Source organism: Sarcophilus harrisii, chromosome 3, assembly GCF_902635505.1.
Source record: "Sarcophilus harrisii chromosome 3, mSarHar1.11, whole genome shotgun sequence".
Taxonomy (NCBI): domain Eukaryota; kingdom Metazoa; phylum Chordata; class Mammalia; order Dasyuromorphia; family Dasyuridae; genus Sarcophilus; species Sarcophilus harrisii.
Window position 1 is genome coordinate 406,554,991 of NC_045428.1, and position 576,716 is coordinate 407,131,706.

The window sequence follows — 576,716 nt, forward strand, 5'->3', positions numbered from 1 at the left end:
AATAGGTTCAGAGAGACAGCTCCTACTTGTAGGCAAAGTAAAAAACAAACAAACAAAAAGGATGAAAGGCTTGCCTGCTGGGGACTTAAAAAAAACAGCCTTCACTTTCCTTGGAGATAAAAAGCATAATGGATATGTTAATTACCTCACAAGAATTAATGGGAGCATATTAGACAACTCTTCTGAAGAAAGTGCTATCTAAATAAGAGGATGACAGCATTATCAATTATTATTAGTACTCCTGTCCTCCTTTAACCCGTTCAATCTTTAGTTTTGAAAAACTGTCTTAGTTAACTGACCAAAAGTCAATTAATACTGGACTAAAGAATAGTTACCAAGACTCAACCTTTACTAATAGGTAATATTTTAAATAGTACATATTTACTTTTTAGCATATCCATAGAAGTATTTTCAAAAAGACACATAACAATCTTTTATTTAATATTTGGAATCATTTTGTAAAAAACAAATGATGACCTTAATAAATTAAGGTCATATACTTCAAAATATCCTTTTGGCACTATTGAGTGATAGCTTTATTTCCAATACAGGGCAGAAAGAGAAAGAATAAATCTAAGGTCATCAGAATGTTATCTAGGCTTTTTCCCAACATTGAAATTATGCTAAGCTGGACGTTGTCTAGAAGTAAAAAAAAATATATTCATGCATTATTCAACATGGCGATTTCTGTGCTTTATAAAATCATTCTAGTTTTCACTTATTATCAAGTAACAATGATTAGGTTTCTAAAGACATTTCTTCTCCATATTAGGACTAGTATAGTAATATTTGATGATAGTACTTCAAAGTGAATGATCATTCCTAACATTGTCTCATTTTCCCTTCTATTATTTCACTTTAATTTTTTCTTAAATTTTCTTAAAGCTTAAAAAGTACTATAGAAGACAACAATAGTAAACATACCAAAAAAAAAAAAAAAAAAAAAAAAAAACCAGCACAGCCCTACTAATTGAATTAACTTGTTTGTATAGAAATGCTCAACATTTTTTCCCACTCAGACCAACCCTAAGATGGATTTACTAACTTATATATTATCTGGTACACCATCATTTAGTGAATTTCTAGAGAACTTGTGGGACTAAGAAAAAAAAATTACTCAGAGCATAATTTCTTATGGTTCTACTGAAACCATATACCTCACTGGTAGCTTGCATCAAATCTTAATACAGGTTCTATTTTCTTAGATTTTCTTGGTCACAACTCTGTCTGTGCTTGTCTGTACTGTAACACTTACCTGGCACTTTTCCTTAGTTCCTAACAAAATTTCCAAAATGAAGAAAAAATGTTTCACTACTTTTTTTCTTTTCCCTGCTTACATTCTTGCCTACATTGATTCTCCAGGATTTTGGGGTTATTTTGATAAAGTTCATTGAGAAGAAAATCAGAATGAAAATTTACTTTTATACCTTCTAGTTACTGTGAAATGAAAATCTTTTAGAAGCTACTTTAGAAATGTACATAGGAAAAATATTAATTTAGAAAGAATAGGCAAGAGAAAAAACCTCAATTATCTATTGGCAGAATAAGAAGGCAGGTTCTTAAGAATTTCACTGCACTGCAATGTAGAAATGCTCAGGACATCTGTTCCCACTCAAAATAATGTGTTGCTCTGTACCTTGACCTTGTCACCAGGCTTACTAATACCATGAAAGATGCAAAAAAGAAGACATTAACATCAGAAACCATATTTTGTAGTACTGCAAACTTTATACATTGAAACTTTGCTATAATAAATTGGAGAACAATAGAATTTGTTGTAATATAGACTTACTTTGGACTCTGTGGGATGTGGTTACTAGAAGGAAAGGCTTCTCTCTAGGTTTCTTCCAGCTCTATGACAATGATCCTATTGAAAGAATCGTTCTATGGCACTTCCTTAGTCAATAAACTCCTGTGATTCCTTATTTCCTCTAAAAAAATAGAAAATCCTCTGACTTTTAAAGTCTTTCATAACCTTACCTCTTTCTATTTTTCTATTAGTAGAATACTCCCTATTCACCTTCCAGCAATTTAGTGACACTGGTCTTGTTTTTCCTCACATAAGATTTTCCAACTCCAACTGTAGGCATTTTTATTGCTTACTTCTTATGCCAAGAATTCTTTTCATTCTAATTCTCATTTTCTAGCTACCTTCAGGTTTCAGTTAAAATTCTATCTTGATCCTTTTAATTACTAATGGCTTTTGTTGATCATCTCCAATTTGTTCTTTTTATATTTTTTTGTGTAGAAACTTATTTGTATGTTATTTCTCCAATTTAATTATAATATAAGCTCCTTGAGAGCAGGAACTTTTTATGGGGAAAAGGTTGTTTTGCTCCCCCCTCCCTTTCTTTATGTCTGCAGCACTTGGTATAATGCCTGGTTCATAGAAGACACAATAAATGCTTGTTGATTTGACTCTCAAAGTAGTGTGTTTTCCTAAGATAGCAATATATGTATGTCTAATGCATCTTTAAAATATAAAAAGCTATAATCAATTGTCATGTCTACAATAAGGAAATCATAAATCAAATTTGATTATTTTTCAAATTGAATTATGAAATTGTGAATTTTAAAAGATATAACCTTCAAAATGGAAAGATGGCAGACATTGGTTAGGGAATGGCTGAACAAAATAAGGTACATATATTAATGGAGTACCATTGTGCTACAAAATTTATGAAGCATTTATAGATGCACAGGAAGACATATGAATTGATTCAGAAAATCATGGAAAATGTATGTGTATACCTACATACACATATGTAATTACATTTAGATATATGTATATAATTACTACAACAATGTAAACAAAAACAACACTGGAAGAGAATGTTTATTTCTTGACTTTTACTACCTAGACTGATGAATTGATATGGTAAATTTTGATCCAGGAGAAAAGATGATGAAATGTTTTCTTCCTCTTGGTAGAAGGGTGGGACACTGAGTAGAGAAAGCTGCTTTGGATAGTGCCAAATGGGATTGCTTAAATTATTATTATTTTTTTGGTTGTTGTAACAGAAGGCTAAATTTAAGAAAAGGAAAGATACTGGGAAATGATTAAGGTAGAAATTTTTACTATATAACAAGGAGCTTTAGGAAATCTTTCTTCTAAGTACAATGGAAAAATTCCTGGACTTAGGATAAGAGGATCTGGCTACAAATTCCAGCTTTACCACTTTGTGACTTTGGGCAAATCCTTAAGCTTTCTGGGTCAAATTGAGTGGATTGTTGACTCTCAAAGTAAGGTGTTGTTCTACAAGTTTGCATGTAGTTCCAAATATGTTATCATGTAAGTCTATGACTTATTCCATCTATAGACAATTGCCTGGTTTTATTTTAAGTCATATCATACGATATACAACCACCTACAAAAAAATCTGTCTTCGGAAATAAAATATTTAGAGAACATAGCATGAGCTTTCTAATTGAATTTAATTGGTTTCTGCTCTCCAGAAAGTTTATGTTGTCTTAACATAAATGATTGTTGATATAATGCTGTGTCACCAACAATAGAGAAAGTAAAAGCAATACAATAATTCAATACAAATGATGAATTTGCTATACTACTTCTGCAGTGTGCCATTATCTCAGCAAAACTGCACAACTTTCAACTAAAAGTGGTTAAAATGTAGGTCATAGAAATCTATTGAGAAAGCATTGAAAAGAAATATACTGTATTTTTAAGGGGAAAAAGCTTTAAGACCCTTGTTTCTTCTTTTCACAGACAAGAAATCAAAGGTTTATGTTTACTTAATGGAATCTGTATTAGGGGCTTCTTTTATACATGTACACACCTAATTAACTGTTAAACCATGCACTGAGGCCAGCATTATTCTTCCCACACAAACTTCAAAAGCATTTAGAAAAAGGACACGTCAGGAGAAATTCAAAACTCAGATTTTGAAAAGATTTTTTTTATTGAGCTTCAACAGTTAAGTAACATATATTCTATTCCTTCATGCAATCAAGGTAAAATAAAACGGTATTCCTTATAAGTATTGAGAAAAAAAGTTTGAAAATAATAATGTGGTTTATACCTTTTAGTTTGCACAAAAGTATTTATCTGTTTTGCAATAATACATTGTGGAAAATTTATTGAAATTACAAGCATATTTCCAAGCTAATTGATTCTTTACCATTATTTTTTTGCCCTTCCCCATCATCATCATCATCACTACTAAATTTGTTCTGTTAATATATTTAACTGAATTTTCTTAAATCTCATCTTGATTTCATTCATCAAGATGATTATACATAGAAAGCTTCTGAAAATTATAATATAATTCCACTTTTAATTCAAATAGCAAAATGGGAACATCTCGTGAGAAATACTTATCTATAATGAACTAAACAAAGCAAATGCTCGTGTTTTATTATGGAATAAAGTTCATTTACTTATTAAAAGAACACATGAAAAACAGTTACAGATATGAAATCCTTACTTTTGTTCTGCACACCAGGTGCTAATACTTTTCCTTTCTGCTGACATTTTAAAGATCAGCAAGGAAGTTTTATGCATATCAGTTTAATAGTTATTTCATCAGATTGTTTCTAGTATGTCCATAGGTATAAATACATACTTTAGTGCACACTGACAAGACAACAGGTATTTAGTTTCTTTGTGGACATTTTAGGGATGGAAAAAAGTTAAGCTAATGATGAATAATCAGCCAATTACAATTCAAGAAAAATATTTCTTTATGATAAACATGATACTTTTGTCATAATATACTAAATTTAACAAGGGTTTCTGAAAAAGGCTATTAAATGATCTAAAATGTTTAAGATAGATATAGATGTAAACTTCCATATTCTTTCAGTATCTGCATGTCAGTGTTACCAAATCAATTAAACTACTCAATGTCATTGTAGCACCTATTTCTTTTAATTTGCTCTTCAATAGTGAGTGATTCATGCTGCATCTCATTTCCAGAAGATAATGCCAATGGCATTGCTCTATCCTGAGAGTTTTGAGAATCAAATCTTGTTCTTCCATCACTGAATGACACTTCTGCAGTTTTATTTTTGCAGTGACTCTTGTCATTCTGGTTTTCTTTTTCATACAAGCCCAAAGTGGTTTTAATTGTATCTACAGAATGTAAAAGGCCTGTGCCCAAAAATGGTTCCTCCTTTTTGGAAAAGGAAGGCATTTTCACAGTTTTAGTGAAAAGAAAAGGCAATTTTGAATCACTTTTGGTATTTTCTCTGATCTGCAATTCAGTATTGAAAGGTAATGTTGCGGAGGCAGTGTCTTCTTTAGACACTAATCCACTATTGGGATCAGATTTTAAGGAAATGGCAGCTTGAACAGGTTGATTACTATTATCCAAATGATCTCTGGAATTCTGTTTGTCAGATGCCACAGCTAAAACTTCCCTGGAGTAACTCTTTTCAGACTGAAATATACCAAGTAATTCTGAAATCCTAGACCCATTTTCCAACTTTTCAAATTCATATTCAGATGCTGTATGTTTTGTCTCGCTTGATCCTAATAATGGATTAGACCCATCGAAGATAGATGTTTTCTGCCTCCAATTGCTCAGATGTGAGACTGCTACATAATTATTATTATTATTCTTATTCAAATTCTCTTTACGATTTTCTAGCACCACCTCATCATCAGTGTTAGTAACCTGTAAAACTTCTGCACTGCCAGGCTCATTAATTTTTTCATTTTTCTCTTTCTCAGCACTCTGCACAGCCAAGCTATTGCTGTCATTAAGATCCATTTCACTTTTCCTCTTATCCCTAGAAACTTCAGTCTCATTCACTTTCTCTTGCACATGTCTATTTTCTTCCTTCTCTTCTCTCCTTGTCTCATATGTTTTCATCTCAGTGATTCCTATAGCATTGTCCTTCTGAGACATATGGATGGATTGTTGATGTGGTGGCAAAACAGGAATGCCATCTCTCTCTTTCCATTTTCCTTCTACAAGATTACCATTTTCTAACTTTAGCTCACTTTTGTCTTCCAGAGGATGGTCAGGGGACAGAAAGGTGGTCATGTCAGGGGGCCATTTTGGTTTACTCATTTTCAAATCATCTTCAATAGTAAAGGGTTTCTTAGGAGTTTCATTAAATGGAGGCCAGGTAATTTTCAGTTTGCCCCTCTCAACAGATTTTTTCAAATTCTCCCCTGGCTCATCACCATTGCCTGAATCTGTGTGCTGGCTGAGAACATCAGGTGTCTGGGGTGTTGCTATGTTCTTATTTAGATCTATTTCTTCATTATGAACAAAGTCCCCTGAACTGCTTTGATTTTTACAACGCCATCTCTCTTTATGTGGCTTGTGTCCAAAACCTTCATCATAATTTCCTTTAGATTTGAAAAGTTGCTTAAAATGAGGTTTACAGTAAATCTGTCCATGAAGTGATGCATAATTCCCCAAGCTGTCAAAAAAGAGGAAAAAAAAAGAAAGCACCTTATAGTATATTGCATATCTACTGCAACTTAACAAAGTTCAGACTTCAGTTAAAATTACATGATATTATTTAGTATGAAAAATGGCCATCTTGGATAATTAAAAATGAAGTGTCTCAGTTAACCTAGGTTTACTAAGTTTAGTTGAATTGCCAATCAAAACAAACAAACAAACAAATCAGGGCATTGTGTTGATTTACTTACCACTGAAACTACATTGACCACAACTATTTTTTCTCTTTAGTATATCATAAAATATTTTGTGATATTATAGCAATTGTAAGTCATCATAATGGAGGTTATACTAAACTGTTGTTCTAGATGTAGATGACCTAAGAGATTGGGTTAAATTTGAATTAATACTATGAAATATTATATAAGTTGCTGTTTTGAAAAAAAAAACAATTCCCTAAGGTTTTATTTACTTGTAAATATATCTTGATAGCAAAGTTGGACACTGGGTGTGGGGGAAGGGGAAATGGGGAAAAACAGATTTTTGAAACTTTCATTTATTGGGATTCTGGATAAATAGGAACTCACTATACAGTTAATTGTATCCCCTGTCTCTTTTGGTGGGGATAGGTGGGGGAGAGTCCAACAAACTGAGAACCTATTGGAAGCTAAACCTAATGTGTATTTTAAATGGGTTAGACTTGAAAGTCTTTAATCAAAGTGCCATACATGGTGATAACCCCCATTTTATCATCTCAGAATGACAAGTAATTCACTCCCATTTTTACTCATCAAAAATCAGACTCATTTAAATGCATTCACCTCAAGGGTCCTGGAAGATGAGTAAATTTGGAACCATTTTTCTAGGCTACGTTTTCAGCACTGGATATTTCCCAAATGAGTTAACTGAGTATTTTTCTGTCGTTGGTATGACCTTAAGACTCCAATTTATACAGAGATGATTATCACCTATGGAATGCTTCAGTTCTTACACTGCACACAGTGACTATGGTTTTTTAATAGCTGCTTTCTTGACTTGAACAAGGACAGATGAACATGAATTAGAGACCAGGCTATTAAGACAATGCTTTCTAGGCGGGTAGAAAATACTATAGCCTTTTTCCCTCAAAGGACAATGGAATTCAAGTTCTATCAGGTCTTATCAATTTGAAAAAAAATTCTTCGGAAGTATGTGATAAGAATATCACTAATACCCTGTGGAGGAAATAATTTATCCAATCACTTAAATTGTTTATGTAAATTCTAGAGTCCTCAAAGGAAACCCTACCCTTCATTTTACTCTTACAATTCATCATTCCATGATTCTCTCTAAAACTGATAATTCAAGTCTTACAAAATATTCCCTTCCACAGTATAGCTCATAGTACTGCAATAGAAAAAGCTATTTGTCTTTGGCACCAATACCAATCCCCAGGCTCCTTTAGATTATGGAAAGGATCCTTTTAAAATATCAATCAAAACTCAGGCCAAACAAATCTTATTAGCTTTTAAATAAGAAAACTTGTTTTGAGAGGGGATCTATTTGGCCATCCAGGATGGAAAAGAACTGGTCTTTAAGGAAAATTCAAGCCCTGCCTTGACCACATGCTGGAGATATCATTCTGGGCTAGTCACTTAAATTCTCAGTGCTCCAAGCAACCAATTCATATTTTAAACTGTAGAAAAGTCACTGTTTTGAATTTACAGAGGAAGTTTCTTATCTGATATTATCAGTGAAATCAAGTATTTTTTTTTAAATGATGCTTTAAGGTTTTCAGGAGAAGGAGAATCATAATAAATATGGAATATAAAAGCAAGATAACTATTCTGCCATTTTGATTGCACATATGAAGCCAGTATTTCAGACTTGTGGAATCTCATTTTATTCCCTTTTTCATCTCCCTGTATAAACAAAAATTAACTGTAGGTACTGAGGACAACAAAGGGAACAGCAGCAACAACAGCAAGAGTAAAAACTCAAACAATTTTGCCCTGAAGGTCCTTAACAAATCAAATACTCTAAGAAGCAAAAACATCAATGAGTGACTGAAGAAAAAGCTTAAGGTCATATGTAAAAACATATTTTTGTGATGTATGTAACAATTATTATTATACTTGTGGTATATCATTGTTATACTTGTGTTTAAATGGATAGAGGAGAAGAAAGATAGTACATAGCTTATTCTGTGGTGTTTTCAAAAAAAAAGTTTGAGAGACCAAATAATCCTTCTTCCCCCACTTACCTCAATTTACTACTGCAATGGTGGCATCGAAAACATGCCTTATGAAAAATGTTCTTGTCTGCTGCCAGGCATTCCATTGGATAAACAGTCTTTTGACAAAGTGTACACATTTCCTTGTCCTGAAGTGGAAGTTTCTAGAAGAAAAAAAAAATTGCAATGGTTATGTGGTATCTTCTTCAGACATCTCTAAGAAAGAGTTTAGCAAATGTCTTTTAAAAATCAATCCATGCAGATAAAAGGCATTACATGATTACCAGTAGTTTTCACTGTTTGATAATAGGTAGGCCATGCAATATTGATCACAATGCATCTGAAGTCAATATAATTCAACAAGACTATGTTTTTGTATATAAGCCTATGAATGTGTGCATGTTAACATCACTGTAATTCTACATATCACAGCTACATATCGAACAGTAGGAAGCCTGATGTTACAAATTTTTTTTTCAATATAAGAAAGCATATAATAATATTAATCTGTTCATTGATTCAACGAAATCAAAAGAGAATTTCTAAAATATACAATTTACTATCCTAAGATTGATAATTTGGAACTTAGTTATTATCTTGAATAGCAGTTGTTATATCGTAATTGAAATATTCTCAGGGCTTTTTATGAGTGTGGGGGTGTTCTGCCTAACATTAACTGACTTTTTGAATTCTTGTATCTGTTTCTCATCATTTTTCAGTCTCCTTTCCTTGCTGTTCTTCATACAAAGGAGTGCACAGCTCTTTAGTCTCTTCTAGTTGTTGTTTACTCTGTGCTTAGAAACATAATAGCTAAGTTATACAATTATGGAAAAATATGACCAAATAAAATCTTAATAATTTTACTTGCCATCAAAAAGAAATCTATAGGTGGATACAACATACTTGGATTCTGTAGTTTCTATCTTGGCTGCTAAGAAATCTTTTATGTTTAATGTTTGATTCTCAGTTGAATTTCAGATAAATCTGATATTCTTCTTCCTTCCTCTAAGACCTGTTTTTGTATTTGCCATGTGTTTCTGAGCAGAAGTTGAGCATCTGAAATTGATTAGACGGCTTTGCTTAATTATGCCAGGAGCAAGCCCATCAAGGAACCACATTAACCTGTTAAACTAGACAATATGTTGCAAATATGATGGAGAGATAATTATTATTAGTGTTTTTACAGTTTTTATTTTAAAATTTGACTTTTTTTCCAATCTACCTGACAGAATTAACTATATTAAATGACTTTAGCTAATTATATAAAATCGTTTTTTTGCATGTGAAGCAATTATTTTTTTAAAAGTGACTGAGTATAGAAAGCTCAAATTCCAATTATAGAATAAATTTATCTCTAGAAGCAATATCCAATTACAGTATATAATTTGGTGTTCATGAGAAAATTCCTTTTGGGAAATTTAGTCTTGACTTAGGATGAAAAACATTGGTGCTTCAGGACAGAGTATGGCATTATAGTCTATCCTAAACAAGCTCTGTAACAGTAAATAAATAAAGGGTCTAATTCAACTCCTTCTTATCCCTTTGTCAGAGAAACAGATCAATAGGAAACCTTAAAGCACATATGAACATTCTAAATTGTTTCTTGGATTATTACGAGGCTATATTGAATTCCAACACAAACACCACTTAACTCTGGCAGTTAAGAGTATGTCAACAGTGGGTCAGGGCACGTTGAGTATTTTCTAAAGTGCACTGATAAAACACTATCATTGGTAAAATACTAAAAGATGAAATACCAACATTTTGCTCTTAGTTTATAGGATCAGAGACTTGGAGCTTAAAGGGATCTTAGAAGTATCAGAGGATAATAGATCCAGAGAAGGATTCATCTCAAAGGCACCCAGAACCCTTACATTTTACAGATGAAGAAACTGAAATCTGTATAGGATAATAATGTGTTCCAGTTCATACAGGTACAAAATGATTGAGCTAGAGTTTGAATCTAAGTCTTTTGATTTCAAATATAGCATTCCCATTGAATAATGATAATTATATTTGACTTGTTATTTCTTATGTGCTGCTACTTTGAAATCCATCATTTACCTTAGCAAGTCTCTGCTTTAAAAACCAACCTTTTACTGGTTTGTTCACTTAAATCCCATGTCTTTAGAAGGGAATGGGGAAGTGGAATCATGATGGCTGAGTAAAGACAGGAAAGGGAGTGGTATTATAATAAATAAATAATAATAAATAAGGTCAGCCAGGGGAAAATAGACACATTCATTAGTTTGGAGTTATATTGTTTGAAAATATATACACACTTCATTAATGCAAAACACTCTGGTTAGTGACTCATGTGTCCTTAATTGGTTATTCTTCACACTTCAAAACTCATGCCTTGTAATTTCATTTACCACTTCTAAAAGCAGCTTCCTCATGGAAGCTACTCCTCATCTCAGTTGCTGAAGTATCTGAAACTGCATATCCCAGGCTTTTGAAGACTCTCTCACTTTCCTGCCATGTCTTCTGAAAATTCCTTAGGAGCTCTTCTGGTGAATCTTCTGCAGAGATATCCAGAATGTGGCCAGCAATGACATCTTCATAGGTTGGTGGGGCGTGCTTGAAGTCAAAGCCAGGCTTAACCGCTTCAGAGTTTTGTGCTGAAGAGCCTACTGTCCTTGACCCAAAAATTTTATTTTCATATGTATCCACTCCTGAAAAACATTCTCTTAAGGACTTTGCTTCAGAGCACTCTATGACTTGCTTATGTGGAACTTTGTTCTGGGGATCTTTGGAATGTCTGCAAGAAAAGTTTCTGAAACTGCTGTTTCTGCTTTCACTTTCCACAGCACTTGATCCAAATCCCTTTGTGCTAAAGGTGTGCATTTCCTGTCTTAGGTTATGGTTTATTTCACCATTTGTGTGAACTCTTCCATTTGACTTTGCCTCAAAAATTGGGTCATTCTGAAATTTCTCTAGCCATCTGTTTGTTCCAGTTTCATGGCTTTTTATGGCATTTTCAGCCATATGGACTGTTTGATTGGAAGCTTCATATATTTTAGAATGTTCTGACAAACCCACTTGAGGGACTTCAACTTTGTGGATGATTTCAATGGAATCAAAACTTTCAGTATTCGGTACTATGTGCTCTGTGATATTGACTCCATCCCTGCAAACATAAGTAGCCCTTTTCTCTACTTGTTGGACTTCCTCTTGTGTTTCTTTGGCTTCTCTGACTGTACTAGCAGTAACATGGGATACATTTATAGGTATTGGGGTTTCTGTCTTAATTTGACGTCGCAGAGTTGCAGGAGACTTGACTATTTCAGCCCTTTTTTCTATAACTGGACCTGGGGTTACTGACTGATAGTGACATGTTCTTTGGGACAATTTTGCTGTGGTGTCTTTAAGTTTGGCAAGTTGCTCAGAGCGACTTGTAGGGGGAGAAGGAGAGGCTGAAGCCTGGCGACCTCTCGCTGGTGGTGTTGTGGATCTGCTTCGGGAAGGAAGAGAAGATATGCTTTCCTTCGTCACAGGGGACATGGAAGGTCTGTTCACAGCAGGAGTTTCTGTTCGTCGGGCAGTAGACTCAATTGTTATGAAAGTAGGTGATGGTGAACGTTGTTTTAAATATGGAGAAGTAGTTCTACATTCTACCTGTTTAATTTGCTGTTGGAATTTCACTTTTTGATTAGAGTCTTTTTCTTCTATAATTTTCTTCTCTTTCTGGACTATTTTGTTAGACCCAATGTTAATGTTTGCTATTTGAGGAGAAGCTCCACTAGAATGGGGTTTCCCTTTTTGATGAGATTCCTGCCCTTTCATAATTTTCTCCTCTTTTTGGATTTTTATGTTAGAGCCAGCACTAATGTTTGATATTTTGGCAGATGCTTTACTAGAAGGTTCACGTCTCAATTTCCCTACTTTGGAGGAGTTCATGCACATTTGGATAGTGTTCTCACAAGAAATAAGCATTTCTTCCGCTTCACTTTTAATATGGGTTATTTCCTCTTTTACTTTTTCTAAATTATTATCCATGGCAATGCGAGTTCCATATTCTTTTCTCTCTTCATTTATCAACCATGCTGGGATAATAGTCAATAGTATTTGAAATGTTTTAATATCATTTTTATTTGGTTCTGTTTCAAATTGTTTCACCCGAGACAAAACCTGCTGTAGTTCTTCGCGTTTTCTCAAGAACTCTAATATATTTACAACACATTTTCCATCATCATCCTGGGAACTTTTCAGGGAAGAAAATGCAGCCTTATTCTCTGCTATATCTTCCTTGGGATCTTTAGTATTAGGGGGAGCTTGTTTCTGTTGTATATTCTTGGTTATAAGGCACTCTTCTTTCAGGCCATCATATTGCTGGGGTAATTTTTTATCTTTGACTTCACATTCAGAAGTTTGAATCTGGATTTGCTGAGGATTTTCTGTCAGTGAATCAACATTAATAACTTTTTGCTGGACTACTTTCTCTAATGATTTATTTTTAAGGTCTTGTTTTCTTTCAACTATTAGTTTTTGTTCTTTTGGCCCAACCACTATCTCTCTCTTGTTTTCTTCTTGAGTGGCTAAAACTTTTTTGCCCACTAATTCTATTCTTTCTTTTTGATTTTCATATACTTTATCTGATTCTCTTTTTTTATTCTTCTCTGAGGGACTGGTAGGCATTTTATCTATTCCTATTTTTTCCTTCATGTGTAATTCATAACATTGTTCAGTAACATTTTCCTTATTTTTAATAGTTTTACATATTTCATTATTCTGCCTTTCTTGATGCTCTTGTTTAGTCATGGCTTGAATATTAGCTGGTGGTTGCTTTTGACAAATGTTGAAATCTTGGGATATTTTATTTAAGTTTAACTCTAAAGTTGGGAACTTGGCACTTTTAGCTTTTAAGCTTGGGGATAATGGCATCTTTGGGGACAGGTACAATTGCTTTTCATTAGTTCCTTGCTCTCTTTTATGAGAAGTATATTCTTGGTGTGTTTGTTCCATTTGATGAGGTAAACTATGTTGCACAATATCCCTTGAACCTTGGAGAGCTTCCTTTTGAATGTGTTTTTTATCCATGGATATATCCAAGACACTTTGGAGTTTCTGGGCAGCCAAAGACACTGCTGCTGCTGATTCAGATAGGTGGGTTTCACTAGAAGCACCTTCAGTCTGGAGGTTGACTGCATTCATAGAATTTGATTGTGTGACATCTGTGGCTGACATAGGCAAAGAATCTTCTTTCCTTGAGTTCTGTGATAGTGTTTTCATTTCAGACTTTAATTCAATTTCATTATGATTTTCTGTTTTGACTATGCAATGGGAAGAGCTTTGATGTTTCTGTTTTTCGATTTCCTGCCTTTGCTGCCTATATTTTTCTTCAGCAATCATTAGAGGGGTCTTGAATTTTCTGATATATGGCTTAGGGCTTGTCTGTTCCGAATCTAAAGGAAGGGAATAACATTTAACAAGGGGTGAGGTCTTTTTATCTTTGGAAAGTGATATTTCCTGAGCAGTCTGAATGGAAGATTTCTTGGACTCTGCAGTGGATGATTGTAGTTTTTCTTCAGATGTCTCAGTATGAATTTTCTCCTGTCTTTGGCTGTGCTCCACATTGCTCTTCATCATCATTGTATTTTGCTCCTTTGTTTTTGTCACCATAGTTCCTATATTTGATTGAAGAGGAAGTGGTTTCATTTTTGGTTTGAGATTATTTTCATTTTCATCTAACTGTCTGATGAATTTTGGTTTGGGGAACTTGGGAGAAGGTGGAAGTGCTATTGGCTTTCCTGTTAAGGCTCTGGCCCTTGAATGAGTTTGTTCTGACTCTTGGAAATGTTGCTGGACATTCTTTTCACTGTCTTTTGTTTGAATTGTGGAAGGAAAAACATGTATAGGTTTTGGTGGTGGAGGAGGTGGGGGAGGCAAAAATGTTGGAGGGCTTTCTCTCTCAGTTTTGTCATCCACTGGTGGAGGTGGGGGAGGGAGGCAGGGAAAACCATCAAATTCAGCCTTTATCTTTTCTGTGGAAGGCAATGAAGAAAAATCTTGTTTATCAGGAAGCATCATTAAAGGAGGTGGAGGAGGTAAAGGAAATTCAATTTCAGATGATGCATTGGATGGTGGAGGTGGAGGTGGAGATGGAGGTGGAAGGGAGGAATGATTTTCAGCCATATTACTCACAGCAGCCAATTTGACTGGATTGCAGGATTTTTCCACAGTCACTTTTAAGTTTCTTGAGGCATCCATCTTGGTTTGAAAGTTCTCATTTTTCTGATGAACATCAATCTTTTTATTCCTTTCTGTTGTTGCTTTAAATTTTCCATGGTTTCCCTTTATGGCTTTTTCTTCAGATACATTTTGAATATCCTGTTTAAGGGACAAAGGAATAAAAGACTTCATTTGCTGAAGGTTTGTTTCATTCCTTTCAAAAGTCTCACTGGCTTGTTGTGCTTGTCTCATTTCCTTTTTTAGTAATATTTCCTTCTGAATATGATCAGTTATTCCACATGCTTTATTGTCATTAGATGGGATGCTAACTGTGTGAAGACTAGCACAAGACTCAAAACTGGGTGCGTCTGTTGCTATTTTTATCTTTTTTTCATGGGAAGATGCCCTGGTTTCCTGACCAATGCTTAGCATACCCATTTGACACTGTTGCATTTTTTCAGTAGTCAAGGCAGCACTAGAGATATCCTTTTTCATTATAGTACCCATCTCTGATTTCTCAGTCCTTACTTTTTTCTGAACTGAGCTATAAGAAGCTGGCTGCCTTCCATGTTCCTTTCTAGAATACTGTGCTCTTGATGAATCAATTCTGATGTTTTGATCTCCATTCTTGGCCAAATTTTCACCAGTGTTGTGGGGTGTATCAGACAATCTTTGAAGGCTCTTCTCAAGGGCATCACAGTTTTGCTCACGACCTATGACAATTTTTACAGTACCTCTGGGGGCTTCTAGAGGGACAATCTCACTGTTTTCTCCTTTTGAATATCCATGAAAAGATTTGACTGTGGTCTGTTTTTTAAGCACTTCTAATGTATCTTCTTGCTCAAATGACTCAGATTTTGACTGCAAGTCCATTTTTATGTCCCTAGGGAGGTCTACCTGTCTGCTCTGGGCTTTGTGTTCTTTAGTGGAATCTACCAGATCATGCCTCACAGCCTGCATCTCTCCTTTGATTACATTTTCTTTATCTATTGTCTTGAAAGAATACTGTTCTTCTTTTAGTGCTCTTAATGTTTCCTCAAGGTCATCTCGCATAAGCTCCTTTTTCAGAATTTCAGTCTTTGTGTTTACTGCTTTTTCAAGAGATTCAATAGCTTGTTTAATATCACCAGGGATAATATCAGGCTTCTCAGTTTCTTTCCATTGGTGGCTTGCTTCTTGAAGAGATTTCAATGTTGTAAGCATGTCAGCTTTTATAATTTCTTCCCTTTTTGTAACTGTTTTCTGATTTACGGCCTCACTGAGGGAATTTAGGGTTGCTTTCAAATCACCTTTTATAATTTCTTCTTTGGGTGCCTGACAGGATGTACTCTGAGGCTCTGTCATGAAAACCTTAACTGTATTATGCACATCTCCTGGGATGATGTCAGTTTCATTAACAGTACGTTCAATTTGAGACTTTCTTTTTGTTAGTAACAACTTTGTGCCTTCAACATCACCACCAATTATTTCCTCCTCTTCTTCTGGTTTCCCAGCTGTAAGTGATTCATTTGACCCTGTCTGCAGTAGTTTGAGGTAATCTAATGCTCCAGCTTCTATGCATGTTGTGAAAAACTGAACATTTCCCCTCTCTGATGCATCCACTTTAGTTGTTTTGTCTATTTCATAGTTTGCAGCAGAAGACAATAAGTTGTGAATAGTGCGTTTTACATCTCCACCTATTATTTCTTTGTGTTCTATTTTGTCATCATTATCATTTTCATGAAGAAGACAATAGATTGTCATATTAATATCCCCTCTTTCATCTTCCTGAATTATAATGCCTTGTTTTACAGATCTTTTCTCGCTGAACAGGTTTTTTATTGTTTGTTGGATATCCCCTCTCACTATTTCTTCTTTTTCATATTGGATTTCTGTAGATCTGTTTAATAACTGGGCTTTGGTGAAACTGATATCGCCCTTTTCTTCTTCACTGACTAAAATCTCTCTTTTGACATCATTTCTCTTGGAAAGAAGATTCATCATTATAGTTTTGATATCTCCTCTCACAACTTCTTCTTTCTGTATTTCAGGAGATTCTTGATTCATTAGTTTATATTTAGCCATCCGGACATTCCCAACTTCACTTGCTTCAATGATAATTCCATGAGATTCAATCATTTTCTGTGAATATAGTTCTTCTAAGGTTTCTTTTATGCTCTTTCCAATAATCTCCTCTTTTTCCACTTTATTTTCATTAAATTCATGAAGTGGTGTTGTTTCAAAGAGCCATGTTGTTGTTTTGACATCAGAGGGAGGGATTTCTTCCCTGCTAATTTCTGTGTCATATTCATCTGTTTCCTTAATAGAATCTAAAGTCTGATTTTCAAAAAGCCATATTGCCTGTTTGACATCACCTTTCTGCACATCTTCCTTGGTGACTGTCTTGATATGTTCATATTCTGACCCCTCTCCTCTCAACTCATCTAAAGTATGAGTTTCAAACAGCCAAGTAGAGGTTTTAACATTACCCTGTTGTATTTCATTGACACTAACTGTTCTAACGTATGTTCTTTTATCAGATTCTTGAGATTCAAAGAGTTGCTTATGATATTTCACATTCCCACCTTGGACACAGTCAATAGTGGGAACAATTACAATTGTCCCTTTTGAAATTGTATCTAGTGGTTGTGTTTCAAATCTATATCGGACAGAGCTAACATCTCCTTTCTGAATATCCTCTTGAGTTACTGATTTGATAATATATACATTATCTGATTCATTAATAGAATCTAATGGTTTTGTTTCAAATAGCCATCTAGTCCCACATACATCTCCATGAATCACTTCTTCTTTCTTAACTGTTGTCACTTCATGATAATACCCTTCTTTGTCTTGAATAGCATAGAGTGGTTGTGTTTCAAATAGCATTCTATAGTTTTTCACATCCCCCTTTATTATTTCATCTTTGCTTGTGGTTTTCTCAGTGGCAAGCTCTTCAGATTTGTCTTTAATCTGGTCCAAAGAAAAAGTCTCAAAAATAAAGCATCCTTTTCTCACATCCCCACCTTGTATGTCTGTTACTGTCCTAACTAATTCATCACCTTCTTGTTTTTCTTTTATCATTTCAATTGGCTGGTTTTCAAAAAGCCACCTGCAATTTAAAACATTGCCTTTCTGAATATCTTCAGCTTGTAGGGTTTTGATCTTTTTCAAAACTTCCTCTGAACTGGAACTTATGGAATCCAAGGACTGATTTTCAAATTTGTACTTTATGCTAGAAACATCCCCAGACTGAATATCCACTTCTACTGACTTGATTTCCTTTCCTTCTTCTCCTTGTATAGTGTCTAGGTTTTCTGTCTCAAAAAGAAAGCAGGTTGTGCGAACATCCCTTCCTTGGATGTCTTCTTGTTTTACAGTTTGGAGTTTGACCACTGTTTCTGAATCATCTCTTATTGCATCGAGTGGCTGAGTTTCAAAAAGCCAAGTACATGTTTTGACATCTCCTTTATGAATTTCTTCATTATCAATCACTAATTCTGTCTTGTCATAAAGGGACTCCATTGGCTGGGTTTCAAATAGCCATGTGCATGTTTTTACATCCCCTTTAACAATATCTGCAGTTTGCTGCTTTTTACTTTCTTCATCTTCCAAGTTGTTAAAATATTTAATAGAATCTAAAGGCTGTGTTTCAAACAACCATTTAGCAGACTTCACATCACCAGGCTGTATTTCTCGTGTAGATACTCCTTTGATAACTTGATATTTATGAATACTCTCATCAAACTGATCAATGGGCCTAGTTTCAAATAGCCACCTACAACTCCGCACATCACCTTTTAGTATTTCTTCTTGTTGAACTGTTTTGACTTCATGATATCTTCCAAGATGATCTTGAATAGCATACAAAGGAGTTGTTTCAAAGAGAGATTTATTGAACTCTACAGCACCTTTAGTCACTCCTTCTACTTGTATTTTGTGTGATTCATCAAACTTAATTAAATTGTTTGATTCAAAGATATGTGTGTAGCTTCTAACATCACCTCTGTCAATCTCTTCAAGTTTAACTGTCCTTATAGACTCTTTCTCCCCCTTTCTAATATCTTCTAGAGGATGAGTCTCAAAAATCCATTTATGGTGCCTCACATCTCCCTTTTCTTCTTCAGAGGCCTCTATCTTTTGAAGTTTACCAACTTCTGGACTGTCTTTTAAAACATCCATTGGAAGGGTTTCAAATAAGTACTTGGTGGCTTTTACATCACCACCTATTATTTCTTCAGCTGGCAAAGAATTTGAATCAGTAACTTCTTTAAGGGTGTCTAAAGGGTGAGTTTCAAACATCCAACACTTTCTGGAAACATCAGTACCTATAATAGTTTCCTTTTCAATGATGGACATTTCAGATTCTTCTTTGATGGATTCCAGAGGTTGGGTTTCAAACAACCATTTTGCCTTACTTACTCCCCCTTTTATGTTTTCTTCCATGGATATTCCACGGACAACTTTGACTTCTGTAACATCTTTGTTAATCATGTCCAATGGTTGTGTCTCAAACATCCAACGTGCTGTTCTCACATCTCCTTTTTCAATGTCTTCCCGGTGAACAGTCTTAATCTCAAGAATTTGCCCTAAGCTGTTTTTGATAACATACAATGGTTGAGTTTCAAAATATTTTATGCTTCTCTTCACATTCCCTTTAATCTCTTTCAGTTCAGATCTAAGCTGTAGTAAGTTAGCTTCATCCACTGAATATAGCTGCCCAAGTTGGTCAAGATTCTGAGTTTCAAACAGGTATTTCACAGTCTTGACATCACCTCCAGTTATGTCTTTAATGGCAACTTCATCTGATTCTTCTTGTTGGTCCTGATGAATTTTGTTCATTGAATCTAGTGGTTGAGTTTCAAACATCCATGTGGTTGTGCGTACGTCTCCCCTTGCTAGTTCTGGAACTTTCAGTTCACTTTCTGTGGATCTAGAAGAATAAACCCCTAATGTATCTATTGGCTGGGTTTCAAACATCCATGTGGCATATTTCACATCTCCTCCAGCAATGATTTCTTGATCAGCAATGCTTTTTTTGCTGTTATCTTCACTAGAAGATTGATCTTTGATAGAATCCAAAGGCTGGTTCTCAAAAATCCATTTCATAGACTGTACTTCTCCTTTCAGAATTTCATCCCATTCAAGGAACTCTCTTTCAGGGTTCAGACATTTTTGATTGCTGCCATCAGTATTTTCAAAAACATAGCGGGTTTGCTGCACATCTGCAGCAACAGAATCTCCTGTGTCTACCTGATGAGATCCAATCTCAGAAACATCATTGATATAATATTTTTCCAAATTTTTTCTTAATTCAGGGTGGATATGTTTGTATAAGCGATTTAATTCATATAAATTTCTTTGCTTGGAATATAAATCTTTGGGGATGGGGAATTTTCCAGGGGGCTTAGAGAATTCAGGGGACTGGGAAAATGCTGTCACATCTGCTAATGTTGGCATTATTTCAGGTGGGGGAGGAGGAAAATCTTCTGTCTTTCCAAAATTCGTGGTGTTACCCTGTGCAGAAGATGAAGTGGATCTGTATTCTGTGTGCCTTGTGGTTGATGTATCCTGTCTCTGACTGGCTGAAGCACTGGCAGCTACAGAAGTAACAAGTGGAGATGGCCACCCAGTTTCTTTATATTCACTGTCAATCTTTAGGGAACAAAAAATTATGTTTTAGGAGTGAGAGAGGGAAAAGAGGCTTTGTAGATCAGGGTCATCATATTTCCACACAAAGTAACCTACTGTACTTCATTTAAGTGGCTTCAGAGGTGCAGTTTTTAATGTTGCACATGTAATACATCCAAAACCTTCATTTCACAATATTTCCACATTCCATATCAAATACTGGTATTCTCTACCTTTACTCAATTTGCCATAAAAAATGAGCTGAAGGAAAGCAACAGAAAACTCAAGGTGTACTCGCCTTGCCAGGATTCTAAACAGAAGGATCATATAGAAAGGAATAGATGAAAGAATGTAAAGTACATTTTATTATTTTACCTGTGGGCATGATATTTATGAAGTTATGACAGTTTCACATTAGGAAATATGTTGACTTCCATGCCCTATTCCAATTCCCATCAAGTACATGGTCTACATTTTATCCAAGAAGAAAAGTACTAACCATTCTTTGTCTTTAATTTTGGTTGGACTGATATTCTTCCCAATAGTGTGCACCCAGGTTTTTATTTTTAAAAATTACTTAGTTGTCAAGAACAGATATGCAATAATTTGAAATACCATATATTCTATTCTAAGTTGGCCTTTACTGTGCTTATTAACCCATCCTGCCCTCCCTCCAAATGACCGTCTTCGTTAAATCACCTACCTTAATATGTTTGGCTGGAGTTGCCATATCTTTGTCAGAATGAAGGACCTTTTCTTGGGCTGTCTTTTCAAAGTGCTGTTTTAAAAACTGTGTTGAAACCTTTGGGATCTCTTCATCCTCAGGTGTATCAATAACTGCAATCACAAAAGAACATCAGGAGATTTTTTCAGTTTTTTGAAGGGATGGTTCTTTGATGGAATAAAACCAAGAGAAGAGGCACACCAGGATGTTCCAATACATCTTAGTTTTCAGACTTTGTTAGGCAATGCATTTTCCCATTACTCACTTCATTGGAAGAAAGAAAATCTACCTATTCTCCACATAATTATGAAAGTGGTACTAATTTCCTAAGTATTAATTTTGAGGCTAGTCAACAAAACTGGATATTACTTAAATTAATTAGAGGTAAACACCAACTTAGACTAGTCATAGGGAAATGGATTGATTAGCATATGGAATATACATACAAAAGAAAATTACAAACTAGTCTTTGAGTTAGGAAAATCAAAGGTTTTGTGTACCCATCTGCATGTCTTTTAAATGTTTAAGCCTTTTTTCTTAAGAATAAAGTGGAGATAATAGTGACTATCTTATAGGTATGTTGTGAAGTTTAAATTAACATATATGTGATGACTTGAAGCCTGTCTTCTATTAACCACATGTACATAATAAAGTTAGGCATGTATACAAGGAAGGAACAGGTTTATAACTCTGCTATCTTTCCTTAGTTCTGATATTTCTTATATTCATTTTTTTTTTGCCAGAAGACCTGAAAGGTCTTAGAGCATATGGGATCAAATGAAGCCACATTGTCTCATATTTACACTGTCCTTTGAAGTTTGGTGTAAGTAGTTCCAGAGATTGTTTGAGGACAGGGGACAGTTTCACAACTAGTAGCAGGCAAGAGTTAAAGGGACTTTCTATTCCCAAATCAAAGAAAAATGCTACAACTTGGGAAAAGTTATTGATTCTGAAAGAAAGATGGAGTATTCAAAAGGATAGGTTTAACCTTAGTCATTTTTTTTTGCAGAGGGTTTCAACCTCTAGTTAAGTGTGATATTTCATAACTTTAAAAAGGATGGTTAGATACTTTTCTGAAAAAGGCTTTATAGTTAGCACACCCCGGTATTTGGGAGAAAGATGGACAGTTGGCACCCTGAAGTGGTGAAGCCCTGAAATTTGTGCCTAAGATGAGCAGAAAGAGCAAGAAGGAGGAAACTTGTTATGCTTTATAGGAAAGTGCAAAGGTCCAATGATAGCAACATAATCACACTATTGAAAGAAATCAGCAATCTTGAAATATCTGTATATATGGAGTGTTGGGCTTGGAGTTGGAAAGACTGGAGTTCAAATTTGGCTCCAGACACTTAAGAGTGATGCCTTAACCAGGAGATCAATATATACTTCAACAACAATACTATATGATGACCAGTTCTGATGGACCTAGTCATCCTCAGCAATGAGATCATCCAAATCATTTCCAATGGAGCAGTAATGAACTGAACCAGCTACGCCCAGAGAAAGAACTCTGGGAGATGACTAAAAACCATTACATTGAATTCCCAATCCCTATATTCATGCCCACCTGCATTTTTGATTTCCTTCACAAGCTAATTGTACAATTTTCAGAGTCTGATTTTTTGTACAGCAAAATAACGGTTTGCTCATGTATACTTATTGTGTATCTAATTTATATTTTAATATATTTAACATCTACTGATCATCCTGCCATCTGGGGGAGGGGGTGGGGGGTAAGAGGTGAAAAATTGGAACAAGAGGTTTGGCAATTGTTAATGCTGTAAAGTTACCCATACATATAACCTGTAAATAAAAGGCTATTAAATAAAAAAAAGAGTGATGCCTTATTGGACACAATTCTGCCTCAGTTTCCCCAGCTATAAATTGGAATAATAATAGCATGTTACCAACAGATTGTCATGAGAATCAAATGAGACAATATTTTTACAAAAAAAACTTTGATTAGCACAATGCCTGGTACATAGTATATTGTTGAATAATGCTTATTTACTCCTTCTTCTTTCCCCTGCCCTTGGTGCTCCCTATGTCTGTACTAATATGTCCTAGCCATGCTTGGGTTCTTCACTTTGTCCTGTTTTCATACACTGTTAATTTCTATGTCCTAGCCATGCTTGGGTTCTTCACTTTGTCCTGTTTTCATACACTGCTAATTTCTTCCACTACAACACTTCATTTTGAAAGCTTTTCATTCCATGTTCTTTGGATATTATAAGCATTTACTGTGGCAACATTTATTTTAAAATTGTTTTGCATTTTTATGGATTAATATTAGCTCTAACAATTGTGAACCACAGTTGTAAGGATGCTATAGTTAGAGCAGAACTTATTTGTTGTATTCTCAATGATATTTTGGGGGCTTATATAATATAGATTTGTGATTTGTTCATTTATAAAGGATAACAAGATTCCAGTGATTTTAACTTCTTGTTTATATAATTCTGATATCTGAGAGAAGCTACATTTTTGCAGTCTTCAGTGATATGCTACACAGTTTTTATTGCTTTCTGCAATTTCTGGCATTAATGACCTGATTTGAATGGCTATCAATTCTACTTTATAAATACACTTACATAGATCAACCATTTGATTGACATTTCATTATTGATATATTATTGGTTGTGTTCATATAGTTTTCATGCATGATGTGCCCATTTGACTTTTATATCTTAGCAGTGTAAGAATCACTTTCCAGCGGTGAATCATTAATAGTCATATCTGACAAATCTAGCAATGTATACTATCCTGACTCTTTTCTGTTAATTTGTGAAATGAGAGTTTTAAGTAGAGAATAGTTTCCCACATAAGCATCTATCACTCTAGCATTTTTACTATGCTTGGATCCATTTTACATATTGTTAAAACATGCAAGTTCTGAGTGCAATACTGCGTCAAAGATCTGGTGAGTGTAAATAAAAGTAGTGTAAATGTTCAACAGTCAATGAATCAATAATAAGTTGATCTTTATACCACTGAGAATTTTTGGAAACTCTTTTGGAATGATTTATGGATTTTCAGTCATATAAATGATGAAATTCTTTATATAGAATATATATTTATGAAATTGACCTACACTTAGAAGGGGCATTGGCTTCTTCATCTTTGATAATATGTGTTTATTTTTTAAAATGGGACCATATTTGCATCACTAAGGCAAAGTAATTTATTTACCCCTGTGAAGTGTGTGAAACAAAAAATTGTGAATTTTACTTGAGCCCAATACATTTTAGTTTTGCAGAGGGGCAAAAATGTCTGTCATTTTCTTTAGTGATTTTTTTTCCATTCATGATGAAAATGGTGCATTAGATATGTTTTTTATTTCATATATCAAACACATAGTTTCATTGTGTTGGACTTTACTCAGCCAGAGAGTCTAGAATTTCCCACATTTATTATCATTATCATTATCTTGCTGAGATTCTCTTTCTATTTGAATTTCCTCAAGGCAGTATAGAATACTTTTTAAAAATTGATGTTGAATTGTTACTTTTATTCTTTGTACTACTTTGATTCCTTGCATTGCCTTAACATTTTTTTTTACTTTTAATTGTTGATTGAGAATATTATTAATTTCTAATTTTATTTTTAGGATTTCATTATACATATTTCTTTTTTGTTTCCTTTAGTTAAAGGATATTATGTAGAAAATTTCTACTACATACAAGATCTAGATAATTGTATAATCTATTCTCTTTCAACAGGTCTTCAAAAGTTTTTTCAAGTTGCTTCTGACATGTTGGTATTTGATATTTGTCATTAGTTTTTCTAGACAGTACCATATTTCCTTCTATGGCCTTTCCCATGACAAAAGCCACAGTACTTACTGTTTTCTACAGGCTTAAAAGATTTCTACTTTTTCAAGTATTATGGAAGAACATGTTCATGTGATGGTTAGGGCTGAAGCCAGTTTTTTTTTTTTTTTTAATCCAATTTTAGTAACTTGGTGTAGTAGTTGTGCTGTCAAAATAGCTTTTGAAAATTAAATTTTATGTTATACCCATCTCCTTTTCAAACTCATTCAAGATATTGGTGTTATTTTTGACCATCTATTTCATTACTAGATGGTGCTATTGAGTGTATTTTAATGCCTTCAAGTTCTTTAGCTCTTCTCTCATCAGACTAAAATAATCCTCTCAATCCTTATTCTTACTTCATCAAATCTGGACATGGAAATGAAGTTACAAAGATCTTGCATTAACCTATAATATGTACTACTTGGAACACTAACAAAAAGCAGCATGAAGTATGAATAAGACCTTTTCCCAGTTTTGTTATGATGTATAGCTCGTACATGATAAAAATTTTTATATCTTCAGTCTAGTGCATCTGCAGTCATGGATTATCCTCTTTAGCTGTTGGTTCTACTAAATAAAAGTACTTATAGTAGGTGAAATACTGATATCCTATTTTACCGGATGTATCTTCCAATCTGCAATCTTACATTATGTCTTTTATTTCTTAGACTCATAGAATCACCTTAACTCAATCAGTGACATCATCAGAATCCAATTGGTCAGCAAATGGGTCTTTGTCAGTCCTTCATGGTAACTATATTTTAGGGTATACACAATCCATGTGGTAAATTCCTCTGGCTAGCATTGCCTTATTTTGCTATTGTCTTATTCCCCTTATGGCATGGATTATGGGCAAGGCTTTGAATTGGTTGCTATTATTATTGCTATTGTTATTAGCTATGGTCGCTATTAAAATGGGTCAATTAATGTGCTATTTATATAGACATATTGCAGCTCTTATTATGGGACACGATTATAGAATACATATAAGCATATTACACATGTTTATGCATGTTACATATGTATATTTTGAATACACATGCATAAAAATACATATATGTGTGTATGATTGTAAATACACATATACATGCACACATATGTACATTCATACTTTGGCAATTTTAAGACTATGGCTTATATTTAAGTTTTTAGGCATAAAGTTATATAGTTTGATAACACTTAATATTGCTATACTTGCAATGAGCAAGTAAAACATGCATTAGGAGAAGGAGATAAAATAGGAAGTTATTACCTGTTTCTTGAACATACTGACTTGATCGAGAGGCCTGGTTTATTTCTTGGGTATGTTTTTCGAGATGAGAAACCTGTGTTTAAGAAATAAATTCAAATCAACATTTAAATATTAGAAATGTGTTGTTAAATATGTTGGGAATCCTGTATTTGTAATTTTCATCCAATGTTTCAAAGTACACTTAGAGATGCAATCAAAATTTAATCCTCATTATTCATGTTTTCTGGAACAGAGCTATGTTAGTAGGCCCATTGTCCCAGATATATCCTTGACTTTTCCCCAAATCCAAACAATTGCTAAATCTTGTCAAATACTCTCCTTCACAATTCTCTGACAATTGTGTCATTCTCTATACTGATAATGATCATCATCTTAGCTTAGATTCTCATTACCTTTCATATGTACTATTATAAAAGTCTCCTATTTAATACCTCTTCTAAGATTTCTGTCTCCATTTTATCTGCCCCCACACAATTGCCAAAATAAATTTTCTAAAGCACATATCTGACCATTTTACTTTCTTTCCCAAAAGTCTTCAGTTGTTTCTTATTGCCTGTAGGATATAATATAAACTTATTAGTTGACCTTTTAAAGTTCTCCATAACTCTCTCCATAAACTCTCTACTAGTTTTTACAAAATTTAAACCTCTTATTCAACTTGAAATGCTCTCTACACTACATTCAAATTGGTCCTCTAGCTATCTTTTATCTTTTTGTTGACTCTCATCTCTAGAATGTCTTTCTTACCTCAGCTCAGCTCCTACCACCTATATGGATCCTTTCTTTATATTCTTAACTTCTCTTCCTCTTGAAATTACTTTATTTATACATGTATATATGTACATATACATCTTCTCTCATATTGACTGGGATTGTTTTGCATTTTTTTGCTTTTAAACAATGTACATAGTACAATGCATTATGTAATAATAAGTATTTAACAAATGTTTCTGATCTGAGACTACTCTAATCTGAAGCCAAACTAATCTTCAGGATGAAATAATATTAATGACCTTAGGGATGTTTTATCCCCAGTATTTGCCTCCACTGAAGTAGGAAGACAGTTGCTAATATTTTCAGAGTTGATTGAATTAAATGTAGTAAATGATAATAAAACCAACTACTAAATGATGAAACAGATGAAAAGAGCTTTGAATATCATTACCCTAATTATTTTATCTTTTACCTTATTATTTTATTATTTAAGATCATTGTTCATTTATCAACTAAAACATCACCTTCTCATTATTTTAAATTCTTACCTCAATTTGAGGTGTTTTAGAAGTCACTTGTTCATATGCTTCAACTTCTTGATGGCTACTTGAAACATTGATATGGCTTCTACTTTTTATCTCCTGAATAAGAAGAAAAGCAATTGAAAGTTAATTAGTTTAATTAATAATAATCTTATTTGGTAGGAGAAATAGCAAAAGTCTATATTCCTCACCTACAACAATCTATCTTCTCTCTGTGCTTTTGTTCTGACCAACCCCATGCCTGAAATACACCCTTTTTTTTCATTCTACCATAGAATATCTCTATTTTTTTTCAAGATACAGCTCAAATACCACATGAAATCTTTCCAGTTCACCCAACTGCTAAAGACCTCCCTTCTAAACTATCCTATATGTCTAATATGTGGCTTTACAATGTTAGAAGTAATTATCTCTCCATTTAGAATTTATTATTCTTGAGATAAGGGATTATTTCATTCTTCAAATTTATATCCATAATGCCTCATGGAGGGCCTGGTATATTTAGATACTTAATAACTGCTTATTGATTGATTGATTTGTTTATTCATGAAAATTTGTTAACCTATATCATTGGAAATTATTGTTCTACTCAAAATCCTATGAAAATGAATGTTGAAACTATCCTTACATGTAATTAGAAAAAATAAAACACTATTGAGAAAAGAGCATGTTATTTTGCATTGGGATATAAGAAAATAAAATATCCAGCAAAATGGAAATTTATTTTTTGGAAAAATAAAACAAAATTGAAAAAATAATTCTTTTATGGAAATATAAGAAAATTGGACAAAATTACCTTTCCTAGTTGGGTTCCAGAGATTGATTTCAGCAAGTATCCTAGGGTTGACAGTTTTCAACGAGCTTGCTTTCTGCCCTTGCTTTATTATCCCTTACCAATCCTTCTGTAATTGCACCATGAACTTCCCTGACATATTTGTGTAACACATAGAACCTGTCCTTCTTAGAAACATCCCCGCTTCAAGGCATGAAGTCATGCCAGCCATTTTGTTGTAAATGACCCCTAGTGAACTACAAGCCAACTGTATTAGTCAATATCCTTTGGTGTCTCTTTTTCTTCTTTTATTGGTACAAAAAGACTTAGATGCTGAAGTTGGAGAATTATAAAGTTCTGGGAAAGTTCTCTTCCCCTCTAGTCTAATGATCAAATTTATTTAATTTAGTGAGACAAGTTATATTGAGACAATTTATCTGTCATATATATAGATATAGATATGCATGTGTGTATAGGGGTGCAATTATGGGTGTGCCACAAGCAGTAAAAACACATAATGGACCTGCATATACTTCTTCTTCTTCTTCTTTTTTTAATGAAAAGACCATTTATTCCTATACTCTCAAGTGTTTTTTTTTAATTTATTATAATAACTTTTTATTGACAGAACCCATGCTTGAGTAATTTTTTACAACATTATCCCTTGCACTCACTTCTGTTCCGATTTTTCCCGTCTCTCCCTCCATCCCCTCCCCTAGATGGCAAGCAGTCCTATATATGTTAAATATGTCACAGTATATCCTAGATACAATATATGAGTGCAGAACCGAACAGTTCTCTTGTTGCACAGGGAGAATTGGATTCAGAAGGTAAAAATAACCCAGGAAGAAAAACATAACAGTTTACATTCATTTCCCAGTGTTCTTTCTTTGGGTGTAGCTGCTTCTGTCCATCATTGATCAACTGAAACTGAGTTAGATCTCTTTGTCAAAGAAATCCACTTCCATCAGAATACATCCTCATACAGTATTGTTGTTGAAGTGTATAATGATCTCCTGGTTCTGCTCATTTCACTTAGCATCAGTTCATGTAAGTCTCTCCAAGCCTCTCTATATTCATCCTGCTGGTCATTTCTTACAAAACAGTAATATTCCATAACATTTATATACCACAATTTACCTAACCATTCTCCAATTGATGGGCATCCATTCATTTTCCAGTTTCTAGCCACTACAAACAGGGCTGCCACAAACATTTTGGCACATACAGGTCCCCTTCTCTTCTTTAGTATCTCTTTGGGGTATAAGCCCAGTAATAGCACTGCTGGATCAAAGGGTATGAACAGTTTGATAACTTTTGGGGCATAATTCCAGATTGCTCTCCAGAATGTTTGTATTCGTTCACAACTCCACCAACAATGCATCAGTGTCCCAGTTTTCCCTCATCCTCTCCAACATTCATCATTATTTTTTCATAATAATCTTATTATTATTTATGATTTTTCCCTTGGATATGCAAAAGGTTCATAATGTCCCCAACCTTGTTTCTTAAAATAATTTTTAATAGTTAAAACTTTTTTAACTTCTCTAAAAATTTTCCTAGCATCCCTTTCACTTAATAATAGAATGTTATTCCATATAACAAATTATATATACACACACACACACACATATATATATATATATAATTTGTAAAACAACTATATATCAAACAAGACTGAAGATATATTTAATATTTCCCACCCATCCTGCCTCTGCAAAGGGGAGGATCTTTGTCATCTTAGCCAATCTGACAGGTGTGTAGTGGTATCTCAAAGTTGTCTTAATTTGCATTTCTCTGATCAATAGTGATTTGGAATACTCTTTCATATGAGTGGTAATAGTTTCAATGTCTTCATGTGAATATTGTCTGTTCATATCTTTTGATCATTTATCAATTGGAGAATGGCTTGATTTCTTATAAATTAGAGTCAATTCTCAATATATTTTGGAAATGAGGCCTTTATCAGAACTTTTAACTGTGGAGATGTTTTCCCAGTTTGTTGCTTCCCTTCTAATCTGGTTTGCGTTAGTTTGTTTGTACAAGGGCATTTTAATTTGATGTAATCAAAATTTTCTTTTTTGTGATCAATAATGGTCTCTAGTTCATCTTTGGTCACAAATTTTTTTCCTCCTCCACAGATCTGAGAGAGAAACTATCCTATGTTCCTCTAATTTATTTATAATCTCATTCTTTCTGCCTAAATGATGGATCCATTTTGATCTTATTTTGGTGACCTGCATATTCTTCTAAACATTTTGCATACTTTTGTGCATAGTATAAGATTTTGCACCACCACTGGCATACCCTTTAATCCTCAATTGTGGTCATGGATATAATGAAATATTACTACGTTATAAAAAATGATGAACAAGATGAATACAGAGAAGTGTGGGATAATTTATATGATATGATGTGGAATGAAGCAAGCAGGGCCAAGAAAAACTATACACAATCCCAAAGAACTTAAATGGAAAGAACAACCAGGAAACAACCAAAGGTGGAATATTACAAAAATACAAAAAAATTATGCATCCAAAGAACAGATTTGAGATGACATCTCATCTCCCTTTTGCAGAGGCAGGATGGGTGGGAAATATTAAACATATCTTCAGGCTTGTTTTATATATAGTTGTTTTACAAATTATATATATAAATATATAATTTGTTATATGGAATAACATTCTATTAAGTGAAAGGGATGCTAAGAAAATTTTTAGAGAAGTTAAAAAAGTTTTAACTATTAAAATTATTTTAAGAAATAAGGTTGGGAATATTATGAACCTTTTGCATATACAAGGGAAAAATCATGAACAAATATTTAGCAAATTAACCAATAGATAAAATATAAGATCTTCAAAATCCAAACACCATGAGAAAAGAAAGTACAGCATTATATTTGATATTATATAAATTTGTAGAAGATTTAATTATGAGGGTGAAGTAATTAGCATCCATCTGTTATTCATAAAAAAGAAAGAAATATATATTATATGAACAGGAGAAAAATAGTTTACTTTTGTGAAGTTTAGAAACAGATTTCTTAAATCCTTCATATATTTGGGGGCAATTATTTTATTTTTAGGCTTCATTTACTTGGTATGAAAACCAATCCAAAACCTACAATTTGTAATTTGTTTTGGCAAAGGATGCCACAAATATGAGCACTACAAATGCACATAAATTTAATTTAGAGTAGAGCTTCTACTTGGACACTGGTGTGCCATTACTAAATAGAATTGTAATTGCTATACTCGTTTGGTGTGTTAGTGGTCAATGTATCAATTTTAGTGCCCCTTGGTTGCAGTAACATACATAATCCTTCTTGAAAAATATTCCAAGATTTGCATTTTCATCATTAAGTAGGCTGTATTCCTTCCTCCCTTTTGTATTGCTTAACCTTTGAATCCAACTCATTGTTTTGATTGGTTTGATTGGATAAGATCAACTGCTGGATCTTATAATATGAAAGCACACATAAAAGGATAGAGTAATGTAGTGTTTAAGGAGAAAAATAAAAAGGTCCCAATAAGATCCAATAAGAACTCTGGCCAAAACTGTATATGTAAATTTGTATTAAATGATCAGCAAACTGGGAAATTAAATTCAAATAGCTATCTTAGAAATAAAATGTTTTCATTGAAGTAAAAGAATATATTTTGTTTGAAAAAGTGCCCAGCCAGTAGTCACAATACCTGAGATCTAGTTTTAAATTTTCTATCAACTAGCCCAGGCAGGCTAAGGAAATTTTCCCAAAATCATTATGTTCCTCAATTTTTTCTTCATAAAAGAAGATTATTAATGCATCTGTTCCAGAGTTGTCGCTACAAAAACTCATAGAGCTGTTTTGTTAATGATGCAATGTGCAAATCCACTTGAAAAGGAAAACAGGAAATTCTATGCAAATACAAATTATTATTTTGTCTGTACAATGGAATGTATGAGAGCCTCCACAGTTATGGGAGTGGTATAGTTAATAGAGATTTGTCCTCAGAGTTAGGAAGATGTGAACTTAGGTGCCATTTCTGTCACATACTAGCTATGAGATATATGTGTGCCAAGTGACTTTACCTCTCATTGTTCTACCTCTCTAAGTTAATTAGCTGCAAATAAATAGCTGACTAGCAGGTAGAGGGAGGGTCCTCGTTCAGGAATTCAATCCCTGCACAATTTTTTTTTTTAAATGTTGTCAACTCAAATCTAGCTTTATATTTGTCAGCAGATAAGCACATTGAAATAACCTCCTGTTGGCACAGAAATCTCTTAGGAAGACATTTAGCAAGTATCTGAATACCAAGAGCTCTTCATGACAATTGTTCTGCTTTTTAAAATCATTATTAATGCAAGAGAATATATTACAAATTTCGAGTGAGCTGATGTCCATAAGACAAAATGTCACAAGTAGAGAAGTCATTTCACTAGCTTCCTTAAAAGAAAAAAACAGAACAGAATGTATCACTATTATTCTCATTCCTAACATGTTACCTGCAGAGAAATGTATGAGAAGATTGGGCAAATAGCATATCACAGTTGCCTCACCATAATGGAAATAACAGAGGTCTGACCTGTTAATTTAGCAATTTTATCCATCACTAATCCTATTTTTAATAAGATAGCCAAAGGTTATGATCTGTTAATGTTCTTCTCATCTCTCTCAAACAGATAGAAAACCAACCGGTATGTACTGCCCATCACAGCAAAAAATATCAAAAGTTGTAAAATCTGTGGGAAAAATACCTTCTGTTAGTTAAATGATAGGGTTTAAATATTATTTTTAAAAGATTGTTATAAATTCAGCTGAATTATGCATGTTTGGTGATAAATAATAAAATTCAAAAGTCTGTTTGGTTTTATACTAGATTTTTATTCATTTTCTTTTCCCTAAATATATTATCCCATTTTCCAAGTAAGCACAGTTCCATTAAGTGTAAATAAGGTTTATGTCCTCAAAATGCTTGTTTAAACTGAGTCTAAAGATGATTACCTATATTCTGAGTGATTTTATTTCCTGTGGATAGAAGTATTTCTGCTGACAATCTGACCCCTAAGTGTAAGGTAGAATTGTTGAAGGTGATAAGCAAAGCACCATGCCTTATATCATTGTAATAGCACCTGGGTGAATATGCTGCCTATCCACATATTGTCTTGCTGATGCTAACCAGTATTATTTGTATAAAAGGGACATATAGAGACACTACAGTATTAGAGGAAGCTGAGATTCCAGATTTAATTTCCTTCTTCAACTTATTTAAGGGAGCAATGGACACACTGAACATTCAATTAGTATATGTCGATACATAGATTAGATGCTAGTCCTTTGCCGTCTGAAACTGTTCATTCATCACCCCAACATCTGCTAATATTTTTTTATCTCTAAACCTGGCTGGCTGAGTGAGTTTCCAGTCAGCCAGCACACCAGTTTATAGCAATAAACTGAAAATATGTTTGGCTGGCTTGATGATGACTGATAGCCCAATAATCCAATAAGTAACATTGGTAAAAAAAAAAAAAATTCTCATGTAAAACCAGGCATATATAGGAAATAGTATTTGGCATTCTCAGGAATTGTTGAAGTCTTCTTAAAGACAGAGAAAGCATGAGCACTTGAAAAGAATTTTGTAAAATTTATTCAAATGATTTCCGTATACTTCTACATGCTGCTAAAAGACTGGTTCCAAGTTACCATTTTTTGAGAGATTTTATTAGATTGAACATTGTTTAAATCTCTGTAGATATATAGCAACAGAACACCTCTTTACAAAATTACTCTAAATTTAAAGATGAGAAAACTTATTTCAGAGTCATACATTTCTACCTTGGCAATTTTACACTAAGGAGTTATTTACTGGATCCAAAATGTTTAATAACTAAAGCTTTGGAGGCTAAGAGGATAGGGATTTGAGAATCCTTATTCAGTTCTAGTTTTACTGGATTTCAGTTCAGACTCTAGTCTTGCTCCGTTTCACTAAAAAATTTACTAAAAATGACCCATCTTTTATGATTTGGGCTGTTTTGTCCGATAGCTGTCAGACCAGCAGGTATTGGTGATTGCTTAGGAAGCCTTTTATTCTGTCTTTTTGGGAAGAAAATAAAATTTCAGTTTATTTTGCACTCTTGATGAAATGGTAACCTCATTGAGGGCAGTTATTCTCTCTCTTTTGTATCCCCAGTGCCATGCAGATTTCCTAGTATCTAGAAGGTGCTTAATAAAATGCTTGAAGATTGAGTCTTTTACTTTGCTGCAATTCTAAAATAATCTAAGAGACTAATTTCCCAGAAACATACATAACTCCCTGGTAGCTAGTTGTGTTTTTTTTTTTTTAGTATTATTAGTATTATAAAAGAATGAAAAAGGTTCAGGGTTTTTTAGGCTGTTCAAAAATGATTTCTTCTAAAAGAAAGTCAGCAAGCATAACTCCCTAGAGAAATGAAATTCTAAATATAAACAGAAATATGAATTATGCAGGTTGAATTATAAAATCTAGAGGAAAATTTATGACTCAATTAATTTAAACTCTTTCTAAGTTAAAACTCCTATGCTTCTGTCATGTTTGACTCTAAGGCCAAGACTTTACATTTATTTGTTTATTCATAAATATAGAGGGTTTTTTTCCTGTCTCCAAAAATAGGGTACAAAGAATCAGTTCTTCAAGGGAAAATATTAAACAAGTTTGTCAGCAGAGATAAAATTAACTACCAGAGACCAGATTTTGAAAAGCTTTATTTATGGTCCATATTCCTGGAGTCTAAAAAGATCTAAAAGGCATCTTTCCATCAGACATAAAGATGACCTATAAAACAATAATACTCAGAAGGCCCATCAATACTATTATATATATATATATATATATATATATATATAAAATGATATGTATTCAACAAACTCAAAGTAGGATTTGCATATAAAAACTCAACTCCTAATAAAAGAAGCTTTCTAGAGTTTTATTTGACTCTGTTAAGGATAAGTTAATGCTATTTGAATCCAGTACAGATATAGGAAATAATAAAGCAAAAGAAATTCTGGAATGGCAAGAAAATATAAACATATGGGAGAAAAGCTAGAAACTCAGAAAGTTTACATAATGGCAATGAAACTATGAATGTATCATCAAAGGTGATAATATTCTCCAAATACTAACCTGTTGTGTTCTTTTTCCAAAACAACTCCAATGTCTTAACACTTTGTAAAGATTCCAACACTAAACTATATGATGTTGGCTACAAATTATTATAAAGTATAGATAGGAAATATGTGTTATATAACCATGCAGTGCTCAAATAGCACAACATTTTATCTACTTCTATCTATACTTCACTTTTTACTGTGTTTGTTTGTGATATCTCTCTCAAAGATACCCTCTTTCCCGGCTAGACTGTCAGCAATTTGAGGGGAGAGCACATCTCACTTACCTCTCTCTATATATATCTCAACATTGTCAGGCATAGTGGCTTTCATATTATACATGCTTTGTAAATGTTGAACTGAATTGAGACTTCCTTTTGGAGTAAAGCCTTCAAATTCTAAAAATAATTAGAAATGTTTGTGTATAGGGGATCCAATCATATACTGTGAAATTGCAATATATAAACAGAATGGGAAATAACTTTGAGAAAAGCAGAGGCAGAAAAAGAGGGGAGAAAGAAAATATTTCACTCTCATTTCAAAGCAGAACAACTGTCAGATGCACTGAAATTGTTCCCCTCATCATGGTTATATTCTATGGTAGAATAACTGGGCCAAGATAATAGGGTTCATTCATTGTCTACCCTTGTTCCTGATGTTTGTTTCTTCTTAGCCACTGTATTTCAGCAAACATCAAATGATGTTTTACTAAGTTAGGCATAAATAATGGAAATCAAAGCAGTAGCAAACTTTTAATTTAAGTAGACTTTTTTGTCTATTATTTATATATTATTTATTTGAAATCTTTATATTTCAGATTTTTTTTAATTTTTCATTTATATATTTCAGATTCAGAAATATTTATATATTTCAGATTTTTTTTAGATAGAGGCAGTGTTGTTCAATGTATAGGGAATTGACCTCAGCATCAAGAAGACCTGGGTTCAAGTTCTGGCTTGGACATATACATATAACATCTATGTAAGTCATTTAACTTCTTGCTCTTTTAGCTGCCTAAGCCTATAAGCTGCAGAAAAAGTGCTGGCCTTCCTTTCTAGAAGAAGTTTTCTCATTCAAGAAGCTTCTTTATATCATTGAAGTTATATATGCGTTTTCTTTTTTCTTTTAATAATGACTATTTTCATGATTTAAAGGACCAGAAATTCACTTTTGTCTACATACTCTTTTTCTAATTGTTCTTACTTTTTATGTTCTTCTTCCTTTTCTGATGCTAGAAAAGTAGACTATTATTTATTTTCTATAACTAATAATCTTAGACTCTAAAAGTTACCTTTTCTTTTCTACTATCAATTTATACTTTGTTTCATTTTAACACTTTTATCTCAATCAAAATATCTGATTGAGGGAGAAACTACTCATATGTACCAAAAACTATACAAAATATTGGGAATACAAGAACAAAAAGGAAGATAGATAATCCTTCTAAACCTAAAGCAGTTTATATACTAATAAATGATGACCATATGTATAGTTATGGGGTAGCCAAAGAATTTTTTATCATAAAGTAAGTATAAAGGTGGTGAATGGAGTCATGCCAATGTAAAGACAATGAATTGATCAAAAAGGCAATTAATTGATATGTCTTTTCCAGGTATATAATGTTGATCCGATTACTAGATTCTGTATCCAGAAAGAGAAGAGGAAGATAGATAGTGGGTAGATAGATTGGTCAATCTACTCTGAATGACTTCTTTATAAATGGCCTATTAGGATGTGAATTGATACAATCACCACAATGTCATCCGCAAAGAGAAATATCTGGAATAGCTTATCATCAAGAATCTCTCTTTGATTAGAACTTTGTAAAAGCTTTTTTGTAAAAACTAGCCAATACTCTTGGTGATTCTCCTTGTCTAATTGCTCTTGATAATCAGTAAAGGGTTGAACAAAGTTATCTCTTAGGTTACAAATGTCTTATAATTTTATATGATTAAAAACCAGGGAACAGAGTATCCGAGAAAGAAACATAAGAAAATAGAATTTGATCATTAGATTGCATTGTCTATCCATGAATGTAGTGCCTTACATAGGCCAAGGAAATATGAACAGGCCTGGCCCATATTAATGAAGAGAATACAGGATATCTTGCTTTTAGAATAAAATTTAAACTTTAGACCAAGGCTTAGCATATACTCCTGGACAGAGATGTGGCACACATAATAATTTGTCTAGAAAGAATATATTTTTGGGAAATGTTGAAATTTTAATCAAAAGGGCTTCAAAAATATGTGGGTGAAAGAGAATAATGGTTATGTATAGTTATTCACCTCATTTCTGTGGAGGATGGTTGAGAGGGAAGAAAGAAAAGAGAAAGATTTGAGTTAAATTTAAAAAGGGCAATTGTGTGGGTGATTTGGAGAATGTAGACTTTTGGAAAAGATTAAAATTTTGGAGAAATTGAGGAAAATGTGAAGGAGAACAATCTCCATATCCAAGTTCTAATTCATTTTGTAAGAAAAGGTTGAAGAAAGATTAAGGACTAGAGATCAAAAGTGGACTTAAAGAAGGAGGTAGATGACAAGGCATAGCAAAGAATAAAAAATAAGTGGAACCAATTTGTCAGTGAAAAAAATAGTAAAAATTGATTAGCAGGAGCAGCTAGTTGGTGCCTTAGAGCATCAGCCCTGAAGTTAGGAGGATCTGAGAAACAGAGAATTGTTTGGTTTGATCCTATACAAGTGATGGAATGAATCGAATCAAGTCTGCTAAGGATGTATTTTCTATATGATTTTAAAATCTAAAATAGGCAGCATAACACAGTGCATAGAGAGCCAGTTTTGATATAAGAAAGATCTGGACACAAATCCCTTTTCTGATATATACTGTCTCCATAACCATGGAAAAGTTAATTAATCTCTGAGGACTCTAAATAACTCTCAAAGAATATAAGTATCAGATAAGTTGACAACTTGTGTGGGTAGATAGTTTCCTTCCTCAGGATTTCCTTATATTAATGAAAGTGCAGTTTTTATCCCTATTTTTGCTAAGTTAATCAAAATGACTTTTAATTAAAAAACATGGTGGCAGGAGGGCATAGAAAACTGTCTTTATATGGACATAAAATTAGATACCATATATAGAGTAGGAGTCATAAGGAAAGAAGAAAGCAATTGAGACACATAGAAATTCACAGGAGAAAAAAATAACAGAAAAAAGGAGCCAATTGTGAAAATAAATGTCTTCAAATACCAAAATGCAAATATCCAATGCTAGGCAAAATGAAAGAGGAATCAGAGTTCTTTATGCAAGGAAATAAATGTATCTAGTAGATATCATTGATCAGATGGAACATGTGACTATATAGATAGAACTCATTCAAAATAAACAGTTTTGAAAGAATATAGAGCAAGAAGCCTAGAGAAGCTGAGTAGTATAATATGAAACTATCCCATGTGATGAAATCCAGGAATAAGAATATGATGGAGAGCATTTGGATGAAGATTAATAAAAGGAAAAACATGTAACTTTTTTTTTCATTACAATATAATCTATTAGATATCAGTAAACTATGTGAGCTATGAGCCAAATCCAGGTCACTACATGATTTTATATGATCAAAGAAATAAATAATTTAAAAAATTTACTTAAATGAAATTTCATTACTTTTAAAAGTGTAAAAATCCCGCATTCTTATCCCATTGACTATTTAAAACAGGAAATGAGCAGGATTTGGCCCTCTTGCCTGTGTTTACTGTCCTGTGCACAGATTACCTTCTTCTACATCCCTCAGTAGAAAGAAGAAATGGAGATAGACTAGATATTTAGAATGGGTCATAAACATTGACCCAGATTCATGATAGTAATGGGTGAATTCCATAATTCAGATTTGCTCTAATACTCTCTCTCTGTCAACATCAAAATAGCTAATAATTTTCTGACTTGCTTTAACAATGCTTCAATCATATGAAAGGTAGAGAGGAAACTATAGGAAGTCTATAGTATGTATTATTCTTAATAATAGAGAATAAATGGGTTGAAAATGATTATTAATTTAAAGGGAAGTGACTACTCCCTCCTAGAATTTCTAATAGGGAAGAAGAATTGGACATGTACATGATATTTAAAGACAAAAAGAAATCAAGCTTCAAAGATTCAGAAAAGACAGGTGAGATTTCATGCACAAAAACTGATATAATTAAAGATAGGCCAGATCACATTGGAAATTCAAGAATGAAACTATAAAAACATAAAGGAAAATAATGCTAAAAATTAGAAAAATGGAAAAGGTTTAAAGAAACTGATGACAATATATAGGGATCTCACCAATGTAGATTATATATCTCTATATACATATACATATAATTATACATATAGAATATATATATATACAAATCCATATAAATATATACATACATACATGTGTATGTGTATATGAAATATAGTGAATTTAGGTAAAGGAAATGAAAACAAGAACATGGTTTGATACTCTAATATCATATCAAGAATGCTAAAGTTTAGAATGAACTGAATGTATTGGGGGAAGCTGAGCAATAAAATTGGTTATTTTTAAAGCTATGATGGTAAAAAGATGATCAAAGGGATAGTAAAACTGCATGAGGCAAATAGGACAATGATAATTGACAACAAAGACAAACGAGTTCTGTTCAACTTTTATTTTGTTTGACCCTTTTTATTTTGAATTATCTTTATATTGGTAGAGAGTGACAGAATAAAATGCCTAATGGGGATTTGATGCCCAAGAAGAAGAAAAGGATGATAAGAGATCAACTAGTTTCTCTTGATGAATTTAAGTTATATGATCCAGATGAACTATATCCTCAGGTAATAAAAGAACTGACAGATGTGATTACTGAGCCATTGTTTATAATTATCTGAAAAACCATGGAAAATATGAGAGCTATCAAAGCTCTCAAAGAAGGTCTTGTCTCTTTTTAAAATAGGATAAAAAAAAATGAAAACTATATACTAGTAAGCTTGACTTTTAATCTTAGGAAAATTCTGGAAAATATAATTTTAAAGAAGATTGATGAATATCTAAAAATGGAAGTGATTACAAAGAATCACCATGAACCCATTAACAATGTCATAGACTAAAATTCCTTCCTTTTTCTGACTAAAATACTAAAGATTTATTCCAAAAAGATCTGGCTATCTTTACCCTATATTTTAGCCAAGCATTTAATAAAGTGATTATACTATTCTTGAGGGGGAAATATAAAAATGTCAACAAGATGATACAATTAGAGAGGTTTTCAAGTGACTGAATAACTGGACCCAAAGTCATTAATGGCTTCATTCCAACTTGACAGATCTTCAGCAGAACTTCCCAGATATTTGTTTTTGTCTCTATACTACTGAATACTTTTCTTCCAGACTTGGATAAAAGTCTAGATGGTGTGTTCATCAATTTTGCAAATGACACAAAGCTGAGAGCAATAGATAACACATTGAATGACAGATCCAAAGAAATCTCAAAAGTAATTGGATTGAATCTAGTAAGATGAAATTCAATCCAGATAAATGTAATTAATATTTTGCATTTGGGTTCAAAAAATTAACTTTGTAAATATAAGATAGAGGAAGCCTGGTAGCCCAGAAATTATATTACCCAAATAAATTAATGGTTTCTTTGGCTGCATTTAGAGAAATTCTTTTCAGATATAAAGAAGTGATTATTCTTTCATACTCTCACCTTATCAGATCATTTCTGGAGTATTATGTACATGGTTCTCACAGTTTAAGGCATGGAAAGTCTCTAGAGAATGGCAACAAGTGTGGTAAAGAGCTTTGAGTCCATGCCATATGATATGAGGGGTTGAAACTTGACTGTAGTTTGAAATAAAGTCTCACTGTTCTCAAAAAATCTTTTCTGAATTGTCTGCTTCAGTTACTTTGTAAACTACAACTCAGAACTTTAAAATGAACATGACAGTCTATATCAGTGTTTTGTGTCTCAATAGTTTGTTTATATATGCAAAATTGGAGAATTTTCAATATGAACACAGAGCTATTTTATGATTATAAGACAAATGTATGTTCCCTGATTATGATTTAATACCTGAAAATGATTACTAAGCATAAGATAAAGTAGGACCCAGATAATGTAGCAAAAAGATACTGAGAGGAATCAAAATGGCTGAATAGCAAGACGTATACCTCAGTTTTCTTAATACATTTCAAACTGAATCTTGGTTAGAAAATCCAAGAAAAAAAATCATGGTGCATCAGTTTCCAGTTTAAGAGACAAAGATAATTCTGCAGACATTAGGGACAAGGTCTGGTTTGAAATGTCCTGTGCAGAATATTCCAGCATTCAGTGTCTGAAAGAAAATCAAACTGTACTCTAAAATTAGAAAAGGTCTCAGAGAGATCCTGAACCAGTGGAAGATGTGGAAACAGATGACATCTGGGAACTCTGCTATTTATTACCTATTCTGGGTCACAGAGTCAATGAAGAATCAGGAGGAAATCTGTATCTAGGGGTGTTGGACAGGAGTGGTAGTGGTCCTGAGCTGCATATTGAATGATGAAAATGTTTAGAAGCAAAAATAAATAACTCTGTTGATCTAACTTCAGAAGTAGTTTTAGTCTTCAGCACAGGCTAACTATTGTGAAGGAATCCAGACTCAGCACAGGATCTTAATAGATCTAGAACAGACAACAGGGGGATTAACCAAAGCAAGCATCCCAGAGCAAAAGTGATTCTACTATTTTGCTACTCTGAATCATTACAATTTTATAGCTGGTTGATAGGTACAGAGTCCAGCAGTGGTATATTCTTGTGTGAGTCCAAACCCAAGTCAAGAACTCAAAGACATAAATCCAACTCTTTATTGTATCAGAACATTTTGGAAATATTAAAAGTATGTAGGCTCCTGACCTATACCTCAGATGAAGTATGAGATCAGAAAGTAGGTTGGAAGAATGGGTAACCAAAAAAAAAAAAAAAACAGTATAATGAGCTATGATACTGGCAGAGATGATCAAAACACAAACCTGGAAGAAATAAATTAAATTACTCCAAAACATCTTCAAGTACTATCTCACAGAAAAACACAGCTAGTGTTGGAGAAAAAAAAGTTTTTGAGAAAGAAATTAGAAAAAAAGTTAGTTATAAAAGAAAGATTTGGGAAGAGAATTAAGACTTTGGCATAAGAGGTACAAACGTTATTCAAGCAACATGTACTTGAAAATTAGAATGGACCAAAGAGAAGACAATGAATTTTTGAGGAAATAAACATGACAAAACAAAGTCAAAAAGCTGATAAAAATTATAGGTATGAAGTATTCCTTAGCAACAACTGACATGGAAATCAATTTAGGAGAAAATAATTAAGAATCATTGGACTATCTGAAAATTGTGGCAAAAAAGAGTCGACTTCATATTTCAAGAAATACTAAAATTGTCCATATTTCTTAGAACTAGAAAGTAAAATATCACAGATAGAATCCACTGGGCACTTTATGAAAATAGTCTCAAAATAAAAATTCTCAATGAACATCATAACCAAAATCCAGAGCTTCCAATTTAAAGAAAAATTTTGCAAATAGTCAGGAAGAAAGAATTAAAGTGATAAGGAGCCACAGTCAAAATCACACACTATTTTGTACCTTCCTCTATAATGAAGCAAACTATTGTATGATATTACAGAAGGCAAGAGATATGAACCTATATCCCAAAATAATTTACCCAGAAAAACAGAATATAAAGTTATAGGAGAAAATATACTTTTAGTAGGAATTGAAAACTTCCAAGCATTACAGATGAAAAGACTAGAGGTATATTGAAACTTTGAAGTTCAAACACAGAATTGAAGAACAACATAAAAAGGTAAGTGTGAATGAATAATGATAAAGGATTAAATGAGGATAAACTTTTAAATATGGAGAAATGACACATCCCCTCAGAACCCTGCTCTTGACAGGGTCCAAAAAAGGAATCTAATTAGACAACTCCTGATAGTGTTTCTGTTATATTTCGATGATCATAAGAAAACAATGTGAAAAAATTAAGAGAAATTCATAGAGGTGGGAATGAAGGTTTGGGAAAATTACCTTACATTATCAGAGAATACAAGTAGACCTCCATACATATAAGGAAAACAGGATGAGGGGAATGATTGACTCTTAAACTTTTGAACTGATCAAAAGAAGGAAGAATTACGTACACAAATACACAGTTGTGTAGAAAAATATGTCATTTAAAGAGGAAAGAGAAAGAAAAGGGGAAATAGGGGAAGAGGGAGTAGATGTGTTAAGAAGTAGATTTGTTAAGTAATATAGATTCTTAGAATATGGAAAAATATTCATATCTCTAATTAAAGAGGCAAAAAATGGGAATCTGAGGGCATGTCTACCATTTGGGGAATGGACAAATAGTTTATGGCATATAAATGTGATAGAATATTATTGTGCTGAATATTTATCAGCATAATGGCCAAACAGAATTCTAGAGGACTAATGAAGAAACACGTAAATCCCTTCAAATAGAGAGGTGAAGAATTCAGAATGTAGAATGATGCATAATTTTTGACTATGGCCAATGTGGAAATGCATTTTGGTTAACTCCACATATTCACAATAAGCTTTATTTTTCTTGTGTTCTCAACTGTAGTAAGGGATACAGGCAGGGAAGGTAAAACATGGAACTTGATTGATTTTTTTTAAAAGAGCTTTAAAAAAATAACTACAAGTAGCTTAAAATGCTTAAGAGTCTACTTTCTAAGACACAGAGGAATTATATGAATACAATTTTAAAATACTTTTGATATAAAGATATATCTAAATAAGTTAAAAAATATAAATTCCTTATGGGTAGATTGAACCAATATAATAAAAAAATAAAATAATAAATCAGTTTAATTGTTTATTAATCCATCAGTCAAACCACCAAAGTATTACTTCATAGAGCTAGAAAAACATAACACCCTTTCACCTGGAGGAATAAAAATCAAGAATATTAAAGGAATTGTTTTTTTTTAAAGTGATATAAAAGGAGATCCTTATCAAAGTAGATCATGAACTCTACTACAAAACTGTAATCATCAAAATTAGTTGGTGCTGGGTAAGAAATAAAGAGAGTAAAAAGTGGAATGGAATATGAACAAAATGTACAGAAACAAGTAAGGACAGTAGCCTAATGTGTGATATTTCTAAAATCCACCTAATGGGGTAAGAACTCATTATTCAACAAAACTATTAGGAAAACTATAAAAAAGTCTAGTAGAAGTAGATATAGACTAACGTCTTACACAATATCTAAGACAACTTGAAAATAGGTATATGATTTAGCAAAAGAATGATATCATAAATGAAGGTATATGGAACAAATTAACCATCAGATTTTTGAATAGGCAAAGAGTTTGTGACCAAACAAGAGATAAAAAAGATCATGGGAGATAAAGTACACAGTTTTGATTACCTAATTTAAAAAAAGTTTATGTGAAAGCAGAATTAATTCAGCTAAAATTAAAAGAGAAGTTCTCTAACAAAGATTGCACATTTAAAATATGCAGGAAATTAATTTAGATTAATATGGAAAAAAGAAATCCCCCAGTTCATGAATGATTATAAGGAAAAAAAAAAGATCTTGATCACTAATAATCAGAGCAATGCAAACTAAAACAACTCTGAGATACCACATCAAATATATCAGATTGTCAACAAAGATATAAAAGGAAAATGATAAATGCTAATGGTCCTGTAGGAAAATAGCATATTATTGTACTGTTGGTAGAACTGAACCTGTCTAGTTATTCTGAAAAGCAATTTGTAAGTATACCCCCAAAGCTATTAAATCGTGGACTCCCTTTGACACAAAAGTGTTACTGCAGTGTCTGAAGAATTCAAATAAGAAATGGACACATATGTGAAAAATATTTACAACAAATTTACAATTTAATGGTAATAAAGAATTGTAAATGAAGTAATGTTAATCAATTGGTCAATGGGTGAACAAGTTATGGTATATAAATATAATGGAATAACTTGTGCTTTAGGAAATAAAAAAGGGATTTTAGAGAACCGTATAGTTACATGAACTGATATCAAATTAAATGAGAAGAATCAGAAAAAAATAATACCAACAATAATGTAAAGATAAGCAGCTTTGCAATATTTTGAAATTCTGATGAACAGAATGATCAATAAAATTTCAAGAATTCATGAAGAAATATGCTATCTATTTTCAGATAGAGAAGTGAAGGATTCGGAGTACAGATTAAAAATGCAATATTAAAGTATTTAAGATATACATAAAGATATATATATATGTATATGTATGAAGATATGCTATATATATTATGGCATCATAATAGAGGAATTTGTTTTGTTTGCAACAGTTTTATTTTTCTTGATTTCTTAATGAAAGGAGGAAGGGAGAAAGAGGAAATATAAACCTAAAAATAAAATTGAATCTAAATAATGAATAAAAACAATAACTGGTTCATGTAAAAGAACTGATTTCAGAGCTATGTCAAAGCTATGTAGTCACTTTTTGTCAAGCAGATTTTGGTTGATCAAAGTTTGAAATTCTCTCTACTTCCACCTGCTGCTAAAAAGTAGTCATGAGGATATACTTTGCTCTCTATTGCCACGTGTTTCTGGGAAGAGGAAGAAGAGATATGAGGAATACAGAGAAATGGAAGAGATAGAAAAAGGGAAGAGGAAAAAAAGGTGACAGAAAAAGAAAAGAGATTATATTTCTTTACATTGCCACCTGTTGTTGCTGACATCTGGAGAATAAGAATCCAGCCCAAAGGAGCAAAATTAACATGTTAACAATGTTAAGATAAAGACCATTCTATTTTTGTTTAACTTTTTTTTTTTTCAAATAAAGATCTGCTTTATCTTCCTCTCACCACCTTCTCTCATTCCAGTCAAGGAAATAAAACTAAAATTAAAAAAAACAAAACAAAACATCTTACAAACATGTATAGTCGATTAAACAAAATGGCCTCATTGGCTATTTAAAAAAAAATACATCTTGATTCACATTTTGAGTTCATCACCTCACTATCTGGAAGTAGCTAACATATTTCACCATACTACCTTCCAAAATCTCTGATCTCACTACTGGTCATTATGTTGAACAGAGTTCCTAAATTTTTACATTCTTATGGGCTTACCTTTGATCAAAAATTTCAGGATACTACTACTACTAGTTTCAGCCAATATCAAAATGCTGAAGTGTTCTGCAGATTCAAAATGATAGAACTTCTGGCTTTCCTTTGGTCTAGGAGTCTTACCCTGGTTACTCTATTGCTAACATCATACTAGTCTTCTGATTAGAAATGAGACCTTCCTTAGGGGTGATTCATACTGCTGCTGCTTGCTTCTGAATTTATTCCTCTTTTATATATTGTCCAGTCTGCAAAAGCACCTCACCTTGAAACACCTCTCTTGGCAGAGGTAGCCTCCCTAGTTAATTTTGGGTCTGAACTTATACCAGATAGTGAATAAAAAATCTCCCAGCTGGAACCTGTTCTTGCATCCTTTGTGAGGCTGAGGTCCTTTTGCATAAATCTGGAAACTCTTCTTTACCTGATATAAAGTTCCTGTTCCCAGTATCTGCAGATCTCTCCATCACCCTATGCTGACCTGTTCTGGAAATATAACTCACTTTGATTTTTCTTGGATTTCCCTATTAGAATTTAGTTTAGAGTATTTTCTATTTCTTTTAAGAGAAATTGTGTTAAGAAGCTTAGTGTTATTTCCATGATACCATATTATTTTGGTTCTCTACCTTCCTCCACTCCAATCATTGCCTTTTTCTAAGAGAATAAAATTATTTCCACTGAAAGCATCTGCTAAGCCTAAAGCTACAAGTGACAGATACTACAGTAATACTTAAAGAGCACACACAGATGAATAAAGGAGCAGATTATAAGTGGAGCATCAGAAAAGCAGCCCAGTTGATTGAATAATCTAGTTGAAATGTCATGCTCAGGGAGGTGCTACTTCAGTAGTGAGGATCAAGTCACCTTAGAGATGGAAGAATTTGTTCAACATAGAAGCTACTTTTGTTAAGTAGCTTTTTATTAACAATTCTTGAGATAGGAAGAGGCTATCAAAATCTATAGTTCTAAAGTTTTAAATTGTTTGGGCCATATGTATTCCCATAATGTATATCTTATTAACTTGGGATTTTAAATAAATGCCCATCTTCCACATGATTATTCACGTTGATGGGAAGAATCTGATAGAAATTTATGTGTAAAATATTATGTAAATAGCTGTATTTTCAGTAAATATCTTGATTAAGATTGATTAATAGTGGCTGAATTATTTATGGAAAATATACCACTAGGGGCTCATAGCTACAGTATTAAAAGAAGTCACCAGTTACCCCTAGTACCATAAGATCCCTGAATTTCAGCAACCAGTACCTCCTGGGAACCTCACTCAGCCTGTTATCATGAAGGTAGACTGAGGGAAAATAACTCATAGAGAGAGGAAAAACTATGTACCCCTTTTGTAAAGCATGAGGGGAGTTGCAACCCAAGCACATTGAAGGAAGTAGGGTAGTTTAGCTTGGAGGAAAGAGAATCCTCGGTGTGGATAATTTGGATGTTCAAATATTTGGCTGAAGAGTTGAACTAGTTCTGTTTGGCCTCAGTGGACAAAACCAGAAACAAAAGATGGAAGTTGAAAAGGGGCAAAATTAAGTTTGATGCCAGGAAAAATTTCTTAATAATTAGCACTGTCTAAAGAAAAAAAAAAAATCCTATTGTAGAGGATATCTGTTTCCCATCTTTGAATGATTTCAAACTGGGGCTATAAAACTACTTGCTAGGTATATTTTAGTGGATATTCTTTGGAGGTATGAATAGGACTAATGGCCACTAAAGTATTATACAAGTATAATACATTTAAGTATATTAGAATCAAATGTCAAGGGATCTTAACTTGACAAGTTGTGCTTAAGTTGCTGATGTGAGTAAGCAGTAAATTGCTATAACTCACCCATATTCACCTCCAAACAATCATAAAATAATCCCCCAATACAAAACCTCGAGGAGCAGAAGCAGCAAAAAGATAGGCTGAAACAATCTTTTAGCTTAAGAAACTTGGAAATAGGCAGGAATGTTCTGCAAGGGAGCATAGTCCAGAACAGTTAGTATTCCAGTAAGCCAGCAACAAGCCTAGCCTCAGTTATCTAGTGGGAGATTCTAAGCCCCAGTGTGATAGAGCATTGTCCTGGGCAAAAGGATAGATGCCAACCTTATGGATGTCTAAGCAAACAGGCACCTAAATAAATGGGCAGCCATCAGCACCAGTCTCCTAAAACATGGTCTCATCATGCTCTGGATAAAGAGCGGCATGAAAAATACCCAACTGACTTCATCATATGCTAGGATCCTAGCTCAGCAACATTGTGTGATGATCAATGATGATTTATTTAGTTCTTCTCAGCAACATAAAGATCCAAGACAAGGACAAAAGCCTCATGAAGAAAAATGCTATCCATATCTAGATAAAGAACCAATGGACTTTCAATGCAGATTGAAGCATATTAACCAAAAAAAAATATTTAATTATTTTTTGTTTTCTTTTCTTTTGATCTATTTTTTCTTTTACAACTGTGACTAATATGGAAATATGTTTTGCATGAGAGCACATATATAACCCATCTCAAATTGCCTACCGTTTTAGAAAGAAGAAAAGAAAAAGAGGGAGAAAAATGTGAAACTCAAAATCAGTGCTAAAATGAATACTAAAAATTGTCTTCACATATAATTAGGAAAAAAAACACTATTAAAAAAAGAAATGTTAGAATTAGAGATGTAAACTCTAAAGAAATAGATCTTTGTGAAGTGATAGTTGAAGATACTGGTGTTAGGATATCTAAAAAATCATTAAATTAAAAAGAAATGTAAATATAATGACAATATAATATTTTTCCAATTATGTATAAACACAAATAGATGTTTTCGTGTATATCATATAGTCATGTATACATATAATGATACACACGTATTAAAAATGAACAGTAGGCTATGCTTATTGCAAAGATAAACAAGTAGCATTACTAGGAAAGCCAGTATTATTTATAGTTCTACTGTGAAAACGAATCACTTGTTAGTTTAAATAATCTGAAGCTTAGAGGTGTGAATATAGGAAAATACTCATTGATACCAGTTTCATGATAAGAAAAGAAATATGGAAAGTAAAATTATATTCCAATTTACTTATGGACAAAATGGCCCTAATCAAAGTAGGCTCCTGAACTTAAAATATATGTCATGCTTTGACAATATATAAAGGAGTCAATAATTTTTAATTACTTTATTCTTCTTCCCTGCTATAGATAATTGCTCAATGTTGCAATATGTACATTTTTATAATGTTTTTGGTGACATGCTTTCATTTCCATTCATTCCCTAGATGCTGGATCCCCATTTTTGAAAAAGAAATATTGGAATACAGTATCCATGAAAAGTCAAGAAGCTAGGGTATTATTCCTACAAAAAGTAGAATCTTTTTTTTTTCCTTTTGATAGCACAAGGTAGGAGGAGAGGGATGGACCATTATTTTTATATCAATCCTCACAAAATATGGCTTTTCAGATAACTTAAGTGATCAAGAGACAATAAACTTGAAAACAGCATGAATTAGAATAGCAGAAAATTCACTAAAGGATCACTGTCACTCCAAGTCCAATCACTTTTGTGGGATTTTGTACATTGCCTTTTTCTCCCAAAGCAGGTAAAGATTCTGGATGGAGATAAATTTGTCACTAATTAGTGAATAGATATTCAATATATCCTACTTCTATAGATAGAAATTCTCCACTCATTGGTGTGAAGATCTGCTTCAGAATAGCAAGGTCATAAAATTTTGAGCCATTTGTCAGAAGAAAAGAAAATACAAACAGAAGGAATGTCCTTGAAGAAAACTTACAAAACTCATATTGTGATTTCTATTGAGGAATGTACTTTGTAAATCTTAAAATGTTACTTTTTATTGAGGAAATAACACTGAAGAAAATAGTTGAGAAACTTCTTTCTAAAATTATGTCATCTATTAAATACAATCTGGCCATTTCACTACTCTGCTGAAAACCTTTCCATTGATCTTCACTACTGTATATAGCACGAATTCCTGATTCTGGAATTCAAGGATCTCTATAATCTAGCCCAAACTACATTCTGGATCTTATATCATAATCTTTTCCTTCACATACTTTAATTATTTGTTCTTATCTTGTCCCATTAGGAGCATGGAGTTAAAGCTATAATGCCTAATATGTTTTGTATGACTTTGCTTGTATAATTTATTTCATGTTGCTTACCTTCTCAATAGTACCACCTTCTCAAGAAGTGGTAAAAAAGGAGAGGGGAAGGAATTAGAACTCAATTTTAAAATGTTAAAAATAAATGAACTTTTAAAAGATTTTTTTTATAAAGATATGTGTGACCTTAAATTTTTGTTTGAGTTCACAGAGATAAGTGGCAGAACTGGGATTTGAAAGCATGTCTAATGAATACAAACCCAGTATTCTTTTCACTGGGCCATGATATCTATCTTAATTTCTCTTGCAGTGGATCCTCTCCATCTTCTCTCTATCTGCTAAAGTTGCTCATTGCCTTAATTTTTCAGGCTACCTCCTCTCCTTCATCTAAATTCTTATTACACTTATCCTTAGCATTGTCTTATATTAGTTGTTTATGTCCATGCTTCTCACTATGCCAATAGATTATAACTTTTCTGAGAGTGGAATTTGTACCTTATCTGTCTTCCTATCCCCAGTGCCTTATCCAGTACTTTACAGAGAGGAGGCATTTCATGAATGTCTGTCAAATTTATCTGAGATGAGAAGGAAGTCCAAACCATCAAATTATAAAAATTCTATTAGAAACACCATTTTGGAATGGGACATTGTGGTTAATAGATATTTCTTTTTACTGATTTTATTCTCTGAATTATAATTGGTAAAGGTCATCACCTTTAATTTTCTAGGTCTTTGAGATTCCAGTTTGAATTAATGAAAAATAAATCTTATCTTGCCCTTTTTTACTTAAATACACCTACCAGAGATTGACTGACAATCCAAAGATAAAAGGTCATTGGCCTCTAGATTTGTGAAGGAGAATTAGCAAAACATTCTTATTATTATTCTTAAAAGTTGAAAATTTGCTAATTGTTAAAAAGAATTAATATTCTCTACCATCTTTGACAAGTAGACTCCTTGAAGGCAGCATTTGTGCCATTTTTTTATATTTGACCCAGTAACTGGACAAGTGCCCAGCATCCAACATAGTGTGTAATAAATGTTGGTTGCATTAAGTTTTAGTGCTTGGCTCTTTAAAAATATCAGTCCAGGGCCTTTATCCTGGGGGTCTCAATCCACAGAAGATGGGGGAAGGTTCATTTACTAGCATTGAGGAAGGACTCTGTTGTTTTGTCCATATTCAGATGCAAGATGAAGTCCTGGCTCATAATCAGAGGAAAGAGAAAGCACTAGCACACTAGAATTTATAGCTGGAATGGATTGGGAACCCTCCTCACAGTTCCAGGCCAGAAAAGAGTGCTTATGGTCATCCATTCACAGACAAGAGGACAGGCTAGGAGAGTAGTAAACACAGTTCTTGGATTATACCACCTTGGAAGAACTGAAGACTTACAGTCCCAAGAATAATCTCTGAAAACAGCTGCACAAAACCCCTGGAGCTTGGACATTGTACCCTCTACATTGGAAACAGAGTTCTACTTTAGCAAAGAATTAAAAGCCGAGTAATAGGCTGAGAAAATGAGCAAACAATAGAAAATAAATCTGACCAAAGAAAGTTACTATGGTGACAAGGAAGATCAAGATACACACTTAAAAGAAGGTAACAGTAATCAAAGCTTCTATAACCAAAGCTACCAAGAAAAATAGAGATTGGTCTCAGGACATGAAAGAGCTCAGAAAAAATTTTAAAAATCAAGTAAAAGAGGTAGAGGAAGCATTAGGAAAAGAAATGAGTGGTGCCAAAGGAAGTAAAAAAAGCTAATGAGAAGAAGAATTCCTTAAAAAGCAAAATTGGCCAAAAGAAAAAGGAGGTATAAAAGTTCACTGAAGAAAATAATTCCTTAAAAGTTATAATTGAGCAAACTGAAGCTAACTGACTTTATGAGAGATCATGAAACAATAAAATAAAACCAAAAGAATGGAAAAAATAGAAATATTTCATTGGAAAAATGACCTATTTGAAAAATAATTTAATTATTGGTCTACTTCAATCTAGAAGTATAACTATTGTATGTCTATCCCAAAGTGATCTTTAAAAAAGGGAAAAGGACTGATAATGTGCAAAAATGTTTGTAGTAGCCCTTTTTGTCATGGCAAGGAATTGGAAATTGAATGGAGTCTATCAGTTGGAGAATGGCAGAATAAACTATAGTATATTAATATAATGGAATAGTATTGTTCTATTAGAAATGATGAGCAGGCTGATTTAAGAAAAGCCTGGAAAGACTTACATGAACTGATACTAAGTGAAATGAGCAAAACTAAGAGAACATCGTACAGAGTAACAACAAAATTATGTGATAATAAGCTGTGATGGATTTGGCTCTTCTCAGAAATGTGATAATTCAAGGTGACCCAATAAATTTGGGATAAAAAATGTCATCTGCATCCAGAAAGAGAATTATGGATACTAAGTGTGAATCACTGCATAATATTTTCACCTTTTTGTTTGTTTGTTTCCTTAATTTTTTTACATTTTGGTCTGATTTTTCTTATGCAACATGAAAATATGTAAATATGTTTAAGAATTGTACATATGTAACCTATATCAGATAACTTGCTCTCTTGGAGAGGGGGGGAAGTAAGAGAGGAAGGGAGAAAAATTTGGAATACAAAATCTTACAAAAATGAATGTTGAAAACTATTTTTACATGATATTTGGGAAAATACTATTGAAAATAAAAATAAAAAAATAAAAATTATGGATTTATCTGGAAGCCAAGATAACAATAGAGCCTAGACACCATCTTTCAAGAAATTATCAAAGAAAACTATCCTGATATCCTACAACTAGAGGATAAAATAGAAATGGAAAGAATTCACTAATCACCTCCTAAGAGAGAGTCCAGATTCCAAGATGAAAACCCCCAGGACTATCATAGACAAATTCAGAAGCTTCCAGATAAAGGAGAAGATATTGCAAACATTCAGAAACAATTCAAATATAGTGGAGCCACAATCAGGGTAACACTAGATTTAACAACTTCTGGATTGATGGAATAGAGGGCTTGAAATATGGTATTCCAGGGAGTAAAGGAATTAAGATTATCCAAGAATATCTATGAAGAACATAATCCTTCAGGGAAAAGATAGATATTCAGTGAAATAGAGGACTTTTAAATATTTGCGATGAAAAGACCAGAGCTGAAAAGAAAATTTAATTTTCAAAAACAGGACTCAGGAGAAGAATTAAGGGGTAATTAGGAAAGGGAAATCAGAAAGGACTTACTAAGTTTATTCTGTTTATATTCCTACATGTGTGAATGATACTTGTAACTCATAAGAACTTTAATTAAGACAGTTAAAAGGAATATATATATAGACAGAGGGCACAGGTGTAAGTTGAATATGAAAGGATAATATCTAAAAATATAAATTAAGGAGTGAAAGGAATGTACTAGGTAAAAAGGAAAAGGAGAGATAGAATAGCATAAATTATAAGTCATTAAAGAGGTAACAAAAAAGTTTTACAGTGGAGGGGAAGGGGGAAAGGAGAGGGAGAATAGGTGAACCTTATTCTAATCAGAATTAGCTCAAAGAGGACATAACGCACACACACACACACACACACACACACACACTCATTATGGATATATAATTTATCTTATCCTGCAGAAAAGTAGGAGGGGAAGATAATACAAGAAGTGGGGAGGGTAATAGAAAAGAGAGCATATAAAGGGAGGAGTTGGTTGAGGAACAAAACACTTCTAAAGATGGACAGGGTGCAATAAGAGAAAAAATAAAATAAATAGGAAATACAATTAGTAATATTAATTGTGAAAAGAATTTTGAAGCAAGTTTCTTTGATGAAAAGCTCTTTTCTCAAGCACATAGGTAATTGAATCAAATTTATAAAAATTAGCTATTTCCTAATTGATAAATGATCAAAAGATATGAATAGTTTTCAGATGAACAAATCAAGCTTATTTATATCCACATTAAAAAAGTTCTAACTCACTATTGATTGGAGAAATGAAAATTAAAACAATTCTAAGGTACTATAGATTGGCTAATGGGCCAGAAAAGGGAAAATGATAAATGTTAGAAAAAATGAAACATTATTGCATTGTTGGTGGAATTGTGAACTGATTTAGCAATTCTGAAGAGCAGTTTGGAACTATGCTAAAAGGGCTATAAAATCATTCATACCCTTTGACCTAACAATACTACTACTAGGCATATATCCTAAAAGAGATTTTAAAAAAGGAAATAGGACCTACGTGTATAAAAATATTTATAGCAGCTCTTTTCACAGGATAAAGATCTGGAAATTGAGGGGATGTCTATCAATTGGGGAATGGCTGAAAAAACTGTGGTGTATAATTATGATGGAATACTATTGTTCTATGGGAAATGATGAACAGGATGCTTTCAGAAAAACTTGAAAAGTCTTTCATGAGCTCATGAAAAGTAAAATGTGTAGAATAGTAATGCTGTGGGGTGATCAACTGTGAATAACTGCTATTCTTAGCAATACAGTGATCCATGGCTATTCTGAAGGAATTATGATGAAAAAAAAAATGTTATCCATACACAAAGAAAGAACTGATTGTGTCTGAGTCCAGATTGAAGAATACAACTTTTTAAAACTTTATTTTTCTGGGGGTGGGGGATAATTATGTGTCTATATATATATATATATATATATATATATATATATATATTATTTTTTTTTGCAACATGACTTTCATGGAAATGTTTTGCATATTTTGTATTTGCCTTCTCCATTGGGGGAATGGAAAAGGAGGAAGGGAGAGAATATGGAACTCAAAGTTTTAAAAATGAAAGTTAAAATTGTTTTATAGGTAATTAGGAAAAATAAAATATTAAATTATGAGGAAAAATAAAAATAAAATGAAATAGTAATTAATACTCTCCCAAGGGAGGGTGTTATGAATTATATCTAATAAATACTTCTGAAATACTTACACCAATTAGAATGTCAGCTGTTCTAACTTAGTGCCTAGTTTCCCTCTTATTTTTATATTTCTAGCTATTAATGCAGTCTCCTGTACATTGTAAAGCCTCCTTGAATATTGATGGCAACATATTTTTAATAGTTTTCAGAGGTTTTCCTTAGAAGCTGCTAAAGAAGAGTATGTATCTTCATTGTACCAATTTCAGGAACCAGTGGGCTTTCCTTTCCCCTTTCGAACACCCCAATTGTACCTAAGAAATCAAGCTGAAAAAACTATATTCTTTGGAACTGAAAGAAAAAAAATCAATGTCCTTCAACACACTTTCTCACTTACTCAAAGGATACTCGCATTTTCTCTTATGCTTGCCATGAATCACATATTAATTTCACTATTTTCTTGCATAGTATAGCTAGACCGAAAAACATCTGAGTAAAACATCTCTCAAATGCCGTATTATCTGCTTGCTCCTCTCTCCAAACACACCCCCTTTATTCATAATAACACTCTAAAGCTCCCAAATACATTGTCAAATTGTCTCTCATACACATCCTTTCCACTCATGCATTCCAAGAGGTCCTTGCTTACCTTTTGACATTTCTGAGAGTTAGATTGTAGAAAACTTCCCTTGAAAGGTGACCTTCAAATTTATCTTTGAAAACTGAACTAAAATGATTAAATATTCCAGAACAGCAAAAAAAGATGTTCCTTTAGTATGTATGACCACCTTTAATTTATCTTTGATTATAAGAGCCTCCTAAAATAGTACAGAAGTATTCCCAATGATCACATAATTTGAAGAAGGTAGACTTAAGGCAGAGACATAATATAATGTGTAACCTTCATTCCCCCCCCCCCCCAAATAGATCATATGATATATATATATATATATATATATATATATATATATATACACACCTATCTATATATACCCAAGTTATCATACCATCTCTGTTCTTAAGGAAGGAAATTCTTTTAAATTAAAATAGAACTCTAATATGTAGAATACATTGAAAAAAAAGTCTCTGTTCCATTGTTGCTCACATCTGAGTTTTGTGTGGTAGAATTGATGAACTCTGTGGGTGGGCTATGGGAGGGCATTTAGCAGTTTAAAATATATTCAGTTTGTCAAAAAAATATTTACAGGCCATTTTTAAAGAGTCTGTAACACAAAAATGTCAGATTATATCTGTCACAAGCTGTCAAAATTATTTTCTATCGACCTAAAATCCTCTGGGGATTGTACCAAATCCACATAATCTTACCAGGTGCTAATGTTTACATTAGGATTTCTGCAACAGCAGATGTATGTATAAAAACACATACTGTCAGTCAGTTCCCCACTAGTTACACATCAAAAATGGCAACAGGGAGCAAAGGTCAGACTTCTGACATGCAGTCAGGGAAGCAATTTTCCTATGAAAGCAACTTCCTAAGCAAAGCTTTGCACCTAAATGCCTGAACATATCCAAGGTTTTTGGAGTTCCATCTGTTCTTTCTTGTTTCACCTCTTTGGGGAAAAATAGGGGAAACTGGCTTCTGGGATGTCAAAATGTATAAGCACAGCCTTCTTCCTTACTTGCATAAACAGGTTTGGGAAAAGACAATAAGGAAGACATTCACTTGAGAAGCTGAATGTCAAACCTGAGTGTGAGAATCTGCCATGTATCTAAATAAGTTTCCAAAAAACTAGGGGAGAATATCACATGAATGAATAAAAATTAAACAGAGGATGGAGTGATGACAGCTTTGTCCCAGTAACACATTTCTTTTAAAATAATACTTCAGAGTGTATCTCATATCTGTTCTGGTGTAATTTTTAGAGTAGAGCAAAGAAAGATCCCCTGTACAGATAAGAGAGTGTCTGATTCTGACAAAACCTTTTCTTTTCCCTCTACTTGATTTTGGCTGATGCAAGAACTCCAAGAAAATTCTCTGAGTGAGCTTTTCAAATGAATTGTTCATTCCAGGTTTTTGAAGTTTATTTAGCTAATAGATATTAAGGATCAAGATACTGAAGTTCTAGACAAGGTCAGGGAGGAGGCTCATGGAATTTTTATTCGTCTTGGCTTGATTATTCTCTTCCAAAATAGGGATTTTGATTGAAATCTAAAGGATTAAATTGTTTGGAACTGTGAGCTTGATTCCTTCAAAGCTTAATCCAAGTGCCACTTCCTAAAGGAAGTCCTTTCTGATTTACCCACTTGTGAGCACTCTTTCTTACTTGAAAGTAATTTGTATTACATTTGTTTGCTTACATGGAAGGAGCGTTGATGGAAATTCCTCGGATCTAAAGTTAGAAGTCCTAGGTTCAATTTGTCTCTCTCATTTACTATGAGTGATCTAGGACAGATTGAGGGATATCTCTGTATGTTGAGAGATTCTATGTGAGAGGGTTAAACTAAGTTGCCTCTAAACTTAGAGCCTCCTCAGCTCTAAATCTATGAGTCCGTGTTGTATCTCTCCAGCAGAATCTAAGCTTCATAAGATCTCAATCAGTTTAATGTTTGTTTTTGCATCTCTAGTCCAGGGCTTGTTGAATTAAATTGAATGTATATTCCAAGAACAAACTTCTTAAATACATACATTAAATATATGTGTATATATGTATATGTATGTATATCCATATATATATATATATACATATATTTATAATTGATATTACAAATGGTTGAGGGGTACTTAGACAAATACTATTATAGGTAATTACAAAGACCTACAATGTGAAGGATAGCTTCGAAAAGTTGAAAAGTCAAGCTTATTACAATTTTCCTTTGACTTCCTTTTGTTCATTAGAACTCCTTTTCAGGAATTTGAAAACTGTTTAACCCATATGCAAGCTGAGAACATCTTTAAGCTTGAAGGTAGATTAATTTTTTAAACTTGTTTAGAACCTGAGCTGATCTCCTAGTCATGTGTTTACAATATAGTTAGCTAATTATACTGAAAAATCTGACTTCAGTATATTAGAAAAGAAAGAGGCAGATTGGATTTAATTATTATAACTTATGAAATTATTACTAATTGTGACTTTAAATATTGTCAGAAACCCAAAACAAATGTTCTTGCTTTGACTCTAATTAATCCTGACTTTCCAATTAATATTAATTACTCTATGTCAACAAACTGAATGTTTCCCATATCTGATATCATAAATTAATTAGATATTAAGAGAATTTCAAATATTGAATATCCAATCAGAAAAGATCTGTCAGAGAAATTTTTCTCAAATATTTTAAACTACAAAAACAATGAATCTGAAATCAGGGCAGAGACAAATTAAATAGAAATATAATATGCTAGTATTCTCCACTGACAGAAACTTTACCTTACTGTATCACCACCAAAAATGAACAAAGTAAAAGCAATTTTAAAAAGGGTAGCACAGAATAAAGAAATTAGGAAGCTTTGCTTGCTTTTTTTTTGTTGTGTTAAAAGTATTAGTATTTTTTTCTACATTTGGCATAGAGTTTGAACATACTTATTTTATTGCATTCACTAAAATTTTGCAGTGGAAAAAATATAAATAAACAATTGTCAAGAATGAAAACTGTGTTTTCCATTTCTTTTGTACCAATCTACAGAGTTCTGCCTATAATGGGCATCTAAAAAATGTTGATTAACAGAATATTCAATTTTTTAAACTGATTTCATCTAGTGTTGAGTCACTTTTTCTGAAAAGATTCTTTGTAGCTCTAAATTTATGATCCTATGATTCTTGAATCTTCATGTACTTTAGCAGGTGTTATACTTCCAAGTAAAGCTATTGCCATTACACTTTCTTCATCAATATTATGGATTCCATTGTAACTGAAAAAAATAGGGTAAAGGACTTAGAGAAGAATGTCTTCTAATCTTCTAATCTAACAAGGACCATGTGTGACCTTTCAACTGCCCCTTTTATTTCTGCTACAAAACTTGAAGCTCATCTGCGTAAATCATCTTTCAGATAGAAAGTATTAGACTAAGTGTAGCTGTTCACCATGTAATTACTATTTTCCATGGCGCCATGTATAATGTGATGAATGTTATTATTGCATAAACTCTCCCATAATTTGAAAATCATTATCTCCTGCACCACTTTTTCTTATGATCTACAATAATGAAGTAATGAAATGCAAAACCACCCTCTATATAAAACACTTAAAATGCATTTTGTGATTTTAGTGATTCTACACCACACTTTTTAATCTGTTTAAAGAAAATGATGAAATTTAATAGTAAGAAAACATCAAGATCCTTAAACTGAATGACTTAATATCCTTTCAAGTTCTGTGGATTTGTTATAGATAATGTTATGATAAATTATGACCAAAACTGAGCCAGAGCTAGGACTTTTCCCTCCTTCAATTGTTTTTCAGTGCATTTACTAGCAGTTGAAAGTCCTATTCTATTTGTTGACAATATATGTTACATGGGGACAGGATCATGTCATTATATCTTCCTCAGTGCTAGTGCTGCACACACAGATGACATTAAATAAATATTGATAAACTGAATGAAACAGATGGCTTCTGAGATTATTGTTACCTCTAAATCCAAAACTGACTAATGAATGTATATGGTGGTTAATACTACATTCAGAAAACTTAATCCTATAAAAATTCAGTAAATCAATTAAAAATAAATTGATCTCCTGTCTTAATTCTAAAAAAACAAACAACAAGTTTTGTTAAAGAGCAAATAATGTTAATGAGTAAAGATGGAAGGGAGAATAACCTTTAGCAAAGTTAATTCTGTGATTCCTAAGGATTCTTATGAAGAACGTGAATAAGACATTTCACCCCAAAGTTACCCAGGCAATTTCATCATCTAGAATGGCATTACCTGATCAAATCTTTGCTGCTGCTGGTACTGAGAAAAAGTATTATGTGAAGAGGCAATTTCATCTCTCTCAAATTGTTTCTTCACCCTGGCTAAGCCACCTGGCACTGTTCGAGTCTCAGACTCCTCCATCATCTAAAGTGACATAGGAAAAAAGAAAAGAAAAAAAAGTTAAAAATCTTGGTTTTGGAAGGAGTTCTCATCCTTTGTCCCCCCTTCCATCCAGAGGATGGTAGAATCAGTCCATGATTCCATCAATGTAGGAAACTGATCCATAATTCATCTGTAATTTAGAAGGAAAAAAAAAACTTTTTAACCTTTTTTGAGAGGTAATTGGGGTTAAATGATTTGCCCTGCATCACATAACTAGAAAGTGGTAAGTGTCTGAATCTGGATTTGAACTCAGGTTGTCATCATTCAAGGGCCTGTATTCTATCTATTGCACACTTTAGCTTCCCTTGACTGGAGGTATTAATAGATGAAATGACATACCTATGATCATACTGCAAATATAACTCCAAGACTGACTATCTATCTATCCACTTTTCCACTAGTGCTTCTTCATTTTATTAGGTGATACCAATTATTGATGGGTTGCATTAAAATATTCCATAAGTTCACAGCCTCTTATTTAAGGCACTGATTGAAGTAGTTTCCCTTAAATGCTTTTTCTCATTTATCAAGATATTTGATAGTCAAAGGACTACTTAGAATATTTAGTTGGCTATCCATAGGATACATTTTAATATATCTGAATGAATATTACGATCTGTTAGAAAACCTTCTAATAGTAGTATACAAACTAGTAGATATGAGAATAATGGATTTAATTATAAAATTAATCCTCAGTGAGCTTGTCATCAAAGTCCCAAATATCTGTACAGGCAATACATTATCAAGATTAGTTATCAAAACTTTGCTGACTCATTATGAGATTATTATCTGATTCATTTGAAAGATTGAAGACTGATAAATATTAACAGTCTTTTGAATTCCAGAGTCTCCCCTACCTTGTAAAAGAAGAAAAAGATACAGGGGTCACTGTGCCCCATGACTAGGCACTTCAAAGTCCACCACCATTTTCTTTTCTCTTGATAATATTTCATGCACTTCCAATGAAGCAGCTTGTGACAGAATTATAGTGGTAAGATGGCTACCTCTATTGGTGGCACTTTCAAGAGCACCGTAGAAATATTGCCTTGTTAGGGAAGCCTTATTTATACAGCCTTAGAAGACTAAGAGAATCCAAAAAATGAGCTGTGATTTTGATCTGTGGGATTTTCATTTGACACCTTTTAGGGCAAAATATGTTTTTTGTCCTAGAATGTATTATGATATTCAGAATGTATTATGATAAATCCTAAATAGGTCATGTCATATTTCCTGGAGGCCAATGAGATCTTGTATATAATGGTCAAGCAACCTGAGATGTGAGCTAAGAGTATCAAAACAGTATAGAGACATCCACACTAGATATAGAATCAGTGCACATACGTTTCTCCACATCTTAAAATCTACCAGTGTTAATTAGAATCAATGTATGTCAAACACATTCTGGTACTCTGAAGTAGGGGGAAAGAATGCTGAAAAGTTATGAGAGTGAAAACACTTGATGTGTTTTCAGTGTTTTCATTTGATATGGTATTATTCCTCATTTAGCAGATGGTCCACTAAGGAAATTGCTCAAATTCATTTCAGTTTCATTTATCCTTATGAAGACCAATGTAAGACCATGGATTTAGAGTTCAGAAAACCCCTTCAGGTCATTAGGCATTCAAAAGGTTGAGTGGCTCAGACTTACACTGTTAGTAAATATCTCAGATATGTGTTGAACCCAAGATTTCTTAACTCCAGGACGTGTGTCCTATTCATAGTACCATGGTGCACTGGACACTGTACCAAGAACACATATACCACTCCTCTCTTTCCAATGTGCTCAGCTTTGTCTTTGCCCTATGATTTACTCTCTTTTCTCCTATGTATAGTTTTGGGTCTGGTAATATGTGTCGGGAGAATATTAAAACTTCTTCATCCTTTGGCACCCTTGAACAATCACTAACTTTTGTCACACAAACATTCATTATGATCCAGTTCCCTACTTTAAAATTCAAGGCCTTTATAAAAGTAAGATTTTTGGCCAAATAATTGACATTACTTAGATAGCCTTAAAATGAAGTTTACCTGAAAACAGACATTTCTCTGACAATTAGCATATATTATTTATCTATTTTGATCTATGTAAAAACCATTGTTTGTACCAACAGAGGCCTAGCCCAACATTCTATCTACTCTATTAGTTTTGTTTAAAAAAAAAGTGTCATTGGTGTTACTTAATATGCACTATAAAATAATGAAAAAGTTGCAGGCCATTTTTAATACACTGATATAGGGCCAAGAAAGTGGTGAAAAAATTAAGCCCTTTTGGATTTATATGCCAAAAGGCTATTTTTCTCAACCCTCCATCCCAACCAACTTATGTACGTTACATACCTATAACATAAATATATTACATTGAACAAATTAACCTGAATATTATAATAAGAAGTTTATTATTTTCAATAACTACAACAAGTGGTTATAACTACACAAGTCATAAGCAAATTGATCAGATGAGTTCAAATAGTGACTAAGCATTCTCTCATTGGAAAAATTGTCAGGGAATTTGAGATGTGGAGCAAGCAGATTATCTTTTCAATAACAAAATGGAATTGAAAAGCAACTACTCATATTCCCTTCCAATAGCATTCTGGTTTAGGAATTAGGGTATTTGTATTCTCCCATCCTTGCACTAAAAAGTATAAAAAATATAACTCTGAATAACTTTTAAAAAACCCCAGATTTCTGGTCCATGTGATGATTGGCCTTGATTCCAGAACAATGATAACTAATCCCCGACCTTCTGATAAGAAAGTGATGAATTAACATGCAGAATAAGATACATTTTTAGAAGTGGCTAATATGAAAATGTGTTTTGTTTAATTCTACTTATTTGTTACAAGGAAGGTATCCACTCCTCCACACCCCCATTTCTTTGGGAAGAAGAAAAGATAGGGAGAAAATAAATCCTTGATATTTTTTTAAAAAAATTTACCAACAATAAGGGAACAGAATTTATACTTGTGCTTTTATTGATAAGGAGAAGTTACTGTTTTAGAAATTTCTGTAACTGGTGCAGATTGGCATCCTCTCCACAATTTATAACTTTGGAGAGTTGCCTGGAGAGCACTGGGAGACTTAATGACCAGCTAATATCTAGTAGAAGCAAGATTTTAATTCAGGTCTTCCTAGCTTTGAGTTTGGCTGCCTTATCTATTATAGTACAATGCTTCTGTGCGTTTACATTTGTCAATAAATATATTCATATGTCAAATCAACTGCACTTGATAATAGTGCTGTACTTTGCATTTCAAAATAAAGTTTTTGAGCCATATCAGTAAAACTTATGGGATCATACAGCTGCAGTTAGATGAGGTATCAGGTTGTCTAGTCCATTTTACTCAAGAAAGTTCTAGGAAGCTAAGTGACTTGGTCAAGATCACATAGATATTAAGTAAAAGATTCAATTTGAACCCAGATCTTCAAGCCCATAGTCAGTGCTCTTCCTCCTTTATTGTGCTGCTTAGGACTTCAGTTATTATTTTCAATAGTAATGATGATTTTGATCTGATTTAATTATATTTAATAGCCAATCTGTTTTATGACTAATACTACATATTTACAATATGATTGGTCTCTAATAGAAGGCTGTAAGACAGAATTACACTGACTGGCCCCATGAGAACTATACAAACATTTTATTTAGTGAGCTACACTATCAGGGTTTAAGGCTAATTAATCTATGCCTCTCCCCATTTTCTCTCTTTCTCCCTCTATTTGCTTTTTTCCATTAGTAGTAATTTTTAAAATGGCAATGTCACTTTGCTAAAAGCATTTCATTTCACTTTTCAACTACTGAAAAGGTCCTTATTAGGGGGTTTCCAATACAACTCTTCAAAATTAAGAGACTACTCGCATACTTGGAAAAAGTTGGATATAATTTATTTCTTCAACTACACTTCACAAATAAGTAAGCCCTGTAAACAGACTGATTTGTTGTCTGCATTGTGATATTCTAAGAAGCTAATGCTCAGGAGATGACACAGCTAATTAACTACATTTAGCTCTATGCTAATTCTCTAACTGTAAAGTTTCTGTGAGAGTCTGATTTTGAAAAGATACAAGTCAGACTTTACTTGATGAGAAAAGGAAAGCTAGTAGAAAAGAATAAAGGCCTAGTACTAAGCAGTTACCACCTACAATCATAGGCAAAAAATTATCCATATCAGTTGAATAGTTAGACGCAAATTAATGAGAAGATGGAATCTAACATTTTACACAGTTTTTACCAATGATCTGTTAAGTCTAACATAAATCTATATTTAAATGTAGCCAGAAAAAAAAAGTGATATGGACCACCACAACAGTCTAATGGGAAATGGATTAAGAGGGAGAGAGTTGGGGAATATCAGGTTTGAACTCTGTTTAAATGGAGTAGCATGACCATTTTCACTATTAGTTATGATTTAATACAGTCTGGTTTATATGGAACCTCTTACACAACTATTTTCTCCAGAAATGATTTTTGAATCTCTGACAAAGAAGAAATCTTTTTCAGAAAAAAAATAATGTTTATGGTGTTGGTAGATTCTTCTGTTGAATTTACTAAATACTGGATCTGTGGGTACCAACTAACTTGTGAAATCTGAGGGAAGATTTTTTTTTATCAATACTTAGATTTTATTATTAGCAAACTTTTTTTTTCCAGCTGTCATTTGAGCTACATGTATATATAGGGTCAGAGAGGGGAAGACAGATTTCATGTTTTATTGTCTCATTTTTCTGTCAATTCTCTACCAAAGAGGATTATAATACCATCATAGAAATTTGGAAAGGACCTTAAAAGTTAATTTTTGCCAAATTACTACAAACAACTCAGATAACATATATTAGAATAATTCTTCTTACTATTTCCATTTGAAACTCTCACAAAATGAAGAGAATGAGGCTAAAATTCACACAACAGAAATGAGATATTTTAGGCTAAAGCTTCTTAAACTATGAGTCATGACTCCATGTGAAGTCATTTAACTAAATATGGTGATTATGAAATTATGATTTATTATCAGCAAATATTTGATTTTTATACCTATTTTCTATACCTATATATCCAGAGTCATATAAAAATTTCTCAGACAAAAATGGTTCATGAATAGAAAAAGTTTAAGAAGCCTTGTTAAGACACCATGAGAAAACCATATCTGAGGCATTCAATAGTGTCCTAAGAATTCTATAAGGGTTAATATACCTCAGATAGCTGCTTACATAAAACCAGAACATAAATTTACTTTAAGGAGAAGCTTTTCCTGATATTCCCATTTGTCAGTATCCTCCCAGAAACACAGAAATTATTTTGTATGGATTTTGTATTTATCTATATGTGTAAATATTGTTTCCCCTAGTGGGCACAAGACTTATTTAGTTTTGGTTTTTTATTTTTGGTATCTAGCTCTTCTTGAATTGAATAAACATTCTTCGGTTATAGGATGATAGCATCATAAATTTAGATCTAGCTGAGAGGAGCCTTAGAGGCCATCACATGCAACCCATTCACCTTAACAGATCAGGAAACTGAGTCTCAGAGAGGTAATATGACTTGTCCACAAAGCTAGTCACTATCTAAAGCTGGATTTGAACTTTGATCTTCTGAATCTAAATTTAGTCATCTCTAGCAAAATAAATTTGGATTACTATAGAAATAGTGATCCATGATTTTCCTAGCATTAGTTTGCCCTATGACAATCCCTGCCTTGTACTCAGTGTGCCAGAGGTCTCCCTGTCCAAACTGTCTTTACTAAAGTCAGTAATTACCAAATAGCTGCTTGTTAATTGATTATTTTCTCCCCAAAGGTTTGAACATTAACTTTTAGTAATTTCATCATCATACAGCAGGGGGTGCTATCTAAGCAGTCTGTCAAAAGGCAAAGGCCAATTACTTAATGGACAATTTAAGAATTCCAGTAATTTAATGTCTAAAACATCCACTCATAAAAATATATTACATTTTAATGCAAAGATAGCAAAATAAATCTAATTCAGAGCCATAATATTGTTAATAGATTTGACATGTTCAATATCTATTTTGGAAACAAGTTAGAAGAAGAATGCTAAGGGCTGATATAAAAAATAATATCCCTTTGATGAGCAAATATGTTACTTTCCCTTCTCCCCCAATTAAAGATACATTTAAAACTTAAAAATATTCTGGCATGTTGAATGCATGATTTTGCTCGTTCTGACAACATAATTATAAAACAATATCCACTTTTCTCATTATTCTGTCATTCTACTCTTGTTAAAATGCCACTTGTGTCAACTTCCTGAGAATGAGCGTCCAGCAAGGATGGGGCCTATAGCATCCTTTGTAATATGATTTTATTAGCCATTGGTACTAAATATTGGTGGTAGCATTGAGTCCCATAGTTTGCTATGATCATAATTGGTTTAGCAAAGTACCTAAATTGCTAATCTTTCTCATTTCTATGTTGATTAAGCTACTCCTAATGGATTTCATGCATAAAGAGAAAAGCAAAAGAAATTGTACTTCCAGAGAATTTAAATGAAATCTCTTTGAGACCACCTGGGGTACTATATAAACCCAAATTATTAAAATTGGAAATGAATCCCTCACTTTCCTAACTAGAGCATTTATCATGAAGCCATATTTGTACATTGCTAGAGGCTACAAAAGTAAAGTGGAAAAAAAAAAGCATTAGATTTGAATCTAGATCTGAGTTCAAATTTTATCTCTACTAATAATCTATTTGTGTGATCTTGACAAGTCAACTCATCTCTCCCAGATACATAAGTAAAATACAGAGATTGGCCTTGGGGAACTCTAAGACCTAAATCTGCATTCCTATGATCTTATTCCTGTATTATAAATGCAAAGAAAAATGGAGTAAATCCTTACATTAGCAGAGAAGCTGCTGCTGCTGCTGCAGTCACCCCTGGAAACAGCTGCTTGATACATTGCCATCCGTTCCTTTAGTGATACAGCCTCTTGGAAATCCAGTGGCCCACAGTTAGCACTACTTTCTGTAAACCCACTCACAGGCTTGTTAGGACCATCAGCAGCTAAAAACAAATGCAAAACGCTCAGAGATATGGCAGGTTTTGAAAATAAAACAGCATCACCTTCCAAACAAAGAAGAAACGTAAGGTAATTGGTCTACTAAACCGGAATGCAGTAATTTAACAACATTTATAGTGTTTCACAAGCACTTTGATGTTTCTTCCAAGTTTTTACACACAAAACAGAATGCTACTTCAGCATATACTAGTTTACTAATCAAAAAAGGATTCATCTCTTTCTCATGGGATTATTCTGAAGGGAGCTGCAGATAGGGCAATATGGAAAAGGATGCTGAATTTCAGCATGATCTTAAAATTTATCTTGATTAAATTTTTCCTTAATATTTTCCATGCTAGAGTTATACAAATCTAAATCTGGAATACTGTGTAAGTTGATTAATGATGGTGAATCATTTTGTTCATAAATGTTCACTTCATAAGACAAACACTGGCATTATTTAAAACAATTTTACCATTTACTAATTTCACAGTCTACTTAATTTCTCTATTGTCATCTTCCACAGATCCAGGGTGAAAAGTTTATATACATGATGGCAAAATGAGGCTGAACAAAAGACTGGAGAGTTCTCACCCACTAATTTCAAATCTGTGTGACTCCCAAACTGAGATATCTATGTCACTTGTTGGTCATTTAACAATTCCTGTAGTCTTTCTTCTACCCCACATTTCTCATATTATAATACACCACATAGAGAAATTACCCTACTATGTGGGCCTAAGAATAACTGTAATTTAGTTAATGGAGAATCTGTGTTAGCATAGGCAAACACCTTAACTTCTCAATGCTCTCAACTCTCAAGTTTCAGAAGAAGATGCCAATAGTAATAGGAGTTATTTTCTCACAAAAGATTTCCCTCTGCAATCATTGGTCTGCTTCTTATCATTGTGGACTGCTGGATTTTTTTCTTAAATTTATTTGTTTCCTTGCATATATATATATATATATATATATATATATATATATATATATATGTGTGTGTGTGTGTGTGTGTGTGTGTGTGTTTAGTTGAGTCTTCAAAAATGTTTTCCCATATGGAATTTGGTGGAGTGGGGGAAAGAAAGCACTATTTTTTCATCTTGTATTAGTTCCTTCATTTCCCAACTTGAAAAGAAATAGAACTCCCAGTCTTTGTGGACAATTCAAGTCTTATTGGAGACTGTTAAAGTTTTAATGCTGGAAATGTAGTTGTTGAGTGAATAAATGAAAAAAAAAAACATTTATTAAGCTCTTTTTGCATACCAAGCTTTGTGTTAAGCATTGGGGACATAGGAAAGATAAGGCAGTTGCTGTTCTTATTGTTGTTCATACCGTCACAAAAGTATATGGAAGAGGAACATCCTCAGCATTTCTGGCCAGAAACAATTGCTATTTACACTCACTCTGAGCCATCAAAACCCAAATGTGAGCAAAAGAGTCTTGGATTGGGGACTATTATTAGCCATTCAATGAAAACCAGAGGCTCATACTCTAACTAGAGAGAGAAAGCTAAAGGAAAACTTTAGTTTCAGGAGAAGTGAACAGGGCCCAGAATGGAAGGCAAGTAGCAAGTTTGATGGCAAAACCCAAAGATCCATAGAGTATAACAGCAGACATGTAAGGAGATACCCAGGATTCTCTGTAGATTGGATAAAAGCTAAAACCTAGAGGATCTTAGATTGTATAACCATAGCAGATAGCAATTAATATTTGTATTTTCCCCAACTCACTAGGAGAAACAGAATTAGTGATTTTATCCAAGTTGTATGAACAATTAAACTGCTGGGATGGGGTATGGGGGAGGTCAGAAAGTCCTGGGTTCAAGCTCACTTCTAACACAAACTGGTTACATGATCTTGAACCTATCTCCTTTCCATGCCCCTCCTTAAGAGTTATCTCATATAATGAGTGCTATTTCTTTTCTTTTATAGAAAAGCATTTTAAAAAGTCAACATAACCGATCAATACATTGGCAAAATCCCAAAACATGGGAAATGTATGACTGTCCAACCTCCACTAAGGAGTGAGTTGGGGATATCTTCTCATATCTCTTTATTTGAGTCTTACTTGATCATTATAATTTTGTAACATTTACTTTTGGTTTTTTGGTGTGTTCTTTCCTTTTACGTTTTTGTAGTTTTGTACATGTTGTTCCTTGCTTCTGCTTACTTCACTCTGCATCAGTTTATTGTGCATTAATGTTTTCTGTGCAGAAGGTCATCAAAGTTATCAATATTTTTGTTTTTGTTTTGTAGTTACCTCTATCTCTTGCTTAGTTAAGAATACATATCTTACCCATACCTGTGAGAGGTATATTATCTGTTTCTCTTCTAATTTTTTATAATATGATTTTTATATTAAGCTTACATATTGATTTTTAACTTATTGTGGGTATGGTATGAGGTTTTGGTCTAAGCCTAATTTCTGCAACACTGCTATCCAATTTCCCCTGAAGATTTTTTTTAATCAAAGACTTTTCCCTAGGTAGAAAACTGATGATTTCCAATTTATCAAAAATTGGGATACTGAGTTCTATTATTTCTTCATTTCCTTCTAGGCTGTTCCATTGATATCTCTTTAACCTATATCAAATGGTTTTGATGACTGCTTGTAGGTTGAAGTCAAAAAGTGCTTTTCTCCTCTCTTTATCCTTAATTCTTTTTATTATCTCTCCTGATATTCTAGATTTTGTTTTTCCCAAATAAATTCTATTACTTTTATTAAATGAAGCATCCTTTTAATAATTTGACTAACACAGAATTAAAACTATAAATTGATTTTGGTAGGATTGTCATTTTTATTATATTAGTACAATCTAGCACCTACTTCAGTTGTTCTGTAAAGAGCATTGTATAATTTCATCTATACAAATCTTTTGTGTGCTTTGTGAGATTTTCCCCTAGTTATTTTATGCATTCTTAGTTTTTTGTAATGGGATTCCCCTTTTTATTATTGCATTTTGTGGTTTGTTATTATTATATAGAAATATTGTTGATTTTGAGGATTTATTTTTGAAGCCTGCAACTACATCACAGCTAATAATTGTCTCAATTAGTTTCACTACTAATTCTCTGGAGTTTTCCAAATAAATCATCATATCATCAGCAAATAGGGATAGTTTTATATCCACCTTATCTATCTTTATTCCTTAAATTATTTTTTCTTGTCTTATTACTATAGCTAGCATTTCCAGAATCATGTGAAATAACACAGGAAAGAACAGGATATTCTTGCTTCAGTCCCTTATTTACTAGAAAAGATGCTAGTATATTCTCATTGTACTTGATAGTTTGTTTTTAGTTTTAGATAGACACTTCCTATGATTCTTTCAAAGCTCCCTCTAAGCCTATACTTTGTAGGGTATTTAGAATAAAAAATCATTTAGATTAGAAACATTGGGATGGGATTTTAATATGCCTAAAATATTTATTGTTTTCCTAGAGTTGAACCACCTAAGGGTAGCATAAATACCACTTGATCGTAATGGATGATATCTTGGATGTCACTGTAATTTATTTAATAAGATTTAAAATTTTGGGAGTTCATTAAATTTCACTCATTAATGATATTGGCTTATAGTTTTCCTTTTGTGGTTTATCTTTTCTTGGTTTAGGCATTAAAACTATATTTGAATAATAAAAGAATTCTAATAATGTTCTTTCTCAATATTTGAGAATAATTTATTAACTATGTTAGCTAACTCTTTTTTTTTAAAGTTTAATAGAATTCTCCTGTGAATCCATTAGGTTCAGGAGTTTTTTCATTGATATTTCTTTTAAAGCTAGATATATTTCCTTTTTTGAGATTGGATTATAAGATCTCTATCTGTTCTAAAAACTTGGGTATTTTATATTTTTGAAGCTATTCCATTTAGCATAAAGTCCTTATCTCTCTTCACCCATAGTAGCATTCATCAGTAGGACACTCCCCAGAAAAAAATAAGACATTGTTCCTTTCCTTCCTTTTTCAATCTTCATCCCCCCTCTTCCTCACCCACTCCCCAATAGGGTCTGCTCTTTCTGAAGCCAGTGAGGTTATTTTTCCTTCATTGCTAGTTCTTGATTTTATCTCGATCTATTTCTAACTCCTCTCTAGTTCCTTTTTCTCTTCCCTCCTGTTCATGTATCTTCAGTCCCACAAAAGAAGCATTCATTGTAGGCAGGGTGTCACAAAGTTCTGTCCATAATGATTCCATTTCTCTTCTTCACTGTTTCCTCTACCAGATTTCTGCATGCAACCCCATTTCCTTGTGTATTTTTATAAGTTTTTTTTTTGTTAATTTTTTGTAACTTTGTTTTTGTTGCTGTTTGCACATATTCACTTATGCATTTCTCCTATTTGGGGTATCCAAGTAATAAATAATCTTTCCATTCAGGTTTTCTTTATAAAAATGTTTTAAACTCTTCTTTATGACTAAATGTCCATCTTTTGTTTATATGATTAAACTCAGATTTTCAAGAGAATTGGGCTTCATCCTTAAGCTCCAGTGTTCTTCAGAACACATTACTACCATCCCTCCCCACTTTTTTCTAGTAAGTATAGAGGAGTCCTGCTTTATTTTAATGGCTTTCCTTTGTATTTGAAGGTCTTCCTCTGGATGATTTGCATAACTTGTTGTTTCTGGGTTGAATTGTTAAATTTAAGCACTATATGCCTTGGAGTTTGAAGTACTGGATTTTTTTCTAGAGCCAATCTGCATTTTTTCAACTATAATTTCATTTTCTATGCACAAAAGTTCTGGGTAGATCTCTTCTTGTGTGTCCTTTATTGTGGTGTTAGACTTTGTAGTCCTGTCCTGTTCCTCTGGAAGTCTTAATTTCTTAGGTTTTCTCTATGCATCTTGTCTTAGAGATCAATATTTTTGCATGCATATCAAATATTTTCTTTTAATATTCTTGCTTTTGGCTTCTCTTCTAGGTTGTCTTTCACTTCTCAGAATTTATATTCTCAAGATCCAGTTTTTTTTTTTTTTTTTTTTTTTTTTTTTGTGAAACTTGTCATTACAGATTTCAGTTTTCCTACTTTGCTCATTATTTTTTGCCATAAAGGATATAAATTCTACTTTCATAATTCTCATTTCACTTTTAAACCATTTGGAAACAGTGTGTTGTGGTTCCATGTTCTAAAATTCCATAGAGTCCTCTGTCTCATTAAATGTGGGACATTTTCCTTCATTTTGCTATATTTATTCATAGATGCCTGAACTCATTTACTCTATCTGGAGGCTATATTTCTTTCTATAGTAACTGTTTTCTGTTACCCTATCTGTTTATGTTCAATATCTTTGAGATTTCTTCTCTGTGGAATGCTTGGTGTTTTCAATCTCTTCCCCTCCAAACCTTAATTTCCTTATCCCTCACTTCTGAATCTTTCTCCTCTGATTGCAGTTTCCAAATAGTCAATTCACAGTTTCCCAGACTAGGTCTCCATATCAACTGATTTTTGGGTGTTCACAACTGACTCCAGCTGGATGCTATGCGTTTTCCTCAGGCTATGTCCAGACCTGGTGAGCTGTCCCGTTCCCTTTTCTCCCTAGTTCTCTGGCCTGGTACCAATAGTTCAGAGCCTGTTGGCACTGGAAGCTCAGAGCCTGTTTTTTCTGACATTGGCAGAAGCACCAGTGTGTCCTGATTTCAGCCTCTGGCAGGCTTTTACTCTTGAAGTGTTGTGGCCAAACAGGCTATTGAGGTCTTAGAAAACTTCCGCAGTCTGGAGCTGGATCTCTATGGCACTGGAAATCGAGATGAGGAAGAGGAATTGCAGAATTTTTTTTCTAACATAAGCCTGTATCCTGTCCTTGAGTCTGCTAGGGCAATTTCAGTGCTAGTAGTCTAGGAGATAGAGAAAGGGTGGTGGATGAGCTCAGGATCAGTGAGCATCAGTTTCTGGGTTTGGAGTGTTTTTTTTTTTAACGTTTACCAGTGGTTCTCAAAGTATGGTCTAGAGAATCCTGGGGATCTCTGAAACCCTTTTAGAGGGTCTACAAATTCAAAAATAGTTTTTATTTCCAATATGGTAAATGTCTATAAATATAATCCAGATAAACAAAAACGCTTTGGAGAGATCTTCAATAAAAGTTTGAGAACCACTGCTTTAGGGTATTAGATGGTCTAGATAATTCCTTTATCTTTAAGCATATAACTTCTGTTTCAGAGAGGTGTGAGAGATTATGGGGATTGGAAAGAAAATATCTAGTCTACCCATCTTGTGGCTCACATTCACAGCAGAATTTTTAAAAATCAGATATTTTTCAATGAAAACCAAGTCCCCTTTAATAGTTTAACTTAAATCACTGTATTGAGATGTTTATTAACTGAAGAATTGAAGGGAGTCTTTTCAATGGGTAAAATCATATTTATATCTGATTTAACATCTGTTTTCCTCAACAATGGAGATATTTAAGTAAAGGATAGATAATTCTGGGTTAGGGGATATTTAAGGAGCTTTTACACAATGAATAGGAGTTCATTGGATGAATTGAACTCTTGCCTCTTCCTATGATACCAAAATTGTTCAATCTTCCTATCTCAAGTAATTTCATATCCCTGTGATAGTTCTGTAAAATTAACGGTTGTATTATTGTATTAGATGATATTTAAAGTCTTCTCTGGAGGTACTAGGTGGCCCAGTGGATAGAGTGATGGGCCTGGAGTCACGAAGATGTGAGTTTAAATCTGGTTTAAATTTAGATATTTACTAGCTGTCATCCTCAGCGAGGAACCCTATTTGCCTCAGTTTCCTCATCTATAAAATGAAATGGAGAAGGAACTGGCAAACTACTACAGTATCTTTGTCAAGAAAACCCCAAATGGAATCATGAAGAGTAGGACATGACTGAACAACAAAGGTTTTCCTTTGCTCCCCTGGATAGAACTATGATTTCAGTGATATAGGAAACCTCTTCTCAACTGGTAAAAATAATGCAAATCAACAATTCTTCTTCAATTTATAGACATTAGTTTCCTAAGGTGTTTAAAAAATTAAATGACAAGCCTAGGGTCAGATAGTAGATATGTATCAAAGATTGAATTTAAATCTCATATTTCTTGACTCTGAGGTTAACTTTCAGTCTATTCTACTATTAGCTTTCTACATTAATACCTCATTATACCCAGTCCTCAGAACTAGTAGAATATAAGCTTCTCAAGGACTAGGGTAATTTTGCTTTTGCCTCAGTCTCTCTCTAATGTCTGGAAAAGTAGGCATTTAATCAATAAATGTTAAATTGAGTGACTTCCCAAAGGAGATTTCAGCCCTGAAGAAAAATCTAAGTCTTCTTGTCTCCAAGGCCAGCTCTCTATTGATTCTACCAACTGTCTCTCAAGAACATGGCACAGTGACTGTGCTGGACATACCTAATAGGAAGCAAGATCAAAGTTATTATCTTATTTGACACAAATTGTGTAATGTGGGCATGTTACTTACTTATTACTTATTATTTATAAGTTGAAGATTTCCTCTCTATAAATTTTTAAAAATGCATGGTCTCTGAGATCCCTTCTAAACCCAAATTTATAACCTTATGGTTTCTTCTTATTCTCAGTCTAAAAATTCTATAATTTTATTTCAATTTATTTATAATTGATATAAACATTCCTGAATATAAGGGGTAGAGTGAAGTCAAGCATATTTTCTTAATATGCCATTGACCAAGATGCCAAATATCAAGTAATAAGCTATTTTATGTGAATGGTGACATCATACAAAATGGATATATGTTTCATAACAACCATCAATTATTTCAGAAACTCATCTTTCCTTCAAAACCTTATTCCAATGAAAAATAAATCATTCCTCCTGTTCAACTTTGATAAAGGCTTTTCTTCTGCCACTGTAACTTTTCAGAGTGCAAAAAATTCTATATTCTTTTTGAGTGAATTATCTGTCTGCATTAATGAATTCAGATTTTATTAAATCTTTTCTCCTTGCACAGAATGGCATGTAGGTTCTATTGAACATGATTGCCTAAATTATTGTTTTTAACCTGCAGAATATTCATGAAAAAGCTGTCCAAATCAGTACTATCTAATTTTTTGTTGGTAATCTTAAGTCAGCAGTCCAGTTTTTTTCATCAAAATTACCTAGTCAGGTTACCTGTTAAAGAGGATCATGCCCTAATATGGAAATGTGTTTTAACATGAAAGCACATGTTAAACCCATGTCAAATTGCTTGTCTTCTTGACCATGGAGAAGGGGAGATAATATGGGAAAGCTTTTGCAACTTAAAATTATTTTTTAAAAAGTTTTCATATATGATTGGGAAAAATGAAATATTAAAAAAAATAAAATTCATTGTGTCGTGGCTCTTATTTTGTTGTGAGAATACAAGTTTGAAGAACAAAGGAGGAAGGATAACAAAAGGAACAAAGTTTTACAAACTTAGAGGACAGGTTTACAAACTTGAGATCTCATATGCAATGCTTCCTATTCTTGTGAACTTGGGCAAAATATTTAATTACCCTAGGTCTCAATTTTATCAACTAAAAAATGAAAGTAGTAAACCAGATGACCTCTGAGGTCCTTGCTATCTTTAGATGTTTAATTCTATGATCCCAAGTCCAATTTAAAAATATTTGACCCTGATGGGGAAAGCATACAAATAGGACTTGGATCACTTGTACTTTATGTCTAACTCTTGATATCTGTATACTTTTAGTCAAGTCACTTATACTTAGAATGCCTACATTTCCTTTGTAATATAATATAATATAATATAAATATAATCACAGAACCAGAGAAGAGAGGATGAAATGCATTTCCTTGCTTTTCTTAAAATGGTAGGAGATTATACATTCAGGATATTGAATATAAAGCAGACTTGGCCTAAATTGGTTTTTCTTTGTAGCAAGGGAAATTTGTGGAAATAAATTCAAAGATATGATAATTAAAATTGTAATAACTAATGAAATCACTAAGTGAAAAATGTAGAGAAATGAAGACAGGGCCCAGACAGTGTTTTGGTATACCTGCAATTAGGGGCAATATGGATAATATCCATCAAAGGAGACTGATAAGATAAAGACTAGCAAGAGAATCAAGAAAGAGAAGAATCATAAAAATCCAGAAAAGAAAATGCGCACACACACACACACACACACACACACACACACACACATTCAGGTACAGGAAGGAAAGAGCATCAGGTTCTATAGAAAGATTAAGAAAAATGCAAAAAAGTCATTAGATTTCACAATTAAATTATCATTTTAACTATGAAAAGTACTAGTTTAGTTGGATGATGAAGTCAGAAGGTAAGTTGCTTTTTCTAGAGTTGAGAATGAGGCAGCATTGTAAAATTCTTTCTGGCTTCATTTCTGAGACCCTCCTTTTCTATCTTTTTTTTCTTTCCCTCTGATACCAGTTTAAACTGTCAAATATTCTCAACAGGGTCCTGGGAACAGTTATGATTTATAACTTAATTCTACACTCTTTGTATGGAAGCTGTGTGTCTCTATATATTTAGTTTTATTGTTATAGATCATATTGCCAAATTATAGAAATTATTTTTGTTGAATTTACATATTTATATTGGGCCAGAAATTTCTGCAAAACTTAATGTGCTTGAAAGCCTCATTCTCTCATTGTTAAGATTGGGAGAGAGGCATATCTGCTTTATTGAGTAAAATTTGGACTATCTCAATACTAACAATCACTTGTGCAAAGAACTGACAGTTCCTACTGTGAAAGGAATTTTTTTCCTAGAGCAATAGTCATAACTAAGAGGTGGAGAATATCTGAAAAGAGATTCTTGGATGTTAGAAAGGCTTTGAATACTCTCTTGGTAAATGGTGTTCTTTGAATACTGTGTGTATCATCTAGGAATAAGACAAGAAACATAAAAACATTACCAGAAAGTTTGTTACTATATATGATTTTTTTTCCCCTTTGGAATGGTAGGAAGGCATCTGGCTATTTATGAAGAGGCTATAATAACATGTAATAGTCTGGGAGTAAATAGATAAAAATTATAGCTCTTTATTTTAAAAGTATGTATCTATTTTAATTATTAGTTATTGGGGATCCAATTGAAATTAACATTTATTAATACCAATGTTGTGCAAAGCATTGTATTAGGTTCAAATATAAATATGTAAAATTCCCTATCTCCAAAACATTGTTTTAATGGGGGACATTATAAGTATGTATAATTTAAAGATAAAATATTATATTTGTCAGTATTGCAAGCTACTCAGGGAGGAGATGTAATATTTCCAGTAATAAGAATAATATCCCACATATAAAGAGTAAAAACTTATTTGTGCACAGGACATTTTAGTCTATATGTACAAGAGTTTAGTTTCTTCTTTTCCTTTCCCTTGTTGGAAGTTTCCACCTACAAAGCACATTTCAACACATACACTACAATCTTTGGAGGGCAAAGAGCTCTTCTTTCTTTGACATGGAGCCCAAATGTATACAGTAAGCAGAAAGGATGACATTTCAGTTCCTTGGCTGAATTAAAGTATAGCCATCCATCCATCCATCAGTTTCTCCTTAGAAATGGTCAAATGACGGCATTAATATGTCAAATGGGACTCACTGGTGCTATTTTAAGTGTGTATACCTACATACATATATTACAATTTTAATCTCCTATTTTACATTATAAAATTAATTATAAATTGCTTTTGAAAAATATGAACAGATTTAATCTTTGTTTAGATGTTTAGTAATGTCTGACTTTATATGATTGCATGGACTTTTGTTCACGGGGTTTTCTTGGCAAAAATACTAACTAGAAATATTTGGCGTTTCCTTGTCCAATGTGTCTCCATTTTATAGATGACATACTAAGGAAAAAAGAGGTTAAATGATTTATCCAGGGTCACTCATCTTGTGTCTGAAATGAGAGTTGAACTCAAATTTCTCTAATTCCAAATTGGAGCTTTATCTACTTGTTGCCCTAGATTTTATAATAAGTGATAATAAATAAAATTATAACAATAAAAAGGTAGGGAAAGGGAGCAATAGCTTGTGACTCATTAGTCACTGAAAAAAAAAGAAACTAAATTCTTGCTAGTAATTGAAATACTCAGTATTGTAATAGCCACAATGGTCTAGGAAAATAGAAAATAATTCTATTTTAAAAGGCCATTTGAAGAAAACAAAGATATTTAAGTTAAGCTATGATAGACTCAGACTAGTTCAGTTCAAATTTAGAATTTAGTAGTTACATTGATTGTGTATATGACTATCCCCATTGTGAAACATTAAAAATATAAATGTATATGTAACATATTTTATATACATATATACACACATCTACATCTATGTATTTATAAACATTTATATGTCCCTACTATTTGTGAACAAAAAATTCTTGTCTTTGAAATGTTTGTGAGATAGAAATCTGATTTTAAGAATTTAAGAATCTAGGTTACAGTAACTGTTTATAAATATATCCCAGTGTCTTGATTTAGTAACATGACAAAGGAGATAGGGTTGTGCCACAAAGCCAGAGCCAGAGACAGAATGAAAATTTGATCCCTGAGATTCTATTTGGTGAGTTCAGAGTTGTGTGGCCTTCAAGTCAGGATCTAAAACTCTACTTCTGTCCAAAAGTAACCTTTGCTTGCAAACCTCTTTAAACTTAGTGGTAACTTTTGTGTTCATAATATCAAAAGAGATCTTAAAGTAACCAAAGTCTCAGATAAGAGAGGTGTTATTAAAATTCAGTAGCTCTCAGCTAAGGTTAGGGATTTAAAAAGCAAAAAATACACCATCCTCTAGGGATCTCTCACTTCTATGCCATAGTGGATAGCATACTAACCATGGGCTTGGAAACATCGAGATTTAAATACTGTCCCTGAGCCCAGATGTGACCATGATCCAATCAGTTCACATTTCTAATTCTTATTTTCTTCAACTATAAAAGGGGGAGAGGCAGCCAGGTGGGATAAGTGTAGAAAGAATGCCAGAGCTGGAGTCAGGAGGACCTGAGTTTAAATCCAATTTCAAATACTTTTTAGATGTGTGATCGTGGACAATTCACACCACCCTGTTTATTTCAGTTTCTTCATTTGTAAAATGAATTGGAGAAGGTAATGACAAATTACTTTAGTATCTTTGCCAAGAAAACTCCAAATGGGGTCAAAAAAATGGGATATTACTTAATGACTAAATAACAACAAAATGGTGAGCACTGTTGTATTCAAATAAGAGTGTGTAAAAATGTACTTTGTTTAATCCTTAATTATCATACACACACACATAAGTTGAATTGTTGGACTGAAGATTACAAATAATTCTCACAGAAACTTCAAAGGGATAATGTCAAAGATTAGGATCTGTCTGCTCATTCATTCTCTGAAAACATTAAATGAAAAAAGATTGTACCAAAACTATATGCACAAGAATTGCATGTGACAAAGCCTTATTCTATGTGTGGATACTCCCAGATAGTTGTCAGACGAAGAAGATGATCTGGATGGAAACTTGTGCCTTAAGAGTAATTTAACCCTTGTTTGACAGCAAAAGGGTAGGTTATTTCTTCTGGCTAAAAGGCATTTTTCCTTTGGTCCTCCTCTTTCTAGCAGGCATGTCTAACTCTTTTCCTACTCAACTATTTGATCCTGGGTGCATTACAAAAATGATCATACTTAGCACAGAGAAAATTGATTTAGAACCAAATTAGGAGAGTGATGAACTAAACTGTCTAACTCTTAAAAAGATGATATATTACAATTTTCTGCACCAAAACTGAGAGGGACTGATTAGTGTGCATGATTCTATATCAATAGATATATTAGAAGCTCAAGGCTATTAGCATGGATACATTTTTAATAATACTCAATATTTGCATTTTCCTCAGCTGTTAATATAATTCATCCTTTTAAATGTTTAAATGCTGTTGCTGGATCTAAATTTGTCATAAGCTCAAGTCTGATATAGGTTTTATCTTCATGCAGCTATTTAAAATGAAGAAAAAAGAAGAGAAAGATAAAGTGAAAAAAAATATTTGGTGTTGCACTCTGAGTTGTGCTTTTACTTGGTTGTTTGAGGAAGAAGGGGTGTTCAGGAAAGATGAAAAATACATGAATAAATTTCAAACATTTATAATATGGTTTTCCTTCATACTTGCATTATTTTTGTAGGTTTTTATTTTAAATCTCATTTTTGACAGCATAAGGCTGGAAACAAGTAGATGTCCATTGATGGGGAAATGGCTAATCAAACAATGTCATATGAATGTAATAGATTTTTATTGGACTGTTAATAAAATAATGAATATAGGGAAGCATCGAAAGACATGTCAACTGATTAAAAGTGAAGAAGGCAGAATGAAAAAGAACTATATATAGTAATTACAATATTTTAAAGAAAACAAAACACTACAAAAATGGATATTATAAAAAATTGTAAAGAGCAGGCTTGACTTTATAGAAGAGATAAGAAAAGATACTACACTCATTTATTTCCTTTGAAGAGTTAATTGATATGGAACATTGTATATTCTTTTGGTAGACTGATTGGTTTGACTGGATTTTTCTTCTCTTTTCCTTTTTATGGAAAAATCTTGATAATGAATTACTTCTCTAGGAGTAGGGAAAGAAAAGAATAAAAGGAAAGCATCGAGGTAATATAAACCAAAATATACCAATAAAAATTTCTTTTAAAAAATTGTTCTTCTTTCTTTTTAGGTTGCAATAGCTACCTAGAAAGGACTATTCTAATATTCTTTAACCATGGTAAAATAGAAGACTTTCTATAATAGTAAAATATATGTAATAACTCTCTTTTCTTGCCATTTTGAGCCTATTTTCCTCCTTGCTTACCTGAATTAATAGATACCTATGAGATATGGAAAAGTTAACTGCATCAGAGGAATGAAAAAGAAATGTGGGCTCAGAATCAGAAATACTTTTCTACACTAACAATTGTTAAATAAGTTTTTTTAAGGAAAAACAAACAAACATAAACCAAAACAAAATAATTATTACTCTCTTGAACACAACTGTAGTTACACATACATATATATAACTGAAATGACTGAAAAACAACAAAAAGTTTTGAGTTCTCATTTCCAATAAAATGGTCATGCTGTTATTGGTGAGCACAAAAATGAATGAACATTATTAGGTAGAAATTAAGTGATATTTAAAGCAGTGTGTGTGTGTGTGTGTGTGTATGTATATGTGTGTGCGTGTGTGTGTGTGTGTGTGTGTACATGCCTGCATTCCCCAGTGCACACAGTCATAAATTAGTTTCCATCTTTACCTTTCCAGATCTGGTTGGTTCTAAGTTGTTAAATCTATTGTTTTGACTGAGCTAATTTAGTCTGTTTAGTACAAACATTCCATTTGGTTTAAAAAAAAATCCTCCAAACTGAATGTCTGGACTGACCTTTAAAAAAACTGAAATAGTCAATTTAATCAAAATGATAAAAATCAGTTGTGCATGTAGCCAGCTTAAATCTCTAGTTGACTGACTTTTTCCTAGTAAAGCTTGGTTATAGTGTATGAAAAGGCCAAATTTTCTTTAAAAAATAACCGAGTTTTTTTTTATTAAAGAGCAAATTTGCATTTAATTGTGTGAAGCTACAAATATATCTCTTAATTATCTTTATTATTTCCTTTCTAGGGATCTAGATTGATCAATGTGATTTCAGGATAGACCGGTATTAGAGAATTCATTTCAATGCATCATTTTATTTTTTTTTCCAGAATTCAGAATTCAGATTTCAAACAAAAAGTGCCCTCATTACTCAGTATATCCAAGTATTAAACTCTTTTCTTTGAGTTAACAAAAACTTCAATGTATAAACTGCAGTTTATTAAGTTAATGGGGGTTGGAGCATGATGGGAGTGAGGACCTAAAAGTTACTGTTCAGGGAGGATTATGGAAACTAAACAGAAGAAGATATATCACAATCATATATCTGACTGTGTTTTGACTAAGAGGAAAGGTTTCTATCAAATAAAATATCTCAAACAGCCCCACAGTTACACAATGAACATATTTTATTTATTGGGAAATAGATAAGCAATATATCAACACATTATCACTCATCTCCTTACTATTTCCCACATTATTCATTATTGACTCATAGTGTAAGGGATTTGTAGTAGTAGTAAAGGGTAGTAAAGGGATCTTAGGAGGTCATCTAATTTAGTCTCCCAATTCTGTAGCTAGATCTATCCCAAATACAGAGGTAGAAAGGAATTCTACTAAGGTCACATAAGTAATAAATATATTGAATCCGATCTTTTGTCTTCAGGGATAGACTTCTTTTCACTGTTCCATGCAGAAACCCAGAGTGGTTAAAGAGCTTGTCCACATTCACAAAGGTGCTAAATGATAAAGCTTGGATTTAAATGAAGTTTTCCATTTTCCATTTAATTTTTGTTTTCTCTTTACGGTTCCATACAAATCCTTCAGGTAAAGAATGAAAAAAAAAAAGAAAGAAATAAGAAGACGATGATGACAACGACGACGATGACGAAGAAGAAGAAGAAGAACAAGAAGAAGAAGAACAAGAACAAGAAGAACAACAAGAACAAGAAGAACAAGAAGATGATGATGATGATGATGATGATGATGATGATGAAGAAGAAGGAGAAGGAGGAGGAGGAGGAGAGGAAAAGGAGGAGAAGAAGGAAGAAATGAAGAAATAAAGAAATAAAAAGCAAGCAAGCAATAATGGAATAGCAAAAAGATCTTTGATTTCATTGCTATAGGTAATATCCCAAAGAAAAAGCAATGGTGGCATAATGGCAATAGTTCTAAACCTATCTTACAGTTCAGTCCTCTCCTGGGTAAGCTACAGGGCATCAGGAATAGGTATTTGGATAATTTCAAATAACACAGAACCTTGTAGAATGGATCTTTCCCCCATATCAGAAGAAGAACCAAGGTTCTCTGATCCAAGGGTGTGGAATTTTGCTTACTTCTTCTATAGGCTGCATCTGCTCCCCAGAATTCTTCCACCACAACAATGTCAATTTCAACTGAAAAGATGCCTGAATTCTGGTTTTACTCCCTCACCACAGTCTCTCTCCATTGAGGATACATGGAATATGGTTATGGCACATTAGCAACAAGCATTTAACTCCTGATCCCAATTAGTCCATACTTGTATATAGGTGAGATTTTCCTCTTTGTCTTTCATGAAAATTTTTCAATAACTACTAACCATTATAACTAGTACCTAAAGTCATTTCTATTAGTTCATGCTTTGTTCTCAATTATGATATCTATCTCTAATTATGATTACTTATTATTTTATGAAAATCAATCAGTTAAGAAAATTATTCCCAAAGAAAGGAAATAAGAAAGCACTGACTAGAATTCACTGGGATCCCACTACTGAGTTTTACTACTTGTGTGACTTTGGGCAAGTCACAATCTCCTAGCACCTAAAGCCTTCTATTTATAAATGAGAAAATTGGATTAGATGGCAAGGGTTCATAATTCTTTTAGTTTCATAGATTGGCTGCATTGGCAGTGGTAAAGCCTATGTACTCCTCAATTTAAAAAAAATTATAATTGAAGGATGTGCTAAATTTCAGTTAGAGGCTAATGAAAATAAAGTTTTATACCTTTCTTTTATTATTCATCTAAGCTCCTATGAGTTAAGAGTGCTTGCTCCAAGGTGACTTCCTTATTCCTTAAGATCTTTTTTCTTGGCTAAACATCCCCCGATCCTTCAGTCAATCCTTAGGTATCGTGGTCTCACTGTGTTATGATCCTTCTAGCAATAGAAATGAGTATCTCCTCTGCAACTTAGGTTTAGACAGCTGCCTCCTGAAAGGAGACATTAACAGTCAGGGAGCAAGTTGGGCACAAACCTTTCTGACTTTGTGAATAGTTCTCTAGCCATTATATCCCATTATTTCTAATAAGCACCATTTTCCAATTTAACAAACATTCAATACATCAAGTATCCATTATTTAATTGACAAGAGTGGGATTGCTTCCTTTAGATACACAGACATTGCTTCAGGCTTTGTTAGTTTCTTTAGCTGAAAAAAAAAATCCATAACCTGTCACCAACCAATGAAGTGATGCTGTGGATCCCTGCACTGGGCTAGTCTGCTCTTCCTACACATGTATAATCCAGAATCAGAACTGAATTTGAAAGCAGGAGGGACCTCTAGAAGCTTGTGCTCTGCTGGCACTGCCTTTCAGAAGCTCATTGTCACCTTCTTACTAAACAGGAGACACTGGGGGAGGAGGAGAAATTGAATGTGCTTCACCCTCTTAATCAGCAATGAAAAAAAAAATCCTGCCAGCTCTGTGGATGAGATCCAAGTGACTCACCCTGATGAGGAAATCAGCTTATCTCGGGATGTGGGTATTAACAGGCAGCCTTCTGGATAAAGCTGGATACACCAAGCTCAAAGAAAAATCACAATATTCTCCCTAGTACTAATAATGTTTATGTAGGGACAACAGGTTAAAATGTACTTTATGGATAGCCTTAAAAGAGAAAAAAGCAAGGATAGTTATCAATTAGCATGTCTACTGCTATGTCCAACATATGTCTATGTGTAAAAGGGGGTGACAAGAAATACTACCCATTTTCTTTGGTAATCAAGAATAGGTAATTGACTTCTTTTAGAGGCTTGGTATTTGTTTTTTCTTTGTTTTTGGTTGGTTTATTTATCATAAACTACTGGGACCCTTGTTCCTTTGAATTGGCTTCCTCTCAGGGGTTAGCATGAGGATCTCCTGAAATTAGAATTCTTCAATTTTTCATATCCTGTGCTTTTACCATAAGATTTTTCTCCTGTGTTCTAAATAATTGCTTATTTTCTATCCCTGATCCAGGATTTTAGAGAATATTATACCCCCTCCCTATTTCTTCCATCATTAGGCCTTGAAAAATTGGTCTTTTACATGGAAAGGCCTACCTGCTAGAAAATGGAAATATGGACAAATACGAAATACTTTTAAGTCTAAAGAATTAGAGAATTTGTCTATATTTCCTTTTTCTATTTCATTTGATAGTTGCTATTTCCAGCCTAATTAGATGAGGAGATACCTTGGCATCTGATATATGCTTATTATATTTCTATTTTATCAGAGTATCTTATAAAACATCAGCAGCAAGATGTCATATGGATAGAATGTCAAGCCTGGAGTTAGGAAGGCTCATCTTCCTGAGTGCTAATCTGGCCTCAAACACTTGTCATTGTGTGACCCTTAACAAGTCACTTAACCCTGTTTGTCTAATTTCTTTTTGTAAAATTAACTGGAGAAGGGAGTGGTAAGTCATCTGTTATGTTTGCCAAAACAAACAAAAAACCAAAAAAACCCAACAACCAAAAAATCCCCCACAACAAAACAAAAATAAATCATAAAACAATCAGGGACAGAGTCATGTACAAGTGAAATAACTCAACAACAGCACCTTGTAGGTGAGTTTAAATGATGTAGGTTGGATGTTAAGACATTTGAGTGAATGCAGAACAGATTGAATAAGCAGAACCAAAGCTTCATCATTGATGAGCTGGTATAGTTAGAGAAAGATATCTAGTTAAATGGCCCTGGAATCTGTCTTTCTTATGCTCTTAATTTAGTTTAAGATTTACACGGCATGCTTGTGAAATTTGCAGATGACCTAAAGCTGGAAGAGATTGCTAATATGCTGGATGATAGACTGAAAATTAGGAGTGTACTGGGACCATCTCAAATTGAAGGTGCTGATTTAAATTTTCAATGATAGCATTCACAGCTCAGAAATCAGCAAATGTTACAATCAGGGCTTGACTTTTATTTTGTTGATTTCTAGCCTCAAGAAAGTATAGGAGAAAATGTTAATAATGTAGATTAAAATTTAAAATGTGTCGTACATATACATTTTTAAAATTAAAATCTGTTTGTTAAATGTTATCAGCATATAGATAAGGATCTATAAGCAATCCTGGCAGACTAAAACAGGCTGCATTTAATAAGATGACATTTTCTAGATATAGTGTGAAGTTCTATAGCTGGGTCAAAAACAAACAAACAAACAAAAACTTCATTAACATATTATGGTAAATAGACAATAATTTGCTTTTTAAAAGATCTAGAGGGTTTAAAAGAGTACAAGATCAAAAATATAACAAGATAACTAAAAAGGTCATTTTTTTAAACTTTTTTTGTTTATCAAGAGTGTAGTTGAATCTAGACCAAGAAAAGTCATCATCCACTGTGTTCTGCCTTGCTAGGATGATGCCCAAGTAAATTTAGTGTATGAGCACTTTATGGAGTAGGACAGTGTTTTTGCCTTTCTTCTGTCCAGTGCTTAGCATATTATCTGGCACAGAGTAAATGCATGTTGGTTGATTGATTGTGTTCAGTTGTGGTATATATATTTTGGAAGGATAAACTAGAGTGTATACACAGGAGTGCAATCAAAACAGTGTAACCACGCTATCCAAAGAGCTTTTGAAGGAGTGAGGGATGTTTAGCCAAGACAAGATTTTAGGGAATATTTGAGTTTGAATATTTGAAAGATTGTCTTATAGAAGAGGATTACTAGATGGCACCATAGTGCACAGAATGTCAGGCCTGGAGTCCAGAAGACATATCATGAGTTCAATTCTGATTGCAGACACTACCTGGGTGATTGGACAAATCATTTAATTGTTTCCTCAGTTTCATCATCTGTTAAGTGACCTGGAGATGAAAATGGCTTATTATTCCTGTATCTTTGCCAGGAAAACTTCAAATTAGGTGATAAAGATGAATATGATTGAAAAATGATTAAACAACTGAACAGTAGTTTCTGTTGCGTGCATTCAGATGTTCAGTGTATAATTTAGCCTATTTCAGTCATTTTCCTTATCTATTTCTATTTAAATTTTTCCATATCTTCTAAACTCTATTTCATTTTACATTATTCTATCTATCCCTAAATCTAATCAATCACTTTTGCTGCTATTTGTTTTTTTAACCCACTCACCTTCCATTTCCATGATCCCATTCCTGCTATTTTTTTTAAACTTTTCTCATTGAGCTTATATTTAAGGTTTGAAAATTACTTTCCTTAAGTGTCAACTATGTGAATAAGGTGATACAGATATCATCATGCTTATTCTATAGGAGGAAATTGAGGTTTAGAGACAATACAAAAAGTAAATATTAAAGCTAGGTCTTGAACTCAGACCCAGGTTTTCTGATTCCAAGCCAAATGTCCTACCCACAGATCTCACACCTCAGAAATCAGCAAATGTTACACATCAGGACTTGACTTTTATTTTGTTTTTCATTTTTCTTTTACTTTTCCACAGATATTGTTTAGCTACTTGGGACAGAGTTTCATCTCTCCCTGTACCATCCCAGACTCAGACAATGCCAAGTCCTTCCATTTTTACCCTGGGCAGTTAATCAGAAATAGTTTTTAGGGTTTGCCTAGGATCTTGCCTGGCTGTATTATAACATTACAGCAACCTATTAAAATAAACCAGATACCCAGCATGCATATGATGACCAGTCAACACAATCAGAAATGTATGCCAAAGAGATTTCATTCTAGATTTAAAGAATCATTGGCATATGAAAATGATCCATAAATATGGGTCTTGAATCTGTCTCTTTCCAAAATACTCTGCTTTATCTATAATACATACCAGATTTCTATATTCTGTTCAGTTCCAAGAATACCATTGGCACTCATCAGATCATAAATAAGCAACAATAACAGTGATATAGCTTTAATAAGTTTCAGCTAGAAGGAAGAAAAAAGGCCTTTCTGGCATCCTACTTTTAGCTGCCTGTGTGTAGGCAGTGGCAAGAATGTTAATTATTTACTTTGAAACACCTGACAGTATTATAGGAAATCATTTATATGTTGTCAAATGATTTGTATTCTAGGGTAGCCAGAAGATTCTGCATCTCTGTTCCACAGAATTTCTATATTCTTTAGCTCCACCTTCTACTTCCAACATTTCTTAGAGGTATCATTTATCTGATATTTATTCTCAGATAGTATCTTCATGAGAACCAATTGAAATTAGCAATAACCTTCTCACACTTTTCCTATACATGGCAGTACAGAGTTCTTTCTGCTAATCAGTCTCTTCCTTTGAATAACTAATGGCAGTTGATTCAATCTATCTGTCATGCATGCATGCTAGCTTTGGAGGGGATTTTTAGCTCAATTGGTTTGCCTTTCCAGCCAGCAGCTTTCTAGATCTTTGAGCAAATGGACAGCAGGATGCTGAGCTAATAAAACAGACATGGCTCTCTTTGAAAAATGTGAGCATTTAATGGGGAATTTGAAATTAATTTCTTACCAAATGCAAACATATAAATAACTTCCAGAAAATGAGGCTATAATTCTAAAAATGCTCCTAAATACACGGGTCCTTGAACATTCTTAGAAGTAAGACAAAAGTAGATTACAAATCTTTATATATTTTTGTTGCTTGCTGGGTTTTTTTTTACTTGACATAAGATTTGGGAGGTCACAATGTAATGGAGTTTTGGATTTAGAATCAGGGGACTTGAAATGTAAACCTGGCTTTGAACAATCTTTTAAGTTCTTTGGTTCTCAGTTTTCTCCATTTTTAAAATGAAAAGTTGTAATAAATGATTGAAAAATCTCTAAATCTTTAATGACTTCTAATCATTTTATGATCTTTTATTTCTAACCAATGGAGGAGAGATAACAAGCTAAGAATTGTAGTCATTCCTGAGAGGATGATGTAAGGAACAATGGTAAGAAATACGGAAAAGAATAGCAAGATAGACAAGGGAGAGAGATGTAAACGAGAATTACAAAGTAGTCCAGCTGGGCTGTCACTCTGCCTACCAATAAAGTATCAAGAGAATGGTGTGGTTTCTGGTAGGCAGCCTAAGAGAATAAGAAGTAATATGGTCTTTGACTTGGGTTTAGGAAAAGAGGTAAAATGCTACAGAGATTGCTATTCTATCAGAACAAAAGAGTTCCACAAAGAAAATTCTGTATACAATTACCCAGAATTTTCACCTCCCTTCTCTCCCACTGCTTTTTGTCTAATGGGATTACAAATCATTTACCTTCAATCTTGCTAGAATCTCTGCAGTCTGCTCCTCAGTTTTCCCCTGAGAGTTGGAGCCAAAAGTTTAAAGTTCTGCATTTGAAATCCTATACCAGATTTGATGGGTGTTGGGAGTGAAGTTCCTTTTTAAGGGATAATCAGTTTTGAATGGAAACATTCCAACTAACCTTGTTACTGATAGAAATCATCTTCCTCAGGTCCATCATTTGACCCTTCCTTTTCTATGTATATTTTGGGGTGGGGTATCTTCTGAAATAGATGGTTTTTACAAAAACCCCTTTCCAGACAGGAAGAAAATAATGACTTTTCAACTGAAGGGATATTAGCATACTTTATAACTTTGAGAAACAAATCACCTAAAGTTATCCAGGCTTATTTCAAGGCACATACAAATCAAACTTTGTTTAAAATGCTTTCCCCGCTGTGTCTACAAAAACAAAACAAAACAAACAACAACAACAACAACAACAAAAGCATTGAATATTTTTCTTCCTTTGAACTTGATATATGAGGAAAAATAAACAAACAAATACCACAAAACATACTCATTTCCCTCCCTGTTTTACTGATTTTATTTGAAAAAGCTAAACAATCAAGGAGAACAGATAATAAAGTTTAAATAATTCAATCTATTTGGTCTAATATCTTATTGAATAAACTATATCTAAGCAGTACAGAATTCTATCTTTAGAAATCTCAACTCTTTCAAGACAGCATCTTCATTAAAAATGTCTTTTGCCCCAGATGAGTTCATAACTTCAAAAAATGAGCAATATAATTACCAAAGAATCAAATTCACTCAATGTTTACTTATAAATTATTCAAAAAAAGAGTTTTCATAGGAATATAGGAAAAGAGCCTGGATACAAATCCTCTCAACAATCTCTAACCAATCAGAGACTAATTCTCTTATTTTGCTTGTGAGAAAACTGAGGCACAGTGTAGAAAAGTAACTTTTTCCAAGGTCACACAGTAATAAGTTCCTGAGGCAGGATTTGAATCCAGATCTTTCTAATTCTAAATACAATGCTTCATCCATTCTATTAAATTTGCAAGATTCACCAGGTTCAACTATTTTAACTAGTACAGTCTGGATCAGTTATTGCTCCTGATAATTATATTTGATACCCAATATTACTATTGACATTTTGTATACTTGTTAAATTTGTAATAAATGTGATTGTAAATTGAACCCATAAAAAAATTTAGTGTATCAAAAAAAAGAAAGATCAAAATCCTTAAACCAGATGTCTCTCAATCATCAATGTTATCTAAATACCCTCTACATGCTAACATAATATGCCCATTCTTATTTTTTTTAATTTTTTAATAACTTTATATTTTTCAAAATACATGCAAGAATAGTTTTCAACATTCGCTCTTGTAAAACCTTATGTTCCCAATTTTTCTTCCTCCTTTCTTTGCCAGTTCCCAACAGCAAGTAATCCAATATAGGTTAAACATGTGCAATTCATCTAAGCATATTTCCACAATTACCATACTGAATGTGCCCATTCTTAAAAGGAAAAAAAATATATATACCAGAATGATAATAATATAACTGCAATTAGGAGAAGCCCAAGAGTAAAAGCAGTTTAATATAGTTTCTTAGTTCAAGAAAGAACACATTGTTAGTGAGTCTTAGCTTCCTTGATTTTATTCATTCTGTAATTTTCAAAATATGGCATAATTACTTGCTCCCTTTTTCCCCCCAGGAAGACCAGTCATTTAACCTGGTTTACCTAAGTTTCCTCATCTATAAAATGAGCTGGAGAAGGAAATAACAAACCACTCTAATATATTTGCCAAGAAAAACAGAAATGGAGACAGAGTCAGACATGACTAAAATGACTAAACAACTACACTAAATGATCATTTGCTCCCTTTTTTCTTTTCCCTCAAAATATACTCCTGTAAGAGTAACACAATTAGAGTTACTATGGGAATTAAGGGTTTTTGTTGCAGATATTACTTTTACAAATGACAAAATGATATCTCTCCTTTGATTTAAATTCTATCTTACAAGTAGTTTAAAAAAGTTATACTTCTGAATTACAAAGGTGATAAATCTATTTATCTATTTTAACCTTGAAAATAAGAACCAGCCCATACAATGTTATAAACTCATATAATGGTTTTCATGAGTCTTTTTTAAGGTCCTGATAGTTATTCTCCCTGAGCAAGCAGGAAAATAGCAGGGTATCTGCTTTGATTCCATCTTCCACTCAAAAATAATAAATCACTTATATTCTGTCTCTACACCATCATTATGCACATTTGCAATTGTTTAAATAATAAAGCTATAAAGGTGATTAAAATAATAGGTTTTCAACTAGTGTTAGATAACTTACAATTTTCCCCCCTTCAAGTTATTATAACAACCATTATCAATTAATTTTGTTATATCCTTTCAGAAGAAATGGGTAGATTCCTTTCAAAGATTTTTTCCTTTTCAAAATTCAACTTTGCTATTGAAGGTGTAGGAATAGCACAAATACAACTTTACCTATCTGGGAGTTGAAAGGCAAGGTATATTTAAATGTTGCTCAAAAAATCCCTGAATTGGGGAAAAGGTAGCAAGTCAGACGATCTCTCTTCATCTTTCTTCATTGAATATTTGTTTATTATGCAACTAACAGCAAACAAAAAGGGCTGTTTCCAAAATCTTGCAGACCTAAAATTTGAAGATACTTGGAGCTAAATTTTTCAGATACTAAGTGACCCAAAGAGAGAACAGAACCTAATCATATAAGTTATGTAAGTAAACTTGATAATATTTAATTTTTTGAAATAATATAACAAAATCTCATATTTATCTTATGATTGACATTGACCTTTAAATTTTTTTTAACTCCTTCACCCCTCCCCTTTCTGAAAAGGGAGAATACTTTTGAATGATGTGAGGGAAGTTATTAAAGCAGCAGGCAAAAGCTGGGATTAGAGCTTCCAGGAAGTGGCAAAAATAGAACCTTTACTTTTGAACCCATGAGCCTCTTACAATGAAATCCAGTTCATTACCAAAAAAAGCTCAGCAGGGTGCCACATGAGCAGGTGAAAATTAGAACTGTATTAAAATGTTTGCTTAGAAAGTGAAACAAGACAACTTTGGGTATTTTGCCAGATTTGATATCAGCCAGAATTTCTCTCAATGCAATGGAAAACTAGTAGAAAATATATTATTTTGCCTCCCCCCCCCAAAAAAAAAATCTAAATAAGAAAACCTCAAGAACATAAACACAACTAGCCTCCATGCCTCAATTGTATTTCTATGGGGAAGAAAAAGAAAAGGGCACCCAAGTGAGCCTAATGGAAATTTTTTTGGGGGCTGGTTTTATGCTTTTGATCTGGATCTGTGATTTCTAATTGTGGTGAGGAAAACTCCTTCTACCAATGCAAATGAGAGACATATTTCAGAGAGTTAGCTAAGGTCCTCAGAAATTTAGTGACTTGCTCAAACAGTATATTTCACAGGCCCAACTTAAATCCATTCTGATATCAAGTCTTTATCCATCAGTCCATTTTGCCTTTGTTTATACCTAACAGTTAAACTCCCAAATAAACAAGGGAGTAAAAAAGTAAGCTGTGTCTTGCTCTAAACACCCTGGAAACTGGTATTTCCTACATCTTTCCCAATCTCATACTCAATTGGTTTTGAAGCATTCAAAAAGATTGGTTTTGGAGAGCAGTGGATCTTGTCATGTTCTCCAACTGTTTGCCTGCCAAATAAAGATAAGACAGAGTGCCCTGACAATACCCATTGGCAAGAAGTGAAGGGATTGAAGAAAATGTCTAAAATGTTTTATTATGAAGCTCTTCCACAGTGGTTTTTGAAATATTAAGCTTGTGGGTCTCTTTCTGCTTTATTTTTTTCAAGTAACCCTACTGGATGACCTGTAAGGATGCAAACTCAACATTACCCATACCAAATTCTTTACTTTCCTCCCAAATCCACTTCTGAACTTTTCTATTTCTGTCAAGGGAATCTCCTCCCCTATTCTTCTAGTCACCCAGGTTCATAACTTTAGTGTGATCCTCAATTACTCACTCTTCTTCACCTTTCATATCCAATCATTGGCCAAGTTTTACCTATTATGCTTCTAAAACATTTGTCATATCTGACTCTTTTTCTCTCTTCACACTGCCACAACCTTCGTTCGGGTCCTTATCACTTCTCACCTGTACTGCTGCAATATCCTGATAATTGGTCTCCTTGCTTCAAAGTTTCCCAACTTATTAATCTATTCGCCACACATCTTTTTCTGAAGTACAGATTTAAGTATGTCACTTTTCTGTTCAATAAAGTCCAATGGTTCCCAATTGGACTTTAGGAATGAGTATGAATTCTTCTGACATCTAAAACCATCCATAATACATTTTACAACCTTATCTACTTTTTTGTCTGTTCACATATGTTACTGTCCAGCCAAATCCTTTTTCCTTCTTCCTGTTCTTTGCATATAACACTTTATCTCATAGACAAAGAGAAGGGAAGTGGGGGGAAGGAGCATTTATAAAGTACTTACTATGTCCAAAGACTTTACAAATATTATTTCATTTGATTATAGCTCTGTATGTTTGCATTGGCCATCTTCTATACCTAGAATGTGATGCCTCCTATTTCTGCTTTTTAGAATTGCTAATTTCTTTTTAAAGAATAATTTAGGCATTTCTTTCTACAGGAGGCCATTCCTAATATCCCCAGGTTTTAAAAAATCATCTTGCATTTATATTGTATATATTTTATGTATAATTGTATCTATTTTATTTCTCTGAGACCTTCCGGCTATTTCAAGACCTTTAGTAATTTAAACACATTTAAATCTTAAATCTTTTCTTCTCTTACTTCCCAACATGAACTCTCCAATATAGAAAGGATGCTGTTCATATATGTCACATATAATGATACCATTCAATTTGTAAAGGATTAACTTAATGAATTCCTATCAATGGAACTTCCCACAATGACACAGATTGAAATGTATTCATAAAACCTTAGATCTAAAGCTGGAAAGGACTCAAGAGTCCAGTCAGTCTAACTTATTTCATTTTGTTGTTGAGGAAACTGAAGTTTAGAGAGTTCTAAAGATTTACACAGGTAGTATCAGAATAGAAATTTGAACTGAGGCTCTCTAAAAATGTGAGATCATTGTATTGATATATTGATAATAGTGGTAAGAAGAAGAGGAATAACAGGAGAAAGAGAAGTAAAAAGAAGAGGAGGAGGAGATGGAGGAGAAGGAGGAAAAAGGAAGGAAGGAGGAAGAGGAGGAGTGTCATCATTATATTTATTATTAAATTAATATTAGAATTTTGGTAGAATAGGAGTCCAGACGATGGAGTGATCAATTTCAGCTGAAGTAGTTTGAGGTAGAGTTTAGGCTAAATTTTAGAGGGTGAGTTAAATTTGATAAGCAGAAGTAAGGAGGGGAATTACATTCCAGATAAGGGAAATAATCATAAGTGGAATTATAGAAGCTGAATAATGGAAAACATGATTACAATACAAAGAAAATACCAATTTGTTTAGTGAGGTTGGTTTGGGTAGAGAAATAGCCAGAGATAAAGCTAGCAAAATAAGACAGAACCAGATTGTGGAGGGCTTTGAATATGTCTAAGGAGTTAGAATTTGATCCTCTAGGATATAGGGTGCCTCTGAAGGGTTTCTGAGAAAAAAAAACAAAAACAAAAACAAAAGTTTAATGTGCTGCTTTGGGATGAATCCACTGGTGATATGCAGGATGCACTGATTGAGATTACAATTGCTGGCAGGGAAACCCATGAAGAGGTTATTTCTAATAATGTACACATGAAATGATAAAGGCCTCAGCTAAAGTGGTTGGAATAGAAAGGAAGGCATAAGATACAATAAGAAGAAAGAATTCCTCCAGCTTGGTAAATTACTGGATATGGGAATCATACAGGGTCCAAGAAAATAGACAAATTAATTCTAAATCTAAAGCAGAATGTTTAAAGATAACAGAAACAGATGTTGAATATAGTTTGGGATATATACCTTTGAGCTAACAGAGAGACAATCCAACCATTAATGTCCAGAAAGCAGATGTAAATATGGGACTAGAGCTCAGGATTATAGATGTAAAAATCTAAGATGATGAATTTCTTGGAAGTGTTTTGTAAAGTCTTATAGTCTAATCAATTCAATACTTGTTTATTAAACACATTGAATGGAAGCTACTGGAATAAGTTCTGGGAAAGCAAATATGAAATCAGACAGAATTTCTGTACTAGAACTAAAGAGAGGATGAGATATCTTTATGAAAGATTTTAATTCAAATGTAAAGTATAAGGTCCATGAAAAATCAATGAAGAGATCACTTCCAGCTAAAATAGGTATTGGATTGAGCTCAGCAAGCATTATTAAAAGTTAGGAGGAGAAGGAGGTGTTTAGGGAAAAGATAATGAGTTCTGTTTTAAATACATTGAGTTTGAGATAATTAAGAGATATTTAGTTGGGGATGTTTAATAGATAGCTGGTAATGTGGGCCTGGACTCAGGAGACTAAGGATTTATAATATAGATATGCCAGTCATAAATAGGGGGATGATAACTGAACCTATGGCATTTTGAGATGACCAAAAGAGTGTAGAGAAACAGGGACCTCTTTCCAGGACAGGACAGCCTGGTAATACACCAAGAGAAATTTGGATAGTACTATGGCAAAAGAAATCAAAACCAATCAGACCAATAGGAGGACAGACAGGAGAGCTATGTATGAAAACCTAGAGTTCAAAACTATAGAGAGGCCAAGAATGAGGAAGACTAAGAAAAGGCCCCTGGATTTAAGAATTAGGAGATTGTTGGTAATCCTGGATGTTGAGGGGTTGAATTGGAAGCTTCATTTCAAAAGCTGAAAAATCAATAGGAGGTTGAAGAAATGGAGATAATGAGTATATTATACATTTTGGGTTTTTTTTATAGGAACAGTAGAAGGGAGGAGAAATTTACAGCTTGAGGACATGGCAAAATCAAGTAAAAAGTTTTAAGGATGGAGATCTGGAATATTTGTTCTTCCTGTTATTTGTCCTTTGTTTTAGAAGAGAACCAATGACAGCTTGATTTGCAAGAGATTTGGATTTAAGAGGAGGCAGAGCTGTGCAAAGACATCAGCCCCATTTTTTTTTTAAACAAAATCACTAGAGTCCAATGGCATAGCATAGGTCAGAATAACTGGCCATGCAAGGGAGGCCTTGGTCTTTTTTAGGATAACATTTTTCTCAGGTCTCATTTTGTCTGAGGCAATATCCATTCAGTAAAGTAAGGATTGAGGTAAAAAATAATCTACTTTGCCATCACAGAAGGCAATCAGGTAGGGGAAGACCCTCAAGTTTTGGGTATTTATAGTCATTGAGAGCCATCAAATCCTAAACTATGAGTAAGTAAGGCTGGGGCTGGGGCCTATTATTGACCAAATCAGTGAGAACCAGAGTGATTTGTCTTTAAGGGCATAGTAAAGGAGCTCCATTTGAATCCCAGTGGGCATTAGTAAATCCTAGCTTTTCAGAGTTATATTTTAAGAAATCATAACTCTAAACAACATGAGACAAAAAAAATTAATTATCTCAGTTTTCATAGGCAGTAGAAAAGGAGCTGGTGAATAAAGAAAAAATTAAAGATTTTATCAAGACAGGGGAATAATCAAAAGGGTAAATTGCTAAAAGAGAAAATAGTGAATGGCTTTATAGCAAGGAAAAGGACAAACTTCCTCTGAAACTAGAACAGAGAAGAGAATGGGAAATGAAACTTAGTCCTCTACTAAAACTAGAGAGGTAGGGAATGGTAGAGGTGCTTTGAGATAAGAAAGTTTGAAGAAAAGGCTTTTGGGAGAGTAATGAGCAGGCATTTAAAGGAAAGGTCTGCCTATAGCATTAGGGTCAGTTAAGATTAGTTTACAAGTTTGTAGTGAAAGCATTCACATAGCTGTATGATTTCATTAAGTAAGATTTAATAGTTTATAAAAGAGGAACAGAGAAAGTAGATGTTGGATATAAACAAGTGTTGGGAGTTTGAAAAAAGGATGAGTAGGCAAGAGGTTTCAAGATAAACTGATTGAATGATAACAAAAAGGAGAAAATGTGAGTGTGTGTAAGGTAGCAGGGATCAAGGAAAGCTTTGAAGAGAGAGGAGAAAGGAGTTTTTGATTATGAGCAAAAACTATGAAAACTAGAGGATACTAGGACAAGACTGGAAGAGTTCAGTTTGGTTGGTACTTATAGAAAATGAAGAGGAGTTGTTTGAAATAACTGTGAAACTGTGAAAATGGGCTAATTCGAGTTTGGAATGCCAGTCTATGAAACTTTTACTTTTTTAAAGTAAAGTGCAGGGAGTATCCAAATCCTTCATCCCTAAGGCTGAGCATACATAATAGACACCTAATCAATTTTTTTTTCCCAATTCATAGATTCAGTGTGATCAAAGATCATTCCAAGAAACTTCCATGGCAGACAATTAGCAGTGGAAGTACTTTCTGAGTAGGGGCCTAAAGTGCTCAGAGGCATGCCTTGTTCCTAACTCCATGCTGAGCCATTTTCTATTTCAATTCCTGGCTCCTCTCCCATTCCCATCTGTCCTCCAATCATGCTTCCTTTTACAGATTGGCAAAAATGAAGGATAATGATAGGGAGGTGAGCAATTCACAGAAGATCCATATTCCATCTGCTCTACCTCCATTTACTACCAGGTCCTCAGCCCTACCCTTTCTCCTCCCTTCAGTGAGCACCAGCCAGCTACATAAGGCCTTCTGCTGGAACAGAAGCCACACCTCTACATCTCATCATTACTATTATCACTATTTCTCCATTGTCTGTAGCCTGTTATCAGAGTACATATAATTTATGAAATACCTTACATTTACAAAGCAACTGTCATCATGGAAACATCACCAGGACTCAAAACAGTCTCTGATTTAAAGAGTGTATAGTCTATACCAGAATATAGTTAAACCTAGAATCACAAAGTTTAACCAGAGAAAAAAATATTTTCTCTGGATATACTACCTCTCGTGTTTACTATACAGGTGAAACATAAGGGAGAAGAGTTTGGTGAATATATGTAGTTAAAATAAAACTAAAACCTATTCTTTGCCTCTCCAAAAGGTGAATGGGAAAGGAAAAAGCTAGTCATTAAGATGACTATAGAAAGGCAGAATCAGGTGAGGGCGAAGTGATTGTCAAAGAATATATGAGTAGCTATGGCCAAATACCAACCAGATCTACATATACTCTACCGACTCTATGCTTTATTTCCAAATTTATATTTACTCGCCTTACTTCAAATTAATGCAGAAACAGGTTCGTGGAGAGTGAACCAGTTTCACAGTCAGAAAGATGAAAGTTCAAGTCTTACTGCTAATGCATATTAATTGTATAGCCCTGGATAAATCATAACTTCTCAGTAACGGGGTATTATTTGGAGACTGTAAGTTGCACTGGTAGACATCCCTCATCTAAAGTGATGAAATAAGTCCAGTCCAAAAAATTCAAATAAATAATGTAAAGAAAAATAAAAAACGGGATGAGAATTATAAACCATCAGTAGAAGACTAGATAATAAATTGCCAGTTGATGAACAATGCCAGTTTGGACAATGTTGCTCACTATAAAGAATGGATACAGAAAAGAAAATGTTCCAGAAAAACTGGAGTGATCCCACATCAAGAACAAATAAAATTTTCACTGAGATGTGGGAAATGTTAACAGATCAGCACCAAAGTCATTGTGCCAGGAATTAATTCTGATTATGATAAATACATTTAAGGGAGCAAGATTGTAGAAAACCATGACTGTTCTAGATGCTCAAACTACACAGAAATCGCTCGAGCACATATTTTATCTCATTGATTTTCAGATTTTTTCCATAAAATCAGATAAGCATCTTTTATATAGAAGACACTACCAAGAGCACTGGGAAAACAAGAATATGGGCACTCCTTCCACATACGTCACTGTATCTATGGCATCATCATTTTTTGTCCAAGTCCACCCAGAATTCCTCCATATAGCATCTATCTATCCCAGGCTCATATTCCTAGAAACCTAGAGCAAGAAAGTCTGTCAGAAACCATCTATTATAATCCCCATATTTTATAGATGAAGAAATTGTTATCCAAAGGGGTTAAGTAATTTGCCAAAAGATACACACACCTTCTGATTCCAAATCTACCACTTATTTGCATTATATATGACCTTCCATTTTCCTTTGGGTTAAAAGTCATTTGAATATTTTAGAAATCTTAGTATTACCTAATTGTATACTGTTGTTTGAATAATGGGCAGGTCTTCATCCACTTAGTTTTTCATGCATGAATTATTAAATCAAATGCTTTTGAGTTCATGGATTTAATACAGAAGTTTTTTTTTTTTTTTTTTTTTTGTTTTGTTTTTTTTTTAGTATTCTAGAGTTTGGTGCAATTAACATAGTGTTATCTATAAAGAAATAGCTGGAGAACCTATCTAAAGGAGAACATAGATTGATTCTGGACACTGTTCATGCCAATGCCAAAGATCCTTAGCAAGTATGGATCTCTGTGCTATGTCTAATTTAAATTCAACAATCTATTTCTGTATTTATCTTGCATAGCTATTTTTTGTTTTGCTAAGATGTATAATGGATGGACAGAACCTTAATAATTGCCATTCAAGTACTTGATCATAAATTTTGTCATTTTTTAATATCATTTGATTTCTTTTTTACTTGATCCTCTACATTTTTTCTAATATACCTTTAAAATGTATATTAGGACTTACTTTGGCAGTCATATTTCATCTTATTTTAATATTTCATGCAATTAATACTTGATAGATCTTTGATTTTGTTGTTGTTGGTACTCCATCCATTGATACAGATAATAAGTGACCTCTTTCTCCTACGCCCTTGACAGCAGACAGTTTTCAACCAAGTGAAACCATCACCTTAATGCCAATTTAACTGTTTGTTTTTAGTCAGTAGGCTTATGTTTCGTCATCAGATCTATACTGAAAGGTTCTTTCTTCTCATTTTTTAATACCTGTGATTTTAATCACTTAAGGGTGAACAATAATAAGTTACCGACTACTTTTTTGATTAATATGCTTATGGGAATAAAGAAAGGAAGAAAATGAAGACAGAGGGGAGAGAGAGAGAGAGAGAGAATGACATTAAAATGTGTTAACTATTAAAATGCTCTAGTATTAAGATACTTTATAGATTGTCCAGAGAGCAAAACCACAGAAGATATAACAAAAAACAAACAATACATTGGGGGAAATCACCCCCTGGGGAGTTTTTAAGAAAAGAATTTTAAGAAAAGAAAATGCAGACCTCAATGAAAGCCATGACAAAATTTTCAGTTTCATGGCAGTCTTTTTGTACCTGTATTCCAAGTACTATAAATGATATCAGGGAGGCTATCAGAGAAGGTGCTTGTTATTTGACACCTGTGTACATTTGAACATTTGGCCTGGGAGTGAAGTTAACAACTCAAGTAGAGTGAGCAGAATGGGACGAATGGAAGAAAAAGGAGACAAGTTGGCAATATCAATAATATTAATCCTTGATTATAAAAAAGAAAAATTAACAGATGTCTGAATTTGGAATACTTATAACAGTTCAAAAACAAGGAATCATGATCAGAGAAATAGGAAAGGGAGATAAGTTTGGCTGCAGAATGTTGGCAGCATGGATTTGGACCAATGGAACTGCCTCTGGGAAGCTATATAGTTTTATTGACACCAAACTACTCCCTAAACTTAAGGGTCATCTTTTCACACATCAATTTTCTTTTGTTGATTCCATACAGTTGCAAAAAAAAAAAAAAAAAAGATGGAATAGCCCCTGTCTCTTTTTAACACTGATTACCTTTGGGGTTTTCTTGTAAATGTTTAACAATTTGTCTCCAAAAACATATGACACACTTTTAAGCCTATTCTATAGCATTAACATTTCCCCCCATCAATTCCTTAGGTCTGGAAATCAATAAAAAAAATTAACCCTGATTTGTAGTATTTGCTGATTTCCAAGGTATAAATGCTCTCGCTGAAATTTTAACAATCAGCTCCTAGGACAAGCTTTTTTGTTTATCCAAAAGGCAAAGAAGAAGAACAATGTTCTCAATGACAAATGGCAGAAAGTTAACTTACATTTCTTAGACTTCAAGATGAGTTAATTTTTAAAAAAATTTTTTTTCCTTCAATATCTTTAGAATAAAGATATAACTATGCTGATTTCTGTCAGACTGACTTGAACGATGTGAATGGCTTACAACATATTATTAACAAAGAATAGTTCATAAATGCAATACAAAGGATATAATCAGAGAGTTGTCTAAAGCTAAAAGAAACAGGCTGGTCGAATAGTGAGTGGGAGTGATAAGCTTATAGACAGCTAATGTGTTCTACTGATGGCCATTCAATATTGAAAACACAGTTCCAGTCCCACAATAAGTGCTTAATACATACTTATTGATTGATCTCTAGAAAATTACCCTTGAAAATCTGGATCTTTTGTGGATAATTTACAGAAATCCATAAGCAAGTCTCACAAGATGAAGGGGTATGTGTGATTGGGTCACAAATTACTTACATGGATGGGATCACAGATACATTAAACTATGAAAATATTAGAAACTACAGGTACAAGTCAACAACAAACTAATAAATATTTGTTACTATGATCTAAACATTGTGATAAACTTGGGGTACACAAAGAAAAGTGAAAATAGTCCCTTCCCTCAAAGAATTCATAGTTTAATAATGGAAGAAAATGGCATGCAAACACCTATTTTTAGATTGCACTGTTGCTTTGGAAAGAGGATGATTTCATCCAATTCACCAAATATTTATTAAATATCTATAATATGCAATACAAATATATGCTAGGTCCTAGATAATGAATTATGAGGGAAAACCTCTTAGAATGAGTCTACGAATGAAGGTAGTTATTAACTGAGGGAGTTATTTTGCTTTTTTAAGACTTAGAAGAGTCAACTTTTTTCTGACCCTTTCAATATCTCTAGGATAAGGATATAATCAGGTTTGTTTCTGCTGGAATTGACTAGGCTATTCCCACTGCTAATAATGTTCACTTTTTTTTACCCACACCTCTTAGAATTCTGGCTTCCTTCAAGAGCCAGCTCAAACAATCATGTTTTACAAAAAAACTTTGCTGGTCTTAGCAGCTCCTAGAATCCTTTCTTAGTCTCTGCCAAGGTTATCTTCCATTTACTCTACATAAATCTTATCTGTACATGTTGTAGCTACTATTAGAATGTAAATACCTTGAAGTCATGGACCAATTATTTATTTTTATTGTATTCTCAATATTTAGCACAGTGTTTGGCAAAGTAAGTACTTAATAATTATAAGAAATATACCCGTGTCTAGTGCCATATAGCTGTGAAAGATTTGTGGTGGTCTGGGAGAAGGGTCACAGAGAATTTATATTGCCACTTATTCACTGAAAATCCCCAATTGTCCTCCCCATAAAAAAGAACAATACACCATATTTCTGATCTCAAATGCCTAAGGACAATAGACCATGAATGAATAGTTCATATACATATATATAGAGAAATATATAATAGTTTTACTCATTTACACATACAAATACATACATATACACACTGTATGTGCATATATAGTAAAATATCATTTCATTATGTGTTTCCTTATGACTGAAATGCCCTTTCCCCCAGTTTTACCTATTTTACTCTTACAGATTTTTGAGGATAATCTCAAATTCCATGACATTTATGAAGCCTTCCCTGATCTTCCCATCCAGGCATGATGTTCTATACCAAATATAAAAACCTAATATTTTTGAAGAGGAAGATAATTTTGAAATTGAGGAGTTCCAACCCTTCATGATGAAGAAACAAATACAGGGAAATTAAGTGACTTGCCAAAAGTAACATAGGATAGCAGTTACAAAGCCTGGACTTAATACCAAGTTTCTATCTTAATGCCTTACAAGATCATAGACTGAAAGAGAGAAGAGCTCATAAGAAACCATTGGGTCCATCCCCCTCATTTTATAGAAACAGAGGGCCATAAATATTGTGAGTTTCATTATATATCTTTTTGTACCTGTCATTTTGATAGGTATGAACTTCAAAACTCACATTCAGAATCTGAGTATACAAAACAGATGATTCAGAGAGAAAAAAAGAGAGATTCTTAAATTTATAAATGCATTGAGTAGTTCAGCATTTAATTACTGTTCTTATTTACAGACTGTTAACTACTGGACAGAAAAAGCTTCCAGGTAGAGAATTTAAAACTGAATTGTTAGGCAGATACCGCTAATTGACTATAAATCAGGAATATTGATAAAGCATCTCTGTAATGCTAGTCAACAGGAGTAGATTATTTAATTTATTTTTATTCCATTTACATTACTATAATGGGGACATTTTTCCCTATCAAATGCAGTACAATTGTATTTCAGCACCATTTTTTGTATCCTGAATTTTGTAGGAAGAAAAATGATGCAGAGATCATTCAAGCACAATCAAGTTTTACCACTTTGTAGGAGCCATCCATAAGGGCATCTGTATTTAACATTCTTGTTGACTGCAGAATAACTATTAAGTTCTGCTATATCAATGTCATGGAATATTACTGTACTGGAAAAAATGGATTTGACTAATATCAAAAGACATATAAACTGAATTAATTAAAAAAAAACAGCGACAAAACAAAAGTGCCTTGAAATTATGAGTAAACTTGGCCCCAAAGAAGAAATATGAGACAGATGTGTCATCTTTCCCACTTCCCAATTCCCGTACATGAAGGGGACCCAGATACAGGACTGTATAGACAAAATCAAGTTTTTTTGATGAGTTGATTTGATTTACTGAATTGTTTTCTTTTTCTCTTTTGTTATTCTTAGTTGGAAGGGAGGAAGAACACAGAGGAATAATGCATTAGGAATTTTAGGTAATATAAAATGAAATACATCAATGAACTTTGTAAAAAAGTTTGTGAACTTCTTTGTTAATTCCTGAAACCTATTGAATTTCAACCCATTTTCCTAGCTTCATTGTACAATCCTATTTTCTATGATCCAAACAGACTGGCTATCTTCTTCTTCCTCCAGCTTTGAACTGACCCTCACTCTTTCCTCACCTTCCTTTAAAGAATCTTTTTCTTCCTTTTAGATTAACTCAAGTGCCACTTTCTACTTCTGCTGAAGTAATTTCTACATATGTGGTTAGATATGTGCTTGCTCGCTTTCCTGTTTGAATATAAATTATTCAATACAAATTATTTCATTCTTTGAATTTGTACTACCAACAGCTAGCACGATATTAGTATTAGAACCTTTAAAAATGCTTGTTGATAGGTTGATTGAAAAACAAGTAAAGTTCTTAGTGTCATGTCATTTAGGCTTTCTATGTTGGTAACAGCCAATTTTAGAACCCTCCTCAGAGGCACACATGTTGCTGTCTGCATCCCTATTAGTTTGATGCCACTAGATCTTTGACTACTAAAGTAACTTCCCAAAATAAACTCTTTTAGAATTATTTTTATTTCAGGTCACATTTATGCCTTGAGCAATTTGGTAATTTTTTACATCTGAGCAATCTGACACATCTGAAGTTATTGCCTCACTAGGCACAATAGATACTTTCTGCATGCAATTAGGAACCATGAGAGAACAAGATTCAATGAAAGTCCTGGAAGGAGGGAAGGAGAGAGGAAGGGAGAGAGAGGGAGAGAGAGAGAGAGAGAGAGAGAGAGAGAGAGAGAGAGAGAGAGAGAGAGAGAGAGAGAGAGAGAGAGAGAGAGACGAGGGTGGGGGTTGGGAGAGCTCATATAGCAAGGGAGATGAACAAATTAAAGTTCCTAGAATATTTGAAAAATGAATCACCCTTTTTTATTTTCATCTTTAATGAATCTCCAGATTAGATTTCCTTTTCCCTGACTGGTCCTATTTTTATAAGATGTGAAAAGTACAAAGTGAGAAAAAAAAAAAAAAGAAAAACAAAGAAAAACAAAGATAGACACTTCTGGGAAGTTAAACAAAGGACTTTATAGATGTTTATTTCCAAATGAACCCTAAAGTAATAGGTGGGGCTTCAGTTTCAGGCAAAGGATAAAAACAAATGTTTTTCTTTACACCATTTCCAGTGGACAACAGCTATCTCATCAGAAATAAATATACTTCCTGTGTCTTCCATTGTGTGTGTGTGTGTGTGTATGTGGTTCAGACCTATAATTTCTTTGGTGTGCAACATTCCCTTTCCTACCATCAATACAGATCTGTAACTTCTAGAATTTCCTGGAGCAGTGAGTAGTAAAACAATTTGTCCAGAATTTAAAAAAAAATTGTATGTATCAGAGGCAGACGCTGAACCCAAGACTTTCTGACTTCAAGACCAATCTTCTATTCAATACACCCTATGATCTCACAAGTTCATGATGACATTATTTCTAAGATTTCTAACCTTAAGTTAAATTCCCAAAGATCCATAAGATGTGAACTACACATTTGCTCAGTTAAGAGAATTATCCTTTGAGGTCTTACAATTGGTGAAAAGCTGTTTCTATTTAATTAAATTAACTTAATTTAAAAGCTTTTTTGTGGTTGTTTTTGTTTTTGAACAAAACTCAGAATTCTGTCTTCCTTTATCTCTTCAATCTGTTTGAGCTTGTTGCTGTCCTTGCAGTTTGATTTTCTTTTTCTCCCAAGAAAATGTTTGTTAGTTTTATTTCTGAAGTGGAAATAGTAATCATTAGCAGAATTATCTGGGGATGGGTGGTAAAGATTAAAAAAGCAAACAACCCTCATTTCTTAACAATTCTGGAGTTTAGAAGTGGTATTAAATTGATGAGAAGTTGAAGTCACACTTAAGAACACGGTCATAACAGTTATACTAAGATCATTTGCTTTTGTATGTTGTCTTCACAGTTTCATAAAGTGACATTTCTGAACCAGGATTCTAACCCTACGTCAGCCTGTCCACTGCAAGCGTTGACTGAGTCCACAATTCTAATGAAGAAGGGAAATTGACTTCAGAAGCAGGAGGAAGAAACAAATTATGATTTAATTAAATTTCCAAGTGCAGTTTGAATGTTTTCATGAGGGAAAAAAACAAGTGAAAAAAAAAAGCAGCATCATGTCAACTACATTTTGTTCCCCATAGATTGCTCAATCAAAAATTTTAAATTATGCTGTTAGACCATTTATTAAGTGTCTCTCCTGGCCTATAAATTATTGAAATTAGACATACCTCTGGCTTTCAGTCATGTCTATTTTTACACATGGAGTGTATCTCATTGGCCTTTAAATACTTGATTGCAAGTACCTTTGTGCATGTGTTCAATGTGTTCACACATGTGTGTGAATGCCTGTATGTGAGAAAGAAAGAAAGAAAAAGAGAGGAGAGAAGGAAGAGAGAAGTGTTCCATGATGTCTATCCTCCCACTGACTGCAAATATGAAAAACACACCTCTGCAGTAGCAGGTAAAATACAAATATACACATAACAACCCAGGAGAAAGAAAAAGGTAAGGGCCTTTCACTAAGGGAAATTTATTGTGCACAGAAGAAACTACAGTTTATATGTGTTTAAAAATAGGAAAAACAATTGTCTTCTATTCTTCCTCTTTTTTTTCACTTCATTTTAAAAAGATTTATCAGTCTCTTTCTCAATACTTTATTTTTCACAAACATTAGAGTGAGTTGTCACTCTATGCTGGAATCATTAAAATCTCAATCTTTTTTTTTCCACATTGAAAAGTAAGAATGCTAGCTATATAATGCCAAATATTAGAATGAAAATAAAATGAAAAGTCTCCAAATATTCAGCTGTTTGATATTCTATAGATAAAATGTGCATATCTGTGACCTCTCACACTTTTTAGATCTGGTTTCATGTTAAAAAAAGAAATACGATGAAAAATGAAGGCAAAAATCATTTGGTTAGGTTTTGTAGTAGGTTAGATACTGAATCAGAAACACAGCTTAGGATTCCTAGTTTGAGCTATGATAGACTCAGAGGCAACATGATAGTAATGGAGAGAGTCAAACTGAGAATCAGGAAGACTTGGCTTAATCCCTACCCTTGACACATATTAGTTACAGGAACCTGGGCAGAAAGCTCAAGGTCCTAGGCAATTCTCTATGACTAAAACCTTTAGACAAGAGATATAGGGGTATGCTGGAACCAACTCAAACCAGCTCATCACTCTCCAGAGCAATTGTTACATTTTCAGTATGATCATTTACTCTTTTGGAAATCTACAAATGCTATAAACCAGGATTTGATTAATTATTTTGCCGATATAAGAATATAATATAAAAAAGTGATATAGAAAATGTAAATTTTGAATGGTGCCTATAATTATGAAATCACAAATTCAGACTAACGAAAATATTTTAAGCTAGTAACTGTCACTTATTTATAATATTTTCGTAAACTTAATCTTGTTGAAATTTTACATTATAATTTATCAACTTTTTGTGCAACTCAGGTAAATATTTTACTTGTTATTCTGTACATAAAATTTTATTTAAAATCCTACAGTTTATTAATGATCAAATGTTATAACTATGGTTTAAAAAATACTTGTACAGTTGTACAGCTGAGCAATTGAAATGTATTTTTTTTTTACATTTTATAACTCTAAAATAGACTTTTCTTAACACTTTCAGTTTATGTCTTAATCTCCTTAGAAATTCCCTTATGTTGGCATTAAAATGTCTCCAAAAAACACTTCAAAACATAACATCCAAACACTTTTGTCATAACAGACCCAAACTGAGTCATTCATGGCATCTCTGGGTCTTACTCAAGATAAGTATGAAGGAGAAAAAGGAAATCTATTGGAAACGATATAGAGTATGTTATATCTTTAAGATAAAATCTAAGTCTTTACTATTTAAGGATACAATTGCTATAATTAATTATTATAATAATTATTATTATTAATTATAATTATAATTAGAGCTGGCAGGCCCTTTTCTTAAAACAGCTAAACATTTAAGGATCTGATTCTTTAATCCTATTCCAGTAATACCCCTGGAGCTGGTGGCCACTCATCAGGATGGCAAGCATAGAGACCCAGACCTTCTGAGGGAATTGGACTGGATGATCCCCAGTATTCCTTCTAGCCCTAACATTCCAAGACATTTAAGGTCTTGTGCTTGTGTTTCCCTTAGAACACCTATTAATACATAATAAGTATTGCCCCTTTAAGCTATCTTTTTTTCCAAAAAAGAACAAAAAAGAAATTCTCACCCTTTTGACTATCTCTTCTTTAATCACATTGTTGTATTAAATTCACCAAAGCAGCCTTAAAAAAATGTTTCCTCTCTTAGCTATTAATATAGTAATGATTTTTACCTCACCACTGTTTATTAAGCTTGGCTCATTATAGCTCAATGCTGTCATCATTATAAATGTTAAAAAGATGTTATCCATGATATTAGAACAAAAATACATTAAAACACTAGCATAAAGTGCTGCAGAATCAAAAAATTATCAAGTTGGAAGAAAGCTCAATGGTCATGTGTCCCAGTCCATAGAATCTCTACATCATGGTACTTGACAAGTGGTCATTCAGCCTGTATTCAAAGATCTCTAATTAGGGAGAAGACACCACTCTCAGCCAAGTTCTCTATACACTTAATACTGGCTTTTTTTTTAACAACCAAAAGTTTTCTTTTATTTTACCCAGATTTATGTTCTAGTTAGCTTCTCCCTTCATATAAACAATAGCACTCTAAAACATGGAAAGGAAACAATGAATAATTATATTGTACTTACATTTTCTATAATTCAAATTTGAGCTCAACTTTGTCTAAAAGCACAGTTTCTCACAATCTTCACTGGCAGGCTTCCCCCACTTGTCCTGTGTACAGCAAAGTTCCCAGTCCCCTGAAAAGTATTAGTAGAGTGGAGGCCAGCTCCACTGAAGTATGTATCAAGCAAGTCGATGGGACAGCTGATTTTATTTTAGCCCTGCATGTAAAAGATGCAACTTAATGCCTATTTTTAGGACCTGAGGCCTGTATGGGTTGTCCCTGAGTCAACTACTTGTTCCAGAAGCAGGTTTGTAAAGCCACTAGGTCTTCTAATGTCCTTTTGTCAAATATATGCACAGCTTAAACAGCTGTGCAGTCAATCAAACTTTCTTCTACTGCAATTATCATCAAGCCAATTTTTAGTTCTTAAGAGGATTCCAAAGACCATGTTCTTAAAAGGCACTACAAAGTAAAACTTGAAAATAGAATTCTTTCTTTCATATTTTCTTTAACAAATCTGATTTTCATTCAAATCTGTTTAAAAGTCAGAAGTGTATGTCATATGGATATTACCTCTTATAATTTTTAGTAGTCAGTGTAACATAAACAAGGAACCAAAACCACCAGCACCACCAGAACCACCATATCAGCACCACCACCAATATTTTCCTATATTCCTAAAAGGTCTTTAGCTCTGAAAAACATAAGCATGCTTTTGGAATCTCTAATGCTAGAAGACAGACACAGTATGCTACTGAACTGAAAATTGGGTTATTACTCTTCTATTTCAAACATAATTCCAAGAGACAGATTTGTTTAGTGTTTAAAAAGTGGTGTTTGAAACTTGGCAAACCCAGGTTCAAATGTCACCTCTGACACTTGTCAGCTGTGTGAATTCTGAAACATCACTGAGCTTTTCTAGGGACAAAATATTTAATTCTTGGACCCTTATCTTCCTTATCTGTAAAAGGAGGAGCTTAGACTAGACAGCTTTGGAGGTGCCTCTTAATTCTCTGTTTATGGTCCTATAAAGTATGATCCTTCCTTCTCTAAATCTCTCTATTATAAACCATTTGGATATTAGAGTTAAAATCACAGATATGATTTGAGATCCAGGGACATCATTCATGATCACACATAATTATCTAGGCAATGAAGAGAGACAAGCAGTAGTAGCTTGTTCCTTTGGAATAAGCTCCTTCAGAGAGGAGTGATTTCTGACAATATCAATATTATAGGACAATCAATTCTGATGGACCTGACTTTTTCCAAAAATGAGATGACTGAGGCCAGTTCCAATGATCTCATGATGAAGAGACCCATCTACACCCAGATAGAGGATTGTGGGAATTGAAGGTGGATTATAATATAGCATTCTCACTCTTTTTGATGTTGTTCATTTGCATTTTGTTTTCTTACTCATTTTCTTTACGTTTTGATCTGATTTTTCTTGTGCAGCAAGAAAATTATATATATATATATATATATATATATATATATATAGGATTTAACATATATTTTAACATGTTTAACATATTTTAACATATTGGATTGCTTACCATCTAGGGGATGGGGTGAAGGGAAGGAGGAGAAAATCTGAAATAAAGAAATCTGAACTACAAGGCCATGCAAGGGTCAATGTCAAATTATCCATGCATAAGTTATGAAAACAACTTTAAAAATTAAAAAAAGAAGTGGTTTCCTTATCAATAGAGATTTTTAATGAAGACCAAGGTGATCACTTCACAGGGATATTGTCTAGGCCTTTCTTGGTCAACTAATTATTGGTCCTGATGGCTTCAGGTTCCTTTCAAGACTAAAACTATGACTCCAGCTACCTATGTTTACTAACCCTGTTTAACTTGAAGATACATAAAAACAAATGAATCCCTTTTAGAGATTATACTACTATCTTATTCCCCCACATACTCCACATGACATTGAGAAGTCAATAATCCAAAGGATTGAGCCCAAATAACAAACATGGTACATAAACTTATACCCAGAAAGATATAAAGATATATGGTGAAAAGCCAGACATCTCCAAGTCACATTTATCGAATAGTCAATAAATAGTCAAAGGCAGTCCACAACTCACTGCAGAATCAATAGGTGAAGGTGTGGGGGGGCAACCAACAGGAAGGTGCCCTTATATTGCCTAGAGATGAGTATGTGAATGTACAGTAAAGAAGGGACTCCTGGAATAGACACGAAAGAAAAAGAGAGATTAGATAAAATGATGATGCAAAGATCCAGAGCAGGAATTATGGCTAGAAAGTCACTGGTGATGGAATTAGTTCTATAAAAGAAGAGAGGTACTTGGTCATTTGAGACAGGGAGAGCAGGAAATGAAGGTAAGTAGGCTTGGGTTTGGGGGGGGTTGAAGATTGGAGGAAAAAAGCTAAGTCATGTCAGGAGACATTAGGTTTCCAAATAAAGTAAGAAGCATGGAAATCCTCACAAATGCGTGTCAATCCATTAAAAAAATTTTTTTTAGCTAATCCATTATATTTTATTAGTTGTTTCTATTAATATGTCATATCAATCCAAAAGTACTCCTAAAAGTTCCCTGAAATGTAAAAGCACTTTCCTAAACTAATAAGTCTAGTATTTTTTTATCTTTGCAAAAGGTTGTTGTACCACACAGAATCTTTTTTGTAGTTTCTTTTAGCCAAATCTAAAGGTACTTTGGAGGCTCACACAATGCAGTATGAATATAAAAATAAAAATAACAGTAAAGGAATAGCAAAATAAGTGGTTTCAGAGGGTAAAACTTTTGGGGCTGTGTTTAATTAGTTGTTTTAAGAAGTATTTTGTAACAGTAGATACCACTTATTAACTTATGTGGAATCGAATTGGCTGCAGTTCTTTTTTTTTATATCTGGGAAATCTCAGGTTTGGTGAACAAATCTTTTGTTTGTTGATTATAACATTATCTAATTTTATATATTATATATATGTAAAACATTAATATATATATATAGCATGTATACATATATAATTGTGTTATGCCATAACAATTGTAACAGCTAGAGAAGCTTTTTTGTAAGCACATTATTTTTCATTTGTTGCCTTTTCTTTCATTTTAATGATAAATGAGCTTTTGGGGAGAGAAGCTTTTGGGAGGAAGAACAGCAATTACATATAAAATATATTTAGCATTAATATAAAATTAATATAAATATACATATAATTAAATAGTTACAAGAATGCACACATACATGCCCATTAATTAGAGAATGGCTGAACAAGTTGTGGTTTATGATTGTGGTGGAATATTATTGTGCTATAAGAAATGATAGCTCCATGATCTTAGTAAAGCATAAAAAAAACTTCCATGAAATGATGAAGAGTGAAGAGAGCAGAATCAAGAGAACATTGTACATAGTGACAGCACTATTGTTTTAAGAACTTCTTTGAGAAGAAAGTTATTTTGACCATTATAAATAAACAAATTGAAGATAAAGAACATGAAGAAAGATGCTACCTATATCCAGGGAAAGATAAATAGAAATATGTATAAAATACTTTTATATACACATAGACATATACACACTTGTTAGTGTCTAAAAGTAACCATTTGATGTAGGGAGGTGGGAAGAAAAAAATAAATTTATATTATAAACTGAGAGGGAACAGCAAATCATGCATTGCAGATTTGCAGTTTCAAGTGCAATCATCTTTTTTTTTAAATTGTATTGTCATAGAAATGCTTGCTTTGTCCTATGAATTGAAAATAAAATAAATGAAAAATAAAAGAGATTGAAAAGACATTATAGCAAGATAGGTAGTTAATAACAAGGATTCAGGTCATTAATATAGGTAATTGTAATAGCATATTCCCCAAAACATTACAGACTGGATAATGCATTATTTACCTAAGCCACAAATACAGAAAAGCTAGGTAGAATGGGACTCTCTTTCTATGTAAACATTTAACCAGTCCTTCTATGATTTATAGCTAAGTCCTACCAAGTTACCTTAGGTTCATAAGTGTTAAATGAATTATACAGGGTCATAGAGTTAGTAAGTGTTAGAGATGGTATTTAATTGCATTTCTTCTTGATCCTAAGTTTAACACTCTACAAACCATATCACATTGCTCCTATGTCCTTCTAAATAGGAATCTGTTCTTAGTAAATTTTGAATTTCAAAGTAAAAGTTCACATGTAAAAGGGAACACTTCAGATGCATTTTTCCTTGTGCCATTAGTTTTTTTTACAAATTAGGTCATATAAATCCACATACTTGAGTTTAAATTAACAACTACTGTTCAAGGATTTCTCCACTGCAGAGTTTATTCTAAAGCTACTGTGTACTAATGTTGTCATTTTTTAGTATTCTACACTATTGTTAGTAGATATAGTCTTGCAGTTCATATCTTTATTACCATCAATTTATGTTCCAATGTTAGCTAGAGTCTATATTACTGAACCATCTATACTACAGAAAGACTGGCACTGGTTCAGCACAAGGGAACATTCAAGTAGTTAATGAATGAGTCACTTTAGTCCCTACATTCATTATTGTATCATAAGGCAATCTTACAGTCTTAGAGAACATACTCTTTGAATTTTCACAGTAATGAATTATCGAACAGATTTTCTGCAACCACCAAAAATTCCTTTAATATTCCTTTCAGTGGTGACTGCCATGACTAGGCTATGGTCTAAATGGTAGCGTATTCTTTATAGCATTTGTAAAAAAAACCCTTTTCAAAAGCATTTTTAAAAAATCATGTTCTTACTTTATAGCAGCCTATATTTTAATTATATCTGAATTTAAAGGATCATTAGAAACCATCTTAGTTAAACCTTTCATTTTACAGATGATGAAACTGAGATCCTGAGAGGATTAATGATTCACATGAAGCCTTTCTTTTTTTCTAGTAGAAGTATTTATTTTTAATACATTTTGCTTTATGACTCATGTTGGGATATCATCTAAAATTGAAGGAAAATCATGGGATAGATAAAAAAACAGAAAAAAGAGAAGTAAACATAGCAAGTATTTATTTACATTCATGCTCCTTAGTTTTTTGTTTTTTTTTCTAGATACATATGGCATTTTCTGTACAAAGTCTATTGGGATTGCTTTGGATCACTGAATTATTGAAAATAAGCAAGTCTTTCATAGTTTATCATTGCACAATTTTGATGTTATTGTGTACAATGTATTCTTGGTTCTGCTTGTTTTGCTCAGCATCAGTTCATGTAAATCTTTGCAGGCCTTTCTAAAATCAGCTTGTTCATCATTTTTTATAGAACAACAATATTTCATTATCTTCATAAACCACAATTTGCTCAGTGTTCCCCAATTGCTGGGCATTTACTCATTTTCCAATTCTTTGCTACCACAAAAAGAACTGCTAAAAATATTTTGCACATGTGCTCCTTTCTTCTCCTTTATGATTTCCTTGGGATATAGACCCAATAATGGCATTGCTGGGTCAAAGGGTATGCCCAGTTTTATAGCCCTTTGGGCATAGTTCCAAATTGCTCTCCAGAAAGTTTGGATCATTTCACAACTCCACCAATACATTAGTGTCCTAGTTTTCCCATATCCCCTCAAACATTTACCATTATCTTTTCCTATCATCTTAGCCAGTTTGAAAGATGTAAGGTGGTACCTTAGAGTTATTTTAATTTGTATTTCTCTAATCAATAGTGATTTAGAGCATTTTTTCATATCTATAAATGGATTTAATTTTGTTATCTGAAAATTGTCTATTCCTACCTTTGACCATTTATCAATTGGGGAGTGATTTGTATACTTATAAATTTGACACAATCTTTATATATTTTAGAAATGAGACTTTTATTAGAAACACTGGCTATATAGATTTTTCCCTAGCTTTATACTTCCCTTTTAATATTGTTTTTGTTGGTTTTATCTGCACAATTTTTTTTTAATTTAATGTAATCAAAGTTGTCCATTTTGCCTTAATAATGTTTTCTGGTTCTTCTTTGGTCATAAATTCCTCCTTTCTCCAAAGATCTGATAGGTAAATTATCCCTTGTTCTCCTAATTTGTTTTTGGGATCATCCTTTATGTCTTTTCTTGTTCCCAAATATCAGAGGCCTCTTTCTCTAAAGCACAGCTTCTTAAATTGTGGGTCTCAACCCCATGTGGGATAGCATACCTGAATTGGGGATCACAAAATTATGATTTTTCATCAGTAAATGTCTCGTTGGTATACATATTTTATATACTCATATACCTAGAGTAGCATAAAAATTTCTCAGGTAAAAATGAGTCAGTAGTGGAAAAAGTTTAAGTTCTACTCTTAAGTACCTTGGATTTATTCTGTACTTGCTTGTATGTTGTTTCCTCTACTACAAAAAAACCCTGAGAACAGAAATTGTCTCATTTCAGGTTTTGTATCTCCAGGGACTACCACAATGCCTAGAATATATTAGGGACTTAATAAATGCTTATTTATTGATTAATTGATGACCAAGGTCAAATAATTATTATTCAAGTCTGCCAAGACTTGAATCTAGTAGGGAAATTGCTTTTAAATTGGGATTACAATGGAATCATGAAGTTTATAGAAAACAGAAGTAACCCAGAAGTGAGGAAAATACCAAACACTCCCTGAATCTCCACAGTATTCTGTAGCAAAGGCTAACATGGAATGTTACCCAAAGGTATACTAATAATGTTTAAAAACCAGCTCTCCAGAGAAGAGCAAAATGTGAACATAATACACTTTAAATTTTAATCTGCATTAATAATTTCTCCCTCTAATATTAAGTTTAATAATATACAAAACAATAAACAAAGCCTGATTTGTAATGCCGGCTAATTTCTGGGATTTGAATAATCATACCACACTGAAAATTTAATAAGTGGCTAGTCTGAGCTGGTTCTGGCATACCCCTGAATACAACTCTGGGTTCCTCACTGGAGTAGGAGAGTGACATAGGTCTCCGGAATGATGACCCATAGAAGAAGAAAATAAATTCTAGGTCATAATTCTTTTTATGACCTAGGTCACAGTTCATTTGCCACTGATGTCCATATGCATCATCTAAAATGCATGTTGATATAAGAAGAAACTGAGGTAAGTGTTATTTCTCAGTCCTTGCCTCTTCCAGGAACAGGCTTCTGATTAGTTCTCTGACATTTTCTGGCTTCATCTAAACACACAGACCCAGCGGTCCTCTTGTCCAGGAGGACTCATAAAAACAAATCAGAGAGCAAAGAGCTTTTTGTCCAGGATTAGATAAAGTAACTATGGCGTCAGTGTTCAGAGAGTAAATGACCTATGTGGAAGGGAATTCACATTCAGAAATCCAGTTCCTTAACAAATCAAAAGCACTAGAGCTCCTGCACCAGAAGGCTTATTCCTATCACAGATCAATTCAAGATCCTAAACCTCTGAGTTATACACCAGAAGTAGGGTCTAGTGCTTTTAGGCTTTAGTTGTATAAGTTGTGGTCCAACCATATATGGGGTAGTTTTGTGTGTGTGTGTGTGTGTGTGTGTGTGTGTGTGTGTATCTTATCTTTAGACATTGGGTGTTGAGTCAGAGGGACTTGAACACCAGATATTTACTGACTCATACGCAGAACTTTCTGCCACTTCCACCTACTTTTTTTTTTTTTTAACCTTGCTCTATACCCTAGTGTTTGGAGGAACATATAATGGAAGCCATCACCACTATTCCAATACTGACACACTGTTCAGTCATCAAGAGGACTCTAGAATGTAGGGCCCTCAACCCAATTTCCCCCTAAATCTCTAACAAATCTTTCGTCCCTTGTCCCAGTTAGCTGACATTGATTGTTAGCATCTACTTATATGACAATGGATAGAGTACCAGATCTGGAGGGAGGAAGAAATGAGGTTATATTCAGCCTTAGATACATACTAGTTATGTGATCCTGCACAAATCACTTCATCTTTGTCTGCCTCCATTTCCTCAACTGTAAAATGGGCATAATAATAGCATCTATCTTCTTGGGTTGTTGTGAGGTATAAAGTCCTTAGCACAATGCCTAGGACATAGTAAACATTTAATAAACATTTCTTTCTTTCTTCCCTCCCTCCCTCCCTCTCTTCCTTCCTTCTTTCCTTCCTTCTTTCTTTCCTTCCTTCATTCCTCCTTTCCTTCCTTCCATTCCTCCCTACTTTCCCCCTATACTCTCATCTTTGTTCACCTGCAGGGCAAATTCTCCTTTCTAATCTCATTCTATTGTAAGCTCTGGAATCCCTGTTCTATTGATAACAAGTTATTCTTCAGCCTAGATCTTCTGATGTCACATTCTATTTTTAGCAAGAATGAAAACCAGGCTTTCTTTAGAAGATACAGCATTCCAGGACATTCTTTTTGCTACTGAATTCTCTTTCTCTTATGCACCACAATACAACGAGCCCAGCGTCATTTTCCTGCTGTTAGCCTTTGTAGTGATTGCCCCTCATTCTAAGAATGCTCTGCTCCCTCACCTCTACCTCTTAGTTCCTCTGACTTCATTTAAGACTTAGATCAAATCTCACTTCTGCAAAAGGCTTTTCCCAGTCCTACAAGGTACTAATGTCTAATCCTTTGAGATAACCCTTAATTTATTCTTTACGTATTTTATATATAACTAGATAGTTACATGTTGTTTCCCTGATTAGAATGACCCAACCATTCTAGAAAGCAATTTGGAGGTATACCCAAAGAGCTATTATTAAACTGTGCATACCTCTTGATCCAATAATAACAGTGCTAGAGCTATATCTGAAAGAAAAAATTTTTAAGAAGAACATGAATTATATGTACAAAAATATTTACAGGAATTCTTTTTGTGGTAGCAAAGCATTTGAATCTGATTTTGGTGTCCATCATGGGAAGTGGCTGAATAAATAATGATATATGAATGTGATAGAATAGTCTTATGCTGTAAGAAAGGATGAAGGAGATGGTTACAGAAAAAACTGGGAAGATTTGGATAAAACTAGCACTAAGTGAGCAAAACTACAGAACCATTTACACAATCAACAGCAATATTTTAAAGATATTCGTGTAGTTTGAAAGATAGAGTGTAGTTTGAAAAATATTCCTCTCCTCTTCTTCCCTTCTCCTTTGTCTTGCCTTTTTTGGAACAGAAAATAAAATAAAATTGAATACTTAGGAGCATAAAAGAATGTAAGATCCTAAAAGGCAGGGACTAATTTTGTCTTCTATTGGAAAAATAATGCCTAGCACAGTACGTGACATGCAGTGAATATTTAATAAATTCTTGCTGACAGATTGAATGGTTCCTTTCTGTTGCATAAAAATCTGAGCAGCTCTCTACCATCCTTAAACAAACAAATAAGTAACTGACTTCATTTTCCCTCAAGTTATTATCCTAATCGTTGAATCTCACTCTCGGTACATTTATTTAAATTCATACCTAATCCCAACTCTTCTCACCCACATACTAGATGAAGAATCATCAAAACTTTTCCAGAAATACATCAATAAAGGCCACCCAAAACTTCCTAAGGAAACACATTCCACTTTGGGTGAGATGTAATTAGTAGGATGCTTGTTCTATTCATCTGTCCTCTCATGTCAAGCAAAACAATTCTAATTTTTCTTCCATATTATCTTCCTTTAATAATGGATGTTACTTATTATGTATGAAGTTTTTACTTCTCTTGGCTAAGCTTCTCCAAAATTTTCAATTGATTCTCACATTGTTGTTGTCATTCTTCTTTCCTTTTGAAGAGAATCAATGACATCAGGAGAGTGATGTTTTGACTTGCAAGTGAATTGGATTTAAATAAGGCAGAATTGTGTAAAGTCATCAGATATGATGAGACTTTGAGACAGAGTCTCACTCTATCCCTCAGAATCATTTGAATCCAGTGGCAAGACAATAGTCAGGACAACTGGAGATGACCCCCGATGCGTGTGAGACATTCACATGAGATGAACTTGAAATTCACTATTGAAGTTACTTTTTCTAATCTCTCTCAATTTATCAATGATCTTTCCCAAAGTGGCCCCTAGAAGTGAATGTAATTCTTTAGATATAGTTTATTCAAATAAGAGTAGAATAATACTGCATTCAGTCAAAACATACTTGAATGAAATGTTTATTACTTGTCAGACACTATGGTAAGACCTGGGTAAAAGAGAGTGCTTGCCCTCAAAGAACTTAAAAGCTAATATACTTGGTACTTCTAGAGATGCCTTTTTTTTGGGGGGGGGGGGAGAAAAGATTGTTGATTCATTGAGTTTGCAGTTCATAAAATCATTAACTCTTTTTTTCTGATGAATTGCTATACTATGCCGATCCTCATGTGTGCTTATGAACTTGAATTTTTGAATCCAAATTTATCTTTACATTTATCCTTATAATATTTTATTATCTTAAATTCAACTTGACATTCTAGACTGACAAATTTTTTTTATGTTACCATCCAATATGTCGTCTATGTTCAGAGCCTTATATCATCTTTAAATTTGATAAGAATTGGTTCAATTATTTCCACATTATCTTTGCCATTTTCATCTTATTTTTCTCAACAAAGCTTTACAAAAACCCACCTTTTTTTCTACTTTTGGCAGTACTCATTCCCTTCTTTTTTCTTTATTAACTTTCTCTGGCCTTTTGGTCTTTATCCCTGGATCTCTTACTATCTTTCAGATTATACCAGCTTATTCAGATTCTTAATTCTAGCCTAGACAACCTTCTCATTCACATCTTGGCAGGTCACAGAGGTCATAAATTTAGAATTGTAAGGACACTTAGTGGTTATCTAGACTAAGTTTCTCATTTTACAGATAAGGTAAAAGAATAGATGAGGTGATATCTGGAAAGATGAAGTTACTAATGCAAGGTCACAAAGGTAATATCAGATATGGGAGTTGAATCCAGAATCTCTAGCCTTTAATTCAGAATTCTCATTATTTGGTTAAAATATATAAAAATATAAGATTAGAAATGATTTTGAAAAATATATAGAGAGACAATAACCAATGATCTTAATAAGCAGACTTACTTATACATTTGTCAAACTGAGAATATAAACAGAATGAGATTTTTTGAAAGTATTATGGTATGGACACTCCTATCTCAGAAATAACTGTCAAATATACCAGATTGCTTCAAAAGTCACTTTAAACTGATTTAGAAATATGACAACAGGAAAGTGAGCTGCTATTACCTCTAAACAACTTGTCAGCCACAGAAACATAAACAGTTCAGGAATACATCTATCTTGCCAAAAGCATAAACTCAGATTTAGAATTTGGATAGTAATAGAATTTTCACATTTAACAAATTGTTCTAGCCAGGAAATAGATAGGTGAGGCAAGGACATTTCATGCAAACCCTCTTCCCCCATCCCATACCATCTGCTTTGACAATTCACAAAAATGAAGAACTCAAGATCCACCTAAATATCTAACCTTTCCTTAAGTGTTCCTTGATTAAGCTCTTATCTTCATGTAATCAAGTTGGGGAGAAAAGATATATAAATGGTCTATAAAGAAGGGCTGTCCTATGTCTTTTTCTTCTTGTACAGTGATAACAAAAACAACAGGAATTTGTATAGTGTTTAGTATACATATTCTCATTTCAAACTAACAATTCTGTGAGGTAGGCATTGTTCCCATTTTGCAAATGAGAAAACAGGTTCTGAGAGTTTAAGGGATTCTTCTTCTTCCCCTCCTTTCATTCATACCATATGTACTAAAGCAGAATTTGAACTTGAAATGTCTTGACCTCAAAGACTAGCACCATTTTTCTTATATAATACACTTCTATTAGCATAAAAGAGAAAAAAAGTATGTATCTTCAACATATGTACATTTATTTATGAATTGCATACATATCTTGTCATGCTAATAATCACATACATTAAATATTTATACAAAATAGACATTAAAAAAGTGGAGGTAACAATAAATAATATTTGATTTTATAATTGCTAGGGAACCACCGGAGTAGGAGAGTGTCATGGTCAGATTTATACTTTAGGAAAATCACTTTGTCAATTCTGGGAAGGGATGGATTGGAGTGGGGGAAAGAGAATGGCAAGACAAGGAAAACCAAATAGAAGTCTATTATAGTATTCAAAGCAAGATGCGATGGGAGGCTTAACCAGTGTGGCATCTTTGTGAGTAGGGAGAAAGGAACACATGGGAGGGAGGTTGCAAAGATATTAACTGTAAGATATGATGACTGATTGCATAGGGGTAGGAGTACAGGGTCAAGTAAGTATATAAATGTCAGATTATTAAGCTCTTATTTTAGTCCAACCACTGTGCTAAGAACATCTAATACAAGTGCAAAAATAAGACTATCCCTGCCTTAAAGGATCTTACATCCTAAAAAGGAAGAGAAGATGAACCTGGAGAAGGAAGAAAACAAGCATTTATTAAGGTCTTTCTGTGTGTCAGGCACCATGCTAAATACTTTTACAAATTTGATTCTCACAGCCATCTGTGAAACAGATGCTATTATTATCCATATTTTACAGTTGAGGAAGTGAGGTAGACAGTTTAATTGCTTTTATCACATTGATAATAAGTGTGGATTTGAACTCAGGTCTTTCTATTCCAAATTTAGTATTCTATCCACTGTGCTACCTAGTTGCCAGCGAAGGATATTTTGTTCTGAAAAGTTACAGGAATGTGAGTGGAACAATAGGACAGTCCATTGACAAGCCTTTTCTAGAGGTAATAGTAGTATTTATGTGATTACAGGTCTTAGAATAAGAGATAAAAAGGGGAGAGATGGAAGAAGGTATACTTGTGACAGCAGAACAAAAAATGACTGATGGGAAGAAGAGGATGCATGAGTCCAGGAAGTTCAGAGTTGAGTATCTTAGCACTTCATGGGCTTGATCTGTTGACATCTGGTTTGGAGAATGGAATAATAACCCCATCAGGGCAGAAAATGATCAAGAGAAAGACAAGAATTTATGATTTCAGAGAGTTCAGAGCTGACTGAAATTGAGGAGTTGGACATTTCCCTGAGTTGTTACCTGGGTGATTAGGACACTGGTTCCCTTAGTGATTGGAGATTTCAAAAGAGATATGTGTTTTAGAGAAAAAATAAAATAATAAGGATCTACAATGCAGATTGCAAATTATCTATGCCTGCCCACCCTTGCATCCTTCATTCTGTCCCAAACAAAATTGAAAAAGGAAGAGGGAGACTTTTGCCTGTGTGTTACTGTCCTAGAGCACAGAGTAATCCCATGGATGCCTGCTACAGATGTGAGGATATCTGAGGGGAGGGGAGAATATTTGAGGGCTGTGTGTGTGTGTGTGTGTGTGTGTGAATTTTACCAACTGCATTTGTACAATGACTAGTCTGAGTACTAGAACAGGATTTAGGTTATGGTCAGGGCGAACGAAAGGGAGAAATTTTGAGTTTTCACAGCCATGCAAGAGGAGCAAAGAAATATGATTGTATTAGAAACATGCTTTCACATTAGCTAAGAGTGAAGTATTATTTTCCTTTCTACTTTCTTGAAGGATGATCATATGCACCTTGAAGAAAAGTGAAGCTTCCATTATGGAGACTTGTTCTATATAGTGCTATACTTGTGCCTAATAAGCCCTGTATAAATATGTGTTGACTAAATGGAAATGAAAAGGATGTAAGTAAAAAGACCCAGAAGCTGTAAGAGCTTTACATTTTCTGATACTAGTCCCTTCCTTTGTAGTTTTAACAATTTTATATATATATATATATATATATATATATATATATATATATATATATCAAGAAAATAACAAAGCAGTCAAATGATTGAATCCAAGGCCTCTAAGCAAGTATTCCAGAAAGAACTCCTTTGTTATATTTGAAGTCGGTGGAAAGTACCACTAAAAGTTTCCCTCCCCTTCATGTGGTCCAAGCAATAGCTGTCTATTTGTGCCTATCAAAATGATAGTTAAAATCATAGCACTCAGAGGCTACTATAAAAAAGGAAAGAAAAGATGTACATATTAAGTGGAGAAATATATATGTTCTGCTAACCAATTACATTCTGTTCATTTGAATCTCCACATCACATCTTCAAGATGAGCATTCGAGTGACTAGGGTCTGGGCACAGAGTCTGTCACCTACCTAGAATTCCAAGTTTAGTATTCTATCCACTGTGCTACCTAGTTGCCAGGGAAGGATATTTTGTTCTGAAAAGTTACAGGAATGTGAGTGGAACAATAGGACAGTTCATTGACAAGCCTTTTCTAGAGGTAATAGTAGTATTTATGTGATTACAGGTCTTAGAATAAGAGATAAAAAGGGGAGAGGTGGAAGAAGGTATACTTGTGACATATTAATATATGATATATTAATTCATAAAAAGATAAAAAAGCTATCATTCTTATAAGATAAGACATTACTATCTCTTTGTCTGATAAAGTGGAAGCGTATGCCTGTATAAAAGCTAGTTCTCCTATTCCAATGAAAAGATCCTTTTTTTGTCTGCTTTTTTCCCCCTAAAACCTGTATACCTTTGATTCATATCCTATTGAAAAGTATGCCTTCACACATAATCTAAACCACTGTTAACATTTAACAGAGCTTTTCCCCCAAGTCATTAGCAGCTCCCAATACCACTTAAGATGCTTGAATTATTGTTTATTATGAGGCACTTGAAATGCAAATAACTTATGCAAAATTCTGCAGCTCTTGGGACAAAAATCCAGATTTTCTACCAATATATGAACAAAACAGTGAGACTTCACAGCACTTCCCACCCCATTCTCACTGAAAAAGACCCTTAAAACATACATATCTCATATACCTTTAAAAAAAAAAACCCAAGCTTCATTCCTTAGCATTTAAAATATGTCATATTTCACTTATAATAAAATTAGGACTTATTTCAAGCCATCTAACTTTATAGCAATTCCTCCTAAAAAGGAATTCTCCCTTCACTTTTAAGAGGTTTACAAAACTTGCAAAACTGTGACAAAATTTCACAAAATTGGAAAGAAATTGAAAACTATGATAGACTCTAACAAAATATGACATCAATCTTTCTTCAGAAAAAACAGTTTAGATACCCCCCACAAATGACCATATTTATACATGACATTAGAAATCATACTGGAGATTCATCTTTTGTAACTTAAGAATGTTAGTAAATAATAGAAAAGAGCTTTTGTAAAAAGCCCAGATATACATTCATAATGCCAAATAGGGACTCCTGCCTTTCTGACTTGACATATTCTTCCATAACATATGCACAAATGAATGACATTTTGTATTCTCTCTAAAAATCTGAAATTTGCTATCTTACAATTGTTTGCCTTGTTCTTGCATGCATTTGGCATCAGGTAAAATAGCCTTGTAGTTAGCTAGAAACAAAGACTATTCAGAGAGCTGTATTTCCCTTCACTCAAATGCACATATAAAGATAGGGAGATTGAGTTGTATGCGAGATCATGAGGTCATGATATTGGTATTTGGTTGAAATCCAGTAGAAAATAATTAGTGTTCTCTTATTTGTAAGTCCTCTAGGGATAGTGAAAAGAACACTGGTTTGAAGTGAGAAACTGTGGGTTCTAGATCTGTGCTACTATGTGTTCTTAAGAAAATATTTCACTTCTCTGTGAATCAGTTTTCTAAAAATAATGTCTACTTCAGCACTGAGATATTATTCCCTCATTAAGTTACTGTAAATATTCATTTAAAAATGTTTTCTCTCTCTTTTTGGTGAGGGTAAAGGGCATTTAAAATCATTTTAACAACTAGACCAGCAGCTATTTGGTTGTCAGAGCTAGAAGAAATCCACCTGGTCCAAACTTCTCATTTCCAGATGGGAAATTTGAGACATTTGGTTTCTTGGAGGACACTAAAGTTAATATTTTCTTGTAGACAGTTACTAACTGCATGAGTTTAGACAAGTCACTTTCTCTATGCCTCAGTTTCTTCATTTATAAAAAAGAGGGGCTTGGACTAACTGACAAGATTCCTGATAGATCTAAATCTAGGTTTATAAAATGAAGAATAGCAAAAAGCTATTGATTCATAGAAGTGGTGAGATGGGAAATCAGGGATGAACTTTCACCCACCAAGCATCTCACTCAACAGAAATATCTCTGACAGCCTAGTTATCTGTTGATATCCTTATTTGTTAACTTAAAGTGTATGCTAAAGAAATAGCCATGAAGCAGTTAATAAAATCTGCCAAAATTGGTTTCATGATGGCTACTTGTTCAAAACATTACTAAATGCAATAGAATCCAAACCTTCCCTCCCCATCTTTGCATAGGCCAATATTCCTCCAGCCACTGCTAAGGGAAAACTTAGGAATTGAGTCATAGCTATTATGATATAATATCATTTGGAGAACTGGTCTCAAATTTTGCCTGTGATGTTCATGAAAGAGCAATGCCATTACTAACCATAACAGAGTTAGCATGACAACATTGCTCATAATAAACCTAGAGCTCATCAAAACTTTCACAATAATTACAACATGAAATAATCTTTATTTCTCAATGCATTAGGCAAATATTATTTTTAATACTACTTCTTTAAGTAATCACAACAGTTTATAGAGCTTTTCCCCCCCTATGAAGGTACTGACCCAATAGGATTCTTTAAAATAGTGCTAAAGTAACTTCTGGCTAGGACTGAAAGTCCTATTCTAATTGGGTCTTCATATACTATTTCACAATTTGAACCTGACATATTAAGAGTTTAGAATGACACACTGACTTTATTCATAGGAAATTATTTTAGTGTGTCTCTATTATGACACATGTGATTTGTATGACCAAGATTTGGACGTGGGATCACAGGGTTACCAACATTGATGTAAATACCTAAAAACAGGGACTTGGCTACTTACAATGAAGGGTTTTAGAGAATGAATTTTGTGTGGGTTGGTGGGTGAAATATAGAAAGATAGTTTTCATACAGCTCATTAAATTAAAAACTAAAAAATCCAAAATAAAGCAGAGTCAATTAATCTGGATAGTCTAAAAAGATAATCAATTAAGGTTTAATACAAAACACACAAAGAAGAAGCAATATACATTACTTTGCAAAAAAAACGACACAAAAGTCTTAGAAATTTATGTTTAAAAGCTTTAATGTTCTTCAAATATAATTTCAAAAGAAAAGATGTTATAAAACAAAAATAAAATAATGGCTATTTGGCTAAAATAAAAAAAAGAAGTAAAAGACTAAAACATTCTTTAAAAAAATACTAAGAAAATGCTTAAACAGTCAGTCCTTTTCAAGGTTACATCATCTGAATGGAGTAAGATGCTTAAGGCCTATTTTTCCATTTCCAAAATTAGGGGTATCCAAAGTCTATCTATTCCTTGGATGGTAGGAGCCCCATGATCAAGTTGCACTGCCTGCCCCACCCCATTACATTTTACATAGGTGAAGTCATATTAGACTGAATACTAAGCATAGCCTCAAAGGGGAAAAGCTTTATAATTGGACTGTCTGGCTCCACTATTTCCCCCATCCTTTAACCCCTTGGTAGTTGAGTGTGATTGTAGTTAAAAAAGAAAGAAAGAAAGAAAGAAAGAAAGAAAGAATGAAAGAAAGAAAGAAAGAAAGAAAAAGAAAGCCAATGGAGATAGTGGTTCATTTTGTGTTTTGTACTTTCACCATCTAACAGTGACTAGTACATAGTAGGTGTTTAATAAATTCTCATTGACTGTTGAATGATATAGAATCTTGAAAATGTGTTCATAATCCCAGCTCTGACACTTAATAGCCTTGTACACAAGCAAGTTGTTTAATCTTCTTGCATCTGTTTCCTCAAAAAAAGTATAATAATATCTGAATTCTCACTTCCCAGCCATCTCCAAACTATTCCACCTGCTCTATTGCCATCATCCTCATCTCCTCCCAATAGAAATTTGAATTCTCTCCCTTAAAGGTGTGTTTTCATCTTATTTTGCCTATATTTTGACCTCTATCTTGCTATCACACAATCATAAACCCATAAACCCCCTTCCCACATGTGCATACTTTTTAGCTCCCTTGAAAGTGGTGTTTTCCCCAAGTAGAATATAAGAATCCTTAAAGGCAAATTTTATTTGCTTGTATTTTCATTCTAAGTGTACTTGAAAATTCCTCTGTTTATTTAACTAATGGTTTAACACCTACTTTCACCATTCCCTGAGATGCATTCTGAATCTCTTCTCTGTTTAGACCTATAGTTTTCACCCAACCCTGCTAGTCTACATAACTGGCTACATAACATGTACCAGTAGATTCTTGTCCCTCAGTTTTTTTTTTTGTCTGTTTTTTTGTTTTTTGGCTGAGGCAATTGGGGTTAAGTGACTTGCCCAGCGTCACATAGCCAGGAAGTGTTAAGTGTCTAAGTCAAATTTAAACTCAGATCCTCCTGACTTCAGGGCTGGTGCTGTACCCACTGAGCCACCTAGTGTCTACATAAACTGGAATTTCTGATTTTCATTTGTCTGGTCCATCCTACTAGCACTCTAGAAACATACCATTTATAATGATTCTCTGTCTGTCTGTCTCTCTTTCTCTCTCTTATACACACACACACACACACACACACACACACACACCTTGAATTATATTTTTGAAAGGCCATCTACTTTGTTTTGGTGATGGTTGGAGAGGTTGGAGAGCTGACTCTAAAAAACAATACCTGTATATATAATATAAAAACCCAATTATGGTATGCTGCATTGGTTTCAAAGAAGCTGAATATGCACATTTCAGCATTGTCCATCAATTAGAGAAGTTCACAATGGCCAAATGAAACCCATTATACTTGCAAATATTTCATTTTTCCAGTCAGAACATATAATGGATTCTGTGTTCAATATTGGCAAATCATCACTATAATAGATAACATTCCAATGACACCTAGATAGTAGAGCTACCACCTTCTTTTTATCCTATACCTACATTCCACAGTCATTTACCATTTTGTGCAAATACATGACTCTCCAATGATCTGGAATCCCTTAAATGTGGGACTTTATAAAATTTCCTTCATTGCCAATCATTGCTTTACTTTGCCCCAAATTTCTTAAGATAAATGCATATTTATTTTGACCCTGAAACTCCAGCTTAGAAAAACATTTTCTGGGGGAGAGAGAAGGTATAGAAATTTGAAATACAATTATAACTGTTTTAAAATAATATCCTGCTATTTTCAATCTCAAAGAAAACCACTGGGATTTAAGGTGGTCACTGTTTCCACTTCATGTCATTTGATGTGCTCATTCTATAAATCTCTCCCTGACTCACCTCCCTGAGCTCACCCTGTGTTTACATGTTTTTTTTTTCTTATTAATGTATAGAAATATGTGCGCATTACAATGTACTGATTTATGGTGGACATGTAAAAAGAACAATGAGTAGGCCTTTAATAGAATATTTCTCAGAATAGGAAACTTCCTCAGCTGTCCATTCCTGCAAGCCTCATGATTTAACTTTGGAATTTGCTTTTACTTGCTGACTGGATCAGGTCCTAAGTGCTCAGGGGAGACTCCAATGGAAAAAAAAATGAAGGTGTGCCCATGCTTCAGAAAAATGTAACATACAACTTAGTCTTTTCATAGAGCAAGTGTGGTTAATTGTTCACACAAATAAAATTCTTTATTTTACAAAACAGGAATTTGCTTAACAATTATTTAAATTATGGATACTTCTAGTATACTTTGAATATTATCCTGCTTGCAAAATTTTGGTTTACACAAATTTCAGGAAAAGTTTTGTTGATATATGTGTACTTCTATTCCATAATATTTCTTTGATTTATTAGAATGTAATGTTTTCATTGAAAAAATGAATATGTACTATTTTTCATGATACATTAAAACCATCCATTGGCATTTTTTACCAATATGCTTGAATCACATCTTTGACATTTTCTCAGAAGATGATTTCTTTTTTTCATCTCCAAAATATTTTCTGCAAAAGGCTCATTATCTCTTCTCAAAATAAAGTTGAGTTCACAGCAGTCTAATCCATTGTGTGGGCTAAATGAGACAATCTATATGATAAACAACTGTCATGTATAGAAAATGAAGCACATAGGCCATAGCATCATCAGGTTAGCTCTAAAAATGACCTTAGAGCTCATCTAGAGCTGATCTAGCTGAAGAACCTCATTTAATAGATGAACATTTTCTAAATGAAGTTCAAAAAGTTTAAATGATTTACTGGTAGATAGATTCAGAATTCAAACCTAGATCTATTGACTCCAAATCCATGAATAACAGATATTAAAGCCTAAGAAATCAGTCAATGAAGGTGTCCAGAGTTATTGCAGACTTGCCTGTATGAATTGTCTCTAGTATCTTTGGTTTGAGTCAGAGAATTTGAGAATTTGAGAACTGAGATTTGTGGTACTTCAGAAACCACAGAGTCAAATTCAAACACAAAAGGATTGCTTATAATAATATATCCCAAACTCCTTCTCCAACTTCAGCTTGAAGGCCATCCAAGAGGGAGAACCCATAACCTCTTCAGACACTCCATTCTGCTTTTGGGCAGCTTTCATTGTTAGTACGTTTCTCCTGACATCAAATTGCTGTCTTTTTAATTTTCACACATTGCTCTTTGTTGTAATATGTGGGTCAAATAGAATAAGCATTATCATTCCCAGTTGTGACAGCCATACAAATACTTGAAGACAGCTATTATGTTCCCCTAAGCTTTCTTCAAGTTGCTCATGTATCATATGTATCATTTCTGCTTCTTGAGAATTATTTGTTTGACAGAGAACTGGTTATCATTTCATTAGCATCTCCAGAATAAAGTTTATATTGAATTTAACTTCCAGATAAATGTGGTGTGTGTGTGTGTGTGTGTGTGTGTGTGTGTGTGTGTGTGTATTTGAGAGAGACAGAGAGAGACAGATTCAGATAGCCACATGACAGAGATAGGCAGAAAGGGAGAGATAGAGTGATAAGAAGTAATAAGGAGTTACAGAGGGAGACAAAATAAAGACTTTTAAACTATAAATAAATTTGCCTCATATAGTTAGTAGGGCTATCTTTGATATGCCCTATTAGATTAGAAAAATTGTAAGAGCCAGATGAATGAGGATGTAAAGGTCATAAGATATACAGCTTTCAAAAGATAATCCTTGCATGAGGATTTTAGTATGGAGGACCCCAACTTTCATATCAATAAGGAAGTCCTTTGATCCCTGGAATGTTGAGATACTTTGGGAGATTATTTAGTGCCATTACCAAAGACTAAGAGTGAGGATTCTTATTTGAAATTAATGATAGTCATTTATATCTAGATGGCTAATCAAGTTAAGAGCAGCTAAACAGGTGAATTTAAGCTTTTGTTGTTCAGTTGTTTCAATGCTGTCTGACCTTTGTGGGTCTATTTGAGATTTTCTTGGCAAAGTGGTTTGACATTTCCCTCTCTAGCTCATGTTACAAATGAGGAACTGAGGCAAACAGAGTTATGTGACTGCTAGTAGGTATTTGAGGCCATATTTGAACACAGGAAGATGTTTCTTACTGATTCCCAAGTTCAGTACACTATTTAAATAAAGTTACTCTTCTATAAAAGGAAACATAAACTCACATATAAGTTAGAGCAACTACTAGCATAAGCTTTGAGGGCAACTGCAAATAAATACAAACCCTAGAAAGTACTACTGCAGCAATCCTTTGAATTAAATTGCTGCCTCCTCTGTATATTTCTCTATCTCAAATCCTCAGAGTAAGGCTAATGCCTCTACAGCAGTGGTTCTTAACATTTAAATTGTGTTTTAATATTATAGTACCTTTTGACAGTCTGGTGATTGCCTACTGGTGCAAATGCTTGCCTTAAGTCTTTCCCCACTTCAATCTAACCTCACTATTTAGTTACTAAAAAGATTTTCCTAAAGCATAAATTCCTTTACTCAAAAATTCCAGTGGCTTCTTATGATTGCCCACAGACTAAAATAAAAATTGGTCTATTTGGCATTCAAAGCCTTTTATAATCTTGCCTGTTTCTTTCCAGTCTTCTTATGTCTTATTCTGTGACATTTTATGACAATCTACTCCATCTCTTGGCTCCAGAGTTTATCCCTGACTGTCCTACTTGCCTGGAACACTTTCCCTCTTATGCTCCAACTACTGAATTTCCTGACTTCTTTTAAATTACAGTGAAAATCCCATCTTCTACAGAAAACCTTCTCCTTTATTAATTCTAGTGCTTTCCTTTTGTCAATAGCTTCCTCTTGCTCTGTATGGCTTGCTTTATGTATATTTGTTTTTATATTGTTTTCTCCATTAAAACTTTTAAAAGCTCCTTTAGGCTAGGCACTGTCTTTTGTCCCCCCTTTTTATTACCCTAGCACATAGCACAGTTCTTGGGACATAGGAAGCACTTAATGTATGTTTATTGATTGATTAGTGAAGCCTAGGGACCCTTTTTAATCAATAATATTTAAATGTATAGTAAAATGCTCTAATATTACTAAGAAAACCATTAATGTTGAAATACAGTTATCAAAATATTTTTAAAGTTTATGAATTCCAGATAACCTATAAATTAATTATTTGTGACCAAAAGTAATGAGTCTATGACTTTTTAATCTTGAACCAATATGAGTGACTTAATGACCTATTTAGTCATTTATACAAGTAAAGATATAACACCTACAATTCTAGAATGATGATGTGTATGCTTTGAGAGACAAGGGGCTAGACCTTTTGCTCTCTCCTCAATAACTGGGACTCCTTAATGGTTTAGGGTCCTTAGTCATACTAATTAGGATAACAGGTGTGTGACATTCTAGCCTCAGTTGACCTTGAGGCTATATCTATATTCTGTAGAGCCTCTCATCCCAAGTTAGACTTAATATGACCTCAAAATAATTTAGGGAATTTCAAAGTATCACAGCTTGAAACCACAATGACTAAGTACAGGATTCTCATGAAGATTGACTATTCCATGTTATATACCAACAATTTATGTTAAGACATTGAAATCAGAGTAGAGAATCACTACTATTCTGTTCCCACATTTCTGAGGAATCCATTCTATAAGAACAAAAGTTGGTATTCTTTGAAGAAAAAGCTTCTCTTTTAAATCTTTTCCATAAAGGCTTTTTGATTTCTTATCATTTACTGAAATTAATTATCTATTGTGAGAAATAAGGCTGCCCATCTATAAAAGAATCATGCTAGGCACAAGAAATAAGTAATGTGCTGAGTAAAGAGACATTACTATGAACAGGAGATATAAGTTCTGTCAAGTCACTCTCCAAACACCAGATCTAAAATTGTCTTCCCTGTAATTCTCATTAGAGAAGAACAAACCATTTAGAGAAAGACAAATGATACTAATACCGTTTTCTGGTACTGGTCTGTGACTAAATATCAGTTAAGTTGTAGATTTAAGAAGGGAGTTTTTTGCTTAGATGATGTTTAATGTTAAATATACTGGTGTTTCATTTCCTTTTAACCTAGAGACCTCTGGTATTTATCAGATGTACTGCTTCCTGGTCTGAGACTTAGTATTCCCACAATGACTAAGCCCTAGGAAATAAGCCATGGAAAAAATACATGGACTTAACTCTAGACTTTGCTTTTCCTTTAATAAAACCACTCTTTTAAGAGTTTGAAAAAAGTACAAGAAGGAAAAACTTGGCAAGTTTATCACTATAAGAAATTTTTACTAGTTTTTGAAGACTTCCTCCTTAGTGTGGGAATTAATATTATTTCAATTTCTGTTAACATGAATATATCCTATTCTATACTGATCTATGTTCTCAATCCTATAGGTAAGGGTGCAGAGAGAAAGGTCTTTAAAAGAGGGGAGTTTGACCATTCTATCACTTCCTGTAGGAAGTTCAGTTGCTCTGAGGAATTACTATCTCTAAAAATCTTAGATTAGACAAAAAGTAAGATGTAGAAGCATGAATGGGGTGTGAAAGAGTGACAAAGGCAGTGAGAGATAATGAGAGAGAATGAGAGTGATAGAGAAATTGAAAGAGAATGACAAAAGGAAGAGAGAATGACTGAGATTTTAAAAATTCTTATTTTCAAGACTTAATTATAATATAGAAATATATGATACTTCCACTTGGTTACAGAAATTTTAAAAGTAACAGTCTGTTTTGTTAAAACTGTCAGGGAAAATTAATGACCAATTTAAGAATAAAGAATGAATTTAGCTTTAATGAAGCTGAATAAGAAAGAGAAATGTGACAGGTAATTTCAAAAGCTTCCTATAAAAAGCCTTGGAAACAGGAATCTTTAATGTATGGTTTTATTCTGTTAGCTTTTTATATGTTCATGACCTAGAAAATTAAATTTTGAAATCATGACTCCAAGAGCAAAAGTTGAGAAGAAGAAAAATGTTGTGGTAAAAGGGTTTTGAACCACATGTTTATGTTTGTATATGTGTGTGTGTATGTGTATGTGTATACCTATATGTATGCATCTATATGAATGTGCATAATTACACAGACGGATAACACTCAGTCCACATTGTCCAATTCACCTGTGCTTGGTTTCTGAAGCATTGCTAGGTTACACAAGATTTCATCAGGGAAAAAAAAGCCTATTGTGATTGCATATTGATAGCCTTCAACATTTAGGACCCTCTGTTCATTCTCCAATTTACTCATTTTAGAAATCACTAAAGAAAGCTAGCCAAATTAAAACTACATTATAACGATAGCAATGACTTGTCACAGTTTTATATCTGATTTTCAATTTTCCTTTGGTGTTTCTTAGACCACATTTTCTTTCCTCTATCCCAAGTTTATACAAGTGTTTGTTTCATCACTTAGGTTTCCAATCTACTAAACCTTAACAGGTTCTAACAAATATATGAGAAGCACATTGCAAATGCAGCAACTAAAGAATCATTAACTTTTTCCAGTAGTTTTTTTCCCATTCAAAAATAAATAATTTCTCATTCAAGGAAAATGAGAAGAAGACAAAACTGAGCAGTCATCTAAGGGGGAAAGCTAAAATTAGGTTTAAAGCAAGTTTGAAGCAAAGTTACATGCAGGTTTGAAGCAAAGAGGATAAGCCTTTGGATCTACAAAGAATGGAATTAATTTTCAGGTGCGATGCCAAATCTAGTGATCTATGAGAATTGATCAATTGCTAAACTCATTTTTCAGATAAAATTCACCCTACCAAAATGAAATAATTTAGAAAATTGGCTAACTTTATTTTGATCTTAGGTTCATAATACAATATTTTTGTGTTGAAAGGAATCTTGGATATCATCTCCTTCAACAAATGAGAAAACTCATTTAGGTCATCAGATCTAAAGCAACTTATCTATGTACACATTAACTGTTTATCCTATTTATTTATCTATAATATAAACAATATGCACATATGTATGTACACTTTGTATGCACACACATGTAAATACATCCACATACATAAACATATGCTATTTTGTATCTATGTATGCATGCATATATATGTAGACACACGTCTTTATGTTTATATACACATAGAGAGAGGAAAGGAAGGAGGGAAGGAGAGAGAAAAGAGAATGAGAAAGAGACAGAGAGACAGAGAGAAGGAAAGAGAAAATAATATTCTTGGTTTCCTATAGATAATTGCATTCTTTTCGACTGATTTATAGAATGAGTAAATATTCACTTCCCTAAGGCCATAGATTAAAGATTTAGAGGTGAAAAGGACATTAAAAGTCTTGTAGTTAAACTCTCTTATTTAAAAGGGAGGAAATAGGTTCATAGACATAACATAATTTTGCCCAAGGTCTCATAAGCAGTAAGTAACATTGTCAGAAGACCTTAGACTAGTCCTCTGGCTCTAAATCCTCCTTCCTTCAATAGTCTCCTCAGATGTTTAATAACTATTCATGTGTGCCACAGTCAATCTTTATTTGGATAGCCCACACTGATTTGGAAACATCTACCAGACACATATACCTTTTTCTCTTTAAATAAGTTCTTGGAGAGTGATGCTAATTCTCTTATTGTACAAGCTTTATCAAGAATTCTATTATAGAAATGGGGGCCTCATCTTTTCTCAGCATTTGGAGTCAGGGTATTGGGGCTGTCAACATGCATACCTGTGAAAAGAGCAAACTGGATGGGTGGGTGGGTTGGGGGATCTACAGAAACATCTTTCCTTTCTGGGCAGAGAATCAGGGGCACTGCTAGGGCAGAATGTTGCTGGCATTTGCCTGACTTGGTTACTATGTCAACTTTTCTTAACTATCTTCTTAGTTACACTTGAAGATTCAATAAGGGAGGGCTGGAAGTATTTCCAGAAACAAAAGATATAAATAGGAGCTACTTTTAAAATACATTCTATTTTCTTTATAAAAAATAGACATTAATGGACCATAATATTAAACACTGTGAAGCCATGGATAACTGGATGCCCTAAGGCATCTTACTGAAGATGAAGAGCAATCCCTTCCCACTAATGAAATCTCTTAAATGACTGAAAAGAACTGATGATCTTGTCATAGTTGGAAGAATGTGTGAGAGCAAGCCAAAAAGTTTGGTATAATTTTTCTTATCCAATAGTTTTGTCTTTAAATTTAACCTAACATCTTGAATATCCTTTACAATCATAATCTATGATTCTTCTGTGCAAATTTCATAGCGTACTTCTAGAACCTCCTGACAAAATGCAAATGCAAATGATAGTAACTGACAAACCTATGCATTGAACATTTTCTTTAGTGGGTAGCAAGGTAGATTTAGTGTGCAGCAAGATGGTGCAAAAAATACAACTCTGGGCCTGAAATCAGAATGCTAGGCCTGGAATCAAGAAGACTAATCTTCCTGAGTTCAGATCTAGACTGAGTTAGTAATTTCATCCTGCATATCTCAGTTTCCTAATCTGTAAAATGAGCTGGAGAAGGAAATGGGGAAAAAAAACATTGCAGGAATTTTGTCAGAAAAGTTCAAATGAGGTTGCAAAAAGTGAAGCAGGATTGAAAAATGACTGAACAACAAAGTGCATGAACTCACTCAACTCTGTTCTGCACTTACATTTATTTTCTCACCCCAATCTTTCCCTTTTATCTCATCACATCCCTTCAAATCTTTATAGCTATCCCTTTTGAAGCTTCTCTTCACAGAAACATAGGATGTCAAGTCTGGAAAGCTAGAAACAAGACCATATAATCCAATTCTTTAATTTTATGGAACAGTAACTAACCTGAGTTTCAGGGACACAAAGTGACTTTCAAGATTATATAGTTTAGTGCAATCCCATTGCTAATATCTAGATATCCATTCTCTCTCTAGTGCTCTTTCTAATTAGGCACCATTTACTATGTATTGAAGCAAAAGACTACAAATCTTAAATTTCATAAAGATATAATGTGCAGATAACAGTAACAGTCACTGAACTTAGTGCTAGCAAGGTTTATAGGTAAGTATATTTTCCCAAATCTGAATGACATTTCGCACAAAAAACCCACATTACCAAAACAAACTTGCTTGTCAACGTGAAAAATTTTTTTTATATGAGGACATACCTGAAAGGACTGTGTCATTTAATATTTTTCTTTTAACAAATGTTACTAATTCTAAATTATACTTGGTTAAAAATGGAAAATCCTGTTAGTGCCTCTTCAGATGTGATAAATGCTTCCTACATTTTTCAATAAATTATTTATATTTTGCAATTCTGTCATTGTTGAAAATTATGGTAATGATGCAATTTCAAACATATGAGCTATTAACATTTTAATGGCATTTCAAAAACATTAATCAAATTTATATGTTTTTCTCCCAAAATGTGACATTGTCCTGTCACATTTTATACCAAATTCATTAAGCACATTTAGTTTAATCGACTGAAGACAAGCTGCTGGAAGGCCTTTTTAAAAAATTTTTATTTTGCAAGTGACAGGCAGTCATACTTCATTCTTTTACTACCCGCTGACTTAGTGAAACAAATATGGTTTTCCTTTTGTCACAAAAGGAACAGCCAGAGGATGATCCAATGCATTGTTCTCTAACTATAGTTTTGGAAAAACAAATGATTGCACTGATTTATTTGCAGGTAATAAACTAACTTATTCAGAGCTTTAGGACATAGGAGACATTCATATTGAATGCCTTCTGTATTACAATTCTTGTCCTGGTTTTTACAAAATTAAAAAAAAATTATACTTAAAAAAACCTATTTTTATTTTCCTGAATTGTGGTGATTTGCTAGAAAGTAAGCCATCTGCTGCCTCATCAGTTTTTCCCCCTCACTGTTTTGAAAAGCAAACCTACCCACACACTTTATTAGCTTACTTCTATTGAACAAGGTGCTATGCCAAGAAATCAGATCAAAGTGTTATGCTAACCTTCAAAGTTGTTGCTGTGACCACTTTCAGATGACATCTTGTCAAAAGATGTTTTCCCACCTTTCTTGTCTGGATCTTTCACAGGACTGACGGGACGGCTACTGGGCTGACTCTTCAATGCTGGAGAACACAAACTTCGCTCCGTTTCCACTTCCTGTTAGAAGACATTAAGGGGATGTGTGTTAAAAGCAATCAGTAGGAAACAGATGTGGCTTTCAGAGGGTTGGGAAGGCAAAAGATGGAGAGAGAGGGAGGGAGGGAAAAGGGGGGTTTCTATCACAAGGGATATTTTCCAATAAGCTTTAGGGTAAATTTCTAACTTTACCAAGAACTACAGATGCATGTTTACTGTTTAGTTTACATTTCAGTCACCAATATCATTTCTGATTTAGCTTTTCTTCCATGTGGCTTCCTTCCCTTTTCACAAAAAAAGAGTAGAAATTTAATGCAATGCATGCTAATATATGCCATTTACTGAGTCCAAAAAAAGTCGATAGCTTGAAATTAAAAAAAAATGTATTAACATTATGTGCTGAAGACAAAGAAAAATGAGATTTAAAAAAATCATGCCCACCTATGATATTTCAAAAAAATTATCAGCATCTGAAATAAAGAATCAATGCAGTTATATACCATTAAATAAAATTAAGGGTGTGGGGGACATACCATTTCCTTTACTACAGTGTTTCCAAAGTATGTTCCATAGAAAATGTATTGGGGAAATGCACACACACACACACACACACACACACACACACACACACAATTATACCTTTAAGTATTTTATTTTTTGGAAAAAAAACTTTTTAAAAAAGGAAGCAAATATCAGCGAGATTCCCCAAAGGGAAAGTCAATATTCTTTATTTGTTAGTCTATTAATTTCTCAAAAAAAAAAAAATGGGGTTGGGGGGGGCAGCATATATAGGCAGAAGTTTCTTCTATCCTTGTTCAAGAAATCTGAATGTTCACCCTCGGAGTATTCCTGGCACATAGTAAATGCTTAATAAATGCTTGTTGACTTGCTGACTTCTAAACCAACAATCCAGTAATATAATAAGTCACTTTTCACATTTATGGAATCTTCAATAGAGGGCTTAATGAATGTGACTTTAGGATTGAAAGTCAGCTTGGCTCTAAAAGCACTTTTTACAGTAGATTACTTTGCTGCATCTTCATCTGTCATAGGAAAAAATAGCTCTTTGGCTAAATAACCCTTTGGCATATTTTCTGAATTGTACATCAATTAAAACAGAAGTTGCTAAACAATTTCAATATGCTGTGGTCTATTTGCATATACTTAATAGCCTCTTATTTAAACAAACAAGGTAGCTCTCTTGTTCATCATAATTTTTTAAAAAATTATTATTGTCACTATTAATTGAAGTTAGGTCCAAGGTAGGTTATGCTAAATCAGTCTAAGATTGTTTTCTTTATATATTTTTTCTTTTTTTAAATTTAATTTTCATCCATTATTGAACAGTTAATATAAAACCTTGGGAAACAACATAAATTTTAAAGAATAAAGGCTACTCTTAATAATCATTATACAATGCTTATTTTGAGTGAAATGTCTCAAGATTAGCCCCTATGCCAGTCCTCCACTGCAAATTCCAAGACAAATACAGTAACATGTACTCTATTGAAGATATAAGTAGAGAAAATAATGTAAATGAGTCAGAGAAATAGTTTTATTAACTGTATTTGAAATGCCAAACTAGCACAAGCAGATAAAAGTTCATTCTATATTATTGTACTATAAGAAATGATAAGTAAGCTGATTTCAGGAAAGCCTGAAAAGATTTCAATGAGCTGATACAAAATGACATGAGCAGAACCAAAAGAACATTTCACACAGTAACAATAACATTGTGCTTCTTGCAGCAATACAATGATACAGCACAATTCCAAAGGATTTTTTTTTTTTGGCATCTCAGAATGGTTTTAATTTGTATTTTTCTTTTCTTTTCTTTTCTTTTTTTTTATTTAATAGCCTTTTATTTACAGGATATATACATGGGTAACTTTACAGCATTAACAATTGCCAAACCTCTTGTTCCAATTTTTCACCAATTCCAAAGGATTTATGATGTAAAATGGTATCTACAACCAGAGAAAGAACTGATGAAGTCTGAATGCAGACAGAGACATATTATTTTAGCTTTCATTTCTTTTCATGGTTTTATTCTTTTGATCTGTTTTTTTTCTTTCATAATATGGCAAATATGGAAAAACATTTTACATGCTTACACATATATAACTTATAGCATGTTGCTTACCATCTTAGGGAGAAAGCAGGTAAGGAAGAGAAGAAAATTTCAAACTCAAAATTAAAAAAAAAAGAATGCTAAAAATTGTCATTACATGTAATTTGAAAAAAAAACTATTTAAAAAAGAAAAAAAAATGTTTATTCCAGAAAAGGTGCATTTTCCCCACATACCTTATCAAACTATTCCTATACCTTGACATTCTGTGACTTCAGTACAAAATCAAAGTAAAAAAATGTTGAAAAATATTGTTTCAGATTAAAGTATTTCAAAACAAAGTTAAAACAATGAAAATGTACTGATTTTTTTTATTAGAAGACCTGATTTCAAATCTTACTTCTGCTACTGAATGACCTTAAGCAAGTTAATTATTCCCCTATGGCCTCTGTTCCTCATCTGTTAAAGTAGAGATGGTCTCTAAATATTCTTGCATCTCTATAAGTCTGTGATCTTATGGTAGTCTCTTAAGAATTCTCAGTTTTATATACTATGAAGATTTTCTTCAGGAATAGAATCAAATGGTACCAGACATGAGGAATTACTTTTAAATTTTGTGCTAATATCAAGACAAGAGGCCAAAAACCTTTTCATCTTACTCACACCCTGCAAATCTGCAATATACTCTAATATATCCTTAAATCTTCACCAATATTATATCATCTTTCCTACTTCTCCCCTTACTTTTCAGACTTTTCAGGATCCTTTCTTCTGTTATATTCCCCTGTAAGAATATAAACTTTTTAAGAAGAGGGACTGTCTTTTGGCTTATTGACGTCTGAGCACTTAGTATAGTAAACATTTAATATGTTTTATCTAATATTTCATCATATTCTTCCAATGTAAACACATAAAAAATAAAACCGACTCTATCTTAAGGAAAACAAAACAAAAAGATTAGTCATTCACTAAAATATGAGACATTTCCAAATTAGTTATCATGTCCAAAATAGGTAAGTTAGCAAAACCTTGAATTGTCATTTAATCTTTTTTGCTTCAATTTCCTTATCCATAAAATGAATTGGAGAACTCCACTCCAGTATTTTTGTCAAAAAAAAAAATCTCACTAGGATCATAAAAAGATGAAAATGACTAAAAAATGACTGAACAATAACAAAGGCCCATAGCAGAGTGGTGGCAGTCTCAAAAGAGAAGGAGGCAAAAATGACAGCTATTATAAAAATAAAATCAATAGGCTTTGTCAACAGACTGGATATGGGTTGAAGAGTAAGAAAGAATAAGAAATTTGGGAGGATATTTAGCTTGTGAGCCTGGGTGACTAAGAGAATGAGATTATGTCCAAAAATTATAGCAAAGTTAAGAAAAAGAGAAGTTTTGAGAGGTAAGATATTGAGTTCAGTTTTGAACATATTGAATTTAAGGTATTCTGGTCAAAATGTCCAATAGGAGTGAAACCACATGAAACAGCTTCTAAACAGAGTCTGGAAATGACGGATCCTATGAAAAGAGTAGATGAAAAAATTTTCCAGCTTAAGATAGGTTGGAGGACTTCAAGTAAAGTCAGTCTCAAGGGGATGAATGGGATGATCAGCTCAATATCTGGGACAGCCAGTGAGAGCACAGTGGATTCACAATCAAGACCTTCAGTTATGACTCAGTAGAGCAGATCAGTGGGAAAGCTTCCATTCCCAAAGGAGAAGACAAATTGCTACCCTGGGAAACCAGGCAATAACAGGCAGAACTAGGTCAAATTACCCCCAGTGCTGTGAGCAAAACAATACAAAGAGCCCATACACTCAAAGGCAAAACTCAAAGCTGCCCCACGATCAGAGTTCAAATTTAAAAGTCACAAAATAAGGTGGTAGGGATGATAATAGCACCTATTTCCCTATCTCCCAGGGTTGTTAGATGGATAAAATGAAATTTTATTCATCTTAGCTTAGCACAGTGCCTTTCATCTAATAATATTAGTTAGTAATGTTAGCAATTAACATTGCCCATTTATTTCCATTGATTCAGACACACTCATATCCAGAAATGCAGGACCTCACTGCAGCAATAGATTTCTGGTTGGTCCTTTGATTTGAGATTGGTCTCAAGTTTCTCTCCATACAAGTACATTCTCTACTTCTTTGCCTAAGTGATTTTTACCAAAATATAGGTATTAATGTATTAGTCCATTCCAGCACTGCTTTCAGAATCATGAGGCTTCCTATTAGTTATACAATCATATATTAATTAATAGATAGCATTTATATAATGTTTTAGGATTTTTCAAAAACATATACATTTTTAATTATTTGACCTTACAACAATAATAAAAGGTAAATGAACTGGTATCAATCTCAAAAAGAAATCTTGGAAGACCTCAAAAAAGATTTTAAAACTCAAATGAGAGATAGAAAGGAAAATTAGGAAAAGAAATGAGAATGGTGCAAGAAAACTATGAGGGAAAAAAATTTCACTACTTAATAGCTTGGTAAATAGGCAAAATGATAAAAAAAAAAAACACCATAGAAAAGAATTTCTTAAAAAACAGAATTGGTTAAATGGAAAAGGAAGTGCAAAAGCTCACTGAAGAAAATAATTCTTTAAAAATTAGGATTGGACAAATGGAAGCTGATGAAATCAAGAAGCAGTAAAATGAAATCAAAAGATAAAAACAAAAAAAATATGAAATATCTAATTGGAAAAAGATTTGACTTAGAAAATAGTTCAACAATAGGTAATTTAAAAATTATTGGACTATCTGAAAGACATGATCAAAACAAGAGTGTAGACACCATCTTTTAAGAAATCATTCAGGAAAATGTCCTTGATAATATAGAACTAGATGGTAAAAATAGAAAATTGAAAAAAAATACATTTGTCATTCCCAAAATGAAAACTCGCAGAAATATCATAGCCAATTCGGAACTCCAAAGTCAAGGAAAAAATATTTCAAGGAGCCAGAAACCATTTCAATATCAAAGAACCATAGTCAGGATCAGAGAAAATTTACATTAAATTTATATAAATGTGTCAGAGGGCTTGGAATATGATATTCTAGAGGAAAAAGATGATAAGACTACAACCAAGAATCACCTACCCAGAAAATTTGAATATAATTCTTCAGGGAAAAAATGGATATTGAATGAAATAGAGAACTTTCAAATATTCATGATGAAAAGACCAGATCTGGATAGAAAATTTAATTTTTAAGTACAACTCAAGAAAAACATAAAAAAGCAAAGGAAAGAGAAATCATAAGTGATTCAATAAAGTTAAACTATTTACCCTTCTACATGAAAAAAGAATATGTTTAATGCCTAAGAACTTTATCATTCTTATGGAAATTAAAAGATGTATGCATAAACAGAAAAGCGAGTTGAATATGATGGGATGATATCTTTTAAAAAATCAAATTAAATTAAAGGTTCAGAAAGAAAGATGCATTAGGAGAAGTCGGAAACGTAGTATAAGACAATTTATCTCAGATTAAGAAGCATGAACAAGCTTTCATAGTAAAAGAGAAAATGAAAAGAAAAGCAGGCAGTATTTGAATCGTACTCTCATCAGAATTGTCTCAAAGAGGAAATAACATGCATGCTCAGGTATAAAATGTATCTTATATAGGAAAGAAGGAGGGATGAGGCTTCAAAGAAGGGCAAGACTGATAGAAAGGAGAATTATTAGAAGTAGTAGGTTAAAGCAAAACAATTTTGAGAAGGGACAGAGTGAAAGGGGAGACAAGAATAAATGGGGGAAATAGGATGTGAAGAAATACACAGTAATCATAACCATGAAAAATAATTTATAGCAATTTTCTCTGGTAAAGGCTTCATTTCTCAAATATATAGAGAACTGAGTCAAATTTATAAGAATAAAAATCATTCCTTGTTAATTAACAGTCAAAAGATATGCAGTAGATCAGAGTTATCTTGTAATCATAAAAATTGCTCTAAATCACTATTGATCAGAGAAACACAAATTAAAACAACTGTAAAGTACCTCAAACCTATAAGATTGGCCAATAAGACAGAAAAGGTGGCATTGTGAGCTGATTGCAACTTTCTAGAAAGCAATTTGGAACTATGCTCAAAGAACTATAAAACTTTGCTTACTATACTTTTTTATCTAGTAATTCTACTATTAGTTTTGTATCTCAAAGTAATTTTTAAAAAAGAAAAGGAAAAAAGGACAAATATATATATATATATATTCAAGCATTTCTTTCTGTGTTGTCAAAGAATTAGAAATTCAAGGAATGTCTATCAGTTGTGGAATGACTGAACAAGCCATTGTATATAATTCTGATTGACTTAGAAAGGATGAGCAGGAAAATCCCACTTTCAGAAAAATCTGGACTTAAATGAATTGATGAAAAGTGAAGTGAGAAGAACCAGAACAGAGTACACAGTAATAACAGTAGTAAAAAGATGATAAACTGTAATGACTTAATTATTCTCAGCAGTACAACAATCCAAGACAATTCTGAAATACTCATGATAGAAAATGTTATCTCCAGAGAAATAGAGGAGGCTGAATACAGAATGAAGTATAATTCTTTTAAAAGTTTTCTTTATTTTTAATATTTCATTTTCCCTTTGGTCTGTTTTCTTTCATAACATGACTGATATGGAAACATGTTTTACATGCTTGCCCATGCATAACCCCTATCAAATTGCTTGTCTTCTCAATGAGGGGAGAGATGAGAGAAGGAATTTGCAATGAAAAATTTGAAAAATGAAGATTAAAAATAATTTTATATGTAATTAGAATATATGTATATATTTATAAAAGAATGCTAACTCTAAAACTAGAGATCTTATCATTGCCTTTTTTTGTTTGTTTTCATAGAACTTGGTAAGGTACTTGACACATTATAAATTCTTAGCAATTGTTTTTGAACTGATGAAAACATTTTTAAAAAAGAAACTGGTCTACACATCTGTCAAAGTATCTGATATATATGTGTGTATATATATATATATATTTTTTTTTCTTTTCCAGTGTTTGTACAGTTCAGAGTGGTATCTATGTGTACTTTCAAGCATTTGCTCTTTTAGGTTCTCCACAGTTAAAATACCTCTCTCTTTTTTATCTGTCTAATTCTTTTACCTCCAGCTCAAATATCACCTCCATAAAGCCATTTTCATTTATTCTACCTATACTACTTTCTTCCTTCTCCAAAATCCTTGTATGGTCAATCACTATCCATGACTACTTGATTGTCTCTCTGATTTTTCCTTTTGGAAAATATTCAATTTATTTGAATACTGAAAATTATCTGAGTTTTCACAAAAAAAATAAGGAAAAGTCAAAGCAAAGGTGATTAGATTAAAATGGATAAAGTGACTTTGTAAAGCAGATTATTTCACTTTGAATATGAAAATGGCATGTTATTGTAGATTACAGAAATCCGGGAAAAGAAAGAAAAAAAGAGAAAAGAAACTAAATCCAGTTTGAATTATATAAACTAGATTCTTTGATTTTTTAAAAAAATTATCTTTTTCATGATATTTCCCATTGTTTTTAAGAGAAAATTATAATTTTATTCATACATTCTTCCCTCCAAAAACATCAACAGTTTTGAAACACCCCTAGTTTTCAGAGTATATGAATTTTAGAATTGGAAGGGATCTTGCCTGCTATTTAGTCCAACTCAATTGCATGTCGCAAATTCAGGGGACTCCCACCCCAAATCCAGTTTGAAGTTCTAAAAAATAATTTTGAGTTGTATCATACTTGTGATTCATTCACTTTAATTTACATATTTGGTGTAAGGAGCACCTGAATGCAATAGACCTATGCAAATGCAAATGCAAACTAAGCAAGCTAAAAACCCATCATTTATGAAGGTAATATATTGTACTCTATACATCTGAGAACTGCTTCCTGGCTGCTATTGGTATCATTCACCCAAACAATTAAGATAATTCAAGACTCCAACTTCTATGAAACTGAATCACTTGGGATGATCTCCTAAGTAATTGTATAACTTTCAAGTACTCTCCCACTTCTTCATTTCCATGTTCACTGTACAGACTGTACAGACAATCAGTGTAGGCATAAAAAATGGGGACATGATAAAGCTCCAAAATAATAGCAACACTCTTTGGAACTTCCCATTTCTACCTCAGAGGAACCGAGGACAGACTTTCTTAATATCATGACATCTGATGAACAGAAAATTCAGAATGTGAAGAGATATTAGTGCTTTTAAGTAGGTTTGAGAATCAGTACAGAGATGATAATTGGACACATAAGACCTGAGAAGATCACCAAGTGAATGCTGGCATGTGAAATTAACATCTTAGATTATTGTACTAGGATCCTGCCATCCATCACATTAACTTCTTAGTTTTTATAAACTCACAGGAGGAATGAGTATTCAGTCTTTGGTGTTATAATGTGAAACACAAAACCATGTTCTAATTGTATAAAACTCAAGTAAAAAAGGTATGAATATATGATTGACTTTTCTCCCAAGTCATTAAAGAGCCCTATTAGTCTACACTTATCTACTTAATTTGAAATCCACTTCCTTACTCCATACCACACTTCATCTTTAGTTCTATGCTATTATCAAGACATCTCAGTCATCAAATGTCTGACAGCCACACCACCCCAAATAATAGGGCTAAATAGCAATACTTATGCAATTGTCCCCCCCCCAACCCAACGGTCACCTAAATTGTAAAGCCTTTGGAGTCCATAATTGTCTACTCTTCCTGTTATATTTCTCCACATAAGCCAGTGAAGTAATGAATTAAGAACTCTCTACTTTAATTCAGTTCCATGCCCTTACCTGCTACTGTCTAATGGTACTCCAAGAGAGTTTCAGCTGGTTTGGGCCAAAGGTCCTTTTCTTTAGGATTTCAGCAAGCTAATAGCTATGTGATTGTAAATATCCAGGGCAGATCATGTCTGAAGCAGCTCTGAAGCCCTGGAAATCACTGCGAGCAGGAACAGACTGCTCCAAGAGGCACCACCTGGTGTCCATGTCCTGGTACAGGTGGGGAGGGGGGTGGGAAGAGGCTCCTACATACAGGACTGATCTCCACCTGAACTTGGAACAGCAAATCAGCTTTTCTCCTGACGTGCAAAACCTCAATGATCAGCTCTGAGACTTTGCAGAAGCCACTTAACCTTTTCTATGTCCATTTCCTATTCTGTAAAATGAGATAATGCCTAAGGCATTATATGAACTCTAAAATAAAAGGGATTTAAAAAAAAATAAAAACCTTTTAGAGGCAGCATGCCAAGCAGATAGGGACTAAGTTTTAGAGTCAGAGACCAAGGTTCAAGTTCTGGGGCAACACAATGGCGGGGTGTACCTAGGCAAGAGACTTAACCTCTCAGTGCTTTGGGGAATTCTCAGTGGCTCTAAATTACCAGGCTACAGCAGATCTGCACTGATGAAAGGAGCTTATATATTGGAAGTTCCTTATACGGTGGAATAGTAGTTCCAAACTTAAATAATAATAAGCATCATATAGAGTTAACCTGGGATGCACAAGCCTCATCTTCTATAGATGGGGAGAAATCGATCACTAACACTTTAAGAGATTTGATTTCACATTGATTTAGTACTAAAGCCAAGCCAGGATTCTAAGTTGGAATCTGCAATTCTTGTCCAGGTCAGATCCCATCACCTCTGTGTACAACCCAGTCCAGATTCCTTAGAGTAAGGCTATACTAGAAAGAAAAAACCCTGTGTTGTATGGCTTTTATTGTTGTTATTTTGTTAAGCAGTTTTCCTAATTTCTTTGATATTGTCTACTGGTATAATTCAGAGCCTGGGAATATGGGCACTGGCTCATTTGCATGGTTGAGTTGCTGTTTGCTACTTGCCACACACAGAGGTTCTGGTAAGTTTAAAGAGATGATAGTTCTAAATACATTGAGACTTTCAAATGAAGGCATGGTGTAATGATTCAAATGTATTAGTATTAATGTTTTGGATTGATATGCAATACTTAATGTGTCCTATTGCTTTCTGCCTGCTTAGAAGCCATTTTCATTTGACTTGTGCTATGCTTGAGAAAGCCCATGGTATTTTATACCAGGAAGGATTGAAAACAAGTCCCTGATGAGATACAGAACTTTACTACTATACACTCTTATTTGCGTGCTGACATTGCATTTAGGTAGTTAATTTTCCATATAAAACAGAAAGAAATACAGCCATTCTAGCCTTCCTAGCCAGGAATAAAAAACAGCAATTTGCCCCAGTGTCTCTCATCTTCTGCAATAGGGCCCTAATGTATTTTACTATTATCTTTATTAGTTGGAGACTATATCCACTCTTAAAAGAATCTTAATGAAAAAAAAAATTTCTATTAAAATATTTTAACTAGTTTCAATTGACCCTAGCGCCAGCAATGGAAAATCCCTAATGACTAAATCTTTTAAATCTAATCTCTAAATCACTTTAAAAATGAATGTGCCATCAGAGATTTAGATATGACTATGAAAAGGTTTGTGGGATTTTTTTTCATTGTTACTATTTGGTTCCACTTTTTAAACTAACCTCTGACTTTCTTTTTTTAACTGCTTTAATATTTCAGAAATAAGGCAATTCAATGACAACCCCCAACAGTCTAAAATGAGCAAATTGAAAATATTCTTGAATTTAAACTAGCTCATCTGGCCAAAAGGATAAGCCACATTTAATAATTCTTTTTTGGAGTCCTTAAAAAAATGTTCGTAGGCATATTGAAGCCAGTTTTCAGGAGAACTAATTATTAATTTTTCAGGATGAACATTTGTATCTCAGAAGTTAGCAAACTTTACAAATCAGAGATTAATATATTGTCTTGTTTATTTTCTAGACTCAAGAAAATGTTATTAATGAAGAATTATACTTAAAAGTATCTAGTATATATATTACTATGTATGTAATCCTCATCCTCAGAAAGCTGGCTGTTAAACATTTACCAGCAAGGTAAATACTGGGTCATATACCGTATCCCAGAGTGGAAAAACTTGCTAAAATCTTGAATGTGTATATACATACATACATACATACATACACACATGTAATGGGCTGAGGCTTGAGTTGATACACCGAGGTCCCAAGCACGTGAGGCTAAATAGTAATTAGACCATACTCTTATTAATATATATGCTTGGAGAAAGAATGACCCCCTCCCACTTTCTGTGCAAGTCCTGATGTGTTGTATAGGAAATGACGATTTTGGTGGGTGGAGGCAGAGAGGAAGAAGAGAGGTGGGGAAAGAGACTGCTGGCTGGCTTCTGGTCTGGGGGCTTCTGGTCGAGTGGCTTCTGGTCTGGCTGATTTCTTGACGCAGCTGCTGACATTGCTAATCTCCCTTTACCTCTGATCCCCCTTTACCTCTGATCCTTCTTCACCTCTACTGAGAATAAAGATTGAAGATTTTCCCTTAACCTGAATTCCTGACTCAGGATGATTTTAAAATATGCGGTCATCACACACTAATATGTCATATATTTTAAAATATATGGCATCTTATAGATTGTATGTAGATAGAATTCTTGTTGGTTGTTTTCAGGACTTGTACATGTTAAAAGATTCTCCCCCTCACACTTTTTGTTCACTAAGAGCTGTGAGGCTTTAGATAAATTTTAAGTTTGATCCCCAGCCCTCACCCCCACTTATACACATCTGTTTTTGCTCACTTTAAATTTAGAAATTCTTAACCTGGAATCCGTGATTCCCCCCCCCAACATTTTGATGTATTTCGTTATTTTTGATTTCTTTGTAATCCTATATATTTTATGTATTTAATGACATTCTGAGAAGGGGTTACTAGTCTTCACCAGATAACCATAGGGATGCATAAACTACAAAATATTTATGAAGCTGTCTTCTTAACTTGAGGTTGGCTTAATAATAGGGGTAATTCTTAAATCCTACTTCCATAAGAGTACCCCAAACATCTATTAGTCAGACCACAATATGATTCAATGCTCTAATGAGAATGGTAGTAATGTTGTGAATACTACTTGCATTCCACATACAACCTAAAAGATTATTTGCTGTCTCTGGAGGATTTAGCATTTAACACCAAAAGAGACAGAGACTTAGCAAATTTATTCAAGTCACTCATTGCTTGGGGACAATTTTGCTAGAAACAGAAAAGTGAATAGAACAAGAGGTGAGATGTGACTTGTAAAAGGCTGATGTTCAGCAGTAAGCTCCTGGTGAAGTGTAAAGAGAACTTACCCTCCTATGAAGCTCAACTAGAAAAGTAAACAGAGAGAGAATGTGTATGCCTTATTCCTTTCTGAGTTCTCTTGTTGCCAACAATTTAGACTAGTGCAAAGAAAGCCATCCCACTGTGTGCAAGGTGAATGCTTTTAAAAGCAGCATAAAAGGGGTAAACATGATAAAACTCCATGACTTCACATCTTTTAAAAACTCATTTTATAAATCTTCATGCACAAGAATAAGCTATTTTAAATATGATATCACTAAAGAGGGTTAAGTAAGTGTACTTAATATGTAAGATATCTTTACAATGCTGAAAGGGAAAAAAAGAATGCTCTTATAGGTCAATTAGATAAGTTCCTGATATATGACAGATTAATGTTTAACATCTTTTGCTCATTGCAGCAAAGGAAGCAGAAACAAAATTATCCTATAAATAAAATGCTGAACTTTAACATGTTCTGTATTTTGTATTTTCAGCCTTCCTAGCTTTGGAGTTGAATGTATTGATTTGCCTTTGGTTCAGTTCAATTCAATTCAGCCAGCATCTATTAATCACCATCTGTGATCCAAACTTTAGTTATTGGAGAGACAAAGATAAAAGTAAAAAATATCTCTGCTTTCAAGAATCTATCCAGTTCTTTAACATTTATAGGTTTTATAAATATATTTTACATTACTTTAAGACATAGCTCAAATATTATCTTTTATATGAAGCCTCCCCTATACCTTCTAATTGCTAGTCCCCTATCTCCCAAACTTCTTGAATCTTATTACCCCATATTTATTCTCTACATATGTATTCAATTGTCCTTAAATCCCTTTGTATTAATTACTTCATAATTATTCTCCTTGTATTTCTATTATTACCACAGAAGTGTGTTGGAGCTACCTCTCCAGGGAGCTGATTGTTAAATTTTTACTTTGATCATTAACACTTCAGAAATCAGCAAACATGACAAATCAAGGGTTAATTTATGTTTTATAAACAAGCAAGAAAAATTAGGGGAATATTATTAATGTAGATCAAAGTTAAAAGTATATCGTGCATTTTTTTCCCAGAGATCAGTTGTTAACATTTATCAGTAAAGTGCTAGTAGATACACTATACATGTTTGTTATTTATCTTGTTCAAATATGAGCTACTGGAGAGAAAGGATTGTTTGATTATTTGCATATCTAGCACTTAGAACAGTGTCTGGAACAGATAAATGAACATGTTAAAGAAGTAATAATTTCCTCAAAAAGCAGATTGAGCCTGATTTTGATACCTCTTTTTTGTTTTTCTGAAGCGTGACCAAGATTCATGAGTTCTCACAAAGTCTATTGTCCCCAATGTTCAATTCTATTTAGTTGAAAAAATTTCTGAACAGATGAATTTCTGTGCTTTCTTGAGTATAAATACTTTATGAAAGTTTTCTGCCAAACCAACTTATCAAAAATAATATGGTTTTCACTCACCTAATAAAATCTGGTAAAATAAGCATTTTCCTCTAGGTAGCCCAGAGCATTCCTGTGATATTGGACCCAACTTGATTCACCACCTTACTGTGCTATAAATTACTACATAGAAAGTTGATACCCTGCATTGCTCAGGATATAAGGAAACCCGAAGGAATGAATAAGCATTTTAAAGCACCTACAATGTGCCAAGCACTGTGCTAAGTTATAGGATATAAATATATTAAAAAGACAATCCGTTAATTTAAGAACATTGCATTAACAAGGTGGCCTACCTGTGCAAGACCTAAAACTCTATTATAAAGCAGTGATCATTAAAATCGTTTGGTACTGGCTAAGAAATAGAGTAGTCAATCAATGGAATAGGTTAGATTCAAGACAAAATAGTCAATAATTATAGCAGTCTAGTATGACAAACCCAAAGATCCCAGCTTTTGGGATAAGAACTCATTATTTGACAAAACCTGATGGGAAAATTGGAAACTAGTATGGTAGAAATTAGGCATTGACCCACACCTAACACCACATACCAAGATAAGATCAAAATGGTTCATGATTTAGATATAAAGAATTATAAGCAAATTAGAAGAACACAGGACAGTTTACCTCTCAAATCTGTGGAGAAAGAAGGAATTTGTGTCCAAAGAAGAAATGGAACTCATAATTGACACCAGATAGATAATTTTGATTATAGCAAGTTAAAAAGCTTTTGTTACAAATAAAACTTATGCAGACAAGATCAGAAGGGAAGCAATAAATTGGGAAAATATTTTTATATTTAAGGGTTCTGCTAAAGGCCTCTTTTCTAAAATATATAGAGAATTGATTCAAATTTATAAGAATTCAAGCCATTCTCCAATTGATAAATGGTCAAAGTATATGAACAAATTTCAGATAAATTAAAACCATTTCTAATTATATGAGAAGGTGCTCTAAATCTCTATTGATTAGAGAAATGCAAATTAAGACAACTCTGAGATACCACGACATATCTCTCAGATTGGCTAAGATGACAGGAAAAGATAATGATGAATGTTGGAGGGGATGCGTAAAAATGGGGAAACTGATACATTGTTGGTGGAATAGTGAACGTATCCAACCATTCTGGAGAGCAATTTGGAACTGTGTTCAAAAAGTTACCAAACTGTGCATATCCTTTGATCCAGCAGTGTTACTACTGGGCTTATATCCCAAAGAGATCTTAAAGAAGGGAAGGGGACCTGTATGTGCAAGAATGTTTGTGGCAGCCCTTTATGTAGTGGCAAGAAATGGAAACCAAGTGGATGCCCATCAATTGGAGAATGTCTGAATAAATTGTGGTATATGAATATTATGGAATATTATTGTTCTGTAAGAAATGACCAACAGGATGATTTCAGAGAGGCCTGGAGAGACTTACATGAACTAATGCTGAGTGAAATGAGCAGGGCCAGGAGATCATTATATACTTCAACAACAATACTATATGATTACCAATTCTGATGGATGTGGCCTTCTTCAACAACGAAATGAAGCAAATCAGTTCCAATAGAGCAGTAATGAACTGAACCAACTACACCCAGGGAAAGAACTCTGGGAGATGACTATGAACCACTACATAGGATAATAATGTTATGGATATTATTGTTCTATAAGAAACAATTAGTAGGATGATTCCAGAGTGGCCTGGAGAGACTTACATGAACTGATGCTAAGTAAAAAGGGCAGAACCAGGAGATGATTATACACAGCAACAACAAGATTATACAATGATTAATTCTGATGGATGTGGCTCTTTCCAACAATGAGATGATTGATGTCAGTTCCAATGACCCTGTGATGAAGAGAGCCAATTATATCCAAAGAGAGGACTGTAGGAACTGAATGTGAATCACAACATAGCAAGTATTAAATTCAACAGAACAGTTAATTATTGTCAATTAAAGCAATCTCTGTGATTAAATAAATCTATTCAGAAATCGAGTGATAAAAATTTGCTCCTTGCAAAACAATGTCAAATCAGGTGAATAAATGTGACATATCATAGTAATCAGAAAGGAATATGCTGCAGGATTTCCTAACAGTGTGGATGGGCAGCCAGCAGACCTTTCAGACTTCAGATGCTTCTGAAGATACTACTTTTAAATTAAAAGAAGCTAAATTTGTGAGTTCCACTGAAAAATGAATGGCTATCTTATCTTTTCTGAATATTCTGTTTACAGTGAAATGGTTCATAGCTGCATACATATATTAATGATATGGTAATAATAGTGCTACCAAAAATGCAGAGAGATTGTTTTCAAACTATAGCACAATATAATTATTAGTTGTCTTGATGTTAATTGCTTCTGAAAAAAAAAAGTTTACTTGTATGTTATACTATGAATAGAAACACCAATGAACACTACAAAATTTCTATATCTAATACCCTAAGCTAAATGGACAAGAAATAGAATATAAAAAAGAGTATATATGGATTCCAGGGGACAGGTGAGTGCCTTCAATATTTATGTTTCTAGAAATGTTCATTGTTTGCAATAATCTCTTTACCAGCAATGCTGTGGAAGACTTTCTTTCTCTCTTTACACAGTTAGCCTGAAGAGAATCAACTTCAAATTGAAGTATAGAATCATAAACCAGAAGGTTCCTTTGAAGTCGTTCAATATAATAATTCCATAGAAATTTCCTCAAGGAAATTTGAAGGCCACAAGAAATGAGATGTCTTGCCCAAAGGAGTTCAGATAGTTGCTGAGCCAAGATTTGAATTTAGGTCTTCTGACTTGAAATCTAGGATGTTCTCTACAATATTAAGAAGTTTTGAGTTCAAATCTAAGGTCACACACTTGCAAGTTATATAACTCCGGGAGTTATTTAACACTTTTCTCCTTCAGTTTCCTTATCTATAGAGTGGGGAGAATAATGGCACTTTCTCCCCAGAGTTGATGTGAAAATAAAATGATTTGATATATTTTTTTATTTCAATAGCATTTTATTTTTCAAATAGATGTAAAGATATTTTTCAATATTTGTTTTATGAGATTTTGCATTCCCATTTTTCCCTCACTTCCTTACCTTCCCCCTTCCCAAGGCAGCAAAAATAATCTGATTTAGATTAAATATGTGCAGTTTTTTTAAACATATTTCCATATTTGTCCCTTGTTCCATGTTGTGCAAGAAAAATCAAACCCAAAGAGAAAAAAAAAACTATGAGAAAGAAAACCAAATAAACAAAAAAGATAGAAATACTATGCTTTGATCCATACTCAGTCTCCCTAATTTTTTCTCTGACGATTTGATATTTGTAAAGTGCTATAAAAATCCTAGGTATTATCATTATTAGCTATTGTAATATAGAAGTACTTAGGTAGTACAGTATAGTAGGCCTGAGTTCCAATATACCCTAAGACACTTATATCTGTGTGATTCTGGGCAAGTCATTAGACTTCTGTTTGCTTCAATATCTTCAAATGTAAATGGGGATTAAAATAGTACCTAGCTCCTAAGGTTGCCACAAGCATCATATCAGACAAGAATTGTAAAATACTTAGGACAGTGCTTGGCACATAATACTATATAAATATTAATTGTCATTATCACAATGCAAAAATCTAAATAAGGAGTAAGACAAAGGCAGCTGTTAATCATATAAGTGATATTTCAGCATAAGCAAAAAAAAATTCATGTAACAGAAAGTATTTAATTGGTGAGGGAAGACTTTCTGAATCATGTAGATTTTGTGCTCAGATCTAAAGGGCTGGACAAATGAAAGAAAAGAGGACAGAATGTTTCAAAGATGGGAGTTATTGCTAGTAACGAGATCAGCTGGAAGAAGGATTTATACAGAGGTGTATGCTCACATGGGCAAGCATCAAGTACAAAAATCTAATTCTCTAACATAGAGAGTGGTCTGATTAGTATGTCTTCTGGACCAAATGAGCAAAAAATGAAGAAGTATTTTGAAAAGCATCAAACTATGATCTTAGGGGTGGATACTTTCAAAGAATAAAGTACAAGGAAGAAAGTCAAGATTACTATACTGAAGCTAGTTGATCTATGGTGTAGTCCTTAGACTATTTAGATGTTTTTAGGCTAGATGCAAAACATGAGCTATCCAAAGCCTCTCGGAAAAGAAAATCAATCCTAATGAGGAAGAAGAAAATAGTTCTATTCCTTCTCTTCCAAAATTTATTAATGAGCTATATTATATTGTTTTTTAATTCTTTTGACATAAAATGAGAGAAAGTGAAAGTGGACTACATTAAGGTCCTCACCTCTTGAGGTTATTCAATATATTAAGTCAGGCTATAGATGGAAAATCAAAGTAGCCCTGACTGACCTTTCAGGAACAAAGGTTTTTGTTTGTTTGTTTGTTTGTTTGTTTTGCTTTGTTTTGTTTTTTTCCTTGCCAACTCCCATGATCTGTCCTCTATCTACTGCATCATTTACCTGCCTCACCTTTCTTGTCCATTCTATCCCTTTTGGCCATTAATACAGCTGCCATCTAATCTAAGGTTCTATGCCTAAAATTAATTGCCTTTTTATCTCCATGTCACAGGAATTCCTTTATTTGCCTCTCCAATAAGATGTTAGTTCATATACCCAAGGGGCTCAAAACCATGTGTATCCTTTAACTCAGAAACATCAATACTAGATTTATATACCAAAGGAATCAAAGAAAAAGGGAAAAGGACCAACTTTTAATAAAATATTAATAATAGCTCTTTTTGTGGTAGAAAAGAATAAGAAAAAAAGAGAAAAGAATAGGAAATTGAGGAAATGCCCATCAATTGGGGAATAGTAAAACAAGTTGTGGCATATGATTGTGATGGAATACTATTATGCTATAAGAAATATTGAAGAGGATGCTTTCAGAAAAAGCTGGGGGAACTTACTTGAACATCTGATGCAAATGAAGTAAACAGAACCAGGAATCATTGTATACAATAATAGCAATATTGTAATGATGATCAACTTTTAATGACTTAGCTGTCCTCAGCAATGCAATAATCTAAGACAATTCTGAAGGTCCCATAATGGAAAATGTTATCTATTTCCAGAGAAAAAAACTGGTGGAGTTGGAAGACAAATAGAATTTTTTAAACTTGATTTTTCTTAATTTTTTGGTCTTTGTTTTCTTCCATAAAATGGTTAACATGAAAATGTTTTGTATGACACCACATGGATAATCTAATTATTTGACATCTCAGGGAGGAAGGCAAGAGGGAAAAAAATTGGAAACTCAATTTTAAAAAAATTAAAGTTAAAAATTATTTTTACATATAATATGAAATAGTGAAATATAAAAAAATTTTCACATAAAGTATTAATTTAGTTTGATCAGAGATTGTTTCATTATTCATACTTGTATATCCAGATTTTATTTAGCTAATATATAATAAACACTTTCATACTTGATTATTGATATTTTTCTTTATTTCATTATTTTTTCTTCCTTTTTCATTTATTTTTTTTAATTTTTCATACTATAGATCAAAAAATATATTATGACCTCTTTACTCAAGGAAATTAAAATCAAGTCAAAAAGGGAAGTCAGTAGGCATATATATATATATATAGAAAGGAAAATAATAAGGAGGTGAATAAAACACATAATACTTGCTATAGAAATTCAGAAAATAAGTGGATATCTTCAGCAACCTTTTTAGGTCAAGAGAAATGTATCACTTTTTACTTGCTCTTATACGTAGGGGAGAATCCAGTCATATTGAATGGAGGTGGTTTGTACTCTGGGTCAGTTTCTAGACCAACTAATGGATCCCACTTGGCTTGAGTCATTCAAATTAATCCCATTGTAAGTAACACTTCTTAACTCTGATTCAAATTCCAGACCCTAATTTCGACCTTAGCCACACATTGTGTAAGGAGAAGCAAACACTGAAGTATGGAAACAGTGTTAATTCAATGAGAAATTTCTTGAGTTTTCCCTGATTAATTCAGAGTCTTTAACCACCCCTTACTACCCCTGGGATGCTGAACTTCTGTGCACATATGTTCACATGCTTTATAATCTTTGTGAAAAATATTTTACTATGCCAGTCTTATTGCCTTGGTAAACTTTAAGAGTCATGAATATTGGGATTATGCCTCATCTAATTTCTATAAACTTTCTGAGCTTTGTGCATGCCTAGTAAATGGATGATTCTTTTAGATTTTTACCAAAAATTTAATGAAAAGACCTCTCATTCTCATTGTCTTAAATCATCCTTTATGTGGCTCAATAAAGAATAAAACTAATTTTAAAAAAACACTTGCTGAAACATGAATCACCCATCAATTTAAAAATGGATGAAAAAGATAAGTTATTTGAAAATCTGCTCACATATTTTAAAATATGTAGTATATAACTTGGAGTACTTTCAAAACAAACAAACAAACTGGGTCAGGCTACAACTGAGATGCTGGCAAGGATGTGAGAGTATACCATGGACACAAATACTTCCTTTTTTGACATCCCTCATATCCTCTCATGTGTGATAAAAAGTATAAACAATGCATTTAACACAGGTTCCCTACTGGCTCACAATCGCTAGTTTAAGTTTCTACCAAGGCCTTTATTTTATATCTAAACTAATTCAATTCAGCAAATATTTAAGTGCTTCTTATTTGCCAAGGCATTTTACTAGTCACAAAGAGACTTTACGATCCCTCATTAGTATCTAGCCTTTTTTTGTCTTCCTAGTTTCCTCAGCTTTCAATTCTCTCTTCAATGACTTATTTTTCCCACAGTATCATATAATTGGTGACCTTTCTCATTGTTATTGTTTCTAGATGTGACTCTGTCATCTTCCAAGAAAATCACAGATCATAAATTTAGAATTGGAAGAGTCCTTAGAAGCAATTTAATTCAATTCCTTCATTTTATTGATGAATAAACTGAGACCCAGACTCAGGAAGTAAATTATCTAGGATCATAGAGCACAGACTCATTGGCAGAGAGAAGAGAATCCCTGTATGAACCACAAAGAATATCCAGATTCCCATTTTGACTTCACTACAATAGAGAGTGAATCAGAAGACCAAAACCCTTTACTTATTTCCTTATGTGATTTTACAAATCATTTTAAGAATCAGAATCAGTATGACTTGGTGAAGTGATATTTTAGCTGTAGTTTGACCCAGGTTTGAATTCTGCCTCAGATATTTTATAACTATCCTGAGCAAATCATTTAACTTCAATTTAGAAGTATTTAAGATCAGTGAGATTGAACTATAAAGTCTCTTCTGTTTCCAAATCTATCACCTTATTTTCTCTATTTGGAAAATAGGAAGGATACGTGAATATTTTCAAAGACAATTGCCTGTCACTGTCTAAGTTCCTGTCTCACTCTGGAATTCCTCTTGCTACCCAGGGTATCCTTATTTTGGATCATCCCTAATCTATCATCCAGACCTTCTTACCTAGTATCCCTCTGTCATACCAATCTTCTTTTTCCATTACTGAGTTCTTCCCAGGGCTTCCATTTTCAAAAGAAGGTCAGGCAGGTAAACTTTCATTTCCTCCTTTCTGTGCTTTCAATTTTTCAGACTTCAATACCATGCTCTTGGGAAGGGACACCTTCCTCGATTTTAACTTTCATTTATTTGTTGTTTCTGAATGGAAGTCCCCATGAGGACAGTAATTGTTTTTCTTTTTGTTTATCAGTATCCTGGCACATACTTAGTGTTTAATAAATGTGTGTTGCTTTGCTTGAAGAAAAAATGCCTAGAATTCAGCTAGCCATGTTCATCCCATGTAAAGTTCATAAATTTTGTTTCTTTAATATAGATATCTCAAATTACACCTAGCTTTTTATGTTTTTTCCATTTACTGTCTCATATAAAGCAGTGAATCAGATAAGAGACCCATCAAAATGGCAACCAGAATACGGACTAATATTTGTGTGAATAATTTTAAAAATTCTAGCGAGAACCCATTAAGGAAAACTGCTTTATTTGCAGGTAATTCTCTGATAACTTTCTCCACATTTCAAGGGCAACTAGCATTACCTAAATTGTTTCTGTCTTAGGGATCTACAATGAGAAGAAAAATCTTAGATAAATAACTGAATGTAGCACTTAGACATTTCAGAAATTGAAAACTACATGTGACTAGAAAGGTATTCAGATACTTTGGTATTAAAATGAAATTCTTGATTGGAATTCAGTATATATAATCCTTTTTTCCCCTGATTTTTGTACTTTAACTGATATGTAAGAAGCTTATCTAAGTTTGTTTCTTTTTCATAAATATTTATTTAACATAAGTTGTACACAGTTCAACTAAAGTTCATTCCTAATCAAATTTCTTATACTTTTTCAAAGTGTAATTTTCTTTGAAAATGAGCAACTTAGACAAATTTTCAAATGCCTTCACTACTACTTCAGAAATCATCATACATCTTTTCATTACTTGAGATTATTACATTTTTAGCTCACCTTTTTGTAACACTTCTAAAAGCCTTGAGCATAGAGCAAAAAGAAGAGAAGAAGGGACTGTGGGCCCATAGGAGGGCCACTTTTGTTCAATGACCTCTAAGCTCAGAGGACTTTCAGATTTAACCTGAGGACAAAACTGCTCCCTTTTTTGTTCTAAACTTGATCTCTAAGAAAATGTGCATGTAAAATAAACAAAACAAAAGATAAAAATAAGTGAGGACCAATGACTGATCTAGGTTGGAGTGAGAGAATTGAGTCCCAAGATCAGATTCATCTAGACAGCACAAATTAAAATCAGCTTGATTCCTAGAACTGCCATACTACACTCCAATGATACAGATTTTAAAAAGTGCTCACCTTTGACTGTAAATCTATATTGGATAGGAATTATGATATAGTTTTGCAATGTAAATAATGTTATAGCAATTGGAATATCATGAAAATTTTCCAAATTAGTGATTTTGCTATTTACATGTTTAAAGATTTTCTTCAGAAGGTGAATTTTAGCTGGATCTTAAAGGAAGTCAGAGATTCTAAGAAATCTTAGAGGAAAAGAGATAGCATTTCAAAGCTACAGGATAGCCAACATGAAATGATGGGTTAGGAGATAGAGCATTATGTGAGGGAAGCAGCAAAGAGATCTAGTCTATGGCTAGACCACAGAGGATGGACAGGGGATGTATAAAATATTTATGTGGAACTAGAATTTTTGGTTCTATAGGAAAGGGCATTATAAGCTCTACTCAGTCACTATAATTGGGTCCCTAACCAATCAGAAAAATCTATCTAATTTACATTGTAGCTAGTTGTTATTTAATTATTTCAATTATATCCAGCTCTTTGTGACTCCATTTAAGGTTTTTTTGTTGGTTTTTTTTGCAAAGATACTGGAGTGGTTAGTTTGCCATTTCCTTCTCCAACTCAATTATTTATGGATGAGAAAATGGAGGCAAACAGGGTTAAGTGACTTGCCCAGGATCACACAGTTAGTCAGTGTAACTGAATTCAGAGATTTGTAACTACAGGCTCATCACTTATCCACTGTGTCATCTAGTTGCCCATAATGTAGTTAAATTATAATTAATTATTAAAATTATTATTCTAACCATTATTTCTCACATTGATTCCAAGGAAAAGTATATACAAAGATCAAAATATGGCATGTATGTATGTATAATATAGTTAATATGGAGATTGAACTTTTCTAAGGAATACTTGACTGATCTTAATTATTTTTCCTCATTGGGTGGAAGAAACTATACAGGAAACGACTATTCTGAACCTGATTATGAATTATTTTTTTTAAATATAGCAAAAAGTAGTTGAAGTAATATTGAGGGAAACATCAGGAGGAAGTTAGCATTCATCTTATATTTTGTGATATATAAAATGAGCCTACTTTGACATACTACAAATAAGAATTAGGAAGAATGGGAGAATACATGGTATCTCATGGCCTATACTTATGCAAGGGAAGTCAGCAGAGAGATGGATGATTTTCAGAATGAATTTCTGGGGTCATACACATACATACATACATACTCATTTTGACAGGGAAGAAAATAAGAAAAAGGTACATTAAAGGAATGAATATGGATGCACAGGAAATTCACTGTAATAACTTAGATTTCAAGAAAGCTCATACAGGATATGAAATCAAATTCAAATAACTAATGATTAACATAAAATAATGCTGTATCATATAAGAATGACATCAGGAATAAGAAAGTTTGATTCTTTTTTATTTCACCTTAAGATTCAAGGAGTCCATTTAGGAATTGAAATGAGGCTTAGCCCATGTCATCCTGAGTAATATGAGTTCTTTCAGTTGTCAAAATACGAGGAGCTGCCAACTCTTTTCTTTGACAATGCTAAGTCCTTGCAAATGGAACATTGCATGTAGTCACTACCATGTCCAATTCTATACTGAACAAAGTCCACTCGTGCCTAACCAATCAGCAGGACTAATCAGGCAGAGCCCAGCCACAGCATTCTAAAAACTGTCTAATTTACAAGAAGCACACTTGAAGCAGAGAGATACACATAGGGTGAAGGTAAGAGGCTGGAGAAGAATCTATTATGATTCAGCTGAAGCAAAGAAAGCAGGAATAGCAATCATGATGTCAGACAAAAAAAAAAAAGCAAAAATAAATCTAATTAAGAGATAAAGAGGAAAACTACATCTTGTTGAGATAGACGTTGAAGTCATAACAATATTAAACATAGATGTACCAAATGGGATAGATAGCATTTAAATTTTTGAAGAAGTTGAATGAATTAGAGGAAGAAATAGATAACAAAATTATACTAGTTTAGAATCTCTACTTTCTCCTTTCAGAACTAGACAGATTTAACCAAAAAAAGAAAAAAAAAGAAAGAAAGAAAAACAAAAAGAAAATAAGAAAGAAGTGAAGGAGGTGAATAAAATTCTGAAAAACTTAGACATGATGGATCTCTTGAGAAAAATGAATGCAAAAAATGACATTTATTAGGATCTAAAAATCTTGCAACCAAATACAGAAAAACAAATAGTAAATACATCCATTTCAGATTATAATGTAACAAAAATTGTTTTCAGTCTAGAAAATGGAAAGAAATTAAAATTATTTGGAAATTAATAATCTAATCCTAATAAAAAAATTGTAAAAAATTGATAATTTTATTAAAGAAAATGACATTAATGAAACAACATATAACATATGGAATGTAGTCAAAGCAGTATGAGAGCAAAATGTGTGTTATCATCAGTAAAATAGAGGAAAAATAAATCAATGAATTGAGCATGTAACTTAAAAAACTAGAAAAAGAACAATTTAAAAATCCTCAATTAAACACCAATTTGAAAATCCTGAAAATCAAAGGAGAAATTAATAAAATTGAAAGAAATAAAATCATTAAAATAATAAGAAAAAGTAGAAGCTTTTTTTCTGAAAAAAAAATAAAATTGTTAAACTATTGATTAATTTGATTTAAAAAGGGAAAAATAGTAATATAAAAAAAAAAGAATTATCACCAAGGAGGAGGAAATTAAGACAATTGTTAAGAGTTATTTTGCCTAATTGTATGCCAATTATTTTGACATTCTAAATAAAATTGATGAATATCTACAAAAACATAAATTACCCAGGTTACCAGAAGAAATAAAATACTTAAATAATCTAAATTTAGAAAAAAGAAATTGAATAAGTCAAAAATGAACTTCCTAAAAAAAAAAAAATTCCTAGGACCAGAAGGATTCACAAGCAAATTGTATCAGACATTTTAAGAACAATTAATCACAATAATATATAAACTTGTTTAAAAAATAGCAGAAGACAGAGTCTTATCAAATACTTTTTATGACACAATATGGTACTGATATCCAAGCCAGGAAGAGCCAAAATCAGAGATGAAGTAAGGATGCCCATTACTACCTCTATTATTTAATTTCATACTAGAATTTCTGACTTTATTAATAAGAGAAGGAAAAGTAATTGAAGGAATTAGAATAGGCAATGAGGAAACAAAGCTATCACTCTTTGCAGATGATATGATGGTATATTAGAGAATTCTAGAAAATCAACTAAAAACTACTTGAAACAATGAATAACTTCAGCATAGTTGCAGGATACAAAATAAACCCATATAAATCACCATCATTTCCAGGTATCAACAACAAAATTAGCAAGAGATAAAGAGAGAAATTTCATTCAAAATAATTTAATATAAAATATTCTAATATATATCCAAAAATAAATCCTAATATAAAATACTTTGTAGTCTACATGCCAAGATAAATCCAGGAATTCTATGAATACAACTATAAAACACTTTTTACAAAATTGAAGTCAGATCTAAATAACTGGAAAATCTTTAATGGCTCATGGGTTGATTGAGCCAATAAAATAAAAATGGCAATTCTATCTAAATTAATCTTCTTATTCAGTGCTATTCCAATCAAAATATAAAAAATAATCATAGAGCTCTTAGTAAAAATTATAAAAAATTCATCTGGAAGATGAAAGATTCACAAATATCAGGGGAAATGAAAAAAATGCAAAAGAAGGTGGCCTAGACATATCAGATCTCAAACTTTATAATAAAATGGGAATCAGCAAAACAATCTGGTACTGGCCAAGAAATTTAGTGATGGATCAATGAAATATGTTAAATACAAATTACATTGCAAAATACTATAGTAATCTAGAATTGATTAACCCAAAGATCCAAGTTTTGGGGACAAAAACTCATTATTTAACAAAAACTGCTAGAACAACTAGTTTGGCAGAAACTAGGTATAGATCAATATCATACCATATATCAAGATAATATCAAAATGGAAACATGTTTACACCTGAAGGCTGATACCATAAGCACATTTAAAAAGCCTAGAATAGTTTATCTGTCAGATTATGAATAAGGGATGAATCACTGACTAAACAAGAAATAAGAGTGAAAATGTAAAATTAATAATACTGGTTATATTAAATTTAAAAGTTTTTGTACAAACAAAACAGATGCAAATAAAAATAAAGGAAAGCAAAAAACTGGGGGAGGTGAATTTTATAGCTAATATCTCTGAGAAAGGCATCATTTATTAAAACAAATCATATCCAATTGATAAATAGCCAAAAGATATGAACAGCTAGTTTTCCATTAAAGAAATCAGAGCTATCTCTGGGTATATGAAAAAAGTACTTTAGATTAGTATTTTTCAGAGAAATGCAAATTAAAACAACTCTGAGCTTCCACCTCACATCTATCAGAGTGACTAATAAGATGGAAAAGGAAAATGTTGAATGTTGGAAAACTGAGACATTAAGCCACTATTGGTAAGCTATGAACTGATTCAACCATTCTGAAGAGCAATTTGGAAGTATGCCCAAGGGGCTTTAAAACTACATAGCTTTACATCCAGAAATACTGCTGCTAAGTCAGCCCAAAGACAGCCCTCAAAATGGAAAAGGACCTATTTGTACCAATAGCAACTTTTTTTCATGGTGTCTAAGAACTGAAAATCAAAGAGAGATCTTTTATTTAGTGGAATGGTTAAATAAGCTGTGGTATATGATTGTGATGGAACCTTATTGTACCATAAGAAATGACAAGTTAGAATAAACTTGGAAAGACTTACATGAACTGATTCACATGAAGTAAATAGAACCATGAGAACATTGTCCATAGTAACAGCAATATGATGAAAAACTGTGAATGACTTTGGTGTTATTAGCATTACAATTATCCAAAATAATCCCAAAGGACAAATGATGAAGCATATTATCTTCCTCCAGAGGAAAAAAAATCAGTGTTTAAATACAGAGTGAAGCATGCTATTTTAAATTTTTCATTCTTCCTTCCTGCTTTCCTTTCTTCCTTTTTTCTTCCTTCCTTTATTTCTTCATTCTCTACTTCCTTCACTCCCTCTTTCCCTCCTTCCTTCCTTCCTTTCTGACTAATATGGAAATGTTTTATATAATTGCACATGTATAACCTATATCTGCTCACAGTTTCATGGAGGATGTAGAGGATGAAGGGAAGAATGAATAGAATTTGGAATTCAAAACATTGAACAAAAATGCTAAAATAATTTTAAAAGGAAATGTTAGATATGCATTTTTAAAAACTGACTTTTCTAAAAAGTTTCTGGAATGACAGAATTTTAGAAATAGATGGCACTCAAGAGATTATCTTGTCTAGCCCAGGATCATTTTACCAAATGGAGGCTGAAGTAGGTAAGTTAGTTGGTCTGAAATCTGTCTCTCTCTCTGCCTCTTTCTCTTTATCCCTCTTTCCTTCCCTACCCACCCCTCTCTCTGTCTCTCTTTGTCTCTCTGTGTGTGTGTGTCTCTGTCTCTGTCTCTCTCTGTGTCTGTCTCTGTGTCTCTCTCTGTCTCTTTCTCTGGTGCATCTGTGCACACACACACACACACACCCACACACACACACACACACACACACACACACACACATACCCCTCTTTTCTATTGAGCAGAGTCAAAACTAGAATCCAGATTCTCTAACTCCCAATCTGTTCCTCTTTTCACAAACACACTGCACTGCCTCACCTTAGTCAGCTGTTCTGGAGTCAGTGACTGCCTGTTATAATATGTAATTATCCCCAGTGGAGTAGTTTACCTCTAAAGTAGCTACATAGGCTACAAAAGTAAAAAAATTATAAAATGGACACAAGTGGAGAGTAAAAACTAGCTTGTGTCAGAGAACTTCAGTGTCCTTTTTAAAAAGGCTAAAAATAAGAACCAGCTAAATGGATTTTTGATAGAGTGTACCTGAATGTTCCATTCACAGTCTCAAAGTGTTTCCTTCATGTTGCCATTTTTTAAAATTCCCTTTTGCCCAGAAATAACTTTAAAAAATAAAATAGCAGTTTTCTTAAAATGGGAGGAAAAAAACACATTTCCTTGAAGTTTCTTTCCCAGGAAAAAAAAAAAAAAAAAGGTGTGCATTTTTCAGTGCAAGTTGGAACAACAAATCTATTATTGCAAAACTCTTTCTACAGCAAGAACATACAATCAATTCAAATAAACTATTCACCCCAAACTCTGACAAAACTAGGTTGGCCATGCACCAAAATAATGTGTTTAAATCTTTTGAACTGCAAGGGAGCAAGAATGATTTGCCCTTGTTTGTCTTCTGTAAGAAATCTCTTCCCTCTCTAGTGCTTCCCATTCACTGCCCTAAATATCTGACTTCTGTCTTTCATTTCTTGATTCATCTTATAATTTTAGCTTTCTTTTTCACAATGTATTTTCTCTGATGTATAATGGACATTATTTTGTGGAAATTCGTTACTATTTTGTATTTTGTCACAATTTGTCAACTCTCTCAATTATGTGAATTTTGCTTTAGCTCTAGCTGCAAACCTTTCAACATTTAAATAGAAGACTGAACAGGCTGCTAGAGCAAAAACTAACCTGATACCAAATAAATCCCTTGTAAATGTCTTTAAAATTGTTTTCTTAACTTTTACCCATCACTTGAACACCCACTAATTTAGGTTCATTTACATTTCAGTGAAATGGAAAGTAAAAAACAAAAATAAACCAACCAGAACTGCAATTATTATCTACAGAGAAATATAATTAATCAGAAATTGATAGTCAACTCTCATATCATTTTCCCTGTCATTAGGTCAGGTGCTTTGTAAGATTTTATTTGACCTACAAAGCAAGCATTATTCACTGTCTATTCTTTAGGAAGAAACCAATTAATATTAACTATTTTGGACATGCAAAACCATAATTTGTAGATATGTTATTGCATATTCAGAAAATAATGGCCTCTGCTATACAATTTAATTATGGAACAAAATGAGGAAAGAAAAATGTTTTTATGATTGTGGGCAGTAGCTCTTCAGCAAAGTATCCAACATACTTTAGTTTACAATAATTGGAGACAAGTTGATTCTATTTAAGCAAAATGTGAAGCCAGATTGAACCCAAAAAAGCTGGGTGGCCACAAACTAGAAATGCTCCACAAATCACCAAAAGTGGTGCTGATATAACCAACAGGAAAGGACTAAAAAACATCAATCAATCTTTTATTGCAACATTTCTAGGTACATTGGGAATGGTGCTGACTTTGAGTACAGAGAAACAATAAAGAACCATACAAGATGATAAAGCCTTACCAAAGATCTAATCTAACTCCCTCCTTTTCTGGATAAAGAGACATATTTGGAGAACTTTCTGGCTTTCTTGAGATCTCATGGCTAATAAGTGACATAGAATTATTTATTGTTAATAGAATACTTAATAGAACTTAATAGAAATGTTTGTTCATTTGTTATGACAGGACAAAAGTCCAATTCCGAAGGTGCCTTTAGCCAAGTCTCTGCAAAGTTATATGGGTATGTGTACACACGTGCACGCATAGATGTCTGTGTTATATATGTGTGTATATTTGATGTTTTGTTATCTCAGTTGTATCCAACTTTTTATGGAAACATTTGGGTATTTCTTGGTTATATTAGGGTACTTTTCCAGCTCATTTTACAAATGAAGAAACTGGCAAAAATCGTTAAATGACTTGCTCAAGGTCACACAGCTAAACTTCATATGTATATATATTTATGGATGTGTGGATATAGATGGAAATGGATATATATTATATTATATATGTAGAGAGACACACACTAAACATCATGTATGTTAATATGCATGTGTACAATATATATCTAAAACAGAGGGATCAGGAGAAAGCGGATAGAAATATGACTTCAGAAGTAGGATGCTAAGATTTAAGTACTGCCTGTAATAAATACTGTTTGTATAATCCGGAGCAAATCAGTTACTCTGGGCAACTTTCTAAGGCTATAAATTACAGGAAGATATCAATCTGTACTGGTAAAGTTGGTTTCCTTACTTGGAAGTTTCCTGTACCCATGAAATTATAAGCTCGGTACTTATCTTTATATATAAGGCAACTGCACAGACTCCCTCTGCTGGACTACTGAACTGAGTTGGATATTTGAATATATATGAAGAGAGAAGAGAAGGGAGGGAATGAGAAGAGGATAACACTGATCTTAAAGCCAGACTAATCTTATTTCTTCTTTTGATATTTTTGACATGACACAGATATTAGGATACCTGGATTTCATCAAGGTACCTAACAAAATCTCACATTATAGACTTGAAGATGTGTGTGTGTGTGTGTGTGTGTGTGTGTGTGTGTGTATAAAATGTAATAGTCTAAACCTGGAAGAAAATCACATTTTCCTTTGCCAATGATCTGTCCTTGGTCCTATTCTACTCAACTTGTCTATCAGTGTTTATTTAACTTAAATAAAGGCATCAATGCTATGTTTAGCAAATTTAAAGATAACATAAAACTGATAGGAATAACTTACAATGTGGAAAATAGAATAAAGATCCAAAAATATCTGCCAGTTCAAATAATGGACCTTTAAAACTTATAAGATAGTCTTTGAATATTTTGAGGCCCTCTTTCTTCTTTGCATAAATGGCGAGACCATAACTGAAACATTGCATAGGATATCAGACTCAGTTTATGTGCAGATTAGTTTTGCCAAACTTTTTATCCCTCTTTGCTATGAAAGATACTTTTCTTGAGGGGGACATATTTAGAAACAGAGGTTATATAAAAAGATCTAAAAAACAAAACATTAAAATTTAAAAGAGACAGAATTATTATGCCTGAAAAATTTATAACTATGTTGCCAATCCTGATGATGAGCCTCCTTAAATAAAGTAATTATCAAACTCAAATAAGACACAGGCCCATAAATGAAATTACCTAACTTAAGAAGAAGACCTACAACCAGAGTTTAATTTGTGTTGACCTAGCATTTGTCAAGAACAGATCACAACTATATAAAAATAAATTCCCGAAGAGAACTAGCTGAAATATTATTTAAAAAAATAAAAGTTGTGCTAGCCAGGTGGGATAGAAGATGGCTGCTATTGGAAGAGACTGAAGCTGGTGGGTCATTTGAGTTTGCAATTTTTTTAGCTGAAGGAATGCTAAAGTTGATCAGATATCTACACTAAATCTGCCATTAATATTGTGACTTAGGAAGTTTTGGATTACAAAAGTCTCTGAGAGAAATAAACCAGAATAAGTCAGAAAACCAGAGCAGATTAAAATTTCTATATTAATCAATGTTGAAGCTCAATCAGGTCTGTGAATGGAGACTATCCTTCCAGCTCAAAGTAGAGAGGAAATTCAAGTCTCCCACCTAAAAAGCCACAAAATAACTAAATTATACTAGTTTGAATGGTATGAGAAATTTCCAAAGTAGGGATTTTGCTATTTATATGTTTAAAGTTTTGTCTGTTTCCTATTGGCACAATTTCTAGAATTTTAGGTAAAAACATGGATTTGTACTCAAGTCAGAGGAGAAATAGAAATGAAAACCTATATATCTATCTATATCAGTCATGTAAGAATAATCAGTGTTTATAACATTTAAGAGATTTGGTGTTCTCTCTAGGAAAAGATTGCTCTTATTTTATTCCATCTATCAGGCCCATCTTCAGGTTGGGTGAAGGCAATAGCCACTATTACGTCTAAAGAGGCAGAAATTGGTTAGGGAAAGAGAATTTCAATTTTAATAAAAAGTGAAATAAAGATTGAGATCCCTAGCTGTCAGAACATGAAAAGTCAAGGGAGCTAACAGGGAAAAAATGAAAATGAAAGCCAGATTCTGTGTAAAGTAGATTTTAAAAATGGCAATAGGTATGCTAGAGTTAATCAGACTTTGAGGCCTAAACAAGACCATAAGCTTGATATCATCACCACCCAATATAACCAAAATCTTCACAATGTGGATCTAGCCTAATCACCTGGGCTTACTTCAAACCATTTCCCAGTATGAATGTTCTTTTTTCAGCAAAACTTAAATGCAAATACTTGTGGGAGAGGGAAGATACATTTCCATTTCATATAAAGTATAAACAGCTAATTGGATCAAACATTTAGATCCAAAAGGGAATTCATTGGTCATCTAGAGCAGGACTTCTTAAACTTTTTTTCCATTTGTGAACCTTTTTTGCCCAAGAAAAATTTACATGAAACCAGGTTTATGTGTGTACACACACACACACACACACACACACACACACAAATCAAACATTTACTGATAGAAAATCATAATTTCACAACCTCCATATTCAATTACAAGATTCCAAATGGAATCACAAATCACAATTTAAGAAGCTGAAATCTAGATTAAACTTCTCATTTTATGCACAAGGAGACCCAAGATGCTAAAGTGATTTGGTCAATGACACAAAAGTAGTAGGTGTCTAAGTCCATATTTGAACCCACTCTGGAGTTTTCTGACTACAGATTCAATATACTTTCCACTATATTATTTTTTTAAATAGCTTTTTATTTTCAAAATGTTGTGTTCTTTTTCTTTAAAATAATAATGGTTCTTTCTGGGGGAGAGGTTTCTTGGGGAGGTTTTCTGAAGGCAGCTTTAGTTTCAGTTACAAGTAAATAATCACCCAAAATCGCAGCCAGCTGATAAAAGTTCAGATCTTTTATTGTGTCCTTCAATATAACCTGGTTCACTCAGGCTTATCTCTCTGCTTGGTTCCAAGAGCTTCCTCCGAATGTCTCCAAATCCAAAGGTTTGTCCTTCAGACTTCAGCCAGCACCAGCGTGGAAGATGCAATGAATCTCTCTTGCCTCAAAGAGAGGGCTTGTGGGCTTCCTCCCAGAGTGCTCCTCTCTGACCCCAATGTTCCAGAGAAATTCTTTTGAATGGCTCACTGGAGCTGTATTTATGCTGAGTGTAAAAGGCTGACTCTGCCTTCTGGAGGCAGGGAATAAGGGAGGTATGAATTCAAATATCTCTTTCTAAACCCTGAAATCTCCCAAACATGTGAACTCCAATGAGTACTTAAATATTTCTTGCTTCTATGAGCTCTCTAAAGGTGTGAACACAAGCATCGTTTCTATCAGTTGTACTTAGTACCTTGTTTCAAGTTCTGGCCCAAAATATCTCCTTCTAAGATCAAATCAATCATATTGAACCATGCTAAATTAGATAATTATTGTCTCTATCAACTCTAATGACTTAACAGTTTGTAAAGATTCCAACATTTCCCCTTTTCTTTTGATTTAGAACATAGGCGATCATAACCTCCTTGACTTCTCAAGGAAGTGAGAACTCCAAAAAAGTGATCATGCCTTCCCTGACTGCTCAAAAAAGGAGTGAAAACACCATAAAAAGAAGGTGGTCACACTCTCCCTGACATCTCAGGAAGGGAGATGAAAACACCAAAGGAAAACAGAAAATCAAATCAGATTAGCCGGTTTCTAGAGGGACTCACTTGAAACAAGTATGAAACAAGGTGTACATAAATCCATCAATATGGGAGGCATTACACATAGTTATATAAGCATATGGCAATATAACACAGGCTAGTAGTAATGTCCCTGTTTGGGTGCCAAAATGTGGTGTTTTTTCTTCCAAAATCGCAGCCAGCTGATAAAAGTTCAGATATTTTATTGTGTCCTTCAATAAAGCCCGGTTAGCTCAGAGGCCTATCTCTCTCTTTGGTTCTAAGAGCTCTTGCAGCTTTGTCCTTTGCTCCTGCCTCTGCTTTCTTCAGCCTCCAGCCAGCACCAAGGGGAAAGTTGTAATGAATCTCTCCCAGAGTGCTCCTTTCCAACCCCTGGGAATGTTCCCAAGTAACTCTTTCAAGCTCTAAGAGCTTCCTCTCTATATATTATCTCTCAAAGGTTAACTTCTCCTTCTGAGAGAATGGGATTCTGGGTTATCTCCCAGAGTGCTCTCTGGCCCTAAGAACTTCAAGGGAGGTGTGAACACAAGCATTATTGTCTATCAGTTGTACTTAGTACCTTGTTTCAAGGCATATCTATTTTGATGTTGGAATCTTTACAAACTGTTAAGTCATTAGAGTTGATAGAGACAATAATTATCTAATTTAGCATGGTTCAATATGATTGTTTTTTTTTTTTTTTTTGGTTTTCTTTTTTTTTCAAATAATAGGTTTTTATTTTCAAAATACTTGCAGAGATAGTTTTCAACATTCACCTGCAAAACCTGGTGTTCCAAATTTTTCTGCCTCCCTTTTCCCTCCCCCTCCTACAGATAGCAACAAATCCAATATATGTTAAATATATACAATTCTTCTATACATATTTCCACATTTATCATGCTGCACAAGAAAAATCATATTAAAAAGGAAAAAATAAGATTAAAAAACAAAAGCAAGCAAACAACAACAACAAAGTTGAAAATACTATGTTGTAATCCACATTCAGTACCCATAGTCCTCTTTCTGGATGCAAATGGCTTTCTTCATCACAAGTCTATTGAAATTGGGCTTACTCACTTCATTTTTGAAAAAAGACAACTCTTATCAGAATTGATCATCACATAATCTTGTTGCTGAGTATAATGTTCTCTTGGTTCTATTCTCTTCACTTAGCATTAGTTCATGTAAGTCTCTCCAAGCCTTTCTGAAATCAGCCTGTTTATCATTTCTTACAGAACAATAATATTCCATAACATTCATATACCATAACTTATTCAGCCATTTCCCAACTGATGGGCATCTACTCACTTTTCAATTCCTTGCCACTATGAAAAGGGCTGTTACAAACATTTTTCCACATATGGGTTCTTTTCTAAAGAGCAATTTTTTTTCTGACAATTTTTGTGTTCCTTTTTCCAAAGTTCTCAATTCCTTTTTGCATTTTTCTTCTAACTATATTTTAAGATCCTTTTTGAATTCTCCCAAGAGAGCCTTTTGAATTGGAGAGAACCTTTTGAGGCTTTATCTTGAGACCTTTTATGTTTACTGTCCTCAGGGTTTGAGGTGTGTTCTTCCTTGTCTCCTTAATAGCTATCTATGGTCAGAGCTCTTTTGCTCATTTTTAAAGATTGAGGTCTGCTCAATCAATTGTCCCAAGTTTCCTTTACAAGCACTAGTGGCTTCACACTGTCCTGTGTTACTGGCTTACATCTAGTTCATCTTGTTATGCTGAAGTTCAGGGGCTCACTATTTGCCTTCTCACAATCTGCTGATCCATTAGCTCCTTAACAAGGACACAGTAGCCAACACTTGTATTTTGGCTAAGAGCCTCCCAGTACATTCCCCTGATGCACAAAAACATCTCTAGCTGGAACTCCTTGTGCTGCACTGCTGGGCTGGCTCTCCTCCCCAGCCCACCCTCATACCCTGCCTGATTGGAATTTTTGTCTTGTATTTATGGGCAAAACACTGACCTTTTCTAAGGTTCAGTTCCCTCACTTGGAATAGAGTAAATGAGAGAATGGAATGGAATTAGCATTACTCAAGTACCAGTTACTGAATGCTAGATTGAGAATTTTCCCAAAGTTCTTCCAAAATATCTTTTGCTGCAAATTTGTTACTATCCAAATATTTATGGCTTCTGTCACTCCAAAATGCACTCAGAGGCTTGATTTGGTGGTGATTTGAGGAAAGAGCTCAGAAAAAAGCTGTCTCCTCTGTCTCATCTTGGCTCTGCCCTGTTCTACTATGTTATTTCAAAATGTTGATATTAACTGGAGCAAATTTCTATCAGACTTTAACTTCACAAATTTCCCCAGACATGAGAGGTAGGACAGTGATGCTGTACAAACTGGATTTTCAACATGAGAGGCAGTTTATATAGTAGAAAGTATGATATTAATAGAGCATATATTCAACATATCAGAGATTTTGAACTGGGAAGGACGATAGAGATCATCCACTTCAACCCCCTCATTCTAAAGATGAGGAAACTGAGGTCTAAAGAGATAAAATTACTTGTTCAAAGTCACATAGGTAATAAGTAGAAGAGTCAGTAGCAAGTCACCTTAATGAATCTCCTGCCTCTGGAATTTTTTATTGTGTTTATGGACAAATCACTGAACTTTTCTAAGATTCAGTTCCCTTACTTGTAATAGGGTAAATGAGAGAATGGAATAGAAGTAGCATTAATTATCAGTTACTATGTGCCAGACACTGTGGTAAGTGCTTTACAAATATTATCCATTTTAAAACTTCCATGACTATTTCAATCCTTTTAGGACTATTGTGATATTTAATTGAGATGAAAAAATATACATTGATTTGCAAATCTTTAAATCATAATTTAGTGCTAATTATTAATATTTTCAATTCCTTAAGCTATAGTAGTAGTCTTATGGTAGAACAGCTATAATTACTATACATGTTTTAGTTTCCAAAGAATTTTACATAAAAATACTTCTCAGATGAATGTGAAGCTAGTGACTGGTTTTTTTTTTTGTATAGAAGTTGAAAGACAATGTGATATTGCAAGAAAAAATGCTTGTCCTATAAGCAAAATAAACATAAGTTTGAACCCACTTCAAATTATTACTGGTTGAGAGACCCTGAACAAGTCACTTTTAACTTGAACCTCTTTCCTCTTCTATATAAGATGGGACTAAAAATACCTGTAGTAGCTATTTCCCAGGGTTGTCATGAGAATAAAACAACGTTTCATGTGAGATAAATTAGTTATTAGTCTTATTGGGGGAGGATTGTCTGTTATTGTGAAAGTAAGATTTTTTTACCCTTACTTTGAACTAGGATTCTAAAAAAGGTGTCTCTGACTGGATTGAATGCCATCTGAGGGTAGATATTTCATGGAAAAGTAGGCAGGTATATGAAGAGAGCTCCAGGATATCCTGTTGGAACCCTTACAAAGTGTTAACTCATTAGAATTGATAGAGACAATAATTATTTAATTTAGCATAGTTCAGTATGATTGATCTGATCCTATGAGGAGATGTTATAGGCCAGAACTTGAAACAAGGTACTAAGTGGAATTGAGGAAACAATGTTTGAATCTAGTTTAGCATTGATTTAATCATACAACAAATAATGGTTTCCCAGTGATATAATGATTGGTGTGTACAGCATATAAGCAAGAAGCTCTCAGGGTCAAAGAGCACTCTGGGAGATACAGAAACCCACTAGGAGGCAGAGTCAGATTCATTCATTTGGCTGAAGGCCAAACCTTTGGATTTGGAGACATTCAGAGGGAGCTGTTAGAACCAAGTAGAGAGATAGGTCTCTATGAAAGCTAACAGGGCCCAAGGAAAGAGACAAGACTTGGAAGGAGAAAATAAACGTTTGGATTTTATCAGCTGGCTGCATTTGAAGTGATTATTACTCTGAACTGAAACTAAGGCTGCCTCCAGAAAACCTCCCCAAGAAACCTGCTCCCACAGAGAACCATTATATTATATAAAAGAAGAGAACACCACAATATCCTGTAAGTCATTTTAGTTGGTTGAAATTGGAGGCATCCTAAAAATACAAGTTACTTCTATAGTAACAAACAAGGAAGTAAAAAGGAAGGAAGGAAGAATTTATTCTTAATGACATAGGCATTACACTAACCACTGCAGTGATGTTGTATTAATTGGTCCTCATAACAGCCCTAAAAATGTGTGCAATTATTAAATAGGCACTATTGTTATCTCAATTTTACAATTGTAGAAATAGAAGCAGAGTTTAAGTGACTTGCCCAAGATCTTATGGCTAATAAAATTAAAAATTTACTTCAGGTCTTCCTAACTCCACCTTTGGCATTCAATCTACTGCACCACTTAGTTGCTATCAGATAATAACTAAGCAGAAGAGAAATAAATACACTTTTATTATCTGTGGTTCAATCTTTTGGAGAGCTGGGAAAATGTTTACTTAGAAGAAAGGGCATTTTTTATTGGCTATACAATAGGGAAAGGCAGTTAACATGGTGTTTGTTTACAGAAGAAAAAGTAAGAATAACCATGTGAAACAGAATTCACATAACCAATATTTGGAAAATGGTCCTTGTGCAGACAGGCAAAAAGCTAGTTTTCATACATGGAACTGTAACATATTTGTCTTTTTGTGTAGGTGGAGATTATTTTTAGGGGAATTGCTTTTAAAAGCATGCCATACTTTATAAAAGTTGGATATTAATGCTTATACACTCTATTCAATATCAATTTCTTTTTTTTTTTTCTGTGAACCCTAGCATATTAAGTGCTCAAAAAGCTGAAATCTCAGTTTGATTTCATCCCTACTGATTTTCACTTGAGACTGACTATGCTTTGTTGGGGTGGGGATATGGTTTGTATTATAATAATAATTTATTTAAGCTACTTTGACTTTGAGACGTAATGAATTCCATTAACTTAAAAACAAAAATATTTATTAAACACTTGCTATATGCAAGACATTTTGAATATCATTTCAAAAATCACACAGTTCTTATCTTTGGGGAACTCATAGTCTATACTGAGATATAACATTTGCACAAGAAAGTAAATGTAAAAATCTATGCAAGGTATTTCAAAAATAATTGCAAGGAGAGAATGCTACAAATTAAGGATATTAGGAAAGGAAAGTCTTCATGTAGCAAGTAACATGGTTGAATATGATTGAAGGAACCTAAGGATTCCAAAAGACAGAAACGAGTATAGAGTTTATTGTAGTCTTGCAATACCATTTGTACAAAAGCATGAATCAGAAAAAGAACAGGAACCAGGTCAATTTGATTAGAACAGGAAGCAAAAAGAGAATAAAATCACACAAGATTGCAAATCTATATGGGAATCAGATTATGAGTCATTTAAATGTTGCCTTTCTCCCCACCTTTCCTCTCTCCCACCCCCCACCAAAAAAAAAAAAAGTTTTCATTTTATCCAAGGAAATAGGGAATCACTCAAGATGCTTAAGTAGGGGGACAGCTATATTTCAGAAATATAAATTTATGATCTGGTTAGAATCTATATTAGAAAGCAGAGTAGTCAGAAAGACCAATTAGAGGGCTATTATGTTAAAGATCTAGACTAGAATAGAAGATGTAAAATCAGAGAAAAGAGGCAGAAATGAGAATGATTGTGAAGAAAGGATGATCAATATAGCAAAATGAAGCAACTGATTCAATGTAGAGGTTGAAAAAGAGGAAAGTGCGAAGGAGGACCCTGAGATTTTGAAATTGGCCTTATTTATTTGATTTGATTTAAAGTTTAATCCTAAAAATGATGGTAGTATTAACAGAAAGGGGGCAGTTTGAAAGAATGAGATTTGGGAACTACCTAGAAAATATCTAGTCTGAATTGTCTAGTAGACAATTGGAAACTCAGAAGTTCAGGAAATAGTTGAGGGCTGGATATATAGATTTGGTAGATACAAATGTAGAAATGATAATTTAAATTAGTGAAGTCAATCCAATCACTAAAGAAACGTGAAGAGAAGGGGCACAAGATATCAAGAAAGTAAGAGCTGATATCTCAGCCAAAAGTGCTCAAACTATATTTTTGATGAAATTCTTTCATATCCAAAAACCTAATTTTTTAAGGCCAATCTTTAAAAATTCTTAATGACAAAAATTTCTACTTATGGACTTGTTGCCTGCCTCTAATCTAAACTCATAAAAGAAGAGGACAGATGAAATATAGTGATAAGAAAAAAAACTATTTTTATTATCTGATAGGAAATTGCCATCTGGGGTCCCATGGACATTTTAAAGAAAAAAGTATGTGAATGCCAAATTCCAACTTATATGTAGTCATTAAATTCAGAATATGTCAAAGATAAAGATTCCAATTTCACTAGCCTGTTCAGTGAGGAAACTTCATTTAGATAGTGGATTTTCTGTTTATATGGTACTAGTACTGCCAACCTAAAGGTCAGGAAGCTCAACATTTAAGACTTTCCCAGAGGAAAACCTATCTAATAAAGAACCTCATGCCTAGTGAATTTTTACTGATTAGGAGACCAGGGGGAAAGGAGAACAAAGGGAAAAGCAGGAATAAGCAGAATGACTAAGTGCTATAAACCCCAATTCTTAATTTATAAATATTTAATCCTGTCTTAATTATCCTTAAATATAAATGAACTGACTGGATACATAGTTTGGAGACCTTGTATATGTCTCTCTCTCTCTTTCTCTCTCTCTCTCTCTCTCTCTCTCTCTCTCTCTCTCTCTCTCTGTGTGTGTGTGTGTGTGTGTGTATGTATGTATATGTATAAAATATATATATATTTACATACACTTTTTTATAGGAAAAGTATGGATTTAAAAAAAAAGTTTTCTTGTCAGTGGCCCTTTTGTCTTTACAAACTATACATTTGAGGGTTATCTCTGGAGTCAGAATTTGGAGTCAAAATTTGGGTTCAAACTTTCCTTCCGACATAGGCATAGACTGTGGGATTTTAGGCAAGTCACTCTCAGTGTTCCAGGCCATTCTCTAAGATTATATGTCATTGACAAGTTATCTCTAAACAAATGGTAGGAATTTCTATATTGGGAATTCTGCAAGCTGATGGAATGACAGACCTGGATTCCTTCTCTCTTTCCTTTGTCTCGCTCCTTTGCTCTCTTTTCCACTGCCTTCCCCCAAAAAAGAAATACCTCTGGGGTCTAGACTCATAGATGTGAAACAAGAAAGAACAATAAATCCATCAATAAGCATTCATTAAATGCCTGTTATTTACAGGTACTATATAGGAGATGCAAAGGCAAAAATGAAAGTCAGTCTTCCAAAAAACCTATATTCCATTATATACACATATAAGTACCCACAAAATAAAATTTTAAGAAATTGTACAAGAACAAATTAAAAGATAATTTCAGTGAGTCATTAGCACCTGTTGAAAAGTTCAATATCAGAAGTAATATCAGAAGTAATAGAAGTAAGAACTATATTTTGAAAAACACTAGAAATTCTAAGAGCTAGCTGAGTGTGTGTGTGTGTGTGTGTGTGGTGGTGGTGATGGTGGTGATGGTGGTGGTGGTGGTAGTGGTGGTTGAGTTATTGTATAGGGTAAACATCTATTTATTCTGTAAAGTGGAGTAAATGATAGCTGAGCTGCCTAAAGTGGATGTCAGGATTTTCAAATAGGATATTTATGTGAAAACTCTTTGTAAATTGTAAATGATATAAAGGTAATACTATGCTTTGGATACATGATTGGCTAAGTAAATTTTAGAGGAGTGTCCTAGGAACCCAACAGAAATTACATTGTTTATACTGGAAAATAAAATCCAAGTACTAAACAAATGATTTATAAACAGAAGGGATTCTAGGTCCTTTCAATATTGACAATCTACTTCAGTTAGAAGGAACACATTAGACCTGAGTTAGAGATGCTTTAACCCATCCCTTCAGATCCTCAGTGAAGAATAACATATTTTCAAGATAAAGATGCAGTGAACCATGTACTCTTTTAACCTCTCTACAATTGAAATCTGATGAGTTATGGTTTACAGAATAGTGTTCTTCTGTGGTAAGAAAGTGCAGCTACATCAGGGGTTCTCTTCTTTTTCTAGAGCTATTTTGCTTCTAAAACCTCTCATGTATCAATTTTACAGCATTTAGAGGAAGATCAAGGCATTTTTCTGCTGACTTTTCAGAATCTGTCTGCTGTAGCAAATGACATTTCACCTATATACACTTATCCTAATTCTTACAGAGCAATGAACTAGTGAAATAAGAGACTCAACTTCTAGATTTCCTTCAGCCAATTACTAATCCTGATTTTGTACAAGTCATTTAACTTTTCTTTCTTCATATGAAAGTAGGGGGTAAGGGCAGATGATCTTTGCATTTCTAACTTGAAGATTTAAAATACTATGGAATAAATTAAATTTATTAAAGAACCAATCTAGGGAAGATCAGTAATGATGTTGAAATCTTGAGATCATTTCCCATGAAGAGTTCTTTGTTTTCAATAGTATTTTATTTTTCTAAATATACAAAAAATTAGTTTTCAACACTCACATTTACAAAACCTTGTATTCCAAAATTTTCTCCTTCCCTTCCTCCTTTCCTCTGTTCTCCCCAAGAGAGCAAGCAATACTGTATAAGTTAAATGTGCATTTCTCATATGAAGACTTCTTGAAAGAACTGAGGATGCTTAGCTCTGAGAAGAGAAAACTTAGCTTTTTTAGAGTATTTGAAGTGCTAACATGAGGAAGAATAGATTTACTCTTATTGGCCAAAGAGGGAAGAACTGGGATGGAAGCTTCAAAAAGGGAGATTTAAGCTCTTGGAAGGAAAAACTTTCTAATAATTGGAGTTTTCCAAAAGTCGGATGAATTGCCACTGGACATAACAGATTACTCTTCATTAGAGGCTATTAAACAAAGGCCAAATGAGTGTGAATTAGAAAGGTGTAAAAGAGAGTCTAAAGGATTTAAAATGACCTGTAAAATCCCATCCAACTCTGAGATTTTGTGATAGAAAATAAAAATTCCATTCTCTAGATTAAACATACACACACACACAATACACACAAATAACAAGTTAAATAGATCAAAGGGAATGGTTGATCTTAAAGGAAAATCAATTTCTGAAAACTTGATGTAGAGAATAGCTTTTAAATTTTCAATACTAGGTACAACAGAATCTGAGCTTGCCTTGAGGTAAGTACCAGAATGTACATAGGAACCTGGAGAAGTAGGATAGGAAGGTGCTAGGAAAAAATAGTATAGACTCCACTTCTTGATTGACAATGACCAAAGTCCTTCCTCTTACATAGAGTCCATGTCAGAGTATCAGAATCTTCTGTAAAATCCTCTCTATTCAATAATTCAGCTCAATGGAGGGAATTATCCAGCTAATTTACAGCAAATTGCCTCAGCTTCACTCCACTGCAGAGTCTCAGACATTGTCAAAGAATCCTACCAGTACTATGATATCCATAACAGACATTTTTGTTTCTATTTCTTCTCTCTTTTTTCCCTTCTGCCACATCAACTTTGCCCTCAGGTTATTGTCATGTCTCCATTTTTCCAATGTATAATCCTTCTTTTTCTATGGTCATCTATTTTATGGCTTTCCTTACCTCTTTTTCCTTACCTTGCTCTTGGCAAATTAATAATCAGTACTCAAACAATCAAACCTGGGCTTTTCAAGGTTTGATTCAAGCTGGAAATTATAAAGGGCATTGCCTCAGAATTTTTTGCTTCTATCTTCTCTTTATCCTATTGTAGTGTCTAGTGTGGTGCTTACTCATATAATTCTTTTATCTCTACCTCTTCCTAGATATAAGATCATAAGATCTTTGGGGACAGCAGGTAGGAAAGTTTTCAACTTTGTATTCTTAAACCTAGAAAAGTATCTTGCATAAACTAGAAACTTGTTCAGTTGTTTTTCATAGTGCCTGGCTTCATAATCTCATTTGGGGTTTTATTGGTAAAGGTCCTAGAATGGTTTGCCACTTCCTTCTTCAGCTTATTTTGCAGATGAGGAAATTGAGTCAAACAGGGGTAAGTGATTTGCTTACGGTTACACAGTTAATATGTGTTTGAGGCTGGATTTGAACTTAGATCTTTATGACCTCAGGCATGCCACTCTACCCACTTTGCTGCCTAACTTCTCCAACTTGCTTTCTCATGTGTACTAAATAAATATTAAATTAAAATGAACCAGAATAGTGATAGTAATGAGAACTTAAAAAAAAAGAAAGGCTTTTAATACTCTCTTGGTGAGTGGTGAAATTATATTGTTTAGGGAGGGGAGGATAAATACATTTGAGGTCAGAGAACTTGAGTTCAAATTCTAGCTCTGATATTTATTAACTGTGTGACTGGATAAATCACTTAAGCTCTCTAAGCTTCAGTTTCCACAACTATAAAATCAAGGGACCAGACTAGGTTATCTATCTCTAAGGTTCCTTTTAGTTCTGACCTCTTCCATTCTTATACTTATCCAAATAGCTCCACTATACATCCTTTTTTTCTGTCTCTTATTACCAATTGTTTCTCCTAATTTCTAAAATTGGTATTCTCATGGTTCTAGTGCACGTTTTCTTTTTTTTTCTTTCTTTTTCATTATTCTCTATTTCATTAATTCTTATGAAGTGATGAAAATCGTTTGACTACTTTAGCCCCATTTCCCCAAGGACATGTATACGAAGCTAATAATAAACCAAATAGACTGGGTATTCCCCCTTATCCCACAATCTTGTTGGTGTGACACAGTTAGTGCTAAGTTTCCTAGATGCTTACTTCTTGATATATACTTTTTATGAAGCAAGTTAGAAAATGTTATCATGTCCCTGGTCCTCACTATCCCCCCATATGGATAGCAAAGCTATCTTCTTTAGATACCAAATGACTCTTATTCTAAAACTCTTTGTAATTTTCTGTCCTGAAGGGCCCTTGGTCTTTTATTAGAATGTTAAAGTCTTCATACAGTTTACTTTCTGCCTTCAACTGGAGTGCAAGGTCCTGGAGTTCATACTATCCAATTAGTTTCCTGTATATCAGTTCTCCTCTCCCTGTATTACTAAAGTTTTATTATCCATTTTCTTTGTATGGTTCTCTCTTTATCCCAAATCCTCCTTGTGACAATCTCGCCCACTTTGCACAGCCATAACTCTCATAGCCTCAAGTCTCATGATATCCCTTGTTTATAAAAAGGGTCACAAAAACATCTTTTAGTACTGAAGTCATATTTATCTTACAAGTTTCTGCTCAATACTTCTGCTCAACACTTGTCCCTAGAAACTTTTCTGTATAATTTCAACTAAAAGTGATGTTTCTCCTAATGTGAATATTTTTCTAGGGATGTCTTGGAGTGAAGACATTTGTGTTTATATCTTATCACCTCCATTCCCACCAGTTTAATTTTAAGGCCTTGGAAGATAGAGGTATCACCTTTGTACTCATGGGGTATAAATATAGTGCTTTGTTTATATTAAGAGCTATTCTTAATTTAATTCATTCAGTTATTCTATGGTTATTTATAGTACACTAGCCACTGCATCTATTTGCATCATCTATATCCTAGTTTCTTAAACTGTGGATTGTAACCTCATGGGAGTCTCATAACTGAATATGGGGGTTGTGAAATTAGGACTAATTATTAGTAAATATTTGATTTATATACCTATTTTATATACCTATATACCTGGGGTCATGCAAAAAAATTTTAGGCAAAAAGGGGTCATGAATTAAAAATTTATTACTAGATTGGGAAAGAGGCAAAGAGACATAACATGAGAGGGCCTGTTAATGTGGTTTTTTTTTTTGACCCTATGATTGCATTTGCACAGGGAATTTTCAATGAGAAATCGCTTTACCAATGCTTTTCAGCATCTGCTTCTCAGCCTATAGCCTTAGAAAGCTGTCTGAGAATGTTGAGAAGTTAAAATAAATTAAGGGACAGCTAGGAGCAGTGAGTAGAGCACAAGGCCTTGAGTCAGAAAGATCTGAATTCAAATTCAACTTCCAACATTTACTAACTGTGTGATTCTGAGCAAGTCACTTAACCTCTATTTCCTTCCATTCCTCATCTGTAAAATGGATATATTCTGGAGAAAATAATGGCAAACATTTCAGTATATTTGCCAAAAAAACCCCATGGACAAGAGTTAGACCACTGAAGAACTGAATGACAATAACAGGTCCCAGAAATAATATGGATCAGAGTGGGACTTAACCCCACTTCCCCTAGTCCAAGGGTTCCTGAATCAGATCAGTCTTTATCCACTATATAACCCTGCCTCTCACTCCAAGAATTTACTATCTCAAAATTGTAAGTCTTCCTAGAGAAATTTTATAAATGCCAAAGGACAGATCTATAACCAGGTGGGAATGACTAGAGCTTTGATCAAAAATACAATTATGAAGGTTAAAAGACAATCTTATTGTCTACCTGATTTTGAGGACTCTGATCCTTTCTTGCACCATTTCTGTGGACCTCACCTATGCATTCTGGGAGTTATCAGGTAAGATGGTACACCTGACCAAATGGAGCTAAACTGTAAGTCCCTCCTGAGTGAATTGACCTAAGGCACAAAAAATTCTAGTTAAATCTCTGTGAGTGCCAAGAACTGAATGAGAGAAGCCTATTACTTTTAGCATATTTTGACTTCTATTCTCACCACTTCCCCTTAAGCAAAAAAAAAAAAAAATCCTCTAGGGCATATAGTTAAATTTGTATTCAGTCACTGCTACTAGTGTAACCATGTCATTATTTTATTCCTAAACAATTGTATACTATGCCAACAAGAAAAACAAGTTATCTGGTACTTATTGATGACTCAGAGAAGTTGTCTCAGTAATACATTATACTGTTCAACTTTCCCAGGGAAAGGATGGGGAAAAGATCTACTAACACATGCAAGAAATCCACAAAAGCAATATAAAAAAACAAAAAGCAGAACAAGGGACACAAAAGGAAAGCTAAGAAAACATAAGAAAAGACCAGGAGGTCCTGGATTGTTAATTGATTCCTTTTTGTATTTAGTAGGTAAGAATGCAGTGAAAGAACCTCTATATACGTATGTATGCTTGTATGTATATAAATATATGTATATGTATATATATATATATGCATACATGCATATATGTGTGTATATGTTTGTGAGTATGCACATTTTTCAGTTGTTTAATCATGTTCAATTTTTCATGACCCTGTGAACCAACTGTCCATGGGGTTTTCTTGGCAAAAATATTGGAACTGTTTGGCATTTTCTTTTCTAGTTTTAGGCAAAGGCTAAGTAACTTGCCCAGGATCATAGATAGTAAGTGATTGAAATCAAATTTGAACTTTGCTCTTTCTTATTCCAGATTCACTACTCTATCCACTACATCCATTTGTATTATCTATGTCTCAGCTTCTTAATCCTCTATGAGGGTCTCAAAACTGAATGTGAGGGCTGTGAAATTATGATTTATTATCATCAAATCTTTAATTTGTATACATATATATGTATATGCCTGGGTCATGCAAAAATTTCTCATGCAAAAAACATAGTGGAAAAAAGTTTAAGAACCTTTGATGCATGTGACCTTAAACCATTTGCATCAGTTGACACAACTAGGTGATGAAGAAACTGGAATTGTAGATCTAGAATCAGGATGATCTGTTTAAATCCCACCTCAGACATTAGTTGGGTGATCTCATAGGCAAATTAGTTAACTTCTATTTCTTCATTCTTTTTTAAAAACTTATTTAAAACTAAATACAAAATAAGAAAAAATAGAAAAAGAAAGACAAAAAAAGAAAATATAAAATAACTCCCCCAAATCAAAACAAGACATTGTCATGTGCCCAGCAGAACATTAGGATTCAAAATATGTAACAATAAATTTCCAGTTCAAGTAAGCATATATGATAATGGAATGACAACGGATGACATTGTAGTCATAAATATGCATCTTTTCTTTGTAGGTTATTTATTTCTTCATTCTTAAGGGGAATAATAATAGTACCTATTTTGTGATGTTCAAATGAGGTAATATTTGTAAAGCACTTTCCAAACCTCAAAGTACTACATAAATATTAGCTATTAATACTGTTACTTACAATTAATGAAGCTAACATATTCAGAATAAAACCATCAAAGCCCCCATTTAATCAACAGAAATATGTTTAGAATCAAAAATCATATCACAAGCACATTATGTTTTTCTCATTCCCAAGAATTGATTTTGTAATTGTAAGCATTTTGCATTTCATGATAGGAAATGAGATCCATATTTACTTATCTATTTATGTGTTCCATTTTGGAGATGTAGATTTTGGAATATATATGAGACATCCAAGAAGAAATGTTTAGCACAAAGTTAACAATGTAGATCTGAAATTCAGATAAAAAATAGAGCTACAAAAATACACTGAGGGTCATCTATTCAGAGATGAAAATAAAACACAAAGGAACTGTTAAGATGAGCAAGTTATTGAGTATAAAGTGAAAGAAGAGGGCTTAGAATAGAGACTTGAAAAGAGGATGAATATCAAGCAAATGAAATATAAACTATTCTAGAAAAGGCAAATCCACAAACATATTCAAAATGAGAATGAGATATAAATCAAAAGTAAATAGTATTTTTCTTCTTCAATGTTCTTCTGCCATTATCGATTCATTTATTTATGTATATTTAAAGTAATTATTCTCTTGCCAAAGGCATGAATTTTTTATCAAATACAGGTTACCAAAAGTATTTTATTCAAATTTGTTTTCATACATTCAATCCAATAGCCTAGTAATCATCTATAATGCATCAAGCATTGCTAGGCTATGGTAGTTTTGAGAGTCAAAAGCAAAACCTAAAGTCCTCAAGAATCTTATATTCTACAGGGTAGAGGAAACAACCTGTCCACTCAGGGGTGAAATAACAGAGAGAAACCTCAGATTTGACTCACTCAGAAATGCATGACAAAACTTCAGAATTTCAATTTCAAACAAATATATATATATATATATATATATATGGCAGTTTGGAGGAAAATCCTTTTCATTACCAAGAAAAAGAAACTGCCCAAATCATACAATACTACATTTCATTCATGGAAAATTATAGGAAACATAATATATAGATACTCTGAAAAGCAAAGGAAATAATGTTGAATTTTTAAATAAAATCCTGCAAGATTGAATCTAATTATCATTGAGAAAGAATGAAATTTAAGCAAAGGGGAGGCAAATGTTAATGCTTCAAGAAAAATCAGAAGCTAACATTGTATTTTTTCCTGCAAATTCATTTAAAAAAAAGAAACATCAAAAATAAATAAGTTCCAATAGCAAGAAAGGGGAAAAATCAGTGTTTCAAAGTTTAAAAAAGTTATTTCATCTTATTTGAAGGTAATAGAACAAAGAAAGATTACATGTGAGTAAATTTCAAAAGGTGGGGGGGGGGGAATCAAAAGACTCAGAAGAGGAAAAAAGTTAGTATTTCTGGGGTTTGAAACCATGTCTCATTCATGAATTAACATTTCTGGATGAGTGCAGAAAGACAGTGTGGAACAGAAGAACTAGGGAGAAGTCACATCTACTGCTGACTTAAAAGAGAAAACAGGTGAATGTTGAAGGAATCTGGAAGAGCAGGGAGAGATATTGATTTGTGGAGGGGGAGAGCAAAGGTAAAGGACAGGACACAAGGTAGTCTTAGGTTTTAAAACTAACCAACTTGAGGAAAGAGAGAAAAAATGGAGAAAAAAATGGAAAAAAGAGAAAAGCATAATAAAATAGGAGAAGAAAATTAAATTACTAAAATAAAAAATGAACAAGACATAATAAATAGAGAACAAATTAAGATAATTATTTATAACAATACTATACAGAATATGTTAAAAGCAAGTAAGTTTGCCTGATTCCAGATCTACAAGTTACCTGAAGGTGATCAAAACCAGATCAAAACTATGGAAGCCAGTTAAAAAAAGATTGTTGAATGTAAACATCAGAAGAATCTACCTGACATTGATCCCAATTGATCCCATAATTGGAACTTGTCCAAAGGCTTAATTTCCCTGTAACTGCATCTGGAGTCTAAGCCTGCTCTTCTGACCAGATGTCACTCCTCCTCCTCTGCAACCTCCCTACCCTTCTCTATGAATTTTTAGTTGTTATACAAAATAACTTATCTAATAGATTCTCAAGGCTGTACTTCTTGTGAGATTCCTTCTCTGTTGAAATGTATTTAACCCTATAACCCCTCTGCCACCACTGGGCATTCCAATATCCTAGTGCTGTATGATAGCCTTAAATTGCAATCCTCTTGTTTCTATTATTTCTTGCCACTTTGGTAATCTTCTTCATTTAAGGTTTACAAATTATGTGACAGAAAACTGAGAATTTAAATGAAATCAATAAATATATAATTCAGTATACAATTCTAAATTTATAAAATAGGAATTAATGACATAGATAAATCTATGTCAAAAAGAGAAAATGAACAATCCAAAAATGTACTACAAAAGGAAAAAAAAAAGCCAAAAATCTTTGGTCCAAGTGGATTTTCAAGTGAATTTTGTCAAAAGCTTAAAGAACAGATAATCCATTTATCAGATTATTCTTAAGAATAGTACTATCTATCGTTTTTTCCTCTTAGGAGGCAGGGTTGAATAGTATGAAATGTTGTAGCCCTGAAGATCTAAACATAAATTTTATGGACACTTATTAAGTGATCATAAACTATCCTTAGTACAATTTTTAATATTAAAATGGAGATGATCATATCTGTAGAATTTATCTCATAAAATTTCTAAGGCTCAAGTATGGAAAGCACTTTGCATACTTTAAAACAGTATTCAATTCAATTCAATAAACATTTATTAGGTATATATCATGTGCCAAGCATTGTGCTGAATGTTGGGGATAAAAATAATATAAACCCAGGCCTATAGGAGTTTATAATATAGTAGGGGAGGACAACAACCTTATACAAAATGAAACTGGAAAAGTGGGTAGGAGGGTGTAGAGGTACTTGGAAGGAAAGAATGTGGGAACTGAAACCAAGCAGAGCTGCTAAGGATAGAAAATGGAGTGAACTGGAAAGTCCAAAGATTTCCCTCTATAAATTAAACTTTGAGAGAGTTTGATGCTTTAGCCTTCCAATCAGAATGTGGAATCAACCTAAGTGGGGAGGAAAGCAATTGAATATTGAAAGCTCAATTTGCATTATGATTGTGATTACACCACTACCATCACACTATTACTACTATTGTAGTCCCTTTTAATATTTATTTAAGTTCCTGGTAACAGTAAGGCTTGAAGCAAAAAAAAAAAAAAAAAGACTACTATGATTATTGAATATTGATGCATTTTTTATTTTTTATTATAGTAAATTATTTTGAATATACATTGCTTTATGAATCATGTTGGGAGAGAAAAATCAGAGCAAAAGGGAAAACCACGGGAGTGATTAAAAAAAAAAAAACAGAAAAAAGAAGTGAATATAGCATTGATTGATTTACTTTCAGTCTCCTTAGATACTTTTTTCTGGATGCAGATGGCATTTTCTGTACACAGTCTATTGGGATTGCTTTGAACCACTGAACTACTGAGAAGAAGTAAGTCTTTCATAGTTGATCATCACACAATCTTGCTGTTATTTTATACAACATATGCCTGGTCCTGCTTGTGTCACCCAGCACCAGTTCATGTAAATCTTTCGAGGCCTTTCTATATTCAACTTGTTCATCATTTTTTATAGAACAATAATATTCCATTATCTTCATGTACCAAAGCTTGTTCAGTCATTCCCCAGTTGATCGTCATCCACTCCTTTTCCATTTCTTTGCTACCACAAAAAGAGCTGCTAGAAACAGTTTTTGCACATGTGGATCCTTTTTCCTCCTTTACGATTTCGTTGGGATACAGACCCAGTAATGAATGGCACTGCTGGGTCACATGATATACACAGTTTTATGGCCCTTTGGGGATTCAATTTTTTCTAAGAATTATTAATATAAACTACAGTAACATACAAAAAATTTCTGCAAAAAATTGTTCATTTTTACCAAGATGGATTTAGAAAGACTGCTCAAAATCAGGAGAGGAAAAAAAAATTAGGATTGCTTAGCCGGACACAGAACAAAATAATGAATATCAAATTATTATGTGGATAGATGCATAAATGGCTTAAAAATACAATATTAGTAGTTTGTATTGTGTACAAAGCATAAGCATATAAGGGCACTAATTATCAAAACATATAATTAAAAGTAAGAATTGGCTTTTTATATGATAGAGAAACACTGGGAACTTTCCCAGTAGGTTCAGTCATACAGGATACCATCTTTTCCCACTTTCATTTGACATATTCCTTGAAATGCTATCTCTAGCAATAAGACAGGAGAAAGAAATCAGGGGAAGGAAAATCAGCAAAATTATCACAGATGATGTGATGTTTTACATATTGAAGGGCATATCTTTTACAGTTATGGTTGATATATAGCATTCATATTTGAGATGTAGTTTGAGGAAATTTTAAAAGGGAAAAAATAATTTTAGATACATATTTAAAATACAATTAGAGTAAGATGAAAAATTATAAATTAGGAAAATATTTGCTTTAGGCCAATTTTATCATTCAAAAAACTCAAATTTTAGAGAATCTTCAAAAATATGTAAAACCAATATCCTTTTCTTGATAAGTAATGAAAGAATATGAACAAATTAATTTCAAAAACAGAAACATATACTGTTAACAACTATACAAAATTGCTCCAAATTACTACTAATAATAGAAAATAACTAAACAATGGTAATATTTTATTCTCATATCCATCAAACTGATATAAAATTATTTTTTTAAAATTAATACCTGTGATTACACTGGTGTAGGGTTCTTTGGAAATTCCCTTTACCAATGCATAGTGTCACTTTTTTTTTTTTTTTTTTCAAATCTTAGAAAATTACCTATGGCAATGAGAAAGGGATAAATTTGGCCAAAATTAGACCGCCATAGTATCTGAGAAGAGTTTTGAAGTCTTGTCTTTCACCTAATGAGGAGAGAGTCTATTAACTATATTATACGAGGTCTTATAGAGTACAAAAAAAGATGGAAACAGTATGGCAGGAACTGTGTGAAGACAACTACCATAATATATTATTATAGAGCATTTTGTAAGAAAAAAAATGACTAAACAATTCAAATCTATTGATCCATAGATCACAGGGACTTGCCTGAGCAAAGACCCATTTTGTTCCTCTTGTCTCTTTATTCCTATGCTTATTTCCATGTTACCTAGCACAAAGAGATCACATATGATTGATTGATTGATTGACCAGTAACAGAAAGAAATATATCATATATACTCTACCCAAATAAACACAGTTGCATTTAAATATTAACAAAAAACATTAAAAAAATGTGCTTGTTATTTGGATAATGTGTGAATAACTTGCAGTATATGGGTGTGATGGGCTTTCATTGTGCCATAAAGAACAATGAAGATGGAGAATTAATACAGAGACAAATGAAACGTCTTATTTGAACTGATGCAAAATGAAGAAAGCAAAATTAGGAGAACACCTTAAACAAAGATAAAAATGTAAAAATAATAAAAAAGACAAAAACCCAATAACATTAAAAATTTAGTATTCAGATCAAATATAGCAACTAATGATGGCTCCATGTGGCTGATATTAAAACAAACATCTTTCCTCTCAGTTAAGAAATGATAATGTTACATGATTAATTACAATTATCAAAACAAATGCTTTGTGTAAACAGGCTTTTTGTTGTTGTATCTGGGGATGGTGCAGTATTTTTGATAAGGGAAGTTATTATGTGGAGAGCCCAGAATTTTAAATTTTGGTTTGTAACCCCCTATGGTATCTTCTAATTGAACATGGGAGTTGTGAATTATGATTTATTATCAGTAAATGTTTGGTTTGTATACTTATTTTATATACATATATACTAAGGTTCGCACAAAAATTTCTTGGGCAAAAAGGATCCCAAGTGGAAAAAACCCTGGTTGGGAGGATGGGGTTGGTGTTGATTATTGATTTTTGTATAAAAATGAAATGCATCAATAAAAGAGGTTTTGGGGAGGAGTACAAAAATCCAATGACTTTCTCTTAATCCTTATTCTCTTTCAAATCTCTGTGTTTGGATATATTTGATCACCTCCTTCTAATGGAATGATCTACTTCTTTGGCTTGTGTAATAGTTTTGTCTTTTGGTTCATCTTTTGGGTCATTACATCAGATTCTCCTTTGTAGGATAATCAATTAATTCCAGTGTCTTTAGCACAGGAGGCTTCTGTCTTAGAACCTGTGTTAGTCATCTTCTTCCCTTAATAGTAGCTGCCATGTGTTCAAAAAGCATCTCTGCACAAAAGACAGTGAAATCTACATACTCAACCCTAATTCTCCTTCTGAATATGTTCAAAATGTAATTTATTTTCTCTCTCTAACCTACACCTATTCCAAAATTCCTTATTTCTGCAAGATATTCTACAGTACCATCTCAATCAGCATTAACTCCGCCTTTTCCATGCTCATAACTTCAAAATCACTTTTTATTCTTCTCTTTCCCTCTCTTTTCATATGCAAATCATCTGACAAATCATTTCAATTATTTCTCTGTAATAACTCTCAAATTCATGCACTCCTTCAAATGAACTCGGGACTGTTTCCCAAGACATTATTCCTGGACACTATTTCCAGGAGTATGTCAAAGTCAATCCAAACCAGTTTGATAGACCCTATTGTTATATTTTCAGTGTTAGCATTTACAGCTTGGAAATTTGATGAGGCTACAAATTCCAGGATTTATTGGTTTTTTACATTGTAATAGAGAAATGTTAATAATACAAATTTTGTTTGAAAATTGTTCTGTGTACATCCCCACCCACTTCCAATATATATATACTTGTTAAACATTGACCAGCACTCCACCTCCTTGTTTCTCAAAGAATCAAGGCGTCCAGGGTTGTTCAGCTATTCTGTTTCAGAGGCACTGCTTGAACCCAAATATTCCCTACTTGAAGTCCAGTATTCTTTGAAGTTAACAAGATACTTTTGGAACTAAATAGAATATGTAACTCCTATTTAATCCATCAGAGAAAGTGAGGTGCAGAGACTGTAAGTTATATGGATAGGATCATATGATCATGATCCCCTTTCCATCTAGTTCCATCAACTCTACTAATAGGTAATAAAATGTACCATTGTTGCAGGATTAAAATGAAAGTCTGTACCAGGATGCCCATCATAGTCAATTAAAACTGCAAGGAAAGCAAGCTTTCTAGTTGGTGTGGAAAATCAGCCTTCTTGAAAACAAAGGCATGGACAGGCCTATACTCAGTGTTTCACATTCGTTAATTAAAAACAAGATGAAAACTCATTCCAATGCAATTTAAAAAGCAGGCAATGCAAAAAAAAATCACGCTGACCATCTGCTCAAATGCTGAGGATGGCATCAAGTGTTATTCTTCTAATGCATCCACTGTGAATGGCTATGAAAATTGTCTGCTGAATGTATGTTGGAAAACTTTCCAGGCAAAACAGAGAAGCAATTCCATTTCTGGTAAGAGGCCTTGTCCCAGAATTGAGGGTGCAGAAAACCTATTCAAATAGTGCATTTTCTTAAAGCCTGCAGGCTAACCCTATTCAAATGTTCCTCAGCTCTGATGCACACTGCCTTTCATCAATTGTGTTTTCTTTTTTTCTTTTTTTTCCTGTGGACATTTATTGAGCAATGGTCTCACATTGATTGATATTTTGAGGACTAAGAAATGCAAGGTGGCAGAGGGCAGTAATTGGAAGTTGCAAATTAAATGTCTAATGACCCTATTAGAAAGCAGGATCACCTTCAGTAAAACATAACAAATCATTGAACTTGATGTGTCACTGAGTGATGAAAGGCAGTATTTGGGCATAAAATTTGTCTCTGTGTATGTTCCAGGATTATTAGCCTGCAAAGTAAGAATTTAGCTTTTGGTTTGGGGAAGGATAGACTCTTCTTTCATCAAGCCCTTATTGACCTCGCTCGCTCCCCCCATCACAGCTGACATAGTACAATCTCTTGAATAACTAATCAAAGATCTGCCCCCATCTAACATTTGTCTTGGGTACTATCTTTTGGTCCTATGATCATTTAATACAATAGAACTCAAAGTATAGATTGGCAATGAGATAAGTCTAGAACTAGAAAGGGCCTTTGAGATTGTAATAAAGTAGGAAAAAAGTATTGGATTCAATTTAGAGAAACTGGACTCAAATTCTGGCTTTGCCAATATCTGGGTGACTTTTGGGAAATGAATGAATGAATGAAGTGCTGGTAATACAAATACAAAAGCAAGGAAGCTCCTGTTCTCAAGGAGATTATGTCCAAATGATCGGGTCTTTGGTTTTTGGTTAGCTAGATGGGAGTTAACAAGAGACAGATTCTCTGCTGCTTGTGTTAATTTTGTCTTAACAATTAACACCAAGGAAACATAGGTACTCCATCAGCCAGCATCACACCATCCATATGTAGAACCTTCAAAACCAGCAAATGGAGAACTTTTGATGCTGTGGATAAATTCACTTATGTTGGCAGTACATTCTCCAGACCCACTAGGTATGGGGTGCACTCATCAGAGAAGGTGCTGTGCTTTGTGAGCAAAGCATATAGATTTAGCTCAGAAGAAGAATGAGATGTGTAAAGTTGAAGAACTACCTCAAATATTCATGGGGATTATTTGTGTCCAAGCTGTGGCAGAGCATTCTTATACTGTTAGATCTAATTAGCCACAGTTGTAGAAACTAATTTGACTCTAACATAGTGATATCATTTTAGTTCCATTTGAAAAAAGAAGGTCAACAATCAATCAACCTACCAACAGAGAAAGCCTGAATTACTGTCCAAGCTACTCCCTGCGGCAATCAGGATGGTGCACTGAAATCTCTCTTTAAATGGACCTTTGTTCTTAAGTAGGCTTTTTGTTCCTTATAGAATATTTTACATTAACAAAGTCATCATGATCCCACAGTTACTGTACTCAATCAAAAGACCAAGTTATAATGTCAAATCCCGAATTTATTTTTACCCCAAAAAAGAACCTATTAGTAGATACCCTAATCTCCTTTATCTCCTCCCCCCCACAACAATTTAACCTGCCTTACAATATTCTAGGGATTTTTGCCTTAAATGGTATCTTCTTTTTATAACTAACTCCTTTCATCAGCTTACTAATTATCAGAATTGTTCACTCCCTTTAGGAATTTAGCCTATCTTATATGGTATAATAATAAAATCTTTACCTCTTGATTTGGAGCCTATAAATTATTTTGAGACTGTAATGCTGGAGAAACTGAGGCAAAATAGAGATTAGAGAGTTTTTTAAATAATTTATTTGAAAGGGAGAGATTGTACTAGGGGTATGATGCCCCCAGGGCTGATGTCCAAAGTATCCAGCAACCAATATGTGCTTCTCATGAAATATATATACACACATGGGTCCAAGCTACCAGGGGTAGACCGAGGTAGCAGCAGAGTCCAAGCATTGAGAGAGGGAACGGACTATCAATCCGGTTCTGACAGGGTGGGGGAGGCACATTCTGATAAGTTAGGATCAAGAAGAACAATGACAGGATGGGGGGGCATAGGACATTCTGATAAGTAGTGATGTCTAAGATAGAGGGTCTTTCTCCTTATCTGGATCATGATGATTAGGAGGGAGAGGTGATGTTGCAGGACTAAGCAGAATAATTAGGAACTGAGGCTGAATAATTCAGGGAAATTGAGGTAGGACAATTAAGGGAAACTAAGGCAGTTCAGTAAAAGGGAACTGTGGCACAACAGATACTTCCCAACATTTGGTGGACTGAACTCCCATATATTTTAAAATCACAATACATTTGGAGGTTTACTGCTTATGTACTCCTGTACCCCTTCACTTATAGGGGAGTGGGCCAGGAAGGAGTGTGTTGTATGGAGAGCCAACTTTCTGGGAAGAAGAGTGGCAAATCTTTTTTAGTAGTGTTCTTTTTAATTCAGAGGGTCCAGAGTGGGATCAAATATCAAGAAAATAGTCAGGGTTTAAATTGAAGCATGGAATGAAAAGTAAGCAAGACAGTAAAATTCCAGGGTCAAAAGGGTCACCCACCACCACCACCAATAACAACAACAAACAATGACCATTCTGATTTAGGACAGTGGGCCAGAAAAGCTGAGGTAGTTAAGTGGCACAATCAATACATAAGAGTGTTGGGCCTAGATTCAGTTAAGACCATCATTCTGAATTCAAATCCAGTCTCAGATACTTCACTACCTCAAGGCTCAGACTGCATTTTTATAAAATGAAGGGGTTTCTTAGGTTCTTTCTAGCTCTAAATTTATAATAGTTGGGTTTCATATTTGGAAGATGAGAAAACTGAGGAGGTTTAGGGAAGTAAGTGAATTGTCCAAAGCCACAAAGGGAGCAAAATCCAGGGCAAAGTTTTTAATACAAAGCCTTTGGCTCCAAATCTAGTCTTCTTTCCACTGCTGCAGATTGGGATAGTGTGCATTGTAGCATTTTGTATAATATGAAGTATGTAGATTGTTTTTAAATTTAGAAAAAAATAGGTTAAAAAGATGCTTTATATATGTTGATATTTGAGAGGCAGCCCTGTGCATTAAGAATAGAGTGCCCAACTTAGAATCAAAAAGATTAGCATTCAAGTACTGTCTATGCACTAGATCTATGGTCCTAGAAAAAGCTGAATGTTTCTAAGCTTCAAGGGATTGATTCACTCAGTGAGCTATCTACTCCAGGAGAGACAGAATAGTGTCATTTTCAAATTTTCTGAGTTCTTGCCTAGAGTGGAAAACTATAGACCTTTGACATACACTTGGATATTTTAGCATTTGCTTTCCTTGCCTAGAGTAAAAGGGTGAGTTGTCAGGACAGTGGATAGAGTGTCAGGGCTATAATCAAGAAGACCTAAGTTCCAACCTGGCTTCAGACACTTCTTAATTGTGTGACCCTGAAAAAGTGACTTTACTCTTGTTTGCCTCAGTTTTCTATCTGTAAAAAGGAAATAGCAAAACACTGCAGTATCTTTTACAAGAAAACCTAGCATCTAGTCAAAAAGAGTTAGACAGTTCAGACATAACTTAACAACAAAAACTAGACTGAATTCTCTTTGAGAGTTAGATAACTCAGAACCCAGAATATAATAGACATTTAATAATGTTTACAAGTGAATGATGTTAGATCAAAAGAATGGGTGATAGAAAAGGGAAATTGATGAGAAAACTGAGGAGAATGATCCAATTAAAATTGAAAGAGAAAATAATAATGGAGTAGCAATGGTAATAATTGGGTGACAAAGAACAGCGGAGTAGGCTAGTAGAGGGAGAACTAAATGTTTCTCAGAAATGAAAGAAAGAATGAAACATGTATTTATTAAGTGTTTGCAATATATGGGATGCTGTGCTAATCATTTTACAAATATGATCTTATTTAAAAGATCAGATTTGGATCATTTATAAAATTATAACTTTATATAAAACAGTGACTTTATAACTGTTTATTCTACATCAAATTCTGTGTAGCTAAATGCTGCTGTTATTCAGTTGTTTTTCAGTGAGCTCTGACTTTTTGTGACTCATTTGGGGTTTTCTTGACAAAGATGCTGGAGTAGTTTGACATTTCCTTGTGTTTACTATTAAGAAAATATCAGCTAGGTATTGAAATAAGGAAGTACTAAATTCAAAACTACTCAAAATACTGGTGTTCTGGGGGAAAAAATCATCTAAATTTGCAAGTTTCCTCAGCTATTAAATGGAAATAATATTCTTCCAGGGCTGTTGTGAGGATCAGATGTAATAATATTTATAAGAAGTTTTGTAAATCTTAAAGTGAAATGATAACAGAAATGCTAGTTGCTAATTCTAGATATTAAGTGGTATTCTAACTTTAAAATAAAAAAAAAACACTTTTGTTTTTATCATTTCTAAGGAGTTGAGGTTATAGTCATACCTTAATAAGATTTAGTTCCTAACTAATATCTTGCCTTAATTATTCCCATTAAGTAGGAGCTTTCTACTGTCTCTTTGGGATGAATGATTCAACAGTTGGAAGTGGATTTGATTTGATTTTTGAAAGGAGACAGGCTATATAGTCTGAGAATCATCATGGAATGATGTAGCATTAGAAAGGAACTTTGTAACCCCTAGTCCAATCTTATTTTACAAACAAATAAACTGAGATCCAGAGAATCAAATTGGCATGTTCATAATCTCAAAGTTAATTAGGGGCAGCATTGAATATAATTTTAAAACCAAGACTATAAAAACAGTTATTTTAGTCTAGGAAATTACTTAATAGTTTAATAACTTAAACATTATTGTGACCTGGACTCCTTTGACATTTCTATGAAATTTATGAATCCTTTATCAGAATGTGCTTTTATGCATAAAATAAAATATATAACAAATTATATATATGAAACAAATTAATATGTTAAAATAAATATATAAAACATATAATAACACAAAGGAAACTAATTATACCAAGAAGCAGATATCAAGTTTTATTTAAATCTAGTTCATGGTCCCAAAATTAAGAACTCCTGATTATAATCATCCTACTACACCCTGATCATTTTTATCAATAAGCTTAATGTCTGTTTTTCAAAAGGTTGAAACAATAGATACAATTTTAAAAAATAATAGAAAGAGGCAGATCTATTTTCTGTGCATATTTTCAAAAAGATATACTATTAAATAAGATAAGAATTAGTATTCTATAAGTTATGGGTAACTAGAGCATGTGCTAAGGAACTTAGCCATGGTACCTGAAAGAGATTATTTCAGCTCTCCTAAAACAGGTTATATCTGATTTGATTCCAATTCAAGTGGTATTAATGTTGTTAAAGTATGGTACAAAAGGTTTGTCTCTTTACCAATTTCAGAATTACAAAATGTCTTGTCATAATTAAATATAAAAAATATGTATATAGAGAAATGCATATACATAAATATATGAGTTCAAGTATTGCCTTTGAAACATTAGCTGTATGACCACAAAGTTCATTAGGCTTCCCAGTGCCTCTAGACAATTTTCTAGAATTGTAAGTCATAGAGGACTTATAATTATGCATCAGTGAAGAAAGCTCCCATAACCTCACAACATCAATGAAACCATAGTCTGGAGTGGGGAAATAAAAGAAAATATCAAATAACTATAGTTGCTCCTAAATCCAGTAATTCACTTTTGTGATGCTCCAATAATATTCAATGACATTATTAGTTGATGTTCTTAACAGACAATTCATAAAAAGTTTGCTGCCTGACATGCTCCTGCATAGAAAGTCCTATTCTCCTGTCTTCCAGTCTCAGTCTGGTGAACACACTCTTCTCTTGAGTATCCTCCAAATGTAGATTGCCTAGGTGAAATGTCAGGACTGTGGCACTTCCATATACAAAATAGCACAGCTGAGTGAAGAAAAGAATAAAAGAACTAAGCAAGGAAAGAAAGAAAGTTTAGAGAAACAGTATGTCTTCTTTCCAGTCTTTAAAAAATAGATTAAGTGACCCTGATTAATGCAATAACCATTAAGATTCTAAGGACCGAAATGAAGCCCTCTACAAAATGAGACAGAGTTAATGCAAAATGAGATATTTTTGGATAATTCCAAAATAGGCATTTATATTACTTTACTATACATATTTGTAATAAGGGTTACATTTTCCCCTCATCCAACTCCCTTAGAGAAGGGAGAAAAATGGGAGAAAGAATTAAGTATTTCTTCATTGAAAGAAGAAGAAGAAGAAGAAGAAGAAGAAGAAGAAGAAGAAGAAGAAGAAGAAGAAGAAGAAGGAAGAAGAAGAAGAAGAAGAAGAAGAAGAAAGAGGAGGGGAAGAAGAAAGAGGAGGGGGAGGAGGGGGAAGAAGAGGAGAATGAGAAGGAGAAAGAAGAACGAGAAGAACAAGAACAAGAAGACAAAGAAGAAGCAGAAACTTAATCTTAAAAAGAAAACAAATAGGAAAAGAAAAAAGTGGACACCTTACCAACACAGATTACAATACTAAAATTATTATTTTTTGATGCCCATCAATCTTCTAATGAATGAAGAAATCAATCATTTCTACAAATCTACTGATAAAGAGCTCACAATATAATGAAAAGAGCACTGGATATAAAATTCTAAGACATGTATTCAAATTCTGGTTCTACTACTTACAACTTGTGTGTTTTTGGGTAAATTATTTTATTTCCACACCTCAGTTCCCCATTAAGTTCTGAAAAAAAATGTATAGTTTCAAGGTCCCTTCTGGCTCTAAATTTATGGCCATGGGAGTAAAGAAAGGCAAAAGGTAAAGTTTAAATTGAAGAAATTCTTGATGTGGGTACCATGACAACTAACTGTAAGAGGGAGACCTTTCAGTACTGGAGGCTGCAATAATAATTTTTTGAGAAAATTGATTCCAACTTTAAGTGCAGAAGAAAGTATAAGAAATTGAACCTTAAAGTTTACACTTATTCCCGTGTAACTTACAATAAGAAAAGAGAGAGTAATATTCATGCATTCATTTATCCAGAAAGTCATCAAGTGGTTTGTTTCCCCAAAAGTCTCCTCAATAATGACTTTCCTAAAGAAGCCTGGAGGAATACCATGTTCCCAATGTAGCAGGTGTTCCTTAAGCTTCTATTTTATTGCAGTAAAAATGAAACAGGAATTAAGAAGGACTGATATAATAACTTTATATCAAAGTCTATGAAAATCTATTAAGTAAAATGCAATGTGACTGATGATCATATTACCCAATTTATTTTATGTCCATTATAGATAAATTTATGTATAAAGTATATGGGAGTATTAATAATAGTTTATTATTGCTCAAAACTGATACTTTTTAAGTATCAATGTTCCTTATCAAATATATAGATAGATAGATAAATAGATAGATAGATCCCATTATTGAAGTATTTTCTTAGGGGAAAATATAATTCTATTTGTCTAGTTTTGACTTGTAGCTCCTTTTCTGCTGATAATAGTTTTTCAGCTGATAATAGCACTATCGGATTATAAAAGCAAAAGGTATGAATTACTTTATTTAAACTTTACTATTTCCCACCCCACTTACAGAAGGCTCTGTAAACAGTGGGTACTTAATTGAACAGCCTTATTCTCCATCTTTTCTCATATACCTTCCCTAAAAAGTATAACAGCAATGGAATAACTACTTTTGCAGCTATGTGGTGCAGTAAATAGAGCTCAGGACCTTCAAGACTTTAAATTTGGCCTCATTATGTGATCCTAAGCAAGTAAGTTAATTATATTTGTTTTCAGTTTCCTCATTCATAAAATGGGGATAACAAAAATGCCTACCTCCCAGTATTATTGTGAGGATAAAATGAGATAATATTTATGAAGTGCTTTATAAACATTAAAGTGCTTGTTATTCAGTTATTTCAATCATTTCTGCTTCTTCATGACCCCTTTTGAGGTTTTACTGGCAAAAATATGGGAGTGGTTTACCATTTCCTTCCCCAGTTCATTTTACATAAGAAGAAACTGAGGCAAATGAGGTTAAGTGGCTTGTTGATAGGAAGTGTATGAGACTGGATTTGGACTTCAAGACTCCAGGCCTTGCTGCCATTAAAGGGCTATATAAATTCTATTATTATTATTATCTAATATTATAAACCAGTATAGAAGGGGAAAATAGAATCTTGAGATATAATTATTTGTATTATCTCATATATTCCAAAAAACATTTTATTAAAAGCCAAAAATATGTATTATACATGTGTACATAATAATATATGCATTATATATGCCCAAATATATACACATATTTTCACATACATGCACAGAGACACACAATTGTTGGGGGACCAGAGTAAGTTGAACACAAAACCTTAGATTCCTCAAATGTATAACACTTGGAGCCTTTGTGCTCACAGGTTTTAAATGTCTGTCATTGAAACCAGTTAGAAACTAAGCAGTTTGAAGACATAAATAGAATTTAGACTGAATCAATACCAACCCCCCAAGAAATCGATGGATTATGCCACACCATATGTAACAAGTGAAAGGTAGCTTCCAGTTCAAAATGAGCAGCCCAGGTCTGTGACAGCTACTCCATCACCAGTCACATTGGAAACTATCTGAAAGGAGAGGAGAAGGAGGGGAAGGAAAAAAAAAATAATCACAAGTGAATTGGCACCTTGCTCTCCAAATGTAGAGTGCCCTGCTCGACTCAGATAAGCCATTTGCTGCTCAGATTTTAAGTGTAGAAATAGGAAAAAAGTTCCATTATGCCATAATGTGTGGCAACTCAGTCAACATTCCAAACTCATTGCAGAGATGCTCTGAAATCAAAGCCTGAGGCATGTGAAATCTCATATCCTTCATCTTATAAACAGTGGGTCTAGTTGAAGCCAAGGCAGGACCACTATGTTCATCAGAGACGCCCAGCAGGGGATTTTCTTCCTTATTAGTTTCCATTCTGTCTTTTACTTTATTTTAGACATTTTCTATTGGTCTCCCTTTTTTTCTTTTAAAATGAATTGCTTCTTTGGAAAGGTTTTTAGTCCACCCAATAATCCTTCTGGCCTCAAAATGATACCAAATAGGCAAAAGTAAATGACAATACTCCATATTTTCATCATTCTGGATGAAGGAGAACCATTTCTACAAGTTACAGGCCCATTTAACCCCATTAACCCATTATATCCAAAATCAATAAGCTGTGTGGTTTTAAAAAGAAATATATGGAAACCAAACATACTGGTTGTCACAAATCACCAAAAAAAAAAAAACAAAAAAAAAAAAACCCAAAAAAACCCCAACAACTGATAGAGAACCAAAGGAAATGGCTGTATGGAATATAAGGAAAGTTGTTGTTTGTCCTTAGTTCTTGAAAAGAATAATGGCCTCAGGGAAGTGATGCTATGACAAGCAAGTGATTGGATTTAAGTGAGAGAGGGCTGTACAAGGTCACCTACCTCACTTTCTCCTCCAGAGATGTCTGGATTCACAGGCCAGATACAGATCAGTGTGACTGGAGATGGCCTTGGAAGTAATAGTAGAAGTAGGCCATGGGGGAAAGAACAATTGAATTCAAAAGCAGGCTACCTAAGTTAATTCTTACTCTTTAATTATGTATTAATTTTTATCTCTTTTATTTGACAAATAAAAATATTTACCTATGAAACCTTTGGCAGGACATTATATCTAGGCTTCAGTTTTCTTATCAGTCAAAAGAGCTTTTTGTTTTTTAACTAGATAACCTCTAAGGTTTCTAAATCGATGTTCTTATGATAAAATATGCCTGAATATAGAGAATTTCTGTCCTATGTTTTCATGAGATACTCTGGTAGTAGAAAAAAAATTGTAGACCTGGGTTTCAGTCAGAACACTAGTATTGGCTGGTTGGGTGATCTTGGGCAAGTCCTTTTTCTTAAAAACTCAACCTGAGTTTCCTTAGCATTAAAATAAGGGGGTTGGAGCTTTAAGCATACAAACCTAGAAATTCTAAAGCACAACTCCAGAGAAAATTTTTAATGGGATTCTTAGTCTAGGTTTGGGCAGCTAGTTGGCACAAGGAATAGTGCTGGCCCTGCAGTGGGGAAGACTTATCTTCATGAGTTCAAATCTGGCCTTAGATATTTCCTCATCTATAAAATGAACTATAAAGTGAATTACTCCAATTTCTTTGCCAAGAAAATTCCAAATGGGGTCATGAAGATTCAGACACAACTGAAAAGGACTAAGTGACAACAATAAAGTCTAGATTTTGCTTAGGTCTCTTTTATTTCTTTCCAAATCATATATACTATCATACCTTTCTATGAAAGGGACAGTTTTAGAGAAACCAAGAAAGACTTATATGAATTGTTGCAAAGTGCTATGAAAAGAACCAGGACAAGACAGTAACAATAACACTGTAAAAAATTTTACTTTGAGAGACTTAAGAATTCTGATCCATGTAATGACCTATCATGACTAAGGAGGAAGAATACTACTTACTAACAGTTATGGGAAGGATGCAAACGGTGGGATAAGACATATATTGTTGGATCCAGCTAGCTGGAGAATTTGTTTTGTGTAACTGCATATTTATTACTTTTTTTTTTTCTTTTTAAAAAACTTTTCTTGGACAGGAATTAGGGAGGTAGGAAGGAGAGGAAAAAATGCATGTATAGAATGATTTTACATACATACATAGACATATATGTGTGTATGTATGTGTGTATATGTGTGTGTATATATATATATATATATTTGGTAGCCCTCTGTAGGGATGGATGGAAAAAAAAAGAAAGTTACATGATAACTTTATTATAGACTTAAAAGGAACTAGAAATGGAAAGTTGTACAAATTTGATTTGCAGTTTCATGTGCAATCATCTTTTCCCCCCTTATTGTACTATGCTGTAGAAATGCTTGTTTTATTTCTTAAGTTCAGAATAAAATAAATAAAGGCAATCATGCTAAATAATGACTTTCTATTCAATTCTTTACATATCACTGACCTGCTGATCCTGACAAAATTATTCTTGACTGTACATAAAAATACTATTATGACAATTGTTTTTGCCTATCTGAAGGATAACTATACTATATAGCAAATATAAGAAAACAAGCATCCTCCCCAGGTAATGGATTAATTGGTTCTTTATGGGTTTTTTTTGTTTGTTTATTTGTTTTCTTGTTGTTTTTTAAACATATTTTCTTCAGCACAACCACCAAGCTCTGATTCTTTTCACAGTGTAGATAACAGTGATCTCTCCTTTCCTAAGAACTCTTATTATACCGACTTTCTTTCTTTTTTTTTTAAATCTTTTTTTTTTATTTAATAGCCTTTTATTTGAGGTTATATGTATGGGTAACTTTACAGCATTAACAATTGCCGAACCTCTTGTTCCAATTTTTCACCTCTAACACCCCACCCCCTCTCCCAGATGGCAGGATGACCAGTAAATGTTAAATATATTAAAATATAAATTAGATACACAATAAGTATACATGACCAAACTGTTATTTTGCTGTACAAAAAGAATCAGACTCTGAAATATTGTACAATTAGCTTGTGAAGGAAATCAAAAATGCAGATGGGCATAAATATAGGGATTGGGAATCCAATGTAATGGTTTTTAGTCATCTCCCAGAGTTCTTTCTCTGGGCGTAGCTGGTTCAGTTCATTACTGCTCCATTGGAGATGATTTGGTTGATCTCATTGCTGAGGATGGCCAGGTCCATCAGAACTGGTCATCATATAGTATTGTTGTTGAAGTATATAATGATCTCCTGGTCCGGCTCATTTCACTCAGCATTAGTTCGTGTAAGTCTCTCCAGGCCTTTCTGAAATCATCCTGTTGGTCATTTCTTACAGAACAGTAATATTCCATAATATTCATATACCACAATTTATTCAGCCATTCTCCAACTGATGGGCATCCACTCATTATACTGACTTTCTATATATTTTCCATCTGAATAATTAGTGCCTACTAGTATTACATAAAATTTCTTCTGTCTATTTTCTTAGGTACTTAGGTCAAATAATAAATGGAGCATTAGGTCTTGAGTTGTGAAGAATCATCTTCCTACCCACAGGAAGGAGTATGATACTCTGTGTGGACAGAGGAAAGGGAAAGGAAAGGAGAAAGAAAAGCAGAGAAGAGGAAAGAAAAGAAAAAAAGAATAGAAAAGAAGAAATGAAAAGAAAACAGAAGAAGAAAGGAAAGGAAAAAGGTAAGGCAAGGCAAGGAGAAAGGCAAGGAAAAGGGCAAGAAGAAAGGCAAGGGAAGGAAAGGGAAGGAAAGAGAAGGGACACTTATTAGCTGATCCTGAGCAAATCACTTAATCTTGCTTCACTCAATTTCTTCATCTTTAAAATGAGCTAGAAAAGGAATTAGCAAAGCACTCCAGTATTTTTGCCAAAGAGAATCCCAAATGGGTCTCAAAGAGTCAGACATGACTTTGAAATGATTAAACAACAATAATATTTTCTTGTGTGAAAATTTTCTTGTTCTATAAGCTAGTCTGTAATTTTCTTGAAGATAAGCAATAGGCCATGATCCCTATTCCACAATTTATAGGATCAAAGGAGTATAAGATCCTAGATTTTAAAGTAGAAGGGACCTCAGAGGCTGATAAATTCAGTGTACTCATTTTACTGGTGAAGAAATTGAATGAAATTGTAACAGCTTACTTAATTGTGTAAACTCCGGTTTATTCTTCTATAAAATAACAATAATAAAAAAAAAATCATCCTTGCTCTTTCTATCTACTGGGCAATTGTCAGGATCACTTGTCATAATGAATGTGAAAGCACTTAAAAAAATGTTATCAACTACTAATTTGTATGTTGGTGATTATTAAAACTTGTGCAAAGATACTTAATGCTGATGAAGGACCATGCCAATGGCATTGCAGTACTCCTAAATCTTACTGCATTTCAGCTAGTTTAAAACTACATAAGCATCAGTGCACATATGGTTTAGACAAAAGGTGAAATTTAGCAGGATATCTTATGATAGAATTGATCAAAATCTATTGAAACTTCATTTCTAGGAGGGGAAAAATAAGTATTTATATGGTATCTCCAATGTGCCAAGCACTGTGTTAAGTGCTTTACAAATATCATCGCAGTTTCTGCAAATGTTGAGTAAGAGTTTTTTATTTGTGTAACACTGCTTTGTTTGGCCCCAGAACAGGTAATAAAGTTGGGCCCCTGTCCTCATTTTGCTTACAATCTTGTTGTTTGTCCTTCATTCTCAAAGAGGACCATAATAGCATGGAGGTAGTGCCATCACTTGCAAGTGAGTCGGATTTAAGTGGGTGAGGACAAGGTCACCTGTCTCTCCACTCCAGAGCCTTCTGAGTTCATTGGCAAAAAGCAGACAAAGAGCAACTTTAGATGGCTCTGGGTGCAATCGGAGACCTTGGCATTTTTAAGCTCAGATCTTTAACTGATTTCAGTTTGACTGAGGTAGCACCCAATCAATGATTAAGGGTGGGGAAAAAATGAGGCAAAAAAAAAATCAGTTTGGAAGGGGAAGACCCTCTGGGTTTCTGGCCAAAACAGAAACAATTGCTATTTACCTTCATTCTGAGCCATTCTGGGCCCCAGCAATGACTAAGTGAGTCTTGGCCTGAGACCTATTGTTGATCAATGAGAGCCAGAGTGATTAGGATTTAAGTCTAGGACTTGGTCAGTAAATGCCAAGATATCTTGGAAGGTTTCAGGGATCAAAACTTACATTCCTTTTGGCAGAACCCCACAGGTAAGGGTATGATATCCTATGTGAACAGAGGAAAGGGAAATAAAAGGAGAAAAAAAAGCAGAGAAGAGGAAAGAAAGAAAAAAGAAGAGAAAAGAAGAAATGAAAAGAAAACAGAAGAGGAAAGGAAAGGAAAAAGGCAAGGTAAGGCAAGGCAAGGTGAGGAGAAAGGCAAGGAAAAGGCCAAGAAGAAAGGCAAGGGAAGGAAAGGGAAGGGAAAGGAAGAGAAAATAAGGAAAGAAAAGGAAAGGAAAGGGAAAAGAAGGGAACAGAAGGGGGGGAGAGGAAAGGGAAGGGAAAGAAAGGGAAAAAAGAAAAGAAGCTATGTTGCACAACTGGCAAGTTGTAATTAAGTCCCCAGTGGGGCAGTTTCTACTCCTACTCATAGAGGATGTTCTTTGTTCTTTTTTCTAGAAAAGAACTCTATTTGGTCCTGGGTCCCTGCTTACAATCTAGTAATGGAATGTAACACATATATACAAGAAAGGGTTTTTCACACTGAAGCTCAAATATAAAAAGTTGAAAACTGATTTCTCAAGTGATCTCTATATATCTGGCCTTTTGTGAGAAATCTCAAATACAATTAGCACATCAAAATACCATTGCTTTAATGTCAAAGAATGTGATTAAATTCTAGCCCAAAAGTGATTGAAATGGAAGATATTGAAATTGGGGCATTTAAAAAAATGATAAAAAAGAACATATTGTCATATTTCTATATTCTATTGCCTATTACTAAGACAATGGAAGCAAAAAGGGAAGAGAAGTGACTGCTTTCCTAATCTCTGCTTCACATAAACCAAACCCTTCATCTTTTAACTGGAAATTCTTGTATCTTTATGAAAAGAAAAGTCTGTGAAGGAAATGTTGAGCTCTGGAAGCTACATGTTCCCTATTTTATATTTATGGTAAACAGTTCAGTGTTAATATGGAGAAGCATTTCTGCATCTATTTCCAGTTTTAATGAAGATAAAAGAATGAAACAAAGAAGTTACCTAGTAAAGTCTTTGTTTTAAAAATTACTGATCACATAACACTTTCAAATCACATTATGGTCAGAAAAATACCAGCTGTTTATGGATATTGATAGATTCCTGCATACTGATAAAGTACAGACTCCAATTTCCTCAATAAAGTTAAGTGAAATGTGCTCTATAGATAACTATCCTATTTGATCTTTTCTAATGACTCAAAAGTCACTAGAAAGTGGCATAGTGGGTAGAGCACTGGGCTTGAAATCAGGAAGATCTGAGTTTAAAATCACATCTCAGACATTTACCAGCTATGTGATGGGGGGAGTCACTTAACCTTAATTCTGTAGAGAAGAAAATGTCAAACCACTCATGTATCTTTGTCAAGAGCATGGTCCATAGGATTATGAAGAATCAGATATGATGAACAACAATGACTCTGAAAGTGAGATGAAGTTGCTAAATTCACAAGTGGCTTAAAAAGGAAACACATGTCTTTTAACAACTAAGATAAATACATAGAAAAGGACACTAGAATTAAAAAAAAATAAGGGAACTATGTTATAAAAAATAGATATTTCAGAAGAATTTTTAATAACATATTGGAGTGATAAATCATACTTTCAATAATCTTTTAACAAAGGAAAGAAGTCACAGGACCAGAGAGATTTAGAGCTGAAGGGGCTCTTGGAGACCATTTAGTCTAACTCCTTCATTTTAGATGAGAAAACTGTGGCCTAATATGGTTAAGTCATACAAGTACTAAGTAGCAGAGTCAGATTTGAACCTAGATCCTCCAAATCTAAAAACAGTACTCTTTGGACATACAAGAGGTTTTTTTACATTCATTAAAAATTTCTTATATGGTAAACAAATCACGATGGACAAGGTCTTATCCTCTTTGGGCTAAATTTAAAAAAATACAGTTTTATAATTTTGCTGAATAGAAGGTTAATAGAATGTAGAGCTTTGAGAGTGATGTGTTAGTATCTGAACTTTGACAGTGAATCTGGAAAGTTGAACTAAATATCTGCTAAAGTACCTTTCATGTCTAAATCTACAAGCCTATAATGCCTATAATGCCAAATATTACAAATGACTGTCAACTTTTGGTAAGCTGCTTTAGTTCTATCAATAGAGATTTAATCATTACAACTCCCAAAAGTAATAGTAATTTACCAAAAAAATTTTTTCTTTAATTTAAAAACATTTAAAATTAATTTTTAAAAATTTAAAAAGTAATAGTAATTTGACAAAGAGAATTTATCCTAATAATTAATACATTAGAATTGGATCATAAATCTTTGAAGATTTATGGCTTGGATGGTACAGTGGATGGAGCACTGGGCCTAAAGTCTTTTTGACTTTCAAATCTGAGTTCAAATCCAGCCTCAGACAATTACTAATTATGTGAGCCTGGTAAGCCTCTGTTTAGCTCAGTTTTGTTCAACTGTAAAGTGGGGATACTAATAGCATCTACCTCCCAAGGTCTTTATGAGGATCAAGTGGAGTAAATGCTGGTTACAGTGTCTGCTACAGAGAAATCCCAGTTATTATTTTTAAAAGCAGATGTTTGTTTGCAATTTCCAAGGAGGTGATGTATGCATCATATCATTCATCTTTCTGTTTCCCTCAGGATTTAACATAATACTTTGTACAAAGTTGATGTTTAATGTTGTTTTCTTTTAAAATTGAGCTGCACTGAATAGAACATTTAAAATGAGTGTCTTTCAAATTTTGTTTCTATTCCTCCCCTAATTTTCTCCTCAAACCCTTCCAGAAAAAGAGTGAAAAGTATTTTTAAGGTTGAGCTTGGTAGCCTCCAGGTTTTGAAAAATTCCTGTTGCTTTTTCTATTATTTGTGTCAGAATAAGGTACAGATAATTAATGCAAAATTGTTTTTTATGCTTTTTCTCTAATATATATTTACCTGGAGAAAAAGATCTCCTATACTACCAATTCAAATTAACCTTAATTAAAATGGAAAAATAAAAGGGACAAATTATCATGGAAACTGAAATTTCATGCTCTGCACAAAATAAAAACTTACCAAATGTTTGGTAATTTGAAGTGCATATAATTTTCACAAAATAATTTAATGTCTTTACTCAAGGCATTAAAAGCAAGAAAAGAAAGAAGTATTTTAATACACTTTAAAATATTTTAGCAACAACAAAAATAATGGGAAACTGAAAAATCTTTATTTTCATCAAAAGGAAAGAATGTCAATAAAATTTGTGGCTATAAATAAAAAAATTTATAATTGTAAAAATTGAAGGTTCATATAATACAGAGCTTTGAAAACAATGTTAGTAATGGGCCTGGTATATGATTCTAGCTATACTTTACATGGTAAAATTCCAGATTGTGGACTAGAAGGATAGTTTGTGAATATTCAGAAATAGGTGATCACCCTATGAATTTGTATGGCTTTAACAAAAAGAAGCTGTGTTTAATGTCTAATCTTGAATATTCTATGAAGAATGGAAGAATTCAAACATAGAAGAATTATTTATTAGAACATGAGTGGATATGAGGTTATTTCAAATGCAACATAATGAAATGAAACAAAACATGCGAAACATCAATTTAAACAACCAGAATTCAGCTCTTTTAAAAGATAAAGTGACAGAATCGCTATTCTTCAGTTAATTTGAAAATATATTAAACAAAGTGTAAAGACACAATTGAATCAACTACCTAAAAAAACCATGGTTTCAGGATATATAACTGAACGGTAGTGCAATTGTGATTCCTAACTTCATGAATCCTAAAGTCTAATAGGAATTATAAAGCGATTGACTTTAAGGAGCAAGTATTCATTGAGGGAGGCCCTAAGAATCAGAGTCTTATAATATTTGTAGTTATATGAAAAAATTACACTAGTATGAATAGCTGATTTAAAGAGGGAAGACATGGTATGGCAAGAATCCAGTCTACTCATTGGCCATGGAGAGGATGAATTTCAACAGGAATTGTTCTATATGCATTTTTACTTAAAAGAAGTTGCACTCGTTTTGTTTAGAGGGACTAGAATGATTTTGTTACTAGTATGATTTTTAACCACGTTAATTTGCTACTTTTTCTTAATTAAACAATTTACTATGTGATTTATGATTCTTCCATAGTCTATAAGAGAGAATTCATGGGATGTGGATGTAAGGTGTTATCTGTATAACTAATTATTCAAAACAGGGTGTCAAATTCATATTAAACCATACATAAAGATCTGTGTTAGCTGTATATTGACTTAGGAAAGTTCATGTTAACACTCTCTATGTTCCAGTATAATTTTAAAATCTATTTTGTTAAACATTTCCCAATTTTATTTTAATCTGGTTTAGACTACATTCTGGAGTGCTGAAACTGGTCTGAGTGTTTGACATTTTTGACCCAAAACACCTTACACTGAACTTGGGGGTGAAAAAATACCACAGAGCGTGAGGGAGAGGACTGCTTTAAAAATAAAGTAAGTGATGGATGGGGAGAGATATATTTTGCTTTTAGGATCTAAATGTGTCTAGCTAGATTTGCTGATGCTACAATTATCTACATATTCAGAACAAAAAAATACAAAAAACAAAAATAACTCAAAACAATTGAGTTATTCATTTCTGATAAAATTGAAAACTTACAGGATTTTTATGAAGAAAAATCAGATTGTGTGCAATAAAAATTGCCTCTCAAATATACTTTTTATTCAATAATTCAATTTTGGGAAATATAATCTTGAAGGTGATAAAAACTACATTTAAAAAAACAACTTCAAAAGTTTCATAGCAGCTATATATGCAATGCAAAAAAAAAAAAAAGCAGAAAACAGCTTAAATGGGAATGGGGTAAGACTTAAAACACAATAATCAGATTTTAAAAAATTATCTAGGTTACTGAGATACTATTGAAGTTTTCAGACTGAGTTATCCTTATAGCTACCTATTTTTCAGGATTTTTATTAATCTTCCAAATTCAACTTCAGTCATATATCTCAATCTTGAGCATATAACGTTTAAGGAAGATAACCTTGAATAGATAAGTATCAATCTACAAACTTTTCTTTGTTTTTTTTGTTTGTTTGTTTGTTTGTTTGGTTTTGTTTCTTTTTGTGGGTAGAAGACTGGAAGGTATTATAAACAAATAACAACAAAATAGCCATGCATTTGTGTGCTATGCTATTCATTTATTGCTATCTAGAAAATTACAAGCTTTTGTTTTATTATCATCTTGCTACAAATAGAGGCATTTAGATTTGCTGTACAAATTACTGCTGTAAAATGTATCTAAGTTTTTAATGCATTAATAAAATGAGATATTCTTCCCAGATGGAGAAAGTAAAATATATTTTATGAATTCACAACCCATGAAGTATATAACTCATTTCCTGATATTTTTTGTCCATTGTCTCATTAATAAAAATCAAAGCTATGAAAACCTTTATAAAAATTAACTCTGCCTTAGTCAGTGGAAAATCTTTTCATTGCTTTGTCACTTCTCTGTAAAATAATTCTTTTTTTTTTAAGAATGCAAATATTGTCAACTAAGTATATAGTAAAAAGCAAGGGTCTTAGACCTAGTCAATAAATTTGCTTTTCTTACATCTTCTATATCATTTTGATTTTATTTTACTCTAATAAAGACAGGAATCCAAGACAACCATACAATACCAGAGGATTTCTAATTTTGTATCTACTCCCCTGCTACTGTTTCTCATTTGTGGTGTAATTACTGAGGTTAGTTTTTCCTTGTAATTATATTATGTATTTTGATAACATCCTAAAGTATGGATGTTTTTAATAGGTCAAGAATCATACTATCCAGTAGAATGGAACATTGAAAAGGTCGGTACTATATCCACTGAATCATCTAGCTGCCCCCTTGAAAGGCATTTGAAGAGGCATTGCGATGAAAGGCAGAAAGATATAGTATATAGATTGTTGGATCAGGACTCTGGAAAACATTGTTTGTAGTTTCACTTTTGACACATTCTAGCTAGGTAACCATTAGCAAGAAATAACTTCTTTTAGCATCAATTTACTTATCTATTAAATAAAATTGTTGTACAAAGTGGCTTCCAGCTCTCGTAAGACTGTGAAGCTATGGTTTTTTTGCCCCCCAAAATGACTCCTCATTACAAGATCTCAAATCAGTGGCCATCCAATCTCTGCTTGTACATAACTTAAAGGAAACATAGCTAACTCGTCAGTCTGCCCATTCCATTTTCAGAGAGTTCTAAGAGGAAATGAGTTCATTTGAAAAACATTTGCTATATTCTTACTAGTGCAAAAATCTATACTGAGCACTGGAGATACAATGGTAAAGTATAATGTAAAAGTTTGCATTATACTTGATTTGGGGCATACTACACACACAAAGCATAATCAAAAGTTTTCACCACTGTCACTAAGCAGTTACTTACACTATTGTCCTAGCCAGAAAAAAAAAAAAAGAACACAGTAGAAATCTTTCAATAACAGGACAGAGCTTCAGGAGAAAAATAAAAGATTTAGGCAGTGAACAATTGAAACTGGCATCCAAAAATAGGATTTAGATTCCTGAAATGTAACTCAAAATGACAGCCCCCAAATCAAGCACCTAATAATTTCTTGAATTTCCTTAAATATATTTTTATCATTTAAAAGTGGGTTGAACTAATGAAGGGAAATTTATTTTGGATATTGTTCTTAGCAAGAGGCTGTTCAGGTAGAAATGATGAAAAATTTAGGAGAAGGCAACTATTCTGTCTTAAAGTTTGCAAAGTAGAGAAAAAACCTATTAATTTTGACCTATTTCCCAGATTTTAGCAGAATTTATTTCAGAGTTCAAAGAGATCATAGGTGTGGTTCTATGGCCAAAAAATTTATTAGGAAGTCACACTTGGATTAATAGAAAGCTCTTAATAAAATTCTGATGATGCAAAGAAATTTTTTTTCACATTTTCACATTTTCAGTGATGGTGGAAGGAAGACACTATTTAGAGAGGTTAATATGGATTGCCCAGAGAACTTTAGATTTATTTAAATTTCGTGTACAGAAAAGTACAGTGAAGTAAGTCAAATAGGAGAGGATGAATAGAATAGCATGGCATTAATTTTTCAGAATAGTGTCAAGAGTAATAAAATTAAGAATGAGTTGAAATTGACAAGAAAAATAAAAGAGTGGGAAAGTTCTTTAAGCTATTATGCAGAAAAGAAGAGGAGCAAAGAATGGATTGGGTTGTTGCCCTTCATATAAGAGGTGGTGACAATGAGTGATTGCTATTCAATTGCTATTTTGCTTCTCTACCGAGAAGCATGATCTTTGGCTTAGTAATGCAAAACCAGAAAAATGGTTAAGAGGCAGTTGATACCCAAGATATATCAAGAGAACATCTAGTAGTTCTTGATGGGCTTAAGTCACTAACTGGGTTGTCCATTGTAGTTACTGAAGTAAACTCGCTGATCTTTGAAGGATACTGGGAAATGTGAGATTTCTCGTTGTACCATAGGAATGCAGAAAAGGAAATGTTCTGATTTTTTTTAAAGAAAAAGACAATAGATCCTGAAAACCATAGACCAATCAATTGATTCAATCCATAACAAAATTCTAGGATGTAATATTAAAGAGAGTGTTAGTGAACATTTAGAAAAGGAAGTGGTGATCATTCTTAGTAAAGGCTTCATGAAAAACAAGCATTACCAAGTTAAATTTTTTCCTAAATTTCCTAGAATACTAGACTGATAGGCCAGAAAGAAAATGCAGATAATACTTACATTTTAGTCAAGTTTCTGGAAAAATTTCTTATGGAAAAAATGGAAAGATTTTTGATCAATGAAAGGGCAGTTACATAAATTTCAATGATTAGATCTAATGGTCTAATGTCAACTTGGGAAGAAGTTTCTGGAAGAATGGTTCACAGATCTATGTTTAATTCTATGTTGATTGCATTGTTAGCAATAACTTGTATAAAAGTACACATATATACTTATCAGTGTTGCATGTGACACAAAGCTTGGAGATACAACTAATAATACTGGTTTATAAAATCAAGATTCAAAAAGACTGTTACAGATTAGAATATTGCATTTATTGTAATAATAAATTTAGTACAAATAAAATGAAAATATTACATGTAGATTCAAAAACAGTTTCACAAATGTAAAACAGGAGAGACTTGAGTAAAAGAAATTCATATGAAGAGAATTGTTTTTTTGTTTTATTTTTATTTTTTTGAGACCTTTTTTTTTTTAAGTTATTCGAGATCAACATAGTTTGAAGGAACAAAGTCTGTTTGCCTTGGTTAAGAGAAGATTTGGGATCAGATTAGAAGAGAGAGGACAAGAAGGTTATTATCAAAAAATATAAGAAAGATTGGAAGAGTGATTACATTTGTTTATATTTACCCCAGAGGATAAATATAGAAGTAATGTATATAAGTTGCAGTTGCTAGTTTTGGCTTGCTGTCAAGAAATTTCCTGACAAAGTTTCCCAAAAGTTTAATGGACTACCTTAGGTGGCTGAAGTTTGCTTTCCTTGAGAAGATTTTAGAATTAATTAGAAATATTGTTCAGTCAATTAGCAAGCATTTACTAAGAGCTTACTGATGAGGTCATGTGTAACTATATGAGGTTGGAAAAAGTCTGAAGCACTGATAAGATTACTCTCTGAGATATGTAAGGAAGGGCATCCAATGGAAATCAGTTCAACCTTACAGTGTCACCTCCTGTGGAAGTCTCTCCATTTTACTGTATACAATCAAATATCCCTCCAAGATTAAATTTCCTCTATAAATTTGCCCATGGTCTATGCCATCTTTGCTGAATCTTTTTTTTTTTTTTTAACAAAACATATGCATGGGTAATTTTTTAACATTAACCCTTGCAAAAACTTCTGTTTCAACTTTTTCCCTCTTTCCCTCCATCCTCTCCCCTAGATGTCAGGTAGTGCCATACACATTAAATATGTTAAAGTATATGTTAAATACAATATATGTATACATATTTATACAGTTGTCTTGCTACACAAGAAAAATCAGATTTAGAAAGAAGGTAAAAATAACCTGGGAAGAAAAACAAAAATACAATCAAACAATAGCAGAAAGAGTATAAATACTATGTTGTAGTCCACACTCATTTCCCAGTGTTCTTTAGCTTGAGTGTAGCTGGTTCTGTTCATTAATGATCAATTGGAACTGATTTGGATCCTCTCATTGTTTAAGAGAGCCATTTCCATCAGAATTGATCCTCATATAGTATTGCTGTTGAAGTGTATAATGATCTCCTGGTTCTGCTCATTTCATTTATTTGCTGAATGTTTATTGGATTAGCCTACCGCAGGGTTCTGCCCCATGATGTCTTTCTTCCCATCTCCTCCCCCAACCTCATAGTGTCTTTCTCCTTGTCTTTCACACACACACACACACACACACACACACACACACACAGCCTGAACTTAATTTTCTTTTTTTTTTTTTAAGTCATGTGAATCATAGAAATCGTTCTTCAAAATGTTTTAGGATAATAGAGTTAGAGCTGAAACAGATGAGGAGGACTCTGAATAGACAAATACCAGGGTCACAAAACTAGACTTTTGAGACTGAATTTGAACACTCCTCTTTCCATTCTAACTCCATTAGACTGTGTTTCTACTCAGAGGTGAATAGAAATCAAAGTATGAGACTTTATTTCAGTGATTGGGAAAGTCACAACCTAAATTTTAAATTCTAAGAAGACTATCAATAGTATGAAATGAAAAGCAGAGTTTTTACTTAGAATTGTCTTAAATGTAGAATTAATTTATCATGAGACTCCATAGAAAGGCAATATAATTTAGGGGAAAGAGGGTTTGTTTTAGAAACGAAAAGAGCTAATCCTGTCTCTCACTCATGCATGACCCTGAGCAAGACACTTTCAGTGTCCCAGGTAACTATCCAAAACTAAAAATTTCTGAATGTGGTGACTTTTGGTGGAGGGGTTCCTTCTTTCTGGAGTTCCCTATTGATGAAGTGTGTGTGTGTGTGTGTGTGTGTGTGTGTGTGTGTGTTTATAAGAAAGACACTAGGACAAAGAGAGGGATTCTTCTGAGGTCCAAAATTCAAAGACTGGAAATTGTCCAAGATTTATTGTTGTGATTGAATACAAATAATCTCAGTTTCAAGTGTTTTTCCCCACTTAAATAACAAGAAATGATTATTTTAGCTTTGTTATTTACATAAAGTTCTCATTACAGTTCCTTCCTTTTTTCTGCTATTTCCCTGACTTAGGTGAAATCTAAATATTTCAGGTTCAGTAATTAAAAAAAAAAAAAAAAAGTCAGCTTCTTGAAGAGGCACCACAGAAGAACAGAAATACCAGAAGAGTGGGAACATGGACAGCCTGCCATATAGGGCTTGAATCATTAAGTGTGAGCCCAGCTTGTATTCAAAAGAGCAGAAATTGTCTTTTTCAAAGCAAGAAAAAGGCTGGAATACTGCAATTTTAACTGCCTCTTCAGTTCACCCAAAGGATCTTTTATTCAGCTTATGACAGAAAAGTAGTGAGTATTTTGCTGTGAAGACTATTCTCCTCTGGACCCAAAGGACTTCACATATTCCACAGTGGCTATGAATCATACAACACATTTTCCCTGTTCATAGAGGACTGTCTTTTGTAGAAGTCAATGAAGCACTACCATGCTTATGAAGTACAGCACACTTTGGATGCAGGAATGGTATTAAGACATCTTGTTTTCATGGGTCCTTGCTTTCTCATCATTAACTTAGAGATGAAAAGTTCTCTCTCAGTCTCTCTCTCTCTCTCTCTCTCTCTCTCTCTCTCTCTCTCTCTCTCTCTGAAATAAAATTAACACTATATTGCTTCTAAGATTTTTTTAAAGTGTTCCTCATTTTCCCCAAGCAACATTTCATTAAAAAATCTTGTTTCCATAGATCTTCTTCTGTTTAAAATCAACTTTGAGGGAATAGAGCTTTCTTTCTTGCCTATTCATTCTTTTATGACTCCTATCAATGGGAAATCAATGTGTGTGTGAATATCCCAGCATCTTGTGCAAAAAGTTCTAAAACTATAATCATTTCCTCCAACAAAATTTTCATAACCAAGGGCCATTACACAGCTCTCTTCCTCTTTTATAGTTCCTATTTTCTTGTTTTAGGGGTGGAGGAAAATTCAGAGGAATGTGAGGTGAATAGGAAATCTCCATATTATTAGTAAGTTCATTTCTAATCATTGTAAGAACGTGACTTTCCCCATGTGAACCTAATCCCCATGTGAACCATGTGAACCTAATCAAGGTATGATGTGACTTCTGTGAGAACTTGACTGTTCTCTCACCCATAAGAGCATATGTTTTAGCTCCTTCTCCTGTGGGAACTTGACCATTCCCTAACCCATAAGATCAGGTGTTTTAGTTCCTTCTCCCATGAGAACTTGACCTATGAGCTGGGAACGTACCACATGTGTTTTAGCTCCAACTACATGATTCCAGGAACTCGCCACTCCTTAGAATAATTGCTGTTGATAAGGACTGACTCCCTTGTCCATGCAACACTTGACTACAACCACCTGGAGCCCTTGTTGGTACTTTCCTGTCTTATATGATGTCTTTGTTTGGCTCAAAGCTTTCTTTGTCTTGACTCCTATAAAAGGTGGGTAAAGCATTCTCTAGTTGAAACCTCACCTACGGAGATGACGATCTGACTAGGATTTTCCTGTTCCGGACTCAAAGGCTGAATTACCGGGATTTCCTAGCCACTGCAAGTAAATTAGAGTGTGAGCTCCCCCAATCGGTCATGTATTCTCTCTCTCTGTCTGCTATCCTAATCATAATTCTCATTATTCTTTGTCTTTTATTTATTATTTGCTGTATTAGTTGTTATTGTAAGCATTCTATTCCGTGTATTGTGTAATTAAATTTTACTTTCACTTTGATTGAGTCCGAGAGCATCATTTATAGGAGCGAATCCAAACTTTTGCCTAAAATCACAGAACATGGGGTAAAGTGACTTGCCAAGGGTCACACAGCTTGTAAATGTTAAGTATCTGAGACCAGAATTGAACTCAGGTCCTCCTGATTTCAGGGTCAGTGCCCTATCCACTGCAATACCTAGCTGCTATTTATTTTCTTTAATTATCTTTGTAAATAACTGATTTCTTCTTCATAATGATAATTCTGGCACAACACAATAAAAGTTATTGAATTAATATTGATGCTTCCATTTAAGTCAACTGGAAAAAGGTTGGAAAGATTTTTCAAGAAGTTTCATACTTAACTCTCCTAATATATTTTTGTCCATTCATTCAAATAGGAGAATCTGCAAATGAACTGAATAAGAATTATTTCACAAGAAGGCTATCTTATTCTGAATATGAAAAAGAAAGAAACAAAGAAAGAAAGCAAGAAAGAAAAAGAAGGAAGAAAGAAAAAAGAAAGAAAAAAGAAGGAAGCAAAGAAAGAAATCTAGATAGAAAAGAAGGCAGGAAAGAAGGAAGGGAGGGAGGAAAGAAGGAAGGAAAAATGAAAAGAGGAAGAGAGGGAGGAAAAAGATGTGGAGTGGGAAAATATGCTTTAATTTGTATTTAGAGCTTATTATTTATTATTCTGAGATGGGTAGCATTTTTTTAAAAATCACAAATCCTTTGGAAGTGTCATGGATCACTATATTGATCAGAGTAGCTAAATACTTCACAGTTAATCATTCTTACAATGTGACTATTACCATGTACCATGTTCTCCTGATTCTGCTTACTTCATTTTGCATCAATTCATATTAATCTTTCCAGATATTTCTGAATCTATCATGCTTGTCATTTCTTATATACTATAGTATTCCATCACAATCACATACTACAACTTGTTCAATTGTTCCCCAACTGATGGGTCTCTTCTCAGTTTCCAATTTTGTGCCATCACAAAGGAGCTGCTATAAATATTTTTGTACATATAAGTCCCTTTCCCTTTTCTTTTATCTCCTTGGAATACAGATCTAGTAGTGGTATTGCTGCATCAAAGAATATATACAGTTTTATAGATTAAGACCTTTTTATATAAAACTATCAATAGTTTCAATTTCTTCTTCTGAAAATTTCCTGTTTGTGTCCTTTGATCATTTAACAATTAATGAATAACTCCTTTAAAAAAAAATTGACTCAGTTCCATATTTATTTAAGAAATGAGACCTTTATGAAAGAACATTTTCTGTAAATTTCCCTCAGTTTTCTATTTTTCTTCAAATTTAGGTGCATTGTTGGTACAAAAAAGTTTTTCAATTCATATAATGAAAATTATTCTTTTTACTTTATCCCTTTTACTTCTCCATTCCTTAATCGATCAAGGATCCTTCTCTTATCCATGGCATTGCATAGTTTAAAATTTTAAGGGAATATGGGTTTATTGAATTAATTGTTCCTAAGCATGTAATTTTTTCCATGCTTCTCTGATTTTCTTATGATATCACCCTTTATGTCTAAATTGTATACCTCTGTTGACCTTGGTATATGGTATGAGATATTGGTCCATGCCAAATTTCGGTCAAACCACATCCTAATTTTCTAAGAAGCCTTTGTCAAATAGTGAGTTCTTGCCCTAAAAGATGATTAAACTCTAAATTTCTGTGGTCATTTACCTCTGTAAATTTTGTACCTAATCTGTCTCACTGATCTATTACTTTATTTCTTAGCCAGTACTAGATAGATTTGTTTATTTAGTGATTATTGCTATATAATATAGTTTCAAATCTGGCACTGCTATGCTGTTTTGCTTCACATTTTTTCCATTGATTCCCTTGATATTCTTAATATTTTGTTCTTCCAGATAGACTTTGTTATTATTTTTGTACTAGCTCTAAAAAAAAAATCTATTCTTTGTCAGTTTGACTGACATGGTGCTGAATAAATAAACTGATTTAGGTAGAATTGTCATTTTTATTATAATGGCCCCAGCCTATCCAAGAAAAATTACCATATCTCCAATTGTTTAAATCTGTCTTTATTGTTTTGAAAAATGTTTTGTGATTGTGTTCATATATTTCCTTTGAGTCTTTTGGGGTAAACACCCAAATATTTTATGTTCTCTACAGTATAAATATGATTTCAATATAAAATTATCCTTCTGTCTCCTCTACTCTGGAGTAATTAGACTTTTAAAAAACCTTCCTGTCATTTTTATACCATTTTAAAGTTTTAAAAATATTTTGACTGCTATTTCCAAATGGCTTCAATCACTTGCTCCCTAAGATATGGAAAATACAACTGGATTGTAGTTCAAGCAGAAACCTCTGGAATGTCAAATAAAATCAGGTAAAAGCCAAGAATTTCTAGGAACTGTGCCAAATTATCAGAATGTAAAGATGGAAATGAAACAACTTCTATCCTTACAGAGTTTATATTCTGCTCACATAATGTAACACCATTGCAAGTAAGTCAATACAAAGAAACAAAAAGAAATTTCAAAACAGAAAAAGTTTTAATAAACTAGTATTAAAAATAGTTCTCACAAACCATCTTGCTTAAGAGATTACAATTGAACCATACATGAAAGACAAGGTGGGACTTATAAAGATGGGATATTATATTTGTACAAAGGTTTGGAGATAGGAAATTATGGAAAGCCATCTTGGGGAAGAACTAGCAGGCATCTTTGATTTGAATGGGAAATAAGCAAAGGGGACCATTATATGATTTTCATATTCTATATTATTCTGATGTTTCTAAAATATGTCAATTTAATATGAAATATTTTATCAACTCACAAAATTCTTACTTTACAATAAAATTCATCCTTTTATTACTTCATATAGTACTGGATCTTGTACCCAGTAAATGCACAATATTTAATTTTTTTCCTGTTTTATTTCTTTTACTTGTAATTGTCTTTCACAAAACAAAGTAGGTTTGTTCTTACTGACCTATTTTTCAGAAGTTGCATCTGAATCAAGTTTTTTTTTTTTTATACATGCTTAGAAACAATTAAAAAAAACATTCTCTTATATTTTCTTTCTTTCTTTTTTTTATTTAATAGCCTTTTATTTACAGGTTATATGTATGGGTAACTTTACAGCATTAACAATTGCCAAAGCTCTTGTTCCAATTTTTCACCTCTTACCCTCCCACCCCCTCCCCCAGATGGCAGGATGACCAGTCATTCTCTTATATTTTCAAACTATGCAACCGCTTAAAAAGAAAAGAGGAAAAATTTTCTCAGGTCAAAAGAATACCTGAACATTAAAATTCATTTCTATTCATAACTAGGAGGGAGGTATAAGCATAAGAAAAAAGAAAATTGAGATAACAACCTATTCTATACTTTAAAGAATATCACCCATCTCTTAACTCCCAATGAAGAATTTTGAACAAAGATTATGAATAGATCTGTGAATATTATTTTTCCCTGATTGTAATATTAAGTATGATTTTAAGTAAAGAGAGATAAGATGTAGGAAAACCTTTAAAAGAGCTATTGCAAAAGATTGGGAAATCTAAATATGTGATAAGAGTCTGAACATGAACAATGACAGAGAATAGAAAGAAGTGGAGAAAAATTGTGGAGATTAAATCATCAGGCAATGAGCATTAGATGTGGAAAATGAAGGAGTCATTGATCCCAGGGTTACAAACATGGGACATAGGGTGATGACAGAAATAAAAACAGAATTGTCATTGAAATAGTCGTGAAATCTTTTCTGATTTTATTACATATATAGGACATATCTTGTTTGAGAAGAATCTTGAAGACTGCCTAAGATAAATGCTTTCCAAAAAAAATCAAAATTATAAACAACAGGATTTTGTGTCATCTTGGTCAAATGTGTAATTGTGAAGAAATAGTCTGCTATAGACAATTATCTGTGAAAATCTTCATATTCCCCTGTTGTGTATTAATGAAAGACACTCATGGTATACATATGCCATTCTAAAAAATAATTTACAGGGAGGAGAAAGTAGATATATAAGGTGGTAGATTACTATGTTGCCTTGGTTGCCTTTAAAATACTGATTCCCTTTGCTACATTTTCTTTGGTAAAGGCTAGTTAGTGTTCCTCCTATCTTTATCCCAAAAGCACAAACAATAATATTTAAATAGAAATAGCTTTGTAGTGTGTAGTATTGCCATAACTACTAGATGACACCAAAATGATTGTACCAATCTAGATCATATTCTATATTCAGCATATGAACTCTATTCTCATCTTTGTGTCATCTACAAAGTTGACTAGCTTGCCATTTATGGCTTCATTTAATTCATTCTTAAAAAATTAAAATAAATCTTCTAGTTTCCCTGGAGGCCACCTCCTATTCAAAGTCTATCCTGATAATGCTGTTGTTAGTACTGACTCCATTTTTATATTTACTTAATTGTGTTCATGTAGTTTCCTCTACAATAGAAACTAAACTTCTTGAAGTAAGGAAAGTTGTGGGAGGTTTTTTGTTTATTTGTTTTATTTTGTTTTGTTTTGGTTTTTTGTCTTGATCATCTCTAACACCCAAGACAGTACCTAGCACATAAGAAGAGTTCAATAAATCTTTGTGAACAAGTGACTTTTAAAAAGCCATTTGATGTAAGGAGAGAGTGAATACAAATTGTAGAGGGAATCAGGAAATCTTTCCCTTATAGGTGGTAACTGTCTTGATCTTTGAATTTAAGGATTCTATTATGTAGGAAAAGAAATGTATTATAGATGCTGGGGATGATGTGGATAGTCTTTGCAAAGGTATACCAGTGGGAAATGTATTATCAATTCAGGAAACAGAAAATAGAAGAGTTTAAGGGACTAGAGAATGCACAAAGAGAAGTATTATATGATAACTTTGGAAAGCTATCTTGAACCAGGATATTTGTCTTTTGAAATGCTGAACTGAGTCATTTGTCAATAAGGGATTACTAAGTTTTCTTAAGCAAGTGACCTAGAAAGAATTCTGCTTTAGGTAGAGAATTTGATTACTGTATGAAGAATGGATTGGAGATGGGAGAAACTGGAAGCTGGTAATCTAATGGGGGGGGGGCGGGGGTTGCAGTAGTAGGTCACATAATAAGGTCTTTGAACTTAAGTGGTAGACATAAAAACAGAGAAAAAAGAACTAATGCAGAGATAATGTGAAGTTATAAGAATCTAACTTTAGGGTAAGATTTGACATGGTGTTTGAGGGAAAGTAGCAAGATGAGGATAATTCTAAAGAGGAAAAACTGAGCATAGCAGTGTTGTAGAAATAGTCTTAGATATGGAGCAAAATGATATGTATTCAATTCTTAATCCTGCTACTTACTATCTATGTCACCCCAGAGAAATTATTTATCCTCTCCAGGCTTTATTTTATTTATCTATAAAAGGAAGGATCTGGCTGAAATAATGACTAAGATCATTAGTCTTTAAAAAAAAAAAAAAGACTTTAAAAATGTTTTAAATCTATGATTACATGTTACAATGGTGGTTGGTTGATAGTTGTCCTCTGTTTTTGAAGAAGATCAAAATGGCATCAATGATGCTACACTCAACAGAAATTGATGCTGAATTCTATTTTGGAAATGTTGAGGATGAGATATGTAGCAAGTATTAAACTAGAAATGGCAATAAGGAATTGGTGATGTGGTACTAGAACATTAGGATGAATGTGTGTGTGTGTGTGTGTGTGTGTGTGTATCTTGAAGTCATAATATCAAAGATTCAGAGCTGAAAGGGATCTTAGAGGCCACTTAGTCAAATCTCTTCATTTTATAGTTGAGAAAACTGAGGCCTAGATTGGCTAAATATTTGCATTAACTAAATGATTTTGGAAATCATTGCTTTCCAACATTGGTTGCACAGGATGAGAAGAAAGAAAATTAATATGAAGAATTTGATAGCATCCTATAAATTAAATCAACATCAACTTTAGTATTTTCGTGGCTTTTATACACAAGTTGAAATAGATAAAGATAGAGAAAAATCAGAAAGTATGGATCAGGAGAGGGCAAAGACTTGAATATATAGAAGCTTAATGCCTATTCATTATGAATGTTTTTTCAATAAAATAATTGAATAATGATTATTGAATAACATAACAATATAAAATTGACATCAAGAATCAATCAACAACTTGCTACTAACACTGGTATCATTCATTCTGGAATCAGCTATCTATGTGGAGCTGGATTAATCACACACTGGAGCAAAGATTAAAACCAATTCAAAGCTAGGAGAGACAATCAAAAAAATGAGGAAAAGATTGTATACAATTAAGACAACTCCAATCTGACCTATTCAAACAAGTTATGATGCTAAAAAGAGAGAGAGAGAGAGAGAGAGAGAGAGAGAGAGAGAGAGAAAGGGAGGAAAGAATGCTGTTGTCAACTTTAATAACCTTGCACACAAAATTTAACTGATGTGTATCAGTTGCTAAAATGAGAAGACCAAAAGACTTTTAAAATTACCTTAGAAAAATTTGAGCTACCTTAATATAAAGACATGATACCAGTGGCAACACTGGTCTAGAATATCATTTTTACTTTATATCTTCCACAAAAAGATAGCATAAATGTGTAAGCATTGTTGTCTCATGATACAGTATAAGTAGGGGAGGGGAAAATGTTTAAAGAAACCTTGACAAAAGACCCAACTAAATAGGTTCAATCCAAAGACAGAGATAAAGACATTAGAAAGAAATTAAAATGAGGAAATATAGAAGTGAAAGATAGACCACATATTCTCTCCATTAAGGGAAGATAAGCCACAATATCTAGCCGCAAACCATAGCCCCATATAAACTTCTAAAGGAAGAAGAAGTAAAACTATATGAAAAAGGGAAAAGCAACTGGATATTAAAATTTTGAGAGCACTGTGACAATAGTTCTTGAGGTATATAGAAAGAGAGATTCTAAAGATCTAGGAAAAAACCACCTCAGATTATTATTCTGGAAAGAAAAGTGACTGAAAGGACATTAATAATTACTGAATCATGTTTAGTTTCCCAAACAAAATTTTAAAATAATAATCTATAGATTCATCAAAGATAACATTTAATAAATGAATTAGTACAGAATAAGTAGACTTTCATGAGTGATATTCCACAGTAGATTACACATTTACCATCATAACACTGACAGATATAGAATTCTCCTATATTTATTGCTGGTTGACTATAAAGAACAATTGATTCATCAAAACAAAATGCCACTATAAAGGTTCTCCTCTAAGAAAGATGTCAAATGATACAGGATTTCTTAAAAGATATAACAATGGGGATAATTTTGATGGATGATCCTCTGATAATTTAGATGAGGCATGCATCAAAAGGGTTAATGAAAGCTCATTCAACATTTGCTGCTGTCATAGAGAAGATCTAACATAGAATCCAGATTGGAAAAAAAAAATCCACATATATAGTAAGGTCACCTAGATGCTCTTATTGGCGGATGACAAAGTGTTGTTGCATCAAACTTCCAGACACTGCAGAGATTCCTGACTAAGATGCATAATCTCTCAATAGACTCTGACAATTCAACTCACAGAAAAAAGTGGATGAAGGATGCCTGCCATATGCAGCTAGATGGATATCCTATAGAGCTTCTCCATCTATGAGTATGAATGTATTTGTGATAAATCCTGACATAGAAAATGAGTTGGGTCCAAAATTAAATAGAAGATGAGGAGGCTGGGTTGTCTTAGAAAACTGAAAAGTAATTTTAAGCAAACCAAGTTTCTCATTTAAACAAGGGCTTGTATTTTAAATATCAATATTCCCAGTATTGTTAATAGCTATTCAAGAAAGTTATAAATTCTAAAGAATAGAAAGTGAAGAGTTTCAGTCTACCAATTATCTCTAGAAACAAATATAAATTCTTATGCTTAGCATTTAAAACACCTCATAACTTTCCCAAATTCCTATCTTTCTGGATTACTTATACCTTAGTTACTTCTGCATACTCTATAGTCCAACTATACTGGTTTGCTCATTTTTCCTCACATAGAAAGCATACATTTGCATGTCTTGTGCAATGGAATGAAATGTCTGTCTTCCATCACTGGAATACTCTCTTCTCATTTCTGCTTCTTAAAAAATACTTTCTGGAGATCTTTACCAGTTCCTGTAATTTCTAGTGCCTTCTCCTTTAAAGCTTGCATTTTCTCTATCAACCTAGTATATGTTTTTGCTTTTTTTTTTGTCTCTCTAGTACTTAAATAGTGCCTGACAGATTAAAAAGGCTTCAATAACTACGTGTTGATTGATTGCACTGTGATTGATTGATGAAATCAATTTGATTGAGCAGACTCATTTGAGTATTTCCTTTCTTCAATTATGTGAATTTGTGCTTTTCTCTTTCCTCTTGTACAAGTACTCCTACTACAATACTGACTTTTTATGCAAATGTATTATGCAATGAGAAAAAATAAAGAAAAGAAATTGCATTGCTGAAATATGCAAATAAAATCTGTGAAAGGTCTCATCATTTATTTATTTATTTATCACCAAATCTATAATCTACCAGGTTAATAAACCATGAGTTTTTGACAAGTGAAGCATCAAATGGAATATACTAGATTTCATGCAATGCATAAACACCACATTTGCCTTATTTGAATACTTTAAAGGATACTTACCTGATAATGAAATCTGTGATGACTCTTTATAGCAATCTTGTAAAAATGGAAAACAGTTTCAAGCACTTACTTTTCATCATTTATATTTGTCTATTCTCAGAGTACAGAGCTTAATAAGCTAAAATGATACAATTTGGTGGCTTAGTGAATAAAGCACTGACTCTGGAGTCAGGAAAGTCTGGGTTCAAATCTGGCATCTGATATTTATAAGCTAGGTGATTGTGGGTATGTTGATTAGCCTCCAATTGATGAGTATCTGCTCAGTTTCCAGTTCTTTACCACTACAAAAAGGGCTCCTACAACATTTTTGCACATTTGGGTCCTTTTCCCTTTTTATGATCTCTGTGGGATAAAGACCCAGTAGAGAAAATTCAAAGGTATGCACAGTTTGCTCTCCAGTCAATTTTAACTTTTAAGGAATTATTTTCCTCAGTGAGCTTTTGTAACTTCTTTCTCATTTGGTTAATTTTGCTTTTTAAGGAATCCTTCTCTTTATTATAATTTTTGTATTTCTTTTTGCATCACTCTCATTTCTCTTCTTAATTTTCCCTCTGTCTCTCTTACTCCAGAATACTTTTTGAGCCCTCTTGGAAGCACTCATAAAGGATTTTGAAAGCCAAGTAGAAAAACTGGGATAAGAAACAAAAGATATGCAAGAGAGTATCAACAATTCAGAAAAGAAAGGACAAAAATTGACTGAAGAAAACAATCCTTTAAAAAAAATACAACTAGCAATAAATGGTCAAAGTCTATGAACAGACAATTTTTACATGAAGAAATTGAAATCATTTCTAGTCATACAAAAAGGTGCTCTAAATGACTGTTGATCAAAGAAATGTAAATTAAGACAATTCTGAGATATCACTATATACCTCTCAGTTTGGCTAAGATGACAGAAAAAAATAATGACAAATGTTGGAGAGGCTGTAGGAAAACTGGAACACTAATACATTGTTGGTGGAACTGTGAACGGATCTAATCATTCTGGAGAGCAATTTGGAACTACATCCAAAGGATTATCAATATATCTTTTGATCCAGCAGTGTTTCTATTGGATTTATATCCTAAAGAGATCTCAAAGGAAGAAAAGAGACCCACAAGTGCAAAAATGTTTGTGACAGCTCTTTTTAATGGCAAGAAGCTGGAAAGTGAATAGATGCCAATTAGTTGGAGAATGAATGAATAACTTATGGTATATGAATGTTATGGAATATTTTTATTCTATAAGAAACAATCAGCAGGATGATTTTAGAGAGACCTGGAGAGATTTATATGAATTGATGCTAAGTTCTGAAGTGAGTAGGACCAGGAGATCACTGTACACAGCAACAATAAGATTATACAATGATGGATTCTGATGGATGTGGCTCTTTTCAACAATGAGATGATTCAAGCCTGTTCTAATGATTTTATGATTAAGAGAGTCATCTACACACAGAGAGAGTACTATGGAAACTGAGGGTGATTTGCAACATAGCATTTCGCTCTTTTTGTTGTGGTTTTCTTGAATTTCTTTCTTTCTCATTTTTTTTTTACTTTTTGTTTAGATTTTTCTTGTGCAGCAAGATAATTGTTTTTACCATGTTTAATATATGTTGGATTACTTGCTATGTATGGGAGGGGTTAGGAGGAAGGGAGGGAAAAATTGGAACACAAGGTTTTTCAAGGATTGATGCTGAAAAAATTATCCTTGCATATGTTTTGAAAATTAAACAAATAAATAAAAGAAAGAAAGAAAGAGAGAAAGAAATGAAGTGTGGTTGGCCAAATGCCAAAAAAAAAAAAAAAAAAATCCACTGAAGAAAATCAATTCCTTAAAAATATAATTAGTCAAATGCAAAATAAAAAATTCATCGAAGAAAACAACACCTTGAAAAGTAGAATTCATCATATGATAAAGGAAATACGAAAGCTAAGTGAAGAAAAAACATACATTAAAAACTTGAAGCAGACAAATGAAAGCTAATGACTCTAAGAGACATCTAGAATCAGTCAAACTAAAATGAATTAAAAAAATGAAAGAAAATGTAAAATACTTCATTGATAAAAAATAGCTGACCCAGAAAATACATCCAGAATAGGTAATTTAATATTATTGATATACCTGAAGTCCCTGACCACAAAAAGAGCCTGGAGAACATTCTTCAAGAGATAATCAAGAAAAACTTCCCTGATATACTAGAACCAGAGGGCAAAATAATCATTGAAAGAATTCATTGATAACCTCTGGAAACAGATCCCACAAGGAAAACCCCAAGAAACATAGTTGCAAAACTCCTGAACTATAATCCCAAGGAAATAATCCTGCAAAGTTCCAGAAAAAAAAAAAAAAAATCAGTTATCAAGGAGCCACAGTCAGGATTAGCCAGAATTTGGCAGCTTCTAAAATAAAGGATCAGAAGGTCTGAAATACCATCTTCCAGAAGTCAAAATTTTACAACCAAGAATCAACTACATTGCAAGATTGAACACCATCTTTCAGGGGAGGAGATGAATTTTCAATGAAGTAAGGAATTTTCAATCATTTCTATGGAAAAGACCAGAACTAAACTGAAAATCTGATTTACAAACAAAGGACTCAAGAAAAGCACAGAAATGTAAACAGGAAAGGATATATATATATATATATATATATATATATATATATATATATATATATAATTTAGGTTAAACTGTTTACATCCATAGGTGGTAAAACAATATATATAAATCTTGAGAACTATATATTTTATTAGGGCAATTAGAGGTGTCATACATAGACAGAGGAAAAGGAAGATAAAATGAAATAAATTAGATCACATGAAGAAGTACCAAAGACCTATTATAGTAGAGGGAAAGAAGGGAGGGGGGGTGAGCATTGTCTGAACTTAATCTTATCAGTTTTGGTTCAAAGAGAAAATAACGTATTCAATCAATTGGGTACAAAAATTTATCTTACTGTATAAGGAAGTAGGAGGAGAAAATGGAAAGAAAAGGGAGGGGCTGGATAGAAGGGAGGCCAGCAAATGAGGGAAAAAAAAGGGTAAGAGAAGAGAGAAGGGGTGATAGAAAGAAAGTCAGGTTGAAGGCAGGGTGAGTTAGAAACAAAACAATACAAAGGAAGGACAGCATGCAAAGAGAGGAAAAAATAGAGAGAGAGGGGAGAAAATAGGATGGAATGAAATATACAGCTGGAAATATACTTTACTGTGAAAGTAAATGGGATGATTCTCCCTAGAGAATGCAAGTTATAGACCAATCCCCCTAACGAATATTGATGCAAAAAAAATTAAATAAAATACCAGCAAAGAGATTACAACAATTTATTCACGGAATAATACTCTATGGGAGCAGCTTGGTGGCACAGTGGATAGAGCATCAGTCCTGAAGCCAGGAGCGCCTGAGTTCAAATCTGGTCTCAGACACTTAACACTTCCTACCTGTGTCATTCTGGGTAAGTCACTTAACCCCAATTGCCTCAGCAAAAACAACAACAACAACAACAACAAAATTATATTATATATATATATATATATATATATATATATATATATATATACATACTATTGTTGAGGTCTAGATTTAGGGTACCTAAATGAAATTTAGTTAAGGTCTAGTGGCAGGTTTGGGGTACAGGGAGTCAAACAGAGCTCTCCTGTAACCCCTTGGATTCGGCGCAAGGATACAGCGGTAAATGAGGTAGGTCTAGTAGCAGTTTGAGTCCCCAATAAAAGCATTTATTAGCCCAAGAGCTAGACTGATAAAAGAGGTTTATTATTGGGTTTAGAAGTAGGAGACAGGTGAAAGTAGAGATAAGGAGGGCACTGGACAGAGGGTCCAGTGGACAGAGGGTCCTCACATGGCTAGCATGTTTGGAATCTCTGCAAAGAGGGGTTCCCAGCATGGCCCTTTTATAATAGGAGACTTAGCTCGAGGGGCTTTAGGGTGTAGCCCCAAATTGGCTCAGATCCGGGTGGGGCTGGGACAGATCCGGATCTTCTATTGGAATTCAAAGGGACCAGGATTTGTGAGTCAAAGGGTAATTTACATTAACTGGGGTGGGGGGGGGTGGGAATCAAAGATTGGAATCTTTCCCACATCATTATGACTAAGTAGGATCTATACCAGGAATGCAGGTCTGGTTCAATATAGGAAAACTATTACCATAATCTACCATATCAATAACAAAACAACAGAAATCATATGGTAATCTCAATAGATGTAGAAAAAAGATTTTGACAAAATACAAATCTGATTCCTATTAAAAAAAAAACACTAGAGGGCATAAGAATAAATGGAGTTTTGCTTAAAATGATAAGCAGCATCTTTTTAAAACCATCAGCAAGCATTATTTGTAAAGGGGAGAAGCTAGATGAATTACCAATAAGATCAGGGATGAAACAAGGATACCAATCCTCACTACTATTATTTAATATTGTATAGAAATGTTGGCTTTAGTAATAACAAAAGAAAACGAAATTAAAGGAATCAGAGTAGGCAATGAGGAGGTAAGACTATCACTCTTTGCAAATCATATCTTTAGAGAATCCTAGAGAATCATCCAAAAACCTACTGGAAACAATTAACAGCTTTAACAAAGTTGCAGGACATCTAGGGGAGGGAGTGGGGGGTAAGAGGTGAAAAATTGGAACAAGAGGTTTGGCGATTGTTAACGCTGTAAAGTTATCCATGCATATAACCTGTAAATAAAAGGCTATTAAATAAAAAACAAAACAACAACAACAAAAAAAAAAAACACAAAGTTGCAGGATATAAAAACCCCACAAAAATCATCAGCATTTCTATATGTTACTAACAAAGCCCAACAGAAAGAAATAGAAAGAGAAATTCCATTTAAAATAACTGCAGACAAAAATAAAATATTTGGGGATTTACCTTGCAAGACAAACTCAGGAACTATATGAATACAATTACAAAACACTTTTCACACAAATAAAGTCAAGATTCTAAACAACTGGGAAAATATCAAGTGTTTGTGGGTAAGTCAAGGTAATACAATAAAAATAGCAATTCTATCTAAGTTAGTCTATTAATTCAGTGCCATAGCAATCAAACTGCAAAAAAAAAAAAAAAAAATGGAGAGTTAGAAAAATTCAAAAAAATATATCTGGAAAAAAGAGAATGTTAAGAATTAATGAAAACAAAACAAAACAAAACAAAAGATGGTGACCTAGCAGTATCAGACATAAAATTCTATTTTAAAGTAGTAGTCATCAAAACGATCTGGTACTAGCTAAGAAAAAGAATGGTATATCAGTGAAATAGGTTTGATATACATGACATGATAATCAATGACTCTAGTAATCTACTATTTGATAAATGTAAAGACTTCAACTTCTGAACTCACTATTTGACAAAATTGCTGGGAAAACTGGAAAATATGTCAGATATTCAACATAGAACTACATCTCATACCCCACAGCAAATAAGATTAAAATGAGTACATGATTTAGCCATAAAAGGTGATACTGGAAGCAAATTAGGAGATCAAGGGATAGTTTACCTATTACCTTTGAGAAGCTAGTAATGTATGGCCAAAGAAGAACAGAGAACATTATAAAATGTAAAATGGATAATTTTGATTACATTAACTTAAAAATATTTTACAGAAACAAAACCAATGCAGCCAAGATTAGAAAGGAAGCAGAATTCTGGGTGAAGAATTTTACAGCCAGTGTTTTTGAAACAGGACTAATTTCTAGAACATACAAAGAACTGAATCAAATTTATAAGAATATAAGTCTTTCCCTACTTGATCAAAGATTATGAACAGAAAATTTTCAGATGAAGAAATTAAAACCATCTATAGTCACATAAAAGTGCTCTAAATAACTTTTGATTAGAGAAATCCACATTTAAACAACTTTGAGGTAATACATCATACCTCTCAGATTGACTAAGATGAAAAGATAATGATAAATGTTGGAGAGGATGTGGAAAAACTGGGACACACATATATATTACTGATGGAGTTGTAAAATGATTCAACCCATCTGGAGAGCAATTTGGAACTATATCCAAAGGGCTACAAAAATACTCTTTGATCCAGCAGTACCACTACTGGGTCTGTATCCCAAAGAAATCATAAAAGAAGGAAAGGGACTCATGTGTGCAAAAATGTTTGTAGTTACTCCTTTTGTAATGTTAAAGAATTGGAAAATGAGTAGATGCCCATCAATTGGGGAATAGCTGAATAAGTTATGGTACATAAATGTTTTGGAATATTGTTGTTCTATGAATATGATGAACAGGCTAATTTTTGAAAGGCCTAGAAAAACTGTATGAACACAATTACAAAATACTTTTCACACAAACAAAATCAGATCTAAACAATTGGAAAAATATCAATTACTCATGAGTAAGCTGAGATAATATAATAAAAATTATAATTTTGCCTAAATTGGTCTACTTGCTCAGTGCCATGCCAATCAAACTGGCAAAATTAATTTTATAGAACTAGAAAAAAATAAAAATAAAATTCATTTGCTAGAACAAAAGGTCAAGAATCTAGGGGAATTAATAGAAAAAAATACAAAGGATGGTGGCTTAGCAGTACCAAACTTAAACTATATTATGAAGCAGCAGTCATCAAAATCATTTGGTACTGGCTAAGCAGTAGACTAATGGATCAATGGAATAGATTAAATACACATGACATGATAATCAAGACCTATAGTAGTCTAATATTTGATAACCCCCCCAAATTCCAGCTTCTGGAATAAGAACATGCTATTTGACAAAAATTGCTGGGAAAACTGGAAAATAACATCACAGAAATTTGGTATAAACCTATATCCCACACTCAATACTGAAATAAGGTCAAAATGGGTACATGATTTTGGCACAAATGATGACACCATAAAGAAATTAGGAGAGCAAGGAATAATTTATCTATCAGATCTTTGGAGAATAGAGAAATTTATGACCAAAGAAGAACTAGAGAAAATTATGGACAACTTTGATTACATTAAATTAAAAAGGTTTTGCACAAATAAAACCAACAAAAATAAGATTAAAAGGGAAGTAGGAAAAAAAATCTTTATAGCCAGTGTTTCTTGTTGGAATCTTTACAAAGTGTTAAGCCATTGGAGTTGATTTGAGCTTAGAAAGAGATATTTTGGGACAGAACTTGAAACAAGGTACTAAGTGGAACTGATAGAACAATGCTTGTGTTCACACCTCTAGAGAGCTCATAAGTATCTAAGTACTCAATGGAGTTCACATGTTTGGGAGGATGCAGGGCTTAGTAGGGCTTAGTCCGAATTCACACCTCCCTTGAAGTTCTTAGGGCCAGAGAACACTCTGGGAGATAACCCAGAATCCCTCTCCCTCCAGAAGGCGGAGTTAACCTTTGGGAGATCACATATATAGGGAGGTTTTGAAGCTTGAACTTAACTTCTTCATGTGGGATTTAGGAGACAGAACACTGGAAGAAAGCCTACAAACCCTATCTTTGAGGCAAGAGATTCACTGCATCTTCTACCTTGGTGCTGGCTGGAGGCTGAAGAAAGCAGAGGCAGAAGCCAAGGACAAAGCTGCAAGATCTCGTGGAACCAGGCAGAGAGATAGGCCTCAACTAACCGGGCTAATTTGGAAGTAGAAATAAACGTTTGCATTTTTATCAGCTGGCTGCGATTTTAGAGTAATTATTTATTTCAGCTGAGACTAAGGCTGCCTCCAGAAAACCTTCAAAGTTTCTGATAAAGATCTCATTTCTAAAGTATATAAAGAAGTATATCAAATTTATAAAAATACAAGTCATTCCCCAGTTCAAATGGTTAAAGGATATGAAGACAATTTCCAGATGCAAAATTAAACCCATCTATAGTCATATGAAAAAAGTGCTTTAAATTATTATTGATTAGAGAAATGCCAATTAAAACAACTCTGAGGTATCCTCTTACACTTCTCATTGGCTAAAATGACAGGAAAAGATAATAATAAATATTGGAGAGGATGTGGGAAAATTGGCATTGTTGGTGGAGTTGTAAAATGATCCAACCAATCTGGAGAGCAATTTGGAACTATGCCCAAAGGGCTATAAAACTGTGTATACACTTTGATCCAACAGTGACATTACTGGGTCTGTTTCCCAAGGAAATCATAAAGGAGGGAAAAGGACCCACATATGCAAATGTGTTTGTAGCAGCTCTTTTTGTGTAGCAAAGAATTGGAAAAGGAGTAGATGTCCATTAATTGGGCAATGGCTGAGCAAGTTATGGTGTACAAAGATAATGGAATATTATTGTTCTATAAAAAATGATGAACAAGTTGATTTTAGATAGGCCTGGGAAGATTTATGTGAACTGATGCTGAGTGAAACAAACAGAACCAAAAATATACTATACACAATAACAGCAATAATATGTGGTGGTCAAGTATGAAAAACTTGGTTCTTATCAATGGTTCAGTTATCCAAAGCAATCCAACAGATTTTGGACAGAAAATGCCATCTGCATCCAGATGCAGGTGCAAAAGAATTATGGAGACTGAAAGTTAATCAACACATGTAATGTTCACTTCTTTTTTCTGTTTTTTTTTTTTTTTTATATCTTTCCCATGTTTTTTTTTTTTTCCCCTTTTGCTCTGACTTTTGCCTCTCAACATGATTTACAAATCAATGTGTATTAAAAATAAATAAATTTTAAAAAATAGAAAGGTCTAAAAAGATTTACATGAACCAAGGCTAAGTGAAAGAAGCACAATCAGGAAAGCATTGTACACAGTAACAGCAATATTTTCCAAAGATCAATTCTGATATACTTGGTTGTTCTCAGCAGTTCAGTGATCCAAGTCCATTCCAATAAATTTTTGATGGAAAAATGCTCTTCCTACTCAGAGAGAAAAAACTATAGAAACTGAATATAAATCAACACAAGCCACATTCACTTGTTTCTTCTCATAGTTTTTCTATTTTGTTCTGATTTTTCTCTCCCAGTATAATTTATATGAAAATAGGTACAAATGAATGTACATATGTAAGCCCCCAAATGTTGTTTTTCAAATGTAACTAGGGAAGACAACATTTTCAAAAAAGCATTTTGATAAATAAATTTTAAAAAGAAAAGAGAAATGACAAATATTTGGGAAAATAAGTATAGTAATATATTGTTGTTGAATCTCTGAACAACTGACTCCAAATATTTTGGAGAGCAATTTGGAACTATGGATAAAGTACTATGAAATAGAGATAAAACTATAAATACCCCCTTGACCCAGAATTATATCTAATAGATTTTCATTCCTAAAAGTATCACATAAAGGAAAATGAGATAGATAAACATATATATCTATATATACAGAAAATATTTATAACGGTTCATCTGGTGATTATAAAAAATTGAAAATTGAGGGGATGCCCAACAATTGGTGAATGCCTGAACAGCTTATGGTACATAAATGTGATGGAATATTATTGTGCTGTAAAAAACGATGAAAGGGATTTTTCCACAAAAATCAGGGAAGACATATGAATTCATACAAAGTAAACTGAGCAAAAACAGTATAATATAGTAACAGAAATATTGTAAAAATAATCAGCTGTTAAAATTTGCAACAATCCACCATGATTTCAAAGGATTAATGTTGAAAAATGCTGTTGAACTCCAGAGAACTGATGAGCTGAGTACAAATTGATTTTTTTTCTTTTGCCTCTTTCTTTCTTTTCTATAATTTCATGCATACTGACAATTGAATTTCTTGCCTTTTCAATGGGTTGGGAAGGAGAGAGGAAATAATTTAGAATTTTTTAAAAAAGATATTTTTATTATAAAGCAAAGATGATAATTCTATGGAAAAGAAATGATGTATTAAGATAATTCTATTTTTATTATTGTGTATTTTGTACATTGTTGAGTTCAAAATGATGAACATGTCAAGTATTTTGGAGAGTGAAGAGTGGCAAGGAAAATAGCCATGACATTTGATATGCAGAAAAGTATTTAATATATTTATATCAAATATATTGATATGAAGTAAACTATTTTAACATGGTTGACTGAAATAAAAAATTATAAGAAGATAGCAACAATATCAAATAAAATACTAAATACCATTCTTCTCAGTTAACAAATTTATCATTCTGTTTTGTAAAGTTATATTCTGGGAATTGGGGAGATTTAGGGGAAAGATACTAATCACATATACAGTGAAGAAGACTTCAATATGCAAATAGTTTTCTGAAACTCTAAAATTATTTGGGTTTTTAATACACCAAGAGGTCATATCATTGTGTGAATTTTATGCTATATTTTTCTTCAGTCAAGCACTTAAAATATTGTGTGCTTATTAAGTATTGAATACTATATACTATTACATGTCCGGTACAGCTAGATATACAAAATGGTCCCTTTACCCAAGGAACTTAAAACACAGCCATTTCAGCCAACCTCTCAAAAGGTGCCCTCCTTCTAATATAAATTCTGTTTCATCTTAATTTATTTCCCATAAGGAAATAGAAAACTTAAGAGTGTGCCTCCTTTTGGATTTCTTTTCATTCTAAGAACTTATTAAGGTGCTTGGAACATAATAAGCATTTAATAAATGTTGATTGATTGATACTACATATGAGAGAGGTGTCTTAGCCTGCAGTTTGTGGGGAAAAAAATAGATACATATATTATATCTATATCTATATAATCATATATATCTTTATTTTATGTGTGCATATTCTTTCTACATATATGCATGCATATATTATGTCTATATATGTATATATGTACATATATTGCTTTGTTTTAATATAGTTTCCTTTGTCCTGTTACAAGTCTCTAGTGATGAGGTTGAATAGGATTCTCACTTTAGAAGATGCCCCAAAGAACATTTGATTGTCACTCCCTTGAAACTCCCAGGGATATGGTGATTCAGTTTTTAGTTATGGAGATGAACTTTCTGGCTCCTTTCAACCAATAAGGTCTTGGTGTTTTCAAATGAGGTATCAAATTCTGAATAATCTCTAGATCTTCCAATTATTGCCTCTTGACAACATGAGGGCAAAATATTGTGTCAGTTGAAAGAAGAGACAGGTTCAGCAGGCATTTTCCAAATATTGGAAAGAAAATTATCATGGAAATATTGAACATAGATTTTCTATCATTTCAGAATCGCTAGGTGCTAACTCCTAATTCAAAGCCATAGTACCTAGTCATTAAAATGTACCTCATCCTTATAATAAAAATAACACTCATCATCTTCTCTAATATCCTCACCAAAAATTCAAGCAATTACCATATAATGTGTTTAAATCAGCCTAGAAAACCTAAATCCAATGTGTTTATTATGGTTTTTCTTTCCCAAGTTGGGTAAATTATTAAACTAGTCAGTTCAAATTAGGAAGGAGCTGAGAATTCAGGCACAGCAAAAGTAATTTAAATGACTAATATTCTATAGTCCTTGTTTTCCTTTTGGTTTCCAAATCAGCTTCCCAATTGAAGAATCTAATTAGGCAGAGAAAAAGCCTTCAATCATCCTAAGGAACCAAAGAAAAAGACTATATGTGTGTGCATGTCATTGCTTCTGAATGACAAGAAAGCAGAGATGTTAATAATGAATTTTAAAAGCTTCCAAGTGTTGAACTAAAGATGAAGGAAAGATTCATAGATTTTTGTACCTCTAGGGCTTAAGAAGGCTTCCGATATATCCTTCTCCACTTCTTTTTAATATCAGATAAATTATATGGTATTGGTTTTTGAACAAGACAGCTTCATCCTGTACAAAATACTGTACTAATGTAGGAGCTGATACAATAATAAATGCCTTTCTCTCTACATTGATGAGGAGGTTGAGAAAGTCACAGATGTCCTAACATGGGCTTCTTTAATGAAGTAATCCCAATCTGAGGCATATATAAATTGTTTCCTCCCCTTTCTGAAAGGGATTCAATATACATCATCATGACCAGAAATGGATTTCTTGCCTCTTCATAAGTTACTTTCCTCTAGTTGTAGGGATTTATCCCTCTGTGAATATTCTTTCTGCCTTTCAACACCTGATACTTTGAAAGACTTAAGATGGGAAAGCCAGTGGGTGATTTAAGTTTTGCACTAATATTAGGTTGTTTTTCCCCAATCATAAATTTTACATGCACATGAAGCATCAAAAAAATTCCCTCCCTTAATTTTAAAGATTCTATTTCAAAGTCAAACTTAATGTAAAATCACTTCTAGCTTTATCAGGCTCTACAAAATAAACAACCAACCAAACAAACAAACAAATAAATTTACTTCTTTTAACATAATTACTTTCACTCTTCTAGGGAAGGCATACCAACCTAAGAAGTGAAAGCAAATATGAAAAAAAAAAAGTACTGTCTTTGTTATAGAAGAGCACAAATTTAACATGATGCTAAATTTTTCTTAAGTCTATGTAACAGATCTTGTTAGAAGTAAATGATGACTAGCTGCAATTTAATGAAGACTTGTCAGAAGCAGAGTGTTTTGCTAACATTGCACACAAGATTAAAACTAGAATGGTAATTTAAGAACATTTACATTAGATAAAAGAAGTTATAAAATAACTTGATATAATCAATTATTCAATAAAGATTTATTAATGACTTACAGTGAACCAGGCATTATATTAAGGACTAGGGAAACACAAAGAGACAAAAGACATTCTCCCCTCATAGAGATAAACAAACAAATATATAGAAACAAGATTATACAATTTAAATAGGAACTAATGATAATAGAGAAGTCACTAGAATGAAGAGCTATTTTAAAAGACTTTCTGTAGAAGGTGGAAGTTTAACTGAGACTTTAAGGAGGGCAGGGAAACTGGTGTATAGAGATGAGGAAGAAAAACAAACTAAGTATAAAATGTAGCCAGAGAAAATGCTTAGAGCAAAAAGATGGAATCTCTTATTTGTGGAACAATTAGGTCAGGGTCACTAGACTGAAAAGTATATGTTAGGGAGTAAGGGATAAGAAGACTGGAAAGTAAAAAGAGTTTAGTTTATAGAGAGTTTTGAATGCCAACATATGTGTGTGTGTGTGTGTAAACGTTAAACTGTTTACTTCCCTAAATGGGAACAAAAAATATTTGTAACATTTGAGGACTGTCTGTCACTAGGGCAAACAAAGGGGGCCATCACATGGACTAAGGATGTGATTGTGAATGGATTCTGATGTGATGACATCAAAGAAAAAAGACATGAAGATGTGGAACAAGCTCTGTACTGTTAAAAGATTGGGAGATATAATAGGATAATTAGTTCACACCAATAGTCTCAAAAGACCTATTAAAATACAGGGGAGGGAGATGAGTATTGTCTAAAGTTTGATCTCATCAGTTTTGACCCTAAGAGGGAATAACTAAATCATTCATTTGGATATAGAAATTTATCTAATCCTATAAAGAAGTAGGAAAAGAAAGGGGAAAAGAAAATGGAGGAACAGGTTAGATGGAAGGGCAGAAATGTAGGGGAAAAGATAAGAAAAGGAGGGAAAGGTTGATAGAAGATAAAGTAGTGGGTAGAGGGGCTTAAAAATCACTACTAAGAAGGGGGAGGAATGATAGAAGGTAAGGTTGTGAGTAGGGTGGGTAAAAAAAAAACTAGTAAGAGAAGGGGGAAGAGTAATAGGAGATAAGGTTGTGGGTGGGGTGGGTTAAAAAAAAACAGAACTGAGGACAGGGTGGAAAGAGAGAACAAAATATATACAAGAAAGAAAAATTGGATGGAGAGAAATATAGAGCTGGTGATCATAATTGTTAATGTGAATGGGATGAACTCTCTCATGAAATGGAAGCTAGTAGCAGAGTAGATTAAAAAAAAAAAAAAAAAAGAAAAACAGAACCATACAATATGATGTTTACCAAAAACACATTTGACATAGAGAAACACATACAGAGTAAAGGTAAAAGGCTTGAACAGAATTTATTATGCTTCAGCTGAAGTAAAAAAAAAAAAAAAAAAAAGCAGGAGTAGCAATTCTGATCTTAGATAAAGCAAAAGTGAAAATAGATCTTATTAAAAGAAATAAGGAGGGGACAGCTAGGTGACCTAGTGGATAGAGCACCAACCCTGAATCTGGAAGACCTAAGTTCAAATCTGGGCTCAGACACTTAGCACTTCCTAGCTGTGTGACCCTGGGCAAGTCACTTAACTCCAATTGTGTCATCAAAAAGAAAAAAAAAAAAGACTAATTAATATAACAATATTAAGAAATAAGGAAGAAGAGTACATACATCTTGATAAAAATAACTAATGAAGCCATAATGATGCTATATATGTATACACCAAGTGGTAGAGCAGTCAAATTCCTCGAGAAGATTTTAAACCAGTTACAGGAAGAAATAGAGAGCAAAACTATTTTAGTGGGGGAATCTTAACCTTCCCCTCTCAGAATCACGCAAATCTACCCACAAAATAAACAAGAAACTAGGGAGGTTAATAGGATCCTAGAAAAGCTAGATATGGTAGATCTCAAATAAACACACATTTTTTCTCAGTAGTACATAGCACCTATACAAAAATTGACCACGTCTTAGGACATAAAAAAACCTCATAATCAAATGCAAAAAGGCAGAAATAGTAAATGATTCCTTTTCAGACCATGATACAATAAAAATTAGATTCAATAAAGGACCAGGGAAAGATACACTAAAAATCAATTGGAAATTAGATAATCTAATATTAAACAATGAGTGGATCAAACAACAAATCACAGAAACAATCCATAATTTTATCCAAGAAAATGACAATAATGAGAAAACATACCAAAATCTATGTGAGATGCAGACAAAGCAGCCCTTAGGGGAAACTTTATATCTTTAAATAGCTACATAAATAAAATAGAGAAAGAAGAGATGAGTGAATTAGACATTCAATTAAAAAAAGCTAGAAAAAGGACAAATTAAAAAACCCCAATTAAATACCAAATTAGAAATTTTGAAATTCAAAGGAGAGATTAATAAAATAAAAACTATTGCACTAATAAACAAAACTAAGAGTTGGTCTTATGACAAAACTAACAAAATAGATAAACCTTTGGCTAATTGGATCAGAAAAAGGAAAGAAAAAAACCCAGATCACCAGCATCAAAAATGAAAGGGGTGAACTGACCATAAATGACAAAGAAATTAAAGCAATAATTAGGAACTATTTTGCCCAACTCCATGGCAGTAAATCTGACAATCTAACTGAAATGGATGAATAGTAACAAAAGTAATATAATAAAAATAAAATATAATAAACAAAAATAAAAAAAAAATAAAATTACTCAGGTTAACAGAGAAGGAAAAAAATACTTAGTCCCGTAATAGAAAAAAAAAATTAAACAAGTCACTAATGAACTCCCTAAGAAAAAATCTCCAGTGCCTGATGGATTCACATGCAAAATTTACTAAACATTTAAAGAACAATTAATTCCATTACTGTGTAAAAGTATTTGGAAAAATAGGTAAAAACGGTGTACTGCCAAATTCTTTCTATGAGACAAATATGGCAGTGATATCTAAATAAGGAAGTGCCAAAATAGAGAAAGAAAATTATAGACCAATCTCCCTAATGAATATTGATGCAAAAGTTTTAAATAAAATATTAGCAGGGAGATTACAGCAATTTATTAGAAGAATAATATGCTATGACAAAGTAAAATTTATACCAGGAATGTAGGGCTGGTTCAATATCAGGAAAACTATTATCGTAATAACCAAACCCAACAGAAATCATATGATAAGCTCAATAGATGCAGGAAAAAGCTTTTAACAAAATACAGCACATATTCCTATAAAAATGACTAGTGACCATGGGGATTAAGGGAGCTTTCCTTAAAATAATAAGCAGTATCTATCTAAAACCTACAGCAATCATTATTTGTAATGGAAACTGAACTCATTCCCAATATAATCAGAGGTGAAACAAGAATGCCCATTATCACCACTATTTTTCAACATTGTACTAGAAATGTTGGTTTTAGCAATAGGAAACTAAAGGAATTAGAATAGTAAATGCAGAAATAAAACTTTGCAGATGATATGATGATATATTTAGAGAATTCTAGAAAATCATACAAAAACCTACTTTACATCTTTAGCAAAGTTTCAGGATATAAAATAAACCCACACAAATCATTAGCATTTCTATATATTACTGACAAAACCCGTCAGCAAGAAATAGAAAGATAAATTCCATTTTAAATTACTGTAGATAAAATAAAATACTTGGCAGTCTATCTGCCAAGACAAACCAAAAAACTATATAAACACAATTACAAAACACTTCTCACACAAATAAAATTAGCTCTAAACAATGGGAAAATATCAATTGTTCATGACTAAGCTGAGCTAATGTAATATAAATGACAATTCTGCCTAAATTGGTCTATTTGTTCAGTGCCATACTAATCAAACTGCCAAAACATTATTATATAGAACTAGAAAAAATAATAATAAAATTCATCTGGAAGAACCAAAGGTCAAGAATATCAAGGAAGTTAATGAAAAAAAAATACAAAGAATGGTAGTTTAGCAGTACTAAACTTAAAACTACATTATAAAGTAACAGTCATTAAAACCATTTGGTACTGGCTAAGAAAGAGAGTGTTGGATCAGTAGAATAAATTAGAAAAGTACAACACAATAATCAAGGCCTATAGCAATCTAATAATTTGATAAATCCCCAAACTCCAGCTTCTGGAATAAAAACTCATTATTTGACAAAAATTGCTGAGAAAACTGGAAAATAATGTCAGAAAATTAGCATAGACCTACATCTCATGCCTCATACTAAAATAAGGTCAAAATGGGTACATGATTTGATTATAAAGGATGATACTATAAACAAATTAGAAGAACAAGGGATCAGATTTTTGGAGAATTTAATTTTTAAATTTATGACCAAAGAAGAACTAGAGAACATTATACAAAGCAAAATGGACAATTTTGATTACATTAAATTAAAAAAAATTGCACAAATAAAACCAACAGAAACAAGATTAAAAGGGAAGTGTAAAGCTAGGTAACATCTTTACAGCCAGTATTTCTGATAAAGGTTTCATTTCTAAAACACATAAAGAACTGTGTCAAATTTATATGAATACAAATTATTCCGCAACTGATAAATGGTCAAAGATATCAACAGACAATTTTCAGATGATAAAATTAAAGCCATATGAAAAAAATGCTCTAAATCACTATTGATTAAAGAAATGAAAAAAAAACAAAAAAAACTCGGAAGTACCACCTTACATCTCTCAGATTGGCTCAGATGACAGGAAAAAATAATGATAAACGTTGTAGGGGATTTGGTAAAACTTGTACATTAATGCATTGTCAGTAAAGTGAAATGATCCAACTATTATGGAGAGCAATCTGGAACTATGCCCAAAGAGCTATAAAACTCTGCATACTTTGACTCAGCAACACTATTAGTGGATCTGTATCCCAAGGAAATGTTAAAGGAGGAAAAAGGACCCACATGTGCAAAAAAGTTTGTAGCAGCAAAGAATTGGAAAAAGAGTAGATATCCATCACTTGAGGAATGGCTGAACAAGTTGTGGTATATGAAGGTAATGGAATATTATTGTTCTATATGTTTTGTTTCTTTAGCAATGATTCTATTCCATAAAAGGAAGCTTTACAAGGGGTGTTAAACTTATAATAACAAAATTCCTTAGTGTTTTGTGCCAAACTAAAATGTAATTGGGAAACATTTAACAAAACAAACAAAAAGCCAACACCACCTAGATGATGTTAATTTTTGAGAAAGACAGAAAGTCTGTGGAGATAGGGCCTGACCAGACCCCACAGCCTAGTGTCCTACAGTAAAAACAAAGATGCTGTGCATCAAGGGAAGAAGTCTCTGTTTAATATTAGGACATGATCTGTGACAGGAACACATCTGAACTGTCAGCTTTGAAGCCCAGTATTTAGTTCTTGGTCATAGTATAAGGAAGTCTGATAAAGCAACTGATGTCTAAGGATGGGATTCCATTTTATCTTGGGGTAAGGAACAATATATTTCAGCTTTTAGCCTAATCTAAAACCTATAGAAGAATAACTAGGGCAGGAATTGCAGAGTAAAAGTAATCCCACAGTTCCATCACTCTGAACTAGCAGAGCTTCCTGTCTGGTTTATCATGGTTGAGTTTAGCAGTAAGCTATTCTTGCTCTGAGGTAAAGAACCTGCAGAACTCAGATTTTGCTCTCAATATGACCATTTTAGGAGTCCTGAGAGTTTGTAAGTCCCTAACCTGAGCTATCCCTGAGAGCCTGGTATAACATAATATCCAATATCAGAAGAAAACAACAGCAATATCAGCATATACTTTCCTTCCAGAAGGGATAACTGCACACAATCAGTAAGATGGAAAAATAAGCAAACAAAAAATGAATCCTACAATGAAAAACTATTAAGGTAGACATAATGCTCAGAGTTCTGCAAGTAGAGTCTTAATAGCTCTCTAACAATGAAGGTAATGAAGTCAATTCTTACAATTCTTCTTGGAGGTCAAGAATACTTGTAGCTTTCAGTTTTACTTTTTTTTTTTTTTTTGGTAGTTCTTTTCATCTACTTTGTTACAGTCCTATATATATATATATATATATATATATATATATATATTGTAATTCAGGTTCCACTTATGTCATTTTTGCATTGGTTCATGTAAATCTTCTCAATTTTATTTATCATTTTCATTGTTTCTTTTATTGTAGTAATAGTCTAATACATGCATATCCCATAATGTATTTAACTATTCCCCACTTGCTATCCAATCCTTATTAAAATCAGTTGTTTAAAACTTGAAATAAAGTATTAGTAAAAGTTAATTCCTTCCAATTCTGTCATTGCAGACTAATGTAGCAGTTGAAATCTATAATGACTTTACCCTAAATACATCAGGTTGGCTTACTGTTAAAAAAAAAAAAAGAGTTGATTGCATTCTTTAATAAAATAATTCTTGGATTCAAAGGTCTTTTGCAATAAAAGGGTAGCTAGGACATGGGCAACTTATTTTATTTTTATTATGGCCAATTACTTTTGTTTTTTGTGCTCATTTCAAATTCAATGATTAAGTTTCATACTTCAAACTCCATATCTGTCCCTTTTCAGAGTGGCACATCAACAAGTTAAATGACAGCTAATATTTAAAGTTATAAATAAAAAGTTCTCAAGAAATTTGTCATCTTCTTTCTGTTTCAACCTATTTTGAAACTATTTTCCCTTGTGATACTTTGTTGGGAAATTATGCTTAGTTATAGAGGTTCAGGTAATGGTTCTGAGGCTAACTTCACTGGACATCTCTTTTTTTTGCTGAACTCTTTCCAAATGACCACATAAGACACAGGAAAAGACAAATGTCACATAAACTGACTATCCTTTCCCTAAGGTGTGCACAGAGGCATATATCCAGAAATACATATGATCATGTGTGGGAAAAGCCAGACCACACTGCTCCTGGGAATCTGAATTTGCTTTTTTCTTCTAAACTCTCTCAAGATTAGGGCTTTTTGACCAAGGTATATGAATCATAAAAACTATCCAAAAGCTGGCTGAAATACTTATAAGGTCTAAGTGGAGTCTTAGGAGGAGTAGGAAGAGTTTAATAGAAACTCCGTTATTTTGCTTTAAAGCCTTTTATCATCTGGCTATTACTTGATAATCTAATTTGATTATATATTTCCTCAGCTGAGTTCCTCCACTCCTGTACTTATTGCTATCTCCCTGTTAATTTTCTTTAATACATTGCATAGCCTCAGAAAAATTCTTTCATCTTATGATTGTTGTTAACACTTACCTAGAGAAAGACAAAGTTTTTTCAACTTTATTTCCCTTTTAAATATACTCAGATGTCACATTTACATAGCAGACATTAAATCTATTGGACTAAAATATGTACTTTGGAGAAAAGATTGCAAGGTGATAGAAGCATTTGTTCATTTTATAATTAGCCATACAATTTTATAAAAAGTAACTCTTCTTGGGCATAACTGTCATAGGCAGGTACTACAAAAATCAGGACCTTAACCACATAGTTTGCTCCTAGTTATCAGCCACTTTAATTGCCACACTGGTTTAAATCAGAGCATATATAATGTATTGAAATGCAGTCACTGACACAAGTCACCTGTACCTGCCATTTTCTGGTGAATATATTTCTTTGGAGGAAATAACTGGAGACAAAACTAAAGGGAGTAAATGAAATTCACTCTATGAATGAATGAAGAGCCAGACTCTGTTACTGTCTGACCTAGTCCTGAGTTGGAAGTTTTTGGATTCTTTTTTAGACCACAAAAATAGATTGATATACTACTAGCTAATGTAATCTATACTCACACTTTATATTTAGTTAGTACTTTATGGTAACAAGATTTCTATAAAATAATTAGTAGTAGAGGGTGGAGTCAAGGAGGTAGAGTGAATATAGATACTTGCCTTGGTTCTTCTACAGATGCTAGCCAAATACCTTGAAATAATAACTCTAAACAAACTTTAGGGCATCAGAACCCACAAAAAAATGGGACAGCACAATTTTCCAGCCAAAGGCAGCTTGGAAGGTTTGCAGGAGTCTGTTGTGTCAGGGTGGGTCTGAAGCACAATTTCAGTGTAGGCTTTGCTAAGACTGTCAGGCCCCAGCAAACTAGGAAGTTGCAGCAATCTACAGACTTCTCAGGCCATAGAGGCCAATGACAACTCAGCAAGAAAGATTTGGCAAGCTATGATGTGGAGGAGTCCCAGTCGAGGATTGGACTTTGGGAGCCACTAAATCACAACTGTGTCAGCAATACTGCAATATGGAGCAGTGACAACCACAGCCACAGAACCAGCTTCTGAAAATCTCAGTTCACAGGTGTACATGATGGCAGATACCTAGTCAGAGGAGCCTTTCAGGGGCCTCTTTGCAGTCACTGTGTCAGGTCTCTGTTAGTTGCCCATACTTAGATCTGAGTAGCAGTACTGGTTCATAGTACAGGTCCCTAGAAGGATCTTTAAAAACAACTGCACAAAATCCCTGAAGCATAACACATTGCCCTCTCAACCCTGGAAACAGAGCCATACTTTTAAAGAGTTAAAAGCCGAATAATAGATTGGAAAAATGAGTAAACAACAAATGAAATTCTGACCATAGAAAGTTATTATGATGACAAGGAAGATCAAAATGTAGACTTAGAAGAAGATAACAAAGTCAAAGCTCCTACAACCAAAAACTCTAAGAAAAATTAGGAATTGGTCTTAGAGTATGGAAGAGTTCAAAAAGGATTTTGAAAATCAAGTAAAAGAGGTAGAGGAAAAATTGAGAAGAGAAATAAGAGTGATGTAAGAAAAAAAAAGCTAATGAGGAGAAGAATGACTTAAAAAGCAAAATTAGCCAAATAAGAAAGGGGGTACACAAACTAAGGAAAATAATTCCTTAGAAATTAGAATTGAGCGAATGAAAGCTGATGACTTTATGAGAAGTCAAGAAACAAAAACAAAACCAAAAAAAAGAAAAAAGAAAACAATGAGAAATACCTTATTGGAAAAACAACTGATGTGGAAAATAAATCCAGGACAGATAATTTAAAAATCATTGCTCCATCTGAAAGCCATAATGATAATAATTTTTAAAAGCCTAAGCAGAATATTTTTATAAATTATCAAGGAAAACAGTCCTGATATGCTAAAACCAGAGAGTAAAATAGAAATTGAAAGATTGGTAGAAAGAGTCCAGCAATCATTTCTTAAAAGCAATTCCAAGATGAAAACTCCCAGTCAAATTCTGGAACTCTTAGGTCAAGGAGAAAATATTGCAAACACCCAGAAAGAAAAAAAAATTAAGTATAATGGAGCCACAGTCAGTATAACACAAGATTTAAAAGACCTTCTACATTAAAGGATCAGAGGGCTTGGAATATGATGTCTGGAGAGCAATGTAGCTAGGATTATAACCAAGTATCACTTATAGCAAAACTGAGTATAATCCTTCAGGGAGAAAAAAAGGTAGAAACTCAATGAAATAGAGAACATTTAAACATTTGTGATGAAAAGACCAAAGCTGAATAGAAAATGTAATTTTCAAATACAGGATTCAGGAGAAGCATAAGAAGATAATTAGGAAAAGGAAATCATAAGAGACTTAACAAGGTTTATCTGTTTACATTTTTACACAGGAGAATGACACTTGTAACTCATAAGAATTCCCTCATTGTTATGACAGTTAGGAGTATATATTGACAGAGGGCATAGGTGTTAGTTGAGTATGAAAAGATAATATCTAAGAAAAAAAATTAAATTAAATTAAGGGGTGAGAGAAGAATATGCTAGAACAAAAAGGAAGAGGTAGAGTGTTTTTTAAATTATCTGCCATAAAAGAGGCAAGAAAAAGTTTTACAATGATGGGGAATAAGAAGAGAGGAAGGAAAGTGAGTGAAAAATTCTCATTAGAATTGTCTTAAAGAGGAAATAACATTCACATTCAATATGGGTATAGAAATCTATCTTATCCTGCAAGAAAGTAAGAGGGAAAAGGGATATAAGAAGGGAGGAGGGTAATAGAAGAGAGGCCATATTGGGAAAGGGACTGGTCAAAAGCAAAATACTTTTGAGGAAGGACAGAGTAAAAGAAAAGACAGAATAGAATAATTAGGGAGAAAATATAAGTAACAATAATAACTATGAAAATAATTTTGAAATAAGTTTTCCTGGTGAAGGCTTCATTTCTCATACATATAGGGAACTAAGTCAAATATATACCATTCCCCAATTGATAAATGATCAAAAGATATGATCTATGCCCAAAGGGTTATAAAAACATATCATTTGACGTAATATAACACCATTAGGCATAAATCCCAAAAGAGATTTAAAAAAAAAGAACTTATATGTATAAAAATATTTTTAGTAGGTTTTTTTTTCAGGGCAAAAAATTGGAAATTGAGGAGATGCTCATCTTTTGGGGAAATAGCTGAATAAATCATGGTATTTGATTTTGAAGGAATATTATTATTCTATAAGAAATAACGAGCAGGATGTTATCAAAAAAACCTGGAAAATCCTCCATGAGCTCAAACAAAATGAAATGTACTTTATATACAGTATTGGCAAAATTGTGCAATGTTCAGCTGTGAATGACTTTGCTATTCTTAGCAATATGATGATCCAAGACTACTTTGAAGAGCTTATGAAGAAAAATGCTATCCATACCCAGAGAAAGAAATGATTTTTTCTGAATATAGACTGAAGCATACTTTTAAAACAAAAACTTTCTTTTTTTCTTGAGTTTTTTTTTTTTGGGGGGGGGGAGGGCGGTGAGGGGAGACCTATATTTTCTTTTGTGCCATGACTTTTATGGAAATATTTTACATCACTTCACATTGGTCTTCTCAAAGAGTAGGAATGGTGACAAAAGGGGAAAATTTGTAACTTAGAATTTTAAAAACAAATGTAAAAAAATTGTTTTATATGTAACGGGGGAAAATAAAAATATATTAAAATTGATAGTAGAGTTATTTTTTTAAATATCCATTTTACAAATGAGGAAACTGAAGCCCTGAGAGTTGATGGGTGTTGATCAAAGTCTCACATGTTCCAATCCCGCTTTCAGATGACAAATCATCAATGTTTGAAGAGACTGATTGTGCCTTTCTTTTTTCTTCACATAAAGTGACTGGTATGATGTTGGGAATACCCATTTCATAACACATTCTTCCTAGTGCTTCCTGTAATTATGTAGTTCAATTCAATGCAGTTCAATTCATTTATAAAAACATTTATTAGATGTATACTATGTGCTATACACTATGCTTGACATGAGAAATAAAAGAATAAAAATTAAAATAATCCTTGCCCTCAAGGAGCTCACATTCTGGTAAGAGGGAGGTGAGTCAGGAAACAACAAATACTCACATGTGAATGCTAAATGTATGAAAGGCAAATACAAAAAAATTGGGGGGGGGGAGGTAGGGAGTGTAGGGAGAGCATTAATAACTAGGATACAAATCTTTTAATATGCAGGTAAACTATAGGAAGATTTATGAAGCAGTTATCATTCATACCTTAATATATACTAAAAGCATAACGAAGGGCAAATTCAAAAGGAACATTTCATTGACTACCTTAAAAATAATGGCTTAATTGATGTAGTTTCCAGAGATTGAATAATTCTTTCAAGAACCAAATTTATCATTCCTTTTATCTCTTGTCTACTTGTATACAGTCAGGAAGAGATAGTTTTCCTATTGTCTCATTCTAACAAGTTTTGTACTAAAATGATCTATTCCTTACTCAGAAGCTTAAGAAATTAATACTTATTAAAAAAAAAAAAACAGGAGGAGTTGTATTCTTTAATAATTCTTATCTTCTAAATTGCTTCTAAGATAACATCTTTACTATTTTCAGATCATGCCTCGGATTTCAATGGTTTAAATTTTGAGGAAATTTCTTATATCAATTCAAACTTATAACTGCTCTGTGATTTATAATTTAAAGGAGCTACTGGGAACATCAACATTCAATGACCTATTTAGGTCACATAGCCTCTATCTATAGCAGGTGAAATTTGAATCTAGAAATTCCTGAGCTTGAAACGAACTCTTTTTTTTGCTAGAAATAATAGCGCCTTTATAATCTAAGAGAATTTAAAAGTGAATATTGATGATCATGTCACTTAGGTTTCCTAAAAATGACCTACATGGCTAGAATGATAGAAGTTACACTTGGTGCTTAATTATTTTTCTTGTCAAATTAATGTGTTTTTGACAAAATGCCATATCTCTTTTCTAGACTGGATTGTTTTTCTAATAATTATATACATTAATTATCAATAATTAAATAAGTAAAATAGAAAGATCCAAGTGTTGAATTTGGAAAACAGCTGTATTACTAGTTTATTAACACAAACTAATTAACTTATTTTCTAAACTTCAGATTGGTATTGGTTGCCCATCAATTTCATGGGAGTTTTTAATACATGCTGTTCATGGCTTTTTATTCACTATCCCACACTGCGTCTCTCAAACGTAGATATTAATTCACCCATATATATGTGTGGAGAGTAGCTAGGTAGCACAGTAGAGTGTCAAATTTGGAAGACTCATCTTCCTGATTCAAATCAGGCCTCAGACATTTATTAGCTGTGGGGACTTTAGGCAAGTCACTTAACCCAGTTTGCTTCAGTTTCCTTATCTGTAAAATTAGTTGAAGAAGAAAAAGGACAATCTTATAGTAACTTTGCCAAGAAAGCCTTAAATGGAGTCACAAAAGTCAAACATAATTAAAAAGACTGAATGATAACAATATATGTATATGGAAGGTTATAGTTTGTCTTATGTTATATTGGGGATTGTGAACGTATTTTATATATATATATATATAGTGTGTGTGTGTGTGTGTGTATAAACACATATACATACAAGCAAACATATAGCCTAGAAAGTTGGAGAATAGCCCTAGAAAGTTGGAGAATAGTCTATATTATGGTGAAGTTAAGTGATATGCTCAGAGGAAATGCAGTATATTAGAGAGAATTGGCTTTGGGGGGTCAGCATTTCTTGCATTCAAATTCTACTTCTGATTTACACACAAGCTGTATTTATATGCTTCTGTATCAGCAGTAATACCAAAGAACTAATGCTAGAAGAGGATGGAGATAATTTGCCTACTGTAGTTTATCATAATATAGATAACTTTGCAGAGGAAAATCAGAACAGTCACCTATACCAAAGCATTCTGTGCTTCTAACTTCATCCTAATCTTCTTTCCTGTCAACACAATGAACAGGAAAGAAATCTGGATTCAAATATTATCATCAGATTTTTTTTTCCCCCAAGTAATCATGTTTTGGAAGCTTACATCTGAAGTCTAAAATTTTATAATAATGCATGTTTTGTCACTTCCATAGTCAAAGATAATTTTGGACTGGGCAGACACACAAATGAAACCTCAAAATAGGCTTCATGAATGATATAACATCTGAGTTAACTTTAAATTCTGAGAAATGAAGATGAGAAGAGAGTTCTTTCTAGGTATGTCATGGAGCTATGGAAAGATACTAATCTTTGATTCCAAAATAAATTTTAAAAATTCAATAAATTAAAAAAAAAAACAGGAACTGAGAAATAATAGCTCATTTCTCATATAAAATATGAATATAAAAGTGAGTATTGATTATCATTGTCACTTAGGTTTCCCAGATATAACTTAAATGGCTACATTGATAGAAACTACAACTGATACTTAGTCTACTTATCAAAATGTTTTAGGCAGAATGCTATATGGGGGGGGGGGGGGAGGGGAGGGAGGTTATTCAGGTACTGGGCCAAGAGTTAAGAAGAGTTCAAATATAATCCAGTCTCAGACAATCACTAGCTGCGTGATTGTGGGAAGTCATTTCACCTTTGTTTGCCTCAATTATCTAAACTGTAAAATGAGGATAATATTAGCACCTACCTCCTAAGATTGTTATAAGAATCAAATGAAATATTTGTAAAGTGTTTAGCAGAATGCCTAGCACACAACTGTAATAAGGCTTCCCTCTCTCCCTTCCTCCCTTCTTTTTTCCCTCCCTTCCTCCCTTCCTTCTTTCCTTCCTTCCTTCCTTCTTTTCTTACCAGTCACTAGGAGATCTATTGGGTAAAAGCAGCTCCTTAAAAAAAAATACTCTAGTAGATGCATTACAACACACATTGTTCCCCCCCCCATTATGTAACTGTATAGATTATTCTTTCTTTTATTATCTCTGCCTAACCTGTCTGTTATCTGTGCCTATTTAGTTGTATTCTTAATTGCTCTAATTACTGTTCTAATTGATTTAACTCTGAAAAGAAGAGGAGAAAAAATAGTAGCAATGTTTGTTAAGTACATTCCATCAACCAGTTTCTCACAGAAATTGATTTGTGTTTTCTTTGGAATGAAGAACAGACAGTAATTGTTTTTACTGTCAGCTTTTCCTAGTTGCAAAATCTCTTCTAGCATCTCTTCTTCACAGATCTGAAGATCTATGTCTCAATTCTTTTTAAGTCCCAGAAAATTAGGATCTCTTTGGAAATTTCCTCCCTTAAAACCTCAGACTCCTTAGAGAAATCACTTCTGGATCTTAGAGAAATTAAACAAAGATTTATCCAGTGTCAACTAGCTCCCAGGTAGAGGCAAGTTTAGAAACCTGCTCTTCATTATTCAAAGCCCTGCACTCCATTCCATTCCTGGTAATCTTCAGTCCTACTCAAAAGTCTCATTATGGCTTGGAGTTTTTCTGGATTCTTGAATAATAAACTAAAAGAGCCAAGTTTACCTCTACTACTATACTGGAAAGACTAAGTATAGTAACAGATCACATCTTAAGAACCAGTCTTCTAAATACCTAAAGTCTCAACTCCAGTAGGCCAATCATACAGAAAAAGTAATAAATTCTTTGGCTATGGTGATCCATTTGCTTTATTACAGAGCATTAAACTTTAAGGGTCTACTTCTCATCTTGCCTCATATATGTATGACCTTACAGAAGGAGCTCATCGCTTGGCTGAGCTCTTTGAATTGCAGTTCGATAAGTGAACAAATACCCATAATTCTGGACCTCTTTGTCTCATGCTCTCTCCCCATATTTACCCTTACTAAGATCATTTTGCTGAAAGACAAAGAATCTCAGGTTATCCCCTTCCAGCATCCACTTCCTTTCTCTCTTCTCTCTCTTCAAATACTCTTCTTAGAGATACTTAACTACCCACTGTAATTGTCATATAGTCTTTTTTACAATTATTGCTCAGAAAGCTTTTTTTCCTTAAAACTGCACTCAAAATGTTCCAACTAGTACAAATCACAGTTGTTGTATACAATTCCCAGGTCATTCTTTCTACTTTCTCAAGGCATTCAGTATCTTCTTCTACTGTCCAGCTTTTGCCTCCATACAAATCATGTAAAAGAACCCCTGATCTTTGGGAGGGAATGAACTTGGGTTGAAAAAACCCTGAATCTCAACCTCTCCTAGCCTTTGGGAGCATCCACCCTCTTATTTGATTCCTAGGACCTAGCCCCAGGCCATAGAAAGCTAAATATAATCAAAGCTCTGTATCACAACCTTTGCTAATTCCTAATCAGGAACTAGCCCACTGAAAGACTTCTCAGTGATAATAAATCCGTTTCTGCCAAAAACTTTGCTTGGAGATTAGGACTGCATATTCTTTCTTTCACAAAACCTGCAACACTGATCTGCAACATTGTTTTTAGGGTATCATCACCCCTCAACACCAGGAGATTTCACCATGAATGATCCCCCAATTCTTTAACCTCCTAATTCCTCAAATTTCATGATCTATTCCTTCATTCTCCCTTTGCCACACTGTAGGCATTAGATCTTGCCATTACCTATAAGTAACCCACTTTCTTAATGAGAAAATCTGACAATTCCATACTGACAAATAATTGTCAGATTTCAAATTGTTTCCATGCCTGATCCTTCCATAATAAATATTTGTTACTTTTTTAACCTATCCCCAACTTAATTTTACAATTTTACTGAATAGTATACCATGTCTCACTTTCATCCAGCTAAACTTGCCTTCTTTCTGTTACCATACTCTAATAGTCCTGTGCTCCATCTCCTATCTCTCTGTCTTTGTACTAGTTATCCCCACATGCCTGGAATATTCCTCCTCACTTCTGCCTCATATAGTTCTTCTTTTCTTTCTAGACTCAGATCAAGTACTACCATCGATAAAAAACCCTTTTTGATCTACCAATCTGCTAATGCCCTCCCTCCCAAAAAAACCTTGTATTGAACAACTTCATATTTATTCTTTTCAAATTTATGCTGTATGTAGTTAATTGTATGCTTGTTCTCTTTCTCATTAGAATGTAAGCTACTTGACAGCAGTGATCATTCTATTGTTTTTATATGTGTGTCTACCACTTGGCACAGTGTTGGTACTTAATTAATGCTTATTGATTGATGGTTGTTGATTGATTTCAATGAATGATTGAATGAATAGATAAATAAGAAAGAGTTTATGTAATATTTACTTTGTTCTAGGCACTATAATAAAAGCTGGAGATACAAATACAAAGCATTCCATTAGAAGCAAAGAACAGGAATAGGTGACTGTTAGCCAGAAAGAGAAGTTTTTAACCGGGAAATCAGAGGAACATTGAGTGGTTATATAGGGAAGTTGATTAGTATATTCTTAGAAGCAATGGTAGTACTAGAGATTAAAAAGTGTGTGTGTGTGTGTGTGTGTGTGTGTGTGTGTAAGGTTGAAGAGGGAAATGAGAGAGTAAAGCATAGCATAGGGCTAAATAAGAAATGGTGCTATTTCTTGGTTTCTAACATCATTAGTATCAGTGTCAATAGTAACATTGTATAACAATAACAGATGGTGCTTTAAGCAACATTAAGATTTACAAAGGGAAGAGAATAGAAAGAAATAGCACCTGCTTTGTAACAGATACTATACTTTTTTTTTTTTTTTTTTTTTTTTTTTTAATATTGTTTCATCTGATCCTCAAAACAACCCAGACTAGGTGCTGTGTAGGAGACAGTACTGTCAAATCATTCTCATCTGGTCCTCAATTTGAGGTAAGCATAAAGCAGTCCTAAGTTATTTTAGGGTAAATGATGTCAGTATTATTCTTCATTTTACAGTTGTGAATACAGAGACTCAGAAAGGTTATGACACAGCCCGTCTGTGACAGGGAAAGTATTAGAATTCAGGTTTTTCTGACTGAAGGAGTATGAATCTTAGGGGCAAAAGATCAGCGTTTGTCCCTTGGCTTTACCAATTGACAGAAATGTGAAGAAAGAACTTGTAACTCTTTACATAGTAGATTAATTATTATGATCATTATTACTATCATTGTCCATCTCTATATAGTCAGAAAGTCTGACTGGAACAAAGGGCAAAATCAATACCAAATTAGATAAAAAAAAATAAAGCTGAAAAGACCACACATGCTTATATGCCCCTTGCACCCAACCTATGCAAACTTATTGTTGGCTCTGGAAAATGGGGAAAAGATGATAGTTTTGTTCAACAGCTCTCAGTATCACTCTCAAAGCCCACAAAAATGTAGAAAAGACATTCTACATGATTAAGTTCTCTATATTTCTTGTTTGCCTGTGGCATTGTGATGATTGCATAAGCATTAGGACACCATAGGCCTTTCTCACTGAGATCCAAGGTTACACAAAAGAGATTGTCCAATATAATTTTTTTTTTTTTTTTTTTTTTTTTTTTTTACTAGTAGAGATGTGAATTGCTTCAACTGTTCTGGAAAACAATTTAGAACTTTACAAAAAAAATTTCTTAAATTACTTGTGCCTTATGACAAAGAGATTTCACTATTGGGATTATAGTCCAAGTTGGTTTAATAACAACAATAAAAATTCATTTGTACAAAGAAATTCACAATAATATTTTGTGATTATAAAGCTGGAAACAAAATATATGCTCACTTAAAAATTGGTGATACAAATCATATATCTAAATGTAAGGGGATATTATTGTGGCATAAACGATTAAATTTAGAATGAGACATTTCAAAAAATGAGAACACGTGAGAAAAGTAGATCTAAATTAGTAACACATACAGTGATAACAACAAAACAGAAAATGACAACATGGAGAAGCAACAAAAATCTGGACAAATACAGGGGTCAATATTAGTACCATACTATCTGAATTAAAGAACACTTGAAATTAAACTGGAAAGGTAGATAAGTGTTAAATTATAGAAAGTGTAAGAAAAATACTTTATTATGTATCATTTATTAAAATAGTTTGCACCTAGCTTTATGTGGCTAGAAAATTGGCTAATTCAAAAGCTTACCTCAGAGGTCAAGCCTTTGTAAGAGAGTCCCAGAAAGCAGGATTGGTTTAAGAAATGTTTAAATTCCACTCACTGTTTGTTTTGGGTCCACCATATCTTGTGTTTTGAGTTTCTCAAATTAGATTGAATAACCTGTTGATATGCATCTTCTCTGGAGACTACCTACAGCCTACCTGAGGCCAATCAGACAAATGATCTTGTCTGAACTCTATATAAAATAAATCTCTAGTCACACCTTCTTCCAGCTCTCCCCTTTACCAAATATTTTTTCTAAGTTATTTCAGATTTTGAAGTTTGTTCCCCTAACAAGAACCTTAAATGTCAGCTAAGGAGTTGGCATTTTATATTACAGGCAATGGGGGACCACCAAAGCTTTCTGGGTAAGAGAGCAGTATAGTCTCTTTAGAAAGTTTATTTTTATAGATGCCTAGAGAATGGATTTGAGAAAAGATAATCTAGAGAGATGTAGTGAATAAAGAGCTGACCTCAGTGTCAGGATGCTGAGTTCAAGTGTTGCTGATAATACATACTGGCTGTGTCATTAACCCTGTGCAAGGGAACATCAAACCCTTGAGGTTAAATTTTCTCTACCCTCCATCTTTGCTCACCCCATCTTTGCTGATCTCCTTTTGGGGTAAGCCTGGAATGACATTTTGCCTCATAATGTCTTTCTCTTTATCCCTCTCCCATACCTCATGTACCTTTCTCCTTATACTCAATTCTTTTAGGGTTCTAAACTTCCCTAATAGATTTAGCCTGCCACTCAATGAATGGTACACTCCCACCTCATGGAATTATTTCCTTTCTCCTGGTTAATTGTAAGTTCTAATAGGAAACTTGTCTTTTCAACTGTTAATTGTTAAAGCCCTTTTCTTTGGTAAACCTATTTCTCTCCCATTCTTGGTGTCTATTTTATCTCTTCATTTTGTTTGTAATCTCTTCTAAATAAAGTTATTTTTTGTCAAAAATAATGGTCATTGTGAATTCTTTACATTACCAAATCCCAATATTTGGTGCTCACATAAATCTTATCATTTGGTGCTGAACCCCAAACACATCATGAAACATTATGGGTCTTATACTTAAATTAAAAACAACAACAACAACAACAAAAAAAAAAACACAAAAAAAAAAACAGCGATCTTAGGCACTAGTTATGGTCATTTGTCTACCTTTCCATTCCTAGGAGAAGGAGAACTATTAAAAAGAAAAAACTAACATAGGGAAATAATGCATTTGATAGACATGGAGTCAGGAAAGCACAAATTCAAATTTGATTTTAAACAACTGTGTGACTCTGGGCATATCATTTAACAGCTCTCTGCCTCAGTTGTCTTAACTGTAAAATGGGAATTTACTTCCCTAGGATTTTTATTAGACTCAAATGAAATAATGGGAAGTGCTTAACACAATGCCTAGCACATAGTGGGTGCTTAATAAATGCTTGTTTCCTCTTTTCCTGAGAGGGAACCTTAGATTCATTTGAATTCTAATGAATTCCAAACAGTATTTCTTATTTCCTCTTTCCCTCAAGTTAATCAAATCCCTAAAGTCCTAAAGATTTGTTAAATTAATCGTAATCCAAAATGAGGAGATCAAGGGAAGCCCTGTGGATCCTAGGATGGGTGGGACTTATGTGGGTGTACCAGCATAAGATGAAGTGTGGTTGAGTGGGAAAAAAATATTAATCTGAGAAACTTGGTTTCTGGTCTGTGCTTTCCCAGTATCTACAAAAATATAAATTGTGACAGCTCTTGTTTCTCTATCACTTCCATCTCTCTTCTATAGTATTGCTGTATTTCTGGTCACATCACATTTGGAACATGGCAGTTAGACCTGAGGCCACATTGCAAAAGAGACAGTGATAAACAGGAACATGGCCAGTGGAAGGAAATAAGAATTGTAAATGATCTTGAAGCCATGGTCTATGAGGATCAAATGAAACAACTTTGTTTGTTTAGTCTGAAGAACAGAAGACAGAAGAGGAACATATTGCTTGTCTTCAAATATATAAAGATTTGTCACATGGAGGGCAGGATTAAGACTCATAGCTGGAAATACTATGGAGAAATATCTTGAGCATATGCAAGGAAGAATTTTCTAACAAAGACAACTTTTAAAAGAACAAAACTAACATTTATGTAGTATTTTAAAGTTTACAAAGCTTTTAAAAAAACACATCTTAATTTAATCCTTATGACTTCATTATCTCTATTTTAGAGATGAAGAAACAGACTGAGAAACTGAGATAAAGTAACTTGTTCAGGCACATGATTAGGAAATATATGAAGTCAGATTTATATTTAGGTTTTTCCTGATTGTAATCCTGCATGGTAGCTATTAATTATGGCAAGTTTCATCTCAAAAATATAATGGATTATTTTATGAAATTATAAATTCATATAATTAAAGTGTTTTAAATAAAAGTTTCATGATTGCTTCTTAGAAACATAGAGAGAATATGTTTTCAGTACATATTAAGTACTATCATAAGTCTTCTGAGATCTTTTTAAATTCTAAAAGAGCAGTTCTTTAACTTTTTGGTCCTAAGATTCCTTTGTACTCTTAAACATTAACAAGGACCATGACTCCAAAGCTTTTGTTTATTTGGTTTACATGCAGGAATATTTTGGAATAAGCTTGTATTAGCATGCAAGAGTGTGAACATTCATTTACAACTTGGAAATGTGCAAATATCACAAATTGGGGCCTATTTGGTTGATTGTCTAGACTTAAGATAGTGAGGAGGAAAATGTTTAAAATGATTAAATAGGATGGATTGGATGAAGTTTTCTCAGTATTGAGAGTAGGCCTAAGTCACATGATCCCTATTCCCAGTCTTAAACCCTAGATTGCAGGGAGTCACGTGCATGGTCTGTAAAGGTCAGACCTTCAAGAAATCACTCCCACAGGAAGTGACATGAATTATAGGAAGCACACAACATTGGTCAAGGATGGTTATTTCTTTTTAGTCTATCCAATGAAAAGATCTGGATCTTTTCCTATTTAACAGGGTGTCTACTTCCAGCTGGTCAGGTTCAGAAGCACATGGCAGGAGTTGAGAAGAGACTGCTTTTGGAGACCTGTTGGCTTCAAACTTTTATAAAATCATTGTGGAAAAAGACTTTTAATTTCACAAGGCTCAACAATATTAGCATTCAACAACCACCTCACTTTGGATCACGGTTGTTTAACAAGAGTCAAATTATATTACTGTCAAAAATGTACAAAACAACATTTAGAGACCCCACTCGCTGAATCAAGAGTTAGATGATAGTAGATATAATTCTGTGCCTGGAATCCTGAAGATTTAAATTCAAATCCTGCCATGGGCAATTCATAGCTATGTGATCTTGGGTAAGTCAGTTGATCTCAGGTTTTTGCCTCAGTTTCCTCAACTATAAAATGAAGAGGATTAAAATAGCACCTACCTCCCAGGATTGTTGTGAAAATTAAATAAGTTAATGCTTTGTAAGCAGTGAGCACAGGGCCATATAAATAAAATAGTTACTATTATTATTAATTAAGATATCTTAGTATAACATTGACGTATTAAGCCGAGAGTCTGATAACTCCTGCTGATACTTTATATTTCTCTTTTGGATCCTTATTCTATCTCCTATCTTGCCATCTTATCATCATCATTTTTTTTAAAAAAGCCTGATTGGACAATTCACCCCTTTTGTGAAATCTTCTAACGTCAAAAAGGAGATAAAATGGAATGGGATATATGTCTTTCCAAAGTCATGATTCAGTGGGAAAAAGTGCTAGGCTTAGAGTCAAAATGATGAGATCCTGAGTAAGTAGGTAGGGTTAGCAGAGAAAGACTGAAGTACTAATAAGCAGGCAAGAAAGGGGACGGGTGGGGATCAGTTTAACCTCATCAATCACATCAAGAAGACCTGAGATCAAAATCCAGCTCTATGAATTAACTACCTCTGTAATTTGGGGCATGTCACTTATCTTGAGTTTCAGTTAAAATGAAAGGGTTTAATTCCATGATCTCTAAGAGCTCTTCCAGTTTTGAGTCTATGCTTCTATTATCCTAAGTTAGAATAGTAAACCACAAAATCAGGACCTCATATTCCACCTAACATAAATCACTAGCTATTTAAATTTGTGCAAGTCACTGACTCTCTTCCAAACTCAGTTTTCTCATCTATAAAATGAGAATAACAATAGTACCTATCTCATAGGATTGTTGGAGAATTGTTAATCAGATAAGATATTAATTGAGTGATTTCTTTAAAGTGCTTTTTAAATTCTAGCTACTGTTATTTTGATTATGACAGAGAGGTTTGTTTAGTGGATACTCAGCCCACTTGCTTTAATGTCAAGAAGATCTGGACTGAAGCCCTTTTCTGGTGTAATTAATTTAATGACATGAGGGCAAATTATTTAACCTCTAGGTGTCCCTGGGCAACTTCCTAAGACTATACTTACAGAACTACTGAGGATTTACATTAAAGGGATAGAAATAGAATCCTAGGTTCTATTTTTAAAAAAAAAATTCCTTTTATTTCTTGTTCATAATTATCCTTATAATCTATTAATATTCTTTATAGCTTTATCTCTATAAGTGCTAGACAGAGTATTGGGGAGATTTAAATCCTAGGGATAGCTTAACTTTAATATCCTTCTTGTACAGCAGGAAGTAGTCCAAGTTTAGTTGATCCTGGCACTGTGATGAGATCTGGCAAATGAAGGCATTTGCCTGAAGTTGAGAACCTGGTAGCAAGAGTCTGTGGTGAGCAGATCCTGATAATGTCATTAAGGAGCCAGTATAAAAGAGAAATAATCTGGTAGAAATAATCTACCAAAATAAATAAATAAATAAGCAAATAAACAAACAAATATAAATAAATAAATGAAACGTCCCAGAAAAATTCTTCCATTATGTTTAGCAATGGTTGCTTCATTATAAGATTATTGCTTCCAAAGCAAGAAATGATTAAAGGGGCATAGAAAATAGATCTCAGGGAAGGTTAAAGCAACTAGGGTTGCTAGACCAAAAAAAAAAAAAAAAAAAAGGTGACTTTATAACTGACTCTACCTATAGGAAGGATGATTAAAAAGTGAATGTTAAAAAAAAAAAAGTGAATGTTGACTCCTTTTTCTTCACTGGAGAAATAATAAGAGTAATTACTTAAATTGTGATGAGAGAATTCAATTAAAATTAAAAATTAAGTCACACCGTTGTAGGGGCTTGAGTTATTGGAATAAAACTAATCAAAGAAAGGTGTTTGGACATAGAATCCTCTGCTTCTGCATATAGCTGCTACTCAATAAATTCTGGGGTTGAATAGAATTCTGATTTTAAATTTAGTCAAATCAATTAGCATAGCTCCAACTGATGACTTCCTGACATTTATGGAATTCTACCTAAAGGTGTCCTGCAATTGAACTGTGGTAATTCAATTCAATTCATGAAACAAATGTTATTAATCTTCTTTTGTGTGGGGAACTCTGGGAAAGTTACAATGTTTACATAATGTCTTGTCCCTTCCCTCAAAGAATTTACAGCTTATTATTATAGTTGTTGAAAGGGAGATCTAGACTTGTACCATGATCTATGTAGAAACCCCCCATGTGGAAATTCCATGTACCATAACTACTAGCTATTGATCTATAGATTTAGTCAGTGGGTGAGTAAATAAAAGTTTATTAAGCATCTCCTATGTGTCAGGCCCTGTGGTAAACTCTGGGGAAACAAAAAGAGTCAAAAGTAGTCACTGCCAAGGAGTTTATGGTCCAAATTCTCATAATCTACTTTTAGAGAACTGCCTGAGGCATTAGAAGTTTATCTATTTGATCATCTTAACTCTATGATCTGACCTCTAGCCATTATAGAGGCAAACTCCTTTATGCAAAGAAACAAAAACCAAACAAACAAAAAGCAAAAAACAAAACAAAACAAAACCTGATAAATGCATAAGAAAATTGTGAATCAAAGTGCTTCATGAAGTGGGTAGGAGGAAGAGTCAGAAGAGGGAGGAAAGGAGAAAGGTTATTGCAGAAGATTAAGATCTAAGAAATTTACTTAGAAGAGACAGCAAATGAAGAAATTCATTTACTGATGGATTGATTGCCATTTTAGTTAAATTGCCCTATCTTTTATGAGTGTGTATATGTATATATAAATATATTTATATATTATATTACATATATATGAATATATGTATATGTACACATGTATACATATGCATCCATACATATAATAAAAGACAATAAGAAGATAAACAACCCAATCATTTTATATTGAATAATTTATAAAATGTGTCTATTGGGAGGCAATGGTTTGAACCTGTTGAAATCTTTAGTAGGTTTATGATATTATGGAATCACAGAATTTTCTACTTTATATATACATGTTTACTTAAAAAACCAAGAAATGATATACGAAGATATTTAGGAGTATACAATTTAGAAATTCAGTTTCTGTGTATTATATCCCTGATTCCCATCTTACTTGGGTAGATATCATAGTAAAGAGAGTCAAAGATTTGGAGTGAGGAAGAATTGAGTGTGTGTATGAGACATTGCCTCAGTGTGTCCCTGGACAAGTCACTTAAGGGAGAATAAAACTACCTATCTCAGATGAGTAAGTGTAATGCCAGAGAAACTGAGCAAGATAGAGATTAGAGACCAATTCAATAGTTTATTAAATGGAGAGAGATACTGGAACCAAGGGATCCATGTTTGGTGCCAGGGCTGGATGAGACTATCATCTCAAAGAGTCCAGCCCTTAAGTATCAGAGAGCAAGTTTTTTATGGGATAACAAGAATAATGACATAATGAGGGAGGTACTTGGATGGGGGTAACCTAATGGGGGGGAGGCCCCTAGGATGACACAATGGAGGGAGGTAACTGATTTTCTAATGACATCTAAAATGGATAAATCTTTATCCTGTCAAACCTTAAGAAGGATTGTCTATAAGCTAAAGATATAAAACCTTTATTTCATCAACCATTTAAGAGGGAATGGTTATAGTCTGGGGTTTTGGGGCAGAGCAACTGAGGTAGACCTTTATCTCATCAAACATTAAGAGGGAAAGGTTATAACCTGAGGCAGAATAAATAGGACCATGGGGAAACTAGGCCAGGACATCAAAAGGGAAGTTTGGCACAACATAAGGTCAAGATCATATGAGATAATGTAATTTGATTGTTTTGCAACTCTTAAAGCACTATTTAAAAATTGTAAAAATATAAGAACAATAATATGATAAAAATTTAAAACATCAGGCATTGACAATATTATACTGACATACACAATTTAATTTTTAGGGAAGAGAATAAGCATTTATAAAGCATCTGCTATGTGCCAGGCACTGTGCTAAATATTTTACAAATAGTATTTCATTTGATCCTCACAAGAGTTCTGCAAAGTTCATGATATTATTAACCTGTTTCCAATTCTTCCTGACTCCAATTCTAACACTCTATGCACTAGGCCATCAGCTGCTTATATTATTTATAAACATATTAAAACTAATGGGGTTTGGGTAGCGATACCTAGCTTGAAATAAACATGTGATAAATTCACCATGGCCATTCTCTTAGGCAAAAGGCAGGATTATTTAGGGGAGGAGGTTATGGACAAAAATATGAGATAAAATAGGTACCCAGGAATGACAATATGAAATAGAATTGGGAAAGCATATATTTATACTAATCAGAGTTAACTAGAGTAAGGAGAAAGGCCATTCTAGGGAAGGCAATGAGGAAGGACTGTAACATCATAGTGGGTTTAGTCCTGAAAAGAATTTAGCAAAGATCATTGTGAATAGAGCTTTTATAGAGGAAGTAAAAAAGAATTCAGCAAAAATCATTGTGAACAGAGCTTTTATGCAGGAAGTAAAACCTTGGTGCTTACCTAAGCCTAAAAGTTGGAACTCAAGAGAGAGGGATCTAGAAGACAGGTTGAATTCACCTGGCAGATCAGGACACAGAGTTACCTAAAGATATGCTAATCAGTATCTCAAAGGTTGTTTAAACATAGTCAGAGGATAGATATTGGGGATTGATAAAGAATTCTTTCCTAGATAGTCTGGGATATCTAATGGTAGATTCTTCTTGACAGGGAAAGAGAGTAAGTCACATAAAAACTATATTAAGAATATTATAGAATAAGATAATGTCGAATAACACTGGCAATATTAAATATGGTTATATTTTCCAAAATTTAAAAATGGTCACACAGCTACTTTTAAATACTAGAAAAGAATCAAATAGATCTAGATTCTAATTCTGGCTTTACCATTTCTAAATCATGTGACTTTGGGGAGGCCATTCAACTCTAGGTTCAAGTTTCCTTATTTGTATAATGAGGACATTGAATTCAATTTTCCTTTAGACTTAATGTTGGAAGATTTTCTGGTCTATTCGTGGATTAGTCAATAGTATTAGAATACCATCCATAAAAGAATTTTAAATGACAGAGCTGAGGCTTTACTCCATATAGGCAAATTATCTGTGGTCTTTGCAATATCTGTACTCCTTTGATTCTTTTGATTCTAGAGTACTAGAACTAAAATATTAACATATACAGTATGGCAAAACACTGGTATGTCTCCTAATTGATGAAAAATACATTATACTAGAAGGATATTTTAATGCAGCTTTTAAGATATCTCTCTCACACAAAGCTAGAGAGAATAAATGCAAATAGTTCCTTTTTCCTTTAATATATTTTTCTCCTTGAGGCAGAATATTCCCTTCCACGTTGATGATCATCTGACCTTTTATTTCAAAGATATTTTTTATCTTGTTTTATTGTCTGTGTGTGTGTGTGTGTGTGTGTGTTTATATGTGTGTGTTCGTTAAGTTATAGTGAGCAAGAAGAATAGTAAATGAAATCTGAGTGGTATGAGATCAAGCAATAATTCAAGTCAGGTCCACTAAACCCTTTGAAGAGTCTGAAAAGTAGAAGCAGTTTAGAGGAGGGGAAAAAAAGTGTAAAAGCTTTGCAAGTAAAGGAATGTGCTATCATAATTCAGCTCTTATTGGAGAAGCGATAAAATATGGGAAGCAATATTCAGATATTTGGTGGGAGGAAAAAGAAATGTTTGCTTGATTACTTCTGAACACGAGAATCGGTTAGCACATTTTCTTTAGGCAAAAGCTCTTTTAGCCTAGTAAGTTAAGACTTCCAGCTAATTGCGATTTACACCTCAGCAATAAGAAGAGATGTCCAGAGGAATAAACAAGCTACTTTGGATGGCAAAAGATGTAGAACAGTCTTTGTGAAAAATTGCATCCTAAGTAGCTCCTCATAAAAACAAGAACAACAGAACTCAAAACATTGTTCATGTCTCAGTGGTGGCTGGAGGCAGGCAATAGCCATGTGAGTGTGCACGGAGGGTTATACTCTGAAATGCTAAACATCTGGATTCTTCCAGTGACTCTGATTGCATTAACACCCCAGTCAGTGAGATGAAATTGCTCCTGTGGATCTGAGAAACAGATGGGAAACATAGGGGTAGGAGGCTGGCCCCATCTGAAACTGTCACAATGAGCAGCTTGGCTTCAAAAGCAGTGATCCAAGTGTCATTTCTTCATAATTTGGTATCTCAAGACGTAGAATACACTGGAACAAATCAGAAATAACAGCACCAGCTGGAAATGTTTTATTACTGATGGCATGAACACTAAAGTATATACATCATGAGTATACATGAAATGAACTGAAATGGACACAATTACTTAAATTATGGACCAATACTATTTTATACTCCAAATGAAAACATCTTTTTTAAAGGGTACCCTGCTCTTTATTTAACATTGTGGAAATGACCACAATAAGGAATTTGTAAAGGACAATCCAGACCCAGATTAGATCAAATAAGAGACAAATTAATGAATGAATGAACACTGTCTAAAAAGCGCTGTTTTAATTGTTAGGGATACAAAAAAGTACAGCAATATAGTCCCTAATGTCCAGAGGTTTACTTTCTAACCAGGGAGACAACACATCTAGATTTCAGCTGAAAATTAGTTAAAAAAACTTCACAGTCCTTACAGCACAATGGTAAAAATAGAAAGTAATGTTTCATTTTAAATAGCATTTCCATTGATAAAATCACAGTGATTTCTGATGTTGAACCAATCTCACAAAGATTTTTGACTTCCTTGTAATGATCAAGTGTGAAGTATCTTACTTGCAAGTCTAGAGAGATACTGTAACTTCAGGCACTTTGAGCTTACCCGTTCACTGCTGATAGTTGGACAATAGTTAGTGCTGGTGGTGACAAGAAAGGTAAGCCCCTTCTCCCAGTCCCTTTTGCCCTCAGTGAGGGCTGCTAGGCCTGGGATATAAGTAGAACCAGAATTCTGAAGAGCATTGCTACTCCCAATTTTAGATTTAGAATAGTAATCTGTGAGGAAGTGGTGGTTTGACTTACTTAACACAAGCCACTTCTTTATCTCTTCCTCAGAGTATTTTGCTTTCTCTACTTGTCTAGTTTGCTGGTAAAATGTTACAGACCTTGAAATCATTCAAAGTCAATATGCTGTGTACTCCAGAAATTAATCTAATAATGAAAAAAGATGTCCAAAATAGCACCAAGGTTTCGAATAATTTTGAAAAGGCATTGTATCAACTTTAAAAAATTTATGAGAATTGTAATATTTCTAATGTCTACTTGGAAAAATTTTTCTATTGAAAACCCAATGGTAATTTTAAAATGTCAAGAAAAATTGATATTAAAAACATTTTAAAGCAGTTTAATCCCATTATGATTCTGCCCATCCCTAAATCTCTCCTTAAGAGAACTAAATATGGCTTCTAAATTAAAGGAATCCAACAAAAATATTTTATTACTTGAAGTACACGAATGTCACTGAGATACATGGTTTTATTAAAAATGGATGAAAAGACTTCTCCAAAAGATGACAAGAATAATCTTTCTCCAAAGCTATCAAAAAGTTATTTGGATTTGAGAAATGTAAACATTTTAGCATACAGCCAAGAAGGATAGAAATGGAGATTCTTGGTTAGAACACTGAATTAGTAGTTGAAGGTGATATCTAAAAATAATATGCTATCATTTTGGCAAATATGTTTCCAACTGAATGTGTTAATCTATCTTTGCAATAATTTTAAGAATGTTAAACATCAAAATAAAAGAGTTGTATAACAATGTTTCCAATACTATTTTTATCTGAATTTTACTGAAGATGAGATAATTAGGATGAATTATATTAAAAAAAAAACAAGAATAATGTTTTTGATGGCATAAGTTCATGGTATAAGTATTAACATACACTTTTCTTTATAGCAAAATGAACAGCAATGGATTTTATTTTATTCCAATCAAAAATTCATAAAACCAACAGGATCCATCACTCCAAGGCATTTATTAAAAAAAAAAAAAACAATTAGTACTTCCTTGACAAGAAAGAAATAAAGAAAAAAAACTTTAAAACCTTGTAGAAATATTTTTTAGAAAATGGACATCATTTGAAAAAGCAATAATAAGGCCAAAAATAGATGAGTTAATTTAGTTCTGGCCAGAGTCCATGAAGCAGCTAAGATTTAAGAGGGGAACTAAAAGGGTGACATTCACCTGAACTCAACCAGTAATATGCTGATTAAGAACAGTTGATTAAATCACTGAATCATACGGATTTGTTTACAGAAACATGAGGGTTTATGAAAGTAAGGTCTGACTAGGTAAACCATAAATTATAGGAAAAAATTTTGGGTTTATTAAACAATGAAATTTTGTAGGAAAACAATAAAAAAAACTATGCAACTAAAATTAAACTTCAGGTAGAAAAAAAATTAGCTCCTACAAAATATCTAGAAATATATGATCAAGTGGCCCAAATTATAAATTACACATTATAAATCTGTGAACTTTATGAATTAATAGATGACATCTTCATATTATAAATACAGACCCACAATATCTTCAAAAATTTGACAATTAAACTATTTTAAAGCTGTAGCATCTTTCTGGACTAAATTGTCACTCACACACAATACTCAATCAGAAAAATTCAAGAATGTTTTAACAGATAACTTATTAATTACTCATAAACCTTAAATATAGTGCTCTCAAATTATATATATATATATATATATATATATATATATATATATATATAATTTGCTCTCAAAATATAGAGATCTAGCAGAGGAACTCAAAATTATACCGGAACAAGATGGGATACAAGTCATTCCCATCGTCTTCTGTGCTACTAGAGCTGTCTCAAAGATGCTTTCAGTGAAACTATCAAATATAGGTTTATATCTCAGTGATTCTATTCAATCCATAAAAAGGGATCATTTCATCTACTTGTACAATAGTCTGTTGCACTTTAAGTATAAAAGAATAATGGGATTGAAACTTGTTCTGAGACTACCTCTATGTAGACTGCATATAATGTAAATTGAGAAGAACAAGATCAATGATGATAGTGGCAGTGGTGATATGATAATGATGAAGATGATGGTAACTACCATCACAATGTATGGTTTTCAGATGCTTTATAGAGAGTATCTATCTAATTTAATCATCACAAAATTCCAAAGGAAGTCCATTAGCATCATCCCTACTTTATATATGAAGAAACTAAAACTCAGTGGGATTAAGTAAATTGACTGTGGTCCCACATCTAGTAAATGCTGGAAATGGGATTTGAACAGACTTCCTGAGACCAAAGAAACTTTCTGTCCACTGTACAAGTAGGTAGTTCAATGGAAAGAATAATACACTTGGAAACAGGAAGAGGAGTTCAAATTTAGACTCAGACACCAACTATCTATGTGACCCTAGACAAGTCACTTAATTTGTTTATCTCAGTTTCTTCAAATCTAAAATAGGGGTAATATAGCACTTATTTCACTGGATTGTTGTGAGGATAAGATCACATTCTTTCTCCCTCCCTAATTCCCTCCTTCTTTTCTTTCCTTCCTTCCTTCCTTCCTTCCTTCCTTCCTTCCTTCCTTCCTTCCTTTCTTCCTTCCTTCTTTCCTTCCTTCCTTCAACATTTTTTTTTCTCTTATGCTTCTCACCAAATATATATATTAATATCATAGAATAGTAAGCCACATATACAGAACTGGCCCACTGTTTAGTTGAAAATTCTACATAATGGGGCAGCTAGTTTGGTGCAGTGGGTAGAGCACTAGCCCTGAAGTCAGGAGAACTTAACGTTCAAATCTGGCCTCAGACACTTAAAACTTCCTACCTGCATGACCCTGGGCAAGTCACTTGACCCCAATTGCCTCAGCAACTAATAATAATAATAATAATAATAACAATATTTTGTACTGTAACTTTTTATTTTTCCTTATGATAGTTAGTTGAAAAGGGTTTGAACCTATGGCTTCACTGGTGTAGAGAACATGAGATATGGAAACTCTACCAATGAAAATTTGTAACTTTTCTCAGATCTTTAGTCTTAGAGAAGTTTCTGGAGAAATTAATCAATTTGTCTTTAGTCATCCAACTAATTGGAAACATAATTTTAACATAGACTTTTCTGAGGCCAAAGTTAGTCTTCTATCAATTATACCATTCTGATCTTCTGTGGCTTTGTTAGCAGAATTGTCCTGGGGTAGATAGAAGTTTGATCTTTATTATGGAGAAGGAAACTAACATTTAGGCAATTATTAGACATCATTTTGTATCCTTATATGTCTGTCTTCAGAGTACCTTTTATAGCTTGTATGGTAGCATCTATTTTTTTGTTTTTTTGTAAATTGTTTCCTCTAATCTTTGATGTCTAGAATAGTTTTCTCAAGGTCACCTAAAAAAAATCTATGAAAAACTGAGAATAAGAATTGCCAATCACTGTCTCAATAGGTCATTCTGTATTTTTACTGAATGAAAAATAAATCTACTGATATTTGATGACCTCCAAAGCAAGTTATAATGTTCAATAGAATGTTTAAAAAATGAATTTCTTTCTAAAAGGAATCTATTGTGCCCACTCAGCTAAAAGTTTCAGTTCAGTAGCTGAAAAATTAGAGGCTTATGGGGGTAGAGGGAGGAATGTATGTCGAAACATTCAGAAGCAATTAATTCTCATTTTCTAATGAGCCATACAATTTGAGTTAAAATATTCAAATGACTTCAAGTAATAAGAATCTATAAGTTCCTAAAATATTGATTTGATCTCTTTCCATTTTTATTCCCCAAACTGTCCTTTATTAAAATCTTGACATTTAAATATTTTTGGTTTTACAGAGTTCCTCTCATAAAAAATATATTTTTCACTTCCTCATATATTATATGTACATTTCCTAATAAGCATGTAACAATAGATGCTATTTATATGATATTTTAAAGCTAACAAAATGCTTTATGCTAATTAGTTAATTCCTTTCAACCAAACATCTCATTTGATTTTCACAATGTTCTTTTAGGTAAATACAACAAATATTATCATCATTTTATAGATGAGGAAAGGGAGTCTCCAATAAGCTAAGTAACTTAATTATGTTCTTATAACTATAACCCATAAGTGTGATGGGTGAGATTTAAATTCAGATCCCTTGTGACTCTAAAACCACTGCTTTGTTACAGCAAACTAAACTGATGGGTCATAGAATAGGTGTTAATATGAAAATTCATCTTGGAGAAAAAACTGACTTCAGTTTGTGTAAGGAAACACAATGCCCTAGCCAAAGTATTACACTTCCTTCTCTGATGACATCAGTGAGGAGTGGGTTCAGTGATGCAATATGACATAGCCATGATGTTATTATGAGAAGTTTAGATAGAGTGGTGATGGGGCAGCTAGATGGCACAATAGATAGAGTACCAGCTCTTTAGTCAAGATGAGGATCTGAGTTCAAATATGAGCTCAAAACTTAACACTTACTAGTTGTATGACTCTGGGCAAGTCACTTAACCCCAAATGCCTTGACCTCCCCCCCCCCCAAAAAAAAAAGAAAGAAAAAGAAAAAAAATTAAGAAAAAAAGAGATTGTGGGTGATTCTTTGGAAGCAATGGGGGATCTGATAATGGTAACAGCAGAGATAACTGTGAGAAAGCATTGTAATGAGAAAATAAAAAATATGATGGAGAGTACTAAAGGAATAACAGAGAAGATACAGGTGACTCAGCTGAAAATTCACTATTAAACTAAGAAATGGGAAGGAAGACAGAAGCAATAGCTTCTATTCTGTAAAACTTACAATTATATTAAATTTAACTCAGTTGTCAATTGGTTCCTAGTAGCAGATATGACAGCCTGATTTTAGCTTAGAGACTTTTCTCAATAAATAATCTCTATGGTTTGTGCTTCCACTCAGGGCTTTTCTTGGGAAAATCTGAAATTAGCATATATTTCCCTAAGAGCCCTAGATTATCTGCAAGCATTCAGGATAACAAAACATTGGGTATAGGACAGGTTTTATCTAACCTGATAAAACTTTGGAGCAGATTCCTACATTTTGGACTATTAGAAAAACTTCTCCTCCTTTGTGAAAGATTCAAGTCATTCTCTCCTTTGATGGGAGCCAATTTTTCTTTTAATATACGGAATATATGAAACAGTATAATTGAAGGGATAGGTCTATGTTGCTTTTCTATGCAAGTGACTCCCTGCCTGCTGACCCTTTCCCCCACCTAAGACCACACAGGTGACATAGACTTATATTGATTTCAAGGTATTGAATGGTTTTTCCTTTCCTTTTGTTGAGGCTCCATTTCCCTTTTCTTCTCTATCTCTCCATGGCACAAATCCCTGAAAGTGCCTGATTGCCTGGAGGGTATAAGAATGTATAGGCTTCCATCCAGGTCCACTTGCACTCTAACATCTCTCTGTTTATCTATATCAGTGTCTTTTTTCTCTCAGTACTTTCTCCCAGTGGGAGGATATCTGTCTTCTCTGATTTCAATTCCCAGTGTCCTTCTGGGTCCTTCTCCTGGAAAGTTATGCCCAAGGGTCAATTCTAGTGTTATGAATGCCATTACCAATAAGATGTTAACTTGATAAGTTTCATGCCTATTTCTTAAATAAAGACCAGATAAATGTGGCAATGAGTCCCCAGAGGAAGAAAGATTCAAACCTTGTTCTTTCTTGTACAGGAGATGAAAGGAGGGGAAAGGACTTACTAGTTTCCCTTATTTTTTTAAAAAATAGGATCACTCTACAGAGATATCAGAGTTTTTTATTTGTTTGTTTTATATGGTTCCTCTGTTCCTCTCCCCCCCCCCCCCCCACCATTAGACATATTCAGAAATAAAAATTCATAGCTTAAGGCATCTGGTGGTGCAGTGGATATAGCATGCCAGGCCTAGAATCAGGAAGATCTGAATTTAAATCCTGCCTCAGATACTTACTAGTTATATATCCCTGGTTAAATCTTTTAATATCTCTCTGCTTCAGTTTCTTCAACTGTAAATTGGAGAAACTAATAACACCTATCTCCCAGCATTGTTGTTTGAGGACCAAATGAAATAATATTTTTAAAAGTGCTTAACATAGTGCCTGGCATATAGAATAACCCTACTCCCCTTTGTTCAACCTTATAGTAGTGAATTTTTCAACACGAAATGTTCAAAGATCAGATAGCCATTTGTTAGGGACCTATTTCATCAGGGACTGAGTCAGATATAAGCTTGGATTAGCTGATATCTGAATTCCTTTCTGCTTTATAAACTGCAAATAATTAATAAATATTTGTTGAATGAATGATTTAGCTAATACAGGATGAAAGCTGTTTAAAATTATCTATACATTATCTAATCTCCAACATTAAACTTGGTATTGTTGTCCCTAGAGCTTTTCCTCTGACCTCCAAGGATACCTCCTTTCTTCTCCATGACAATCCATTCTTTCATCTCCTTTAAAATCTGACTCAAGCTTTTCTAGTTAATATTTAACCTATAGTAATGTTTGGTACTTAAACCGTCTTCTATTTTAGCTCTGTTTACTATTTTGTGTATTCCATGAACAGTTAGTTGACTTGTTATTGTTCACCAGACAAATTTTGGTTGAATTGTCTGCCAGAAAAACTGAATCACTTCTACATAAGAAAACTAATGAATTCCCATAATTTTAGGTCACTCTAACGGGATTCTAATGGTGACATATTTTTGCAGCCCTTTAGTTTCCATAGGGGGTGGGGCAAGTTCAAGTTAAATGACATAATACCAGACAAGAATCCAATTGCCCTTTAAAATGGTCCAACATTTTTCACCAGTCCCAAGGAATTAAACAAGATAAATATTAGCAAAAATGAGCAAATTATTCATTCAACACTAATGAAACTTTCAAAATTTTGACATGTAACAATTGAAGGAGCTCTGAATTTGGAATCAGAGGAACAGGGATTAAATTGAACCTGTCATTTCCTACCTATATGATCCTGGACAATTCACTTATTCATTCTGAGTTTTAGTCGCCTTATTCACAAAATAAGGATGTAGGGCTCGTTGGCCTCTAAGGTCTCTTTGAACTCAAAATTTATGATCCTATGAGGCCATGACTCATATTTCATTTCTTTTTGTCACTCAAAATCTGTTTCTGAAGCCTGTGAATTTTTCCTTTGTAATGTACTTTCAGAATGGCATAGCTAAAAGAACATTGAATTTGGAGGCAAGAAAAATCAGGTTTCAAATCCTTGTTTTATTATCTGTATAACTTTTGGTAAGTCATTCTTCCTTTTTGGGCCTTGTTTTCCTTAGCTGTAAAATGAGAGAGCAAGACTAAATAATCCTAGATCTAAAGCTGGAGGGAACCTCAGGAGTCTGTCTAATCCAAATTCCATATTATCCAGGGAAAGAAATTGATGTCTCCAATGCAGTATGGCTAATAAAGAATAATTGACTGATAGAATTGTGGAGACAGGAGAAAAATCACAAACCCATTTTATTTATTAGAAACATCCCTGATGTGTAATGAAATGTCAGAGGCAAGATTTGAACCCTAGACCTCAAACTCTGGAAATAATAGTCTTTCCAATAAACCATGCTATATTCTCATATCTAACATAATTTCTAACTCACAGGATGAGGCAGCTTGGTGACACAATGGATAAAGTTCTGGGTGTAGAGTCAGGAAGACTCGTTATCCTGAGTTCAATTATGGCCACAGACACTTAATAGTTATGTGATCCTGGGCAAGTTACTTAATCATGTTTGCCTCAGTTTCCTCATCTGGAAAGTGATCTGGAGAAAGGAATGGCACACCACTCCAGTATCTTTGCCAAAAAAAATTCCAAATGGAGTCATAAAGTATAAGAAACAATTGAAAAATAGCTGAACAACAACAATGAAACTTCCCAGGACTATTGCCCTATAAGTGAAAGTCTTAGTAACTTCATTTATTGCATTGTTGTAATTAGGTAGGCTCTATTACCAGAGCATTCCCATAGTATCAATTATCCTATATATAGCTGCCTTATGAGATAGCATTATTAAAATCTTAAAAGTGTTTTATGAATGTTAGCTATAATGATTGTTTCTTAAAAATGTTTTTGCTTGACTATTATGCAATTTAAACACTTTCAGTGGTTTCTTTTGTAACTTCTTAACTAGGACTGTTCAAGAATGGATCAGGCTGATTCATGATAAAATGAGTTCCATATCATTGGATATGCTTAAGCAGACTCAGATTCTTATAGGTCAGTTAAAATAATTTCCTTTCTGATGCATCAATGCCTTTTCAACTTCCTTTAAAAATGAGCATCAAGACTCTGTTTGAATATATCCAATGATAGGAAACTCATTACTCTATAAAGCAACCCAATATATTTTTCATACAATTCTACCATTCCATTCCATTCTTGTAAGGAAGTTTTTCCACATATTGACTAAATTGCTGCTCTTGTTCATTGTTTATATTTTTTGGTCCTCTGGAAGGATAACGACAACAATAACTAGAATTTATATGACACTTTTAAGATTTGCAAAACATTTTATAAACATTTGATTTTATCTTCACAATAAGGCTCAGAGTTAAGTGCTATTATTATTTCCATTTTCAGATGAGAAAACTGAGGCAAACAGGGATTAAGTTCCTTGCTCAGAATCACCTGTGTGTCTGACATTGGATGGATTTGAAGTCAAGGGCCAACACAATCCACTAAGTCACCTTGTCACTTGTCTATCAGAATATCTTTTTATATAAAAATGTAATCAGTAGTCATTGACCAAAGCTTTGGCTCTAATGGACTTGTGTTCAACTTGAAAGACTCATTAATAACTAACATACTGTATAGTTGTGCCCCCACTAGGAGAATGTATTTTCTGTGAACATCTAAATTGTCTCATTTCCAGCTCTCATGTGAGTGTCCTCAGTTCTCTAGATAACAAAATTAAACAGAAGAATTTTATTGTTATCCAATGTCATTTAGTCAACAAGAATTTATTAAGTACCTATTATATACTAGATTCTGAAGATACAAAGTTAAAAATAGTTACTGCCTCAAAGGAGCTGATAACGTAATAGGAGAAATAACATATAAACAGCTAAGTACCATATATACAGAGTAGATGGAAAATGATCCCAGAGACATAAACAGTTATTACTGAATTGCAAATGGAACAACTCCTTCTCTACTCACCTAAAGTGGAAAAAGAATTTGGATTTTCCAGAAAATGGTCTAACCAGTGAATCATAACTTCCCCAGAGACCTATAGAGATAATCCCAGCTGTTAATGGCATTTTGGGTTTGATATTATTTATACTTTGTAATTACCATTCCTACTGTTGCTGCCAGTGGTGGTAGTAAAAATTCTATGGTAAATTGTTCCTGCCACTATGCCTCAAAGAGAGTCAATTCATTTCCATATTTGTTGTTAGTAAAGCCTATCTATCTAGGACACAAAACTAGGGATATCAGGTGTTGATTTTGTGACCTTCATCTCTCAAATGGAGGATTCTGGTTTTTCACTACTAGATAAACTACAATTACTTTTGTGAATCAATCTCTTTCAGACCTTAGACAGTGTTACCCCAACAGGGGGGACTAATAAAAATAAAACAATAATAGGCACTATTTATTAAATGTCTAGTAGGTACCAGGAACTGTGTTAAATATTTTACAAACATCATCTTGTTTCATGTGTACAATAATCTTGACAGCTGGGTGCTATTATTATCTACATTTTATAGTTGGAAGAATTTGATGGAAATAGTTAAGATACTCACGGTCACAAGCTACTAAATATTTGCAGTAGAATTTGAAGTTAAGCCTTCCTAACTTTAGGTCTGGTACTCTATTCATTTGCCAGCTAGCTACCCAAGTTCTAGAGAATACGTCTAAATGATTGTCTTTAAAACTTAGGAAAAAATACTCATATACTTCTCGATTTATGTTTTGAACTCCCATCATCTTTCACACTCCAAGGACTAATACCAAAAACTACAAATTGCTCTGAAGCTTAGAGAAGCCACAAAGTAGTACTAAAAAAAACTAAAGTGGGAGCTCTGAAAGCTATTGTTGGCAGTCCTGCTTCAACAGAAAATATTTTTATCTCTATTGAATTATTAATAACATATAATGCTTTTGAAGTTGACACTTTTCTTACAGCAATTCTATGAGGTAGAACCAAGACTTAGTTACTTCTCAGTCCTCCTCATTTCCACCCCATTAGAACCTTGGACTTTGCCCCTGAAATATTTCTGAGCTCTGATTGATGAGCTTTTGTCCACATCCAGGTCTCCACATCACTTTCAAGTTTCCTTAATTTACTCTCTCTCTTCCTTCTCTACTCTACCTTTTCCAATTCCCCTTTATGTGTTATCTTTCCTTCCAGAATGTAAGCTCTATGAGGGTAGGACCTATATTCCTTGTTTTTATTTTCATCCCTAATTACTTAGCCCCAGTTTGGCCTATGGTAAATTCTTAACCTTTGCCCCAGTCCCTCATCTATAAAATAGGTATAATAATAGCATCAACTTCTCAGAATTGTTGTTGTAAAATGAAATATTTGTATTTTACAAATTTTAATATATTATATTGTAGACTGCTGGAACTCTGAAAAGGTATACTTAAATCTAGGTCAGCAAAGTACTTATAATTAAGTACCTATTCAATATGACATAATGGTTCTCTATGGTGATGTAATGGTGGGCTTGCTCAGTATGGTGTAGTGATGTAATCATACTCAAATATTTAAGGGCTGGGACAACTGCGAATGCTCTCTCAGCCACAACTCTCAACCAGAGACACAAGAGAAGATGCCAGATTCCAGACCAGACTCCATCTTTGACCAGCCACATGATAGCTCTCCTGCCTCTTTTACTCCTCCACTAAGACCAAGGACTCAGGCTGATCTCCAGGCCCTCCAGAGAGCTAGTCCGGACATTACATTATATAAATGACCATTTTTATTATTATATTAACAAATATTTTATTGTTATAAATCCCATTTTACAGGTGAGGAAATATATGGCTTATATGAATTACTCGTGATTATATACCTAGTAAATATTGGATTCAGGATTCAAATCCAAAAATGCTGATTTGATACTTTAAATTAAAATCCTCTGACTCCATATGAAACATTGTTTTCCATCTTCCATGATACTTTTCATATCACTTAACTTCCACAGGCTTTAACCTATTCACCTGTAAAATGAGGGACTGGGCTGCATGGCCTCTTAAGTCTACTCTAGCTCTAGTCTTATGAGGCCCTGATATTTACATTACTTTTTTTTCCTACCTTTCCTCAGAATCCTTACTACCTGCCTCTGGATATTGTCCAGATTGTCAGCATGCTTCTTAAAAATATGATGCCAAAATTGAACTCAACATTCCAGATGGGATCTGATCAATATGGTACTCTTTCCACTGTGAAGTTTATTTTCCTTGATGAAGAAGACAGAAACAAAATAGTATATGAGGAGTTCTGAATTGTGCCTGTCTTTTATTATCATTGTATCACTTGTCTTTACTAAAGGGCTTTTGTTCCTTTTCTTGCTGGGATATAGCTATAAAAGAGTGCTCTCTCTGTCTCTGTCTCTTTCTCTCTCTCTCTCTCTTTTTTTTTTTGCCAAGTCTGTTTGTTTGAAAACCTACCACACCTTGTTGTTGTTCTTCATTTGTTTTCAAAAAGGATGAATGACAATGAGAAATATCTTGACTTGTTTGTGAATTGGATTTAAGTGAGGCAGAGTTGCTCCATCTCTCTTCCAGAATCATCAGAGTTCAGTGATAGGACAAAAGTCAAGATGACTGGTGATAGCCTGGGATGCAGTGGATGACCTTGCCATCTTTGATGCTTGATTTATCAAGTGCTCCAAGTGCTCCACAGCACCCCCTTCAGATGTCTTCATGGTCTTTTGGAACAACTTGTTCTCATTTACCCACTCTACTGCTACTGTCATGCTTGGGGTAGACCTCCTTTTAACTCTTGGATGGGTTTGAGGTCCATTAGTTACCATCAGCAGGGTTTAGCCCAACTGCTGAGATATTTTATATTAGGTTGTGATAAATTGTGCATGCTACAGCTTCTTGGAGTCACAGGTAAGATTTGGATATGGGTGGATATCAAGGGTGGATAAGTAGCTCTACTAAAGGGTTCATCAAGCTCTCAGTGCTAATTCTCTATGAACATCCCCAGCACACTATTCTTAAAGGGACTTGTGATTCTGGTATTTCTCGTCTCTTATTGTCTTCTTATTATTTGTACTTATTCTTTAAAAATCTCAAACTAGAGCTGCAGAATGAGTGTTCTGGGCAGCTTTATTGGTCTTCTTCAATGTTTTCTCCTCTTTTACCTTATCTGTATCAAGCACAAGTACATCATCAAAATTTTTTGCTTGACAATAGTTAAATGTATTTGTAAATTGTCTATTCTCATACTTTGGGGTAAGGGGTAGTGTGCGTGTATGATCTATGGGATCCTTTTCCCTTTGGGCTCTCAAAACTAGGCTGAGCATTTTCTATTTAAATAACCTCACTTATTTGTAGCTAATTTACTGAAAGATTAAGTATCAATAATCATTTTGTGAATCTACTGATTAGTCTACTGATCCACCAACAGAGGCCTTTTCTTCCTGGGTCTCTTCCTTCCATGTGGAAATGAGAACACTTGCCTTTGCAGTTTATTTTACTTTTTTCCTTCCCTTTTGGTGTGTGATGAAAGGGCAACCTAATCTTGGTCATTTGAGAAGAGTTTTGAATCTATAGAACACTACCCTTTTAGAATCATGGTTGAGACTGAGACAGCCAAATTTGGGGGAACTTTTCCGCTTCTGACCTCCGACTGTTTAGGACTGTCCTAATATCCCAGTGATGAAATTTGTTAAATCATCAAGTACAGAAACTATATAATAGTCATTATTATTGTCTTATAATGTATTTTCTATCCTTGTTTTTTATAAATGTGACTTGATGTTAACATATCACAGACAATAGATTTGAATCTGGAGGAACCTCAGAGGTTATCTAGTCCTAGACTCTCATCTTACAGAAGAGGAAACTACATAAAGAATGATTTGCTGGAGGCAAGTAGATAATACAGGGCCTAGAGCACTGACCTAGAGTCAGGAGGACCTGAGTTCAAATCTAACCTCAGACACTTTATACTTACTAGCTATGGAACCTTGGGCAACTCACTTAACCCCACTTGCCTGCAAAAAAAAAAAAAAAAAAAAAAAAAAAAAAAAAAAAGAGAGAGAGAGAGAGAGAAAAGAAAGAAAGAAAGAATAACTTGCTAACTTTCTCCAAGATGACAACAGGTAGCAAATAGCAGGGCAGAGATTTAAACCAAGGTCATTAAACCTGAATCTAGGACTTTCTCAACTGTTTGATACTTCTCACCCCACCCCCCAACATACACACACAAAGTTTTATAATTACTTTTTGTTTTTATATCAAAGTCATATCTGGTTGTATTACCCCTTCCCTCTGTCTACCTTTAACCCCCTAAAGGGGGTTTATCTAAGATAAAGAAAAATAATTAAGCATAATCTCCTTGTCTGGGATTACATAGCAACAAACATCTAAGGGAAAATTCAAATTTAGGTCTTCCTAATATAAAATACGTTTTACCTTATACCTTATCTCAGCTTGACAAAGAAGACAAAAAAGGGAAAACAGTTAATATTAGAGAGATTTAAGGAAAACAGAAACACAGTTTCATGTTGGAGCTATGAATTGTTTCAGATATTCTAAATAGCAATTTAAAACTATGTCCCCAAAGTCAATGAACTGTTTACTCTTTGACCCAGTAATGCTACTAGTAGGCCTATACTTGAAGTAAATCACAAAAAGAGAAAAAGGATTTATTTGTACAAAAATATATATACTAGCCCCTTTAATGATGGAAAAGAATGTGCAGCTAAGGGGGTGCCCATCAATTGGAATGACCGAACAAATTATGATATGTGAATGTAATAGAATTCTATTAGTGAGACCAAAAAAATGATAAAAGGGATGAGTTTAGAGAAACCTAGAAATTCTTGCATGAATTGTCATAAACCAGAAATGTAATTTATGTAATAGCAATAGTATAAGATCTAATAATTTGAATGAGTTAAGAATTTTGACCAGTGTAATGACCAATCATGTTTTCAGAGGACTTACAATGAAGACTGCTACCCTGCCAGAAAGGTAATAAATTCCGCAGGCAAAATAAGACATACATTTTTGTTCATGCCTTTGTAAGAATTGGTTTGCTTGACAATGCAAATTTGTTGTAAGAGATTAGTTTGTTTTTTTTTTTTTAATCTTCCATGAGAGGAAGAGATAATTTTTGTCAATGATTACTGGGAAAGAATAAGTTGGATTGTTTAAATTATATGTATAAATCAAATTATTGCAATTAATATATTTATTAAAATTATATTAAAATAACTATACAATGATTTAATCTGACAGGATATACAAAGGATATATATGTATATATACATGTAGGTGATATATGTATTTGTATGAATACACAATTATCTATGTATGTATATATAATACACATATACATATATGTGTATTATATATACATATTATATACACAAGCATACATTTAATATCTCATATTGAAAGCTTCTTCCTTCCTACCAAAACAAGAGAGTTCATTTTCAAAATCTATCTTTTGTGTCCAAGATTGGTTATTATAGCTACTTGGAGTTTACTTATCCTTTTGTAGTATGTTTTGATAGCAAACCTATAGAAATTATATACATTTCTATCTTGTGTCTGCTTTATATAATTCTGCATTATTTCAATGTCTTTTATGTTTCTTTATATTCCTTGTATTGGATATGACATGGCATATAGTATTAGATTTGATATTAGGAAAAACTTAATTTGAATCTTCCCTTAGATGTTTGTGGTATATAATCCCAGACAAGTTATTTGACATCTATAAACCTCTATTTCTTCATCTATAAAATAGTGATAGCAATAGCAACTATCTCATATGATTTTTGTGAGGATATGTGAACAAGTGTGTTTTACATACTCTCACACACAGAAACACACATATATGTATGTAAATATATAAATACATATATATTTATAATATATATATAATATGTGTGGATATATATATATATATATATTATATGTGTGGGGATATATATATATATATATGCATATATATATATCTCCACACATATTATATATACAGATACAAATAAACCATATATGACTGTGTATATGGATATATATCTTTTCTGCAAACCTTGAATCTAACATAATAACATCATATTTTGGTCATCTTGAAGAACAAAGGACAACAAACAAGCTTTCTATTTACTCATTATAATTTTTTTTCTTATGGCACAATAACAGCCCATTACTTTTATATGCTTCAAGTTGTTCAGCTATTCAGAAGCCAAAGGCAACTACTTTGCTTCTAATTTTTGCTGCCACACATACAAAAATCCACTTGACTGTCAAAGACTTTTCATAATCTCATTGTACTTTGTTTATCCACTCTCATTTTTCATGACTCCTCAAAGTATACCCTCTGTTCTAGTCAGGGTTAATATCCTCATTGTCTCATAAGTATACCCTACTTTCTAGTCATACTTGCATCCATGTTGTCTTTAGGATATAGCACAATGCTAACATGTAATAAATACTTGACAAATACTTTTCCATCTATATATCCATCCATCCATTCATTTTATACTTTCCATTAATTAATTAAATGGAAGTCTCCCTATAGACCTCTTCCTAGCAAACATCATCCATTCTTCAACAACTAGAATAAATAATATACTATCCTGACTATGTCATTTCTGATAGAACTTCTTTTATTGAGCTCATAGAGTCCTACCTCTACCACAAAGCCAATTAGTAATGTTGTATTGCAATGCCTCCTGTTGTTTTATGTGAGTTTTCTCAATGAGATTACAAGAGGTATTGAGGACAAGGAACATGTCTTATATTTCTCCTTTATTTCTCACCACTATTTCACATGTTGGAGATGTAGTAAATAATAAACATTTAGGGAAAAAAAAAGGCTTTTTAGGGGGTTTTTTGGGTAGGGATTATTTAAAAAAAAAAAAAAAAAAAGAAACATTTCTATCCATAAGTACAAACTTGATCTCTTTTGGGTAAAATTGAGGGAAAGGAAAAATAACAATCCTGGCATAGTTGGAATTTCAATTATTTCTTCTGAAATATTTTGTTTATAGGAATATGATGCGGTATCATTTTGTCCTCCAATGTCAGAACCTTAGCAGTCAGATTCCATGAAAATATAATAAAAAGGAACATGAAACTATCTCTCAGTCTACAAGAATTATAGTTATAAGTCCATTGTTTGAGTCACGCCTTGTTACATCAACATTTTGAGGTGACTTGATATGTAGATGCCATAATGAGTTTCAGCAAAATAATAAACGGGGGATCTGGATATAAATGTAGATCTAGAAAAATGAACAGGCTTTCTGAGCCAGGGAGGCAATTGTCTTAGTCAAAGCAACACCACTGCAGATAGAAATCATTGAAATTGTATTCTGCAGATATATTTATTGCTATAGGGCTTCAACAAGCAACACTATGCATAAAAAGACATGATAACATGAAATACAAACACTGTTCTAAGAAGCCATGCAAATTATACCATGGAAATCCTGAGGGTTGAGCTAGCTGCCTAATGAAACATGCTTCTGGAGACTTCTAACAATTGAGGACAAAGCAGTCCCATTAGGGGGAGAGAAAAAGTGTAGAGACATTTCATAGAAACAGAGTGTGCACAGAGAGCCATCCTTTAAGCTAAATGAAAGGGCGAGAAATGAGAACAGCTCCCCAAATTATATGCATTCGAAGAGAGTGCCAAAGGGTCAGACATTTAGTCCAACGTGCTGTATTGTTGCAGCGTCAATTATCACAGAAGCTACAAGGAAAGTGAAAAGGTTGAGGGGGAAAGCCATTCAATTGAACTAAATGAAAAAAAGCAACAGGAGATCAGCCTCCCTAGGAATTCAAAGCATTTAAGACATACCTACCAATCAGGCATAATTACCATAGATTTACAAACTCGTGGAGAAGTACTCCCACCATGGGAAATAGAAATGCCACATTTAACAAAAGCTATGCTTCTTATACTATGAATCAAATCACTTAGATTATTCATTTCTCCCCTCATCAAGACCTTTTCAGCATTCCCCAGAAAGCTAAGGCTGAAAAACTGAATCTTGAAGAAGTATGTTGGCCAATAGATTTTGTGTCAAACTCTAAAGATGGACAGTCCAGAAGTCCCTGAAGACCAGCATGGTTCAAGTCCTGTACATTTACTTTTCTCTGTTTGTCTGTGAACATTCCCCATCGTGTTTGGGTATCACATACCTTGAATTCATCCAGAGTCCAAATTCAGAAAGCAAAAATAATCTTAAAAGCTAAAGGTTTCTGAAACTGACCAATAGTTTTTTTTTTTTTTTTTTCTCTCCCACATCTGGTCATTTATCACATTTTATAAAATAATATGTATTTGTCAGAAGAATTTTGGGGCATTGGGGGAGTTGTTGCTTATTTAAACAATTTTAATGAAGGTTTAACCTTTTATATTAAACATCTGTTCCCCTCATTTGCTTTCTGGCAAAAATTCATATATTTTCTGCAAAGGACACAGCTTAATGAGCATATACCAGATTATTTAAATGAATGATTTTAATGAGTTCTTTGAATAGTTTCTTTAAAAAAAGTAAGCATGAAATTACTTTCTCAGTTGGGATGTCTTAATATATTTTAAGGGGAAAAAAACAGACATAAACTCCTAAAATTCCAACCTTCCTTGAAGAAACAATGGAAAAAACTGTTCTATTACAATATGACTTACAGTGAAAGACATTACAGAGCCCAGCAGGACTGTCAAATTATTTTAATGGATTATAACACTTCATATTAACAAGTCCTTATTTTTCACATAGGAAAGAAATCATAGTTCTAATTTTCCATCTGTTTTTGTGTAAAAAAAAAAAAAAAAAAGCATTTAATCCCTGTCATACCATTTCTTAGACCATAAAGTTATGAGAATAATAATAACATACAAATATCTTCATCTACACACAGAATATTGGATCAAATATGACAGAGATAAGCATATATCACAAAGACCATTGCTTTGGCAGGCCCATAGTTCTAGTTACGCAAAGCTCATTTGATGGGCTTACCTTCAGAAACCTGGAGACTTAATTGGATACATGATCTTAAGTAAGTCATCCCATCATTCTTGGACTCAATTTGTTCATCTATAAAATGAATGAATGGGACCAGATGATCTCTAAGTTTCTTTATCTCTGTCATCTAGAGAGCATCTGTCTCTAGAGTTTATAAGCCCAATATGCTATGGACTACATTGAAATTCCAGTTCTGTTACATATTACTCATAACCTTAGGCAAGTCACTTATGTCCTCTGGACCTCAGTTTCCCCATCTATAAAATGATGGGAATTGTATTAAGTGACCTCTAAAGTCTTTTCTAAATCCAACACATATGATAGCTTATGTTTATATAGTACTGAGTTTTGCAAAGGACTTTCCTCAATTTTCAGATGATGAGGAGATTAGAGCTTTAAAAAGTTAAAAGACTAAAATCATAGATTCAGAGCTAGAAATTACCTCCAGAGTCATTTAGTCTGACCCCTCATTTTTATTCATAAGGAAGCAGAGTCCTAGGGAACTTAGTTAACTTGTCCAAAGTCATATAAGTAGCAGTTGTAGAACATAGGTTTTTGAATTCAGAATCTTTGATTCTAGAGCTGTACTCTATCTAAAACATACTTTTTGACAATAGTCACATAGAAGACAGGATTTTCTGACTTCCTGACTTCATGTCCAACATGCTTTCAATGAACCATGCTGCTATCCATACCTATTCTACTATTCTACATACAACTTTTGCTAAGTAGAATCAGGATCTCAGATTTCCCTTTCATAGGAAAAAACCATATGATTTCAACCTCAATGCAGGTCACCAGTTTTCCCATAGATTCATTAATATAATCGATCTCCCACCTTCATCCAAAAAACAACTAATTCTTCACAGAGACTATGATAATTCCACACTGTTAGGGAACTCAAGCCAAACAACCCTCTCCTTAAACTCATGAATGAAACATTTGATCCTAAGGAAGAAAAACAAAATAAAACATCAGCTTCACAATGAAAGAAAAAGGTCTTTGTCTTCTAGCTAAAAGATTATTTTCCTTTGACTCCTGAAATCTAATATGCTTTCTTCCTATTACAGATGAAGTACAGAGTCAGTGCCATACCACTGTAAATCTCAACAAGTTGAGGTGTCCAGTTGTAAAGGGATAATCATAAGCAATAAATAGAACCTGCCTGGTCTCTCTTATGAAGTTCACTGTCAAATGAATGGGCAGGTGTTCTTCCATATGAGGATGCTCATTCTATCAACTTCAAATAGTTAGAGGTTTGGGACAAACTATGATTCTTGCCAGTGACTGGTAATTTCGTGAAAGTTATTAACAGTCCTTTAAGGATCATCAAAGCAGAACCTGAAGGGACCTTCAAGGCTTTCAGTTCTGACACTTCATTTTACAGATGAAAAATCCAAGACGACAAAGCTTGCAAACCACTAGTTGACACCGACATTCATGTAGGTAATTTATAAATGGTCACGGTGTCATAATATTTCAAAATGAAGTTTGGTCAGTTCTTGGAGGGAGACAAATCCTTTTGATACTACATGAAAACAGGTGCCAATGTGAATGAAACCTTGACCACTTGAACATTTTCCTTCTCTCTCTGTTTCTTCTGTCTATCTCCATCTCTATTTCTGTGTGTCTCTCCCTCTTTCTCTTTGTCTCTCTCTTTCTTTGTCATTCTCTGTCTCTCTTCTATTTTGGCAGGAAATGAAAGGGATTCAACAACGCACAAGTAATAAGTATTTGAGCCACAACTTGAATTTGAGTCTTCGGACTCCAAATCTCAGCTCTTTGCATAATATGGCACCATGAGTCTGCTTCTATATAACCCATAATTTTTTCTTTCTTATTGACGGTCCTTATGAACTCCTAGCAAGCAGGTTGCTTGTATGACTAGAAGAATTCTATAGATGATGGTCATTTTGAAAATATGATTTGTTGAAAACCAAACACAGTAATCAATCTAATGTTTTTAATTTATATCATCTATTCTATTTCCCAAGTGTCTTTTGTTCAGAGCATATCTTTTGGTTTTAGTGGTATCAGGGATTCTCAGACTTTCCATTATTATTGAATCTGATTTTTAAGGCTCTATAATACCTCAAATAACAATCTGGGTGCTTTTCTCTTGCAGGTTCACCCCAAACTCACCTCTAAATATTTATATTTACAAACACTGATCCACAATGAATGGCTTCTGACCAGAGAAACATGATCTTTAGAACTGCCTAAAAACCTTTGTATTCTTTTTCTTTCTTGCTCTGCCTCCAAGGCCCCCACATCAATTTTACATTGATTCTATCCAATATAATTAATAAATAGGAAAGTATAGAGAGTCATGATGATGTTAATGGATAGTCAGCTTGGAGAAAGCAAGACATTAATTTAAATCTTGCCTCTGATATATCTTGCTTTATGGCTATGGGTGAATTACTTAATCCTCTCAGTGCTTAATTCAACTCCTAGGACCACAAATTATAGGTAAGTTGCCTATCTCTGTCACTTTGCGTGCCTGTGTGTGTGTGTGTATGTGTGTGAGACAACTGGGGTTAAGTGACTTGCCCAGGATCACACAGATATTGTCTAGTGCCTGAAGCCAGATTTGAACTCAGGTCCTAACCCTAAATTCGCTTTATCCAGTACACTGGCTAGCTAACCTCATTTCTATTACTTACAAAGATTTTTCCCACTTGTAATTCAATAGCGGATGAGATGAAAATGTTTATACACTATCCCTTTTTTCTAAAAGGATAGTTATATATTAATGACTGACTTGGTGGTTCTGTCTTATTACTGTATAGTCATTGATAATCTATAGTATGTTATTAGCAATATGCTATCATCTGAGTATATATGAGTATATGATCTATGTTTGAATACATACGCATATGTATATATTTATATCAGATTGACACCAAAGATGGAAAGTGTATATATACATAAGTCTATATAATATATGCACATATACAACATATATACATATAAATACATACAAATGCACATGCATATATACATATAATTCTCCTTGACCCAAAGGAAAACATTTCCTCTACCATACATAGCTTTTGATAGATTTCTTCCTATATATTATTGGTAGAGGGACGTATTAAAACTATAACTGAGAAGTTCAAAAAATGTCACTCTTTGATAAGTACAATTGGTCACAGAGCTTCCTGCCAATATGTGATAGGAAAAATACAATCTAGAAAATGGAGAATATAAATTTAATATTGATATAAAGCTGTCTGCCCTACCCAGGAAAGGAACTTATCGGTAACTAGTTATATAGTATAATTTGAATGGCTATAAAGTCACCCCTCATGTAAAATATAGCCTCATACCTATAACAATGCTTAAGAGTTAAGACAATGAAAGACCAAAACCTTAGGCGTTGATGGCCTCATTCTTCATACTTGTATTCTCATTACCTACCATAGTGCTTGTTTTATGGTACTTTTAACAAATTGATTGACTTAATTTTTAAAAGTTTTTTTTTTTTTTAAGATCCAAATGTCTCAGGATGGTTGACATAATTTATTTATTATTTATTCTTCTTTATTATTGTGACTTGTTTTTCCACATACATGCAAAGATAGTTTTCAACATTAATCTTTGCAAAATCTTGTGTTCCAAATTTTTCTCCCTTTCTTTTGCCCTCCCCAACACAGCAATTAATCCAATGTAGGTTAAACATGTGTAATTCTTAGAAACATATTTTCATATTTGTGGATGACATTGTTTTAAAAAAATATCAACTACTTAGTGAGCATGAGTTTAATCTCAGTTGCCTGCTCTATAAAGTAAGGGAAGTGGACTTAATGATCATTGATTCAGACTCCAAATCAATCATCATTAAGTCTATTCTTCTCACTTTAAATTTTAGAGCATCTAATTCAAAGCACAATTTTTTATAGATTAGAAAATTGAAACTCAGAGGAAATGTGGCCTCTTCTAGGTCATATAGCTGGTAGGTAGCAGAGCTGTGTTTCAAGCTTAGTTTCTTCTGATACCAAAGCCAGTGCACCTTCTGCCACACTATGGCAACTCCAATATTTTTTATATCAAATATTCACTGATTCTATGAATTTGTTAAAAAAATGATGATAAAAAAGGATATGGGATAAGTGCTAAGGCCTGATGCTGGGACTGAAAAAGAACAGAAGCTTCAGAAAGGGAGAGGTGGACACTAGGAGGATAACAGGGAAGCATTTAAAAGGGAAGAAAGATCTTGATGTCCCAATCAAACTTTTTCTTGCTTAAGTAATATTACTAAATTTCAGTGACTAATTTATTTTGATTCCTGGAATCTTCATTAGGTATATTTCTATATAAATGCTTCTAAAGCAGATGGGATGAAAGAATCACTCTGTCCCATTTGCTTTTGGATGTTACCTTTTGAGCAGAAGGCATTTGATATATCCGGATTTCCATTGTGCTAGTTCAATTAGCTAGATCAGGGATATGGTCCTAGTTGGCCCCAAAAGACTTAAAAGATGTTTGACTATATGACCTTATGTCAATGATTGATGGGTTGACTGATTTTATTTTTATTTTTATTCTTAATAGTTATTTTAAAAAATTGTAACTGTTCTAGAAAAGATGAAGCCTTAAAAATTAACCCTTAGTGAAGATTAGTTGGACCTTAGGTGTTTTTTTTTCCCTATATAAAGCAATCAGGTTGAATATAACTACCATTGAAGTAAAGCATCTGATCAGAATTTCTTTGTTAAATATCCATGAGCTTCTTCTATTCCTATTAACTAGAGAAAATGTGCTAACTATTCAAAGTTATAACTAAGGCATAAAATAATGCCATTACATTTAAAATGAAGGTGTAATTAGAAATTTAGGAGACTTGACCCTTTTATTCACAAGAAATCTCATTTGCCATTGATCTTAAAACCCCTTTTCAGTGTTGACAAGAAAAGTACATCCAGAAATGCAAGACTTCTTTATGCTGAAATGGAAAAATAATGTGATCAGCATGATTTAGTACCAGAGAATATTGACATTTTAATTTATATCACACTGATCATAAAATGGTTTTGAAAGAGAAATACCAGCCAAAAAAGAATTTTCTTCCTAAAGACTATACTCAGCATACATCTCTAAGTGACCAAAATTTAATATCTTGTTCTTTAGTCCCAGAGTTGCTTCAATTGGATGAGATATGTGTATAATTAAAGTTCTTTTGGCACTGCTAGAAGAATGTTAGTTTTGGAAAGGACCTTAAAGATGATCTAGCCCATTCCCTTCCTTTGCCAAATCAGGAAATCAAGGCTTAGAAAAATCAGTTCAGTGGCATTTATTAAATACTCACTATGTGCCAGGCATGGTTCTTAGTACAGGAAATACAAACAAACAAACAAACAAAAATAACCCCTGTCCTTGAAGAGTTTTTAATCTAAAGGGGGAGACAACTATAGAAGTCAATACTTATAACAATAAATATAACATAGATGGAATGCAAGCTTAGAGGGGAAGACAGTAGCAATTGTGGAGACCAAGAAAGCTCCCTGGAAGAGATAGCTTTTGTGACTCGCCTAAGAACATAGACAGGTATACATTTCAGGTTTTCTTGTTTCCAGTTCATAGTTGTTTCCATCATGCCATGCTCCTTTTGACATCCACTAATGAGATAAAGATAGGGATAGGGACTGGACCTAGATTACACTGATACTGGCAACTCACAGAGGAATAAACTTTCACCAATTCAGATTGGTTCTCTTCTCTGCTGTTAATAATCTTAGAGAGCAATCTCTGATGCTGAGAGATTAAGTGCCTGACCAGAGTCCTACTGACAGCACAAATCAAGCTTTCCTGATACCAAGGTTTATTTTCTTTCCACCATAAATATATTATTCTGTATCATGCAAATTCAGGGAGAAGTTTAGATGAATGACACTGGCTTAGGTTGTAATGATTTATTAATATTCGGAGCCAAGTACATCAAAAAAGGCGATAGTAATTCAACCAGTGATATTGTCAAATTTTTCTTGTGACAAATTAACATAAACCATGTGATATTGTTCAAACTATTTTATGAATGTTTTTTCTTGTGATCTAGGCATACCTCATATTAAAACAAACATTTATGGAAGGAGTATAGTTGTTTTTTTAAAAAGAAAATTTAACATAGACTGCATTTGACTTGATATTTCTCAACATTCATTTTGACCTGCAATGGCATCATGGAAAAATTTGTTTAGGCGTTCAAAAGATTATTTAAAAGCAAATTATTCTTCTATGTGGATTTTTCTGCTATAAATGCAATAATATGCCAGGCCTAAAAACTAGAGTTTATGACAGAAAACATTTTATCTATACCATAAGAATAAAGTCTGGTATAGAAATAATTGAAAACACCAATTTGGGCTGTATATGGTGCTTCATGTTGGTTGATTACTTTGGGACTCCATCCTACCAAAAAGTATAGAGACTAATAAGCATCATAATCATTTCTGGAGTATGACAAATTCAAATTTAATAAGCATTTGCTAAGCAAGAGAAAAATAACCAAATCTTACTTTCAAGGAGCTTCCAATACCTTAAGGAAAAGGAATAATTAAAGGAAACTATAGTTCATTCTCCTAGGATCTTTTGTTATATGATTTTTATATGTTTCTGATATGCTTCTGTTAAGCCTTATTCTTTATGTAATGACTGCTGAAATTGTCTAGCAAACTTGCTGATTAAATAGCTATTAAATAGTTATAATTCTCCTTCCTCATCCAAACTAGACCTTAATTTTCAAGAATCATTTTGCCACTGATTCATGCTCCCTAATGTTGTTATCCACTAGTAACATGAAAACTTCTGAGTTTTGACTCTTCTCAGACTGTCTGAAAATCTTATGTAAACATGGACCTCTTCCTGGAGCTCTGGTCCTTTCACAGAAGATTTCATCCATTTCCAGCTATTTCTTAGCATGTTATCCTGAGGTAACAGGGCAAGAGAATTTCCATTTAACTATATCTCTAATTAAATTATTGTTTTCTCTTTTGATGTCCTTGCCTCTAAGTAGCAATAAAACATTTTAACCCCTCCCAATGTCTGGGAACTCCTCCCTAAATTTGCATGAAGGAGAATAGTGTATGTAAGTATGTATGCAAAAAATTATGAAACAAGGAAGAGGAGAAAAATTATGAAACAAGGTGGAAAGGAGAAAGGGGAAATCCAGATAAAGTTTTTTTTAGTAAAATTTGAAAAAGCAGATTAAAAAAATTCTAGATTCCAAACCTATAGCAAGCCCTAACTGCAGATTTTGAAATAAGAAAAGTTTGTCTTTAGCACTTCTGATGGCAACATATTCTTGCTTCTTCCTTTCAAAACATCTATTGTTAGTATCCTATTTTATAGGTTGCCTTCCTTTGCTTCGTACCACAAATTTCTCCCTTCTCCATATACTATGCTTGATCATTAATCATCCTTATCCTGCTAGTTCTGGTATCTAGAAGAGTAGTGACCCCTGAAAGAGAGAAAAAAGAAGAAGTAATGGAGTCAATTCCATTGACTAAAGATATTTTCTGTGCAAGTTTCTGTTTTTTTTTTTTTAAACATGTAAAAATTTATAGTTAAATTCAATATATGTATACATAATTATACAATTATCTTGCTGCTCAAGAAAAATCAGATCAAAAAGGAAGAAAAAAGATGGGAAAGAAAACAAAATGCAAGCAAACAACAAAATAGAGTAAAAGTGCTATGTTGTGATCCACACTCAGTTCCTACAGTCCTCTCTCTTGGGAGCAGATGGCTCTCTTCATCCCAAGATCATTGGAATTGCCCTGAATCACCTCATTGTTGACAAGAGTTACACCCATCAGAATTGATCATCTTATAATCTTTTTGTTGCTGTGTACAATGATCTCCTGGTTCTGCTCATTTCACTTGGCATCACTTAGTCTCTCCAGGTCTCTCTAAAATCATCATGCTGGTCCTTTCTTATAAAATAATTATATTCCATTACTTTTACACTCATACACCATAACTTATTCAGCCCTTCCCCAGCTGATAGGCATCCACTCAGTTTCCAGTTTCTTGCCACGACAAAAAGGGCTGCCACAGACATTTTAGCACATGTGGGATCCTTTCTCTTTCTTATGGTCTCTTAGGGATATAAGGCCAGTAGATTCTGCACAAATGTCAACAGCTTTTCTAAATCAATAGTTCATAGGAAAGGGGAATTTCTCCATCTTCTTGGGCCTATAAGAATAGGCAATACATACATATATACATACATACATATGACTATATATATATATTTATACACACACACACACAGAGAGAGAGAGAGAGAGAGAGAGAGAAGGACTGAAAAGAGGAAGAGTTAGATTGCAAACTACCTGCTAGAAATCTCCCTATGTATTCCAGAAGGATCTTAAATTTAACATGTCCAAAACAGAACTTATATTTTCCCTAAAACCCATCCCTCCTCCTAACTTTATCTTTTATGTTAATAGTATCATGTAACTTTCAGCATCCTCTGTTTGCACACTTAAAGTTATCCTTGACTCTTTGCTCTGAGTCATTTTCCATGTCCAATCAATTTCCAAGTCTTGAATCTATTTCTGCACCATATCTCACATCCATTTCTTTCCCCCATTCATATAATCTTTGTTCTTACTTAGATCTCTATCACCTCTCTCTGGAACTATTTTAATAGTTTGGTAACTTCTCTTCCTTCCTTCAATCTTTTCCTTTTCCAGTCCATCTTCGAAATAACTTCCAGATAGATATTTCTAAAAAATAGAGCATACCATAGCACTCTATAACTCAAAATTTTTTCAATGATTTCTTAGTTTCTCTGTGATACAATATCAAATCACTATTTAGCATTTAAAGTCTTCTATGATTTAGTTCCCACTTTCCTTTTTGGTCTTATTTCGTGTTGATCTTCATAGATACTCCATTGTAGTCAAATTCTCCTATTAGGTGTTCCTTGTATGAGGCCATATCTCACCTTCAGGACATTGTACAATGTCTTCATATCTAGGATGTATTGTATGCTTATATCCAGTTCCCAGAATCCTAGTTTATTACAAAGTAAAGCTCAGGGACCATTTCCTTCATAAAATCTTTCTTGATCTCTCCTCCATTTTCTGTCCCATTTATTAGTATCTTTTTGAAACGTTTTATTTTCTTTGCTTATCCCTTTGTATTTACTTGTTTATATATTGCTAAACACTTCTGAAACTGCACATTGAGGTAAGGAATTTCTTTTTTCCCCTCTACTTTGTATCCCAAGCATTTAACATAGTGCATGGCACATAGTGAGTAGATAATCATTGTTGAAATTATTGCATTAAATTCCTTACTCATTTTAGTTTACCTGACCTATATTTTAATCTCTAAGGCTCTCCGTGTCTTTCAGAATACCTATTCTAATAAACTAATATTTTTTTAAGGATCATAACTTTAGATCTTGAAGGGGCCTCCTAGTCTTTAGGAAACTTGGAGACTTAAGTGACTTAAGCAAGGTCACAAAGGCTTTAAACAGCAGAAGTAGGATTGAAATCAAGTCTTCTGTTTCAAGAGTCAGGATTTTCTTCATTGAATCTTAGCCAATCATGTTCCATCCAATCCTGGCTGAGTAAAATATATATTAAAAATGAAATATCCATTAAAAATCTAAATAAATAAAAATATCTACTTAAAAATAAAATTCTAAATAAAATAAAATCTATTTACAAAATAAAAAATATTGTTTTTAATAATTTAAATTCAATAAATACTCAGTAAATATCTATTATGTTGAACACACTACACTAATTTCTCTTATTTAACATAGAAGAACCCTAATGAGAGGACTCTCAGACCAAGTATGAGTAATTGCTCTATAGCAAGTTGGGGGCAGTGAAAGATAATGTTGGGTGGGCAGGTTTTGAATTGCTCTTAACATAACATTATGAGGTGATTGCCTGTTTCACTAATGTAGTTCTGGACACATATAGCAAATATGTTTCTTTCTATATGTTGCATTTTGGGAATTAGGGGTGAGGAAGAAACAATTTTGGACATGAATATTGCTGTATTCGCTTATGAATGGAATGTTTCTTTCTGAATAGGATAAATAGGTATTTTTTTAAGCAGGTAGAAAAATAGCACAATTGTTCTTTTCTATATCAATTTAAGTTTCTTTCAATTGTTTTCCTTTGAGATTTTTAGAGTGCTAATATAAAACCAAATAATTAGGAAAACTCAGATCAACTTCACGACCCTGGAATTTACTATATATTAATTATGATGTAAAACCTGGATTGAAATATTCTTATGACGGAGTTTATAGATATTTGGGATGGATTTAGATATGGTGTTTTTGAGTTTGCTACTTTCTTCTGGTCCATAGGAGAATATGTTGACTAGAAAAGAGAAAGTCAAATGATTCTATCATTCTTGGTAATGGCTGAGCTCCTCTCACCAGGAATGCTGGTATATTCTACTCTCTTCAAGTCCATTTCTCCAGTAGCAATATTACCAGTGAGAGATTTTTCCCCCCAGAGTTCTGGAGAGAAAGCAGTACTGTGGCACTTTACATTAACTGGATGCTTCATATTCATACTATGTAAATGAGTTGCCTGCTGCAATCCCATGCAAAGATGGTACTTAAACCTAGCCACCTCACTGTGTTAATGGGCCTACAGGGACACAAGACACTGTCCTGCAAATGAGTTTAATCTACTTTTCTGGAATGAGGCAAGTAGCTGGGATCATTACCAAATGTCACTAAGTGTTTTAGAAGCAGTAGCTCTAAAGAAAGCAGAATATCATCTTTCAGGAAAGTGCTTATTCTCAGTTGACTTTTGGGACAAAACACTTTCCAAACATTGACTGTTCTTATCTCTACTTCCTGGGAGAGCCACAGTACTGAGTCTGATTCCCTGACTTACAAGAAAAATGTCTAAAACCCAAAAGAGGGTACCTTGTTTTCCTTCTGTTTCAAGTTGTGCTATGTCATTTCATCCTAGGCTTTTGGTTTTCAAGCAGCTGTTCTGGCTCCCTTTATCAGTGGTCCTTAGTCATCATCATGACTGCCAGGGTAGAAGCCAACAGAATTTGCTTGGCAGTTTCACACTGACCCAGAGAGGAGGCAGACTGGTACAATGAAATGAGTGTGGGACCTGGAGTTAGGTAGTTCTGGATTTCAATGCTTACTTTTGCTACTGTTGTTTTTAAGTCATTTCAATCCTCTCTGACTCTTCATGCCCTATTTTTTTGGCAGGGAGGGCAAAGATAGAGCATTTTACAGTTGAGGAAATTGTATTAAATAACTTGCCCAGAGTCATACAACAAGGAAGTAACTGCAACTGGATTTGAACCCAAATCTTCCTGACTCCAGGCTTGAGGTTGTACCCATTATGTCAACCAGCTGCCCTTAGTGCTGGTTCTACCTGTCTCTGATCAACTATGGCAGCAGAGCAGAGCAGCAATTGTGTGTAACTCAAATACAAAGGGGCCACTAAACCATAAATAAAGTTCACTGCATTGCATTTTGACTTAGAAAACAAAATACTAGCTTTATCTATGTTTTGTTGTATTTTTACTTATTTAGTAAAAGATTTTCCAATGATGTTTAAATCTGGTTGGGGTAGCACTTGTTGGAGCTGTAATCCCATTGAAGGATGAGGAAGCTCTGTAAGTTATTACTAATATAATTTTCATTATACAACATTGAGCATTAGTTGTATCATTTGCAAAATTGGGTCAATTAAAAAATTGAAGGGCAGCTGGGTGGTGCAGTGGATAGAGCACCAGCCCTGAAGTCAGGAGGATTCTAGTTCAAATCTGATCTCAGACACTTGACACTTCCTAGCTGTGTGACCCTGGGCAAGTCACTTAACTCCAATTGTCTCAGCAAAAAACAAACAAAAGAAATGAACTGATAATCTCTAAAAAATCATTTTCTGCTTTAAAGTAAGTTTCTATAAACTATATTCATATTCACTCCCTTTATAATCCAACCTGTATACAGAGTCAATCCTGCTCAAAAAATTCTGATGGCTTCTTATTACCTTAAGCTAAAGTGCAAAATATTCTCTTTGGCTTCTAGATCTCTTCATATTTAGGATCTAATTTTTTTGTTCAGGCTCATTACAATGAAGGTATCTCCTTTCCCCCATAAACCCTGTCCCTCCTTACCATGTACACTATGTTTTAGAGAAATTGTCTTACTCATTACTCTTTCCCATACCTGATATTCCCTCTCTTTACAGCCTTTACTGGGACAGCTGCCAAACCTAGAATTTTATCTCTTTTCGACTTTTTCTCTTGAAACATGTAGCTCCTTTCCAAATTCAGCTCAAGTGCCACTTTCTACAAAAAGCGCTGCACCATTAATCGTATTTGATATTGTCTGTGTGTGAATCCGCCCTCTCAGTTTCTTTCTTTGTCTCTCTCTCTATATAGATAGAAACGTATTTATATATCTATAAATACCTATGTAATATAAAATTTACTTATCTATATACATGTTTCTTTGTTACTTCCTGCCAATAGAATGTAAACTCTTTGAAAGCAGAGACTGTTCCAGTTTGATCTGCATAATCCCAGTACCTCATAGAAGAATCTGGCACATAATATTGCAGGATCATAGTTGACAATGATGAAAAAGGTTACTCATCTCCTGGCAGAGTTGATGAGCTCAACATCTAGAATCAAACATATTTTGGACATGATCAATGTGGGAATTTATTTTGCTTGACTATGAATATTTATTGCAAGGGTTTTCTTTTTCATTATTTCTTTCTTAACAGGGACAAGGGAGGTAAGAGGAATGAAAATAAATTTGTGATTATTGAAAAAATAATTTTTAATAAATGCTTATTGAGCTGAATTGAGCTGATTATCTCTCTGAACTCATTCCACATGTGGAAAATGAAGGTATTCAGATAGATGTTTTCTAAGGTTTATTCTGTTTATAATTGTCTATGAGCTCAGTCCAAGATAGAACTCCAAAACACAAAGTTGGGCATCTCAGCATCTTATCTCATTCCTGTTGAGACGGGGGACTCTACTTCTAAATTTATAGGTGATCTAACACAACTTTAGAAACAGTTTAGAACCATTTAGACCCTGCTGATTTACCTGACATTTTGTCTTCTTTTCTGGTTGTACAGATTGTCCCTACGTGCTCCAAGTAAGAGTGTTTTTTTTTTTTTCTTTCCCCCTCATTCCAAATAATTATGTGCAGAAACACTCACGATATGTTTGATGCTGACCTAAATCTCCCTTAATAATCTTAAAATGCCTAACTGTACCAATTGAAATTGTATGGCAACTACTGTGATGGACTTGACTTTTTTGGACACACCTGGCTTCTTTTATTCTCTTTAAATATTTAGGATTCTCTTTTTCCCTCCTGATTGTGATTTCTATGACTTTTAAAAGAGCTCTCATACACTAGCTCTCTGCTTTTACAATTGATGTTCCATGAACACAACTGATGTTCTGTAGCATCTAAAACATTCATTTGTTAATAATCTTTAAAATAATAGGCACAGCTACTGTGAAACATTCCCAAATAAAAGAGCATACAATAGAAAGCTGGTGGAGGGAAATAATGAAACACTACTTTGAACTGTGGCTTACAATTATTTTTAATTTACTCAATTATGTTCTTCCATTTTCCAAAACCCTAGCTACAATTTATCTCCATTTCTTTAAGTGATCCTGTTTATCAGTTCCACTAGGTCAGCTTTCCATTTAATAGACCTTGTTTGGTATCTCAAAGATAATTGCCTGGATCATATCCTCTCAACAAGAAGGCATTTAACCTCTCTGCTATATTCCAGGCAATAATGGGTATGTCAAGCTCTAGAGAGGGGGGGGGGTGTCAAAACTCATCATCCAGAGAGGAAAAAGTTTGAAGGGATAGAAAATAAGCTTATCTGGAGCTGAAATAAAGTATTGAGCAGGAGTTCTACATCATAAATATACTAAATAGTAATGAATAAATTCTGAAAATGTATCTATCCACACTTTTCCCTGAGTGGGTAGATTGTCCAGCTTTCCTGCTATACCTTCTTGTCCACTCATATCCAAAAGGAAGGATGCATTTCATTGTGTTCCCTGTATTTCTAAAAACCAGACACATACTGTAAGTACATTGCTTTCAGAGAAGCAATTAGAGTTAATGGGATTAAGAATCTAATCACACACTACCACTCTTCACTACTACCTGCAGTCCTGAATAATAAAGCCCAGCATTCCAAATGGCATAAAGTGAAGTTATCTTGCCCATCCAAGGAATGTCTTTCAAAAGCAATCTTTTCTGTCTTTCTCTAGGGGCAACTGAGGGGTGTGAGCAGAGGAAATATCTCAGATCCATTTCTTGAAACTTGATTGTAATTGCTTTAGAAATACATTGAAGAGGATAGAGATGAAAACAATAGATTTATAAACAGAAAAAAAAAATGGGAAGCTACACATAAACCTAGAATAATGGTGATAATCTGAGTCGGTTGACTTCCTGTCTTCCCACCTGCTTTGCAAAGAATTTGAAATTAAACTATCCCTGCTATTTATTGGCCACCTGGTAGTGGGAATTTTAGGGAACTTAATGCAAGGTTCAACCTTTCTTCATGCCTCACTGAAGATGAAAAAGGAATATGGAATAACTTATTTCCTTATAAAGAATAACTGCGAATTCCCCATGTATTGTGGCCCATATGTGGAAATTTGTTCTTTTCAAGTGGGAACTCTACCTGCAATAAAGCTATATATAGAGAATTGAGGAGAATCATTCAAAACCAAATCAAATCAATTTTCTTTTAGCAAAGTACTATTAGTAATTCAGAAAAGAAATCCTTTCTCAGTTGTTGTCTTCACAAATCCATATGCTCTCCCTTTCTCTTGGTCTATTCCCATTAGAGTCAACCTTTAATTATCTGAACCCAGACTTTTACTTTATTCACCATTTAAAGCCCAAGAGATCTTCTCTTAATGATTTAGCATCAGGGCAAACCAAGGCAATTGGTTTCCTTTCCCAGAAAGTAAATATATAATATAACTTAAATTTTAAGAATTTGTTATTTCATTAGTATGTGCAAAACCTCCACTGACACATATCAGCATTTCTTTATGAGTTACTGTGATCAGAAAAATGACAAGCAAACAAAAACAAAACCTAGTGGTCAATCTTAGGCATATAAAGTTCTCCAAATTTTGCTAAATTAACTGTTTGAAGACAGAAAGCATAAAATGATTTGGGGTCCACAAATAAAACCTTTCCAGTTTGGCTACGCTGGCACATGTCCACAATATGAGTAAGCATCAGAACTGAATTTTAATCAATGAATTATAATATTTATACAAAACAGAAGTGAGAATGGAAATATTTTTATTCTAAGGTCAAAGATTAACAAGTTTTAGCCTTATGAGTAGGCCCAACTAAGAATTAGAAAGACCTAAGTTCAAGTCCAGGCTCAGATACTTATTATTAGCTTATGATTATGGAGAAAACTAAGTAACCCTATTTGTTTCAGTTTCATCTTCTATAAAATGAAGTGGAGAAGAAAATGGCAACCTACTCTAGCAATTTTGCCAAGAAAATACCAAATGGAGTCAGGGAGAGTCCAACATGGACTAGAGAGTCTAACATTTACATTCATATATATTCATCTATTCATATATAAAGTCCATCTGGGGCCTGATGGTCATCTACAACTTTCAGCAAATAAATAGGTTATGCCTTCTTATATTATTATGGACAAACGCTAGTTAATAAACTTAACTGCTTAACATCTGTTAGTCTATCATAAAACCAATAATTAGCCCTGCTTGGGAACCAGAGTCCAAACCAAAATAATTTTTTTTGACAGATTCAATAATAAATATAGAAGCTATCAGCTAAAGAAATAAATCTTTAATGTGAGAATAGAATTGTCAATACAGAAACAATCTATTTGCTAATTGTCCATTTACATTATTAAGCTCACAGATATGTCTGTATAATCATAAAATCAGAGCTCTCAACTATATGTGGAAAGAAACTCAAGAGACTATCTGAACTTCCTGCCCTCAGACAGATAAATTATGATTTTTAATTTACTAACTTTTTAAGTAAAGTTGAGATAGAAATGTGTTGTGTATATGTTTTTTTTTGTGTGTGTATGTGTGTGTGTGTGTGTGTGTGTGTGTGTGTGTGAAGTAGTTGAGAAGATGAAAGAAAGGAAAAAAAAACTTTTTTTTTTTTTTAAAGCTTTTTATTTTTAAAACATGTGCAGGGATAATTTGACAACATTGACCCTTGAATAGCCTTGTGTTTCAGATTTTCTCCCCCTTCTCCTTACTTCCTCCCCTAGATGGAAGGCAATCCAATATGTGTTAAACATGCTAAAGTATATGTTAAATCCATTATGTATAAACATATGTGTACAATTCTCTTGCTGCACAAGAAAAATCTAATTAAAAAAAAGTAAATGAGTAAGAAAACAACATGCAAGCAAACAACAACAAAAAATGAGAGTATGTTGTGATTCATATTCAGTTCCCACAGTTCTCTCTCTGGAAGTAGATGGCTCTCTTCATCACATCATTGGAATTGGCATCAGTCATCTCACTGTTGAAAAGAGCCACGTCCATCAGAATTGATCATCATATAATCTTGCTGTTGTCATGTACAATGATCTCCTAGTTCTGCTCATTTCGCTTAGCATCAGTTCATGTAAGTCTCTCCAGGCCTTTCTGAAATCATCCTGCTGGTCATTTCTTATAGAACAATAATATTCCATAACATTCATAAACCATAATCTATTCAGCCATTCTCCATCTGATGAGCATCCACTCAGTTTCCAGTTTCTTGCCACTACAAAAAGAGCTTCCACAAACATTTTTTGCACATGTGGGTTCCTTTCCCTCGGTTAAGATCTCTTTGGGATATATTCCCAGTAGAAACCCTTCTGGGTCAAAGGATATGGACAGTTTGATAGTTCTTTGGGCACAGTTCCAAATTGCTCTCCAGAACGGCTGGATCTGTTCACAGTTCTGCCAACAATGTATTAGTGAACCAGTTTTCCCACATCTCCTCCAACATTCATTATCAGGGGGAAAAAAAAAAAAAAAAAACTTTAAAGGAGATTTTGAGAAGATTTTCTTGGGGATTTACTTTATCCTAGGCAACTGTTTAGAAAGCTCTAGGCCAGGAATCAGGAAGATCTGAGTTTAAAATCTACCTCAGACACTTACTAGCTGTGTAAAACCTTGGATAAATCACTTTAACTCTGTTTGCCTCAGTTTCCATATCTGTAAAATGAAATGGAGAAGGAAGTGGTAAACTACGCTAGTATCTTAGCAGAAAACCCCATTTGAGGTCAGGAAAAGTTTTGGTCGTGACTTAAAACAAATCTTATCCTTTTGAAGAGCAAGAAAGGAAGTAGGAGATATACTTTTTGGTAAGACAATTCATCATAATAGCCACTAGATTATAAATCCATGGCAATTACATTGGTTTTCAATTACATTGAGCTAGAAGGGGTTAGAGCAAACTAAGGATATACATAAGATACTAATTAATATACATTGTGGTGTTTTTTTTTAATTGAACAAGGGGAAGGAAATGAGAAATCCTATATGTATGGGAAATTTTCAAATTAAGGGTTTTCACCTAAGGGAGTGCCTATATTTAAAAAAAAAAATAACATGTTGCTTTAAAGGATTGTTTAAATATTTAAACCTCACTAATTCAGATTAATTAGGAGAAATCAACAAACCTTTAAATAATGAAAATACTATATTGATTATGATATTCTAAACAAGTAATTTTCTTAGTTTCAAGAAGATGCAATAGATCAAACTAATTAGTTTATGGTGTTTGCATCTATTAGGCACTTAATAAATGTCCACTGATTTATTCACTCTATTTTATGGAGAACTCACAGAGAATTCCAGTAAGGTAATCAGAAAAAGTCAAACAAAGACTCTCAAGGTCTCTCTTAAAAACTTAAGATTTGATTGTATGACATGAAGAGACATTGGTCAGGTTTGCACAGCATGGTGTGCCCTCATCAGAGAAGATGCTGTGCTCTTTGAGCAAAGCAGAATTGAATTAGCTCAGAAGAAACACAAGAAGTACAAAATTATAGTCCACCCAAAATGTTCCTAGAACTATTTGTCTCCAACCTGTAGAAGAGCATTCCAAGCTCATATTCGTCTGATTAGCTTTAGTCAGACACATTGCAACTTTACTCTAACATGATGATGTCGTTTTGCTCCTCTTGGAGAACAAAGGACAACAGATAACCAATCAACTCTACCAATTTGAATTCTGAATTCTCATAAAATCTAGTGACTATTTTATAAATGTTCAGATAAGATATTGAGATACATATATATATATATATATATATATATATAATGTGATAGAGAAATGTCTAAATTCTAGTCAGTGTCTACAATAGCTGACCAAATCCAATAATAACCAAAAAGTATATGGTTAATATCAAATATTGAAAGGTCAAAAGAAATTTGTATTATTTTAACAAACTTGTTTTTCAAATTTCAATCAATAAACAAACTTTAATTTTTTCCCCTAAATATTGGGAGTAATTTGACCATTCAAGGTATGTTAAGATTGCCCAATTTACAGTACTTTTAACAATTCACAAAAACACAGATTTAGAAGTTAAAAAGAGATCTGCTTAATGACATTCAATGACGGAGGTCATTTGTTCCACTTTTGAATAGTGTTAAGCATCAATTATTTTCCCCCATCATCAGGTCTAATTGTTTGGAATTTTGTAGCATCACAAGTATTTATACATATATTCAATAAATTATGTTATAACTTTTTAAATTGCCAACTCATTATACAGAGCAACATTTTTTCTTGAAGGTAGAAAAAGTTAGTTGTGTATTTCACCCTTGATCTTCCCACTTCAGTTAAATATGCTCACTTACTTTCACAAATCTACAGATCTCTATGCTAGGTATACCTGGGATTAGTTCCTGCTTTCTCAAGAAGAAAACTGGAAATTTCTTAACTCAGGAAGAAGTTTTTTGCCCCTCCCTGGGAGAGGTCTCCCTTTTTAACTGACTTGCCTTATCCATTCAGTTTTAGTAAGTTTTCTGTATTATAATGAAGGATGTGCTGGTAAATGTTAGTAATCTGTCCCCCTCTAAAAAAAAAAGGGCATGAAGCTTTTTAATTTAATCTGAATTATTAATATTTTCCCTATCATTTTCTTAAGGCTAGAAATCAATAAAGCAAGTGCTTATGTGTAGCATTTGACAACTTAGTATGAGCAAATGCTCATGCTAAAAAAATAAATAATTGTTTTTTTGGAGCTGGTTTGAACTGGCTCCAGAGTCTCCTGTATCAGTCTGATTTTAGTCCCTTGCCTTGTTCTACCTGGGAAAGTTGTATTTTATTCTTTGTATGTCTGGAATTTCTGTCAGAAACTAGTCATCATGTTTATATCTATGTAGGAATAGGAATGAGTCTGAAACTAGTCAAGTTACTTGGAGTAGTAGCTGCTGATGAAAATTGAATTTAGGCCTACTTAAATAGAATTCTGTCTTTGAGGTTTCAACTGAATGTAACAGTTAGTGAAACCATTAAGGCAAGAAATTGCCCCTTTATTTCTTTGTTATTGTGATAGATTGTGATTTGATAAGTCTGAATACTCCTTTGTTACTTCCCTAGACCTTCTTAGTATTTCAGTCTTTTCTTGGATGTACTATATGTTTTTACCTTGGATGATGTGCTCAATCCATTGCATATAGACATTCTGATTGTTCTTTTATTGTCAAAGGGTATGGAATACTATTTCAATAGTTCACTTGATATTTTACATTTTGTGCTATGAAAATAGAAAACTTTTTTTTTTCCTGAGAAAATGTGCCTTTAATGATATCATTTGCCATTTATATGCAAGTCAGTATTAGTAGAATGCTACAGCTTTGATTAAGTATCTACTATGTACCACGCATTGTGTCAGGTGTCTATAAAATAAAGTCAAAAAATGAGCTAGCTTTTGCCTTTAGGAAGCAACCATTCTATTTGGAAAACAGTATCTATGCAAGAAAGAAGATATAAAACATTCTTGGAAGGATGGCCATGGACTATTGGAAGTATTAGAGCAGGTTTTCTAAAGGAGGTGGCCCTTGAACTGAACTTTGAAGATTTTAGAAAATTTGCCAAGTAGAAGAAAGAAATGAAAACATTTTAGATGTAAAAATAAGCCTGGGCAAAGATTCAGATATGGGAAATGAATTTTCATGTATCAAGAATATCAAAGAGGCTTATTTGATGAGAAAAAAAGAGCTCATAACCAGGCATATTTTCATTTAACTTTGGGGTATCTGTGACTTTAATTTTTCTGATCTCATCAAATCCACCAAATCACTAGGAGAATATCATGCTAAAGAGATAGTCATTTGTGTCAGTGATCACTTTGGAATCAATGAAAGGCCAAGATAATTTCCCAGATGCAATCAAACCCCATTTCCCTGCCTATCAGCAGAAAATCATCCTAAATATACATAGTGATGAATTAACTCCAGTTATGAATCAGTAATTTCCTGATGGATGCCTCCTGGATGATACTAGAAGTTCCACAGTCTTCTCAAACTAAATATGTCCAAATCATATCTCATTCCCTTCTTTTTACCCTTTATGAAAATAGCCCCTCTTTTAAAGTCCCCCTTTCTGTTCATAATACCACCACTTTCCAAGTCAAACAGGTTTGTAATTTCAGAATCATTCTCTGACTCTTCCCCCTCTTTCTCATTACCCATAACCAATCAGTTATCAAATCTTGCCAATTCTGTTTCCACAACACCTCTTACACTTGGCCTCTTCTCTCTTCTCACATATCACCACCCTAATTCAGAATTCTCATCACTTCTTATCTTGATTGCTATAATGATCACTTAATTAATTTCTATGTGTCCAGTCTCTACCTTTTTCATACCTGACGAAAGTCATCCTAAATTCTTTCGTACTATGTTATGCCTCTGTTTAAAAAAAATATTCAGTGGTTAACTAATGTTTTGAGGACAAACTATAATCTCTTTAGCCTAACATTTAAGGACTCCCACAGTCTAACTCCCACCTGCTTTTTCAGTCATTTTATACTATACTTGAATAGGATCTTAGGGAGAAGAGGGAAGGGGATTAGGTTCTAAAGTCAATGCATAATATAAAAAAAATGTGTATAGTCAAAACTACACTTAATTTTCCTTTTATTTAGCCATAAACTATAGTATAGTACCTTTAAGTAATTATAGCTAAAAAAATTATTATAGTTTATTTAAAATAAAGCCGTTTGAAAGGCATATCCAAAATGGTTTCTATAGAAAGAACTGTCTTTAAATATATATATATATATATATATCCAACTAAGCTATTGGTCAGGAGAAAAGACTGGATCAAGTGCTTCTATTCAAATAAAAGAAAACTGAAACAAGTTCTCAGACGTCTCTGCTCTGAGAGAAGTTCCCTCAATATTTACCTATAAGTTATTTTTTTTTCAGTCTTTATCTTCTCTAAAACTTGACTTGAAGTCCTTGACCATCCCATAATCTCGGGGTTCTCATTTGACAACTCATTTCTGACAGTACTTACCTCATCTGTTCTTGTGGTTATTTTTCCACCTGTGGATTACTTCAATGGGTTAAGCTTCAGGGCCTAAAAGACCTTAGACTTCACTAGGAGCCCACAATATCACATATAAATAGCATTTTGAGAATAACAGTCATATACACAGACATTAAAAAAAAGTATTTATCTAGGTCATTTGAGTTTATAGTAAAAACAAACAAATAAACAAAATATCACTGACTCTGACAACATAGGTTCTATTGAATGAGGCCATATTGTATAGAAGAAGAGATATAATAGCTCCACTTTATTCTTCCCTAATTAAATTACATATAAGTATCCTGTTCTATTCTGGGAATCACTTTTAGGAAGGATATTAAAAACTACATGGTGACCAAAATGATGACACAGTTTCTCAACATTCCATACAAGTACCAGTTGAAGAAACTGGGCATATTTAGCCTGAAGAATTAGACTAAGGAGAACATTATCTCTGTGTACAATTACTTGAAAGTTTGTCTTGTAGAAGAAATATTAGATATGTCCTGCTTGTCTCTGGAAGGCAGAAATAGGACAATAGCTGTAAGTTGAAGACAGGTAGATTAAAGCTCAAGATGAGGAAAAAGATCTGTTCATTTAATGCTATGCAAAATTGGAATAGGTCACCCCAGGACATAGCAGATTCATCTGTATGAAAAGTCATTAAGCATAGAGTAGATAACTCTAATCATTTGTTAGGGATGCTATGGATGGAATTGTTATCAAGGCACTGATTGGTCTAGATGGTTTTTGAAGTCACTTCAAACTGTGAGATTCTATGACTGATTTTGCTGGTAATGATTAGAGGAAAAACTATCTTGAAAGAGTTACATACATAAGTGTGACTTTATTTCAGAATGTCACACTACTTCATAAAGATTTCTTCTTCTTTTTTTTTTAACTTGGCTAAGAAACAAAAGAAGACAGTTGGAAATCAAAGGTATTTAAACAGGGTCCTTCTAGTTGACCATGAGTGTTATGAAAATCAGCTAAGTCTGTGTCTCAAACTAGCTTAGAGCCCAAGCAGAATGAATAGCTATAGATGTGATGAAAAGAAGATTCTGAAATTACTTGTAGCATAGCAAGATGCTCACATTAGGAGACATATGCAGGAACTGAGACCAACTGAAGGAACAACAAATGCATGCTTCCTATCTTATGTTCAGAGTATGCTCAATGAGCAGAATGGTTCATGGAACTGTTTTTCTTATTTAAATTTATATTTTTTTCCCTTTTTGCCTCCATAGTTGAATTCATGTATGTCAAAGCTATATATGATACAACTCTATTCTCTTTTCTTTCATAACTACTATATCCTATCCATGTTATATTATTATCTACTCCTCAAATTCAGTAATTCATCTTTGGATTTTTTATTCATCCAAAGCATTTTCCATTTTCAAAACATTTTTCCTTTGATGTTCAAATCAAAAGCCACTTCTTCAAAACCTTCCTTGATCCCTCCAGTTGTTAGTAATCTTTCTGGCCTCAATTTTTCTTGAACAGCTTTTCTTATGACCCCATCTACTACATTATAAACTCACTGAAGACAGAGAGTTTTTTTTGTTTGTTTGTTTTTGTTTTGTAGTCCTTGTACTTCACATATTTATTTGCACACAGATATTTAACAAATCCCTGTTGAATTATATTTAATTAGCTTCCTATCCATTCAACTGTTTATCATATTGTAGGTGATATGTCTTTTTGACCACTTAATCAGTCCTTATGTAGATGATTAGATTGTCTTTCTCTCTCTCTCTCTCTCTCTCTCTCTCTGTGTGTGTGTGTGTGTATGTGTCTCCCCTTCTCTCCTCCCTCCTTTTCTTTTTCTCTAAGGAAATTCCATGGTGCTCTGGGGTTCCATGAAATTATACATTTTAAGAGAGTATCATAAAAGCTGCAATCTGGAATACACTGTGAACTTTGTGAATCATTGTAAATAGAAATAGTTAATAAAAAAGGCTCTAGCCTCACAATGAGTGAATGTTGCTTGAATGTGACCACAAGACAACTTTCTAAATTGAATAATTTTATATTTATTTTTTGGTGTTTTTATGTTTCTTGTTGTCTATGGGAATAGAGTGATATTTTTCTTCCTATTTTGTTTCCAGGGGCCATTTTATTCCACATATGTACAGGGTATTTAGGTGGTATAGAAGATATAGTGCCAGACCTGGAATCATGAAGACTTCCTGAGTCTTCTCCCTGAGTTCAAATGTGACCTCAGATACTTCCTAGCTATGTGCCACTAGGCCAGTCAATTAACTCTGCCCCACTTTCTTTAAATGTAAAATGAGCTAGAGAACTAAATAGCAAACCACTCCAGCATCTTTGCAAAAAAATCCCAAATGGGTTCATTAAGTGTTTGACATGACTGAATGACAATACAAATTTATCACTGAATTATTGCTTCCTTTACTCCAATTTCTTTCCCTTCTTATCCATACTGTTCACTATTGACAAATTATTTTACTTCAAGACTTCTATTATCCTATTACACTTGTGCTAAAACATAGTTATATCTTTTAGCATTTTGACATTAGTCATTTTGACACATGACAGATTCTTAAGTGCCTTTGGATTATACCTCTTAGATCCTAGTATAGTTCTGTCCCTTATAAAACTTTTTACAATTTTCCATAGACACACAGTTAGACATCAGTAAACAAAATAGTATACTTCCATGAATGTATGAAGTTGGATGTATTAAAATATCTTATACTACACTAAGGTAATCTTCAAAATATATACATGACAGTCATAAAAGTTGATATCAAAAGTAAATTAAAGAACAAAGGTAAAAGTTATTTTTCTAATCTATGGATAGAGGAAGAATTCATGGCAAGATAAAGGATAGGGAGGAATATAGAATATAAAATGGACAATTTAGATTTTGTTGTTATTGTTCAGTCATTTCAATCATAACCAACTCTTCATGACCCAAGTATGCAAAATTAGATGATGATAATAACTTTGAAAGATTCTGAAAAATTGCAATAAAATAATGGTCAATGGTTATGTTTGTATAATTTTCAAAGGAAGACTATCAAAAACCTTATGATTAATTCCTAAAAATTACTATTAATTACAGAAGTGCAAATAAAATGACTCTGAGGTTCCATTACCTGTTCATCAAATTTTCAAAGATGACAAAAAAGAAGAAAATGACAAATGGTGGAGGAGCTAAGGAAAAAAAGGCAACACTAACGTGCTTTTTGTAGATTTATTAGTTCAGAAAGTAATTTGGAAGTGTAATTATAAAGTCATTAAACTATGAATACTCTTTGACTCACCAATACCATTACTAGACATATACCTCAAAGAGATTAAATAAAGAAGAAAATCTATATGAACAAAAATAGTTTTGTAGAAACATTTTTGGTAGTAACAAAAACTTGAAACAAAGGAAGTAGCATTAGTTGGGGAATAAAGAAATACATTATGGCATAGGAATGTGACAGAATACTATCTCATCATAAAAAATGACAGTTTCAGAGGAAATTGGGATGGTTCTACAAATGAATTGAAAATTAAGTATGCAAAATTAGATGATGATAACTTTGAAAGATTCTGAAAAACTGCTCAATACAGTTAATTTCAGGACAAACGATGCAATATACTATCAGTTTCTTTCCAAAAAGGTGATGCACATAAAATGCAAAATGCAAAATACATTCATCCATTCATCTATCTATCTTTCTATCTTTCTATCTACCTTGACACAATCAATGTAAAATTGTGTTTTGTTTTACTATGTGTGTTTATTATGTGGATTAAAAATACATTATTTAAAGTGAATAGGAAAGTGAGAGAAAACAATTGTTCATTGGGAAAAAACAATAAAATAGATTTTAAAACTTAAAGATAGTTTCTATAAAGGCTCTAGGCAAGATCCTGTTAGTCATTATTTTCAGATTGTTTTAAGGATTTTGATAATTCTCAAATTTAATAAGAACTTCTAGGAGTTTTCTGCATAAGTGACCACCTAAAATCTGTTTGAAATTCATGAAAGGGTCCTAGATCTCTCTTAGGCTAGTGGAATTGAGATATAATATGTCCTTCACAGTTTGGATATTTAATATTATTACAATGCATATCATGCAAAGGGAAGAAACGTTAACAATGCCCTCGCTGGCACATGAGTGTGGGACTGACAATCATCACACATTTTAAAAATTATGTTATTTGAAGATCCAAATATAATGTGGTTTGTAAAAGATCACTAGATCAGGAATAAAGAAATCTGAGTTAGAACATGAATGGTTAGCGCCCTGACTGGCTAACTTTCCTAATGGGCTTAACCTCTTTGAAGTCCAGTTTTCTCACCTGTAAAATAGATATGATAATATTTATCTATAATTATAATAATATTTATTTAAATATACTTATAATATGTATCTCATATGTCTGAGCTAAGGAAAATATTAGCCATAAGCACTGTAAAAATGTGAGCTATGAATGCTGTGTATAATAAGTCTATATGTGTCTAAAAACTCCTAGAGAGGCAATGTGATGTAATGCATAGAGAAGGGGTCTTGAATCCAAGAATCCCTCAAATCCCACCTCTGACACACATAAGTTATGGGACTCTCAGCAATTCAATTAGCTCCTTATTAATACAGGGAGTTTCCTCACCCAGGAGTTTTCTGTATTGGCCCACAGTGGTCACTTAATAAATGCTAGATATTGAATGTCCCCATCCTGGCACAGGTTCCTCAGCCCTAGACCACTGTAGTGGTCTGGCGTCGATGAAGTTTTACTCCATTTCTGTCTACCTCTGCTTGACTATCCACATGATCTTTCAAAAATGCAAGTCTGACCATGTCATTGTCTCATCCTTTATTCAATGGATTCCATGGATTCTCTACTATTTCAATAAGAAAATATGAAATCTTCCATTTGGCTTTTAAAGCCCTCCATAAGTTGGCCCCTTTATAACTTTTTAATCTTCTATCTTCCACCTTTTTATATATGCTTCAATTCAGTGAGACTGGCCTTCTTATATCTATGGTTTCTCATGCAAAACACTCCATCTTCTGACTCCTGATAATTTCATTGGTTGTCTCCATGTATGAAATGTTTTCATTTAGTTTTCTTGGCTTCCTCATAATTTCAGCAAAAATCCAATCTTCTACAATAATATTTTCTGAATCCTTATGTCTTTGTTCCTTCCCTCTGAGTCCCCTCTCCCCCCAATATGTATTTATCTTATTTGTATATGACTACTTGTTTGTTGTCTCTTCCAATAAACTGTGAATTTTTTGAGAGCAGAAACTGTGGGTTTTTTTGTTTTTTGTTTTTGTTTTTATGCCCTTTTGGATATTTTAGGACTTAATATAATGCATATGGTAGACACTTAATATTTGATTAATGCCTGACTGCTTGAAATCACAGTTGCAATCCCTATCCCTATCTTTTTTTTAATTAATTATTCTAAAATTTTATTAAAATTGAAACAATCCTTGTGAAAATACTTTATGAGTGAATTATCCATGACATCATTTATATGTGATTTGAAATCATATTTATTATTTTCACTGTCTAATCTTAATCTGCTATTAGAGATAGCTAAAAGAATGGATTGTATATTTCTATACTGTCTTTCTTTATTCCTGTTGTCTTGACTTAGACATTGTCTGTTATTCAGGTTATATAGAAAATTTTTTTTTAGAATTAGACTTAGTAACAGACTGACTGAAGAACACAGTAATGATGAGCATAAATTGTTATATTTAAATACATTTAAATTATGATGAAATCACTGAAGGAGCCACAGCAAGAAACAAAACCTTAGGGAGGCTAATAATAAATTATCATTTACAGTTCTTGTGGGAATATTAATTTCATTTACCACACAGGAATTCAGAAGTGATATTCATTATGATAAAAATGCAGTAATAAGAAGTGTGAAATTTCAACAATTACAGACATGTTTTTTCTAAATTGCAAATATCTTCATAAAAAGGTTTTGTCTAGGCTTTTCCTTAAATACATTACCTTATGAAGCTAAAGACAGGCAAAACAAATATCTTTGCAATTTTGACCACTCCAAAATTGAATGTTTGGATCATTTAGATATGGGCTTGCCTAAGTTTGAAAGGGCATTATCACTAAGGTAAGGATTCTTTAAGCAAATTAATGTTGTTGGGCAACAGAGGAAGACAAAGGAAAGAAAAAAAAAGATTTTTAACTCCACTTATTCCCACAAACTATAATGAATGGGATAATTACAAATGGTCTTTATCTCTTCACTTAATCAGATAAATCTTAATTTGAAAAAGCTGTTAGTCCAGAAAATCCCCAGGTACAGATAGAACTCAGATCAAACTGTCCTGTAGAAATAATGATATAAAAAGTGATTAAATATCCCATTTATCTCATAAAAGCTTGGTTTACACAGATCATACCTCAAAGTCAGAAAGAGATGATTTTAAATCCCATATTTGATCCATGATTTGACACATATGTGACCTAAGGCAGATTATTTAAACTCTCAATGCCTAAAACTACATTTTGCTAGTCAGGTACAGATCTGTATCAGTAGAGCTAGTTTCTAGACTGAGAGATTCCTATACCAATAAAATCATAGATAGTTACCTTCCCAAATAATAGTGTTTAAGTATAGTTATATTACTACATGGCATTTTAAAATATAATATTATGTAAACACTATTTGTAATATATTTTTCCCCTTATAAATGAGGAATTAAGAAATTTTATCCTTCTAGGATCACAGTTCTTTTCTGTTCTTCATCATGGTAGCATCTTCTATCTAAGATCATCTTATCTATATCATGTTATATCCATAGCTATTGGATGTTATCTCCTCTATAAGATTAGGAGTTCTTTGAACAGAGACTGGTGTTTGTCTTTCTTATCATTCCCAGTACTTGGCATAGCATTTGGCACACAGTAGGCACTTAGTGTTTGTTGACTTGATAGCATAGTAGTTCTTTTACCTTCACAAAAACTTAATTCTTCCCCATTCCACACCAGCCTGGTTATTCAGGAAATGGAGGTAATGGTAAAAGATTCCAGCAGCAGGATCCCTTTCTCCACCCCGAGAGGGTCAAAGAGATTTAAGTAATAGAGAAATAGAGGTTTTGGCAGTGGTGAGTATGAATAGTAGAAAGCACTTTAATAAGTATCTCCATTGGTTTTGATGAGGGACAGGGAAAGAGATGACAGGCTCAGAGATCATAGGACATAATCTCTCACTATTCATTGGAAGGTCAAATTCCAAAGCTGATGTTTAAATGTTTTAGCCATATTGTGAGAAACAAAGGACTCTTTGGAAAAGACTGATACTGGGAAAAATTGGAAGGCAAAAGGAAAAGGGACTCCAAATAATGAGATAAATATATATAGTATCATGGAAGCAATGAACATAAGCTTGGGCAGACTTTGGGTGATGGTAGAGTACTAAAGGAACTGGTATGCTATGATTCATGGGATCACAAAGAGTTGGACATGACTAAAAAATGTCTTATGGAATCCATTGTATTCGCCTTGATTTTTCAAAGAGTACAACTAGTGATTTACTAACTATATTTGCCAGTTTTTTAAAAAAATAGCTTGAAATTAAAATTCATCTAATTCTGATCATCTGAACAGTTGAATTATATTCTCATATAATCTCTTCCTTTATTCTGATTTTTACTCTCATCTTCATCACTGTTGTGTGATTTTCAGTCTAAAAAGTGTTCTTGTTAGAGAAAAAATTAAGAACTGACTACTACTACTTTTTCTATGTTGTACAGTATAATTTGTCTTTCCACCTAGTTCAGTCATTTTTTTTTTTTACTTCCCTCTTATCCAATCTCCAATATAGTTTTAAATGGTTTTTTAATTGTTAGCATTTATCTCTAGGTTTATATAGTTCTCTGTTTATTTTTCCTGAGACTATACAAAGACCGTATTACAACTGTTTCCTTCCATTAATTTTATTTTCTGAATGGGTTTTTTAAAAGTATAAAGTAGTAGATGAGTTCACTGTAGAACTACATTTTTCTTCTTAGACAACTCTTCCTTTTCTTCTAAATAGGAAAAAATTTCTGCATGAGTCTTCACAATTTTGTTTTTAGTGAATTTCCCATCACTGAAGGTTTGTAGTATTCCTGTTAGACAGACTTTCCTGAAAAAGTAATAGGATATGAAATCCTAACTGGCTAATTTGGAATCTGCTTTCCTCAAATTTTAAGAGTTGTTCAGGTTATCCCTATATTTTCTTTCCTAATATACTATGAACTCTATGACAGAGTAGTCCCTTTCAGTATTTCTTTGATTTTTGGCTAAGTAAAGAGTTATTTCTCAAAATCATAGTCATTTTCATAATCAGGTCACCTTATTATTTTCTTCACTCCTTGAAGTATTTAGTTTTCATTAAGGCAAGTCAAGAATTAATCATCTTATTTTATTTTATTTTATCTGAGAGAGCTCTAAAAGATGCTTGTAGATTTGAAGTCTCCTTTCACTTATATATCATGCTTAGGTATCAGGATTTTGATATTCTTCCCAAACACATCATCCATTTCTTTCTCTCGGCCAGTTGTTCTACAGAGGTGTCAAATTCAAATAGGAACAATAGCAATTACATAAAATACACATTGAATTTTTAAAATGACATACTAACACTATATGTTATGTTGTATTTTTGTTTAATATTTCTCAATTGTATTTTAACTTTTTTGGAGGTCCTACTTGGGAGCATGTTTAATACTTTCAATCTATGGTATTTTTCTATGACAATATCTTTACTAAATTTTTTCCCAATGATCCTCATTCAATTGCTCTCTACCTTGTACTTTCCCACAACATTTTGATTTTTGGAACACTGCACAAGTATATTTAAAAAAAATTAAAATTATGTAAAACATTTCCATATTAGTAATTTTATACATGAAAGATGAAAGAAAAAGAATGAAAGTGAAAAATATCATGCTTTAGTCTATATTCAAATAATATAAATTCTTTCTCTAGAAACAGAGAGTGTGCTTTATCATTAGTCTTTTTGGAATTTTCTAGGATCCTTTTATTGCTGAGAATAGCTAAATCCTTCATAACTCTTCTTCAAACAACATTGTAGTTACTGTGTAATTACCTTTTCCTGGTTCTATTCACTTGAGTTTATATGTCTTTCCAGATTTTTCTGAAATCATCTTGCTTCTCATTTCTTGCAGCAGCTAAATATTCCATTACAATCCCATACCATACCATAGCTTGGTTAGCCAGAACACATGTTGTAATATGATGCTCTTCTACCATCCTTTAAATTTAATTATTCTTTCATAAGTTAAAATATTCAGTATCCATACTTTCAGCATTAGTCATATTCATCTAAATCTGTGATAGCAGCGAGGTCTAATTCCCTTATTGTAAGATCATTAATTCATACAAATCTACAGATACCACATATAAATTGTGAATATGTTCTCTGAGGTTCTAAGGAGATAGATGAAAGAGATTTACTTCAAGACATCCTGAAACATCCTTAGCATCCCAGAAAGCCTTTGTAAAATTAATTACTAAGCATTGCATAAACTTCCCGTGTTTGTGAAGTAGTTATTTTATAAATTTGGGGAATAGGAGGTTAATACTTCAAGGAACAGGAAGTAATGTTTAAGTTCTATTGGCAACATAGACAAATTGAATCTTACAACTGGAAAGTACTTCACAGTTAATGGAAACCAACCCTTTCATTATGCAGATGAATCAATAAATCAATCAACAAGTATTTACTAAGCTTCTACTATATGCCAGGCAGTGTGCCAAGTACTGGAGATACAAGCATAAAGAATTAAGCAACATCAACAATATCTAATATAATGGCAAATATTTGGAAGATACTGAAGAGACTTGTCTACTTAAACACAGTCCTTACTCATTTGTAGAGATAATTCTTAGCTATTCACAATCTAACTTCACTTTGTGTATTCTCCAGAGGTTTTGCTTCCTCCTTCTTCTCTTGCTTCCTTTCTTCTATTCTTTGATTTTTTTGATTACATTATTGCTTGCTAGTACCACCACTAGAGGGTAAGGAGAGTCAGAGACAAGATTAAACTCAAATCAATAAATTTATTTTTGTTAAGAGCTTTGGATAAGGATTAATTTTACTATGTCAAGTTCTAGCTCTGCCTACAATACTTGTTGAATGAAGAACTGAATGAGTGAATAAACAACTAATAAATAAATGACTTATTAAGAAGAGAATTTTGTTCTCTATGGATTCCAATGCCCTTCTCTTTGAGATTTAGGGATATTTGTGTTTTCATAGCATGTAACAAGAGAAAACACATAAAAATTCCCAAATGTGCAAGAAAATCACTCCAAGATGAACCAACATGAAGACTGGCAGCAACAAGCTTTTATTTTTGCACTCAGTTTTAATTTAAGAAATTCAATGATGGGCAGTAATTTAGAGAAAATTGCTTGTAGTGTAAAAGTCTTTCCCCATCTTCAAATCATTTGGAAAAATATTTTAATACAATTTAGATTTTATTCCACAATAGCTCCCTGTAATTATGCTTCTGCTAATTAAGGCTTTTATAGTTTGGGTTTGTCTCAGCCGTCCAACCCTATTTCCCATCAATATTTTTAACTGTGAGCTGTCAAAAGTAACAACTCTACCCTCATTTTTCCTTATTCAAAAGGGCAGAGCCTACTCCCCAGACCTCAATACAATTAAATATACTAATGGAAAGGCAGATATTATAATGGGAAGCAAATTAGTTCTTTTTTGCCTCAGTGACAACAAGTACTTGAGATTCTGTGAAGATCCTTCAAAGGCAAAACAGCCAGGGAGGATACTTCAGTTGCTTCCTAAACAAATACTCTGTGCAGAATTTCTAATCAAGAACTTTGCCAAATGTTACCTTCAGGATTTAGTTTGCATTTCCAGTTCTAATTATTTAGTATGGAACACCTTGGGAATTTTAAGGGACAGCCAGCCATCTTGTTTGTAAGCCTTCTTGTAAGTAATTAATCATCACTCTTTGTTTATGGAACTTTATTTTATATCCAAGGGTGGTGTCTATTTCTTAGTTTCCACTTAAAATAAAATGGCAGGTTCAAAAGTATTTAGGGAACAAAGGAGAGCATTGAAGATTTTGTTCTCCAAATTTCTGAAGTAAACATCTTCCCAGAAAAAAGCAATTTTATGGCTTTTAAGTTAGCAAAGGCTATAGAAATGAGAGGGGAGCTGAAGAGTAACACATGGTGTTAAAATAAATCTGTTTCATATTAAGTTGGAGGATACCACGATAATAATAATAATAGCTGAAATCTATATGGTGTTTTAAGCTTTGAAAAGTGAGTTACCTCATTGGAGGCTTTTATCATGTTGGTGCTTTTATCATATCCATTTTGCCTATGAGGAAAATGAGGCTGAGAGTTTAGGTAACTAAACTAGTTACACAGCTAGTGAGTACTGGAGAAAGGAATCAATCTGAGGTGTTCCTGAAGTCTATCACTTCATTAATTTCATTACCATGCTGCATATAACTATCTTGTATATAAGATGAATATAATTACTTTAGTTTAATTGAATTATTCATGTATTAATAATGATTATTCTTATTTCCATAGGATTTAAGACTAGACAAGACATAGAAATAATCTATTTAAATACCTTTATTTTTGGATGAAGAAATGGAGATTTAAACAGGATGATTTCAGAAAGGCCTGAAGAGACACGAAATGATGCTGAGTGAAATGAGCAGGACCAGGAGATAATTACATACTTCAATAACAATACTATATGATACTCAATTCTGATGGACCTGGCCATCTTCAGCAATGAGATGAACCAAATCAGTTCCAATGGAGCAGTAATGAACTGAACCAGCTATGCCCAGTGAAAGAAGTCTGGAAGATGACTAAGAACCACTACATTGAATTCCCAATCCCTATATTCTTGCCTGCCTGCATTTTGGATTTCCTTCACTGGCTAATTGTACACTATTTCAGAGTCTGATTCTTTTTGTACAGCAAAATAACTGTTTGGTCATGTATACTTATTGTGTATCTAATTTATATTTTAATATATTTAACATCTACTGGTCATCCTGCCATCTAGGGGAGGGGGGAAGGGGAAGGAGGGGAAAAATTGGAACCAAAAGGATTGGCAATTGTCAATGTTGTAAAATTACTTATACATATAACTGGTAAATAAAAAGCTATTAAAAAAAAAGAAATGGAGGTTTAGGCAGGAACAAGGAAATGGAAAGAGGTCATCTTATCCAATTCCCTCATTGACAAATGAATAAATGAATGAAAAAAAATTTTTAAAAGGATTATGCATTTACTATTTATCAAACACTACACTAAACCTGGAGAAATAATTAGAAAAGTATTGGAGTCGACTCTCAAGAAACTCACCCTCTGAAGGAGACAACATATAAATAACAGCTTCATAGAGGATGCAAAGAGATGGTAATGCAGCAGATGGCGAGGTCCATTATAGTGCATTGCCATGTCAGATGGAGGTGGGGGAAGTGGTCTGAAGGACAAAGGGGCAGAGCATGTAATCAAAACCTACATGACTCTAAGATTCAATTGCAGGGTGAATGGTAAGACCAGAAAGGACTTCCTTTATATACTGAAATATTTGTAGTTTGGTACTTTCTATTCATCCAAATGGTGTTAGTTGCCATGTTCACTCTCAAAGTCTTTGTCTATCATGATAAGGAAGGAGGAAATGGAGCTAAAGATCCCTGAGGATCAGAGATGCTAGATTCTCTCTTGAAAGAATGAAAAGAATGAAAGAATGCAAAAGAAAGAAAAAGAAAAAAAAAAGAAGAAAAATGCAGAGGGATCCACCTGGGAGGAGGTAAGTAGCAGAAAAGTTGGGAGATAAGCACACCCCTTCATGTTTATTCCTTCAGGTTATGTGTTGCCCTGATGGGTGCTGAATGGCTTGGGGTTAGGAAGAAGAAAATCAAGGGTTCTGCTATCTGGAAACTTAGATTAATAGACTAAATCCAAGAAAGACTATATATGTTTGGACAAATGTCAAAGAAGTGGTATAAGAAATAGAAGAGAAGTCATAGGAGCCCTCATCTTTAATTCTAAATCCTGTATTCTTTTCATTATACCATACTGCCTTTGGAGGGGAAATGTCCAGTTTATAAAATATACTCAATTCAATTCATCAAATATATTAATAACAAGATGTTAATACATTAACAATAGTATGTTAATAACAAGTTTATCATTCATGATTATTACTATTTATGAACATTATTAATTAAGTCAACTAATTCTGCTTCTAAATCCTATTTTACAAATTACTTATCATTAAATTACTTTTCCATGACCACACAAGTAAGTGTGATGGTCAGAATATGAGGGTAGGATTTCTGCCCTCAAGAATCTTATAATTTAATGAGAAAAAATAAAATTTGTTTCCATATAACTAAAATAGGATTTAAGAGAAGCACAATCAAAGAATCTGTGATGGCTCATGGAGAGATCAATTCTGGCTAGAGTTGAGCTGAAGAGATATCAAGAAATGTGTCATGGGTAAGGTGACATTTGAACTGAATTTTGAAAAATTGGCAATGATTTTTAATAGGTGAAGATGAAGGGAGGATGTTATAGGAAGTGGGAACAATCTTCATAGAGAGGCAAAACTGTAGGCTTTATTATTGCATTAGCAAATCATGCTTTTTGCCTAAATTTGAGTACCATAAGGCAGAGAGATGGAAGTTAATGCTGGGAATTTGTAATCATACTGTGAGGAATCTTGAATACCAGATTAAGAAATTTAGATTTTATTCATCCAACAATAGGAGACAATTGAAAGTTTTTGAGCAGGAATCAATTGATCCAAGTTGTTCATTAGGAAAATTAATTACATAATAAGTGAAAGTGAGGCAAGACAAAAAGTAGAAAAGTTCTATTTTATAAAGTTTTAGTTTTGATCAAATATCTCTATGGATGACCTAATATAGTAATGATAAATGTGCTCATCAAATTTGTAGGTGATGCTAAATTAAATACAGATGATGATATGCTAGATGGCATGAATAAAATTTAAAATGAACTTGGGAATTTTAAAGATAATTCCTTAAAGTCAAAGGAGACAAATGTAGAATAGTACACTTGGATATTAATATTTCACAACTTCCCAAATATAAATTGGGAAGATATGAATTTAGTCAAAATATAGCATAAAGAAACTAGAGGTCATAGATGATAAAAGAAGCAATCATTTGCTTTATTGATTATTATTTTATCGATAATTATTGGAATCAATAGAAGTATGAAAACATATAAAGACCAAGAAAGGAACTTGCTGTGCCCCAGAAGAGTTAAATCCATATTAGAGGACTATGTTATCATACTTTGGGATTTGACTATCATACTTTAAAAATGTTGTAAAGAGAAACTAGAATATTCAAAACAAAAGGATAGATTTGGTTTATAGTATTTAATAAAAGAAATTGGGTCCAATGAGAACATGTTAAAGAAATTGGTTTCCTAATTTTTTTTCAGAAAATAATTCTCTTTTAATATAGCATTTAATTATACACACATAAAACAAAGTCAAGAGAAATTCCATTCTGAGGGAGTTCTTAGAGGTGGTTCAGAAAAGAATAATCATATTTTGAATGTTTTAATTACTCAATTACTTGGAGTTGGTCAAGAAGACTTTTTGAATTTCCTTCCAACTATTTAAACTATTTAACTATCATTAAGTATTTAACTATTATTTGTGGATAATTATATAGTAGCTAATATATATTTAAGCATATTAGAAAAGAGAAATTTTGATATCACTGGATCACAAACTACATTACAAAGCAATAATTATAAAAACTGATACTATCCTTTAAAAATTGAAATATATCTCAGTAGCATGAAATGCTAGAAAATAAAACCCAGAAGAAAATGCCATCACATAGTGTTCATCAATTAGGAATACAAACTACTATGCTGTACAATCTTAATAAGAATTCCCGGATTAAATAGAAAATATATGGCAGAAAATAGGTTTAGATTAGTAGCTGATATTATATATCACAAAATATCATCAAATAGATAAATCATCTAAATATAAAAAATTAAAACATAAAAGTGAAAAATGGAAAGTTATATCTTTAGCTGCTATAGGAAGGAGAATTCAAAAATCATGCATAGGTTGAAGAAATTACTATAATCATGAGAGATATCCTGATGGAGGAAAACCCTTAATGTAGCATTTTACTCTGTCAAATTGAATGCCATTTAAAAAAATGAGTAGTTGGCAAGTCACTAACATAGTAGGAATTTCCTATGCAATGGCCTATAGAATGTGGCCACATTCCTGGTAGACCTTTAACCTTATATGCCTCATTTATAAAGTTGCTAGCCGCAGCCCTAAAAGTGAGGGCAAGAGAAGGGAGATCACCTGAGTGAACAGCAAGAGATGAAATGATGAAAGGTTCAAAGGACAAAATATAGAACAGGCTTAAAAGGGAGGTAGATGGAAAGAAAGAGTAGAGAGAAGAGAAAAAAGTTTGTGGGAAAAAGAGAAATTTTAGAGTTTTGGTATCAAAGGGAATGATCTTCAAATGGTTGAAGTAGATTGAAGGTGTAAATAAAGGAAATTAAAATTGATGAATTTGAAGGACAATGTGTTTGAAGGAACTTCAATTATCCCTTTAATAATGACCTCTAGAATTTTGCCAGGAATAGAAGTGAAGTTCATTGGCTCCTAGATGGCAAACCACATTATGTTCCTTTTTGTTGAAAACCGGGATATTTGCATTTTTTAACCCTATGACTCCTTTCTTGTTCTCCATCTTTTTTTCATTAAAAAATTCATTTAGTTAGTTTTTTATTCTCCCCAGTTTCATTTTTTGCATTCATTTTTAAAATTTTGAGTTGCAGATTCTTTCTTCTACCCTCCACAATCCCTCACCTTTTAATTGAGAAGGCATATAATTCTATAAGTTATACATGTGTAGTTATCCAAAACATTTCCTGAATAATCATGTTGTGAAAGAAAACAGAGCAAAGAAAATGTCAAGAAAAAACAAAGTAAAAAAAAAAAAGAGGATACTTGAATTTATATTTGGGAACCATTCTCTTTTTTTGGGTACTCCATCCTTTTTCAAAGATAACAGCTGGTGGATCAACAGATTACATCTTCTAGCTGTTTCAATAACTGCAATTATTTTGGTCCACAGGATTATAATTCATAAAATTCTAGGAAGTGCTTTCTTCTTTATCTTGAATATTAATTTCCTAGTAGTCATATTCATTATGCCCTTTCCTATTATAAAAACAAATATAAGAAGACAAACTTAGAAGTGAAATGACTTCCAATGCCATTTAATCCAAATCTATACATTTGACCCAGGAGGAAACTGATGGCCAGGAAAATTAGTATACTTACCCAAGATCATTCCTATTGGCAGAGAAAACAAAAACAAACAGAATTCAGTAGCTCTATCTTCTCTTTCTTATGTCAGTGATATCAAACTCACTTAGGAGTTTGATCATCTATTGAATTAGAAAAACTCAAATCAACATTGTCTATATTGTGTCATATTTTTAATTGATTTTGTCAAATATTTCATTTTCATGGCCACAGTGGGGTAGCTAGGTGACACAATGGATTGAGCATTGGATTTAGAATCACAAGTTTTCCTAGATACAAATCTGACCTTAGACACTTACCTAACTATGTTGGAACTCTGGGTAAGTCATTTGACTGCTATTTGCCTCAGTTTCCTAATGTGTAACATAGGGATTAGAATAGATACTACCTCCCAGAATTATGGTGAAGCTCAAATGAGATAACATTTATAAAGAGCTTGTCACAATGCCTGGCACAGTATAAGAAATATATATATATATATACACATATATATTTATGAAAGCTATTTATCATCATTATTTCTCAATTATATTTTAATTAGGTCCAGTCACAGTGTGGAGTTTTCAAGGCCTATGTAGTCCTAGGAGACAAGTTTGACACTTTTGTTTATATTATCATATTCACATATATCCTGAGTAGATCTTCTATCTCTTTCTTAATCTATTTCTTTTATATAATTAAAAAAAGGAATAACACTTTTTCTGTCCTTAGTTTGCTTTGCTTAATCTGAACTTCAGGACTCCTAATACATACAGGATCACATTGTGCTTTGGTATTAATCTATTTGTTATAAAACCTGTTTTTGATCTCATTTTTTGTCCATATCTTTAAAAAGAAATAATCTAAGTACACATGACCCAATAATCAAGGTCTATAGTAATCTAGTATTTGTTAATCCCTCCCAAACTCCAGCTTCTGGAATAAGAGTCAAAATAAGGTCAAAATGAGTACATGATTTGGACATGAAGGACAATACCATAAACAAATTAGGAGACTAAAGGATAATTTGCCTATTAGATCTTTGGAGAAGGGAGAAATGTATGACCAAAGAAGAACTAGATAACATTATGAAAGGCAAAATGAACAATTTTGATTATATTAAATAATTCTTTTGAAGAAACAAAACCAATAGAAACAACATTAAATGAGAAGTACAAAGATGGGGAAAAATCTTTACAGCCAGTATTTCTAAGGTCTCATTTCTAAAATATATAAAGAAATGTGTCAAATTTATAAGAATATAAGTCATTCCCCAGTTGATAAATGGTCAAAGGATATGATCATCTAATTTTCAGATGATGAAATTAAAGCCATCTAAAGTCATATGAAAAGGTACCCTAAATCACTACTGATCAGAGAAATGAAAATAAAGATAACTCTAAAGTATCACTATGCACCTCTAAAATTGGCTAAGATGACAGGGAAAGATAATGATGAATTTTGGAGGTGGTGTAGGAAAACTGGGACACTAATACATTTTTGGTGGAATTGTGAACAGATCCAATCGTTTTGGAGAGCAATTTGGAATTATTCCCAAAGGGCTACAAAACTGTGCATACTCTTTAAACTAGCAGTGCCATTATGGGGTCTGTATCCCAAGGAAATCATAAAGGAGGGAAAAGGACCCATATATGCAAAAATGTTCATGGAGTTTTAGTTTATATGAGGCAATACAGAATTTCTGTCACTTAGTTATTGGCTACCCATCATATATTTATTTTAAAAGATTAATGATTTGTTTAGTTTGACTATTTTCTTTATTGAACAGATCATAATCTTTATATATCTTAATAAATGCTTTCCTGAGATAATATGGCTAAAAGTTTTTATCACCTGGTATCTAGTCTGCCGTCAGTCCTGTAGATGAACCCTTTTCAACTTGATAAAAACTGCCAAAGCTTAGCACTCACACTTTTAGCTTTGGAGAAAAATGGCTCATTTTTATTCTGTGAAAAATCATCCAAGAAAAGATTAAGTAGTGACTCTATAATTTACCTTTGCTATGTATGTATACTATACATATGTATGTAGAACACTATATGCATTAGCTTCAACACCTGTGTAGTAGAAAGGATAACTAAATTTGTAGTCCAAATGCATGGTTCAAATGCCAGCTCAGCCTCTTAGTAGTAATTTAATTGCTCTGAGTAATTTAGTTTGCTCTGAGATTCTGTTTTTCATATAATACTTGTACTATATCTGCTAAGACTTTTGTAAATGCATAAAGGTATATCAAGTGTAAACCTAAGATATGAGACTCAATCCTTTACATGAAATTAGTCAATCTTCCAGATTTAACTGGTTGATCATGGTGCTTACAGATGTTGTCTTAAGTTCTCTCTTCTTTGCTAATCAAGTCAATGCTTTCTGAGTAAGAGAAGATATTAATACAGATAATTCTACATCAGGCTCATGTAAAGTAGACTGCTTTTTAGTAAAGGTTAGGAATCCTTAATCTATTTCTCCTTTTTTCCAACTTCTGAATGTATTGGAGATAATATAAAATTTAAATTTATTAAGATTAACAAATATAAAACAAGTACAATCTTCAAAATTAGGTTTCATTTTAACACAAAATGAGCAGATTATTTCTAGGTTTAGTTAAAGTTACAAAAATATTTCACCTTTTAAGTATGGTACATTTTGTCCTAAAAGCACTGAAGTTTGTGCCATTAAAATAATAATCTTCATAATGTCACCAATTACAGAATGGAAACTACTTATGTTACTGATAGTTCATTAGTGAGAAAGAAGAATATGTCATGGAGTGTTGAACGGGAGTAAAGAAGACATACATTAAAATTTCTTTCTGACCTTTCGCAAAAACTAATTTGCCTTTTTGTACATCCCCATCTGTTGCAGATAGGTTCCCCATATGTAAACTGACGATATTGGAATAAGTTCCTCTCAATGAAGCTAATATGACCAATACTTTTTAAACACCTACTAACAACAAAGAACTCTTCTAGGAGCAAGAGGGGACAAAGATAAAAAATGAAATGACTTCTTAGCTCCCTTCTGATGAAACAATTCAGTGATTCATTGATACCATAATCCCAAATAGGAGCAAGATGAAAAAACTTCTTTATTCATTTTGAGGGGATGTCTCAAGATGACAAACAAAACCCGGAGTCTTCAGTTCATTTCTCATTATCAAAGGTTCACTGCTAGGAACCTACAGTGATTTTTTTAGGAAAAGAATAGTTCATTTGTTAGACACTAGACTCTACCAGAGACAGTTGTAAGCTATGTGTAGTTCTTAGAAAAAAAAAGGTTTCTGAGGCTCTACTATGCAATGTTCTATAGCTGTATGCTATAAAATTTATCTTAGAAATCTTAGAAATTCTCTTGGGCTTCTTATTTCCATACATATAAAATGATATTGTGGATAGAGTGCTAGAATTGAAATCTAAATGCTCTGGATTCAAATCCTGTCTTAGAAACTTCTTATATGTGTTAAATTATGAGAACCACTTAACCAGTTAAGTTTTCTTATCTGAAAAAAAAAATGACAATAATGTGCTAGATATCTACCAAGATTCCTTCTGCCTCTAAATCCATGACCTTCTCTTCCTATGTGTTCTTCATTTCCAACTTTAGTTCCAACAAGGAACTAAACCTTCATGAAAAATCCTCATTTCCTATGGTAACTTAAAAACAAAACAACAACAACAACAACAACAACAAAAACATGACCTAACTGCTATAGAGCCTACTAAAAATACCTAGTGAGATGCATATACTTCCAACTCTATCCCATTTTACTCTTTCTCTTTGTATGGATTGTCAAACTTCTGGAAGAATTTAAGAAGTAGTTCTGAAATAAAACAATCTAATATGTTTAGTTTAAACTCTGCATTGAAGGCAAGATCCAAATTTTCTGGGGTCACACTGCATCAAATTCTGGCATTACAGCTATTAAGGTAGAATACATAGTTCCACAGGGTTAAGAATAAAAGTTCCCTTAAAGGTAAAAGATTCCAAAAGGTAAAGAGTCATAACTGATGGAGAAAGGTAGAATTCAACTGCTTGCTGCCACTATCTTCCTAGACAGGTGAAGCATTAGTTAGATTTGAATATAGCCTCTAACCAGGTCACTCCAATATAGTACCAACAACCTTCTTCTCGGGGTTTATATAGAGACTTGACTTAGGAATAGAAAACCTAGAACAGCTTCTTGGTTACTAAAGAAAAATCAAAAAAAGAAAATAGGAAAAAAAAAGAAAAAAAAAGGAATATAAAAATTAAAACATATTAAATATTAAAATAATTAGTTAGATCTATTATCAAAGAACAGATTAATAAACAGCAGTCCAAATGATGAAATGAGGAGAATCCAAAATGAAAAACAACATTAGAGGAAATAATAATGAATTTCAAGACAAGCTTATATTCTACCAATTTTTCTTTTTTTAAAGTAAAAAAAATGATCATGTCAAAAAGGAATTACATGTGGTATTCAGCACATTTTTCCTTTCTTTATTTTGTCATTCTATCTAAACCTCTAAATCTTAAAACCTCAAGATTCTTTGTGGGAGCTATTTTGAAATGGGAAATAATTGAACTGGACATCAAATCAGAGCACTATGAAGTCTAAGTCTACACTTAAGAATAATACTAAATTGATGTAAAAAATTCAACTTAAAGACCCATTTCAAAGACTTGCTTGGTTGGTGAAGGCTCAGAAGAACAACTGGAAAAAATTTAAGAGAAGATAGTTTAATTAATGTTACTTTCTACCATTTAAAATAATGATTTAATATCAATGGACTAGGCTGAATGGATTAACTGATTAATGGTTGTTAAGCATTTAGAAAATAGAAAGCATTTTGGAAAGGTTAAGTAGTATCATTTAGTCATCAGTCAACAGTCAATACAAGAGTGAAGCTTTCTTTTCAAATTATGTATTAGTATTCAAACATCTACAGAGCAATTTCCAGTGCTTTCAGTTTAAATTGTATGTTTGGCTTTACTCTGTTCCTAAACAGGATATTGAACTGTTTTTGTTAGGAAAAACTGAACATATATTGTTGTCTTAGTTACTACTATCCTCCTCTTATTCTATTAAATTGGCATCTATGACTTAGAGTCTGACTTTTGATCAGAGGGCTTTATCTCAATAAATCAGAATTTATTGAATGTCCACTTTGTGTCTACTACTTCTTGAGGCATGTTACAGTACGTAAAAAAAAAAAAGACACAGATGCCAGCATCAAAAATGAAAACCCAAACTGTGATGTATTCCAGTTTCTTTTCCTTTGTTCCTTTTTAATTTTTTTAATCTCTCACATTTAGCATAATGTCTTGCACATGATATTTAATTTGTAATGTTGAATTGCATTGAATTCATGGCAGCCTTTCAACCTCCAAATAGCTAAATGGCTCATAATACTTTCTACAGGCTAGGTTTTGAGAGTCTACACTTCTGTATCTCATCTACAACAGTTTACTCTAGGGGGTACAGACTTCCCAACTCACTCAACCTTCTCCCCTTTATCCATCAAAGCTCCATCTCAAAACAACTCATCTCATGTACCAGTTAGGCAAAAAGCCATTCAATTAAAATGATACTTACTAAAATGTGAACTATTGATACTAGATTAAATCATTAAAGTTCCCTAATGCATTTACAATTTAAAAGAATATCCTCTTATGCTAAATAATGGAATTTCTATTGGTATAATTAGAATTATCTGGACAAGAAAAATTCAATTCAATAAACATGGGAAAATTACACAGGCCCCTCAAATTATACCTATAACAATAGATTTGCTTCTGAGGCAGGTCCCAAAGGCAGAACAAAATATATACCTGTCCTCAGTCAATCAATACTATAATATACTGTAAGACTATAATATACTACTATGCTATACAATATTATGAGATACTATAAGAAATAAAAGGCCAAAGGACTAAGGTCTTGGGATGAATATATTACATTTTAGCTGAGTGACATATTAAAGTTAATTTTGAGAACGGAAGAGAGAGAGAGAGAGAGAGAGAGAGAGAGAGATGGATGAAGATTTTTGTGAAATGTATGGAGTGCATGTGAATTAAAATAGTATATAATTACTACAAATAGTATGTAATTACTACAATTATGTAAATGAAGATGGCACTAAAATTCAATTGCCTTTTTAAATAGAGTTCAATCTTCATCAAGAAGGAAGTTGACGAACTTGGTAGAAAATTTATTGAATATGGATATGTGATATTGTTACTATCAGTTATAGTCACTGTGCCAGTGAGTTTTGCTTCTTCTTTTTTTTTTTTTTTTCATTTTAAGGAGGGATTCTCTGAAATGAAAGGCTTATATAAAGACTTGATTGTCATATTAAAAGATATAGATTTAGAACTCATGTCACAAAAGTTATAACTACATTTGGATATTTTAATTTGATGAAAATTAGTAAGAAATAACATATAACATTAAGAAGACCCAAATTATAATCAGTAAGAATAATAGATGAAACTTAGATTACTTGTTTTTAGTTGTCTAATATCCTTGCTACCTTTGGAAGCAAATGGGTGTGAATGACTCCTACAGAGTTATAGTTGAAATTAAGAGTTAGTGACTAACTGCTTTGGCTAAGATTTACAGTATATTCTCTTGCTGGTCTTCATAGGTCTACAATGTCATTGTAGAGTTAGAATGGTGAATCCAAGGAAGTATTCAGGGACAAGAAGCAATCATGGTTTAGGTAAAATAAATTTGGTTGTTGAGAGATGCAGACAAAAGTGAACAACTGATACAAAAGAAACAACTGAGCTTCTGCCAATAAAGATGCCAATGGGAAAAAGTTAAGAATCCTCTCTCAGCTGACCAGAACCATATTTTCAGAGCCAAACTAAAGAAATCTTTGAGAAAATCCCATATCCTTCCATATGATATGGCTCCCCTTCTAAAAAAAGATTCAAAAAAGTCTCCTGGGGCTTCATCATCATATAGCTAACATTTAGGTCATGCTTAACATGTGCCAGTCATAGTGACAAGCAATTTACAATTATTATCTTATCTGAAACTCACAACAGTCCTGGGAGGTAGGTGCTATTATTATTTTATGGAAACTAAGGCAGATAGTTTAAATGATTTGCTTATGGTCACACAACTAATAAGTGTCAGAGGTTGCATTTGAATTCAGGACTTCCTGACTGTAGCTCTGGTGTTCTATCTACTACATGCCAAGCTGCCCTGGTGCTCTTTCTCAAAAATTTTCTGTGGTTCTTTATTAACATCAGGATAAACTATATCTTAGCTTGGATATTGAAGAACCTCTAAAATATGCTTCTTACTTTCCTAGAAGTCTATTTATTGTAATTAATAGCCCATATTAATATGTTCTTAATTTAATTAAACACGTTTACATAGTTTTTCCATACAACAATGTTGGAAGTAGTAGAGATAGTATTCCTATTTTACGGATGATAAAACTGAGACTCAGTAGGGATAAGTGACTTGCCTTTGGTTACAGAGCTAGTAAATGTCTGACTTTAGATTCAAATTCTGCTCTTCTAATTCTAAGTGTTTAATCTTGGAAATCATGGCTTTTCCCATATGCTCACATTTGTCCCACTTGGACAAATTGGACAGATTGGCTTCTCTGCCAAATTTGTTCCCATTGCTAGACCACAATCCATGTTCTCAGTTATCTAGTCTTTTTCTTCTTTCAAGGTCCAGCTCAGTTGCCATCTCCTCTTTGAAATCTTCCTTGAACAAGCATCTAATTCAACACTCATATGCACATGGTTTGCATGCAACCAAACACATAGACACACACAACTGAAAGTGACCTCTCCTTTTCAAATTGTTCTAATATCCCTTTTCTGAATTTCTCTTTTGTTGCATTATATTAATCAGGAGACACCAGCAAGGGTATATTAGCATAGGTTACAAGAATGGCACAGTAACTAACCTGAGTTAGTCCAACTAGGTCATCATAGCTGCTTGAATAGAGTTGAGTACAAAGCAGGATAGTTTTATTTTATTTTATTTTGTTTCCCCAGTTTCTAAAATAGTTTCTTATACATAGTAACTCTTTAATAAACATTAAAATGTTCAAATGAGGATTTCCTTATACTCTGAAGACCTAAACTTGGTCTAAATCCATTATATCATGTTATTCTACGTGGGAGAAGGCAAAATGAAGAGCTCTAAACTTTCCAAAAACTAAATGTTTTACACACCATAGGAAACTTGTCAAAACTCTGCCTCTTGTGATAGATAGGTTCATTTTGGATTATTCTTTCCCTGCTGAAATTTTTCTGGCTCTGGTTATGAAATGTCCAAGCCAGCCTCACCCTGCTATTCTAGTTTTATTAACTTGCTTGCTTGCTGTGTGATATTTCTTAGCTACCTACCTGGCCTGGCCTTCTTGCTGCCATGACTCATATTGCCTTTAATTTCTGCACCTGTGACCGTCTTCCCTTGCCTGACTTGTACATTTTGCTCTCCACCTGATACTGAATTTTATTCCAGTAACTAGAGTGACTATATCCCTGGACTAATTCAAAGATTTTAGCCTAGTACCATTCCTATAATCTGTACTATAGGTCTCACTCTTTTCTGTGTCTTTTGAGTGTCCTGTGAGTCCAACTTGTCTCATGCTGATATATCCCTTTCTCTTCATTTCAAAGTCTGGTTTAACTTCAGCAACAAAACAAACAGCACACCAGTCACTGAAATTTTGAACAAAGCTGTCAGTACATATGAATTGTTTGCTGGTTGAAAAATCTTCATATTATATCTGGGGGAACTGGCTCAAGTTGTGAGGGAGAAAAATGAAAGGAAAAGAATGAAGGAAAGAAAAAAAAAGAGATGAGAGAAAGAAGAGAAGAGAGGAATAAGGAGAAAAGAGGAAGGAAAATTAGAAGAGGAGAGATGAGGGGAGGAGAGAGGAGAAAAAAAAGATAAAGTAGAGAAAAGGCTAGCTTTGGAGATGAGGATAAATTAGTTCAAGTCCTGTCCTTTGCATGCTACCTGTGTGATCTTGATCAAGTCATTTGATTTCTCTAGGTCTTAGTTCCTCATCTATAAAATTAATAAACTGTGTTAGAGACTTTAATGAAGACAGATTACAAAAGACAAACCAAGAAGCTACTAAAATTAATATGTCTCTAAAGTCTCTTCTAGAGTTCTAAATTGTGATCTCATAATCCTAAATTCTCTAATTAATGTTTTTTTCTTCATGAAAATTCATACATTTTCAAGATTAAATTTTTTTTTGCCATCTTCAGGCTTAAGGAAACATGAAATTTCTTACAGAAATATTTCAGTAGGGATTAATTACCTTTTTCATTTGTATTTAATGTAATTGAATAAATACAGGATTTAATTTTACTTACTTTTTGGTGGATATAATTCCTTGTGATTTGTGTAATTTTGTATACTTAAATTACTAATGACAAAGTACCATTACTGAATTTCTGATTAATTTGTTAGATTTTGAAGTTGTTAATTATGTTTAATACTTATGTCAGCAACTTAGTGGATGTTTCACAGAACAGAATTAGAAGCAGTGCTTTGCCAAGGGTTTAATTTTGCCTTTTAAAAAAATGAGCCATTAATGTTTGTATTTTTCCCCTCAATATAAAACAAATAAAAAATTAAACTTAAAATTAGGGTAATGTTTAGAAAACAATTGTTTGAAAAGTTGAAATATCACCATTGAGATCAGTTCTTTTTTACTTAATTTTCATTTTCATGTAGTCTTTTAAATAGTAATAGGATTTCTTTATTAACCGAATATATTCTTTATTATACTGAACATATTCTTTATTAGGTCAGCATTATAATAAATAAATATGAAAAAAGTGAAGACAGTTATGTGGATTTTGTACAAAGCATGAAATTTGAGGATATCATATTTAATGTATTTGCTTTCTTTCATGTTATAGAAAAACTTTTTTTTCCTTTGTCCAAAATCTTGTGTTTGATCATTTTTTATCTTGTTTTTTCCTAAGTACCACATATATTTTCTTACTTGCCCTCAAATTTCTTATCAAAATTAAACTATTATGAACATTAGCATTCTCAAATATGCATCATACTTAAATTATTCTGGGACAATTATTTATAATTTTAGAGGAATTACTTTCAATAAACATATGAAAATATGATTAATTAGAATATGGTATAAACAAAAACAGGAAATGAAACTAAGTCTACAACTTTATTTGACAATTGTGAACCATCTCCAGAAATTAAAAAAAAAAAGATGTGTAGTTGTTGCTGTAGTTATTATTCCCCCTGGTTATTTTATTTGCCAAATGGTAATCTATTGATTTTTTTCCCCCAAATTTTGTATTAGCCTTATGAAAGTGATTTAGTCTCCTTAGGTTGAATGGACATGTATGAGTAGATGGTCCTTTTCTATATTATTCATTTTTTCCTGTAAGGGACTTCTCAATAAATCATTAAAATTGGCATACACTCTGATTTCTCTACCTCGGAAGTGTCACATGGAGACATGATAGCTGACTTTAAGACTACAAAGGTTAGCCATATGTAAGCATTCTTTTTTAGCATCAGAGTACAAAATCAGTAGCAATGATTAGAAGATGCAGAGACAGGTTTTGGTTTTACATAGTACATTTACAGTGTAAATCTTCTTAAATAATGACTATTCTTGGAATTTTCAAAGGCTACTCTACTGAAAGATAAACTTGAGAAAGTTTTAGCAAGCTGGAAAGTCTTGAAGTAGCATGTGTCTACTACCCAAGGATAAGTTTAAATAAGAAGAAGCATTTCACTAGCAGGATAATCAGTAGGCAATGCAATATTTTGACCACAGTAACCTCTGAAACAGAAATATAAAATGGCCTGCAGACTTATGAGACTCCTTTTCACTTTTTCAAGAAAGGGGGTCTAAAAATTACAGAGGATGTAAAGAATACACAACTATTTGACTGTCTATAAACATGACTTTAATCATTGTTTAAATATGGAATCTTGGTCCAGTGACTAATGACCCAATACACTACTGGAAGAATTAAACCACATCCACATGGAAATTTTCACTGGAAATGAAACCAGAAAATATAAACAAACTAGAAGCACATGAAAGGGTGACTTAGAGGTTCTCTTTGGAGAGATATTAAAAGGATTTCAAACATCACAGATCATGGGAATTATAGTTTGAGAACTAGTTGGGATATTAGAGGTATTTTTGTCTAGCTCCCTCATTTTACAGAAGACAAGGGAGGATAGACTAAGTGATTTGTGCAAGGTCACACTACTAGTTAAGTGGTAGATCTGGGATCTGAACCAAAGTTTTCTGAAATCCAGTACTATTTCCACTGAACCATTCCACCTGCTTTATTTGGAAGAACAGCTTTGATATTGTGTCTATATAGTGACAATAAGATTCATGATTTCCTGGGATCCTTTGCCATCCCACTTTGTAATTCTCATAAGAGAATTGTAGCTTATGCAGCAAAATTCATAACGAAGATTCTTTTTTCAAAGATCAGAGAAGATCCTTTAAAACAACACAACATAAAACATTATTTTTTTGTAACTTTGTTAATAAGAAAAATTATGAAAAGTATGTAGGAAAACATGGGTCAAATTTTTTTTAAATGAATGAGGTCAAAGGCTTATAGATTATTCATGATACTATAGCATAACTATCTCATGTCTACATTGATATCTATGGTGAACAATGAACATTACAAAAATAAACTTTATTCTCTCAGTAGCCTAAAAAGATAGGATAAATTTACTATAAGATATACGTAATTAGAAATAAATATAAACTTCATTGGTTTAAAAATCAACATCAAAAGATTAGGATGGCTGAAATATTGCTTTACACAGTTTATGTGAAAAAATCTAGTATTTTAGCCAATTCACAGGCTGATATGAAACAAAAAATGGCATAGCATGGTAATGAAAAGTGTTCACTTAAATCTTAGATTATAGTAAAAAGAGATACTAGAATCAAGGAAAAAAACAAATAGAAGCATCTCATTATATTCCCATGTTCAAAACTGTATCTGGAAGGTTGCATTCAATTCTTAGTTACATTTTAGGAAGAATGTTGATCTCTTGGAGTATAGTTGGATATGAATGACTATTATGATGAAGGGATTAGAGACCAAGCTATATAAAGATAAACTGAAGGAATCAAGCATGTTTAAGCCAGAGAAAGGACAATAGAAGAAAGAAGGAAAGCTGCCTTTAAGTATTTGTTATTCTCTAGTCAATGGATAGACTTGTGCTTAGTCACAGAGAACAGAAAAAGAGACAATAGATGAAAAATTAGGAAAACTTTTATTTAAGAAAAATTTTCTGACATTTAAAACTATTCAAAAATAGCCAAAGATGATTGGAGAGAGAGTGTATTCTTTTTTAGAGGTCTTCAAGCAGAAAGAAATTTGTTTTGGCTGTTTATAGAAGATAGTCTTGGGTACTTATGGATCCCCATGCTTTCTTCTAACTATAAGAATCAGATTCTAAATTCTGATTCTTAAGGGAATAGAAGCAATAATTATAACTATGCTAGTAGATGACTTGGAACTATATATGTTTAAGGGTTTATTTATAGCTATCTCATGGTATCTCAGTATGGCAAATCAATACTGCTACCCAAGTTTTACAGATAAGAATAGTTTGACAATAGGAAATAAAAGAAAGCCACTGAACTCTACTGTGAATCAACAAAATTGCATTCAGGAAATTTTTTTATATGTTGACAGTTCTACAATGGATAATACAAAGCATAAATAGCTGCATATCACCTTAGTTTTCTGTTGTCAGTTACTTTTATTTTTCAAAAGTTTCTATGGATATGTAACTATATTGAAATCACTCTTTTAAACAGAAGTCTATAAGTACATTTGCTTTTAGCTTGGGATTTTTCCTAAAATTTAGGAGATAGCTGAGACATTGTGGAATGGAATGGAATTTCAAAATTCCAAAATTAAGGAATTTCAAAATCTAATCAAATGACTTATGCAGCTGTCCATAAGCACTGGTGAAAGATCACATAAGGATCTCTCAACCTTCATGAAATCACAAATCTGAAGCCTTTGACCCCGCCAAAAAGGGGAAAAATGTCTTCTATGGCCAAGCTGGCCCCCTTACACTAAAGTACTGTAGATTTGGGTTCAAGGGTACCTGAGTACTTTCTAGGCAAGAATGGCTGGATGTGAAAGAGAGGGAATCAGGTTTTCTCTTTTTCTTTTTTATTGCCTCCATTCTTAGAGTACCAATATTTTTTTTTTAAATAAACTTAAGTATAAATGATGTGAAGAATCTCTGCTAAAAGAAGGAGAAATCATTCAATATATAAAGTATATTTTAAGTATATGACAGCAATTTATTTCTTCCTTAAAAAAAAGTGTTATAACATAAAAGACTCATGTACATTAACATATTCTTAAAATGTGAAATAATTCATTATTCTATTTTGTATTCTCTGTCTGGAAGGTATCATACATTATACTCCCATTTTGTAGGATTGCTGAATAGATATTTCACTTTCACTTTTGACCTCTGACACACTCAAAGTTACATAAGAACAGGAACTAACATACTACTTTGCATGAGATATCTAAAACTTATTGCAAACTTAAAATGTGATTTTTAATAATCTTTTATTATTATATGTATTTAATGGAGGTTAGCTTGTTGAATATGTTTTTAGTAATAAAGTATTCTGTGTTATAAATTAAAAAGCAATATTTGATATCGTCACAAGGCAAATGTTGTTAAGTCTAATTGATGTGACAAGTTTTAGACTTTATCTAGATGTCATAGCCTGCTTCTTGAACCATTCCCTTAGAAATATGAAAAGATTGGTAATGATTAAGTCTTATAGCCCCAGGTGTATAATCTTAATGCAATCCAGTTCTCTTGACTATGTGATAAGGATGAATGGCAGGACAATTCTGAAATACTTGCTATCAGTGGGAAGTAACTTCAAGGAAGATGGACAAAAGAAAAAGATCATATACCAGTTGAAATGGAATTAAGAGAATGATACCATAGCAATCAGTAGAACTATAGAACCATGAAAAGGCATTGGATTTGGATCAGAACATTTGTATCCCACTTCTGGCTTGCCCACCTCACTTGTGAGTCCTACAATCAGTCACTATGAGTTTAAATGTCCTTATCTGCAAAAGATGTGTGTGTGTGTGTGTGTGTGTGTGTGTGTGTGTATGTGTGAACTATATGACCTATAAAATCCCTTTCACTTTCAAATTAGTAATGATACAGAGATGAACTCTAGAAATAGGATATTTTACTTCTGAATAGCTCACATAATTAAAAAAAAAAAACATCAAGCAGTGCCTCATTCATTAGTTAAAAACACTGATCCAATTGATCAACTAGTATCTGATAAGTACTTAAATATGTCAGACACTGCTAAATGCTGATTTTGTCAATACAATAATGAAATAATTCCTAAAGAGATTCTTTTTTTAGGGGGTTATAGCTAGCACATATATAAATATATAATCAAAATTATTTCTAAAATCATTCATTTAATAAGTAGATAAACCAATGAATATGTGTGTGTATATAAAATATATATAATACTGTGGATAAATAAGGAAATAAGCACTTATTAAGGATCTACTACGTGCCAGGCACTGTTCTAAAGGCTTTTCAAATATTATGGAAATTCAAGTGAAAAACTAATTGAGAAGAAATTGTAATAGCTTAAGTTTATAGGTTTGCAGGTATGTGACAAAGAGCTTAGATAAAAGAATTATTCCCAGTTGGCATCTTGTATATGTGGGGTAAAGGAGAGGGAGGATTATAATGATATGATTATGTGATATAATGATTGCAATGATGTTTACCATCATAGTGCACATGTAAAGAATTAAATTGAAGCAGGCTCTCAATTTTTTTAAGGTTTCGATGGGTTTCAGTGGGAATCAGAATAGTCCATTTCTCTAAGATAATGAATAAATGGCTGTCTGCTAGGTGCTGCAATAGATAGACTATTGCACATGAAGTTCAAAAGATCTGAGTTAAAAAAATAATCTTTGCCTCAATTTCCTCAACTATGAAATGGGGATAGTAACAGCACCTACCTCCTATGGCTGTTGTGAGGATAAAATTAGATACTATTGATAAACTTTGCAATTCTTAAAGAGCTGTACATTAGCAATCATTGTGCTTGTAGTAGTAATATTGTGAAGCTGAGGTACTATTTCAGGACAGTAAGAAAAATCATGAGTATATTTCTAAAGTTTGCAAGTATTATATCTCAAGAACATGAGATCCTTTGATATAAAGGAGAAATTCAACAATTTTGAGTATAGGAAGAATAAATGGATCTTTCAAGGGCAGCAACAGCATGATGCACCACATTGAGTCTGACAACCTGATTTTGGGCACTGACTCTATTGTTCTGCCACTTTTGTGGCCATGGGCAAATGATTTGACCTCTTTAAGCCTCAAACAAGAGGGATGCAAAAGATAATTTCTGAGATCTCTTCAATTTCTAAATCCTAGAAGTTATACATCTTTCTGTTCAAAGATAAAAGAAGCAAATGCATGACTATACTCTTGCAAAGTAATTTTCTTTTTAGTATTAAAGTATCTAAGTTTTTTTTTTTAACCACTTTACTTTTTTTTTTTTTTTTTTTGCTGAGCTAATTGGGATTAAGTGACTGCCCAGTGTCACACAGCCAGGCAGTGAGTGTTAAGTGCCTGAGTCACATTTGAACTCAGGTCCTGACTTCAGGGCTGGTACTCAATCCACTACACCAACTAGTTGTCTTGTTACTACTTTACTATTGAACCTAACAAAATAAAACAAAGTTAATGCATTAAATTAACTGATAAAAGTAATGAGTCAATGTCACTCTACACTTACCTAGGGACAAACAATATTTGCTTAATCTGAAAGTTCTATTAATAAAATAGTCCCTGGAAATTCTGGAATTTGTACTCTAAAAACATTGCTATCAGGTCTTATACTTTATAACCTAGAGGTATGACAATTCAATAATGATCAATGAAAAAATTTATTAAATGTTCTTTCAGTTTGGTTCAGTCATACAAATTCATAGATGTACATAGAATTGTGGAATAAGAGAAATTATCCAGATAATTATTGATTGTAAATTTCTGGAGGGCAATGGCTAAGATATGCTAAGAATAAAACAAAACAAAACAAAACAAAACAAATCAACAACAACAACAACAAAAAATGACACCCCTAAACTGCCCCATATAAATTATAGACTAAGAAAGAACTTCAGAGATAATTATAAGGCAGGAAGGAAGTAGAGAACAGGGATCACTCTGCTTTGTCTGTGTTCATGTTCTGAATTTACTCACACTATGTCTGGGTAGTTCTCTAAAAAGCTAAGACATAAGTTTTAGGAAGGTTCCAAATTCCATAGATAAGGGAATGTAGAAAAAATAAGTGTTGGGGAGTCATGAAAGGAGATTGAGGTACCTGGTCTTGTTATCTTAAGCCCACATTTTGCAAGACACAACATTCTGCAGATTTGTGCTTGTTGACTTCAAGGATACTTGCGATTTTTTTCCATATTCCATTTCACTTTATACTGTTATTATATATTATCTTAACTTTCTATTTTGGAAGCTGATAGACAAGTTTAGAAAAAGAGAATTACTGTTTAATTACCTTGCATTGTTTGTGTGGAAAAGAGAATTGAGAATACTCACAATTTACATTCTCTCGAAGTTTAGAAAGTTGCAATTTGGGAAATGAGTAATGATTTCAATCTGTTATTACATCTTCTCTAATATTTATTTGGAAAATAGTGAGTAATTCATATCTATTGTTATATATCTTGCATTTTAATTTAAACAAATGACTTTCTGTATTGTTATGATATCACATAATTCTGGCTCGTTAGAGGAAGAATAATCATGGAAAAAATGGGGATTTGTGGATAGTAATTGAATAGATAAACCAAATAGATTTTTTAGAAACCTGTGCATATAAATGGGATGCTTATCATAGATGAGGAAGTAGAGTCAGAGATTAAATGATTTGTCAAAGATCACAGAGGTAGTTAGTGGTGAAGTCCAAATTAGATTCTAAATCTCCTGAATCATGATCCCACTTTCATTCTGCTATATTACATGATTGTCCTTAATAAAATGTTAGGTATATGATAGATATCAATCATTAGTTGTTGAACTGAATTAAAATAGAAGCTGATGATCCAGCTTGCTTATTATCAAGTGTCTTGGGTCTTCTTTCTTATTTGTACTTGCTCATTGCACATTTCCCTCACCTTTAGAACTTGGTGAGACAGCATAGACAGACCAGTAGGATTTGTAGTAAAAGGATCAGGGTTCAGGACATGTCTCTTGTTCTTTAATACCATTTTGACCTATTACCATACACTTAGCCTCAATAACCTTCAGTATTCTCATCTATAAAATAAGGGGATTGGATTAAATATTCTTTAAAATATCTTTTAATTCTAAATCTATGATCTTATAAACACAAAGCACTTTGTACTTTTAGACACTTAGAAACTACTTAATATTATAATTATTTGCACATAGCTATTTAAATATATAAATGATTATATATATATGCATACAAAGATTTCAAATAACTGAAATATGTACATACATATAATCTTGAATTTTTTCCCATTGTTTTTTAGTGACAAACAAATATTATAGCTATATACACATTAATTTTAATCCTTGATTATCATTCTATTATTATCAGATATATATGTATCAGGGAATTCTGAAATGAAATATAACACAACAGTAATATCTATAAATCTACACAGTTGAAACATTTTTAGAATAGATATTTTACTTTTATTACATTAAAATAATTCTAGATGCATGGATTTAAATGTTATACATGTGTAAGCAGTTTAATGTGTGAATTCTACTTATATATATCTACAAATATGTATATGCATATATCTCATGCACATTAAAATGTATGTGCATGCATGTATATTTAAATATGTGTGTATATGTGTGAATATTTATATATTTATATATTCTCCTCTATTAAACCTGTTAAGCATAGGGACTATGCCAATAATTTTTATGTGCTCCTCAATGCCATCCACAATGTTGTTTTTGTTCAGCTGTTCAGTCATATCTGACTCTTCGTGATCCCACAAGTATGATGCATACTTGTGCATGGGGTTTTCTTGACAAAGATACTGGCATAATTTGCCATTTCCTTTTCCAGTGTGTCACTATTTTATAGATGAGAAACTTGAGTCAAAAAGAGGTTAAGTGAGTTGTTCAAGTGACAAAGCCAGTAAGTGTCTGAGGTTAGATTTGAACTCAGGTTCCATGCCTGGTGCTCTATCTACTGCACCACTTAGGTGTCCCATTATCCACATATAATTATTTAGTAAAAATTGGTTAAATTGAATTGATCAACTAAGGAAGAGGTAATATCTTCCTAACAGCCCTAGGGGAAAAAAAAAGTATAATGGAGGAAAATTTCAAATTATCCTGAATCTTGAAAAATTACTTTTTTTTTTCCTTTTCAGTAAATTCAGATATACCCATTATTAGGAATAGTTGTGAACTATTCAAAATAAGCACTGTTCACAGAGCTGTTGAAGTGCTGCTGACTATATTATGGTCTACTGGGTCAACAGAAAATTGCTATTTATTTATTTGTAGATTCCTGGGCTTCATCCTGAGTTTGAGAAACATTGTACACACCAAATTCTAGTACTATCCCCATCAAATAAAGGAAGACTTGTAGAGGAGCGTTCCCTTATCTGACAAGAAGCAAATTTACAAGGTACCCCTCTTCTAGAAAAAAATAGACATTTTCTTCATGGTAAAAGTAGCAAAATATTAAATGTTGAGAATAATATTCTGTATTAGTAAAAATATAAAATAAAATTTTCATTATCTAGTGGCAAATCTATTAAAAACATATCAACTTTGGTTATTTTTTATTGTAGTTCCAAATCAAAAACTCTACATTGAACCAGAGACCACAAGAGTTGACACCTTTCTGAAATCATAATGCTTGTAGATGCTAGTAAATACTTTGTGACAGTGATGGCAATGAGAGGAGGTAAAAAATGGAAATGACGGTAGTATCAATTAGGGTAAGCTCAGTAAGCTCCTTTGCTACTTGACAAGTAAGAGCAATTTTGAAGAGGAATATCTTAGTCAAATAGTAACCCTATTTGGGAACTATTAAAAATAAAGTCTAGACCATTTTTATTGTTCATTTTGTTTTTTATTTCCATTTTGTTTTTGCTTTTGACTTGAGATATCTGTTGAATGAATGTTGTACTACAATCTCTTAGATACTAAGTGGGCAACTGAGGCATTTTTGAAGGAATATCAGCTTTTCCAAGTCACCAGGACAACATTTACTTCAAAGAAAGAGGGAAAAGCAATATATAACCCCCGTTTTATGTTCTCATAGAGATCATGTGATGAGTCAAGAAGAGTATATTCCTCATTATGAGAAAATACAAGTGAGAAAACAATATATTCATTAGGATTCTCTGTCCAGAGAGCCCAGCTACAGAAGTTTATGTTTTCTTTCAGTTCAAAAGACTGTTACCATTTTGAGATTTGAAGTGTTTGTGCCTTATCATACAAACACAAGTGTGTATGTCTGTGCTGGCTTACACAATCCGAGTATCTACATACTTGATTCTCTTGCTGTGAGTAGGTATTTCTCTTTTATTTTATTTTATTTTTTGGCAAGGCAATTGAGGTAAAGTGACTTGCTCAGGGTCACATATAGTAAGTGTTAAATGTCTTGCCAAACTTACTCAAACTTTTGTTATTATTCTTATTACTAGCATTATTATCATTAGTATATAGATTGTGGAGCTAGTTCTATATATTGTGCACTGATTGATATATTTATGCTGAATTATGTTATTCATTGTATTAGGAACCTGGTATTATATTTACCTTGGAGTGGCTTCAGTCATGGGTGAATGGTCTGGAGCTGGTTGATAAAAGCTTTAATGACAATGGTACTATTGTTTTTCTCAGAGTATGGTAGATCTAGGACCCTGATTTCCTTGAAGTAGCATATGATATTGTATTTTTCCCAAATGGCTCCATTAATAGGAGAATATAGAAGCTCATTATTTGTATCTCTTCTGATAACTGGAGAAATAGATTAGCTCTACTGATACAATACTTCAATGACAACAACATAAAACATTTACCACCGACCATAAAATAGGTAAGTGATTATGGACTATTCTACTTCCGTCAAAAAATAATATTATAAAATTATAACTCTCACCTCAGAAATAGTATGGACATCACTCAAGGGTGGGAATCTCTGGGGGAGATAAAGGTATAGGAAAGATGTGGAGTTCATACAATTGTCTAAATTGCTAATTATCTTCCACGATATAAGGTTATGTTCTTTTTAAAGATTAGATTTTGTTTTCAATTAAAAACATCTTTTATACTTTCCCTAATGCTTTTGCCACATCATTAGAACAGAAAAACAAAACCAAAATAAAATCTCTATAGCAAAGACATATATAGTCAATCAAAACAAATCTCTACATAGGTCATATCTAAAATTGTGAGTCTTACTCTGAATATCTAGTCATTCTCTGCCAGAAGTTAGACAGTATTCTGAATCAGTTGTTCTCTATAACCAAAGTTAATAATAACACTGAACAGAGTTCTTATGATTTTCATAATTATTTATTTTATAATGTTGTTATTGTATAGCTCTGCTCATTTCACCCCAGCATCAATTCAAAAGTGAGGTTCAAGTTATGGGTGCTTCTCTGATTCCCTTTCACTTCTATAGACTTCCAGTTGTATCTCTTAAATATGTAAGATAATAAGTCCTCTCATTGCTTGTCCTCTGCTTTCTAGAATATCTCTTTAAACTGTATTTTCTTCTTTCAAGATCATTAAAATATATTTAAAAAATCTATGACCCCCCCCAATTAACAAAGTCTCTTCTCTACTTGTTTCTACATGATACAAGAAACATGAATTCTTGGAAGTACAATCTTTAGTTACATATATACATTTAATGCCTCTACCTAACCATCTTATAAGATTATGTTGAATTTTGCTGAGTAATTCATTCTTGGTTGTAAACTTATATCTTATGTTCTCTGGAATTTTGAATTTCATCATCTCACCTCCTTTAAAATGGTAGCTACTAAATCGTCTAGAATACTGACTTTTCTTGATTTGCTTATATTATTTTCTGGCTTCTTACAAGATTTCTTCTTTGACTTGAAACCTTTAGATTTTGACTAGTATGTTCCTAGAAATTTTTGTTTTAAAGTTTCTTCCATGAAATAAATTATTTCTATTGTTAAAATTTGCCCTCTAGTTCTAAGAGATCTACATGGTTTACTTATATGATATTTTATTTTATTCTCCCCCTCCCCTCAAAGTTTTAGTCTTTTTTTTCCTGCAGTTTACAATCCACATCTGGGTAGTGTTCATGCTAAACATCCTCAGAGGCAAGTAGGTAATATATTTCTTGTTTTTTTTTTTTTAATATTTACTTCTTTTAAAAGGAATGCAAATTAAGGGAAAAAAACAAAGTAGAAAAATAAAGACAGAAAAAGAAAAAAATATTCTCATGTATCTAGCAGAATATCAGGGAGGATTCAAAATACACAACAATAAATAAACTAAGATAAGGAAAAAATGTGCACAGAAGAAATCTCAAAGAGTGATATATGACCTACATCTCACACATATATACATTGATTCTGTGATGCAAAACACCACTCTAAAGGCTCTTCTTCAATAAAATGTATCCTATGCATATTAAAAATAATGTTTCCATAAAAGATATAACACCAGAAATTTTTTTCAATCACATTCTGATAATTAATAAGCAAATAATAAAAGTAGAGACATATGCTCAGCAAAAGTGTTTGCCACTCTCTTCAGATTCTTTTCCATGCTACTCTTTGCAGATAAGTTTATACTATTATCAAGCTTTTGAATATTGCAAAATTACTTAAATAAGATAATAAGGAATAATTGCATTTACATAGCCCTTAGGGGTGGAAAAGTGTTTTGAAAATATTATCTCATTTTATCCTCACAACCACCCTGGGAGGTAAATGATAATATTATCCCCATTTCACAAATAAGAAAACTTCACTATACAGAACTTAGGTGACTGGTAAATGATACATGGCTAGCATTTACTATTTGCAAATATTTGAGGCCAAATTTAAACTTAGTTGTTCTGATTTTAGGTCGAGGGTTTCATAAAATCTATAATTATTTAGAAAAGTTTAGTCTAACCATGTAAAACAGGAAAAACTAATAAAAAAGTTAATGAACATGGTTTGTTGTCCCCACTTTTATATGCATTTCAATAGAAAACTAATAGAGCTGATTCACAGATTATAAATTTATATACATATCGATGTATATGTAAATAGATATATCAATATGGGTATGTATTATATATATATATATATCAACGTAAATATATATATTAAACAGACAATTTGGTTGGGCAACGAACTGGATGTAGAATCAAATGGAAAAGTGGTAGGAATCACCTACCTAGAGTTGGAACATTTTGAAGTACTTTTAATAACTCTGAACTTTTCCCTTAAATAAAGCCCATAATTTTAATATGAATATTAATTCAAGGAAGCTGTAAGATTTGCAATGAATATTATTCTCAGAGCATAAGGATAAAAGGAGCTTTCCTTAAAATAATAAGAGCATCTATCCAAAACCAAAGCAAGAATTACTTGTAATGGAGAGAAGCTGGACACATTCCCAAAAAGATCAAATATAAAACAAGGATGCCCATTATTACCATTATTATTCAACATTCTACTAGAAATGTTGGTTTTAGCAATAAGAAAAGAAAAATAGATTAAAGGAAATAGAATAGACAATGAGAAAATAAAACTATTATTCTTTGCAGATGATATGATGATATACTTAGAAAATCCTAAAAAACCATCCCAAAACCTACTGGAAACAATTCACAGCTTTAACAAAGTTGCAAGATATAAAATTAACTCACAGAAATCATCAGCATTTCTGCATATTACTTACAAAGCCCATCAGCAAGAGATAGAAAGAGAAATTCCATTTAAAATCACTATTTACAAAATAAAATTCTTGGGGGTCTATCTGCCAAGAAAAACCTAAGAATTATATGAACCTTTTCACACAAATAAAATCAGATCTATACAATTGGAAAAATATCAATTATTCATGGCTAGGCTGAGCTAATATAATAAAAATGACAATTTTTCCTAACTTGGTCTACTTTTTCAGGGCTATACCAATCAGTACCAAACCTAAAACTATACTATAAAACAGCAATAATCAAAACCATTTGATACTGGTTAAAAATGATACACACAACACAATAATCAAGGCCTATACCAATCTAATATTTGATACATTTCCATACTCCAGCTTCTGGAATAATAATTCACTGTTTGACAAAAAGTGCTGAGAAAACTGGAAATAATATGTCAGAAACCCAGGATAGATCTACATCTCACAACCCATACCAAGTCAAAATGGATACATGATTTGAGCATAAAGGATGACACCACAAACAAATTAGGAAAACAAGGGATAGTTTACCTATCAGACTTGAAAAGGGAGGGATTTATGACCAAAGAAGAACTAGAGAACATTATGAAAGACAAAATGGCACTTTAATTATATTAAATTAAAAAGATTTTGCATAAACAAAACCCATCAGAAACAAGATTAAAAGCTGGGAAAAAAAATCTTTACAGCCAGTGTTTCTGATAAAGTTCTCACTTCTAAAATATATAAAGAACCACTGTGTCAAATTTATAACAATACAAGTTGTTCCCCAATTGAGAAATGTCAAAGGATATGAACAATTTTCAGATGATGAAATGAAAGCCGTCTTTAGGCATATGAAAAAATGCTCTAAAGCACTATTGATTAGAGAAATGCAAATTAAAACAACTCTGAGGTACCACCTCACACCTCTCAGATTGGCTAAGATGACAGGAAAAGATAGTGATAAATGTAGGAGGGGATATAGGAATACTGGGATACTAATGCATTGTTGGTAGAGTTGTGAAATGATTGAACCATTCTGGAGAACAATCTGAAACTGTGTCCAAAGGGTTATAAAACTGTGCATATATCCAGCAGTGCCATTACTGGGTCTGTATCCTGAGGAAATGTTAAAAGAGGGGAAAGTACCCTCATGTGCAAAAATGTATGTAGCATCTCTTTTTGTGGTTGCAAAGTATTGGAAAAAGAGTGGATGTCCATCAGTTGGGGAATGGCTGAATAAGCTGTGGTACATGAAGGTAATGGAATATCATTCTTCTATAAAAAAATGATGAACAAGCTGATTATATAAAGGCCTGGAAAGATTTATGTGAACTGAAACTGAGTGAAACAAACAGTACCAAAATATATTGTACATAGTAACAGCAAGAATTGTGACTATCAATTATGAAAAGTTTTGTTCTTTTCAGTGGTTCAGTGATCCAAACCAATCCCAATAGTCTCTGGACAGAAAATGTCATCTGTATCCAGAAAAAGATCTAAGGAAACTGAATGCAAATCAGCACATGCTATGTTCACTTCATTTTTCTGTTTTTCTTTTTTTTTCTCTCTCCCCCATGGTTTTTTCCTTTTACTCTGATTTTTCTATCCCAACATGATTCATAAAGCCATGTGTATTAAAAAAAAAAAACATTCTCATAAAAAATAGAGTTGCAAGTCACTGCAAATTAAGAGAGGGATATGGTGTGGGTATGACCATGTTGCAACATATTTTCTGAAAAGAATTTCACAAGAGAATTAGTTTAATGGATATCATCAGTATATTGATGAAAGACCACAGAATGAGAATAAGGGTTAACAATGTATCCCCTTCATTAATATCTATACAATATCAAGAGATACAGAAAAGAGACTTTTCCTTTCTGATAAACAATCATGTAGATTTTATGGGAAGAAAGGAGCAAGAGCCTCACAGTTTGAGAAGTATTTTGAAGGTAATAATAGATTCATGAAAATTATTAAGGTAAGTCATCCATGATAAAAAATTACATAAAAAAGTTATGTTGTCTTATTACTATATGTGTCTAAATTATATGCTAAACATTGGTTAAAAGACTAGATTAGGCTATACTTGCTCTTCAGGCCTGGATTCATAAAGAACAGTAGGGAATTTTCCCAATACTTTTTGAGATATAAGAATAATTGTGAGAAGTTTGAGTCAGAGGTTTTTGATCGAATCCTGGATCTTTGATATATGACCTTAAGCAAGTAATTTATCTTTATTAGATCTTGACATCTTAATCCATAAATTAGATTAAATGATCTCTAAGATCACTTTCAGTGCTAAATCCTATAACACAAGTTCACATTGACAGATTTTGGTGCATTAGCAACATAAAAAACATAATAGAACTGAGTATGAATGAACAAGAATGAAACTGTAAAAATTTAATCAAAGGGTCACATTGTGAGTAGTGGCTTAATGGCCTGAATTCAAAGTCTTGTACCCAATGTAATGCCTAAAGCATGATAAACAGGATAAACTACTTTGGTCCTAATTTTTAAAATCTCCATCTTGTCTTGCAGATCAGACATTTAAAAGTGGCAAATGGTCAAGGGAGAATCAATAAATAACTATTTCTCAAGGTATCACTATGTGTGCAAAGACCAAGGATAAAAGTACAAAGAATGAAATTTCCTGAATGAGTTAAGTTCTCCATGGACTTTTATTCTAATGGATGGTGCTACCAAACAGTTGTCAAAATTGTTGAGATCTCACACATCCGTAATAAGTGTTGGATGGATTAGTATTGGCTTTCTTTCCACAACTTTCCTTCCTTTCTCCCATATTCACTCATTAAGCTACATATATATATATATATATATATATATATATATTTTATGAATATCATCAATTCCTTTTTCTCATCATATTTAACCAGCTGGTCATCTTAACCAGGTCTCACCTACAATGTAATATTGAAACAGAGCAATTCATCTTGAACATTAAATACTTCTAGATTTGTTCATGTTGTCAATTATACTTTAGAACAGTTCCAACCATGGGCATAATTTGAAATAGTAAGGAAACATTGATAAAAAATTTCAAGAAGCATTTATTAAATAATTAAGACCTCAATTCCAATAGAAATGTCCCCTAGACAGCAAGTAATCTATGTTAAACATGTGCAATTTTTCTTTGCATATTTCTACAATTAACATGTTGCACAGGAAAAATCAGATCAAAAAAGGGAAAAATGAGAAAGAAAATAAAAGGCAAGCAAACAACAAAAATAAAATACTATGTTGTGATCCACACTCAATCCTACAGTCCTCTCTCTGGGTGCAGGTGGCTCTCTTTATCACAAGACCATTGGAATTGGCCTAAATCATCTCGTTGTCAAAAAGAGCCACTTCCTAGAATTGATCATTAAATATACCATATTTTTAAATTTATTACTAGCCATTCAATAAATATTGATAATTACAATGACCTAAAGAGTTTGTGATCCAAGAAGGTATAATATTAGTTCTATTACTAAAGTTCATTGTTTTATGAAAATAAAACTTAAAAAACTTCATCATAGATGACACAAAGATTAACACTGAGATCCCCTCCACATACCCTGTCTTTCTTAATACTATCAGAATGCCAACTTAGATGTCAGTCTTTCATTTGATTAACATCTAGACTTGGCAGGACTTAGAATGAATATAGCTGCTACCCAATATGTATAATTAAGTCAAGATTTGGTTTATAATCCTTTTAAGGGCAAATACAAACTGCATGGAAAAGCCATCTTAATGGAGATGAAAAAGCAAATCCTGTTCTCTATAAACATACAATAGTTCATAATCCCAAAGACCAAAAGTTCACCCATTTCATTTTCATATTTTGAAAACCATTTTTTGTTTCTTTATTAAGGATGAAAAAAATCAACATTTTTCATGTGTATTCTTTGAAGTATTGATTCATTTTCCAGTTTTCAATGATTCATTGAAATGTCAGAGATACTATATTTTCCCTTGGCTATTATTCTTGTAAGTATAAACTACAATTAAGCACCTAAGAATTATATAAGAAAGTGGTAAGTTGATAGCAAGCTCAATGTGTCATACAACTGTACACTGGAGGAAAGAGTTAGTTCAAAGGAGATTGCAGGGGCAAAAACATTCAGAGCATCATTAGACTTTGGTCCTTAACCTGCTTATAATGATGGAAGAGTTAATTGCCATGGGAAGATGGGGCTTTGTGTAAGCATAATCACGTTGAAAACAAAGAATCAGAGTATACTTCAGAAGATTTATATGTGACTAGAATTTTAAGTAGTAAAAGAACAACATCTGAAAGGGGAGTGGAAAAAAAAAACAGAACCAAAAGAAACAACTGTCTGGGAAAATAAAGTAATTTTAAGTCTCTGGTTTCCAACACATCCAGAAATGGCAGGTTACAAATTGAGAGTAGCTAATCTCAGTAACTGAGTTGAGATTGATAGTGGTTAACAGTGTAAACACTAAGATGAAGGAAAATATTGGGCATAGTCATACTGTCAGGTGTGGAAAGCATAAATGCCTCTCACAACTTTAGGAAAGAGACCCAGTCACAACATCTTTGACTACTCTGCTTAATGGGATTCTCAGGTAGCTCAGTCAACACCTGTTTTTAATACAAACCTGGAAAGTTCTGTGTAGGGTGAAGACCTAGTTAAATTGGCTCACCTGTTAATTAGGGATTCTTGAATTCCTTGATTTGGATCAGTAATCTTTTTCAGAACATATATATCTCTGCTACCCTTAAGCCATATTCTCTCTGATCTCCTTAAGTGTCTTTTGCTGTGTTATTTTTCAGGATGAAATAAGGTCAGTTAGTGGAAATTCCTGAGAGACAGACTTAAGTTCAATATAAAGAACTTTCTAATACTCAAAGCTGTTCAACAATGGAATGGATTGCCTAACAAATTAATGGGACTACCAATCACTTAGCATTAAAGTAAGTAAGTATTTTACTGAATGGAAAGGAAAATAATTTTGAATAGAATTTTACAGATTTTTTTTTAATCGGGAGGGAATTGTTGATAATTTTGAATATCCTTTTCTTTGTAAAATCAGGAATGCCCTTTGTGCTGTTGTTAATGTTTGTCTATTTCAGAGGATGGATATGCTTCTTAAAAATCAATATAATTTTCACATGCTGTGAGAGCATTTATTAGTAATGTTCATATTTTGACTGAAATACTTTCTCAAGAAGAATTTATAGTTTTTAATTTCTACACACTGGAAAAGTCTCTTCCAACAGTGTGTGATGAATGGAACATATCTCATTAGAAATATTCTGTGGGGTATTTCCAAGCAATCTATCAGAGAGCTCCAGTGAAAGAGAATTCTAGGTGGGATAGGTTGTTATGGGGGGGGAAAGAATGTATAAGTATTTTTAAACATTAGATTGAGTCCCCCTTTCCCTTTTAACATCTGCTATCTCAACTGTATAAATAGGTATACCTATATTGGATTTAACATATTTTAATATATTTAACATGTATTGGACTACCTGCAATCTAGGGGGAGGAGGAGAAATTTTGGAACAGAAGGTTTTACAAGGGTCAGTGTTGAAAAATTACTCATGCATATGTTTTGTAAATAAAAAGCTATAATTAAAAACAAAAAAATCTGCTATCTCTTAGAAAATATTAAAAATGTTCACTCAACATAGAATTAATTTTACTTACATTACCTATGTACTACTCCTTTCTCCACCATTATAATTAGTGGTTGCTATAAAAAAGTGGAACCTTTAAAAGATATGAGCAGACAATTTTTAGATGAAGAAATTAAAACCATTTTAGTCATATGAAAAAATGCCCTAAATCACTATTGATCAGAGAAATGCAAATTAAGACAACTCTGAGGTACCACTACATATCTCACAGACTGGCTAAGATGACCGGAAAAGATAACAATAAATATCGGAGATGTGGGAAAAGTGGGGCATTAATTCTTTGTGGTGGAGTTGTAAACTGACCCAACCATTGTGAAGAACAATTTGGAACTATGACCAAAGGGCTATCAAACTGTGCATACTCTTTGATACAGCAAAGTCTCTACTGGTTCTGTACTTCAAAGAGATCATAAAAAAGGGAAAAGTACAAAAAATATTTGTACCAGCACTTTTTGTAGTAGCAAAGAACTGGAAAATGAATGTTTCCATTCCAGTTTCAGTTGGGGGAATGACTAGATAAGTATATAAATGTTATGGAATAATATTATTCTATAAAAAATGATCAGCAGGATGATTTCCAAAAAAAACTGGAGAGACTTCTATGAACTGATTTTAAGTGAAGTGAGTAGAACGAAGAGAACACTGTACACAGCAACAAGATTATGTGATAATCAGCTTTGATAAATGTGGTTTTTTTCACCAATGAAGTGATTCAGGCTGATTCCAATAGACTTCTGAAGGAGAAAACTATCTGCATCCAGAAAGAAGTCTGTGGAGACTGAATGTGGGTCACAATATAGTATTTTCACTCTTTTTGTTATTGTTTGCTTGGTTTTTTTTTCTCTCTCTGATTTTTTTTTTCTCTTTTTGTTCTGATTTTTCTTGTGCAGCATGATAAATGAACAGTTGTACATGTTAATATATATTGGATTACTTGCTTATCCAGGGTAGGAGGTGGGGGGAAGAAGGCAGAAAAATTTGGAACACAAGGTTAAATATTGAAAACCATACATTTTGAAAATAAAAGATGTTATTTAAAAAAAGAAAGTGGGACCTTGTTTCTGAGCAGCCTAATATCTATCTCCACTTTTATTTTCCTACTTTGAAAGATTAGTGATCACTTCTACATCTAGGGTAACCATAACAAGTGGTTTTGAGATACATATGAAGCAGTGTAATGAAAGATACATATTGTACTATGCAAGAGGTATTCAGAGAAAGATTGTTTAACATTTACCAAATATGGTAAATGGGGTATGATCAATGACCTCTGTACTCTCAGTGATTTGTGCACAAGAAAGAAAAGAAAATTAAAGAAAGAACAAGAAGAGGAAAAGGAAAAGAAAGAGAAAGAAAACCAGAGCACTGGGCTTCTAAGGGATGTGTTTTTTTCTGAAGTGCGTATATTATAGGCATTTGTGGATATGTGTTCTAATTATGTAATTAGTTCAGTTTACTTTGACCTGCTTTATACAAGAACACTTGGGGAAGCTATCAGAAGTTAGTGCCAGTCGAAGGTTCTAACATTCTAAGAAATTATTTTAATTTATCAGGCCATACATGCACAAAAGACCCATGGACCTCTTCATGCAGTTTGCTCCATGCTAGAAGCATATTTTTAAAGAAGATACACAGTAAGATGACTCACTTCCTCAAGTTGGAATTGCATATATGCTGACAATAAACTTGAAAGCCAAATACACAGGATTGGAACAGGGAATGTCTACATAAAACCAAAGATTATAATTTGCAAAGCAGAGGCTAAACCTGACAATGAATTTATCTGCCTTCACATTTCTCCAGCTAATAATGTACTGATTGAAATGAATAAGACTAAGTCAAGAAGGTCAGTCTATTCTCTGTGAGGCTGGCAGACACGGCTTGCTACATCAAACTACAGACCAAACTAAAGGTCTACAGAGCAGCAGTAATTATTTCAATCTGATTCTTGGACAATTTCTTCAGTGTCATCTAGAAGACTTTTTTAATATAAAGTGGGGAAATTGGATGACCAATGGAGAGAAATGTTAGAGCATTGAAGTGATTGTTTCTGTTGGGTTGAGCAGATGCAGAGAACAAATGGCATCAGGGTATCCAAATAGCTGTTTTATTAAGGACAGAAGCAGAAAAACTGTGAGCTGGAAGAATAGAAGTACCACTATCAAGACCCAAAGCATTTCACTTCAAATGATGAAGCATAGTATAGGAATTCTAATAAATACAACAGACAAACCTGACAATCAGAAATCAAAGATGAAACTAGTTCATCTAGAGCAAAGAATATATACAATCATGCATTCAATCATTCTTTTATTCAATAATTCAGTGCTGTGTATCTGACATTAATTCATGCACAAAGAAGGGTCGCCAAAGAATTATAAGGCACAAGACCTGCCTTCAAGAAACTCAGTCTAATATTTTGGTACAGAAGACATGTCTCAAACCTTTTGAATAACAGTGTAAATGGTGCAATGCATATAGAAGACCCTTAGAATTGTAGAATCCTAGATCTACAACTGGTAGAGGCCAATTCAGGGATGAACTAAGGATGAGAATGGGAGATTATAGTAACAAAAAGAAAGAAGGGATTTGCAAAAGATTATAAAATAAGAATTGCTATCACCCAACTAATGAATATGTATCAAAGATGTGCACTGGAGAAATCAATGACTGAGTTTCTGAGCTTTTTTATGTAGGAACATGGTAATTTAACTAACATAATTAGTAAAGTCAAATAAATTACTTTAAAAGGGGATGATGTTTGGATGGAACATGTTAAATTTTAGATGCTAAGAAGATATCCAAGCGTTATTGTCACACAGACAATTAAAAAAAAACACACACAAGACTGAAGATTTAGATAATTTGCATAGTGATGATTGAGATTTTCAAAAGACAACCAAAGTCTGAACTTTGAAGGATGTCCAAGGTTAAAGCAAAACAGAGGAAAAATAAGAGGAAGAGGAAAGGGAAGGAGAAAAAGAAGAATAAGTAGTTACGGAGGGCAGGAGGAGAATAAGGATAGTATGATGTCAGAGAAATTTAGAAGACAAGTTTCAGGAGCAGGTCAATGATATCAAATTTACCAGAGAATTCAGAGAAAGAGAACAAGGAAACACTACTGGATTTGGTCTTTTAAGAGGGCATTCACAATATTCTAGGAGGTAGCTTCAATAGGTGTGACTCTGGGATACAGAAAGTTAAAAAGGGAAATAGATTATGAAGAAATGAAGACAACTGAGATAGACCACTTTCAGGCAAAATAAGGAAAAAAAAGAAATAGAATGATAACTAGAGGTACAAGTAAGATCAAACAATTGTTTTTTTTCAAGATGTGAGATATCTGTTAAGAGTTTCAAGCAGAGGAGAGAGTGGAAACCATTAGAATGAGAGAAACTGAAGTTACTTAAGAGAGCACAAAAGAAACATCCAACAGGTTTCTGAAGTCCATCAGCCAGAAAGAGAAGAAAAATGGTAGATAATTAGATTTAAATAGGCAAAGTCTTACTGGTAATTACATTTCTAATTGAAACCCTTTGGCAGAAGACAACTGAAAGTAGTTTCTATGTATATTAGCATTTGACAGGAATAAGCTAATTGCCTATCAAAAGAAACAGAGAGGAAGCCCACTAAAATGAATAAAGTCTCATTTAGAAGCCTCTATAAATAAGTATTTATTAAACCTTTACTATGTTCCAGGCACTGTGGTAAGTACTAGGGATACAAAGTCAAAAATGATCAAGTCTCTGCTCTTAAAGAGCTCAAATTTTATAAGGGGAAACAAAATATACACAAAATAAGTATAAAATTTCTTTATTTTATTTTTATCATGTCTATAATATCATTAGTTAAGACCACTCTCAGTGAAGAACTTTCTCTTCTCCAATTGATATTGTATATATCTTGCATATAAATTGTCATTTTAATGTTGTCTCAATATAAAATAAGTTTCTTGAAGGCAGGGAATATGTTTTTGCCATTCTTTGTATCACTTACATTTAGCCCAGTGATTGGCATATAGTAAATGTTTAATAATTTTTAAAAATTTTATAATGACTAATCATCAGAGACTGAGGTAAGGTGGAAATACTTCATATATAGGAAACAGTCCACTGTGAATTTGATAAGTGGAGATATTTAATAAATTCTTATAAAGACTGCAGAGCAGTCAATAGATGTGGAAAATAGTAAGATATGAGAACTGGCCATAAAGATTGCAAGAATGGCATCAATAACTAAGCATCTTGTTTTCAAATACTAGAAAAATTGTGTTGCTAAAGTCAGAGGAACTGGTCATTCAATCTTAGCATTTGTGATAGAGAAATGCAGAGCCCACAGAAAAAGTCTAATCTCTCTCTCTCTGTGTGTGTGTGTATATATATATATATATATAATTTTAGACTTGAAGGAAGGGTTTTCAAAGAATTCAGAACAGGGATAGTAAAATAAAATCACATTTCCCTACGTCTTCCATCTTTCCCCTTCCTAGAGAAAAAGTCCTTATAAAAAAGATTTAAAAAAAAGAGGAGAGGGGTAAAGCAGTTAACAAAAAGATAAATACATTCACATTGAAAAAATTACATTTTTGTATACAATGGTATGCATTCATGGACCCCATACCTCCCATGCAGAGGAGGGAGGAACAGGAGGGTTGTGGCAAACATTGAATTCTAAACTGACCTAGGTTGTAAATTGATCAAGTCAAAGTTTCTGTGACAATCTGTGAGGGATGGGATATCTAAATAACCTCTACACTTCCAGTCTGGGAGAAATAGGAAGATTAAAAAGATGAATGGAGAGAGAGGAAGAGAGAAGGAAGAAGAGGGAGGGAGAACAACAGGGAAGGAGGGAAGAAAGAAGAAAAGGTGAGACACATACAGAGAGACAGAGCAAAACACAGAAAGAGACACAAGGATATCCAGAGAGGAATTTAACCACAGACTCCTTTGATTTAGTTATTTACCTAACTGGTAGAGATGAAAGCCCTGTTCTACATGAGGGGTGGGGTATGGTTGGCAAGAGTGGAAAAGAAGTCTTGTTATTTCTGCAGATGTTTTCCTCTCATCTTCATTTCCAGTCACTTCAAGAATAGAGGAAAAATAGAGAATGGCACCAACTTCATTTCATGATGCTGCAGGAAAAAACTCTGCAAAGACAACAGGAACTAGCAGTCTCCATCATTTCTTTATTCTCTCTATGTTACATTATAGTCTTTGGAAAGTTTCCCCTTGGGTGAGATTAAGGTCTCTTGCTTGAGCTGAGTAATTTCACTCCCAAACAGAGAGCTCCTTCACTCTGCATTGTCTGATACATAAGCTCTTATATATACCATCTCTAATTTCTGTTTTGCTACAATTTGAATAAATGGGTTTCTTTGATATTCTCTATGGGTATTCATTGTAAAAGTGACATTTGTTGTGAAAGTAACATTTCTTGGTTATAGAGCATAAGGTCCCACTCTAACAATTAGAAATAATTATCAGAAATTAGATGAAATCTGATCATATCACCTAAACTAAAAACACTTAAGGGAGCAAAGAGATAATTCTAGCTTGATATCTCTCTCTTTGAGGAGAGCAGGCTGGCCTGCAACTTTATCCACAGAAAACAAAGTAAAGGAGAGGAAAATAAAGGAGAGAAGAAAAGAAGAAAGGAAGGAAGAGGAGAGGAGTGAAGAGATGAGGAAAGAAGAGAAAATGAGGAGCTATCTAAAAAAACCCAAAAAATTATTAAATAAAGATTTTTCAAAGCCCTGAATATTAAACTGATGGGAAGTAGAAAAGTATGACATGATGTCATTCTAATAATGTTAGGAAGGCTGATTTTCTTGAGGACAAAAATAATCTCCTAACGCCTGCCACTGTGCTGTGGACAGCATAGGTGCTTACTTAACATTTTTACAGAGTTATACATTGTTAAATTAATATTTATTTGATGAGGGGTAGTTTGTAGTGGATGCTAAGGGGAAATCATTTTTAAATAAGTTTTTTTATTTTTTTATTTCCAAAACACATGCATAGATAGTTTTCAACATTCACCCTTGCAAAACCTTGCGTTTCAGTTTTCTTCCTCTCTTCCCCTCCCCTCCTCTAGATGGCAAACAATCCAATATATGTTAAACATACGCAATTTTTCTAACAGTATTTCCACAATTATCATGTTGCAAAAGAAAAATCAGATTAAAAAGGAAAAATGAGAAAGAAAACAAAATTCAAACAACAACCACAAAAAATTTAAAATACTATGTTGTGATCCACATTCAGTCCCCACAGGCCTCTCTCTGGGTGAAGATAAGAGCATTGGAACTGGTCTGAATCATCTCACTGTTGAAAAAAGTCATGTGCATCAGAATTGATCCTTGTATAATCTTGTTGTTGCTGTACATAATGTTTTCTTGGTTCTACTCACTTCATTTGGCATCAGTTCATATAAGTCTCTCCAGGCCTTTCTAAAATCATCTTGCTGGTCGTATTTTATAGAACAATACTCCATAACATTCATATACCAAAATTTATTCAGCCATTCTCCAATTGATGGGCATCCACTCAGTTTCCAGGTAAATTATTTTTAAAAGCAATGTTGAAGACAAAAGGAATTCAATTCAACAATAATTTATGACATAGTTTCTCTGTGAACAATACTGTGATAAAGATGGGGAATACAACTGACCTTAATCTCTAGGAGTTTTCAAATATACACAAATATAATACAAGATAGAAAGTGATGGGAGACCGATGTGAGGTCTAGACAAAATGATTCAGGAATATCTATCTTTTGATTGGGATATTGGGAAAGGCAATCTACCAAGAAGAACCTCAGCTAAACTTTGGGGAGGAAATAAGGATCATGAAATACAAAAATGAGACAGCATAGAATGTCTAGTGGAATGAGATGGCATGTTGGGTATGAGTATCAGCTAGTGGTCACATTTTCCTGAAAAGTATAGATGAGTCAAAGAAATAAAAATAGAAAACTAGGCTGGAGTCAACTGAGTAAGAGTTTTAAATGCCAAATCATTGTTCCATATATTCTGAAGATTTTTGAGCAGAGGAGTGATGTGGTCAGATCTCTGCCTTAAGAAGACAAATTTAGCACTTGTGTGAATGATGGCTTAGAAAAAAAGAGAAACTGAAGGCAGGAAAAACAATGCAGGAAGGGAGGGATAATGATAATAGTCTAAGTAATGAAGCCTGAAGCAGGTTGGTAGTAGAGTGAGTGAAGAAAAGGAAGAAGACATGAGTAATACTAATGAGATAGAATCAATAGAGCTGTGCCACCATTTGGATATGGAGGATGACAGATAGGAGGAAATGACAACTGACCAGTGGTTTGGACTTGCATTACTTAGAGAATTATGACACTGTCAACAAACATAGCAAATGTTAAAGGAGAGGTTAGTTTAAAGAAGAAAATTATGGAATTGATTTTGTCTTTCTTGAATTTAAGATACATATTGAATGTCCAGAAAGAGACATTTATCAGATATAGAAGATGTTGTTCCAAAGTTTAGGAAAGAAATTATGGTCAAAGAATATAAATTTCAAAGGCCTCTTCATAGAGATGATAACTGAATCCGGGGGAGCCAACGTGATAACAAAAGGATAGAATATAGAAAAGGAAAAGAAGGCCCTTGGCATTAATTTGCTGACAAATGTTTAACAGGTGACTTTCCAAAAGGGGAAAAAAAACTATACACTTTTAAAGGTTAATCTACATTATTACTTTTCCCATCACTTTCTTAAGTTTAAACAATCAATAGCAACAACAACAAAAAACAAGCATTTGAACCTTGGTCCTTAAGATTTATTTATTTTTGGTGTAAATGTTCATGCTGAAAATTTAACAATTGGTTTTCCGAAAATTCAACACACCTCTGGCTTTGAATAACATCCATTCCTAAAGATAGATAGAAATAGATAGATGGAAAACTGAAGAAGTAATTGAGAAGGAATATGTCTAGGTAAGAATAAAGCAAGAAAAAGTAGTGTGGTAGCAATTCGAGGGAAATAGGATAGTTATCAAAGAATGAAGATCAACTGTGTCTAAAGTTTCAGAGAACCTGAGGAAGAGGATATCTAAAAAAAGAACACTTAATTTAGCAGTTAAAGGATCATCTCCCATTTTTAAGACAAGCTTTAGTAGAATGTTGAGGTCAGAAGAAAGATGGATAAAAAAAGGACATGGACATTGACAAGGGAATAAATGGTGAAGAATTGAAGAAAATTGTATGGCACAGACTGATCTTTCCATGAATTTAGTATTGAAAAAAAAATGAAAAGACATATAATGACAGTCTGAAGACATGTTAGGATTTGAAGAAATTCAAAAAAGTAGATTTGAAAGAATCCTAAACATGTCTGTAGATAATACCTTTCCTAATCCCAAACTGGCTGACTCTCTAGTAACCTCCTACAATGACTCACAAGTGTTTTAAAGCCCCTGTGATTGAGTCTTTTGCTAGATTTAACAAAAGTAATAATAAAAGCTGTAGATAGAAAAATGAGTATTGTTTTATATTCTCTTTTTCTTATTCTACTAATCTACTAAAAACATTTTACATACTTTGTAAATTTTTGTCCATTTTATCTGTCTAAAGTTCTGTTGGCATATAATTAAGCTAAAAAATTGCTAAAAACTTCCTTTAAGTTCTCTTCATTTGTTATGAATTTTCCTTTTAATTTTGGTAATTTGGTTTTTGCTTCTTTTTAAAAAATTCAAATTGCCCAATGGCTTTTAAAATTTTTCTGCCAAAATATTTACAGTTTTATCAATTTGTTTTTTGTTGTGAAGTTTGTTTTTCTTCTTTGTTGTACATAAATATTATTTTTATGTTGAGTTAGTTTTTGTTTATTATTTTTCTATTTTAATTGTATATCTAATTCATAAATCAATTTTCTTTTTTTCATAGAAGCACTTAGACAAAATAATTTTCTCAAGTGCATACTATTACTATCAAATCAACCATTGCTAGAATGCTTGTCACTGATTTGTGAAAATTTTTTGCTGTTAAAAGTTATTTTAAATGAATATATCTATTAACAAGACTAGAAGCAATTATTGACTTAAACCTCATATTAAATGCCTTGATTTTGGGGGGGGGGTCCTTCCAAAGTCATTTATCAATTGTGACTATTGCTATCATTTGAGGACTAATTCCTAGGAATATATATATATAATGTACCCCTCATAAATATCACTAACACCATGGATGATAGAATTGCTGAAATCCTGATGGTTCTATTTATATGTGGTTGTTATGAATTTGCAATCTCTGTACATTTCTTTGTCTTCCTCCAGTAGTACCTGGATTCTGGGAAGGTTATAAATGATTCAATGCACTCAAGAGGAGTTTCAAACCATGTTTGACTAAAGCAGCATATCAAAGGTCAACTTAGAAATGACAAACAGGATTCAATAGCCACTTGTACATCAGTCACCAATCTTTGCCAGTGTTTCTTTCATAATGCTTCCCAAATTCATCCCTTTCTTTCCATTTATATTGTCTGCTTGACCTTCAGTTCCTCAACCATTCCTTCTTTAAACCTGAAGGATGGCAGGTTAGGTATAAACTTTATTCTATTGGCTTGGCTTCTTGGGTTAGCAGCTTGAACTTGGCCCCTATGAGAATCTGATGGTTTTAATTTCAAGGTATAAGGAAAGAAAAGACTCTGAATGCTTAAAATTGGAGGTTTAAAATGGAACAGAGAACAGTCCCTTAACTATTTAGTGTTTTGAATAGAAATGCTAACATTTTCTTAGTACAGTTTTGTCATGTTTCACAGAAAACTTCTGACATTCGAACAAGGTTGAGCTTATGGTATTTTGATTAATTTAAACTTGCACTCCTAGATTGTTTCCTCCATTTTGGAAAATACGGTATGCATGATGATGCATTACAGTACTTTAGAGCAATTTGTCTCATGGCATACCATAAATGACTTACATTGACATAAAGCAAGTTAGTACACCATTAAGTCTCATAAATCACCAGCATTTGGTAGTTGGTACAGATGAGAAACATTAATGGGGCTTGAATTTGTTTCAGGTGCTTAAAACTCATTGAATTCACTCACCACTACACATTAAACATGAAGGAAAAGATACACCTTTTCAAGCAAGAAAATACATTAACCACTTGTCTTCCATGTACTGTATCTATAGACCATTTAAAAGAAGCAGGGTGGGAGATTGAATAGAGAGTTATTTTAATGTCAGAAAGATCTAGATTCAAAATCTACTTCTGATACACACTAGCTGCATGACCCTGGACAAATCTATGGCTGTCTCAATGCCATAGGAAACTCTGTATGAGTGTGAATTGCAGAAGTGAATGAAGTGTAAAAATAAAAATACAAAAAAAAAGGAACTTGTAAATACTCATTTCTTAAAAGAATACTATTAGAATTCTGTATAATTCATTCTATATCATGCTCCTTTACCTTCTGGCCACAGAGCCATCATTCTGTTTTCATTTATTAGGAGGTAAACTAGTTATGGGTTAGTTGACTAGGCTTTTATAACCCCTATGCATCCATTTATCAGCTTTAAGGCAAATCGGAAGATGTGACTGATCTAGGGCAGCTACATGGCACAATGTATTGAAGTCAGAAAGACTCAACTTTGAGTTCTAATCTCTTCTCAGGCACTTACTAGGTGTGCGACTTCAGTTTCTCATCTATAGAATGAGCTAGAAAAGAAACTGATAAACCAGTAGAGTATTTCTATCAACCAAACCAAGAAACTTAATAACCGCCACCACCACCACAACAAAAGGACTGATCTATGAATGTAAAATGAGATAATGATTATCTCTATATAGGGTCTAGGGAAAGAGCAACCAGAGCAACAAGTTATCAATATAGTAGTTTTGTACTTGTAGAACTACCTAGAAAGGTCTACAGGAGCAGAGAAAGATTAGATTGGGGTATATAAAAGATGATCACAGATTAGAGAATCTAAAATCAGGGAATATGATTTAAAAAAAAACTTGCTCTCTTACAGCAATCTCTAATTTCACTGCATCCTTGAAATTTGCTTGTCAGTATATAATATATGCTTTAATATTCTTTTTGTTTAGACAAGTAGGTTCTTATATTTTTATTGATTATCTGAGTGTGATATTAATTCAAGAAAAATGTCTTAATAGGCTTTTAGGTGTAAAGCACTGTGCTCTTTCAAAGAGCTTACAGTCCAAAGGGCAGATGTGATATGTAAATCTCAAGTAATTTTGAAAGAGAAAAGTAATGATAACTGAGGATAGGAGATAGGGAATAAATGCGAAAGTTAGAAAGATTTCCTAAAAGAGCTAAGACTTGAAGGTTATGAGGGAATCCTAGAGAGACACAAGTGAGGAAGGAGAACATGCCAGCCTGTGCAAATGCTTGGAGGCAAGAAATTGAATATTATGTGTGTTTGCAGGAGAGTGGGGGAGAAGGGAGAACACAGACAGGGAGGAAAGAGATAACAAATAGGTTCATTTATCTGGAATAGATGTATTCATCATCTTCCCACTAAGAACATAAGCTCCTTATGAGTAGGAATTCCTTCATTCATTATTTTTGCATACTAAGCATCCAGCCCAAGCTTGGCACAAAAGGAGACATTTAATAAATTTGTGTTGATGATTGATTGAATAAAATGGGATGGATAGAAAAGATGTTGTGGAGGTAGGAGAGATAAGACTCATTAATTGATTGGATATGGGGGGAGGGGAGAGTGAGAAAAAGGGAAAAGAAGTCAAAAATGGTCCAGAGATTGTGAACCTGCATCACTATAAGCATGGTAATAGTACCTTTGACAGAAATAGGTAAGTTAGGAAAGGAATGAAGGAAAACTAATTTGGTGGTGTTAATTTTAAGATGTATAAATAATGTAGGTAGAGATATTAACTAGCTTCTTGGAGATGTGGGATTAGAGCTCAGGAGAGAGAAATTACTGGATATGTAGATTTTGGAGTTATCTACATAGAGATGAAAATTAAACTCATTTTGATTCACCTATACCCTGCATTAATATGCACCACAGATCTCACAATTATAAGAATATTTGATAACATTGCACAGATAAATAGGACAATTTTTCATTCCTGAGCAGAGGCATAGCATTCCATGGGATTTAGGCATAGCAGATTGAAGTAAAAATGTCTTAGGTTTAGAGAAAGCACTGCCTAGGTTAGAATTTTTTTTTATTTTAATTTATTGCAATGATTACAGAGATAATATGTAATGTTGGCTGTAGAATATCTGAACTCCACTGATAGAGGCTTAGAGAATAAATGTTTCTTCTTAAAAGATTGCTAGAAAAAATAACTCACCGATACTCTGTTAACTACATGGACAAGATACATTATTTTTATTGATTACATTTAGTCATATGGAAGAGCTGCATTATAGACTCCAAATCTGGTCTGGACAACAATATTCTCTCAATAGGTAAAGCAACACAAATTTTTTTTTTTCCTGTCTGTCTGTCTGTCTGTCTGTCTCTCTCCCTCCCTCCCTCCCTCCCTACCTCACCCCATTCCCTCCCTTCCTTCCTTCCTTCCTTCCTTCCTTCCTTCCTTCCTTCCTTCCTTCCTTCCTTCTTTCCTTCTTTCCTTCCTTCTTTCCTTCCTTCTTTCCTTCCTTCTTTCCTTCTTTCCTTCCTTCCTTCCTTCCTTCCTTCCTTCCTTCCTTCCTTCCTTCCTTCCTTCCTTCCTTCCTTCCTTCCTTCCTTCCTTCCTTCCTTCCTTCCTTTCTTTTGAAATTTCAAGGAAACAATTACAGGAGCCTCAGAATAGGGAATATGAAGAATAGTAGTTTAAGAGATTAATGAATCTATAAAATCAGTTATGAAATTGACTCACAATTAGTATCTCTCTTCGTTTAGTCTCTCTTTTCTTTAGTTCATCTTCCACATTGCTGATAAATTGATATTTCTAAATCACCAGTATAATTTCATAATTCCACTCAAGAAACTTTGGTGTAGGTCTTTATTGCCTCTAGCATTTACACAAAGATTGTAGAGGATCATAGATAGTGGGAACCCTGGGTGAGGTATAAGACCTTTTAGTCCACTGGAACTCCGCTGGCATGTCTGGTTTGGCTCCCCATCTCTCCTAGGGGTGTTTCAGCCTTCATGAGAAGTCAGAGAGTATGACAATCTGTGTTATAATTAAAACATAGTTATACTAAAGTGTCAAGGAAATGTCTGCATACAATAATAGCAAATGTGGTCCCACATGTACAGTATCTTATAGTTAGGGCATGCACAGTGTATTATAGTTACGTAAGTGTATTAGGTTATATCAATAAAGCTGAGAAAAATTTCAATGAATATACTCCTGTTTGACCATTTTGTGAGTCCTGCCCCTTCGCTTCTCACCCAAGATCAGGATTTAGGCTGGTACCAAAGTCCTCTAGTGAGCAGGTCTGGACAAAAGGTAAATAACTGAGGCTCAACAAGACCCATATTAACTACCTAGAATATTTAAGAAAAGGCAAAATCATGGATATTGGATTATCAAGACCTGTAAAAGCAAGCAGCAAAAGCCTTTCATTGATTTCTCTAGAAGCAACAAAGTTTCTTTTAGTTTCTTCATGCTAGCAACACCTACTCTAATCATAGATTCTTGCAAAATGTTAAATTCCCTAAAAGTACAGCAGAATAAAACAGGCCTAGAGTACTGAATCTATAAGACTCTCATTACAAGATGCTTGATAGATATCAAGTGAAGTTTTTGCTCTCACTTCTTAAGGGGGTAAAGGAAGGCATTGTTCTCTTTTAATGTGTACTCCTAGCTCATAGGACATGATAACATTTAAGAGGTAAAATTTAAAGCCAAATTCCCTCCACTGATGATTTATTACCTCTAATCATGACTCTCACTGCAATTTTATCTAGAGGTCATTCATAATCCTCAATTCTTCTGTTAAGTTTTTACCTAACAATACCTGTAAATTAATGCAACTGATTAGTTGACCAGACAACAACAATAATGGCGATGATGATAGTACTAGAAATAGCAAACATTTATTTAGTGCTTTACAAATAGCATCTCATTCTGTGCTTACAACAATCCTGAGACACTGGTGCTATTATTATCCTCATTTTACAGATAGAAAAATGAAGCCAGAGGGCAAGTGAATTGCTCAAAGTCGTGCAAAAGTCTTTTACAATATTATCTCATTTTATCCTTACAAAAATCTTAACAAGTGTTATTATTATCCTCATTTGAAGGTTAAATGATTTGTCCAAGTGCCTGAGGTCAGATTTGAAATCAGGTCTTTCTGACTCTACTAGCAAGAAGTGAGACCTTAAAATGTAATATTCCTAAAGAAAAAAATGGGGTTTATAACCTAGAATAATTTACCAAGCAAAACTAAGCATAAGCCTACAGGGAGAAATGACATTTATTGAAATAGAAAATTTCCTAGCATTCCTGAAAAAAAAAACATACCTATGCTGTATAAAAATTATGAAATTAAAAAAAAAAGGAGTCGACAAATACAAAAAAAGGTAAGTATGAATGAGCAATCATAGAAGAAGATGATTCATGTGTTCCTTTGGAACCCCATTATCATCTGAGGTCACAGACTAAGTCAAAGAAGACAGAAAATTTAGGGGAAGTCTTGCTTCATCTCAAAAGAAGACAGAAATAAGATGGAGGGCATATTCAATAAGATTTAATCTTAAGCAAAACAAGCAAACCAAAAAAAACAACAACTTAATTTTGAGGATAATTAGAAATGAAGGGCTTAAAAAAGAAATAAAGGATAAGAAACTAGATTGGATTCTGGGTAGGGGAAGAGGCTAGGGAGCAGAAGGAGATTGCATCAAAACTAGGGCACAAATATTGAGAACAATTGTGTCTTATCACCTTTATAAAGAAAGGAAACAAAAAAGGAAAGAGATTAAGATGAAGAGAAATAAACAACTGTGGATCATATTGTTAATGAAAATGCAATGAACTCACCCACAAAACAGTAAAAGCAGCAGAACTGATTTAGCAAAAGGAGGCATCTATAGTTACAAGGTATTCATCCTTATATCCCACCCTCTCATCCCCCATCTCCAAAAGAAAACCAATTTCAGTTATTTAGAGAGACACTAAAATGTCGTCTTTTAATTCCTTTTGAATATCTTGAGCATTAGGTGAGATTGCTTTTGAGGAAGGCTGAATTTAAGGTCAGAATAAGAAATCTTTTGACGCTGGGGGTTGGGGGTTCTGGGATTTTTTATTAGGACATATGATTGCTCCATGAAGGCCAGAAGATTGTTCAGGATCAGAGATTTTCCCAACTAGTCAAATCATTTTCAAGGAATCAATGCAAGCTAGAATTTTTTTCCTGGTATTTCTATTTCTTCACTTAGTGCAATTCTGATGTTAAGGGATTCTTCAAAAAGCAAGGCATATATACAGCTGGGGTGTGAGTAGGGTATATTATTGGAGGGAAACATCTCTGTGATTCTCTAAATCATATTCATGCAGTTAGTCTGTAAAGATATTGAAAAACCACCAGAGCAGCAGATGCCTGGCAAAAGAAGTGGGTTAACAGCAGAGACATCTGAATTGGCCAAGATACTCTTACAACAGAAGTGTGAACAGCGTTGGTCTCCCACATAAAATGTCAATGAATGCCAATCCAGGAACTGACAATAGTTTTCCCAGTTGAAGGTGAGTCAATATTGCTCAACATCTCTCTGTGGTTTCTGGAGCTACGTTCTTTAGCAATGTCATATTCTTGCTGCAAAAATCAATGTGACACATAAATGAGATGAGATGGCAATTCCCTCTGAAAGTTTTAAAGGCCATGCAAATATGTTCAGTTGGGAAGTCTGCCATTAGTTCATAGAGCAATTTTTTCCAACTAAAATAAAACACTGGACAGGAGGCTGTAAAATAACAAATTTCTAAACAGGCAAATAGAACAGCCAACAAACGCTAAAGTTATTCAAAAAACAAATGATACCACCAGGGAAAATGTGTAGAATAAGACCAAATGTTATTGCTGCATCTTTTCAATGTCCTTGAGTTTTATGTTTTTCTTTGCTTTTTTTTTTTGTGTGTGTGTGTGTGTGCAAGTTAAACAAAACACCTGCCATATGTTTTCATTTGTTTCACTTCCCCTGAACTGCAAATCCCTAAACAAGAGGGACAATGTCTCTGTCTATGCTGTATATAGCCCTCTTTAGGTGCCAATGAATATTAATAAGAAATAATAAGAGCTAGCAACCAATTTTGTGCAGACTTTTTAATGAGACTCCTATAATTTTTGCCTTATGAAGCACTGGGCCTGGTCATTTGGGGGAAAACCATTTATAAAGTCACCTCTCTGATTATTTTGCTTTTCTATGCAGAATAGCTTACAAAGGTGAAAAAGTTATTTCCTACAGAAATCACTGTGTAACTGTAAGAATAACAAAAAAGACAGCAATAACTGATGGACAATCCATATGCTACACTGAAATCTACAAGGTGAAGCAAATAAAAGAATGTATTCAACACATTAAGTGAGAGATTTATGGAAAAAATGTGGATGTGAAGTGCTCAGGATAAGAGGATATGGATGATTTGCAGGCTGCATTTTTTTTGTATGAGAATGTCTATGATAATGAGATTATAGATGCTTCAGAGTATCAAACTAAAGAATTTAACTCTTCATTGAACAAATAAAAAAAAATCCAATGGGGCATAGCCATTACTTAAGGTCTCCCATCCAGAAATGGCAAATCCTGGAAATATCTCTCAATTTCCTAATTCCTACACTACAGATTCTTCAGAACTCAGGGCAACTGGATGGCTCAGTGGATAGAGTGTTGTCTCTGGAGTGAGGAGGATGAGTATTTAAATCCAGTATCCAGATACTTACTAGCTGTGTGATCCTAGGCAAGTTAGTTAATATTGATTTCTGAGAAAGACAGCCCCATACATGAATTCTAAAGATCAGAGTTCAATGCTATATTTTCCACTTAGGATCTCAGGGTCCTTTGGCAAACCATTTTATCTCCTTGAACCTCAAGTAAATAGACAAGGAAGAATAAAAAGACAGAAGAATCCCTAGGTTGCTTTGAAGAGCATTAGTTCCTTTTGCTATCTTATTTTTTAAAATAAGATTTCAAGGCTTTATAAATAATGGTTTAATCTTCCAACTAAACTGTATCTTGAAAAAAGTAGGTAAATTCCTATCCCAAAAATATTATCTAAATGAAAACCAAAAAACATAGATATATTGTCTTCCTGTCTGTATGGCAAGGTTACAGCTGTCATTACAAGTAGGGATTAAAAACAGTGTTTTCTCTGAGAACTTGATTTATTTTTATCATACATGGTTTGGTTGTTTTCAGTTGTGTCCCAGGTTTATGAGCCCATTTGGGGATTTTTTGGCAAAAATATTAGAGATATTAGAATGGTATGCCAATTTCTTCTACAATTCATTTTACACATGAGGAACCTGAGGCAAACAGAGTTAAATGATGTACCCAGTCTCACACACCTAGTAAATATCTGAGATTGGATTTGAATTCAGCTCTTCTTGACTCCAGGCCCAGTACTCTATCTGCTGCACTACCTAGCTGCACTAATTGTTTTTGTACTATTCAATTATTAGCATAATATATCTCTATGTTTTCCTACTTATTGCTCTACTCCCTCAACTGATTATAATCAACATTTTTTGGTCATTGGCAATATTGCCAGAGCAATGTATTACAACTCTAATTTTGACCACTCCCATTTAGATTTATTAAAACCAGTACCAGGTGGGCAAACATCCCCAAAATGTTCCTATCAGCTTCCACAGGCATGGCATTTGACCCTTAGGCCTTTATTACCAAACTGTGAGGCAGTTAGAGATGTTGATTACTGCCTGATTGATTTTTGAATTATCATATCTCTGTGAAGATACCATATTGGGCAAAATAATTAGCAAGGTATAAAGATTTATCTCTGAGTTGAATTCTGAAATTCTGAAGGAGGAAAATATAAACAAAACAAGATAAGAAAGTAAACAAATTAATAAACTGCCCATATCTATACTAGGTTTTCCTAGATTACATTTATAGATCATAGGTAGAAAACACACACACACACAGTCTCTAGAGTCTCAGTGTATTGTAGGTTGTTTAAGCTTAAAACTGCACTAACAATTTTTAGAACACCCTATATACATTGTAGAAAGATTGCTGGCAGAATATAGAACTAATTCATTAAAATGGGAAAACATAGGTTGAAATCTGCACAACTGGAGAATTTATCCCCCTACATGAGCTCACAAATGCATCTAAGTACTTATCTTTCAACTGAAGTTGATCTTTCATAACAGTAAGGTGACTAGCTAAATAAACCTTTTGTACAAAGTATACGCCAGATTAAATATCCCATGATTTATTAACATTGTTAGTTAATAAAGAATATATAGAAAAAGGGTTCTACAATATGTATCTATGAACTTTGGTGGACTCCAAGGAGGTCTCTGATTCCTTTAAAACTACATTATAATCAAGAATTCATTCAATGCTGCATACTACTCACCCATCTTTGTGCTAGTTAGGCACTGAGTAAAGCATAAGATAAAATATTGACACTGCCCCTAATGCAACAGAACTGATTTTATTTTAGTATTTGCTTTAACTTGGTTCCCCTCCCTCCCCCGCCCAAAAAAAGTGGCATTCTGAATAACTAGTATTCTATTATATATAGCCTTGATCTCAGCATACATTTAGGTAAACTGTCTTGCTTAATAATCTTTACCTCTCAACAATATAAATGGGTACTTCATTGTCTTAAAGATTTGTGGTCTCATAATGGATTCTTATAAGCACTTTAAATACAGCTAAAAAAAATCATGTTCCACACCATTTATTTGTGATAAGGCTGATGTGAATTTTTATCTTTGAATTATGCTCTGGGTTATAAGCAAAAAAATCTACATTTTAAAAAGCTTTTCTATGCTCCTTTTAGAGCCTGTTTTAAAAAATGTAGACAATAGCATATGTCCCTCTTTGACAATTATAAAACATAAGCAGGCATCATTATTTTAAGACTCCATTAATTTTTCTTTCTAATTATATGATGATGACTTATTTTAACAGAGACTCTAGAGTACAGTGAAAACAATTGAGGAGCTGATCCAGTCTCCCTTTAATGAGTTCACAGATATCAAGAAAATGCTGCAAAAAAAAAAAAATCTCTTGATAGCATTTAAGACTTTTATAAAGTATATTGTGATAAATGAGTCTTAAAGTTGATACTTTATGAGAAATGAGGGTTCACCTTCCCTATATGTTTTCTAAAAAATATTTATAAAAGGGGATTTATAGCACACAAACCAATTCTATATCCCAATATTGTGGAGCATGACTTTTTTTCTTTAAAATAAGCTCTATATTTGCCCCAGAATTTTAACTTTTCAGTAAGTTATTAATCCTTTTGGAAATTTCTTTCTCTAATAATAATATAGTGTATTTATTCTTCCATCATTATCATGAAGTATATATTCATGAATTTTCCCATTTAAAATTTTGTTCTTATTCTCCCTTGAAAAAATTCTTGAGTTAATTTTGTATGTGGCTTATGGAAATCATTCATAGTTACTGCTCACTCTTTCTATTAGTATCTTTAAGAGAAAGTGATAACTTTGGAAAAGGAGAGAGGTGAAAAAACATGTTTTTCCCTCTTGGAATGTTTTCTGAGTCAGAAAATTTTAAGTTTAGCAGCACATCATCATCTACTGCCTTCTCCATGTAAAACACTGTGGTAATTGTTAAGGGTACAAAGACAAAAATATAGGTTTCTGATTTTTGATGCTTAAAATCTCCTTAAGTTAAGAATATATAAATAAGTTAATTTTGGGAGAGAATACTGAAAATTGGGTGAAGAAAAGAAGTTGTCATAAAAGTTATATAAGAGTTGAATCTTGGAAAAAAAGAAGCATTCAAATTCTCTTTTCTCTTTCTGTAAGCATACATAATTTACATTTATATATAAATTTATATCAGAATATATACATATATAGATATGAAAATTATAAAAACATAAGTATAAAAGTATATATATATACAAGCATATATATATGATGTATGTAAACATATTAACTAAAAAAGATATAGAAATATATTTGTAAACATAAAAATTTATATACAAAGAAAGAGAGAGACAGAAAGAGAAAGAGAGAGACAGAGAAAGAGAGAGAAACACAGAGAGAAGGAGACAAAAAGAGCTTATTAGAGAGTTCATGATAATAAAAGATGTAACAACTAAAATTCTACTTTTTTCATGAATCCTTTTCCTATCCTCTTTTAAGAAAGAGGGTCTTTGCCCTGAGATTATCCTCAATTTACCCTGAATATATCTTGTTTGTACACAGTTTATGTGTTGTCTTCCCATTTAACTGAAGTTCCTTGACAAGATTGTTGTTTGCATTTGTTTGTATCAATACCACTTAGAACACTACATGACATATACTAGGTGCTTAATAAATGCTTGTTGACTTGAATAGTCATGTAGTAGGAGAATAGCATAACTGTTGGGCAATGATGAACTCAATTATTATCCTTCTAGTGTTAAGAAAATGCAATGAAAGCCCCAGAATTTTAGATAGACATTCCAAAGAACAGCAGGTAGGAAATAGGCAAGAGCTAGACATGATAGGATAAGCAGGCATGGGTAGCTTGTGATCTGTTTCACTGCAGGCGGATATAAACATCAAGAAAATCATAGGTCTTTCTTCTTATTTGAATGTTATATAAAGTGTTTTCTTTAGGGAGGAAACAAGATAATTCTCCTCTAGCTCCCCTGGTTTATTTTCAATAAGTGGGGATCAAATGGATTTTTTACAAAAGCATGTTTGGTAAACAAGTCTAATTGTCTTGTCCTGACTCTCACTTTCCATAAAATAGTTTCTAAATCCCAAGTCTGTTTGAGAAAATGCTGAATGCAATTGCATATTTCATATTTTCAGAGCATTGACTCAGCATGATAAAACCCTTCAGAATAGAGGATATATTAAAATTATAATATATTAAAAATAAAATTTCAATTTGTAAGTCAAATAGTGGTACTGATAAGTATATATAAGTTTTGCTCATTTCTTTTAACAAGAGTTGGGTTCTAATATCACAGTCATTTAAACAGCATAGTTACTTAATAGAATAATGCATCCCAGAAGAAACTCTATTAAAGTGTACTTTTGTCATTGTTTTGAAGCACCTAAACTGCATTCAGAAAAGTAGTATAGTCTTGAGATATCCCTTAGTTCAGTAATTTTTGTTTTTTATTTTGCCCTATTTTGGCCATTCTTCCTGCCTCAAACAAACTAAGAAAGATTGGGGGAAGCCCCTTTCCCTCAGTTTATTTATCACATTTCTGGAAAGATTACAATGAATATAATCTAAAGTACCATAACATCTTTAGGCAAATTAATAAAAGTGTGTGTGTGTGTGTGTGTGTGTGTGTGTGTGTGTATGAGCGAGAGAGAGAGAGCGAGAGAGCAGAGAGAGAGAGAGAGAAAGAGAGAGAGAGAGAAAGAGAGACAGGGAGGGAGAGGGGGGAGGAGGAAGGGAGAGAGTGGGGAGAGAGGGAGAGAGGGAGGGAGGGACAAAGAGAGAGAGAGGGAGAGAGAGAGGAAGAAGGGGGGAGAAAGGAGAGAGAGAAAATGAGAGAGAGGGTAGAGGGAGGGAGAGAGAAAGTGAGAGAGAGACAGAGACAGAAAGAGATAGAGAAAGAGAGAAAAGGAAGAAGGGAGGGAAGGAGGGAGGGAGGGAAGGTACAAAGAAGGGAAGGAGGGAGGGAGGAGAAAGAGAGTGTGAGAAAGAGAGGGAGAGATTGAGTGGGATTGAGAGAAAGCATCTGCAGAAGTGAACAGAGTTGAGGACATTTATTTTCAAGTCAAGAGAAGTATTTATATTAATTTTATAAATGCCATTTAATTTCTTGTCTTTCTATTATTGTAATTCTAATCACTTGATGTATAAAAATTGTCTCAAGAGTCCCAGTTGTATATGTTCCAGTTGGTTGACAGGGAGCAACTACTAGAAAATTTGTTAATCTGGATCCTTTTAATATTCCTATTGTGAAAGATAATCATCTATTGGCTTAAGTAGGATGCTGTTTCTTCTTGAGCATTGCTGTTCTCTGAGAGTTTTCACAGAGAGATGCTTTTACTTTAGGCCTGAAAATTCATAAACTTGGATCATAGATCAAAAATTGGAAAGGATTATAAAGGTCATCTACTTACAACATTCTAAAATTTCTTTTTTTCAAGGTAGCAATGATTATAATACCTCAAGGAGACCACAAATAGACAGTTTTCACTGACCAGGGCAGTTTAAATAGGATTCGAATTAATGATTTTGAGTTGTCCCAAGCATTAGCATGAATGCTAGATAATACACAGGCATATTTACTATCTGTATTAAACAAAAAATACATGTATATTATATATGCTATTGCACCTCTCTCTTTTTCCCTCTGTCTCTCTCTTTATATATATACTACTACATAAATACATATATTATATCACGGGTTTCTAGCCATACTATAACCATCAATATCATTAAATATTTATCAAGAATTCCCCAAGTGCTTTCCCACTTAGGAAATCAATCAAGTCTATTATATGCTGGGCCCTGTGATTAGCTAGTAATGCTAAGAGTGACAAAACAAAAAACCCTGACTTCAAGAAGCTCTCAGTATTAGATGCCATATCAGAGTCTCCTTTGTGGGAGTTAGAGTATCCCCGCCATGGTAGTAATGGGGCATGGAAAAGGTGAATCAATAATACAAGATTCCATATATCAGTATATTTGAGCATGGATGACCAACTCAAATAGAAAAGGGAGCCACTAATCCATTCATAAGGATCCTCATGGGCCACATTATTGACTTAGTATTAGAATGTAATGTTTCCTATGTTTTATTGCATTTTAATCTATTTTTTCCTAATTACATTTTAATCTTTTTTTGGTCCACACTTGGGGTATGCACTGAATGGGCCTGCGGGCCTCATATTTAAAACCCATGAATTAAATAGTTGCTCCAGGAAATTTGTCTGGTTCATACTGAGGAATCAAGACAATGAGTACACAATCCCTAATAAACTATAAGGTGACTAGCAGTTTAGTTGGTTATCTGCAGGTTCAATCTTGGCATTAATACTTGATTCTTGAGTGAAGTTGAGTAAATTACTTAATCTCTCTCTAGATTTCCATTTTTATGGCTGTAAATTCAATATAACAAGTGACTTTCTTACCTTCTTGTTGTACCCAACCAGGCCAACTCCACCCCTTGGAGCTTCAAATATACTCCTCAGTTCTTCTAGGGCAATTGCAAAGTGCTCAATCCTGCGGCGAGCTCCCTTGGCATCCTCTTTTAGTACTTCAGTCTGGCCACCATCAGGTCCAGTATTTATTTTGCACTCTGTAGTCTTCACTGACTCCATGTTCTTCTTTTGCTCCCCCAGATTTGTGATGAGTTTGGGAGCTATGGGAGGCCCAGCTGACCCATCTGTAGCATTTCTAGACTCAAGTAATTTGCCCTCTTTGGGTTGGAAATGCCTACAGCGACTGCCAAAGGTATTACATTCACTTTTCTGGCCATCATTGGACTCCCATTTCTGCTTCAGAAGGTTCAGGGAGCCCTTCTGCATTGGATACTTGGGTGACTCCAGGTTGCTCTGTAATGTAAACAAATCTTTAGTCAAGCCATGTGACACTAGGTATGCTGAACTCTAGGCCCTAGAGACTGGACTCAGTGATAATATCCAGCAATGAAAACTTGGAGCAATTAGAAGCATGTTGGAATTGGTCATATTTAAGGGGCAGGCTGGCATTCTAAGAAGCACATACAGTCAAAAAGTTCTAACATAAAGTAAATAAAAGACGGAAAGGGCTACTTCCTTCTCCTGTCCTTTTATGGAAAAGCAACTTATAGTTACTCTACGGAAAGTTGGACACATTTCATTCATTGTTAAATATGTTCTGGGAAAAGGGCCATTCAACAAACTCAACACCCAAAGACAAAAATAAAAAAGTTTAATTTCCTGTCTGCAATACTTCCAAGACTTCCTTTGGAATGATTGCTTTACTGGAAACTCCTTAATTTAAAAATAAAAATAGTATTATCTGTAAGAGTCCAAACTACTCCAATTAGATGTTGATTCTTTTTACCTTCTTGGAATTTGGTGGAACATAGATCACAGTTAAACAAGGCACAGTTAACCCTCTTTAAATCATGACCTCCTGACTTGTGGCTTAGTCCAACAATCTCAGGTTAAAGAAGAGTATGTCAGAGTTTTCTGTGACCTATCTGAAAAGCATCATGAAATAAAGTTTTGTTGCTTATCTAGGCCTATGTCAGAACCAAATTGCTTTGGTTCTACCCAAGAGGTGTAACATTACAGAAGTCTGGCATTTATATATTTACTGAGTCTTGAAGGATGATGCTTTTTATTGAAACACTTTCCATTTAGGACTTATAGGATATAGATTTACCCACACTAAGACCTAGAAGGAATTTCAAGTTCTCATATAATCCAGTCTCCATCTCAAATCAAAAGGACATCTAGATCCTTTTAGACAAAAAAAGTATTTGCCTAAATATTCACGTGAATACATGAGGAACAATGTGTCCATTTTAAGCAGCTACCTTATAGACTTAATAGGTGACTGCTATCATGTTGCTAATTAATACACATGAAACTTCCTTTTATTAATACAACAAAATGGTGGCACAGAACAGAACTGGTAAATGTGTTTGTGGAATTGATCAACATATGTTAAAAATTTGTCAACATATGTTACAAAATTCTGTGTATCATGTACCAGGAGGCTGCAGAAGGGATTGTATTAACATGGGACTGGCTCATTCACTGTCACAGCTGGCAATAGTGACCTCTTGAGGGTTTTTAATGAGAACATTGATTCAGAGCCAACCCTGAATATGGAGGAAGGAGATGGTGGAAAGAGAAGGAACAGCAGAAGGCAAAGGAATTGAGACTCTTACTTTGTATAGTAGAAAGAATTCTGGCTTTGAAGGCAGGGAACTTGGGTTCTAATCTTGTCATTGATATTTGCTGCTTGGGTGAATTTGAGTGTTATTTCATCTCTTTATATTTTCATGTTCAAGTCTGCAAATTAAATTCAACAAACATTATGTACCTAATATGTGGAGAGGAGTTATTATTGTTTTTTAGTTATATTGATTGTGTCTGACTTTTCCTGACTACATTTGGGGTTTTCTTGACAAAGATAATGGAGTGATTTCTTATTTCTTTCTCCAGATCATTTTACAGATGAGGAAACTGAGACAAACGGGTCTTGCTTAGGCTCACATACCTTCTAAGGCTGGATCTGAGACTAAATTTGAACTCAGGTTTTCCTGACTCCAAACCTGGCACTCTAGCTATTGCTTGAATAGAGAGAAAAGTGAAAACATGGAAGCTGATAAGATAACTAAAGGAAATAGTAAATAAAAGGAAGAAAAGAGGGCTCAGGATAGTATGGGGAGATGTGGAACTTTGTGAGAGAAACAGGGGAGGTGTAGGAGGAGAAGGAAGAAAAGATGGAACATTTATCATCATATGAAAAATGCTCTAAATCACTATTAAAATGCAAATTAAAATAATTTTGATGTACTACCACACATCTCTCAGATTGATTACGATGACAGGAAAAGATAAGATAAATGTTGCAAGAAATGTGGGAAAGTTGGGACACTAATGCTTTGTTGGTGGAGTTGTGAAATGATCCAGCTATTTTGTAGAACAATTTGGAACTATGACTAAAGAGCCATAAAACTGTGTATCAGACAAGTAGTAAGCATCAGAAGTAGAATTTGAACTGAGGTCTGCTATTTTCAAATTCATTATTATTCTTATTATACTATTCTTAAAATGATTTCAATAGTATTTTATGGCTTCTCCCTCTCCCATGCCATCACTTTCTAGAACAAACCTTTGGGATTGATAGAGTGTGGACATACTCTTTTCTCTTCTATATTGACTTCACCGTCACTAGCTCACCAAAAAAATAGCACCATGTTTGACAAAGGAGTAAAATAGTAAAAAGCCAAAATATTCAGGAATAAAAAATTCTAGAAATTTTTTTAAAAAGGTAATACAGTCATGTGTTAAACACCTACTCTACATGAAGGGCACCTAAATGGAGCAGTGGATGTGTCAGATATTCATGTTCTTGATATCAAATGTGGTCTCAAACACTAGCTTTGTGACTCCTAGGAAGACACTTAACCCTGTTTGCCTCAGTTTCCTCATTTGTAAAATGAGCTGGAGAAGGAAATATTGAATCACTTCATCAGCTTTGCCAAGAAAACCCCGCAAAGGGTCATAAAGAGGTAGGCATGACTGAAACAACAAAAAATATGTCAAGCCCTGTGCTAAATGCTTAGGACACAAAGAAAAGGAAAAAAAAAATAGGAATCACCTTTCAAGGAACTCACAGTCTAAAGGAGAAAAAAACATGCAAACAACTGTGTGCAAACAGAACATGTATAAAATTAATAAATTGAGGGGCAGAGGCAGAATATTAAAAAAACAATAAGATTAAGAAAGACTAAGGAAAGTTAGAAAACAAAGGAAGTTAGGAGCTGAGGAAGGAGAATATTAGCAAAAATTTTCACAAGTCATTGGTTATCATCCCTATCCATAACAAAAGAAGACCATGGAGAGTCTTTAAAAAATCAAGTTCACAAGAAAATTGAAAATATCTGTGTTTGAAAAGAAAAAAATAAAATAATGAGGACATTTAATCATCTATATTTTATTAAAGATACCTCAAAATCCAGGCATTTCTAAATACTGAAGGATATTTTTGATTGTTATACTAAGGCAAAAAAAATGTCATTCGATCCACTAAGATGTGATGTAGTGAAGAACCTTGTCATATTGGTAAATCTATGATCATTTATCTTATTAAAAATAATATTATTTTACTTTAATACATTATCTTGTTTCTCAGTGCCCATTGAACCAAAATTTGGTTCAAGCATAATTTGTTTGTGGCCTAGTAGACAAAGAGAGCACTGGTTTTGGAATCTTGTGTCCTGGACTCAAACATCTTCTGTTTTACCAGCTTTGTTACTTAATCTCTCTGAAATTCAGTTTCATCAACTAGCAAATTAGGGCTTTGAATTTAATTAGAGGTCATTCACCTTTCTACTTTTAAACTCTATTACTACTTGTTGCAGTTGGATGACCTTAATTCAGCCTACCAGAGCAATCTTGAAAAATGAATGGTTTAAGATTGTAACACGTCCCAGAGCTATCTCCGGAAACACAATCACAGTCACTTTCTTGTTATGATCAATTATGATAAACAAGTCTCTTAAATTGTCTTTTTAGTTTTATTTATAAGGATGTTAAAGGTCTTCTTACTCTATAACCAACATACTGAAAGTGTTTTGAATATAAAGTAAGGTGCAGTGGAATAATGATCTTAAAATCAGAAAAAAAAAAACTAATTATAACTCACCTATAATTAATTTTCATAGGAAGTTGCAAGAGTTCAGAGATATTAAATAACTTTGGAATGGTCAAATATATAGTGGAACTAGGTGGCATCGAATATAGAGAGCCAGGCCTAAAGAAAGGAAAATTCATTTTCTCAAGTTCAAACCCAGTCTCATACAGTTAGCAATTATGTGACCCTGGGAAAGTCACTTAATCTATTTGTTTCAGTTCCCTCATCTGTAAATAAGCTGGAGAAGGAAATAATAAACTACGATAGTATCTCTGTCCCAAATAGGGCCATGAAGAGTGGGGCATGACTGAAATGACTGACAGTACAATGCCTAAACAACTTTGGTGGTAGAAGACAATATGTTCCAGTGGAACTGGCTTTTAGAGTCAGGGAATATGTGTTTAAATCCTGCATCTGACATTTATGATTCATGTGACCAACTCAATTATTCTTCCTGGGTTTCACTTTTCTAATCTTTAAAATAAGGAATAGCACTCTAAGGCTCATTCATACTATAAACCAATGTGTTTAGTCATTGTGATAATGTCAGAAACCCTTGTTACTGACTCTTATTTGTAGTTTGGCAATGGATAAGCCCTTTAACTTTTCTGATCTTATTAATAAGTCTTCTACCACTATAAGTTAAAGATCGGTTGTAATTTGAAATATTGGAGTTATCCCAATTAAAATTTTGAAATATTGGAGTTATCCCAATTAAATTTTTGGAATAATTTTATAAGTGGCACCCAATTTCATCCCTGCAATAGACACACTCTCAATATATCATCTGTGATGTTTTGCTTTTCTCCCAAGAGGACAAGTAAGGTAGGCCTTCACTTATCTATTTGGAAGTCAAGGGAGATATAAAGAATTGCTTTTTGATACTTTGTGTTGGTAATTTTTATATTAAAAAACATCTCTTGCCATATATCTAAAAAGTCAACTGCAACTTAAGACATTTCTATTAAGTTTCTTGATACCCTAATCCAGTATTCCTGCTATCACTCTTCATTATTACACACGTGACTAGCAGATTTCTTATTTGTAATTCAGAGATTAATGGCTTCTTTCAAAAGTTTATACACAGGTTAAAAATCTATTCCCTGAGACTTAACATGAATTGATACTGAGTGAATTGAGCAGAACCAAGAGAGCATTATATACAGTAAGAGCAAGATTATGTGATGGTGTAATATGTTGGACTTGACTTCTCAACAACGCAGGAATTCAAGACAATTCCAGCACATTTGGAATGGAAAATACCATGCAGAAAAAAGAAGTATGGAGACTGAACATAGATTGAAACATATTATTTTCATCTTTTTTTTATTCATTTGTTTATTTTTTTCTCATGGTTTTTCTCCTTTTAGTCTGATTTTTCTTGTACAACATGTTAAAAATGGACTTATGTTTAAATGGATTGTACATATTTAATCTATATCAGATTGCTTATTGTCTTGGAGAGGGAGGGATAGAGGAAGGGAGAAAAATTTGAAACACAAAATCTTCCAAAACTGCATGTTGGATTTTTATTTGTATTTCAAAAAATAAAATATCATTGAAGAAAAATGTATTTCCCTCTCCCTCCATTTTTTCACTTTATTCTGAAGACTGATCAACAAATGGTTGTTGGTATATATTACATTTCCTATCCTAAATACTGAGGTTACAATATTACAAGGGTTCTGTCAAATAACAAAAGATTCAGTTCCCCTCCCTGATTACTAGATTTGCATCCTTAAACATATCTCTCAAGTTCTCCATTTAAAAATCTCTAGGTTTCTGTTTTCTCATTTGTAGAATGGAGAATTTTAAATGAACTCTAAGATCTCTTACAGCTCTAATTATGAGGATTCTTTTTGGCCAAACATATATATATATATATATATATATATATATATATATATATACACATACATATATATGTATATATGTATGTATATATATATATGTATATATATTTAAAATTATGTAAGTCAGGTCTCTAGAGGTAAGAGAAAAGAAATTCAAGAAATGCAGAAGCAGGGTATATAAGCATCCATAAGTATAAAAACAGGATAATAAAAAACTTGACTTTCAGGGTTAAAATTCACTTGACTTTTATGAACACCATGATTGATGTGAAATTCATTCCAAACTGTTATGCTTTCTTTATCTTGGACCTGCTATTTGCTAGTGGTTTCAATGTGACAGACATATGAGGCAAAAACAAAAACAAAATCCCATCTGAAATAATAACAAACTTTCAAGCAAAGAGATAAAGAGATAGCCTATTTGCCTGCTTATAAAGACCAAACTATTGTCAATTTCTACTATACATGTATGGCATTTTTATCTTCTTAAGTTATATAATGGCCTTGCTGTTCACTAGGATCTTTGACAGGCAAAATCTAAAAGGGTTTAGTATGTATGTTTGTTAGCTGACATTCACAGGGATCATAAAAGTACAGAGACTATATTTCTTGTTTCTAGGTGTTGCACTATCTCATGTGAAACAGTATCAGGTGTATATGGGGAGAATTTTTAAGCAGGTGAGGATTCATGTCTAATGCTAGATAATCAATACATCAAATTTTTTTCACAATTTTAGAGGTAAACATATTTTGATATAACTGTTATTGTAAGAATCTTTCTACCACTGCTGTTTTATCCATTATCTGTCTGGGACAGCTTAATTCTAGTTAAGAAAAGAATTCCCTATATACTTGAAATCTTTCATGTGAAAAAAAGTTTCATATGACATCATCCTCATCAATGTATAGAGACAAACTAGAGTAATGAAGAAATAAAAAGCTTTGTATTTTCCTACAAATGAAATTTCCTAAAAGTATCTTTTAAAAAGATTCTGGAAAAATATTTTACAAATGTCTGTAAACATGTTTCCATCTATTTTAATTTGACTTATTTTAATCTTCCATTGATAGTCACCTAAATAGAATATGCAATTAATTTTTTCCTCAATTTTAAAATTGTTTTTGGATGCCTTCAATCCAAACAATACATATTGCTATGGAATCCCAGTGAGAGAGATTGTATTAATTTTTTTTAACCTGACAAGATTTTATTTTATACATTTCACTAAATCATCTTATTGACAGAAAGAAAGAATATTTTTATCAAACAAATTTGGATTTTTTTCCTATGTATTTTATAGATGCATCAATCTTTTTTATTTATCTTCCATTTTGCTCATGCTTTCATCAAATTGTAATGCATTCTTTTATTTTTTTTTAGCTTGTGCACAGAATGAACCTGACTGGTAACTTAAGCCAAAGAGTCAGTTTACTATAGCATCTCTTTGTTTTCAATGATTAGCAAACCCCACAGAGGGAGGCTAAAGATATCCTTGCCTTTTTACCTGAGTGTAATTATATATTTTACAAGTAAAAATGCATGACTTCATGTAATCATGTGATACTTGAATATACAAATAATGCTATCATGACTGTTCAAGTCTTAATAATATGGTATTCTATTTAAAGTACCTTAAGGAAACCTCAGAGTATAATGTAGAGGTGTCAAATGCTAGGCCATTGGGTAGCACTGAAGCCTGAAACACTTGAGTAGAGAATGAATGAGATTGAAATGTAATTGGGAAATATTTAGCAAAATAAACAAAAGTGCAATAGAACATACATAATACTAATATGGGGAAACTACATGATGCAGTGGACAGTGAAGTAAGGATGACTTATCTTCAGATCTGGCCTCAGAAAATTACTAGGTGTATCATCCTTGGCAAATCTTTTAACCCTGTTTTACCTCAATTTTATTATCTGTAAAGTGAAAGGAGAAAGCATTGACAAATCACACCAGTATCTTTGCCAAGAAAACCTCAAATGTATCATGAATAGTCAGCCATGATTGAAAATGATTTCCTAAGTCAATATGCTTCCTCTAGGATTTTTATACTGCATTTGTGGACCCTATTTCCACTTGAGCTTGACACTACTGGCGTGATAGAGTGTTAGTCTTGTGTTCAAGTTTTACCTCTGAAATATACTATGAAATCATAGATGGATCAATTAACTCCTCAGTCTCTCAGGTAAATCTCCTATCACAGTTATAGAACATAATTCTATGTTCAGTCAGATCAAAACTATGACAAAACTGCATTTATCTAATGGAAAGCATTGAGACATTTCAAAAAAGAACACAACCATTAAACTAATTCTGAAAACTTGAAATAGTTGTTAAATAAGTAAAGTTATAAAGGAAACAAGACAATCCAGATAAATAACTTCATAAATCTTAAAGTACCATATCAATGTTAGCTCATTATTATTATACAACTATTTTAATTTTATATATTTATTATATTATGTAATTATGCAATTATATAATAATTTCCATTCTTTGACTTAACTTAGTATTAATCATCTTTATTTCACTCATTTTCACAACTTTTCCTTGTGAAATTCCACACCTGTTGAATTTTCTCATCTTCTCATTCTATCAGATAGTTTAGAATCAAATCACCTTTGGGATAGAAGAGCTCTTAACCAGCATTTAATCTAGGTTTGTGGAGACTTGGCATTCAGCACTGATATATGTTTATAGTACCAGAGATCTGGAAGTAAAAAGGCCTTTATGGTTATCTACTCCAAGTTTTAATATTAGTACTTTTTTCTTAAATAATGCCTATTAAATCATGTAAATAGTACCAATATTTCTTACATGTGTCATTGTTTGGTGTGAAAATAGATTTTATTTTTTCTCCAATTTTGCTCCGAAATTCCCCTTATCTCTGCTTTTCATAGGGGATACACTATTTGCAAACCTTTTTCCACTTCCTACTATGATGGAGATATATAGGATTTTGGATCAGCTGTTCTTTAGAATAATCTTCATGTAGTACTGTCTTTTGTAATAATTACCTAATGTTAAATAGGCATTCCACAATTACCTCATGTTCCATCCCTCCTTCTCTGTCTGTTCTAACCTGTTGTCTTTTTTTTTTTTTTTTGCAGAAAAATCCAATTTTCTTCTATCTCTCTATATCTCTCAGCTTCTGTCTGTTTCTTTACCTCATTTTCTGTCTGTTTCTCTTTGTCTTTCTCTGTATGGCTCTCTGACTCTGTCTCTTTGTTTCTTTGTTTCTCTGTCTCAGTCTCTCTGCTTCCCTCCCTTCCTCCCTCCTTTTTCCTTCCCTTCCTCCTTCTCCCCTCTCATTTTTTAAGATCCAAAAGACTCATGAATATTCTCAAATGAGTTCCTCCAGTTAAGACTCAAAAATGGTCACTCATTATTTTAAGGAAATTTATTTTTCATGGAAAATTATGAATTCCATGAGAAATTCATGAACAATTATCAGTATATTTGTGCCTTTTCAGTGTCTTGATAAAAAATTGTTAAAAATAAACTTTCATACAGAATTTTTTAAAGGGGTGGTTCCTTCTAATATAAAAGGAGATAGAGGAGAGTAATCAGACTGAAGCTAAAAGATAGTATTGGATAAGACTTTTAATAACTTCTTCTGCAAATGAAGCAGGCTACATGGATGACAAATAAATAGTCTCTTGAGAAGTCATAGCTATCCACTGAACCCTAAGTATCCCAGGGTAAGGATAGGAATGAGAGGAGACTAAGAAAAAACACATTAGCATCAACAAGCTGTGTTGGCTGTCTCAAACTACTAAACAAAAGGTTTTCAAGAACCTGCCAAATTTAGGCTGTCATTTAGCCAAATGCCCAGTCAGGAAAACCTGTGGTCTGTCACCCACAGAAAGTGGGAGGGTTAGGAAATCTTGCATGTTGGGAAGAAGGAGGCAAAAGCAAAGGAACATATGCCAGCAATGCAATGTCCCCTTCCCTCTCCCTATAAATTAGATATCAAGAGAACCTTTTTTTTCTTATAACTTCTATTTCTGATCATTTTTCTATATTAAATATTCTAACATTTTCATGAAAAAATGTCCTTGGACATTGAAACACAAGTATTTCTTAAAGTCAAAATATAAGGACTATTAACTTAATGTGTTTTATCCATTAAAGAACTAAGAAAATATGGCTTAATAGATCTAATCTTCACTTGTGGTAAACTTAATTAGTTTTTTTTTTCCTAAGACAGTTTAGATGCTGAGTTTCTCTCTGATGTTAATTTAAAGGAATAATTTAAAAATCTCCAAGGAACAGAGTTTTCAATGTAAAAAAAACCTGAAGTCTTAAATGTGGTAATCATGTCAGGTGTTGCCAAGCCAGTTTTTTCTCCTAATTCTGAAACATTTTCATTTAATCTTCTCCCCCAAATTTTATCTAACATTTCAATTATCTAGGAAATAACTAAGATATATGCATAATTCATATACACGAAAACAAGCAAAGAATAAGGCACTTATTTATGTCTTTCTTTTTTTTTTTCCTTATTCACATTATTAAGTAAACAGGATAAGGCAGCTCACTAGGAACTCTACTTTAAAAAAAATCCATTAACTCACATATTTGTAAGAGGCTTATCTTACCGCTGTGGTCTTTTCTGTCAAGTTTCTGTTCTGAGACTCGGCTACAACAGTCATGTGTCTCTTAAAGGAAAATACAAATTTAACAGTTCTTTAACTCACTGATCTCATCTACCTAATGAACATCAAGCATGATGGACATACGTCTCCTGATAGCAGTTACAAGACACCAGCAAATCTCTCATTGCTAGCTCTGGGAGCTACATTATTTAGTAAGTCACGGAGGACAGAAGTGCACTTTCAACCACAACCCCTGGTTGTAACTAGATGCTCTGCTTACAAGGTTTAACAGTCTGAGGCTGAGGGAGCTACTTTTATTTCAAAATTCTATGGAACAAAGAGGAACCATCAATGATGACCCAAACTTGCAAAGTGCCTGGAAGGAGTCCTAGAAGGAGGAGATAATTAGTATGCAATAAGGAAATACAGTTAAATGTTCATGGACTATCTATGACAAGTTGTGGAACTAGTTGAAACTCATTTGCCTGAGCTTAGTGCATTTCTATATGGTGGATTTACAGCCTTGTAAATTTTTATGACACACACAGTGAATATTATATTAGGAAAGCAAATATCTTAGCACTATCTTGGGTGGGATTAAAAGCAGGGAACACAATTTTTGATGAGGCAATAGTCAGTCAACATTTATTGAGTATATGCAGTGTGTTGTAGCAGCATGCTGAATGCTGGTTTTTGTAAATATATTTAGAATAATGATACCTGCCTTCACAATGTTTATAATCTAGTTGGAGACAAAATATCTGAATAGAAAATATTATAGCACACTTACCAAGAGATAAAAATGTGTTCAAAAATGAATGCAGTGCATACCATTTGACCCAACAGTGTCACAACTGGGTTTGTATCCCCAGAAAATCATAAAGGAGGGAAAAGGATCCACATGTACAAAAATGTTTGTAGCTGCTCTTTTTGTGGTAGCAAAGAAGTGGAAAAGGAGTAGATGCCCATCAGTTGGGGAATGGCTAAACAAGTTGTGGTACATAAAAGTAATGGAATATTATTGTTCTATAAAAAATAATGAAGAAACTGATTTTAGTAAGACCTGGAAAGATTTACACAAACTGATGCTGAGCGAAACAAGCAGAACCAGAAATGCATTGTGCATAATAACAGCAAGAATGTAGGATGATCAGCTATGAAAGATTTGATTCTTCTCAGTAGTTCAGTGATCCAAAGCAATCTCAATAGACTTTGGATAGAAAATGCCATCTGCATCCAAAAAAAGAACTAAGGAGATTGAATGTAAAATAACATATGCTATGTTCCCTTCTTTTTTTTTTTCTGTTCTTTTTCTCTCCTGTGTTTTTTTTTCCCTTTTGTTCTGATTTTTCTCTCCCAACATAATTCATAAAGCTATGTGTATTAAAAATAAATAAAAATTTAAAAGTAAACCCAGCGGCTAGGCAAATACTCTAGGGAGGGCATAACTATCACTACCATCATCACTAGCAAGAACAACAACAAAAGACAGTATAGACACTAAAGTATTTTAAGCAGCACATTTTATTGTAGCAAAGGAGTAGAAATAGCATAGATGCTCAATGATTAAGAAATGGCTAAGTCAGTTGTGGTACATTAGTGTTATGAAATATTACTCTGCCATGAGAGGTGATGAGTTCAGAAAAATATGGAAAGGTGAATATGAACTGATGAAAAGTGAAGTGAAGGAGCTGGGGGTGGGTGGGGAGAATATATATATATATATATATATATATATATATATATATACATACATGACAAGAATAAGAACAACATGTAAATAAGAATAACAAAACAATCAAAACAGAATAATGCATAATTATAATGAATAAACAACCCCCAAAAAAGAATAAAAAAAGATACATTCTCTATCATCATCCCTTAGCTGAGGTGGTAGATCCATAGGATTGGAGCATTTTGTATATTTTCAGACTTTGTGACAGATTAGGTAAGTTTTGGTTAACTTTTTTGTCTTTATGGGATAGCTCTTGAGTTAGGAGTGGAGAGAGGGATACAATGGGAAAAGAAAATATGTCAATAATCATCTGTTTAAAGGAGTTAATGCTGTATAACTGATGAACATGAGTGACAATAGTATACAGACCAAAATAATTACTTATGTGATGAAGTGTGAATATGACCTTAGCAATGTCTACTTTCTTAGTATCATCTAAAGACCAGCCTAACTGAATTTAGAGAATTTATTATCCTGTTTGACTCAGAGTGATGAAATTACAACTCTTGAAGACAAAATAGACAAAATCCAAGAAACAGCATGCCGCCAATATTATTGAAATCTTAGCTAATTTAATTTTTGATATCTAAATTATGAGGTAAATTAAGACTATTTTCTTGGAAGAAGAACCATTTTAAAAGGATTTTTAAGGATCAAGGGACCTAATTCATATACTAGATAGAAAATAAGTCCAATAGAAAAATTATAAAGGTGGTAATAATTTGTGTAATATTAATATCAGTCTACCAAGAGCATTATCTGAGAGTAATAACATTTCATGGCAGTAATTAAATAGTAAATAGATTGTAACAAAAAAGCTTACCAATGTCAAAATAATGCTAGAATGAATGTTAAAATAATTTTAGATGCTGATAGAGACCTGATCCATTTTGGTGGTTTCAAATTTTACATCACTGACTACTAGAAAAGTACAAACTGAAAAAACTAGTGATTTTCAGTTGGGAGAAACGATTATATGGAAAGGACATAATATCTGCCTCCAAATATTTGAGGGCTCTCATGCAGAAGGATTTACTCTATTTGGCTCAGAGGACAAAATTTTAATCAATGGATTGAAACTACTGAGAGGGAGATTTCAAATTTCTGTAAGACTAATTTTCTAGCCAGTAGTACTGATCAAAAGTGATAAAACTGATCAAAAAGAATACACATTTCTGATGTTATAAGACTTCAGACAAAAGCTGCATAGCAGTCAATCATAACATGCTTCTGAGATGGTTTATGCTTCTGCCAAGGATTTGGAATAGCTGATTTCTGAAACCTCTTCTGGAATTTTATGATCTACAACCTTGCTCTTTCTCCAGAGATCCAGTCTACATGTTTAAATATCTCATGGGAAGTTGCCATGACAATCATATGGTTATCCTGCCACTACCTCAAACTCAACATACTAAAAACAGAAGTCACCATCTTCAAAACCAAATCCCTATTTTTCTCTTATCATCGTTCTAAGTCATTGAAACTTGAAGCTTTAGTCATCCAAAACTCTTCATTCTCCCTTACTTTCTGTATCCAGTAATCTCCAAGTCTTGTGGGGGAATTTTTCTGTCTGATAAGTGTTATATCCCTAAAATTTGGTATTTTCTTTCATTTACACTGTCTCTACCCTATTTTAAGCCATTATCATTTTATGCCTGACTGAGAGTAGGGATTGAAGAGAGGAAGAAGAGAATAAAACATTTATTAAGGACATTAACTTTACAAAAATTATCTCTTTTGATCCTCACAACAACCCTGTGAGGTAATTGATATTATCCCCATTTTATAAGAGAGTAAACTAAGGCAGACAGAGGTTAAATGACTTGACTCAGTGTCACAAACTTAGTAAATATCATCCTGAGTTCAAATGCAGGACCCAATGTTTGAGCCACTTTTACATACTATAATTATCCAACTGACCATCATATTTGTAATCTTTTGACTCTCTTATCCAGTCTGCATTCCACTCCTAAAATAAACTTCCTAAAACATGCCTTTATGTCATTCTACTCTTTTAGCAAAAATAAGTCTCTGATGGCTCCCTATTACTCATGCAATGGAGCTATGTCTAAGTTTCTTATCTAGTTCAGTGGAACTAGGGGAATTACAAGAATATATCAATATTTTATTTGCTTATAGTTTATCATTTATAATTAATAGCAAATATTATTTTCAGGAACCACACCCAGTCAGCTCTGAGATTGGGTAGTAAATATATTTCTAATGCTAGACAACGAAATGTTTTTTCAAGCTTTATGAATAGGCAATAGTGGGGAGCTAGAAAGATGCCCATTTATGAGATGAGAATCAAGGTAAGCTAGTAAGTTAGTCTAAATAAAGTGCCATGATATTAGTTATTTGTGTTTCAGGCGTGTTCTCCTCCTCAAAAGGAATCAGCTTATAAGTTGCCAAGAGCATAGCTGTCACCAGTCTTCTGACAGAGATGTCATCCAAAGTCCCTTAATATTTTCTATGCCCATAGCTTTGAACAGCTAGCAACAGTATCTGACACAGATAACTTGACTTCAGGACATGCGGAATATAGAATAGCACATACAACCAGAGAAAGTAACCCAAGAACCCTAGATTCTCAAAGCACACATGTATCCCTGACACAAGAAGTCCCTGCCTGGCTCTTTTGCTCTCCCTCCTTTCAACACAGAGAGCTTTTGGGTTTTTTTGTTTTTGTTTTTGTTTTTGTTTTTGCTTTTGTTTGTTTTGTTTTGTTTTGTTTTGTTTTGTTTTGTTTTGTTGTTGTTTGTTTTTTTTGGTAAAAATGGGCAAGCTTCAAAAACCCAAAGGATCTAGCTTTCTCAGATATCTTAAGCCCATAGGCAGCCTTCTTATGGGAAAGGGCCTGATGTCCTTATTAGGGTTATAAACAACATCTGCTGCCTTCCAAATCACTGATAAACTAACTTTTTCCTGGATTGTGTTCTATCAGTTTAGTCCACTCTTCCTGAAATCACTTTGAAGAAAGTTTTTCAGTCTTTCATTTGGAGAAGTATGGTCATCATACTCCAAAGATCATTTGAATGATGTATCTGTTAACTAGTTAGATCTCCTACTTTAACACTTAAAAAAAAGAAAGAAAAAGTCTCCATCTCCACTACTTTCTTCTAGCTCCATATGGAATTTAACTGATAAAAGTTTATTAGTTAGAATAGGTAATGGGGCCTCCTCCATTTCTTATGCCTAGGATAAACTAATACGTTCATTCCTTTAAGATAACCAGAACATAGCCAGAAATCAGCTTCAAAGCAATATTAGTTCCCAACAAAGCATGTTCCTTGTACTAAGGGCAGTACTCAATCAAGTTGTAATCTCTTTCAATTTCTCAGTAATGAACACCAACTGTATCTGGTATGATGATAAAGTGCAAAGCTAAGTGTGACATTGCCTAAGGAAGGTCAATATATCTTCCTGTAGTCACTGGAAAATAGGTGGATATACAATTATAGTCTCAGGTGGCAGGAGAGTCACCAGTGTGGAAAGCATAGGAGGGGTTCTGAATTTAACTTCCATAGGGGAATTCCTAATGAGAATAATTTTGCTAGTCAGTACTTTGAAATTTTTACATTTACACCTCCACATTTTGTAATACCCTATAGAACTATCAATATGAAAGGGGGCAGGACAACACAAGATGCTGGTATTACCTTCTGGTTCTCCAAGTCCACAGACTGAAAGATTCCTCAATAAATTAGGGAAGGACTAAAAAGATGCTGTTAAAGATTTTGTCTTATCAATATTCTCTACCAAATATTCTGGCTCTATTTCTATGTTGTATCCTCATATTGTAAGATCCCCTGGGCAACCTAATGCTTTGGACTGTGCTATAATTTGCCAGAGTATTTGGTGAGAGAGTCTACTATTTTGCAAGAGAGGTCTCAGTTTGTCAGTATTACTTTCCTTCCTCCCAACATACCCAGATTGGCAGCTACAGTATCATGACCCTATATCAAAATATCAAAACACTGAACTTTTTGGAATATCATAGCTTATAAATAGCCTTAAGTTAGAAGAGAGACCAATTAATTTATGATATCTACTGATAGAGGCTATTGTCTTTCCAATACTGAAGATCAAATCCTTGACCTCCCTAATTATAATGATATCTAGAAAAAAGAAATTTAGATTCAGAAAGGTCTCTCTTGGCCTACAAGGGCACCTCAATTAAATTCCAGAGGGCACATGTAAAAGATGTTTCCTAGTTCATCAAATTTTGAACTACCTAAAAGAAATCACCTTGAAAAACATTATCAGAAAAGTTAAAAGGATGAGGCAAACAGTTTCTGATGGAACCAGAGCTTTAGACTTTCAAGACAGGGCGAAAAAGAGAGGTATCAAGGCCCCAAATCCAAGATAATTTTTGAACTCAGAAATTCAGAGTTGGAAGGTATCATGTAAAAACAAAAAGGTGTCAATAAATTGCATGGGTGTTTTAAAAAAAAATAATTATAGGTGATGAATATTCATTTGTTAATTTATGGTTTGACTAAAAGGCCAAATCTAGCTATATAATCTTTGAAGAAAAACTTATCCTTTTTTTGACCTCCATCCAGGTTTTAGATATTGAATCAAGGAATAAGGCTGAATGAGATAATTCAGGTAGAGAATGCTTTCCCAGATATATGTCTGGGAGCATAAGACTCCAAGGTATTCTTTCTCTATGCTGTTGATCAGCCTATCTAGCCTAACCTGTCTCAATTTATGAATCTTAGAGGTTTAGCATTTCTTGCAACCCCTCTTGACTTTTGATTCCTGTATTCCTGTTATTGCTTTTATAATAGACTCTTCTTTATGTTCCTGTGTTCAGTAACCTAACTCATCTTTTGTGTGCTGATAATGTTTTCAGTCTATTTTTTCCTTGGCTTCTGGTCTCTGTGTTTCTGATCTCAGCCTGATAAGGTAAAGAAAATTTCTGAATATTCTCTTTGCTTTATCAATAAATCATGTAATCAACAAAAACTTATTTAGTCCTTATTGTTTTGGGGAGGGGGGATTAAGCAAAAATAGTACCTGCTCTAAAGTAGTTTACATTTAAATAGAGAAGATAATATGTTTGTAAATGAGTGTATACAAAATTTAAACTATAGGTGGAAAATAACCTGGGGAGGGGGGGGAGACTATAGTAAAAATTTGAAAGAAAAAAAAGAAAAGAATTTTGAGAAGAAAAGGTGAGGAGGGAAATCATTCAAAGCATGGAGTATTACTAGTGCATAAACAAGAAGATGGAAGAGCAAATGAAGTAGCCCATTATCCTATATATATACACACACACCCACTCTCTCTCTGGAAAGGAGTAAAGTGTGAGAAGACTAGAAAGTTGGATAAGGCTGTATTATAAAGCCTTTTGAATGTCAAGCAAAAGATTTATCCTTGAGGTAATAAAATCATTCAAGTTTATAGATCTGGGGAATGCAATGCCATTTTTGTGGAGAATAGCTTGGAATGAGGAGAGATGTGAGTCAGGGAAAACAATTAAGAAGTTATTACAATAAACAGATGAGCAATGACAAGAACCTGGATTAGGATGACAACTAAGTAGCAGAAGGAAATATATTTGAGAGTTGTAAAGAAAGAAACTATAAGATTTGTCAAAAGATTGGATTTAAACAATGAGTAAGAATAAGGGGGAGGATAACCTGTGACACTGGAACAAGGATGTTACCTTTGACAGTAATAGGAAAGTTCAGAATAAAAAAAAATGAGGGAAGAAATAAAATGTGTTATTTCTGACTTGTTGAGTTCAATTTACCTAATGGAAATTCACTCTGAAATGTCCAATAAGAATTTAGAGATTCATGATAGGATCTCAGGAGAGAGACTAGAACTGGTTATAGAAATCTAGCCATCATTTGAATAGAAGTGATAATCGAATCCATAATGAGAGCTTATGAAATCACCAAGCAAGGATATATAGAAAAAAGGGCCAGGACAGAGTCTTAAGTAACAGCCATACTTAGAGAAATAGCATGATTGAAAGTTCAGCAAAGGAGACTGAAAAGGAACATAGAGATGAGTAAAGGGAGAGCCAAGAGAGATCAATATCACAAAAACCAATAGAGAGGAAGAGTATACAGAAAGAGAAGGAGGTCAACAGTGTCAAATGCTGAAGAGAGGCCAAGAAGGAGGAGGATTGAGAGAAGACCATTAGATCTAGCAATTATGAGATCGTTGAAAATTTTAGCTTATACACAAAAAGTTGACATAGTTATATTTTAATGGTATCACTCTCATTATCTATCTGTATTCTATATTCATAAAATATTTACATTTATCATTTATATATAAAGAGAGATTTTTCAAGTAATTAATTTTTCAGGTCATTTGTTAATATTCTTCTTCATAAATTATAATCACAAAATCTAATTAAACATGAGTCATATTTGATCTCTCTAATCTCTTTATTCAAGCCATGGAAAATTCTGTGTCCTATGGCTCTAATGATTTACTATAATGCTTCCTGCTGTTCAGGACAAATGAAGAAATACATTTTAATTTAGTATTTAAAATTTTAAATGTTCAACTAGCAAAACTGATCTAATTGGAATAGAATGAATAAAGAGGTAGCTAGCAAGTCTACAAAATCTACAAAGTAAGAGTTTTATTTTAAATGATATTTTTTGTTGTCTTTTGTTTTTTATATTACATTGGTCTCTTTTGTTTTATGCCTACATCTGTTCTATTTCACAATCCCATTCCACCCCTGTTAAAATCTTATAGGTAAGGAAAAAGAGGAAAAATAATTATCTAGAGGCAAGCATTGTCATTATCCAACCCTATATGCAACATTCTGCCATCATAGTCCTCCATTTCTCTTCTGAGAGGACATGATATTATTCCCAGGTCCAATATTGATTTTTCTAGTCACTCAGAACTGAGTCTCCATTCAATGTTTTTTTTTTTTTAATTTGTTGATATTATTAAGATTACAAATATATTTTTAATTCAAAATGAATGAATTTTGTTGAATGGTTAAATTCATTTTTCTTAGGTTTCATTGATGTCCTCATATTCATTTTTTCCCATCACCATAATATTCCTTTACATTTCTGTAATACACTTTGTTCAGGCAATCCAGAGTTGTTAACTCCTCATCTGGTTTTCACAAACCAAAGTTTTAGCACACTAATTTGAAGAAATCTTGTTTTATTTTGTTTGTTTGTTTTTGTTTTGTTTTGATGGCTGTGAAGTAAAAACACATACTGTCTAAGTTGGAATAACTATAACTATGAGAGAGGTAAGCCTTTGATTCAATGCTACCTGGACAAAATTCAGATCCCTAATGGCTTCAACTGCATTTTACTGCATTACCACTCAATCTTCACTTGGAGAATTCATGAGGTACTAGGCAGATAGATGCCTGATTACTAACAAAGGAACAACAAAGGCCACAACTTCGTGTTTATTTTTTTTAAGAGGAAAAAAAAAGGTAACCCTAGAAATTATAGACCTGTCACCATTCACTCACTACTTGGAAACTTACTGAAACGTATCATCACAAAATCAATTTGCAAGCACCTAGAAAATCACGGGGTACTGGGTAAAAATCTACTTGGCATTGTGAAAAATAAATCCTGTCAAATCAACTTAATTTCCTCCCATGACAGAGTGACAAGCCTGGTCGTTCTAGAGGACTTGATAGACATAATATATTTTGACTTCAGTAAGGATATAGAGTGAGTTCTACATGAAATGCTCATAAAGATACCTATAAAGTGGGGTTTAGGTCACTTTCCTTTGCTTTATTTAACACATTTTTATTGGACTGTAATCAGTTCTATATGCTCATAATAGTCAGTTGGATTGGACAAAGGGTGAAGGGGACACAACCTTGGAAAACTGAAAGAAAATCAAAAATAACTAATAGAAGATGAAGATGTGGGATAAGATAAATAGAGTGAAATTTAATAGGGAACTGGAGAACTGATTGAAAGAAAACAAATGTAAGGTGGAGCAAGACCCCTTCTGGGAAGTATACCAGGAAAAAAACAAATTACAAGATCATAGGAAAACCACAATGTAATTAGAAGTGAGCAAAATAGTATTATAGTGACCAAGGTCATTGCAATTTTAGTAACTGAGGTAATTTTATTCTTGAATTCAGCATTTTCCAGGAATCTTAGTATTTTCTGGCCAATAGGAGGTTCTACAATTGAAGTATAATTTGGAAGACTTATAAAGATTTCAGGAAAGAGTAATGACTAGACATTTAGTAAACAAAACATGAAAATTATTGGAGATTTAGTAAAGTCTAAAATTTAACTATCTAAAACAAAGCTGCTACCTTAAGGGAATGTTATTGAACTTAAAATGAGGCCTTCATCACCTCTTTCTTTGAAACAATGCAATAGCCTCCTCATTGGTCTTCCTTTCTCCACTCTCTCTCCTCTTTACTCTATTCTCCATAAAGCTAACAAATTGATTTTTCTGAAATACAGATTTCACTATATCCTTCCTATGCTCAAGAAGCATCAGTAACCTATTTTATCAGATAGGATAGAGGCATCCTATTATATCTAGCATAAAATGCAGACTTTTTTGTTTGGTATTTATTGCTCGCAGACATCTGATTCCTTTCTAGTTTTCCAGACTTATTAAACATGTCTCCTCTTCAGATAGTCTATGGGAGTCAATTAGTCAATTAGCATTTCTTTTTTTTTTTTAATAATTTTTTATTGACAGAACATATGTCTGGGTAATTTTTTACATTACCCCTGGCACTCACTTCTGTTCTGACTTTTCCTTCCCTCCCTCCACTTCCTCCCCTCAATGGCAAGCAGTCTTATACATGTTAAGTATGTTATAATATATCCTAGATACAATATATGTGTGCAGAACCGAACAGTTCTCTTGTTGCACAGGGAGAATTGGATTCAGAAAGTAAAAAATAACCTGGGAAGAAAAACAGAAATATGAACAGTTTGCACTCATTTCCCAGTGTTCCTTCTCTGTCTGTAGCTGCTTCTGTCCATCATTGAACATCAATTAGCATTTCTTAAGTATTTACTATGTGCTGGGCATTTTGCTAGATGTGAGATTCATAGAAAGGCAAATAACAGTCCTTTTCCTCCCTCAAGGAACTCAGTCTAATAGGAAACAACACGCAATCAGTTATATACAAATAGGATATATACAGGATAAATGGTGTGGGGTGGGGCATAGGTAATCTCAGAGGGGAGATGTAGAAAGAATGAATTCTTGCAGAAGGTAAAATTTTAGCTGAGACTTGAAGGAAGTCTAGGAAGATAGGAGATAAAGATGAGGAGAGCATTCCAAGCATAGAGAACAATTAGTGAAAATTCTTGCAATTAGGAAATGGGATCTCCAGTGTGAGGAAAAGCAATGAAGCTAGAGTAATTTGAGTAGGACTCTGGCTTAGGGAGTAAAGTTAAAAGACTGAAAAAAGAAACCAAGAAAGGAGAAGAGGGAAAAAAAGTACGGAGGGGCCAAGTGGAGAAGACCTCTGAAAACCAAATAGAAAATTCTAAGTTTAGTGAATGAGAAAAGAGGGAGATAGGGTTTACAAGCTTAGACTTGTATTTTGGGAAGATGAACTTTACCAATGAGTTAAAGATGAAATGGAATAAGGAGATGCCTATGGTAGGGATGTCAAGTAGCAGCCCACTACTAAAGTTCATACAATCTCAGCATACTAGTTGTTTTATACAACATTTCTTCTTCATTTTTGTACTTTTTTTGCATAGGATACGCCAATCCTAAAATGTTTCACATTCTAACTTCCATCCTCTTAGAATCTCTTTCTTTTTTTTTATTTAATAGCCTTTTATTTACAGGATATATGCACGGGTAACTTTACAGCATTAACAATTGCCAAACCTCTTGTTCCAATTTTTAAACTCTTACCCATCCTCTTAGAATCTCAACCTTCCTTTAAATCTAAACTCTAATGGGATCTTCTATTACACAGAAGACTTTTTCTGACTTCCATAATTATTAGTACATCTCTGCCTTATAAATGTTTATTTATGAGCTGTCATTTTTCCTTGATAAATTATTGATTCAGATTTTATTTAATAATTAAGTTAAATTGATTGAATCAATAATTTATTATTATTATTATAATTCCCTTGATAAATATACTAGTTAGGGTTACTTTGGTTGATTTTTTTTTGTAGTGAGTCTTTCTAATCTTGATGACTAACATAGTGACTGACATATCATAGGTACTCAATAAATGCTTGTTTAATAAGTGGACAGATAGATAAATGAAAAGAGTAATAGAAACACAGAAAAAATAAGACAATATCAATTTTCAGCTATTTTTTCTGTTGTTGTGAGACATTTTAAAAAAAAATTTTTTCCCTCTCTATCTCTGTCTTTTGCTATCTCTGTCATTGTCTCGGTCTCTCTGTCTCTGTCTCTATCTGTCTGCCTCTTTCTCTCTCTCAGTGATGCAGTTGCAGGTAAGTGACTTCTTATTAATAATATTACCAATTTTATAGGTTTGCTATTTTCCCCATAAAAATAAATAGTAATTGATGAAGATTCATGTGTCCAAATATCAGTAATTAGAAGGGAAATATTTCATTTTTTAAGAGTTGTGACTTTTCAAATTATTGTTCTACTTCATTTATCTGGTTTCCATCTAGTTATATAATTTATCTGGACACTTAATTTAGACATTTACAAAGTTTTTTGTCAATGTGGAAAAAATGTTTCTGATTAACTTTCTGTAATTATCATTTGGTGGATTAATAGAATCCTAGTTCCAGTCTTTCTTTTAAAGGGGTCATTTGTATAGTAACGAGACTATATTGTAAATTTCCTCTAACATCTCTATAGAAACTTTTAAAAGTTCATAATACATGTAGCATTTACTTGCTACAAAACTCCTACATCTAAGTTTTCAGGAGCAAACAATCTTAAACTTGATAATCTAAGAAACTGAACAGGAAATCAAAGTAGTTATTGGCTACAATTCTCCTAATTTCATTATACAATATTTTAGAAAGTTATTATTGAAAATCTCCTATTAAGTCAGTTCTTTGGAGGATATGTATTCCTAGGCATCTTACCAATAGGCTTGGTAGTTGGTATCAGACTGTACCATTCTGTCACCCTAAGTGAGTCACTTGTGTACCTCAGGTTCAATTCCTTTGTATTAACATTATTGGATACAAAAGAAAGCCTGTTTCATGTTGTGTGAAAACCAAAACTCACAGTAGAGATGAATTTCTTAGTTCTTGGTTAGCTCTAATATTTATTTTGGTATGTGGTAAAGAACAAATTCCTTAAGACCCATGAGTCTTAGTTTTTTCATCTGTTACACTAGATAAGTAATACACCACAAGTTTGCTAAAAATAAAAAATTCTGAAAATGTTGAAATGCAAAGATTTTCCTGGGCCCATACTATATGCTCTTACTTTCCATTTCCTTGGCCTTTCACACTTTCCAAAGCATTTTCCTAAAGGATTTATAAACTGCTATTTCATTCTTACAACAGTCCTACAGGGAAGACAGGGAAGTTCTCAGTATTAGTCTTTTAGAAAAGCTATGAGGCCCAAAGATGCTGCAGCCAGAATCTTCTGGTTCCTGGTCTTGTGAAAGATGTTCATTGACTATAGTTGTAAAAATAAATATGTTATAAAATGTACTTACAGCAGCTCCATGAATATTTACACATTGTAAAATAGTTTCTTAGTGGACTTGGTTTTACATCTGAATTTCACCTTAAAGCTTCAAACTTCAAATGCTTTTGAAGGCAGCTTTCCTTGGCATTAAAACAATCCAGTCATTCCCCCCCCCCCCCAAAGCTACTTTATTTCATTTTTTAAAGCTTTTTCACAGCCTTAAAGGTTTTGAGAGTTACCAAAAATCTAACTTTTTTATTTTTTTCTTTACATCTATTCCTTTTCATCCTACAAATCAGACATCAAAGAATAAAATATACATATTATTTTTCATTCCATGTGTATTTTTTTTAAACTTAGGTCCTAGTGGATAAGAGAATCCAAAGGATGCATACTACTCTTAATGTTACTATCCACAGGCTAAAGAAAGTAATGGGGTTTACTTTATTCCCCCCACATACACCTAGTTTAATAAGTGAAATAATTTCTGATTCTTTGCTACTTTGCTTCCTATAGGTTTGCTAAGAGGCATTTGTTCTCAGTCTTTTAATCAAAGTCCCATTTACTAATTTTTATATTGTGTTCTGGAATATTCTGAAGATTAGACCTTAAGAACTCAAATATAAAAGAAAAAATTCAAAATTACTAGTATTTCATGCTTGCTTTCACATCCAAGAGAGAAAGTTGCATGGAGCTTTTATTAGTTTTTTGAGTGTCATCAAAGTATTTTCATGCTTGCGATTTAAAGCAAAAACATCTAGACAATTTTCCTGGTTTTAAAATGTCTTTTCTCTCAATCAGAAAGTGACTTTCTTAATTAGGGTAGCACCTATGAGTACTTAACAAAGGCTGAAGAATAAAAGGCCTGATTGTCTTCCTGAGCAAGGATAAGGGAAATAAATAGTGTACTAACTCTTAAGACCAGAGCTCTGCCCATCATTTTGTGTCTTATCTAAATCTGAGATGTAGTAAAATCTCATTCTATTGAATTCTGGGACAAAGAGAAAGGAGGTTTTTTAAGGATCCACCTATCTCACTTCTCTCAAATTACTTTCCAAACTCATCAAAATGCAAGTATATTTCCTAAATATGATTGTGATTGGAACAAGAAATTTGTACAGAAGAATCTGAGACAATTTGTCAAGTTGCTCTGCTATGTCTGAAGTACAGCTCTCATGAAACTGAAGCCACAGGGTTGGTTATGCTGGACCTAGAAGTACATATTATAAGGTATAGTTCTTCTTCTATAATATATATTAGTATTAGAGATTTCCTATATGTTTTTTTCTCAGTATAGTTGGCTGAAAAGTAAATGTTCAACCAATCCATTATATACACTCAGTATTATGCCAAAACTTTGAGTTGCTCGTTTCACTGAATTGACCCATTGATTCAATTAAAATTATCATTATAGGGAAAACAGCTACCATGAACACAAGAACACATTTAATTCAGACAAAAAAGAGAATACCACATTAGATTTGGACACAACAACTATATTCAAGTTCTGAACTAGGGAAAGTCACAGTCTCTTAGAATCTCAATTTTCTCAAATGTAAAATATATATAATACTTGTACTTCTTAACTCACAAATTTATAAGGATCAAAAGAGAAGAGGTATATAAAACAAACATATATATGCATATATATGTATGTATGTGTACATGTGCATATGTATATACAATACATACAAATTTGTATATACATACATGTAGAGGGCCACAGATGTAGGAAACCCTGGGTGAGGTATAAGACCCTTTAGTCCAGTATAAGGAACTATGTTGACATGTCTGGTTTGGCACCCCAACTCCACTAGGGATATATCTCCTTTCTTGAGAAGTCAGGGGGCCTGACATCCTGTGTTATAATTAAATCAGTTATACTAAAATGGCAAGGAAACATCTACACACAATAGCAAGTTGTTTATGTGGTCCCACATGCACAGTATCCTTAATTAGTGCAGGTGTAGTGTTGCTATAGTTATATAAGTGTATTATGGTATATAAAGCTGAGAAAATTTTGAATAAATAGACTCCTATTTGACCATATTTGTGAGTTCTACCCCTTCACTCTTCACCCATGATCAGGTACCTAAACCTCTGGTGAACAGGTCCAGACACATACATAGGAACACACACACACACACACACACACACACACATATATATATATATATATATATATATATATATATATATATTAGATATGACTTTTAACACAATTGAACATGATATAAGATGCTATGATAGTCTCTGTTGTATGAGAATATAAGTGATGTAAGAGCAAGGGCTTTATAATTTTAGAAAGTTCTTATTATTTTTTGAAGGTTCTTTAGAAACAGAAACTCAGAAGCAAATTCAGCTTTTCATGACTCAGATGACCTATACTAAGCAGAAAATTATTACCTAATTCTCAGAGCTATAAAATCTTATAGCTCTTATAAATAGATATAATTAGGTATCATATTGGATAGAACCCAGGTCCTTGAAGAAGGAAGATCTGATTCAAATTTAGAGCCAGTCTCATAACCTCACTGTTTGGTTATGTAACCCTGGACAAGTCACTTAACCATTTTTTGCCTCACTTTTCTCAGTTGTAAAATAGGAAGAATAATAGCATCTATTGCTGTAAAGATCAGATATTTGTAAAGTACCTAGCACATAGTAGGGACTTAAATAAAGGCTTCTTTATTTCCTTTCTTCATTAATTTTGATTCTATAATGGTGTGTGCTCTGGGAAGTGGTTAAAATCTACAAGTTCTTATTGTTTTTAGCCATTTTTCAGTTATGTTTGACTCTTTGTGACCCCATTTGGGTTGTTCTTGGCAAAGATATTGGAATGATTTGCCATTTACAGATGAGAAAATTGAGACACAGAGATTTACATGAACTGATGTTGAGTGAAATGAGCAGGACCAGGAGATCATTATATACTTCAACAACAATACTATATGATGATCAATTCTGATGGACGTGGTCCTCTTTAACAATAAGATGAACTCTATCTAGTGGTTCATACTCATTTCCCAGAGTTCTTTCACTGGGTGTAACTGATTCATTTCATTACTGCTCTATTATAAATCTCTCCAGGCCTTTCTGAAATCATCCCATTGGTCATTTTTTTTACAGAACAATAATATTCCATAATATTCATATACCACAATTTATTCAACCATTTTCCAATTGATGGGCATCTATTCAATTTCCAGTTTATGGCCACTACAAAGAGGGCTGCCACAAACATTCTTGCACATACAGGTCCCTTTCCCTTCTTTAAGATCACTTTGGGATATAAGCTCAGTAATAGCACTGCTGGATCAAAGGGTTTGATAACTTTTTGAGCATAGTTCCAAATTTCTTTCCAGAATGGCTGGATGTATTCACAATTCCACCAACAATGTATTATTAGTGTCCCTGTTTTCCCACATCCTCTCCAACATTCTGCATTATCTTTCCCTGTCATTCTAGCCAATCTGACAGGTGTGTAGTGGTTTCTCAGAGTTGTCTTAATTTGCATTTCTCTGATTAATAATGACTTGGAGCATCTTTTCATATGGCTAGAAATAATTTCAATTTCTTCATCTGAGAATTGTCTGTTCATATCCTTTGACCATTTATTAATTGGAGAATGGCTTGATTTCTTACAAATTAGAGACAATTCTCCATATATTTTGGAAATGAGGCCTTTGAACCTTTAACTGTAAAAATGTTTTCCCAGCTTATTGCTTCCTGGAAGGGAATCTTCTAGGGCAAGAAAAAAAACCCTCTTTGATTTCCAGCCCTGGCACATCCCTATCTCCCAGTACCATGTCTTATTTAATTTTGGCATGTCTTCTAGAACTTAACATAATGCTTTGTCCACAGTGAGAATTTAAGAAATGTGCTTGAATTGAATTGACCCTTAGATATTAGTTATCAAAAAGAAATTGGAGATGTTCTATTCCAAGCTTCAGGTTTTATAGAGTGGAAATCAGGTTGAATTCAAATTGTATTTCAACTTAGTTTTGAATGTCACTTTCAATGTGCCAATCTAAAAAAGAGCTTAGATAAAAATATACCTACTTCTTTAACTACATAGGCCCATAATCTTCTGAGAGCATTCTAATTGCTTTTATTATTTTGAAAAATTATTTGAAAATTGCAAAGTTTTTTGAATTATTAAAGTAATTATTCAGTTCATGAAATAACTACTAGGATATTTGCAATATGCACAGATCTGTTGTAAAGTCCAAGATTGGTTTGTCTTGGCCCTCTTTTGCTTTGCAAGAATAAGGAGGCTGTTGGCACAACTATATGATTTGAAAAGTCTTCTTTGAGAATTCTCAATAACAACTTAACAATGAATCTTTATTATATTTATTCTATACTTCCTTAATATGTGTGTTAACCACCATTAAGTCTAAGCTTTTTCTTTACTTGTTTTTATTCTGTCTAGAATAGGATAAAAGGAGGAGCCCAGCCTCATATATTCTTCTAGAAAACTACTAAAAGTATTCTATATACTACTGTGATTTTGAGCTAAGGTTGTCAAAGTTTTCTAGTTAGTGTATGAGAAAATGTTTGAATAATATAACAAGAAGAAAGCAAATGCATCATAACTACTCCTATATCAGAAATGTAACTCGCATTCCCCCCCCCCCCCCCGAGGCAATTGGGGTTAAGTGATTTGCCCAGGGTCACACAGTTAGGAAGTGTTTAGTGTCTGAGTCCCGGTTTGAACTTAGGTCTTCCTGATTTCAGGGCTAATATGCTCTATCCACTGCACCATCTAGCTCCCCCCTTTCACATTTTTATTTTTGGCTCCAATTTGGCACAAATTAAGAGAGGACTACTAGATTAGGGCCATAAGAATCTGAGATATCAAGAGTTTTTCACTGAGGAAGTCTTTGCTTTTCTTGGGTTAAGACAGGAGAGCCTTTAGGGGCTAGAATCATTTGGATATTGGTTGATAACTTACAAATTTAGGAGTAAATCACTATTTTATATTATTACATAATTGATAAGTCATACCCAGATTCCCTATTCATGCTTCCAATGAAATTTAAGGAGTCTTCAAGAAAGAATTCCATAAAGAATATGACAATTATTAACCACTTATTGATTATCAAATGTGGGAGTTTTCTTTGTGAAGATTTTCTCCTTTGGTTAATGCATATTAGTAGATGATGCAGTCACTTCCTTTCCAACTTTCTTCAAGCCATTACTTCCCTTTATTAATTTCCCTCAATACAAGTCCATCTGTCAGTGTATTCTTATTCATGCCAAAAATGTAAAGTTACATTAGTCTGTTTGATGATTCATTTTGTACCTTGGAGAATGCTTGGGCTTTAAAATGAGATGCATTATGGTTTTGATAGACACAACGACAGTTATTGAAATGTGGGCTAAAATGTCAATCACCTTCTGGATGACAACTATAAACTTAGCACCTACGCATCATAAACCCCTCAGGAGCAGATAAATAAATAATAACACAGTTTCAAAAGTATTAGTAATCCCCATCGTACTATGTTCCTAACTCATAAAAACAATTCTTTCCACAGTATTTTCCAGTGTCTGAAATTCCAAAGGCAGTCTATGTCCTGTTAAAATGAAAATGTCCCCAGAAAAGGTAACATATAGTTTTATCAATCACTTACAGCTTAACATATATGATTTCATGAAATTAACTGCTGAAAGAAGATTTTGAAAGTAGAGTGGATATAGCAAAGTATATTTGGTCACTGGCCACCACTAATAGAGGTACAACTGAGAAATACACAAAGGAATACTGGGAATATCCAAGGCATACATTACCAACTGGACAATTTTTCTTGAATTGTTGAATTGTTTCTTGAGTTGAACCCTATTGAATATGGCTATCATTCTGTCAGACAAATTGTGATCATTAGATCAATCCACCAGGTATATAGACCTATGGCTTAGTGCTACAGATAAGAGAAACACCTTGCCAGGAATGATAGTGTTCACCTATACTTGCTACTACTGAGAAGGCTGAGGTCAGTAATTTGAATTTGAGAGTTGTCCCATCTTTGATGCCTGACCAAGCTCTAAGATGCTTCACAGCATCTGCTAAAGCTGACCATCGGAACAAATTGTTCTCCTCACACAAAGGCACAAAAGTAAATAACTCACTGCCCTGCCTTTTGTAATCATACCTATGACTCAACAAACTTATTCTAACTAATCTAGTTCTGGATGGAGAGAGAAAAAACCAAGTTGCTGCTCAAACCAGCAGCACTGTTTATTATTTTAACATCAATTTATGCTTTGATTAAGTTGTTGCAAGGATGTTTATCTTTTTTCCCCAACACTACTATAAACTACTGGAGAATAGGTTTATATTCTTATATTCTTTTTATGTTTCCCATACTGCTTGACAAACTGTTGAGCACTATGTTGAATATATATTCTATCAAGATTTTCTTACCAGTAAAGTGGACCATTAAACCTAGAAGAAACAGAATCTTCCTCAGAATTGAAAGGCAACTATGGGCCATTATAATGCAATATAGGCAATAGATGGTCTTTCAGTATCTGTGAGTGTACCATTAGTACAGTATTATCAATAAGTTTGGGGTAGAGAATGATCATCTTCTGAAAACTTTAACAAGCCTGTCCTTTCCTCAGTAACTGCACAAGCCCTAAAAAGATGTCAGTGTTAGACACTGTTCTGTTCTGTTAGACCAAATGAGACATTTCCATCATTTAAAAAGAGTTAAGAATTCATAGGAAGGCCTAAGAAGGCTTTAAAATCTTAATAAGTCTTCAGTCTTTACTTTCAGTCGTTTTCACTCTGAATAATGGGGAATTGGAGAAAAGGAGGAAAAACCAGAGAAGCAATAAGAGAAATAAGAAGAGAAGAAGAAGGCAAATGAAAAGGAAGAAAAGGAAGAAGAGAAGAAGGAAGAAAGCATTAGCAAGTCATTAGGGTGGTATGAGCATAGGCATAATATTAATTTAAGGATAGGGATAGGACATGTGAAATTCACTAGCATTAACATAGATAAATCCTTATTGAAAAAACTCCTTTTACCAAAACAGGGCTCTTAGAGCCCATAATTATACACCCAAGTATTAAAGACAGGACTTATGCCCAAGTGATCCTTGTTGCAAGGCTAGCTTTATATCCATTGTATTATGGTGTTTTTCAGGCTTAATAAAATGGACAAATTAGAAAATTAGGGACATATTATAGAATATATTAACTTGTTATTTTTTTCTAAGAAAAATAATTTTTTATTTAAATGATGACATATGAATTGTTTTTTTTCTATATTTTTTAAACTGTAAAATGTAATATGGAAAAGGGTTAGTAACACTTTAGAACTAGGATGCTGAATTGTTTATTTGTGTTTGTCTAACAAATGGAAAGGTGAAAGACTTTATATTAGAGTTGGCAAAAATACCTGTATTTGAAAATATGTTTCCCTATCCAATCTACTGGCAATTATTTTTGACCAGCTCCTTTTTAAAAATGAAAAGAGACTTAAAACAGTTAAATCTATAGGTCACTCAAACTTTGGTGTTTGTTATTTTTTAAGACCCTAGCATCTTGAGACTTGGATCTCAGAGATTCCTCAAATGATCGTGTTACACACACACACACACACACACACACACACACACACACCACTAAACATCTCTTTCATTTCAAGGCTGACATGAGAAAAACTTGCTCTGGCAATTCTGTGGCTGTGATTTCAAGAGGTTTCTGATTGGTTACTGGCATCAAGTTTGTCACCTCTCCAATCAATCCCACACTTAACTTCAAAAGTGATTTTCCTAAAGTTTAGATCTGATCATATCATTTCCCTCCCTACTCATTAAAAGTCCAGTGGTTTCCTATTACCTTTAGGGTCAATGATTAAATCCTTAGTTTAGCATTTAAAGCTTTCTACTACATGGTCCTCAATCATAGTGATACTAGAGAATCGTATACAATCAAACTGACTATCTATTACATGTCTGGTATTCACTTCTCTATCCAGTACTTCTTCCACATAACTATACTTTTACTCTTTGCTTATTGACTATCACATTCACTGCAGGCACCAATTTCCAACTTTCTTTTCTGTTTTTAAACTATATATATTACTCCTCTTTCCTATCTTTAATCAGAATGATTCCATACTTTACATAAAAGCTGAGGCACTCTCTTATGATTTACTTCTTTACCCCCAATTCAAAAATACAAATCCCTTCAACATGATCTCTTTGCTCCACTTTTAGAGAAAGACATAATACTTCTCTTTGTAAAATCCAGCCTTCCTACTTTTGCCCTTGACCCCATCTATTTCCCTTGGCCCTTTGATTATCACTCTTTAAATTTTGATCTTTCTTTAGTTATTAGCATTTTCCTATATTTATCTCATAATTTCTTTCACTTGATTCTGTTATCCCATCTAGTTTGTATCCTTCCTCCCTTTAACAATTAAATTTTCTTTAAAAATGTAGTTTAGAAGATTATAGGAAGATGGTGGAATAGGTCAGAAATTTCCAAGCTCCCCAGATTTCCCCATACACACACACCCAGAAAGAAAAAGATTGCCCCTCAGGGCAAAGATAGAGCAGTTAAAAAATGAATGAGTTGAAGCAAAACAGTAGTTTTCTTGGGACAATTGGAGAAGATCCAAAGAAAGATATCAGGACATATGTTTGGCTCTGGGAAGTATAAAAACTTCCAGGGTAGTTCCACTGAAACTACAAGCAGAAAGCTCTTGAGTTATATGGGTTAAGAGGTAGTTCCAGTTCCAGCCAAAGAACTTTCACCTCCCAGATAGTGTGGGGAGTCAGGTGTCCCAATCCGGAAAGATTGAGGAAAGCTCTGATATTAAGGAATGCCAGGCTCAGCTGGGCTGCTGAAAGTTGGCCCTGGATGAGAAGAACCAGCCCAAACCTGGGAGTGCAAAAGCAGTTGGGTAAGAATGCTGGTATTTGGGGGCACTTATAGGAGGATGGAGTTTTTGGTTTGTGTTGCAGGCCAAAGGGGAGAACTGAAGGATTACTTGAGGCCAGAGGTACTATTTCTATCCCTCAGAACTAGAAAGGATTACACGCACAATCTGCTATAAAATTAGCAAAGAATAAAGAACCCAACCATAGAGATATTCGATAACAATAGGAAAAAGTAGGGTTGTCTTCAGAGGAGGATACTGAAGTAAAACTAAAAAGCCTCTTATAATCCAAAGAGTAATGTCAAATGCTCACCTGCTCCAAAAGAATTCATAAAAAAAAAAAAAGACTAAAAAAAATCAGTGAGAGATATGAAGGCTGAATCTAGATCAACACATACTGTTTTCACATTTTTTTTTCTCGTGGTTTTCCCCTATTGTACTGATTTTTCTCTCTTAATATGATTATTATGGAAATATGTAAAAAATGAAGTGCATTCATAACAAAAAATATTTTTACATGTAACTGGGGAAAATAAAAATAGTAATTTTAAAAACTGAAAAAAATCAATAAGAAAGTGAGGAAAAACTTTAAAAAGTAAAAATATCCAAGAAAAATAAGGTTATGAAAAGAAAGTCAATCAACTGGAAATGGAGATCCAGAATATTTTTTCAATAATTTTAAATATTTACATATTTTTAATGCTTTGCAAGAAAAATCAGACCAAAAAGGAAAAACTACAAGAAAGAAAAACACAAATAAAAAAGTAGAACTACTATGCTTTGATGCATATTCTATCTCCATAGTTCTCTCTCTGGAAGCAGATGGCATTTTCCATCCCAAGTCTATTGGAATTGTCTTAAATTACCATACTGCTGAAAAGAGCCAAGTCTATCATCGATCATTACATAATCTTGCTCTTACATTGTACAACGTTCTCCTGGTTCTGCTGACTTCACTCAAGCATCAGTTCATGTAAGTTTTTCCAAACCTTTCTGAAATCAGCCTGCTCATCATTTCTTATGGAAGAATAATATTCCATTACATTCATATGCCATAATTTATTCAACCATTCCCAATTGATGGGTATCCACTCATTTTTCAATTTCTTGCCACTATGAAAAGAGCTGCTACAAACATTCTCACACATGTATGTACTTTCCCATCTTTTATGAGGAAATCCAGAACTTTAAGGAAGAAAATGACTCCTCAAAAACTAAAATTAAGCAAGCAGAAACCAGCAAAAATATGAGATCACAAAATAATAAAGCAAAATATAAAGAATGAAAAAACAGAAGAGACACAGAAGAAACAGAAGAGACATAGAAGAAAAACAACAGATCTGGAAAACAGATCAAGAAGAGAAAATTTAAGAATAATTTGATTCCTGTCAACTATGACCAAAATCTATCTTTATAAAATAATACAAGAAATAATGAAGAAAATTCTGAAGTGTTAGAATAAGTGGGGAAAGTAGAAATAGAAAAAAAATACCAATCACTACCTGAAAGAGATCTGAAGAGAAAATCCTACAAGAACATAATAGCTGAATTCTAATGCCCTCAGGTCATGGAAAAAATATTATGAGCAATAAAAATTTCAGATATGATGGAATCACAATTAGAATAATAGAAAACCTATCACTAGTTATATCAAAAGACCACAGATCTTGGAACACAGTATGTTGAAGAGCAAAAGAACTAGGACTGAAGAAATGTAACCAGCAAAGATAAGTATAATCTTGAATTTTTAAAAAAAGAAAAAAGTAACTCAATAAATTATCATACTTTCAGGATTTTGCTGCAAAAGACCTAAACTTAATAAAAACTTTGACATATAAAATCCAAGAGAGATATTAGGCAAACATCAAAGAATTAATTTTAAGGAACTCAATAAAGACAAATGTGGAAATGTAAATTATATATCTAAAATTCTCAGTAGTAAATAGATAAAACAATGTAGAAAAAAGGGAAAAGAAGTAATTGGATTATACAAAAAAGGTATGAGTAATGTAAGATTTGATAAATCCCCAAATTCCAGCTTTTGGTATAACTCATTATTTGACAAAAATTGCTGGGAAAATGGAAAAATAATGTGTCAGAAATTCAACATAGATCTGCATCTCATACCCCACACCAAAATAAGATCAAAATGGGTGCATGATTTGGGTATAAAGAATGATGCCATAAACAAATTAGAAAAGCAAGAGATAATTTACCTATCAGATGTTTGGAGAACCGAGGATTTTTGAACAAAGAAGAACTAGAGAACATTATGAAATGCAAAATGGACAACTTTGATTACATTTAATTAAAAAGGTTTTAAACAAAAAATTTCACCAAAAACAAAATTAAAAAGGAAATGCATATCTTTACAGCCAGTGTTTCTGATAAAGTTCTCATTTATTTATTTTTTTATTTTCAAAGCATATGCGTGGATAATTTTATAACACTGATCTTTGCAAAACTTTGTTTTCCAAATTTCCCCCCTTCCTCCCCACCTCCTTCTCTAGATGACAAGTAATCTAATATATGTTAAATATGTAAAATTCTATACATATGTCTACAATTATCATGCTATACAAGAAAAATTAGATCAAAAAAGGAAAAACATGAGAAAGATAACAAAATGCAAGCAAACAACAACAAAAAGAGTAAAAATACTATGTTGTGATCCACACTCAGTTCCTACAGTTCTTTCTCTGGATATAAATGGCTCTCTTCATCATAAGATCATTGGAACTGGCCTGAATCTTCTCATTGCTGAAAGGAGCCATGTCCATCAGAATTGCTCATTGTATAATATTGTTGTTGTTGTTGTGTACAATGATCTCCTGTTTATACTCATTTCACTTAGCATCAGTTCATATAAGTCTCTTTAGGTCTTTCTGAAATCATCCTGCTGATTATTTCTTATAGAACAATAATATTCCATTACATTCATACACCATAACTTATTCAGCTATTCTCCAACTGATGGGCATCCACCCATTTTCCAGTTTCTCGCCACTACAAAAAGGTTGCCACAAACATTTTTGCACATCTGGGTCCTTTTCCTCCTTTATGATCTCTTTGGGGTACAAGTCCAGTAGAAACACTGCTGGGTCAAATGGTATATACAGTTTGATAGCCCTATGGACATAGAAGGTTTCATTTCTAAAATATATAAAGAACTGTGTCAAATGTATAAAAATACAAGTCATCCCTCAATTGATAAACAGTCAAAGGATAAGAACAGATAATTTTGAGATGACCAAATTAAAGTTATTTATATTTATAGTTATATGAAAAATGCTTTAAATCACTATTGATTAGGAAATGCAAATTAAAACAACTCTGAGGTACCACCTCACACCTCTCAGATTGGCTAAGATGACAGGAAAAGATAATGATAAATATTGGAGGAGATATGGTAAAACTGGGACACTAATGCATTGTTGGTGGAATTGTGCAATAATCCAGCCATTCTGAAGGTTAGTTTGGAGCTGTGCCCAAATGGCTATAAACTATGCATACTCTTTGACCCAGCAGGTCTGTATCCCAAAGAAATGTTAGAGGAAAAAAGGATCTACATGTGCAAAAAAATGTTTGTAGCAGCTCTTTTTGTGGTAGCAAAGAATTGGAAAATGAGTAGATGCCTATCAATTGGAGAATGGTTGAATAAACTGTGGTATATGAAGATAGTAGAATATTATTCTTCTATAAAAATGATGAACAAGTTGATTTTTAGCAAGTCCTGAAAAGATTTGCTTGAACTGATGGTGAATGAAACAAGCAGAACCAGGAATACATTGTAAACTATAACAGCAAGAATGTTCAATTATCAACTATGAAAGACTTGGTTCTTCTCAGTGATTCAGTGATCCAAAGCAATCCTGATAGACTTTGGATATAAAAATGCCATCTTCATCCAGAAAACGAATTAGGAGACTGAATGTAAATCAATACATGCTATTAATAGCTATATTCACTTCTTTTTATCTCTCCCATGATTTTTCCCTTTTATTCTGATTTGTCTCTCCCAATATGATTCATAAAATAATATATATTAAAATAAATACATTTATTAGGGAAAAAAGATATATGAGAATAAGAACTGACACAGATGAGTTAGATGGGGAAGGCAGGCTGGTAGTTCTGGAATTCTGTTCACATGAGGAACGGGTTAAAGAGGGAACAATACCAATAAATCTATAAAGGTTCTAAACATTTCCTAAATTTATTGAAAAATAGGAATGGGAGGAAATAGGATAAAGAGAAGGCAGAAAAAGGTTTATAGATTAATGGGGATGAGGTAAAAAAGGAGGGAAAAGATGGGAGAAAAGGCTAGGGAAGGATAAAGGAGGAATTCTTGGAGGAGGATAGGTTAAATAATACCAGAGCAAGGTAGTGGGTAGAAGTAAAGTAGAGGAATCAGCAAGGATATGAAACAAGACACACACAAAGATAGTAATTATGATCAAAAATAGAATTTATTAGAAAAAATAGGGATAGTAATCATTGATCTCAAAGTTAAAGTTAAACAGATTCAATTAAAATAGAAAAATAGGGAAACTCCCTTGTCATCCATATCAATAAATACTATTTCAAACTATTTAAAACAACTAAATATTATAAGACTGAAATATTGCTGTGGTGTAGGAAATGATGAATGGGTAGATTTAGAAAAAATATACTAAGACTTGTACCTAAGAAGGATGATGTTATTCACCTTCAGAGAAAAAGAAAAAAAAAGTAGTACAAATTCATGTATATATATATATATATATATATATATATATATATATATATATGTATATGGTATATATGCATGTGTGTGTATAATACATCTGAGTTAAACTGCTTGGGGGAAATGAGGTAGAAGAAATGGAAGTAGGAGGGAAGATAATAAAGTAAATAATCATTCACGTAGCTATTTAGAGATATAAAAATTCCTCCAAGAACTGCTTTGGCTGCATCTCATAAGTTTTAGTATGTTGTCTTAATATTGTTCATTCTCTTGAATGAAATTATTGATTGTTTCTATGAATTGTTCTTTAGAATTAGATTATCTAATTTTCAATTAGTTTTTAGTCTCTCTTTTGTTGGCCTTTTATTGAATGTAATTTTTATTGCATCATGATCTAAAGATGCACTTAACTGTTTCTGCTTTTCTGAATTTGATTGGAGGTTTTTATGCTCTAATATATGGTCATTTTTTTTTCTTTGTGCCAAGTACTACTGAAAAAAAGGCATATTCTTTTCAATCCATATTCAATTTTCTCCAGAGGTCTATCATAAATGAATTTTCTAAGATTCTATTAACCTTTCTAATTTCTTTCTCATTTATTTTGCAGTTTTCTGTCTATTTTTTTCTGTAATTGGCTTAACTTCTCTAAGAATTTGGATGCTGTATCACTTGATACATATGTATTTAGTTTCAATATTGCTTCGTTGTCTATGGTACCTTTTAACAAGATGTATTTTCTTTCCTTATCTCTTTTAATTAGATCTATTTTTCTTTTGCTTTTTCTAAGAGCAGAATTACTACCCTGTTTTGTTTTGTTATTTTCTTTAAGTGAAACATAATAAATCCTGATTCAGCCTTTTATTCTTACTGTGCATATATCTCTCTGTTTCAAATGTGTTTCTTATAAACAGCAAGTATGGGATCCTGTTTTTTAATTTACTCTGCAAGCTGCTTCTGTTTTATGGGAGAGTTTATCCCATTCACATTTATAGTTATGACTTCCAGCTGTGTATTTCTCTCCAACCTATTTTCTTCTCTATGTATACACCTTTTTTTTCTCTCTTTCTAAACTGTCCCTCCTTAGTAGTGTTTTCTTTTTGACCAACTACATGTTTGATTCAACATGTTCTCCCTTCTATTACGCTTCCACTTTTCTCTTATCCCTTTCCCCTAGTGTTTCTGCTCTCTCTTCTATCCAGCTCCTCACTTTCCCCTTTTTCCTTTTAGTTCATTATATTAGATATATAGATATAGATAGAGAAATAGACATATATATATATATATATATATATATATATACATGTACATGTATAAAATAAATTTCCATAGCTAACTGAGTAAATATGATATTCCTCTGTGACCCAAAACGGATGAGATTAAGCTTCAACCATGCTTACCTCCCTTCCTTCTTTCCCTCTTCTTTTATAGATCTTTGGTGTCTCTTCATGTCACCTAATTTATTCCATTTTATCTCCCCTCTCTTTTCTTGCAACTACCATCCTTTTGTCTTTTTCTTTAATATCATCACATCAGCATCAATTTATATCTATACCCTCTGTCTATGTATACCCCCTCTAAGCAATAGTTCTCAAGAGTTACATGTATAATTTTGCCATCTAGGGTTATAAACAGTTTTACCTTTAAATAATATATTTTTCTTGTCTTTCCTGCTTATCTTTCTATGCTTTTTTGAGTCCTTTCATTCCATCTTGAGCTGGAAAATAGACTCATCCCATCATTTAATAGGCTCTGTTATTCTAGATTTTGTTCAGAGCTTAGTTTCATAGTTTTTGAGAGAAACTGGAAAGCTTAAGTAGCTTCCTGGCTTAGCTCTATCCTTTTATCTCTGCCCCTGGAACTCTAAATTATTATACAAATTGTAGAGCATCAAAATTCACAAAAAGATGGAATGGAATAATTTTTCAGCTGAAAGCAGCTTGGAAGATTGACAAGAGCAGTTTGGAGCTCAATTGAAATTCAAAGTTTGCCAGCTCAATCCAGACCATGGGGCCTCTAATTTTGTGGCAGTAGTGGTGATGTAGGCTCAGCCCACAAAAGGCAAGGGCAACTCAGAAGCATAGTGTTTGGTGCACGAAGGTGTGAAGGGAGTCCCAGCTCAAGATCAAATTTTGGGAATCACTCTGCAGAAGCAGCAATAACCATGGCAGTGATAGTGACCAAGATAGTAACATCAGTGGGTTTCTGAGGGGGGCTGGAAGAGCTAGTCAGAGGGAGATTGGAGGGACCTCTTTGTTGGCATTGTGGCAGGGGTTTGTTGTTTTGTCCATACTCAGATCTGGATAGCAGTGCTGTCTCACAGTACAGGTTCGTAGAAAGATCTCTGAAAACAGTTGCACAAAAGCCTTGAAATTTGAGAAAGTGCACCCTACACACTTGAAACAGAGCCCTATTTTAACAAATAATAGAACAATGTTTTGATTATAAAAATTACTATGGTGATAAGGAAGCTCAAAATACACGCAGAAGATGATAACAAAATCAAAACTTCTATATACAAAGCCTCCAAGAAAAAGAATTGCCCTTAGGCCATGCATGAGCTAAAAAAGGCATTTTGAAAATCAAGTAAGTGATGTAGAGTAAAAATTGGGAAGAGAAACGAGTGATAGAAAAGGAAAAAGCTAATGAAGAGAAGAATTCTGTAAAAAGCAAAATCGGCCAAGTGAGAAAAGAAGGTACAAAAGCTCACTGAGGAAAATAATTCTTTAAAAATAAGAACTGAGCAAGTAGAAAGTAATAACTTTATGGGAAATCAAGATAGAATAAAATAAGTCCAAAATAAAGAAATGTGAAATATCTCATTGAAAAAAAAACAACTGACCTGGGAAATAGAATCAGAAGAGATAATTTTAAAATTATTTGTTTTTATCCCACCATGTTTTTTAAAAAAGAGTTTAGATATCATTTTTCATCAAGGAACACTGTTCTAGAATTAGAGGATAAAATAGAAGTTTAAAGAATTGACCATTCACCTCCTGAAAGAGATCCCAAGATGAAAATTCCTAGGAATAGTATAGCCAAATTTTAGAACTCCCAGGTCAAGGAGAAAATACTGAAAGCATCCAGAAAGAAACAATTCAAGTATAGTGGGGGCTCAGTCAGAATAATGCAAGATTTCGTGGCTTTCATATTAAAAGATCAGAGGACGTAGAATATGATATTCCAGAGAGCCACAGAGAACCCAGCAAAACTGAGTAGAATCCTTCAGAGTAAAAGGTGGATGTTCAATTAAATAAAGGATTTTCGAGCATCCATGATGAAAAGATCAGAGCTGAATATTAAATTTGATTTTCAAATACAAGATTCAGAAGAATCATAAAGAGGTAATCAGGAAAGGGATACCATGAGAGACTTAATAAGGTTTATCTGTTTGCATTCCTATGTAGAAAGAAAATATCTCAAAAAGTAAAATAAAATCAAAGGGTGAGAGAGGAATGTACTGGGAGAAATGGAAAGGGAGAGATGGAATGGCATAAATTATCTGCCATAAGAAAGGTAAGAAAAATCTTTTACAATGGAGAGGAAGAGGGGAATAAGGGGAAGTGTGTGAACTTTATTCTCATCAGAATTGGTTGAAAGACTCAATGATATAGAAATCTATCTTGCACTGCAGGAAAATAGGAGTGAATGGAGATACAAAAAGAGGTAAGGGTGTTATAGAAGAGACAGCACATTGGAAGAGGGGTTTATCAGAAGCAAAATACTTTTGAGAAGGAACAGAGTGAAAGAGAGAACTGAAGAAACCGTGAGGAAATATGCATAGCAATAATTATGAAAAGAAATTTGAAGCATTCTCTGATGAAAGCCTCATTTCTCAAATGTATAGGAAACTAAGCTAAATTTATATTTTAAAAAGAGCCCTTTCCCAATTGATAAATGATTAGAAGATAAGATTTATGCTCAAAGGGTTATAAAATCATGCATATCCTCTGACCTAATAGTACCAGAACTAGGCATGAATCCTAAAAGAGATTTTTTTGAAAAGAAAAAGAAACTATATGTGTAATATATTTATAACAGCTCTTTTCTCAGAGCAAAGAATTGGAAATTGAGGGATGTCATTTGAAGAATGAAAGAATAAATTATTTTATGTGATTATGGAGGAATATTATCACTATAAGAAATGATGATACTAAAAAAGCCTTGAAAGTCCTCCATGAGCTCAAGCAAAGTGAAACGCACTGCATACAAGTAATAGCAGAGTTGTGGGATGATCAGCTGTGAATAACTCTGCTATTTTCAGCAACACAATGATCCAAGACTGTGCTGAAGGGCTTATGATGAAAAAATCCTATCTATACCCAGAGAAAGAACTGATTGTGTATCAACACAGACTGAAGCATACATTTTTTTCTTTTTTTTTTCCTTGAAGCCCTTTTTTTTTTTTTTTTTTTTTTTTGTAAGGAGGGAAAGACAGGTGGGTAGAAATATTAATTGGCTCATGGATAGACTTTGTTAATATAAAAATGACAATTCTACTTAGATTATTTAAGTAATTCAATATTATGCGAATCAAATAACAAAGAATTATTTAATAGAGCTAGGGAAAAAATATATATATATTTGTAGTTTGGAGCTCAATTGAAATTCATCAGGAAAAATTTTTTAAAAATTAAGAATATCCAGAGAATCAATGAAAAAAAATATAAAGGAAGGTGGCCTAGTACTTCTAGATTTCAAACTCTGTTAAAAATTTATAATCATTAAAACTATTTGGTGCTGCATAAGAAATAACACTTGAGAGCAGAAGCATATATGAGATATACAATACACAGTTTCTTTTGTAACATGACTTTTATGGAAATGTTTTGCACAGTTTCACATGGGCCTTCTCAATTGGGGAAGAAAGAGGAGAACTTGGAACTCAAAAGTTTAAAAACAACTGTAAAAATTGTTTTACATGTAAATGGGAAAAATAAAAATATTAAAACAAGAGAGAGAGAAAGGAATGAAGAAAGAAAGAAAGAAAAACCAAAAGGAAGAGGTTAACAAGTACAGCATTCCAGAGATGGGAAACATCTTGTACAAATAAGTGGAAAAGAGAGATATACTATTATATTCAAGGAATTAAAGTTAAGTCACTATTGCTCATGGATGTTGAAAGTATAGGAAGATTAGAAAGGTAGGCTGGGTATAGATTTATATAGGTTTTCAGTGTCAAAGGAGTTTTTATTTTCCCCTACTGGTATTAAAGAGGTCTTATCTTTTAAGGAGCAGGAGAATAACACAGTCAGATCTACATTTTAGAAAATTTGCCTTGGTAGCTAAGCAAAGGAATAAGGAGACTGTGAACAGGGGCATCAAATAAAAAGTTATTGTACTAATAATACCAATACAAATGAGTGTTTTCTCTCCTTCTCCCTACCCTTTCCCCTAAAATGGCAAACAATCCAATATATATGTTATTCATATTAAAATATATGTTAAATCCACTATATGTAAACATATTTATACAATTATCTTACTGCATAAGAAAAATCAGATCAAAAATGAAAGAAAATGGATTCACTCTATTTTTAATCCAAAATTCACTCTATTTTTCTCCAAATCTATCTAAATTAGTCCAGTGCATACAATAAGAGCTTAATGTATGCATATCAGATGACTTTTGTTGTTAATTCCTGAAATGTGATATTCACTCCCCTGTCCCTGTGCCTTTTCATGGACTGTCTTTCACAGTAGGAAGGCTCTCTTTTGTCTGTCTTGCCTCTTAAATCCCTAATTCTATTTAAGACTCAGCATAGGTACCATCTTTATTTATCACCCCTTCTCATCCCTTATTAGCATACTATCTGCAAATATTTCCTTATAAATGCTCTGCACATAGTCCACAGTTATTTATTTTTTAATTCTACCTTCACCACCGTTTTTTTAATCCTTAGTAGAACATAAGATACTTGAGGACAGGCTGTGTTTTCATTTATTTTGTCTCCATAGAACACTGTTTAATACTTTGCCTAACAAAGAGTAGATATTTAATAAAGGCTTGTTGAATTGAATTAAATTTCTGACAATGGGAAAGAAAAAGAACTCACTAGGCCCTTTGTTCCAGAATCAAGATGGTATTTCTTTGGGTAGTAAAATGGTGGTGAAGAATACAAATTCAGGATAAGAAAAGTCAGAAAACAAACATAGAGAACAGCCAGAAGTGAATACAATGAACAATTCAATAAATCTGTAAAATAAGAGCATTGGATCAGATAGTCTTTAAGGTGTCCTCTTCCTTTAAATCTTATGATTCTTATTTGACACTGTGAAGTAATGGAATGAAATTTTTGATGACGATGGAAGGTGAAGTAAAGAGAGGTCATTCAGAGGCATGAGTCATTCAGTAAAATGAAATTCCAAATGAAATGTGGACACACTCCAATAGGTGACTTTTGATAGATAATATTAATCTATTAGATAGAAGACAATATATGCACATTGGGTATTTGGGAGATGGGAGAAAGGCATGCTTGGATAGAAGACTATAAAGGTTGGTACAAAGATACCAAGAAGAAACTGATAGCACTGTGCAATTTTGTCCAGAACCCTGTTGGGAAAAACTACCCCAAATACCACTCAAGTTATCACATGCAGCATCTTTGCCATCTGATGCCTTAAAGAGAGCAAATGCTTTAAGAAACAAAACCTAAGTTTCATTGCTATGTCACTAGTGACTCTTAAGATGCCAAGGCTTAACGGAAAGAGATGTGGTTACCTTTATCTTAGCTAGGAGGTACCTTAGGCCATTGTTTCTGGCTGCCTGGCTAAATTTATTTACAGAAAAGGTACAAAATTCCTCATTAACACCTCCCCAGCTAATTATTTGGAGCACTAAATGTTCTTAAATTCTCTTTTTGTGAAATTTATAATTATATTAAATAATTATTATTTTACATAACTTTGCATGCCAAGTAAAAAGTGCTTTCTCTTAAGTTCTCTTGACAGAAGTCTAAGAACAAGCTTTTTGAGTTGCTATCTTCTCTTGTTTTTATAAAATTTGTTTTGAGTGACTGAACAATTCTTTAAAAAGGGGGCACTTAATTCCTTGTTCTTCTGGATTTGTTGCCAATATCCCCTTTTATCAGGAAGATAATGAAACCCTGAGGCAATGTGATGCAGGAAAGAGAGCAATAAAGGCAAGATGAGTTCAAATATTGGATAACCTATGACAGAAAAGTCATTTAATCTCTTTGGATCTCAATTTCTTCATCTGTAAAATTAAGAGAATGGATTAAATGGTTTCTGAGCTCCCTTCAACCTCTGAATCTTTGATCATAACACTTCTTCTTAAGACCTAATAAATAACTTTATTCTTTCATCATAACAACAAAAACAAAATGTTTTTTAATTAGAAACAATATTCTTTTCCCCATATATTTAAGAGTTGGAAGTATCCTCTAGCAAAGTCTGCACTTGACCCAAAATCTCCATTTTGATATTGCTGACAACTGGCAATCTTATTTCTGTTCCAATAACTCCTCTAGAGGGGGCTCATTCACTCTAATTACCTTCCTTGGCAGGTTATTTCACTATTGGAAAGCTTTACTTGCAAGGGAAGGTTTTTTATTTTTTTTTATTTTTTATTTTCCCTCCCTTACATTGAACTCAAATGTACTTACTTATAACTTGGATTTACTGCTCCTGGCTCTCTAGGCTAAGCAGAATAAATCTACTCTTTCTCTCATGACTGCCTTTCAAATATTTGACAATAGTTTTTGTTCTTTGCTTTTTCTATGATTGCCTTACCTTCTTTTTTTTTTTCCAATCATGTACCATTCCTATGATATGTTATTCGCAATTCAGTCTTGATCATGTGTTACAACCTTTCCATCCCCTTTTGCTTAAGTTATAACTTTGATTCTTTTTTTAAATTTTTAAATTTTTTTTATTAAAGCTTTTTATTTATAAAACATATGCATGGGCAATTTTTCCAACATTGACCCTTGCAAAACCACAACTTTGATTCTCTAGAGATTATGCAACCACATTATCTTAATCATAAAGCGCCACTGGAAGATCAATGGAATTAAAAAGATGATTATTTTTTTAAGTTTTGTCTAAGAACTTGACAAACTTGTTCAATGGCTCAAATCTCAGGGTGAATCCCAAGGACACTCCACGAAACAGAGCTAGGGTTTGTCTAAAAACTTTGATATCTTGGGAGCACTGCTTCCTTCTTATTGCCAGTCTTATGTTCAAGAAAGGGGAGATTCCAGATTCCAGTGACTTGGTCCCAAGATAAGGAACAGGTAAGAACAAGGCCTATTATAGAGATAATAGTCTTCCAAACCAGGAAGGAGTACAAAATTCCTCATTGGAAAATGGTGGGGAGCAGTGATCAAATTATTTTGGATCAAATTCTTCCTGAGGAAAATGGCTATGTAGCTCCAAGAAGTCTGGAGACAAGTGGCAAACTGGAAAGTAGTCACCAGAGTCACCTTCTGCTTAAGGACCAAGTACCAGGAGCCATTCTGTTCCTGGAAGAAGAAAGTGCTTATTTAGACTAAAGTTATCTTCATGAAAAGGAAGCACTCCAGCCCCCTTAACCTCCAGGGATAAAGGTAAGGATGCTCTGGGGCAGAAGCCCCATATCATATAATGATAATTATGATGACAACAACAACAATTTGTCCTCTGTGTGTGTGATTGAGATAAATTGTTTCAAGAGCTAACTAGTATTGTGTATTAATTCAGAATTTTAGATGTAATCTCTTCTTCTGGGGGTTTAAGGCCAATGGAACACTTGAGCTTGGGAGTTTTGAGTAATAGGCATAAAACTGACTGGATGTCTATACTAAGTCTTGCACCAATATGGTAAGTCCCTTGGAAGCAGGGAGGACAAATTGACTAAAGTCAGAATTAGAGTGGTCACTATTCTTTACACTTCCAGTCTGGTAGAAAGGGAGACTCAGTCTTAAAATATAAAAAGACGAGTAGAGAAAGAGAGAAAAAGGGAGAGAGAGAGAGAAAGAAAGGAAAGAAATGAGGGAGGGAGGGAGGGAGAGAGGAGAGGAGGGAGAGAGAGGGAGGAATGAGAGAGGGAGAGGGAGAGGAGTTTAAGTGCTTTGCCAGTATGGACTATCAAGATAAAATTGCTGAAAATAAAAACAATAGTTTATTATAATATCTCAAAGGAGCCATAAGCTCCTTTGGATATGATTACCACCCTTTCTATCTGATGAGATAGAAATTCATAATGTCTTCTCATTGTATGTAATTTTTATTCATGACTTCCCATTAGTCCTTGATTGGATGTTCATTCATGGCAAGTTCATTTTTGGGGACTTTTCCTCTGATTTTTTGATATTATATGAATGTGGTGCAATGACACTGGTCTCCCTGATAGTCCTCACAGAAGATATTCCATTCCCCAATTGGGTATTTTTGTTTTTACTGGTTACTCCTCATGCTTTGGATGATTTTTCTCTATCTTCTTGTAGCCATCAAGTCCCAACTAAAATCCTACCTTTGACAAGAAGCCTTTTCTGACGCCTCTTAATTCTAGTACTTTCTCCTTATTATCTCCAATTTATCCTGCTTGTAGCTTTTTTGCACTTATTTGTTTGCATGTTGTCTCCCCTATTAGATTGTGAGCTTCTTAACAGCAGGGACTCTCTTTCACCTTTCTTTGTGTCCCCAATACTTCACAGAGTGACTGACATGTAATAGGTACTCAGTAAATGTTTATGGATTAGCTCTCTGCCAATGGAATTAAAAAATATTTATTTCTTATCTCTCATTCTTGCTATATGAGAAGCTCATGAAATTTTCTAATTTTGTATTTTCTTGGTGATAACATTGACCCTTATTGGTCACAGTCTTTCATTGATAATAGGCCGGTGACTCTTTATAGCTATGCTATATATCTCTATGTGTCTTTGGATGGAATATAATTCTTATTTTTTGGAGAATGATGTTCCATGATTGGAAGCAACATAGTATAATGGGGACAAAGTTGATAATAAAAATAAAGAATTTTGTTTTAGAGACATGTGGACTAATTAAAAACATTGAGTAATTTCTCTAATTGAATTCAATTCAACAATCATTTATTAAACATGTACTATGAAATCCATAGTGGATAGAGAGCCATCCTTATAGTCATTAAAACAAACAACCAAAAAAACAAAAACAAAAGCAAACTTGATTCGAATTCTGCCTATGATACATATTGGCTGTGAGACTGTACAAATCACTATTTCTCAGTGCTCTGGACAACATTTTAAAACCATAAGTTCAGAGCAGGTACCAATCTACATTTATAGAAGGAGTTTCCTCATTGGGAATACTACCATTCATATATCTACCAATATAAACACAAGTTCATAAAACAAAACAAAATGGCAAGATGCTATTCTTGACACAGAAAATATAAATACATAAAATTAAACAATATTTAGTCACAAAGAACTTATATATTTAACTGTTGGGATAAAGTGAATATTGTATACAAGGAAACACAAATACTTCTAGGTCACTTGAAATTTTTTCTGATCTTCATGATCTCTTAAACTTCTCCAAATTAGAAATTTTACATCAAAAATAAAGCAATTGCAGCTGTTTTTATGAATTAGTAAATCCAGAAACTAAAAGAAGGTAAAACAAAAGTAATCCCTCTTCAAAATCCATAAACCTATGCTCATTGACCCTGAATTCACTTAGCACTCCTCTCCTCTCATTTGTCACAACAAAGTTGCACTTGTAGCCCCCAAAACAGGACAGATTTATAATGAAAACGCACCACACATTCTTGTCTATCTCTCTCTTTCAATTTAGAGAACCTGACTCCAGGTAGAAATGCAGCCCTAGTCATCGAGGACCAAAAGCCTACTAGAGTCAAAATCTTATAACACCAGTGTGACAAGTTTTGGACTGCTGATGTCAGGCCAAAGTTCTAAGGAACATAGGTAATAGTACAGAATACTATGTGTATGGGACAGGGATTTGTATAGTATTCCCTCAAGCCTGAGGGAAAGAGCACAACCACCTGGGGCCAGGTTTTGAGTACAAAAAGTTATTTGGGATAGATACTCATGCTAGTAAACCATGAATTTCCCAGTGTGAGAAGAGGCTGAAAAGCTTTGAGATGCAGCCTTCAAGTAAGCCCAATCAAGAGTAAAAGTTAGAAAGTAATTGATAAGGAAAATATTGGAAGAAAATGATATTATCAAAGATTTTAGGAAAAAGAAAACTGAAAATTTTTGAACATAACAGATAAATCAGCAGAAAAAAACAGTAGCAAGGAAATATGAACTTCAGTTCTAATAAATGAGTTCAGGCATCTATGAATTCATAGTATAAAACAAAGGAAAATGATCCAACCTTTGATGAAATAGCAGATCCTGTAGAATTTAAGGAAAACGTGGAATTACAACATGCTGTTGCCAGTAGTTCAAAAGAGAAATGAGATTTTTGAGATCAGAATTTATGACTTGCATAACAAAAATAATGGGCAAAATAGAACAACTGGAATCTACAATGACAAGTCTTATCAAAGAAACAAAAGAGAGAAAATATTGGGGATGTAAATAAACAAGCATGGAGAACAACCTAAAAGAGGAGATGCAAATAACAATAACATTATATATATATATATATATATATATATATATATGTATATGTGTATATATATATACACATATACATATACATATACTTACAATATAATCAAAATATACTGATCTTGAAGACAGGTTGCATTAATTAAGAATCATATATCTCCCTAAAGAAGAGCATGATAAAAATCAGATAAAAAAGGATAAAAATTTTTAACACCATAATATGGAAATAATAAAAGAGAACTGCCCAGGATTTCTGATCATAGAAAGTGAAATAAAGATTAAAAGAATTCACAGATTAACTCCAAGAAAGATCAAGGCAGCAAACTCCAAGATACATAGTGATTAAATTTAGCAATTTAATTCAGAAACAATTTCTACAATTCATAAGGAAAAAAAATTTCAAATATAAAGAAAAGGAAATTAGATTAATTCAAGATTATTCTACAACCCCTAAAAATCTAGGAAGGAATGGAATAATGGAAAAATCTAGGAAGGAATTCTGAAGTGCAATGGACCTCAGGACATAGCCCAGAGTGACCTAACCTGCAAATCTGAGGTCAAGAATATATGAAACAAGATTAATATTAAATAATAGAGGTATTTTAAACATTTTTAGAGAGAAAACCAGAATGCAAGATTATTAGCTTCTCAAACTACAGAAATGCAAGAGGATTAGAAAAATGTTAACAGACAAGGATACCACAGGAACAGTGACAGGAGAGAGAAATCAACAAGAATTTTTTTCCCTAAATGTACACAAGGAGACAGGAATGGAAGTAGAAATCTGACGGAAATGAAAGAGTGACAATTGTGCAGCATTATAGACAGAACCTGGCAATACCTGCCTCTAGATGAATCGATATTTTTTTTTTATTGGACTACATTACAAACAGAAAAAGTACATAAAAAGGAGTAAGGGAGCAGGGGGATATAGAGGCATATGTGGTCTGCTAGGGTCAAATCCAAAGCTAATAATGAAAGGAAGGTCATCTCAAAAAAAAAAAAAAAGAAAAAAAAAAGAAAAGTAAGGAAAAGAAAAGCCGTCATGGTCATTGGAGAAGAGTAGAGGGAAATGGAGAAGGAAGAGAGGGGTTACCGAAGGGAAGGAAAGAGACCTTATTTTAATGATTCCATTGATGAATGCTCCTATGGTTAAAAACAGATGGTTTATAAAGGGAGGTGGGATGCTACATTTGATATGTAATTGAGGATTAGGCCCTTGAAAAGGGAGAAAGTCTGAACAACTAGAGACAACTAACATCTGGATGAGTGGGAGAGTATGGACAATACAAGTAAGGCTATTCTCTTCTTCCTATTTAGTTCTCAGGCCAATCTATTATCCATCAAAAGTGTTTGTGCTGAGTAATAAGGGGCCAATTCTATGATCTGTCCCCCTGAATACAGGACACAGTTTGAAAAATTATCACTTTCCATCCACTTTTCCCCCTAGATTTATAAATTGAACTTTTTAGAATGTTTAGGGGTATGGTATAGGAGGTTAGGTAATATTCCAAAGCTTTATACATAATATTATCTAAAAATAAGTTTATTGTGAGTATTTCACTATCCACAATGAATCCTTGTTCTATTTGAACTCTGTCCTCAACTTTATCCATGGGTATATAAAATTCTCTTAGCTAGGATACATCTTACTGTTTGACGCCATCCTTGATGTTAATTATTAGAGGAATATTTCCTCTGTCATTTTGCTTTAGAGAAATTCAGTATGTTCGTGAAATGAACATGAAATAACCTTGTTGCAGGAATATTGTTAAGGAACAAATTTCACTTAAGGAATAATTGTGCCTCAGCCAATTAAATGCTTTTAAGATATAAGCATTATAATAAATTATTCTCCTTTAAATGCTTATGCCTTATAGTGAGGGTGGTGGTGGAGGGGGGCTGACCCAAGCTGCTTTTCTGGTACTTTAGGTCCAATATTGGAATAAAATGAAACATTTGTATATAATTCAATTGGGAATAAAAGGAAGTTTACTTAACTATAGTATAGAAAGATTAGTCAATTATTTTACTGTAGTGCTTTACTGTGATAGCTGTGTTGAACTTATCCTTTAGCCCCATATAAAAATTCAATTTCTCAGCAAGGCAGGGTGTGATAATGCAAGTGTTCTTGATATAGCCAACAAGCCTCAAGAATCCTGATTTTATGTAGGAAGGCCTTTTTATACTCTGAGGTGACCAAAAAGGTCAAAGCCCATCAGGAAACTTTTCAAAGGAAAAAGTCTTGAGATAATCACCCTAGATCAAGCAAATCTGGAAGATAGATTTGCTACTGTTTATAGACAGAATTAGTCTAAATTACAAGGGTTCAAAGGTGAGAGGGAAATGGATCCTGATGGATTTTGATCTTCTTCTTTGTCTTTAATTCTTAACCCTTTAATTTTCCTTTAACTTATAAAATAAGAAATACCTTATTTTAGTGTTATTTTATTTTGTTTGTTTTTGTAAAATCACAGTAATTTGTTATAGATGCAGTAGGACTAGAAGATAAGCGTAAGCATGGATCTTAAAATGCCTTTTAAAATGAATTGTTTCTATGTTTTTTCTATATCCTGTGTTCCCTAATCCCCTTTTTATGTACTTTGCTTTGCTATCTCCCTAATTCCACCACACATATTTGTATTAAATCTTTGGATGTTTCTTATTCCTACCTCCACAAATCATTTGTACTATTTACTATAAATTTTAAGTGCAACATGGGATTCTTTACCTATTCCTAAATTCATGACAGGCATTACAATCTAATTACTGAAGCCATATGCAAGGTGGACTTCAAATGTCCCTGTGACTAGCCAACTTAAGTCAGGAATCCAGTGGTTTGGCAAGCTCTGCTGTCACACATTGGGTTTAAGCTACAATCTAGAAAATAAATTCTTTTTATAGGCCATAATTTTTAACAGCATTCTATCCCAGCAGAATCATCTATCCTTAAACTTTCCTTACATACTCACTGACCTCCCTGCTCTCTTGTTTATGCAGTTGACTTTCCTACTTTAATTAGCGGCATCATTTCAGCTAGACCTACCACACAGATCCCCTACTGAATGGTCACCTTGTTATCTAGCTCTCATTTTGCTTACATAATGTTACCAGTGTTCTGAATCCTTGTCCATGACTTACTGTTCTTTGCTTTCCCTCACTGCCATGCCAACTTTTTCTTTTCCCCAAAATGCACTCTCATCTGTCCTGTCAAAGAATGTCAGATGTTAAGGGATCTATATGTACATGAATGTTTGTGGCAGCCCTCTTTGTAGTGGCCAGAAACGAAACTGAGTAGATGCCCATCAATTGGAGAATGGCTGAATAAACTGTGGTATATGAATATTATGGAATATTATTGTTCTGTAAGAAACGACCAACAGGATGATTTCAGAAAGGCCTGGAGAGACTTACACGAACTGATGCTGAGTGAAACGAGCAGAGCCAGATCATTATATACTTCAACAACAATACTATATGATGATCAATTCTGATGGACCTGGCCATCCTCAGCAATGAGATGAACCAAATCAGTTCCAATGGAGCAGTAATGAACTGAACCAGCTACGCCCAGTGAAAGAACTCTGGGAGATGACTAAGAACCATTACATTGAATTCCCAATCCCTATATTTATGCCCACCTGCATTTTTGATTTCCTTCACAGGCCAATTGTACAATATTTCAGAGTCTGATTCTTTTTGTACAGCAAAATAACGTTTTGGTCATGTATACTTATTGTGTATCTAATTTATACTTTAATATATTTAACATCTACTGGTCATCCTGCCATCTGGGGGAAAGGGTGGGGGGAAGGAGGGGAAAAATTGGAACAAGAGGTTTGGCAATTGTCAATGCTGTAAAGTTACCCATACATATAAACTGTAAATAAAAGGCTATTAAAATTTTTTTTAAAAAAGAATGTCAGATGTTATATATCTTATTATAATTTTCTTTGTTGCCACAGGAACTGGGCTCTCTGTACCATTACTATGGCTATAATTTGTGATTTTCCTATCATTCTTTAGGAACAGAGAATCAGGCTTAGTACAATGGAAACAATACTACATTGTGAGTAAAGTTTTTGTTCTATCTTTGTAATTAATTATGCTTATTACCTTAGATGAGTCACTTAAAATTCTGAACCTCAGTTTTACCCCTCTGTAAAATGAAGGGATTTGGGGCTTTTGTTAGAAGACTCTAAGGTCCCTTCTAGTTCTAATTGTGATATTCTATAGTTTTGGTTGTTATTCTTTTTCTTGTTTTCCTTTTTTAATAGTATGTTAAAGATTACCACTGGTTATTAAACATTGGACTATGAAACTGAGCTATTAAAAAAAATCAAATATGGACAAACAATATAAGACTCATTAGCCTACGGGAGAAGCAATGAATGGTCTCATTTAATTTGTGGAAAGTTGAATAGTAGTGATTCCACAGCTGAAATTAAGAGATATGCCTCATTGAACAAGCCCAGAGCTCTCCAAAGGGAGATGAGTCCCAATGCACAGCAGGGAAAAAAAAAAGACATTCAGTGTTTTTAATTTAGTTGTATTTTTGAGATAGCAAATTGGCAGAAGATATTCAGGAGATGGAAGTAATGATCTTACCCTGCAGGATACTGAGGAGGAGATGTCAGTGACAAGAGAAATCTCATGACTTAAAAAAATGTTACAGGTATTATCTCTTTTCTTCTTTTCTTGGAATTAATATTTTCTAAAGTTTTCCCTTTCCAATCACCCCCAAAGACATTGAATTTGAACTCATGATATCTCTATCTCCAAACCGATGTTTTTAATGTCATATCTAGACCTTCTTTCATTTAAAGCTTAAAAATTCTACTTAAGATTTTAAAAAGAAAAATCTGGGTTAAAGATTTATTATAAGGAGGTCATTTCCTAAGGATTTAAGTGAAAAAAATTCAGTTTAGACAACTCTTATTTGACATTTCTTATTGTACCTTTCTTTTGACACATTTTCAATACTCAATGAATCAGTATCATTTTTAGGACACACTGATATGCTTGCCATTTCTACTTAGCTTACTTTAAAAAAATCTTTTCTAATATATACTAGAGATGAGGTAGCTACTATACATACATATTTATGTATATACATGTAATATATACATTATATATTTACACACATATTTATATGTGTATTTATATATTATAGATATCTAGATAGATAGATTGTGGTTGTTGTTTATCCTTCATTCTTGAAGAGGACTATGACATCAGGGAGGTGATGCTATGACATGCAAGTGAGTGAGTTAGATTTAAGTGAGGGAGGGCTGTGCATAGTCACTTGCCTCATTTTCCCTTTCAGAGTTATCTGGTTCCAGTGTCAAGATATAGATTAAGACAACTGGAGATGGAGATACACACACACAGACACAGACACACACACACACACACACACATATATATATATATATATATATATATATATATATATATAAAGAGAGAGACAGACAGACAGACAGACAGAGAGAGAGAGAGAGAGAGAGAGGGAGAGAGAGAGAGACTAATTGCATGAGTTTCCTAATAAAAAATGCCACCAAACCTAAACCTACTCTTAATCAAAATAGAACACAATACAATGTGACTATGATGGGTTTGAGCTTGAGAATACTTTTACAGAAATAGGATTTGTTACATTTAAAATACCATTAGCTAGCTATCAATCTATCTTTCTATAACAATTTGGTTTATAAAGGGTCTCTATTAAAGATGGATAAAACTTTCTTGTAAATTTTGTATATCCCAAAAAATAAGGCATCTCTATAGGTAAGTATAGTTCTCTTATAACCTTTTGTTAATTTTTGATAACTTTTAGAAACATCTCTGAAGTTCATCTTTTCCTAGAACTAGAACTAGAGTGGGTTACCCAGAGCTTTGTCTCAGTGTCATAGTATTTTTTTTGGGAAAAGAGTACATACTATCTTTCTACTAATTTTCATCCCTGTATGTCAGTCTTTCAATGTATCCCACTTACCATGAAAAATTATTTTTCTAATATTTATTGGGAAATCAAATAGAGTTCTATTTGGATTCTTATCATGGCAACCACTGCAGAAGAGTGGAGTAACTAGCTAGTGTTCCATTTGTAAATCTCATTTATCTCTATCCCTGAGGAGTTAGGTGGCACAGTGAACAGAGTGCTGGGACTAGAGACAGACTCATCTTCCTGAATCAAATTTGGTTGCAGACAATTTACTACCTGTGTGATCTTGGGCAAGTCACTTAATCCTATTTGTATAGTTTCCTCTCAGTAAAATGAGCTGGAAAAGGAAATGATATATCATGCCATTATCTTTGCCAAGAAAACCGGACATGGGATCACAAAGAGTCATACATGATTTAAACTACTGAACAACAACCAAAAAAAAAAAAAAAAAATATATATATATATATATATATATATATATATATATCATTCTTGTCTTTCTGGTCAAGTGAATGTATCTCAGATGCACTTATCTCTTAATCCCTGTTAAGACTTTTGATAAAGAAAATGGTATAGTAGCATATGAAGTTAGTATTTGACCAAATTTATTTTAACTTAAAATTAAGTTTTAACTTGATTTAACTTAATTAATTAACTTAAACTCTTTTTAAAATATTATATTGTTGGATCAAAAGAATCATTAGATCACCTTCCTAGATCAAATAACTAATATCATTTACCTTCATAATTCTTTTGATCTCCTCATTGGTAATGTGATTCAAGGGTAAGAATTCTACCTTAAAATGCTATTGATTCAATCTTACAACACTTGAATAGCACTAAATAGAAATGTAAGGAATGAAGAAGAGGTGAAAATGTTGGATGCTGTAGGCTATATCATATGACATAGAAGGTACTTAAACAGCCAAAAAGGCACTCAAAAATTAATCCGTTTTAAACAAAGATAAATGTTAGGATATATAAGCAAATAAATTAGTTACTTCTCATAGTTTAGAGCTTTCAGAAACCAGAATTATAAGAAATAAAATGAACAGCTGCTTGAGTAGACAACCTCATACAACATTAAGAATAGTGCTGGGTTCATAGTAGTTGCTTAATAAATATTTATTGGTTGACTTATACCCAAAGAGAAGAAATCTTAGAATAGGAAGAGAAAAAAAGCATTTGTTGTTCTGTAAAAACAGAAAACAAAGGATCATTGTCTTTATGATTAAGAGTTTGTGGTGAAGTTGGATTTAACCAAGTTAGGAAAGAAGATCAGAATTCCAAAAGAAATTATTACAAGAAAAGACTATTTTCAAATCTGAGTTCCAGAAAGATTGAGGGAATGGATTCTATGATTGCAAAAGGCATCTACAGTTTTATAAATCAATTTATTGGTTTGAGACTGACATTTGCGACGGCACCTATAGCTCTTCACTTTGAAATGAGATCTAGGAGATAAGATGATCCTCTAGAAAGTAAGGAAAGATACTAAGGAAGAGCTACTTCTAGACTTCTACAATTGGGATAGAAAGCTGGAACTGAATGACAGGTCTGTATAATACAAAGTATACACTAATATTTGTGAAATATTATAATTCAAGGAAATTAGATACAGATAAATATACATATGTACATTTATATATAAAGAAACCTAGAAATAAAATATACATAAATATTCTAAAATAGTGATACATAAACACAAATATATGAGAGCCATATATAAATGAAATATCAGTATATGAAAGGAAATAAAGAAGTAAAATTAATATATATGTATATATGAAATAAATCAATTTTGCATATGTATATAGGTCTGTATAGAGACTATATATAATATAATATATAATATAAATGTGTGTGTGTGTACAGGTTGAAAAGACACCTAGAAATGGCAAAAATGCTATTAAAACATTAAATAGAGAATGAAAATAGTACCAAAGTTCAGATCCAATATCTTTCGAGATGATAGGGAAGGGACAGGGTAGAATTCCAGAAAATAATCATTGTGAAGAAGCAGAGAAATCTACACATACATATACACATGTGTAGTCTTTTAAACTATTTAAGGATAATATGCTGTCTTCAGAAACTGAGGATCTGGGGGGAAGGGAGCTTATATTAACTTGTTAGGGAAATCAATCAAAAAAAAAAAAAAAAGGAAGTAGTTATAATTAGAAACAGAAAGACCCTGATTGAGCTGAGTTCTAGGCTTGTAGTACAAGATTAAAAAAGTAATTGGCAGCATGGCAGAAAAAAAGGGAATAAGCATTTATTAAATTATTATTAAAGATATGTTAAAAAATTTTTTTACAAGTTTTATCCTGAAGAGAGAAGGGTGGAGCCAAGATGGTGGAGTAAAGCCCTAAATTCACAGGCTCTCTCCCAGATTCCCTGGAAAACCACATGAAACCAATCTTCTGAAGAGTCTGACTGAATGAGACTTCTCTCCAGCTCAGATAGACTGAAAGAGCTTCGAGGGAGGTCAGTCTGACTGTGTGAAAAGGGTGTTCAGCCCAGGTCAGACAGATTCTGGGAAAGCCAAGGAAAAGGGTCTTAATCACAGCAAATCAGCAGCCAAAGCCCTCAATCTTGTCTCAGTAGAGGAGCAAGTCAGAAGGGAAACCTTCACTCCCAGCTCAGAAGGCAAACTGGGAAACCCGAGCAGGCAAAGCTGGGGCTCTGTGTTCAAAACCAAGCTTAGAGTTGCACAGGAAGCTTGGGACAGTGCCCCTTATATCTCAGGAGCAGAGCTCCACCTTAAAAGTAAAAAAAAAAAAAAAAAAAGAGGTAATACCAAAAGGAAAGAAAATGAGCAAGAAACAGAAAAAAGCCTTGACCATAGAAAGGTGCTGTGTGACAGGACAGACCAAAACACAAACTCAGATGAGGACAGAATATCCACAGAGGAAATCTCAAAAGTGAGATAAAATGGACTCAAGTCCAAAGAGGTTTCTTGAAAATGTTCATAAAAGACTCCAAAAGGCAAATAAGAGAGGTAGAAGAAAAAAATGAGAAGAGAAATGAGAGAGAGACTTCAAAAGGCAAATAAGAGAGGTAGAAGAAAAAATGAGAAGAGAAATGAGAGAGAGAAAGACTTCAAAAGGCAAATAAGAGAGGTAGAAGAAAAATGAGAAGAGAAATGAGAGAGAGATATGAGAGAACCAATAGTTTGGAAAAGGAAGGAAAAAAATTGTCTGAAGAAAATAGCTCCTTAAATGGTAGAATAAAACAAATGGAAAAAGAGATACAAAAGATAACTGAAGAAAATCGCACAAAAGCTAGAACAGGGCAAATGGAAGATAATAAGAATCAATCAAACAAACTAAAAATCATGAAAAAGAGGAAGAAAATGTGGAATACGTCATTGGCAAAACAATCAACCTGGAAAATAGAACCAGAAGAAACAATTTAAAAGTTATTGGTCTACCTGAAGGCCATGAACAATAAAAGAGCCTGAACAGCATTATACAAAATGTCATTAAGGAAAACTGTCCCAATATTCTAAAAACAAAGGAGGAAATATTGAAAGAATCCATCAATCACCTCTGGAAAGAGAGATCCCACAAGGAAAACCCTAAAGAACATTATTGCAAAACTCCAGAACTATAATCTGAAGGAAAAATTACTGCAAACTGCCAGACAAAAACAATTCAAATATCAAGGAGCAACAGTCAGGATTAGCCAGGATCTGGAAGCTTCTACAATAAAGTATCAGAGGGCCTAGAATACCATATTCCAGAAGGCAAAGGACCTGGGGTTACAGTCCAAGAATTAACACCCCCAGAAACATAGCATCATCTTTCAGGGGAAGAGATGAAGCTTCAATGAAGTAAAAGACTTTCAATCATTTCTATTGAAAAAAAAAACAGGATTAAACAGAAAATTTAATCTATAAACACAAGAATCAAAAGAAGCATAGAATGGTAAATGGGGAAAATATGTATTATTTAAAGGTTAAATTGTTTACATCCCTAGATGGGAAAACAATATCTGTAACTCTTGAGAATTGTATCTGTCACTGGGGAAGACAGAGGGGGAAATCACATAGACTGAAGATGTGGTTATGAATTATCCCTCATGTGATGACATCAAAGAAAAAGACATTAAGGGATGGGAAAAGGTCTGTATTAGAAAAAGTAGGAAAGAAGAGTCATAATGGGACAAGTAATTCACATGAAGAATCCCAAAAGACCTATTACAATGAAGGGAAAGAAGGGATGGGGGTGAGCATTGTCTGAAGCTTGACATCATCAGTTTTGGCTTTAAGAGGGAATATTTTAATTATTCATTTGGATATAGAAATTTATCTAACTCTATAAAAAAACAGGAAGAGAAAAAACAAAAGAAAAGAGAGGGGAAGGATAGAAGAGAGGGCAGGAACACTAGGGGAAAAGGTAAGAGAAGGGTGTAAGGGTTGATGGAAGATAAAAGAGTGGGTTAAAAAACAATAGAAAGAGAAGGAGGAAGGTTGAAAGGAGATAAGGTAGTATGTGGGGTGGGTAAACAAAAACATGACTGAAGACAGGGTGTAAAAAGAGAACAAAAGCATATATTGGGGAGAAAATAAGATGGAGGAAAAGACAGAGCTGGTAAGCAAAACTGTGAAAGTAAATGTGATGAACTTTCCCATAAAGCAGAAGCAAATAGCTGAGTAAACTTAAAAAACAGAATCCTACAATATGTTGTTTACAAGAAACACATTTGACACAGAGACACAAACAGAGTAAAGGTAAAAGGCTAGAACAAAATTTATTCTCCAGACTTCTGGAGAAAACTGAATAGAGGCAGAAAGGAATACACCTTTTTTTCTCAGCAGCATATGGCACCTACACAAAATCAGACCATGTGTTAGGGCATAAAAACCTCACAATCAAATGCAATAAGGCAGAAATAGTAAATGCTTTCTTTTCAGACCACAATTCAATAAAAATTATATTCAATAAAAGGCCAGGGAAAGATAGACTAAAAACCAATTGAAATTAAGTAAGCTAATTTTAAAGAATGAGTGGGTCAAACAACAAATCACAGAAATGATCCATAATTCCTCCAAGAAAATCACAATAATGAGGCAATGTACCCAAACCTATAGGATGTAGCCAAAGCATTTCCTAGGAGAAATTTTATATTTATAAATAGATACATAAATAAAATAGAGAAAGATTAAATTAGTGAATAAGGTCTACAACTAAAAATGCTAGAAAGAGAATAAATTAAAAATTCCCACTTAAATATCAAATTAGAAATTCTGAAACTCAAAGGAGTGGAAATGAAGAAAACTGTTGAACTAATAAATAAAACTAAGAATTGGTTTTATGAAAAACCAACAAAATAGATAAACCTTTGGTTAATTTGATCAGAAAAAGGAAAGAAAAAAATATCACCAGTCTCAAAAATGAAAAGGGTGAACTTATCACCAATGACAAAGAAATTAAAGCAAAAATTAGGAGGTATTTAGCTCTTCTATGGCAGCAAGTCTGGCTATCTAACCTAAATGGATGAATATTTATAAAATTATAAATTGCCCAGGTTATCAGAAGAAGAAATAAAATATTTAAATAGTCCTATTTAAAAAAAAAGAAATTGAAAAGTCATTAATGAATGCCTTAAGAAAAAATCTTTAGAATCAGATGGATTCACAAATGAATTCTACCAAACATTTAAAGAACAACTATTACAATACTATTTGGAAAAATAAGAAAAGAGGGAGTTCTGCAAAATTCCTTCTATGACAAAATATGGCACAAATACCTAAATCAGACAGAGCCAAAACAGAAAGAAAATTACAGACCAATCTCCCTAATGAATATTGAAGCAGAATTTTTAAATAAAATATTAACAAAGAGATTACAACCTTTTATTAGAAGAATAATGTAGCATTACCAAATGGGATTTATACCAGGAATGCAGGACTGGTTCACTATCAGAAACCAACCATATAAATAATAAAACTAAGAGAAATTATATGATTATCTCAATAAATGTGGAAAGCTTTTGATTAAATACAGCACCCATTCCTATTAAAAACAGTAGAGAGCATATGGATAAATAGAGTTTTCCTTAAAATAATAAGCAGTATTTATCTAAAACCTACAACAAGCATTATTTGTAATGGAGAGAAGCTGGACACATTCCCAAAAAGATCATATATGAAACAAGGATGCCCATTATCACCACTATTATTCAACATTCTACTAGAAATGTTGGCTTTAGCAATAAGAAAAGAAAAATAAAGGAATTAGAATAGACAATGAGGAAATGAAACTATCATTCTTTGCAGATGATATGGTGATATACTTAGAGAATCCTAGAAAATCAATAAAAAATCTCCTGGAAACAATTCACAGCATTAGCAATGTTGCAGGATATAAAATAAATCCACACAAATCATCAGCATTTCTATATATTACTGACAAAGCCCATCATCAAGAGATAGAAAGAGAAATTCCATTTAAAATTACTGTAATCAAAATAAAATACATGGCTCCCTACCTTCCAAGATAAACTCAAGAACTATATGAACACAATTACAAAACCTTCTCTCACAAATAAAATTAGATCTTAACAATAGAAAAAAATATCAATTGTTCATAGGTAGGCTGAGCTAATATAATAAAAATGACAATTCTGCCTAAATTGGTTCTACTTGTTCAGTGCCATACCAATCAAACTAACAAAACATTATTTTCTAGAACAAGAATAAATGATAACAAAATTCATCTGGAAGAACAAAAAATCAAGGATATCAAGGGAATTAATAAAAAAAAAAAGATACAGAGGATGTTGGTTTAGCAGTACCAAATCTACAACTATATTATAAAGCAGCAGTCATCAAAACCATTTATTACTGGCTAAAAAACAGAGTGGTGGATCAGAGGAATAGATTATATACACACATGACACAATAATCAAGATCTGTAGCAAATTCCAACTTCTGGAATCAGAACTCACTATTTTACAAAAATTCTGGGAAAACTGGAAAATAACATGTCAGAAAACTCAGCATAGATCTACATCTTACACCACATAACAAAATAAGGTCAAAATGGATCCATGATTTGCACATAGGGAATGATCCCCTAAATTAGGAGAACAAGGGATAATGTACCCATCTTTAGAGAAGAGAGGAATTTCTGACCAAAGAAGAACTAGAGAACATTATATAAGACAAAATGGGCAACTTTGCATTAAATTAAAAAGGTTTTGTACTAACAAAACCAACAGAAACAAGATTAAAAGGGAAGGACAAAGCTAGGAAAAAATCTTTACAGCCAGTATTTCTGATAAAGATCTCATTTCTAAAATATATAAATAACTGTGTCAAATTTATAAGAATACAAGTCATTCCCCAATTGATAATCAAAGGATACAAACAATTTTCAGATGACAAAATTTAAGCTATTTATAGTTATATGAAAAGTGCTCTAAATCACGATTTATTAGAGAAATGCAAATTAAAACAATTCTGAGGTGCCACCTCATACCTCTCATGCTGCCTAGAAGGAGATTAAGGAAAACTGGGATACTAATGCATTATTGGTGGAGTTGTGAAATGATCCAATCATTCTGGAGAACAATCTCTAACTATGCCCAAGTGCTATAAAACTGTTCATATCCTTTGATTCAGTAGTACCATTACTGAGTCTGTATCCCAAGGAAATGTTAAAGGAGGGAAAAAGACCTACATATGCAAAAATGTTTTCTAATAAATAGTGATTTAGAGCACTTTTCATATAACTATACATAGCTTTAATTTTGTCATCTGAAAATTGTTTGTATCCTTTGATTATCAATTGGGGAATGACTTGTATTCTTATAAATTTGACACAGTTATTTATATATTTTAGAAATGAGATCTTTATCAGAAATACTGGCTGTAAAGATTTTTTCCTAGCTTTGTACTTCCCTTTTAATCTTGTTTCTGTTGGTTTTGTTAGTACAAAACCTTTTTTAATTTAATGCAAAGTTGCCCATTTTGTTTTATATAATGTTCTCTAGTTCTTTGGTCAGAAATATGCAAAAATGATAAAATAGATAATTTTATCTAGGGCATGTGGAGCTCTTTTTGTGGCAGTAAAGAATTGGAAAATGAGTGGTTCCCCATTAATTGCAGAGTGGCTGAACATGTTATGGTAAGTGAAAGTAATGGAATATTACTTTTCTATTAAAAATTAATAAGCTTATTATAGAAAGATCTGGAAAGATTTACATAAATTGATGCTGAGTGAAACAAGCAGAACCAGAAATACATTGTACACAATAACAGTAAGACATGTATGATGAACAAGTATGAAAGACTTGGTTCTTTTCTGTGGTTCAGTGATCCAAAGTAAGCCCAATAGACTTTGGACAGGAACTTCTATTTGCATCCAGAAAAAGAATTAAGGAGACTGAATTTAAATCAATGCTATATTCACTTTTTTCTGTTTTTATGTCTCATTTTTTTCCCTTTTGCTCTGATTTTTCTCTCCCAATATGCTTCATAAAGCAATGTGAATAAAAATAAATAAACTTACAATAAAAAATTTTATCTTATTTGATCCTTGCAGCTACCCTGGAAAGTAGGTGTTATCACTGTAACTATTTCATCTTTAAGGAAATTGGGACAGAGAGTGTTTCAGTGATTTGCCAGGGTCATACAGTTAATAAGCCGCTAAAGCTAGATTTGCACTTAGATCTTCCTGACTTCAGTCCTAATGCTCTATCTGCTGTCACCTTGATGCCCAGTAGTATAATTTTATCTAGGGCATGTGGCATTATAAGCCCTTTCAAAAATAAACTGAAGAATTGACACTAGTCAAAAATGTTTTTAAAGTTATAAGAAATGTGAATATGCAACACAGATTATAAAATGTAATACTTTATAACTTTAACAAACTTTTTAGCAAAATTTTCCTTACTAAATCTGGTAATCTGTGTTGCATATACAATATTTATAACTCTAACATACTTTTAACTTACATTATTTTACAGTAATATGATATCCAGGGAGTGGTCCCTTGTTCTACTCATCTAAAGGGTCAAGATATTAATCTCTGATACATTTATCAGGTGAGAATCAATCCTCTATATTAAAATACCAAAAAGTACAAGAGAACCAAAACATATGATAGTTGTAAAATCTTTGGCAAACCACTAATTCTCCTTGATTTTCAGTTTTTTATCTATAAAATGACAGAGGTGAATGTGATGCCCTCTGAGATCTCTCCCAGCTTTATATCTATTATATAGAATAGTTATTTCAGCCCAGGAGCAAATTCTGTTTTCCATCAAAAATGTTTCTGACCCCTTATTTTACTAGAATATTGCTTCTAATTCCCTCAGTTTCAAAATAAGCAACGGTCCCCGGATACCAAACGAGAAGATCTGAAGGGCAAGGGATTAGCCAGTGTGAAGTGCAAACATCTCTGGGCTAAATCCAAAGAAATATCAAGTGGAGAGCAGTGGGGCTAGCTGAGTGTGACTGTAGTCTCAGCAGGAATCACAGAAACTTTCACCTCCAGTTTATAGTCAGGTTTGAGTCCCTGGAACACTGGGTGAACCCATGGTAAATGCCAGGCCCAGCTGTGCTTCTGAGAGGCAGCCCTGGGCCAGAAGGAACCAGCACATCCAGTGAGTGCAGATGCATTGGGGCAGGGACACAGCTGTCTGCTTGCACTTGCTAGATGGTGGAGCTTTCGGTCTGGGTTTCCTGGTCAGAGGAGAGAGCTGAAGTAAAGTCAGAGACACCAACCCCCTCACTCCAGGATTAGAGGTTCTTATACTAATACCTTTTATTTTAAAAAATGAATTCCACCATAAAAATATACTATAGGAACAGAAAAGATCAGGGCTCATCTTCAGAGAACACCAAAGTAAAAAAGATTTCTACCTCAAAAAGAAACATGAAATGGCTTCCTGCCCAGGGAGAATTTATAGAAATCAAAAAAAGAATTTAAAAATAAAATGAGAGACACTGAGGAAAAAGTAAAATAAATAAATAAATACATAAAAGTCATCCAAGAAAAATAAGAAAATTATGAAAAAAAATTAACCAACTAGAAAAGGAGATACAGAATCTCAAAGATGAAAATTTAAATCTTTGAAAATTAGAATTACCCAAGGGGAGGTCAGTGAAGCTATGAGAGACCAAGAAAAAATAAAAGAGATTCTAGAGTGAAAAAATGGAACAGAATGTGAAACAAAAGAAAAATGACAGATCTAGAGAACAGATCAAGAAGAGAAAAATGTAAGAATAATTGTACTGCCTAAAAGTTGTGACCAAAAAAAGAACCTTTACACATTAATGTAAGAAATAATCTTAGAAAATTGTTCTGGAGTGATAGAACATGAGGAGAAAATAGAAATAATTAAAAAAAAAACAATCCACCAATCATCATTTCAATGAGATCCTTTATGGAAAACCCTTAGCAATATTTTTGCCAAATTTTGAAACCCCCAGATCAAAGAGAAAATTTTGCAAAAAATAAGAAAAAAAATTCAAATATGCTGAAGCTACAGTTAGAATTGTACAGGATTTATCGGCAATCACAATAAAAGACCACAGGTACTGGAATCATTTCCATTGACAATCTCAAGAATTAGGCCTGCAACCAAAAATATCACAAATATCATATCTAGTAAAATTATCTATAACTATCAAAGAACTTGCAGATTTTCAGCACTTTGTATCAACCAAAGCCAAACTTAATTGAACATTTAACATATAAGAGCCAATATCAAAGACTGAGATTTCAAAGATCTCTTTCAAGGAACTCAACATGGACAATTTTTTTTTAAATGGGAAATGTATACCATATGCTTATGATTGACATCAACAATAGGGAGCTCAAAAGAAAGACTGGGGCAGAATTAAGATAAAAATAGTAATCATTATACAAATAAAGTGCAGAAGAATAGGCACAGAGACTTAGAGAGGGGAGGAGGGCTCATGGTTCTTGAAGAAGGGGGTAGAAATTTGGTACACAAGGTTTTGCAAGGGTTAATGTTAAAATTATTCATGCATATATTTTGAAAGTAGAAAGCTTCAATAAAAAAAGAAAAAAAAAGGAAAAAGGAACAACAAAATCCATGTTTGAAGACATACTGCTTATGAAGTAGAATTTCGAAGTTATTTTGTTGTGTCCGTCTGTTATGGGCCAGAACTCTGAACTTGAAACAAGGATTCTTACATGATATTAAATCAGTGAAATTGATAAAGACAATGGCTATCTAGTTTAGTGTGATGCTTAAAAGTTCTCTAGCTCAGTACATGTATTTAGTACTTAATATAGTTCCACAAGATTCATACCTATGATAATGGAGTATATAACAGCCAACAAGGACTGGACGAGATTCATTTGATCTTCAATCAGGATCCTGAGAGACAGAGAGACAAATTCAATTCTGTCTTCACCAGTCTTGTTGGTGGCTGGCCTGAGCTCCTGCATTTCCTGCACTGAAACCAAGTCCCATCTGAAAGCCCTCCAGAAAACTAGCCCACCACTGAGTGAAGGAGATAGGACTTTGAAGGAGATAATGAAGAATTTGGCTTTAACACCTGGCTATTCTCGTGGACATTACTGAAATGAAACAAAGGCTGCTCCAGAGACCTCCACAAAACCAACAAGAACATCACATCCAGGTTTTCTTTACTTCCTTATAAGTCTTTCTTTTATTCTTAGCTGCTCATCTTTTGGACTTCACTTTTTTCCCTTTACCTTCCAACTCCTTTCTCCCCACACCTTCCCCTAGATGACAAGTAATCCAATATATGTTAAAATATATGCTAAAACCGACATGTATACATGTTTTATAATTATCATGCTGCACAAGAAAAATCAGATCAAAAAGGAAAAAAATGAGAAAGAAAACAAAATGCAAGCAAAGAGCAACAAAAAGTGAAAATGCCAACTCAGGCTTAAATTCTTATAAAAACTTGTTTTGTTGTAATTAAATAATGTCAATAAAATGCTTTGAGCTCCAAGAAATTATTAATAATATTGTTTGGATACCACTTCTAATCTCTGAATGTGAACCTATGATAGATTTAATATTTCCCTGAAGTGCATTGCTATAACCCCAATATTGAGTAAGACTAAAGAGAAAAAGAAACTCTTTTGTTTTCTTACCCACAGCTGTTTGGATTATTTCTTTTCTTTTCTTTTGCCAGTGAGTTTAAAAAAAAAACAAACCTGCAAAACTGGGACTGTTTGGGCAGATTGCACTGTTTATTTACTGAAATTCCTTCCAATGCTTAGAGCTCTGACACAAATGTACTTTTGGATATAAAGTCCTGTCATGAGAATGAAAAAAAAAAATGATGGCCTTTTCTTCATGTTTCATCTAAAATGAGAATCCCAGAGAGAAGAGGATTATCAAATAATAGAAAACATTTAAGACTCCCTCATATCTATAAAAGAGAATAACTGAGAGAGGTAAAAAAAAAAAAAAAAAGATCATTTCATTAGCATTATTTAAGTGAATAGTATAATGCAGAGCTTTGGGATGTGCTTAAAGGTCATTTGAAGCCAAAGATCACCTGCCTACATTAGGATGTTATCTAGTGTATTATCTAGTGTATTCAGCTGATACTTAACAAATGCCTAAAGCAAAATATTTTGAGATTAACCAAGCCTCCATATTTAAGAGAAGTAAATAGGCTTCACCTCATTAACATCCAATAATTCACTAATCCTAATATCTTTATAAGATTCATTTAATTCCCTCTTCCCTTTTCTTCCTACTGTTAAGGGTGAAGGAAAAGTAGTCATGTTTGCATAGACATAAAAAGGCATTTGTAAGGCCTCTTTTCATTTTAGAAATTGGGAATTGCAGCTAATCAGATTGTAACTTCTACCTAGGCAGACCATCCTAATTGAAAGTGAAACATTATTTCAAGGAATACACCCTTAAGAGAACTATCTTGGGTGGCTAATGGAACTATCTCCAATAGCACATAGCTGGGTGACATGGATAAAAATATGTTTTGACAATGATATATGTCATTTATGGTTCTACTATTTTATTCCCACCTAGGATAGCTTTTTATCTAACATTATTAGGAAGTAACTGGCCAGTGACTACAGAACTGATGCCAATTATTAAGTACAGTTGGAGGTCCACAAAACAGAGATGACTGGATTTTATCAGGTACACTTTAAAATAAAGGAATCACATAGTGAAAAGAACACTTGCTTAACATCAGAAGAGTTACATTCATCACCTAAATCTGCCATTTACTAGTAACTTATTGTACTTCTCTTTCACTTAGTTTCTTTATCTTTGAAGTATGAGGGATGTATAAAATGGACAGATGCTTCATAAAGCCCCTTTCTTTTCTGGTGTTCTCAGGTTCTTTGCATCTTTCTTATTTTAGCAAAACATCACAATGGGAACAACAAGTCTCTCTCTGAAGCCTTGCTGATTGAAGAAAACTCTTCATAGTTCACTATGCCAGCCACTCAACATATTATTCCTCTGTGCACCTTCCTCAAACTCTCTACCTCTTACTTTGAGGAAATAATTAAATACTACTTTGGCTTGCTTCTTTGCCCTTTATTGCAATGATTTATTTATGTGCTATATTCTTTTACAGCAGGGCTTCTGTTAACCTTTCTTTTGTGATTGTATATCCATTGTTTAGGATGGTAAAAGAATAAAATACTTTTTTATCAATTCAAAGGGCATTTTGGGGCAAGTTTGATTCTGCACATGATTACTTTTTGTTGAAATCAATGGGCAGGTTAAAAATGAAAAATTATCACAGGATATTAAAATGGGAAGAGAACTTAAAGATTAGATCTCCTCATTTTAGGCTGAAGAAGCAGAAAGGTGACAGTCTAATAAATAATATAAGCTAGTAGATTTTCCTTCTCCTTTTAGTGATTCCAATGTTTCTGTAGGTAAATTTTTAAAAATCATTCAAATATGACTCACAACTGAAATATTTTATGCTACAATACAGTCCTTTAACAGATTCATTATAGCATATAATATGAATGGACAAAAGAATGATAGAATTTTCTGTAAACAGATACATGCAATAAAAGCCACAATAGGTTGTCATTTTAACCATATCAAGTAGCCACAAATTGGAATGTGAAAGAATATTTAAATTGGAAAAGATATAATAGGTTTATCTATGTGAGGGTTCTCTCCTCATTGGAGGGCTGGGAAAGGGAAGTAGAAAGTATAAGCTACCTGACCAAAATAAACTTTTGGAACTTCCATGATTTTTTAGGCACTCAAATTTTTTGCATTCTTTTCTCCTTATAAGAAATGACATGAAATAGAGGGAAAAAAGGAAAATTGAAGTGTTACATCAATAAGTCCAGAACGCACTCTATGACTGGGTGGGTCAATGTTCAGGAAAACTTCTGGGCATCTCTGCTGCTAGACATAGTGGGACAAAGTGATAGCTTTTGTTTTCTTTTAAAAGACAATTAACATTTTGAAGTCCTAACTTTTCCAGGACACATTGAAGAATTGCAATAACGCTCCCCAGAGAAATAAATGATTTAAGTGATTTCTTTTATTTATAGATTGTTCCGGGCTTGTCTCAATGGCAAAATCCTTGCATTTTTAGCCTTGTGACTAAAAATTCTGAGAACAGTATGCAGATCAGGTAGGGCTATTTTTATGGGTCATGGAATGGATAGCTCTGAGGGGTGTTTTTTCCCCAAAATATGTCCCCTACTGTCCAGTCACTCAGAAAATTCCACAGCTGGATTCCAATCTTTTGGTTTAAAATAGTGGTATTAGCTTGTGTTTATACAGTGAGAGATAGTTTCATATAATGGTTAGTCTCAGTTTAAGTACCACTTCTAACACATGCTCACTGTGTGACCCTTGACAAATCAATTGACCTCTCAGTACCCTAAGCAACTCTCAAGAACTATAAATTGACAGAATCTGATGATATGCATTGGTAGAGGAAGATTTCTCACCTACATCAAGGAAATCATAGTTCCAGACTTTCTTCCCTTAAACACACACACACACACACACACACACACACACACACACACAACCATTGCTTTAAAGTTACATAACAGTTTATATGTTTTCTCCTTTAATTGTAACAATAACCCTCTGAGAAAATTAATATAAATATATTATTATTCTCATTTTGTTGATTAGAAACCTGAAGTTCCCAGAGAGTAAATAACTTAGCCCAAGGTAACAAAGCAAGTAGATAGATGTTGGAACTGCACTCTGCTCCAGGTCCTCTGGCTCCCATCCAGTCTTCAACATATGTTTTGTCATCGACAAAAAAAACTTTAAAATACATATGCATATGAAGGCATCTATAAAACTGGAGGGGATTTTACAAAGTATCAAGTCTAATGCTCTCATTTTTATTAGATGAAAAAAATGAAACAGAGAGTTTAAATGACTTACTCAGGATCACAAAACTATTAAGTTCCTGAGGCAGGATTTCAAAGCAGATTGTCTGATGCAACATCCTTACACTTATCCATTTTGACACTTGTCATATGTTTTCTTATTATCAGGATATTTCAGATTCGATTTCTTCCAGCAGACTAGATAGGTACACTGAAGTTTTGGGAATGTTAGTGGTGAAGGATAATTTAGTGACTTTAGAATATAAAGGATGTTTGAGAAGTACATGGCACTCGTTCCCTGACAAGAGTGCTCCAGTAGGTATGTCAAGGGGGACAGAAAGTTAAGACAGATTTTTCAAGGATGAAATTGTTCTCTTTTGGGGTTGGGTCCAGGCCTGGGTATACAAGTTATTGATATGTTTAATTGACCCAAAAGAAAATCAAACAGATTATAGGGTGAATACAGTTCAAAGTTAAGAAGGCTACACCCATTCAGGTTATTATTAATCACATCTCCTCCTCTCTCCCCTTCCCTCACACCTTCCACCCCCCCAAATATATATAGATATATAGATATAGATATAGATAATGCACAAGATGACTGAACAGGCTTAAGTAGGATAACAGTGGCATCTGTCCAATATGACTATGTAATCCTTGCCCCAATTACTGTTAGTATATACTACTGAAAATACTCTTCTTAAGTATAACATACACACACAAAAGGACACACACACACACACACACACACACACTATACAAGTTAATTAAGTAATCTTAATTTGGTCAACTGGTCAACTAAGGTAGTAATGGCAGCTGAACTTCCCAGATCTTGACCTATTCTTAAGTAGGTTGGTAATCTTTGGAAAAGAAACTAATGAAAGGTTTTTATGACTAATTTTTAAAAGTTGGGAGGGGGGAATAAAACACAGGATATGAGTATGGTTGGGTTTTCTATTTTACTATTATTATGAGCATGATAAATTTAATAAAAAGTTTATAACTAAGGCATGTTTAAGCATATCTTTTGATGAGTTTATTTAAGAAACATGGATAAAAGGCATGACTAACTTTATGCTGAGGAAATTATAAATACTACATACATATTCAAACATAGTAAGTGAGCCTGATGGACAGTGTGTGCTATGTGAACAAATTTCAAAATTATTTTCATGGTTTCAGCAAAGTTAAAAGGACATTTACAAACAAAACACTGCGGGTTTTCAAATGCAACTCATTGTTTTAGGGTAGAAAATGAATAGATGATAGGTATAAGATGTTTATGAAAAATGAAAATTTATCTTACTCTTATTTGATACTTCAGCCATTCAAATCCCTCAGATTTCCCAAAACATTCTCTCTAGCTATTTGTCCCAGTCTTTTTTCACTCTACTCTTATTCCAAGCCTATTTTGGAGATTATCATTATTAGATAAAGAATGGAAGAAAGGTAAGAAAAGAAAAAGGAAGGAAGAAAAAAAGAAGGAAGGAAGGAAGGAAGGAGGGAAGGAAGAAAGGAAGGAAGGAAGGAAGGAGGGAAGGAAGAAAGGAAGGAAGGAAAGAAGGAAAGAAGGAAGGAAGGAAGGAAGGAAAGGAAGAAGGGAAGAAGGGAGGGAGCAAAATAAGAAGGAAGGAAAAAAGGAAAAAGGAAGAAAGGAAGGAAGAAAGAAAGGGAGGGATGGAGGGAAGAAAGAAGGAAAAATCACAGAATTTGTGTCTTTTTTGTATTACCTTCATGAAGACCCAGAGAAAAATAATAGCTGATATTTTTTCTGTCTTTAGTTCTTTGGTTTAATTCTCTTTCCAAGGTCAAATTTTTCTTACTTTATCAAAATTCTAGCATTTCTGTCCTTTTCTCATCCATTCTCTCACCTCTGTACATAGTTAACCTCCTCAAATGAACTATTTCCTTATTTCCTTGTAAGCCCCATAACTATTCTAACACAGAAGCTGATGCTTTTGCTCGGGGTAGTTTTATTTAGGGTCCAGTCCACCTGCTTTTGCTGAGATGATCACATTTATCAGTATATGAAAGTAACATCTTTTAAGCCCTAAATAGAAATGAAATTCTGCCAGTGAAGATAATATCAACAATAGTGTAAAAATCTCCTTGGTGTGTGGACTTTCTTCTTTAAGAAAGATGCATATACAAAACAGCATAAATTACTTCTGAATTGATTTCTTTTGCATTGATAGCTGGAAACATGAAGAAAAAGCTACCATTAGTAGAAATCTGATTAACTCTTGAGGCATCAATGATGGGGGGGGGAAAGAAGTGAACAAAATATATTGCATTACAATTGCTTGGATCCCATCTTCATAATTTTCCTAAAAGGTTGTAGCATGTGCCATCTGTGTTAGTGAAGATATTAAAATCAGGGAGAAGAAAGTTAACATGATCATGATAATGGTAGCCCATTCACTTTTCCCTTTCTGTGACAGTAATATGGGCAATATTCTGGGTGACAAAATATTCCTTCTGTGCTTGCCAAACTCATATTCTTAGTCTTATTAAAATTTTTTGAGAGTTCACTGTGTGGAAGGTAATATTTTAGATCCTACAGGGTCACACAGAGCTCATGTATTGAATGGAAAATTTTTAGCTATTCATTGGGCAGATGCCAGAAATCCTGGGAGGATTTCATTTTCCATAACCTCAAGATGCATTATCACATAAACATGGAAGACTGGCTAGAGAAAGGATTTAGGTGAAGCAGAAAAAAAGAAAAATCCATGTAGAAGTTTCAAGGAAATTGATGTCAGAGAGAATTTTTTTTTCACAGAATAGAATGTATTTTTGATTCTTGGAAATAATAAATAATGAAAAGCCTGTGAAGAAAATGATTCATTTCTGAAGAAATGATATTAATAAATCAATTGATGAAGCAAATTTCAATACCAGTTTAATGGTAAGACAAAGGAGAGTGTACTGTTAATAAATTTGGCAGAACTATGAGGCAAGAGTTGAAACAAAGTTAGGACATGTACAATTTGGGGAATTGGTATTCAAAAACATTTATGTCCTATGCAGATTTTGTGGGACATTTGCATCAGGTGTAACAAGAACCATTGGAGATAATGCAGCTACAGAAATAATGACCAGACATCTGGCTAAGGAAAATGCCATTGAGGTTTGAAAAAGAATTATATGGGGACTAGACAAAAATGCTCCTTTAGAGGAGATCATCTTCTTATTGTGCCCAGACTATGATGAACATGGGAAGACAGGGTCCCTCTTGGCAAGGGACTTCTAGAGAAACTCGTCCATGTTTTCAGTGTGGAAAGATATGGACATATGTGTAGGGCCAAGCTCTACACATAACAATTTAAGGGAAATTATGGATACATATTCACTCTACTTTTTGGTGGTGGTGGTGAGAGGTAGGCAGAGGAATGGGGGAAATCCTTGGCAAGGATAGAATTTACCTCAATGAAGTAGGTTTTTAATTCATTTGAGTCAGTTTCTCAGAAGACAAAGGCCATGGATATGCATGAGGTGAGGAAGGAATCATCCAATTGCTTTTCCTTTTGAAAGAATCAACTAAGAAAGACAGCATAGGAAACTTAAATTATTTCCAACCATGTACCTTGAGGATTTGGGTTTGAGAATGGGTTACTTGTATAACCTCATTGAAACTGTTTCCTTATTTTTAAAACTATGGAATTAAATCCGATAATACCAAAGTGACATCTATATGATTATATGATTCTATACCACTCTGTTATTTAATAGTAGAGTGGTGGAATGAGCAGTAAAAATAGAGTCAGAGATATGGATTCAAATCTTAGCTTTGCTAATTATAACCTGTGACCCAGGGCAAGGCAATTAACCTCCCTGGGTTTTAATTCCCCCACTTATAAAATGATTGAGTTTTATTGTATGATTTTTAAGCTTTTTTTAAAGCTGTAACTTTAAGAAACCATAAGTAGTTCTTAAGTTTTCATCCTAAGAATATCTGCTACCTTTACATTAAATATCAAAATAACAACAATGAAAAATTAACCAATTTATCATAATAAATTCTGCCCCCATTTTTTTCCAATATTACAACTAAGACAGGGGAAACCAACATGATATGTGGGAACATACTCTGGATTTGTAGTCAGCTGACCTAGATTTGTATCTGGGATTTACTACTTATTACCTCTGTATCTAGTAAATCCCTTACCTCCAGGCTTCATCATTTTTCTCACCTTGAAATTGAGGACTTTGGATGTGATAATCTTTAAGGTCTCTTTCAGCTAAAAGCTTAATAGCTTATGATCCCATGTAAGCAGAAGAAGCTTGAATATCATCCAGAAACAACACTCTCTATGCTCAACATTCAATAACTTTCAAGGGTCAGAAGGTGTTTCAATGCCATCTTATTTCCATGTGGCACTAGAAGTCAGACTCTTGGGTTTTTAGCATTAAATCTAAAATGCTCTGAACCTAAAGCTCCAAAAAAGGAAAGAGCAATTGATAAGGAAAATCTGAGGAAGTTCATAAACCAAAATAAAGAAAGGCTGGTTGTTTAAAGTATACTAGTACTTAAAAGCAGCTGAATTCATTAACAGAAAATGACTGAAAATCAAATTGCAATCATGTAAAGCACTACATCCTTGTAAAAATTCTCAAACATAGTTAACACCATTTGTCAAAATAAAAAATTGCATTTTGTAGTCTCTAAGATAAACTCATTGTCTAGTCAGCTGCCTTCTCATTGTTTCTTCCTCAGAAAAATTGTAAGCATACAAATTTTCTCCTGTGTTAAAAAGAAATGCACAAATCTCCATCCCTAGGCAGATGAAAACTCCCTCTGTGATGAGTGACATAGACAATCCATGATTTAGGATGACAGTCAGAAAACAAATAGCATTCTGAAAGGGGAGCCCTGAAAATCAAAAGATGGCTAAAGGAACCAGCCAAGAGTTGGTTACATCATCTCTTTCATATTGAAGTTATTCAGTTAAAAATAAAGGCTCAATTATTGAGATGCTTTAAGCAAGTTTCTTAAATGCCTGCATTTTATCAGACAGTTATCAAAAATACTAGAGAGAGACTGAATTTGGCTAGAATCAAAGTGAAAGAGTAAAATACAGGGGAAATAGGCCCAGAGAATCTAGATTCAAACTATGGCTGTTACAAACCTAAGTTCTTTGTAGTTTGGGCAAGTTGCTTAACCTTCTGGTCCTCAGTTGCCTCATCTGTAAAATAGAGGAGAATAATGAGATGGCCTCTTGGGTCTCTTTTAGGTTTAGCTCTATGTGATTCCATGGAAAGAAAAAAGCAATTTAAAGTGGCTACATGTCTTTAAATCCACACATTTGTTTTTATTTCTTTAAATCACATATGCTTGGTCCATTTATTTAGATATCATGCCTAATGAATAAAGGACATGAAGCATAGGAATTCACTGAGTCTTTCATCATGATAAAAAATGATATGGGGTTTAAGGGTTTGTTTCCTTCTGTATATTTAGATCCTTTCTTGCACTCTAATTCAACATGCTTTAGATGGGAGAACTTGCATTGTATTCCTCAGGACACTATTACACCAACACATGGATCTTATTACAGCATTAGAAATTGTTTTCTGATATCCAATTCCCTTTTTCAGCTCCCTGAACTACCTTAAATATGTCTTCTCCCTCCTTGAGGTTCACATTTCACTCAGGGCATGGTAATTCTAACAGTTACCTGATGCCCTTCTCTATGCCTAGTGATCTCTTTTGACCTTAAGCCTTCTCCTCCTCCCACTTCATCAGATGACCATGTTTGCTCTTTGCTTTCAAGTCTCCCTCCTGTTGCACCCCTGCTTTTACCACCCAAGCCTATTTTCTCATCCCTATCCCCACCTCCAAGGTGTCTTGTGTTTTTCCCTCTCAACAAAAGAGAAATATATCCTTCTTTGCAAAGGCACTGATCATATACCAGGTTTGCCACTTACCAATCACTTGATATATATCAGATGACCCACCATAAGTATTGCTAAGTCAATAAGTATTTATTTATTTTATTGCCCTAATTTAAGTGTTTCCTTTTTAAAAACTTTAATAATATCAGAATTGGTAATGGGTATTACTAAACATGAATATATTCGCAATTAGGTATGATGAAAAATTAAACAACAAAGTGAATTATAGACAGTTATCAGTCTCATTTAGGTTATAAGGTGCTAAATATTAGACATTTAATTTTGGTTAAAATCAGTCTGGTTAATTTTTGTGTATCTTTTTTAATTCTCAGTTTTCATTTCCCTGCTTAAAACCAGTAATGCTTTCATACAGTGATCCACTATTGGAAAGACTATTTTTATTTGGTTTTATTTTGATAGAAAAACAAGAAGTACTAAATATCCTCCCAAATAAAAATAAAATATGTTTGACCACAACTTTTCTTCAGGGTGGTGATGGTGAAGATTTTCAAAATTTTTTATTATTTCTCCTCGGTAGAAATGCTGGTATTTTTGTGGATTTCTTTTGTATTCTGTTATTTTACTAAAGTTTTTCATTTTCTTGATTCATTTTATCATTCAGTTGTCACTGATGTCATGATGTCATTGATTAAGTTAATGAGTGCTATTTGATCAGCTTTTTTAAATATCATCTTATATAAAAATGTGGAGGATTGAGGTTGTTTTTATGAGAAATTATGCTCATAATTTTCATACAGTTGAACCCATATTTTTATCCATAGTAAAAATCCAATTTAGTTTAATGAAATATGTTGGTAGGGAGAAAATATTATTATAGACTCTTTGCTAATATTTCATGTATAAAATTAAAAACAATGTCTGTTTTCTTTCTCCATTTTATTTTTCTCTGAACTTGATATAATGACAATGTTTGTCTCATAAATGGTATTTGCTAGAATACCTTCTTTTTTAGTTAACTAAAAAAATGTAGTGGAATTAGCTGAAGCTGGTAGAAAATTCTAGCTTTAAATGAGAAAAATCTGGAATTAAATTCCATCTCTTATATAGTGTTTGATCCTGCTCAAGTCACTTAAACTCTATACATTATGCAGTTCTCTAACACGGGTAAATTATACATATGATAAGACTGCATTGGAAGAGGAATTCTCTATACTAATGAAATTAAATATGTGAATCAATGATGATTTTTACCTGTTTAGTGGAATTAACTTTTAAATCCATTTGCAGCTGGGCTTTTACACCTTTCGTTCCAAATGTTTAGTTTCTATCTTTGAGCTATTTAAAGTGTCTACTTCATCCTTGTTAATTTGAGCATTTTGTATTTTTGTAGATAATCACTTTTTCCTTAAATTTTCAGTTTTGCTGTCATATTATTTTGATAGTTACTGATTTCCTCTGTTTAACATGAATTTATCTTATTATTTTTAAAAATTAGAGGTACTTTTATTTTCCCTTTGCTTTCTTATGATCCAATAGGTTTCTCAGCTATCATTTTTTGTATCTCATCTCCTCTCCTCAACTTAAGAGTTTTATCAGTTCTGTTATAATCTATATTTTCAATTTTTTCTCCTTGATTAATGTTCAATATGCTCTCTTTTCTATTTATTTTGTATTTGTCTATTTTCTAGTGATTTTTTAATTGCATGCACAGTTCACTAATCTCTTTTGCTATTTTGTTTAAATATGTTTTCTTTGGAGGACTATTTAGGTTGTTTCCCCCAAATTTTGTATGATATCTCATTGTAATCAAATATTACATGCAAAGCATTTAAGTCAGGGCCTGGCACATGGTACATACCTAATGAATGATTGTTTCATTTTCCTTTTATCATTCTACTTACTACAGTTACTTAATATTTGTATGATTAATTCTCTGAAACAGACATTATTCAATATGTCAGTTTTTCACATAAATCTGAGTTTTTTACTGACATTCTCTACGTTAATATTTTGTTTATTATGCTTCCAATTTTTGCTTAATATTTCTACCTTTTTATATTTATTTATGATTTAATTATTTCTAAGAATGTGATATGTTTTTGTAAAGGTATCATTAATACTGAGAAATATGCATATACTCCATTTTTTCCTTCATTTAATAGTATCTTAAAAGTCTAATTTATCAATAAGCTATTTCCATGTTTGGTCTTTTGTATGTATTTCTGTTGGATTCTTCTAAAGAAGAACATTAAACAATACTGAGATTATTATACTACTTTGTCTTTTTGAATTTAGATTACTTTTTTTCTTATAAAATATTGACTCTGCTATTTGGTACACATATATTTTGAGATGTTATTATCATGGCCTTTAAACATGATATGTTTATTTATGTCTGAGTGGTTAGATGGAGCAGTGGATAGAGTAACACTTGGAGACAGGAAGATTCATTTTTCTGAGTTCAAATCTGGCCTTAGACACTTAACAGGTATATGACCCTGGGCAAATCAAATCAATTAACCCTATTTGCTTCAGTTTCTTTATCCATAAAATAAGATGGGGAAGGAATAACAAACCACTCCAGTATCTTTGCCAAGAAAATCCCAATTACTGTCATGTAGAATTGGACATAATTCTTGCTTTGTTGAATTCACATAAAGCAAATGTTGTTAATTTTTATTTTTTATTTCTCTTGATAATTTCCATATATTTTTGTAAATATTTTTGTGGTAAATCATAATGTTTTGTTTCACGTTTTACTATATCTCTCTTTTTCATTTGCTGGAGGGATTTAAACCATTTCCATATAGAATTATAATTGTTAAATCTTCTTTTCCACCATTTAATTATTTTTCCTTCCCCTCCCTCTTTCAAATCACTTTGGTTCCTTTCCTTTGTTTCATTTACATAAATTTGAAACCAGTCTCCCATTATAAACTCTAGTTCCTTCCTTCCCTTTTCCCTGTCCAAGTTTTTTGAGTTTATTATTATTATCTCTATCTTTTCCCCAATTTTAATAAGGTCTCAGATGTTTCATGCCCACTTTGGCAAAACTTTTAACAGCTTCAAGTCCTGTAGAGGAGAAAATACTCAAGCCTCAGAAATAGTTTGGAAGTATCATTTGAAAAGTCCAACAGTCAGGTGATTGCTTTAAAGGAAAATGCATTATGACCCTCTAAGTGAGAGACAATTATTCTGCTTTTTGGGCTAGCTCCTTTCTTTTCTCTGAAAACTACAGTAATATTCTCCAAATATTCTAATAATGTATACTGATCATCAAAACACTTTGAGCAGATACTCTAATATGTGTGCACTTAACATATTTAGAGGTAAAATATATATGCATATATACATATATAAAGCACTGTGCTAGTAATTGTGCACATTGTACAGCTTCATAAAACATTGAATAGGATGAGATAAAGATTAAGTGAATTTTTTTTCCTTAGTGTCAATAAGGAATCATGGAGACTTTTCTTAGATTAGTGACATAAGCATTTCACTTTAAGAAAAATCACTTTGGCAGTTATATGTAATATAACTCTGTTGGAGAGGCGGTGAACTTGAGGTAGAGAGATCATTATGACAGTAGTCAAAGCAACAGTCAGTGAGAGCCTGAACTTGGGGGCGGCGGGGAGAGCTATATGAGTAGAGAGAAGGTGAGAGTGCGAGAGACATTGAAGTAAAACTGACATAATTTGATACCATTTTTTATGTGAGATGTAAAGAAAGGTAGAGAGACAAAGATGACCTCAAGGCTTTCGGAACCTATATGACTAGAAGAATTGGAGGTATAAGACAGTAATAGGAAAATCTTTGGTGGAAAGAGGATATAATGATATGTGTGATGTAAATACTACCCATCCATTCTGCTCATCTCTTGTGGCTCACTGTCCCAGACAAAATGGAAAACAAAAAGAAAAACAAAACAAAGCAAACAAACAAAGAAAAAACAGAGGAATGTCTGTTACTCACTAATTAGTACCTTATAACAAAAAACTCCAACCTCCCTCCCCATCTGAGGGACTTCCATTGCCACAAGATGAAGAAAAGGGCTGGTAAATGGTGTAATTTCCCAAGAGCACTTCATCAGCTGCTTTTGTGGATTCCTGGAAGGTTGGGATCGGGGTTCAGAGAAGACTGGAAGCTTACACAACAGAGGGACTGTGTGAAGTAAGGAGACCTTGGGGGTCAGTGAAAAATGATAGGTGCGATTTTTGCTGAAGACTAGCTCTAAGATTAGCTAGAGCAGCAGGGATAAGATGCAACCCATCTTCTCAGTCACAAATTGCTTGATCACATACCCTCAGAATCGATGTATGACCTCTATGGAATAATACCTTCTAGGTACGACCCAGCTCCATTTTGGAAACCACTGAACTAGATAATAGAGTAGCTATTCTGCCATCCTTTTTCTTTGTTCAACAGACAACTGTCCTGGATTTGATTTTCTGTTATATTTCAACTCTCAAAATATTCCAGGAACTTTGCCAAAGTCTCTCTTTTTCTTCATTTAAGTGATTCCCAGATTATAAAAGTTTCACATCAATTGGAAAATGTGGAGGGGAACCTGAAACAAGAGTTATGATTCATAATCATGTATCTGTCCGATGACAGGATCGTTGTTCCACTTATTCTTCTTTGATCTCTCACCTTAGTGACAGAGTATTATTTAGATTAGCGATTTTATAATATTTTCATAAAGTCTTATCTCTCTTATAAAGTTTTATAACTTCATCCTTGGAAAAACTTTTACCTTGTCATTGTTGAAGTTACTCTTCAAGCAACATAGTGGAGCTTAGCTTAATAGCTGAAGATGGAGGAAAGTAACTCCTTTTCTTGGACTTTCTAGCTGCCATCTGCTTCCCCCCCCCCTCATCTCTGGGCATTTTACTTTCTTATCAATGCTTTCCACTGCAATTTTCTTTTGCACATGAAAAATGAGCCTGGATGTGAAGGAATATGAATTTCTAAACAATTCATGCTTTTTTGTAAAGTAAAATTTACCTTTCAAAGAGTCCATTCTAATAGACTGCATTTTATCAACCAGCTGCAAAAAGACAAACTTTTAAATTAGCCACTTAAAAAAATCCTTGTTAAGAAACATTGTTAAGTTTCTTGGCTGGAACTGGGCTGCCTTGGGAGAAGTTCCAAACATTAGTTTGAGGAGGTCAAACTTGGAAGTACATATCTGTATGTCTATTTCCTTGAATTGTAAGTGCATTAGTGAATGACAACTGTAATGGAGGTTTTTACCTCTAATTTAAGATCCTTATTCAGGACAATACCACAAATGCCACTTTAAAAAATTCACCAAATCTTATTTCAAGCAGGTACATTGAGAGACAAGTAGACTTTCTATATCTGTGTTTATAATGTAGTCAAATGTTCTGTATTGTTATTTCTTTCCTTTTCCTCCCACCTTCTTTCCCTTTCACAGACTTAAGGGCCTTTTCTTCTTCAGCTATGTCTGGAACTAGAATAAATGAATCAGTGAAATCTACAAATTAAATATAAAGCTGTATAAGAAACAAGGAAAATGATTGCTTTTGTATTATGTTCATGCAATCAAGATGATTTAATGTATGAGATATATCACTGAGAACAAAAAAATTGGGAGGAATACGACCTTGGAACATTTTGGCAAGCCTAAGTGTTCCAGATTTATTTAAATGCAGGTAACTTAAACAAAGTCCTATTTCTATAAAATAATTGAATGTTGCGTTCATAAATACATATCAGCAATGTCATTTAACTCTTCCTTTCTTGAACAACTAATACCACCCTTCTCTCAGACTCATGGAAATAGAAATGCACTAGAAATGCCCAACCTTTTGGGAGTCAATAAACAACAACAAAAACAAAATTATCTTATAGAATGTTTATTTTATGAGATATATTGGTAGAAATGTGGTTCACTATTTTAAAAAATCCTGTGAAAACTCGTGTATTTGGTTCCTTTAAAAAATAAAATTGTCTTTGAACTCCTCTCTCCCTCCCATCCAATTCCCCTGTCCCTACCTTTGGAAAAAAAGGGGAGAGAACCTTGTTGCAAGCACATATAGTCAAACAAAAATTCTTGCTTTAGAAATGTCCTAAAATATGTTTCTATCTGCAATGAGTCTATTGCATTTCTATCAGATTATAAATAGCATATTTCATCATGAGTCTTCTGGAATCAGTTAGGAATCATTCCTAAATATTTATACAATATTATTGTCAATGAAATTGTTTGGTCCATGCAGCTCCTCCCAGATTTTCCTAACATCTTTTATTTTATCATTTCTTATAGCAAAATAGTTCCTCCATTGTGAAGGTTTTCTGGAGGCAGCCTTAGTCTTAGTTGAAATAAATAATTACTCCAAAATCGCAGCCTGCTGGTAAAAATTCAAACGTTTATTTCTCCTTCCAAATTAGCCCGGTTAGTTCAGAGACCTATCTCTCTGCTTGAGCTCTTGCAGCTTTGTCCTTGGCTTCTGCTTCTGCTTTCTTCAGCCTCCAGCCAGCATCAAGTTGGAAGATGCAATGGATCTCTCTTGCCTCGAAGATAGGGCTTGTAGGCTTTTCTTCCAGAGTGTTCTGACTCTGAGCCCCATTGATGTTCCAGAGAATATTCTTTTTTTTTTTTTATGCCCTATTATTTATTTATTTATTTATTCATTCATTTATTTATTTATTTTTCTCAGCAGGGGTAGGACCTTTTTTTTTTTTTATTTAATAGCCTTTTATTTACAGGATATATGCATGGGTAACTTTACAGCATTAACAATTGCCAAACCTCTTGTTCCAATTTTTCACCTCTTACCCCCCACCCTCTCCCCCAGATGGCAGGATGACCAGTAGATGTTAAATATATTAAAATATAAATTAGATACACAATAAGTATACATGACCAAAACGTTATTTTGCTGTACAAAAAGAATCAGACTCTGAAATATTGTACAATTAGCTTGTGAAGGAAATCAAAAATGCAGGTGGGCATAAATATAGGGATTGGGAATTCAATGTAATGGTTTTTAGTCATCTCCCAGAGTTCTTTTTCTGGGCATAGCTAGTTCAGTTCATTACTGCTCCATTAGAAATGATTTGGTTGATCTCGTTGCTGAGGATGGCCTGATCCATCAGAACTGGTCATCATATAGTATTGTTGTTGAAGTATATAATGATCTCCTGGTCCTGCTCATTTCACTCAGCATCAGTTCGTGTAAGTCTCTCCAGGCCTTTCTGAAATCATCCTGTTGGTCATTTCTTACAGAACAGTAATATTCCATAATATTCATATACCACAATTTATTCAGCCATTCTCCAACTGATGGACATTCATTCAGTTTCCAATTTTTTAGCCACTACAAAAAGGGCTGCCACAAACATTCGTTCACATACAGGTCCCTTTCCCTTCTTTATAATCAGAGAATATTCTCTTGAGTCACTCACTGGAACTGTATTTATGCTACTTCTCTGAGAATGGGATTGTGGGATATCTCCCAGCATGCTCTCTGAAATCTCCCAAACATGTGAACTCCATTGAGTTCTTAGATACTTATAAGCTCTCTAAAGGTGTGAACACAAGCATTGTTCAATCAGTTCCACTTAGTACCTTGTTTCAAGTTCTGGCCCAAAATAACTCTTTCTAATATTAAATTAACTCCAATGTCTTAACACTTTGTAAAGATTCCAACACTCCATGGGTAACTGCCTTGTATGGTAAAGAAAGATATCTCAATAAAACGATGAGCTATGCCATGCAAGTTACCAAAGAAAGGTCATAGTGGAGAATTCTAACAAAAGATGATCCAAGGGAGAAAAAAATGCCAAACCATTCCAGTTTCTTTGCCAAGTAAACTCAATGGGCAGTACTAAAATGATAAAGCATATGAGAAGATAAAAAAATGAACTTTTCAGGGCCAAAGATGTTCAATATATTTTGGGGGAGCAGTACAAAAGACCTAAAAGTAGCTCCAGTGTTAATGAAGTGGCTGGGCCAAAGCCAAAAGGAAAATCAGCTATGGATACATCTGGTGATGAAAGAAAAATCCAATACTATAAAGAACAATATTGCAAAGGAACCAGGAATGTAAAATTTACAAATCAGAGTAATCTGAAATAGTCCTACAGGAGATGGGAAAATAAAACTTTGACATCTTCGGTGTCAATGAATTTAATTTTTTTTTCAATGAATTTAAAAGTATGAGAATGGGTGAGTTTAATTGAGATAATCACTACCTATACTTCTTTGGGAAAGAATCGCTTAGAACAAATCCTGTAGCCCTCATAGTCAACAAAAGGGTGAGTAAAAACAATTCTGGGGGAAAATATATTTTTTTTCAAATCCAAGTTTAACATCACAGTAATACAAGCATATACTCGAATCACTGATGCTGAAAAATATGAAGCTGATCTACTCCATGAAGACCTATAACATTTTCTAAGAATTATGCTCCCAAATTGTAATATTTTTATATGGGATTGGAATGCTAACGCAGGAAATCAAAAGATAATTTAGAATGATATTAGAATGAAAAGTTTAGCATTGAAGTACAAAATGAAGCAGGGAGCTTGGTCAAGATAACAAACTTTCTTTTTCAACAACCTAAAAGGTGACTCTACATATGGACATCACCAGATGGTCAATATCAAAATCAAACTATTACATACTTTGCAGCCAAAAGTAGAAACATTTTATACAGTGAGTTAAATGAAGACCTAGGGCTAACTATGACTCAGATTATGAGTTTTTTTTATTGCAAAGTTCAGACTCAAATTTAAAAATAGGAAAATCATCAGAACATATAGGTGTGACCAAATAACATCCCTTATGAATATAAATCATAAACGATGAATAGATTTAAGGGATTAGATCTGGTAGGTAGAAAACCTAAAGAACTATATTGTACAGAAGGCAGCAATAAAAATCATTTCAAAGAAAAGGAAGAGCAAGAAAGTAAAATGGCTGTCTGATGAGACTTTACAAATAGCTCTAAAAAGAAGGAAGGTAAAAGGGAAAGGAGAAAGGAAAATATAATCAACAGAATGTAGAATTCCAGAAAATTGTAAAGAGAGAGAAAAGGATTTTCTTAAATGAGCAATGCAAGGAAATAGAAGAAAACAATAAAATAGAAAAGACAAGAGATCTTTTCAAGAAAATTAATCTTATTTAGGGAAAGTTTCAAGTAAAAATTGGAATGATAAAAGATAAAAATGATATTATTTAATAGAATCAGAAGAGATTAAGAAGATGTGACAAGAATACTTGGAAAAACTATACAAGAAAGATATTAACATCCTATATATCCTGGAAAATGAAGGTAAAGCAGGCTTTATGAAGTACTTATGATAACAACAAGATTAGGGAAGGTGATAGAATTCCAGTTAAGGTATTTAAAACCCTAAAGAATGGAACAGTTAAAGTATTTCTCTCAATACACTTACATATTTGGAAAACACAACAATGGCCCCTGGATTGGAAAAGATCACCATGTATCCCAAACTTAAAGCTGGGCAATGGCATGGAATGTCCAAATTACCAAATGCTTATGCTCATTTCAATACCAGGAAGTTTATGCTTAAGATTCTCTAAGCTAGGTTTTAGCACTATTTGAACTTTGAATTACCAAAAATGCAGGCTGTTATTAAAGAAGCAGAGAAAGTAAAGACCAAATTGTCAATATTCACTGGTTTATAAAGAAAGCAAGGAAGTGTAAAAAAAAATCTGCTTCTGCTTCCTTGACTAAAGGACTAAAGCCTTTGACTGTGGATCATAACAAAATGTGGTAAGTTCTCAAAGAATGGGAAGTACCAGATCATCTTACTTATCTCATAAGGAAATCTGTATGCACATCAAAAAGCAACAGCTAAAACCAAACATGGAACAATTAATTAGTCTAAGATTGTGAAAGGGGTAAGACAAGGCTAAATAGTGTCACCTTATTTAATTTATATGCAGAGTACATCATGCAAAATACCAGGCTGGATGAATCAAAAGCTTGTATTAAGGCTGAAATATCAACAATATCATATATGAAGATGGCCTTAATTTTTTTTTCAATACCACTTTGATGGCCAAAAGAAAAAGGAATTAAGAAACCTCTTGATGAAGGTAGAAGAGGAGAATATAAAATTGACTTGAAGATTAATACACACACACACACACACACACACACACACTCTCACACACTATAAGATCATTACAACTGGTCCCATCACTTCCTAGCAAATAAAGGAAGAAGAAATGGAAGTACCGTCCCATTTTATATTCTTGTGCTCAAATATCACTGCAAATATCCACTGAAACCATGCTAATAAAAGATGTTTGCTATGACAAATCTGAACTGTGCACTAAAAAGCAGAAGTATCACCTTGCTGCTATCACCTTGCTGACACAAGTCTATATAGTCAAAACTGGTTTTGCCAGTAACAATATATGGCTGTGAGTTGGGTTATAAAGAAAGCTGAAGATTATAGAATTAACACTTTCAAATTGTGGAGCTGGAGAAGACTTTTGAGAGTCCCTTACATAGCAAGGAGATCAAATCAGTCAATATTGAAAGAAAGTAAATCAAGTTATTCACTGGAATATAAAATACTGAAGCTGAAAAACATACTTTGGCCACCCATTTAGAAAAAGTGACTCATTGGAAAAGACTCTGATACTGGGAAATATTGAAGTAAAAAAGAAAAGGGGATTGTAGAGGATGATATGAATAGATAGTATTATGGAAACAACAAACATGGACTTAGACTTTGAGAAATGATGGAAAATAGAAATGACTGATGTGCTATATTACCTGGCATCATGAATAGTTGGATATGACTAAGTGAAAGAACAATATAATATTCCATCACATTTATATAACATAATTTATTTAGTCATTCTTCAATTTACAATTCTTAGACAATGTAAAAAGACTTACTTTAAATATTTTTTTTACTTTCATAGTTAATTTTGCTTAGGATGAATCTCTTCATTGATCTTCTCTCTTTTCATCCTGTCTTTCTGTTCTTTTGTTCCTGCAATTTCCCTGTTGAGTAATACATATTTCTTTACCTAATTCTGTGTGTTAGTAAAGAAAAAAAAAAGTAGTTTTTTTTTGAGACATCATTTATTTATTTATTTTAATACTCATTGCTTTATGAATGATGTTGAGAGAGAAAAATCAGAACAAAAGGGAAAAATCATGGGAGAGGGGAAAAAAACAGAAAAAGAAGTAAACATGGCATGTGTTGATTTACATTCATTCTCCATAATTCTTTTTCTGGAAGCAGATGGTGTTTTCTATCCAAAGTCTATTAGGATTGCTTTGGATCACTGAGCCATTGAAAACCAAGTCTTTCAAAGTTGATTATCACATATTCTTGCTGTTATTGTGTACAATGTATTCTGTTTCTGCTTGTTTTGCTCAGCATCAATTCATGTATATTTTCCCAGGCTTTTCTAAGGTCAGCTTGTTTTTAATAGAATTTTATAGAACAATACATATTCCACTTCTCTCATATACCACAGCTTATTCAGCCAATCCCCAATTGATGGACATTTATTTATTTTCCAATTTCTTTGTTACTACAAAAAGAGCTGCTACAAACATTTTGCACATGTGGGTCCTTTTCCCTCCTTTATGATTTCCTTGGGATATAGACCCAATAATGGCACTGCTGAGTGAGCTTTTTAGGTATAGTTACAGATTGCTCTTCAGAATTGTTGAATCATTTCACTACTCCACTAACAATGCATTGGTGTTCCATTTTTCCCATTCCTCTCCAACATTTATTATTTTTTCCTGTCATCTTAGCTAATATGAGAGGTGTAAGGTGGCACCTCAGAGTTGTTTTAATTTATATTTCTCTAATCAATAGTGATTTAGAGCATTTTTAAATTGCAGTTTTTAAGTAACTATTGTATGCCTTGAACTGAGCTAAGTACTGAGGATACCAAGAAAGGTTTTTTGTTTATTTGTTTGTTTGTTTCTGAAACTTCTTTTCACCAGTTCAGATGAGAGTGATGTTCAAATATCAACCACTGCCTCCTTCCTTCTTGTTTATATAAAATTCTATTTGTATTATTCAATTATTTGAGATATTTTTAATCCTTCTCTCTCTTCTCTAATATACTCATTTTCCCTTCTCCACTCTTAAGATAATCAAAACATAACTCAATAATTCACAATTACATTGATATCTGAAAATGATAGATAAACACATATCATATTCCTATATGAGAATGCAAATAATTCATTTTTATATTTTTCTTGATTCCTGTATTTGTATTTCAAACTTTCTATGCAGTTTTGATCATTTCAACAGAAATGTTTAGAAACCCTCTATTTCAATGAAGTTTATTTTTCCTTCAAATCAGATCATATTATTTTCCCCTGGATGTTACTATCAGTTCTAAGGCTTCTGCAGCACTACATTCCAAACTTTCTCTTCCTTTATAGTGATTATAACATACATTATATATTATCCTGATATAATTAATTGGAACTTTAATAATTTCTTTCTGGCTGATTGTAGCACTTTTTTTCAGCTTTTTGGAAACTTTGGAGGTTAGGTGTGAATTTGGATATCTCATACTAAACCCTGAAATCTTCTAAACATGTTAACTCCAATGAGTACTTAAATACTTCTTGCTTATATGAGCTCTCTAAAGGTGTGAACACAAGCATTGTTTCTATCAGTTGTACTTAGTACCTTGTTTCTTCTGGCCCATAACATCTCCTTGTAAGATCAAATCAATCATACTGAACCATGCTAAATTAGATAATTATTGTCTCTATCAACTCTAATGACTTAACACTTTGTAAAGATTCCAACATCTCCCCTTTTCTTTTGATTTAGAACATAGGTGGTCATGACCTCCCTGACTTCTCAAGGAGATGAGAACCCCCCAAAAGAAGGTGATCACGCCTTCCCTGACTGCTCAAAAAAGGAGTGAAAACACCATAAAAAGAAGGTGGTCACGCCCTCCCTGACATCTCAAGAAGGGAGATGAAAACACCAAAGGAATCAAAATCAGATGAGATTAGCAGGCTTCTAAAGGGGCTCACTTGAAACAGGTATGAAACAAGGTGTACATAAATCCATCAATATGGTAAGCATTACACATAATTACATAAGCACATGGCAATATAACACAGGCTAGTAGTAATGTAACAAATAACATGAATCAACATGAAGAATTTACACATGTCCATAAGTTCTAGAAATAGTCCAAAAGGAACCCATTGTCCATTAGTTCATGTGCCAGGAATACAATAATTCCTATAAGCTTTGAAGTAAACAATTTTTCATAACATGACTCAACATACAGAATTATACATGTCCATAAGTCCTAAAAATAGTCCCAAAGGAATCCATTGTCCATTAGTTCATGTGCCAAGAATCCAATAATTCTGAAGTACTGCAATAGTCTCATCAACAATTTTTCATCTCAGGGAATTCAATGATTCTTGCTGGTTTTTCAAGAACTTGAAACAGTCTCATCTTGTGTTAGGGAATCCAATAATTCCTGAAGATTTTTAAAGTTATTTTAACAGTCTCATTGTCAGCCATGCTCTTTCAGTGTCAGATGTTTCTTAAATCTTCTCCTTTGTTTTGAGGTTTTTCTGCTTTGTCTGTTTCACTCTGATGGACAAGGCGAATACGGCTCATTGGCATCCATCTGATTCCTTCTCTACCTGTGGAGATACAAGCAAACCCTCTTCCCCAAGCAGTTAACCTATCTAATTCCCTTCTATTTACCACTTTCTGGATCTCTCCACATCACCTGGCGATTATCTAAAGATGAGTTTTCGTTTTGGTATTTCTGATGTTTTGAGTATTCCTGTTACTATTATAGCTTTTTATGATGAGATCTTTTTTGTTTGTTTGCTTATTCTTTCAGTCTACTTCTTAATTTGAGACTTAGAGTCTGTCTATATGCACGTCTGGGGGGGGGGGCCCTAGGCTATTTGGACTTGGAAGCCTTTGCTGATTTTACTAATTTTTTTTTTGTGGGTATTGAGTGTTAATTTATTCTAGACAATTCAAGCAATGGACCTGAAAGCTTTGATTGTTCTCAGATAATATTATGTAAGGCAAAAATCACATTTCTGTTCTCCTTTTAATATGGTTATCACACTGGTTGACTTGCTCCAGTTCAAGTTCCACTAGACTGCTTTTGGAGTAAGCCACAATTAACTAGCTGAAAAGTTCTGCAAGTTCAAACAAGCATGTGGCTCTTATTGCCAAGTAACAACATATGGCATATACTCATATGAGTCTCATATGAGTACCAGGATAGTGAAAAATAGATGGCACAGAAAATAAAGTACTGAACAGGAAAATATGTATTTGAATTCAGACAACAATAATAGCACCTTCCTCCCAGAGTTGTTGGGAGAATGCAGTAAGATATATTTATAAAGCACTTTGCAAATTTTAAAGTGCTCTATGAGTGCTGGCTATTATTATTATGAGCATTAGTATGGTATTAAAAAGAACTTAACTGAAGGGAATAAACTTATGTTTCCAGCAGAATGGAAAGTGTTTCTGACAATTTGTCAAAATTAAAATCATAGTATCCTGAGATCACAATTCTAGAGACAGAAAGGACCTCAGAGATCTGAACTTTAGTCTCTTGTTCCCCATGTTCAGTGTGCTTCTGACTACATCTTGCTGCTACTTTCAAATATTCTTTACAGAAATATAACACTTTCCTGCTCTCCTTTAGAGGATCTCAGCTACATTTTTTAAAGTTTGCCATATTTGTGATCCTTTTTAGTGTTAAAAGTAAGCAAACATGAGAAAGGAATGTCTTATAGACCTCAACACTCAGGCAGTATTTGTTAAATGCCAATTATATTATAGACATTCTTCTAGGTGCTGGGAATATAAAGACAAAGATGAAACAGTCCCTGTTTACATTCTATTAAAGATACCATTCTAATGTGAAGACATCATATGTACATATAAATATTGATATCTATCTATGGATATATATCAAGCAATGAAATATCTATAAAGAAGATGATATGCATTATATATAGAGATAATGCATGACTCTTTCAATATAAATAGAGATATGTATATAAAGAGAACAGAGCAGAGACACAGAGACAGAACGAGTCACAGAGAGACAGAGACCAACATCAGTACCCACAGGGAATAGGAAGTCTGATGCTTATAAAATAACTTGAGAAATAATGTTTTTTTTCTACAATGATTAACAGTGAATATTAATAAAGTTGCTTGACTGACTTTTCAACCTTAAATATTGACAGTTGTCTGATGTGAGCTGGGGAGGGAGAGTAGTGATGAATTTCCAGATGTGAATTCAATGACCTAGGAAAAAACTTAGAATTGGTCATTATTTACTAGATTTGTCTGATAAAGGTCAGTAAAAATTGTCTTTCCGTCTGGAAAAGCACTAAGACCTTCCTTTTACTGACTGGCCAGCCTGAAAATATTTTCTGGAGAGAAAAAAATAGTCTATTTTCATTTAAATGACTGCTGTAAAGCATCCGCACCTGAAGATTAGGGTGATTTGCTTTTCCAGAAACTTGGCAGAGCAAGAAAAAGAAGAGAGAAAAGATTCAAGGACAATCAGATTTCCCCAAAACTATATAGAAGACTTTGTGTACTGTATTTGACAGTTGGATCCTAAATCTGCTTTAGAAAATTGTTTTCTCTCTTTAGGGAGTTTCCCAGACAACCATTTACAACTTCCTTTGATAGTTCAATGTGTTCTCTGGAAGCCATGATTTGACATTAACTTGCTCCTCCCAACTTCCTCATAACTAGACTATCTGGGTACAAAATATTGCTTAAAGAAAAATATCTTGTGGTGCCCACATATTGGGACAGTGGGAAACTGTGGCAAATTTCCATTATTTTTTGGAGAAAGAAGATTAAGTTGAGTGCATAGAGCCACATACTGCCCTCAGACTCCCACTTGTAATTCCCACTGACATCACTATAAAAGGTACTTTCTGTTTTCTTTATTTCTTCATTAAAGAAAAGATTATTTTTCTGCTAAACTACACCGTGAGGATTCAATTCCATGCCTGCAGACTACACATTAAGCCATTATTGCTTATTTTAATGTCTGGAATAATATACCCTTAACAATGCAGTGAGAAGTAAACTAAAGAATAAAGTGATTGAGAAACTATAATGAGTCAGTTTCACATTCTTGAGCTATTTTTTTAAATAGAAAAAAATTAAAGAATGGATGTCAACAGAGATAGAATTATAGAACATTAAGGCTTCAAAGAACTTTAACAACCATCTGTTCCATCTCTTTCTTTTTTACAGAGAAAGAAACTGAGACCAAAAGAGGTTAAAATGTAAAGTTAAGTGGATAACATACACCTTGGAAGCAATGGAAACACATCCAGGTCACTTGACTCCTAATCAAATGACCTTTTCATTCAATGTTATTATATTGGCTCTTCCAATGTAGAACTAAGATCTGACGACCTAATCAACGATGACTTTGGCTACTTCTTTAACATCTTAATTGGTCTTTCTGATTTAATTCTTTCCTCTTTGTGTAGGAAAGAATTTCTTTCTTTTATGTAAAGTATGTTTAACCATGTCACTATGCTTCTCAATAAACTAAAATGGCTCCATATAGCCACTAAGATCAAAAACAAATTCCTCTTTGACTTTTAAAACCTTTTAAAGAGATATTATCTGATTCTATTGTACCTCTCTGGCCTTTTTATACATTACTTCCCTTGTTTCTCCCAGGAAAATTCCATTCCTGTCTTTATATCTTTAATTAGGCTGTTTCCTTGCCTGAATTATACTCTCTCCTACTTTCTCTTAAAATTTCTAGTTTCTTTCAAGGCTTAACTCAAGCAACAATTCTTGTATGGAATCTTTCATGAACCCAGTTCCCAGATACTAAAACATTCCCTCTTACTTATGTTGCATTTATTTTATATGTGTTATCACACACCTATCTAAATACATGTTGTTTCCCCATTAGCTCCTTGAGGACAAGTACTGTTTTTTTTCCTTTGTATCTACAGCACTAAGTATAGTGCCTAATTCATAGCATGTCATTAATAAGGGTTTTTGTTATTGATTGAAAATTGGAAGGGAGCTGTGAAGAGGATTTCTAGAACAAAAAGAAAAATGGCAAGTATTTAGATTTATAATATTTCAATTGGGAGGTCAGTTTATCTTCTTCACTGCCTTCCCCCCTCCAGTCATAGGTAGCTTTCCTCTGACACCTAATTAGCTCCCAAGGTGACAGTCTTCTCACTTCAGAATCATAGACTAGTTTTTTATAGAATAAGTGGTACATCAACTACTATTCCAAATTATTTTGAAAGAAATTTGCAACAATGGGCCATCTTGTTAGCAAAAACACTTCTGACTACTCCTGTTATTAACCTCTTATAATCCATCTTCCAGATTCATTATTTCCTGGAAGGTTGTCAATGAATTCTTAATTGTCAAATTCAATAGCCATAACAGAATTCTCATCTTTTTTTTTTTTAACCTCTCTTTAGCTTTTGACACTGTTGGCCATTCTCTTCCTTGATACTCTTTTCCATTTGTAAGTTTGTTTGGAGGGACACCATTCTTTCTTGGTTATTCTCCTACTTTAGTGCTTCTTTTCAGTCTCTTTTCTTGGATCCCTATCTAAATCACACCCTCTAAGCATAAGTGAACTACAAGATTCTGTCCTTACTCCTGTTCTCTTCATCCCCCTTTATACTACTTCATTTAATGATCTTATAATCTCTGAGGATCTAATCATCACTAGACTGATAATTCTCAACTCTACCTATTCTGCTTTTCTGCTGACCCACAATCTCATATCCCCACCTGCTTTTCCAGCATCTTGAACTGAATGTCCCAATAGACTATTTAATTCAACATATTAAAAAACCCATTTTTCTTCCTCGAATCCTCCCTCCTAACTTCACCATTACTTCAGAGGGCACCATCCTCCTCACAGACTCGAAGAATCATGACCTAGCGATCATCATTGACTCATCGCTCTCTTTCACTCTCTCATCTGTTGCCAAGGCCTTTAGGTTTTACCTTTGCAAAATCTCTCAAATAGGTCTTCTCTACCTGACATTGCCACTATTCTAGATCAGTGCCTCATCAGCTCATGCTTTTACTATTATAACAGCCTGCTGGTGATCTGCGTACCTCAAGTTTATTTCTATTCTAATCCATTTTATTCAGCCAAAAAAGTGATTTTCCTAAGGTACAGTTCTCATCATGTCACCTCACCTTCTTAGTAAATTCCAATGGTTTTCTACAACCTCATGGATCAAATACAAAATATTTTGTTTGGTGTTCACATCTCTTCCTAATGTAGTCCTCTCCTACCTTTCAAGTCTCATTACACTTTACTCCTCCTGTATGTTCTATCCTTTGAGAGTGGGCCCCTTTTTATTCTGTAATAAGATATTTAATCTTTGGTTCTGAGCATTTTCTCTGATGATTCCCCTGTTTGGAATGTTCTCTTTCTTCAATTACACCCCATGGCTTTCTTGGATTTCTTTTTATGTTCCAGTTAAAATCCCATCCTCTTCAGGAAAGCTTTCCCTATTCCTCTTAATTCTAGTGCCTTCCTTTTGCTAATTATTTCTCATTTATCACACATATTAATTAATATTTATAATTTTTTCTTATTTAACCTCCGTAGTCTACTTGTATATATTTATTTGCATGTTGTTTCCACCACTAGATTGTAAATTCATTGAAAGAAAAGATGGTCTTTTGTCTCTTTTTGTATCTCCAGTGCTTAGCAAAGTGCCTACCATAGAGGAAATGCTTAATAAATGTTTATTAAGTATGATAAAAATATTTTGTTTCAGATTAGGGTTATTTATTTAAGCAAATTTACAAATTTGCAATAATTTCTGTGTAGTATGTATTATATGGAAAAAATTTCTATCCTAGTTTTTTTCCCCTTTGGCTAGAGGAGGTCAGATCTTTGATTTCGTACCTGAAGTTTCATCAGGATAGGAACCTCCACATAAGGAGTCACATCGGCTCCAACTTTTTCTTTTTTACAGAAAAATAAACTGAGACAAGAGTAGTTAAGATGGAAAATCCAATGGTTACATACATCTTGGCTGCAATAGGAATACAATCCAAGCCTACCTGACTCCTAATTAAATGACCCATTCATTCAGTGTTACCATATTGATTCCTCAAACTTAGAACCAAGATGTGAGGAGCTGGTTGATGGGGATCATTAAGTCAACTATAGTTTATGGCATTTGGGAGTCATCTGGGGGCATTGAGAGGTCAAGTGATTCATTTGATCATAGTCACAGTTAACATTTCAAAGGCAAGACATAATGATATTAATGTTAATAATAATAAGGTATTTAGGTAGCACAGTAGTTAGAGAATCAGACCTAAAGTCAGTTGGATCTGAGCTCAAAGCTAATCTTGGACATGTACTAACTGCATGAATTCATACCCTTTCCAAGTCATTTAACTTCTGCCTGCCTCACTTTCTTTATCTGTAAAATGATGGTAATAAAAGCATTTACTGCCCCAGGTTGTTACAAAGGTCTAATGGAATATCTTTAAAGTACTTTGCAAACCTTAAAATATTACACAAATGTAATCTATTAACTATAATAACAATAGCTATTAGGATAATTAGCATTCTATTGCTGTTCATCCTTGTGCTTTTTTGTGAGAGAGGACAAAAATGATAACATGATATTAGGGTCAAGGTACAGTGTGTCTAGTTGTGGCTGTGTAGAACAATAGGAGCTCAAAAGACTCTACTACACGTTGGGCACAAATAATCCATTTGAATTTTTGGCATGGAGATATTTCTAGATTTTCTTTTGAGTTCATGCCATTCTGCTTTCCTTACAGATTACCGTGCATTCTTTCATGGGGGCATGTCATGCTGGGTGGTCCTGTGCCAATGTCTCCCATGTTTCACAATCAATCCTAAAGTTCTTCAGAGATACTTTGAGGGTGTTTCTGTATTGCTTCTTCTAATCTCCATGTGAGCATTTGTCTCATGGAATTCTTTGGCCTTTTCAGTAAACATACATTTGGCAATCAGGCAATATGGACAATCCATCAGAGTTGTGCTCTCTTCAGTGGAATTTGAATGTTTGCAGTCCAGTTGGAGAGAGGACCTCAGTATTTGTATCTTCAGAATCTTACCAAGTCAATACAAAAGGAAGGAATTTATACTGTCAAAGTTTCAAAGACATACAGCATTGAGGTCAGCACAATGACTCTATAAACCTTCAGTTTGGTAGGTAGCCTAATAACATCTTCTCTCTTATACTTTCCTTTGGTCTCTCAAACGCTGAGTCTGAAAAAATATCTCAAAAAATCACATCATCTAATTCCCGGTTTTTTTACACTTACTTCATAATATCATGTTGGAAAAATAGATAGAAATAGAATTGGGATGGACAATGCCATCCACATCCAGAGAGAGAATTATGGAGACTGAATGTGTATAGAATATGTATAGAACTGTAGTATTTTCACCTTTTTTGTTTGTTTGTTTTTTCTTTCTCATGGTTTTTTCATTTATGGTCTGATTTTTCTTGCACATGACAAATATGGAAATATATTTGAAAGAATTGCACACATAATGTGTACACATTGCATATTATATATCAGTTTGCTTGTTTTCTTGGGGAAGGAAGAAGTAAGGGAGGGAGAAAGAAAACTTTATTAACACAAAGTCTTACAAAATTAATATTAAAACTATCTTTAAATGTATTTAGAAAAATAAAATAATGTAAAATGGCATATGTATATATGAATGAATGTAAAAATTTATATATGTGTGTATTTTGGAGCCAGAAATTAAGTTAGAGATCAATTAGACAGGTCTCTCTGTATCACAGTGTTTTTAAGTTTTTAAAAACCTTTATATGCATTATTTAATTTTATCCTTTCACAAATTTAAGTCTTCTTGCCTCCAAAACTGCTTTTTATCCATACTATCAGGTTATTTCATGAATCACTTGAAGGAGAATCATCTGATGTATATCTAGTTGCTCAATATAAAAAAATACTTCATTTCATAATTTCTTATTTTTCATCTTATGTGTTTTGACCATTAGATTATCAATTGATTAATTCTGGGTTTCCAGTGTGAAAAAAAAGGGGGGGAAGTTGTTAAGACAACAATAAGTGAAAATTATCTAGACCAGATAATGAATTTTCAAGACCTCAGGCTAGTGCTAGGTTTTACTTTTTGAGAATGCTACATTTTTTTCCTAGAAACTTTGTCTCCTGTTTTCTTATTTTGCCAACTTTTTTTAAGACTTGAAAGTGCAACTTCAAACTTTGTGAAATTTGATCGTTATAGGAGACCTTTTAAGGAAGAGAGCTTTCCCTGTGTTTTATAGGAGAACAAAGAAATGTTCAGGGAAAAAAATGACATGTTGTGTCCAAGGTCTTAAAGGAAGTTGGCATCCATGCCAAAATTAGAAAAGAAAAATTCTTCACTCTCAGTTCAGAGTTATAGTACATGAAGCACATAACACTTTGTTATGTATTTTTTATAGATACTTGGCTATTTGAAGGAAGAAAATGATGATAATGTGATCATATATAAGCTCAGTGTTGCTTTATCCAATATCAGGACCCCAGAGAAACCTGTCTTTAGATAAGCACTATTTTAGAGCAGTGAGAGATAGGCTGACATAAGGAAAGGACAGCTAGTCTGGAGTCAGGATGATCTGTCCAGTCTCTTACCCATATTCTGAAAATCTGAACAAGTTTACATAATCTTTGTGTCTCAATTTCTTCATCTGTAAAATAGGGATAATAATAGCACTCATCTTCCCAAATCTCTCTGAACTTTGCAAACATATAAGTACTATATAAATGTTTTCATTGTTTTTGTTTTATTGTTATTGTTATTATCATTATCAATAACATTAATATTTTAGCAAAAACAAATAACTTTAATCAAAGGTGATAAATCTGTGTTTCCAGTAGTATGGAAACTGTTTCCTACAGTGTCAAAACCAAGACCAGACCATAGATTCTTGGTATCAGTTTTAGATCCTGAAAGGTTCTCAAAAATCTCAGACTAAGTCTCCTGCCTTTCAAATTCAGAATGCTTTCTTTTACATCCTGCTGTATGTTCAGATCTGCTCTAGAGGTATCCTTATTTCTTTAACATGATATTATAGGTAAAATAAGTGTAAAAGGAGGGAATTGGGCTGGGTCATTTGTGAGATGTTTTCCAGGCACTTTCAAGACTTATTAAAACAGATAACTACTACCCCCTTATAAATTTAGGCACAAATAATACTACAACTAAAAAAAAATTACAAAATATTACAAAATCTTGGTAATAAAAAAATTGAATACCAAAAGATATAACTACAGTTTTCATAACACTTATCAAGGAAGACAGAAGAAAAAATGATTTGGGAAGTGAATAACAGTGAATTAAAAGAATGAATTCTGAGAATAGATTTGAATTTATGGACCATGGCTTAAATTATTGTAATGATAGACTCTTTTTTTTTACATGACCAAACCATTATTTTGCTGTACAAAAAGAATCAGACTCTGAAATATTGTACAATTAGCTTGTGAAGGAAATCAAAAATGCAGGTGGGCAAAAATATAGGGATTGGGAATTCAATGTAATGGTTTTTAGTCATCACCCAGAGTTCTTTCTCTGAGCATAGCTGATTCAGTTCATTACTGCTCCATTGGAAATGATTTGGTTGAGCTCATTGCTGAGGATGGCCAGGTCCATCAGAACTGGTCATCATATAGTATTGTTGTTGAAGTATATAATGATCTCCTGGTCCTGCTCATTTCACTCAATATCAGTTTGTGTAAGTCTCTCCAGGCCTTTCTGAAATCATCCTGTTGGTCATTTGTTACAGAACAATAATATTCCATAATATTCATATACCACAATTTATTCAGCCATTCTCCAACTGATGGGCATCCACTCAGTTTCCAGTTTCTAGCCACTACAAAAAGGGCTGCCACAAACATAATGATAGACTCTTGACTAGGAATAAATTCATCTAAAAAGTTTGGTATTATTATATTTGCCCATTGTCTTATAAGATAAATCAAAATAACTTTAGTTTGAAATGAATAGAAAACAGAAACAACTGCCTTCATAATTCAACAAACTAGATAGCAAAGAGGGTAGATATAATATTGCAAGAAAAAATGGTAGCTGTGATGCCCAGAAATACATAGGAAGCAAAAAATAAACAATAAAAGAGCTACTAAAAGCCATGGTCTTAAAATAGTCAGTCAAATACATGAAGCTAAATCAACAAGCAATATGAAAGAACTACACTAGAGATTACTAACTAGAGGTATAATATGACAGGGCTGTCACTGAATTTTGGTAAATGAGATAAATGACTTAAATATGGTTCTGAATGGACATCCTTTATGTAAAAAAAGAAAAATTCAGAAGATCTATGTGAAGAAATTCAGGAACCAAATGGGATATGCATGATATAGAATATTCAGTTAAAGAACAAGCCAGGAAGAAACAAAATCACTTTCCCTCTCTACAATACATTCCCTTAGATAAAATGAGAAAATAAATGTAGAGTTCTGGGAACAAATCACAAATCTGATACATAAGCCCCTATCCCTCTTTCTCTCTCTGACTCTTGTCTCTGTCTCTGTCTCTGTCTCTCTCTATCCTTCTATATCTCTGTCTCTGTCTCTTTGTCACTGTCTCTCTGTTTCTGTTTCTCTCTGTGTCTCTGTCTCTCATATACAGATACATCTCTCTATCTCTCTTTGCTTTCTCTCTTCTCCTCTCTCTTATCTCTCTTTCCCCACTCCCTTCTTTCTCTTTTTCTCACCTCAAAAGTAGAAGAACATTAGACATTTTTAACTTACCTTAATGATAATTTCACACCTCAAAATGTGGAAGTACCAACATGGGGGAAACTTTCAGAGTTGATTTTCATTAATAGAAAGAAAAGAGTTGCTGAGGTAGAAATGATGAGAACTTTGGAAGAAAATAGTGATTCTTAAAATAAGAGAGAAAAAAGGGAAAAACCAAGCGCTGTCTGACATATATCCTAAAATTTAGCAGAACAAATTTTAGGGGGTTCAGAATATAGTACTATCCTAGGAGTTAATGTGGATACTAATATATACAAGAGGTATTATTTGTAAGGCACTTAGAATTTTATACCTGGCACATAAGAGATGGTCAGTATTGCTTATTCTACTCTCCTAAGCTTTAATTCCAAAAGATATTTACTGAAGATGGTACCAAGTTTAGATAAAATATGATGAAATATAAAAGCATAGCACAGCCCTGTAAAGATAATGTCAAGAGTGCTGAAATTCAGAATGAGTTAAGGTTCAGTAAAGTGCTAAGGAAAAAAAATCTGGTTGCTGGATATTTTTAAGATCAAATAGGAAAATATGTATAAAGCCATTTGTAAAACAGCATTATTTAAATTCAAGCTATTATTATGGCAACAGTGACAATTATTATGATATTATATTGTAGAAAGTATGATAAATAAAGAAGGTGTAGAGATTCTGTTTGAAGTGAATTAAATTATTATAATTGACAGTAGAAAGAAGGATGAAGTATCCAGTTCTTTTTTTTTTTTCTGCTTATTTCTGATTGAGAAAACAAACTTTGGATTGGAAATTCCAAAACAAAAATACTTGGAAGGGATTTGATGAAAAAATAAGAAATTACAAGAGAGATTGTGTAACTACTTTTGATGAAGATAAGCTACCTAGCCCAGCTGAACTGAATCTTTGAGTTCTGAAAATTTATGTTTCTGAATTATTTTCAATGTTATTTGATAGATGATGAAAATAGAAGAAATACCACAGAACTAGAAAGGGGTAAATATTTTCCTGTGAGAAGTGATAGATTTGCAGTTATAAGACAGTGATTTGGAAATTGATTCCCAGCAAAATTCTGGAATGGATTATTAAAGATGTGGTTAGTAATTCAAACAAAAATTTATGATCACTGAAAGCCAATGTGACTTGAACCAAAGCAGATTATTACAAATGAACCTGTGTTCTGATTATTTATATTTTAACAACCTCATGATATTCTTATGGAAAAGACATGTAGGTTGATTGTAGGTGTTTTCTGAAATGATTGAATGGCAAGATTCTAAAAGTAATTATTACTTATCCAATACTTACTTGGAAGAAGATCAAGGACCTAGGCTTGGCCTGTTCTACTTAACATTTCTATTAATGATTTGGATGAAGACATAGATTAGCCAGATGGTAAGATGATCAACAATAATTTATAATATTTTCTTTGGGGGATACCCTGTAGTAACTACTGGGGATACAAGAAAAGGAAAAAATAATCCCTTCCCTTAAGGAATTTATATTCTAATGAGGAAGGGAAGAAGCAACATGTAAATACTTGGCATATATAAGATATATACAGAATAAATGGAAGTAATCTTTTAGGATAAGACATTTGTAATTAAAGCAACTGAATAAGGCATCCTGTAGAGGATGGTATTTGAGCTGAGTCTTAAAGGAAACCAGGGAAATTAAAATGTAAGAGTGAAAAGGCAGAGAATTCCAGGCATGGGGCTTAACAGTGCTAAGTCAACTAAAGTAAAAATGAAGTGTGTTCAAGAAACAGCAAATAGGCCAGTGTAGCAGGATCGCATAATTCAAGGAGAGGAACAAACTACAAAAAACTGAAAAGGTAGGGAATAACCAGATTGTGAAGACCTTTAAATAACATACAAAGAAGTTTATATTTGATCCTAGATATAATAAAGAAGCATTTGGGTTCTGTGGATCCAGAGTTATCCTGAGAATCATTCAATTTTGTTCACCCATATATGTCTGGACTCTCCCAGTCATGCTTACATGCAAGTAATCTACAATAGGATGAGCAATAATAATTGATCATATAACCTGTTCTAAGCAAAATTCTAGCTGTACCCCACTTCCTGTTATACAGAAATCCCTAAATCCTGAAAGTGGATATAAGGATTATTGCACCAGATCAGCTTTGGGTTCAAACAACAGGGACCTTGGCTCATCAACTTTTGCCTCATTCCCTTCATGCTGTCCCAAGTTCCCTAAAACCTTTCTTAATCTGTTCATTTGGAAAGGTTTTGTTTCTTTGTGTAATCTCCCCTTCTACTAGGGAACTCAATAAACCTTAATTGCGCTAAATTATGTTTCTTCCCCAATCTATAGTTCCCTTTCCCACTACTGATAGTTTATCATTAGGTTTGGGAGGGAGAAGGGAAGAAAAAAAAATCACAAGGTCAGATCTTTGCTTTAGAAAAATCACCTTAGCAGCTAAGTGAAGGATGGATGGAAATGAAGAGAAACTTGAGACCAGGAGACCAGTGTTAGGAGGCTATTGCAGTAGTGCAGGTTAGAGTTAATGAAAGCCTCAAACAGGGTGGCAGCCATGTTAGTGGAGGAAATTCAACTTAAATAAGAGATATTCTAAGAATAAAAATGATATTTTGACAAAAAATGTATATGTAGGGTAAGTGGAATATATAAGGTAAGTCGAGTCAAATATGACACCAAGATTGTAACCTGAATCCCCTAATCAACTGCCATGGGTCTCTTTCTTCATTAGTGCACATCAATTCCCACATCTGTGTGAAGGGCAGGTTAGATTTGTAGAGAAAAAAATCTAAATGTCTTCAGGTTTCTTCAGTCTCTTCAGTATAGGCAGTTACTTCAGGTCCTAGTAGCAACCTGTTTATGTGTATATATATAATTTTCAAAATACATGCAAAAATATTTTTTCAAGAGTTTTCAACATTCACCCTTGCAAAACTTTGAGTTCTACATTTTTCTGTCTCCCTCCCTCTCCACTTTCCCTAGACAGCAAGTATTCCAATTTAAGTTAAACATATGCAATTCTTCTAAACATATTTCTACATTTATCATGTTGCACAAGAAAAGTCAGATCAAAAAGAAAAAAAATGAGAAAGAAAAAAACAAGCAAACAAATGACAAAGATGAAAATACTAGCTTGTAATCCACATGCAGTCCCCATAGCCCTTTCTCTGGAAGACATTCAGTTTCAAGAGAGAAAATAATCCCTCAATTGATAAATGATCAAAGGATATGTTAAGACAATTTTCAGATGACAAAATTAAAAGCCATCTATAGTTATATGAAAAAATGCTCTAAATCACTGTTGATTAGAGAAATGTACATTAAAATAACTCTGAAATATCACATCATACCTCTTAGATTTGCTAAGATAACAGGAAAAGATAATGATAAATATTGGAGGGAATGTGGGCATTGTAGGTGGAGTTGTGAAATTATCCAATCCTTCTGGAGAGCAATTTAGAACTATACACAAAAAGGCTATAAAATTGTGCATATTCTTTAACCCAGCAGTGCCTCTACTGGGTCTGCATCCTAAGAAAATCAAAAAGGAGGGAAAAGGACCCACATGTGCAAAAATGTTTGTAGCAGCTCTTTTTGTGGTAGCAAAGAATTGGAAAATAAGTAGATTCCCATCAATTGAAGAATGGCTGAACAAGTTGTGATATATGAAGATAATGGAATATTAGTGTTCTGTTAAAAATAATGATTTTTTTTATCTCGACATGATTTATAAAAAAAAAATGTATTTAAAAGTTAATATACATGGATAACCAGAAAAATAAAACAATTAATTTTAAAAATCAAGAGAGAAGATAAATAATGCCAACTGCATTTCAAATTGCTGAATAAAGATGATTCAGAGAAGGTGACGAGAGGAGCTAACAATCTCCATCTTATTGGTATCTCTAGCTTGCTATACTAGAAACTTTGAGGAATTTTCCTTAGGGTGAAATGAGACTCTTTTTTTTGAGCTATTATTTCATTTACAATTGGAGAATTCCTTTGCTCTGTGTTGTCTAGTATACAGTCTCTTATGTCTACTTTCTGTCTGGCTCTCAACGTGGATAAATGTATTTCTTTATTATTTGCTATGTGTGTGCATTGTGGAACTGACTATAGGGGAAAGGAAGTCAACTTTTGGAGCTTGGAGCTCTCTATTCCCCAGAAATGAATAGTAATCCAAAGTTTAGATTAATAGTATTTAAGATAATGTAATATTTAGGATCAAATTTTAGCCTAGTAACCTCTATTTCTGAGAAGAGCTAAGGGGTAATGATTTTTGAACCGTATTTCTGGCTTCCTCTCCTGGAAAAACATAAAATCTCCTGTGGAAAAATGTAGGGAGAGAAAAGCTTAGAGGCATTTATTCAATCTCCTTTTGGGCCATAGAACAGAAATCTTTATGTTTCCAGTGTATGACAGCAATTACTAAAGTTATGGAGCTAGGTGACTGGGAAGGTGGTGACAACACCAATAGAAATAGAGAAGTTGAAAAGAGGGGGTAAAAATTGAGACATCAATGATTTGTGAACTTATGTAATCATTCTGGATAGATACTAATGTAAATAAAGATGACTTTGGAACCTTGAATTATATTTGTCGATAAGGCAGTAGGTGGTATGGGATTGAAGTTCAGGAGAGATATTAAGAATGGAATACATATCTGGGAATAGTCAACATAGAAATGACAACCAATAGGGTCATCAAGTAAGGGAGTTCATAAAGAAAAGAAAAGAGAATCTAAAGTAAAGCTTTAAGGGATATCTATGGTTAAGAGGTTTGACATTGATGAAAAATCAGCAACAAGACTGAAACAGAATGGGTAGATAAAAGGAGAATTAAAAGAAAGTAGTATCCCAAAAATCTAGAGAGGAGAAGAGAATCCAGGAAAAGATGATCAGCAATATCACAGGATACAGAGATGTCAAAAAGGATAAGAATTGAGAAAATCCCATTTCATCTGATAATTTAGAACATAACTTATAATTTTTGAGGAAGCAGTTTCAGTAAATTAATAAGGTTAGAAATCAGATCGAAGAGAATTGTAAAAGAATTGATAGGAAAAGAAATAGAGGCAGACAATACAGACAGCTTTCTCAAAAAGGTTATCAATTAAATAGAACAGGTAGAAGACAGCTAATGGAGGCAGTCAGATTAAGTGAGGTTTTGTTGTTGTTGTTGTTTGTTTGTTTGTTTGTGTGGATGGAGGAGACACAAAGATGTTTATAGGGGGTAAAAAAGAAACCATTAGGTAGAAAGATTCTGAAAATTAAAAAGTGGGGTGATGGTGAAGACAATCTTTTGAAAAGAATACCTATTAAGTTTGCAGGTGATATAAAAGTGAGACAGATGATATGATAAGGATCACATTTTAAAAGATTGTGATGAATTTCTGGGAAAACTGGAAAGCCATTTAGTAGAAACTAGATTAAACCACTATGTTACAATGTAAATCCGAGATAGATAAAAATGAAATGGACGTAAGTGGTGATACTATAAGAAAATGAAGGACCATTGAATAGTTTGACTGTCAGATATAGATGATGGAAGAATTTAAGACAAAATGAAAAATAAAAGGCATTAAAATAGATAAAATGAATGAGTTTTATTACATTAAATTAAAAAGATTTTGCACAAATAAAATCAATGCCAGCAAGATTAGAAGGAAAGCAGAAGGTAAGGGAATTTTTACAGTAAGTCTCTCTTATAAAGGTCTCATTTTTCAAATATATAGAGATCTGAGTCACATACATAAGAATACAAGTCTTTCCTAATTGAAAAATAGTTAAAGGATATGAACCAGAAGTTTTCTGAAGATGCAATCAAAGATAGCTAAAGCCACATTAAAAAAAAAAAAAAACTATCTAAATCATCATTGATTACAGAAATGCAAATTAATACAACTTTAAGGTACCACCTCATACATATCAGATTAGATAATGTAAAAGTAAGAGAAAATGACAAATGTTGGAAGGAATACGGGAAAAATTGAAACATCAATGATTTGTGAACTGATCTACTCATTCTGGATAGATACTAATATAATGATACTAAAAGGCCTATAAAATTTGACTTGGGAAAAGCACCATTAAAACTGTATCTCAAAGATATTTTTTAAAAGTAAAAGGGCCTTTATGTACAAAAATATTTATGGCTCTTTTTGTGATGTCAATGAGGAAATTGAAGAGATGGAGGCCTTTCAATTGGAGGATGGCTGAAGAAAGTGTGGTATATGATTGTGACACAATACTATTGTGCTATAAGAAATAATGAGCAAGATATTTCAGTAAAAAAAAAAAGTGGAAAAGCTAACACAAACTGATACAAAGGAAAGAGAGAACTAGGAGAATATTGTACACAGTAATGATATTGTACAACTTTGAATTGCTTAGCTAATTTTCAGCAAAATAATGATCCAAGACAATTCCAAAGAATTCATGATGAAAAATGCTATTCATCTTCAAAGAAAGAACTAATAGAGTATGAATGAAAATCAAAGCACACCTTTTTAAATTTCATTTTCCTTGTCTCTGCTTGTTTGTTTTGTTTTACAACATAAAAAGGAAATATGTTTTGCAAAAGTACACATTTGTAGCTTACATGAAATTGTTTTTTCCTCTCAACCAGGACAGGAAGGAAGAAAATTTGGAATTCAAAACTTTTAAAAAATAAGTGTTTAAAAAAATTTTGCATATAATTGAAAAATATCGAAAAAAAAGATCCTGATGACTTAAGAAACTAAACTGAATCTCATAAGAAATTTAATAGAAAAAATTTAACATTTTACTTTGGGATACAAAATATCTACATAATAAGAATAAGATGGTGAAATTTGGTGACATAATATTGTGACTCAAAATGATAGGTGACATAGGTTAAGATATGGTATGCTTAATTTTGTCTGTACTACACATTACCAGAGAAGTTGAGGCAGGTGAATCTTCTGAGATCAGAAGTTTTGAATTGCCTTGGCTTAGCCAATCAGGCATTTGCATTACCCAAATTTGGTATCAATAGGGTGAGCCTTCTGGAGTACCAGACAGGATATACCAGATTACCCAAGAAGGGCCCAACTAATCAAGATAAGAAATGAAAGAGGTTAAAGGTGCCATATTGACTAGTAGTGAGATTAAACCATGAATAGCCAATGTAATTACAGTCTGGGTGAGATACAGATAATATTTTGTAGTAATATATTAATAGAGTAATTAATTATTAAAATGTTTATATATAATGTTATATTTCTATAATAAAATTATATGCACAAATACATAGATATATCTGTTTCTATATTATATATGTATATGTGGAGATATACACGCATATATGTATTCATCCTTATACAGAGAGTGACAGAGATAAAGACATAAAGAGAGACAGAGACACTGAGAGAGTGTGTTAAAATGAATGACAAGGCCAGTATTAATCTACATCAAGTTCTGATAGTCAAGAGGTAGTGCTATTCAGGTCTGCTCATAAGAGTATGTGGTTTAGTGGAAAGTTAGTGGCCTAGCTTTCAAAAATAAAGAGGTAGCAATCCTAGTGTAAAATCCTAGTCAGATTACATTTGATTTAATGTATTCTTTTCTGAGTGCCATAAATGAGGGAAGAAATTGGTAAAAATCAAAAAATTTCCAAAGGAGAACAACCTGATTTATGAAAGCACCTAAATCTATGAAACATGAATCTCCTCTCAAGGAACTGGATTGGTTAGCCCTTGAGAGAAAAGATAGGGGCCTAGGAAAGACAGCATGGATCAGGCTAAGAAATTTTTAGGTATTGAAAGAGTACTATATGGAAAGTAAATTAGACTTGTTCTGTTTCCAAAGAAAATTATATGCATTAGATAGAAGTTGCAAGGAGGGTAATGAAGGCTTGACATCAGGGAAATCTTCTTGTTGATGAGAGCTTTGGAAAATTGTATTATTCTGCTTTAGGAGGCAGTGATCTTGCTTCACAGAAAGACTTAAAATGAGTGACCACTTACCAGGTATGGTTAAGAGAATTTCTGTTTTTGCCTGTGGATTGGACTAGACATCCCTTTTTTATGGAAATTTTATGACTGATTCTATTATTTTCCCCTTTCCCTGAATGTAATCAACAGAAAGACAGAATTATTTATACAGTGAAATTTTCTCCTAGAAAGTGTCCTCTATATTTCCTTTTCATGTGTCCTTTTAATCTTTTCTTATTCTTTTCTTCTCTTCCTTTTTTTTTAAGCTGTTGGCAATATATTTGAGCCTGAGAGCCAGCAGGAATTCTATAGGTTTCCCATGAGAAGTCAGGGCCTTTCTTCCGTGAGTTAAGAAACAAAAATCAATTCAAAAAAAGAAAAAAAAAACCTCTTCCTTATCCTTTGTTCAATTTATCCTATTCATATGTTCTCAAAATAAGGTTTTTTAAAAAATATTTTAAGAGCAATTCACAGCAGACAATACCTCTCTACTACTCCTTTTAACAGATCTGGCTTTTTTCAGATTCAATGTTTTCTTTTCCTATAGATATAGCACATCATAGACATTCATAATAAAAGAGTTGAATATCATAACAATGGACATTAAAATAAACATATTAATATTAAATGAAATGAAGGCATGCCTAACCTATATAGTCTTTCTATTTATATATGCCTGTATGGTAACTACTCACCCATCCACTAGATCATAAGTTCTGGCAGAACTTGAACTTAGATGCAGAAAGTTCTGGGCTCTATGAAGAACAAAATGAGTTCTACTCTAGTAATTCCAGACCACCATACTGTTGTGGCTATATTATGGTAATAAAGGTGGCTCTAGAAAATGTGAGACATAACCAACGAATTAAGAAAGAGGGAGAAGAAATGGAGGAAGGAAAAAGAAAGAGAGAGGAATAAAGCAAAAAACACAGAGACACAAAGAGAAACAGAAAAGGGGAGCGATGAAGGGGGAGAGGGAGAGAGAGAAAGAAAGAGGGGGGAGGGGCAAAAGAATAGGGAGGGTGAGAAGGAGGAAGGAGGGAGGGTGAAAGAAGGAGAGGGAAGAACAGAGGAAGAGACAGAGGGAGGAGAGAGGGAGAGAAGGAGAGGAAGATGGGGAGAGAGAAACAGAGAGAGACAGAGAGATAGAAATAGAAGCATAAACAGAGACAGAGACACAGAGCCAGATAGGCAAACACAAAGAGAGAGACAGAGACAGAGAAGTGGGAGATAGAGAAGTGGTGAAAAAGGGCAAGTATTGTTATTTGTCAGGTCAAAAAAATCAGCAAGCATTTATAGACTGTTTACAATGTGCCAAGCACTGTGCTAAACGCTAAGAACTTTTTTTAAAAGGCAAAAAAAAAAAAAAAAGTCCCTACCTTTAAGAAACTTATATTCTAATTAGAAAAGCAGCATACAAACAATTATGTATATACACAATATATTAAAATGAGAGGGTATTTTTTAAACATGGAAAAATTGTTATGATTTGGCATCCAATTGAACAGCTTCTCTTCTTGTTCCCCATGTTTTTTCATACATTTGTGCCTGAGAACCAAATAAGAAGTGTGGGTAATGATTTGTTTTACCTAAAGATTTATATTATACTATTAATTTTTTCCTGGAAAAAAAAAAGACTTCCAGGTCAAACTGCTTGCATAAAATGATTATCTCCTTTAGGTAAGTATCACTAGAGACCCACAGAACTTTCTTTCCAGTGGCTGCCTGAGGCAAACTGCAAATGTATGTATTCTGGGGAGTTCCTTATGTCCCTCTGGGCAGTCAACCACTTAAACTGTCAAGGAGATATAAGTCTTTTATGAATGGAGCTCCTGAATGTCAACTCTTTGGGGGATCCTAAGTGCTTAAAACTTGATCAGACCAGAAAACATGCTGACCCTCCCCAGAGATCTACCGAGGGGACTCATGATGTTGAACTGGTGCAGAATTGTTTATCTAAGACCCAGGGGGCAAGCTCAGCCTTTCCAGAAAGCTGGTCATTTCTTTGCTGAGAACCCTCACTCTTGAAGTTTCATTAAAAAGGTTAAAATTCTTGGCTGGGATGACTTTACAGGTTTTGCCATTTCCGTTCTTCTGTGCTCTGAAATTCATCTGTTTCCACTGGATAAGATTACTATGAAAAAAAAGAGAAGCCCCCTGGAAACTTTCCTGGGCTTCCTGACAATTCTTATGTCCATCTGCACTCCAATCCTTGATCATAAATATCAAACTATATTAAGTTGCACCCAGCTGGAAAAAATATATTTTATGAGAATAAGGACATTATTTAACTACCATGTTCATAGAGTTGGAGGTCCCTTGGGACTAATAAACTTGAAACCTATGCCATTTCTAAACTGTTCTTAATTTATTGAGAGCCTCATCATCATCATCATCAACAACAACAACAACAACAACAATAACAACAAAGGCATTCCTCTCTGAAGATTGTCAGGACTTTTCAAAATAATTTCTAACTGAAAAATTATAGCCTTTAATGACTATTTGAAGAAATCTTGATTGTGTAATTCCAAATTCATCAACACAGGACTCAAATTAGCTTAAAAATAAAAGGAGGAGAATCTTTAAGCTATTAAAAATCTCCATTGTGCCATTCAGAGTCTAGGACATGGAATTTCTTCAAGAAAAGTGACTGAGGAAAGGTAACTGCTAATGAATGCAAATGTTAAGTCTGCCCCTCAGAGTATGGTACAATATGTATTTGAAATTCATAAAATTATCACAAAAAATCAAAACAATTTACATACAAATAACGTCTTTCTCATCTTTACAGTGAACTCTATTTCCATAGAAAGCTGGCCATCTCTTATTAATTCAATAAGCAACAGTGAAGAGTTGTTTCCAATGGTTTCTTATATATTCCAGGGGCTCAGAGAAAAGAAAAATCACTAAGTGATATTAATTTCTGGGAGGTTTAGTTGAAGCTATAAGGGTTTATTAAATATCCACCATGATGGAAAAGAAAACTAGATAACAGGTAAAGTTGATTACATCTGTATTTATCTTGGAGTAGGGAAAGCTTAGATTTCTGTTTACTGGTGTTCCATTGCCTTTGGCTCTACAATGGTTGAGACCATTGTGTAATACCTAACAACACTGAACAGAGAGGAGGCACTAAAAGCTTTTTGACAGATTGATCAGCCCCAAACTTCCAATACAATAATACAAAATTCCACGCATAGAAAGAGCCTTAGTGATTACTTAATTCAATATCCACATTTTACAAACAAAGAAAGTAAAGTCCAGGAAAATTATTTCCCCAATGTCACACTGGGCTTATGGCAAAAAAACATAGATGTCTCACAACAAAGTACAAGGGAGAGCGAACAGAAGGCTGAAGCTAGGACAGTAGCCTTGAACACCCCAATTCCATCCATTCAACACAAAGTAATTTGACCAATATAGCTAGCCAATCAAGATAATTTAGCTAATTGCACATTAGAGCTGGAATTTATGTTTGAGGTAATTAACCAGATAATTGCTGGGAACAGAATGAGGAATTGCTAAAAAGCATGGATGAGAGTCCAAAGGCAGTAGCTATGTTACACAGGATATCCATCTTTTCCAGGACTTTCTATTTCTTCTGAATCTTAAATGCCTCATTAATGTCATAGTCTGTCGGTTCATCTGCTACACAATTCCTATTTTCTACTAGGAATTTTCTACTGCTATGGTTTTTTTTTTTTTGTTTTGTTTTCTGTTTTTTCTTTTCCAACTGGATCAGATGATCACATGATTTTTTTTTTGTCCAGAATTTTATATTATTTTAGAAGTTTGAGAATGTTTAATCTGTCAAAAATCCTTGCATTCATCTCTAACATAAGACTACTCAATGCATAAGGACTTCAAACCCAGGACAATTGGGATACCAGTAAGCAGAAATCTGAACCTTTGCCACTTCAAAATAAATGCAAATGTAATATACATGTTTTGTTACCTAAATCCCTGCCAAGTTCGTTCATACTGAATGCAAATTACTGAAGTAAATTCATTTTTATTTCAGCCAATATTCTAATTTTTTTCTGAATCAAAAGTTCTTAAATCAAAAATTAAGCTTTTGTCATTTAGCAAAAATATGACATAAAGAGCAAATCAAGAATGATCCTTAAGCCTATGAAGAAAGAAGGAGAAAGTTTTTACAAAAATATAATCAACAGCTGATTTCTGTTTCAACTAGGGCTAGAAAAAAACAAATACATTATATCCCTATTACATGTAGAGGGATTTATTTTCTCTCTAATATGAGAAAAGCTTTATTTCAAGGAAAAATAAAAGGAACATTTGAGTTATATCAAGAGTAAAAGATATGAAGACCTTTTCCCCTGGAGAATGCTGAATGTTTGGCTACAATGTATCAAAATGATCAGTTAAAAAGTTTTGTTTTGTTTCTTAAATCAGATGTTTGATTCTCACAAGATGCTTTGCCACTGTGTGGCTATAAGCAAAGAATAGACAGATGAGTAGAGACTAACAATCTGAGTAACTTTGGTTCAGCCATTCCACTTGGTAGTGGGATGGACAAGATAATGTCTAGACTAAATGGTTTACCTGACTGTCCTGGCCCTCTGATTCTGTGTAGGTTTGCTGAGCATAGGCTAGGATTTCAATCTTCTTCAAACTGTCAGGCTTTAATATTGCTCCAACTCTGTGAAATCATCCATTACTCTTTATCTATCTTCTCATGTGAGCCTTTCTAGACAGCAATCATTGGCATACCAAACATCACGGGTGATGGCATCATGGATTCCAGTGTTTACTTGCAATCTATTGAGGTGGAAAAGTTTCCTGGAGAATAAGAAGTATATCCCAATTCTAGTGTCTGGAATCAGTGCTAAATTGTCAAATGTCAGTGATAAGCCAAGTACAGTAGAGAGTCAAGGGAGACAAAGTTAGTTTAGTTACTAAAAAAAGAAAAAAAATACTAGCTTATGAAAACAATCAATTGAGCTTTTGTGGTATCAAAGAAAGAATTTCATTCTCCCATCCATTATAAATTTACCCCTAATCCCCTCTCTTTCATTTTGGAAATCTACTCTACTCTCAGTTATATACATATATATTTATTCTCTTTTCTTCTGGTAATCATATCACGATTGGTGGTGTCAGGAGTAACAATAGACTGGAAGACTGATTTCACCAAAAATTGAGATCAGGTGCAGGAGTGACTTACACTTGGAAAGGCCTTAGAAATTGTTAGTAAAGATAGATTTGGAATTAGAAGGCAAGTGAGTGTTGTGAAATCAGGAAATATCCAGGTCAAGAGAAAACAGTAGGTCAAAAGACATAGGAATCAAATTTCCTTCATGAAAGCATTACCTTATATAGAGAAACATAACAAGACCCACCACTGACTGGGAGACTGAAACAAAGACTATTTGTTTTCCTACTCAACCATGAACCCTTCTTTTTGGGCTTTAGGGTATGAGTCAATTACTGACATAAAAAAAAAAAAAAACAGGGCCAATGGTTAATAAATGGCTTCATTGGGTACAGCTGTATCCTGTTTTTACCTAGAGGATAAATATTTACACCTGTAGGGAATATAATCTCTCAGATAACATCTCAGAATAACATGGTAGGCAGCAATAGAGGCAGAACTAACAGCAAATGTTAATAACATAAAAGTGAAGGAAAAGCGAGGAGGCAAACTGATAGATAAGATACATAGGACTTGCTCTGATCATTCTTTTTAGAAATCAAGATTGTGGACTCATTGTAACTTTTTAGTTATACCCTTGACATGACTTGTCTAATGTTGCACAGAATTCTTGCTTCCTGTTTTGGCTGTAAACTCTGCTTTTTCTCCCACTTTGATTCTCCCCTTATGGATAGTGGTAATTTGATAGGTTCTGGATCCATGGTATCTAGGCCCAACATCTCTCAGATGTCCCAAGCTGTGGGCAGAGAATGAGTGGATAAAACTGCCAGATTGGTATATGGGAAGTCATGAAAACCGAAGGATAAAACAAAGTGGTAAGACTCAATCATGAGATTGGTAGAAACTGAAGGAAATCAGTCAATTGTGATCTATTGTTTTGCCTTGATCTCTTTATTTTCTGATTCCTGAACACTCTTTTTATTTTCTAATTCCAAATCCATTTTTACCACCAGTAGCACTAATCAACAAAATAACGAAGACAAATCTGTCTCAGACAGGGAACTTTTTGAACTTTCCCATTATGTTAAGACCTATTTTCATAAACTGTGGATCTTAATATCTGATGAGGTCATATAACTGAATGTGGGCATTATGAAATTATGATTTATTATTATAAATGTTTGATTTGTATACTTATTTTATATACTTATATCTTTGCAGAAAATCATATCTTTTGTATAAAAATTTCTCACAAAAAGGAGTCACAAGTAGAAAAGGTTTTAAGTCCTAATCTAAAAAAGCAAGACCAAGCAAAAGTAGATTAGAATTACACAAGTGGAGGAAATGAGACATGAGCAGGCAAAGAGAAGGCAAATCTTAAAATAGTGTTATAAAATAATAACCAGTTGTGATTGGATCTAACCAAGCCTAAAGAACTGTGAATAGTACCTGTTAATACCTCTGATTATCTCTGTGTTTTTTTACTTTCTCAATATTCTCTGGCCAGGCAATTCTCTCTCCCTTGCTGTTTATTTCTCCCTGAAGACCTAACTGTTGAAATCATGCATTTTTTATCTTTTTCTTCCAACAGAGATATTCACAGCTCTCCAAGTTTTAACTCTACTCATGCTAGTTAAGGCCTCTGCCTTTCCACAGTTATCTCCTCCCTGAGGATAATGAAAGCCTAATCAAAGCTGCTATTTTAATAAAATAAATACATTTTTAAAAGATGGTAGCAAGCACCAAAATTGAAAATTTGTAGGGTTTTATTTCCCCCTGGAAATTTCAGAACCATTTTATTGATGGTTGATTGATATTATATTTAATATTGATGATATACTTAGAAAAATCATCTCAAACTTTTGAAGGACACCAATTCTTATTAAGTCAAAGGGGCATTAAACTCTCTCTTTTCTCCTCTCCACAAACTCCTTTTGAAATCATTGCCCAATCATTTCTCCTTTTTTTCAATTTCTAATGAAGAAGTCTCTTTTCCTTGCTAAAACAAATCCCTCTGTTTGTACCTCTATTCCCATCCTATCATCTCACCACCTTACCTAATGGATATAATCATAGTCTCTTCTATCCACTATAACTTTCAGAATTTGTTTCTATATTTTCCTTTCCAGATAGTTAAAAACAGCTGCCTAGTAGACATTTCAAAATGTATGCCCCATAAACATCCCACACTCAACATGTCCCAAACAGAATTTGGTATCTTTTCTCAAAAATTCACCTTTCCAAACCTTCCCCTTTCTGCTGAGGATATCACAATCTGTCCAATTACTCAGGTTCATAATTTCATTATCATTCTTAAATATTCACTCTCCCTCATTTCACATTCCATTCAGTTGCAAAATCTGCTTGTTTCTGTCAGCTCAATATCTTTCTCATCCATGTTCCTCTTTGAATGCCTGATAGAAGAATTCATATTTGATTTGAGGCAATAAAGAGCCATTGGAGTTTGAGTTAAGGGTCAGATACAATATGACTGAACTAGCAATGAAGTAGATATGGAAGGTATAATATGGTAAGGAATTGAAATGATACCTACATTGTGAGACTGGGAAACCGGAAGAAGGGTGGAGTCTTTGGAAATAATAAGGAAGTTTGGAAGGAGAAAGAATTTAGAATAGATAATGTATTCTTGGACATGTTGAGTTTCAGATGATCGCTAGACATCCAGGCCAAGGTTCCTGAAAGATAATTGGAGATTCAAGGTTGAAAGTCAGAAGAGAGATTAGGGCTTAATAAGTGGAATTAAGATATTTAGCATGAAGATTAAAATTAAATCCATGGATGTTGATGGGATCACCGAGTGAATTAAAAGAAAAGGACTCAGGTCAGACTCCTGAAAGACATCCATTGTTTGTGGGCATAACCTAAATGAGAATCTCACAAAGGACACAGAGAATGAAAGGATGTATCTAGAAAATCAACAGAGAAGAGAGTATTAAGGAGAAGGATCAACAACATCAAAGTGTGTAGAACAGTCAAGAAAAGTGAGAATTGAGAAAAGGTCATTGAATTTGGTAAATAGGAGATCATTGAGAATTTTGAAGAGAATGGTTTCCATGGAATAATGAAGTAAAAAGCTGGATAGTATGGAGTTAAGAAGAGAATGAGAGGAAAAGAATTGGAGGCACCTATTATAAATGGCTTTCTTGAGAGACATAGGATGATAGTAGGAATGGAAAGATTTTTTGAAAATGGGGGGAAATGGGCATATTTGTAGGCATCAAGGAAAAAGCCAGTAAACAAAGAAAGATTTAAGATAAGTAAGAGAGTGATGACTACAGAAAGAACAATCTATTGGAGGAGACAGGATGGAAAGGAGTTACTTGTGTAGATAGAGGGATTTATCTTAACAAGAAGTAGGGCTACCTCTTCGTATGAGACAAGGGATGATAGAAAGTATTTAAATGATAGGAAATGAGAAGGATGGAAGCAAAGGGAGCTCTACCTATCTATTGATCAATTCATATTTATGTCAATCTCTACTGAGTGTGAGAGAGAGATGGAATTGGGGAGGAAGGTAAACGCAGAGAATAGGAGAGAGTTCCACAGAGTACATCTGGGTCTCCCATGACTTCTAGAGAAGGAAGGCATTTAGCTGTTTATCAACTGGAAAATACACCCCTGTGGCAAAGACATATTTCAAACTCTGCCTTCCTTGATGCACACAGGTGTCTGACAGCTTATTACCAACTCTTTAGGAACATTCAGAAGAGTGTGAAAAAATAAAACTACTGGGGTGAAAGAATGATGTGAGAATTACATTGAACTGCCAACCAAACTGAAATTTGTAGGTTAGCAAAGCACTTGATTATTGGTTAAATTCAGCAAGGAAAAAATACATTTTAAGACTCAATTCAAGAACACAAAAATAAGTGTTTAACCATCTTCAAGGCAAGCACAAACAGTACTTTAATTGTGAAACAAAAGCACAATCTCAGGAGAAGCAGATGAGCCACAAAGGCACTAAATCAAAGAGCAGAATTAGAAAATAGAGTTGAGAAAACAAGTAAGAGATTTTCTCTGTAATGATTTAACAGATGTTAAATTTGGAATCTGAGTTTGAACACATTTAATTTTTGAAGTGATTGGAGAAGTACAATAGAATAAAAATGAATCTGGATAAGTGGGTAAGTCACTCAATACCCTCCAAACCTCAAATTCCTCCTCTATTAAATGAGGTCATCAAATGAGATAACATCTGAGATCTCTACCAGATCTATGATCCCATAGAGATGGAGACATGGAATCTGTATTTGTTTCATAAAGTGAACTCTTCTCCCCAGGACAATTTAGCACAATATCTGCCACAGAATAATTACTTATCTAAGTGTTTGTTCCTTCTCTTGGCTCAGCTCAAGTCTCCATTATCAAAACAATTCTATCTCTACTCTTTCAAAGAAGCTTAAGGTAGGTGTGTTGAGATAGGAAGTAAGGAAACATATTCAGGGTTCATACTTCTCCCTGCCATCAATAGGGAAGAGGCTAATAACTCCATCCAAGTTTTGAAAAGCATAGGTATATGTTCACTGTCAGATAAGAATCAAAAAAGACCATCTATATGCTAAATTTGCTGTGGATAGGAGATAAGACAACAAAGTGGACAGAAAATAAGAAGCAGAAACAGTCCTAAACTAAAGGTTACATAGAATTGTAACTAAGTGGGATCAATTGGGCTTAGTTCCAAGAAATAATATTTACCTCAGGCAAGACACTTATAGGACCATTAAGGATATTTATTTTCCTCAAAGAAAGGAGGCTGGAGGAAAGCCTGGTGGTAGGGTTGCAAGGACATGACAAGATGGTGAGAGTTGTCAGGAAGAGGCTCCCTCTCAGGGGATAGTTTAATTATCTTTGGGTTCTCTACTCATTTGCTAATTGTGGTTCAATTCACTTTTTTTTTTAAACTAATTAGCAACTTTAGCTACAATACATTGAGTACATTCCATAGAAGCTGAGGCCAAAAGAAGAAATTGAGTTTAGAATGGAGATATCTAATGCCCTTAATCCTTAAAACTTCTCTCTGGGGCCAAGCTATGTCTGGGCACAGGGGAAAGGGGGAAGAGGAATCATGATTGTTCTAACTTCTAGCACCTCATTCTATTGATAGCTGGATCCCACCAACTAATTCTTCTGTCCAACTCCCCTGGCCAACACCTTCACCTTCACAATCTCCTAAGAGTAGACCACAATTAACAATTTAACATGTAAGGTAATTTTTCAATAGATGATTGGCATCACTTGGGAGAATCAGCATAAAACATTTCCTCGCTTTACCTTTAATTTATGGTGTGAAAATAACACAATAAATAATTTGTACAAATTCAATTCTATAAGAGGAAGAAGTGCTCTGGGATTAAAGACCTCATGGTTGGAAGTGACCTTAGAGCTTATCTAGCATAACCTAATAAATTTGGAGACTCATGTTCTTGCTTCTGCATTATAAAAGCTTTGGTGATATATTATCACAATGATTACTCACTCTCTCAGTGGAAATAGAAAAGGAATGACATCAACTGCTTGCATAGGTTATGGGTAGATATCTGAGAGTGTTTGAGAGAGGTGGAGAGAGGTGAAGCAGTTGGGAAGGAGGGAAGGACAAGGAATTCCTAGGGAAGGCACTAGACAGGTTGGAGGCTATTGGTGATTTTATTAGGAAATGGATAGAGAAAGAGGGAGAGAATAAATTTGTCTTGACAATCCTGAATTTGATCTCTGAGAAAAATTATTGTTTTACTATTTATTAATAATTAATTGGGGCAAGTAGATAGCACAGTGGATAGAACACTGGCCCTGAAATTAGAAGAATCTTCATTTAAATCAGATTTCAGAGACTTAACACTTCTTAGTTGTATGACCCTGGGCAAATCACTTAACCTCAATTGCCTGGCAAAAAAGAAAAGAAAATTAATAACCAATTATTAAATTGGGATACAAATTTTTCTCCTCAATTTCTTTATTAAGGGCCATCTCTTAGTAAACTCAGTTTCTGAAGATATTACCCTTAGTCCACAAAGAACATGTTCTTCAGACTTGGGTGGGACTCCACTCAAAAAGGAGACCTAATTTCAGTTTAGAGTTTAAATAAACCAATCTGGGCAAGTTCTAACTCTGGGAAAAGAAGCACTTATTCTTGTACTCTTCAGAGTTTGACATACCCAGTTCATGAAAAAGAAAACCTACCAGAATAGTCTGGATGAAGATGGATGAAGATTGCTAGAGGTAACTGAGTTTCGTGATTGAGCTAAGTTCTTAGCAGAAGAAGCTAAAAACTTTTAGCTTACTTCCTTATTAAATGTCCACCAATTAGGACTGAGTTTCACTTGCCAGGCGAGTTTCTTGTCAGAAAGACAACAATTCATTTAAGATATTTCAGAGCCTACTTGTGACATCTCTAGTTAGAGAAACCAGTCAACTGCCTATCCCAGAAAGTCATTCAAAGTTTTTGTATTGCTGAGTTCTGCAAATAAACAAAAAGTCAGATTGGCCCTTGTTTAAAGGATATGGATCATAACTCTTATTTATGTTTCTTAAAAACAAAGAAAAAGCTTCTATCTTTTAAAATGGCTTACATTGGAATATAATATTCTCTGTACTGAGCCAATAGATTACAGGGAACCCTGGGCCCAGTATTACCTGTGTGAAGAGCTCTATCTCTTGTTGACCTCTTACTGAGATTTACTAATCTACTGTTTTCAATTATTTCTCTTCCACAAATGTTGAGAAAAACTGGGAAAGCAGAAGCTGGGGACAGTTTGTTGCCTTCAAATTTTATCCTCTTTTTTACTCAATCAGAAAATCTGGTGCCCAAATGAGAACTTGAAGAAACTTGGATGGAAGATCATCATCATCATTATCGTTATCATAATTTACACTTTTTTATATGTTCAATCTGTTATTTAGGTGGCACAATGGACAGGGTGGCTGGAGGTTGGGAGTTGATCAATCGTGTCTGATTCTTCATGACCCCATTTGGGGTTTTCTGAGCAAAGACACTGGAATGGTTTGTCATTTTATTTTCTCCAGCTCATCTGACAGATGAACAAATGGAGACAAACTGGATTGAATGACTTACCCAGAATCACACAGCTAATATTTGAGGTCAGATTTGAATTCAGAACTTTCTGATTCTATTTATTGCATCACTTAGATACTCCAAAATCAGGGAGACCTGAGTTCGAATGTAGCCTTAGATGCTTATTAACTGTTTGATCTTGGGCAAATCAACTAATCTCATATGCCTCAGTTTCCTTAATCATAAAACAAGGAAAATAATAGCACCAACATTCCAGGATTATTTGAGAATCAAATGAATTAATAATTAGAAGCTTAGTGCCTGGCACATAGAAAGCAATGTATAAATGTTAGCTGCTTATCCTCTTCGCTCTCATTTATTATCATCTAATAGCTAGCATTTACATTCATTTAAGTTTGGATTTATGAACTCATTTGCTGTTCATAATAACTTCTGTTCTTATTTACAGATGAGAAAACTGAGTTTTAGAGAGATTAAATGACTTGCCAAGGTCCACATAGCTAGGGATTGTTTGAGGTTAGATTTGAATTCAGGCCCTTCTTATTCCAAGGCCAGTACTCTCTTTTTTTATATCATCCTATTTCTCACTGTACCTACAGACTGCCCTCACTTCCAAATACATGTCAATGGGAAATAATCATCAATCTAATTAAGGTTGGAAAGGACATCAGTGAACATCCAATGAAGACTAATCCTCTTCTTTTACAGATGACAACAATGAGACAGAGGAATATACATTCTCTTCTTCTAGGATACATAAAGAAGTAAGCATCAAAGATGGAATTTGAACCCGTCCTCTGACTGCATTCAATCATTCAATTCAATTATTTTTTATTATATCATGTTATCATCCAAAAGTATAATATTTTCTCCTTTAATCCCTATGGTCCAGGGGGATTGTTTTTTACTGAGTTGAATGGGGCACAATGATCTTTAGGCTTGGCAACTGAAATAATTAGGGTTACCTGTTAGAATCCACCATTCTTTTCTATTTGATGTGTTATGAAGATTGATTGATTATGTTATAAAGTATATTCCTGTCATTGAGCTCTCTTCCAGTCCTCAAAATCTGTGATAGTAAGCTATATATGGACAGATTTTAAAGTGAGATAACAGTGGTCAATGATGGTTCTTAAATTGTCTGAGTGGTTCATGTGAAAGTTGGCATTAGAAACCCATTTAAAAGTCTATGCCCAGCTATAGCACATAGATACTCATTTATATAGGTTATATTTAGATGTGTTTTCTTTCTGGATGGTTCTTGAGGGATGAAGTTATTTGGTATTAAATTAAGAACCATTTTATGTTAGGCAGACTTGAAAGGAGGAGGGAGGCTCAGAGCAATAGTTTTATAACCCCATACTTCAGTGTGAAATATACTGTTGGCATTTGCTCTGAGATTCAACAGCAGTCAGACAGTAATGGATCATGGCAGGAAAAAATAATATTTATGCTACAAAGACATGCTGTTAGTTAGGTGTACCAATGCAAAATACCACAGAGCTGCAGGTTGTGGGTTTTCCACAATGACTTCTAGGTAGGCCTGGAAATATTTAACAAACTACTGATTTATTAAAATGTTGTCTGTGGTTGATTACATGAATGTTTGTCTATGCTTTTTGAATCACTAACCATCCTCTGGGAAATAATGATAAATCTTTCCTCAATCTTAACAAAGACTCCAGTAGGAAATATAATTTTCATTGCCTGCCTACCTGTAGTATAGACAAGAGGATATCATGACCCTTTTCTGACCTCCATCTTCATTTTTTCATGCTTTCCTTCTTATTCTCCTTTTCTGCCACTGTATTTAAAAGTTATACTCAATAAATCTACACCTAAGAACTCAATTTCAGGTCTTAGAAAGATGTGTCCAGTTTCATTCTTTTATGATAAAGAAAAGGCAAGGGATAGATTTCCTTTCAATCTGCTTGACCCATATTTTGGACAAGATCATAAGGGTCAGAATATTTTTAGTAGCAGGCACTAATCTTGAATGATATAGGAGATGCTATAGCTTTTATACTAGTTCATATGCTACTCCAAAATGAAATAGAAATGGGCAATGAGGGAACAATGCTGCTGGATTGTCATGACTGTGGTATTCCCATTTGGAATCTGGCTGGTGAATACTGAATTTTCTGTGTTGTAAAGTTTCTAGCATCCATTTGATCTGGAATCCTAGTGAAATTAGGACAAATCAAGCCTTATCTTCAGGAAAGTAATCAAGTATAAGATGAAGTTGGCTCAAACATAAATCATATGAAAATCAAATTGCTAGAACATTCAATTCTGAGAATCTTCTGCTTATTGATATGTTGAGAAATCTCATGTGCTTTCTTAAGAATACAATTTAAAATAAGGTACAGAATCAGTACCATGGCTGGTTGTGTCTGGCTTTTTTATTAAATGCCTCTGTATTGTTACAGTATGGATATTCTGATTTAATGCTAGCTTCACTCCTAAATCATTCAATCAACAAGTACTTTGAGTTTATTTACTCTGTGTTCAGCACTTTTGTGGGCATGGTGGAGGTTAGAAAGAAATCTCTGACTTCAAGAAACTTAATATTGGCTGGACAATAAATAAATTTAGCCTGATAGTGATTATAAATAACATAAGATTTAAAAAAAAAGGATACAACAATATGGTCTAGAACAATCAGAGAAGACTTTATAGAAAAAATGGTCTTGGGCTAGTCCTCAAGAAGGAAGGGATTTTGACCTAAAGGTATCAAACTTTGTTCCATCAAATGAAGTGGCCCCCAACATTAAAAGTATAAGGAAACCAGATTAAAATACAATTGGGAATTGTCAAACAAGATAAATAAAAATAGCACAGAACACAGATTATATTAATTTGTTGACTTGTAAGTCAATAAATGCCCAATTTGACTCAAATTTGATACCACTAATTTAGAAAATTATAACTAGATAGTATTAGCAGAAATGTAGACATGGGAATAGAAGCGATGTTTGCCAATCTATGATTACCTTATTATACAAATATATGTCTGATTATCCTGGGGCATTATTATTATTAACTATGAAAATTATTATATTTATTGGAGAGGCAAATTGTTTATATAAGATACAGCAAAATTATAAAAATCTCTCCAAATTGGACAAAGGAATTTGGACTTTATGTGGCAAGCAATAATGAGCTGTTTAAGATTTTTCAACAAGAAAGTGATGGAAGAAAAGCAATAGTATTTCAACAAAGTGGGTTGCTGACTTAATATCCCATATGAGAACTATGCATGTGCATGTGTGTGCATATACATATGTATGTGTATTTCACATGCATTTTGTATATGTAATATGCATGTGTATGTAATGTGCTTGTGTGTATATGTGTATGCTTGTATTATATTACATATCATATCCTATTAGTCATATCATAGGAAACTAGATGGCATGATGGAAGGAGTACTAGGCCTGGAGACAGAAAAACCTAACTCAAAATTCAACCACAGACACTTACTAGCAATGTGCACCACTTAACCTCGTATCTGTCTTAGTCTTCTCATTTATGAAAAGTGGGTGAAAGCTCCTATCTGGCCATGTTATTGTGATGATCACATGAAAGATTCTTTGTAAAACCTTTAGCACAGTACCTAGCATGGAGTACATAATTAATAAATGCTTCTTTTCTTCTTTGTGTATGTAATTGTTTTATCAGGAGTGAACTGAGATGCCATATAAAAGGTCACACTGCTGGAGTACAAGTTTAGTATAAGTGAGTTTGACTTACAAAATCAAAACATTGTAGTGATGATACACCAAAGACCATATGGATTTTTATCTAGTTAATTCATTCTCAGCTTTGAGATCATGTGTTACATGACTATGATTGACTGTGATGCGTCTCCTAGAAGCCAGCAGGAATGAAAAGTGCTCATGCGCTTTTTCTTGTGATTATGAGTCCATGGATAGCTACAAAGGTGTAGAATGAAGGAGAAAAGATGTGTGTCTGACAACAGTTGCTAGTAATAAGCCATCACTTTCTGAAAGGGAAAAAGTGATATTTTTCAGTTCTTTTAATAACTTACCCAGTGGTGAAAAGCAACCTGGTGTTTCTATCTTTTGCTATTCATCAACTGAGTGGACAATGTGTCTGACAGATAGAGACAGGCCTCTTCTACCTACTTGGGTATTAAAAAAATTGTTTGTTGATCTCTTTCATTGTATTCCACAGAAGCCTTTAATTTCTTGGCTATCTGCTCATTTACAAAAAACATAACGTGAAAAGATATTTTTATGTGTTTTCAGCCTATAAATCTTACTACATTTTCAAGAGACATTTTATTTTTCTTACTATCATACTATTGTGTCTAATGAGTATTTTTTTCTTCATTTGCATTTTAAAGAGTAAATACTGAATTCCCAGATGTTACTAATGTTTATATTTGAGATGCATGTTATTAAAGCTAGTTATAAAAGAGAGGAGATGGGGAGAAAAAGAAATAGACAGACAAACACAAATACAGACACAGACAGACAGAGAGAAGTTAAAATATGGAATTCACGTTGAATCATGTTAAGTTATTTGGGCCATATTCAAGTAATTTTGTAAAAGTTATTTATTCATATACTACAAAAATATAACATATCAAGGTATTAAGTCCAGTGAGGTATTTATTTGCATAGTTTTGGAGAACTAGGGAAGGGGGTAAAACTATATTTCTCTTTTTTTATATTTATTTGAATATAAATAGCAACTTCACTTAAAAGAAACTTTCCTTCTTTGTGTATGTATCTGTTTTGTCAGGAATGAACTGAGATGCCATATAAAAGGTTACATTGCTGAGGATCAACTGGAATGATTTACTAAATATAGGTTGACTTTCATTAATTTAGCATCATTTAACTTTTCAGACTGTATGTACTCTGAAGACATTACATTGTTCCAACATGTTTTCAAAGAATACCATATAATTCGAATGGACAGGAAACAATTTCCTTTTCTGAGATACTTGAAGGAAAAAATACATAATTCTCCATAAAAAGATGAGAATGGTCAAGTCTCTCAGTTAATACCAATGTCTTCTTACTGAAGCACCAGCTTGGGAAATTAAGGTATAAGTCATTATTTCCTTTTCCAATTTTATGAAGTTTCCTGTATTAAGAACTAATAACGTTTCAAAAACTTATATGTGGGGAGTTCTCCCAATATGCCTTCCAAATATCTTTAAAATAACACTTCATTCTATATTCAGAAGAGGTAGAGTCAATAAAAAGTCAGAATGAGACATCCTTTAGGCCAAGACAACATAGGAGATCAGAAAGAGAGATCTATGACACAGGAGAAGGAAGCTGATCTGGAGCCCACATGGATGAAGCTCCAGTGGTGTAATGACAGAAGCAATGGTAGTTTCAGGAGCTTTCAAGGCAGAAATGATAAGGGGATATGACAACTGATCAGAAAGAGATTTCAGAGGACTTCTCAGTGCTAACCTTGGATGCAAGATCAGACTCATTTGTCAGTACCATTGCTTATACCCATTTCTGGCTCTTAGTTCAAAGATAAAGACGAGTACTTTCAATCAAGAGCCCTGAGAGACAGTATTACTTATGGCCTCAAGGAATCATAGACACTGAGATATAGTTTCCTTTTCAATTCCCAGGGAAAAGAAATCTTAGGAGCAGTATCTAATGCAATGTTAAGGGATCAGGGGAATAAGGACTAAAGTATTGACCAAGAAAACAGTGACTATAACTCTCCCCAAATCACACCATTTTGAAAGCACTAAAAACTTCCAAACTCCGAAACTAGCTCTGAAAACAGCAATGTGAAAAAGCTTGAATCTTGAGACAAAGCCCCATTCCCCAAATTCCCATACCAAGAACAGAGCCCAACTTTAACATGAAGTTCAAAATTAATAAATAAAAAGTGAGCAAATAACAACAATAATAAAAAGGTATATGACTCTTAAAAACTATTATGGTGACAAGGAAGATCAAAATGCAAACTGAGAAGAAGACAATGAAGTTCAAATAACTACAAGCAAAGCCTCAAAAATATCTAAATTGGACAAATTTATGGAAGAGCTAAAAGATATTTTTAAAACAAAATAAAAGCAGGAGAATGCTTATTTTTCATTATTTTATCTTTTATTTTTAGCTGAGAACAGAGGGATATCTGGAAAATGGGGGAAATGAGAGAGAGAGAAAACGAACGAGAGAGAACGAGAACACACCATTGACTTTTCTCAAATCAGTCAGCATCCTCTATTTTCCAGATCTTCAAACTGAGAAGAAATCTGATGGGGGAAGGGGATTGCATTTAGGTAGAATAGAGCTGTATGCCACTGGGACTATTGAGAAATACTCTGGAAAGATGAAATCTATCCCTATCTGGCCTGTAGATCCCTGCCCTCCAGGTACAGCAGGCTTGGCCATTTCACCTCCTGAGAGCACTAACAAAACAATTTCCATCCATACACTGATATGGAAAACTGGGGAATGTGTGTAGATAATATCCCAGTCACTAATACAGGTACACAGATACACACTCCTAATAGGCAATTTGGTGATATTTACCCAGATTTTGACTCCCAGCAACAGAATCCAGGAATATTCTGGACTGCAGCTTTTACAGCTGACCAACCTGTGCTCACTATCTATGTAAATGGTATATCATTGAAAGGTATCTGTAGACACGGATGCAGAAGCCAAAACATTTACTTTTCTCAGATCAGTCAACATCCTCCACTTTCCAGATTTCTTTTTTTTTACAACAAATACAGGGGAATTTCAAGGACTTAGAGAAGGTTGCGAGTGTCCTTGGTCAAATTGTTTCTGTACTATATCTACTAAGGCCTGAATTTTTTTCATTTGTTAAGGGTCACTGTTCTACCCACATTGGTGTATCAGTTTTCCATTGCATGGGAAGAGGTGAGAGTGTTGGCTGGTCTTCAACAGCAGCCCTGCCTAAAACGCCAAAATCCTAATTGCTATAAAATGTCTCTTCTCCAAAGATTGATGGGGATTTTTTTTAACTACAAAAGGAGTAAAAACTCCTGTTTTATCTTTAGCTGATAAGATAATAGATTACAAACCATAATTCAACATATTGTTTGGAAGAAACACAATTGAAACAAAGAGCTGAAAGAGCTAAACAGAGTTAAACAGAGAACAGATAACAGATAAATAGAGCTAAAATAACAGGCTAAAAAAACCTCATATTTCAGTAGAAGCATAAAAGGTAGAAATAGACTTAATTAAAAGGGATAAACAAGGAAAGTTCATCTTGCTAAAAAGAAACACATACAATGAAGTATAACAATATTAGACATACATGCATAAAATGACATAACACCCAAATTCTTAAAGAAAAAGTTAAATGAGTTACACAAAGGAAATAGAGTAAAACTATATTAGTGAAGGACCCCAATTTTATCCCCTCAGAATTAGATAAATCTAACTGTAAATTAGATGACAGGAGTTCCAGAGATGAACAGAATATTAGAAAAGTCAAAGATGAAATTATTCTGGAGAAAACTGAAAGAAAATAAAATGGAGTGTATTTTTTCTCAGCTGTACATGGCACCTTCACAAAAAGTTATCATGGCATAAAAATCTCATTGCCAAATGCAGAAAAGCTGAAATATTAAATGTACCCTTTCCAGATCATAATGTATTAAAATTATATTTAATTAAGGACCATGGAAGTATAGATTAAAAGTTAGTTGGAAAAGAAATAACCTAATCCTAAAGAATGAGTGGGCCTAAAAACATATTATAGAAACTAATATTAATTCCATTAAAGAGAACAGCAATGATGAGATGATATATTAAATGTATGGGATATAGCCAAAGCAATACTTAGAGAAAGGCTTACATTTATAAACTCCTGCATCAATACAACAGAAAAAGAACAGGCCAATGAATTGGGCTTACAATTAAAACAACTATAAAAAGAACAAATTAAAATCCCTAATTAAACACTAAAATTGAAATCTTAAAAATCAAAGCAAATATTATTAAAATATTAAAAAGGAAAGAAGAAAATTAAATTATTCATATATAAATGTGGAATATACCACTAATGAAGTTAAATTAAAGCAATTATTTGGACTTATTTTTCCCAACTATAAATAATAAAGCTGACAAGTCAAAGTTAAATGGAAGAATACTTATAAAAATATAAACTGCCTTGATAAACAGAAGAGAAAACATAATACTTAAATATTCCCATCTTAGAAAAAGAAATTGAAAAAATCATCAATGAGCTCCCTAGGGGGGAAAAATCCTTAGGATCAGATAGATTTAAAAGTGAATTCTTCCAAACATTTTTGGAAAATTTAATTTCAATACTATATAAACTATGAAACACTTGGCAAAAGAGTTTATCAAATTCCTTTTATGATGAAATTATGATTTTGTTACTTAAAATAGGGAGAGCAAAAACAGAGAAATAAAATTATAAGCCAATTTTTAAAATAAATTTTGATACAAAAATTTTAAATAAAACACTAGCAATGAGATTCCAGTTATATATCACAAAGATCATATATTATGGCCAGGTAGTAATTATATCAAGAATGTAAGGCTTGTTCGATATTAAGAAAAGTCAGCATAATTAATCATAACAATAATAATAACAAAAACATAATTATATCAATAGAGACATACATAAAAGTCTTTTGACAAATGCAATACCCATTCTGACTAAAGAAACTGAAAAGCATAGAAATCAATGGAACTTTTCTTAAAATGATAAGTAATATCTATTTAAAACCAAGAGCAAGCTTAACTATGCTGGGGATAAATTTGAAACCTTCCTACTAAGATGAGAAGTGAAGCAATAATATTTATTACCAGGAATAAAGGGTCAAAAATAGGCAATGGAAAAATCAAAACTATCACTCTTCAATCTTTAAAGATGTTATGCAGACATACTTAGAGAACCTTAAAGAATCAGCTAAAAAGCTAGTTATAAGAATTAATTTCAGAAAACTTGCAGATTATAAAATAAGACCATATGAATCATCAGCATTTTGATATATCTCCCTCAAAAATCAAAATAAACAACAAGCAAATAAAAACCTGGTGGGAGAAGATAGAAAGATAAATTTCATTTAAATTAACTTCAGACAATATAAAATATTTAGACGCCTACCAGCCAAAGAAACCAAGGAACTTTATAAATACAATTACAAAACATTTTTCATAGAAATAAAAACAGATCTAAACAAATGGAGAAATATTAATTGTTCATGGATAAGTTGAGTCTATATGATAACAAAAACAATAATTCTACGAAAGATATTTGACTTATTTAATGCCATACCAATCAAACTACTAAATAATTAATTTATAGAGCTGGGAAAATTACTGAATTCACTAAAAGAACAAAAGAACAAGAATAGCAAGAGAATCAGCCAAAAATAAATATCCTAGGAGTTCCTCATTTCAAACTCTATTACAAGCTGTAATCAAAGCACTTTTGTACTAAGGAATAGAATGATGAATCAGTGGAATGAATTAACTACATTACACACAGTAGTAAACAACCAGAGTAATTTGATAAACCCAAATTTCTAGACTTTTAAGATAAAACTAAACATTTAATTAAAAAATGTTGGGAAAGCTGGAAAGCATTTTGACACAAAGCAGGCAGAAAGCAACATTTCAAACTATATGCTAAGGTAACTTCAAAATGGATAATTATTTAGATTTAAAGAATCTTATTAAAGTAGAGAAGCATGGAAAAATATCTCTGTAAATTCTATAAATAAGGGAAGAATTCATGACCAAACAAAAGACAGAGGAGATAATGGAAAGTGAAATATATAATTTTGCTTGCATAAAATTGAAACACTTTGCACAAACAAAACATGCAGTCAAAATTAGAAGAAAAAAAAAAGAAACTGAAAAAAAATTGCAAAATGTTTCTCTGATAAAAGTCTCATTTCTCAAAAATATAGGAGAAAGAACCAAAATTTATTTTTAAAAAAAGCCATTCTCCAGTTGATAAATGGTGAAAGCATATGAAGGGGCAGTTCAGGGAAAAAAAAACCTCAAAGCTATCTATAGTCAAATGAAAAATTTCTTTAAATCATTATTGAATAACATAATGAAAATTAAAACAAGTGTGAAATACCACCTCACATCTATTAAATTGGCTAACAAAAAAGGAAAAGGATAAATATTGGATTTGATGTGAAAAATTGGAACACTACTGAATTGTTGATGGAATTGTGAACTAGTCCAACTATTCTGAGGAACAATTTGAAACCACATCTAGAGGGCTATAAAATTGTACATACCCTTTGACTCAGAAATACCATTACTAGGTCTATATCCCAAAGAGATCAAAGGAAAAGGAAAAGGTTCTATTTGTACAAAAACATTTATAGGAGAAAATCATATACAGTAATATCAATATACTAAAACTTATTAACCATGAAAGATAGCTACTCTGATCAAGACAATAAATGAAGACAATGCCAAAAGAACCCATGATAAAAAAAAAGTTATCTACCTCTAGAGAGAGAACTGACAAACTCTGACTATATGCTTTTTAAATTTTTATTTTTATTGTTTTGTTTTGTCTTAATTTTTATTTTCTTTTGCAGTCTGATTAAAATGGAAATCTTTTCATGATGTCATATATATAACCAAAATCAAAGACTTTGCCTTCTCAAGAAGGGGGCAGTAGTTAGAGTGAGGAAGAAAATTAGAACTCAATTACATTTTGCATGTAATTTGGAAATATTTAATGAAATAAATGAACACAATTTTAAATGAACTATAAATGTGTATATGTGTGTGAGTGTGTGTTTGAAATCATGACTTTCTAAATTAACAGACCAGGGGGCAGTTAAGTGGTGCAGTGGATAGAGCACCAGCCTTGAAGTCAGGAGGATCTGATTTCAAATATGGTGTCAAACACTTAACACTTCCTAGCTGTGTGACCCTAGGCAAGTCACTTACCCCCAATTGCCTTAGCAAAAAATATAAATAAATAAAATTTTAAAAATAAAATAAAATAATTAATTAATAGACCACAAAGTCCATGAAAGCAGGGAAGTCTTTGGTTTTTGTTTATTCAATACCTGACACTTTGACCCACCATGAACAATAAATATTGCTGATTAATCAAAATAAAAAGAAATTTATTTAGATTTGGAGAGACTTACATGAACTGATGCTAAGTGAAATGAGCAGAACCAGGAGATAACTATATACTTCAACAACAATACTGTATGAAGATATATTCTGATGGAAGTGGATTTCTTTGATAAAGAGACCTAATTCAATTTCAATTGATCAATGATGGACAGAAGCAGCTACACCCAGAAAGAACACTGGGAAATGAATGTAAACTATTTGCATTTTTGTTTTTCTTCCCAGGTTATTTTTACCTTCTGAATCCAATTCTCCCTGTGCAACAAGAGAACTGTTTGGTTCTTCACACATATATTGTATCTAGGATATACTGCAACATATTCAACATATATAGGACTGCTTACCATCTAAGGGAGGGAGTGGAGGGAGAGAGGGGAAAAATAGGAACAGAAGTAAGTGCAAGGGATAATATTGTAAAAAATTATTCTGGCAAAAAAAAGTTATTATAATAAAAAAAGTAAGGCAAAAAAAAAGAAATTTATTTGTAAAAGAAAAAAATTAAACTGAATTTTTCTTTTTTACAGTTAAAATGTTTTAAATCACATACATCTCATTAGAATGAGAATGTTTCCTTAAAAAGCAGCGTCATAAAATGACTGATAGATGCTTGACCTGGAATCAGAAAAAAACATGAGTTCAAGTCTCACCTCAGGTCCCTATTAACTGTGATCCAGAGCAAATCAAATGTCTCAATTTATTAATCTATAAAATCTGGAAATATGTTTTCAATGGCTTCTAAGGTCTATTCTATTTCTAAATATCTGATCCAACAAGTTCAAAAATTATGATAGCAATTAACAAAACACTGCAACTTAAAAGATATTGAATATACTTTCTGATTTCATATATATGGCAGACATCCCATGATAGAATGTAAGCTCCTTGAGAATAGGGACTATTTTTTTTTTCCATTTTATTTCCTTATATATTTCCTAACATAGTTCTTGGCAGACACTCAATAAATTCTCATTGCTAGATGAACTAACTTTTCTTAGAGATTTTATTTAACCTTGATTTTAGTAGTTATTATTGTTGCTATTGTTTCAAGACATCAAAACATGTCTTAAAGCAAATAAGTGTCATCAGAAGGACTTTGTTGCCTTAGAGGAAGAAAGAAGAAGAGAAAGACCATCCTGATTGCCACTCACCATATCAGAATTGTAAAAGTAGACTGAATGACAATTTTTTCCCCAATCCAATAAACATTTATTAAGCATCTAATATGAGCCAGACACTATATTAAGCATTGGAGTTATACTGAGTAAAGAGGCATTTCCTGTCTCAAAAAGCTTACAAAGCAGTTGGGGGAGACAAGAAATAAAGGGAGGTAGAAATATAGATTTATTTATCATTAAAAACAAAAAATGCAAAGAGCTTAGACCTGAGCCCATAAACAGTCAAACAACCCTCCCCTATCATTAACCCCCCTTCAACATATCTTCTTAGACAGTCCATAAAGAAAAAAAAAAGTTATCAAGTCCTAGCTCTTGGTAGTGAAGAAAAAATGGCTCTGTGTGATTTTTTGAGGGAGAAATTAGCAATTAAATATGACCTTAAGGAATATGTTATCTTTCAAATTTAGAAAGCCAAAAAGAAAAATATAGTATGTCTACAAAATAGTCATCTTCCCTGGGGAACTATATCACAAAATGAAAGGATCTGAGAGTTGGAAGAGACTTCAATGACTATTCAGTCAAAGCATACATTAAAGAAATTTTCAGTATGCCATATCCTATAAGCTGTCATATGGCCCCTGCCTGAAGCCTTCCCCAACAGTGAAACCTACCACTTCTCAAGGGAGCCCTGAATGACAATTTTTAAAGTGACTGCTGAAAAATAAGGCAAATTATGTTTCAATACCTCGGCAATATGAAGCATTTCTGTATGCTGTCAAATATACAGGAAATGGATCATTTTTTGCTGAAATATAAGAAAATAGTGATTAAGTTAACTCAAACTTGTATTGTAGTGGGACTGGGAATTAGGGAACCTAAGTTTTAGTTTAGGTTCTGCTGCTGGGTCACTTCATGATCTTAGGAAAATAATTTCATTTCCTATTTCTACTGAGGACACACTATCATTTGTCTGAATTATGCAAGAGCTTTTGCTTAAAATCATTTTTAACTTTCTCCTCTTTCATATCCTTGTGTACAACCATTTGTTAGATATTTTTCGGCTTCTATGGAACCTTTCATACTCATTCGCTTTTCTCAATTCACAAAGCAGCTGTCCCAATTCAGGCCCCCATTACTTATTGCTTGGACAACTATAATAACATTCTAAATAGTTCTTGCTTATGGTTTCCCCCTCTTCCACATCTTCCATCTTCCACAGAAGTACCAAATAAGTTTCTCTTGACACAAGTCCATTCTTCCTCTTGTCCCTTCTTAGGGATACAATACAAACTTCTGAGCCTAACATTTAAGTACTTCTACAGTCTGGCTCCAATTTACTCTTCCATCTTTATGTTACAACACTTTCCTTTATGAAGTCTATTTTCCAGAAAAACAGACCTGGTTGATAGTCAATGAATGCCATGTCATATTTTCATAACTTTCTCATTCCTGGAATCTTCTCCTGACTCACTTGCATCTTTCAGAATTTCTTTATACCTACAAGGTCTGTCTTAAATGGCACCTTCTCTTTTAAGCATACCTTAATCATTTTAACATATATATGGATACTTTTATTACCTAGAAGAATATAAGCACATTAGGGGCAGGTATTGTTTCATTTTTGGCTTTGTTATCACTAGTCCTTGTACCTGACAGGTGCTTAGTAAATATTTGTTAGATCAAATATAGTTGAATTTCAATTTTCTAAACTTTTAATTAAGGGATTAGACTATATAATTTCTAAAAATCACTTCTAATCTTTTAATTTTTTAAATATATTTGATTCCCAATATATTCTTCCCCATAATTTCTATAATTTTTTTTTGTGTGTGTGCAGGGATATGTATATATGTGTGTGTCCATATGTATACATAGTTTCTAATCAAAGCAATTCACAGCAGCTTCTGCTCATTTTCTGTAAGAGTGGTTGGGTGGAGTAGAAGGGACTTCAAATCAGCAAATGTATATTGATTTTCCACAATGTGTAAGTCACTGTCCTTGGAAGGTAAACTACCGCAACAATATAATATCAGAGATTCATTATCCTTTTGAAAATTTAAAATACACTAAAATGGGTAAAGGAGGTGGCACAATGAATGGAGTACCAAGCCTGGAGTCAGGAAGATCTGAATTCTAATTTGGTCTCAAACATTTTCTAAGTGTGTGACGCTGAACAAGTCACTTAACCATGTTTGCCTCAGTTTTATCATTTATAAAATGTGCTGGAGAAGAAAATTATAAACAACTCTATTGTCTTTGCCGAGAAAACACCAAATGGGGTCACAAAGAATTAGGTATGACTGGAATGACTGAACATTGTCATCATCGTCATCATCAGCAGCAGCAACAGCATCAGCAGCAGCAACAACAGCAGCAGCAGCAGCAGCAGCAGCAGCAAAATCTGCTGCATCATTTCCAAGGGCGCATACCTATGATATAGAAAGTTTTAACAGAAACTGAAATAAACTACATGATCATTGACTAATGAAAGAATTATCTAGATATACTCAGACTTTACAAGGAATGCAAAGACACTGAGTGTCCAATTTTATCAGAAATGTCATTTCTAAAGAGAGGATTAGGTATAAAATTGAGCTCTATTCTTTTGGTTCACATGCAAAATAGAGTGTTTCCAAAATTAGCCAATATCTTACCCTCAGGGGTTGGGAAAGTAGCTCCATAGAGCAGCTGTATGAGAGAAATTTTCTTTATCCACTTTGGCTACTCACCAAATATAATGAGAACTTGTGTTTCCCCAAAAGTATCAGTGTATATATATATATATATATATATATATATATATATATATATATGACAGAAAGCTAAGAAAAACTTGGACATTTTTCCCCTAGAGAGAAAGTACAATCTTCTCCTGCCTCTTCTTCTTCTTCTTTTTTTTTTTTTTGATTCCCATATAATTCAAAAGTGGTCAAATCAATTTAGTTTATACTTTTAAAAGAAAAAAATAGAATGACCTTTTTGTGGAGGCTAGGCATGAAAAATTGCAGCTCAAAAGCATTTTTTGTTTGGTGAAGTGGAGAATAACTGAAAGCATAGAATTAGAGTGGAAACAGTTTCTTGATATTAATGATTGCACTGAAATGCTACCATTTTCCCAATTTATAGGTGGAGCAATAGAGCTACAGTACAATCAGTATAATTATGGGATGTATGAAGAAAATAAAATAGTTCAGTTCAATAATGTTCACTCTCAGCATATGTGCCCTCTTTTCTTTTCTTTTCTTTTTTTTTTAAATTAATATCCCTGAAATGTTCCAAGATAGTTTCTACTTTAGGCTGAGAGGGATTAACTGACTTGTTGTAGGATTTTTCATGAACTACCAAGCAAAATTACAGCTGAGAAAGTAGTCTGTTATAAAATGTTTGAACTGCAAAGGATGATGGGTATCATTTATTTCAATTCACTCACAATCTCTTTTATAATCAACAAAACTAGTTTTCTGAAGGTTACATAGAACTGGTATTATCATTCAGGGCTTCCCTTGCTTAGTCCAACTCTTCTTTCATTAGAGTTGTAGTAATCATATTTTCCAAAGCAAAAATTATGACCTTCAGCATTAAAAGGATAATCCTTTTACAAAGCATCAGTAAAACTATGGGGTTTTTTCCTCCTAAAATTTAGGCTTAAATTAAGGTACATGATTAGATATAAAGTTTCACAACTAATAAGCATTTGAAGCAGGATTTGAACATAGACCTTCTTAATTCTAAGTGCAGCATTCTATTCATTATATCATGCTGCTTTCCCAAATTGTGGAGCTGATTTCAATGTGATTGTATTTTAATGTTGCTCTAATACAAAATCATTTTCTACTATATCATACTGTTTCTTTCCCCAAATACCCTTGGTCCCTTTCCTTTAAACTGTTGCACTGGTGGGAAATATAGTTATGTGGCTATACATATAATTATATAATTTGATATTATATACTTTAGTTACTCCTTTCAAGATAGTAATTGGTCTAAATGGAATATGTACAGCATGACTTTTCCAAATATGGTATATTATCTTGCAGAAGTATTTGTACCAGAAAGACCACTCCATCTAACTCAATGTTGAAAAAATTAGATTCTTTTTTCTGTGGACAAACAGGAAAAAAAAAACAAACAAACAAACAAACAACTCTTCAAGCACACAAACGGAATGGAAGTGGAAATCAAACCAGCTATTTGGGTTATTTGGAGTCATGATTTAAAATACAAACTTTAGAAGTTTTTTATTTATTGTTTAAAGAAAAAGTCTTTGTTGTTTTGCATATCAATAGAGCATGAATCTAGGTAGGTCTTTAAATGATCAAAATGGAAGAGTAATGTTTAGTCACAAGCCAAGAGTTATATATATATATATATATATATATATATATATTCAGAATCATCAACTAGCTCTAGTTGTTTGGGTTTAAGCAGGCAGCCAAACCCAAAGATGTAACAAGTGTGCCCCAGGAACAATATAAGAAAGACATAATTAAGTGAGGTGAAAACCAAAGAGGCAAACTTTAGTTTCAGATCAACCTCTATAGTAGGTGCAAGTCATTGGGTTTCAAGATATCGAACCAGAGTTTTCTTTAACATAGCTTCAAAATTTCTAGCAAATTTGATTGGATTACTCTATTTTAGGAAACTATTTCAATCAGAGTTTTTGAACTAAATGCTTTCCTTTCAAATCTTTTTGAAACCTATTCACTTTTCTTTTTTTTTTTTTTATAATGAAGTTGGCCTAAATATACCAGAACACATTCACTTTTCACTTGGTACAATATTAAAACATAATTTAAGTGGTATTAGAGAACCAGGTTTGAGTTTCTAATATTTCTGTATTACTAGCAAGATAACCATTGTCAAACCCCAATCTCTCACAGCCTCAGTTTCCTCAGGTATAAAATCAACAAATCTACCCACATTTATTTTTAAATTAAATTAAATTAAATAATTTTAATAAGTAAAAATGTATTTTCTCTCTGACTTTCCCATTCCCTTCTATTTAAAAGAAAAACAAAGGAAAAAAACACAATGCTTATAACAAATAGTAATAGTCAAACAAAACTAATATTTGCTTTGGTCATGTCCAAAAATAAATGTTTCAGTCTGTTCCTTCAATCAATCTATTAGGTTTTTGTCAGGAAGTGAGTAGCATGATGCAACATTTATTAAATGCCTGTTATGTGTTAGACAGGGACAATAACATGTTTACTACTTATGTCAGAGTTTTAAGAATCAAATATGATAGTTCATATCCTTGGAAATGTAAATCATCAATATTATTATCATTGAAAATCAAAGAAGTCTAAGAAGGGCTTTTACCAAATATTTCATGTTCATGTCCTATGTTAGTGTAGTCAAAAATGCTGTGTAGTAGAATTAGAGAATTTGTATCATTATCTGGACAGAAAACCTATCGAAATGGTGTGTGTGTGTGTGTGTGTGTGTGTGTGTGTGTGGGCACGTGCACTAGGAGAAAAATATGAATTATTGGTATTAAGAATAGAATCCATTGAAATATTAAAGATTAAGCTGTGATTTTTTCCAGTTTATTTGCAGTGGAAAGAGACATGAGTAATGTGGTAATAGGTTCAAAACCAGAATGCCAATTTTCAAGTACTAATCATTTAAGTATTTGAAGAAATTTTTCTGTAAATGCAAAGAGTATATAGAAGGTTTTATTCAATCCAGAACTCCTGATAGTCCTTTTCAATCCTACCTTGCTCACAAGATATTGAAAAATATCAGCACTAAAACCAAATGAATACCTACTTGGGGCAAAGTACAATGCTAGACTTGTCTAGAGGGCAAAAATTCAAGGGTGAAAGTTTCTATCCCAGGCCCAATTAATGAGAACACAAAAATCCCAAAATTCTTGAAAGAATCTCTCAAATTAATTTAAGGTATAACCTAGGTTTGAATAAGTCCTAACTTATGGAGAGGATTGAAATTTTGAATATTTGAATGCAAGTGATACCACAGAAAATAATTTTATAGCTGTTTTAAGAGAATCAAGGTAAACACTATGGGGCTATGGATTAAAAAAGCAAGCTATGATGGGAGCCCATTCAGTCTAGCAGCAGATCAGTTTAGGGAGTAACACAAACAACTGTCCTTGAGGAGAAGGGATATAATTTCTTAACTTTATTTTCAAGCCTTCATTGACCTGAGAAGATCATATAAACTTTCAAAACTTAGAATATTGTTCATTTTAATTTGCATTAATAGCAGTGTCTATTGGAGCCAGCATTAATATTCTAGAAGCGGCTCTTAGCTCCTGAGAACTAACTTAGGTCAAACTAGATTGTTCAGAGTCAGATTCAGTTCTCTATAAGACACTGACTTTAGGAGTCCAGCAGAAAGCCTAAGTACAGGAACTTTTTGAGGACTCCTCAAAAGGGAGAAAAGTACTTCTATTACACTATGAGCTCTTTGAGAGATGGTATTAGCTTTTTCCTCCCTTTGGATTCCTAGTACTTAGCATAGTGCCTGACCCATGTAGGTGCTTATTAAATGCTTTTTGACTATCAGTAACCATATGTGCAAGGGCAGAGTATGTTCTTTAGATTTAAAGGATTGCTTTGTAGCTCTGTTTTCATTCTGCTTTCTTGTAATATCCCTTGGGTAAAATCTAATTGATGTCAACTGGTTGATTGATATTGGGGAATTCATTAGACAGCGGATGGTAATATGTGACAATACTAGAAATCACATCCCCTTAGGGTTATTCCAACGCTGAGAGGAAAAGTAGTCAAAATCTCTTCTAGGGATGCAAAAGAACAAGGATTTGGGGAAATGGGATTAGACTAGAGGAAATGCCACCCAAAGAAGAATAAAATACATAACTGTCTAGTTTATGAATGACTTCATAGAAGCACAGAACACTAGCATGGACCCTAGAGTTTATCCAATGCAATCTGTGTTTAAATGTTTACAATATCCCCAATAAGTTGAATGACTGCTAGAAAGGGAAACACATTATATCCCAAACAGTCTTGAGACTATTGTTATATTTTCTTTCTATCAATATAAAATCTGCCTAATTTCTACAAATTGTTCTTAATTTTACTCTTCTGAAAAGAAAACTAAATGATCAAATTACCATACAGGAAGTCATCAGTATTGAAGGGTCTGGGGTTCAGGGAACAGTGAACCAATCCATGCTACCAGTGCTACAGATACAAAGCTTTTTTAATTCTGATTTAATCAAGATTTGAACCCCTAATCCCTTACTGATTCAGTCTAGAAAGGCAAACATCAGTTTCTTTTGTTAATGTTTTATATGACATAATTTAACCCTAATTGAGGCTATCTATCCATTTATCATAAGCACAATTTAGTATTCAAGATTTCAAGGATATTTCAGCTAGGAAATGAGAAACCTCTTCTATTGTTTATCAATAATGGGAAATTTCCTTAATAAATATTGGTTCTAAAAGTGGTATATGCCTGGATATTATGGCACCACTACACTGTCTCTTCATTCTCCCCATTGTTCTTATTGTGTGTTCTTCATTCTTGAAGAGGATCATGATATCAGGAAGATGATGCCATGACACGTAAGAGAACTGGATTTAAATGAGGGAGGACTGTGCAAGATCACCTGCTTCATTCCCCTCCCACCCACCCCTTCACCCCTGAGCCACCTGGGTCCAGTGGCAAGATATAAATTAAGAGGATTGCAGATGGTCCTGGATGAAATGAAAACCTTGACCTTTTTAAACTAAGGTCTCAGTTTGCCAGGAGGAACCTGACCCATTATAGATCCTTTGGGGGCCACACCCTAGCCATTAGGCATCTCAGTTTTCAGAGTTTCCTAGCAGGCTGCTTTTAACTGAATGCCACAGAGATGAGAGGCTGTGTTTCCTCATATGTCCCCTTTATAAAGTAATTATTTAACTGTATATTTTTACTCCCTGATGTCTATTGTGCCAGATAAGGAAGACTTTCTATGGCAACAAGGATCATAAATTTAGAGTAAGAATGAACTTGAGAGGATGCTTAGTCCAACTCCATTTTACAAAAAAAAAAAAAAAAAAAAAAAAAAAAAGAAAGAAAGAAACAGAGACTGAGAGAGGTTAATGGTTTTTCTCAAGGTCACAAAGGTGTAGTGTATACAGTGTTAAAGACAAGATGCATCCTTGGATTTCAAATCAAGGATTCATTCAACTCATCACACTACTATTTCTGTTCTTGGCTCTGGCTCATGGCACAATGAACATGGCAGCAGATGAGGAAGGGCTATGGAGAGCCTTCTGACTTCCTTTATGTTTCATTATTTTAAAGAATAACAACAGCAACAACAACACACAAACCTGGAATAAACAAAACCTGCCTAAAACATTTATAGATTGTATGCTAAGCACATCAAACCATGTTGTCAGTCTACATTTTTAATTATAGTCCTAATTAGTTTTTGCTTTAAATCTCACTATAAATCTCCCTCAGATCACCTGTCATACATACAAATGCTTACTCAACTGGGCTCAGAGAGAAAGACCTTGAGGAAGGGAGAAAAGAAAGCAAGAAGGGAGTAGGAGGAAGGAAAAAAAGTAAGAGAGACAGCACAGTTAGAAGGCAATTTGAACAGTAATTTGGCATAATCTTTGTATTCATGAATATGGTTCTGTGAATTCTCTTGACTGCTGCTCTCCTTTTATTTTATACTCTAACATAGTTATCTCTTGCATATATCCCATTTCATCTTCTAGACTATGTTTACTGAAAGTGAGGACCATATTTTATTCATCTTTATATTCTTATCATGTCTAGTACAGAACTCAAAATGGTAGGCACTTAATAAATGTCTACTACATTAAATAAACTTTGTCAAATATTTCTAATTTTGATGCCCATGAGATGCTTATTGTTCAGTCGTTTCAATCATGTCTGATTCTTCATGACCGCAATGGAAATTTTCTTGGCAAAGATGCTGGAGTGGTTTTCTAGTTCCTTCTCCAGTTCTTTTTATAGATGAGGAATTGAGTCAAACAGGGTTAAGTGACTTGGTTAGGTTCACACAGATGGTGTGATTTGAATTTAGGAAGATGAGTTTTCTTGACTCCAATCCTGGCATATGAGCCACTGTGCTATCTAGCTAGGACAGGACACCAATCAGGAGATTTAGAAAGAAAAGACAACAGCAAAAAAAGAAAGTTCCCTTTGTTAGACTTTCAACTAGCATATGATACCTATATGACAGAATTTATGTTGCAATGTCCTGATATTTGTGACCAAAGGGATGATGCTGATACCATAAAACCAAGAAAAATAATGCTATCATCTCTCTGTGAGTAGTATGATGTAACAGTAATTGCTTCTATTTATGTAGTCTTTAAAGTTTTGTAAATTTTATTCCCAAAACAACTCTAGGAAGTATGTACTATTATTATGCCCACTTTACCTATAGGCATTCAGAAATTAAATCACTTGTCCAGGATCTCTAGTTAGAAAGTATCTGAGGTAAGATTTGAAATCCTGTCTTCCTTATTCAACTCCGTTGTTCTATCAACCCTCAGTGCACTATATACCACCTAGCTTCTACAAATGGTGAAGAGAATACAGGATTGGGGATCAAATATCAGCCTTGCTACTTACAATCACCCTGGCCTTCATTTACTTAATCTACATAGTGACAGGGCTTGAACTAGGTCAGAGATCTTTCCCAGCTCTAAGTCCATAGTTTTGTGAATCCAGTCATTTGCCATTTCTGTCTTTTTTGTGGAAACTCTCAGACATACCTGTTGGACTATTCAGATCATTTCATTTTGATTCTTAAGCTTCTCTATACCACTTCCCATCATATTTCAAAAGCTCCAATTAATATTTTGACATAGCTAGGTGACATAGTAAATAGAGCATGGAGTTTAGAGTGGGAATACCTGAGTTCATATATGACTTCTGAAACTTACTAAGTGGGAGATTCTGGGTATATCATTTAATGTCTGTTTGCAACAGTTTCTGTAAAACTGTGATGATAATAATATTAGTAATATTAATACCTGTAGTGCTCTCTTCTTTTTTATAATATGATAGTTCTCTCTGAGAGCAGGTTTCTTGGGGAGGTTTTCTGGAAGCAGCCTTAGTTTCAGTTCAAAGTAATAATCACTTCAAACACAGCCAGCTGATAAAATCCAAACATTTATTTTCTCCTTCCAAGTCTTATCTCTTTCCTTGGGCCTGGTTAGCTTTCTTAGAGGCCTCTCTCCCTCCTTGGTTCCAAGAGCTCTTGCAGCTTGTCTTTTAGCTCTTCCAGTTTCTGCCTCTAGCACAACTCCGACTCACAGCTTCTCAATCTCCAACTGACGCTCCCCTCTCAATCTTTTCAACTGAACTCTCCTGACTGAGCTCAGCTGTTTTTATGCTCTTTTAGAGGTGTAAACTCAAAGGTTGACTCCTCTTCTGAGAGTGGGATTATGGGAGGTGTGAATTTGGATAACTCATACTGAACCCTGAAATCTCCCAAACCTGTGAACTAATGTGTGAGCTAATGTGTGAACTCTCAAAGGTTTTAACTTAAATATTGTTTCTATCAATACTAGTGACTTAACACCTTGTAAGGATTTGCTCTAATGTGTGAACCAATAAGCATCGTATCAATTCCATTGAGTTAACACTAGGATTCTAATACCTACCTCCCAGGATAATTGTAATAACCAAATAAGATAATAATTATAAAGTGCTAAGTGTAGTGCCTTGCACATGGTAAGTTCTACATAAATGTTAGCTATTATTATACTTTCATAGTATCTTCTCAATCACTTTATTAAGCTACTCTCATCACAGTAACATAGACTAAAAAAGAAAATAGGTTTAGTAAGTTTCAAGGACATTTCTAGTACCATTTGTAACTTCATGATTTTCTGAGTCTAAATGATTCTATTTAAATTATCTAAGCAAAAAAGAATAGTTATACCTTTCTTTACCTTATATGTAACTGAGACCCTCTTACACATCAATGCCAATAACGCTACCTAGCATTCTAGGAACTTCTAGGAACTTAAAAATACTAACAATCTTGGCAAATGTAAAGATAGTTTCAGTTTATCTTTCTTCAAACAGGAGACATAGCACCAAGAAAATATTATGCAGACATTGTAATATATCTTGGACTTGAATTCTTATGGAGTATTATATAACTTTGAGATACAGAAATAAATTGTGGGTTATTGAAAGTGATTGATAATAAAGATATTAATTATATCCCCGAGGTATGACACCTGCATTTTGTCCTGAAAGAATAGAATGATTGTCACAGCCAGCAATATTTATCAAACTGACAAGGAAGCTACAATATATGGATTTACTCTTCACCTTCTAAAATTTACAAGAGTTGATTAAGTCAGGTGATAATGCATACAGGATATCCCAGAACCATTGTATATCAAAAGGACAACTGTATTAACACTTTCTCTTGAAACATCTACAAGTTGCTGAATTTAAGAAAGAATTTATCTGGAAAGGACAGTATTGACCTCATCTGTAAGGAAGAATGTATTTGTACTTCTGAAATTCTTCATTTTTTAAACCTCTACTCTCTTTTTAGATTCCCATTTTTAACTGTAAGAATGTAGTTATATGGGTAACTCCATGGGGCAATGGATAGAGCACTGGACTTGGAATCAGGAAGACTCATCATCCTGATTTCAAATCTGACATCAGACATTTATTAATTGAATGTTTCTGGGAAAATGAATTACCCCAGCTTGCCTTAGTTCCTCATTTGTCAAAATGAATGGGAGAAGTAAATGGCAAACCACTTCAATATCTTTGCCTAGAAAATCCTCAAATGGGATCAGAAAGGGTTGGACACAACTAAACAATAATAGGTATAGTTGGTGGGAGGAGGGGGAAGATAAAGCTTATTGGTTCCTTTTAGTTTCTACTTAGTTTCTTTCTCTATAATTTACATAGATCATGAGTAATATCATGATTTTAAAAGAAGTTGTATTTTTAACGAAGAGTTTAGAATAAGAAATGTAAGAAATACCCCAAACCATCCTCTCACTGAACAATAGCAAGAAAAAGGGAGTTTGAATAGATTTAGTTACCAAAAGACTTTGCAGTTATCTGAACCAGGAAAGAGCTGGCTGGGATCTGAATCTCGAAAGAGTTGAACCCAATAGTAACTGCTTTAGCATCTCATCTAAAAAGATACACCTCAGTTGAAGCCCTACTGATGGCTTATTAGAGATATCTAAGTGAGATGACAGAAAGCAGAAAATTATTTCACATTAATGGTACCAGTTCTAAAGCATCAGAGGCAGACATTGTTTCAGCTTAGGGCAATTCCTTCCTAAGTCCATCTCCATGTGACTTCTTGGCCACAAATGTTATGTATGAATCATTCTTCATAAACATTTCTTCTTCAGTCATATATTTTGACTATTTGTGTCCTTTGTCTCAGTGGTATTGTGAGAACCAATGAAAAGGGCAGGAATGTATTTTTCTCATCATTTATTTTACTCTGCTATTCATTGTAAATGTCTTTTTTCTTTGAATGAAAAAGTATTCCCTTTAATTTAGTAAATAAAATATTTTGGGGAGAGGTTATAAGGTATGGTTTGCAGTAGATCTGTATCAACAGTATAACACAAACCAGGTAGCGTTATTGGCATTGATGTGTAAGAGGGTCTCAGTTACATATAAAGTAAAGAAAGGTATAACTGTTCTTTTTTGCTTAGACAATTTAAATAGGATCATTTAGACTCAGAAAATCATGAAGTTACAAATGGTACTAGAAATGTCCTTGAAATTTACTAAACCCAACACTTCCAGAGGTAAAGTCAAGATGGCAGAATAAAGTCTGGAAGCTACATGAGCTTTCCCAGTTTCCCTTGAAAATCACATGAAATCAAACCTCTGAACAGAGCTTAAAGGAATAAAAACCATTCCCTAGCTCAAGATAGACTGGAAAAAACTTCAAAACAGATCACTTTCACTGGGGTGAAAGGGTATTCAGTCTAGCTCAGATAGACTCTGAAAAAGACAGACTCCATGAGAAGGACAAACACAGCAAATCAGCAACTAAAATCCTAGAACAGAGCAAATGAAAGCTAATAACTCTGTGAGATAGCAAGAATCAGTCAAAAAACTAAAAAGAATGAAAAAACAGAAGAAAATGTGAAATACTTCATTGGAAATACAGCCAAACTGGAAAATAGATCCAGAAAAGACAATTTAAAAATTATCTGTCTACCTGAAGACCAATTAAAAAAAAAAAGCCTGCATAATATTGTACAAAAGACTATTAAGGAAAAATAAATTGATATTCTAGAAATAGAAGGGGAAATACTCTGAAAGAATCCATCTATCACCTTTGGAAAGAGATCTCACAAGGAAAATCCCAAGGCACATTGTTGTGAAACTCAAGAACTACAACCTCAAGGAAAAAATACTGCAAGCTACCAGACAAAAACAATTTAAATGTCAAGGAATAATAGTCAGGATTACCCAGGATCTGGAAGCTTCTGTAATAAAGGATCAGAGGATCTGGAATGTCATATTCCTGAAGACAAAGGACCTAGGGTTACAACCAAGCATGAATTACCCAGAGAGACTCAGCATCATCTTTCAGGAGAGGCAATGGAGTTTCAATAAAGTAAAAGACTTTCAATCATTTCTACTGAAAAAAAAAAAAAAAAAAAAAGCAGAATTAAACCGAAAATTTAATCTACAACACAGCACTCAAGAGAAAGGTAAATGTCAAGGAGCAACAGTCAGGATTACCCAGGATCTGGAAGCTTCTATAATAAAAGATCAGAGGGTCTGGAATGTCATATTCCTGAAGACAAAGGACCTAGGGTTACAACCAAGAATGAACTACCCAGAGAGACTTTGGATTTTGGTATGTTGTTTCATTATTGTCATTCTCTTGGATGAAATTATGGATTGTTTCTGTGATTTTTTTTATTAACTCAATTTTTAAAATTAAATTATGTAATTTCAATTGGTTTTTAATCTATCTTTCCCTGCCTCTTTATTGAATATAATTTTTATTGTATTGTGGTTTGAGAAGCAAATTATTTACTATTTCTGCCTTTCTACATTTGATTGACTAATATATGGTCAATTTCTATGAAGGTGCCATGTATTGTCAAGAAAACGTGTATTCTTTTCTGTCCCTAGCCAATATTCTCCAGAGACCTATTATATCTAGGTTGTCTAGGAGTCTATTAACCTCCCTAGTTTCTGTCTTGTTTATTTTGTGATTAGATTTGCCTGATTCTGATAGGCAAAGATTCAGGTCCCCAATTAATATAGTTTTGCTGTCTATTTCTTCCAGGCTTAAAATCTTAGAAATTTGCCTGTTCTACCACTTGATGCATACACATTTAATTGTATTGCTAATACTTCATTATTTATTGTTAATTTTTCTAAAACAGGACTATGTAAGTAATTTATTTCCTCTTCCATTAACCTGGACAATTTGTATTGTTAATACTTCATTGTTTATAATATCCTTCACCAAGATATACTTTCCTTACTTATTTTCCTTATTTAGTATGATCTGTTTTTACTTTTGCTTTATCTGAAATCAAAATTTCTACTCTTCTATTAATAGTGCTTTTTATTTTTTACTAAAATTATTTTCAAAACATATGCATGGATAATTTTTCAACATTAACACTTGCAAAATCTTGTGTTCCAATTCCCCCTTCCCTGTTCCATCTCCTAGATGGAAAATAATCTAAATAATCTAATATATGTTAAACATGGTAAATATATATGTATATATATAAATCCAATGTATGCATACACATTTATACAATTATCTTGCTGCACAAGAAAAATTAAATCAAAAAGGAAAGAAAAAAGAGAAAGAAAATAAAATGCAAGCAAACAACAACAAAAAAAGAGTGAAAATTCTATGTTGTGATCTACACTCAGTTCCCACAGTCCTCTTCATCACAAGATCATTGGAACTGCTCTGAATCATTTTACTGTTGAAAAGAGCCATGTCCATCAGAATTAATCATGTAATCTTGTTGTTGCCAAGTACAATGATCTCCTGATTTTATCTATTTCATTTAACATCAGTTTATGTAAGTATCTCCAAGCCTCTTTGAAATCATCCTGCTGATTAAAATAATTTTTCTCCTCTTTATATCCTTCCCTCAGAGATAACTAATTATAGGAAACTGTACTTGGCCATCAGAATGTTTTGTTTGATCCTAATTAAAACACTATGGCATTTAGAATGATACAAATTCAGAGCTAGAAGAATCACAGAGATGATGTATTACAATCTCTTAATTTTTGAGGCCCTGAGATGGTCAGGCATGATTTACCAATGATCATACAGTAGATCATATAGTAGATCAAAGACTAAGGAGAATCTAGATCTCCTGAATGGTTCATTTTGGGTTTAGTTTATGACCAATACTAAGAAAAAGAAAATAGACTTAAAAAGATTTATACTATTTTTTAGGAATGAGAGATCTTTCAAAAAGTTGCTATTTAAATCACTCATTAAAACCTATTCTATTCATAAAAATCCAATTAATGACTTTTATTCATTTAAATATCTGGACAAGATAACTGTTAATTATCACAAATTCTTTAAATGTTTGATTTATGCTGTTAGTTTGTACAAAATTCATATTTTCCTCTATTGCTTCTACTGATATGCAGTATTTCATGCCCAATTTCTACTTAAGTTTCATGACTGAGTTGTTTGTATCAGCATATTTTTGGAGACATCTAAAAATCTGAGGTACATATTCACATTCTAAATCTTCAGTAGCTGATTTTTACATTTGTTTTTTTTTTTTTCTACCAGATCAACAAGTCATAGTGAGTCATAAGCTGAATGGTGCCTAATGGGTTATTAAAGCAGAGAAGTTGACAGATTTTATTCAAAACAGTTCTAGAGTGAGTACCAAGAATTCAAAGTGGCTTGTATCTTTCATAACCAATACATGAAAAAGTGGTAATTTGTAAAATAGTTACCTCAAAAAAAATCCAATAATCTAAAACAATCATTGTGAAGATCTTAAAAAAAATTTCTGGCAATAGTGCATAAATACTGCAAATTAAAAAAAAAACACCAAAAACTCCTGATGTTAAATACCTCAGACAAATTGCATAAATTCATAAGCATATGCTCTCAGCCTTGAAGAGAGGACAGTATTCACATCCACTTAAATGCAAAATCCTAAATAAATTATAAATTCATAAGCAGATGTTGTAGGTGTTGATAAAAATATGCTCTTGAAAAACTAATAACTGACTCATTAAGGAGACATTCACCTTCTGCTCTCCTAATGGTTTTATAGTAAAAACAAAGCCCAAAATGTGTCTTATTCTGGAAATAGTTATTTGAAAGTGGAGAAAACCTGTGAACAGAAAAGGCAAAAGAGAGCATATACTGTCAGTCTTCCAATAGTTGAGTCCATAAGTTGCATGGGAAAAAAGGATGATTTAAGAAGGAAATGCACTTCATAATGACTCCTAAATGTTTCATGTTTTTAAAATGACGTTTTAAAGTATCTTCTTTACTGCTACATTTAATTCCTACTCGACTAATCTATTTTTTCATTTTTCATTCTTTCAACATTTATTTGTGACTAGGACTAAATAGTTTGAAGAATCAGGAATTCAAGCAAGGACAGGAAGTAGTGAATTAGAAAATTTTTTAATATTTTGGTTAGGAGCTTAAATGTATTTGCTGATTATATTTATTAATTGTTAAATATTTTGGGGCAGAGATCTAGCTAAACAAATTTCCAGGCTAGTCCTAGAAATTAATTGCTTACCTCTGCAAAGCAGGCAGAACCTAGTAACGAAAGAAAAGGAAATGCGTAGGATGGTTATAAAATGGTTATAGGAATGGCTGAACAACTTGAAAACAGACAGGATAGCTGAGGATACTATTGCATACCTCTGGTATGAAACTGCATTTCAGGAGGATAATGCTAATAAATAGCTTGAGTTTAGTAGTTTTGAAGTGGAGCAGTGCTAACCTAATCAGATATCTGAACTACGTTCAGCATCAATGTTCTGTCCCCCAGAGTGGTAAGAATATAAGAATAAGAAGGAAGGAAGGAAGAAAGGAAGGAAGGAAAGGAAGGAGGGAAGGAAGGAAGGAGGGAAGGAGGGAAGGAAGGAAGGAAGGAAGAAGGGAAGGAAGGAGGGAAGGAGGGAAGGAAGGAGGAAAGGAAGGAGGGAAGGAGGGAAGGAGGGAAGGAAGGAGGGAAGGAGGGAAGGAAGAAGAGAAGGAAAGAGGGAAGGAGGGAGGGAAGGAGGGAAGGAAGGAAGGAAGGAAGGAAAGAGGGAAGGAAGGGAGGAAAGGAGTGAGGGAGGGTAAGAAAATGAAGGAATTTCATGTCTGTAGCATGTGTCTGTAGCAGTTGAAAGAGGTTGTATACAGGTCTAAACTATGAAGGACAGTGGTTATACTTGAGATCCAAGAAACATGAAAGACTAGGGAACTGTTTCAATTGCATAAAGGACTTTGGATAACTGTTATCCTGCCTGAGGTAATACCAAATCATTGTGTTTGTATAAAATATAAGTTAATTTCCTTGTCTGAAGATAATTTAAAGGTTTAAAAAATTCTTCCTTATTTTTTGGCTTGGTGGAGAGAATGAAGAATTACTAGGCAGGATTGAAATAATTCCTTTTTTTTTGCATTTTTTTCTTTTCAATTTCTTTATTATTATTATTATTATTATAGCTTTTTATTTACAAGATATATGTATAAGTAATTTTTCAGCATTGACAGTTGCAAATCCTTTTTGTTCTAACTTTTTCCCTCCTTCCCCCCACCCCTTCCCCCAGATGTCAGGTTGACCAATCAATACATGTTAAATATGTTAAAGTTTAAGTTAAATACAATATATATGCATGTCCAAACAATTATTTTGCTGTATAAAAAGAGTCGGACTTTGAAATAGTGTACAATTAGCCTGTGAAGGAAATCAAAAATGCAGGCGGACAAAAATAGAGGGATTGGGAATTCTATGTAATGGGTCATAGTCATCTCCCAGAGTTCTTTCCTTGGATATAGCTGGTTCTGTCATTACTGCTCCATTAGGACTGATTTGGTTCATCTCATTATTGAAGAGGGCCATGTCCATCAGAATTGATCATCATATAGTATTGTTGTTGAAGTATATAATGATCTCCTGGTCCTGCTCATTTCACTTAGGATCAGTTCATGCAAGTTTCTCCAGGCCTTTCTGAAATCATCCTTCTGTTCATCTCTTACAGAACAATAATATTCCATAATATTCATATACCACAATTTATTCACCATTCTCCAGGTGATGGGCATCCACTCAGTTTCCAGTTTCTGGTCACTACAAATAGGGCTGCCACAAACATTCTTGCACATACAGGTCCCTTTCCCTCCTTTAAGAGCTCTTTGGGATAAAGCCCAGTAGTAACACTGCTGGATCGAAGGGTATGCACAGTTTGATAACTTTTTGAACATAGTTCCAAATTGCTCTCCAGAATGGCTGGATGTGTTCACAATTCCACCAACAATGTATGAGTATTCCAGTTTTCCCACATCCCCTCCAACATTCCGCATTATCTTTCCCTGTCATTCTAGCCAATCTGACAGGTGTATAGTGGTATCTCAGAGTTGTCTTAATTTGCATTTCTCTGATTAATAATGACTTGGAGCATCTTTTCATATGGCTAGAAATAGTTTCAATTTCTTCGTCTGAGAATTGTCTGTTCATATCCTTTGACCATTTATCAATTGGAGAATGGCTTGATTTCTTATAAATTAGAGTCAATTCTCTATATATTTTGGAAATGAGGCCTTTATCAGAACCTTTGACTATAAAATGTTTTCTCAACTTTTGAAATAATTCCTTAAGAAAAACACAAAAAAGATTTGGAGATGATAATAAGAATTAAAGTTGATCCTATTAGTATGGAAATAAATAAATAAACTAATAAAAAAAAAGGAATAGATAGGATTAAAGGGAAGGGAAAGAGACTAAACCAATGGAATAAATACTATGAGGTTTTTCTCAGAGAGTAATTCTAGACATTATAAAAGAACAGTTGTATACCATAATTTATAGAGTAAAAAGTAAAAGCCCAAAGGACCAAGAGGAGTGAGAGGATTCCATTATTATTACCAATAGCAAGTGATATTATAATACTTATTGAATCCTCTGCCAGTAGGTATAGAGGCAACCATTTGGCTAGAATGTGTGTGCTTCATTTTGCCACTTTCCTAAAATAAATATCAAAATTTTGGCATGGAGCCTGCTAAGACTTTTCAAACTAACTAGTCAATGCTCTTGGCAGAAACACCCATGAAAGAGACTACCAGCACAGGTTCACATTTTCTGAAGTACAGAGTCACTTGCTTTCCCCACCAAATCTTCAGACTAAAAATGAGTTAGAAACACAATGTGCAGGACTTATGGAGCTATCATTATGATTGGCAGATTAAAGACTCTGGAATTTGGAATGAGCATTCATACCAGGGAGCAAACTCTACCATTATATATGTCAAGGGCACATGAAAAATAATGGAAGAGAAGGACACAAGGAAGTATTGTTGTCTGTGGAAGATCAGACCATGATCCAAACATAAATGGTATGCATTCTGGATGACAAATTGAGCAAAGAACATCACAAGAAGCAGCTACTACATGAATTGAATAAGTGATCCAAAACATTGAGAAATTCATTGTGTACATAGATAAATAACTTCTCCCAAAGGTCTGAATGAATGGATTAACAACTGGAAAGAAAGTGGCTAGAAAACAAATTAAAAGAAATATGTTGTTCACAATGACCAATTTGCTAAACTGGATAATATGACTTAGGGCATGGATTTTCAGTGAAAGTATATTCTTGCTCATTTAAAGTTGAAAATGAGGTTGACTGCAAAAAATGATTAGTCAGAGAAGCAGCTAAAAAGAAGTGAGAAGACTCAATCAATACTTGCAAATGTTGAATTTAAAGTGTCACTCTGTTTAACCTTGCAATATAATCTCCAAATAATTTCCTATTATCTTCTCCCTACCCTTTATCGTGGAGCTGTATTCCATGGTTATCTATGGCCATTTTCTTTATATGCTTTCTCAGATTTCCTATGTTTTATTTTAAATTTCTTTTTTAAATAATATAAAACAGGAAGAAATGCACACTATCAACAACTGTAGAAATTGTTTACATGTACTATTAATAAAAGAAAGGCAGAAATCCACATCTCTGACAGATCCAACTAAACTCTGGCTTGTTCAGCTCTTGCCCCAGAACACCTAGAACCAACAAATTGTTTGATTGCTTATGTGAATTGGGTTAATGGGAATCAACAACTTTTCTTTTAGGTAAGAGGGGTCACTAAACAAACCTTAAACCATCTGCCCTGGTGATGCTTTTTAAGGACTTCCTAACTTTATCACCTGCCTTGTTTGTTTGACTTACAATTTCTCAACACTGTTATCTTAAAGATGTGTGGCTGGGCCATGCAAGTTGTCTCTTAGGTATGTTCTTATGACTTTTAGGACTTAGAATTTTTAAGACTTTTCCTTTGTCCAGTTGCCATATTCCCTAATATGTTATTTTCTCTGAAGTGTGAACTTGACCATGGACTATCTTTCTCTTGTTATCCCCATTGCTGAGCATAGCATCTGGCACTTAGCAGGTATAGGATTTCCACAAATGCTTTTGCAACGGAGATAGAGACAGAGGGAGAAAGAGAGAGAGAGAGAGAGAGAGAGAGAGAGAGAGAGAGAGAGAGAGAGAGAGAGAGACGGAGAGAGACAGAGAAACAGAGAGATGGAGAGAGATACACAGAGAGATAGAGAGACAGAGAAACAGAGAGAGAGAGAGACAGAGACAGAGAGAGAGAAAAAGAGAGAGACAGAGACAAAGAGAGAGACAGAGAGACAGAGACAGAGACAGAGACAGAGACAAAGAATATTAAAGGAAACCTGGCATATATGTATGTTCTCTTTGAAATCCTGGCAGGAAATTGAAAGACAGGGAGAAAAGAGAGACATATGGCATAGTTACTCCTTTTTATAGGTGATGAATGGAACTTTGGAAAAGAATGAAGAATGTAAAAAGTGAATATCTAATGAATATATGAAGTTAAAAACTATATTTGCCCTTCTGGAGAAAGACTTGTTATGTCTAGAATGACTCATTTTCTAGATAAAGGAAAAGAAATAGTAGGCTAGGAGTATTCTGCTGGTAAAGATACATTTAAACTAAAAAATGACTATGGGAAGGAGAATTTTTAAAAGCCCAGATCTATTGAATCCTTTCTATGCTCCCAGTCTATCACATCTACTCTGGATTCACTTCTCTTCCTGTCCCTTTTAGACCATATGTTCAGCCACTTTATGAATGCCTCTTCCTCTGTCCTTGAACTCATTGATTTCTAATCCTCAAGCCTAGATAATTTGACTAGCTTCCTCTTTGGTTCCTACTTTCTTAGATTTCAAATGTTATTGTATAAAATCATGCAAATGGGGTTGCTCCAGAATTTTGCCATCTTTACCTGGTTTCTCACTCTATTCAGTATTATTGTTATTCTATGATAAACAGAAGTTTAAAAACTACACTTTCTTTCTAGAGTCCCCAATTCACTCTGCCTCTTATTCGTATTACTAGTAGAAGTGTTTATCTTTTTTTGAGGTAGCTAGGCGGCATAAGAATACTGGTTCTCGAATTTGAAAAATTTGAATTCAAATTTGAATTCAGACACTTACTAATTGTGTGACCTTGGATAATTTATTAAATTTATTTACCTCAGTTTCCTCAACTTTAAAATGGGAATAATAGTAGCATCCACCTCTAGGGTTGTTGTGGAGGATAAAATGAAATAAAATTTATAAAGCATTTAACAGTGCCTGTCACATAGTATACATTTTAAAAATGTTAGTTTTTATAATTAATTACTTTACTGAGAAGAAAACCATCTGTTATGAACTCCAGTTCTCATTCTCTAGTTTTGCAATTCTCTCCACATTTTCATCCATTCACTCCTCTCCAATTCCTAAAGAAAAAGACTACATTCTTATGAAAGCTAACCTGTACTTGTCAATTTAATCCAGTCCTGCATCCTTCCTACTATAGTCATCTCCTTAACCTTATGCATTTTCAATATTTTACTCTCTAACTCTTACACTTGAGTATACAAAAATTTCCTCTCTTGGCAAAATAAACTAAAAGTCCTTTACTTAACCTTGCCAGTCTTCAAGCTATCATATTATCTTTTGCTTTCACATTCACTGACAAAGTCTTAGAAAGTAAATTTTTGTGATCATTACCTCTACTCTCTTTTCATTCATTCACTCACTTCTGAAAGGGTCTTCAACCCATTGAAATTTGGCTCCTGTCTCAGAACTCTTCTTAATTACACTGCTTCTCTCTCTCTCTCCTAACATCCAATACTCTTTTGAAGGATCACTGAAATGGCTGTCTAAAAAAAATCACTTATGGCCTCATTTATACCTAAACCAATGGCTTTTCCCTGCCTTATTCATCATAACTCAGTGCCATTTAACACCTTGAGTCTCTTTCTTCTTCTGCCTATTGAGGCATTACTATCACATCATTCTCACTCTCTTCACAAGATAATAGTTAAAAGAATATGCAATTAGGCAAATTGTGACCTGACTGAAAAACTGCTCTTAGATTATATTAGAGTCTATGGGATGAAAACCCTACAAGACTACTAAAAGAAAATACCTCTTAATTCCTATTAGAGCAGGTAGATGGTGCAGTAGAAGGAATATCAATCTAGAAGTCAGGAGGACCTGAGTTCAAATATGATATCAGACTTACTAGCTATATGACTTTGGACAAGTCACTTAACCCAATTGCCTCTCAAAAATGCTTGGGGGAAAATTAATTTCTATTTATTTTGTGCGTATGTGCATAAAATGTACATATTGTCTCCCTCATTAAATTGTTAAGTTCCTTGAGAGCAGGGGCTGTCTTACCTTATTTTGTAATCCCTACACTTAGTGCAATATCTGGCACACAATAGCTTCTTAACAAAAGGTTACAGTGAAGAGTTCTGAACATGGAATTGAGAAAAATGGGCTCAAGTCCAAACTCAGTATATAACTTTTTTAAGCTTCAGTTTCCTTATAGGTAAAATAGGGATAATGAAATGGGTGCCAGATATCTCACAGGGCTGTTATAGAAAAAAATTTCATAAACTCTAAAGTGCTATGTAAACATTTCATCATTTTTCATCATGATATTAATATATATGGGCAATATTAACAAATAAAAATGCACATGACCACTGCTTTTAAAGATAAACCCAATATATCTAATTTCAGTTATTCAGTAAATTAGTGTGAATAAAGGATAACCAAATAAAAATCATGCTCATGTGACCATGAGGAGTCACAAAATTGATTGAAGATAATGTTTTGGGAGTTAGATGGCACCAATTGTAGAATGGATAGATATCTGGGCTCGAAGTTTGCAAGAATTGACTTCAAATCTGGCCTTAAACACTCACTTAGCTGGGTGATCTTGAGCAAGTCATCTAACTTCTATTTTATTATCCTTAAATGTAAGATAGGGTAACAGCACCTAGCTCACAGGACTGTTGTAAATTTATTTAGTATAGTGCTTGGTACGTAATAAACTCTTAATAAATACTTGCTCACGTCTCTCTGTTTAATTCATGAAATATCATATTTGTCCAAGTAACAAGTCTTTTTTTTTTTAACAGCATTCATTGTCAGAGTTTATCCTTATTCTGTTCAGTTCATTCCAAATTTGCAATATTGTTTTCCATTCTGAATTCTCAGCTTTCAAATCTAAGTGCTTCTAAAAGAAGGTAACCAGAATAGTGAAGGAATTGAGAGCTATAGAGTTTAACATATGTTTTTTTTTTTTTTTTTAAAGTGGAGGGTGGATAAGAGTCTAGATGTTCCTAGGGGGAAAACAATGATGTTTTCCATATATTTGATGGGATGTTATATAGAAACTCCAGAAGCAAAACAAATACAAAATGGATAGAAATAAGGGGGCAGGATTTGACTCTAACAATTAAAATCATTTAAATATTGAATAGCTGTCTTAAGCAATACAGAATTTCCCTATCCTAGGATTGTTCATGAAGAAAATAAATAGCATTCTATAGAAGTGAACATGTCATAAATTTTTATTAAATGGATTTGAAAATGGTTGTAGATGTAATTCTTTTTTTAAAAAAATAATTATTTATTTAATGTTTTCCTTTAATTATGTATAAAACATTTTTTAACACTTCTTTTTAAAACTTGAGTTCCAGGTTCTCTTTCTTATCTCCATTCCAGTGCCCACTGAGAAACCACATGTAAAATTATGCAAAACATTTCCATAAAAGTCATTTTGTGAAAGTAACATGGATTTCCTACCCCAATGAAAAAAAAAATCTCAAGAAAATTAAAGTTTTAAAAAAAGGAGAGAATAGTGCTTCAATCTGTATTCAGATACAATCAGTTTCTTCTGTTGATAAGGATAAGATTGTCCACCATAAATCCTTCAGGGTAGTCGTGGATCACTGTAGTCCTAAGAATAGCAGAGTCACTTACAGCATGCTCCGTTGTCCCAACACATTGCTATTATTTGGCATACAATAAATTTCACTTTGAGTTCATAAAGAACTTTGAAAGATGCATTCTTGAATGGGAAGGAAGATTGGACTAGATGACTTCAAAACATAGTATTCTATAAATTTATATGAAATATTTAAGGCACCATATTATGTGAGTATGGCTTTTTTTTAAAAAGTAAAGTAAATAAGATTTGACCACTAAACTCAGAAATCTTATTCCTGGAAGGGAAAAATAAAGGCATGTGTCTTGTTGTCCAATCATTATTCAGTTTTGTCCAACTTTTTGTGATCTCATTTGGAGGTTTCTTTTTTTTTTAAATTTGGAGTTTTCTTACCAAAAATACTATATACTTTTTCAGCTAATCTTAAAGATGAGGAAAGAAAAGCAAATAAGGTTTAATGACTTGTCCAGAGTCACAAAAGTAGTGAGTATCTGAGGCCATATTTGAACTCAGGAAGATGAGTCTTTTTTACTTCAGACCCAGCATTCTATCTTTCAACAATACAACCCAAATGCCCATGTATACAAGTAACTAAAATACTAAATATTATAAAAAGTGAAAGCATTTTATATGAATTAGGCTTCTTGAAGGAGATTACATTTGATAGTATTTGAAGCATCAGTATGAACTTGAGAGTTGGAGGATAGATGGATGGAGATATTTTGGGTGAATGGGGGGAAAGTGCAATCTTTTAAAGAAAATGCAGAGTCAAAGAAATAGGGAGAAACATAAAACTTTCATTAAAGCAAAGCTTCAAGTAGAGTGTGGGTCAAAAGTATTTATTGCAGTATAAAGGTCAAGGAGTATGAGAAAAGACCATTGGATTTGATTTAAAAAAAAAGTAATCTTGGTGAGATCTTGGTGAGAAAAATACTAAGGGGTTGGGCAGTGAGGAGATAGGTTACAAGGAGTAGGTAATGAGGAAGCGTATTAGCTTTATCTCTTTTCAGTATTTTCCAAACATGTTCAGCTACACATGATAAATCAGAAGATGACTGTTCACATTTACTTAATCCTGAACTCTGGAAAAGGTTATAATGGGAACTAATTCCAGCGTTCTTTTTCCCTGACGTTTGTGCCCTAACAATGCACTTTCAGGAAGACGTATAACTTATTATTCACCGCTTCATTAGTGTAGCCAATAGCTTTGGCCTTCATGCTGACTTGAAAAGGTTAGATACCATGAATAGCTCACTCCAGCATTTGTAACAATGCCAACCAGCATCACTTGGAATGGAAAAAGTTATTAGGGTATCTGATTCATTTATATAGACCAGCAACTCTGCAGTTAGTGAAGTATCTTTTCAAAACATGGAAAGTCTAATAGAAAATTTAAATGTCACAATCTCCCCACCCCAGATATTTTCTCCTTTACAATGATGTTATCTTGAAAAAAAATTAAAGGGATAGAAGGCACACAATATTGATCATAGTTTTTATGAGATTCTCTAGCTTGTAGATACTGCTGTCTGAAGTCAATCTGACTAGACCTCATGTTGTGCTGGAGTGAGGTTTGAGGGCAGTGCCATTGTTCTATGTGATATAACTAGTTGAATTAAATAGGAAAATATAATTCACTGTAATCAAGCCTAACCTGACAGGAAGTTTGTAAGAGACAATTGAAAGTCAATGGTGGTATCCATATCCCCTGATCCAATAGAGTGATGCAAACAAACGTGGAAATCTCAGAGTCAATTAATTAGGTCTGCATTCCTATGTATTTTTTTTTAATTCTGAAAAATTTAGGATAAAAGTACCATTGAAATCAAATAGCCAGATATAAAGTATTTTCCATATATTTTTGCCCAGTGCACATAGACATATATTGTTTTCAGATCCAAAAACTATTATTAAAGCATCCCCTACTCAATCACCAGCAAACTATACTGACAGTAAATTGATGTTACCATGTTTCTAAATCCTTTTATCCACACTCCATTGTTCTCTATTTTGAGCTCTTACAATCCAAGATTGTTCTCAAGTGCTTAATGAGAAAACTGCTCTTTCAAACAAAGGGTTGCTTCTTACATATCACGAAAATTACACTTAAATACAATGAAACTGACAAAAGGATCAAAGCATCTTGAGAATGTTAGCTTGGGAGGCAACTTAGCATTTCTCTACTTTTCAAAAAAACAAGAGCAATATCTTTCTTCTCAGTAGCAAAATGATTGACTGTTATTTAAAGTATTAAAATATATTTGGTACCTTAACATCATCAACCTTTCTTCATGAAATGGGAATGTGAGCAAAAATTCAAGAACTATGGGGAAAATGAAATATATCATTCTAGTGAAAGTTATATTTTTAATGATGTGGATATAATCTATTCTAAGATTATTAGAGGCACTTTGAAGACTTGTGATTGTTGTTATTAAGTCATTTCAGGCATGTCTGACTCTTCGTGACCTCATTTGGGGTTTTCTTGGCAAAGATGGGGAGTTAGCTATTCCAGTGTCTTTGCCAAGTAAACCCTAATTGGATCACGAAGAGTCAGATATAATTGAGAAATGACTGAACTACTGGCAAAGATACTGGAGGGTCTTCTATTTCTTTCTCCAGCTCTTATATATGAGGAATTGAAGCAAACAGGATTAAGTAACTTTTTTTGAGTCACATAGCTAGTAAGTACCTGAGGCCATATTTGAACTCAGAAAGATCAGTCTTTCTCCCTCCAGGCTTTCCCTTTTCTATCCACTGAAACACTCAGCTGCTGAAGATTATACTATATTTCAGTTTTTAAATTATCATATTCCAAGGCTTCACTAAGAAATATGACATGGGGATGTGGCTACTGAAAGTATCACAAATCTATCAGTTAATTAAATATCATATTTAGAAGTAAGACAATATCTTACCTTCATTGTAATCATGTTTACTGGAAAAAATGATATAAACAGAGAAATTAATGTGGAAGAGAAGGAATGAGAGACTAAGGGATATTTCTGCTTCAGTTAATGAATAACCTACTATATACCAAATGAGGAAGATAAAGTGCAGGGAAGAGTAAGTGGTGAATGATGATGATGATAATGAGCAGCAGCTGTGCAACATTTTTCATGGTTTCTAGACTTTCTACATGAAGAGGAAAATCCCTGAGATGTTTCAAAACATTTCTGCTTGCTTGCACTGACTATAGTGAAGGGGATGGGGGGGCAGGGTGCATTTTTGTAATAGTCATCACATTTTACTTCCTACAGCTAAGCATTTTCAATGAAATAAGTGTAGTGTTTATCACAATTTTTTCATAAACATGGAATTCTAAGTCTTTTACTTATAAAATTCAACAAACATTTAAGCTCTACCCTGTTGAAGGCAACAAGCATCTATCTAGAATAGGAAGCATTATTTTGAATTTTATATATCATTAGTTGTCAAGATTCAATTTTTCTCAATAAACATATATTAAACCCCTACTATATGCAATGCACTAGACTCAAAGAGCTCAGAAAATAGGGAAATGATTCATGTTGACACTGCATATAAATATAGAAAACTATTCATGGAAGTCATTTCTATTTCTCTTTTTGGTGAAACAATTGAAGTTAAGTGACTTATCCAGAATCACACAGTTAGGAATTGTTAACTGTTGAGGGAAGTTGAACTCAGGTCCTTCTGACTTCAGGGCCAGTGCTCTATCCATTGCACCATCTAGTTGTCTCCAGACATGTAAGTTGTGACAATTGCTGAGAGAATTGCTTAAAGTAATATAAATAATTTAAAATTTTGCTATGATACTATAATTTCTACTTTTTGTACAAATTCACTTTAAATACAGATAAATGCAGGCAGATGATTTCTAGTATGTGTAATAATCTCTAATATATATAAATGTACAGTATTAATTCATGTAGTTTGTTACAAATTGATCTTTCTTAAAGAGAAAGCACAAATTATAACAGTTGCTAGATAAGTGACATACTGAAGAAAAAACATAAAAATTCATATATTTCATATAATTTCCACAAAGAATGGTCAACCTGATTTAAAAAAAAAAAAAAAAAAACCTTCGTTGACAGCTCTAGTTTTTGATATAAATCCATTACATTTTTTTTTCCTTTAAAGAGTTGCATTTCTCTTTTGAACCTTACTACTATTGTTCCATGATCCCTAGGTTGTCTACAGGATTCAATCTTTTATCGAGTCAATATGGATCTATTTCCCTTGCCATGGTTAGCAAGTTAGCATATCTAAACTATCCAAGAAAACTTCTATTATTCATATACCATATCTGCTTCCTCTGCCTGACTGAAGGTCATAGAAGAAAGCCGGAGCAGGCTTAAGTGCGAGTATAACATGGGGTGCATTTTGTTTTGATGCCTCTAAAATCTTTCTATTTATCTCTCCTCTGACGGCCTTCAGAATGACAGAAAGCTTCATGTGCATTCTGATGATTTGTCTTATCAATTTCTTTTTTACTTCTGCTTTCTTTATCTAAGGGGATCATTTTTAGATTGGGAAAGCTTGAATAATAATAATAATATCTATTACTATGGTGATTTCATGTTTACAGAGTCCTCATTTGAAGACAGCTTTTCTGCATCCTTTCTTATCTCTCCCTCCATATATTTTCTTTTCCCATGCTAAACATGCCCAATTGTTACAGTTGATCCTTCTGTGGCATTATTCTCAGTACTTTAATAGAGCTGATTGCCTTCTCTCTGGACAGATACCTTGTCAATGTAATTCCTGAAATATGACATCCAGGAATAAAGATAATACTCCAGACATTGTCTTTTGGAGATAAAATGAAATTATTACTTCCTTTGTTTTCTACTAACATCCAAATAACAGCATACCAAATCTTAAGGTGTAAGGGATCTTAGAAGCCTTCTCCTCCAACCACTTCATTTTATAGGTGAGAAGAAGATTAAGTTCCACTACATCTGCCTCTTTTATTCATTCAAGTTTAGCATTTTTTTTCCCTTGGGGGCGGGAGGAGGGTTGGTTGTCTTCCTTCTGGAGGGCATCTCAAAGTTGTTGTTCATTCTTACTTTTCAAAAAGGATCATTGACAACACAGTTGTTTTAACTTGCAAGGGGACTGGATTTAAGTGAGTCAGAGTTGCCCCAAATCGTCAGCCTCACTCTCCTAAAGTCAACAAAGTCCAGTGGAAAGACAAAAGTCAAAATGACTGGCAATGACCAAGGATGTAGTGGGTGACTGGGACATTTTCAGTGATTGACCAATCTCTAAGCACTGCATTGTACTTGCTTTAGCCACCTTCATGGCTACTGAATATATTAATCTTATCCATTCATTCTACTAGATGGAGAATATATCTCCCAACTCACTGATCTGTTCCTGTTACCCTCAACCTGGTTTAGCCTATCTGTCAAGTTGGTTTTACCACGGTGTGACCACTGCACACTCTGTAGCTTCTGAAAACCGCAGGTGGCATGTCAGAGTATTGATTCAGATTAAAGTTAAAGTCCACTAAAATCCCCAGATTATGTTTTCCCATGAACTTTTGTCTTGCTATTATATAAATGCATTTTATTGTTATTATACCAAATATTTGAAAGGTAGTCGTGTTAAGAAGGGTTTAGATCTATTCTTTTTAATCCCAGAGGACAGAATTTTTTTGATTGCTGAAAAGATATTATAGGTAGACAGATTTCATTTAAAAAATAAGGAAGGAAAAAAACTTAGAAACTAACAGTAAAGGTTGCCCAGAAATTTTATGAACTGCTTCAGCAAGTAGTGAGTTCCCTGTGACTAGAGGCCTTAACGAAATGTTTGATCACTTAGTCAGGGACATTGTAAGGTTGATTCATGCTTGAGATAGGTGTTAGATTAGATGATCTCTGAACTTCTCAATAATTTTGTCATTTTATCACTCTACTTTTGAATTAAGTAGATAATATAGTGAAAGCCTTAATATTCTAATTTTCCCATTTTCTATTTTTGCTCTAGTTAATTATTAACTTCAGAAAATTAAACAAAGTCAGATATAGATACATGTTAATTCAGGAGCCATTAAGCAGAAAAATCAAAGTAAATTTAATTTGTAAGGTGTAAACATACACAACTAAAATATAGTGTGAGACAATTACAACTTCATATGTATATATGTATGTTGTGTAAATGTTAAATATATATGATTGTGTTTGGTTAGTATATTATACTATTTTATATATACACACACATATATGTGTATGTTTGTGCAAATTTATATATTGTTGGATTAATGTATTATATTGTTTTCCATATACACATGTGTGTATATATATATATATATATATATATATATATATACAAATTTACCCACACGTATATATGCTTTGAAACTTTGTGTTTATGTATGTGTGTGTTTGTGAAACGGCATAACACATTAACCAAACATTAAATATTTAACATAACATAATAACATGACAAGATCAGCTAGGTGGTATAGTGAACAGAGCATGTAGCTTGGCCTATATTCAAATCCAGCTTCAGACACTTACTAGCTGTGTAACCCTCAGCAAGTCATTTAACTCTGTTTGCCTTAGTCTCCTCATCTGTAAAATGAGCTGAAGAAAGAGTTGGCAATTTACTTTATTATCTTTGCAAAAAAAAACAAACAAACAAAAAAAACACAAATGAGGCCACAGAAAATCAAACCTAATTAAATTGACTCAATAACAACAAAAACTGCATGATATATTTTCTAAAATTGTCACCTTATCATAAAGATGCCCAATTACTTATAATTTTACAACAAAACAGAAGACAAAAGAACACATATAAATTTATAAAAGTGTCTTTGAAGAGATTCAGACAGTATCAGGTTTTAGGCTCATTAACTCTTGGAATCATATAAATGGAAGAGACTTCTGAGGCTAGTTAATCCTATCTAGTCCATTCCACTTATAAGTAAATGGAAACATGGGTAAATGGAGTGACATATCTTTTGAGGAGACTATTAGGAAAATAATATCCCATGATCATTTATGCTCAAGCAAATTTGCTAATCTGTACTTCTTATATTTATTTTCTCTATAGTATTTAGATTTGGTTGGCAGTAATTTTATTGCATTTGGGATTGAGATTCATTTCTTTAGTATTAACTATACAATGTACATTCAGTATCTATTATTACGTCTCCTAAAAAATAGTGTAAGGACAATATTAAAAATTCCTTAAGGTCAAATTGCTTAATTGTAACTTGAATTGGTATGAGTTCAACTGTCTGATGGTGAGAATAGTTTTACCTAAAAACTAATCTCCATAGCTTTTATAAGCAATTTATAAGGAAAAACTCATATATTAGTGTGAGAAACTATATCAGCAGTATTTGATAATTTTATCTTAAAAGTTGTATATTTAATATTACAAAATTATAATATATTCTTTTTCTTTTATTTAAAATTTAAAATAATCTTCAGAAGTAAAGTATTTTTCCTCCCTCTCTGGATTCTTCCAGAGTTTTTCTAGAGTTCTTTTTAAAGTAGATTTTTGTTCCATAACCTAGATTTCCTCCTTTATCCCTCCCATCCACCTGCTAGAAAGGCATTCCTTATAACACATATTTAAAAACAAAAAGGAAAGAGAAAGAAAATTTAATAAAACTAATCAACACATCAAAAGAAAAATAAAGCTGACAATACATGCAATATATCACACTCTTGGACACTGACTTCTTCAAAGGAAAAGGTAGAACTATCCTCATATCTCTTCTTTGGGATGAAGGCTGGTTCTTTGTAATTTAGCAACCTTCAGTTTTGATTATTTTGTGGTAATTGATACTTCAATTCCATTGCTGTAATCACTGTATATATTGTTTTTGTGGCTCTGCTTACTTCATTCTATATTAGCTCATGTAAGTCTTTCCATGTTTCTCTGTATCTATCATATTCTTTTCTTACAGTGCAGTAATAGTCCATTAAAGTCATGCATGACCATTTGTTTAGCCACTTTTCAATTGATGTAAATCTAATTTGTTCTCATTTGTTTGCAGAGAGTGCTGCTATGAATATTTTGGTATACATAGAGACTCTCTCTTTTTCCAGATCTCTTAATGAATTTTGCAAGAGTCAATTTACTTCTAGGAAAGATTCCACCACTTTTTCTAATAACTAATTTTTTTGGTCCAATGATGCATCTCCTCTTTCATCATTTTTAGGATCCATTGCCTTTGAAGTAACAAAGATTCTCAATACAGCTCTTTAGGAAATCTGTCCTCAGTGCTATGCATGCTGTAACTTAAAAGTTTCCTGAATCAGATAGAATAATGAAGGTAATATTCATGTCTCTTCATTGAATTCTGTCTCTACAAAGGTCTATCTGCTTTATTAAATGGTTGTTTAAATTTCCACTCTGTTAGGTACTCACTGACACTGACTCACCTGACCCTATGAGTTTAAGTGTTCTCATATTTAGAAGGAGGATAATATTTGTCATCTTCATGTAGTTCTCTTCTTATCACTGAATATTGTCTGCTGTTTAAATGCTAGAAAAAATTATTTTCTCACCATAGTGTTAGCCAAATGTTGAATTGTGAAAATTTCTTATTTTTAAATTAGAGATGTGAACTTAAACTGCCCTACTTCCAAATTCAAGTAGGTATAGAGCAAATTCTGAAATAATAATACTAACTGACATTTATATAGACTTAATGTTTTGAAAAGAGATTTACATATATTTCATTTTATTCTCATACCAGTCTCATGAAGTAAGTGCTAGAGATAATAACTTCACTTTACAGATGAGGAAACTGAGTACCTTGCCCTGGGTCGCAGATCAAATTTGAAATTGGATTTGAGCCCAAGATTTTCTGATTCCACAGCCAGAACTTCCTCCATTATGTTATTATGAAGGAATATATGATTTAAAATTTATTGGCAAAGAAATAAATGATTATCACAGTTTTATAACTGTAAATTTCTATAGAAAGTAAGATATTGTTATTTGTGAAATTATACCAAAGTGCAACTTTTATCTTTGCTGTATTCTATTTCTTCCTTTGTAAAATGAGGAACTTGGTCTAGATTATTTCTAGAATCTATCTGTACCATTCTGAAACTCTTTAATTGATCAATATTATTTCAAATTTCCAAAAATTCTTCATTCATAAGGGATATCTCAAGTTGTATACTAGTGGGCCAGAAATGCTTAGCATTTGGCATTTTTATTGTGGTCATAGAAATTCTGCTTTCTAGGATTCCACATTTTGGGGAACTTAAGATAATTTGAATACCTTAATTTTACTTCTTCCAGTTCCCTCAATCTCCACATGCTATCAGTTGCAAAATCTTTTCTTTAGACATCTGCAACATCTCATGGCTTTTTATTCTCTCCATCTGTGTTCAGGCCACATCACATCTTAATCTGACATGGCCTATTATATCTCATTATTCCCCTTACTTACAATATTTCCCTTTTCTAATTATATTTTCATATAGCTGCCAAAATAATCTTCTTAAAACAGGTTTCACCATATCACTTCCCACTATCTTTAGTAGTTTCTTATTGTCTCGATGAAATAATATTCTCCACCGCACTTATGAGGCCCTCTACAATTTGACCACAAATCTTTTCAGCTGTATTTTACATTATTCCCTTTCATAAACCCTATGTGCTATCCTCTGTTTAAAATTTGAAATATTGTTTGTATTTAAAGCTATTGTGCATCAAGAAGGTCTCTGACATTGCAGATAATAGACTGATTTTTGATGTAATAAGGACTGGATGACATAAAAGCTTCTTTTCCTCAGGTCTGAAACATTTAGTATCCCTGAAAAATTCTCTGTAGTTATAAGATGCAGATGAATTTTCTATCTTTTATCAGTCCCCACAATGGACATCACAAAACTAAACATTACCCTTTCAGCCCCTCAAAAAATGCAGTTATCTACAATAAATAGTACAGTATTCAGGTCAAGAGAGATAATTATTCTCCATTCTATAGTCCATCCTAATGAAACCACTTTTGAAGTATTATGTTCAATTCTGAGCATGACAATGATAAGCCAGAAAATATCCACAGAAGAATGGTGGACCTCCTGATCATTTCATATGAGGACTGATTGAAAGAATGGGGATGTTTATTCTGAATAGGAGAAGATATGTATGAAGGATGGAGTGGGATACATAACAATTCTTTCCAAATATGTGAAGGATTATCTTGCAGAGGTGGAATTTGTCTTATCCTTATGGGCCTCAACAAAATGAGCAATATTACTTGGAAGTTACAGAATAGGAAATTTAGGCATGAAATAAGGGGATTAAAAAAAAAAACCTTCAATAAGTGGAGCTGTATAGAAGTGAAACAATTTGCTTCAGGAAGTAGTAAAAACATTGATTGAAAGTTTTTAGCCAAAACCTGGACAATTGCTTTATTATTTATTTTTATTGTTTTATTTTTTAATATATTTATTATTTCTTGGATATGTTCTGGAGAGCATTCTCCCTCAGCTATGGGTGTGACAAAATGACCTTAGAAGTTCTATTTAATTCTGTGTAAAGACTGATAATTGTATTGAGTTTGTACCATAACAATATGGATTTGTTATATTTGTTATACTTTTTTCAGTCATGCTCTAACTAAGCCAGAAGCTCCTTCATTTTATTATATACTTTGATGGCTTCCGTACTCAGTGCTGCTCACAATATTGCTGTCAGACTTAATAGGGTCAAAACTTCTGAGTTCAAGCAATCTACTAGCCTGATTCTCAATTTACCACACTACCTTGACACTTTCATAGGGAAGATTTTCATTATTTTGCATTTAGTGTAATAACAATGTTGTGTCCATACATCTATTTAAATTTGTAGGACAGTATTTAAAACCCTTTTTACATATATTATGATCAAGCTGGTTGATTATGTTACTAGACATTATACTGCAGTTTAACAGTATGGGTGAGCAAGTGTGATATATACATGTGAGTATTGGATGAGGTAGTCTTTATACTATTTAAAATAAATTGATTAAATCAGCTGCAATCTTACAGAAACTGGATTTGGTGTAACTAAAAGGACATGCTTCATAAGTCTCAATTTGCAAAAGTGTCTATACACTTTTGCTTCAGATTCATTTAAGCACCCTTTCTCTAGTAATTGAGATAGATCACTGAAGAAAAAAATAATGAGGTACCATACTGGATCAATAACTTTGTTATATATTAGTAAACTACAAGATATTTCTATGAAAATGTGAAATATTCATGTCGAGGTAAAAAAAAAAACCTCATTGATCAAGTTCAGAAATGGCACACATAGATGCTGAAGACCAAAACCAAATTGTAGGATGCAAAATTCTGCAAAAATCTAAATAGGATAAATTAGTAATATTCTCTCTTCAAAAAATGTCTTTGCTAAAACTATGCCAAACTTCAGCTTTAAAGTCCAATTAATCATTTTAGGAAACTAACTAAAGAAGTATATTGGGCAAAGAGCAAAAATACATTGGTAAATGATATTTAAGTTTCTATATTTTATTAAATAAGATTCCTTTCATTCTTTTCTTCTTCGTTGTCTTCTTCTTCTTTCTTCTTAACACTGCGTCTCCCGGAAACGAGTGGATGCCCATCAATTGGAGAATGGTTGGGTAAATTGTGGTATATGAATGTTATGGAATATTATTGTTCTGTAAGAAATGACCAGCAGGATGAATACAGAGAGGCTTGGAGAGAGTTACATGAACTGAAGCTAAGTGAAATGAGCAGAACCAAGAGATCATTATATACGTCAACAACGATACTGTATGAAGATGTAATCTGATGGAAGTGGATTTCTTTGACAAAGAAACTTAATTCAGTTTCAACTGATCAATGATGGACAGAAGCAGCTACACCCAAAGAAAAAACACTAGGAAATGAATGTAAACTGTTTGCATTTTTGTTTTTCTTCCCGGGTTATTTTTACCTTCTGAATCCAATTCTCCCTGTGCAACAAGAAAATTGTTTGGATCTGCACACATATAATGTATCTAGGATATACTAGGACATATTTAACATATATAGGACTGCTTGCCATCTAGGGGAGGGGGTGGAGAGTGGGAGGGAAAAATCGGAACAGAAGTGAGTGCAAGGGTTAATGTTGTAAAAAAAAAAAAAAATTACCCTGGCATGGGTTCTGTCAATAAAAAGTTACTATAATAATAAAATTAATTAATTAATTAATTAAAAAAAAACCCACTGTGTCTCCCTATTGTACATTGGTTGGAAATGAAATGACTACTCAGTCGCCATAGAAAGGCATTGGCCTTGTTGAGTGTAGACACCTGATCAGCTTCATTTTGTTTATCAGCTGTTGCCTCTCAGAACTCAGAAGAGGAAAAAGAAAAGAGGGAAGGGAATCTTATCTGAGCAAGCTCAAGTGATCCATGAGCCTCAGTCTCCCCAGCAACAAGGATTATAGCTATGTGCTACTGAAGGCAAGAAAAATATTTTTATTTCAATAGCTTCAAAGCCACTAAACTGGGTTAGGCTTATCCCAAGAAGTCATATGATTGTTGGGAGAAAGGGAAGGGAAATAAAAAATGTTCTGGTTTTTTGCCCATTCATTAATGAGTCTTAGATGTCTACATTACATAAAATGGCTGACAATTGAAGAAACACGTGAAGAAGTTCCATAGAGCTAATTTTTATTACATCTAGCAATATCCTATAGGTGCCCTGATTTTGCTGGAAACTACCTTCTGGTTTTCTCTTTCTATTTAACATGCAACAAAGTTCCAAAAAACAGTTTGACTCAATTAAGCTGAAGCAGGGAATAGATTCAAACTTATTTTAATTACAACTTACAAATTCACTATCCATTCCCTAATCAAACTCATTCTGTTTTCAGCATGTCACCAGCAAAAAGAATGTAACAAAATAAACACCCACAGAAAAACACTCATTTAAAAATATCATCTTGTCCTTGAAGTGCTCAAAATTCTAAAAAAAACAATAATCACATACCTTGTTCTCTGTAGAAATAGTCATCTATAAGATATGTTTAATTGAATTTAATTCAAATATTAAGTGCCTACTATGTTCAAAACATTATCATTATCATTAAATGGCAAAATGGGATCTTTATAAAGATTCTAAAATACAGTTATTAGATATACATTGGCTTTAAGTTGTACTTAAGAGTATTTAATATAGGATAAATGCAAACAAATGAATAGGGCAAAAGTTACTTCTCTACAAAAGAATAAATAGCATAAGGAGCTGTCAAATGTAATGAATATTTGACAAATACCCATATCATCTAATATAGAGACCCTATTTGTGGTAGATGCTAAGGAACTGCTTTGGTGAGCCAGAAGTTGTGATGCAGGTATAGACATTCATATGGTAATGTTTGGAAGCAGTCTTCATAACATGGAACACTACTGGAAAGAGAGATATTAAAAAATGCAACTAATCCTAGCTGAACTATTCAGCCCATGGAAAGAGGCTGCTCTCAACCCCATAGTAGGACAACACAATATTCCTCGCATCTTCCATATCCATGTAGATGTTTTTTCTCTTAAGGTATCTTGGTATATACCACATACACATCATTCAAACAAACATATCAGAAAAGGGAAAGTACAAATAAATATCCATGGGTTGTTTGTGTTTGTGTGTGTGAAAGAGAGAGACAGACAGAGACAGAGATAGAAAGAGAGAGAGAGATAGAGAGAGAGGGAGGGGAAAGACACAGACACACACAGAGACAGAAAGAGAGACACCGAGACAGAAACAGAGAGACAGACAGAGGGAGACAAAGAGACAGAGAGAGCAGAGACAGAGACAGAGAGACACAGAGACATACACACGTAGAGACAGAGACAGAAAGACAGAGACAGAGAGTCATTAATCAGTTTTGGGTTTAAAATACTGCAAGCAATGCTCTGTACTGCTGAGGAAAGAGTAGCAGACAGAACAGTAATCAAGAATGAGGTTTTATTTTTATCCAAGAGACTTCAAATGACCTTTGGGACCTAGAAACAGAGTGACAATCAACACCAATTGTTGTAAAGAGCCCTTGAGAATTAGTAAGTCATTATGAATTTATTCTGTGAAAAGAATTATTGGTAGCATGTCAATCTTTTTAGTTATATTTGCACAAAGACACCAATCAACATCTATATGGATCTTTTGAAATAAGAAAAAAAGTTTTATATTCTGCAAGTTTTGTGGATGTTTAGTGATGTTTAGTGGTTTATAGGTTTTCTTTTAGTCCAGATTTGAATTCATCAGTTCAGGAAACTTGTGTGAACATTTTCTCCAGTGGCACAGATCAGCAAGTCCTCTTTAATTTTTCATCAGCTCCCTAAGGTACTGAGAAGTTATGTTTCTCACAGATAGCATGATACTTCACCAGAGGTCTTCCTGACCCCAAGAATAGTTTTCTAAACACTATGCTCCTATTCTTTTATGATAATCAAAAAAGATGAATGGAGTTTGTTCCAACTGCTACTTGAAACAATAAGAAGATCGTTTGTGTTCAAACAGCAACCATCTCCAAAATAAAAACTTCTGTCTTCCAGTTTTCTGCCATTGAAATAAATAGGTAGGAAGAGATAAAAGGCAATGTGGGGGAAAAAAACGGTAAGATGTGTGATGAATAAAATTCCTTTGCTGTCCCAAGACACATTTTATTTGATCTCAGCTCACAGGTCTTAGGATTTCATAAGATGGATACTCTCCACTTTATATAAATAGGAAAAAACAAGGCACAAAGAAATAGTTCACAGACTCAAAAGCCAAGCTGAGGCCATGACTCCCAATCGTGTACTGTAACCCTTCCATTTTAATAAACCTCCTTAATCTTGGAGCTTGCTGCTTGGTGCCTTTCTAGATTCAACAATGTCTCAAATGCTTATTTTCTTCAAAGTAGCATTTTTAAATGTTAATTTATGGGAGCCAGACTGGTGCTGAATTATCATTTATGAAGTGTCAGTCCCACACTTTGAAGCCCAGAGAATGATGTTTATAAACAGTAAACACTCAGCCTTACTTTTTGCCATCTTTTGCTTTACAAATGACATCAAAACATATATCAAGGACTAAGAAAACTGATAGATGTGTGACAGATTTTTCTAACTCAAGACAATTCTTAAGGTACATGGTCTACATGCATTTTTACTTTTATTATAAAGCTCTTTTATATAAAACAGCAGAATTTAAATATTCATATATGGAAATAAAGAATAAATAATATTAAACAAAGGGAAAAAACCCTTTGCTGGACTGAATTGTTCAGCATATCCTGATTAATTTAGAGAACTAATGAACAAAGATTCAACGCTGAAGCCATCTTGACATCCTGTATTCATATTCCAAAATAGATGTACACTATGAGCTTTAAGGCATTATCTTTGCACTTTCTTCTAATTGTATAAGAAATAAATAACTAACACAGCCTCTGAAAAGCCATTTCAGTTAGAAAAGGAATTTAGCTAGCTCTAAAAAGGCAGTTTTCATTTGTACAGGTGTCATAAATAAGTGAGGTTATTGATAAATTTCACAAAATGGGTCGATATGCTTAACAAGGCCTCCCCAATTGTTGAATCAAAATAGAGACCACTAATGCTTTTCATTATGACAAGTTCAATAATCTATTGGCCTACAGAACATTCACTTTCCAGGAGCTGGATAAACAGTAGTCACTATTATAGTGTTTTGTTTTCTTTTGTTGGTTTGCTTTTTTTTTTTTTTTTTAATCTAAAGGTAATCTTCCTTTTTCACAACTATATTATTAGGACCTGCAATTAATTTGAGTTTTACTTGGGTATTTATACTCTTTAAAATATTTTCAGGAGAAGAAAAAAAATCTTTTAGAATTGCCTGAATAGCCATGGTGTTACAATCTTTTAGGCTGTATCACTGGCCATTTAATAAGAAAAAATTCCACAGAAACACACACACACACACACACCTTTTTTTCCCTCTCATTTTGCAATCTCAAAAGAGTCAGCAAGTTATAATGCAATGGGTTTTCAAAGTGGGATCCACAAACCTGCAGGAGTTCCAGGGGGCCTTTTAGGAGGGTCCTTAAGGTCAAAATTAATTTTTTCAAAAGTACTAAGATCTTTTGATTTCTAATACAATAAATATCAATAGATGTAACCCATAAAAACAAAAGCTCTTTGGGGTCCTTTTTTAAGAGTTCTAAAGGGGTCTTAAGACCAAAAAATTTTAGATCTCCTAAAGAGCTATAGAATGTTGGACCTAGTATCTGGTAGGAATTCTACTTTAATGTTTCTATTGGGCTCATATCTCCAAGAGATCTTAAAGGAGGGAAAAGGACCCACATGTGCAAAAATGTTTGTGGCAGCCTGCTTTGTAGTGGCAAGAAACTGGAAACTGAGTGGTTGCCCATCAGTTGGAGAATTACTGAATAAGTTATGATATATGAACATTATGGAATATTATTATTCTATTAAAAAAAAAAACTACCAGAAGGATGATTTCAGAGACACCTGGAGAGACCTACATGAACTGATACTGAGTGAAATCAGCAGAACCAGGAGATGATTATACACAGAAACAACAAGATTATACAACAATCAATTCTGATGGACCTGGCTCTTTTCAACAATGAGATGAATGAGGCCAGTTCCAATGATCTTGTAATGCAGAAAGCCATCTACACCCAGAGAGAAGACTGTGGATCACAACATAGCATTTTTGCTCTTTTTGTTGTTTTTTGCTTGCAATTTATTTTCTTTTTAATTTTTTTTCCTTTTTGATTTGATTTTTCTTGTGTTGCAGCAAGATAATTGTATAAATATGTATGCATATATTTGATTTCACATATATTTTTACCATGTTTAACATATATTGGATTACTTGCCATCTAAGAGATGGGGTGGTGGAAAAGGGGGAAAATTGGAACACAAGGTTATGCAAGGGTTAATGTTGAAAAATTATTCATGCATATGTTTTGAAAATAAAAAAACTTTAATTTAAAAAAATTTATTTTAGACATTTGATAGCTATCTGATCCTGGACAAATCACCTTCTCTAAGATTCAAGCTTCTTCATTTGTAAAATAAAGGATTGGGGATGATATTCTCTAGGGTCTCCTTCAGCTGTAAATGTGTGCTCTGAACTTTTATGTACTCCATCTAGTCTAAGTGGGTCAGCTATTCACCTAAAGAATTGATATGGAGGGGAAATGTGTATATACACACATTTATGTATAAATATGTACATATACACTTAGATACAGAAAATATATGTATATATGCATACATATGTATATGCACATATGTATATGTGTATACATGTGCATGTGTATAATATAAAGAACAAGAGAGAGTTAGTTAATTCCCAAATTGGGATCTTTTTTATATCATTTCAATTGCTTTCTTTCCCTCTTCTACTGTTCCCAATTGTATTTCTATTTAAATTAAGAAAAAAAAGTAACCTTCCAGAAATGATTTTCTGCAAACAAAAGTTTTCTGTCATTCTTTAATATTTCCTGTTGTAAGAAGAGCAGACAGGGCTTATACCCAGGGAGGTATACATTCAAGTCTGTGTTTGTTGGTTTTCAAAATGAAAGACAAACACCAAAAAGAAAATATAATATTTTGAAACTGTTGTTTCTATTCTGTATTCAGGATCCTGTAGTTTTCCCCTAAGGAGAATTATGATGATAGTTTTCAAATTGAATGAAAAAGAAGTATGTTTTAAAAAAAACAACTCAAAGGAAATATCACTTAAGAACCTAGTAGGTGTCTTTGCTATATTAGATACTACAGAGCAGTCGTTCATGATGGGTGTTATAGGAATCTAGGGCTTCCCAAGATATTTTCAGGGGATTTTTGAAGCTAGGTTTATAACAATACCACAATGTTTTAATTTCTCATATGATAAATAATGATAGATATATTCACAGATGTTCTGAAAATAGCTCAAATTGGCTCATAAAAGTTGATTGTTAAATTCTCAGTTTGAGAATTCACACCTCAGCAACCTGTAAATACTAAAAATAATTAGATTTATTATTTTGCTAATTCTTTATCTTTAAGAAAATGATAGAAAAATGTTAATATTGTAGGTTAAACTTAAAAATGTATTGTGCCTACAAATTTGCTCTAAGAGAGCTGGTTGTTAAACAAAAGCTATTTGAAGTATCCTCAATAATTTTTAAGAGTGTAGGGGCAGCTAAGTGGTACAGTGGATACAGTACCAGCCCTGAAGTCGGGAGGACCTGAGTTCAAATTTGACCTCAGACACTGATACTGGAAAGAAATGATTTTCATTAGGCAATAACCATTTTCCAAATTGTTGTGGGTGGAAAGTTTTAGAAAGAGAGGAAATGCTTTTTATTATATCCCAGATTTTAAACGGTACTCCTAGATTGAATTTATTTAAACATTTATAAACACATGCCATAATATATTTGGGGCATAGCCTGAGATCTAGACTATATCTATATTGAACTTTAGGTTTACAATAGTGTCCTTTTTATTTGTTTTCTACCACACATGAAACTAAAGGAAATATTCAGTCATCCATTATTCCATTTCTCCTTAGCATGGCTTGATATTTCTAAACCTGTTTCTTTTGCTTTTCCTAGACTATTCCCAGAGCTTACAAGATCTCTTCTGTGCATGATCAATGATTATGTTTACAGGGAAACAGACACTTTAGAATAGCTAATAAAATAAAAACCTATATTTAAGAAATGCATTCTATTGACTTAACTGGCTATAGGATGCCAGTTCCCTGACTAAAATTTCAATTAAAAATCTTTCTAAACTTTTACTTTTTTCTACTTTTCTACTTTTACTTTCCATGACAAGATATACAAAAAGTATATTAAATATACTAAATATATTTAACATATTAAAAAGGGAGAGCCAATAAAGAAACTACCAATGGCTAAAGATGCCATTGTGGAACAAAATAGGGGACTTTCTGCAAGATTTTCTCCTTAAAGTTTTTGCCTTCCTGCCACCTTCTGGTGTTCCACCAGGCTGATGATTTGCAGCTCCTTCTTACAGGGCTATAATCTATGTTCCAAAACTCCCACACTACTTGTACCTACAGTCTAGCTTTACCTACTGCCTGAGGCTTCATTCCTTCTCTGACCCCAACCTAAGGTTCTTAAATTACAAGTTTTACTTTGCTTTACTTCCTTTTAAAAGTCTTCATCTTTTAAATTTTTTTTTCCCATTCAAGTCCTCTTCTATGGAGACATTAGGTTATTGAAGTCACCACTGAATTTTAGAATTGGAAGAAAACTCAAGCATGACCTAGTACAACTACAGTTCTTAGTTCTTAAATAAAAGCTTATTCTCTTTTCATCCCCCACACCTAAAGAAGAATTCTCCCAATCATATTCCAATCATTTGATCATTCAACTTTTGTCTAGAAACCTTCAGTATATTGTAATGGGCTGAGGCTTGAGTTGATGCACTGAGGTCCCAAGCACATGAGGCAAAATAGTAATTGGACTATACTCTATTAATATACATGCTTGGATAAAGAATGGTCCCCGCCCACTCTCTGTGCAAGTCCTGATGTGTTGTATAGGAAATGACAATTTTGGTAGGTGGAGGCAGAGAGACAGGAAGAGAGGAGGGGAGAGATTGGGCCTGGGTTCTACTCCTGGTGGTGCTGGTCTCGTGACTTCTGGTCTAGCTAGCTTCTTGACTCAGCTACGCACATTGCTATTGCCGATTCTCTCCCACCTCCAATCTTTCTTCACAGAGAATAAAGATTGACGATTTTCCCCTAACCTGAATTCCTGACTCCAGCTGATTTTAAAATATGTGGTCATCACAGTATATGAAGTGTTTGGAGTGTTCAGGAAGGACTAGAACTTCTGGTGTGAGGGCCTGCCAAGCCCTTTTTCAGGGCTGCTCATTTATCTTTGGTGTCCACCTGTCACTCAATTCTTACCTTTGGCTCAAAAAAGCTGTATCATGTGAAGCTGCCATACCCAGCAAAGCCATCTTGGCAGATAGGTTAAACCAGGGTGAAGGTAACTGATAGGTCTCAAACCTATCAGTAAATTAGAGGGATATCTATGTCCATCATATGAAGACTTCCTCTGAAGGAATGGGTGGATAAGAACAATATGTTCCATTGGCCATGAAAGCAACTGAAACAGGCTCTGTGGAATGCTTAAAACTTAATTACATATCAATGATGACAAATGCATCCCATGCCATCAACAGTTGTCTTGTTTTTTATCTTACCATTGGACTTCAATATCTCAGGAACAGTGAGTATCAACTTTGCCTCAATTTAAATCTAACTCACAAGTGACTCAGAACTACCCCGTGATGACATTAATTCTCTTAAAAATGAAGGACAAAACACAGAAACCTTCAGTAGAGGGTATGTGGTGGGAAACTAGTATCCTATGAGAACGCCTACTCCAGTTGAAGGAGAGCCTTAATTTTTAGGAAATGTTTCCATATATTAATTCTAAGTTTACCTCTTTGTAATTTTCATTCATTTATCCTTGAGAACTAAGAGCCCTCTGGGAACAAGAAAAGTAAGCTGTACCCTGTTCTACTATATTAGAAAGTGAACTCTTAGTAAGGAGGCACTACCTGATTTTACTATTTCTATCCTCAGCAATTAGAACAATGCTTTGCATATATTAAACAAGCCCTTAAAAGATTTTTTTTCATTCACTCTTCTCATGACAATCCTTCAGATATTTGAAGATAGCCATCATTCTGGTTTTGGAATTTAGCAAATTAGCCTGGACAAATCATTTACCTATCTAAATCTCAGGGTCCATAAATATAAAATAAGATGAAATGGTATCTTAGAAGGCACATTAAAGTCAGAATCACAAGTCTAAGTTTTAAATCTCAACTGCATGATCTACTGATTATGACTTTGGATAAGTCATACAATTATTTGTTTTTATCTTCCTATTTAAGTTGGAGAAATTTAATTCTCTATTTTTTCCCTTTTTGGCCACTTTGGCAATTGCTATGGCTTTGACTGGAAAATTGGAGGTCAGCTGAAAACTTATTAGTAACAAATTACACAAAAGACTTGAAATCAATTATTGAAACCTAAAAGGAAAAAAAAGAAGGAAAGAAATGAAAGGAAGGAAAGAAATGAAAGGAAGGAAGGAAGGAAGGAAAGAAGGAAGGAAGGAAAAAAGGAAGGAAGGAAAGAAGGAAGGAAAGAAGGAAGGAAGGAAGGAAGGAAGGAAGGAAGGAAGGAAGGAAGGAAGGAAGGAAGGAAGGAAGGAAGGAGGAAAGGAAGGAAGGGAGGAAAAGGAGGAAGAATGCTCCAAAAATGAATTAGTGGGATTAGATGTGATTGTGGGGTAATGAAGGGAAGAATACATATTTATTATGTCCTTAAGTGCCAGATTAGGGCACTAGGAAGAATAGTGAAAATGGTACTAGGTCTGAAGTCAGAAAGACCTATCTTCATATACCATAAATTGTTTATCCAATCCTCAATTGATGGGCATCCACTTCTTTTCCAATTCTTTACTACCACAAAAAAAGCTACTACAAATATTTTTGCACATGTGGGTTCTTTTCCCTCCTTTATGATTTCCTTAGCAGACTTAGTAGTAGCACTGTTAAAGGGACTGCACAGTTCTCCAGAATTGTTGGATCATTTCACAACTCCACCAACAATGTATCAGTGTCCCAGTTTTCCCACATTTCCTCCAACATTTGTCATTATATTTTCCTGTCACCTTAGCCAATCTGAGAGATATGAGGTGGTATCTCAGAGTTTTCTTTATTTGTATTTCTCTAATCAAGAGTGATTTAGAGCATTTTTTCATATAGCTCTACATGGCTTTAATTTTGTCATCTGAAAATTGTCTGTTCATATTTTTGACCATTTATCAATTGAGGAATGACTTGTATTCTTATAAATTTGACACAATTATTTATATAATTTTGAAATGAAACCTTTATCAGAGATACTAGCTGCAAAGATTTTTGCCCAGCTTTGAACTTCCCTTTTAATCTAGTTTGTGTTGGTTTTATTTGTGCAAAAACTTTTTAACTTAATGTAATCAAAGTTGTCCATTTTGCCCTTTGTAATTTTCTCTAGTTCTATTTTGATCATAAATTCCCCCCTTCTCCAAAGATCTGATAGGTATATTATCCCTTGTTCTCCTAGTTTATTTATGGTATCATCCTTTATACCCAAAGCATGTATTCATTTTGACCTTATTTTGGGATGGGGTGTAAGATGTAAGTCTATGCTGAGTTTCTGACATATTATTTGCCAGTTTTCCCAGCAACTTTTGTCAAATAGTAAATTCTTATTCCAGAAGCTGGAGTTTGTGGGTTTATCAAATATTAGATTGTTATAGGCTTTGATTATTGTGTTGTGTGTATCTATTCTATTCCACTGATCTACCACTCTATTTCCTAGCCAGTACCAAGTAATTTTGATATAGTATACTTTTATACTGCTGCTTTATAGTATAGTTTGAGGTTTGGTACTACTAAGCCACCTTCTTTTGTAATTTTTTTCATCAATTTCCCTTGATATTCTTGACCTTTTGTTCTTTCAGATGAATGTTGTTATTATTTTTTCTAGTTTTATAAAATAATATTTTGACAGTTTGGCATAGCACTGAACAAGTAGATCAATTTAGGCAACTCTGATTACTTTAAAGTCTAATATATATATGTATACATACATAATTTTCATGTATTTAGTACCTTCCCCTTCATCAGAAGCAGTTAGATGTCATAGTAGGTATATTAGTGGACTTAGAATTGGACAGACCCAAATTTGAATCCAGTCTCTTATACTTACTAGCTGTGTCTTCCTAGGCAAGTTATTTTATATTTCTCAGTCTCAGTTTTCTCATTCATAAAGTGGTAGAATAATTACACTTTTCTAATAAGGTTGCTATGAGAGTCAAATGGCTTGCAAACTTTAAAACATGATTCAAATGATAGATGTTATCACTTATAATCACTATTATCTTGATGCTTTCTCTCTTAATATAACTTCACAGTAGTGCAGCCTCCAGGGAAGACCACTTGTGTTGATTTAATTTGATTCAGCTGATTTTCACATCTTTGTTTTCTTTTTTATCAATTCTTCCTCTACAAGCACATCTAAGGCTTGAAATTAAGGTTAAAGTGGACTAGACTGTACCATACCATTTAATAATCCTTTCCCATAATGATACAAATGACTGGATATTCGTGATTTCAGGGATTTTCATTTCAGAATCCCATGCCATTTATGGTTTGGCTAACTTACCATCCTTTCTCTTCTTCCCAATGTTCTCAAAACTCTTAGCCTTTAGAGTGCAAGGACAGCTAGAAAAATAGTTTATTTAAAAAAGCAGTCAGTTCGTTTAGATTACTTTAAAACTTATTTTTTTTTTAAATGGAGTGAGTTCTTGCCTTAAAAGGTTAATTTGAAGGTGTTCATGTGACTTAGGTTAAAATTTTTTTGAAATTCTGTATTGGATGAGTAAGTAAGCATAAATTGATATTTGCAATACTGAATGATAAGAATAGCAGTAAAAAGTAATAGCTATGAAGATAGCTAGATGGTACAATGGATAAGCTGGTGGAATTGGGGTCAAGAAGATTCATTTTCATGAGTTCAAATGTATCCTCAGACTCGTACTAGCCTGTGATCCTGGGCAAATCACTTAACCTTTTTACCTCAGTTTCCTCATTTGTAAAATGGAATGAAGAAGGAAATGACAAACCACTTCAGTATCTTTGCCAAGAAAATCTCAAATAGGATCACAAAAAGTCAGGCATAACTGAAAGTAACTGAACAACAAAAACATTTTATGGAATTTTTTTTTACTTAGCAAAGCACTTCATATATTATTTATTTTTAACTCACAAAAACTCTATGAGAAAGATACTAATGTTATCTCCAATTCATAGATGATGAAATTGAAACTTAGAGAGGTTGTGACATTTGTTCAGGGTGTCAAGTTGGATTTGAACTCGTTTTCCTGACTTCCATTCTATTTACTGCCCTACCTATCTTGAAATTAATCTATCTCAAGAATTATCCTCTTCCAATTTTTGGTCCATTTAAGGAAAAATAGACCTGAATGATTGTATTAGTGAATTGTGAGGATGATAGTTTGAATGTTAGTTAAACTATGGCACTTTTCTGTTGAGTTTTTAATTTAAGTCCCAAAATGAAGTTGTCAACATTTATACTGAGCATTCCATGGTCACTCTCAATTCTCAGATAATTTTTGTTTGTTTGTTTGTTTGTTTTTTAATATACAAGCTTATCACATTTGGCATAGCTTATTTTTGAGGTCTTCTTATATTTTCATCATTTTCAATTTAATACTTTTCCTACTCTAAAGCTATAATTTATTCTTTTTATTTATTCAGTGTATAAGTACAACAATTTAAATCTTTTATGGAAAACTGAAGAGTGATTATCTTTATTCTGAGAAAACGAATACAAATAGAAATAGATGTCAAGACAGCTTGCTACCTGACAGCTCAGTGCTAATGACATCACAACATAAATGTTATCAGCTTTCAAAAGAAAGTCAGAATTCAAATTACAAGCTGCTTCACAGAAAGGAAGAATGATGAAATATTTAAATGGAATGTTTTATAATTGTTTTCATATCACTTATTGATTTGACTTACACAAATCCTACTACCTAAAATATAATAGAGGGCACATATAATGAATGCATCTAATATTATCCAACCTGAAGTGTGAATAGTCTTTTTGTTGTTGTTATTGTTCAGCCTTATCTGACTCTTTGAGACTCTATTTGAGGTTTTCTTGGTAAAAATACTGCTGTGATTTGCCATTCCTTCTCCAGATCATTTTACAGATTGAGAAAACTGAAGCAAACTGGATTAAGTGACTGCCCAAAGTTATACAACTAGTATCTTAGACCAGACTTGAACTGATTGAAGTTGAGTCTTCCTGACTTCAGGGCCTACCCTATCTATTACACACCTACAGAATATTATTTCATTTTATTCAAAACAAGACAGGCAAGATTTACTTTCTGTTGGTAATAGCATTTTTAATGTAACATTTTGTTTCCAAATAAGATTGCCAGGAATCTAAAAAATAAATTTAAATCAAAGAGATTTCAAATGTCTGTCCACATGCTTTCAGGTGGCAATTCAATGCAGTATTTATAAAGCTCTTAAATAATTATGTTTACTTATTGATCTTAATACAATTCCCCTCAGTCATCCTTTGAATTTAGGACTTGTGGTATGAAAATATTTTCTGGAGATTCAAGATCAAGTTATAAAAGAGATACATAGTTCTAATTCACAAGGAGGAGATTTTGTAATGCATTCAATTTTTATGAATAATTTAATGTTTTCACTTTTTTTCTGTTTGCAGAAATTTGGTTTCTTCTTTTCTGCTTTTCATAGACGCAAAAATGACCCTTATTTACTTTTCATATATCTTCAGCACAGCTCAGGGGGTGTTACTGAAAAGGATACAGTGTGTTATAGCCCTATCTCAAAATTTGGTAAATTGAACAATGAAAAAAAAATCCAAACCCTTTTTAACAGGGTTTTCTATATCCACCAGTCTTCATTTCAGTAGTTTTATTGCTACTCTCCAAAATGACATTAGTGTGATACTTGATTCTGATTCAGATAATGAATAAGTGCTAGTTAAAAACTCACTGCTCCGTTTCTGTGACATTTGCCAAAGGAATTCCCCTATCTTTGAGAAAGGCTTTGTCTTTTAGCTTGAGCCTCTAAAAGTGAGCTCTCCTTCCTCAAATCTTCCTAAAAGCTCTTCTTTGCCCTCTTTCCTCTCAACTTTGATTTTATGTTTATCTGTGAACATACTGTATTCCTGCCCTCTAACACATACAATAGAATAGAATCTCCTTGAAGACAGATTCTATACAATTATTTTTTGATTCTATTCACTGAACATAGTGCCTTGCACATAGTAGGTGATTAATAAATATTTTAACTGAATTATTTTTCAAAGCTGCCCACAGGCAAGTTTTCAACAGGATCTCTGTGTACTTTCCCTGATTCTTCATTACAAAAAGCCAAGGAAGGACTATAAATATATTCCTACATCTAGAGATCTTACAGAAGTGGGCTATGTTTTATTTATTTGTTTATTTGTTGAGGAATAGGGGCAAGTTAGGAAATGTTATGTTTTTATACTTGGAGATTTAAAATGTTATGCTTTACTAAAAGCTAGATTTTTAAGAATTTTATATTGTTTTCTTGATATCAGTATTAATTAAAAACAAAACAAAACACAGTCCTGTCTTTCTCATGAGGTTTAATACTATAACTTGGCCGAAAAAGAATATACAATAACAAAGCCATGGTTGATTCATACATACTTTGGGTACTAAAGGAAATAATTTCAGCAAATTTTATATCCTATTGTCAGCTAATATCTCTTGACTAAGGTAAACAATCAAGTATTTCTAAGATTTTTAACTCTGCCTTTAAATATTAATCCTTTATTCTGTAAGAATTCCAACTATGACCATAAATATAACTCCTCCTGGCTGCTAATATAGCAAGAGGGGGGGGGGGGGGGGGGAAGAAGAATGAGGAGAATTTGAAATCTGTTTTATGGCATTTCAATACTGTGAAGTTAAGTATAATATACTTATTGAATCAGGCAAAAGATGTGGCTTCAGATGAATTATGTTTGTTTTTAGCTCTTGAAAGTATTTAGAATATAAGAAAAAACAAATAAGAATGATCAAATGGTATCCTCTGAAGAATTATCAGGAAATTGTGTTTTCTTCCTTGTTAGATTCTAAGAACATACAAAGTTGAAAGCCCATGGAAACATATTATGGAAGAATTTAAGAACTTTGTAATAACTCAGAAAAAAGAGGGGATAGTTACAGAGACAGAGATAGATCACATCTTTATATATCTTTAGCTATATCTACATAAATATCTATATCATCTCTGCTAATATCTATGTCATCTGCCTTTTTTGTGCTAATAAAGAGTTCTATGGATTGTTTCATAGCATTATTCCATAGGTTTTTTTGTATAAACATATGTATATTTACATATCCATATCATAACTTTATAGGTGTATATGTTTTAGTTGAATGTATAATATATAATATAAACCTATTTGTGCAGTTCACCAGTGTGCTTTTAAAAGATTTTGTTTTGTTGTTTTCCCCCATGTCCTTGAATTTTCTTCTAGAAAAAAAAAAAAGTGGTATTATATGCTCCACCTCTTAAAAGATTACATTTTAACTATTCTTTTCAAAGAAAAACTCCTACATTCATTAAACTATTTTCACCTAATGATGTCCTCTGCATTCTAATATAGATGATGTTTTATTATACCAGGCTTAAAAACTTTACCGAAGATACATTCTATTACATGCTCTATCCATCACCAGCTCCCTAAACTTACATTTTGTTTATCACAAAGTGGTTAAAATTCCATGCATAAATATAGAAAAGTGACTTCTACCATACTAAGTATATTTACTACCACAATCAACTCAATTTTTACAGAAATCATTTTAATGTCTCCAAAACATTTCTGATAGCAACTGCTAAGGCAAAACTTGAAATGTATGTATGGTTACAAATAAACTGAAGACAGATTTCTCTGATTCTAAAATGCAGCAATAATGTTTTTCCTGTATCTAGCTTAAGGATGTTTCTATTTTAGTGAGAAATTAGACCTGATCCTAAAGAAGAAGTAAAACATCACTTGTTTTGGTGAGGATTGTTAATATTTGCAAACCTTTTAAATCATTGACTATTGATTGAATATAAGACTTTCACAATGTTAATATCCTTCTCCAAAGTGAGACACATTGATTTAAAGTGAGATATCTCTTCCGACAGGAAGATACCCAGTAAGGTAAAGGACTTCCTTCATTTTCTGCCTTGCTTTAAGATTAGACTCAAAGATTACGTATTCTCCTGTAGACATGAAATTGTATTCTTCATGATGTTCTGTAATAAATGGATACTTTTATGTATGCATGTTATTTTATGTATTCCTCTATAAATTATATTATTCTCTTTTATTCCTGATTTCAAGCACTAATATATACCTTATGCTAAAACACAGTAAAATAACTCAAACATTTCAACCCCCAAGCTCCTTCCACTAGAATTAAAGGTTACACATTAATTTCAAGAAAGGTGCATTGATTTTAGAGTTCTGATTAACCAGGTGAAACAGGAAATGCATTATTCTTGATGACAAATGTATAATGCTTGAGGCTCTCATCCTGTGTTATGCTTTGGGCATTCTTCCTCAGAGTTACATTGAATGAGAATTTTATCCATATTTTCTCAAGTCACAGAAATCATTACCAAACCAAATGTGAATTTTAAAGGGTTTGTTTGGTATTAACCTTTAAGTCCCCCTTTCTCTCTCATTTGTGAGTCTACATTGATTATATTAATGAAATGTGTTTTTTCTCCCTAAAACATAAGACAAATAAAACATGAAATGTACAAAGAAAATATGAGCATATCTTTGTGGTATTTCACAAATATCAAAATAAAATCCCCAAGCACAGATTTATTAAGTAGACAAACTTGATGGACTTCAGTATTGTCAGGGAACCATTGCAGTGTATAATCACGTGCCAAACAAAGCTAGCAGAGCCCACTTGGCACAGAGAGAAGAGAAAGGAAACAAGAACGTGAAAGGAGAAAAGGACTAAATGTCAACTCTTGAAAAATTATAGCTCTATCTAGCTTGAGACAAATGTGGAGGCCAATGCAGTTAACTAAAACTGGAATGGAATAATATAGGGGAAAGGGAAGTACTATCAGGCTGGGCTGGGAATGAGGTGTGGGAAAAAATGTAAGTCAAAAATCATCACAAGACAATTTGGCAGGTAATTTTCCCACATTGTACCATGTGCTGTACATTCTAGGGGGAAGTGAAAATGTGAGGGTCAAAAAGAGTGCTGTACATTCTAGGGAGAAGGAGTATATATTGATAGTCACTTAACCCTAAAATATTTCTAGTCCCTATCTAATGCTGTAAACTATTTTTAAGATTTTTAAGATTCTATTAACCTTGAGGGGAATAGTTAATTGAATCAAATATTTCCTGATCACTGTGCATCCCTGGAATGTAAGGAGAGAGAGAGACAGACAGACAGACAGAGAGAGACAGAGAGAGAGAGAGAGAGAGAGAGAGAGAGAGAGAGAGAGAGAGACAGAGAGAGAGAGGGAGAGAGAGAGAGAGAGAGAGAGAGGAGAGAGAGAGAGAGAGAGAGAGAGAGAGAGAGAGAGAGAGAGAGAGAGAGAGAGAGAGAGAGAGAGAGAAGAGAGAGAGAGAGAGAGAGAGAGAGAGAGAGAGAGAGAGAGAGAGAGGAAGAGAGAGAGAGACAGAAACAGACAGAGACAGAGAGACAAAGGGAGAAAAGCAAAATAGCAACCACTAGCAGCAGATGTCTAGGACTATCGTCTGTGGTTCAGAGCTCAATGTTGTCCACATTCAATAAGATGAAACACCAAGCTAAACAGATCATTTCACTTTAAACATAATCTCTCTTGTAACTCTAAAGGTAACTGTTTGGATTAAACAGGCCTTCTGATGTCTTTTCCCCCAAGGAATGTGTAAATCTATTTCCTCCTTTGCTTGAAATTGATTATTGCTAATGTTTGGCTATTTATCTTCAAGATTAGATATATTAAGAAATTTAGACAGGAACTCTTTTTAAACTTCTTATAATGGAGAATATTTCTCTGATGCATACATGGATCCAATTTTCCCAGCTAGATAGCATTAAATCATCATGCAAACTACCTATATCAGGCAGGATATTGTATAGATTAAATTAGCCACTATTATTGTGTCTGCCTTCAAAGGAATTGTCATAGAAAAGTGACAAGCATGGTGCACAGAAACCTATATTTTGTTTTGGTTTTTTGCTATTGTTCAGTGGCATCAGTTGCCCAACTCTTAAAGACCCCATTTGGGTTTGTTGTTGTTGTTGTTTTGACAAAGATACTGCAGTGGTTTGCTATTTCCTTCTCCAGCTTATTTTATGGATGAGAAAACTGAGGAAAGCAAGTTAAGTGACTTGCACAGGACACACAGCTAGTGGAGGCCAGATTTGGATTCAGGACTCCCTGACTCTATCCATAAAGAATCACTGACAATCCTAAAAGAAAAACTTTCTATTAGACTTTTATTCTCCAACTCTCCAATTAGAAGCTGAGTTAGCTTGAAGGTATTGAGTATGTAAGACTGAATTAAACAGCCTGATGAAATTTTCAATGATCAGTTTATCCTGGGAGGAGATACATGATGAAATAAAAAAGGAGGCTCTGGAACATTGTCCTATACTAAAGACATCTGCAACAGTAAACTGAGAATCCATTGGACTAAAAAAATTCTGAAAAAGGCCTTTCATCTCCACATTTTCATATCCACAGTAAAAGATTACAAACATGACAGGCATTTACCATATAATATGACCAGCTTCATGGTGACAAGTGTTATGGGGATGTTAAGAAACCATCACAAATAAGCGAAGTAGAGAACTGAGTATTAGGAATTATTTGTATTTGTAATATCAGGTATAATCTATAGTTTCTTTCTTTAAGAATAATAATTTGTTTTTGATTGCTTAAAGAAAAAATACAACTATCTTTTGAAAATTGATATGTAGAAAGTAGATATATTAATAGGATAGAATAGATATGATATATATTTAATATAATAAAAGACCCATTTAATATCTTCTTCCCTCCCCAACACACAATCATTCATGTAAGTCTTTTAAAGATAATATAATATATGAAAAATCAGATTAATATGAAAGATAATTCACAACTTTATTGGGCCTCTGTCTCCTCCTCTGTTAAATGAAAGGATTAGATTAAATAGTCTTTCAGTTCTCTTCTACCTCTTGGTATGTAATCCTGTGACAAATTAAGAGATTATTATTCATTCTAAAATGAATTTACATATGAATTCAAATTAATATTATCATAGATCTCCTTAATTCATTTAAAATTTTATTTGCTTTACTACAAAACAAAACAAAATCTGTGATTGGCACTTAAATACACATCACTGCATATAAATTTTACCTGTATATACTCCCAGACCTACTCACATACACACAAATTCTGTCATTTTAAAATAATTGTACATGTCAAAGGAAAAAAAAAGACCCTACATTTTAAAAACTCTGCAGGTTTATCAATAAAGTAATAATTGTCTTTCCATAGATTTGCCAAATCTCTTAGGTACCATTATGTTACTGTAGATTTCTTGGCATCATCCCAGTCCTTTACAATTAGTCTCTTGGCCATCATCCGGGATCTTGATAAAACACAGTGTTTGTATTTTTTCATTAAAATCCATTCACTCAATAAACATGTGCTGAGTACCCACTACATGTAAAACATTATTGTAGGCAAAGTAAGCTGTGAAAAACTGGAAACAGTTTATATTTTATTATTTTCATATCGTAGTATATATTACATTTTTGCACTTTTAATTTAATATTTTGACATCATATTTTAAAATTTTATTTTCATTTTCCAATTAGTAGGCATTTATTTTCTCTCCCTCCTACATCCCCCATTTTAAAAAAAAAAAAAAAAGGAAAATAAAACTATGTCCAAGAAGTCCTCAATGATCATTGCAAATGACCTTGTAAGTACAGAATTGAGCAGGAATTGAGAGGAAATGGCATAGAAGATCTTTTTTTGTTTTTTTTTAGTATGGAAATGTGATTTCATAAATATAATATAAAATATGTAGTTAAGAAAATAAATTATTTCCTAAATGTGAATTGGCTTTATAAGAAAAATGAGAAGCAAGAGATTTATAACTTGAGCGGTACACTGACAACCCAAAGATATTAAAGGACCAACAGAAAGGCCTCTCACATATTGAGTAGATTTCAGATTTTTTTCCTCTTAAAATATACAAGGAGATAAAGATGAAAACTGAATTTAAAGAAATAGAAGTGGAGGACCAAACCTAAAACACCATAGATTAAGCAGTGTCATCCCCCTTCCAGACCTCTTAATATATATTATTGAATTAAATGGCAGAATGAAGAAAAGAGACAAGAGGTAGAAAAGAGAAGAGAACATGTAATATACTTTAATCAAGTCTCTGGCAGATAACAAAGGGAAGTTAACACTTATAGTGTCTCAGAAAGGAGAATGATTACAGTAGAATAAGTGATATTGAAACAGTGAGGAGAAAGGGAGAGATCTCAAATCCATGTAGGGGAGAGCTACCATGGAGAAAGAGATTCTGTAATGGGACATTATGACTATACAATGGAAGTATTTTTCATGAGTTGGTACATGGGAAAACTATTTTAATGCTGTTGTATTTCCAAAAACAACAACCTACTTAAGGAGAAAGGAAATTAGAAAGTAAGATTAATTATTTTATTGAAAAGTTGGGAGGCATAAACCCAGATATAACATAACAATTAGTATTTACATAAGCAACTAAGTGGCAAAGTGGATGAAGTGCTGAGCTTAGAGTCAGGAAGGCCTGAGTTCAAATGTGACCTCAAACATTAAGTAATTATGTGACCCTGAGCAAGATGCTAGCATGAAAAGCCTCTGATAGAGTAAAACACTTATGTCCAAATGAAAACCCTACAAATGAGAGACAAAATAATACCTATCCTTAAAGAACTTACTTTATACACATTTTTTTAAACAAGCAAGTAAGATGATTTCTGCTATGTATCATTATTAGACAGTGACACAGACTTAAAAGGACTTCTAGGGGGACTTACCAGCTAGGCTAAGCACTCTTGTTTGAGCATCCTGTTCCATAGCAAACAGAATTCTAAGGAGATAAAGTCATAGGGCCGGAGCAGGTGGGTATCAGAGCTTTATGGGCTATGTTATATCCAATTGATAGGGAAAAGTTTCTTAGCATGCAGGATTCTAAGGGTCCCAGGCCCTGCAGTCCTCTAGGGGTTATAGCCTCATTTCTTTTGACCTATTTTCCTTCAAGACTATACCTAACAAAAGACATAGATGCTCTTGCTCAATGCAAAGGAGCTCAAGCAGAGCTCCTCTCAGCAATTTGCCCTGAAGCAATGCTCCCTGGCTGTCTGAGCCTCCTAAACCAGGTTGATATTCTTTAAAGATAGGAAGTTAATATTAGCCAACAGTAGTCCTCCTCCATGATCTCCTCACTGTCTTCCCCATTTCCTCCTGAATCATCCTAGGCTTCAGATTTATTCTTCTTGGGTCACGGTATTAATTAATTATCACCACAAATCTCCTACCATAACACCATATACTGGGGATATGGCTTCGATTATATACTAGACTAGAGAGGATAATTCATTCATTGGATTTTTCATTCAACAAAAATTCATTGGCATTTATGACATTCCTTCTTCTAGAGCTTATCTCATTTATAAGCATATAATTCATATTTAAAATATTTGAGGCAACTTAGTGGATAGAGTACTTGATGTAGTGTCAGGAAGGCCTAAATTCAAAGCTAAGACTTAACTTGACTCCCTCGATTTTCTCCTCTGTATAATGGGGATAATAATATTTCATACTTGTCAAGATTGTGAATCTCAAATAAGATAATAAGATAAGATAGCATATAGTAGACACTTTAAAAATGCTTCCTCCTTCCCTTCCTTCCTTCCTTCTTTCTTCCTTCCTTCCTTCCTTCCTTCCTTCCTCTTTTCTTCCTTCCTTCCTTCCTTCCTTCCTTCCTTCCTTCCTTCCTTCTTTCCTTCGCTCTTTCTTCCTTCCTTCCTTCCTTCCTTCCTTCCTTCCTTCCTTCCTTCCTTCCTTCCTTCCTTCCTTCCTTCCTCCCTTCCTTCCTTTCTACCTTCTTTCCTTTCTACCTTCCTTCCTTCTTTCCCTTCTACCTTCCTTCCTTTGTACCTTCCTTCCTTCCTACCTTCCTTCTTTCTTTCCTTCCTTCCTACTTTTCTGTCTTACTTCCCTCCTACCTTCATGCCTTCCTTCCTACTTTCCTTCATTCCTCCCTCTCTTCCTTTCTTCTTCCTTCCTCTTCTCCCTCCCTCCCTTTCTTCCTGGCTTATGAAATGCTTTCCAAACAATGCTTTAGAGGTAAGTAGTACAAGTGACATTTTTTTCCATTTCACAGATGAAGAATTTGAGACAGAGAGGTTAAATGGAAAATTAGTGAAAAAGCCAAGAATAGAACTGATGTCTTCTGATTTCAAATACATCTTTTATCTTTTTTATTTGTTTGTACTAATTTACTTTACATTATTTTCCCCTGAGGAACAATGAAGCAAACTATTTAATAACCAAAATAAATTATCTCTGTTATAAATAGGCATCACAATACCCAATATCAACTCTTAGCTCTGATTTTGAGGACTCTTCTGTTGTTGACCCTCTACCCTCAGAAAAAATGTCTACTAGGAGAATTTTTACAAAGCAATGTCAACCTGACCTTACTGCTTATAGTAAAGCAAAGTTTCTCAGCTTCTCTTGTACTTTTCTAGAACCATGGCAAAGTTTGTTAACCTGAATCTCTTAAGAATTTGAAAAATGTAACTTTTGATTGCTGCTGTTATTTAAAAAGACAGCCTTTTATATATTTATCCATACCCTAGCTGCTTCTCACTTTATTATGCTTACTCATATGAAAATTTAAAAAAACAAACTATTCAGATTTAGTTATTTGTAGCATTTAAATGTCACAGTACCTTTCTTCATTGACACAGTACATTTTGTTAAGGGCGATATTCTGTTTTCCTGTAAAAAGCACTTTTAAAATAGGTATTTACCCAGAATTCTTTCTAGTAAAGTCTGATGAAAGCAACCCTAATTTAAGCATCTCTAATCCCTCATCACCTTCTATAATTGTTTATCTCTCCCAAGAGAGTCTCTAAGAAAATTCATAAATGCAGCTTTTCAGCTTCTAAGGACATTTTAAACATTTCACAACATTTATCTTGATGTCTTTGACTGTTTGTCTTCCCCTAGCATCTGTAGTATTATCCTCAATGTTTGACTAATGAGATATCCTAAAGGAGGTAAGGTTCCCTGGAGGTATACACAGAACTAAGCTAACTTCAAGATCTGAATTCTAAATTTAATTCTTACCACAGCTTTCTATATTTCCATCTCTACACTCACATTAAATCTCTTAGGTCTCATTGGGACATCTGTTTCCTTGATGAATTCTCACCCTCCTACCCCCATCCCCACCATTAGCCTAGGCTATCTTTTTGTTTTGCCTTCTCTTGCATATTTTTTCTCTAGATAGATAGATACATATAGAAATAGGTGTGTGTATCTCAATATATTTGGTTTCCTTAGTATTTTATTTTATTTATTTAAAAATCAATATCCTAAGAAGGGATTCATAAACTTGACCAGATTTCCAAAAGGACCATGTCTGTGAAAGAGAGACAGAGGCAGAGACAGAGAGACAGAGAGAGATAGAGAAACAGATACACACAGAGAGAGACAGAGAGATACAGAAAGAGAGAGAAAGGGAATGAACAAGCTTTACTCTATGCTGTCTTGTTTAGTGTTCTCAGTTCTTATGTGTTCAGTCATCATTATTATTCAGATGATTCCCAATACTATATATTTAGTCCTAACCTCTCTCCTGAGCTCCAGTATCTCATTATGAAATGCATTTTGAACATGTTTAACTAGAAATTCTGCAGTCATCTCAAACTCAACATATCCAAAACGAACTCATCATCTTTTTCTCCAAATTCTTTTCTTTTCCAGATTTCCAAATTATGTTACATGCTCCTGTTGCACAGATTCACAATCTTGGATTCATTCTTGTCTCCATTCTCATTTTCATTCTAAACATTCAATCTATTGTTATTTTTTATTCCCAACTAGACAATCAGACAAAAAAAGTGTTTATTACCTACTAAGTATTAGACATTATACAAATTTGTGGGAATACAAATACAAAGAATGAAGAAATTCCTGTTCAAATTGAGCCTCAATACCTATTAAATATTAGACACAATACAAATTTTTGAAGATACAAATACAAAAGATGAAAAAAATTCTATTCATAATAATCCTACATTTTAATAGAGGAGACAGGAAGAAAATATAAAATATATGCAGCAAAAATATTCTTTGTTATATAGAATAGTTCTCTAGAAGAAGAAAGAGATATGTGGATGGGAGGGAAGTAGATTGTGTTAAAATAGATCAATAAAATATTATTTAATATATATTCATATACATGTTTTGTGTGTTGTCTATATATATTATGTGTATATATGTGTGCATATGCATGTATATAAATATATAATATATATTTCTTATATAAAAAGACATACAATTATTTAGAGAGGCCAATATTGTCAAAGTAAAAACAACCAGTGAGGAAAGGTGAGAAGGTAAGGAAAATGTCAAGATTATGAACTTGAGACTCTGGAAGGATATTTAGAAAAATTTAGGAGAGGGAAGAACTTAAGGGGAAAGACAATGAATTCAGTTTTTGAAATTCTGAATTTAAGATGTCTACAAGACATCCAATTTAAAATATCCAATAGTCAATTGTTGATAAGAGACTGAAATTTGGAAGAGATACTGAGTAAAAATATAAGGATATGGGAGTCATACACACAGAGATAACCATGAGAACAGATTAAGTTACCAAAAGGAATTATAGGAAAAGAAGAGGAAATACAATTGGTATGGCATAATTTAAAAGACAACTCAGAAAAGGAAATTGAGAAGAACTTGTTAAACAGGTAGGAAGCAAACCAAGACAGAATAGTGTCATAAAAACTCAGAAAAGAAAATGTATCCACAAAAAAGACAATTAACAACATCAATTGCAGCATTTGGAATTAAAAGAATTAGGACAGTAAGTCCACTACATTTGGCAATTAAAAGAAAACTGGTAAATTTGGAGACAGTCATGAGGGATGAAGACAATATTCAGTTTTCAAAGGCTTGGTGAGAAACAAAAGAGCAAATAGAAATACTGAAGGTAGAGAAGTTTTTTTGTTGATTATTTTTTTCCATTTGCTTTAAAGAAGAAAATTATAAAACAATAGCTTGATTGGGAGTAGTGTCTAGTAAAAGTTTTGTGGAAATTGAGATAAAAACATATAAGGAAGAAATAAAAGGATTTTTGAGATACTGAAGTCAAAGATATTATTTTTCTAATTTTCTTATACCTTATAACCTATATTATTACTCTATAACCCAATGATATTACCCTCACAATAATTTATACATCATATCTGATCAGTAATGGTTTTCCCTTCCTCATATTTCACATAGCATTTCAAGTTTTCCTCTCTTTTGTATATATGTATTTATTCTTAGTATGGCTTTGTGTGTGTGTGTGTGTGTTTATCTTTTATCCAAACTATTAAGTGAAATACTTTAGGATATATATTCAGAATTTCATCTTCCCTGGAATTTAGTAATCTGCATATGTAAGATTTCTAAATGAATTTAATTCAGACTATCTATTATTCTAATTATACTCCCCTTCTTTGAGGTCTAGGACAACACCTAACACAGGTGAAAGCTGGCCTAGTGTAATAGTAAGTGAATTGACTCTTGTCAGATGACCTGAATTTACATGCTTCTGATGCTCACTATCTATGTCATCATGGGCATACCAGTTAAACTCCCTAGGCCTCAGTTTCCTCAGGTAATAAATCAAGGAGTTGAACTAAAATGCCTCTGAAGTCATTTTGACCTTAATATTTTTTTCAATCTTATTCATTCTTTCTCCTACCAGCAAAAACTGATTGCTTACATGTTATCCTAAAATATTCTTTGAGGTTTTTTTTTGTTTGTTTTTTTTTTTTTTCAATACCATACACAGGGATTTCAATAAAGAGGGTTGCAACTAATTTGGTTTTGTACCATGACTTGGGAAATCAGTGGAGCTTGCCACAGCTGAATTCCATTATGAAGAGAGACTGGAGATCAGTAGGGGGTGTGGAAGGTTAAAAGTCTGTAAAAAGAGAGAGGGAGAAAGATAATCTGCTGATTAGATTTGCCAGTTAGGTAAAGCTTTTCGCCAAATATGCTATTTATGGTTATTGAGTTAGAGCCCAGTAAACCTTCTGTATATAGAAAAGATGGGGATACATTGGTAGGGTTCCCAGGGTGTCTTGCTGACATTTGTATGTTTCCATATGTCTTTCTTGTATAAAGTGGCCTGTGGGAAGGCAAACTGGTAGTTGTATTTTGTGCTTTCTTTTTTCTTCTAAATTTTTATGTGCTATGACTATATTTCCCTAATGGATTTAAAGGGAGGGGAAAGTACTGTGATGATAATATCTTTCTGAGACTTATTAGTCTGTGTCAATGATACAGAGAGTATCTCTAGCCTCAATTTTCTCAATTTATTATATAAATAAATAAAATATATTTAATAATATAGAGGTTAAAATACAAATAGGAGATGTAATTCATTTTGCCAATTTTAGTTATTAACAGATGAACTTAAATTAGTTTTTCCATTCTTTAAAGCAGTTACTTGAGATCAGATTAGAGAAAGGAAAAGAGATGGGTCTAAAGACCAAAAGATTGTGTAAGAATGGCAGTTTTTTCAAGGAGTCCTAAACATGGGGAAGGGGTTGCACAGAGTTTCAATATGAGAACACTAGGCACATAAAGATGGAAGATGGTCTATTAGGTGCTTAAGTGAAAAACAAAACATGAAGATAAATTAATTGTTTAGCTATGTAGGTCAGAGCCAGCACTGGGTCTTCCTAAATCATTTTAAATGCCCCATATGCTGGTGGGAAACATACTGGTTTGGCAACAACTTTTCCCCCTCTTGTTTCCTCCCTTAACCCAAGTCTTACATTTTAAAAAAAGAAAATCTGAAATCAAGTCACTGGTATTGAGAGAGGCCTAAGTATATCCAGCAACAGGAGCCAAGTTATCCAATTCATTAATGATGACATTTTGTAGAGTGTTCAGAATTCCTCGGGTGAAAGGTGTCCATAGTAAGAGGTAATATCAGCTTATAGGGTGACACTACAGATTTAGTATTTTTTAAAAAAAAATCCATTTTGCTATTTAGAAATCTGTTACCAAAGCTCTCATTTAACTTTATCATGTATCTTTTCCCAATGCATTGTCACTTGATGATGCTTTCAAGGCAATAAATCTTTTCTTCAGATTCCACACTTACCTTGTGGAAATCACTGCCACCCTAGGAAACATTTAATTTCATCAGTCCTTCTTGTGCTGGATGAAATAAAAGCCCCCCTCTTTTCTCTGCTAGACACCCAAACAAACCACCGGCATTTATGATAATTTAGAATTTAAGTAATATACTAATTTAAAATTAAATACTTTTCTGAACCTCAGAAATCTAATCTGATTTGCAATCCAAATAGCTAAGACTGGTGAAAGACAGTCCTCTATATAAAAGGTCTCTGGCACTGCAGGGGGAAAAACAGTTTATAGTATGGCTAAATATACTCTCACAAACTGGTAACTGCCAACACCTTATTAAATTAAAAAGTTAAGTTAATAAAAATGTTAATTAATAAAAATGACAAGCCTATAGTTTACATATTTATGAAGTACTCTGTTACAGAACATTTTCTAAGCACTATCATACCTAAAGCAGAGTACTTTAATTCTTCCAAATATATTACTGGGTAAAGGAGAAGATTGCTGGCAAATCGAAATACTAATATATTTGGTGTCTACAGACTCTGGATTCAAATCTAGGGTCTCCCATTTAACTATCTGTGTGACATTGGGCAGATCATTTGATTTCTCTAGGTCTCCTTTTTATATCTATAAAATTAAAGGTTGGACTAACTATCTTCTAAATACCCTCTCAGAGCAAAATCTGTGGTCCTGTGATAATATGACTTTGAGAAGAATAAATAAAATCACAAAGTGTGTGTGTGTGTGTGTGTGTGTGTGTGTGTGTGTGTGTGTGTGTTGGGGAAAAGAGAGGGAGAAAGACACGCAACTAGAGAAAATCTACTATTTTACCAAGATCAGATTTGAGGTCAGAGGAGAGAAATTCTCTTCCTCATCACTTCAAGTCTTTACCCTATTCTTAAATTCCCTTTCCATCCAAATTGACGAAACAGTCTTATAATTTTTGGTCAAATAGTTTTATAAATATAAACTCACAAATAGAATTTCCTTAGTTTCCTGGAAAATATAGGAGAGCCCTCCTTTGAACTTTCCATTTTATCCAATGCAGTTGTGACTTTTTTCTGTATTATACCTTAAGTATTTTTTTTTCATTAATTATCTTCTTGTTAAGTAATTTCAGTTGTGTTCAACTCTTGGTGATCACACATAGCAAAGACAATGGAGTAGTTTGCCATTTCTTTCTCCAGTTCATTTTACAGATGAGGAAACTGAGGCAAATAGGGATTTTTTTTTTAATCACTTGGCCAGGATCACACACAGCTGGTATCTTAAGCCAGATTTAAACTCAGATCTTCCTGACTCCAGCTTCAGCACTCTATCCCCTGTATTACCTAGCTGCTCTACTTTAGAGGTAAAGAATATAAAGATTCAGTTAGGATGTGGCTCTCCTAGAGTAACTCATTTAGTTACTAGGAGAAACAGAATTTGAACCCAAGTCTTCTAACTCTTAATCATATACTCATTTTTTAAAAGATAGCTTTGATGACTAGATTTCAATACAATTGAATTCCTTTGTAATCTCTAGGTATTTTGTTTTATATATTGAAGACACTATTCTTAATATAGAGGCTTTAACATATATAGGCTTTAACAGACTGCCAGAGACCTATAACACAACAAAAAGTTGTTTTAGAACATTTCTTAGTATACCACACTGGTTCTTTGAATGAACTGGCCTATGTCTTTAGTATGTATGTTTATATCAATGTAACCCATTTTGAGGTAGGAATTTCTTAAATTGACTTGTTGACTTTGTACTCAGAAGTATCTGCCAGAGTTTGAGTGATTGCCTCAGGCAATTACAATGTTTTATCCTGGATGGGTCACTTCACATCTCTTAAACTCAATGTCCATCTTTCTAGATAATATAGTTTATTTGTACAGGATTTTCTGTATGTCATCTTCACTCTACAGAACAGGGATTTGCTTTTTTGTTTGTTTCTTTGTTTTATTTAGTATATAGCATACACTTAACAAAAGTTGGTTGACTGTGACCGTTACTATGACCAACTTCATCATAGGGTTATTATGAGTGTCAAGTAAGATAATACAAATAAAGGACTTTGCAAAACTTATGTAATTGCTGGTTATTATTATTTAAGAAGCCATGAGTTTTAATTCCTTTACATAATGTCAGGAATACCCAACCAGATAGGGCTTAATAAAAGTTTTATAATGCTGGATATACTTAAATAACAAGATCCTTAATACAACTTAAAAGCTAAAAAGTCTTATTCACTTATAAAAATTTCCCTTAAAAAAATTGAACACCTTCACCCTTTTTCAGAAAGGCATCCATTGTCATAAAAAAGAAATTTATAATAGTTCTAAAATAAAAAGAATATTTCAGCCTCTTACATTTTTAAAGCAAAAAATGAAAAAACAAACCTAGAACTGATGTCCTGATTCAGATCTCTAAAAGATTTTTAGAGATCTTCTAATGAGTGATGTAAAAATAACATAAAAAAAATTCATGTAAAAAAAAGAATAAGGTGTTTTGGGGAATTCAGATCCCTCTTTTCAGGAATAAATAGACATTTGAGAAGGATTTGTTACCTTTGACAATGAAAGATAGACAAATTCCCATAGCATTAGTTTATTAAAAAGTTTTAAGGATCAGTAGGATTGCTCCTTCTCAATCATTGCCTTGATTATTAAAAACTACATACATTTCAGATTAAGCTTCAGGAAAATGCCAAATCTCAGAGTTTAAAACAAAGTGTTTGTTGTGTGTATTTCTTTATCAATAGTAAATATGTTGTTGCTTCTCTTGATTTTTTTCTTTGTTTAATGTTTATTCATTTATAATGAATTGCAATAATCCTTATTTCAAAATGGCTTTTCAGTTCCACAATATATAAAAGATCAAAGGATTTGAAAAGGCAGTTCTCAAAAGAAGAAATGTAAGCCATCAATAACCACATGAAAAAAATGTTATAAATCATCAATAATTAGAAAAATGTAAATTCAAGCAATTTGAGATCCCATTTCATCTATTAGACTGGCAAAGAAGATAAAAGGGTGAATGAAAATGTTAGAGAGGCTATGGGAAAACCAGTATTTTAGGAGACTGTTGGTGAAGCTCTGAATTGATACTCTCTATTTTGGAAAGCATTTTGGAATAGATTTATATCCTCTGGCCAAGTTATACAACTACTACATCTATACTCCTAATAAATCAAAGAAGGCAAAAAAGGATCTATATCTACAAAAATAGTGGGGTTTTTTATAGCAGCTAAAACTTAGCCAATCAAGGATTATCTGTTTGGATACAGAGAAATTGTGGCAAATGAATGTATTCAACTGTGTTTAAGTAATACTCTGAATTTTGTCTTTGGAGTTTCCTTGATAAACATCCTGGAATGCCTAACAATGCCCTATCCTGTATGTCTTCATTTTAGATAAGGAATTGAAGCAAATAGAGGTTAAGTGATTTGCCCAGTTTAAAAAAGCTAGCAAGTATGTAAGGCCAGATTTTTAGGGTCAGTGCTCTAACCTATTACTCTGCCTAGCCATAGTACTGAATGCTGATAAAAGGTTATTCTGTTGTTCATTTATGGTCTTACTCTAGCTAGTTGGGCAACAGAGCTCCTTATTTTCTTTCCTTTGCTTTTTTTTTTCTCTCTCTTTCCTTTTCTCTCCTCTCCTTGTCAATTTTCTTTTATTTTCTTTTTTTTTTTTTTTTTTTCTTCTTTTCTTTGCCTTCATTTCTCTCTGTCCACATAGGGTATCATATTCTTACCTGTGGATTCTCTGTTTAAAGGAATTGTAAATTTTGATCACTGAAACTTCACAAGATATCTTGGAGTACATGGGTTAGATTTCTTTCTTAAGAACCATACCAGGAAGGATATATCACCCTCCAAAATTTATAAAGAACAAAGTGGGAAAGAACAATATAAAAGCATGTGTAGATTTATTACAGTGGGATAAGGGACTAGGGATTAATGAGAAGGTGGAGTATAGAAGGGTGTGTAGATTACCTAGAGTAGTATAAAGTATGTAGATTAATGGGAATGGGATAAAGAGGGAAGGAAAGGGTAGGGGGGGAAACTAAGGAAGGGATCAATGGGTGGGGAGAGGTTAAATAATAGCAAGACAATTAAGGAGTAGAATTAAAGTAGCAGAGTTAGCAGGAATGGCAAATAAGACACACACACAAACACTACAACAAGGATCTGAAGTACAATTATTAGAATTTATTTAGAAAAAAAAATAGGACCAGCAATTATTGATCTTAGACATAAGCTCAAAAATTCAATCAAGAGAGAAATCTACATTGTATGTCAGCTATATTAATAATTGTTATAAATGCATGTTTAAATATGGGTAAATGCATATGGATAAATAGATGGATAGACAAATGTCTGAGTTTATGTAAATATATATATGCATGAAGGTGTTTATATGTATATATAGATATATGTATATGTGTGGGTAGATATGAATATA

The 576,716-nt window shown here is 33.3% G+C and overlaps 1 protein-coding gene across 3 annotated transcripts; it reads right to left on the reverse strand.

Moving 5' to 3' along the window:
• Positions 1-3,896: 3,896 nt before the first annotated feature.
• Positions 3,897-376,826, reverse strand: XIRP2 (xin actin binding repeat containing 2). 3 transcript variants are annotated; one of them, XM_031960525.1, is made up of 10 exons: positions 376,192-376,826; positions 137,370-137,523; positions 67,270-67,433; positions 60,264-60,395; positions 27,418-27,510; positions 26,156-26,228; positions 21,074-21,207; positions 10,965-20,394; positions 8,620-8,753; positions 6,306-6,393 (listed from the first exon to the last, which is right to left on the reverse strand). In XM_031960525.1, the coding sequence occupies exons 1-9, from the start codon at positions 376,585-376,587 to the stop codon at positions 8,659-8,661; spliced, it is 10,671 nt and encodes a 3,556-aa protein (XP_031816385.1). In that variant the 5' UTR covers positions 376,588-376,826; the 3' UTR covers positions 6,306-6,393; positions 8,620-8,658. The 3 variants fall into 3 exon arrangements, with proteins under 3 accessions (XP_031816387.1, XP_031816385.1, XP_031816386.1); XM_031960527.1 differs by lacking the exon at positions 376,192-376,826 and having other exon boundaries at positions 3,897-6,393; positions 8,620-8,744; positions 10,972-20,394; positions 137,370-137,495; XM_031960526.1 differs by lacking the exons at positions 137,370-137,523; positions 376,192-376,826 and adding an exon at positions 109,165-110,371.
• Positions 376,827-576,716: the final 199,890 nt, after the last annotated feature.

Bases quoted from the DNA above. Each gene is read 5' to 3' on its own strand.
- XIRP2 (XM_031960527.1), bottom strand. From the start codon at position 137,406: ATGTCATCTGAAAGTGGTCACAGCAACAACTTTGAAG. The intron at 21,208-26,155 runs GTAATAACTTCC...TTGTGATTGCAG, and splicing joins TCAGTATGTTCAAGAAACAG to TTATTGATACACCTGAGGAT. The intron at 6,394-8,619 runs GTAAGTGGGGGA...CTTTTTTGACAG, and splicing joins CATTGCAGTAGTAAATTGAG to CTTGGGGAATTATGCATCAC.